General features: G+C 41.1%; 3 protein-coding genes, 1 long non-coding RNA gene and 3 pseudogenes across 14 annotated transcripts; 4 read left to right on the forward strand and 3 right to left on the reverse strand.

Moving 5' to 3' along the window:
- The first annotated feature begins 34,750 nt into the window (after positions 1 to 34,750).
- Positions 34,751 to 205,646, forward strand: SIL1 (SIL1 nucleotide exchange factor). 4 transcript variants are annotated; one of them, XM_084885096.1, is made up of 10 exons: positions 34,751 to 34,807; positions 74,632 to 74,724; positions 81,111 to 81,246; positions 135,901 to 136,021; positions 143,805 to 143,904; positions 150,311 to 150,502; positions 156,403 to 156,524; positions 201,772 to 201,868; positions 202,265 to 202,429; positions 205,122 to 205,646. In XM_084885096.1, the coding sequence occupies exons 2-10, from the start codon at positions 74,650 to 74,652 to the stop codon at positions 205,476 to 205,478; spliced, it is 1,365 nt and encodes a 454-aa protein (XP_084741222.1). In that variant the 5' UTR covers positions 34,751 to 34,807; positions 74,632 to 74,649; the 3' UTR covers positions 205,479 to 205,646. The 4 variants fall into 4 exon arrangements, with proteins under 4 accessions (XP_084741222.1, XP_084741219.1, XP_084741221.1 ...); XM_084885093.1 differs by having other exon boundaries at positions 34,753 to 34,954; positions 74,612 to 74,724; XM_084885095.1 differs by having other exon boundaries at positions 34,753 to 34,954.
- LOC311622557 (large ribosomal subunit protein eL33-like) lies at positions 192,600 to 195,127 on the reverse strand (annotated as a pseudogene). The gene is made up of 3 exons: positions 195,032 to 195,127; positions 193,449 to 193,489; positions 192,600 to 192,955 (listed from the first exon to the last, which is right to left on the reverse strand). The product of its transcript is annotated as a large ribosomal subunit protein eL33-like (transcript).
- Positions 205,647 to 217,208: 11,562 nt separating the features above from the next.
- On the reverse strand, positions 217,209 to 391,041 carry CTNNA1 (catenin alpha 1). 2 transcript variants are annotated; one of them, XM_084885053.1, is made up of 19 exons: positions 390,904 to 391,020; positions 365,357 to 365,458; positions 363,293 to 363,399; positions 360,660 to 360,855; positions 332,566 to 332,732; positions 331,938 to 332,057; positions 322,811 to 323,080; positions 319,802 to 320,005; positions 265,094 to 265,174; positions 262,255 to 262,407; positions 243,471 to 243,563; positions 234,416 to 234,572; positions 225,537 to 225,737; positions 224,670 to 224,821; positions 222,164 to 222,274; positions 220,893 to 221,074; positions 220,698 to 220,803; positions 219,122 to 219,256; positions 217,209 to 218,403 (listed from the first exon to the last, which is right to left on the reverse strand). In XM_084885053.1, exons 3-19 carry the CDS (start codon positions 363,395 to 363,397, stop codon positions 218,116 to 218,118), a joined length of 2,721 nt encoding a protein of 906 aa, XP_084741179.1. In that variant the 5' UTR covers positions 363,398 to 363,399; positions 365,357 to 365,458; positions 390,904 to 391,020; the 3' UTR covers positions 217,209 to 218,115. The 2 variants fall into 2 exon arrangements, with proteins under 2 accessions (XP_084741179.1, XP_084741178.1); XM_084885052.1 differs by lacking the exon at positions 365,357 to 365,458 and having other exon boundaries at positions 390,904 to 391,041.
- On the forward strand, positions 218,931 to 223,760 carry LOC311623208. The gene is made up of 2 exons (XR_014795123.1): positions 218,931 to 219,053; positions 222,820 to 223,760. It is a non-coding gene; the product is annotated as an uncharacterized lncRNA (long non-coding RNA).
- Positions 278,766 to 285,446, forward strand: LRRTM2 (leucine rich repeat transmembrane neuronal 2). 4 transcript variants are annotated; one of them, XM_084885092.1, is made up of 4 exons: positions 278,766 to 279,480; positions 279,821 to 281,085; positions 283,497 to 283,610; positions 284,177 to 285,444. In XM_084885092.1, the coding sequence occupies exons 1-3, from the start codon at positions 279,477 to 279,479 to the stop codon at positions 283,578 to 283,580; spliced, it is 1,353 nt and encodes a 450-aa protein (XP_084741218.1). In that variant the 5' UTR covers positions 278,766 to 279,476; the 3' UTR covers positions 283,581 to 283,610; positions 284,177 to 285,444. The 4 variants fall into 4 exon arrangements, 3 of the variants coding, with proteins under 3 accessions (XP_084741218.1, XP_084741217.1, XP_084741216.1); XM_084885091.1 differs by lacking the exon at positions 284,177 to 285,444 and having other exon boundaries at positions 283,497 to 283,972; XR_014795115.1 differs by having other exon boundaries at positions 278,768 to 279,480; positions 279,821 to 283,610; positions 284,177 to 285,446.
- On the forward strand, positions 381,802 to 382,620 carry LOC311622653 (large ribosomal subunit protein uL4-like; annotated as a pseudogene). The gene has a single exon. The product of its transcript is annotated as a large ribosomal subunit protein uL4-like (transcript).
- A 6,817-nt stretch (positions 391,042 to 397,858) lies between the features above and the next one.
- LOC311622654 (large ribosomal subunit protein uL6-like) lies at positions 397,859 to 399,229 on the reverse strand (annotated as a pseudogene). The gene is made up of 2 exons: positions 399,113 to 399,229; positions 397,859 to 398,433 (listed from the first exon to the last, which is right to left on the reverse strand). The product of its transcript is annotated as a large ribosomal subunit protein uL6-like (transcript).
- Positions 399,230 to 409,060: the final 9,831 nt, after the last annotated feature.

Consider the following 409,060-nt stretch of genomic DNA (forward strand, 5'->3'; position numbering starts at 1 on the left):
ACTCGGCTAATGGCTCGCCCACCCACAAAGGTCATCTTGGTTTTCAGGAGATTTTCGGGTAGATTATGCTTGTCACTCCTACAGCCTAACCCTGCGGGACTACATCCCTGGGGCCTGCAGTGGATCCTTAGCTGATCTGCTGCGGCTAAAGGAACACTGGCTTTCTCTGCCAGACTTGCACCGTGGCACAGTCAGCCAGAGAGGCCAGATTGCTCACCAAATTACCAGCATTTCTTTTGAACGTTAAAACTTCCCTCCCCATCTAGCTGAAGTCAGTATGATTCCATCCTGCTGAACAGCTGGTGAAGCTAGAGCCCAGAGGGGCAAGGGCTCAGCAGCAGTAATTCCTAAATCCATCCCCCAAATTGTGGAGCCCCTTTCTCGCTGTCCCGCCGCCGCCTCCACCCCCTATTCTACAGGCTCTGCTGATCCAGGTGAGCCTGGGAATCAGCGGCTGCCCTTGGCATCTGCCAACATGTTTTATTCTCTTTTCTCAGCTTTTTCATAATGAAAAAAAAAAAATTCTTTCTGTGCACACAGACCTCTGCTGAGAAAGCCCAGAGCCCTGAATTGATTTTATAAGAGACCCTAGACCAGAAGGCCAGAGAGCTACTAGAGAAGTGGCAAGCACAGTTTTGATGGGAGTTGGACACAGGCTGTGGTTGGAAAAAGACTTACATAACTACAGTCATTTAAAAAGTCACATGAGCTGTGCTGGCTTGGTAGGCAGGAGCTCTGCTCTGCAGTTAATAGGAATGTGGCTGAAGACTGCTGCCATAATCACTGCCAGCATCCGGCTGTCACAGTGTGTTCATAAAGGAGGGTTATGAGAGCTATAAAACTGGGCAGATTGGGTGGGTAATTGTCCTTTGGAGCTCTGCTAAAGGAGAATTACGTTGGCTTCTCATATATTTTGCTTTTATTCCTTCCAAACACACAAAATGGAGAAGGAAGAGCTATCCTGAGGATTCATGAAAAGGAAAGATGAGGTTTATGTGTATGTATGCATGTGTGCTTTAAAGAGATAGGAACTAATTGAAGCTAGGGAGAAACTAAGGCCTCAGTTAGAGAGAAGGACCAATGACCTGTTAACAACTGGATTCACAGATTAGTCCTTGTAGGAGGCAGTCCATGTTGAGGAAAGACCAGCATTGTGAGTAAGGCTGAGCTGTGGGCCATGTTCTCATGTTATATTAAAATGATGGATACTTTAAAAAAATATATATTTTATTGATTTTTTTTACAGAGAAGAAGAGAGAGGGATAGAGAGTTAGAAACATCGATGAGAGAGAATCATCGATCAGCTGCCTCTTGCACATCCCCTACTAGGGATGTGCCCGCAACCAAGGTATTACATGCCCTTGACCGGAATCAAACCTGGGACCTTTCAGTCCGCAGGCTGACGCTCTATCCACTGAGCCAAACCAGTTTCAGCGATGGATACCTTTTTTAGGAATAGGCCATTCAGTGTCCTTAGTGGAAAAAAACTAGATTATGATTTTTTCATTTCCTTAGTTTTAAAAAAAAATCTTTCTTACTCAACCCCCATATATATATATATATATATATATATATATATATATATATATATACACATTTATATATTCATATATATATATATATATTAGAGGGGCCTGGTGCAGAAATTTGTGCACGGGGGTGTGTGTCCCTCAGCCCAGCCCTCTCCAATCTGGAACCCCTTGAGGGATGTCTGACTGACCGTTTAGACATCCCTCTCACAATTCAGAACTGCTGGCTCCCAACTGCTCACCTGTCTGCCTTCTTGATTGCCCTAACTGCTTCTGCCTGCCAGCCTGATTACCCCCTAACCACTCCCCTGCCAGCCTGATTGATGTCTAACTGCTCCCCTGCCAGCCTGATTGTCCCTAACTGCCCTCTCCTGCAGGCCTGATCACCCCTAACTGCCCTCCCCTGCAGGCCTGATCACCCCTAACTGCCCTCCCCTGCAGGCTTGATAGCCCTCAACTGCCCTCCCTTGCAGGCCTGGTTCCTCCCAACTGCCCTCCTCTGTTGGCCATTTTGTGGCGGCCATCTTGTGTCCACATGGGGGCAGCCATATTGTATGTTGGAGTGATGGTCAATTTGCATATCACTCTTTTATTATATATGATGATATGATAGAACCGGCAACACAAGTATGTACTCTTGACCAGAATCAAACCCGGGACCTTTCAGTCCACAGGCCAACATTCTATCCACTGAGCCAAACTGGCTAGGACTCTTACTCAACCTTCTTAACCTCCATTCTTTTAATTCTGAATTCATTTTAGTGAATCAATTTATATGGTCTTTTACCTGTAATATCAACTATTTTTCTACTTTTTTGCTGTTTCTTATTCTTGAAGACAAAATTGTTACAAATAATAACAAAAAAGAAAAGGAGAAATTCCAGAAAAAAATGCAACCAAATGAAAGGCAAATGATTAGGGTAGGCCCTTAGTTCTGAGTTTGACTTCATAATAGAAAGGTTGGCCCCAAGGGACACTAGGTCCCCAACCTGCTTGCCTACTTTTCCCCTTCTCCTCCATTTTATCCTCTTCTTACTTCCTTCCTTGATGCCTTTTGCTCCTTTTTTTTTAAAATTAAATATTTTATATTTATTTCAGAGGAAGGGAGAGGAAGAAAGAGATAGAAACATCAATGATGAGAGAGAGAATCATTGATTGGCTGCCTCCTGCATGCCCCACACTGGGGAGTGAGCCCAAAATCCAGGCATGTGCCCTGACTGGGAATTGAACTGTGACCTCCTGGTTCATAGGTTGATGCTCAACCACTGAGCCACACCAGCTGGGCCCTTTTGTTCTTAAGACTGTCCTTTTCCTCTCCTTTCTGAATAGGAACCACCAGTAGAGAGATTTTTAATAATTATTTAGTCAGTCTATCAATCAACAATTTTTAAGCAAGCATTTGTGTAGGTATCACAAACAGATGTAAAGGGTAGATTGTGCATTCCCATACTTTCCCTACCTCATGATTGACTCTCACATAAATATTTGGTTCAACATTTATAGTGTACCTACTATGTAAAAGATATATAAACCTGAAAGAGCCAGAATCTCTTCATTCCCTCCAATGGTTGAAATTAAATTATTAATATAATGCCCTCCATATAAACCAGTACAGCTCTTTACAAGATAGGCAATGTGGTACAAAGAATAGTTGCAGGGCATCCTGGGATTCTGAACTCCCTCTATAGCATTGAGGGAAACATCCTGGTGACATCAGCTAGAGCAAAACCAATTCCCAACCTTCTAGATATTGAGCAAGTACCAAGATTTGGCTTCCTCCTCACATGTCTCCAAACACCCCTTCATTAGGTTTCTAGACTCAGTTAGTCTATTTCTATACCCCTCATTTTCTCACCACCCCCAACTCCACAATGTCTAAATTGGCTCTCCAATACTGAAACCATTTGCTGGAAATTCATTAGCTGAACACACAGGAAATTACAGAGGAGATTTCACTTGTCACATAGGCTCAAATATAGAAAGTAATTTTAAAAGGACACTAGCGAGAGGCTATATTTATCTTGTTTGTTTCTGCTGAGTTGTATCTTACTGTCTTTCCTTCTCTTTCTGGCTACCTCACTTCTTCCTTGCTTGTTTTTATTTATTTATTTAAAAAATATATATATATATGTAATTGATTTTTTTACAGAGAGGAAGGGAGAGAGATAGAGAGTTAGAAACATAGATGAGAGAGAAGCATCAATCTGCTGCATCCTGCACACCTCCCTCTGAGCGTGTGTCCGCAACCAAGGTACATGCCCTTGACCAGAATCGAACCTGGGACCCCTCAGTCCGATGCTCTATCACTGATCCAAACCGGTTAGGGCATTCCTTGCTTGTTTTTACAATAAATATTCACCTTTTAACCTTTGTCTCAGGTTCTCTTATCTTGCTTTATAGAACCTAAGACACTAGGCACTAGGAGGGATACAGTAAAGAATAAGACAGCCATGGTCCTTACCATGATGGAGATTACAGTCTGATGAGGCACGTGAACATCAGATAGAGTGGGATTCTCTAGGAAAGTCTCAACAGAGTTGATTGCAGGAAAGCCTTAACAGAGTTGATTGCACCTTTTTGATGCTGATTTACCCTGCAGTAAATGGTCATGAAAAAATAGCCAGAAAAATAGCAGGTTTGTGGGGTTAGGTATTAAATGAAATATATTCCAAGAATGCAAGGAAACTAAGACCCAGATTTCTGAGTGATACATACAAGCCTCCTGGGTAGGAAGAACATGGATTTGGGAGTCAGATGTGGATCTGATTCTGACTTCACCACTTAGGGAGATGAATGCTGCCAAGAAGGCTCATTGCTCACAAGGAAAGGAAAAACAGCAGCTGCCATCTCAGGCATTTAATAAGTACACTAAATTGAGAAACTGCTGATTTGTTTTACCTGGTTCCTCCTCCCTGAGAAAGAAAAAATCTCTTCAATCAGAAGTTTTTTGAAGATGAGATGGAAGGCTGAGCTTCAACTGCAGAAAGTGGCAGAAGCAACATTCAGAGGAATAAGCCAGCTCAGCTAGCTGAGCCGTCAGCACCAGGATTCCTGGATTTCCAACCACCTCTCCACCCCTAGGAAATTTCAGGTTGCCTTTGTTCTGCAGAGTTCTTTTCAAAGGGGATGAGTTTAGTTGTCCTTTATTCCTTCACCATCCTCTTTCTTTCTTTTTTAAGAACTTTTTTAATATATATATATATATATATATATATATATATATATATATATAATTGATTTTTAAAATACTAACCTCATTTTACAGATGAGTAAAACTGAGGTTCAGAGAGGTTACAGGCCTGACTTATAGTAACACTAGTGTCCCTCAGCCCAGCCTGCACCCTCTCCAATCTGGGACCCTTCGGGGGGATAACTGGCAGTCAGACATCCCTCTCACAATTCAGAACTGTTGGCTTCTAATTACTTGGCTGTCTGCCTGATTGCCCCTAACTGCTTTTGCCTATCAGCCTGATTGTCCCTAACTGCTCCCCTGCTGGCTTGATTGCCCCTAACCACCTCTGCCCTGGCCCCACATCCAGGACCCAGGATTCCCTCCTCCAGCTGACCACAAGCACCCGGATCTGGGCTTCCCTCCCTCAGCCATAGGCGCCCGCTGCAGCCACAGGGGATGGTGGGCAGTGGGCTTTGCCTGGGCTGCAGCTGCAAGTGCTGGTGCCCAGGACTGTGGGGTGGGCGGCTTCTCCGTCTACCAGGCTGTAACCAACCTCAGGTGCTAGAGCCCCGTTTCTCCATCTCCCCCAGGACGTGGGGCAGGCAGACATGGGGCAGGCAGCTTCTTTGTCTCCCGGGCCACAGCCAGTCTCAGGTGCTGGGTCCCAGTTTCTCTGTCTCCCCCAGGGAATGGGGTGGGCAGAAGTGGGGTGGGAGGCTTCTCAGCTGGCTGTGGCCTGGGATCATGGAGTAGGTGGCTATTGGTCTCCCTGGCCGCAGCCAGCCTCAGGCGCTGGCTCCCAGCTTCTCTCACTCCTACAGGCCTGGAGCCACCTCCATCTTTGCATACTCACTTCTGATTGGCTAGTGGGTATAGCGGAGGTGAAGTCAATTTGTATCTTTCTCTTTTATTAGTTAGATAGCAACAAAGCCAGTTCTTCTCATTATAATTCTAGTCTCTCTGCACTGCCTTGCTCTGCATTTAAATGTAATATCATGTGACATCATAATATGGCATGTGATATATGATATGGAATCTAGAAGACATACATACTATATTTGGTGAATTATGACATTCATTTTTCTCCACTTAGTAGATATGTATTACACATCTATTATGTGCTTATCATTATTCCAGGTGCTGGGGACAGGGCAGTGACAAAAATAGACAAAAACACAAATTATTGCCTTCATGGAGCTTATTTCATTCTAGTGGGGGATAGAGACATAAGATAATTATGCAAACTATATTTTATTATGTATGTTATATTATCATAAGGGCTAAGAATAAAAATAGAGACAAGGATAGGCAGAGGTGGCAGTTGCAGTTTAAGGTGCAGGAGGATCAAGGAAAGCTACACTGAAAAGGTGAATAAAGACCTGGAGATAAGGGAGTGATCATGTAGAGGGGTAGCTGGGAGGGGGCAGCAGCAGAGAGAAATGCAAATTCAAAGGTCCTGAGGCAAGAGTGATCCTAGGGTGAAGCTAAACTGGGGAGAGAATGGGATGGTAAATGATGTTAAAGAGACTGGCTCGGTGGATAGAGCATCATCCTATGGACTGAAGGGTCCCAGGTTCGATTCCGGTCAAGGGCACATGCCTGGCTTGTGAGCTCCATCCCCAGTAGGGGATGTGCAGGAGGTAGCTGACCCGTGATTCTCTCTCTCATCATGGATGTTTTATTGCTCTCTCCCTCTCCCTTCCTCTTTGAAATCAATAAAGATATTTATGAGAGAGAGAGAGAGACTGAGAGGTTGGGATCCAGATGCCAGAACTCATAAGGAAATGAAGTGATATAATGCAGATGATATGCCATGATGTAATAATACCATGACAGTTTATTATGTTTTTTCATAACAAATTACCCCCAAACTTTAAACATTTATCTCACTCAGTTCCTGAGAGTCAGGAACTAGGAGCAGCTCAGCTGAGCTGACTCAGGGTCACTCAAGAGGTTTCAGTCAGGCTGTCGGCGAGGGCTTCAGTCATGGGAAGGCTTGCCTGAGGCTCTGCCTCTGAGCTCATTCATGTGGCTGTTGACAGAGGGCATCACTGCCTTGCCACATGGGCCTCTCCAAAGGAGTTTCATGGCATGGCAACTGCCTTCCCCCAGAGCAAGTGATGTGTGTGTGTGTGTGTGTGTGTGTGTGTGTGTGTGTGAGAGAGAGAGAGAGAGAGAGAGAGAGAGAGAGAGAGAGAGGAGAGAGAAAGCCAGTGTCTTTTATAATCTAATCTTGGAAGTTACATACCTTTACATCTGTCGTATTCTTTTGGTCACACAGATAAACCCTGTACTATGTAGGAGGGGACCCTTTTTGTGAAAGAGCAGCATCCTGCCTAGTCTAAGAAAAATGATGACAGGGAACAGAGCATGTGTTCTGTCTCTCAGATCCACTCCTGGTTCTGTCCAGAGATAAAGACATGGCTCTCCTGAAACCTAAGCAGGCCTCTAACTCAAGCCAGGCAAGGCTCCCCCTTGGTTTTGCAACCAGAATCAGCCAGTTGCCTAAGTTGAGCAGCAGATGGCATCACAGCCTCAGGAGCAAGCAGCTGAGGCTGCTGGCAAGAGCAGCAGCCCTATCAGCAACTGAGGCTTGTGCGGGCATCAGGGAGCTCCTGAGTGGCGGGAGCCTCCCCAGCTCCCAGCTCAGGGAAGTTTATGCGCTGTGCTTGCAGATTGGGTCTCTCAGAGAGCAGAGCCTGGGGCCCCCGTTAGGAAACAGATGGCAAACACAGGGTCTTTTCTGAGAAAGATGAAAATCAGAGGTTGCCATACCCAGAGCAACTGTTTTTCCATTATTGCCTATCCTTTCCTCACAAGGGTCTGATGGATATCCTGGTTTGGAGGCTGGCAGGTTCCCTGCAGAAGCCTCCTGGGGTGACTAGATGGCACCAGAGACAATTTTTGTGATCAGAGGGCTCTGGAAACCATCTGGGGAATCCCTCTTTTCTTTCTTTTTTTTTTTTTCTTCTTTCTTTCTTTTCCCCTCCAGTGACCCAGAAGAGGAGCTATACAGAGCTGTCTGCCAGCAACACAGGCAGGGTTCAGTCCTGCAGACCTTCTATTTGTGCTTTAGTCTCCTTCCCTCCCCTTGTATTTCTGACTCCTGCTCTACCTTTTCTCTCCTTCCTTTTTCCTCTGTCATCTCTGTCCATTTATGTCTTTCCCTCTGTGGATCTTTCTTTTTCTGCCCCAGAGGAAAGAAGAAACCTAGTTACCACACTACCTTGGCTGTAGCACTGTTGCCTATCTTTAGGGACCCTACCTTCCCACCCTTATTCCCTTCCTTCCTGCTGCTGCTGCTTAATGGTTAGTTCCAAGGAGATCTGGACAAAGGGAGGAGGTCTAGGGGTCTCGCAGAAAATATGCTGGAGTCTGTGCTCCTTGCTTTGTAGCTCTGGAGAGGAAAACCTGCAGGGGCTTCTCTTATGAATTAGATTCACTGAATCTCCAGCTCACTAGTCACCCATCTTTGCCCCTAGAATGTGAGCTTGAAGGCAGGACCCTTTCTACCTCATTCACTGCTGCATTTACAGTCTCTAGTATTCAATAAATATTTGCATGCTTATTTATTATTTATTGATTGACAGAGGAAGAGAGAGAAAGAAACATTGATTTGTTGTTCCACTTATTTATGCATTCATTAGTTGCTTCTTGTATGTGCCCTGACTAGGAGATGGAATTAGCAACCTTGTCATGGTGGGACGGCTCTCTACCCAACAGAACTACCTGGCCAGGGCCTCAATAAATATTTGTTAAAAATAACAAGAGGATGGATGGGAGGATGAATGCTGAGCTCTGTATTAGGCACTGGAGTACAGACATTAAAGGTACCATCTCAATCCATAAGGAGAGAGGGACACTCAGAGAAGCAATCACCTAGCATCCAGAATAGTGACTATGAGGATGGTAGTTGTAGAAGCTGCAGTGGGTGCCTGAGTCTGCATTGTGAAGACAGGGAAGGCTTTGTTCACTCACTACTTTAACAATTATTCATGTAGTAGACTCTGGGTTATAGTGGGAAATAAGGTAGGCTTCCAGTTGGGTATGGGAGTAAATAAAAAGGTAGTTAGTAACAAAATGCTGTGCTAGGGGAAATAATAGGCAGCGGACGCAGAAAGCAGAGGTAGCTTGCCCAGTATGGGGGATTCTGGAAGGTACAGTGGTGAGGTGAGTTTAGGCTGAGATCTGCCTGAAAGGTTAGTAGGAGTCAGCTGGGGGAAAAGGCGGGAAAGAGAGTTCCAGGCTAAAGGAATGTCATGTAAGGTAAGAGAGAATGGCACGTTTCAAGGAACTGAGTAACAACTGAGCAAGAGGAGTAGGTGGGAGAGAGGTGGAAGGACTGCCAAAGCCAGATTGAAAAGTTAAGTTTTTACCTCGAGGGCATGGGAAACCATTGACAAATTTTAAGAAGGGAAGTGATAAAATCAAATTTGCATTTTATTTTATTTATACTTTAAATGTTTTTATTGATTTTTAGAGAGAAAGGGAAAAAGAGGTAGAAACATCAATGAGAGCAAAACATAGATTGGCTGCCTCTTGCACATGCACAACTAGGAATCGATCCCACAACAAGGTATGTGTCCTGACTGGGAATCAACCTGGTGATCCTTTGGTGCAGGGGACCATGCCCAACCAACTGAACCACACTGGCAAGGCACGCTTGCATTTGAGAAAAATTACTCTGTGTTCAGTGTGGGAAATGGATGGTGTGGGGCCAGAGTGGCATGCTAGAGACCAGTGAGGGAATAGTTCAGGCAAGAAATGGTGGCTAATATCAGTGGGGCTAGAGGTCATGTTTGAGTCAAGACTGAGGATAATTAGTTTTCCTGTTGGAAAACTTGGAGGAGAGAGGATGCTGGCATTCCAGAGAGTGAAAATGCATACCCAAAGATTTTAAGAACTTGGCATGTACTGGGAAGCATATGTAGTTATGTATTTTTAGCTTGTAGAGAGGGCATAGGGGTAGTCGTGGGAGATGAAATTGGGAGGAGCTAACCTTTGCTGAAGAGCCTTCTAATCCCAGGGTGAGACCAGACCTCTTTTGTTAGAGTTGGGAAGACAGGGGAAATAACCCTCCACAGACACCTGAACTATCTGGAGGGTTCTGGTCCATCCAGACATTTTCTGATCAAATACATAACCTGAAAGACCAAGACAAATAGTATCCAAGGAAGTGAAGGAGGATGAGGGAACTGGAGGAAGCAAGTGGACCAAGACAGGGAGTGGGGAGATGGGAAGAGACTGCCTGCTAAGCACAGGGAGGTGAGTGAGGCTGGGTGAGATGGGTCCCATTAGAACCTGGAAATTCCTCCTCCAGAATTGTCCAGTCTCTTCACTCTCTCTTCTTTGTTCTGTCTTCAGACCTCAAAGGCCTCCTACAGATATCGGGACTTTTTTTAAAACGCTGCGGGACTCGGGACAAATCGTTAAAAGTGATGAGAGAGAATCATTGATTGGCTGCCTCCTGCACAACCCCCACTGGGGACCAAGCCCACAACCTGGGCATGTGCCCTGACCAGGAATCAAACAGCGACCTCCTGGTTCATAGGTCAACGCTCAACCACCAAGCCACAAAGGGGTTCTTAGAGCTCAGTCCCAATGCCTCTGGGCCCATCTGTTCTCTGATACAGGTGGATGGAGTGGTGGATGTGGTGAGAAGAGGTCCAGACAGGCCATTAAGTGGATTCAAAAGGAACCCTGTGCCTGTGACTCTCCTTACTCTCCTCGTTCTCCTGACCAGCCACAAAGGAGGGAGCCTGGCACTCACTCAAATGACCTCTGAATCTTTCTCACCCACTACTATGGGCTGCCCCCAACAGTCAGCTATATCTTGTGCAGAATCATTCCATCCCTTTCACCACTAAATTCTTTCCTTCCTTCCTTCCTTCCTTCCTTCCTTCCTTCCTTCCTTCCTTCCTTCCTTCCTTCCTTCCTTCCTTCCTTCCATTTCCCTAAAGCTCTCCTTTTCTTCCTGTCTCTTCCCCTGTGATTAATTCCTCTCTTTCTAGATTGCATATCTTGCTGCTTCCCCTTCCCCTTCTTTCCTCTCTGTCTTCATAAGGCAGTACTTACTCTTTCCTCCCTAAATTGAAGGGCGGTAATGTAGTAAAACAAATTGCTGTCTGTCAACAGAGTACATTTCTACTGTATTCATTCCCATGCAGAGAAGATTTATCAGGGTCCCTCACCCTGTACTGTTATGTAAATGTGGTAATCCAGTGAAAATACGGTCTCTGAGGAGTCTGAGGATAAAGTCACCATAAAAACTATCAATTTTGCACTGGGGTTTGGGTTTGGGTTTGGTTAGCTCGCTCACTGCCTTGTCTGCCTCCTATTTTTCTCCCTCTAGGGGAAAACTGGACAGGTGGTGACAGCTTATGAAAGATACTTTCTGCCTCCTTGGGTCCTTAGAGGTCAGCTGGAGGATCAAATGGTTGTAAAGTGCCTGAGGAACTATAAAGTGCGACATAATTCAAGGATGTTATTATTTCTATTGTCATGTGGGTCATCTCTGTGCCTCTTCGGTGTGACAGATGTCTACTCTGTCTGCAAGCCTGGGCTAACCCCACGCTAGGGCGTCTGCACTCCTTCTGCCAGCTTGTAACTATAAACAATGCTCTTTTTCCCTCTTTCTAGGGAGCTTTTGGGCACCCCAAAATCACATTGATATTTGTTTGTCCTAGGAGTTTAATAGGAAGTAGAATTTTGAGGGGGACAAGAATCCCCTGAGTAGCTCTCTACATTCTCACCCTCAGGAGTGAAGTGGGGCAGGCTTACAAGAGCCGTGGGTAATAGGAAGGAGGTTAGGGTCAAAGCTAGACTTCAGGGCAGCCGTACTGAGGGCCTCATGATTGCTTGTGCTGTCCTAGCTACTTCAGAGCTGTGCTGCACTGCCCCTCATTCCCAAAATGCAGAGGAGTCTGGTGGTTAAGAGTCCAATATCTGGGTCCTGGGTTTGAGCCCCAGTCTGCTACTTTCAAATTATTTCCCCTCATTGAAAAATGGCAGTAATAATACTATCTGCCTCATAGAGTTGTTGAAGTAATAAATAAAGCAAAGTTTGTGAGGCACTTAGCATGTAGTAATATAATTTTGTTGTTACTGTTTTTTTTTTTAATTTTTAAAATTTTTATTTATTATGGTATTATTACTGTTTGTTTTTTAAAAAATATATTTTTATTGACGTTATAGAGGAAGGGAGAGGGAGAGAGAGACAGAAACATCAATGATGAGAGAATCACCAATTGGTTGCCTCCCACATGCCGCCCACCAGGGATAAACCCTGTAACTCGGGCACGTGCCCCCAACCAGAATCAAACTCAGGATCCCTTGGTCCACAGGCTGATGCTCCATCCACTGAGCCAAACCAGCTAGGGCTTGTTGTTTTAAGTGTTGCTCAGAAGGCTTTCTACATCATGAACCCTGACCCCCAAAGGCCTGGCCATGGAGGGGATACAGATCTTGCCTAGCCACCTCCCCCAGGAAAGGGCCTTTAGGTCTGGGTTGTGCCTGTTTCCCTTGGGCTTAGACTGTTTCAACCTTGCTGCTCCTAGAGACTAGAATTAAGAGAGTGGAGGAGGCGATGGAAAGGCAAGAAGAATCTTGGGGAGGTGGGTGTCTCTTATGTAGCAATTGCAAGAGTCAGAGCTGAAAGTAGAGGAGGTGGTGGGGGTGGGGGGAGGAGGGAAAAAGATAGGATGTCTCTAAACTGCCAGAATCTGGATGGGACTACAGCTCTAGAGTCCTGGCACTTCCTGCCACCTCCAGTCTTGGGGATGAGTCACTAGAGGGAGGAATGATGGAGGTGTCATGCTCTGCCTACAGAAACCAGGCTTTTCCCAAAAAGAGGTCTGGTGGGTGGGAGGAAGAGATGCAGAGGCTTAGGGGCTGAGAAGAGCTAAGAACAAGGGGAGAGAGGAGGCGCTCCTAAGGCTCTGTTCACCTATTGAGAGACCATGGAGGCAGGCCCCATCTTCTACCTCTCTTGCCAGCATCCTGCCCATCCTGGCCAAGAGTAATCAATCCACAATTGCTCTTGACTTCTGCCTCTGTCTGTGCTGGGTTGGCTCTGTTCAGTTTTCTCCACAAGGGAGTGCTTCACATTCTTTTGGTCACACACAATGGGGGAGGGGACAAGGGTCCACTAGTCCCGTTTCACCTGGCCCTCAACTCTTTTTTTTTTTTTTTTTTTTACAGGGAGAAAGAGAGAGAGTTAGAAACATCAATGAGAGAGAAACATCAACCAGCTGCCTCTTGCACCCGCCCCCTCCCCCCCCCCCCCATCCCTCCCTGGGATGTGTCCGCAACCAAGGTACATGCTCTTGACCGGAATCGAACCTGGGACCCTTCAGTCTGCAGACCAATGCTCTACCCACTGAGCAAAACCGGTTTCCGCTGGCCCTCAACTCTTAAAGCCCCTGAGCAACTTTTCTGTGATTCTATTGCCTGCCTTCCTTCCTTCCTTCCTTCCTTCCTTCCTTCCTTCCTTCCTTCCTTCCTTCCTTCCTTCCTTCCTTTCCTTTCTCCTATCTCTCTTTCACTCTCTCTCTTTCTGTCTTTTAAAAAATGCCCAATCCCTCAGCCTTCTCCCTCCTTAAAGTCAGGGATTTCTTCCTCCATGTCCTTGGAACTCAACCACAAGTTAGGCATACATATATGGATGTGGCTTTGGCCCACAAATACTGTTTCTTCTTCTTCCTTTTCTAGTTACCCCTATCCCCTGACTCTTTCTTATGATTTTCATTTAGTAAGAACCAACTATGTGTCAGGTGTCTTTACAAGATAATTTATTTAATCCTCATGATAACCTAATACACATTTTTGCAGATGAGAAAAATGAGCTCAGTGAGATTAAGTAACTTGTCCAAAATCACAGTCAGCAGGTGCTAGAACTGTGATTTGTCAGCAAAGCCCTCAGATCTTGTTTTAAGAATCATATTATTATTTTTTTAATTTTATTGATTATTTACAGAGAGGAAGAGAGAGGAATAGAGAGTTAGAAACACCAAGAGAGAGAATCATAGATCAGCTACCTCCTGCACACTCCCTACTGGGAATGTGCCCACAACCAAGGTACATGCCCTTGACTGGAATTGAACCTGGGACCTTTCAGTCCAAAGGCTGAAGCTCTATCCACTGAGCCAATCCAGTTTTGGCTATTTTTTTTTTTTTGTTTGTTTGTTTTGTTTTGTTAATCCTCACCTGAGGATAATTTCCCATTGAATTTTAGAGAGAGTAGAAGGAAGGGGAAGAGGCAGAGAGAGAGAAACACCGATGTTAGAGAGGCAGATCGATTAGTTGCCTTCCACAGGAGCCCTGACTGGGGACAGGGATCTAGCCTGCCACTGAGGTACATACCTTTCACTGGAATCAAACTTGGGACCCTTCAGTCTGTGGTCAATGCACTATTTACCTAGCCAAACTAGCTAGGGCTAGAATCATATTATTCTTTTAAAATACAATAATCAGACTTTTTGGTTGTAACAATTACATGCAGAACTTTTAGTAAATTTTTGAATTGCCCATTGCTTTTATCCATATATATATATCTTTACAAGATAATTTATTTAATCCTCATGATAACCTAATACACATTTTTGCAGATGAGAAAAATGAGCTCAGTGAGATTAAGTAACTTGTCCAAAATCACAGTTAGCAGGTGCTAGAACTGTGATTTGTCAGCAAAGCCCTCAGATCTTGTTTTAAGAATCATATTATTATTTTTTTAATTTTATTGATTATTTACAGAGAGGAAGAGAGAGGAATAGAGAGTTAGAAACACCAAGAGAGAGAATCATAGATCAGCTACCTCCTGCACACCCCCTACTGGGAATGTGCCCGCAACCAAGGTACATGCCCTTGACTGGAATTGAACCTGGGACCTTTCAGTCCAAAGGCTGAAGCTCTATCCACTGAGCCAATCCAGTTTCGGCTATTTTTGTTTGTTTGTTTGTTTTGTTAATCCTCACCTGAGGATAATTTATATATATAAATAAAAATAATTATTCATCTTTATTAAAATACTAGAGGCCTGGTGCACGAATTCATGCATGGGTGGGATCCCTCAGCATGGCCTGTGGGGATTGGGCGAAACTCACAGTCCAGTGTGGCCTGCCACTTCTGCCTGCCCCTCCTGCTCATCCTGGCCCTGTTTTGCCTGCTAGGGGCTTACGCCCAGTCAGTCCTGATTGGGAGAGGCTCACACTGCTGCAGCGGTGCTCGCCCGCCAACTGTGAGCTCTGCATCTGGCGCCCACCTGAGGTGGGGAGGGGGGCCCCAGGATGCAATAGGCCCTCCAGGTGGGTGGTGGGATGATCTTGCAGGCGAGAGATCCAGATCTGTCCATTGACGTTCACGCTGGTTGTGTGGAGCCACCTGGCAGCCACTTTTATACTGTTTTTTCCTTACAGGGTGTCTAGGGAGGGGAAGCGGCATGGTGCTTGAGGCCAAATTTTAGGAGGCCAGAGGCACTGTTAGGATCATGCCAGCGGCACTGGTCAGTCAGTGCCTGGCCCATTCTCCGGAGATTGGACCTTCAGAACTACTGAGGGAGTGAGTAGCTGGTGGGCCTCCAGGATGGATCGGTCAGCTGAGCGGCACTCCCACTGACCACCAGGGGAAGCTCCTGCATTGAGTGTCTGCCCCCTGTTGGTCAGTGCATGTCATAGAAAGTGGTTGACCAGTTGTTCGGTCGTTGAATCACTTAGGCTTTTATATATCTAGATAATATACATACTATACATTTAAAATGCACAATTCATTGTTTTTTAGTGTATTTCAGCATGTGCAACCATCACCAATCAATTCTAGAACATTTTTATCAACCCAGAAAGCAATCCCATACCTTTTTGGAGTCAGTTCCCATTCTACCCTCAGCCTTATTGAATAATTTCAGTCATCATTTCCCATTTAGAATGAGGGAGTTAAGTTCACTTCTCCAGCTTATATCCCCAGCTCCTATATTCTTACTCTTTCACCAGCTCTTAGGAAGCTATAGGAAGCTAAAAGCTACAGTCAGGAAATCTTTCTAGTAATCTACTTTCTGTTTCTATAGATTTGCCTATTCAAGACATTTTCTATAAATGGAATCATACATATGTGGTTTTTTTGGACTGTCTTCTTTCATTTAGCATAACGTTCTCAAGGTTCATTTATGTTGCAGCATTTATCAGTACTTCATTTCTTTTCATTGCCAAATAATATTTCAGTAATATTAAAGAAATTGAGTAATAATATTACATTGTATGAATATTGTTTAAATACACCATATAATATCACGTTATATTTATTCATTTATCAGTTGATAGGAATTTGGATTGCTTTCACTTTATGACTGTTATAAAAAATGTTACTGTGAACATTCATGTATAAATTTTTGTATGAACACCTGTTTTAAGTTCCCTTGGGTATATATCTAGGATTGGAATTGCTGGGCCATATGGTAACTCTATGTTCAACCTTTTGAGGAAATGCCAGACCATTTTTCGAAACAGCTGCACAGTTTTCAATCCTACCAGCAATGTATAAGGTTTCAATTTCTTCACATTCTGTCTAACACTTATTGTTATCTTTTTAAAAAATTTTCTTTATTGATTGAGGTATCACATATTTGTCCTCAACCCCCCATTGCAATCCCCCACCCTCCGTTATCTTTTTTAATTATTATTATTATTATAACCATCCTAGTGGTATGAAGTAGTGACTCATTGTGGTTTTATTTTTCATTTCTCTGATGACTAATGTTGAACATCTTTTTATGTGCTTATTGTCCATTTGCATATCTTCCTTAGTGAAATGTCTATTGGGTTTTCTTTTTATTATTGAGTTGCAAGAGTTCCTTAGATAGCCTACATTCAAGTCCTTTACCAGATATATGATTTACAAATATTCTCTCCCATTTTGTGGGTTGTCTTTTCACTTTCTTGATGGTATCCTTTGAAGTACAAAAATATTTAATATTAATGAAGTCCAATGTAGCTTTTTTTGGTAGCTTGTGCTTTAGTTGTCATATCTAAGAAGACTTTGCCTAACCCAAAGCCATGAAGATTTACTCTCATATTTACTTCTGAAAGTTTTATAGTTTTAACTCTTACATGCAAGTCTATGATTTATTTTGAGTTCATTATTATGTATGGTATGAGGAAGAGGTCCAAGTTCATTCTTTTGCATATGGGTATCCAATTTTCCTAACATTCTTTGTTGAAAAGACTCCTTTTTTCAAAATTGAATTATCTTGACATCTTTGTTGAAAATCAACTATCAATTTGAGGGTTTACTCTGGAGTCTCAAGTCTATTGCATTGACTTATATGTCTATCCTTATGGCAGTAACACCCGGTCTTGATTATTATAGATTTGTAGTAAGTTTTAAAATCAGAAAGTGTGAGTATTCCAACTTTATTCTTCTTTTTTAAGATTGTTGTGCTATTCTAGTTCTCTTGCATTTCCATACGGGTTTTTTTAAGGATTGTCTTGTCAATTTCTGGAAAGAAGCCAAATGGAATTTTGTTAGGAATTGTGTTAAGTCTGTAGATCAATTTGGAGGAGAAAGCACTTGCTCTTAACCAGGACATTGTACTAGCTATTAAACCCAATGCAAAAGGATGTAGGAGGAGCATACAGAGGAGAGAGAAAGGGAGGGTTAGCAAAAGGAGGAGGAGAAAGAAAGAAAGGAGAATAAAAGAAGAGGAGTAGTCTTGGAGCAAGTGGGAATGAATCTAGATGTAGGGAAGTCCCAGGCCAATCAAGAAGCCAAATCTTGGGAACACTAAATTCTTCCTTATCAAATACATCTTCCATTAACCAATTTCAATCCATATGTCAGTAAATCGTATAGCTTCTTTCTTCTCAAGATCATTCCTTCCTTTCCCCTAGGATTTCTTCCAAATGCCTGGAGATTACTGAATGTTTTATATGCCTTGATTTGTGGAATTTAATGAAAGGTCCCTGTTGAGCCGAAACCGGTTTGGCTCAATGGATAGAGCCTCTGCTTGGGGACTGAAAGGTCCCGGGTTCGATTCCGGTCAAGGGCATGTACCTTGGTTGCGGGCGCATCCCCGGTAGGGGGTGTGCAAGGGGCAGCTGATCAATGATTCTCTCTCTCATCAATGTTTCTAACTCTCTATCTTTCTCCCTTCCTCTCTGTACAAAATCAATAAAAATATATTTAAATTTTTTTTTTTTTTTTTTTAAAAAGAAAGGTTCCTGTTGAAAAGCCCTGTGTCTCAAAAGTGGGGATTAGCACAATAAATGAATCTCATCCACACACCCCTTTCTGCAGTAAGAAGTGTTATAGCCCCTTTTTGGTGAATAGCAGGGAAGTTGACCGGCCTTTGGGCTTCTGGCATATGGAGGGTGTGCATGGGTCTCCAAAGGTGCTCTGAGGTATGCAATGGGGTGAGGAATGGTGTGACACTTTTTTATAGCTTAATGATCTGGCAAACTCAGTTAGGTCCAAAGTGTTACTACAATCATACTTTCTGTACCTCACTTAGACCATCTTCCTTGCTAAGAGTTGGTGAGAGAGTAGGAATAGGGGAGTTGGGGAAATAGGCTGGAGAAATGAACTTAATTCCCTCCTACTAAATGGGAAAGGATGATTGAAATTGTTCATTTAGCAAGTAATTTAACCTGCTGTAGGAAATCCTATTAAACGACAATTCTTATTGCAGTCCCTGAGAAGAGCAGCACTGGGCTTTGTGAAGGCCAGGGCAGTCTCTTCTGAACCCAGTCAAACAATCATCACCAATAGGAAGCTAAAGCCACAGGCAGGAAAACTTCACCAGGTTTCCCTGCCTTTTCCCACCCATTCACCCTCCTTCATGTCATCAGTCAATTATCTGGTTAGTTGAGCTTTTTCTCTGCTCATTGTAATATAAATAGCAAGCATTTTAATGGGCCCTCATTAAGCAATGTGATCAGTATCAATTACCTAATGAGACTCTGGAAAATCATGATTTAAAATTCTGTCCTTAATTGTGACTCAGCTTTGTCTAGAGCCGATGTGATAATTGCAGTGACATCCAAACTAATGGCACTCCAGGTGTGGGGCCTCTGCTCCCAGCCTGGGTTTTCCCCTGGGGAAAATTTATCCTCTGTCAAGGGGGCTGATCTCTATACTTTGTTCTGAAATGGAGTTTTATATGTCCTACCAGGTTCAGGGGGTGATGGGTAGAACTGCCCGGTTCTGCCCTGTAGCCTCATGGATTCTGGGCATGGAAGAAGGAGGGGGAGTCCAGAGGAAAAGGCAGGGACAGAGGAGATTATTAGCTTCTGAGGAGAGGGACTTTTGTCTGTTTTGTTCTCTGCTATTTCCATAGACTGTTTGGCACCTAGTAAGGGCTCCATAAATACTTGAATGAAGGAATAGAATACTGGGATGGTCCCTTCAGCCAGCAAGCCCATCTCTTTGCAAGTTTAGGTATAGTTCCCTGAAGACAAAGAGATTTTTGTGTTTAGTGATGATCTTTCTAGCCTGAAGATTTAGTAATTTTGTCCCAGTTGGCTTTGTAGTATCAGACATAGTATTCAATATTGACAGTTTGGAGGGTTTCATCTTTCTCTCTAAAACCCCCCTCCTCCTCACCTGACACTGACAGCCTGGTTAAGGATTATATCCTGGCATTTCCCCAGAGCAACAGAGGTGGTTCCTTTTCTTTCTTACTTTTCTTAGCTCCTCTCCCTTTGATAAGAGCAACTTGAAGGCACTTGCTAAATTTATTTGTCAAATTTAAGTTGTCAATTATTCTGTGTCTTAGCAGCATTTAATCCAGCTAGTTGATCACACCCTTCCTTTGAAAATACTTTCTTCGGTTGGCTTCCTGGACACTAACATTCTTATGGTTTTCTTTCTGCTTTCCCAGTAGCTCCTTCCCCTATCTTTATGCCCTCTACCTGTTCAATGCCCCAAGAATCCGTCTTTTGTCCACACTCATTTCTAGTGATCTTCTGTAGCATCAAGCTTTTTTTTTTTTTTCCCCTATGTCCCAACTCTCTTAATTAATTAATCAATTTTAATTTTTTTCTATATTGATTCAGGGATTATATATGTGTCCTTATCCCCACATTGCCTCCCACCTTCCACTCATGCCCTCACCCCCCTGGTGTCTGTGTCCATTGGTTAGGCTTATATGCATCCATACAGTCCTTTGGTTGATCTCTCCTCTTTACCCCCATCTTTCCCTACCTTCCCTCTAAGGTTTGATAGTCTGATAGATGCCTCTCTGACTCTGGATCTGTTTTTGTTCATCAGTTTATATTGTTCATCAAGCTTTAAGTACTTTCTATACTGAAGACTCCTGATTTATATCTCTAATTTGGACCTCTCCTCTGAGCTTCAGACTCAGATATCTTTTTATTTTGTTGTTCAAATTGTTCCAATTTTGATTACTGAGAGATCTTTCATTTGGCTCTTATGTCCCTTTGACATACCTCCATCATTGGGTTTTCGTTTGAACCCTTGCTTTCTTTCTAGAACTGCAAGATGCTTTAGGCTCATTTATATACAGTATATAAAAGCCTAAGCAATCATTTTAGCAGAACGATTGGAACAAATGGTTGCTATGACACACACTGTGCAAGGCAGGTAGGCAAGCAGTTAGGGGCGAGTAGGCAGGCAGGTGAGTAGGCAGGCAAGCGATTAGGGGCAAGCGGTTCCGAATTGTGACAGAGTGCAGGCCAGTCTGAGGAACCCCCTATCCCTCCATGCACAAATTTTGTGTACTGGGCCTCTAGTATTATGTATTTTATGCTGCAGCCCTAGAATCAGGCATTTTTCCAAGGAGCTCTGGTTTCTTTTATTAAAAAAAGTTTTACTACATGGAATTAATAATATTATAATCTCTATTATTTAGAATAGTATCTGGCACACAGGAGGATATCAATAAAAGTGAATGCATGAATAAATGAGTAAGGCCAAGTACTATGCCTTTTATATACATGCATTCTTCATGGTTTTGACACTCATAAGGATTTGATCAAAGGACAGATGTATAGATGGATGGACATATGAACGTATGAATAAAAATGAATAAATGAATGACTATAAACAGATGGATTGAATTATTGGATATATGAATCAATTGAGAAATGGAAAGAATTTGGTGTTACTTCTTGTGTTTGCTCCCATGTTGAAAAAAGGTCTGCTATCCTGATGTCGCTATGCCCCTCATTCATTCCTCTCTAGAGCAGATGAGGTGACTTGAAATTAGGACAACTCTTTCCTCTTCCTCTTGGGAGCTGGCCTGCTGGCAAACAGTGGTGTTGTGTATTCTCTCTGTCATTTTGGGACTGGTGCCTGATCTCCCAAGGCAGCCTGTAGATTTCCATTGTTATCATTCACCTAATTCTAGGTTCAGATAGGACACATTCCCCAATAGCTTCTTCTTTTCTTCAGTAATAAATAGTGTGACCATACGTCTGTTAAAATAAATGAAATAGAGATAAAACCTGAAAATTCTTTACGTAGACAAAACCAATTAAGGTACATAAGTAAAACCTAATCTAGTTTATCCTGGAATGTAAGCAAAATTTAACTTAGATTATTCTTTTAATGCCTTAAGAAACCATAAAGGAAACTTAAACTGTTTTCCAAAATGGTGTAACAAATTTTCTATGTAAACTGTCCTGAAACAAAACACCTCTGAGCTTCATTCCACTGTTGGCTTTAAGATTCCTGGTTCACCGATTGTTCTTTTATGTACCATAAACTCTTAACCACCATTTTTAATTAATCTGATTTTATTCTTAATGTATTGTAGTTCATACATGTTGGAATAGCATCTGATTATGCAAGTGTCTTTTTCACTCTCAAAAATGTCCATTTTGGATAAGTTACATTCTCATCTTATTAATAAAGGTGGTATATTGATCTCTAAGAAAAAAAAGAAGAAGAAGAAGAAGAAGAAGAAGAAGAAGAAGAAGAAGAAGAAGAAGAAGAAGAAGAAGAAGAAGTTGGTGTTACCATTGTGTACTCCAGTTATTCATGACAGAAACTGTGTGGTAAGGGGCCTCAGTGTTGATGCCTTCCATACTTTCTTTTCCCATATTCAATCAACCGCTAAGTCCTGCCAATTTTACATATCAAATATTTCTTAAATCCATTTCCTGTTCTTCATTTAAACTGCTATTGCCCTAGTGCTGGCTCCCTTCATCTCCTGCCTGGATGCTGTGACAGCTTCCTAACTCATCTCTGTGCTTTTAGCCTTGTTCCCACCCCACCACCATCCACATGCCTGTTAGAGGGATCATTCTAAAATACAACTATGCCTGTGTCATTCCTCTGCTTAAACCTTTAGTGTGAAATCCAAACTTTTTAGCATGACATAAAGCACCTGTGATGACCTAGATCTTAGTCATCTCTCTAGCCTCTCTACTGTCATTCTCTACTGTGAACTGATTTGTATGCCTCAGAAATACCAAACTGCTTGTAGTTCCCACCAGGGATCATGCTGCTCCCCTGTTCTGTCCTTTGCTCATACTAGTTCCCCTGCCTGGAATGCCCTTTCCTCACATCCACAGCTCAGAATTCTGTGATGATGCTTATTAGCAGGGCCAGGACCAGCATGCAAAATTTAAGGAGAGTTGTGCAAGTGAGAGTGAATGCATCTTTAAATTTTGTGCCTTTGGTACCTCACTTGATTTAGTACCCTAATCCTTGTTCTAGTATCTTCTGGACTGGGAGCTACCTGAGAGCAAGAACTTTCTCTTTTATTCCTATCAATACAATCCCTAGCACAGTGGTCGGCAAACTCATTAGTCAACAGAGCCAAATATCAACAGTACAACGATTGAAATTTCTTTTGAGAGCCAAAGTTTTAAAACTTAATCTATATACATTATTATTAACTTAATTAGGGTACTCCTAAGCTGGTCTTTGCTAAAAACTCAAGGGGCCAAAGAGCCGCATGTGGATCGAGAGCCGCAGTTTGCTGACCACTGCCCTAGCACAATGACTGGTGCCTAGCAGATGCTCAGTAAATGTGGTGGTGGTCAGCCTGCAGACTGAAGGGTCCAGAGTTCGATTCCTGTCAAGGGCACATGCTTGGGTTGTGTGCTCCATCCCCAGTGGGGGGAAACTAAGCATGGCATGTGAGGTTCTTCACAATCAAGCCCAAAATACCCAACTAGTAATTTTACAAGACAGTCTGGGCAAGATATGGAAGCATAGTCCTTTTTAGAAAATAAAAACAATGAAAGTACAAAGGATTTATGTATGTTTAGACAGGGCAGACGTGATATGCAAATGACTTGCAAATATAATGCAAATGACACAAGTCCTCATGCAAATGAGCATCCTGTCTTTGGAATCAACTGCAGGGATATTCACTAATTTGTCTGTAGAACAGGCAATAAATCTTTTGAGGGCTTAGCTTCTTTAGTGGGAATGTGTGTGCATTGAGGAGGTGGGGTAGTGGGAAAGTTTGTTTCTCTCAGAGGAGACAGTGTGGTGCTGTAAGTCTGCAGCTTAGAATGAAACCTAATACAGTATGCAGCTTAATATGAAGTTGTACCTATTGTGACATTCCAAAGGCTGGCCTTTTAGAATTGGTGGAAGGTGGGGGCAACAAAATTCAACTCCTTATACCCTTTCAACTTTTTGGCTACCTCACATTTTCTGTCCCACCCATCTCCCACCATCCAAACTCTGGTTTACCAGAGTAGAGAAGAGGTAGTCAGAAATCCCTGGTCCCAGGCTTTCATCATGAGGACCACAAAAGAGCCTATGATAAAAATTCTTGTAAATCATAGCTGAAGGAGTGTAAGAAGATGATGTGGAGTTCTGCATTTCCTAACCTCATGACAAGAATTTAGCTGAGATTCTGCTTAGACCTATTAGAAAAGATGGTTGGTTACAAGAAGCCTGGGGACTTTCTGAGAAATATAGCTGCTTCATTTCAATGCCAGTAATGCAGTACCTGACAAAATTGGAAGCTTGCTTGGAAATCGAAAGGAAAAAAAAAAAGCCAACTATGATAATTTTCATTATAAAAATCTGTTCTTCCCTGTCTTTCATGTGAAAGAAAAATTTTGGCCACACAGATTATTCACCAATCATTATAAACTATTGGGAAAATGAAATAAAAGAACCTCTATCAGACATATTTTAACATAACTCTAAATCTGTTAGTTTTTTTTTCTCTGACACTTTGCTTTGTAATCAGATGTGGATTTAAATTCTCACCTCTTTATGTATACAAATATGGGCAACTTACTCAACTTTCCTGAGGCTCAGTTTCCTCATCTGTAAAATAGGGATAATAGTAGAATCCTCATGAGGTTGCTGTAAGGGTTAAATGAAATAATGCATATACTTAGCACAGTGATGGCTCTTAGTAAGCATTCAATAAATGTAGCTACTTGCAATGGTCATCTGTGGATTTGCTGCCTAGAATCCATTCACTCTCCATCTGATAACCATGTTCCATTTTATTCTGGTGAACCATTATTCTCTCCTCAGTCCATGAGGTTCTAATGAAACTGAAGTAGAAAATATGACTTAGGTTTAAATCAATCAGACCATTCCATCCTCTAGGCCATATTGATTAATTAAAAATGGGGACATAAATAGAGTTACCATATGACCCAACAATTCCACTGCTAGATATATAGTCAAGGGAATTGAAAACAGATGTTCAAATAAAAATGTGTACATGAATGTTCATAGAAGCATTATTTATGACAGTAAAAAAAGATGGAGAGTAGTATGTGAGATCTTGTTCCTTAGCATATGTCATCAGTTTGGCTCAAATATACTTTTATAAAATTATTTTAAAAAACAGAAACAACCCAAATGTCCATCATCTGATGAGTGGATAAACGAAGTGTTGGTATATACATACAATAAGAATATTAGTCACCATAAAAAGGAACTACTGATTCATGCTTCAACTGAAAACATTATGCTAAGTGAGGTAAGACAAACACAAAAGGCCATATGTTATATGATTCCATTTGTATGAAATATCCAGATAAGCAAATCTAGAGAAATGTACATTAGTGATTGATAGGAATTAGAGGTAGAGAGAATGGGGATTAACTGCTAATGAGTATGGAGTTTCTCTTTGAAGTGATGAAAATGTTTTGGAATTAGATAATGTTGATCATTGAAAAGCATTGTAAATATACTAAAACCATTGAATTGCATTTTTTAAAAAGATGAATTTTATAGTATGTGAATTAAAATGAAACTAAATTTAAAAAAAGGTCACATGACTCACATAGGAGAATGAGAGTAAGACTCAACCCAATTCCTTGGAGCCATGAAGGGAGCAAACTATTTCCCTTCTTGCAGGACTCCAACTCGAGAGAATATAGCCTTAAACTGCTGACCTATTTTGCTGTATGTAGAACCTGAGATTGACTCCTCCAACTCAGCTGACAGCAGAGCCAAGAAATGAATGAATCAATATCAAGACCTGGTTATACATTGTAGCAAGAATGTATCAAGAATCATCTCAATTTGCCTGCTACTTTCCTGATTTTAGCACTGAAAGTCCTGTGTCCCATTTTGGTCACCCTAGTTAGAGCTCTAAATCTACCTGTGCTTGAAACTCAGAACTCTACCAAAGGACTATCCAATTACACAAGTCAATGAATTCTTTGTTTTAGCAAGTGTCATGGGTTGGGTTTCTCAGAGGCTGGGACTGAGACAGAGTTTAGGGTTAAGATGTTTATAAAGGAATAACACCTATAAAATGAAAAAGACAGAAGCAGAATATTAGGCAGAGGAAGAAGTCAAAATGTGATGTAGGACCTTGGCCAGTCCAACAGAGAGTTATGGAATTAGCATTGTCCTTTAGAAAGTGCAACACTGAGTCTAAATGGCTGGGCCATAATACTCTTTCCTGCTTCTTTTCACCAGCAAATTCTAGTCTCAATCTAAATATTTTCTTTTAAAAGAATGATTTTAGAGAGAGCTAGGGAGAGAGAGACAGAATCATCTATTTATTGTCCCATTTATTTATGCATTCATTCATTGCTTCTTGTATGTGCCCTGACTGGGGATTAAACCTGAAATCTTGGCACATTGGGATGACACTAACCCATTGAGTTACTTGGTCAGGGCCAAATGTTTCCTTTTTGAGGAATCATTTCCTGAAGCCCTCAGTGACGTTAAGTGCCAGGCACCTGGGGTATATGTTGCAATTTGATTAATTATTAATTATTATTATTATTTTTATGTCTGTCTTACTGCAGTCCATTTGTTACTTGAATGAAGAGACTATTCTGGTTAGCTATAGGTAATAAACTACCCAAGTCTTAGTGGCTTAAAACAGAGCTTGGCAAAATTTGGGCCGTGTGTAGATCCAGCCCACAGCCTGTTTTTCTATAACTGAAAAACTAATTTAAAAAAACATTTTTATTTGATTATAAACAAACAAACAAACATGAATCATATGTGACATGGCCAACAAAACCTACAACATTTACCATCTGATCCTTTATAGAAAAATCCTGAATGTCAACTTATTGGAGATCAGGGCACATGCCTGAATTGCAGGCTCAATCCCCAGTGGGGGCATGCAGGAGGCAGCAGATTGATGATTCTCTCTCATCATTGATGTTTTTTTCTCTCCCTCCTTCTCTGAAATATATATATATTATATATTTTTTAGTGGCCCAGTGCATGAATTTGTGCACATTGAAAAGAAATTAATTAGAAGAAATATTTTAATATTGCTATTTGCCTTTTCTCTATAATAGAAGTGTCAAGAGATGAAAGAAAATTAGTAAAATGTACATGAGAATAATATATAAATTGATCAATAAATAAACAATAACAACATAATATAACAACAAATATTTGCCATGAAATTTTTATTGTTTGAATCTTCATTTATCATTGATTTTTAAAAATATGCCAGGTATTCTGGAAAATTTATATCATTTGGACAAACTTTACCTTTGCTGCAACATTGAGTAAATTTTCCATCATATGGTTTTTTATCAGAGAAATTTAGTGATAGGCAAAATTGACATATAACAGTCATTTCACCACAACTGTGTTCGATAATTGCATCCTCATTTACTCCATTTTTGCTGTGAAGGCAGTTCCTAGCAGTATTGGTATACTTGTCAATAACAGTTTTTTAGACATAGTCTGTTGATGCTGCTGCTTTCTTTCGGCCACAGAGGTATGTTGTGCCAATAGTTGGTCTTCAGATATATTCTGTTGATGACGCTGGCTTCTTTTGGCTACAGAAGTACAATTGGGGCTTGGCTGGCCAGGAAAGGACCACATGAGATTGGCCTGCCTGGAAGGGACCGCAGGAGGGCTTCAGAGCATGTCCAGCCCTGTCACCCCAGCAGCCCCAGCTCATGTCCCCTGCCTCGCAGCCCCATAGCCCCGCCTGGCACCCTTCCTTGTCCTGGCACTGCCTGCTCATCCGCTCCACCATCCCACTCTTGTTGGGGCCTATCAGGGCTGGCAGTGCCTCCACTGCCATCTGCTGCCAGCACTGCATTGCCGATGTCTGCCATGTTCCACACTGCCCCCATGGTGGTCAGCGCACGTCAGAGCAAGTGATCGAACTCCTGGTCTCCCGGTTGAACTCCCAAGGGGACAATTTGTGTATTAGGCATATATATATATATGTCTCTCTCTATATATATAGACACACACACACACACACACACACAAAACAGCTGTTTTGTTACATCTCATTGTGTGGCAGGTATTTAGGAAGGGTTTCGCTGAATGACCCTCCTGCTCTATGTGATATTGACTGGAACCTTTAAGTGACACTCAGCTGGAGGCTGGTCTGGTCTGGACAGTTCAGAATGGCTTCATTTATGTCTGGTACCTTGGCAAGATGGCTGAAAGGCTGGGTCCACCTGGGCCTCTCTTCCTTTCTATGCTGTCTCTCCCTCTGGATGGTTGGACTTACTAAAGAGTGGATCAATGATCTAAAAGACCAAATGAAAATTCTCAAAGATAGCCTAACTTCTTCTATAATTAATTGGTCAAAAAAATCACAGGCCAGCCTAGATTCAAAGGAAGGGGGAATATGCCCCACCTCTTAATGATAGGAGTGCAAAGAGTTTGAGGCTAACTTTAATCTACTGGAAGACTGAAGTCACTCACTCATCATTACATCCCCAGCACCTGGCATAAGAATGCAATAAATTGTTAAATAATGGACACACTCTGGTAGGTAGAGTCTGACCTATTTGTAATATGAAAATATTAGATTTGGAGCAAAAGGTCTACTTTGACCCTTAGGAGCACTTTGTTCTACATGTTCCATTTTGGGGCTACCATGGGATCAGCACCGTCATGCATCTCTAGGAGTATTTGAACTTCAGTTTCTATTTTGGTTAATGAGGGGCAATAAACCCTGCATCCCACAGGATTTCTGTGAGAATTAAATAGTACGACGAGTGTAAGAAAGTGTTACAAACTGTAAAGTTCTATTTAATGTTAGGTTGTTATTATTGTCACCGATCCCCTGAGTCAGGTGTGAACAAGGCCAAAGGCTCCAGATCCCTGCCCTCGAGAAAAACCCCTCAGGTCCACTCCATTCTCCAGCTCTTACCTCTGCCAGTTCCTGAGGAATAGACATTATGAGAATGAAGCAGTGTCCCTAAGGCTATGCAACCCAGTTTCAGCTAGGGAAGATTTATTTCCCCACAGCAGTTCTAATGATGGTTGGATGGGTCTCATAATTCCATAATGATCTTGGTGCCAGTGCCTCCCACCCTGGGCATCTCTGCAGAGGCTGTGGGGAAATGCTTAGGCACACTAGCTAAACAAATAAGAATGATTAGTTGCATGTGACTAGCCTCTTGTCGCATGAGCCAGCCTATTGTGTGCTCCAACATATGGAGCAATAAAGACGCTGCCGAGAAAAACTACATTGAATTTGTCATCCTCACCCTGCTCAGAGAATGCAATTTTCCTTTCCCCAGAAGAGCCTCCCTGAACCCTTCTGTCCCAGGGAAACTTCATACTGTTCATTTCCTGTGCATCTCATTTTTGACTGGAAGGAGGGTTTGTCTGCCTGAGTAATACCTCTTTTTCCACCAAAGCTTCTATACAACCTGGCATGATGTGTAATGTGATGTGTCATGTATAGGTCAAGGAGTGGGATAATTACTTAGACTTAGGGACATAAAGCTGGATCTCCTGTGTGAGTTTGTGAGTATGTGCATTTCTGTGTGATTTAATTTTGCTCAGCATCTAGCACAGAGGTTCCCAAACTTGTTTGTGCCGTAGACCCCTTGCCATGTTTTTCGGTTTTGGGTAGACCCCCTACTTACCTGATATTGATTTTTTGGTAAATTTCTAACTGTAGTGAAGTTTAGTGTTAAAATTTAATAAAAAATAATGTACCTACTTTTCTCCGGCATTCTCAAACAAAATAACACTGATTCACTATAATTTGTATGATAAACTACCAGTTTATATTTTTTTAAATATTTTCTCAGCACTTTCCTATTCAAGATTCAGGAAACGAATGAACGTATTTTTCTCACATTCATATTTATAGAGTGACGAATTGAACAAGTCGGTGCAAGTTCGCGAAGCTTTGAGACAAAAATTGGCAAGAATGTTTACTGCGCGTATGCTTGTAACAAGATGATACTGGTATATCATTATGTGCAGGTTTTTATCCTAAAACTTACACAATTTTATAAACATATATAATAAATTTTTTACTTCATAGGTACTTTTATAAATAATTTATATGTTTTTATATTATAAGATAATATGATGTAAGTAAATAGGTACTATCAGTGTATGTTGAGATCCACTATCGTGGACCCCCATTTTCATTTCATGGACCCCCAAATTTTTTTCCCGCTGATGTAGACCCCTTGCAGGTTGTCATAGACCCCTGGGGGTCGATATAGACCACTTTGGGAATCACTGATCTAGCACAATGTATATGTACTATCATGGAAAAGAATAGTGCCAGTAGCCAAGAACTATTCAGCACTTACTGTGTCAGGCTTTATACATATCATCCCATTTAATATCTATTTTATAGATAAGGAAACACCCCTGAAAGGTTAATTAAGGTTAAGCAATTTGCTTAATAGTGAGGGGCAGTCAGTACTTGAATCTAGGTGAATACAATTCTAAAGCCTGTTCTTAAACTGTTCCACAATCCACAATCCAGGATCTCTGCTGACAGTGACACTGGATTCAAAGAACTAATGTTCTGAGACATGCCACATGGCAAGCCTTATTCTCCACACTTGATTTCCCAAAGCTTTTGTGCTTGGGAACCTTTATTAAGAACAGTGTCAGAGGAGAGGAGAGTTCTCCTTTTATTGGCCTGCTGACTCAGGACTCTGCTCGCATGGTTGGGCACTGTGCCCACTGTGCCCTGACCCTTGTGTTGGGGTGGACACAGAGTGGACCAGGGAGAAGGCCATAGACAGCCCTGCAGGGGCCTGGTTCTTAGAGTTCTTCCAGGTGTATATGTGGGGGTGGAGATTGCAATGAACTATTCAAGTCAACCTGGCTCACTCCAAGTTTGGTATGTAGAGTTAAACTGTCTCATCCAGTCAGACATACTAGTGTGATGCAGGCGACAAGAGTGAGAGAACAAGTGGTGTGGGAGAAGGAGAGATGAGATTGTAGTCTGTCTTCAAACTGGTCACCTGAGTTCCAGCTCCAGTTCCTGCCTGTCTTTACATCAGGTCTGGGCAAACCTGAACTGCTCTGTATGATGAAGAGGTGAGGAATTTAGAAGCTTGAGGAGAAAAGCTAGGAAAAGGAGATGTGAACTACCCAGCTAGGTGCTGTGCAAAGGAAAGAAATGACAAAAAAATGATCTGCGATGGTGACATGGGTGAGACAAGGACTAGGGAGGAAAGAGCTGCTTAAGTAGGCTTTCAAGTTGCTGTGGGATTGTGTGGTTTATTTGTTTTATCATTATCCAACATTTGTGTTTTTTTGTTTTTTTTTAAAATATGTTTTTATTGACTTCAGAGAGGAAGGAAGAGGGAGATAGAAACATCAATGATGAGACTCATTGATTGGCTGCCTCTTTTATGTCCCATATTGGGGATCGAGCCCTCAGCCTGGACATGTGTCCTTGACCATAATCAAACCCAGGACTCTTCAGTTCACAGGCTGTCACTCTATCCACTGAGCCAAACTGACTATGGCTATTTTTTATTATTGATTTTTTTTTTTTTTGAGAGAGGAAGTGATAGAAACACCAGTGTGAGAGAGAAACATCCATCTGTTACCTCCCACATGCCCAAACTAGGGATCAAACCCACAACCTAGGTATGTGCTCTGACTTGGAATTGAACCTGCAACCTTTTGGTGTATGGGATGATGCTCCAACCAACTGAATAACCTTGCCAGGGTGATGGGATGTGCAGATTTAGCATTCTCATTCATCACCGTTACAATACCATTAGTAAATTCAGTGTTCACATTGATTTTTTTTAGGTATGGGTTCTTTTTTTTAAAATATATATTTTATTGATTTTTTTTACAGAGAGTAGGAGAGAATGATAGAGAGCTAGAAACGTCAATGAGAGAGAAACATCAACCAGCTGCCTCTTGCACACCCCCTACCAGGGATGTGCCTGCAACCAATGTACATGCCCTTGACTGGAATCGAACCCGGGACCCTTCAGTCCGCAGGCCGACGCTCTACCACTGAGCCAAACCGGTTTCGGCAAGGTATGGGCTCTTGATGGGGAAATGGAGCAGGCTGAGGGGACAGCTGACATCTAGGTTATATTCCATCTGTCCCCAATCAAGTTTTCTTAGGAAAACTCTATATGTGTATGTTTGTTTCAGTAGACATGTCTAATTGCACAATTATGTAAGTCTATGGCAATACACATATCACTGTATGGCAGTATTCATGTACGTGAATGAAGGATGTTTTAATTTATCTAGATATGTAAGCATGTCTGCGTATTGTGCGTATGAGTCTGGATGTGTAAGTTGTGTGCATGAGTGTGGATGCTCGTTCCAGGGTGTGGGGCTTGTGGCCCACTGTATTTTCCAGAAGTGGTTTCCAAGATATATCCTATCTCACATGTTCTTTGTACAATGATACTAATATTTTATCGCAAGGTGGGTTCTGTTTTGTTCTCCCTAAATATGAACAAACTTTTGTGATTCCATCAACCAATAGAATATGACAGAATGACGCTATGTAACTTCTGAGATTAGGTCATAAAAATACCATGCATTTTTACATATTGTTCTCTTGCGATGAACAGCCATCAGGTTGTGATGAGACCAAGCAGCTACTGGAAGAGGCTAATTGTCAGTGTCCTGGCTGCACCAGCTGAGATCCCTATCAACAGCCAGCACCAATTGCCAGCCATGCTACTGAGCATCTTAATTTAGTCGAGTCATCCCAGCTGACAGCACATGGAACAGAGTCAATTGTTCCCAGCCAAGCCCTCTTCAAATTCTAGATAAACAGAACTTTCTATGATGAATGATGGAAATGTTCTATAATACGAACCATCCAATATGGTAGACATTAGTCATATGTGGCTATTGAGCACTTTACATGTGGGTATTGTGACTAAAAAACTGAGTTTTAAATTTTATTTAATTTTAATTAACTTAAATAAAAACACTACATGTGGTTATTGGCTACTGTATTGAATAGTACAGTTCTGAAGAATTCAGAGAGGAGTTTTTGTTTTATCTGTAAACAGGGATACAATCATCTACCTGGGCTGTCTGGAGCAAACAAGAGGATTAATGTGAAAGTGTTCTATTCACATAAGGGAGACAGCAATGTGAACTAGAGGGCTTATTCTTCCAGTTCTTTGCTAATATTTCTGTTTTACGGCCCTTGCTGGGCTGTTTTGATTTGGTTTGTTTACATTTCTGTGTCCTTGTCAGACCCTGAACTCTTTGAGGGTAAGAACCTGGTGGGACTGTTTCACACCTGAATTCTCTCAGACACTGGCAGGCCCATGACTTGGTAGTTATGCTTGAGTGCACAAAATGTTTGGAGTCCAGAAGGGATTCCTGGCAGCAGGATTTATGTGGCGAAAGCTAGTGGGGAATAGAGGAGTAGGAGCAGAGAGAAGGCAAAATAATACAGTGGTGAGACAGAAAGCTAGGGATCCTGCTCCCCACACTACATTCAAGGCCCATCTGGAGAGAGCAGGGAGCAAATTTGTGAGGCTGGGATATTAGGCTGGTGGGAGATTAATTGAGAAAGGCTGAAATGATTTACTCAAAACATTTTGCTTGCTGAGGAAGGCCAGCTTTATCATATAAAGCTCCGCCTAGCCAGGTGATGTGATTTCCTTTGATCGATGGTGGTCAAGTTGTAGGTGATTCCTTAAGCTCTCTTGTCTTCCAAGCTTTTGCTTTCCTGGGGAGGGGAAGAAGAAATGTGGAAGATCTCTAACAGAACTGCAAGGTAGAAACGGTTGTTTGTTTCCTTATTTAAAAGGAAAATATAAACTTATTTCTGCTCAATTCCAAGAGTAATACAGGGAAATAAAGAGAAGAGACTATTGTGACTCTACCCACTCACCCACTATGGTCTCTAGAGTTCAAACTTCCCACCTTTACCGTGGTCCTCCTTGTTTGGTGGCCTTGAAAATACAGGCTGTCTGCTTAGGCTTCGCCCTACATACTGGTTTCAGCAGCTCAGGAAATGAGTTTAGAGCTAGTTTCTCTGGGAAGGTTTTCAGTCAGGGCTTCCCAAGATCTGGGCCTGGGAGTTACAAAATTTCCCTTCCCCACACACTGGAGCTGGTTAGATCTATCCCAAGCAGGAAGCCAGGCTTATGAGGGCTGGCAGCTCTGTGTCCAGCTGGACTCTTTTCTTGGCTCATACATTTATTTATTCATCCCAAGATTTGAGCTTATTCTATTTTTAAGCATCTTGCAGCACTTTATAACTTTTATCAGGCTTGATTATAATTTGCATGTTCATTCTGTAATTTATCACTGATGCAATAGATATTTGTTGAACTTTTATTATCTCTCCTCTGGTTCTGCTTTCTGGTATCCTGAATGTTCCATAGGAAAAGTGAGCTGTCCTCCGTCCTTTCCCACCCAGTCTCAGGGGCATGTCCTATCTGACTAGACCTTTCTAATAAACTGGCGCTACTCATTCAGCCATTGCCCAAGGGCTTGTTTTTCTCCCTCCTCAAGCTACTTATTAAGGTTCGTTCAGTGGCTGCAAAGTTAGTTTTCCAGCTGGTTGAAGTAAACATAATAAAGAAAGCAAATGCACTGCTAGAATCTCACATAATACATAGGAAAGGGAAAGGAACTCCAGAGACAGGTTGTTTGGTTGCTCTTGGGGAATACCTGCTGTTTGGGAGGTCACTGCTTGTTTGGACGCTACTTTTCTCCACTCATGAATAGAATCATTCTCTGCACTCTGCAGGCCTGATGGAGCACCCCATTTTATTGGTCAAGGGAGGCACGGGGAAGGCCTCACAGAGTAGTATCATGAAAAGAGAACAGGGCTTTTGGAGGCACTCAAACCTGGCTTGAATCTAGTTCTACCACTTCTGTCCGACCTTGTATAAATCATTTAACCGCTTTACACCTTTGTTTCCCTATCTATGAAAAGGGATGACAATTCTGATATTAGAAATGCACAGAAATAAGTACAATGTATATGCAAGCAGTTGGCACCTATAAAATAACAGTGCAGAGCAGATTAGAGGTGCAAGTAACTTTTATTTTTAAAATATTTGGTCGGTGTCTAAAATCCACACAGTACACAGATACATAAAGTAGGTGACTTGCAGGTGGCCTAATCTGCATGAATTTTCCAAAGGACTATTTATTGTTTGAGTCTCTAGGCTTTATCCCAAAAGAAGACACACCAGCTTGATTTATTTTTACTCCCCACACCCTCCTTTATGAGGATCCTTCCCCTAGAAAGAAATTAGGCTGTCGGGCAATCACAGAAGAAACTTCGAAGTTCCACAGGAAAACCAAGCCCAGGGAATTCTTTTCTAGTCCGCTCTCTTTCGGCGGAGGGATACAGGAGGAAAAAGTTCCAGCAAATTTGCGTAGAGAGACGCTAGGGGGGCGGAACTTAATAGAAAACCGGAAGCAGGCGGGGCTAATCATTCCAGTGCCGCCAGCTTCCGTGCGGGGACCGTCCGCCGCTCTGGAAGGCGGCAATTGGGTGAGGCTAGGAGCCACGTAACCGCCGGGCGCTCACGGGTTCAGACTGTCGCCGTGGCGTCTGCGCATCCGAAGCTGGTTGCCGCTGCGGCCGCCTGGAATTGTGGGGGTTGTGTCTGCCCCTCGGCTGCCCGGCAGGAAGCCGAAGGTAGGGGCGGTGAGGGCCGTCTGGCCCCGCAGCTGGGCGGAGGGCTCGGAGCACTGCCCGGCCTCCCCCCGCCAATGGCCCCCGCGCCTTCCCAGCACTGTGCTGGGGCCCCCACACACCTTCCCTGGTGTCTCCGAAGCGGGACGTCCCAAGTGGGACCTGCGCTCCTCATTAATGTCCGCAGACCTGTTCTCTCAACCCAACGGCCGCTTTCCCTACCTTCCCCACTCAGAATGCCTCTAGTAATCCTTCTTAAATGTCAGGAGATAGGGCAGACTGGCTTTTTGGCTCCGCATCTGTTTTAGTCTCCCTCCCTGTTCTCGTCTCCTGGCCTCAGTTTGTGCACCTGTCTCTATTCGCTCCAGTGGACACTGGTTCTCGGTCGGACCGCTGTCATCACTTCACCATATGGAATTACGCGCCCCACCCCCACCCCCCCCGCCCCCGTGGTATTTCTACTCCCGTTTTATGTTTCTCTTCATTCCGGGAGAGGAAGATATGCCTTTAAAGTAGGGGTTACAGACTTTGGTGTGTCTCAAATCACCTTGGAGATTGTGCCTATCCCTTGTCTCAATTTAGGTATTTTCCATAAAGTGGAGCTAGAACACCTGCAAGCCCTCCCCAGGTGGTTCTGATTCAGGTGGTCCCGAAATCCTGGCTTTGAGATTCTTTGGTTCAGAAGATAGAATCCCGTTGATATATGAGCCCCTGTAATGTGGCTTCAGGTGGGAAAGAGGCTGGGGGGGGGGGGGTTCCTTTGTACTGTAGAGCTGGAGGGCGGGTTGATACTTTTAAACATATATATATTAAGGACGCATACAGTTTTTTAATAAATATTTTTCAGTGCGTGCCTTCAGTCAAGTCCAGCTGGCTTTCCGATCTCAATTAAACAAAACTACAAACTGCTTTGGGGTTTGGGGTATTCTATTAACCCAGACTAGGTGGGCAGTAGGAGACTGAATCTTCCATTGTCTGCTAACAGAAGAAACCGATGTGTTTATACACATTAATACTGTTTGTTTTGACAGTGCAAAAGATGTTTTATATCTATGTCTTTTTAGTTCTCACCCCACTTTTTTTTTTTTTTTTAATAAAAATATAGTCAGATTTGGGGATTGAATAGGATTTTGCTGGGATCTTTAGGGCATGAGGATATCAGGATTGATGTTTGTATAGCATGGATCAGGACTTGGTCTGTGATTTCAGTTGAGAACATGGCCTTTAGGTGTTACCACATCAGATTTATTTTAACCTTTCATCTGGTTGTATAATGAGTTTAATCTCCTAACACGTGTTGTTCTGATGAAATTGGCTACAGAAAAGATTGGCCCCATTTTACAGATGGTGGCAATAGGGATGATGAGGTAACCCAGCAATGAAAAGTTGCCTTGTAGTCTGGATTCTGCTCCCCTACCGACTCCCCACCCTCTTTCTGCTGTCTTTGAAGGCCAGCTATTACTTCTTCTCTGTAGAGGCCAACTTTGAATTCTGATGTGTTTCATTGGCTCCAAGAAACTAAGTGAAACTGGAAAGTGACAGGATGGGTTTTAAAAAATAAACATGCCAGAATTTAATGCTTTGATAAGTGTTCTCCTGTAGAGTGGTATGTGAAGATGTGGGTGGTGGAGGTTGAGGGTGACATCACTTAATGTGATATGGTCATTATCCAAAGCAGTTTTGAAAATTCACTTCTGAAGTTGTTTCCAGAGACATTAATAAGAGCATCATACTGTATTTTTTAAAAAATTGTTACCTCAAATAGTCATGGTTAAAAACTTTGTCAACTGATTTGTCTACAGATGACTTAATAGTTCCTTTGAAGTGGACATAACGCTTTTTTGGAGTGTGGTAAGCCTGAGTTTTGATTCTGAGTCTAATTCATCACTTATTAGCCATATGACCTTGGACAAGTTATTTCACCTCTTAGGCTTGGTTTTCCACTGCATAAAAATGGGAATAATACTTTGAAGAGTGGTGGTGTGCCCTCCTAGGGGCACACCCACTTGAATCTACTTTTCAAGTGAATTTTCTTTCTCCTAAACTTTTTAAAAAAATGTTTTTATTGATTTCAGAGAGAGGAAGGGAAAGGGGGAGAGATAAAGAGAGATAGAAACATCAGTAATGAAAGAGAATCATTGGCTGCCTCCTGCAAACCAGGAATGGAACTGTGACCTGTTTCATAGGCCAACGCTTGACCACTCTTGGTGAACCCCTTTGTGGGCTCTGTGCACAGACTTATTGTAGTTAACCCTTGATTGCTGTTGGTATCACTGGGAGGAATTGACCTGTAGGCCAATTGGTTGTGATGACCATCTGTGTCTACACTGGAAGATCTGTTGCACTGGAGACACCCTTAGGGGGCCGGACTTGCTTCAGTGGGGCTTTGGTGCTCACTGAGTCTTCCCCTTGAGTGTGTCACTTATGGAAGTGAAGAGTTTTAATCTGGTATGGCCTTACTCTGACTGCCGGATACACTGGCTCTTGGATCTCCAAGGAGGTGCAAGGTCAGCCACTGTCTGGGGCCACCCAGCAGGCGCTACAAAGACATCTGTAAATTCCTCCTCTTTGTTTGGGGTTTGGAAGTGCCCAGACGAGGCACAGCTGTGAAGCAAGGCAGGCTACTGCTGCCACCGGGCCTTGGACCTTCTTTTGGAAACTCTGGTGCTCTTTGACCCAGCTGCAGTGAGACAGGTTTTAGGAGGAAAAAGGACAGGCCATTTATATGCAAAAGCCAATTTGCACAGCTTGGGTGGGGTTGTAAATTGGGAGGAGCGGGGTCTCTGGGAATCACCAGGGCAGAGCAAAAAGCAATGGCTGCCAGTCAGCCCTGCACTGGAGAGGTCCCCGGGTCTCTGCGTCCCGCACCCCTGTGCAGGAACAATGATTGCTGCGAGCACTTCTGAGAGAAAGCTGCCCTCACATTCTGGCCAGATGCCAGACAGTCCAGTTTCTCCTGGCATGTGCCTGGGTCCCCCAGAGTTTCACCCAGAACTGGAGTTCAGAGCAGTCAGGAGCTTGTATCTCCCTCCTGATGAAAAGAGCAGACATCCAGGTGCTAGCACATTCCACCCCTCCCCACCTTTTACAGTCTCACTGCACTTTCTTTACTTCTCTAGTTGTGGAACTTCTACTCGGCCAGCTTTCTCAAGGTTCTGGGTGGTAATTGTTCTGCCTGCTTTTTAAAAAATATATTTTATTGATTTTTTACAGAAAGGAAGAGATAGGGATAGAGAGCTAGAAACATTGATGAGAGAGAAACACCGACCAAATGCCTCCTGCACCCCCCCCCCCCCCCAACTGGGGATATGTCCCCAATCAAAGTACATGCCCTTAACCGGAATCGAACCTGGTACCCCCTAGTCTGCAGGCTGACGCTCTATTCTCTGAGCCAAACTGGTTTAGGTTGTTCTGCCTTTTAGTTGTAATTTTGATGTGGTTGTGAGAGGCAGCAAGTATAGGTGTTTACCTATGCCACTATCTTGGTTCTCCCTTCATTCTTTTTTTCCCTCTCTCCTAAACCCTTAAGAGTCCCCACAGAGATTTGCAACCAAGAGAGCAATGGGCATTGGCAGCTCATCCTGGGCTAAACCCCTGAACCTGGCCCCAAGGCTCCCTTTTCTCTGACGTCATTGAGCTAACAGTAGCCCCCCCTTGGCTTACTTTTTTCTGATAACATTTCTGGAGAGCCAAAGCAGCCCCGCCTAGGCTGTCTCCTGTTGCTTCTTCTATCTTAGGTCCTTTGTTATTTCAGTGTTCCCAGCTTTAATAGATGTACTCTCAGAAAACAAATACTTTGAAGAGTAGTTAAATGAAGTACGTAATACACATGAAAGCTTTTGGGAATAGGAATGCAATAACTGTTTTCATCATCAAAGAATGAAGATTGGCTATTAATGAGAATATTAAAAAATGACAATCTGTAAAGGCAAGTTTTATCTTTTTCCAAATAGATGATGCCTTCCAATCCTCTTTTTACTTTGTTTGTGAATTCATGCTCTTCTCATCTAGCCTCTTGTATGTATTTTTTCTTCCTTATTTGCTATCCTTTCCTAACTGAAGCTATGCTGCAGCTGCTGTCTGCCAGTGTCTTAGAGTAAGCCGATTTTAGGAGAGCTGATCTGAATATTTTTACAGTGCAATCCCTGCGGATTTTTCTCATACTTAGGTCATGCTCTGTAGCAAAGGGTTCTCTGTCTCCTGGATTTGGTGTTAATTTGGAGACCTGTCCTTGTGGAGGTAATCTTTTTCTTTCTAAGAGAGGATGAATACTTTATCTTCCTCTGAGTTGGTTTTAAGCTTCAAGACTTAGTCTTCCATAGCATAGAGCTTCTTATTTTAATTATATGTGGCCTAAGGAAATATCTCTCCCCTTTCTTCATTTACTGGTAATTTCACAAAGGGTTTTACTGCTGAATAGGGGAGAATACTAGTAGCCTGTTGCTATTCAGCCTGGGCTTGAGGTAACCTCTGATTTCTAGCATCAACAACAATTAAGTTTGTCTTTGGGACAAAAACATCTAAAAGATTCAAGGTACTCAGGACACATGTGAAGAATCTCCCAGAATTTTCCTGGCTTGTTAAGGGTTTACACCTGGTATCCTCACTTGTGCAATTTTCTATCTTGGAGACAGAATTCAGTAGCAATAGATCTATGTTCAGCCCAATCTGATAGTTCTTTCAGGTTCCCTGAGGCAGCTCATTGACTAGGATAATGGTTGTGATGGCTGGTTATGTCTGCCCTCATTCATATTCATTCATTCTCTCCCTCTCTTGCTCTTTCTGCTTTTTGCTTTTACTAGCATCTGTTTTATGCTGAATTTATCCCTGGCCCATAAAAATTTTGTTTCTTCAGTTTCACCTGGCCCATAAAAAATTTGTTTCTTCAGTTTCACCTTTCTCTTCTGTGCAAATCCCTCTTCTGGATTAGGAACAATATGCTCTTTTTCAGTAATTTCATTGTGTCAGGGAGAGCTCATTTATGGGTTTATCCATTCATGATCTCTGTAACTTTTGCATCCCATCTTGGGTGCTTTTGTTCACACAGATGTGGTCATTAAGCATCTAAATTTGAAGTTCAGTATTACTCTCTGCATTTTTAAGCATGTGCTGCAAAAATTTAGTACTCTTTAAAAATTTTTTTTATTAAATTATTATTTGTGTACATATACCATTGCCCCCCCTCCCTAAACATGCCCTCCCTCCCCAGAGTTTTGTGTTTTAGCACTCTTTTTGTACTGTTGACTCTGTGTCCTGCTCTACCATTTGACCTGGGCATACTTACCAACTCCACCATTGTAATGACAGAACGGTACACTTTGCTTCTGCAAAGTGACATCTTTCAGATACTTGGTGCTTCTCAGATAGGATATGCATATCCTTGATGGCTTTGCCCTCAATCTCTTAATAGTGCCCGTGGCTTTGGTGTTTAAGGCTGCTTAGTAAGTTATAGGCTGCTATAACAGAATGCCATAGACTGGGTAGCTTAAATAACAAACATTTATTTCTCACACAGTTCTGGAGGCCTGTTGGTCAGGTTCTTGATGAGAGCCCTTCTTTTAGTTCACAGTAGCTGGCTTCTTGCTGTATCCTCATGTGGCTCATAGTGTAGAATGTGCCCTGGTTTGGTCAACTCTCTGTAAGGGCACTAATCCCCTCATGGGGGCTCCACCCACATGATCTAATTCTACTTCCAAAGGCTCATCTCCAAAAAAAGTGATCACATTGGGAATTAGGGTTTCAACATAAGTATTTGGAGGGGGAGAGACACATTCAGTCCATAACAAGAAGGAAGCGGCATAGTCAGTGCACGAGAACCATTCCATGCCAAGGCCTTGATGGAGGTTAGGGGCAGAGAGCTCTGAGTCGGGCTGGGCAAATGGCATATTTCAATCTTGGCTTACGAGTGCTGCTGAAGTACGGTAAATCCTTCATGATAACCATCATGTTTCTTGGGGTCACCACATTAGTGAAATGAAAATGCCTATATAGATCTCTCCTATGAGGAGGCTGAACAACCATTTTAGTTTTCCTAGGACTGAGGGATTTCCCACATGTGGGAGTTAAGTGCCCAAACCAGGAAAGTCAGGGGCAACCCAGTACAAGTTGGTTATCCTACATATGACTATTATGCAAATTAATGACAATCTTTATGGCAACTGGGTCAACCCTTTGAACATCAAATGTTTCTTAACCTTTTTGTTTATTATTATTTTTTATTTTTTTTATTTTTAAGAGAGAGTGTAAGGCAGGGATTGAGGGTGGGGAAAGAGAGAGAGAATATCATTACTGTGAGAGAGATACTTTGATTAGTTGCTTCCAGCATGTGCCCCAGCTGGGGCTGGGGATCAACCTGCAACCCAGAAATGGAACCAGCGACTCCTCACTTCCCAGGATGATACTCTGTACTGAACAACACTGATCAGGGCATTTTTTTTTAAAAAGTGCTTTAAGTTTTTATTGATTTCAGAGAAGAAGGGAGAGAGAGATAGAAACATCAGTGATGAGAAAGAATAATAGATCAGCTGCCTCTTATGCAGCTCCAACTAGGGTCGAGCCTGCAAGCTGGGATGTGCCCTGACTGGGAAAATGAAGCTGTGACCATTTGGTTTATAGGTGTACCCTCAACCATTGAGAAACACTGGCTGAGTTTATTAATATTCTTAATAATTTGGAGAAGTTGTTTGCCCTTTTGTGAAGTTATTGATGCTATCTATTGAGAGACTTGGAGAAGAAATGGGGTGTGGATGGAGATGTAAATAGATGGGAGGAATGAATTTTACCTGGACTTCTCCAGAGAGTCTGGAATTAAGTTTATCTTTTATTGTTTTTATTTTCTTTCAGATCTTGTAGTTTTGAGTCAGTCCATTTACCATCTGCTTCTCTGTTGCTTCCTAGGCCTTATTTTTTCACAGCTAAACCTCCTGGATTGGAGGTTGGAGCCTTTGGGGAGTGTATGATATTTAGCTCATGTCACATGTCATATCCACAGAGAAACTGAAAGGGGTATGTTTTTGAGGTTTGTTTGCTGGCTGTGCTTTCACAGAGAGAGAGTTCTTGATTATGCCTTTTAATGACTACTTGTCATCACAGATAGAGGGATATCACAGCAGTCACTGAACAGATCCATATCTAGTCACTACTCTCTGCATGTATTCTGCCTCTTTGTCTTGTGAGGAGAGGAGTTCTAGAAACTGGAATAATCTGAGATGCATCCCAAAGGTCTGGTGAGGAAGACTAATGCCATTTTAAATGGAAATTTCTTTACTTTTGGCAATAGTTTCATGCCTTACATTTCTGTGAGGCTCCCAAGTTGGGTAGCAGCCACCTGACCAAACTCTATTAGCAGGCTACAGTTCATTGGAAGTTACATAAGGTAGGACAGTTAATATCTATAAGATTGATTGTCATGCTTTGAATCCAGTGGGTAGTAGACATTAGAGGTTTAAGGGGCCAGCTCATAAGCAAGGTATTTAAGGCTGAATTTTGTGACCTTACTCATCTGATAGTCATGGGGAGTTGGGTTTGATTGTATTCATGAAACAAAATCTCCATCTGTGGGTGCAGCTCTTAAAGTCTAAAATAGTATATCTGAGCTGGAAGAAATCATCCTTGGGGTCTTTATATCAGTTTCATTGAAGAGATCAGGGCAGTGCCTGGTTCATTCGTAGTTCCTTGGGTGAGTGAAAAGTCAGGAGATAGTATTTCAGGTCTGTCATTGCTCAATGTTGTAGATTTGCATTTGGTTGATTCTTATTTTTCTACTATAAGCCCAGTGCATGAAATTTGCGCACAGGTAGAGTCCCTAGACCTGGCTGGCGATCAGGACCAATTGGGGCCTTCTAGCTGCTGTCTGGGCCTTCCTTTGTTCTACGCCACCCTCTAGTGGTCAGCACATGTCATAGTGAGTGAACAAACTCCCCGTCCCCCGGTCGAACTCCCGAGGAGACACTCTGCATAATAGCCTTTTATATATATAAATGACAAAACTGAGCCCCAGAGAAGTGAAATTGGTGGTATACTTTTTTAGGGCCATCATTGTATTAATGGCATAGCTGAAACTCAAGCCAAAGGGCTCACAGAGGGTGGCCATAGAATTTGTTAGGATTATTTAAAGCCTTGTAAAGATGCAAGGGACTATTGCAGTTAAAAATCTCCAGAGAAGGAGAAGGCCCCTCCACTGACTATCTTGTCCATTATACTTACAATCCTCATTGTTGAGGGTTTTAGCTGTCATGCTGATTTTTCTCCTATTCCTGTTGAATTTTTCCTCTTTTTCTCACCTCTGATGAAATAGATTTGAAGTTTCCCCATTTTAGAAACAAAGAAATAGCTCTTAGGCCAGACTGCTGTGTGTTCTATAAAGAACAGGGCCAATGCATCAGTGGGCCTTTTCTAGTGACCCAAGCAAATCTTTAATATATTAATATCTCAAAGGAAAAGGAATGAATGGTAGGTCAGAGTGGTTTAAAACACTTTGGAGTCAGCTCACTTGGTTTCATATTCTGCTATCTACTTAATAGCTATCAGATAGAGAAGTTACCTATTTTTCTGTAAGCCTTAATTTCATGATCTGTAGAATGGGAAGACTAATATTTACATCTGTAGCCAATTAAATGAGAAAATACATATGGAAAGTGCTTCCTCTGGCACAATTTAACTGCTCTGTATTATCAATAATGACAACAGCAGCAGTTGCCAGTTTCTGATCCAATACTTGGTTAGAGATAAGTTATGCTGACCAAGTAAGTTTTATTTTAATTATCACATCATTGTCTGTCTTCTTTGTTTGTTGGTTGATTATTCATATCAATAGTCATAGGTAGCTCATAGTGAATAACTAAAAGTTGTGAAAAAGGAACTCTGCAGCTTCTCTCCCGTCATTTTCCTATTCCACTCATTTCTCATCTTTCTGAGGGTCTCTTTAACTGCTGATTTAACCAGCACGACGCGTTTTCTGGGCAGTGTCTAACATGGGATTTTAATGGAGCCAATAGCCTGCCAGGGGCCCTCTGACAATGTGTTCTTATCTCTTGCCTCTGCTCTTCAGAAGATATGAAGCAATTACTTCATTAAGGGAACTTTGACATCTGTCATGGCTTTCTTCTGATTTGTATGTCCATTTGTGGTCCTTGTGCAAGGTCTGGGAGGCACAGTTAAATACTCTAAACTGGGCTTTATCAAGTTGACTCTCTTTCCCTTTGAGATTTACAACTTGTTCAGCGTAGAATTGGGGGTGGAAGTGGGAAGAAGCCCCTATATCTACTACTCCCATATTATTGATCTCAAGCTGAATTAAAAAAAACACAAAAAAAACCCCTGCAAGCACCATAAAGATAGCCTGAATGAAACAAAGGAAAACCTCACTATTTTGGGGGAAGACTAGTCTGAATTGGTTTAAAAAAAGAAAGAAAGGAATTAAAAAGTATTTTCAAAGAAATGCCATTGTCTTAAATTTTTGCAACCAAATGCAGTATTTGGCTTACTTAGTCTTTCTCCTCTTTCCTGAAACTGCTCCTGAGTTATTACCGGAGCCCCCTCCTATCTCCTGTTTTAGCTTCCTCCAGGACCTTGTGTACCATTGCCTCTTGGGGGTCTTCCTAAATACTGTGCTGAAAGAGAACACTCATGCTTAGAAGCCTCAGTGGCACCCACTGGCTCTGAATAAATTCCAGTGTTTAGTAGTCCTGGTGTATCCCTGTCCTACTACTTTAATTATATCCTCTACCATTACCCACACGTACACTTTGCTCCTGATAAACTGGTCCATGTGGTCCTCTAAGCATGCCTCTGCCAGTTCTTTTGCCCAGAGTAACCTCTCCTTAGTTTCCTACGTTAAGCTGCACAGTTGCCTTCTTCAGCAAGCTTCGCCAGGGACCACTTATTTGTATTCACATAGAAACTATTTGATTATAGAATTCAGCAAACTTTGTCTTGGTTAGTTATTTTGTCTCTTATTATATGAGCTTCTCAAGGACATGGGCTATGCTTTATTTTGTGTGTGGAGCATAATGCTGAGTATAACATAGACACAATAAATGCTTGTTGAATGAATGAATATGTGAAAGCTTGAGATATGATAACAGTCCTGTTCAAATTCCAGTTTTTTCCAGAAACATTCTTTGATTTCCATCCAGAGAGGGAAGGTAGAGGGAGAGAGAGATAGAAATCTCCTAATTTCAGAGAAGAAGGGAGAAAGAGAGAGAGATAGAAACATCAATAATGAGAGAGTAATTGATCGGTTGCCTCCTGCACGCCTCACATTGGGGATCAAGCCTGCAACCTGGGTATGTGCCTTTGTCACGAATCGAATTGTGACCAATTGGTTCATAGGTTGAGGCTCAACCATGGAGCCACGCCAGCTGGGCAAGCAATTCTTAAGAGTAAGTCTTATTTTTCCAACTGAATTAGGAATTCCTGGAGGGCAGACACTGTCCCTCTTTCCTCTTTGTGTACCCAGCCCTCAGCACAGTTCCTCGATCTTAGAGGGTGTTTAATAAATACTTGTGAACGCCGGAGTCCTGCTATTTGGTCAGCTATTGTTTCTACCAGTTGATCAGCCTCCTTTGTCATCACTGGCTAGGGGTCTCCAGTTCAGATGTTCCTGGCCAGGTAAGGAACAGTCAGTGTGGGGCATTAGGGAATGGTGGCCCTGTGTCAAACTGGAGTGCTCATGTTCTCTGTGGGGACAGCTGCCACTCAGCCTATCATTATCATGGGTAAGTGTGTCTCTATGGCATCATCATCTCATGTTATAAGAAAAGCCAGAAATCCAGATTTTTGTGAAACCCCTAGGGGCTACCAGAGCATGTCTGTGGTTGAGATTTAACTATAGGCTATTTGTGCCCTTTGGATAGAGGCTAGGATTTTACACATTTAAATTTCCTGTATAAAAAGAAAGGGAGGGGAGGGCATAACCTGAACACTTTTGAGGGAGTTGTGGTGAACACCTACCTTTGGTTGAGAGTATTTTTTGTGATTTTCTGTGGGTAGTGAATTAGTCTCTTCAGCTGAGCCTTGCAGAGCCCTTTATTTTCCCTTGTATTCTGACCCTAAAAATGGTGATTTTTGTTCTTTTTTGCCTAGCTTCCAATGAGGGAGGTTTGACTATTGTTCCTGTTTTTATTTCTAAGGCCCTGGTGATATAGCATGAAGTCCCAGAGATCATTCCTGTTAATTGCTTCTCTGAGAAGGCATGCTAAGTAAATAAAAGCAATCAAAATGGAACTACATTATATAAAATCATTGCCTAATTGTGGTCAGCCATGGGGCAAAGCAGTATACTGGTTGTAAGGAAAATTGCACCTCCATGGAACCCTTTGCAGGCAATATTCTCTGGTTGTCTGGCTCTTTTCATAGGCCCTGGCAGTGCTTGCTTATTTGGCATTATCTTCTAGGTTTCAAAGTGTTGCCACCAGTGGTATCCCCATTTGAGGCAGAAACTAGCTGATTGGAAATATCTCTGGAAGAATACATGAGAAACTGAGAAGAGAGGATATCTTTGGTGAGGGACTCTGGATGGCTGGAGAATGGGGGAGGAAGGAGGCTGACTTTTCACTGTATACCTGTGTGCTTTTTCAAATTGGAACCATGTGCATATATTCTTATTTTTTAAATGTACCTGAGCAGACGCAAGTCTGGTCTCTTAAAAGTCACTGTTCTCACTTTATTCCTGAGTATGAGTTTCTCTGCAAACACCTACATCCAGTCACTGGAGATTATGTCTTCAAGGTGACAGTTTGCTTCTTGCTCTCCAGAAGTGTCTTAAGGTTTTTCACCTGGCAGTCTTTTGAATAATAATCAGGCCTAAAGTTCAGTAATTTACTGTTTTCAAAGGCTTTCAGATACGTTGTTTAGTCTGGTCCTTACAACATCTGCTAGTATATTTCATGGAGGTAAAAAATTGAGGTTTGAAGAGTCTAAATGACTTAGGGTCATACAATACTAGTTATGGTAGAGCAATGACTAATCCAGGTAGTCTTATTTTTTCTAATCCTCCCTTGAGGATATACTTATTGAATTTAGAGAGAGAGAGAGAGGAAGAGACAGAAAGAAACATTAATGAGTTGCCTCCAGTACACACCCTGTCCAAGGATTGAACCTTCAATCTAGGTATGTGCCCTGACTGGGAATCAAACCTGCAACCTTTGTGAGGTACAGGATGATGCTCTAACAAGCCAAGCCACCATCTGGGGCCAGGTAGCCTTATTTCATATTCATGCCCCTTGCTTTTAGTTCTTGTGGCAATGAGAAGAATTTTTGGAATTCTCTTATAGACTTCCAGAGCTGTTTCATTTGGGGCAGAAGTGGAGATGTGGTGTTCCCTCTTTACTCTTTTGGTTCAAGCTTTTGCTTGCTTTTAGTTCTTGTGGCAATGAGAAGAATTTTTGGAATTCTCTTATAGACTTCCAGAGCTGTTTCATTTGGGGCAGAAGTGGAGATGTGGTGTTCCCTCTTTACTCTTTTGGTTCAAGCTTTTGCCTTTTTAGGACACACAAGTTATTTAGGCCTGTGTTCTCTGGAAAACAGTGTCAGTAGTAGGATTCTACATTTTCTAGATGGGGCTTCTTTGGGGCAGTACCTTTCAGGGAAGCTTGAATTGATAGCCTGGTTTCCTATTCCTTGCTGAGTATTATTGCTGCTATTAAGCAGAAGGCTTTGTTTCTAGGTTACAAATCTTTCTGGGAATGAAGTAAGGAGTAGAATTGGAAGGACTCATGTAGTCCTTGGATATAATTTAATGCTCCTGAGAGAGTAAACATTGGATTAATATCCTGACAACATATGGCTTGGCATGTAGGGCACTCCTGGGAGACCCTCCTTACCACACACAGCCTAGCCTGCCTTTGCCAGTGGCCCCTTCCCACAGGTCTTTCTAGCAGCTGTTGTGCACCTGGGTGAATCATCAGCTTCCCTAAGCTTCAGGGGGAAAAAAGTTAACTGATGAAAGTTCTCATACACACAGCAAAAATAAACAGATAACCCTGAGAGTCTTACTGAGAGAGACAGTATGTTTTAGTACTATTTTGCTTCTCCTGAGTTTATTGAGGGTATTTACTTCTTTTAGAAACATAGGCTGATTCTCACCACTGGTCTCTTAAGAATACACATTAAATATTATCTTGCCTTTTCTACTCTGCTGCCCCTGACATCCTTGGGGAGGGAGGTCTCTGGAAGTTCTAGAGAGGCAGCGCACAACATGGAAGTCTCTGTTTGCTACTGAAGAACCAAACAGAAATCCTTTTTATCTTTTCTATTCTTACTTAAGTCTGAATTAGATTACCTTCAAAGATAACTTTGTATATTATGATCAAAACTCATGAGTAGGAGAGGCTCCTGGTACCTCCTTTGCGATCTCTGAAGAGGCTTGTGGGCACATGTGCAGATCATGCTCAGGTTGGCTGTTCTAAAGAGAGTTGTCCCAGAGATAGGTACCAGCTAATGCTTAGTTAGGCTGTCACTGGTGACAGCTTTGTAGGTCTGGAAACTCAGCTAGTTCACCCAGGTTTAAGTTTTAGTGGGCTGTCTCAAGCACAGGAATTCATAAAACCATCAAGACATAGTTCCAGTTAACTAAGAAACACGACTGCCTAGTTGGTTTGTGTGGATAGGTAGGAGAATTATCTCCTCTACAGAAAAATGTAGCTGGGAAGTCGGTTCACCCCTGGAAGAAAACAAGGTGAAGTATAGTGGAAAGCTGTAGCATTAGATATACCCAGATTTAAACCATGTACTAGCTGTTAGACTTAAGATGAATTACTTAACCTCTCTGTTCTTATTTCTTTATCTGTAACAACCCTATGTTCATAGCAGCACTATTTATAATAGCTAAGATCTGGAAACAGCCCAAGTGCCCATCAGTAGTAGATGAGGGGATAAAAAAGCTGTGGTACATTTACACAATGGAACTACTCAGCTGTGAAAAAAAAAAAAAAGGAAATCTTACTTTCTTACCTTATGTGAGAACATGGAAGGGACCTGGAGATTATTATGCTAAGTGAAATAAACCAGTCAGAGAAAGACAAATACCATATGGTCTCACTTATATGTGGAATCTAATGAACAAAATAAACTGACAAAATACAAACAGAGGCATGGATACATGGAACAGATTGACAGCTGTCAGGAAATGGTTGGGGAGCTGGATAAAAGAAGGTGAATGGATTAAGCAAAAACAAACAGACAAAAAACAAAACAATCCTAGCTGGCTTGGCTCAGTGGATAGAGCATCAGCCTGTGTACTGAAGGGTCCCAGGTTCGATTCCAGCCAAGGGCACATGCCTGGATTGCTGGCTGGATCCCCAGTAGGTGGTGTGCAGGAGGCAGCCAATCAGTGATTCTCTTTCATCATTGATGTTTCTATCTTTCCTCCCTTTCTCTCTGAAATCAATAAAGAAATATACAACAACAGCAAAAACCCCACAACAACACATAGACACAAACAACACTGATGTTAGCCAAAGGTAAAGCGGGTGGGAAATGGGTGGAGGTGAGCAAAGGGGTGGTGGGAATGGGCACAGAAAGAGACTTTGCTTGGGGCTTTGAGTGCATAATTAAGTGTGCAAATGATGCTTTGTTAAGTTGTACACTTGAAACCTGTATGGTTTTGTGAACCAATGTCACCCCAATAAGTTCAATAATATAATAAAAAAGAAAAACACACACCAAAAAACCCCCCAGAAGCAACCCTGCCAAAACATGCTTCTCAGTCTGTTAGGGTATGAGGAATATATAGGATGTCCCTTAAATGTATACACACACTTTCAATAATTATAAAGGCAGTGTTTATTAAAATATATTTCATTTTCAAATTTGAGCTATCAGCTGTTAAAGTTTGTATTCATTATTTGGGGACACCCTTCATTTGAGAGAGAATAATTTAAAAATCCTCACTGGGGGTATTTTTTCCATGATTTTAGAGAGAATGGAAGGGAGAGGGAAAGGGAATAGAAGAGAGAGAATGACATCAGTGTGAGAGAGCCATATCAATTGGTTGCCTCCCCAATGCATGCCCCCAACTGGGGCAGGGAACCTGCAACCCGGGTACTTACCCTTGATCAGAATCGAACCCACGACCCTTCAGTTTGTGAGTGATGGTCGAATCACTGATCCATGCTGCCAGGATGAGAGAGAATACTTTTTATTGTCTAGTTTCCCTTTTATATATTCTTTGAAGACCACAGCCCTTCTTCTATCTTAGGTTACAATAGGAAAAAGTAGTTTCTAGCTCTCATCAATCCTTTTCAACCTAAAGAGCCTTTCTGGATACCATTCAATCTATAATTTTTTGTTGAGCACCCATTATGTGTCAGGTACTGCTCGGCCATGGGAATATAATGGTGAGTGAGACAGATATGGTCCCTATCTTCAGTGACACCTCTCCAAATCACCTCCTTAGATGGGTTACTTCTGTGGATAACTGGTCTTGTTCATTCTTTGTTGCTTATAGTAATTTCCTTCTGAGAGGTCAGTCTTCTCCCTAGACCTAGGGGACAGTGCCCATTTGTGCTGTCTGGGCCTTGCCTGCTGGCTTGTCTGCTACCAAGAGATGTGCTGAGATTGAAGGAGAAAGCCCCATGGGTTCCTATTGCCTCGGACACTCATGTCCCAAGAGCCTGTGCTTGGCACTCTTGAATGTTTCTTTTCTCCTTACACACAGATTATAGTGTTTACCGGTAATTTAAATTCAAATAACCTTCCACCCTCTCTCTACCTGAAAAAAAGAAAAAAAGAAAGCCCTGTGTATTACAGGGTAGAGAACAAAGTAGGCTAGGCCCCGTCTCCTGGTGGGGTTTGTTTTAGTGTGTGTGTGTGTGTGTGTGTGTGTGTGTGTGTGTGTATTTTGTTTGCCTTTTTTGGTGAGAGAGCCCTAACTAGTTTGGCTCAGGGGATAGAATATCAGCCTGCAGACTGAAGGGTCCTAGGTTTGATTCCGGTCAAGGGCATGTACCTTGTTTGCAGGCACATCCCCAGTAGGGAGAGTGCAGGAGGCAGCTGATCAATGTTTCTCTCTCATCGATGTTTCTAACTCTACATCTCTCTCCCTTCCTCTCTGTAAAAAAGTCAATAAAATATATTAAAAAAAAAAAAAAAAGGTGTGAGAGAGATACATTAATTGGTATTCCAACCAGGGCTGGGATTGAACCTGCAACCCAGGTATGTGCCCTTGCCTGGGAATCAAACCCATGACCTTTTGGTGTGGGGGGTTGATGCTATAACCCCTGAGCAATTGACCAGGGCTCGTGTGTGTGTGTGTGTGTGTGTGTGTGTGTGTTTATAGCCTAGCTAAGGGTTGCCTTTACTTTAATAAGTCTAATGCGTAATTCAAGTATATTGATATTCTGCAGTAATAGAATCTCAAATCTTTTTCTACCTTGTTGTCATATTAGTATGACAGGTAGATTCTGGGCTTTGGCTGACAGGAAGTGGAACTTGTTTCTCCACTTTGGACTCTGGACTGTATCATGGCCCCTAGTGGGCCCTGGATAAAGAAGGCCCAGCTGCCAGATTGATGGGTCCTCAGTTTCAAAATAGAGGCCTGAAGACTGCCCTACCCTCCCTCCTCCTCCTTTTTCTCTTGACAATTTTACCAGCAATTGCCAAGAAGTGTGTGGGGGAAGCAGGTAGAATGGCTCTTCGGGAACCATTTATTTGAGAACTCCCAGTGGATAAATGTGTTTCCCCCTCCTCTTGCTGTGGTGTGTAGCATTGTGATTTGGTAACGCTTGTCCCTTTGCAGTAGTGAGGCTTGTATATGATTTCTCCAGCTCTGTTGGAGTTTTCAGCAATAAATTGCTTGCTTTGCTGAAACCGGTTTGGCTCAGTGGATAGAGCGTCGGCCTGCGGACTGAAGAGTCTCAGATTCGATTCCAGTCAAGGGCATGTACATTGGTTGTGGGCACATTCCCAGTGGGGGGTGTGCAAGAGGTGGCTGATCGATGCTTCTCTCCCATCGATGTTTCTAACTCTCTATCCCTCTCTTTTCCTCCCTGTAAAAAATCAATAAAATATATTAAAATAAATAAATAAATAAATAAATTGCTTGCTTTTTGGTGTTTTCCCCCAATTCTATTATTTTCCCAGGAGTGGGGAGTGTGTCAACAATTAGGGACCTAGTTGACCCTCTGTTTCTGGCTCTGTAACTACTGAAAGCATGGTATCTGAGTCAAAATAAGCATGTTTCCCACTGTTGCTGGGACTGGGCACTTGCTTTCATCCTCTGTTGCACACCTCCCAGCTTCCTGTTAACTTCTCCTCAGTAAGAACAGACAGTGTCACCTCCAATGACATGTGGCTTTGGAATCTGATGTCGTGGTACTAGTTTAGTGATTTGGGCAGGGTTTGGGAGCCCATTTTGTGCATGTGCTGCTAGATGAGGAAATGGGGGCTTTTTTTTTCTTTTTGTCTTTGGTACCATATTTCTTTCCCTGGCATGATTAGCCTCCATGAGCCCTGTTGCCAAGGGAAGTGGAGAATTCTTTACCATGATTAATTCATTATTCTATGAAGTTATAAAATTGCAGTTCAGAGCAAGATGTCAGAATCTCAAAGTTTCTATGGAACAAGTGACCTTTTGGTGACATTTTTTTCAACATCTTTGGGGCCCATTTGAAGAGGGCTAGAGTAATAATTAGAACTTAAACAAAGAAAACTAATTGGAGCCAGAATATTTTATAAGATGCCTCCTGCACCCCCCTGCACATTCCCATGAGCCTGAGCTCACAGGAAATCAGAGACATCATAAATAGGAGTTTGAGCTTTATTCTCTTCTTACTTATTCCTTTCCTTTTTGCACTATTATTTTTGGATTTTCTTCCCAAGATTGGGTATTCTCCTTTATTTCCCTGGTGGTGGAAAGAGTATCTTAGTGATAGCCTGCTGAGATTTAGGCAGCTAGAGTGAGCAGAGGTGGGCTGCCTTTAGGAACTGCTAAATGCAGGGGTTTTGGCCGAAACTGGTTTGGCTCAATGGATAGAGCGTCAACTTGGGGACTGAAGGGACCCGGGTTCGATTCCGGTCAAGGGCATGTAGCTTGGTTGCAGGCATATCCCCAGTAGGGGGTGTGCAAGAGGCAGCTGATCGATGACTCTCTCTCATCGATGTTTCTAGCTCTCTATCTCTCTCCCTTCCTCTCTGTACAAAATCAATAAAAAAATATATTTAAAAAATTGCAGGGGTTTTGGTTCATCTGGGGAAGGGATAAATTTGCTTTCTAGATCCATTTGCATTCCCCCAAGGATTTTTTGGGACTGACTGTATATTCCAGATGATTCTCTCTGAGAAATGAAAAATTTTTGGATGAAAGGAAAGGGCATTTTTGCCAGTCTTTCTGAGTAGTCAGAGGCTCACGTCAAAGATATGTGGATTTGTCTTCTTTTTTGTTGTTAATCCTCACCCAAGGATATTTCTTCCATTGATTTTTAGAGTGGAAGGAGGAAGGGGGAGAGAGAGAGATGAGAGAGAAACATTGATGTGAGAGAGACACATCAATTGATTGCCTCCTGCACATGCCCCAACTGGGATGGGAATTGAACCTGCAAATTAGGTATGTGCCATTGATAGGGAATCAAACCTGTAACCTTTGATGCTCTGAGAACAATGGTCAATGCAGCATGTCTTCTTTTTTGAAAAAAGTTATTATTGATATCAGAGAGGAAGGGAGAGGAAGAGAGAGATAGAAACATCAATGATGAGAGAGTCATTGATTGGCTGCCTCCTGCATGCCCCCTACTGGGGATTAAGCCCATAACCCAGGCATGTGCCTTTAACCAGAATCGAACCTGGGATCCTTCAGTCCGCAGGTCAACGTTCTATCCACTGAGCAAAACCAGCTAGGGTGCATTTGTCTTCTTAAGGTCGTCTTTAGGTAGCACTAGTAAGGCCCACAATCCATATGGGAGGCCATCGTTTTTCTTTTTAGTATGTTTTTACTGATTTTTTATTTTTATTTTTAGAGAGGGCGGGGGGAAGGGAGAGAAGAGAGAGAAAAAAAATCAATGCGAGAGTGACATGGATAGGCTGCCTCCTGCATCCCCCTAGCCTGCATCCCCCCTAGCCTGCAACCCGGGCATGTATCCTGACCAGGAATATATAGGTAACTTTGGAAATTGACTTTCACTAATATATGTTTGTTTCCTTATCTGTAAAATAAAAAACAGGTTCTTCTGCACCTGTTTCTATGAAGTTTAAGTGACACCTTGTATGCCAAATACTTATCACAATGCCAAGTGTATAGTTGTGCCTAATAAATGTAAATTATTATTATTATATACATATATATTATACATTATTATTGTTTAGCCATCTTTTGTCAAAGGGAGAGGAATAGTTCCTTAAGAGTTTATTTGATTTGAGACAGTTTCTTCCTCACCCTTACCCACCATGGCCCCCACAGCCCTAGAGTCTTTGGTTATTATTCCCCACAGTCAGCAGATTGTACCCAAGATCACCTTCTTACCCAAGCCTTCATTTTCCAGCATGAGTTGTTTTTTGGGAAGAGGCTTTACCCTTCATATCTGAATCTTTGTATCCCTAAAATGTTATATATTGAAGTCCTGACCCTTAGTATGGCAGTATTTAGAGTAAGGACGTAATTAAGGTTAAATGAGGTCTCAAGGGCAGGACCCTGATTGGATAGGATTAATGTCCTTATGAGAGGAAATACCAGTGAGCCCTCTCTCTGCATACACTCATTGAAGAAAAGCCATGTGAGTACATAGGGAGAAGGTGGCTATGAACAAGCCAGGAAGAACACTCTTACTAGAAACCAAAGGAGTCAGAACCTTGATCCTGAACTTCTCCAAAGCTGAGAAAATAAATGTCTGTTGTTTAAGCCACCAAGTCTCTGGTATTTTGTTATGGGAGCCTTAGCAGACTGATATAGGGAGTATCACCTGGCTTATACCCACTTGTGCCCCGATACTTAAGGAGAAGCTTGGAATCTGGAAGTATTCTCATTACTGTTTAAGGCAGTTCGCTGTGTTGCTGCTTTCCCATGGATAATTATAACTCCATGATGAAGCGTGGAAGAATATTATTTTTACTCTGGTATTTAGTGTCTGATAGCTATTAGCCAAAAGGTACATGCCCCCAGTGAGGTACTGGAAATACATTTTATCTGTTCTATTGCCTGCTATTTTAGGAAAACATCCCTGAAGCATTTTAATCTTGTTTTTCATAGTTGTCTTCAAGTGAGGAATTGTTCTGATTTGCAACTTTGGGGGATAATTACTATGTTCATTAATTTCTGTTCTTATCTTTTCTTCCATTTATTACTGGTTTCTTGAGAAAGTTTTTCCCTAAATCTACACTAACTGAGACAGGTCACTTGATTAAAAGGGTATTTTACAACACTGGTTTCTCTGGCTCCCTTGGCACACTGATGGGAGGGCTGTGTCAGCATCTTCATAGCTGGGGTGATAGTCTCTGATCTGGGCTTAGATGAATAAGAGGCTTTTGTGGGGGCAGGACTCTGACCTCAGGCTGCCCTGCAGAATTCCGGCCCCCCCTCTCCCGGGTATTCCTCAGCAAGGTGCAGAAGAAGCTCACCTGGTGTTCTTATCAGAGATTGAGTCATAGATATGAATCAAGCATGTGTTATGTATAGGACATTGTGCATGGCACTGTGACAGATACGGTTTTTGGCTTATAGGGCTGCTCTATACATACCAGTACTGATTAAGTGAATGTGTGGCTTGATAGAGTGGCCTGAGTATTCAGAGAGATTGAAGGGGTAAACCAGGGAGACAGTGACTGGGGGCTAGTGGGTGAAGGGTGATGTAACCTCTATGGAAATGTAACAGAATTAGGAGCTACTTCTTTTTTAAAAAATTTAAAATATATTTTATTGATTTTTTTACAGAGAGGAAGGGAGAGGGACAGAGAGTTGGAAACATTGATGAGAGAGAAACATCGATCAGCTACCTTCTGCACCCCCCCCCACTGGGGATGTGCCTGCAACCAAGATACATGCCCTTGACCGGAATCGAATCTGGGACCTTTCAGTCCACAGGCCGAAGCTCTAGCCACTGAGCCAAACCAGTTTTGGCAGGAACTTCTTCTTTTATTTATATATATATATATATATATATATATATATATATATATATAGATATAGATATAGATATAGATATATATAGATATATATAGATATATATAGATATATATAGATATATATATAGATATATATAGATATATAGATAGATATATATAGATATATATAGATATATATAGATATATATACACACACACACACACACACACACACACACACACGTATTTTTCGGACCATAAGACGCACCGGACCATAAGACGCACCAGTTTTTAGAGAAGGGAAATGAAGGAAAAAAAGATTCTGAAACAGTGTCCTAAAATATTTTATGTGCATTAAAACCCAACATCACAGTCATAAACACATGTAATCAACCCTGTAAAGTAAACAGCAGCATTTAGAACCATTTTAGAGCCGGGCAAGCACACAGAGACCACACAGAGCCGGGCAAGTAAAAAAACCTTTTTTTTAAAAGTATATGTGTAGGCTATATTTGGACCATAAGACGCAGGGACTTTCCCCCCCCACTTCTGGGGGAAAAAAAGTGCGTCTTATGGTCCGAAAAATACTTTGTGTGTGTGTGTGTGTGTGTGTGTGTGTGTGTGTGTGTGTATATATATATTTGATTTTTTACAGAGAGGAAGAGAGAGGGATAGAGAGTTAGAAACATCGATGAGAGAGAATCATCGATCAGCTGCCTCTTGCACACCCCCTACTGAGGATGTGCCCGCAACCAAGGTATATGCCCTTGACCAGAATCAAACCCGGGACCCTTCAGTCTGCAGGCCGACGCTCTATCCATTGAGCCAAACTGGTTTCGGCAGGAGCTTCTTCTTGAGGGCCATGATGGCCTAGCTCTTGGAATTACAAGAGGAAGTAGTAGAGGAGGAAGGCTGTGTTGAGAATGGTTAATTTTTTGTTATTGTTGATATTTTGACCTTGAGAGTCACCTCGTCTTTTTATTGTTATGTATGTTCTATGTAAGTGCATATGTTTCATAAAATGTGATCACCAAAGACAATTGAGAGAAAAAAAATGGAAAAACAAGTTGGCTAAGGATAGGGCAGAGGCAAGGATGTATGTGAGTGAGATGCCTGGGAAAAGAACTCTTTGAAGAAGGTGAGAAAGCAAAACCCAGAAAAAGGATTTGAATTAATGTGGAACTGAATAGGAGCCCAGCTTAGAGAAGTCTGATCTGGGCTAGATATCCAGGGAAATAGCACTGGAGGGATTTTTGTCTGTAAGAATGAGGGGGGATAGACAGCATTTAGCTTGGGATACTGGGGGAAAGGGGACATTGAGAAGAATGGTGTAATTTTCTCACTGCCCATACTCCATGTGTCTCTCAAATATGACGTGTCATGTAATGTGACAATTATTTGTTTATATGCTTTTTCTTCTCCTAAAAAATAGGAAAGGGGGCTTGATCATCTCTGTATCTCATTACTTAATACTTAAGTTACTTAATAGTGTTCATCACATAGCAAGTGCTGCACAGATGACTGATGATGAACGTGCTTGAAGTTAAGGCCTCAGTGAGCTATCCATTACAGAATGAAGTATGAGGGATAGAGATAGAGATGGGGTAGAGGGGAGATGAGCACATAATTGGCTTTTGGGATGACTCAGGATAGAACTGAGAAGTGAGCCTGACATAGAATCTAAGTCATTTTTCAAGAATTTACTAGCCCAGCTGGTGTGGCTCAGTGGTTGAGCATCGACCTATGAACCAGGAGGTCATGGTTTGATTCCTGGTCAGGGCATATGCCCGAGGTGTGAGCTCAAATCCCAGTGTGGGCATGCAGGAGGCAAGTGATCAATGATTCTCATCATTGATGTTTCTGTCTATCTCTCCCTCTGTCTTCCTCTCTGAATCGATAAAAAAATATTAAAAGACACACACACACGAAGTTACTAAACATTGCTTTTGTGTCAAGCATTAAGTTAGCTGGGCAGAATGGATGTGGTTCCTGTCATTTAATGCTTAAGGCCTAGGAGGGGAGAAGGACAACTATATAAGAAAATGTAACAAGTGCTAAAATCAGAGAAGTACAAGTGCTGTGGCAGTACCTAATTTGGACTAGTGGGAAGGGGCTCCTAGAGGAAGTGTCTTATAGGATAAGTAGGAATTTGCCGATAAAAAGGAGGGGAAGCAGTTCTGAGCAGAGGGTCTATCATTTGCAAAGGCCTGAAGATGGGAGATCAGCTGTCTTAGGGCATTGGAAAAAAAGTTCCTTAGAGCCATTTGTACACAGGGAGAGGAAAGAGATAAAGCTGAAGATGCTGATCTGGGTTGGATGGTGGAGGGCCTGGTTATGGAATTTGTCCTTTATCCTGAATGCCTTGGAAGATCATTGAATGTTTTCAAGTAGGGGCTGGTAGGAGCAAATCATGCTCTGGCTACAGAATAACCCCTCTAACATTTAATCAAGGTGAATACTTGTAATTTGCTGATCTTCTATCCCAAGATCCTTTGATACTGTAGCAGTCTGCCTGAAGTGTGGGTGGAGGGATGAGGCCTGCCGCAGACCTGAGTCCCTGGTGTTTGATCTCAGACCTGTGCCCAAGGCTGTGCTGCTTAACGTATGGTTTTCAGCACTGTAGCTCTCACTTCAGCCCTTTCGCAGCAGCTTAAAATTCCTCAGCCACCGTTCATTCCTCTGCTCTGCGTTCTCCAACAAATTGAAAAATTTTATGACAATGTCAAATCAATGGAAAAAGTTTTAAAAAGTAGGATTGAGAAATAAAGACTTCTTTGCCTTTTCTCTCAGCAAGGGAATTTGAAAAATATAGAAATCCTAAGTTATATGTTAAATATCCTTGGGGTTTCATTTCCTTTCCTTTTGAAAGTGTTTTACATTAACCAAAATCCAACAGAGATGCTTGTGGGAAGATAATTCCTTTTGACTGGAGCTTAAGCTCTACATTGTGAGCTTTTTAATTTTCTTTCGTCGGTAGTGGGTTGGGGACCCAACTGTGCAGTCACCAGAGCTCATCACAATCCTGTTGCTGGATGAGTTATCCCTCTGAAACTGTATGTTTTCTCCTTCACCTACCTAATGAAAGCCAAATTAAATAAATTTTAAATCAAGGAGATGAATGATGAATTTTTTCTTAGAATAGAAACTAAATAAGGTCCCAAAGTACTAGATATAATAGAAAGTGAAGTTTTTATTTGCATATGTGCTATTAGGCATGGCTTTAATGTTAGGAAAACAGGAGGTTCTTTTAATGTAGTTTTTGGAAATAGGCCACCCCCAGAGAGATGAACAAGAGTGCTTTTTTTTTCTCTGCCCCTCTTCTCTTTTGTAGTTTGTGTATGCCCTCGCGTTTTCAGTACCTTGTACAGGTACATAGTACATGTAGGTGCTTGGAGACATTTGAATAAATGAAAGGATAAGTTTGAGCAGGTCCTTCTTTCTCTCCTGTTGCTCCTTCCCTCCAGCTCCTCAGCCTGCCATTTGTTCACTTCTTCATCCATTTATTCATTCATTCAACATACATTTATTCCTTCTGGGCTAGTTTGTGGGCCAATGATAAGGAACGTGATGAAGGGAAGTTTCCATTGAGTTGAGGCTGAAAGGCATGGCCAGATTTCCCCTTCTTTAATATCTATTTTGTCCTTTGAAATTTATTTCTAAGCTACTATCAGCACTAACATCATCCTCTTGAAAATTGCCTTTTTTACAGCTGCTTTGGTGGAAGGAAATAACTTCCCTTATGATGAGGGAAAGTTACAGAGGAGGCATTAAGACTCTTCCACTTAGTGGATACCCCCATAGTATGTTTTCATGGGGTGGGGTTTTGGAGATCCAAGCTTGCCTCACCTGGGATTTCATTCTCATAATCATATGTCTGGATCTGGGCTCCCAAGGCATTGGACTCTCCAGAGGACTCATGCAAGGCACCATACCCTTCCTGCAGCCCACATTGCAGTTGCTACTATGATGGAATGGGCTTCTTGAGTGCAGAAAGTGGCTTTTTTTGGAGAGTATTTCAGAGGGGCTTATAAGGCTGGATTTTGGGTATTCCAAAAATCCTGAGCTGAACAAATAAGAGATTCATTAAAGTTGTGTCCCTTCTGTATCCCCATTGTTCTACTCAGCCTGGGTATTGCTTCAATGAAAACCTGCTTGGGTTGCCTTCACCTGAGAGGTGGGGGGTGGCTCACAGCAATTTGGGCAGGTGAGTAGGAAAGGAGATAGTATATAAAATAGTTGGTGATGGATGGGCAGAGGGTGGAAAGGAAGTGGGGAGAAAGGAAGGAGGTATTGAGGAGAGTTCCTGGATTTCTGGCTTGTGCAGTAGAGCTAGGCAATGCTAGAGAATCAGGAGTGTGGGAAGAAGAACTTGAACTTAACTTTGAACTTATTGAGTGTGACACATACCAGAGGATACTAGAACAGGTGTATCCTTTAGGGAGAGGTGGCACAAAAGACTGTGTCTAGAATCTTAGGCTGTTTTCCTGTTCAACTTAACCTCTGGGGTTTTAGGCCAATGTGAGGGGGTAATACCATCTTACTCCAGATTCTAGGGGTTCTTTTTATTAATAGATGCTGGGAATTTGCAAGAGCCAACACTGAACTGTAAGGCTCATAAGCAGGGTTCACAAACAATGGTGACCCTCTGCACTCAGCTTGGGTGGGGTTGTATATTGGGTGGGATGGGGGTTTCAGGGAATCACCAGGGTGGAGCAAATAGCAATTGCTGCCCATAAGCCCTGCCCTGAAGAGGTCCCCGGGTCTCTGTGTCCCGTGGCACCATGCAGGAACAGTGATTGCTATAAGCACCTCTGAGAGAAAAGCTCCGGCCCGATGCTAGACAGTCCAGTTTCTCCCGGTATGAGTCTGGGTCCCCAGAGTCTCTCCTGGAACTGGAGTTCAGAGCACTTGGGAGCTTGTACTTCCCTCCTGATTGAAAAAGACAACAGCATATCTAGTTGTCACCCCGTTTCTGCATGAGCCTCTGTACCTCCGCACTTCTACACCTCTACACCTCCTCCCAGTGTCAGTGCGCTTTTCTCTTTCCTTCTAATTGTATAAATTCCACTCAACCAGCCTTCCCGTGGTTCTGGATGATATTCGTTTTGTCTTTTAGTTGTAGTTTTGATGTGGTTGTGCGAGGCAGCATGTTCAGTTGTTTACCTATGCTGCCATCTTGGTTCCTTCTCCTCACTGCTACCCTTCTTAATAGGCACTGTTATGGCTAGTAGACCCTGGGGTATGTGGCATGAGGGTATCTATTCGGAGCTCTGGCCTTGTAGCTGGGCTAGGCCATACCATTTTTTCCATACCATTTTTGTCTCTATATCTCCATGTTGGCCACTTGTCTGGGGAGCCAGTCATACAGTTGATGCAGACTGAAAGCTGTGCTGGTAAAAGGGGCAAATTAATAAGTTGGTCTTTAAGCCTGTAGTTTTTTCTTTATGCTCACTCTTTCTTAGGTTACTGGGTGGATGCTCTGTTTTTTTTGGTTGCTGAACAAGAAAGAATAAGGCCTTGAGCCATCCCAGGGGCCAAATCAAGTCAGCAGACAAGGGAGCTGGTTCTATATCGAGAATAATATTTAAGTGTTTTCTTATACCTAGCATTTCAGGAAGAAAAACATTGGGTTCAGCTTTCCATAACTCTAACTTCTTACTTGATCATAGAGGTGACCACACACTTTTTTTCAAAGGAATAATTCATATATGTGTGCTTCTGTTCACAGATATTTTATGTACCTGTTTTCGTATATTATCAGTCTATATTTTCACCTATTTTAACAACAACATTTTCCATTGTGCTGTTTCAGATAACCTTTTTTTAGATTGTTGATTTTATTCAATCAACAAATGTTTATTGCCCAGGCATAGTGCTGAGTTAGGTGGACAATTGTCCCTGCGCTTGTGGAGCTCCTTGTCAGGAGGACTCTAATTATTACAGGCGTGAGAAATGGAACTTCACTGACCACTTACCACAGCCTTAGGATGAAGAGGTTGTGTAGTTCTAGCCCTGGCTCCTATCGCTGCCTTTTTAAAAGCAAGGGAGGCCTTGGCACGACAGTGGCAGTTCTGCTTATAACTGGGCTTTCAGAGAAGCCCAGGATGAGGAGCCCTGGGACCATGCAGAATCAGCTCTGAAATGGGACTGCTGCCTCAGGGAAGACTGCCGTTTCCTAGGCAATAATACTCTGCTTAATATTTTCAGTGCGTGGTCATGGCAGAACTAAATGTGGTTTCTGATCCCAAATTGGTAATAAATGTAGACATATTTAGAGTCAGAAACAATGCATTTTAAATTCTCTGCTGCTTAATTGTCCTGCCAAGTGCTGAGTTTAGGTTTCTTTGTTTCTTAGCTACCTACTCAAGACTCCCACCATCTCTCAGAGAAGACTCCTGGATTTTCTCTGGGTGTTAGGTGGGCTTGTGAGAGCCATAAGTTATGGCTCCCTGAGCTGTGTTGAGAGGTATCTGATTTTTATGTATCTGCCCACATATGTAAATATGTACATTAAAAAAAATCATCTACCTTTTAAGTTTTTAAGGAACTGGGATTATAGTCTTGGACACTCAGGCATGTTAAAAATAAAATACAATGTTTCAGTTACTGACTTATCTGGAAGACATAGCCAATGCCAATGTGGTAGTAGTGAGTTCTGTGCTTGGTAATCCATCTTCATGCTGCTGCTGTTTCTGTAAGTAAATACTATTTTCTTGAGGTTCCTCAATTAGTTTAAGGAGCACCCTAATTGTTGCTCATCTCATCATTTCAAAGTCATAATTTGTGTCTCAACTTGTAGGACAGTATCCCCTTTTCATGGCGTAGTCCTTAAGAGGTCGTTTGTTTTTAATATACTGTCTGAGACTCAAATGTGAAAAGGCATGCTATCCACTGGTTGCAAACAGGACATCATCTGAGGGCAGTGATGGTATCTTTTCTATGTTCTATTTCATAGTAGGTTGCCCAGTGTGGTTAGGTGACTGAGACTGATGCTAAAATATTTTTGTGAGGTACCTGTTTCTAGGGTGTGATTGCTGAATACTTATAATCCAAAATGCCAGGCTGGCTAGCAGAATAAGGATTGGTGTGCATACTAATTTGCAGATAGTCCATTTGATGCTATGGACTGGAAGTCATAACTTCCTATCATAGTCCTTCTAAGAGGCCCTGACCTTCTCTATACACATGGAGACATCAGGGGTAAGGCTAATGAACTCTGGTGGGTTGTGTGGATAAATATGTGCAAGTCCTGGTATTTGGAAGCTGGCTATAAAGAAAGCCCATTGTGTCAACTGTCAGGTGATCTAGCTACTGTTTTAAAAGGAGAGGAAAGAAGAAGGCCCTGGATGACAGCTGACCCTGTCTAGTGTAGTCTAAGCAGTCTAGTCTGACCCAGCTGTTCTCGCCATCCCTACTCCACCATAGAAGTAGAAGAGCAGCAGCAGACTTTGGAGACAGGCCTGAGTCACTAGGAAGCTTGGCTCTAAAGTGGCTGTTCTCAGTCTGAAGTGGCTCTTCTTCAGTGGGCACTGATGCAGAGTCAGCCAGTATCAGAGGTTTCAATGGAAATGACTCTGTGCCCATCTAGAGCAGCGTTTTTCAACCGCTGTTCCGCGGCACACTAGTGTGCCACGAGATGTTGCCTGGTGTGCCATAGGTGCAGACAAGACAAGAATTTTATAATTTTTCACTATTTTGTTTACTTAATATTTCATAATAAAGTAATTATAAAATACTTTCTTTGTGTTTATTTGACTCCTATTCAAGAGAATTACTTTATATATAGTCAATATAGGCACAAAGTTAAATTTTTTAACATTTTCTAATGGTGGTGTGCCTCGTGATTTTTTTCATGAAACAAGTGTGCCTTTGTCCAAAAAAGGTTGAAAAACACTGATCTAGAGTATAGTTCAGGTTTGCAGGCAGACCTGTGGCTCAGGAAAACTGGGTTCTGAGGCTTGATTATTAGAGCAGAAGACAACCTTTGATGAGGGTGAAACTTTTACTGCATTTGTTTATCCTGACCTTTGCTTAGAATATGCTCTAACAATAATTAATACAAGCTTCTTGAGTCCTCACTTTGTGTCAGGCACTGTGCTGTATGCTTCAAATCATCTCTGACAACCATCTTACAAAATAATTACTGTCAAGTGCCTTTTCAGATGAAGGAATTGAATCTTGGAGAGGTTAAGCTCCTAGTGCAAAATCCCATAACTACTTGGGGAGATCTGGGTTGAAATCCAGAGCCCACATTCTTTTCATTACACTGGAGTAGAGGTGGTGTAGAGAGGAGCTTCTGGTAGCATTTGTTGTTATCACCAGACACAGTCCTATCACTTTCAGGACCTCAGTCATGGCCAGGAAACAAGTATAAGGAATAAGTCTCCTTGTCCACAATCTACTAGGAATTTGCATTCTAGGGCCTACTGGAAAGTATATTTACTAGGGCATTTCTGTAATTTACCTGGGGTATTTCTGTAATTTATCTGGTTTCTTGCTGGTGTGCTTAGGTAAGCCCCATTCACCTTTTGGGCTCCATTTTCTTTATCTGCCATGTAGAAATAATCTTGTCCTGTATGTTTCCTGGATGGGGAATAATGGCATGTCAGGATTATAGACTAGTTGGAAATGAGTTTGGATATTGTCTTGGCCAACTTATTTATTTATTTATTTATTTATTTATTTATTTATTTATTTACCTCAGGCATGAAACAGCTCTGGTCACTGACACAGACATTAAGCTAGGATGAACTAAGGACTGTACATCTGCTTTGCCCTCGATTGATATAACAGCAACACCACCAATCAGGTGTCTCATTGCCCATTGCCAGGGGGTTCTTGGCCAACTTTTACCTCATATAGTTATCTTTTCCTCCCTGCTGAGTTCTTGGCAAACAATTGGGTATATGTGAGGGGAGTGCATGGTATTGGGCTCTATGAGGGGAAACAAGGATGCTTTTGCTTTCTGTACAGCTGGGAAGACTGAATGTTGGAAGGTGAAGAGGTGAAGCCATATAGGGTGCCAGTGACCTTGATGCAATTTGAGTTACGGGCATTCTTCCTCTTGAATGTTTGTGCCTCTGCTGTGGGCAGGGCTGTGCCAAGGGTATTGAGTAATCAAATTATATGTGTATGCATATGCACATGTGTGAGTGTGTGTAATGTAAAGAAATGTGGAGAGAGATGGGTCTCTCTACAAGACGGCCCTGTTAGGCTCATTTAAAAATTTCTCTCCTGATACAAAATGTATACCTTTTTATTCACACCGTTGCAGAAGAAGTAGAATGGGTCCAATTTCTGTGGCTGATTTCATAGACCATGGAAAGGCAGCATAGTCTGTGGGAAGAGCATGAGTTTTGGGGCCAAACTGGTTTTGAATCCTGATCCTTCTATTCTCTAGTTTTATAAACTCAGTCAAGTTACTTAACCCCTCTAAATTTCAGTTCCTTCATGGACAACATGAGCAGCATATTAGATCCCCATCAGAGGATGGTTGGGAGGAGCAAATGCATTTAGAACTTTGCATAGAAAGTGCTCTGTAAATGTTGACTATATTATTATATGACATAATTTATTTTCCTCTGAGCTGCCCAGATACTACATTTGAATAGTATGGGATTGGGTGTCACGGGTATTTCTCTCCATCCCTCACTGCAGGAGTTACAATTATGGTTAGTACAGCTCTACGAAGTATAAGGACTAAAGCTTTTGAGCAGTCAGAGACATGGCTGAAAGCTCAGAGAAGGTGGAGTTTTGTCTGATGGGAGTTTGTTCTTATAGAGTTTGCTTCCCTGTCCCCTTCCTCTCCTGGTGTGAATGTGCCCACCACTGTTCAAGGATTCGTGTGTTGAGGGTTAGTTCTACACCACCATAGGAACTTATTATATGGCATCAGAGGACACCTCTGTAGGACCACTGGAGTAACTTTTTTCTCTGTTATTTTTAAGACTAGTGAAAACGTTGGAAAAAATAGATTTAGAGAAGTAGCTCCAAATTTCCAAACTTTAGTGGACTCACTCGACATTTCAAAGTGTTCTACTCATGTGTCTCTGTTTCTTCACATGTGTATACTTTTTGGGAAGGCAGCTCTGCTCACTGCTATACCACCAATGCCAACTTGTACCCTCTTTTGAAGGTCCCCTGGCAGCATCGTTGCCAAATCCAGGGTATTTTCTCATCTTCATTCTAACTGATCTCTTGACATTGTTGCCCATAACTTGATTTTCTCCTCTCTCGACCTGTTTAATTCTTCACTATTCTTTAAAAAATATATATTTTATTGATATTTTACAGAGATGAAGAGAGAGGGATAGAGAGTTAGAAACGTCGATGAGAGAGAATCATCGATCAGCTGCCTCTTGCACAACCCCTACTGGGGATGTGTTCGCAGCCAAGGTACACGCCCTTGACCGGAATCGAACCTGGGACCTTTCAGTCTGCAGGCCGACGCTCTATCCATGAGCCAAACCCATTTCAGCTCTTCACTATTCTTGTTGTTCCTTGTTGCTCCTTTTTCTTTTCCTAACCTCCATCCCTGACTTGAAGACATTTCTTAGCCCATTATTTCTCTCTAAAGTCTCTCCCCGAGACAGGGATTTTATTCCTGTTGCCTCCGTTGTTACCTCTGTTCTGATGGCACCAAATTCTTGTCCTGCACTAGCTCTCTCTACCTTTTTGTTTTTAATAGGTATGGAGTTTCCAGGGCCTTCCTGGATCCACTGACAAGCTCTATGCCTAAAGGCTTTGAACTCTGGTCATTTTTTATATAGATGGATTTTGAGTGCTTGCTGTGTCTTCTGGATCATTAGCGGTCCAAATGAAGAATGAGTTTTAAGCTTTGTTCCAGCATCCAGATTCTTTGAAAGCTGTAACTGAGAGGACAGGTGTGGAGAGGGCGAGGCTGGGCTCCCTTTTATTCAGTCACTGTCTGTCACTTGATTTCTTTTTAGATGGAGCCACTGTCTTTTGTCTCTGAGATTGCAGTTTTTGCTAATATGCTTAGCTATGTTCTTGAAGATATGTCCTCTTCCCTACTGGGGTAGGGATAAGATTGGTTATATCCCCTACTTTTTGGAGTGTAAAGTACTGAGAAGGGACCAGGAATGCAACATTCCTATTTCATTCTATCCCATGATGCCATCCTTCTAGGGTTCCAGTTGCAGCTGGGCCTGTGGCGACCTTTTTTTGGTTCCATGTGCTCTCTTCCACGTGGAGTCAGCACTTGTTCCTGTGTTGCCACTGGAAAGGCCCCTCTTGGGTTCTCCCTTGCAGCCTGCACAAGTAGATTTTGGTTTTGCAGCTCTCTGATCAGGCAGTGGCTTGGGTTAGTTATGAACTTTCTATCCTCCAACAGCTTCCTCTAATTACTTTTCCTCTTAGGTATCTTGGATTTGTTGAAATCATTCTCCACTGGAGTTACCTTTTGGTCTGAGTCTTGACTTTAATATTTGGGGCAGATACTGTTTCCATTATGTAAGTGGTCAGTGGTTTAAGGATGATTCAAGTCCAGTCTTCTGGCCAGGTAGGGGCTGGACAGGTTAGGAGCCACATTATTTTGCTATTCAAAGGCTCTTTTTACTTAATTGTTGTCTATTTACTGACTTTTTGTTTAGTTTATATCTTGGGGGGAGGATGGGAGAAGCCTGTTTGTCTGACTATTTCAAATTTACTTCTCTTTCAAATTATTTTTTAAAAATCCATTTTTAAAAAAAAATATATTTTATTGATTTTGTACAGAGAGGAAGGGAGAGAGAGAGAGAGTTAGAAACATCGACGAGAGAGTCATCGATCAGCTGCCTCCTGCACACCCCCTACTGGGGATATGCCCGCAACCAAGGCACATGCCCTTGACCGGAATCGAACCCGGGACCTTTCAGTCCCCAAGCCGACGCTCTATCCATTGAGCCAAACCGGTTTCGGCTAAAAATCCATTTCTTTTCCTTAACCATTGCATTGTTCTCTGTTGTCAGGACTGTCCTTTCAGTGTCCCCTTTCCATTGTTTTTTCAGCTTCATATTTGCCTGCTCAAATCAGACAGTGAGTTTCTGTTTGTGTATAGGTGAGTGACTGTGTGTGTGTGTGTGTGTGTGTGTGTGTGAAGAGCTCATCCCCTAACCTGTAAAGCAGGAGATTGTTTTATAGCTGTTCCTATAGCTGGCATTACAACATACAATAATTGTGGCCTGGATCTCTGGACACTGGTATGCTATGAAAAGCACTGAGTAGGCTGGGTCTGCCATGGGGTGCGCGCGCGCGCGCAAACACACACACACACACACACACACACACACACACACACACAGACCCATGGGGCTCAGGAGAAAACTGGCTTGGGTCTCTGTTTTTAGCTGAGGCAGGGATCAGGGTGTCTCTCTCTAATATTTGTTTCCTTTTCCTCCTGGAGTAGATACCCACAGAGGCTTTGGTCCTCAAGTTTGAGGTGTGGAGCCAGCTAGAGGGTGTGTAGATTCTGCAGGAGGCAGGAGTTCTGGAGAGTGGTTCCAGGGTGCCTGGGCTGGGCCTGACTGCCTTTGGTTCCAGAGGAAAGTCATTATCTCTGCTTTAATGAGGTGTGATAACTAGGTGCCAGGTTTTGTACCAAGAACTTTCCATGTATTGTTTTATTTTATCCTCCCCAACATTTTTTTTTTTTAAAATAAGAGCTCTTACATATTAATTTTATATATGAAGAAACTGAAGCCTAGTGAAGTAGTATCCAAGGTCACATAGCTAGGTACTGGCAGAGCCAGGAATTGACCTTAGGTCTGTCTGATTTTAAATCCAGGTACTATACTTTCTACCTAATGGTTTCATCTCTTTGCTTTAATTTTCTCCTTATAAGATGAATGTAGGAATTCTTGCTCTTTTACTTTTCCCAAAAGAATTAGGGAAACAAGTACATGGACATACACTGTAGATTAAGAATATGTACATTTTATAGGATGGAGTTCCAAGTGCTCCTAGGCAGGCTGCTGAGGTTGCTCTGCCTGCAGAGGATACTTGTGACCTTTTCATATTCTCCCTGTGTTCCTGGAGAGCAGCTACTGTCCATGGGCCTGCCAGCAGTCCCAGTCTTTCTCCCTTTGTTGGCTTCCTACATCCTTTCCTGCCTTGAGAGAAGACAAAAGTTAAGGGAAGATGTCTTATTTACATAGGGCCCAGTCCCCTCCCTCAATCCTGTCTGAATTGAGTGGAGAACATGAGGTGCCAAGGGAGGTAAGGGGTAGCCAGTCCATGTCCCTATGATCTGTTCTGGGTGCAGTAAACTGGCAATTCAGATGGCTGAGAATATCCAGCCTCAATTTAAGTAGAGGTACAGCCTACAAATGGCCAGTTTTGAGAGGAAAATGGCCACCTCAAGTACCCTATTATCTCTTTTGTCCCAAAGCCCAAGAATATTTAAGGAAAGAATTGCCAATGGAACACTGAAATATGTTCCCTTTTCTTGTATTGAATGACATTGTTTTAAGTCAGAAGAAAGACATAAATGTAAAGGTATAGGTCTGTCCTCAATTGAGAGCCAAGGATGACGGATGGGAGGGTTTGTTCTGATGGTGTGCAAGGGCAGATGGTTAAATGAACCTAGGGTTAATGGGTGATAAGGGTTTGGGGGGAGGGGCACTAATCTCAGACTGTGTGCCAAATTATGCCTCATTGGGATGACATGACTTTGGTTTTATTTTTGTCAAGATCTTAGGTTTTCTTTTGTTGCTGTTGCTATCTAGGTCTCTGCTTGAGGTGGTGGACCATTCTGGCAGAACATACCTGTATGCCACTTCCATTTTTCCTCTTTTCCCCTACCCCCAGCATAAAGCCCAGGAAAAAGAATATTTGCTCTCCACCTGCTATATCCTGAATAAGGAGGAGACCAGGTGACATGGATGCAGGGCAGGCCTTAGGATAGAGGACACTATTACCCATACCTACTTGTCTTCTGGTGCCCCCTGCAAAGCTTGGGAAATTGTGTCACACTTTTCTCTCAGCCTCACTTCTGCCATGCACCTCCCCACCCTCCATATTCTTCTCTCCCTGTTTCATGGAAAAAATTATATGGAGGCAGTGCATTCATTGGTCAGGTGGATATGAAGGACCCATTTGCAGTTGATCTCTCATTCTTAGTATTGGCAGAAAATGCTTCTGAGGGTATAAATATGTGTGTGTGTGGGGAGGGGGGAGGGGGCTGGGAGCCCTGTAGAAGTTGCCATTTCTCTCTTTCCCCACTCCCCTTCCCACTCTAGGAGTGGGAAAACTGTTTATGAATCGGTTGCTCCCGGTCTCTTCCTCTGTCCCTTCTGGGCCTCCTGCTCCTGTTCATTTTTCTTCTTTGCCCTTGACTTCTTTATTCTCATTTATCTTTTCCTCATCTTTCCCCTCAGAACCAGTTTCAGTGTTTATTACTATCAGGAGGGAGCATCTAACTATGTGTGTACGTATATATTATACATACGTACATATACATGAACAGCCTCATGTAGGGGACAGGAAATCTGTGACTTGGGGATATTCTTTGTTCTCTCTTATTGTATATTGTCCTCATAATGTTGTGAGTCTCCACTTTCATTTTTTATTCCCTTTTCCCCACAGCCAAGGCCACCGGGGTAAGAAAGGTATCTTGGAACCCATCTCCCTTTCCAGCCTTCTCACTCCTGATGTGGAAGCCTCGTCCCCTTGTTCATCCTCATCCAGCCTGGCCCCCCACCCTCCTCACACCGAGGCATGGCCAGGCACCTGTCCAGAACCTAGTGCCATGCTGTGAACTCATTCCCTGTCTTTCAGTGTGATTGGTGCCCCAGGGAGCCAGGTTGCTGAGGGGAGCTCATGTGGCACTCAGCCGATCCATTTTGTCGACAAAAAAAGAGGGGAGAAGCTGGCAGAAAGCAAATGCTTTTGCTGCTGGGTGAGTGTAGCAGCTATTTATAGCACCCAAGCCTTTGCTTTTCCATTTGGCTGTGCATTTTTTAGCATAGTGCTGGTCCAGGAGGGCTGTTTTCTTTCATAGCTGCAGATGTCCTTAGCAAAAGTTTCCGTCTGCCCCTGAAAAGGGGTGAAAGGGTGGGCTGGGCAAGTGGGTAATAACTTCTAGAGTGGATGCAGGCAGGGCTTTTGTCCAATTATGTCACAGGACCAATTTATTGAGGTGGAACATGGAAAAGTGTGGTAGGAACAGGAAAGAGAAAGGGTAAACATCATACTCTTAAGAAATGTTTTCCCATAATTAAGCCTCTGTTGAGTAAATTGCCTAATGAGGTGTTATTGGGTCTGAGTGATCAATACAAAAACCTTTTATTTTATTTTATTTATTTTTAAAAGATTTGTTGTTTTTTACTTAAGGATAGGATATTTTAAAAATATATATTTTTATTGATTTCAGGGAGGAAGGAAGAGGGATAGAGAAATGTCAGTGATGAGAGAGAATCATTGATCAGCTACCTCCTGCACACCCCCTGCTGGGGATCAAGCCCACAACCCAGGCATATGCCCTTGTCTGGGATCAAACCGGTGACCCTGCAGTCCACAGGCTAACGCTCTGTCCACGGAGCCAAGCTGGACTGGCTAGGGCAACACACCTTTTAGAAGGGACTGGGCTAATACTGACATGCTGAATTTTTCTAAGGCTTTTTTTTTTTTTTTTGTCTTTTATTTTGTTTTTCGTTCTGCCTTACTTAGATTATTTGTCAGTTTGGATTAGTTCTCTTGACTTCCACTCTATTAATAGTTTACTGACCAAATTTTTCCACCATTTCAAACAGAAACTCTGTACCCTATAACTCCTTTGGTAACCTGTTCTATTTCTCTGAATTTGCCTATTCTAGATATTTCATTTAAGTAGAATCATATAGCATCTGTCATTTTATGTCTAGGTTATTTCACTTGGCATATTGTTTTCAAGGTTCATTCATGTTGAAATATGGGTTAGAATTTCATTCTGTTTATGGCTGAATAATATTCCATTGTATGTATATACCGCATTAAAAAAATATACATTCAGCCCTGACTGGTGTTTTTAAGTAGTTAGAGCATTGTTTCCTGTGCCAGAGGATTGTGGGTTTGATTGCCAGTCAAGAGCACATGCCTAAGGTTGCAGGTTCAATCTCCGGCCCTGATAGGTGTGCATGTGGGAGGTAGTCAACCCGATATTTCTCTCTCTCTTTCTCTCCCATCTCTTTCCTTCTCCCTCACTTCCTCCTTTCCACTCTCTCTAAAATCAGTGGAAAAACGTCCTTGGGAGAGGAATAACAACAACACAAAAATACATTTATCTGTTGATGAATACTTGGGTTATTTCCACTTTTTAAAAATTTGTTTATTTTGTGGACTGGAGCTGTGTGAGGAGAGTTCAGGATTCAGGGAACTCTGGGGTTGAAACTCAGAGGACAGCCACCCTGGTTTCCTATGCTGAGTCATTCCTTCACTCTGCGGAAGATAACTCTTACATATTTCCACCTTTTAGCTATTGTGAGTCATGCTGTTAACATTCACATGGAAGTATCTGTTTGAATCACTGTTTTCATATCTTTTGGGTAGAATATGGGTGGAATTGCTGGATCATATGCTTAAGATTTTTGGGAAACTGCCAAATTGTGTCCCATAGCAGCTGTACCATTTTGTATTCCCACCAGCAATGTATGAGAGTTTCACTTTCTCTACATCCTAGTTAACATAGATTGCTTTCTTTTTTTTATTATTGTTGTTTAATTGTAGTGGATTTAAAGTGCTATCCAATTGTGGCTTTGGTTTGTATTTCCTCAGTGATTAATGATGTTGATAATCTTTTCATATCCCTGTTGGCATTTGTGTATCTTTTTTGGAGAAGATCCTTTGCCCATTTTAATTTGAGTTGCTTGTCTTTTCTTTCTTTCTTTCTTTCTTTCTTTCTTTCTTTCTTTCTTTGAGCTGTTCATATATTCTGGGTATTAAACTTTGATTAGATATGTGATTTGCAAATATTTTCTCCCATTTTGTGGGTTGTATTTTCATTCTCTTGATATTGTCCTTTGACATACAAAAGTATTTTAATTTTAATGGAGTTTAATTTATTTTTTTTCTTTCATCACCTATGCTTTTGGTATAATATTTAAGAAACTATTGCCAAATCTAAGGTTATTAAGATTTTCTCTATGTTTTCTTTTTAAATTTAGGTCTTTGACCATTTTGAGTTACTTTTTAAAGATTTTTAAAATTGATTTTTAGAGAAAGAGAGAGAGACATACATTGATGTGAGAGCAGAACATTGATTAGCTGTCTCCTGTACATCTCCAACTAGGGATTGAGCCTGGTATCGAGCCTGCAACCCAGGCATGTGCCTGACCAGGAATTGAACCAGTCCCTTTTGGTACATGGGATGATTCCCAACCAACTGGGCCACAGGGCCATTAACACATTTTGAGTTACTTTTTTGTATGTGGTATAAAGGAATGGTCCATTTCTTTTTATTTATTTATTTATTTATTTTTTTAAAATTGACTTTTAGAGAGGGAAGAAGGGAGAGGGAGGGAGGTAGAGAAACAAGTATGTGAGAGCCATATCAATTGGCTACCTCCTGTATGCTCCATACCAGGGATCAAGCCTATAACCTGGCATGTGCCCTGATTGAGAATCAAACCAGCAACCTTTCAGTGCATGGAACAATGCCCATCCACCTGAGCCACACAGACCAGGCTGTCCACGTCATTCTTTTGCATGTGGATATCCAATTGTCCCAGGATAGTTTGTTGAAGAGTCTGTTCTTTCTGTATTGAATGTTCTTGGCAACCTTGGTGAAAATAATTGACCATATATGTGTTTTTTTTGGCTCTGAATTGTATTCCATTGGTTCATATATCTGTCCTCATGTAGTACCATACTGTTTTCATTACTATAGCTTTGTAGTAAGTTTTGAAATCAGGAGGTGTGAGTCCTTCAACTTTGTTTTTTTTCAAGATTTTGTTGGTTGTTGTGAAATTCCACATATATTTTATAATATTTTTCTTTACTCTGTAAAAAAAAAAAAATCATTGGAATTTTGCATTGAATCTGCATATTGCTTTAGTAGTATTGTAACCTTAACTCTCCAATCCATGAACATGGAATATCTTTTCATTTTTGTGTCATTTTAATTTTAACAGCTACAAGGGCCTATACTTTTGTTTGGCTGTTTGAAAAGTGATGTGAAAGGCTTTGTAGCTTGAGAATATTGAACTATGTTGGTTTAGGGATGCTGATGACATCTGTCTTCAGGTATAACTGCAGGTATGATTTATAGTCAATTGTTGTAAAGGCTTATGCAGATTTGGGCCCATGTCTGTCCACATACCAATCAAGGGTTAGTTTCCTTTTTTCCTTACCATAGCCAGCACCACCCAGTTCAACCTGATAAGAAGTTGATAATTATAGCTCATGTAAGAGTTCTGGTGGCTCAATTCCAACAAAGACATGTATCCCCTTGGGTGTCTGGACTCCTTATTGGAGATGGAGGCTTCATTCACATGATCTATTCCTGTGGGAGAAGACCTATAAAACCTATATGTGGGAAATGTCTCACATTCATTGAACAAGTGACATCATGGGAATCACAGTGCTGGGGGATCAGGCATCAGGGAAGTGGAACCAGTTTCCTATTGACCTTCTGTTTTCTGTGTTTATATTCATCAGGTCTCCTTATGCTTCTTCAGGGCCTGCCCCTATTTAGGATGGCTCCTCGGGGCATGCTGCTTGGACTACTGATAACCACCTGCTTCACCTTCTGTTTCAGTCATCAGAACCAAGTAAGTACCTTATCATAAGAGGGATCCCTTTTGGGTCCAAAAGAGCCTCTATGCCACCAGAGCTGCTGTGGAAGTGGGTTGAACTTTTATGTTTCTTATATGAATGTGGCCAGTGATGAGTCATGGAATCTGTGTATATCTTTCCCTCTACCTCTGTTTAAAGTTCATGATGTAGTTTCCCTTTGGGAAATGTATGGTGGTGATGATGATAATGACCTATAATAATAAAAGCATAATATGCTAATTAGACCAGATGTCATTCTGGAAGACCTTTTGGATGAAGCTGTGGCGGTGGGAGCCAAGGCAGAGGTGGCCGAGGCAGAGGTGGCTGCAGTGGTGATGGGGGCTGAGGCAGCTACTTTGGCGGTGGAGGCCAAGCCCCTTGCACGAGTTTCATGCAGTGGGCCTCTAGTTTTAATAATAAGAAGCTTATCATGTACTAGGCATTGTCATTCATTAAGTGCTTTATGTCTATTCTTATTTACCCTTCCACCCCCCAATAATACTATGAAATAGACAACTACAATTATTATCCTCATTTTGAGAAGGAGGAGATTAAGATTCAGAGATTTCATTTTTTTATTTATTTAAAAAATATATATATTTTTTATTGATTTTACACAGAGAGGAATTGAGAGGGACAGAGAGTTAGAAACGTCAGTGAGAGAGAAACATCGACCAGCTGCCTCCTGCACACCCCCAACTGGGGATGCGCCCACAACCAAGGCACACGCCCTTGACTAGAATCAAACCCGGGACCTTTCAGTCCGCAGGCCGACGCTCTATCCACTGAGCCAAACTGGTCCCCAAGATTCAGAGATTTTAAATAATTTGGTCAAAATCTACAACCAGTTTGTAGCAGAGTTGGGAAGGTCAAGATTATCTCCAAAGCTGGCTGATTGTATGGTGAGCACCATGTAAGAATGGTTCTTCCTCTACTTCTCTCTTTTTGTGCTTTCTCAAGTCTGTCTGTAACTCTGTATCCTCTTTCCCAGCATCTCTTTATTAATATAGACCCCATTGCTCAGGGTTCCTGTTATTGCCACAGGCAGGAGCAAAATGCCCAAGAAAGTCCTGAGCTTGAGCAGGCTTCTGGCTCTATTTCCCTTGGCCTGCCCCAATAACAGCATGCCCATGACTATTTTCCAGTGCCCTCTCTTTTCTCTCCCTTGGGAAGTCTTGATTGTCAGTTTTGACAGCTTCACCCACTGCTGGCCACCTTTCCTAACCCCAGAGGCTCCCACTAAATGGTGGATAAAGTGCAGGAAGCTTTGGAGCAGGAGGGCTTGAAGTGCAAATGACAAATGAGATGAATTTAATAATAATCCAGCTCTGCTGAAGTTCACCTCTGACTTGTGGCAAGCTTCCACATTCTCTCTGAAGTAATTTGTTTTCTCTCTCCCCACTTAGAGGAGCAGGAGACAACATACAGTTAGGAGTCTTGAATCCTTTTGAACTTTTAATGTCCTCTGACTAATCTTATTGATTCTGGGGTTTTGGTCTCCAAGAAAAATGAGAATGAGATCCCATTGGCCCCTGATGATGGGACTGGCCACAGCCTGAGGGTTGGAGACCTGACCCAGAAAGTACCCAAGTGTCTCAGGAGATCAGGGCTATTCCCCCTACCCCAAACCTGCATCTCACAAGGATCCAGGTGCTCCCATTGTGATGTACAATTAACAAAAGCATGCTAATGAATTTACTTAAGGACTGTGTGTCAGTAAGTCTCTTTTGGATAAGAGTCCAACCAAATAGATAAGCTTTCAGAGCCATAATTATTCTGGCCCATATATATTAGTTCTATTGAGTCTAGTTTCAGAAAAACGTTAATACTGGCTTTCATCACCAGAAGCTTGTATCCTTATGTCTCTTCCTAAGCTATATCAATTTGTCATCATCTTTCATCATGTACTAAGCACAAGTAGGAGTTGAAGCATCTTTTCTCTCATACCATAAAAATTGCTGCCCTGATGGGGCATTTAAAATCCAAATTATATAGCTAGCCATCTTCACAACAGTGAAAATGGTTAGTGGGGGAAGTGGGAATGGTCATGATCCACTCTTTCAGAGTTCAGACAAGTGCTCCTGGAGACCTGGAATTGTCCTTCCTGAGGGCATTTGTGAAGGTTAATGGCCACCCAGGAAAAGTTGGCTGTGTGTATCAGGGCATGATCTGGAGTCAGCCTCCCTTCCTGGCTCTTGCTGTGGCACTGAGGTGCCACATCTTAAGTCTGTGTGGATGCTGAAATGACTTGATTGCATGTATCTGAATAAGAGGCACCTTCAAAAAGGTGGTGAGTAATGAGGGAGGTAGAGGAACCCAGGGGAAGGATCACAGACCTTGGTAACATCCTTTTGGCACTGACCGTTTCTGAGCTTTATTTCCTTATCTAATAAAACAGGGTTGGTATGTTCCTCTTAAGATTTTAGTGTAGATCAAATGTGATTATATACAAAGTACCTAACATTTGGATTTGCACAGTCAGGTCAATGGATGGTCAGTAAATGTCAACTATTATTTTTAGTAAGGGGGTTTAATTTAGTGCTCTGCCAGACACACTCCTGTCCCAAAATCTTGCCTTGGCAGTCTGTTTCTAACACAGCATCTATCAACCTACCATTAGAAATTCGTTCATTCTCTTGGATCTTGAAGTCTTTGATATTTAAGAATCTCTTATTCAGATACAAGCGCAAGGAAGTGTGACATAGTAAGCTGTTGTCAGCTAACACCTTAGCTGGGATTTCTTGCAGTCAGTTGAGAAGAAATTGGTATTTGGAGTGATGGTGGCAGGAAGAAGAGAGGGCTGAGGATTCGGCATGGAAGGGAGCCCTAAGAAGCCAGCTGAGAGGGCACCAGCACATGCGATTTACTTTAGAGCTGACCAAGGGCTGTCTGGCTGTTCTCACCTCTTGGTCTTTCTCTTCTGTTCAAGACACTGCCCAGGCAAAGAGAAGCTAATCTTGCTTGTTCTTTCTTTGCAAGTGTGGTTTCTCACTTGGTCCATGAAAACCCTCCCTTGGCAAGGAAGCTGTGCTGAGAGACATTTTAAGTTAATCTTAATGCCCTCACTTCATTTCCTCAGTATCCAGGGCACAACCATTGGGACACATGACATAGAATTGAGTCAGAAATTATGCCTGGGCTTTGGAGCCCGGCAGTCCTGACCTTAAACCTCTGCTCTGTTTTACCCAGCCATGTGATTTTGCACAGGCCCCATGTCCATACTCATCTGTAAAATGGGTATAAATGTATGTGCATCACAGATGAAAGTTGGATGAGTTGTGAGGCACAGAGGCACTTCAGTTCAATGCTGGGCATATGGTAAGGGCTTAATAAATGGTAGCTGCTATTATCATTACAAGCTCATCCCTATGATTTTGCTTTTCCTCAAAACTTTTTATGCAATTTCTTTCTTGAACTGACTAACTTATTGTATATTCATATGACTGAACCCCTGACAGTGCTTGCCAGATGTGATTTGGGCAAACAGCCCAAAGTTACTCTGAGCCAGATTTGGTGATCAGACAGGGGAGCATCAGTTTTGTATTACCCTCACTAAAACCAGAAATGCTGTAAAATAATGATAGACTCTGTGTGTGTGTGTGTGTGTGTGTGTGTGTGTGTGTGTACGTGTGTACGTGTAGCTATGGCTTAACATCTGGTTCAGAAGTGATAGCAAGAGGAAATAGAAAAAACATTTTGAGCAGTGACAGGATTGTTGCACTAGTATTTGGCCACAGACTTGTAGCATGTGGCTCAGTGTTTCATGATTCTCCTAACCTTCCTTCTCGAACCTACTCTGATAATCTTATTTTAAAAATCTAGAAAAAAAGGCTCTGGATACTTAATGGACAAGGTGGTCTTTTTTTTTTTTTTTTTTTTTTTTTTTTTTTTTTTAATGTGTGGCTAGTACCTGGCTTCCAGCAGACTCTGCTAATTTGGGCTTGTCTTAGTCCAAGGCATCCAAAAGACATACCTGCCTGTGAGAGGGGGAGGGAGGCGTTCCTTCATTTGTTCCATGATTACAAACTAGGCATGGAGTGGTGAAAGAGGCTGACAGAGTCTGTCCTCAGAAACTCAGCTGTTGGAAGCTTGATGTCCATGCCCTCAGAATGCAGGGCGCCACATGCTAGTTTTTCTGCTCTTTAATATGACAAGCACATTTCTTTCCTGTTCCTAATTTTCTTTTGAGCTCAGATTTGTGCAAACTTCAGGTTGAAGGGGTAGATGGGGTTTGTGGGGCCAGGCTGCCTAGGTGACCACAACCCAAACCTGACCTGCCTAAATGATGCCATATGGTGTAGTCTCTGTTGGATATCATAGCACAGACTCATCTAACCTGGAAACTGTGACTGCCTTTATAAGTAATAATAACAGCTACTGTGTACGCAGGGCTAATGGTTTACAAGGTAGTACTTCATTTGATGTACGAGCTAGATGTTATTATCTCCACATTGTGGAAACTGATGCTTAGAAAGTTAAGTAACTTTCCTGGTGTCACAAGAAACTGGGATTTGAATTTTAGGTGATCTGATGCAGAGCTTGAGTTCTTAACTATTATGCTATAGTGAGTGCCTCTCATTACTTATGACATATTTTAAAAGCCTCTTCTTGCCCAAGATAGTTTCCTTACCAGTTCTCAACAAGATTTGAAATCCTGCCATCTGAATGTCATGCCTTTATTTCTTGTTAAAAACATGAAATCCTGCCGAAACCGGTTTAGCTCAATGGATAGAGCGTCAGCTTGGGGACTGAAGAGACCCGGGTTCGATTCCGGTCAGGGGCATGTACCTTGGTTGCGGGCATATCCCCAGTAGGGCAACTGATCGATGACTCTCTCATCGATGTTTCTAACTCTCTATCTCTCTCCCTTCCTCTCTGTACAAAATCAATAAAATATATTTAAAAAAAGAAAAAGAAAAAAAAAATGAAATCCTTAGGCTTTACATTATTATCATCAACACCTTAACATCTTAACCTTTCCTCTGACATCTAATTAAAAATGGGAGCTGAGAGGCCCAGGCAGGTGGGGATGCATATCTGGAGCTGGGGCACTGCTTGAAAGAGATGCATTGTTACCTCCCAATTCAGGGTTAGAATTGTTGGAAACAAAAATGAAATGTATGTAAAGTAACTAGCACAGATTTGGGTTCATAAAACCCAAATATACTTATTATTAGTGGAAAATTGGGAGGTGTAGGAAAAGTGATCATGGGGGAGGTGAGAGGGCTGAAATAACATCCCTGTGTGCTAGTGTGGGTTCCTCCTTGTCCTCCCAAATGTAATTTCCCAGAGCTCTGAAACCCTCTGGTTCCAATTTCCTGAGGTCTTACTGCTTTTATGCAAGAACAGGTTTAAAAATGGGACAGGAAGGCTGGGATGGAACAAAATGAAAAATACTTTTATTTATCTTGCATCTTTGTCTCCTCAGCTCAAAGTACTCCATTGACACCATCTCATTAATTCTCCATGCTCTCTGTGGGGTGGAAGGAAATAGGTTTTATGAAGAGGTTTCCAACCTGGGCTTCTTCCTCCTTTAGCCCAATTGGACTACCAGCTTCTCACTTGTACCCCTTACACATTGGTTGGAATGTCCCCAGTGATCATTTATGCCCCTTAAGCATCCTAGGGAATTGCCAGGTCCTTTCTGTGCCATGCGAGGCTGCTTAGGAATCAATTGGGCCTCAGCTTTTGTACATCTGGGGTGGCCATTTGAGGCCTTATCTCCAGTTCATGTGTGTGTTTTTTCCTTTTTATAAACATATATATTTAAATTATAAGAGTAATAGATATTAATTTACATATATATATATATTGATTTCAGAGAAGAAAGGAGAGGGAGAATGAGATAGAAACATCAATGATGAGAGAGAATCATCAATCGGCTGCCTCCTGCACATCCCATACTGGGGATCGAGCATGTGCCCTTGACCGGAATCAAACCCTGGACCCTTCAGTCCACAGGCCGACACTCCATCCATTGAGCCAAACCAGCCAGGGCATAGATATGAATTTCAAACATCAAACAGTGTATAGTAGCATATCAAGTAAAAAGTAAAAGGCTCTTATTGTCTCTTTTTCCCAACCTCTGTTCCCAATAGGTTTTCTTAATCCCTTGGAGATATTATGGAACTTTGTGGACTTTTTCTGTATGCATGTACAAAAATGCTATATACACGCAACACATACTGTGTTCATTTAACTGTATTGTCTCACTTACATTGGTTCTGCGGCTAACCTCATGAAAGGTCCAAACATGGCTGGGGAGGGGAGGAGGAGCATAGAGGGAGAGAATATTACCCCAGGCCATTTTCTTTCTGCTTGCCTAGTGCTTAGCTGTATTTTTTTTATTTTATTGTGCTCTGTGTTTTTTTTTTTTCTGAAGGAGTTTGCGCTGATCAATCCAGAGAAGAGCACCACCAAAGAAACAGAGAGAAAGGAAACCACAGCAGAGAAGGAGCTGGACCCTGAAGTCCTGGAGGTGTTTCACCCGAGCCATGAGTGGCAGGACCTTCCGCCAGGTATCAAGCCCGCCCTGCCCCCATGAAACACTTTAAATTCAAATTGTATATGTTCTTTGTCCCCACAGCGCTTCTTTGAAGGAGCAGCCACTCTTTGGCCTGCTGGAGGGGAATAGTGTGGTCCATCCCAGTGGTGGCTGCTGCTGCAGGCCTCAGGGACCTTCATTTTCCAGCAGAACAGAGATTTCAGCCTCTAAGTGCCCTGGAAGGAAGGCAGGTGGTGGGTGGCCAAGCTTTCTGAGCAAGTGATTGAAAACGTTCTTTCCTTGCACTTCTGAAGCACAGGAGAGGCAGTGACATGTGCCTTGCTCTGCAAATGCTATTTTGGGCTCTTCTGCTCGGCTCAGTGCTGCTGAAATATTGTTCACAGGAGAGTCCTGAGCACTGGTGCAGGGCAGGAGTGTTCTTTTGCAAAAGGAACCTGTGCCAAGAACAGGGGCTGATCCTGGCCTGGTTTTTAAATGGGGCATCCTCAGAAAGAACAACTTTCTAACCCTTTTTTGAGCCCAACTCAGGGTTAAAAATAATAATGAAAGCCCTAGATGGTGTGGCTCAGTTGGTTGGATCTTATCCTGTACAATGAAATGTCATAATTTTGATTCCCTATCAGGGCACATACCTAGTTTGTAGGTTTGATCCCAGCCCTGGTCAGGGCTTATGTGGGAGGCAGCCAATCAATGTTTCTGTCTAAAAATCAATGAAAATGTCCTCAGGTGAGGATAAAAAAAAAAAATAATGATGAAAGTAGCCAGCAATTGTGTTTATAATATTTAGGTACTGTGTTATATGCTTCATGTGTATAAACTTGTTCAATCTTCACATAATAGGACCTATTATTATCTTTATTTTCCTATAAAAGCATTGAGGCTCAGAAAGGTTAATAATTTGACCTATGTTATTCAGCTAACTTGTCTTATGCCATTGATCCTATAGCCTAGACCTACCTTCTTCCCACTTGTCCTAGTCCCAACTGTCCTTGTCCCACTATGATGACACTTGGGCCTGTTCTGAGGAGTAGGTGTTTGCATTCTGCACTGTGGCAAGGAAGATGGTAAGCCCTGGCAGCTACCACAGTATAGTTGCATCAGTTCCTTGCCGATATTCATCACAATATCCTCCTTGCCTCCATTGCTGCTGTGCCGGCAAGGACAGCATTTGCTGTGCCAGCCAACTTTCTGGTGATAATATCACTCCTGCTGGGCTTGCATAGGGGTAGGTGTTGCCACAGAAGAGTGATGAAGCACCAAGAAAGCCAAGTAGGAACTAATGGTGTTAGTAGAGGAAATTTCAAGAACAGAGGTACTGGGTTCAGCAGACCTAACCTCTGCTTGCCCTCACCTAGCTTCCTTGAGAACTGAGCCCCTTGGTCCTTGAAGACTAAAACTAGAAGAGTTTTCAGGGCTAGGGAGTAGAAGATGTGGGCTGTATCTACTCGTTTTATGTGGTTAAAAGTGCTTGTACCACTCCAACTAGGCAAGTTTCTGGAGCTGATGGAGATCAATATCATGTGGCTCCCATTCCTGCCCTCTCTAATTTTGTGGCACCCTTCAAGGTCCTGGTCTGCATTGCAGAACAAGCCTGAAAGTTCTAACCCAGAGCCTTTGCCCAGCCTTCTGGCCAGTGATGCTACTGTTAATGGCTAAACAAAGAGCCCCCTCTGTAGCCTTGGGATGGAGAACCAGAGCATGTATGACAAGGGCAGGCTGAGGGCTCTGAGTGCTTCCTGGAGAATTAGAGTGGAGCATTGATTTTTACATCTAACTTGATACCCCATTGACATCTCTCTTTGTTTTCTAATTTCTCAAGAGCCCTTCATAAATTATTCTGCCCCAAATTCCCTAGAAGCTGCTTAAAGGCTGGTGTGTTTTGTTGAACATAGACACTTAGGAATTACAACCCAGAGGACAAAGCAACTCTGGTTTCAGTAGTGTCTGCCCAATCTTAAGAGTGTTATTCTGAGTTTGGTGCTGGAAAGTCTGACAAATGGAGATAGATAAATTCTCTTAGGCTATGATATAGGATTGAGGTGTTCTGTGTGTCTATTGAGAAGGTTTTGCAGTTATGTCTGTTGGTAGGAAATTTACTTCTTAGTGGTCAGTGTGGATAGCTAGCATTTGCCTTCAATCAGAGTATAATTTTTAATTCACAACATTCTGAATGCTGCCTGGGAGCTTCCAACACAGCTACCTAAATGTTAAAGGAATATAGTCAGTCCTGGAAACTTGTTTAATGTGTGAATAATGGGGAGATAGCATAATTTAGTAGTTAAGAGGACTGACTTTAGATTCATCTTATTCTGGCTTCAAATCCTTTTGCCCTTTAGTTTCCTCATTGATGACATCGAGGAAATGTCCTGCCATATCTGCTGCAAAGGTTGTGAGGGTTCTTGACATGAAGACATCACTCAGTCCATAGCAGTTCTTATTTTATTTTTTTGAAGTGCTGATTTTTAAAAAACTTTTCATTGTGCTGTATTTTAAAAAGATCTTTATTGTTCAGATTATTACAGATGTCTCCCCACCTCATAGCTCCTCTTCACCTGGTTCCCATCCCATGCAAGGCCCTCACCACCCCACTGTTCACATCCATAGGTACTGCATATATGCATATAAGATCTTTGTGCAATCTCTTCCCGCACCCCTCCCAGAATTGTCAGTCTGCTCCATTTCCAGGCCCCCGATTCTATTATATTCACCATTTTATTCTGTTCATCAGATTTTTTACTTATTTGATTTTTAGATTCACTTGTTGATAGATATGTATTTGTTGCCACTTTGTTGTTCATAATTTTTATCTTTACCTTTTTCTTCTTCCTCTTCTTAAAGAATACGCTTCAGCATTTCATACAATGCTGAAAGGTTTGGTTTGATGAACTCCCTTAGCTTTTTCTTGTCTGTGAAGCTCTTTATCTGACCTTCAATTCTAAATGATAGCTTTGCTGGGTAGAGTAATCTTGGTTGTACTTGTAGGTTCTTGCTATTCATCACTCTAAATATTTATTGCCACTGCCTTCTGGCCTGCATAGTTTCTGTTGAGAAATCAGCTGATAGTCGTATGGGTACTCCCTTGTAGGTAACTAACTCTTTTTCTCTTGCTGCTTTTAATATTCTCTCTTTGTCTTTTGCCCTTGGCATTTTAATTATGACGTGTCTTGGTGTGATCCTCTTTGTATTCCTCTTGTTTGGGGTTCTCTGCGCACCCTGGACTTGTAAGTCTATTTCTTTTACCAGGTAGGGGAAGTTTTCTGTCACTGTTTCTTCAAATAGGTTTTCAATATCTTGCTCTCTCTCTCTTTCTGGCACCCCCATAATTCTGATGTTGGTACGCTTGAAGTTGTCCCAGAGGCTCCTTACACTATCTTCATATTTTTTGATTCTTTTTTTTCTTTTTTCTTTTCCAGTTGGTTTTGTTTGCTTCTTTGTATTTCAAATCTTTGACTTGATTCTTGGGATCCTCTAGTCTGCTGTTGGATCTCTGTATATTATTCTTTAGTTCAGTTAGTGTATGCTTACTAGTAATTTCTGACTGGTCCTTTTTCACTTTTTTGGCATTCTCACTAAGATCCTTAAAGATCTCACTAAGTTCCTTGGAGGTTTCTAGAAGATTCTTGAGCAACCTTATAACTGTAGTTTTGAACTCTATATCCAGAAGTTTGCTTTCTTTCATTTGTGACATGTTTCTTTGTCTCTGCATTTTTGCTGCTTCCCTGTGTTTGTTTCTATGTATTGGGTAGCTGCTAAGTCTTCTTGAGTTGATAAGAGGGGCCTTGTGTACCTAGTGTCTCAGCCTCCCCAGTCACCTGAGGTGGACACTCTTGGTACACCCCTTTATGGGCTGTATGCACAGTCTTGTTGTAGTTGAGCCTTGATTGCTGTTGATATCACTGGGAGGAATTGACCTCCAGGACAATTGGCTATAAGAACCAGCTAACTTTACAATGGAAGAGCTGCTCTACAGGAAACACCCTTTTGGGGTAGGACTTGCTTCAATGGGGCTTTGATGCTCACTGAGTCTGCCCCTTGAGTGTGTCACTTATGGATGTGAAGAGTTGTAATCTGGTATGGTTTCACACTGACTACTGAGTACACTGGCTCTTGTTTATCCAAGGAGGTGAAAAATCAGCCACTGCCTGAGGCCACCCAGCATGAGCTACAGAGAGATCTGCAGATTCCTCCCCTTTGTATTGGGATTGGAAGTGACCAGACAAGGCTCATCTGTGAAGCAAGGCAGACTGGTACTGGTGGGGCCTTGGGCCTTCTTTTGATAGCTTTTGGGGCTCTCTGAGCCAGCAACAGCTTGTTTGACAGATTTTAGGCTGAGAAAAGACAGGCCATTCATATGCAAAAACTGCTGAGTAAGGCTTGAGTGGGATTGTAAATTGGGTAGGGCGGGGTCTCAGGAAATCTCCAGGGAGGAGCAAACAGCAATGGCTTCCAGCCAGCCCTACACCAGGGAGGTGTCAGCACAGAAACAATGACCTTTGTGAGCATCTCAGTCTGAAAGAAAGCCACCCCCGAGTTCCTGCCCTGATGCCAGACAGTCTAATTTCTCCCAGTATAGTTCTGGGTTCCCTCCACTCCCCAGTCTCGCCCAGCATTGGAGCTCAGAGCAAGCAGAAGCTTGTATCTTGCTCCCAATTAAAAAAGCGGCACACCTGGGTGCTAGCCCCTTCTGTGCCTCCACACTCCGCCTTCTTTACCTTTCTAGTTTTAGTACTTCCATTCAGCTAGCTTTCTCCACCCTTCTGCATGATAACTGTTATGTATTTTAGTTGTAATTTTGATGTGGTTGTGGATGAAAGAATGAGAGGCTGAAAAACCAGGACTGCAGGCTTTATTAGAGGAGAAGGACCCTGCCAGGTTGTCTCACAAGGGGAGAACAGCAACACGTGCATAGGGGAACACACCTTTTAAGGGGAGGACTGGGAAGGGATGGGGCTTAGGGTACTCAGCACGCACTGATTGGTGGCTTCATATAAGACACATGATTAGGCACTTAGGACTTAGGAATCAAGGGCTTAGGGTATTTGGCAGGTGCTGATTGGTGGTTCAATGTATAGTCCATATAAGGTGCTTGGTTAGGTGCTCAGGAATTTCCAGGCTGCAGGTGCAGGCTACGTCATACTCTGTCCATCAGTTGGGGGAAGGGAGTATATCAGTGGAAGGCAGCAAGTGCAGGTGTTTACCTATGCTGCCATCTTGGTTTTCTGAAGTGCTGATTTTAAATAGTATTTTTCCCATTAGTGCTACCCCTTCAAGTTGATTGTTTTATTGGATGCCAGTAATGGGACATGAGTATGTGCCTTAGATGGGGAAGGGAACTTCTGGTGAGGAGAGATTTCCCTCAAGAAATGCTCTCCCTTTCTCCCTGTGCAAAGATTTAAAAAAATATATATATTTTTATTGATTTCAGAGAGGAAGGAAGAGGGAGAGAGAGATAGAAACATCATGATCAGAGAGAATCATTGATCAGCTGCCTCCTGCATGCCCCCCACTGGGGACTGAGCCCGCAACCTGGGCATCAAACCCTGGACCCTGTACTTGACAGGTCAGTGTTCCATCTACTGAGCCAAACTGGCTAGGGCTCTACAGAGGATTTTGATGAGGGAACAGAAGGGTTTAGCATAGGATTTCCTGCCATAGTCAGAGACATGGCATAAGAAGATGGTGGTGTGTTTTTTGGGCATTTTTAAGAAAATGGCAAAGGAGCTATTTTATGTTTACCTTAGTTCAGTACATTCTGTCTCTGTTGTCCCCAGGCCTGCAAGGAAGAGATACTAGGGTACATGGTCTGCACTCATTAGAAGGCAGATTTATAGTTATGAGTTGGAATACCAGGGGACCACCTATGACTTCATGCGTCTTCCCACCAGACCAGGTGAGAATTGGGCCCCAGCCACTCAGCTCTGGGGCAGCTGCAGGTTACTCTCCTGAAGTATGCTTGCCTCTGTTATTACTGTCAGCATCCTCACTGTGAGCCACTTGTTCCTGGAAATGATTTTCTTTTCTCTCTCTCGTGTTTTCTGCTTTATTTTGGGATCTGTCTCACCTTATGGGAGCACAGCAAGCATTTGAATGTGGATTCAGCATCAACTGTTCACAAGCAAGCAGAGGAAAGCTGTTTGCTGGCAAGTCCTGTGGGTTCTGGGCATGGAACTCAGGAATTTGTCCTGGGGCTGAGGACCCCTAAACCCTAGGATTTTGTGTCTATGTACTTGTTATTATGAAAGCTAGTCACAGCCATAAATAGTGGGGCTTGTGCTTCTTGGGTATTTTCTGAGATCCTATTTTGTGCCAGGCACTGTACTGGTAGCTGGAAATATAGATAATAGATCACATTTATTATACTAAGCATCAACTGTGCCAGGCATTCTTTGAGGGCAGGTGCTATAACCACCCTTCTTTTTATAGACAAAACTGAATTTCAGGGAGGAGAACTGACTTAGCCAAATGACCAATAAATGGTAGAGTCAGAATTCAAACCTAGCTTTGTCTGACTCTAAGCTTGGGCTCCTAGCCACTGTGCCATCTGTTTCTTTGGATAGCAAATGGGACATGCCCCTGCCTTCCAGCAGCTCATAGTCTCACAGAGAATACAGAGACAGAAAAAGGCACCAAAGTGTTTTTGGATGTTTTGGTAGAAGTGTCTCAGTAAGGGCACAAGAGAGGGAGCGGTAAGGGCCTTCAATCTCTGCCCTTGAGATCTTCCTGGAGAAGTGAGAAAAATTTTAGGTGAGATAAACTTCCACCCCCATCTTTAGTTTTCTATTGAATATTTGAGCTGTGTGGTCTTGTTCAAGTTGATTGTAATCTTTGAACCTTAGTTTCTTCATCTGAAAATAGGGATGAAAATACCTCCTTTACAAAGATGACATAAGACTGAAACAACATTAACATGTATAAAATGTTTCACATAGGGCCTGGCACATAGGAAATATTCAAGAACTGGTTATAGTTGTCATTTGAGAAAAGTATACCTTTGCTGGCTCCCTTTCCTTGAGGACCTGAAGGAGAAGTGGAGGTGACAAGGCAGCCTGGGCAAAGGGCTCCCTTGTCCTGCCCATTAGCCAGTGCTACATGTTGGCCCCATGTGGGCTCAGGGAAGCTCAAATCTAGGGTTCCTTATTGACCTGAGCTGACTTCTAGGAGGCCGTGAGAACCTCTGAAATATTAGCATTAGCACAAAGAGCTCTTTTGATGGGAGTATGCAGGAAGTCTGTGCAAGAACACGTTCATGTGAGGGGTTAAAAAAAAAAAATGGAAAAAAAAATCCAAATCATCAACTGATGAGAGCAGTTCAAGAATTATAGAGCACCAGCCATCTGGTCAGATCATTTCAGATCTGCATGAGCAATGGGAGGGAATTGAATTGTAAAAACCTCATTTATAGTAGACCAACTATTCTGTTTCAAGTGTTTAAGAGAGGAGTCTGATTTCCTGAAGGCCCTAGACATCTGTCTGAAGGAGCACTTGTCTCTGTGAAGCCTTTGGTTCCTTGCAGCTTGGATGTGGACTATGTGATTTTCTAATCCTCCAAAACCAACTGAATGTTCAATAATTCTCTTCACTTCTGATACTATCTACCTGGACTTAGTGTCAGATCCCACAGTTTAATGGCTTAGTGCCCCACCTCTACTTCAGATGTGTCAAAAGTTCCAGGCCACTTGAACTTTTTTGATTATCTATAAATTAAGGATTACCGTGACCCCCTTCTCAGGTTTGACAATTTGATAGAACAGCTTGAAGAACTCAGGGAAAACACTTTACTGGTTTATTGTAAAGGGTACAACTCAGGAACAGCCAAATGGAAGAGATGTATAGGGCAAGGTATGGGGAAAGAGGTTTATAGCTTCCATGCCCACTCTGGGCACACCACCCTCCCACCACTTCAGTTGTTCACCATCCCAAAAGCTCTCTGACCTTATTGTTGAGAAACTTTTATGGAAGTTTCATTATATAGGCATGATTGATTAAACCATTGGCCATTGGTGATTGAACTTAATCTCCAGCCCCCTCTTGCCTCCCTGGAGGTAAAGGGATGGGCTAAAAGTTCCAGTCTTTTAATCATAAGTTGGTCTTTCTGGTGATAAGCTCCCACCCTAAAATTACCTAAAGGCCCTTCACCAAGAGTCATCTCATTGGCATAAACTTGGGAATTAAAAAAGATATCATTCAGGAAATTCCAAGGATTTTACGAACTCTGTGCCAGAAACCAGGGATGAAGACCAGATATACGTTTTATTGTACCACAGGCTGCAATTGAGGTAGTACTAAGGGGCAAAGCTCCTAGTGCTGTGTATTCCCTCCCTGCTCTGTGGTTGGGAGAGAGGTGACCTTCTTTTTCTCTCCTAGTCTGAAGGGATCTTCTTTATGTGTCATTTCATTCCCAGGATGGTCTACAAGAGTATGACCTGCTTTTGTCCTTCACAGACACACCCTCTCCCCAAGGCCCATGGGCAGTGGTGTTCATACCTAAGCTCCTGCGGCTCATTCAGAATGGTACAATGGGACTTCTTGGCTGACACCAGGAGGTAATCACATGAGGGAAAGGTATAAGATGGAGCCTCTGTTGAATGAATTTTCACCCTGGCTCAAGTGCAGTGCTGGAAAAGTGGAGCAGGAGCTGGATAGAGGAAACAGAATGTTTTTGTGTGTGTGTGTGTGTGTGTGTGTGTGTGTGTGTGTGTGTGTGTTTGTGTGCTGTGGGGTAGTTTGTCTCCTCTCTTGAACACAAGTTGTTGTCTTCAATTTTTTAGAATGAGGTGTTTAACAGAACTTGCCTCTTTCTTCTGCACAATGCTTTCTTTCCCACCTTTGAAGCCTTTCAAGTCTCTGGGGATTCCCTAATAACTTCATTTGTTCCTCTCCTCTTAATCTTCTGGCCCATTTCCCCCATTATTGCCACCTCCCCAGCTTTCATTCATAATTCTCCACTCTGAGCATCTCCTTTGCTCCTTGGTAATATGAGTTAGTCAGGGAGAACTCTAGGGCATAGCAGGATGCCAGACCTCTTGAGGCCTGTAGGAGCAATTTCTGAGGCTTCAATACCCTGTACTGGGAGACAAAAGGATGGAATGTATGAAGGTACCAGGAGGCTCCACGAGGACAATTTAGATCTTTTCATTTCAGAGAGATCTCATTTCCCATATGTGGAGTTCTCTCAGATGGCTGACCACTGTTTTGTAGCAGTCAGATCCCATACCCCACTGGGGGAATAGGTGGAGGCCAAGACAGAAAGGCCTGTGACCACATGGCACTCATTGCCAAGGCTGAGACCACTTTGAGTTGGCTTAGCTCTGCACTGGCAACTGAGCATCTGTGCCTGGGGTTTGGCCTTCATTACAAGGATGGAGCAGGCAGGGTCCAGATGCAATCTGGGGGCTTGAGTGATAAGGGAGAGCAGCTGTAGGCCGTCTGCTTTCTAATAAGTATTTGTATGTTTAATTCTCTCCCTAAGCCCCTATCTTCTTCTTCCTCTGCTTCCTCTATCCTCCTGTTCTCTCTGAGGTTTAATAAAGAGGGTTTAGCAGAGTTGCATAGCCTCAGCTCTCAAAGATTGGATGCCCAAACTGGCTGAAATGAAAAACAGTCTGGAGTAGGGATAATGGAAAACCAGCTACCAAAACCAGTTCGAACCTTCATGCCTAGGGCTTGGTTTTAGTTCAGACAATTTGTATAGCTCTGACTTCCCTTCTTTCTCTAATATTGGTTAAGACATCCTGCTGGCTAAGATTGTCTAAGGCCTCCAAGGATGGGACTAACCAGGGCTGAGAATAGCTCTCAGTGGCTGGCCTGGAGCTAGAATGAGAGGCCCTTTTCTAGAACCTGTTCCATTCTTAGTTTTGTCACAACACTGGAGGTAAAAACTAACCAGTAACTTATGAGGAGATAATGTTTGAGTAGGTAGAGAATAGGACAGGAAGGAAACATGAGTGGAGGGGGAATGACATGAATAGAGACATAAAAGTAAGAGTATATCTACTTGGCTAGAGAGGCAGGAATCTGTAGGGGAATAATGGAATGGTGGTAATGGGAATGCAATGCCCAAGGTCACAGAGGGGATGATACCTCACTAGCCACTGACTAATCTTCTAGGCAGGTTTGAAAAGAACCTGAGTGAATCAGAGTTTATGTGCAGGGGGCTCTTTTGCAAGCCTTTTGTTGCTTGTGCTCTAATCCAGCTGATTATATTTCTGTTCATGTCTGGGTTTTGTTTTGTTAATGTTCATAAACTAATAGGTTGTTGATCTTGCCTTATTTCTTGTATCATGTTGATTTGGGCAAACAAAGATTGAGTTGTATTTTAATTTCTTTTATTCCAGAATTGTGTTTCTGTTCTGGATAATGCAGTTGTTTAGAAAGAGAGAATCATTTCTTTGGATTACAGTTTTCAGTTTTATCTCTCTAAGAACCAGTTATCTGTGGTGGAGGTACATTTTTATTGAGTGGTATTATGGTGTATTTGTACATTTTTCTTTTTGCCTAGGAAAAAAGAAAACTTTCTGTCTCCCACTTCAGAAGCCCCCTAAAAGTTGCACGAACATCATCTTGTTCTTTCATCTTGGTTTTGCCAAGTTAGGCTTTTGGACAAAGGTTGAAGAGACTGTCTATTATCTCATGGCCAAGAATGTCCGAGGCAGCCAGGAACTATTGTCTAAATGTGGGAGAAGGGAGGAAAACTAACATTTTTTGGAGAAAGCACCTTGTGTTTGGTGCTTTGTGTACATTATTTAAGGGGACTTCGAAGTGTTCCATAAAGGTCTCTTGGAGCTCATGGTTGGTCAGTGAAGAGGGGCCTCAAATCCCATTGCCTTTTCTAGGATTTCCTTTCATCTGATGATAGAAACTACAGGCTCATGATTGAAAGTAGTGTTATTTGAGGTCTAGGTGGGAACAAAATAATTTTGGGGGAAATTATTCAAGAAGATGCAGAATTATTCAAGCTGCCCTATCTTCATTTCCTAGATTAGATCTCGGGGATCTGAAGGATAGATTCAGGTTTCCCTAAACACCGTGGAGTAAGTAGTCCTGTGTACAGAGTAATTTGAGGGCTATATACTGGCTTTAGATTCCCACTGGGTTAGACTGCACATGGGGAGGTTGGAGGAGTTAAAATCCCATTAGCATTTTAACTTCCAGTATTTGATCAAAATGGCTAGCTGAGGATACCTTGGAGTCAGGTATAAATGGTAGATTTCAAAAGGAAGCAGCTTTTTCTTACAAAAAGCTGGTAGTAATAGGGGTAGCCAGATGAAATATTTGATTTACAGGAGCCCATCTTAGTGATGGGATTGGTGTATACTTGGCGGGGGTATGTAGGTATGTGTGAAGGGAAATTGGAAAAAGAAAGAGAAGACAAATCAAAGGAAGGCTGAGTCTTTTCACCTATTTGCTGGCATCATCTAACTGCTTATGTATGTCAGTGAAAGTCTTGGTTCTGTAGTGACAGTTTGAACTGAATGTTTGTTCTCTCTCACTCTCTGTTTTTCTCTCTCATTTTTATTTTTTCACCTCTTCTCCCTTGCTGCCTCCCTTGCCCTCTTGTCTTCTTTCTTCCTTTGCTGTAATGGCCTTTACCTGCGGCTGAGTGGCAGGTTGCAGATATGGATAGACATGGAGGTGTGTATAGCTGCTGGAATATTTTCTCAATTCTGCCAACATCAAAGAAATTGCTTCCAAGCCAATTCTTTCAGCCACATATTTTGCTGATCAGTTAGAATGTGAGGAAAAACACATTAGCATTGCCAGAGAAAGGATTTGGGAAAAATCACATATGTGGAACTGAGTGATCTAAAGTCATAAGCATAAAAAACAAATCCTGGAGTGCAGCTGGAGTTCTTCCTGTCCTGTTTTCCACATCCCTGTCCCTTGACACACACACCCTGTGCTATGTGAATGAGATATCTATCAACTTTGCCAAAGATCCTAATGCTGAAGTGGAGGTACCAGCTTGCTTGTCTTGCCTATCACTGGACGCTTCTAGGCATGACATGAAAAAGAAGCAACCTCAGAAGGGTGCATTTAAAAAAATATTTTTAATTTATTTCAGATAGAGGAAGGGAGAGGGAGAGAGAGAAAGAAACATCAGTGATGAGAGAATCATTGATCAGCTGCTTCCTGCACGCCCCCTACTGGGGATTGAGCCCACAACCTGGGCATGTGCCCTAACCATTGCAACCTCCTGGTACACAGGACTGCACTTAACAAGCTGAGCCACACCTGCTGGGCTTCTTTTCTTTCCACTCCTCTCCATCCCCACATTTTCCTCCCCCTTACCTCCCCTCTTCTTTTTTTTTCTCTTTCTTTTTTTCCTTTTACCACAATGTCTCAATATACTAGTAGTTCCCTTGGAAGAGAGTTCTCTTGAGTTGAGTACAACTATATGGATATATTTCCCATCTGCCTGGTATTAGTCAGGAGAGAGGTCTCAGGAGAACAATGACCTCATCTTTGTCCTTAGCACAGGAAGGCATTTCTTGTCAAGAGAAATAAACTGATGGTTATATAGTAGAACTTAGAAATTAAAGGATTAGTTTGTTTCCTTTGAAAAAAGATAAAATTCTAGAATACCCTTTCTTTAAAGAAGCATGTCCTTTAGAGAGGGGATTGATGGAGGGCAGAATCCAGGCTGTATTTTGGCATCTAGGTGTTGTCACAGTTACTTGAAAATATAGACAATAGAGTGTTGTAGAGTCAGTCTACCTGGGTTCACACCTCAGCTCTGCTTTTTATAGGTGGGTAGTCTTGGGCAAGTTATTTAATTCCACTAAGGTTTAATGAAATACCCTATAATAATATCATCTGTAAAATAGGGATAGTAATGATAACTACCTCAGAGAGTCATCTTAAGTAGTAAATAAGGCAAGCATATGAATTGTTTACTCTAGTGCCAGGTGCATAATTATAGCTCAATAAATGTTAGCTTCTGTTGAAATAAAAATGAGTGGATATCAGACAAACCTAAATTGAGGTATGATATAAAAAATAATTGACCAGTACTCTTCAATTATGTCCAAGTCAAGAAAAACAGACTGAAGAGCTATCACAGATTGGAGGAGACTAAGGTTATGTGACAACTATGTGCAGTGTGGTATCCTAGGTTAGATTCTGGAACTGAAAAAGAGAATACTAAAAGAAAAACTGGTAAAATCTGAATTAAGTATTTAGTTTAGTTACCACTGTTAATTTGTTAGTTTTAATAATTGTTTTATGGTTAGATGTTAATATCATTGAATGTTAATATCAGGGAAAGCTGGGTGAAAGGTATATAGGAATTCTGGAGTCTTTTCTTCATCTTTTCTCTAAGTCCAAAATTATTTTAAGATATAAAATTAAAATAAGTGAATATCCTAGTGACCTGTTAAGCAAAGGAGAAACTGACCAGGGTAGAGCCACATATAGCAGATCACATCTGCCTCTGTCTCACCTTTTGTGTCAGAGGGAGGGCACTTACTATGGGGCCTTAACGCAGGGGTCTTCAAACTACGGCCCGCGGGCCACATGCGGCCCGCAGAGGAGTCTGATCCGGCCCGCCAGGTTTTTTGGGCAGTGAGCGCAGCCGAGGTGTTACAGTAGGAATTAGTAGTTCATATAGTCCGGCCCTCCAGCTCTCTGAGGGACCGTGATCTGGCCCCCACTTTAAAAAGTTTGAGGACCCCTGCAACGCCTGCCTCTGTAGCACCTGCACAACTGCTACATCCTGACTAGAGGTCAGTTTTAGGAAGATAATTGGTCAGATAACTATTCAGACACAGCCAGATCTGATCCTGCATTGGTGCCATAAAGGGACTAGGAAGGAGGCCACTCATTTGGCAGGACTGAATGATTAGGACACTTGTCCCTGTTCCTTGGAATATAAATGAATCCTTTCTGTTTTATCCCTCCAAGCACAAATCACTATGGCAATATGTTTGCAGATTGTGATGCCTACCGCTATGCTCATGCTTACTTGTCAATCATCCAGAAAAAGAGAAATAAGTTAAATCCCAGCTCTGCAATAATTTATCATTTTCTTTCCTGTTTTAAGTGCCTTGCTCTTGCACAAAGCAGGTATTTTGCTTGTTCTTGGGTGCAGAAGGTACATGTGCTTTTCTTATGACTGAAGTGATCATCTCTGTTGTGCCAATAGCATGGTTTGTAGAAGAAAGCCATTTTTATAATTGGGAGAATATGATTCTTGGAGTTTTTATTTTTGCATTGAAGTCAGCTGTCAGAGGGGTCTGGGAAGTATAAAGTCTTTCATTCTAGCACACAACTCCCTTACAAGTATTTATCCTTGGAAGACCATATTTTCTAAGTTAAAAAAAATTAATGATAAAAATTGTTCTTTGTATTTTAACTCAATGACTAAATACCCACTGCTTTTTGGTATTGATTTACAGATTTTTATTGTCAAATCCTTTGGATGTGTGTGGATTACCAATAGTGTGATGAATGGTTAGGTTGTATTATGGGGAATTTATAGACCATATTTCTCTATAGATTAATTTAGGCATAAGACTGGTGAACTGTCATTTCTCTTTTAGTCACATGTGACTAAAAAAGAAAAGGAGGGAAATGGTGGTTTGAGGCGGAAGTGTTTGGCTCAAGATTGAACAGCAAACTATGTTTGAAGGCTTGTGAATGCCAAGACTTGAAGTGGACAGACCTTGGGTATGGATTGGGAGGATTGGGACCACTGGGGCTAGAGGAGAGAGAGACTGCCTGAGGTCACACCTTTGCTGCATCTTTGTTCAGGCTATAGTTCCAGCAGAAAGACAGCTTCTACACTCTTGGTGCTTCTGTTCAATCAAATAAGTGGCTTGAAGCCAGAGAATCCTGGACCCTAAGTGGGCCTTCCATGCTCCTGCTCTCTCTCCCCCACCAGCCACTTGAGCTGATGGATGTGCAAACCCTTTATAGACAGTTTGGCACTGCTTGGCTTGTGGAGGTCGTCTGTCTCTTTTGAATGAGCAACTTTGTTTATGGCTCCTTTTCCCTGTACAGAAATTGCTTCTGCCTTCTGATGAAAATGTTTACTTTTCCTAGGGAAAGGCACTGTTCTTGGGGGTATTGCCTGCTGGCCCAACCCCATCCCTTGTGGGAGCATAAGCCTCTGCCTAAGGGTGGACTGGAGGAGGTGGCCATTGGAGCGTACACAGTTGCTACTGGAGCAGCCATCTGCCAGTTTCTCGGCTCACAGCCTGCCTCTGAGCTGGCTGTTGGGAGTGTGCACTCTTGCGCCTATATGCATTATGCACAGCCTATTCCCTAAATGAGCTTTTTAAGTGTATATAATTCCTTTCTACTCTGTTCTTGTATAATCTGCCTCAGGGCACCATTCAGAATCTCCTCTAATTATGCTAGAGCTCAGCTTCTAGTGTCTAGCATTTAAAGTTTCTGGTAATAGCTGATTTTTGTTTGTTTGTTTGTATAGATTTCTAAAATTGCAGTGAGGGATTGATTTATGGTTATAGGAAGATTTGTTTTTTATAGGGAAATTATCAACACAGATAATACAGTTTCATGGCAGTGGTATTTTGACCCAGAGTCCCAGTATAACTCTTAGCTTCTTCCAGAATGGACCCTTTGTAATTTTGCTCTAGTATTAGAATGAAATCTGTGCTTCTAATTACAGACCATCTCCTTCCCCACATATTTCCCCCTCCTCCTCCCCACTTTCCCTTCCTGAGATGGAGGAGTTTTTACACATGCTGTTTAGAAAAAGGAAATTCATAATGTGACTCAGTCCTCACCCACAGATCTAGGATTCCTGCCATCCAGTAAATTTTGGCAGACAGGCTCTGTGTATAAAAAGAATGTCATGACTCCCTGTCCCTGCTGCTCACCTCATTGAGTATGCTTCTTGGGTGGAGTCTAGGGTGACCACCTTCTCATCTCTTCTACTTTTCCTTCCAAAGCACCCCCTGCTTCTCCTATAGGGCTGTCCTTTAGTATCTGTTAGGTATAGGGAACAGTCACTCACATTCCAAGAACCTTATAGACCTATGAGAATTCAAGTTCTGTGGTCTTTGAGTGCTTGCTCTGTGCCTACCCCTAAGTTGAGTACAGTGAGGATGTAGCATAGTGCCTTGACCTTAAGCACTAGAGTTCACATAGGAATCCTTTTTGAATAGGAAGGTAGGTAGCCCCACTCCACTCACATGTCTGGATGTTCAGATGTCTTTGTGTCTGTCATTACAGCATTGACATAAGTCACTGAGGCCTCCAGGTTATTGCCAGGTGACACTGGCTCTCCTTTGCCTTCTGATGGGGGAGAGAAAAGGAAAATGGAACATTGGGTTCTAGAAAATCCTCGGTTAATCATGTTTTCTCACCCATGCCTAGGGTGGTCAAAAGAACCTAAGATAACAGAGCGGAAGGCACAATGAGACTTTGGGAGACCAGAAAAAAAAACAAGAAATCTATAGGGCAGAGAGAGTTGCTAGCCCACCACTCTGTTAGAACAAGAGAAAGGAATCTCTTCATCAGCCTGGCCATCCCAGGGCCCACTACAGCCTATGGGAGAGTGGTGAGTCCCTCAGAGACTGCTCTCTAGGGATACTGTTACTGCCTCTGAGGCTTACATTCTTCATATAACTACACAGCCACAGGAAAGCAAAGGGTCCTGTGCTACTTGGCTCCTGCATCAAGGATACTAACTACATGGGTAAGTCTGGATCAGACCAGATGTGGCTTCTTTTTAGCTTAGCCAATGGGAAGCTCTTGTTTTAGGAATAGCCTCCCAATCCCCTGAGTCTGTGTAGGTGTGTCTGTTGCTGAGTCTCTTCCTCTAGTCTGATCTTTGTGGGCTTTTCTCCCCATCTTGGGCCTTAGCAAACTGTCCTGCTGGCAGATTCTGGAGCCTTCTCAGGCCTGCATCTCTTGTAGGGCTTAGCAATGACAAGATCAGTTTTAGGGCTGCATTTATTGGATGTCCTTTGAAATGAACTTTCCTGTAGTTCATAAGTGCCCCATGGGGCTTCTTCAAGAGTCTTGGCTTCCCTTGAACTTCATGCCTGTGTTGACTCCCACACACATTCCTGTGTGTTTTTATTGTTGTTGTTGTTTTTTAATTTTAAACATGGTTGTTGATAAATTGTGAAAAGGGAGTGTGGGTTTGCTTTTCTCTGCACCATAAATGCAGTGCTGCTAATTTCATTCTTCACATTCTGTCTCTGAGAGGACATTAATGTCCTCTGTGCCCATGTTTATTTAGTACTGCTGTGTTGCTGGACTCTCCTGGCAAAAATTAGGCTAATGTCTCCAATGACTGCATTAACCACTGAAATGAGGTTCTAAATTGATGGTACAACACCCAGTCTCTCTCCAAGTTATCACTTTGTTCTGGTTTTATTATTCAAATCATTCTTTCAGTGATTCTCTGCAGACTGGCATGAAGGTTCAGTGTAGCACATTCTACTAGCTGAAAGGCAAGATCACCTTTTAAGAGGAGGGAGAAAGCAAAGTGGGAAAACGTAAAAGATGGATGGCTGTGGTGCAGAGAATCAGCAGTTTGTCTGTTCTCAGAGCTTCTTGGCTGGCCTGTGCAATGCCTAGAGATAAGAGAGGAAGGGACCAGACCTGGGATGGGGTGAAGACAGTAGTATGGGGGTAGGGTGATGTCATTGCGTTAGCAGCATCTGTGCCTTAAAAGTTCACCATACTTTCTCCTTCCCTTTCATGTTTACTGAACTCTTAAATGTATGCCTGACAGTGTTGAGAACTCCAGGGTGGGAAACCAAAGATAACAAAATAGAATTTTTCCTTCAAGAAGCTTATAGTTTTACTGTCTTGGGTGTGTGGGTGAGGGGACTGAGAGGAAGATTTAGGTTTTGATTTTTGCATTATGGCAGTCAGATGCTTAGAGAATTGAGAATGTGGTTCTTACATGTTTATTTAAATTTTCTTTTGCCTGCAGAGAAAGTAATGTTTTTAGAGCAGAAAACTTGTAAAAGGACAAAGGGAAACAACAACAGCAAAACCACCCATATTCCATTATGCAGATGTAAAGATAACATTCCAACTTAACTTTCTTTCAGTTGTTTTTAAATATATTTTATTGATTTTGTACAGAGAGGAAGGGAGAGAGATAGAGAGTTAGAAACATCGATGAGAGAGAGTCATCGATCAGCTGCCTCTTGCACACCCCCTACTGGGGATATGCCCGCAACCAAGGTACATGCCCTTGACCGGAATCGAACCCGGGTCCCTTCAGTCCCCAAGCCGACGCTCTATCCATTGAGCCAAACCGGTTTTGGCTCTTTCAGTTGTTTTTACAGAAGTGTCGTCATTCTGTATATATTGGGTCGGCAACTAAGTAATTGCGGATTTTTTAAAAACAATTTTTTCATGGAACTAAATAACTTTATTCTGTAATGTATTGCCCATTTTTATCAATGACCTTTTGCCATCTTTCAGGCAGCATCATAATCCCACGTTCAAAAAACTTCTGGTTTTTATTAGCAAAAAACTGAATCAGGTACGATTTGACATCATCATCATTATTGAAATTTTTACCATTCAAGGAGTTTTGTAAAGATCGAAACAAAAAGTAATCAGATGGTGCAAGGTCAGGACTATATGGTGGATGTGGCAAAACATCCCAACCAAGCTCCATTAATTTTTGCCGAGTGACCAAAGATGTGTGTGGCCTTGCATTGTCATGATGGAATACAACACCTTTTTGATTTGTCAATTCGGGCCGCTTTTCTTCAACTGCATTGTTTAATTTTGTTAGTTGTTCAATGTAGACATCAGAATTGATCGTTCGGTTGGGTGGTAAGAGTTCAAAGTAGACAATTCCTTTGTAATCCCACCAAACTGATAACAAAACCTTCTTTTGATGAATATCAGCTTTTGATGTTGTTTGAGTTGGTTCACCTGGCCTGCTCCACGATCTTTTCCGCTTGATATTGTTGTAAACAACCCATTTTTCATCGCCAGTTATCAGTCATTTTAAAAATGGATCATTTTCATTACGTTTCTTTAGCAAATCGCAGCTGCTAATGCGTTGCGTTAACTGTGATTCTTTCAGTTCGTGAGGAACTCATGTATCGAGTTTTTGAACATAGCCAAGTTGTTTTAAGTGATTTTCAATGCATGTATGTGATACATGAAGCTTCTCTGCAATCTCACGTGTTGTACTGTGACAGTCCGAATTGATTATTGCTTTGATTAGGGCGTCATCAACTTCAACTGGACGACCAGAGCGTTTTTCATCTTTGAGTGAAAAATCACCAGAACGAAATTTGGCAAACCAATTTTGACACTGCCGTTCTTTTAAGGCTTCGTCACCATAAACAGCACATAACTTTTTATGAGCTTGTGATGCGTTTTTCCCTTTGAGGAAATAAAAAAGCAAAATATGACGAAAATGTTCCTTTTGATTTTCCATTTTTCAACGAACGCCAAACGAAAACTACAAAACAGATCAAAAAACTTTTTTTACTGATTAACAGCTGAATAGCCAACTATCAAATAACAAAATGTGTTTTACAGTTGTACTACGTCTGCAAACCTAAAAATTCAACTGAAGCCATATATGTGTGAAACCCGCAATTACTTAGCTGCCGACCCAATAGTATTTTAAGGTTGATCTTTTCCTTTAGGAACTGGGAGCTACATTTTGCAGTTTTGAAAGTTAGATCCTCTAGCACAGTGGTTCTCAATCTTTCAAATGCTGCAACCCTTTAATACGGTTTCTCATGTTATGGTGACCCCCAAACCATAAAATTATTTTCATTGTTACTTCATAACTGTAATTTTGCTACTGTTATGAATCTGGCACAAGTACATATAATATAGCAAGGCTCAATAAAAGTCTGTGGATTGTTTTATGTTGATCCCATTATCCAATCAGTAAGTTCCTTGAGGGTAGGGACTTGTTTTGTATTTGTCCCTTATGAAGCATTGGGCTGGACACAGGTAGGCAGGCACTCAGTATCTGCTTACTATCAAGGAGGTTGATGACAATGTCCCTGTCCCTGGGGATCCTACAGTTACGACACAAAACAATGAGAACATGTGTTCTGTGCTTGATAACCAGTATAACCTGGAGCCAGCAATTTCCTGGTAAAGAGAGAAGTGCCCAGGAACCACAGAGAGAGGAAATCCCAGGGCATTCTGATGTGTGATACAGAACAAGTTTGAGAGGTACTCAAAACCATGGTGCTATCTTAGCCCAGACAAGAGATTGTCCCAGCTGAGATGCTGGACAAGAGAATCACAAAAGATGAGCACATCTGTGATGAATCTCTTCTAAGAATATAGTCAGAGAGCCCATAAAATCTATATATAAAACCCTAATAGGCAAATAGACTGAACTGCAGAACTACTGAACTGAAAAACCAAACAACAGGTCACTCTGATGTGCACTGACCACCAGGGGACGCTTGTGGAACATGGCGGGCATTGGCTACAGTGGGATGGTGGAGCAGGTGAGGGGGGGTGCCAAGGTGGGGCACCAGTCGCTGTGAAGGTGTGGAGTAGGAAGGATTTTCCAGGTGGGAAGAACAGCTTGCAAGGGGATGGTGGCAATAATGACTATCTTATAGAGAAGACCAGTTGCACAGCAACACTGGAGCAGATTATGGGTGGGAATTTCAGAGAGGTGAGTGAGAGTTAAGGCTGCAAACTGAGAAACCTGGAAATTATGGACTGAGGAGCAGTAGTAAGTACTAGCAGATGGGAAAATCTTGCTAATTTGTTTCTGATTAAAGGGCAGGTAAGAAGGTCTTGATTTCTAGAGTGTCCCCAGGTTCAGTCCTTGGACTTCTGCTCTTATCTATCAACACTTACACTGAGTGGCCAGATTATTATGATCTCTGAATGCATAATAATCTGGCCACTCAGAGTGTGTGTGTGTGTGTATGTGTGTGTGTGCACGCATGCGTGTGCACGCTTGTGCGTGTGTGCACGAATTCTTGCATGGGTGGGTCTGGCCAGCCTGGCCAGGGGGAGGGGACATGGGCAGTTGTTTGGCCTGCCTGCTGGTCAAACTCCAGGTTGAGGGGACAATTTGCATATTAGCCTATTATTATATAGTATATACACTGAGTGGCCAGATTATTATATGTTCAGAGATCATAATAATCTGGCCACTCAGTGTATATCTTGGTGATCTCATTTAGCTTAATGGCTTTACATTTCATTTGTATGCTGATGATGGCAATATTTTTTAAATGTAAAATTTTAATATGTTTTTATTGATTTCAGAGGAAGGAAGAAGTAGAGAGAAATAGAAACATAAATGATAAGAGACAATCATTGACTGGCTGCCTTCTACTGGGGATTGAGCCCACAACCAGGCATATGCCTTGGCTGGGAAATGGAACTCTGGTCAACACTGAACCACTGAGCCATAGCAGCTGGACTAGGCTTTAAAAAAAAAAAAATCTCCAATCCATATTTCTCTGAACTCTAGACCCATCTATCTGCCTATGAGATACTTTTCTATGGATGTTCAATAGGCATCTCAAACTTACATGTCTAAAACTGAGCTTCTGTAACCTTCTTCATTTCAATTAATGGCAACTCTCTCTTTTCAGTCACTAAGCCAACATCCTCATCACCATTTTTTTTTTTTACTCCCTTTTTCTCTTACACAGCCAGATTCTATCTGCCAGTATCTTACAGCTCTATCTTTAGCCAGAATCTGACCACTTCTCATTACCTACCCCTAGGATCACCATTATCTTTCACCTGAATTATTATAATAGGTTCCTAACTGGTCTTCCTCCTTCTGCTCTTATCGCCTATATCTAGTTATCAACACAGCAGCTAGGGTGATGCTTTTGTCACAAACATAAAATATCCTTTGGCTTTTCTTCTATAAAGTAATAGTCAAAGTCCCTTCCATGGCTTTCACAGCCCTGTGATATGGCTCACCATTATCTTTGTCATTTCATCTCCTACTACTTTCTCTCACATTCCCTTTCCTTCAGCCACCTTGGCCTCCCTCATGTTCCCTGAATGAACCAAGCTCCTCACACTTTGGGACCTAGAATGCTCTTCTCCTAGGTAGATTGGTGGCTAACTTCCTCATTTCTCTTAGGTCTTTACGAAGAAGTGATCTTTTCTTCCAGTGGCCAAAAATGGAATGATTTAAACAATAAAATAAGTATCATAGTATTGGGTTATAACTCAGAGTTTAAAATAAATATACATGAGCCTGAACTCATATTAACAAATGATTGAATGAATAAATGAAGATAAACCCCTCTTACATTAATATTGCAATAATATATAGATGCTCCTTCCCCCAGGAGGTGGGGCTAAAAAATTTTGAGTGTAGTCTGGACTTAGTGACTCACTTCTAAAGAATAGGTTATGGAGCCCTGCCTGGTGTGGTTCAGTTGGTTGGTCATTGTCCTGTGCACTGAACGGTTGACAGTTTGATTCCCTGTCAGTACATGCCCGGGTTGCAGGCTTTATCCCTGGTAGGGGATGTGCAGGAGGCAGATGATCAATGTTTCACTTTCACAAGGATGTTTCTCTCTTCCTCTTCTCCTTTACTCTCTAAAATCAATTTTAAAATCTCAAAAAATAAAAAGAATAGGTTATGGTAAGGGAAAAATAGTAACTTTACAATGGAGAAACCCAGTAAGCATAGGATGTGAGAACAAGAGCTACTCACTTTGTGGTATTCTTTCTTGAAAACCAGTAACCCCAGTGTCATCATGAGGAAAAAAAATAGACAAATCCATATTGAGGGACATTCTCCAAAATAGTTGGACAATACTTCTCCAACTATCATGGCTATGATAAATAAAGACCAATAAATCATTATAGACCAGAGAAGATGATATCGAAATGCAATGTGGTACTCTAAATTGTGTGCTGGAACAGAAAGAGAAATTAATGGGGGGGAAAATGGTTCAATATAAAGAGTCTGGAGTTTAGTTGCTAGCTATGTACCAATGTTGATTTCTTAATATTGACAAATATACCACAAATAATATAAGATGATAATGTTAATTATCTGAAATTGGGTGAGAGGTGTATAGGAATTGTTGGAACTCTCAGTATTATAAGTTTTTCATAAATAAAAATTTATTTTTTTAGGAAAGAATGATCTTTTCAAATAAGGCCTTCCCTGGCCACTATCTGAAAAAAAGTTTTTTTTTTTTCCTTCTTGACATTTCCTATCCCTTTTTCTGCATTATTTTTCTCTTAAGCACTTATTTGTTTAATACAATATATTTTACTAATGCTGTTTTAAAAAAATATATTTTATTGATATTTTACAGAGAGGAGGAGAGAGGGATAGAGAGCTAGAAACGTCGTTGAGAGAGAAACATCGACCAACTGCCTCCTGCACACCCCCTACCGGGGATGTGCCTGCAACCAATGTACATGCCCTTGACCGGAATCAAACCTGGGACCCTTCAGTCCGCAGACCGACTCTCTACCACTGAGCCAAACCGGTTTCGGCAACTAATGCTGTTTTTTATCTACAGTGTTAGTGAGAATAAGGATTTTGGTCTGTCTTGCTCACATATGGGTCTTCAAGGCCCAGAACTGTGCTTTGTTTGTAGTTGGTGTTCAGTAAATAGTTATTAATAAATGAAAGAATGAATTTCTCTCCCTGACCCGTGTGGCTTGGTTAGTTAAGCATGTCCAGTGCTTTAAAAGGTCACTGGTTCCATTCCCAGTCAGGGCACATGCCCAGTTAGCAAGTTCAATCTCCAGTGGATAGGGGTCATGCAGGAGGCAGCCGATCTCTCTTCCTCTCCCTCCCTCTTTAAAATCAATATAAATATATTAAAAAAATTAATCTGTTTTACCCTTTTGTCCTTAAACTGCATGAGGGTTTTTTGTACAGGCCTTTCTTTCTCTTTTGAGGTTTCTAGAGGTTTCCCATTCTGATAGGGGAAATGACACTTGTTTCTTTTCTACTTTAGCTCATACAGAAATGAGAGTCATGTCAGAGGTGGGTGTGTGCTGCTACTGCTTTGCTGGCAGCAATCGCTCCTCTTGATGGTGGGGGCTGGTTAATGAGAGAAACCTTCTTCCTTTTACTCTCCCCCCACCCCCCACCCCTATGTTTAAACCTGTGATCCAGTACTGGCTGGCTCAAAATGACAAATGTGAAAAGTGTGTGGACAGGGAGGGAAGCATGGGACTCTTTGATCTGGACAAGTAAAACCAGTGAAGGAAAATTCATTTAATCTTGAATACATACTGAACACTAAAAACTTGAAGGCTGAAGACAATGGGAATGTGGACTAGTTCAATAAATTCTGGTCAGTAGAACCTGACAGCACTACTTGTCCTCAAGGGGACTAAACTAAGAACAAACTAAAGAAAACCTACTTCACACAGTGAGTAGTAAATATGTTGGTTAAAAGTATGAATTAAAAAAGCCTTAGCCAGTTTTCTCAGTGGCAGTGTCAGCCCCTGGATCACAGGTTTGACTCCTGAGCAAAGCATGTACCTTGGTTGCAGGTTTGCTTCCTCTCCCCTCTCCTCTGGTGTGTGGAGACCAGTCCATGTGTGTGTCTCACATCAGTGTTTCTCTCTCTGACTCCCTCCTTCTCACTCTCAATAAAAATCAATGGAAAAAATATCCTTAAGTGAGGATTTTTTTAAAAAAAAAGTATGAGTTAAAAAATGTGTTAGAAAAATGTGTGGATGATAATGGTATAATGGGCAAGAGATGTAAAGAGGGATTTGAGGACTTCCATTGAAACATCATGTAGAAGGACCAACCTCTTCCATATTCAGTGTCCATTCCAGGAAGTCCTATGAGTTTCTCTGATACTTTTATGAAGGTGGTTTTGGGTGTAGAATTGTATTTTCAGTACCTCTTCACGTGCAAAAAGTGGGAAAATGTTGGAAGAGAGATGAGTCAGATAAAGCTCTGGAGGACTGGGGCAACATCTTGTTTTTCCTGGGTTGGGTCTTGATTTATCTTCTATATTTAAAGCCTCCAAATAACACACTTCCCAAAGAATGGAGTCACGCTGATTTGAGGCCTGAAGAAGTCATCAGGAATAACAAAATTGTAAGATAAAAGGTATTTCCCTTGTGTCTAACACTTCATCTCCTGTTGTTTTCTGATTCCCCTGTTTGAGCCCAAAGATGCAGCAGTTTTGCTTTCTGTTTTTGATGCTGCGCTCATCACACCTGTGGTGCTCTCTGAACAAAGGATTGCTCCCTGCTGGGCATAGAAATAGGGCTTGGGCCTAGGGCGAGATTTGTTTTGGAGACGAATAAGCAGAGTATCTTGCATCCCCTTCCATTTTGCTGTCTTAAGGCAGAGGCCAAGGGTCCCCTCCCTTTGCAATTAGAGCAGAATGTACTTTCTTAAAAACTATTCAGATATCACAGTCAGGTTCAATTATCTGTAGAAATAGACATATAAAGGGAAACAGGCTACATTTTTGTAAAAAACATTTTTTTTTTCTCTTTTAAGGCCATCCTGTTTAAAGTCTGAGTGTCCAGGAAAGAAGAAAAATAAACTAAAGTACTTACAGATTCTTGAGCGTAAAACTGAAATATCAGTGATCATATGCTCCACCAGCAATGCATCCTGCCAGGGGCTTTCCCTTTTGACCTTCTTCCTAAACTCTACTCTCCCACCCTCATTATATGGTCAGGCAAGAAAGATGGCTTTAGAAACCTTAGGTGCTATAAAGTATTGAGATCTGCCTGTCTGCTGCTCCAGCCAAACTAGATGGCTTAAGTTCTTACACAGCTGACTGATTCCCATCTCTGGGCCATGGTATGAACCCTTTCCCCCATCTATAGGGTCATATTATAATCAGACTTATTCTCACCATCTGTCAGTCAGAAGTCCAGATACTGGTTAACTGGATCTTCTGCTTAGGGTCTCATTGGCTGAAATCAAGGTGTCACCAGGCTATGTTCCTTTCTGGGAGCTTTGGGAGCATCTGCTTTCAAGATCATTCTGGTTGTTCCTAATATGTCTTTGGAATCAATTCCTAGGAATCAAATTTCTTGTCAAAGATAAATGTAGTTATAACTTTATTAGATGTTGCCAAATTCCCTTCCTTCGGGGTTATATCATTTTGCATTTCCATCAGCTTTCTATGTAAGTGCCTGCTTTCCTAAAGTCTCACCTGCAGATAGTGAGAAATGGTTTCCTATTGTAGTTTTGTGTTAACTTTCTCATGTTCTGAGTGAAGGTGAGCATCTTTTTATATGGTTAAGGGACATTTTTATATTTTTCTGTGAACTGCCTATTCATATCTTCAGTCCTTTTTTCTATAAGATTATTGGTCTTTTTATTTTTAATTTTTAAAAGCTCTTTATATATTAGGGATATCAACACTGTCTATAATAAGTTTAAAATTTTCCCCACTTTGTCATTAGTCTTTTTACTTCGCTTATGATATTTTCCATTTTTAAACATTTTTATAAACTTATTTATATAATCAAATTTATTAATATTTTGTATTACTTTTGTATTTTGAATCATAATTAGGAAAATTATTCACTACTCCCAGGTTACAGAGGAATTTACCTATGTTTTATCCTGGCATTTGAATAGTTTAGTTTTTTACATTAAATATGGTTTGTTTGTAATTTTTTCTGTTGTGTAGGTATAGGTGTGGAGTTAATTTTATCTTTTTCCATATGTTTGTTAAATATCCCAACTCTGTCCTTTTCCCACAGATTTGAGATGCTACCCTTATTGTGTACTAAATTCTCATATGCAGTTGTGCCTATTGTTGAATTGTTTTTTCTTGTTCTGTTGCTAATTCTGTCATTCATTGTGGGGAAAGAAGAAGCAGGAAGCAGAGGGTCAGAATTCTGTGTCATCTTTTCAGGAGTCTACGCCCCAAAGGTAGCAGCTTGACAGGCTTAATAATAGCTGAAAATGGAAAGAGAGGGTGAAGGATAGAGCCTGGAACAGAGGTGTTATGGTCCAGGATGGGATAAGGAGGTTCCCCAGTTATGGTAAACATGGGTGCCAACTGCTTCAGCTTCTTTGTTAGGAAAAGAGAGTGGGCACTGGAAGTGGCTGGCTGGCTGGATACTTGCCATATGTAGCCATTTGGACATGGAGGAAGTGGTCTGGTAACCTTTACCTGAAGAGGCTTTTCCACTCCTCATTGTTTGAGAACTATGTGGTCTTTCCCTACTTCTGACAGTTCCCTCGCATAGCTTCACTGCCTCTTCTCCAAGAGCTTAAAACAATATGTTATCCACGCTGGTCCATCAATGGCCCAATTCCGATAAGCGATTGTTTCACCTCAGCGAGCCAGGCCTAGGGTTCTTCATCTCCATCTTGGTATTTAGAGTCATTCAGTGTCCTTGTGGCCTCACGATCCTCAACACAGCATGGACCCCATGACAGCTGTCATTTCCATGATACTATTTATTGCCAGCCCCTTTGATTTCCTCACCTTGTTGTCATGTGGGGAAAAGGTGGGACTGTAGCATGATTTTGGCTTAGGAATGAAGAAATGGCTCTGGGATGGAAGATGGTCCTGGGGCCTGGGCTGGTGTTCATGTCTGATTGCTAGGCCTAGGAATAGAGTTGGATCTGGGAGAGGGGAGAAGAACTAAAGCCTATAAATATAATACTTTATTATTATTTTAACAACTCTCATTTATGGTAGAAGCTAAACTTGGCAAATTGCTTCTGCATTTGTTATTTCATTTGAGTCCGTTCTTACCTCTTTTCTGACTCATTTGCTCCCTCCTACCTTTCAGCTTTATGTAGTAAATTATGCCATAATATTGTTGTATTCTCTCTCAGCTTTTTGCCTTAGATTCTGTCTCCAGTCCTCAATGCCATGCAGATGACTTTCAAGCCTTTGTTTCCAGACTCACCCTCAGAGTCCCCATCCCATATTTTCAGCTGCCTGATATTTAATCTTCATGTCCCACTGGTGCTCTACACACTTTTAACCAAACTCATGATAATTTTCTTCAAAACCCATTCTTCATATTTAATTCTGGCATTGCCATTCTCCCAGTTACCTCATCTTGAAACTTTGGGATCTCCCACTCCCCTTTTCCACTAGCCCAGTCTCATATTGAAAGCATACTGCTAGATGATTAAAAAAAACATGCTATATAACAACATATGTGGTATGATTCCATTCTTGAAATAATCACTAGTATTAAATATGATGCTCTGGTTTCTCTTCAGACTGCATAAATCTTTCGCCTTTTAAATATGTATGAATGTATGTAGAGGAAAAAATTGAAAAACTGTTCTGTTAATCATTATTTTTGAAGAAAAGTGATTATAGGCATTATAGGATGATTATATATTTCTGTAATGTTTATTTTTAATATTTAATGTTAGGATGGTGGCTTTGCCACGTCCCATTATTTTCATTCCCATTACTCCATCTTGTTCCCACCCTATGACTTCTTACTGAGCTTCTTTCCTAGTTCCCCCAACTCCAGGTGTGTCTGCCTCGAGGTGCAGCCTATACATATCAACCACTGAATCTGTCTAAACCATTGTTCTTATAACACTAGAGGCCCGGTGCATGAAATTCCCTCAACCCAGCCTGCACCCTCTCCACTCTGGGACATCTCTCTCACAATCCAGGACTGCTGGCTCCTAATGGCTCGCTCGCTCGCTTGCCTGCCTGCCCCTCCCTGATCACCACAACTACCCTCCCCTGCTGGCCTGATCACCCCCAACTGCCCTCCCCTGCCTGCCTGATCACCCCCAACTGCCCTCCCCTGCCTGCCTGATTGCCCCAACTGCCCTCCCCTGCTGGCCTGATCTCACCCCTAACTGCTTGCTCCCCTACTGGCCTGATTCCCCCTCTGCCTCGGCCCCCATTACCAGGGCTTTGTCGGAAGAAAGTCAGACATCTGGAAGATGTCCGGTCGACCTAGTCTAATTAGCACATTACCCTTTCATTAGTATAGATGATTTTTCCCTGAAGAAATTGAAATGTATCCCTAGCTTCACAATCCAGGTTGAAAAGTTGGAACTTAACTCTAGGCCCTAGAGCAGGGGTCCTCAAACTTTTTAAAGTGGGGGCCAGATCACAGTCCCTCAGAGAGCTGGAGGGCCGGACTATATGAACTACTAATTCCTACTGTAACACCTCGGCTGCGCTCACTGCCCAAAAAACCTGGCGGGCCGGATCAGACTCCTCTGCGGGCCGCATGTGGCCCGCGGGCCGTAGTTTGAAGACCCCTGCCCTAGAGAGTTAAGTTCCAACTTCTCAACCTGGATTGTGAAGCTCCACAACCTTTTTCTTTCCCCCTCATCTTCCATGATCCTCTCCTTGTTTTCTAGCTACTGTTTCTTAGATGTGTCCTGGATTTTTCTTCTTTTCTGCCTTTGTTCATATTACTTTTCTTCCTGAAGCTTCTTTTTTACTCTCTATTTCTCCACTCTCTTGCCCCTTAGCCTACTTAATTTCTACCTGTTAAAGTAATATTGATTTATATCCACTGCTGTAGAATACTGTGACACTGTTGAGAAATGAAGTAGAGGTACATGTGCTGACACAGAGTGATATTGAAGGCATACTGCTAGATGATTAAAAAAAAAATGCTATATAACAACATATGTGGTATGATTCCATTTTTGAAATAATCACTAGTATTAAATATGTATGAATGTACATAGAGAAAAAATTGAAAAACTGTTCTGTTAATCATTATTTTTGAAGAAAAGTGATTATAGGCATTATAGGATGATTATATATTTCTGTAATGTTTATTTTTAAAATTTAATGTTAGGATGGTGGTGTAAGTAAATGCGGTACTAGAATCCTTCCACAACCACCTTAAAATTACAACTAAACTATAGAACAACCATTATTTAGAACCCCCTGAAATCTAGTAGAACAGAAGTCCTTCAACTAAGGACAGGACACATCAAGACTGGTAGGGACTGAGATGCAGAACAGGCTGGTCTCACACCCACTTGTGGCAGTTAAAAATCAAGAAAGATATCTCAATTTCAGTGGCCCCCTCTGAGGAGCGAGGTGTCCCAGCCCCACAGTTCAGTGTTCCAGTGCCAGGAAGAGAGATTCAATAACTTTGGACTGTAAAAACCAGCAGGGATGTGGTTGAGTGAGACAGAGGGCTGCCGGAGTCTCACGCATTCCTCTTATAAGGACCCATGCATAGACTTAATTGAACTCACTTGCTCTAAGCTCCAGTGCTGGGGACCAGCTGGAAATATACCAGGGACATACGGGAAGGAATGGGATTGTCTGGCATCAGGGCAAGAGCTGGAGGGGCAGATTTTAAATGAAAGAGCTGGCAGAGGCCATTGTTTCTTTGCTGAGCCCTCCCCACACAGAGCCAGCAGGTAGGAGTCATATTTGAGTTTCCATCAACCTGGTTCACACTATTTGCCCATACTTGGTGATCCCTGACACTCCTCTGTCAGTGTTTATTGAGCTGGGCTGCCATGCTCCAGGAATATCTGGGTATCCTGGGGCTTTAGTGCTCCTGTGGGTTGGGAGGGACTAAAGCCCCTCCTTTTTCCTCAGCAGGAGCTGTATGCCTGCCTTCTGGGGATATCCAATGGCTCTTAATTCATGACTAGCTTCCTGACTAGGATTCCCAGTGATTTGGATTGATAAGAATGTGATTGGAAATCTCATCTGTGTTCTTACTGATTCCTCGAGGAATCTATTCTCAGAATATCCTAGGCTTTAACCTAGCATTAAATGAATTCAATTCAGCAATCCATTGAGACATAAAGTAATTGAAATGTGGATTGGTGTCTGCCAAGAGTGGCAGGAAGAAATGATGAAAGTGTTTTTTGGCAAAATAGGCTGAATTATCCATCCCCTAGGGGATCCATTATTCTACCAGTCCTCCAAGTCTTCTGTTGAGCTTTAGGATATCTGCTTCGAAGGTACTTCCAGGACTGAAGTTGTCATAAATTCTGGTCTTTTTTTTTCTTTCTTTTTTCTTCTTCTTGTTTTTGTTTGTTTGTTTTTTAGATTCTGGTCTTTGCATCAAGAGACTTTTGTAACACATAATGAGAGACTTTTCTTTTGGCCTAATTTGCTTTCATGGGAGTAAGCAGCAGAGGTGTTGACAGAATTTGGTTGTCTCTGAAGTACTGTCAGGCCCAGCATGTCCTCATTCTGGCTTAGAGACAAAGGGAGGGAGTTAGTGTCGGGTAGTGGAAGAAGAAATGTTTTTGAAGTCAGACAAACAACCAGTTACTTTAGGCAGGATACAGAATGTCTGGCAGTTTGATGTTTGCTTAATATTTGTTGAGTTGGACTAGTTGTATAATCAAAGTATTCTCATCTGTAAAATGGGAATACCTACCCCATATGAATGTTGTGAAAATGAAATAAGATATGTAGAGCAGCTATTCCAGTGCCTAGCACAAATTGGCTATTGGTAACTGCTATTTACCTCTTTACCAGGCTACAATGAGAATGGCTAGAGCTTATTTCACTGTTTAGCATCTGTTCCCATCTAAGGTTGTCTTCTGTGGTCCTTGTTGCTATCTACATGGTCTATGAAGGCTCTGTTCACACAAGTGGCTCATTGCAAAACAGTGTGGTACAGTGGAGAGAGCCAAAGGCTAGGGCATATTATTTGAGCTTTGTCATCTATTTTTTTATCTGCATAAAAGAGTAATATTTACTCTGTCTAGAATTTATATTGTAGTCCAAATTACTTCTTAGAGGGCATTGTCCTACTCCTATTGTTCTGTGGGTTGCTGTGTCCTGTTGCATGCCTTTCTTCATATTGTTTGCCTGGACTCATTTTATCTCTTGAATGTCTGTCTTAGGACAGGAATTTATCAAGTGAACTATCATTGATACCATATTGTAATAGCAGTGGTTAATGCTTTGCTTAAAGTGTGGTAGTGCAACTCTTTTATGAGGCTGCCTGCTGATTAAAAAAACTTTAAGTAGCTTTTAGTAAAATACATATATGTAAAAAGAGTATTTAAACATAAAATTTATTTAAACTCTGTGGGTGCAGAATTGAGGAAAACAAATATAATATCCACCTGGCTACTATGGTTACAGGACCTAAACATTAAATGTAATTTTGAGTGTCCTGGCAGTTAAAAAGGGAAATATAATGAATCACATAATTATTATCTAATAAAATAGCCAATAATTATATTGGTTGTCTGCTGAGAAAGAAACTTTTTCCTGCTACTAGTAAGAACAGATCTAAAAACATTATTATACTACATTAAACAATGTGCTGGACAGTGTCTTTATTTTCAGAAAATTAGAAATGTTTGTGCTTTTTACAGTTCATACTTATATATAGACACTGAGCAAAAACTATGGTTGAATGCATTTGTTTTGTAAGGGAAAAATACAGTGAGCATTCTTTTGTTTTAAGTAGGATATGATAAAGAATCCACTAAGCAGAATGGTAAAAGAGCCTGTCCTTTTGAAACCCTTCCTCAGATATCTGCTCTGTCAAGGTTGGTTTTGGCAGGGACTTGAATAATAGTCAGATTAAGATTGAAAACTCTAGTCAGAACTTGGCACATTACAATTAGTCAGTGTTTCATCTTTGAAGACAAACTTAGCCCACAGCTCTTTATGTGGAAGGATCCATTTGTGTTCATACTGTATGCTTTGTGGCAATGTTGGAATGGACATATGTTGACTTTTTAATGAATTGTTTAACTGTTTTCATTAGTGTGTCCAATGGGTCATAAAATATATATCCAGCAAGTTTTGTGTTTATGTTTAACTTTATTTGGAGACAAATAAATCATTTGCAGTCCATTGCCAAGTGTAATAACATGCGTCAATAGTCCCCTTATCCCCCATTGAAAACAGTGGCCTTCAGTTACATAACAAATTCTTTTGTTTGAGATCAGAAGTATAAATATAAGCCTATGAGAATTGCTCAGAAATGTTAGTTGTGGCTATCTGTGAGAAGATAGATAATCCAGGTTTTTCTGTCTGTTCTCTTTGGATTTTCTCTTCTTGGGATTTTGAAGTTGTTGTGGGAAAGAAAAAAATGTCATTGGAAAATGTTGGTGTAGCCAGTGAGCATTCGATAGTGGAGGTGATTCCTTCAGACCTCAGAAGTGAGGGAAAACGACAAGGCTAGATATGAGTAAAGTGATTATGAAGTGATTTTCTTTGTTGAACCCTTTTGCTTCAATTAGTCTCATAAGAAGCTATTCAATAGAGTTTAATTTTCCATTTAGTTCTTTTCGCCACTATGTGAGCTAAAGAAATTCAGGGCAATTCATTATTACTTTGTCCTTTGTTAGTAAGTTATTTTCTATTCCATTATACCCCATCTATAAAAGGGATATATGAATTGTTTGGGAGAGCAAGGCATCCTGTACTTGTTTTTATCCTTTATTTATCGTTGCCTTCAATTATACTCAGCCTTTCTTTCAGTAATGGAGATGGCCTTTAAGCATTTTTTGTTTCAGGGAGTAGGTATCTGTTATAACAATTAGCTCTGAAGAAAGGGGAATTAACCATAATTCTTGCCCTCAGAAGAGATATAGTACTAATGGATCCCTGGCCTCCTATCTGACTCCTCTGGAGAGCCACTGCTCTTATTTACTCATTGGCTCAGGGTCTCTCGAATTGGACCTGGCAGGAAGTACTCTGTATTGTAAACCAGATTCAGTCCCCTAGAGGGGCCTCTGCTACAAGGCATCAGGATTCCAGCTTATGTTTGTGCTGCCCATCATGCCTCTCAAAGCCCTTTTCCATCTGATGTTTGACTGGGCCCTCATAGTACTTCAGGGATGTGCCATTTGTGAAATGAAGGTAGTCTGCACTGTTTAATATAGTAGTCACTAGCCATTTGTGACAATTTAAATTAATTAAAATTAAATTTAAAGTTTAGTTCCTTAGCTTCATTAGTCACATTTCAGTTGCTCAGTAGCCATGTGTGACCGGAGCTTTGATGGACAGCATTAATTTAGAACATTTCTATCATCACAGAATGTTCTATTGGACATTGCTGTGTGATGGTTGATGCTAGTCTGCCTTAATTATTGCTGATGTGGAAACAGAACCTCCTCTTCTACACTATCTATTAAATAGCTGCTTGATGATCATTATTATTTTGTTGCTTTATTAATTTAAAGTCATCAAGGGAAAAGTTCTAGATAAACTTACTGGCAACAATGCCAGCTTCTCTGTCTCTTGTTGCCTGTAATTTTGTGTGTGTGCCATGTGATGGTGGTTCTCCATCCACTGGAAATGGTTTCACAGCTAAGCTTCACAGCAGAGAAGTTATAACTGATCATGTGGGTGGCTTCTGCAGGCTGGGTCTTGCCTTCTACTGGTCTGATGCTCCCCAGTGGAGAGACATGGAGATAGAAGGTCTGGTGAAATCTGGAGGCTTAGGTAGGAAGATGTTTTGGCTTTCAGGATGTATAGTGTGAAAAGCAAGTCCAAAGGGTTCCAGAATAGTTAAAATGGTTCCAAAAATTAAATCCTCCCCTCCCCCAGAAACCTCAGTGAGAAATTAGTAAGCTTTTTATCTATTATAATTTTTGTCCACTATAATTCTTTGTAATTCATTTCAGGCAAGGTGAAGTTAGCCAATTATTAGAGACATAAGAGTGTATAGTAAGCAAATATTGTTTGTTGTATACCCAGAAATGTGAGACTTTACATGGAAAAATATAGCCACATTGCATAAGTGACTTGAGAGAGACATCTTTGTTGTACTGAGGGTCACATGCCCATACAAAATTTTCCAAATCACAGATCTAGATATGTGCCTCCTTGTGTTGTGTTTTACTTCGTGTGGGGTGTTAGAGGTAATGAGGGCACTAGAAGGCACATTTATTATTATTATTTTAAAATATATTTTTATTGATTTCAGAGGGCAAGGAAGAGGGAGAGATAGAAACAGCTAAAGATGTTTTGAGAGAAACATTGAGGGAGAGATCATTGGTCAGTTGCCTCCTGCACTTCTCTACTGGTGATCAAGCCCACAATCCTGGCATGTGCCCTTGACCAGTCTGCAGGCAATGTTCTATCCACTGAGCCAAACTGGCTAGGGCAATAAAAGTTTATTTTTTAAAAAGAGATTAAACAATAAATTCCCAGACAGAATTAAAAAGATTGTTAGATTTGAATCACAATCTAGACAAGAACAGTTTGGGGAGGTGGAGTTACATTGTAGGTTGGACTCTAGCATTTTTTCCCTAGATCTGGCCCTGTTAGGATTTCAGTTATGAATGCTGATGGGAGCTCAGAGAAACACCAGTCCCATTTGGTAGGTGGTCTCTTAGGTGATCATTTTCCTTCTGTGCCTCAGCATCTCTCTGTAGATCATAGAGTGCTCTTTCTCTGACCTGCACTCAGCTGCTGTTTCTGGGGACATATGCCAAACTGGAAACTGTATATTCAAGTAAAAAAAAAAAAAAATCACTGTCCCTGGCCACTATGAGCTTATAATTGAAAGTCGTGGAGAACATTTACCTGATGTATATGTAAAATATTTAAAAGTGTGAAATAATGAGGAAGACTTGGGTGCTGGATAATTGAAATTTGGAGGAAATTAAAATGTCATAAACTTATACTTTTGGTAGTTTTGAAGTAACTTAATTTATTAATAGAAACTAGGAATAAAGAAAGGTATGTATTTAGTAAGATGAAATCCCAGAAAAAATTTGTTTAGGTTGTGGAGGAGAGGCAATGGCTAAAGGATCAGAATTAGCCCTGAGAAAGGGATTGCTTTTTAAATTTCTTTCTTGAGGCTCTTTCATTTCTCAGTTTGGGTCACAATGGTCTCTGAAGAAGAGTGGCAATTAGTCATACCAATGGAAGAGAAATTGGTTTCCTAGTCACTGTGCTGGTGAAAAAATGGGATGGCTATAAATTGGACCTTTTCGACATCATGTTCCCAGTTTTTCAGATGCCCTCCCACCTGTTACAGGCCCTAGGAATAATCATTTACTCTTCTAAATGGAGATGTTCTGAGCTACCACAGCTCAGCAGTTGATTGCAGGATGAGCAGTGTGCAAATGCCTGTATCAGGCTTTTGCTGTTCCTGAGATCTATATATTCAGCCATTTCAGTGGCTTTCCATGTAATAATGCATTTGACTTTTAGCTTATGTGCTAAAGTAATGGTAATATATTCTGTTTTCCCTTTGTTTATTTATGACTTGTTTTCTATCCTTGCAAAACTTGATATAGATACAGAGCTTCAGAAATGTACACATACCAGAGTAATAGATAACTCTGATTTGGTTACAAGGCAATAATTTAAGTTGACAGATTTAGCTGATAACATAAAACACAAGAGAGAAATAGGATCAGTTTATAAATGTCAGCAGAACCCCTGAGAGAGAGTTGCATTGGAGCTGACTCTAGTACTGTTGTTTTGTCTAATATATTATAAAGTGGAATAAACTGATGTCTGTGAAAATCTGGATGACCAAGATGAAAAGAATAGGGCTGTAAATTATTAGCTTTCTTTGTGTAACTTTTAAGCAACTTTCAGAAGGGACTAAAGGACATTAGGGTTCTTGGAAAGACCTGGTGTGTCAAGAAAATAGATGGTCTGCTTGTGGCAAGTTCTGTTGGGAATCACAACTTGCCAGTTCCCCATGCCCCCTATGCCTTTGTCCTGAGATAATGGAACCTTAGAATAAAGGGGATTGTGAAGTCCGGATTTTGGGAAACTAGACCTTTTAGAAGATCATTATAGGTTCTGTCACTATGCCAGCCATAGCTGTACAAAATTATGATGTGAAATATTTTAGTGATTTGTAAAAATTAAAATCAATTCAGCGTAATGGGGCATTGAAACACAAGATCATGGAAAATAAATATTACTGCTTTACCTCAACTTTTATTACCCATAAATGCACCATCATTTATGTGGCATTATCTTGTGATTATGTTTTATTCCCTGTAAAGTGCTCTGTTATTGATGTCCGCAAAGACATGGGAAGTGGTGGGGAGTGCTTAGGGCATCCAAGAGTAGTTGATTTTTAGAGAACTAGTTTTAGTTTTTTATAGTTAGTAGGACTGGACATAAAAAAAAACTAAGCACACACATGATTTTCATGCCTCCCAGTGGCTGCCACACATTCAGAAAAGTCCTTGGAGTATTGCTTGTAGTCTGTAGAGTAATTTTTACTGATGTCCTTGTTTTTGCTTCCTGAGTTGCAGAGGAAAAATAAAGTGCCAGAAGATGAAAAATTTTTAAACCATGCTTTCATACATCTGCCTCCAGGCGGAACTGCAGTGAACCCTGTCTAGTTTGGTCAGGACACCCTCCTTTCAGAGACTTAAGTGGATAGTGGTCACAAATTTTGGTTGCTGATTTGTACTTTTCAGTCATGAAGGACATTTAACATTGTCTCAATTTGTTTGGGCTTTCACAGCAAAATACCATAGACTGGGTTGCTTACAAACAACATAAATTTATTTTTCATAATTCTGGAAGCTGGGAAATTCAAGGACAAGGCACTAGCAGATTTAGTGTCTGGTGAGAGCTCATTCTGGTTGTCTTCTTGCTATGGCCTCACTTGGTGGAAGGAGAAAGGGAAGTCTTTGAGATCTCTTTTACAAAGGCACTAATCTCATTCATGAAGACTGCACCCTCATGACCTAATAAAAAGCTCTACATCACTGATGCCAGTCTGATTTTTCTTACTTTATGTCATTTGCTGTTTTTGCGTAGAGACACAAATGATCTTTTCTTTCCCCATAAAATCCAATAATTTTATTAGACTATGTTTTTCTGTTGGACATTCCTGGTCAGTTTTCACAACAGTTGCACAGTATGCTCTCGAATTACACAGTTTTTTTAAAATATATTTTTATTAGTGGCCCGGTGCACCGTGACGGGGGTGGTGGTGGTGGTGGTGGTGGTGGTGGTGGTGGTGGTTGTTTCGTCGGTGTCCCTCAGCCTTGGCCTGCACCCTCTCCAATCTGGGACCCCTCAGAGGATGTCATCCTAAACTAGCAGTTGGATTATCCCTCTTGCAATCTAGGACCGCTGGCTCCTAACTGCTTGTCTAACTGCCAGCCTGATCCCACTAACTACTCTCCCCTGCTAGCCTGATCCCCATAACTGCTCTCCCCTGCTAGCCTGATCCCCCTAACTGCTCTCCCCTGCTAGCCTGATCACCCCTAACTGCCTCTGCCTTGGCCCTGCTACCATGGCTTTGTCTGGTAGGATGTCTGGTGTAATTAGCATATTACTCTTTTATTAGTATAGATTTTAGGAAAATTTCCTTGAATTACAGTTTTTGGTATTTGTTCTCTTGTTTAGACACTCTTTCTCTCATATTGGATCTTCTTTGTTTATCTTCATTATCAGTTTCTGATCAATTTTACTTTTTTTCTTTTTTCAAAATTTCCTTTCACCTTCTATGTGTCTTAAGGCATTTTCTGTTGTGATTATTCTTCTAATTTTTCCTTGAGTTTTGCACTTCATTTCTTATTTTTGTTATTGAATATCTTATATCATTTAAACTGTATATTTAACTTATTTTTGAATGGTGATGTCTTTCTGGCTTGATTTGGTTATCTGTAAGGTTGTTGTTCTTTTCCTTAACCTTTTTTTCTTTCTTATAACAACTTTACTGTATAGGATTTGGCCTCAATCCTTTTCTGTTGCTTGTTTTTATGTGAAATCAGATTTTTTTTTTCAACTTTAGAAAGAAGCATGACTTTAATTACCTTTTCTAAATTTATAGTGCTCTCTCTCTCCTGTTGTTTTCAATAGTTAAAAAACCTGGCAGCTTGTTCTATGAGGATTCCTGGTCCTGTTTTCTCCTCTAACTTTTATCTGGATCTTCTCTTTCCTTTATTGTTATTGCTCATTTCTGCTCATTTTTGATTCAGCTACTAGGTATGTCTTCTCAGTGTGGAACCCAGTCCTGATATGTAGCACTGGTTGATTAAATTTTAGAGGTTAGTGGAGCTAGACTGCTCTAGCCCCTTGAGAACTTACCACAGGCTTCCTGCACTTGCCCACTATTGGATTGGGAAAAATCCCTCCTAGGTTCAACTGCTATTCTCCCATTGCCTACTATGTTTTTTAGTGAATATTTTATTTTTCCGAAAGACACCTCATTGCTTCCTGTGTTTTCCCATACAGAGACTGATACCATGCAGATCTGATGTCATGTACTGATTTATCTTCATCTGCTTCTGTTTTAGGATTCGTAGGTATCTTTTCATTTAGTTTTGACGTAAATGTTGCTTATGGGTTTGGCTTTGCTATCAGAGTCTGTTTTCTTGTGGGGATTTGGATAGATTTAAAAAACTAGCAATAAAACTAGCTGCTGCTACATTAACATATATGCTCGTCAAAAAGAAATATAAAAATCACATATTTGCAACTTGTTCTTTTTGCTTAGTCTTAGTCATCTTTTTATGTCAGTCTCTCTCCTTTTTGAAGACTATTGTATCCCATGCTGTATTATGTGACAAATCCCCTACTGATGGACATTGTGTTGTTTCTTATTGTTTACATTCATTAAAATGCTATAGTGAACATTCTAGTCATACCTTATTGTGCACGTCTGCAAATTCTCTATTGGATTAATTCCTAGAAGTGGAATCTGCTGGGTCAAAAGGAAAAACAGTTACAGTTTTAATAGATCTTTCCAGATGCCCATTGGCTTTGCACTAATTTATATCCTTACCTGCAGAGTGTATTAGAATGCCTGTTGCTGTGTGGCCTTGCCAGTTATTGGCTCAAAGGCTCTCCAAGATATGCATGTTTATGGGTGTGTTCAGAGAGTGATTTACAGCTCTTTAAGAAACTGGTGAAAGATATGGACCCTCTTAGAAAAGTGTAATTTTACACTTAAATATTTCACTAACCAGCTGGTTTCAACAACTTCACCAACTGGTCTCAGGTGACATTATTCTTATTGCTGCCTTCGTAATTACCAGCTCTCTCTTGTTTCTGCTTGGTGAACTTGGGAGCACTTGAAAGTTGAATGATGAAGAGTAGTTGTTGACTATGACCAATAGTTTATCCACCAGAACCCATTATCAGAGGTGATAATACTTTGAAGTCCACATGAAGTCTGATGTGTATAGTTTACTAACATTTAAGAAGTAAACCATGTTTCTCTTCCATTCTATGTCCATCTCTTACTGTTTTTGTCTGTGCAGTGCTTGGTCTTATATACTTCTCTTTCGTTTTCTTTGTAGGCTGAGGAGTGATTCAGTGGAATTGAAACATTTAAAACTACGTGCTGTATTTACTAAATTAAGTTTTATTTTACCCTTGTCCCAAATTAAAGACTGTCTTTGCAGGAATCTATTCCTCTGCTCCACATTTAGAAAGAGAAAATTGTTTGCTTTTCTTCCCATAAAATCACTCATCTTTGTTTGGGAACATACACACAATGGGCATTTATTGTGTACTAGTACTCCGTTTAGAAACAAAAGGAATATAAAGATGTATTGATTTCAAGAAGACTATAATCTACTGGGGAAAACTTGTCAAGTATCATATTTTTATGGATTTGTTTCTCTCACCAGACCAATGATTTCCTTAAGGGTAGAGAGGCCATGTCTCATCCTTGATTTTCCTATAATCTGGCATGTTGTAGATGGTCATTATATGTCTGATTAATGAATAACAAGAACGCAAAATGACTAAGAGAAAGTGAATGGAAGAAGTGTCATTAGAGAGGAATAAGCAAGACACTGTGGAGATTGAAAGGAAAGACTGCATGGAATTGTTCAAGCTATGCCATTAAAAATGGATTTGAATTAACAGGCTTAAAGCAAGCAAAGAGGCAATATCAAGGATCAGTAAAGCAAGGAATGCATTTGACCAGAGCATAGGGGCAGGTATTGGTGGATGAGGGGAGATGAGACAGAGAACATCAGGCAGAAGCCTTATTGGATTAGGTAGGATTTGAACACCAGCAGGGGTATTGATATTGTGGAGGACAACATAAAACTATTGAAGGTTTCTAAGAAGGGAAGTGCCGCCGAAACCAGTTTGGCTCAGTGGATAGAGCGTCGGCCTGGGGACTGAAAAGTCCCCGGTTCGATTCTGGTCAAGGGCATGTACCTTGGTTGCGGGCACATCCCCAGTAGGGGGTGTGCAAGAGGCAGCTGATCGATGATTCTCTCTCATCGATGTTTCTAAGTCTCTATCCCTCTCTCTTCCTCTCTGTGAAAAATCAATAAAATATATTTAAAAAAAAAGAAAGAAGGGAAGTGCCAACAGAATTGTCCTTGGGGATGCGCTGCCTTGCAGGAAGCCTGGCACAGCGAGGGACCATTTAGTTTTAAATGGTGATTAGGTCTCATGACCTAAAGTTCCTTCTAGCTCACAATGCTGTTGTCCCTGGAGTTCTGTGGGATTTGCCTTCTCATTTTGGAAATTTTAAATGGGAAGTGAAAAGAATATGTCCTGGAGAAGGCTTTTTGGGAGGTGATTTATATCAAAAGGGATCTAGACCAGAAGTACTCAGTAGGGAGTGAATATGAGTGGAGGAAACACAAAGGCCAGAACTTCCAAGCACTGCCTGAGTCCCTGTAGGAAACTTGAGATTGTGTAGCAAATCGAGTGTATATATTCAGGTGACAGTTGCAGAACTCACATTAGGTGCTTAGGATTGGGAGCTCTGGGGAGAGCCCCAGGTGGGAGCGGCATTAGCTGTTGTGATGATGGGCTAGAGGTGTGGAACAGGTGCTTGCCAGAAGTATACACATCAGCAAGTTCGCTGGAGTGCCAGCCTTGCACTCAGTGGCCTGAAACATCCAGGCCTCATCGCCTAAGCTTGGGTGGGTACCTGACAGCACGGTCTTCCGAGAAGCAGGAAGCTAGAGCAGGACAGCTGCTTTTAGAAGCTTTAAGGTGCATTGTTGCACTAGGAGCTTAGCCAGTGAGTAAGTTTAGGAGGAGACCTGAAACCTTTCTTTCTTGTTGCTGATTGGCAGTTGTTCTCATTTAAATCTTCCCCATTTTGCCTAAATTATGCTATTGGATATGGCTTCTTTGATTTCTGTTCTGATGTCTTGGGGAATGGGAAAGAGACTGCCCACTCAAATGGGTTTGGTTGGCCAGCCGGTGGCCCCAGCCAAGGAAAGCTGTAGTGGGTGTTTTCAGTGTGGTACAGGTCTGATTTAACCAGCTCATTTGCTGCCCTCAATTCAGATGCCTTGAAGCCTTCACTATTATTGAACTCTTTGCAGCTTTAACGAAGGAGGCAGTCTGTATGTAAATTCTACAAAACTCATGTACTCATCTCTCCTCTAGAGAGCTCAATCAGGTATATACTGAGAGCCCATTAACACTCATTCTGACTATCATGGTCTTATAGTTGGGAAAAATGCAGGCCAAGAACCAGGCAAACATCATTATTCAGAACTTTCTGGAGTCAACTTAAACATCTCACAGGCATTCTCTTTTACTCCTCACAGTGAACTCTTTGAGCTCTATGAAGTGTGTATTCTGAGCCATTTTCTGTATATAGACCACAGAGGTTATTTCCCCAAGGTTTTTAAGTGGTGGAACTGGACCCGGAACCTGAGTCTTCCTTAGCCTGTACCCTCCATCAACTGCCCAGGTCACGTAAATATTGAAGGCTATAACTGTATTGCTGGCAAAGAAAGCAAAGCACAGCACCACTTAGTAGGTCTCTTAATACTGGCGATCCAAAATTTTAAGCTAACAGGCAACAAATTGGAATCGTCACTACACTTTATAGGTGAAAAAAGGCTCAGGTGACTGACCTTATTTTGTTGCTCAACTTGCCTCTGTTTAAAAGAGGCCCTCCCACAATGAGGGTGAGAAGAAGGACTTAGGACCAGCTGTTTCTTTGGCTGCCTGCTCTGTTGCTCCATCTTCCTCTTTTCCCACTCTGATTTGCATTCAGTTCCCCCTCCCCCAAAAGGGATTTAAGAGTCCCATTCTTTAGAGCTGACCTAGAGAGAAATTGTATGCTAGGGGTTTTGCTTCACTCATACCTATAGATTTCCCTCTCTTTCCACTGCAGGGAGCATCTAAGCTGAGGAGCTTTTGCAGTAGGTACTTGGGAAATTGTAGAGGTCAAGAGTAGCTGATACTGTTTTGAAATACTTCATAAAACCGTTTTGGGCTGTAGCTGTAACAGGTGCTGTCAAAGAACAAAGAGAGCCAATTATGATGTCAGGATCCCCGGGATTGATGGGGGGAAGAAAGGATTAATAATCAAAGCACAATATTTTGGTACTTTGCTTTTTTAACCCTCTTATTAAATTAGCACTTCTGTTTGAAGGAAATAAATTAGAACAAAGAGTATTCTTAAAATACAATCTTTGTGTTTTAAATTTGACTAATGAGTGGTTTTAACACTTTCATTTGGTTCTCAGTCAACCTGTGTTCAAAGTGTCAATTAACCAATAAATATTAGGAAAAACAAGAGTCAGAAATGGTTGCCACTCCTGCTAATGAGCTGCTAATGAAATTGTCTGGATGGGAAATGCAGGCTCTGATAATCCCCTGTCTTTTCCAAAAAACCAGCAGTAATGGAGCTGACCCTGGGAAGTAGGCACATTTAACTACTTCATTTTCAGTTTGTCATTTTTTCTCCCACCACATTGCCAGTATCTCCTGGTTAATGCCAAATATACTGAGAATTTTTTAAATGCGGTTTAATTTGACTCAATTCCTAAGTGGGTTTAGAGAGCTGGAAGTACTATAGCTGTGCTGTGGTTTATTTCTAACTGCCTGGCCTTTGGTCTCTTGGTGATTTCCTATCTCTTCTAATTTTACTGATACTTTTCTTCATTTTCTCACTCCTAACACATACACATACACACTGTTGAAAATAGATTGAAGTATGAATGTATTTTGTAGGGATGAAGGAGTATGTGGTAAGTGGGAAGCATATCTTTAAGAAAAAGAAAAAAGAAAGAACTAGTAGACCACAGCAGTTAACAGTTATTGAAAGCCAGATTCCCAGCAGGGATGTAAAAGCTCAAATGTTCTGATTAAGGGGCTGTGCTGTACCTATGAGCCTCACTAGGTCGTCTTCCAAGCTAAAGAAGGGCAAGGGATACATTGAGGGTAGAGTTAGAAGGGGAATAGAGGCAATCAGTGGACTAGGAAACAGATTGGAATGCCCATTATAGGTCTCCGGGTGAAAATAGCCCCTCTGCCCCTCTTCCTGTTTTCCTACTCCATTTCTGGTTTTATTAAAATGTGAGGTTCTGACAGGTCCCCTGGGCTGATGGGAGGAGCCACTGCAAATATTTCAAGGTCTGGTGCTTTACTGAGAAGGCCATGATAGGATTTCTAGTTTTCCTGGTCAAACTATTATTTCTTACTACTGTCTTATTCTTCTGATTCCTGACCCATTTTCCCTAGTTCAGGCTCTATTATGTCTGACTAGGTCAAGTATAATAGCTTTCCAACTGGCCTCCTTGCTTCTTTTCTCCCTGTTTTATATGCTAAGCTCTAATTACCTCAAGTGGAGTTACTTATTACCCCCTGAATATGCCCACTTCTTTGCTTGCTTGAAAGATGTTCTCTGGACTTAGAACTCTAAATTTTGTTACCTCTTTTCCTTCTTTCCTTCATGTTCTTCAGTGGCAGCAGTTGGTCCTGCTCATGTGGCAGCCTTCCCATGTTCAGCACAGAAAGTGGCCCTCTGTGGGTGTGCAGTAAGCTGCGGGCCTTCCCATGTTCAGCACAGAAAGTGGCCCTCTGTGGGTGTGTAGTAAGCTGCGGGCCTTCCCATGTTCAGCACAGAAAGTGGCCCTCTGTGGGTGTGTAGTAAGCTGTGGGTGGGAGCAGGAATGCCTAGAACAGGGCAGCCTGTGGCCCAGCCCTCAGTAAATGCTTGCTGACCAGCCAGTTATGGAAAGGGCCTCATTCTCCTAGATCTGAATACTTTGAGCCTTGATCCTCGTGGCTGTTCACAGAGTATCTCTTCAACTGTAACACAGGAAGTTTCTAAGTGTTATTACTAGTTCTTGTCCTTGAAGAGCACTGCTCTTATGAATTGGGTATTTAGAGGTTGGTGACCAGCCATTGTCTGTCCATGAGGTCTGAGAAGGAGACATTGGCTAGGCCACAGCAGATCAGATTTTGGAAAGACTAGTTTTAGAGGGTAGTAAGTGTTGTCAAGATAGCTGTTCCCTGAGGATAACTGCAGTTTCTTGTTTTGAGGAGCTTTAATTCAGGTGAGAAATTTGCACCCTTGCTTGGAAGTTATGCCAGAGAATTCTGCTATGGCCCTGTGCAGATTCTGTGACTCAGGGTGAAAAGTCAGTTTGGAGAATATTTTTCTTTTCTTTTCATTTTTTCATTGTTTAGTCCTTTTAGAATATGCATAAATGCAACTACATTCTGGACTGGTTCACTATCTTTTGCTGTTTAAAAAAGGACTTCATTTACGCTTTCCTTAAAAAATAATAGCATTAAGCATTACTTCAGAGTTCAATACCCTAGAGAGGTTTGCACACATTTTTTTAAATTATTGGTTCAGTTCAAGTTCTTGCCTTGGAGACAGTATAGATGCTCATTTGTGTGAAGCAGGGAACTTGCCAGCACTTGTTTGGGGGTTTTGAATAAAAAAGCAGGTGGAAAGGGCCATGGTAGTCATGGCAACCAGGCCTATAAAGTCTCTGTTCTGACCAGCCCTGGTCAGGAGCGTGGAGGCCCCAGAGAGGTAAGGGCATCGCTTCCTGTTTCATATTCTGTCTATTCCTCCTGGTCCAGGGAGTAGGCGCAGAGGACTGGCATTCAAAGATGATCTTTCCAGAGGCCTACTGTGTACCTGGTGTTGAACCTGAGCTGTGGGCACAAGTAATTGGTCTCTGCCCTTCAGAAACTCAGCATTATTGGGAATTTTTACTCTTGTTAACACATACCTACAGGGCTTGATAAATAAAATAACTTTGTTTCATCCTGGTTGACATTTACCTTTTGGAGACTGTGTTTCCTGAAGCACTTTTAACTTCTTAGCACTGATACAGTGTTTTCTTATTTGTTCTTCACAACAGTCTTACACATTAGGGAAAGCAGACAGGAGAGAATTTTTTCATTTGACACAGAAAGGCCTGAAGTTAGACAGAAAAATAAATTTGTCTAAAACTACCCAACACTCGAAGACAGAGCTGAATGGAGAGCAGAGTTCGGTTGCATGGCAGGAGCAGCCCTTGATTTTCTGCCATTGTGTCCACGTATGATTTGAAAGAGCCTATACGTCCGGAGGAGTTCTCAGGCAGGAGTCTACAGAGGATACCCCAATGTCTTTCCCCTCCCAAAGCCATATAACTACCGTGGCATCCATCTCAGGTGGCCCTCTCTCCACAGAAGCAGAGCAGTCAGGCTGCACAGCTTCATTGTGGGCGCCCAACTGAGGAGGGCACTGCCTGCCATGAAGTCCTGGAGAGGCAAGCTTGTTTTCTTTTTTTATCCTCACCAGAGAATATTTTTTATTGAATTTTAGAGAAAGTGGAAGGGAGGGGGAGAGACAGGAAGAGAGAGAAACATTGATGTTAGACATATCAATTGGTTGCCTCCCGCATGTACCCTGACTGGGCCCAAGCCTGCAATCTTTGACTGGAATCAAATCTGTGATCCTTCAGTCCTGGGACACACTATCCACTGAGCCATACCTGCTACAAGAGGCAAGTTTTTAATCACTGGGCATCGGGATGAGTTGGGACAAAAACTGAGTCAGGCAACATTTGTCAATAGACAGAACTTTACCACAAGTGACTGTGGGCTGAATTTCATTGATGGATATATTTTGTTTGGCTTTTACATTTAAAATTTTGAATGCATTAGAGGAGGGCATTTTTCTTAGCTCTTATCACTCCCTATTGTCTTACTGATGGCCCTCCTCACTTACCTCTCTTACTTGCCTGCTTCTGATGAGCATTAGTGTTTGCACTTGTCTCTTGGATCACTATTTATGTGCCCTTCTACCAGGGTTTCTCTTGGCCAGGTGATTCATGGCCTCAGCTTTTCTAGGCCCATTTTCTCCTTCCTACTCTGTCCAGAACTGTCCTTCTGGGGCTGTATTTAAGTTCTGTACTTAGCTCTCTATATTGGCTTCTAGAAATACTTGCTGTCACCTTGGACTGCATCTGATAATTGCTCTTTTGGGATTCAAAAGGATCTTTATCCAAAGAAATGATTTTTTAAAACAACTTTATTGAGATAAAATTTATTTGCCATAAAATTCACTCATGTAAAGTGTACAATGGGAATAATTCTCAAATGTCCCTAGACGTTTCTAGACTATGATGTTTCATGGACCAGAAAAACTTTAAAAGAACATTTTGGGCAACCAGAGGCCAACTTTTTTATGCTGAGTTAAGGGCCTTAACATAAAAATAGCCCACTATCATCCATCATCATCATTATCTCATTTTATGAAAGGGCATTTTAGCACTAAAAAGATATAGAAACTATAGAATATCAATAAAGGGAACTATTCTTTATATTGGACTTGTTTAACTTTCTTGTTTCAGGACCATTAAACTGAATTGCCACAATAAGCAAATCACCTCAAAACTAGGCTTAAAACAACAATAAATTCTTTTTGTATAGCTCTGACTCTTAGAACTGTAGTAATAGTTCACATACCCTTTAGATAAATAAACCAACCACGATGTGAAGGAGTGGGAGCCACAAAGTGTAATACTAATAAATGAACCAAATATTAGAAATTAATAACATCATACTGAAGGGGTAGGGGAGAAAAAAACTAATGAAATGATATTTTGACTAGAAATACTATAAAACTAAAGATGGATACTGTAAAACCAAGGACAAAAAACCAACCCTATATAAATGCTGTGATCTAGTTTGGTAAATGTGTTTCTCATAGCGTATGGATTAGCAATTTTGAAACTAGTTTATATGTATACTAGAATTGAACAGCACATAAATATGTTGCAGATAATAAGAACCAGGTTTCTCACTGTTGGAGAAAGAAGTTACAAATAAAGAAAGGGGGAAGACAGATGGACTCTGTGGTGTTAGATTGGAATATGAGATATGTAAGTTTAACTTAGTTTTAAATAGATATACAGACAGATATATATGTATACTAGTTCCCAGTGCATGGATTTGTGCACATTGAAAGGAAACTAATTAGAAGGTGGCTGGTAGGGTGGGACTGGCAAGATGGGCTGGACACACCCTGGAGCCAACCTCTGTTGTCCCCATCCCTCAGCAGGCTGCATCTGGGGTGAAGCCATGGCTCAAAGGGCATCTGTGGAATGAGTGGGATCCCTCTGGCAGGTGGGGTCCTTCTTTCTGGTCTGAGGGGATTGAGCCGAAACTGGCTGTCTGACATCCCCTGAGGGGATGGTTCTCAGATGAGGCACCCTGAATCAGGCTCCCTCCTCTCTGGTTCCAGGGTGCATTACCCGAGAAGAGAACCGCCACTGCCAAGTCACTGCAGCTTGGCAGCTCCTGTGTTGAGTGTCTCCCCCTTGGTGGTCAGTGAATGTCATAGCTATCAGTTGGAGCATCTGCCCCCCTGGTAGTCATTGTGCATTATCTACTAGTTGGATGGTCTCTTAGCCTTTTATATATATAGATAATGCATACACACACACACACACACACACACACACACACACACACAAATTTATTAGCTTTGTTCATTGAAAGAGTCTAGAAGCAATGACAACCTTGTAGTAACAAGCACACTTAGCACTCAAATCTTGGTTTCTGAAAACTGTTCTCCAATAAAAGAAACTAGGATTCTTTGATCCCAGGGCTGGGAGAGGAAAATACAAGATGAACTTGGAACATCTTATAACAGAAAATAAGGAAATATCTAAAAAAAAAAAAATGAACACAAGAGCCAATGTGAAGGAACTCCTAATTACTAAAGCTGAAACAATTTGAGCAACAAAATAAATAATGATAGTATTTATAGAATAAAGTATCTATGAGTCCATAGTAGTATAAATAGATGGAGGACTGACAACTTTTACTTGCAGTGAAATTTCAATTAATGTGTGAGGAAGAAGGAAAGTAGAAAATTATCATTAGATCATCACCACAGTGGTAATTGTTGCAGATGGATTCCCCTACTGATGTGTGGTTTGAGGATAAGAAAAGGGATTCATGTAATCTCAAAGTATTTCCCCATGATTTAAAAAAACAATCCCGTGGTTTTTAGTATAAACACTATATTCTGTACTATCTAATTTTAGAACATTTTTGTCACCCACAAAAATGAACCTCATGCCCATTGGTGGTCATTCCCCATTCCTCTCTTGCACTAGCCCTTGACAGCTGTTAATACACTATGTCTCTTGATTTATCTATTCAGGACATTTCATTAAAAAGGAATCATATGCTATGTGGCTTCTTGTATCTGACTTCTTTCACTCAGCATAAAGTATTTAAGGTTTATCCATGTTGTAGTATATATTAGCATTTCATTCCTTTTAATGACTAAATATTATTTTGCTATATGGATATACTATATTTTATTTATTCTTTTATAAATTGATGGACATTTAGATTGTTTTCACATTTTCGCTATTATATCAATAAATAACTAGAGGCCTGGTGCATGAATTTGTGTATGAGCGGGGGTCCTGCTGGCCCACCCCAATCAGGGCTGATTGGGCTGGCCTGGGGGAGGTGCCTTGAGCAATTGGCTGGCCCTACCCCTGATCAGGGTGGGGAAGGGGCTGCAAGCTGTTGGCCAGCTGGCCTCACCCCCTGGCCCAATGCCCTGTTGAACTCCCAGTCTATTCCTGGTCGAGGGGATAATTTTAATATTGGTCTTTTATTATATAGGATGCTGTAGTGAGGATTAATGTGTAAGTTTTTGTGTGAACATGTTTTCAGTTTTCTTGGGTATATACCTAGATGTGGAATTGCTGGATTCATGTAGTTAACTCTGTTTAACTTTTTGAGAAACTGTCAAGTTATTTTCTATAGTTTGGTAGTTTGCATTTATTTTGATTTGCTGCAGTGGAAAAGCCCAGTAGAGATTACTTTTCTTAGTTGATCAAGGCCAGTATCACCAGTAAGAAGACATATTGACATTATAGATTTTGTGATATGATGCACTGAGAACACCACTGCATCATTTTTGTGGTGCCTCTGACAAGGATATATGACCTTAGTTTAATCATGAGAACATACAAGGCAGTCCTGAATAACTGATCAATATTCTCCAGGGTGTCAGAGTCATAAAAGACAGGGAAAGGCTATGAAACAATTGCAGGATACTAGGGAGAAATATACAAAGGCCATAAGGGATCCTGGAACCAAAAAGGACATTAGTGGAAACACTAGTAAGATTTGAAAAGGATCTTTATAGTTTGGTGAATGGTATTAATTTCCCAGTCCTGATAATCGTCTATGGCTATGTAAGATATTAACATTTGGAAAGGCTATCTTAGCAATATTTGGAAACTCTGTACTATTTTTGCAACTTTTGTGTAAGGTAAAGGTGGTTCAAATTAGAAAATTAAAAGAAATCCAGTCTTTTATTCTTGCTGGGCTTAGCTCCAATCTGTAGTTTGAATTCGGGTCACTCCTTGGGCCTCTCATCCTTTTTGGACTGGAATACTAGTGGAGCATGGTCTTTTCATGATGATGGCACATTTGCTAACATCCCACAGGCCAAGGCACATCACAAGCAAGTCTAAAACCAACAGCTATAAAAGTCTCCTCTACCACTCTAATCTCTGACTGTGTAAGAGGGGCTGCATGGCAAAGGGTGTGAATATACAAAGGGGGAAAGGGAAGAAAGTTTGTGACAATAATGCAATATACCACAGACTCGCCCCCTACTCACCACGGGGAAAGCAGGAGTGTTACCTGGGTCTTGGTCTGTGATTGAAATCAGTGACAGAGTCCCAATGGGAGTCACAGCTCAAGTGTGAAGTGGCCTTACTTAGTCTGGACAAAGCTTCTACTTATAGACAGCTTCCCCAGGGAGCCAGTGGGGGGAAAAGATACTGTAGACCTCTTTGCCTTTCTTTTTCTTTTTTCTTTTTTTTAAAAAAAATATTTTATTGATTTTTTACAGAGAGGAAGAGAGAGGGATAGAGAGTTAGAAACATTGATGAGAGAGAATCATCGACCAGCTATCTCTTGCACACCCACTACTGGGGATGTGCCCGCAACCAAGGAACATGCCCTTGATCGGAATCAAACTCGGGACCCTTCAGTCTGAAGGCTGACGCTCTATCCATTGAGCCAAACCGGTTTCGGCGACCTCTTTGCCTTTCTAGATCCCCATCTTATTTTGTTCCTGGGCCCTTGCCTTCTGCCTCCCACCCTCTCAATCCCTATCTCTTTACTTGCATGTTATCTAGTGATTTTTGCCTTTGCTGTGCTCTTCCTCAGTACTGCGATCCCTTCACAGAGGCCCTAGAAGGATGCAGGTCAGACCGCTCTCTCTCTTTAACTTGGCCTTTTTCCCAGTGGGTTGGAAACATTTGAAAATACTGTATTTTCTGCTGCCTCTGCCACTGCTGCTGCCATGGTTGGTTGCATGTATTTGAAATAAGCGTAACCTGTATTTTAAGTTAATGCTATTGTGCTTGCTCTTGCCCCCTGTGGTGGCTTATGTGAAGGGAGTAATTTGGGAATTTCCCCAAATTAAATAAATTGATTCACATAAGAAAGATCCTAGTCTCTTCCTTGGCCAGCTTAGCCTGGTATAACCTGTTATGTTTTTTTAAACTTATAAAGTCATGTACTTTTTTTCATTTTCCATTTCTAATTTTGATCAAAAGTCTGAAAATTTAAGATGCTGCTATTGTTACTAGTGGCAGTAGTATTAGTACTATTACTACTAAAAACAACTATTAACATGATTACTAATTATTATGAATCTACTTGCCATAGTGAAAATTCTTGGCCTTTCCACACACTTCTAGATCAGTTAGGCTTTTCTCTCAAATGTAATTTTTCACTCAACAAATAATTATTGAGGGTTTACTATATGCTAGGACCTGTGATAGGTTTCGGGGATAAAATGGTGAGTCTTTATATTAACTAGGTACATTAAAAAAACACACACAATACCTAATATATACCGATTGAATGAGATAAAGTGCTTTTTTTTTTTTTAAGGGTCATGGTGCTGTGAAAGCCTTTAAGGCAGGGGTAGGGAACTTTTTTTTTTTTTTTGCCAAGGTTCATTTGGATATTTATAATATTACTTGCTTAATATAATTCACAATATAAATGTATGTTACTATGAAAAAAGCTCCTAGACTTATTGAATCTTGAGTCCTGCCTGTGGTTACCTTGGCAGGGCCACACAAAATGATTTCTCAGGCCTTATGTGGCTTGGGACCAGACATTCCCCACCCCTACTTTAGGGGGCGGCTGGATCTGGTCTGGGAAATAGAAGATGCACTCAGAGGGAGTGACTCTTAGCTGGGATTGAAAGGGGAAGGAGTTGGAAGCTAGGGTTGGAAAGAGCATTCTGGTCAAAGGGAGCAGGAGTGGAATGGCCCCATGGTAGGAAGTAGCATGGTTCTTTCATGAATGGAAAATGGCCAGGGTATCCTAGAGCAGCAATCACTAACCTTTCGGACCTCATGGATCACCAGTGGTCCACAGACCACCAGTTGGCGACTGCTATCCTAGAGCATGGGGAGTGAGTTGTGGACAATCTTAAAGGGGCAGGCAAGGACTAGATACTAAAGGGCCTCATTGATTAGCATGAGGACTTCTATCTTTATTCTAAGAATAGTAGGAGACCATTAAAAGGTTTGAAGCAGGAAATAACATAGTCAGATTTGTATTTTTGGGGAAAAAATCATTCATTGTAAAGAACACGTGGATAGGGAGGTAGGAGTAGGTAGAGTAGGTCAGTTAGGAGGCTTCAGCACTGTCTACAAGAGAGGTGGTGATGGTTTGAACAAGAGCAGAGATGGGGAAGACAGAGAGAAGGGTATTAATTACCAGGTTTTGGAGATAGATTGAGTATGAAGTAGTGGTTGGCAAAGTAGAGAAATATAGATGACTTGCTCTCAATTTTTATCTCATTTAATCCCCAACTTATCCATAGTTAGGAAGCCTTCCCAGAGAAAGATTTCCTCACTCTATCTGAAATATCAATATATATATATTTCAGATAGAAGAAGGGAGATGGTGAGAGCGATAGAAACATCAGTGCATGTGCCCTGATCAGAATTATACTGGTGACCACCTGGTGCCTGGGACAATGCTCAACCCATTGTGCAACACTGGCCAGGCTGAACATATTTTTTTATCCTTGAAACATTTGGGATAGGTTTGAGGTTAGAAGAGGATCATTATATACATACACTCAGGTACTTAAGTTCCCATTTATTTTTAGCCAAAGTTATAGAAACTTCCTGCTGATGTGGGATGGCAGGAACAGCATGTCTTGGAATGACGTTTCCTTGGCTCCCTGGTTCTGTAATGGAAGCACAGTGGTTGGTGGAACTTGAAGTTCACTATAGTCCTGCTAGAATTGAGAAAACCTGAATTCATATACATTGTTACCCTTTTATATTCCGGTTTACTGGATCGTTTTGAGAGAATTTGTGCTATGTATTTCCCTTTAAGGAATGTTCACAGATTGTTTCTCTCGCCACCCCTCCCCCCTCTGATTCTTGAATGAAGCTCAGCACCATCAGGATGATGCCATCCTCTGCCAGGAAAAAGCAGAGTCAAAGATCAGGTGTGTTAGAGCAGAATCTCTGCTTCTAGACTTGCAATCACCTAAAGAGCTTCCCCCCTGAAAATATCTATTTAATATTCCTCTTTTGTTCCTAGAATCTATCTACCACAATGGTTGGGTATATAGTAGTTGCTTGATAAATATCACTGCATGAATAAATAAGTGTAACATTCCATTTGTAGTATGTGATCTTGCAAGTTGCTTTATAACTATCCTTGGTAATTTTGTACAGTGTGTATGAATAGCCCATTCATTTACAACATTTATCTGCCCAGCTAGTAGATCAGCTCTTCTGATATAGGTGGGCATAGGTTTTTAATTTTTCTTGGTTCCAATCCCTGTCTCCTTGGCTTGTCATGTCCTCCTGCCTTTCAGTCGGTTGCTTCTTCCTTCTTATAAACATTGTCACAAATTTTATATGACAAACTCTGGCCTAGAGGCTGGGGAAATTAAAAAAAGAGGAGATATAGTCCCTTTGCTCATACAGGAGAGAGCCTCATAGAGGGAGCCTGATTAAATTGATGAGGTGGTGAGGTATAAGTTTGCTGGAAAGCTGTCTGGGGTTCTGTCATAGGAGGGTCAGAAAGGATGTCGTGGAGGAGGCAGTAATGTAGCCATGTCCTGAAGGGTAAGTAAGTATTCACTATTCATTTACTAGTACAAAGCAAAAGGCTTATTATAGCTCAACTTAAAGAAAACGGAATTTCTTAAATATGCAGGTTCTAACTGGGGGACATTAGTCTCTGGATGAAAATATAGATACCTTTGCCCACATTGCTTCCTCTCTTTATTGGATGTGGATTAGCAAAAGGAGAATTGAGATTGGTGTGTGTGTGTGTGTGTGTGTGTGTGTGCACGTGCGCGCGTGAGAGAGAGAGAGAGAGAGAGAGAGAGAGAGAGAGAGAGAAAAGGGGAGGGGAGGGGAGGTAAAAAGAGAGGAGGGGAGAGGAGGGAAGAGGAAAGGAGGAAGAGAGGAGGAAGAGAGGGGAGGGGAGGAGAAGGAGATAGGGATAGATCCAGGTAGCTAAATACTACAGAGTCTGTTCTTTATGAACTAATAACTTCATGAACTTGTTAGCAAGCCATTCAATTGGTGTCCCTCTGAGGACTGTATATCTCATGAGCCTTCTCTCTTCTTGGCTTTTAGGCCAGGCTGTCCCTGCAGGATCCCATGTGCGGCTGAATCTCCAGACTGGGGCAAGAGAAGTGAAACTCCAAGATGAAGACAAGGTTCGAAATACCTTGAAAGGGTCAAAAAAGGGCAAAAGGTACAGCATCATTCCTAGGGATCATGAGACTAACAATACTGATTTTGTAATACTGAAAGTAATGACAATACAATGCTTCTTATAGTAATGAATGCAATGCAAATTCATGTGACTTTTAAATATATTTGAAATATTTAATAGCCTAGAATTTGTGATAAACCTCTTAGGTTTTATGGAAGTTTACTTCTTTGGATCTTTGGAAAGAAATAGTTTGCAAAGCAAATTGAAAAAAGGCAGTAAGGGGAATGCTTAACCTGTTTTAAAAATGAAGCTATTGAAGGAAGAGAAGATGGTAGCCAGCAGGATGGCAGTGAGGAAGAGAGTGTGAGAGAGTGAGGGAGTGAAAGGGGAGTGTGTGGACGTGTGGTGTGTGTGTGTGTGTGTGTGTGTGTGTGTGTGTGTGTGTGAAGGACAGTTAGATCCTGCAAGACTTTTGGGGGCTCTCTTGGACGGGAAGCTACTTCTGTGGGCATTCCCAGGTGGCCAGCACTGGCACAGAAACTATAGTATTTTGAAGGGCAGAGATGCTGTGACTTAGTAGCCCAGCCTCACCACCACTCATACCAGTATGGGGTAGCAATACTTGGCTTTGGATGAAAACAGAGACCCTACAGCCAATTTGGACAAAGACCTGCTACCACAACTACAGACTATTGGGCACCGACTCCACCCATACCAGTCTCAGGCTACGGTGAGTCCTGGAGTGTTCCTTTCTCGCCTATCCCTGGAAGCACAGGTCCCATCATCCTGAGCCAGTCCCCTTATTGTCGGCGTGCACAGACCCTGCCTGGACTGTGACAGCTTCGTCTCTTGGGCACCCCTGACTGTTGGTGTATGTGCCGCTTCCGCTAAGCCCACCCCTGCAGCTCAGGCCCCGCACAACTGGGCACCGGGACCCTTCAACAATAGCAAAAAATGGGGAGACAAGAAAGAAACCCCCAAAGGAAAGGAAAAGAGGAATGGCAAAAAAATAACAACAACAAAAAGAACTAAAAGAAATGGTGTCATGCAATATGTCTAAAAAATAATTCAGTGTAATGGTCATGCAGTTCATAAATTGGATGGACAAGAAAATCAACAACCTATGTATGAACCAAGAAGAGATCAAAAGTGATATAGCTACAATAAAGAACATCATAAAAGGCTTCAACAGTAGACTACGAGAAGTGGAGGATCGCATTAGTGATCTAGAAGATAGGGCAGAGAAACAAACCCAATCTGAACAGCATTGGAGAAAAAAATTAGAAAGCAAGAGAAGAGCCTAAGGGAGCTTGAGGATAACATGAAATGAAGTAACAGGCTTACAATAGAGGTTAGCAGAAGGACAAGAAGAGCAGTAAGGATTAGAGAATCTATTTGAAGAAATAATGACAGAAAACTTCCTTGATATGGAGAAGAAAAACCATCACCCACGTGTAGAGAGTCCCAAACAAGATGAACTCCTAAAGACCCACCCCAGGACATGTCGTATTTATAGTGGCAAACATTAATGACAAAGAGAATTTTGAAGGTTGCAAAAGAGAGTTACCTACAAAGGATCCCCCATTAGATTATCAAATGATTTCCCAACAGAAACACATCAGGCCAGAAGGGAATGGAATGAATTATACAAAGTAATGCAAAGCAAGGAACTGAACCCAAGAATATCTATCCAGCAAGGCTATCATTCAAAATTGAAGGGGCAATCAGGAGTTTCAAAGACAAAAAATGGCTAAGGGAGTTTATCACTACCAAGCCAGCAATGCAAGAAATGCTAAAGGGACTGCTTTACAAAGAAAAAAAAAAGGGGGGGGAAGAAGGAATACAGTCACTAAAAATATAAATGGCTGCAAAAGTACCTCTCAATAATAACTTAAAATATAAATGGACTAAATGCTCCCATCAAAAGACATTGAGTGGTTGAATGGATAAGAAAACATGACCTATATATATGCTGTCTATAAGAAACCCATCTCAGAATAAAAGACTCTCACAGATTGAAAGGGAAGGGATGGGAAAAATATATTTCAGGCAAATGGAAATGAAAAAAATAAAAGCTGAGGTAGCAATACTTATATCTGACTAAATGGACCTCAAGGTGAAGGCCATAATGAGATAAGGAAGGCCACTTCATAATACTAAAGGGATCGATATAACAAGAGGATATAACTCTGGTAAACATATATATATACCCAATGCAGGAGTACAGAAATACATGAAAAAAACTTCTGGAAGATATCAAGGGAGAGATTGATAGCAATATGATCATGGAAGGGGACTTTAATACTCTACTGACATCACTGGATAAATCTTCTAGACAAAAAAATCAACAAAGAACCAAAATCCTAAATGACTCACTAGATCAGATGGACTTAATTTACATCTTCAGAACATTCCACCCCAAAGCTATAGAATATACATTCTTCTTAAGTGCACATGAGATGTTTTCAAAGGTATATGACATATTGGGTCACCGGCAAAGTGTCTCCAAATTCAAGAACATTGAGAGCATATCAAGCATCTTTTCAGACCACAATGACATAATATTAGAAATCAACTATAATAAAAATTCAAACATTTGGAGGCTGAATAGCATGCTATTAAACAACTAGAGGCCTGTTGCGCGAAATTCATGCACAGGGTGTGTGTCCCTCAGCCCAGCCTGCACCCTCTCCAATCTGGGACCCCTCGAGAGATGTACAATTGCCCATTTAGGCCCGATCCCAATATCCTTCTCACAATCAAGGACTGCTGGCTCCCAACTGTTCACCTGCCTGCCTTCCTGATTGCCCCTAATAACTTCTACCTGCCAGCCTGATCACGTGTGTGTTGGAATAACAGACAATTTGCATATTACTCTTTTATTATATAGGATTAGATACAAAAGTTACCAAATAGTTTCATTTTCAAAGGAAACCATAACTAATTGGATTATTGCCATTTTCTAACTATGCATATAATGACATGTAAGTATTTTTTTTCTTCTTCTAATTTTTCCAATTTTTTTGAGCTACTAAGGGTCTGGTGCATGAAATTCATGCACTGGGAGTGGGGGAGTGTCCTTTAGCCCACACTGCACCCTCTCCAATCTGGGAACCCTCACGGGATGTCTGACTGCCGGTTTAGGCCTGATATCACAATCCAGGACTGTTAGCTCCCAACCACTCGCCTGCCTACCTGCCTACCTGCCTACCTGCCTACCTGCCTACCTGCCTACCTGCCTGCCTGCCTGCCTGCCTGCCTGCCTGCCTGCCTGATCACCCCCTAACCACTCCCCTGCCAGCCTGATTGACTCCTAACTGCTCCCCTGCCTGCACAGTTGCCCCTAACTGCCCTCCCCTGCTGGCCCGGTTGCCCCCAACTGCTCTCCCCTGCCAGGCAGCCTGGTTGCCCCTAACTGCCCTCCCCTACTGGCCTATTTGCTCCCAACTGCCTTCCCTTGCAGGCCTGGTTCCCCCCAACGGTTCTCACTGCTGCCTGATTGCCTACAACTATCCCCTGCTGGTCATCTTGTGGTGGCCATCTTTGACCACATGGGGGTAGCCATCTTTGACCAATGGGGCGGCCATCTTGTGCAAGGGTGTGAGGGTCAATTTGCATATTACCTCTTTATTATATAGATAATTGGGTTACCAAAAAGATCAAAGAAGACATTAAAAACATCATGGAAATGAATGAAAATGAGAGCACAACAATCCAAATTTTTGGGAGACAGTGAAAGCAGCCCTGAGAGGAAAGTTCATAGCATTACAGGCCTACTGAAAAAAAAAAAAACAAGAAAAAAAATGGTAATAAATTATCTAACTCTACAATTTAAAGAATTAGAAAGACAATAACAAGAAAATCCCAGAGCTGAAACCTGTTTAGCTCAATGGATAGAGCTTCGGCCTGCAGACTGAAAAGTCCCAGGATAAGTGCTGGCGAGGATGTGGAGAAAAGGGAACCCTTGTAAACTGCTGGTGGGAATGTAGACTGGTGCAGCCTCTGTGGATAATAGTATGGAGTTTCCTCAAAAACTAAAAATGGAACTTAAATTTGACCCAGTAATCCCACTTCTAGGAATATATTCCAAGAAAACAGAAACACCAATCAGAAAGGATATATGCACCCCTATGTTCATAGCAACAGTTTGGAAACAGCCTAAGTGTCCATCAGCAGATGAGTGTATTAAAAATATGTGATACATCTATTCAATGGAATACTACATTGCTATAAAAAATAAAGAACTCTTATCATTTGCAACAGCATGGATGGACATGGAGAGCATTATGCTAAGTGAAATAAGCCAGTCAGAGAAATATAAATATCACATGATCTTCATTTGTGGAATATAATGAACAGCATAAACAGATGAACAAAAATAGAATGAAAGTTATAGAAGCATCGTACAGACTGTCCAACCTATGATGGAAGGTCAGGGGTGAGGAGGTAAGAGATCAACCAAAGGACTTGTATTCATGCATATGAGTATAACCTGTGGACACAGAGTAGGGAAGGAGGGATGAGGTCCTGTGCTGGGGGAGTAGGGGTGGCTAGGGAGTGGTCAATGGGGGAAAAAGGAGACTTATGTAATACTTTAAACTATAAAGAATTTAAATTTTAAAAAAGCTGTTTTTTCCAGTACTTTAAGAGCACCCATTTGAATCCCAACAATTAATGTGCTGATTATAGATGAGTCATCTATTCATTAAAACAGGCCTGTTAGGCCTTCTGCTTTATAATAATATTTCCTTGGTGAACAATAAAATTGCATTTTAAAGTCTTTAATTCAGACTAACTTTTCCTCTTGTTAGTCCATATTAAATTAAAACAAGCTCTCTTAGAGTATAAAAGTTTTCCAATGGTAAGAGGTTGCCTTGTTTTTTAATAACCAGCTTATTTGATTATTTGATTTCTGGCAATTCATAGTCTCTCTTTTTCTGTTATTTTCTTTGAATTACCAAATTTTCTGTTTTCTATTTTCTGCATGAGGTTTAAGAAGGTTAAAGCATGGGACTGCAGGGGTTGCTAGAATTCTGCAGTTTGAAAGGTCGGTATTAATACCAGCCATGATGTTTCTAACACAGAGACCAGCAAATTATGGCCTATAACTCATTTTGGGACTGCTGCCTGTTTTTGTATGGCAAAGTTGTTTTTAACACTGTTTAATGGTTGGAAAAAGAAAACAAAAGGAGCATATTTCATGACTCATGAAAATTGTGTGAAATTCAGATTTCAGTGTCCATAAAAAGTTTTATTAGAACACTAGAGGCCCGGTGCATGGAAATCGTTCATGGGTAGGATCCCTAGATCTGGCCACGATCAGAGCTGATGGGGGCCTTCCAGGGCCTCCCTTCCCTGGCTGCGGCCTTCCTTTGTTCCACGCTGCCCCCTGGTGGTCAGCATGTGTCATAGAGAGCAGTTGAACTCCCGGACTCCTGATTGAACTCCTGAGGGGACACTTTACATGTTAGCCTTTTATATATAGAGATGGCCATACTCATTCATTTATGTATTTTCTATGGCTACTTTCTTGTGACACTGGCAGAGTTGTATAGTTGGGACCATCACCATAAGATCCACAAAGCCTCAAGTATTATCTGTCATTAAAGATAGTTTGCTGCCCCTGTTTTAATGCATGTTAAGTATTGAGAATCAGACATGGATTGAGTGGAGTTAGTCTTATTAAGTCATTGTATATTTATAATTTTAACAATATTTTACACTTAGATATGAGGCAGAAAGGGACTTTAGCGGCCCAGTTTTTTCTGAGTGTTTTCCTTGATTTACCTCACCAAAAAGTCACTCAGCCTATCCATATGCACCTTCAGTCATGTGGCACTCACAGTCCCACAAAGCAATCTATTCATATTTGGGTAGTTTTTACTGTTGGAAAGTTTGACTTTATTTGTGATAGATAAGGAGATATTTGTCTTCCTTAATGTCACCCTGAACTGGGAAAAATTGTTATCTTTCTACATACACCTATACCTATGGTGACCCAAGTCATGTGATGATTAATTTCTCACAGCCATCTAAGAAATAATCAAATATCACTGTTGTAACCCTGTCAACTCCCTCCTCCCAGGCACGCACGCACGCACGCGCGCACACACACACACACACACACACACACACACGTCAGGGTCTCAAAGCATTTTAGGAGGTCTTTTTTCACATCTAAGTCAAGTCTTGTTTTCTAAATAAATAGTCTATTATTTATTTATTTATTTATTTATTTTTTGGTTTAAGAATACTGAATTAGGAATTGGACTTATGTAGACTCTTTTATTTGTTGTTTTTAATACCGTGGGAAGTTATTTCTCCGTACCTGACTGCAGATCACTAAGAGCACTTGCTACTTTGCCCATTCACATCTTTTCAGAATAGAAAGTAGAGCCATCCAAATGGTCTGTGATAGACACACCATAAGAGAAAGATTTGTCTCTACTCCTGACTCTTTTCTTTTTTCCTTTGAAATGTTTCTAAGGACTGTGCCCTGGAATGGCCTCCAAGATACGCTGGACATGTCCTCTTTCTTTTCAGCATTTATAGCCAGGGGAAAACATGTCTGAACAGGAGCCCAAAGCATTTTAAAGGTGGTATGGATGTTGACTGCTGTGAGCTCAGGAGTTTTTGGCTGTTTGGTGGTGACTTCCTTCTTCTAGGTCAACCTCTTCCTGTGCTCTTCCAATTCTATTTCACAGTATCTTCCTGGCTCTTTAGCACTAGAATGGGAACAGAGTCCAAAGGACAGGTCTAATTTCCAAAATTGTTGTATTTTGTTTATTCCCCTGGGGAACAAGACCCACCCCTTTCCATCAGAATGCCAAAGAAGTTAGTGATCCCACAGAGTTAAATACTTCCTCCTCCACCTTAATAAATCTCCTGGGTTATCCTTAATGAAGCTTCCTCTTCCTACTCCCCAGCGCTGGACAGACTTGTCAAGCATAGTCCATATTCCATACTTCCCTTTGTCCATCTTACTTTTGTTCCCACCTCTGTTCACTGAACTGAAATTACTGCTGGTGCTAAAACCTGCCCTCACTCCTCACCCCATGAATGCCTTCTCAGTCAAGTTGAATGGTTTTGGCTTCGATTAGCTCCAGTGGTCTCTGTGAGGATATAATTCTGTAGATTTTGCCACGTTCCTAGATTACACCCACATTGGCTCCTTTCCTCCCTCTTTTTGGAGGCTAGCTCTGGAAGGTGACTGACCTTGATTCTAGTCTTTGGCAACTTAAATCCATTCCTGTGTCAGGTTGACACATAACTTCTGCATCTACTCTGTGCTTGGGGGTCGGTCTTAAAGGTATGAATTTATCCAGCCTGTTTTTATGAAGACAGGCTGGCTTGTCAAATCAGGTCAGGCACATTCTTGGTGGGCTCATATCTCTGTTGGTTTATTTCTAAAAGAATATAAATAGGGTCTATATTATTCTCTTGTATTCAGTGCCCTTTAAGAGGTCCTGCCCTGGTGTGTGCTGAGAGAGCAGCATTGCAGAAACATTCCGGACTTGTTTTTGCCTGAGTAGTTGGCTGAGAGCTTTTTGTTCATGGTGGGCCTTTGTCCTGTCCCATACCATTTCCCCCTCTTTCATGAAATGACCCCATCTTCAACTGTGTCTTTCCTCCTCTAGCTCAAAGATAAGATTCCCCTGGCAGACTTCTGGTTGACTGAAGGTAAAAGTAGGGTAGGACACACTGAGTTAGAGTTGGCCTGGCTTAGCTTGCCTTGAAGTACCAGCCACCCATGGGAAGGGGCAGAGTACTTTCTTGGGAAATATGGCGTCTCCCTCCTAACTCCCAACTTCTCTTTGGACAGGCTGGACATCAACACTAACACATATACATCCCAAGACCTCAAGAGTGCACTGGAAAAATTCAAGGAAGGGGCAGAGATGGAGAGTTCAAAGGAAGACAAGGTATGTGACATTCTCCAGGGAGTTAGTATAATTCTGCAGGATGGCCTTGAAAGGAATCACTTTTTCCCTTTTGCAGTAATACATGGGATAATAATAACAATAATATTATAAAATAATTTAAACAGAAGCTAATGCCAATATAACCCTTTATAGACTATCGAAAAAATGCTGGGGGCATTTCTGTCATCAGTTAGGTTAGGATCCAACTTCCAATTACATGTTTGGGGAAATTGAGGTACAAAGCAGAGATAGCCATACTTTTCATTATCACAGTCATGAGTGAAAAGAGTAGAAATTAAAATTCATATATCACTTGCAGTTGGATTACTACAAGTTTAAAGGACAGAGGTATTAGGCCAGCAAGGAAGAAGCCTGTGTGTTTGTCCTTATCCTTTGAACACGTAGCAAATATATTTCCTTTCCCAGGCTTCAAGGTTTCTTAAATATTATACAACATAGGGCTTGAATAAGAAGATGGCTGAGGTGTCCACCAGGTCTCAACTCTAAACTACAAGCTAAGGGAATGAGAAGGAACAAGAGGCAGAATTGCAGCTCCTTGGCTAGGCCCCTAATATCTGGGAGGGCTTGTAGGTACAGACCTATACCAGAAAGAAACTTTACTCTAGATGGATCTCATGAGCTCATGTAACAGCCAGAAAATGTCACAAATCATTTTTTACATTTCTAGTTGAGTCCTGTCTTTGAAAGAATTTTCTTAGATGACTGCCTTGGAGACATCTTTAAGTTTCCCCTCTCTCTTCTTCTCTTTTGCTTTGGCTCCCTCTCTGCTTTGCCTGTGCTCACCTCAGAATCCTGGCAGTATTTTAGAGGGGCAGCATAGGGTTCTTGACAGCTTGTATGTTAGTGGAGAAAGCCTTAAGTCTCTCATATACTTTAGAGCTAAATATTTGAGATAAATGAACCCCCCCCCTTTTTTTTTTAATTTGAGGGAGGACTTAATTAGGATGTGTTGTTATGCAGGCCATGTCTCCATGTCTTTACTTATCTTACCAATAACATTTCCCAGCATAGAGAGTGTATATGTGACAAAGTAGCAGCAGCAATGGGTGAAGAAAGAGGATGCATAAAAATCCATCCTACCACAGATGTATTAACTGAAGGGGTGAGGAAAAGAAAATCCTCTACCTGGTGAAGATAAGGCTAACAGAGAAGAGCAGTGCATGCCTAGGTTCATGGAACAGAGAGATAAGTGTCCTGTGGCCAGGGTTTGGGATTATTCTGACTTATTATCCATGTGGGGCTGATGGGAACATAAAAGCCAGCCTTTCTTCATGTCTTCTGTATTGATGGAAGATCCACTTTACCTCTGTCTCTTCTCTTTGTTCTCTTTAATGACATTCGTCTTCCATAAATAAGTTAGTGTAGAAAAGTATGAAAATTATGAAAATATTTTTAAATGTGAAAATAAGTGATTACATTTTCAGGTGTTTTTTGTTGTTGTTTTTTTGTTTGCAATTAAAATAACCCTCTCTTTTTGTAAGGAGAGATCCCAATACCAGTACCCAAATGCATGATCCCAATCCTGTATTTCTGATTTGAGTCAATTGCTACTTCTGAAATAGGGCTGCCATCACACACTTTCTTTACTTCTGTGGAGCTCAGGTTGTTAGCTCCTTCATTGGGGTGCTGAGTCTGGGTGTTTCTCCCGCTTTTAATTTGAGCCTGTTTGGATGGATTCTGCTCATTGCCAGTGCACTGGGGGTGGCAAATAAATGGACTTTATTGGAGAGTTTCTTACATGTCTTAAACTTCTGACTGCAGAAGCCATCATACTTTTTGTTTATCATTATTTACTTGTCTTGGGTTGGTGAACACACAGTACAATCCTAATATATAAAAAGCCAGGGGTGCCAAAACCAGTTTGGCTCAATCAATAGAGTGTCAGCCTGCGGACCGAAGGGTTCCGAGTTTGATTCTGGTCAAGGGCATGTACCTTGGTTGCGGGCACATCCCCAGTGGGGGGTGTGCTGAAGGCAGCTGATTGATGTTTCTCTCTCATCGATGTTTCTGGCTCTCTATCCCTCTCCCTTCCTCTCTGTAAAGAAGTCAATAAAATATATATTTTTAAAAATAAATAAAAAGCCAGGGGCCGTCACAACTGAACAAGCGAAATAAAACAGATGGATGACTGAATAGCAGGCTGCATGGGGTGACCAGGCTGGCGGGGGGGTTAGTGAGGGACAACTAAATGACTGAACAACAGGCTGCGTGGGGTGACCAGGCTGGCAGGAGGGGCAATTGGGGGTGACCAGGCCGGTGGGGGGGGCAGTTGGGGATAACCAGGCCAGCCGGGGGGGTGGTGGTGGAGGGGGGTGCAGTAAAGGGCAATCAGGCTGGCAGGCAGCGGCAGTTAGGGGCAATCAGGCAGGCAGGAAGGTGAGCAGTTAGGAGCCAGTAGTCCCAGATTGTGAGAGGGATGCCTGACTGCTGGTTTAGGCCCAATCCCTGGGATGGGGTCTAAACTGGCAGTTGGACATCCCCCAAGGGGTCCCAGATTGGAGAGGGTACAGGCTGAGCTGAGGGTATCCCCCTTCCCCCGTGCACGAATTTTGTGCACCGGGCTTCTAATCTATAGATATAAAACCCTAATCTGCAAATAGACTGAACAACTGAACAACTCAACAACCAGTTGCTATGATGTGTGCTGACCACCAGGGGGGCGCATGCAGAATGTGTGGGGTGGCATCGGCAGCAGGTGGCAGAGCGCAGAACATGGTGGGTATCAGCTGCAGTGGGATGGTGGAGCAGGTAAGCAGGGGCACCAGACCAAGGCAGGGTGCTGGTCCCTGTCATAGGGGCAAGCCTCTGGTGGTTACTGAAAATTCTTTGTCCCTGTGTGCCACAGACTTCTCCTAGCTGAGGTAATGCCAGTGGAGGGTGGGCGTAAATGGGGAGTCTATACTTTCACCCTTTATCTGGTGGCAGTGAGGCAGTGTGATGCAGTATTGTGCTCCCACTCTGAGGCAATGTCAATGGGAGTAACTGAGGAGGCCAACTTTCCACCCCTAGACCAGTAGCAATGAGGCAAGCTTCAATCCCCCTTAGGGTGCTGTCAGTAGAGGCTAAGGAAGGAATTCTATTCCCAATGTCCAGTGCCCAGTGGTGGCAGATGATGTATTTTTCCCCCCTAACTAGAGAGTGTGGGGAGAAGGGAGCTAGAGAAAGGAATTTTGCAAATGAAGTCTTGGGCATGCTTTTTAGTGATTTACATAAGAAACTGACCAGAGTTAACACAGCAAAAGATTTAAGAACTGAACTGGAGTTTGGAATACTGCCCAGGTGTTTAGATTAGCTTCTGATTAGCACACAAAAAAAGTAGACCAAAATAACACTGCAGAGGCTCTGAAAACTTAATTGTTTTGTAGTCATAGCTATACAAGAAGGCCAGAACCAGCATATTAAACTGTGACTGCCTACTGAAAAGGAAGATTCGGAGTCTTAAGACCAGAGTGTCCAGGATACAATAAAAAAATCACTCATCATACCAATAATCAGGAAAATCAAAACATATTTTAGGAATTACCAGTAGTGATATGACTCAGAAATTAGAATTATCTGACAAGGATTTTAAAGCAGCTATCATAAAAAAAAGCAATACGAACACTCTTGAAACAAATGATAACCTCAGCAAAGAAATAAAAGATATAAAAAAGAACTAAATGGAATTTTAGAACTGAAAAATACAGCAATTTAAAAAAAATTAATGGGTAGGCTTAATACAAAATAGAGATGAGAGAGAAAAACATCAGTGGACCTAAAGACCGATAAAAATTTTTTAATCTAAAGAAGAAGAAAAAATAGATTGAAAAAGTGTACAGAGATTTTAGGAAACTATAGGACTACAGGCATACCTCTTTTTAATTAGCGTTGAAGATATTGTGTTTTCCCTCCACCAGTAAAAAGATTACAACTAGCTGAAGGCTCAGATGATGTTTAGCATTTTTAGCAGTAAAATATTTTTTTACATTAAGGTATGTATATAGTAGTTTTTTTTTGTTTTTAAGATATAATGCTATTGCACACTTAATAGGCTACAGTATGATATAAACATAACTTTTATATGCATTGGGAAGCCAGAAAATTTGTGTGACTCACTTTATTGTGATATTTGCTTTATTGTATGATCTGAATCATATTGTATGCAATATCTCCGTGGTATGATATTTTATGCAATATCTCCGTGGTATGCCTGTGTAACAAAAGATCTAACATTTGTGTCACTGGAGTTTTAGAAGGAAAGAAAGAAGAATATGGGACTAAAAAAATAATCAAAGAAATGAAGATGGAAACATTCCCAGAGATGATGAAATGCATAAACCCATGGATTCATGAAACTGAATAATATAATAGCCAAAACCCTGGAATAACTCAAATTTTCTTCAATAGCTGAATGTTTGAAAACAAATATCTATACAGTGGAATACTACTCAGCATTAAAAAGAAATGAACCATTGATATATGCAGTAATGTGGATAAATCTCAAATTCATTATGTTCACTAAAAAAGCACTAAAAAAAATGGTTATTTGTAATTCCATATATATAACATTCTCCAAATGCCAGAATTATAGAGATGGAGAGCAAATCAGTGATTGCCAGGGCATAATGACAAAAGGGAGTGGATGGAAGGATGAGGTACACTTATAAAGGAGCACAACAGCCCTGGTGGGTTTGGCTCAGTGGATAGAGCCTTGGCCCACAGACTGAAGGGTCCGGGGTTTGATTCTGGTCAGGGCATGTACTTCGGTTACAGGCTTATGTTGCAGGTTCAATTCCCAGCCTCTGTTGGGAGCGTGTGGGAGGCAACCAATTGATGTGTCCTCATATCAACGTTTCTATCTCCCTCTCCCTTCCATTTACTCTAAAAATCAATGGGAAAATATCCTCTGGTGAGGATTAAAAAAATAATAATAAAGGGACATAATGGAGGTGGAGATGGACAGTTCTGTAGCTTCATTGTTCTGGTGGTCACATTAACCTATATATTGAACGAAATTGTTTAGAATAATACAGACACATACATGCAAATGTGAACATTTAAAATTTTGCCGGTGAAATCTGAATAAGACTTGTAGTCTTATTAACAGTATTGTACCTAAGTCATTTTCTTGGTTTGGATGTTGTGCTATTATAATGTATGATGTTATCATTGGGGGAAGCTGAAAGGATGGCACTGTCTGTACTATTTTTATAATTTACTGTAAGTATTTAATTATTGCAAAATAAACAGCTTTTTTTCCTTCCAAAATAATAAATAAAAAAAGCTTTCAGAGGTCCACTTAAACATAATTTTTGTGAGGCTGAAGTTACTAGTTTCTTATTCTGCTCACTTGCTTGTCATCCTACAGTTCTTTGTCTGGCAGAGTTCTCTAGCAGGGTGTAGGGAGAACATCTCTCTGCTGTAAGCAGAATATGGCTTCCTATATAAGTGATTACTCTGCTAGGAGCTTGGTCTTTTAAAAGAGAGGCTGATTCATTCCTTTGGTTGGTGTTTCTATAGAGTGCTTATAACTGGAGAAAAACCCAAAGGTAATAAATAGATGAGCAATTTGGAACTGACAGCTGCTCATCATTCTGCTTTTTATAAATATTCGTGCCTTTTAATTTTTTTCAAAAGATTGAGACACAAACCACTGTGACATTTCAGACTCATTAAAAGCACTATCCTCTAAAATTGAAAGAAAACAAGGAGTGTCACAGGTATAAAATATCTAATTAAAATCTTTTATTCACCTCCAACATCACATCATTTTTAAAACCTTTGTATGAGTGTGGGGTAAGGAGGGATTGAGAGAAAACTGTTTGAGATTTGAGTATAGTACATACAGTAATTTAGCCACTTCAAACAGTTGAACAAATTGTATACCTGTAGTTAGATTGACAGTAATGACAGTGATTTAACTTTCATCAGCAAATTGCTCCCACTCTGATATCTCTTTACCCACAGTTTTCTACATCTGGGTTTCCCTATAATGTTCCTGGATTGGGCAGGACAAAGCCAAGATATTCTATGATTGTAGAATATAGAGAACTAAGATGTAGATTATTCCACTTTGACCTCAGCATTTCCCTATTAAGGATTGAAAGTGAGCTTGCATTGCTTTCCCTGACCTCAGTGATTACAACAAGACTTTTCAGTCTTCCTGAACATTGGAAGTCAGATTGAGATAAGAGAACCTTGGCAAACCTTGGGTGTTTATTGGGGCAGAGGGCTATATGAGTAGACTCTGAAATCATCTTAGAAGATATTTCATTCATAGTATACATGAACGAAAATTTTGAGTGTTGAAAAAGCAGTTCTTTAAGGAGGAGTATTCATGGTAGAACACAGGAGTCTTGGAAAGATACCTCTAATTGATTTAATTAATCATCTCTTTGCTTCCTAGGCAAGGCAGGCTGAGGTTAAACGTCTCTTCCGCCCCATTGAGGAGCTAAAAAGGGACTTTGCGGAGCTGAATGTTGTCATTGAGACTGACATGCAGATCATGGTACGGCTAATCAACAAATTCAATAGTTCCAGCTCCAGCCTGGAAGAGAAGATTGCTGCACTCTTTGATCTTGAATATTATGTCCACCAGGTATTGTCTTTCATTGTCCATAAGTCTGATTTTTAGCTCACAACTTTTCTTCCCACCCTCTATCTCCCATCCTAAGCTCTTGGAAAATACATCAGCATCTATACTTCTCTCCCAGCATGCACAATATTTTAAATCTAGGCCAATATCTATTTTCTTAAGATACATTCCTTTTTTTTAATCACCACCCAAGGATATGTTTTTATTGATTTTAGAGAGGAAAGGGAGAGAGAAAATAAAGGAAACATCAATGTGAGAAAGAAATATTTATTGGTTTTTTTTCATACCTGTCCTAACGTGTTAGAACCGGTAAATTATGTCCCCTGACCAGAAATGGAACTTGGTGCACAGGACAACTCTCCCAAGCAACGAGCCACCTGGCCAGGGCAAGATGCATTCTTAGAGGCCAGAGTCAACCTCTTTTTCATTTGGAGGATTACGTCCTTTAATTTTTAACACTGAGGATACAGCAGAAGTAAAATAGATGTGGTCCCTATTCCACAATTACAGTTTTGTAAGAGAGAATCTATATAAATAAAAGGCTAAGCAACCGTTACAACTGGCTGACCAAATGACCAGTTGACTAGTCCTTATGACGTGCACTGGCCACCAGGGGGCAAGGGCTCAATGCAATAGCTGCCCTCTGGTGGTCAGTGCGCACTCCCACAGCCAACCTCCTGTGGCCTGCCAACCTTCTGTGGTCCCTTTCTCCAGCCAGCCGGCCCTGAGTGGGGCTGGCCAAGATGCCCCAATTGGCCCCCATTGCTGGCTAGGCTGAGGGACCCCACCTGTGAACGAATTTGTGCACTGGGCCTCTAGTAATTAAATAAATAATTCAACAATGATCTAATTAACAACTTAATGATGAGAGAATTTAAAATTGTGTTGAGGGCTCCATAGGGTAATGTAAGAGTATTTGACGGAATTTAGCCTAGTTAGGGGCATTGGGAAGGCTTACCTGAGTTTGTGACATTTAAGCTTAGCTTAAAGGATGAATAGGAGTTGGCTAGGCAAAAAGAGGAGATTAAAGCAGTGGATGGTAAACTATGGCCCAAATCTGCCCCACTGCCAGCTTTTATAAGCTGGAACACCGTCACACCTATTTGTTTATGTATTGTTTTATTGTTTTGGGCTATATCTAAGCTACAAGGCCAGAGTTGAGGAGTTGAGACAGAAACCATATGGCTCAGAAAAGTCAACAATATTTATTATTAGGCCCTTTAGAAAAAGTTTGCCAACTCTTGGATTAGGCCATTCTAGGCAGAGGAAACATCATGTGCAAAGATTCTGAGTTAGAGAAGAGCTTGGTGAAATTGAGGACCTGGAAAAGATTAGAGCATAGTGACCAGGGGATGGGGTAACAGAGATAAAAAGTAGAAAGGTTAGGGGGTCAGAGGCCTGGGGTTGGGAATACCATGCTCTTTATGATTATATCCTCGATCCTAAGAAGCATTGGAGAATTTGAAGCAGGGAAATGACTGATCAGACTTATGTCATAATAGTTAAAATATATGGAGCATTATCATATAATTGGCTCATATTCAAGTGCTTTGTACACATTAACTTATTGGTTTCTACAGCTGCTTTATGAATAGGCACTGCACTGATATTAATCCCATTTTATAACTGAGGCAAATGAGGTCACATTTGTGATTGCCCAAGGTCACCCATTTAGTGAGTGGTAGAGCTGGGATTTGTAATAAAGCCTGACTGACCCCAAACTCTATGTGCTTAACTTTTAGGCCACTCTGCCTCTTACAGGATACTGATACCATCTGAATAAAGCCTGAAAGGTAGTGAGTCTAAGGAACCAAGAGAAGCCATTTATTTATTCAATAAATTAATTTGTTGGGTGCCAGCTAAGTCCCAGACACTTTCCAGGCACTTAGGATATATCTCTTACCTTCTAGCAGAAACAGATAGACAATAAACATAACTAATAAGTAAATTATATACAATATGTTTAAAGGTGATAAATACTATGGAAAAAGAAAAAGAGCAGGGAAGAAAAGGAGCCTCTTGGACAAGAGAAACAGGAAATACTCTTATCCCTAAAGTGGGAGCATATCTAATGTATTTGAGGAACCACAAGGAAGTCAGTGTGGCTGGAGCTGAGAGAAGAGGGAGAGAGGTAGATGAAACTCAGAAACTCAGAAAGATGATGGGAGGAAGATCATGGAGCTCCTTGTAGGTCATGGAAAATAATGAAGTTGGACGTTATTAGAGGATGATATGCTTTGACTAAAGGATCCCTCTGGCTGCTGTATTGAGAATTAGAAAAGAGGCAGGGGTGGGATGGTCATGGGTAGAAGCAGAGAAATCAGATAGGAGGCTGTTGCAGTAATCCAGACTATGGGGAATGTTCCCCTGGGAATGCTGTGTAATCATAATCAAAGGCTTTTTGAGATCCCCACCAAGACATAGATCTTCACTATCCTCCCACACATGACAGCATCCTTGTTCTCTATTATAAACGAGGCTAAAAACATTCTCTCTTTAGGATTTGTCAGCCTTTGTGGTGAGAGAGAATAAATGTATACTGTATCTGCAGGAATTATGGGAGGGCCACTTCTTCATCTTTCTCTGCTCACAACTCTTTCTCAGTCTGCAAATAGCAGGTCTGTGATCTCCTTAGAGAAAAAGAAAATGGATCTGGGTTCTCTTTTCTTTTTCCAGTCTTTCTCTCCAGGGTAAAAAAACAAACATTCTAATAGCATTTCTATTATAGATATTTAAAGGACTGAGGATCCTAGGGGTTATTGGCTAAGTCATTCCTGCTTTGATGTTGACAGCTTTATTTTTTCTCATCTTAACATACTTGGATTGATCTTCAGTTACCAGGTTTCTGTAAGCTCTTCCTTTAGTTGCGGCATAAAAAGCCAAAATGACTAGAAAGCTTATCATAGCAGAGGGGAGTAAGTACACAAGAGGGCCCTGACAGATTTCTTTTTTCCAAAAGCCAGGTGATAGCCTATTCTGCTTTCATAGTGCACTAGAGTAAACAGTTAGACATTGCCCACCTTAGCCTGAGGTTAGCCTGGTAATCAACCAGTCCCCTGTTAGAGGCCAAACTTGAGCTGTTGACAGAAGAGTCATAAATGTTTTCGGTCATTAGCCTTTTAATTGGAAATATAAGGTCCTTGGTTTGGGATGGTATGTCAGGTTTCCATGCAACAGTGTTACGTTGTGATTAAAGAAGACACAGCTAGCCTCAAGTTCCAATTGCAGTGGGAAATTGGGGTGATGTAGCACTAGCTTTGAGGAAGATATGATGTTTCTTGCCAGGGACTTCACCAGTCTACTCCTATTCTAGATTCACTGATTGGTGGTTTTGAGAGCCATGGGCTTCAAGGACCCAAAATGGATCTGCCCAAGTATTCCTCATAGCCATGCTTGAATTATTAAACAGGATTTTTGAAAAGCAAAACTAGGATGTGGAAAACAGTTTGTGAGTTATTTATGAGGAGCAGCTTCTGTCTGCTCATCCACTTCTCTCACATCACAACTCCTCAGTGATTTACCACCATTTCTTCCTTTCTCGGTTTCCTTTTCTCTCATCGTCTTATCAGTGTTGTGGTTCTCTTTTTTCCTCCTGAATGTTGACATAGCTCTCTTCTACCCCCATCTTTAGCACTCCCTTCTTCTATCTTGACTTCCTTTCCACCTGTCCCACCTTATTCTAAAGACATCTTTGGAGAAGTTCTGCCTCCAGACCCAGATTTTGAAGCTTGATTTTCTGGGCATACAGTGGGCAAAATGACTCCTTTCTTTCTCATCTCTAGTGAAATAACAAATGAGAAAAACATCTTGAGAAAACTGAAGTGCTTATATAAATGTCAGTATATATAATACCCCGAAATATCTTTGTTACTACAAAGATAGTCTAGAACAGAACCTTTGTGATTCTGGGCTCTGTGTTTTGGGGCTTTCATAGTGGCAGCTGTTTTTGTAGGAACTCATGCAAGCTTTGATATGTAGCCATCCTAGGCACAGAATGACAGGACTCTGAGCCATGGTTTTGTATGCAAAAGACCTGGAGGAAAGAGGATCACAGGAGAGGTGATGAATTCTTGGATTTTAAAAACAGAGTATGTGAGGAAGGCTCAGTAAGTATTATTTATGCTTACGTTAGTAAAGCATCAGCTTCGGAGTCTCCCTAGTTAGCTCTGCTATAACCCAATAATCATCCCTCTTTATAAGGACAGATTAGGGCAGAAAAATCCTATCCCTGTTTTGGGGTCTTAATGGCAGAGCCAACTCCATACTTACTTCATGTCCCTGGTTAGGCTATTTGTTCAGGTCTGTGATACATGGGACCTATCCATTTTCTTGGCACATATGCTCCAGATTGCCTTTTCTTTTTTAACTTACAGTGGAGTTTATTGCAGTAACATATTTTTCTGACCAAATGTATTTACTGGCTTAATGTTTATTTACTGAGCACCTAACTATATGCTTAGTGCTATTGTAGTCACTAGACCTACAATAGTGGGCAGATAAAAAACCTCTGCACTTGTGGAGTTTATATGAATGTATAAGAATGATCTTCTAAATGGTAAAAACAGGCTAGGCCCACCCCAAAGTAAGCAAAATACAGTTCTTTAAACTTGATTTCTCTGTTAGAGCTCTCTTCCAGTTTGGAAGTACACAGGTAGGAAAGGGCTCTGTGACATCTGGAGGAAAAAGGTGGGTAGCAGTCACGTTGTTGGGCTCTACCTTCCTGGGTTTTCCTGATGGTTTATAGAGTGGCATCAGCATGTGGGCAAGAGGCAGCTTTTGTAGCAACAAAGATATTTTCAAGGGATACTTGAAGCCACTCCATAGGAAACTGGCATCCAGTTACCTTTCTGAGGAAGCTCTTCTTGTTCCAGGATTTTTTATTTGTATTTATGTCAGAGAGGAAGGGAGAGGGAGAGAGAGAGAGAAACATAAATGAGAGAGAATCATTGATTGGCTGTCTCCTGCATGCCCCCTACTGGCGATTGAGTCCACAACCTGGTCATGCGTCCTTGACTGGAATCGAACCCAGAACCTGTCAGTCCACAGGCTGATGCTCTTTCCACTGCGCTAAATCCAGCTAGGGTTTTTCCAGGATTCCAATGGCTCTTGGGAAAGGAGATGTCCCCTTTTACATAGAAAAAAAGATAGATTGTCTGGACTTGAGGCTTTGGAACTTAAATGATAGCCTAGCCCGGTGCTGAATGATAGAACTTTATGTAATAATGCAAATGTTATGCACTGCTCAATAAATAGCTACTAGCCAGTATTGCAGGTCTAGACTAAAGCCTTTGAGTGTTAGGCTTTTGTGCAGCTTTTATCATGATTGTCCAGATTCAGTCAACCTTGGACTGTATGAAGTGAGGAAGATGGAAGAGAAGGATACTATTGTTACTTCTTCTATTATTCTGCCAAATCCCCCTCCCCCTGCAGTGGAGCTCCTTTTATAGTCCCTGACTTCTAATTAAAATAAACTTTAAAAAAATGTCTGTTGCTTCCACTGCCCCCCTTTGGGGTTAGACATCAAGAGGAAACATGGCACCATTTAGTAGTGTTGCTGATGTTGGATCTTTGTTGTTAATAGCTTGTATGTTAGGAGTAAACTTTATGACTAGAATTAATATTAGAATTTTCTAGGACATGTTTGGCCTAAGCAATGAATAGGTTCCATTTCACCAGTTTCCATACAAGTGCTCATAAATCATGTTAGTTTAATTAGTAGTTCTCAAATTTAAAATTATTTAAAAATTTAGTTTGCTTTTATAAACTCATTCCTTGTTGGAAAGGCAACCATTGCTTTTCACTTGACTTTTTAGTTTTGTTTTTGAATAGTCATTAAAAGAAAGGCTATAGGAAGAGCTCTTCTTTCCTTGATGATACTGTACTAAGCAGTGCCTTTGTTGCAGATGGATAATGCACAGGACCTGCTTTCCTTCGGTGGCCTTCAAGTGGTGATCAATGGGCTGAATAGCACAGAGCCTCTGGTGAAGGAGTATGCTGCATTTGTGCTGGGGGCTGCCTTTTCCAGGTGAGTAACAAGACAGGGAATGGTGGGGGTCAGGGGGAAAGATCAACCAAAGGACTTATATGCATGCATATAAGCATACCCAAAGGACACAGACACCAGGGGGGGTGAGGACATGAGCGTGGGTGGGGGGTGGGGAGGTCGGGAGGAGCAATGGAGGGATAAGAACACTTATGTAATAATTTAATCAATAAAGAAAAAAAAAATAAAGGGATGGGGAGGGGAAGAATGGACTTCTCATCAGCCAGGATTATTTGGGCCCTTAGGTGAATTCTAGCTTTACTCTTAGATGGAATGGCCCGGGAAAAGGTACACTTAAACTATGTACATCCCTATCCCTATTTCACTTTAATCTCAAACTAGAGTAAGGGTTTGATTCTGCTCTTATTTCAAGTAGATAAGAATTTTCACCCAGGATGTCACCATTTATGATTCTCTGTTCCCCCCTCATCTTATATATATGGACATTTAATGACATGTTTTAATATATTTTATTGATTTTTTACAGAGAGGAAGGGTGAGGGATAGAGAGTTAGAAACATCGATGAAAGGGAAACATTGATCAGCTGCCTCTTGCACACATCCTACTTGGGATGTGCCCGAAACCAAGATACATGCCCTTGACTGGAATTGAACCTGGGATCTTTCAGTCCACAGGCCAGTGCTCTATCTACTGAGCCAAACCATTTCAGGCTTAATGACATATTTTAGATCACATTCTCTGTTTTATTCAAAGCTAATAAAAAGTTATATATCAGTCATAGAGGAAGGGAGATGTACTCCCAAGAGTTGATCCTTTTGGAAGTGAAGCTACTTACATACATCTGGTAATGAATAAATTATGAACCTGACCAAGGAGGGTCTTTTGGGAAGAAAGTGTCTTCTTCCTAGTTGTCTGGAACCAGTCAACATGCGATCAGGTTATCCGACCCTCTGAGTTGGGAGTTGTTTAAATTTCAATTAGTCTGGCTTGTGCTAGAAGGCTGATCTCTCCAAAGAGTGCATGCTTATTCTCATGCTAAAAATATCAAGATGTCTTAATCTATAGTTTTTCTATTGGATCTATAGTTGCTTCCAGTTTTGAAAATATCTTAAGACAATTTGTTTCTCTAAAACAGAAACCAATATTCTGATTCTAGCTATAAGGGAATGGGTGGTGACTATTAGGGTTGTCTTGCTTGGATGCAGGGATTGTGATGCTGTAGGAAATAGGCTATTCTGAACATCTTGAACATTGGAGACTTTAGCATCTTTAAAAAAAAATATTTATTTATTTATTTATTTATTTATTTATTTATTTATTTATTTATTTATAGTAAATTAAGGGGAAAAGCAGAGAAGACCAGAAAAATTGTTCCATGAGGAGAGACTGAGAGCACTGCAGGCCTTTGTTTCTCTCAACACTAACCTGCCTTGATCTTGAAGCCCTGATTTTTCTGTGGTTGAGTTTTTGGCAGTCAAGGCTATGGCCTCCAAGGGACTCCATTTTCCTTGGTCTCCCAGGATGCTTGTGCAACCACTGAAAAAGTGAAGGATTTAAGTTTGTCATTGATAGCTGTGATTCCAGCCCTGGAGAGGTCCCAGGTCTTATCCTCCTAAGGCTTTGGAGTCTTGAGAACTTACTGAGGCTCACTTTTTTTTTTTTTTTTTAAAGCCATAAAAGAACTAAATCAAACATTAACATCTTTTTCCAGACCCTTTTTGGAAATCTTTTTCCTAATCCCAAGTACTTTCTTTCCACTTTCAATATAAACAAATGATCCTAGTTCTTCCTTGCCATTGCTTCTGGAAACACATTTCTTGGGGGAAGCTGTGTAATATCTTGATGTCACTTCTTAGCTGAAGGAGACTAAGTGACTTAAGAAGTATGTATTGGGCCTGGTTAGCAGGCCATAATCCACCTGGGGGCTGTGCCAATATGTGGTATTATTAAGACTTTTCTGTGATTGTATGAGGGTAAGACTGTATTAACATTTATGCATTATCACTAAAATTTAAATAGACAGATATAAAATATTGTAGTTTATTGTTTTGGCAACAAGCATAATGCTATATTCAAAACAGTCTAGCTGGGCTTTTGATGGTTCACTGGAGGGCCATTGCAGTGACAACATTGTATGGTACCAGAACTTTTGGAAGTCAGCAGCAGGCTTTTGAACATCCTGAAAATTGTCAATGTTTTATGAAAGGTAAGAATATTTTCCTACTTGTCTTAATTGTTTAATAAGGCCTTCACACACATCTATGGATGAAGAAATAACTTCTTGGGTGTTAAATATGAAGCTGTTATTCCAAGATCAAATAGAAAGAATTAACATAAATGTAGTTGATGTGCCACTGAATGTTACATGGTCACTCTTTAGGCTCCTTCCTCTTAGCCTATAAGTGTTCTCAGTAACCTCTCCACTAACCCCTGTGCCACCATTAACTTGTTAATCCAGTTTCCTCTAACCTGACAACCTGTACTTTTCTTTCTTTCCAAACTTCTTGAAAGGGTAGACAAAAGGGGATCCAAATAAGTGCACATGAGTGTTATGTTCCTGCCATCCCTGAACATTTTCAAGAGTATTTTGGAATCATCGACATCTCTGTAGCAGTCTATAGTGTCAACCACTGCTTTCTTTTGGAAACTTTACTTCTTGGCTGCCACATGATTGTAGTCCCTTCTATATCAGTAATTAATTATTCCCTCTTCTTTTCCTTTATGGCGACACCATTTCTTACTATCTCCTAATTATAGCTATTCACCAAGATTTTTCTGGCCCTGTCTTCTTGCTAGTAGTCCTACCTCATTGTGGGTTGAACAATGTTTGTGTTGAAGTCCAGCTCTTCTCAGGTTTCATCCTCCATTTCCACCAGACTACCTAATTGCACCTCAAAGTGAGGATAAGAAAATGGAATTCATTTTTGTCTCTCTCACAAACTAGATTTTTCCTCCCATGTTCTCTTTTTTAAAATCTATTCTTGGCAGTATGATTGTCGTAGTTACCCAAGCTTGAAACTTCTCAATGATATTTGAGTCTCCTTTCTCCTTATTTAGTTGGTGAATGAATCCTGTGGATTTTTTTCCTCTGTTGTTATCTACTAAACAACTTTTTAAAAAATAAAAATCTATTTTAAGGAATCTTGATATTATAAGGGAAGCAATGTGTTCAGAGAGGGGATTCCCTCTTCTGCTAAGAAATGAGCCATCAATAGTCTAAAGAAGCATAGTAATCCTATTCTCTATGGAAATAAATTGATTTAGAGATGGGCAAGTGACCCAGTTCTGACCAATTTGACATAAAGAGATGTTTGCTAGGGAAGATTTTGCTCTCTTATAATAAGGTAAGGAGACTGTGCCCACTTTTCCTACCTTATTATAGTTGTCTTGGAATTACAGCAGTTTGCTTATACCACTGAGGTGAAAAGCACAAGGACAAAAAGCCTCCATGCTGAGGAGTGTAATAGAGAGGAAAGACCAAAGGAGACTAGGTCCTTTATGATATAGTTTAGCCACTATCCTGATTTTGGAACCATCTACATGTGAGAGAGAATTAAACGTGTGCTTTTAAAAAATAGTGTCATTACTTTGTTATTTGCAACTGAACATAGAAGGCTAGAGATTGTGATGAGGTTAGACATTTTAGATGCCAGCATTTGAATAAACGTTCAAATGTGATCTCTAGGACTAGTTCTGACTTCTTGACTACAGGAGCTAATTTTCACACTCCTGCCTTGGCCAGTTGATTGGAGTGTCATCCCATACCCCAAGGCAGGACACATACCTAGGTTGCAGGTTTGATCCCCAGTCAAAGCACATACAGCAACAACAGATCAATGTTTCCCACATTAATGTTTCTCTCTCTCTGTCTCTCCCCGTCCTCTTTCTAAAAATAAATAAAAACATATCCTCAGGTGAGGCTAAAAAATTATTTTTTACACTTTTTCAGTAAAAGGGGAGATGCTCAATCATTTATTTTTTAAAATATATTTTTATTGGTTTTAGGATGGGAAAGGGGGAGATAGAAACATCCTATATAATAAAAGCCTAATATGCTAAGTGTCCAACTGTTCGTTCAACCAGTTGCTATGATGTGCACTGACCAGTGGGTTAGCTTGCTGCTGGGGTCTGGCCCATCGAGACTTGGCGACATGGGCTGGACATGCCTGGAGCACTCTTGCAGTCCCTTCCAGTCCCTGATCATGCACTAGTGTGGTCCCTCGGCCTGGCCTGCACCCTCGGGGGATGTCAGAGAGCCAGTTTCAGCCCGATCCCCATGGGCCAGGCCGAGGGATCCCACCAGTGCATGAATCCGTGCACCAGGTCTCTAGTCAATGATAAGAGAGAATCACTGATTGGCTGTCTCCTGCCAATCCCCTAATGGGGATCAAGCCTGCAACCTGGGCATGTGCCTTTGACCAGAAAAGAACCTAAGACCTTCAGTCCACCAGCCGATCCTCTATCCACTGAGCCAAGCCAGCTAGGGCTGCTCAAACCATTTTTTATCTATTAAATTGATTAGCATATTAACCAAGATTGGCCATAGCTATAGCTCTTAAAGCCACATTCAAAGTCTTATTTCTTTTTTCTAATGGCAATTAATGACAAATGAAAAATAAACTGTAAGCCTGACCAATCACCCTGCGTATACAGAAACCAAGACTTCATTTTGGGGAAATAGGCATCACTTTGCTTAACTTGTCCCTTTAGCGTGTTTTTTTTTTTTTTTTTTTAATCTATCTTTGTGATCTGCTCCTGCCTCCTCCACATCCTCTGTGTAGCCACCATCAGATTTTTGTTACTCACTACCTCGTTCTTAATTACATCCCTAGATAACTCTAGCCAGAAAAATTCTTTCCTTTCAACTTCATTAGCTATTGTTGTTTGGATAACTCTTTAATATATGCAATTCTCTGTGTATGCCAGGTCTTCTGTCTGTGTTTCCCCTCTCTCCACAACTCCCCAAAAAGTGAAAGCTTCATGAGAATGGAAACTGGTACCTAAGTCTACCCACAGCATTTCCAGGTACAAATTAAATGGCCTAACACAAAATCTGAACTCAACAGAAATCGATGAGAGGAATTAAGTCACTAAGAGCAGGGAAGCTTTTTATTTTTCTCTTCTATTTTGCTTGATTTTTAAAATAGTGTATATGTATTATTGTTTAAAATTTAGTTACAAATATAAGTAACAAAATGAAACAGAACTGGGAGATTTCTGTATTTAGCAAATGGTGGTTTACATTTTCCAATAAGTATTCTTGGTTCAGAATATCTGAAGATAACTGGATTAGATATTGAAACATTTCTTTAAATGCTCAATTCAGCTGACAAACTGTAGGGCCACTGCTTTGCATAACTAAAGGGGAATTAATAACATCATATTCTTTATACTGTGACCCTGCAAGAAAGAGAGAGAAGGCTTAAAGACAAATATAACGGAAAGCACAAATCCTAAGAGAGATGGAACAAGGAAACTTACAGCTATACTGGGGACATTTGCCATTCCCTAATGGCCAAGAGCTTTTGGTTTTAAGAGGCTTTGTAACTTGGGGACAAAGCCTACAGCCCGTGAAAGGGAGAATTAGGAAGATGAAAATCTCCCACTCAAATGGAGATATTAAGGCAATTTGGCTTTGAATAGAAGAGAGAGGAATTCTCCAGAAAATTCTTTACCCAGTGCAGCCCTAAAGTGCATTTGGACTGGAAAAATAATATTCCTTTTGTGGCCTGAAAATATCCAACCTAAGAATTTAGTCTAAAGTGGTCTCAAAAAATAATAAACTGGAAAAAATGTTTACAACTTATATTAGCAACATAGCATTACTAATATATATAAAGAACACCTAAACATAGACAAGAAACATGCTAATAACTTGTAGAAAAATGGGGTAGATACACACAAATTATGGAATAAAAGAAATGTAAATGACTTAACCATGTGAAAAAAATGCTCAACCTCATTCATAAAATAAAGACCAATTAAAACTACAGTGAAATACTGTTTCTCACATATCATTTCTTCTCTCTCTTCCACTGTGGGAGTGCACTGACCACTGGGGGCAGCTCCTCATTGAGTGTCTGTTCCCTGGTGGTCAGTGCATGTCATAGAAACTGGTTGACTGATTATTCTGGTCATTCTGCCGTTCGATTGCTGGGCTTTTATTATATAGAATGGTTTAAAATTCAATCACAAAAGGTCCATAGTAAAAACACTCCATCCCTGTGCGTCCAGTTTCCCTCCCTCAAGACAGTCAGTGTTGTCAATGTCTTCTAGAGAGTGTCATACACTTTTAAGTACACACACCAATATAGTGTTTTTTCCCCTACTTTTATACAAAATATAGGTTACTACATACACCGAGTGGCCAGGTTATTATGATCTCTGAACACATAATAATCTGGCCTGTGTGTGTGCTTATATATGTGTGTGTGTGTGTGTGTGTGTATGTATGTATTAGGGGCCTGGTACATGATCGTGCATGGGTGGGGTTCAGCCAGCCTGGCCAGGGAGAGGGGACATGGGCGGTTAACCGGCCTGTCTGCTGGTTGAACTCCTGGTCGAGGGGACAATTTGCATATTAGCCTTTTATTATATGAGATATACACTGAGTGTCCAGATTATTATCATAATAATCTGGACACTCAGTGTATATATGATTCTACAATTTGCTTTTTCATTTAACAATATATCTTGGGTATCACTATTGATTAGTTAATAAAGAGCTTAGGAGGTGACTTTTGTTTTTAATAAGTAAGGAATGACTGAGGTGGAAGCTTTTGGAGTAATGTGTGCATTGTCCAATGTTTAAGAATGATGGTGCTCTGATTAATTAGAATTAGGCAAGATTTATTGTTTAAAGCACATGTGTCAAACACAAGGCCCGCGGGCCAAATCCAGCCCGCCAGGCCTTGCAATGTGGCCCGCACCGTGCTGTCATCACTGCACTCCGCTGTCAGTTTATGACATTGTCAGTTTATGACTGTTCAGTAAACCATTCGGCCCGCGATTTAGGCTGGATTTTAGATTTTGGCCCCTTCTCTGATTGAGTTCGACACCCCTAGTTTAAAGGGATATTTTATATTTTTGTTTCTAAGAAGTGATTACTGATAGATTTTTAGAGCCACTATGACTCACAAAGCATCTTTGATAATAAATTTGGAATAACTGTGTCATTCACTTTGGGAGTTTTTGAAAGTCATGATTTTAGTTTAAAACTGTTAAGGCAATAAAGCAGTCACATATTGGTCTCCTTGACTGCAGTGTCTCCCCTGCACTGTGTTAGGGCCATTTTGTAATAATCAGGTGTAGAAAGCTGTGCTGGATATACCATGGCAACTAGGCACTTTGGACTCTGGAATGACGAGATGCTTTGTCTTTGCAACTATAGAAAGTAAAAAAAATAAGCTTCACTAAATACTGAAACCTGCTGACAAGTTGGAAATGCTTCCAGACTGACTGGTCGGGCTATAGCCCTTTCATGCCCCTGTTCTTAGTAAAGAGCCAATCCTAGAGGGATGAGAGATCAGTTGGGGATAGGTGAGAGTTGCATCTTGAGTTTTTGCCAAGGCAGCCACTTTAATGCTTCTGGGAGAGCCTGGCTATTTACAGAAGATAAAAAACACATTTCTTGCCCTTTGGTGGTAGTTGTGGTGGGGTGTTGTGAGGGTTTAAAATCCTCACCAGTTTAAGACATAATGGCGCATGTTCTCCCCCATCTCCTTCCCACAAATAGATAACTCAAAATAAAATAATTTCAAATTTTAAATTATTAGCCCCAAGATGGGTGACTAGATTTTTAAAAATATATTTCTTTATTGATTTCAGAAAGGAAGGTAGAGGGAGAGAGAGATAGAAGCAGAAACATCAATGATGAGAGAGAACCATTGATTGGCTTCCCCTTACATGCTGCCGCCCCCCCCTCCCCCGGGGGTAGAGCCCATAATCCCTGGCATGTGCCTTTGACGGGAATCAAACCCAGAACCCTTCAGTCCACAGGCTGACACTCTATCCACTGAGCCAAACCAGCCAGGGCTAGTTTTTTTTTTTTTTTTTTATCCTATGTAATAAAAGCCTAATATGCTAAGTGTGTTGTTGTCTAGTCATCCATTCAACCAATCAAAGGGTAATACACTAATGATATGCTAAGACTGCTCACTGCTCACTATGACATGCACTGACCACCAGGGGGCAGATGCTCCAGCAGGTAGATTAGCTTGCTGCTGGGGTCCAGCTGATCGGAACTGAGCGAGATGGGCTGGTCATGCCTTGGCTCCCTCCCTCCCTAGCCCCGATTGTGCGGTGGGGTTCCTTGGCCTACCCTGCGCCCTCTTGCAATCTGGGATCCCTCAGGGGATGTCAGAGCCGGTTTTGGCCTGATCCCATAGGCCAGGCCAAGGAACCCCACAGGTGCATGAATTTGTGCACTTGGTCTCTAGTGTATTAAATATCAAATTGACTCAAATTTTTTTTTCCTTATTTTTTTTGTTTTGTTTGTTTTTTTGTTTTTTTGAGTACCTGTGCTATGCTGATGCCCAAGGACAAATTGAGTGTCTCTGCTGTTTGATATAACATTTAGAGATTCTAGTTCTCCTAGGATTTGGGTGGCAGGAATTATTTCAGACTATCAAGAATTTTGAAGTTTTAAAAAATGTTCTTTTGTTTATTTAATAATATCTTTATCCAGTCTGAACACTAAAATAGCTTTGAAATTTTCTTTCAAGAAATCATTTTCTTTTTTAGTGCTCCATGATGAAATCAGTCTTAATTTCAGTTCAACTAGTGTATAAAAACACACAGTGAGTGATTATTAGTCCCCGAAGGAGACAAGACAGATGGAGCCCAGAATGGAATTGGTTTTATGATTAATTGAATCCTTGAAGAGTTGAAAAACAGTTAGAGCTGATTTGGCCCAGTCAGCGCCTTGAGATGTTCTGTGCTGTCCTGAGTCTGAAAGAAGAAAGGGTCACAATAACCAGATTTATCCTCTATTAAATGGATTGGGTGTGCGCACCAGACGGTTCCCATTTTTAAACCATTGATGCACGATAATTGGAATGGAAACAAACAAGATTAGAACTAGATTGCAGGTATTTGTGCGAGTTGCCTTCTAAATTGATCAGAGTCTGTGATTTGTTCTGAGCGTGTGTTATCATTAGAGGGAATCATTGAAATGCAGTGACACATCTGGAACTGTCCACCAAGAAGCAGAAGAGGAAGGAGCAGGAGCAGAGAGCTACTTAGGGTTGGGAACTTGGTAAAACTAGAGTGGTTTTCTGTCTTTTTTTTTTTTTCTCCCCAGAAGGGATGCATAATGTAGTGGTTTGAAATGAAATGACTGCCTCTTCTCCACAGTGAATAGATGGATGTGTTCTTTTTTAATGTTTGGATCAAATGGTCACCTAGGGCAGCTGCTGCCTGTGGGGACTTTGCAGTCTTGGGAATGAGAAGGGAAAGAACTGGTGCTGAGGGGGACCATAGCCACATTAATCACCTAGTCTATTAGGATGATGGGTGTCTGGCTGCCTTGTCAGGGGACCTGTTAGTAGAACATTGTCGGTGGAGCTAGAGAGCTTGGGTTTGCCTTTATGGATAGGCTATACTTCCCAGGCTAGTAACTAAGCCCAGGTTCCCTCCAAACCACATTCTCTAGGCATGGACATGGGGTGGGATGTGGAGCAGGGGGTCCTGATCCAGAGTGACTCTGATCTAGTCCTGAACTCAGGAGTCTGCATACATGGGTCACAGTCTCAAGTCTACAGCCAGCTAACTGACATTTGAATAATCACTTTTCTTAAAAAAGTAAAAGGACTGGATAGCCCAGGTTCTTTCTGTCTGGAGAGTGTTCCACTGTCCCTTTTCTTCCTGAGTTTTCTTTCAGGTGCTGGTGCCTGTGACAAGTCCCTGGCAGCCTGCTGTGTTTAGGCCCATAGAAGTCCCATCTGATAGGCAAGCCTCTACCTTACCTTGCAACTATTTTTTTCCTCTTTTCATTTTTATGTTTTGAGCTCTTGTGAGTCAGACTACAGGCAGCTCATTTATATGGGAGTCAGCCAGAAGGAAAGCCACTTGAAGTCTGCTTTCATTTTTCCGTGGGAAGTGTTTTCCTGTTGAATTGCTAACCAGGCAGGTCAGAGGGAAACCTTAAGGGATTTCACTCATCCCTAGAAGGGGGTGAAAAAAATCTTCTTGATGATTTATCAACTCTGGCATATTTAAAAAGGCATTATCCCCAAGGAAAGGGGGTGAGGTTTCTCGGTCCAGAATTAGAGGTGAAACCAAGGCCCATGGTATATCCTCAGGCCACTGTAGAGTTATGAACTGAGCCCTGCTTCTCCTCCCCTTTTCCCACTGCCATGTCCAGCAGTTACCTTGGACCCACTAGCTCCTCCAGCTATAGCTTCCACTGCTGCCATTGCGTCAGGCACAAAGGAGTTTAATTTGCCTATTTTATTGGAGTCCCCATTGTGAAAAATCGCTCCTGAAAAGTCTCATTCCCTTGAGTCTGATACAGCCTTTGTTCTTGTCAAAGGCATCCCCTCCCTTTCCAGCTCAGCCTCAGCTGGACCCTAAGAGCAAGCAGTGCTCAGTGAATTTTTCTTCTTGCTTTTGTGTGGAGGAGTGGGCATGGAAAGTGAGTGGAGTGGTGTCCTGTTTGGGGACCATGCCTGCTCCTCTGGACCTAAAAGGCCTCAAGCATGTGTGGGAATGAAAGGAATTGGTGGTACATTGTCAGTCTTGCCTGGAACTTAAGTAATCAAGGGTCTAAAAAGCACATTTCTCTTTTATGTGCTTGAGTCTGGATCTTACCTCCCATCCTCCTAGAGCAGTGGTCTTTAAACTTAAACTTCTTCTAATGCCACTTCTTCAAAATAGACTCGCCCAGGCTGTGGTATTTTGTGGAAAAGCCACACTCAAAGGGCCAAAGAGCCGCATGTGGCTCACAAGCTGCAGTTTGCCGACCACGGTCCTAGAGAAATACTCCTGGAGTCTTAGAAATGCAGCTGTTCTATTCAGTGACAAGAGGATTGGCTAAACATGTAAGCCTGCTGGCTGGTTATGTAAGGTGGAAGATAAATCTGTCTTAGCCTTCCATTCTCCAGACTTTTGTTGGAACCTGTCCTCTGGGGCAGGGAAAAATTTTAGCCACCTTTGCTAATCCCCCAACAAAGCCCAAATGTGACAGGGAGCTCTTATTTTAGCCTCTAGGATGATACATACTACTTGTGAGTCTTGTATCCCATCTGTCTGCCCAATGCCCAGGGCTCTGGCAGGGTATGTATCAGAGAGATGGCTGAATGAGCTGTTCCCAGCAGAAGAAGCTCTTGTCCAGGAGTGATTAGGATTGGTCTTTAGGAGGAGGTATGCCAACTAGGCTTGTGTCTCACAGAGAGTGTCTCTTTCTGCTTGGGCATCTGCATTGTTCACATTCACAGTTTCTGCCATGCTTCCTTTCCCTCTATTCTTGGGTGCAATGTTCTCTACTGTGACTAGATTCACGGACAAGCTGTATTGGGGAGGGCTGGTGGAACATGGAAGACACAATATGGTGGAATGGGTGATGGTAAGGCAGACATATACTTGGTCATATATCTCTTGTATGTCTCCATAAAGGGACCTGTATAAACAAATCTTTTCTTGTCCTGTTTCTGCCCCTTTCTGTGTAGCACCCCAGCATCTGGACTACTAGAAAAATGTGATTCTTGATGGCAAGCTGGAAGGAGAGCAGTAATTCTGTAGCAGTCATGGCTAAGGGCTTCCCGCCTGCCTCTCTTCCCCCAGCTCCACCACCATGGGTGTGTTGTTAAGAAGTAACTGTCCACTAAACAGCCCAAAAGAACCATGCTGAGGAAGCCCTACAGGAAACAGAGGTGCCATCTAGGGTTGCAGAGGGACTTAGAGGCCAAGAGTACCTGGGTCCCACTGATTTGCACAATGACTGGCTAAAGCTGTTGGCCTCTCTGTCTCTAACTTGGAAGTGGGGAATATTACATTATACCTCCTTGGCCATGGAGAGAGATGAGCTTATCCCTATAAACTGCTCTGATTGTCTTGGTAGGAAAATGCTGTATCTCTGCCAGTTGTTGTAAATAGTGATACTTGAAAATTAATAGGGCATTATTTTTAGTTGCAAATACTGCCCATGCCTGTTTATTTTTCCAGTTTATTCTCACCTTTTTCTAATGAAGGGAGGGGCAGATGCTGCCTGCCCTGCACACTTCACTGGTGGCTGAGAAGAATGACCAAGGCAAAGGCATTTGGTGGCTGTGCTTATCGCCCAGGGCGAACGGACTCAGAGAAGCCGCTCATATGACAGGTGTTTATTGAATTTCAACTCTGTTATGTTCTAAGGAGATAGAAAGATATATTTGGCATATTTACTGCCCTCAGTATGTTTAGAGTCTAGACCAAGGCATGAAGAATGTTTAGAAATAACCAGAGCACCTGCAGTATTCCAGACTCTGAAGTTTTGCATATAGTTTTTCATTGATTTTGTAAAAGTAAGTACTATTATGATTAAGTACAGTTATCATTTACATTTTACACAAGAGGAAACTGGCCTACAGAGGTCAAGTACTTTCCTAGAGTCACATAGCTAGATCTAAGATATGAACCTAGGCAGTATGATAAAAAGCCAAGCTGTAAGCAGCTACCATACCAAGTGATGATACATTGAGGGAAGGGGGAGGAGAAGGGGGAGCAGGATACTGAGAGGCAGAGAGAGGGTGGGAGGAAGGAAGAATGAATATGGAGAGGGGATGAAGGAGCTGGAGAAAGGATGAAAGAGATAGCTAGATATCTGGGTTCCTATTGCTTTCTTTGCAGTGAGTGATAATCAGCGTTACTCTTTGCTTTTAGATCCATCCCCAGAAGAAAAATCAGGATGTTTAAAAGGAAAGGGTAGTAGATAAGTAACTTGACTTTGGTGGCTCACCAATCCCATGAAATGCTCCTGTCAAACACTCCCATCACGAGGTGAACTTTGTTCCCTGGGGAAGATAGTTTGGGGTTTCTTCCCTCCTCTTTTTTTTTTTTTTTTTTTTTTTTTTTTTTTTTTTTTTAATAAATTGGGTTCTGGTGCCTCTGTAGTTGAATTCTCCAGTGTGGTTCTTCATTCATTTGCCCCTCCTCACCATGGGGAAGGAATTGAGAGTGTGAGTGCCCTTCTCAGCTTATGGTCCTGGGCTCAGAATGCTTCTGAGGAAATCATCATCTGCCCTGGCCAGGTGGTTCAGGTGGTTGGAGCACTGTCCTGTGAGCCAAAAGGTTGAGGTTTGGATTTCTGATCAGGGCACATACCCAGGTTGTGGGTTCAATTCAAGGCAGGGCACATGTGGAAGACAGCCTGTGGTTGTTTCACTCTCACATACCTTTCTCACACATACCTTCCTCCCAACACACAAACACACACCTCTCTCTCTTAAAAAAAAAAAAAAAAAATATATATATATATATATATATATATATATATATATATATATATATATATATATATATATTTTCCTCTCATCTCTTTATTTCTTGAGACAGGCACACAGGATGAATTCCTGATCTAAATGTGAGTGAGCCTACCAGTGCAGCGTTAGACCCACTGCACTAGAAGAACCACCCTGCCATCAGGGAGAGGGTCAAGCACAGTATTTTTAGCAAGCAATCCGTTATTGTTTCTTCAGGCACTTCAAAAATAAATCCCACCCTTTCTTTCTAATTGGCACCATTTGTCATCTTCTGTCCTTGCTTTTCACACACTGAACAGTTCATGAATATTTATTTACTCTCCTAGAGGCAAAGCATGTGCATACATGCCTCTCATTCTTGTCCTCTTTCCTATCATAAATAATGACAGGCTTAGTGGATAGAGCATTGGCCTGCAGATTGAAGGGTCCTGGGTTCGATTCCAGGCAAGGGCACATGCAGGCTGAAGTCCCGGTAGGGGGCCTGTAGGAAGCAGCCCATCAATGATTCTCATCATTAATGTTTCTTTCTCTCCTTCCCTTTCCCTCTCCCTTCCTCTCAGAAATCAATAAAAACATATATATATTTTTAAATGGTGTCATAGAGGAAGACAGGGAATGGAAAGCTGGGGCCCTTGACTGAACCCTTTTCTTTGATGCTACAACTGACAAGTTCCCACACCTCTGTTTCACATTCCTACTTGTCTGTGAGGTTACCACTCCCCCCTACCCTTGTTGCAAAATTGTCTGCCTTTTTTTCAGAATTCAGCCAACTTTGAGGTCCCATACCATACCTTTACCCTCTTTACTTGGTTGGTGAAATACCTCTCCTCAGCAGTCAGGTCTAGGATCCCTGAGGTGCTTTGGTGAGGTACACTGGCTTGGACATTCAGCTCTTCAAATTTGTTGTTGTTCTTGGCAAAGGCTAGGTAAGAGGAGTAGGGAGCTAGCTATCACCTCCTGTGTTCTTAGTAAATAAAGCCTTTACTTGTCATCCATACTGACACATATAAGCCCTAGCAGTTCTGAACAACAAATCAACCCGGAGCCTGCCTCAGGGACATTGTGCTGAGCTGAGGACTCTGGAAAGAATCTTCCTCTTGTGGCTGGGCTCTGCCTGGGATGGCCCCATTCCTGAGCCATTTGTTGGTCTGTATTTGGCTCTCTGGAGTGACTAAAAGGACAGGATGATTGCCCAGCTATTTGGATGAGGGAGATTACCACTGTTGATGTACACTTCTCAGATACGTTTCATCTGGCACCCAGGATGCATTTTCCCCATGCTCCTGTGGAAGACTACATTTTCCCCCCTCGTAATAGCTCCTCTAGACCAGAAATGATTATAGATGTCATCTTATTTTCACCTCTGTCTCCAGCAAGGAATCCCTCTCTCCTAGCCCATCACAGTTTACCTCTTATGGTCTTAAAACTTATTTATTCATTCAAAAATACGTATTGAGTGAGTGCCTATTATGTGCTAGGCACTTTGCTGAGTTGGGGATATGGTAGTTAACAAGACAGATTGATCTCGCTTCTTAAATAGTTTACCTTTTAGTTAGAAAAATAATTTTTAAAAGTTACTACATTAAAATTAAGAGCTTTTGTTTCAAAAATTTTTTTTTAAATAAGTCAGTTTAGAAAATTTTAAAAATAAATTATCCATTAAAAAAAATTCTTTTATTGATTTCAGAGATGTGAGAGGGAGAGAGATTGGCCATCTCCTGTATGGCCTCATACTGGGGATCAAGCCTGCAACCCAGGCAGGTGCCCTGACCAGGAATTGAACCATGACTTCCTGGTTCATAGGTTGATGCCCAACCACTGAACCACGCTGTCTGAGCAGAAATTACCCCCCCCCCCTTTTTTTTAAAGGAAGTTTATGACAACCGCAGAATGAGAGAGAAAAATTACAAATCATATATCTGATAAAGGGCTCTAGAATATGTAAAGAATTCTTACAATTTAATAACAAAAATGACAACGCAATAAAAAAAGGAAACAGGCAAAGGATCTGAATAGACAGTTGTCCAAAGAAAATATACACTGGCCATTAAGCACATGAAAAGATGTTCAACATCACTAGCCACCAGGGAAGTGCTAATCAAATCCACAATGAGATACCACTTTACACTCACTAGAATGATTATTATAAAAAAGGCAGATAATAACAAGTATTGGTGAGAATGGAGAAGTAGGACTGCTAGTAGGCATGTAAAATGATCCATCCACTTTGGAAAACAATCTGTCAGTACCTCAGCTGGTTAAACAGTGTTACCATGTGGCCCAGCAATTTCACTCTTAGGTGTATACCTACAAGTGAAAATATGCATTCATACAGAAACTTATACATGACTGTGCATAGAAGTATTATAATATCCAAAAAGCAGAAACAATCCAAATGTTCCTCAACTGATAAATGGGAAAAGTACATGTGGTTTATCTATACAATGGAATATTTTTTGACAATAAAAAAAAATGAATTGCTGATACATGCTGCACATGGATGAAACTTTAAAATATGCTAAGTGAAAAAAGCCAGTCACAAAGGACTACATATTGTATTATTTCACTTATATAAAATGTCCAGACAAGGTAAATTTATAGAGCCAGAAAGTAGATTAGTGTTTTGCCTAATCCTGGGAGGGAGGGGATTGGGGAGGAATAGAATGGCTGATACTAATAGGCATGGCTTTTGGGGGAAGGGTGGATGGTGCAAATGCTTTAAAATTGATTGTAGTGATGGTTGCACAGCTCTAAATATAATAAAGGTTACTGGATTTTACACTTTAAATGGAAGAATTGTATAATATGTGCATCATGTTTTGACAGCTGTTTTAAAAAGTCAGCGATAAATGTTAAGAAAATAAAAAGGATTATGTAGGAATTTTATAGATGGATAGAGAAGCTTCTCTAAAGAGATGCCATTCTGGCTCATCTGGTGTAGGCCATTTGGTTAGGCATCATCCCGTGCACCAAAAGGTTGCCTCTTGTTCCTGGTCAGGGCACATGCTCAGGTTGTGGGCTCAGTCCTCAGCAGGGGGCATGCAAGAGGCAGCCAATCAGTGTTTCATTCTTACATGATGTGTTCCTCTCTTTGTCCCTCTCCCTTCTCTCTAAAAATTAAAAAAATCAATTAAAATATTTAAAAGAGCCCTAACTGGTTTGGCTCAGTGGATAGAGCATCAGCCTGCGGACTGAAAGGTCCCAGGTTCGATTCCGGTCAAGGGCATGTACCTTGGTTGCAGGCACATACCTAATAGGGGGAGGCGGGGTGCAGGAGACAGCTGACCGATGTTTCTCTCATCAATGTTTCTGACTCTCTATCCCTCTCCCTTCTTCTCTGTGAAAAATAAATAAAATATATTTTAAAAAATATTTAAAAGAAAGACAGACAGACTAATAGATGCCATTATGGTCTCAACACAAATGTAAGATGGAATCAGGTATGCACACATTAGGCTAAAAGTTTTCCAGGCAGAAAGAATAACTAGTGTGAGGGCCTCATGCAGGGAAAAATTTGGCTAGTTGATGAAGCAGCCAGAAGGCCAATGTTGCCAGAGTAGTAGGAGACAGAGAGCAACTATGACGTGAGGTTGGGGAAGTTGGCAGTGTACCTAGACACCAAGGTAAAATATATTTGGATTATATTCTAAGGGTAATGGGAAGCCACTACCTGCCTTTTAATCATGGGAGTTATAACACCTGATTTACATTTTTTAATAATCCCTCTGGTTGCTTTTAAGGTAGGAATTCTCTGTGTTTTCAGAATATAAAGCTTTCTACCTTTTTATTTTATACCTCTCATGGTAGAAAATTTTTAGTGTCTCGTTGAAGCCACACCCCTTCCAAACAGGATCCTGGATGGTAGATCTGATGGCCATGAAACCTCATTCTGAGGTTGTCGCTTTTCAGGCCCAGGACCATGGTGTCTACTTGGTTTCCCAGTGCTGTGGCTGGCCCTAGCCATGATACCCTGACCCCAAAACAAAGAGGGCAATCCTAGCACCTCCACTGGCTAGCAGCACACCCACTTTCTTCCTCTGAGATTGAAGGCTTTCCGGAGGGTAAGCAGTGCAGGGTGCTATGAGAAAGTCCCACAACTCAGAGGCAAGGTTGGAATAAACTTTTTTATGACTCCAGTTAGCTCCTGACAGGCCATATAATATAGTGAATTAGAATATAAGACTTGGATTTGAATTTGGACTCACTGCTCATTAGCTGTCTAACCTTGAACAAGTTTTCTCATCTAAAATTGGGATAATTACACATACCTAGTGTTGGTTATTGTAGAGGATTAAATGTGCTAATACATGTAAAGTATTTAGAAATGTGCCTGACAAGTGCTGATCAGAGTGTTAACTGCTGTTATTATCCTCTCTTTGTTCAACCTAAAGTTATCTCAGTGAGTCAGCCTATGTCGGAGGTATACATTTCTGAGGAAGGCAATGAATAGCATAATCATTAGAGATATACTTTCTCTGCAAATATTTTTTTTAAATTTCATTTGTATTACTCTGACTCTAAAAGTAATAAATTCTCAGTGTAACCTTTCCAAACATTAAATTAATATGTAATGTAGAAATTTAAAATTATTTCAAAAGGCTGTTTCAGAGAAGAACTTCCCAATAGTAGTTTTTCACTCTTACAACAAATATTTAACAGGTAAGTGCCTGCTACATGCATCCTCTGAGGGTTATTGTAAAAAGTAAGGGAAAATAATATACATACAGTATCTAGCACATGCTGATCACCGGTAAGTGTTAAGTAATGGTAGCTTCTATTATTGTTGTCCTATCATCCCGAAAACCTTTTCTTGATGGGAGCTGGGACATCTGAGCCATGAAGGTCATTTTTATCTCGTTCCAGACCTTAGAGACTTTGTGCTTTAGGTGGCCTGTAGCCCTCATACCAGACCAAATTCTTCCATTGCTGTGTCACTTGCAGGGAACATCACTGTAAACATCTCCTTCTTGTCATTTATTAGTTTTTTTTATTATTGTACAACCAATTCCAAATTTAGTAAGTTAAAACAACAGTAATTATTTCTCATGGTTTCTGTGGATCAGGATTTGGAAGTGTAGTCAAGATGTTGGCTGGGACTGGGTTTGCAGGATGTGCTTCCAACTCACATGCCTGGCAAGTTGCTGGTAGCTGTTGATGGAAAGTCTGTCTCTCTCTCAGTTCCTCTCCATGTGAGCCTCTCTGCTATCCCTATGGATCCTTCCAGAGTGAGCAGTGTAAGAGAAAAAGGCAGAAGCATCAATGCTGCTTATGACCTAGTTAACACCATCACCTCTTCTCTATTCTTTTGGTCACACAGATCAGTCATGATTCAGTGTAGGAGAGAACTATGCAAAGGCATAAATACCAGAAGGCAAGGATCATTGGTGGCTGTTTTGGAGACTGGCTACCATATACCTACTATCCAAGGATGCTGTCCTAGGCATTATGGGAGAGGACCCCAGGCATCCAGGGTCTGGCCCAGTCACCTTATAGATAATTGTCTAAGAGGTAGGCAGTGCTCACTATATCTTGCAGAGCCCACAATCCTCTCTCGTGCTCTGGCTTCATGATGCTGAGCTGCCCAGCTCAGTAACTGCATCGTGGATAAAGTGGTGGCATGTCATGGGGAGGACAGTAGTTTCATTTCTGAGTTTTTGATTAAGGATGAAGTGCATGACTAGAAGACTGCTGTCTTACAAGTCTGCCAATGGTTTGTGCATCCAGACTCCAGATTTCTTGAAGTGGACTGCTCAGCTAACTAGCCGCTTCCTGCAGGCTTCTTGCTTTCCTTGAAATCTAGTTATTTCAAGATGAGGGTAGATATATTACATCAAAAAGGGGCTATTTTCATTCTGTAGTTTCTTTCATGTGTTCAATAAGTGGGAGAGAGCCGTGGCTTTGGATAGATAGCTTGATACTGTGCATCATGGGCAAGTTTCTTAACCAGTCTAAGCCTCAGCTTCCTCAGCTAAGAAATGGAGAAGAGTGGTGCTCACAGACTCATTATGAAGATTAAATGAGATTATATATGCATAGTATAAGTAAAGCTCCTAGTACAGAGCACAGTACATGGTAAAGAAATACAGTAAGAGCTGTCACTAATATTACTAATGTCAATAAGATCATCATCATGCTCATTGACCCTAAGAGAGACCAAGAGAGGGGAAGGAACATAGAAAGCAACACAAAGGGAATCTGGGCTTGGGACCCAGGTCTGCTTCCATTTTCTAGCATTCATACTTTCCATGTTGAATGTTTTTCCATATGACACCTGAACCACAAATAGAAGTTTGGGCAATTCCCAATTATCCCTTATGTGAATAATTCACTCTGAGATAATCTGTGTGCCTGGCTAGTTTCCCAAATCAGCTGAGTAGATTATTCTCTTCTTTCAATTATTCAACAGTGCAAGTAATTGGGAGCTGGCATTAGAGCGTGAATGCTGTGAGGCCATCTCCTGTTCTCAGTTGCTCAGCCCTGTCAGTAGTGATGTTTCAGAGGCACACAGAAGCTGTAGAGCAGAGCCCAATGGAGAGGACAGAGGTGATAACAGGCATGCAGGTGAAGAATGAGAACCCTGGAATGATACTCTAGGCCCTAGGGAGTGGGGGTGAGGGGTGGGGCAAAGCTGCCAACTACAGAGCAGGAGAGCCCAGGAGGAACAGTTTACAAAGGCAGCCTTCTCTCTTTCCTGGGCCAGAGGAAGAGGCCCTATTTGGAGCTAAAGGTCATGTTTACCTGAGGAATTATTTAGGTTTCAGATTGACTCTAAGATGTTAGATCTTTCTGGAGTCCTAAAATATGATTGACCACCTTCTTTCTTCTGCTTGCTGCTCTATTTGGCATCAGGGAACTGCACTAGAAGACACAAGGAGCTTCTCCTGTCTGTAAAGTAGGGTCACTGCATTGAAAATAGGATAGGTAGTAATGATCTATTCATATTAAAAGCAAATGAATGAAGCTTTATGTGTGAATTTCTAGTACATATATATTTTTTAAATCATCTCTTATCTCTAAATGTGAGGAATGCGATAATCAGAAAGAGGGACTTTTCCTTTCTATTTTGTACCTTCTGTGCTATTTGAATTTTTTTAGCATGAGCTTATTTTCTAACTAAAAGATATAATGAAATGAAGACATATAAGAGAACTTGCTATTGGATTTTCTGGCATCAGCCTGTTGAACTCCCATGGTATATAACCTTTAATTAACTGTGAACTCAACAGTTTGCTCAGATCCTTCGGCCAGGTGGCCACTGAGACATTATTCATGAATACCATCACCCAGGCTCTCAGAGTCATGCTCTTTTTATCGGGGGCTACACAGGTATTTGTCTCCCCCCAATTACTGGTGCCTTGGCCCTGAAGTTGACATCTTACCTCCTGCTTTTGTGACTCTTCTTTTTTCTCCTTCCCTGAGGACTCGGGAATCATTTGCCCTGGATCTGCTGGACCTCAAGTTATCAAAATAGTCCCCGTTTAGCTTCTGGGGAGGAGGCTTAAACTCTTGATTTAAGTACTATTTTGATGTATGTGATTTGACCAAGTTCAGTAGTTTGAATGAGGTAAAAGGTTAGTTGCTGTTTGAACTGTTTTTCTTGGTTTAAAAAAAAACCCCAAAACACCTTCATTTAGTTTGTGGCTCAATAAAAGTTGTTTGAACTCAGTTTGGGTTCACAGTTATAGAGGTTCACTACAGGTTTTGGCTGGTGATTGGTTCCAGCATATGTTTACGAAGGGCAGAGTGGGAGGCTGAAGCTTTCTTTCCTGGGGCTCTTAACAGCAGCTATAAATTGTGATGTGCTTGGAACAGCAGTAGAGTCAGCTCAAAAAGCTCTGGGCCACAGGGCACATCAATGGGCAACTGCTTTTCAGCTTTGCTGGAGGTATAGCCAGAGCATTAGCAGCTCCACATGGCAGCCAGGCATTGTTTTCCTGCATTTCTAGAGAAGGCCTCAGTGGCAGAAAGAATTTGGTAGCCACATGTTGGCCACTATCACTGCTTAGGCCAAGCTCCCTGTTAATGGTAAAGTTGATGGAATCACTTAAGAATGTGCAGAGCTTGGGAGCTGAAGCCTAGAGATGCCTCTGCTCAATCAGGCTCCTGAGGATCCCTGAGGTCTCCTGTCCCCAGCTGGCCTTGGAACAAAGGGGCCACCTAAATATGTCTCAGATCTCCCAAGGGACCCTGACAGTGTTCCTTCTGGGCTTTTGAAGAAAAGATTTGATGTGGCTTGAAGGAGGTCTAAGTTCCCAGAGTTCATTGTGAAGGAAAGCTGTTTAATAATAAGCCAGAGAGACAACTGAGGCTATTGGCTGGAGCCTGATGAAGGAGTGAGGAGTGTACAGTGGGCTGGAAGCCAGTGAGGGAGGTGAGGGAGACCATAGACCCCTCTTCTTTCAACCCAGATTAGGGGAAGAGGCCCACTGGGAGCCCTTTGTGCTACTGTGCAAGTGATGACTTTTGTGGCAGTGGAATGTGGTGGTTTTTATTTTATTTTATTTTATATTTCATTTTATATTTCATTTCATTTCATTTCATTTTATTTATTTCTGTACCAAAAATACCTGCTTTCCCTCTCTAGGAGGTAGGAGTATCTTGGATTGGAGAGCAACTCTATGGAACCATTGGTGTGAATGGGAGTGGTTCTGGGCTGAGCCTTATCCCCATTCCTTGGTTCCTTATAAACAGTGATAAACTGAGGTTTCCAGGTTGGGGGAAGTTTATCTTTCATAGTTTGTACTATAGGAAGGAGATTCAAGTTAGTGGGTTCAGAAAGCCTCCAAGGAGTTGGCTGATGGGGGCTTAATGCTTTAGTACTGTGTGAGTTTCCTACATATGGAGCTGTTCTCTGTCTGCATGGTCCTGTGCTTGGGCCTTGGGGACAGGGTTACAAGGATGAGCTGCTGTCAAAGGGATTAGCAGCAGGGCCTTTGGAGCATTCAAAGTTGGTAGGGTCATACTGGATGACTGTCACATCCCTGTACTGGCTTCCAGCCTAGCACCAAACAACCAATTATTATCCAGTATCATGGCTTAAGGTGATATAAAACAGTGTGGTGAGCTTTGAAACAGTTGATTAATGTTTTTGGTCTTTCAACACATTCTTCCATCTTTCTTCTTTGGAAAACACTCCCTTTCCTTTGGAAATCTCTTCATCAGAACCATGTGGTCAAGTGATGTTGTTAATCTTCATGCTCCACCTTTTCAGTTAGGGCTGGTCATATGACCTAGACTAGTCTCTTCCATATGGATATATATGTAGAGTGATTGGTCCATGTATGGGCAAACAAAGGGCCAGTCAAAGTCCTGTCCTGAAATTGTATACCATTTGAGAGGGAGAACTCTTTATGCTGGGAGTGGTCATCCCTGCCTAGAGAAAAAGCAGCAGCCTCAAGAAAGGGAAGCAAAGTTAGAGATGCAGCATGAGAGAACCTGGCATATTGCTTGAGCCTCTGGACCAATTGTGCTTTTACTTTTGTCACCGTTCTTCATGCTGGGACCCAACAAACTTTCTTTTTCCCTGAGATGAGTCTGAATTCAGTTTTGGACCTTTAAAAACAGTCTTGATAATACAAAACAGATTCCAGCTGATTTGTTTGCTTCCAAATTGCTCATTTATGTCCAGGAAATCTGCTTCCTTAGTGGAACCCGGAGCCCAACACTGTGTTTCACACACAGTGCACTCCATGTTTCTTACGTTGGTAACTGCACCCTCACCATCTGCCACCAACCTTTGGGAGAGGAGTGGAGGCCTGAGCCTGGGTCTCCCAGCCTGCCTATTGCTGTCAGTGAATCTTGTCATTCATGTATGCATTTTCCACCTCTTTCTGCTTCTACAGAGATAAATACAATCTGTCAGTCTCACTTTGCAGGGACCTTGCTAAACACATCAATAGTGGGGAATTTATCGATCTACCTCAGGCTGCCATCTTTCAGATGTAGACGGGGGACCATAGTCCCCTGGCATAATACTTTGCAGCTGAAGCTGAGTCTTATTATATCCCTTTGCAATCTGCCTGTCCCCTGGTACCCAGACTGAGCTGGTGCTGAATTTATTGTGCCTAAAACATCAGGCTAGTATGAGAGGTTCCTTGCCCACTGCTTATTTCCAAGGCTACTTGTGCCAGCTGCAGGGCCCTCAAGAGGCTGTTAGGTGTCTCTGTGGCAGATTCATTGTCCATATTTTTATTTAATTACTTACTTTTACAGCTCTTAGAATAAATCTAATTATCCATCTGTTAGGCTACATTATGCCACTGCAGTTCATGCAATTCTGTCTCATTGTGTGATATTTGACCTTGCCCTCTTCCAATGTTGGTGCTCTTTTTCTTGGTTTTCTGCCATCTCCTCAGTGGATCCCCAGCATGTTTGCCTATCAGGGCCCCTAGGCAGAGTTGACTGTGAGTAATGGAGCAGAGTTTTGAGTATTGCTGAAGGAAAAAAGTGACCAAGGTCTCATCTCTGATGCCATGCTGACATATCATAGGTCTTGAAAGTTGGATTGGTATTAGATTTCCAGAAGAGAAAGCAGAGGTTCTAGCCTTGGGTTTCTGGTTTTTAGCTAGAGGATTGGTGTCAGGGACTGCCAGGTCAGGCTGAAAGGAGATGACAGTGTCCACCTGTGGACATATCTGTGACTACCTCATTCTGACTGGCAAGCACTGTCTAACATTATAATTGAGTCATCGCTGATCTTAGACACAGCAGAGATGGAAATTATCAGTGGGAGGTTGATTTCAGGAACCACCTGGAGGACCCTGCCCCCCAAAATCTCATCCGTGCCGCCTACCCCCCTTCCTAAAGTTCTATTAACACCATTGGGAATTTCTTCTTTGTGTTTTTAAATACATCTATTAGCTCTCTTTGTGGGCAAATGCAGATACTCCCAGGAGGGCTATCCCAGGGGGGTCATTGAATACCTCTACTATATCCCTTTTCTCTAGCAGGCAGGGCTGTGATGGGGACACATGAGGGAGTTGGTTAAGGGAATCAAACTAGAAGAAAAGGTAAAATTTAGAACACTTGCTGGGGTCTACCCTATGTGAGTTCTTGGAGAGATAAGTTGCTCAGAAGGGGCGAGAGGTCATTTACCCAACCCATATACATACCTAGTTATGGGGCTGAGCAATCCAGGCCTTGGTGTCCCACCTGGGGAACAGAATTGAGCCAACTTTATTCCTTGAGGCAGCTCCTGCTAACTTAGTACCAGGAATTGGATTGGATTAGACTGTCTAGGATACAGGTAGACAGGAAACACGGCACAGTCCATGTTCTTGATGGAGTTGATGGTTTATCAGGGATAACAGACTTTAGCAAGTCTGTTGAGCAAAGTGAAGGTGAAAGGGGCCCCCAGGATACAAAGGAAGGGCCAAGTGGTCAGCAAAAGGCTTCTCTAAAGAAATGTTTAGACTAAGACATGGAGGAGTAGGAACTAGCCAGATGAAGATGGGCAGGGATGGAGAAGATGGGGGAAGGACACTCCAGGCAGGGGCAATAGAGAGCACAGCACATGGGAGTTGCGACATGGGGTCATTTTCAGCAGATTCCTGAATGGAAGCACTGAGGCTACTATTGTTGCTGCTTCCAAATCATGCCCCCTTGGGGCCAGGGGAGGATCTGTATGTGGCTGATAGGATTTCTGTGATCAGAGGCTCAGTGCGTCATCCTCCAAGGTGCCAACTGCCACAGGCAGGGTCTGCTACTGACTACAGACTCCTCTTCCCTCCCACTTCCCACCCACTGCCCTGCCTCTGGCCTTGGCCCTGCATTAAAGGACTTCCAACTTGGATATGGGTCCATGCTGGAGCTCATTATAGCCCTGTGGCCAGGCGCTCCATTTCCCCTTCCAGGTTAAGACTTGGCAGGCATCAAGAACTGTAAGAAACATCCCTTTTGTCTTAATGATCTTGCTCTTGCCCTCAGTCTGCATGGTCTCCTTAGCGGAGCTTTTCTCAGAGATCCTCTGGTGACTTCACAAGCTTTTCCTCGTTCCAGTAAGCAGGATTCGGTGACTAATTGCTGGTATTTTTTCCCTCAAGACTCTATTTATATAGGCTGTCATGTTGTGGGTGGGGGCTGCTGTTTCCTGCGATTGCCATCATTAGACTGAAGCCTGTGTGGCATTGATGTCCACACTTTATTTTTATTCTTGCATTTCTTGTCATTTCAACATTTGGTTCTTTGAACATCTAACATCCCTTTTATGCTTCTCATCTCCCACAGAAGATTGTTGTATTTTGTCCCCACTGAAGCTACAGATTCCTTTTGTCAGATTTCTTACTTCTTTATTGTATTTTGATCAGTACAGCTATGTAGGTCTGGGTTTTATTGGAAGCTTTTCATCTTCTTGGCAGTAGCCCTCAGAGCTTGGGTCTTCTAGCAAAAACTGGGCTCTGCCTGAGGCTCCTGAAGCAGGCCTTTCCTAGACAGGACTAGAGAGAGTCCAGCCTGTCATCTGACCAGGGTCTCTCTAGCCTAGCAGTTCTCAAACTTAAACATACATTAGAAGTACCTGGAAGGGTTGTTAAAATACAGATTGCTAGGCCCCTACCTAAAGTTTCTGATTCAGTAAGTCTGGGCTGGGACCCGATAACTTTCATTTCACACAGTTTCCCAAGTGATGCTGGTGCTTTTGGTCTGGAGGCTATATTTTGAAAATTACTGTTTTAGTGTGATTCTTCTTTTACCTTGAGCCAGTGTGCCCAGGGCCCTACAGAGGAGAGGATAATAGAGGACCAAGTTCCCTGTTCTGTAAACTGGGTCCCATCCTATGAAAGTAAATGATGACAGATGTTGGCAATGTCACTGTAATATTTAAACACTTTTAAATATTATTTGTGCCCCCCCCCCCCAAAGGAAACCAGTGCAGAAGAAGCCAGGTAGACAGCATTTGCCTCCAGGAGTTGAAGCTGTAGCTGATGGTTGGGTCAATGAGTAAAGTCTAAGACCAGGAGAAGAGCCACCAGCAGAGCAAGGCAGCCCAGGCCATCTGGTGCACTTCTCAGGAGCTGCTGCAATCAAGGCCTGTTAGCGCAGCCCTGGCTGGAGTGGCTCTTGGGACTGAAGGGCTATGTGTGTGGGGGATTAGTTTGGAGGGAGGAGAAGCTATGTCTGCCCTTTTGGTGTTTTTTTTTTTTTTCTTTTCCCCTCTGTATGCCTTTCTTCCACCATCTGACTCAGGCATTTTTAGAAATATCTGGGTCGTTAAGTAGAAGGCTGGTCCTGATAGTACTATTCATATTAAACCTTATGTGCCAGGGATTGTTACATTTAATCCTTTCAATGACCTTATGAAATAATTCCCATTTCACAGATGAGGAAGCTTGGGGCAAAGATGGGTTAGTTAAGTCATGCAGAGAAGAGGTCCAAGATTCAAACTTTGGTCTGTCTGGCTCCAGAGCCCATGGTCTTTACCACTGTGAGACTGTCTCTACCATCATGATGTTTCTCTCTGGGCTGCATCTTCCCCGCATGCTCCCCCCACCCCCAAACACACACACACACACGCAATGGGTATTTAGCTTTGTTCTGTTCCCAGGATCCCCTAAGCTTAATGCCCAGGGTCCAGGACTGTGAAAATATTTTATTCACCTTTATATCTTCCATAGACTCTAACACAAAGCCTTACATAGAAGCTGACTATATGTTCAGTCTATGCCTCTTGTCCTAGTGCCTCCTTTCACTCTTAAACAAGAAATTATGTGTTCACCCCACTTACATGTGACCGATTTTTCCAACCCAGGAGCAGTGGCATTGCTCCTGATTTTGTGTAGCTCAGTTGGTTGGAGCGTTATCTTATGTATCAGAAAGTGATGGGTTCCATTCCCAGTCAGGCCACATACCCAGTTTGTGGGTTCAGTCCCTGCTATAGTGCGTGTGGGAAAGAACCAATTAATTTTTCTCTCTCACATTGATGTTTCTCTCTTCCTCCCTCCCTCTCTCTAAAAATAAATAAATAAATAAATAAACAAACAAACAAACAAACAAATAAATAAATAACACAGGACCCTGAAAGAGAGTCAACATTAAAAACATTTTAATTTAAAAAAAGATTCAAAGAAATTCCAGATGGTGAAATTTTAAGCACTTTTATAGACCAATGGGTAAGAAGATTTAGAGAAGCATTCTGCTCAGCATCCCACAAACCTAGCACATAGGACTATTTCTAAGACTTGAGGCCTTTGAAGGTCATTGGGCCTGTCTCAGTTTCATTGAGGCAGGAGGTCCATTATGGCTTCAGGAAAGTGTTCGACAAACAAGGCCAGAAAAGGGGAGGGGAATGCAAAAAGCTTTTGCTTTCCCACTTTTCTTAGGCAGAAGTGAGCCCCTGCCTAGCATTTGACTGTCCTCAACTCCACTAGCCTTTCTGCAGCAAAGAGCTGATGGTCCTATTCACAGAGCTGAATTCAAGCTTTGGTGAGACCCAAGTGTTTTCTTGTCTGGGGTTCTGCTCACCTCAGGCCCTACTCCTACAGCCTGGATATGGGACCATGCAAGTCACATCCCAGGTTGTGGCTTTTTGAAAACTGCTGTACATACATCAGTTTACACTTGAATTTAAGTTTTTTTCTTTTAGGTTATAATCTAAAATTCAGCCAGACAGGCTTTAATGAGCACTAAATTGTCAGGCCTTTTGTTTCCCTTCATATTCAAGCCATAGAGATTTTGTGTTTGATTTAGCAACAATTGCTGAATCTTAAATCATTTACATTTTGACATTAACTATTTTGTGAGTGTAACCTTTTCATTGGCATTAGAATGATTCTAGCAGAAGGCCTTTAAAGAGTTATTGGAAAAAGGTTAAAAGAGTTTGTGGGAGATAATTCTTAATATTTTCTTTGAATAAATTTTTTATCTGACTTCAGTTGGGTAATACATACAGATATTTTAGATTTTCTGTTCCTTTCTTAATTTTGATCTTGACAAGGTCATTTTTCCAGGATACCTTCCTTATCAAGCCCTCTATTTTTTCAGGTTATACCTAATATTGAAGTCATCCCTCTTGCACAGTGACTTACCTAATAGAGTACCTCTCTGCATTTCTCTGCTGGCTGTTAATTTTGTCTAATAGGGGCAGGAACTGTTTCATCCTTTGCTCTGGCCCCAAGATGCTTAGCTGAGGACCCTGTGCACTCTAGGCCCAATCAGGATTTATCGACCAGCTAACTGGGAAAATAGCCTCAGACATATAGCATGTTTGCAAACGAAACCATCCATCATTCTGTCTCTGGAAGCTGTGAGTAATTGGGGGTTTTCTCCAATTCTTAAAGATCTCCACCCAGTGGAAAAGCTTCACTTTCCTTTTAAGCCTCCAATTTCAGTGTTGGTGAGTCAGGCCCCTCAGTTTATTTCTGCATCAAGGGAAGCTCTGTGTATGTCTTAACCTAGAGGAGACCTGGTGAGCCCTGAGCCTGGCCAGAGACTCAGCAGATGTATTCCACACAGTTTTCTATTATGACATGAGAGATGTGGCTAGGGGCAGGGAACCCATGCTCAGTCTAGCCATGAGACTGGCCACATGAAATGCAGCTGGCTGAGGAGGCCATGCTGACCTGCCCCATGGAACACCAGGAGACTGGTGCTGCACTTGTTTCTCAGAACTGGAACTAATTGTTCATAGAGAGTTTTCCAAATAGCAATGATGCAATGTATATGGTTGGTTTGTGATATTGTTTACCATATTTAAACTGTCAGAAACCTTAAATATCTAAGCAAAACCTCATCAAAGGATTTTTTTTTTTTGGGAGACTTGTTATGTATGTTGCACAGCTGAGAGATTTGTAGTCTATATGACTTCCAAATCCTGTAATCGAAGCATTTCAATGTTGTCATTTTCATCTATAGACCAGCCCACGATCATTGCCTTTTCTTTTGCTACTAAGAGATGGCTTTTTCGTAAACATTTCAGCAGTTGTGTAGCAAAAGCAAAATAGGCCCTACTTGATTCCATCTGCTGTGATTGAGGAGATGAGGTTGGAAGGATTGACTTCCCAGCACACATCTTAGAATTCTTTTTTTAAAAATAAATCTTTATTGTTCAGATTATTACAATTGTTCCTCTTTTTCCCCCCATTGCTCCCCTCCACCAGGTTCCAACCACACCCTCTGCCCATACCCTCCCCTACTGTCCTTATCCATAGGTATATAATTTTTGTCCAGTCTCTTCCCACACCCCCCTCATCCTTTCCCCCCAGAGAATTTTCAGTCCATTCCTTTCAATGTCCCTGGTTCTATTATATTCACCAGATTATTCTGTTCATCAGATTTTTTATTCACTTGATTTTTAGATTCCCTTGTTGGTAAGGTATGTATTTGTTGTTCATAATTTTTATCTTTACCTTTTTCTTCTTCTTCCTCTTCTTAAAGAATACCCTTCCTCTTCTTAAAGAATACCCTTAAAGAATATAGCATTTCATGTAATATTAGTTTGGTGGTGATGAACTCCTCTAGCTTTTTCTTGTCTGTGAAGCTCTTTAGCTGACTTTCAATTCTGAATGATAGCTTTGCTGGGTAGAGTAATCTTGGTTGTAGGTTCTCACTATTCATCACTTGGAATATTTCTTGCCACTCCCGTCTGACCTGCATAGTTTCTGTTGAGAAATCAGCTGACAATCGTATGGGAGCTCCCTTGTAGGTAATTGTTTTTCTCTTGCTGCCTTTAATATTCTCTCTTTGTCTTTTGCTCTTGGCATTTTAATTATGATGTGTCTTGGTGTGGTCCTTTTGTTTGGGGTTCTCTGTGCTTCCTGGACTTGTAAGTCTATTTCACCAGGTAGGGGAAGTTTCCTGTCATTATTTCTTCAAATAGGTTTTCAATGTCTTGCTCTCTCTCTTCTCCTGGCATCCCCTATAATTTGGATGTTGGTACGCTTGAAGTTGTCTCAGAGACTCCTTACACTATCTTCATATTTTTGGATTCTTTTTTCTTTTCTGGTTGAGTGTTTTTTGCTTCTTTGTATTTCAAATCTTTGACTTGATTCTTGCAATCCTCTAATCTGCTGTTGGATTTCTGTATATTATTTTTTATTTCAGGCAGTGCATGCTTAATTTCTAGTTGGTCCTTTTTTTATATCCTTGAGGGTCTTACTAAATTTATCAGCCTTTTCTGGAAAATTCTTGAAAAACCTTATAACCGTGGTTTTGAAATCTATATCCATCGTTTGCTTTCCTTCATTTCTTTCATTTGTGATCTGTTTCTTTGTCTCCACATTTTGACTGTTTCCCTGAGTTGATGGTGTTGTTTTGTATTCTAGGTATCCTATAGGGCCCAGTGGCTCAGCTTCCTCAGTTACCTGAGGTGGACACTCTTGGTGCACCCCTTTGTGGGCTGTGTGCACAGTTGTAGTTAAGCCTTGATTTTTGTTGGTATCACTGGGAGTAATTGACCTCCAGGCCAATTGGCTGTGAGGATCAGCTGTGTCTACGATGGGAGAACAACTGTGCTGTAGACAGCCATATGAGACAAGATTTGCTTCAGTGGGGCTTTGGTGCTCACTGAGTCTGCCACCTGAATGTGTCCCTTATGGATCTGAGGAGTTGTAATCTGGATGGTCCCACTCTGACCCCTGGATACACTGGCTCTTGGATCACCAGGGAGGTGCTAATTTAGCCTCTGCCTGAGGCCACCCAGCAGGAGCTACAGTGAGATCTGCAGTTACTCTTCTTTGTTTGGGTTTTGGAGGTTCTGAGGTGAGGCCCAGCTGTGAAGCAATGCAAATTGCTGTGGGGCCTTGGGCCTTCTTTTGGGTGTTCTGGGTCTCACTGACTCAGCTGCAGTTTGTTAGGTAAGTTTATAATTCAAAGGACAGGCCATTCATATGCAAAAGCCTCCACACACAGCTTGGATGGGGTGGAGTCTCAGGATGGAGCAAGCAGCAATGGCTTCATGGGACGGGATCTCAGGGTGGAGCAAACTGCAATGGCTTCCTGTCAGCCCTTCCCTAAGAGTTCCCTGGTTCTCAGTGTCCTGTGGTAATCCCTGCAGGCACCTCTGAGAGAAAGCCGCCCTCAAGTTCTGCCCGCTGCCATACCGTCCAGTTTCTCCCCGAATGAGTCTGGGTCCTCAGAGTCTTGCTGGAACTGGAGTTCAGAGCAGTCAGGAGCTTTTGTCTCCATCCCGATTGAGAAAGCCAGCTCTCTCCGCACATGCGCCTCCGTACCTCTGCCTTCTGCAGCTCCTGTGAGTCTCAGTGTGCTTTCTCTTTCCTTCTAGTTGTAGAATCTCCACTCAGCCAGCCTTCCTGTGGTTCTGGTTGATGTCCATTTTGTCTTTTAGTTGTAGTTTTGAAATTGTTGTGTAAGGCAGCAGTTCAGGTGTTTATGCCGCTATCTTGGTTTCTCCTCACATCTTATCGATAGAACTCTTGAAAGCAAGATCTGGGTGAGTAAGGAAGTTCTTCCTCAGATATAAAGGCTTGTTGAGAGAGGTGTATTGCCTGCAGCTTGGAACAAGGATTGGCCAGGTGATTTTCCTTGGAGCCCTTTTATCCTGTGGGATCTGGACTACTCTGCCCTTCCTCTGCCCCCAGCACCTAGGGGGACAGTTTTATCACCAGCTGGAATAGACGACATCATCTCTGTGTTCTCTAATAAACTTGATAAATCTCACTGTGTGAAAAATCTCCTATGTTTTAGCCTAAATTTTCTTCTGCTTAACCCTGTTACTTCTACCTCGACTCCCTCAGACTGCCTGAGTTAATTACTTAGAGATATTCTTTGAATAATTATAGGGCACAGATAATTTCTCTTTAGCCCTCTCTCTCCCACTTTCCCCACCCTGTGGTCTCCCTTTAGCCAATTCTAATTAACTTTTTTGATCCTTCCTCAATGTTGTTCCCTCTAGCTTATTAATTACATTTCTCTCCTGTGAATGCTTTCTGTACTGGCTTTGTCTATTTAGCCAAAGGAGCTGAGAATGAGAATCTAGAGCCACTCAGTGGGAGGTGGTACATTCTTCTTTGTTCCCCACCGCAGGTAGGCCCTTTCACTTCTGAGAAGAATGAAAACCCAGGTGCTCTGTCTTTCTTAGCAGAAAAGTAAAAATAGTAATTCTCATTAAATTGTATACCATATTTTTCCATGTATAAGATACTATTGTTCTCAGAAAACTACAGGATATTGAAAAAAGATATATAGGAAGACATAAACAAATGGAAGAACATACTGTGTTCATGGATTGGTAGAATCAACATCATTAAAATGTCCATACTACCCAAAGCAATTTATAGATTCAATGCAATCCCCATTAAAATACCAACAGCATATTTCACAGTCCTAGAACAAACTCTCCAAAACTTCATCTGGAATAAAAAAAAAAAAGACCCTGAATAGCTATAGCAATCCTGAGAAAGAAGAACAAAGTTGGAGGGATCACAATATCAGATATCAACCTATATTATAAGCCATAGTTATCAAAACTGCCTAGTATTGGCACAAGAATAGACATATAACCAATGGTACAGAACAAAGAACCCAGAAATATACCCAAGCCATTATACTCAATTAATATTTGACAAAGGAGGCAAGAGCATACAATGGACTCAAGACAGTCTCTTTAATAAATAGTGTTGGGAAATCTGGTCAGATACATGCAAAACAAACAAACAAAAAAACTAAAGAAAAAAACTAGATCACCAACTTACACCATACATAAAAACAAATTCAAAATGGTTAAAGGAGTTATATGTAAGATGGGAAACCATAAAAATCTTAGAAGCAAAATATCAGACATATGTCATAGCAGTATCTTTACGGATATAGCTCCTAGGGAATGGAAACTTAAGGAGAAAATAAACAAATGGGACTTCATCAAAATAAAAAGCTTCTGCACAGTCAAAGAAACCATCAACAAAACAACACAAAAGTTATTTCAGATAAGGGTTCAATCTCTAAAATTTACAGGGAACTCATACAAGTTAACTAAAGGAAATTAAACAATCCAATCAAAAAGTGGGCTAAGGACCTAAATACAGTGGTGCCTCACACAACGAACTTAATTCGTTCCAGGAGCAAGTTTGTTATGCGAAAAGTTCGTTATGTGAAACACGTTTTCCCATAACAATACATGTTAAAAAAAATAATTCGTTCTGTAGCATAAAATATGCTAAGATGACATAAAAAAAGATAATTTTTTTGTTATTATTTTTATTTAGATACATCTAAAAACATAATTTTTTTTTTTTAAAAAAAACACACATTTTTTTAATTTTAAGACAGACTAAGTAGAGTCTACCGAATCTTGCACATCTTCATCCATTTTCTGCTTTTTGGCCGATGGTTTCATAAAAAACCTGTCCAAAGTTCGCTGTGCGAGGCGTTCTTTATGCGAGGCACCACTGTAGACACTTTTTGAAAGAGGATATACAGAAGGCCGAGAGACATATGAAAACATGCTCAAAGTCACTAATTATGTGAAACATGCAAATCAAAACGACAACGAGGTACCATTTCACACCTCTCAGAATGGCTATCATCAACAAAAGACAAGTGTTGGTGAGGATGTGGCGAAAAAGGAGCTGAATGGAGTTCCCTCAAAAAGTTAAAAATGGAACTCCTATTTGACCCAATAATCCCACTTCTAGGACTATATCCCATGAAACCAGAAACACCAATAAGATAGGATATATGCACCCCTATGTTCATAGCAGCACAATTTACTATAGCTAAGATTTGGAAACAGCCTAAGTGCCCATCAGCAGATGAGTGGATTAAAAAACTGTGGTACATCTACACAATGGGATACTATGCTGCTATAAAAAAAAAGAAGGAACTTTTACCATTGTAACAGCATGGGTGGAACTGGAGAGCATTATGCTAAGTGAAATAAGCCAGTCAGAGGAAGATAAATATCACATGATCTCACTGATATATGGGATATAATAATCAACATAAACTGATGGACAAAAACAGATCCAGAGACAAGATAACACTGAACAGGCCATCCAACTTCAGAGAGAAGGCGGGGGATGGGGAGGGGGGGTTAGAGATCAACCAAAGGCCTTGTATGCATTCATTTTAGCATAACCAATGGACAGACACTGGGGTAGTAGGGGTTTGTCCTCAGGGGTGAGAGTGATGGGGAGGGCCAATCGGGGGGAAAAGGAGACATATGTAATATTTTAAACAATAAAACTAAAACTAAAAAGATATGCGCTTCCCCTCACCCCCAAAACTGTTAGACTGAAAATTGTGGGGTATCTTATACACAGAAGTCAGCCAAGGAGGGAGCCTTACAGGTGGGTAGCTGCCCATACCTTGTTAAACAGGCTTCCTCCAATCGCGGATCTTATTGTTACTGATTCCACCTGATGCCATAATTGGAGGTGAAGGTGGAGAGTGTGCAGATGCAGCAGGGACCAGAGCATTCTGAGCCTATAAAGATGTCAAAAATAAAAAGATAAATACCAATAAGCAGTTTGTCTTACTCTGCAAAATTCAAACTGAATGTAATCAGCTATGCAAGAGAGCATGGAAATAGAACTGCAGAGAGACAATTTAGACCTCCTCCCACTGAGTATATGACCAGACAGTGGAGAAAACAGGAAGAACAACTCCTTAAGATGACAAAAAAGAAGGCCTTAACAGGAAAACCAGCAAAATGGAGAAACTTGGAGCAGAGGCTTAAGGCTTGGATTATGGAGCAGCGCCATCAGGCAAGAATGTTTGCAAGCAAAATGCACATTGTTGATTTTACAGGAAAGGCAAAATGGTGCTTCAATTTCATGAGGAAGAAGAGTTGGCCATGAGAACATGAACAAAGTTAGCTCAGAAAATGCCACCAGTTTATGAAGATGATCTCACATGTATAGACAGTGATTCAGAAGACAGTAGTGATACAATAGAAGTTGAAGAAATTGATATGTCTGGAATTAATAGTGATGAAGAGAGCAATGATGCAACAGAGACTGAATTAAGTGATATGCTGCATAATATCACAGCACTGGTATGTAAACATTACCTGCGGTAATTACTAAATAAAAATTTGTTCTGCTTTATGGTTAAAATATTGATTTCTTAATTTTGGGTTGGAAAAATGAGGGCCATCTTATACATGGGAGCATCTTATACACATAAAAATACAGTAATGTATTGTGGTAAAACAACTATTATTTGAATGCTTGATATTTGCTAGGAATTGTGCTGATCTCTTCATATAATATCATATTTCATTTCTACAACAGTCCCATGAGATAAATATTATTATTAATATCGGATTTACAGATGAAGAGAAAGAGGTTAAAAGAGGTTTAGTAACATATCCCAATAATACAGATTGAAAACACTGAATCTAGGATTTGAACCCAAGTCTCCTCTCTGACTCCAGAGCAACTTATTCACTAGTTTGTTTACTGAGTTTGGGTTTTTTGGTAAAACAAAAGTCCAGACCATTGGCTCCTAGCCCATCAAAAAACACACACACTAACATGGGATGAGATGCCCTAGTGTAGAAGGGGCTTTCTACGTTGAGATTATAAAACTGGTATAGAAGCAAGTTGGTGTGGCACTATGGGTCTTTACATATCTTAATACCTGGGAATCTCCTTCTGCAAAAAATTAATACTCTGATATATTCTTGACTTGCTTTGATTCTCTTTTTTTTAAAGAGAACAAATCCATTTTATTTACTTTTCAATAAGTTTAAATCTTTGAGGGGTGCAGCATTACATGGATTCTGTGTTTAATGGCTTTAGTGGGAAGGTTGCTTTGGAATTTAGCACAACCATTGCCACTGTTTCCATGAGCATGAGTTACTTTCCCAAGATTACTCTGGTTTTGTTTGGTTTGACACCAGGAGTCACTGTGTTGTTCTTTGCTTTGTACACATAAACACATCTCTTGCCTAGATAGAATTCAGTTTTATCTCCAGCATAAACATCTTTAGTTTTAAGAAGAGCTGTGTACTCCTCCTGTCCCGGAGACCCAGCTTACAGCCAGCAAAAAAAAAAATGGCCTTGGACCATAACCTTCCAGATACATTTGTCCTTAAAGAAGTCCTGTCTCAGCAGACCTCAGCAGGATCCAAGATGGCGGGGGAAAACTTGCTTTGATTTTTTTTTTTTTTTTAATTTATTGATTTTTTACAGAGAGGAAGAGAGAGGGATAGAGAGTTAGAAACATCGATGAGAGAGAATCATCGATCAGCTGCCTCTTGCACACCCCCTACTGGGGATGTACCCACAACCAAGCTACATGCCCTTGACCGGAATCGAACCTGGGATCTTTCAGTCCACAGGCTAACACTCTATCCACTGAGCCAAACCGGTTTTGGCTTGCTTTGATTCTTAATTCACTTTTCTAAAAGTTTGATCTCTCAGAAGGTTATGTGTGTGTTTGCTGAATTGAAAGTGTTGGGAACCCAAGCAGAAAGTGACTATGTTTAGAGAAGCCAAAAGAAATGCAGAATTCTCTGACTTTGAGGGAAAGCAGATTTTAGAAAAGTAGATATAATATCTGACTCAGAGCTTTGAAAGGAAGGATGACTCATACTCTGGTAAATGAAATGTGTTAAATACAGTCACAAGTGAGTACTGCAAGGAACAAGAGAGGAGACACGTAAAGAAACCAACATGGCCATATGGAGAGCAGTTAGTGTTGAGCTTTTGTCAGAGATGAAAAAGAGACCTATAACCAAGAATAGATAGAGAAGAAGGGGGTAAACTTCTGAGAACACGGTCAGGAATACCAGGTGGGTGAGATCTGGGATGCTAACAATAAAGGACCTGCTTGAGCAGTTAGTGTTCAGATTGAGAGGCATGGCAAGGAAGGCATTAGCCACCTGCTTCAGTGAGATGATTCAGTATAGCAGGTAAAGAGAGGGCATCTCCATCCTCTGTTCTATTTCTGTTTTGCCTTTGACTTCTCTTTTAAGGAAAATGGCCTTCCTGCTAGAAGGAATAAAACAAGCATGGTTAAGAGGAACCTGAGCCCAGGACTGAGGAAGGACAGAGCCACTGGCTTCTATAAATCAGTTAGAATCTTCAAAATCAAATGGAAATTATGGGCATCATCATGAGACCTATGTGTTTGAATCTTTATGACATCATGGGGGTTGACAGTGAGGCAAGGAAACAGGATGTAGTAACAGTTTTGTTTTATAACATGATTTATGAGCATTTCTAAAGAGAAGTGATTTCTTGGAGCTAGCATGAGTTTGGTAAAAGCAGGTCTTGCCATATTAGCTTAATCCTTCCTTTATTCCTTCCACAGAAAGGTGCATAAATCTTACACATACCACTTGGTAACTTATTAAAAGTAAATATATCTATATATCCACCACCTGGATCAAGAAATAGAACTTTATCAGAACCCCACAAGATTTGCTTACACTCCTTCCCAATTCTAATTTCCATTTTCAGAAAGATTTGCCAGCCATGGAGATTAGATCAAATTTTTTTAAATTTATTGATTTTAGAGAATAAAAAGGGGAGAGAGCTGGGGGAGGGAGAGAAAGAGTGGTTGCTCCATCCATTCATGCATTCATTGGTTAATTCTTGTAGATAGATGCCCTGACTGGGGATCAAATCCTCAATCTTGGCTTATCAGGATGACTCCAAACAACTCTGCTAACTGGCCAGGAGATTAGACCAGAGTTATGGACACAGGGAAAGCTTGTGATCCAGGAAAACATTTGGCAGAATTTCACAATAAACTAATAGATCAGGTAGAGAAATTATAAAGAAGTGGATTTGTAGCTATTTGAACAATCATACCTAATAAATGTTTACTTATAAATGACTCAGTGCCAACAGAGTCTTCACTGTAGCTGTGTGCCAAAGAACTCATGTCTGACTCTGACCTGTCCAACTTGCATTCAGATTCTCATGTAAGGACATGGGGGCAGATGGCACAGATCATGAGAGATAAGCAACATGTTGGCTATGTGACAGAATGAGAATCCAAAAGAATAGTGGCAGACTATGAAGAAAGGCCCAGGTAGCAAAGTGACATTTAAAATTTTGTTATTAAATGTTTAATTTTATAAATAACCACACTCATGTTTAAAAAAAAAAAAACTTACCACCCAGAAACAAATATATGGTGTTATATCACCTATACTGTTTGTAACTTACTTTGTGATAGTACTTCCAAAAACCTAGATGTGGGGAGGCATTCGGAGTAGAGTGGCACTGCGACAGAGGTGCCTGGGCCCACTGGACTCGGTACATGGAGCAACCTCCACAGAGCATTGTCAAGAAGGCAGTGGATTTCCAGAGTCACACAAAAATGACTTCAGGATCCCATGATGCAAGCTTGTGAAAGGGGAGCTTTCTCTGGACAGTTGGTTGCTCCTAAGCTTCAGAAAGGCTGACCCATTAGAGCAGTGATGGGGCCAGTTGGTATGTTTCATGATGTCAGATTTCAACTAGGCATCAGAAGATATTTCTCTAGCAATTGGAAGAGTTTACAGCTAGAGTTAAGGCTGCCTTGTTCAATGGTTGGCTCCTAACTGCTCTAGTCTTCAAGTACTAGGCAGCCAGTTTATCAGATATACCATACCAAATAAAAGTTATGGGCATTGAATCCAGTTACCCAAATGCTGGCTTTCAAATCAGTATGAGGGCATTTACAAAAAATCAGGTTTTGAGCCTCATTTTCTGAATTGTGGTTCAGTTTGTGTAAAGTTTAGAATCAGAATTTCCAAAAAGTTTTTCATGCTCCTTGGAGAAGTGGCTGATTCCATGGCATGTGCAGGAAAAAGACATTATCTGAACAAGAACATCTTGGGCCAGAAAGTAAGGAAGTGGTCAAAGAATGATGGAAACATTTCAAAAAGACACAGAAACTAGCACAAAAAAGCTCTGGTGATTAAACGAGTGATCATTTCAGCAATAAAATAAATGATAGAAATTATTATAACCACTAGAGAAAATAAGAATCCATGAATCCATAGTGATAAAAATGAATGAATGAATAAGAAGAAAAACCTCTTTTGAAGTAGAGTGCAACAAATACAGATAGAAGAAATAATGGAGTTTGAATATCATCATGTGACAAGCACTATAGTAAGTATTTTGAGCAAGAATTATTGACGAATGCCAGAACTAAGTCGGTGAAAGTTTGATGAGAAACATTGCTGTCTTGATATTTCAAAGTGTCTCCCTATAAAATATTTATTAATTTAAAAGAGACATGGTGTCTTTATAATGGAGAAATCTGGCAGATACCACCATGACCAAGTAATGGAAGTGACCACCACCAGTTGTGGGCCTGACTGATATCTCATGCCTCTGATATGATGCACTGAGAAAGATAAAACATTGCTTTTATGGTATTCCTGTCAGCGTGCATAACCTTAATCTAATTATGTGGGGAAATCAGACTAATCCAGGCTGAGGGGCATTCTACAGTTGGCCTGTGCTCTTCAAAACTATCTGTAAAGAAAAAGGCTAAGAAAAGAAGTGCCAAGAAGACTTAAAACACATTTAGTAAAATGTATCATGTAATTCTGGGTTGGGTTTTTAAAAAAATTATTTTTCTAAAAATGGTATTCTAAGAAGTTGGCAAAATCTGAATATTTATAGCTCATGTACCAGTATTGTCCAAATTGTGATCATTGTACTGTGGTTATATTCTTGGGAAATACACATTTGATACATTTGGAGTAAAGGGGCATGTGTATATGTTCTCCTTGCTCTCAAATGTTTTCAGGAAAGAAAAAATATGTGAATATATATGTAGAGAGAGAAAATGGAAAAGCATAATGTGTTAAAATGTTAACAATTGGTGACTTTTAAAATATATGTTTTTTTTTTAATTGATTTCAGAGAGGAAGGGAGAGGGAGAGGGAGATAGAAACCTCAATGATGAGAGAATCATTGATCGGCTGCCTCCTACACACTCCTTACTGGAGATCAGGCTCACAGCCGGGGCTTGTGCCCTGACTGGGAATTAGGTATCAAATCGTGACATTCCAGTTCATAAGTCGATGCTCAACCACGGAGTAACACCAGCTGGGCCAATTGGTAACTCTTGATGAGCATTCTTTTACTATTTTGTAACTTTTCTGTAAGTTACTTTTCCTGTGTAATTTTCTGTAATTTCTTAAGTGTTGTGTCTGAAATGTTTTACGGGAAAAATGTGCCCCAGATGATTGTGATGCAGAACTATGTTTGAGAGCTACCAGATGTCAGGAAGATTCTTTGATTGCCTTCCCTCTGAGGCCCTCTTATCTCTCCAGAGGTGGGCAGATTCATATTCTCTCTCTTTCTCTTTCTCTCTCTCTCTCTTTCTCTCTATGTATGTATGTATGTATGTATGTATGTATGTATGTATGTAAGTAAGTTAGGAGATCCTAGAGATATTCTTATAAGCGCTGTCATTGTGGTGAATTGTGGATATCCACATTTGCTTACATGACTGGCTTCTGGTTGGGGACAATATGAATAGTCCATTGACAGCCCTGCGCTCCCCCAGTAACAGATGGAACTTCTGAAGAGCCCAGTGTGGTTCCCTTCACACTTAAGCGGTTTAAGGCCGTTACAGGCGGATGTTTTGTTTCTCCTGTGGGAGAGTTGTATGTGGCATTTATTACTTTTGGTGAACCTGTTCTGTTTATATTCAAGTTGACAATTGTTTCCATCTTGATTGATTAATTAATTGCTTAACCCCATTAATCCCTAGATGGCAGGTTAGTATAGATCCCTGATGAACCTACCTATTTCAGGATTACACATCCCGCCAGTCCTTGTGTTTCACAGATGATCAAGGCCACACACTGGGGCACAGACAAGGGCAGGTCACCAGAGAAGAATCTTTCTCTCTGAGCAAGAAGATGAGCATGTACAACCTCATCAGCAGGATTGCAAGTGACTAAGCCTGACCACATATCCCGAGATACGCCCCCTTTCCCCGCTGCACAGCATCTGCTCCTGGAGCATTTCAGAATAATGGCAGCTTTTCCCTGTTATTAAGCAATTAAAAAGAAATGACAATTGTTGTACTTAGAAATATTGAAGTCTCGTGAGAGAGTACATACCCAAAGTGTCCTCAGTGTCCACGGCTTGGACTGGGCTCTGGTGACATGTGCTCTGCTTCAGGGTTCTACCTTAGTGTTTCCTCAGCCATCGAGCCCATCAGCCTGATCCTTATTTCCCACCCCAGAGCTCTGCCTTTCCCAGGGTTTCTCCTCTTTTCCCCAGCCTTTGTTGTTCTGATTAACCCAGCAGGATTTCTGTGTGTTCTCTGTTTCTGTGCACACACCCCTGGTGCCAGCAGCACATGCTTGGTGTCCGTGTGACCTGTACAGCTGCACAAGACCCCACACTGAAAAGGGCCCGGCTTGGTTTAATGCTCTGCCCTTGCCACCTGAAATTTTCTTACAGTTTTTTAACAAGGGGCCCACATTTTCACTTTGCACTGGGCCTGAAAATTATGAAGCCACTCCTGTACCAGAGTGGACAGCATTCTCATGCCTTTCCTCTCCATCCCCAGCCAGGCTGGGCTGCACACCCTAAGTATCAGCTCCTCCACCCCCACCCCCACCCCTTGCCCAGCTTTGTAGCAAAAGTATGACCTTTGACCCTTGGCAGATTGCCCACATCAGTCACTCTGACCCAAACGGTTTGGTTTCTGCAAATGTAATCACTTCCATTTCTGCAATCCCACCCCCACCCCACCCCCAAGTCTACAGAGCAGCTGCTGCTGCTGCTGCTGTCCCTCTGCACACAGGCAGCTGATTCGCCTGCTGATTGTGAACATCCCAGTAATCCAAGTGCTAATGGCATTTATTCAGTCCAGCCTGCTTAGCCCTGAACAAGGTTTATTCTCATTTATCTCGTCGGAGACAAGCTACATCCTTAATATTCTTTTTTTGACTTTGAGCACACCAGTGCCACTAATGTCACTAAAAGGCTTGCCAAGCCCCTGCTCTTTTAACTCTCTCAAATATCCAACACTCAGGACATCCATCTTTCAGCCATCAAGGACCCCCCCCCCCCCCCCCAACTTCCCCAGGCAGCGGGTGTAGCTCTGGCCCAGGATCTCTGGGCTGAGAGGGGTGTGAGGCCAGCTATGATATATGTGCCCGAGGCATCTGAGCTAAAGCTGTGCTTTCTTTGGGTAGCAAGCCCACTATAATCATAATCTTTCTGTCACAAAGCTTTGGCTAGCATTCTGGCATTATTAGCTATTCTCTTTAGCACAGGGTAGTTTTAGCTCTGCCTCACAGGTGAGGATACTGAAGTAAAGGGACTTATCTGAGGTCGTCAGTCATTGTTCACAGGATTCTCACCAAGGGTTCTCCAGGCCCTGGCCCTTGCACCTCACTCTGAGCTATTTTGGGTATTTACTCCCCAAAAGCACACAGCAGTGAGCATTCAGAGCCCGAGGCAGAGCTGCCTGGGGGGAGAGGCTCTGAGAGCAGTTGGTGTCTGACCCTCTGGCCACATTGCTCAGGAAACAATTGGCCTCTGCCGTCCCTGCCTGGGTGGACTGGGTGCCACCGGAATGCAGGCCTTGTCTCTCCCAGGCTCCCTCTGCGGTGCTTCCTCAGCTCCTTGACTGGGTAGCACAAAAGGCTGTTTTCAGAGGGTATTGGATTTAACCCCCGAGGTGTTCACCGAGCCCGGGAGCCCTGAGCCTGGGTGGGCCCTCATGTAAGCTGGTCAGGAGAAAAGGGGCAGCGTGCGGGCTCGGGGTTGCTGAGCCCACATGGCCACAGGCCCACATTTGCCCACAGTCCTGCTTTACTTCCCCAGTCCTTCCCAACTGCTGCAGGAGAGCAAGTGGAATAATTGCTTTATGAAAGCGATTTCAGCAAGTGACAAAAGGCATCAGCTTTCTCTTTTCCTCTCGCACTGTAAATGAGCTTTCCCCTTTGGGAGAGCAGGCCTCAGCCATCATCGGACACCCCCCAAAGCTCCCGAACTGCGAGAGCGCACAGGCTGGGCTGAGGGACAGCCCTCTCTCCCCAAGTGGATGACCTTTGTGCACTGGCAGAACCCCTTCCTTGGGAGGCAGCGTTTGACATTTGTGTGGCCCTTGTCTTTTCCTAGACCCTGCCTGTGCGGTGAGCATTCCTCAGACACAGGACGGCAGAGGCAGCCCTAATTAGCTCACTTTGATGAAGCAGCTGCCTTTCTCAAGTTGGGGGAGCAGGGGCGGGGAGAGGTTCAGCTCCCAGGCCCCCATGCATCGGTGCCCACCTGCCTGTCTGGAGAGGGGCTGTCAGCCTCACTTCCCCAGAGGCCCCAGCCTGTCTGCAGACCGCTCCTCAGACAGAGTGGAGTTAGAGAGGGACAGGCTGGCACCCAGAGAGGGACGCAGGGGGACGAAGGTGCCTCCCGTTTTGCGGCAGGAAAACTGGCTTATTGTGCTAAGTCTGCTTTGAACCTTGAAGCTGGTGCCAGGCAGGAATAGAAGGCTGGCCATCCAGGGCTCACTTGGGGCCCATCACTGTGCCGTTCGACAGCACACATGGAGTGCCTGCCCTGTGCCAGGGCCTCTCCTGCAAGCAGCGGTGTGAACACTCTCTTATCACCTGCCTCCATTGCTCTCTGTGGTTTGGACCAGGAGCTTTCTCCCTCTGATGTGTTAACACCCTGCCTCGCGCCATGAGGACCCCTGCCAAGGTAGGGGTTAGGAGGAACCAGGCTCTTTTGGGGTCTCCAGGGAGCTGGTGGCCATTCTAAGGGGAGGCAGCCGGAGCCTGATGGAGACTTGGTGCCCTCCGAGGGCTGTCTGTCTCTGGCCTGCCCTCCCTTTGCTGCTAGCTCGGGCTTTTTATGTGCCCGCTGCCTTTTTTCTCTGAAGCCTCCGAAGCGGCTGGTGAGGGAGCCTTGACCTTCCTCCAGGGCCTAAGAACATGGGCCCCTGTGTTTGGCACTTGCTCCTTATTTGATCACTAATTTGATCTGAGAAAGCAAGGATCCTGAAAAAGGGTATCCTGGTGGGGTGCCCTGCCATGTACCCTCCCTGGCACCCCTCCGGGCCCAGCATCCTCATCCGGGAGGGCTGCGCTGAGTGTTTGACCTGCTCTCCCAGCCCGGAGTGCGGGGAGGAGTCCCGGAGGCGGCGCTGGGTGCTGAGCATTTCACACTGCCTGTTCCTTGGTTGGCACAATTATGTTTATTCATTCATCCCCTATTGTTCAGGGTCCTGTGCCATGGCAGGCGCTGTGCGAAACGCTGAGGCTACAGGGATAGGGAGCGTGGCAGTAGCTGCTCTCGGAGAGTGGAGGGGCTGGGGGGAGGCACGGGGTTGGTGCTGCTCCAGGATCTGCATGGGGTGCAGAGGCTCCCTGGGTCTCGTGTTCTCTCTTTCTTTCCCTCCCACAGCATTCAGTGCATGCTGTGTGTGCTCCACCCGGGAGAGGAGAGAGAACGGGCTCCTGTCTAGGGGACCCATTAGTAATTGCCCTCAGTGTGTGAGGGCCCGGGTCACTGAAAGAGGAGCGCCCAGCACTGGGTTGGGGAAGGTGGACGAAGGCTTTCCGTAGCGGGGGCATAGATGCAGCACCCTTAGCATCAGGGGACCTTAGAGTGGTAGGTAGGATTTCCGTTTTTAAAACACCCGGCCGGCCAGCTGCTGGGGAGAGAGACTGGCATGGGGGCACTTGAGCCTGTCGTTTGTGCCGTAGGTCATTGTACCCGGGTGGGTCCACACTAATTAGCTTGTTTCCCCATCTCAGTTCCAGCCTGTCCAGAGGGGAGAACCGCCCCACCCCTTTATACACTTGTTTCTCCCAGGGGATGGCTGGTGCAGTGTCAGCTCTGACCGCCCAGGCCCTGGGCTGGGCACAGTGGTGTTGCCCCAACTTGGTGAATAGGTGCAAGTCATGCTTTCCTGTGCTTCTCCCTCCCACTCTCCACAGCAACCCAAAGGTCCAGGTGGAGGCCATCGAGGGTGGAGCCCTGCAGAAGCTGCTGGTCATCCTGGCTACGGAGCAGCCTCTCACTGCCAAGAAGAAGGTGGGATTCCGCTTCTTTCCCCTGCCCAGCCCCCAGCACACCGTGGAGCCTGAGAGTCACTGGCCCCTTCCCAGGCTGTGCAGGCCGCTGGGGCACAGGTGGAGAGGTCCCACTCACTCAGAGCCTCGCAGCTGCACGCCCGGGCACCAGCGCCTGGCTGTAGCTCCCACACCGGCGGCCTGCCTGGGCCTCCGTTTGTCCACGGGTGATGTTGAAGGTGTCTGGCTCTCCCAGACCTGAGTTCTGGGGTGTGGCCGTCCCTGAGGGTAGTGGATGGAGCCAGGAAGAGTGGGAGCCGAGCTGAGGTGGTTGGTACACTTAGAGCTGCCTTTCCTGGGCCTGGGCCAGGGCCAGCTCTGTTGGGCCCCTCACCCGTCTGGGTCTGTGCCTCCCCAGGTCCTGTTCGCGCTGTGCTCCCTCCTGCGGCACTTCCCCTACGCCCAGCAGCAGTTCCTGAGGCTGGGGGGCCTGCAGGTGCTGAGGAGCCTGGTGCAGGAGAAGGGCACCGAGGTGCTGGCCGTGCGCGTGGTCACCCTGCTCTACGACCTGGTCACGGAGAAGGTGAGGCCCCGCTCGCCCTGCCGCCCTCTCACTGTGTTTGCTTCTGACCATTGATCCCGGTCCCTCCCCTGTCTCTCCCATTCCTCCCTTCATCCTCATTAGTACGTGCTTTGGAGCAGACATGGCAGCTCTGAGCTGGGCCGACAGGGATGCTGTGGGGCCCACTTCAGGGCTCCAAACCCAGTATTTCTGAGACATCAGGGAGGGTGTCCCGTGGGAAATGGCTGCTGAGCTGGAGTCTGAGGCTGATGAGGAAGGAGGAAGGGTGCGGGGGGTGCTGGCAGTGGTCCGAGCAGAGTGTGCAAAGCCAGGATCAGTGTGATGGAAGGCCAGCACAGTCTGGAGAAGCCCTTCATTATTGCAGCACAGGGTGGGGGTGAGGAGCAGGAGGGACGGAGCAGCTGTGTCTAGGAGCCATGACAGCAGCCAGGAGACCAAGGAGCCAAGCGCTGGAATGATGCTGAATCTTAAGATTCTAGAAACCTGGAGTTGCCCACTCTGGGAGCTTGGGCTCTGGGCAGGGGCTCCGAATGGCTGAAAGGCCCAGGTGCTGGCCACCTTGGTGCCTGGCTCACTTTGGCCTTCATGAGACTAAAAAGTGTCTTAATTATGGATAGAGTAAAACCAGCGGGGCCTGGGTTCTTAGTTCAGCTGCTGCAGGGAGCATTGGCGGGGCTGTTCAGCAGCCTGTCCTCCTCCCTAGAACAGCCAGGCTGTGGGTCAGTGGAGCAGGGCTGGGGCAGCTGCTAGGACCGCTGCTGAGTGTTGGAGGCTGAGGGCCCCCCCCGTGCTGTGCTGAGGGTCAGGGCTGTCTATTGCTGCTTCTCTGTCAGCTACTGCTTTTCTGTGCTTGCCCGCTCTGCCTCTCTCTGCCTCTCTGCCTCTCTTGGCCTGTCATGTCTCTGTCTCCCTCCCTCCCCCCTCTCCCTTTCTCTCTCACCCTCTCTCCCTTCTTCCTCCATCCGTCTCCCTCTTTCCCCCTCTCCTATCTTCCTTCATCTCTCTCTTCCTCCCTCCCTCTCTGCCTTCTTCCTCTCTCCCTCTCCCTCTTTCCCTCCCTCTCTCCTCTCCCTCTTTCCCTCCCTCCCCCTTTAAGCTGCAGAACCCAGAACAGCAGGCAGCCATGCGGTGCTCACATCCAATTAATAAGGCCCAGGCACAGCTGACATCCTGGACGTGGGCCAACAAGCCTGGAGAGGACGTGAGCATGGCTGGATAGAGAGACTGATCTCCTTCTGCTGCTGCTCTGGGTGTCTCTTCACCGCCCCCAGCCCTGCATGGTGGGCACTGACACTGGCTCAGTCCTGGAGTCCTGGGGTGCTGTGAAGATCAGGGAGGGACTGGTGTCTCGGCAAACAGCCCAGAGACAGCCATCCTGCAGCAGAGGCTTTAGGACAGATGTCAGCGAGCTCTCTGCTGAGGCAGTCAGGCTTCTCTGTTCCCAGGAGTGAAGCACTAGCCAGCCTGGGAATGGGCTGTGAGCTTTTCCTGTTCCAGGATGCTGACCTTCCCCAGCTTCCGCACCAGCCCCAGTGGGCCCCAGACCATCCTGTGGTCTACTGTGGCCCCTCATCCTTCCCGGGCCCCCTCTTGCCTTCTCTGTACCCTGCACGCCTCACTCTCCCCTGCAGTCGGAGCAGAGACTCCTGCAGGCACAGTTAGTACAGCCCATCTGGGGCACCTCCACCCCTGCCAGCCCTCCACCTCTGCACAGCCTTCCTCTGACATTTGAAATAAGCTGCTAACTTGTCAGGTTTTAGGTGTTTCTTTTGCCGCCTCTGGCAGCCGGCAGGGTTGGTTCCACCATATTTTGCGGATGGGGCTGGGCTCCTGCCCAGCTTTCCTCAGCTCTCCAGGCCTCAGCCCAGGGCCACCCCCTGGGAGACACTCAGGGCTCTGTGTGTTGTGTCCCATCAACCAGTATAATCTGCCATTCCTTTTTTAAAACTTTTTATTTTTATTTATATTGACTTTAGAGAGGAAAGGAGAGGGGGAGAGAGAGAGATAGAAACATCAATAATGAGAGAATTATTGATCAATTGCCTCCTGCACGTCCCTTACTGGGGATCGGCGTGTAACCCGGCCATGTGTCCTTGACCAGAATCAAACCCAGGACCCTTCAATCCGCAGGCTGGCACTCTATCCACTGAGCCAAATGAGCCAGAACTAACCTGCCTTCTTCAGAATGAGGTGGGCCCAGGCATTGTTATCACCCTCCTGTGTGTGGACCCTCCACTCCATCCTCATCCACTTGGACAACTCCCACTTACCCCTCAAGCTCAGGGAACCCCAGCTGGTTCAAAGTCCCACTCCACTGGCAGCTGAATCGTCTTGGCTGGCACCACAACACGCTGCTGACTAAATTTATTAGCTCTTTAGGAATGACTCAGTTAACTTTCATTCTCCTGCTAGACCCCGAGCTCCTTAAGGGCAGGGATCATGTCTCCATCTCCATGTCTGCAGCATCTGGCACACACAGTGTTTGGATGGATGGATAGGAGGGTGCGGGAGCATGTGTGAGGCCATGAATCCTGCGGCCTTCTCCCATGAGGGCCTTGGAGGCCCAAGGGGCTGGAGGAAGAGAGTTCGAACTCCCAGGTCAGCCATGTGCCTTCACATCTGAAGGGCGGGGCTGACTGCTCTGTGTGTCTCTCTTCCCCGCCGACCCCTGCGCTTGGCCATGCGATGGCAGATGTTTGCTGAGGAGGAGGCCAGGCTGACCCAGGAGCCGTCCCCGGAGAAGCTGCAGCAGTATCGCCGGGTGCACCTCCTGCCGAGCCTGCGAGAGCAAGGCTGGTGTGAGATCACTGCCCACCTGCTGGCGCTGCCCGAACACGACGCCCGCGAAAAGGTGCTGCAGACCCTGGGCGCCCTCCTGGCCACCTGCCGGGACCACTACCATCAGGACCCCCAGCTCAGCAGGACGCTGGCCAGTCTGCAGGCTGAGTACCAGGTGCTTGCTGCCCAGGAGCTTCGAGATGGAGAAGACCAGGGCTACTTCTGGGAACTGCTGGGCTCTATCAACAGTTTGCTGAAGGAGCTGAGATGAGGCTGCCCCTGAGACTGAGACTAGACTGGAGCACTGCTGGTGAGGCTGAGAGGGACCCGTCTGGACGGGTCTTCAGGGGACAGCAGGCAGGATGGAGGGCTTCCCTCCGGGGTCTGGGCATCATCGGGACAGTGCTGGACTGGCCATTAAATGGAGGCATGAAGGTCATTGTCTGTCTGTCTGCTGTGTGTCTGTGCCGGCTGGGCACAGCCGTTGATGACATGCTGCGTGGTCAGCCCAGGGCACTTACGAACAGCCCCCGTGGGAAGGATCCAGGCTGAGTTGAAAAACTCTGGCTGGGACATAGCTTTTACCACCCAGTAGCTCTGTGACCTTGTCCAGTCACTTAGCGTCCCTGAGCCTGTTTCCTCATCTGCCAAAGGGTATGCCGTTAAATGAGAGAAAACCCGCATAAAGGACTACTCCGTGCCTGGTGCTGTGCCGCCCCTTCCCCCAGCCTGCCCTGAGGGGAGTCTGGGATTATCTCCCTGCCCTCTGCCTTGTACCAAGTAATGGATGTCAGGCCACTGGTCCTGGGAGAAGCCCGAGGCATCACCACATGCAGGGATGCTGATGGGCTGGGCTGAGTGATGGGTGCGGGGACCTGGGTCTGGAGGATGCTGGGAGAGGCCTGTTCACTCGGGGCCCTTGGGTGTAGGCCTCACCCGGGAGAGGAGTGGCCTCACTACAGCCGGTGGTGGGAGCCCAGTCCTGCCTCTCTGTGCCTTTGCCCCTCTGGTCCCTGCTGAGCTGGGCAGAGCCCACGGAGGAGGCCTTGGAGGCGGGGCAGCAGGATCTGACAAGTCCCTGCCCCCACCTCAGAGAGGCTGGGAGCCTACTGCTGGTTGCCACGGCAACCCCAGCTCTGGGCCTTCCTGATTTGGATTCTGGTGCGTTTGTTTATCAGCCTTTCCCAATGCACCGGAGGCTCACTCCTGCTGTTCAGGCAGCCCCTCTCTGCCTGCCTGTAGAAATCTCCTCATCCCGGCCTCGCAGATAGAAATCTCAGCTTCACTATGCTGAGGGGAAATCGAGTACTTGCTTCCCTGAAGTCCCTTTGCTTTACTTCAGACTCACCTCATGCCCAGCACACAGGAGCTGGGAGAGCTGCTGCCTGCGCAGAGCCTCGCAGGGGGCTGCAGGAGGCGGGGCCTGTTTCACCAGCGCAGGAAGCCGCGGTTCCGGCAGAGTGAGGATCAGACCCAAAGGCTATCAGATGTTGGATTCCGCCTCACTGCCTTGAGAATCTCTCAGTAGCTTTCAAAGTACGTTTTATAGATGAGAAAATCATGGCTCAGAGAGGCTAAATGATCTGTCTAAAGTCACACAGCTTGCAAGAGGCAGAGCTGGGGTTTGCTGGGCTGATCGTGCTGTGGGAAGTGTGACTGCGGCTCAGAAGGGAATTGTTTAATTTGACAGGCACCAGGGAGGCCAGGAGAGGTGGCAGAGCAGCTGTTCTGTGGCAGAGCAGGTTAGGCCCCAGAAAGGAGGTGCAGGGCCTGGCGAAGGCCACGTCAAGAGTCACTTTAAAGATGACACCGCAGACTCACGGGATTTGAGAAAGGGGGAAGGAGAGACATGGGGAGAGCTTGGGTTTGGGGCTGAGTTTGGTCTGAGCCTCCTGGCAGAGATGAGAGCTGAGGCTGCGGGAGCAGGTGCACCTGAGCAAGGGCGGGCTGGCAGGAATGTGGCAGCTGTGGAAGGAGGCTTGTGAGATCCTGGGGTTACTATCAGGCTGGGGCTGAGGGTCCCCAGCCCCGGAGGCCTCTGTAACCAGGGTCTGATCTGGGATATGAGCAGGGGTCCCCTTGGAGTGAGTCTAGTAGAGGCCTAATTGAGGACCTCTTCTGTCCTCTGCGATGCTTCAGAAAGGGGACTTTGGGCCATAAGCTCCTAGGGGAGGGGGCCGGCGGGCCCTGGGGCCGAGGAAAGAGCCTCTGGGGTCTGGTGACAGGCTCTGCGCCCACAGGCGGAGCAGTGGATGCTGCTCCCCCTCCTCCCTCTGTATACACACAAGGCATCCAAAATGGTGACGTTTGGTCCACTGGATGTTCTCACTGGCCGCATCCAGGCCAGTGCTGGGTGTCTGATCGCTTGGTCCTGGGCTGTGTAGCAGACCCACCTAGGAGACAGCCAGCCATGTGACCACGGCCTGGGCTCAGGCTGCTCGGGTGTGGGTTCTGGTTCCCTTGAGTGCCATCCTGGGAACTGTGGCCACGGAACGTGACCTGGGTTTGAAGTTAGGCAGGAAATGGAAATGGGGGGCTCACAGCCACTAGTACGTGTGGTGAAGTGACTTCTTCCTCCCAGGCCCTGGCTGCTTTCCTCTCCTCCCCCTCCTGTTGTGGCGCTGTAGGGCTCTTGCCTCATGGCAGGGACTGGCTGAGAGCTGTGGCTGGTGGACCCCCCTGGGCTCTGGCTGACTGGCTCCCTGCTGCTGGCCTTCGTGTGGGAGGATGACAGGAATGAGGAGTGGGATGGTGGCCATGGGGCCCTCATCCCATCTCTTAGCAGGCTTGGTTTTTCATAATTCTCTCATTCATTCATTCTTTCATTCAGATTGTATTTAGTGAGCACTTGCTCAGTGTCAGGCCCCAGGTTCTGAGATTGGTAAGCCACAGGCCCTGCTCTCAGGCAGCTCCCAGTCTGGGGGGGACAGCAGTCCCCCTGTGACGGGGACGAGGGGGGGGAGTCAAAGCCGAGGTCAGGAAAGACCCCCCAGGACTGGTAGTAGCCAAACTGAGACCGAAGGATGCTTTGAAAACAAGCCAGGTGAAAGGGAAAGGATTTCAGCCCCAGGAAGATGTAGCAAGGCCTGAGGTGAGAGAAAGAGGGCCATTTGAGGAACCCACGCTCAGTGTAGCTGGAGGGAGTGATGGGGGGCGGGGCCAAGTGGCTCACGGTGGAGCCACAGGGGTCAGGGGACCACGTTCTCCCGTGCCTGGTTAGCTTCGCCCAGGAGCATAGCCTGACCCTGATGGAGCCGGAAGCCAAGGGGAGGGTTTGGCTGCTGCTCACTCACTCACACAGCAGATTTGATTTAGGACTGACTAGGGGCCGGCACTGTTCAGGGCGTGAAGTGGTAAGTACCGGGGAGGGGTAGACCACGACAAATAAGTATGTAATCCGATGCCAGGCAGTGAGCGCTAAAAGCTGTGCGGAAAAATAGCCCATGAGAAGGGGTAAGGAGTGTTAGAAAAGGCCTCCCTGAAGCAGACCTACTGTGAACGGGAGAACGAAGGCCATGAGTCACGGGGATCAGAGGAAGTGCTTTGTAGACCAAGGGAATAGCAGATAGAAAGGTGCTCAGGCAGCAGCATGGAGGGGGGTGGAAGAAAAGCAAGAGTCAATGTAAGGAGAAGAGTAAGCAATAAGGAGGTCAGATCTCAGCAGCTACAGTAAGGTGGGAGTTTTCTCTTTGGGATGGGAGCCATGGAGAGACTCAACATGACTGACATTATAACAGGATCACTGTTGCTGTGGTAACAAGAGATGGCAAAGGGGCAAGGACAGAAGCAGAAGCCTAGTGCAGGGTCTACTGCAGAACCGTGGTGAGAACCAGGGTGATGGTGATAGAGAAGGCAGTGCCATGTGCTCAGACTCCAGGTGTATGTTAAAGAGGGAGCTGAGCGGGCGTGCTGACACTGCGTGTGGTGTGTGAGGAAAGGTCACGGATGAAGCCTCACTTAGGGTCCTGAGCACACGGGCCCCTGGAGGTACTAGTTCCAGGAGTGGGAAGAGAGCAGGGTGGAGGAGAAAAGATTGAGGCATTATTGTAGGCATGATTTTGGATGTAGTTTTATTGAGATTTCAGTTGGACATTCAAGTGGAGATGTTGAATAGGCAGCTGGAGAAAGTCTGGAGCTAGGGAAGAGGTCATGTGTGAAGACAAACGTGGAAGCAGAGTGTGGCGGAGCCAGCTCAGAGCAGTCTATAGGCCATGTGGGTTTTAGAAACATTGCAAGCTGGTGTAACACAGCCGTTATTAAAAGTCGGCACAGCCATGTGTCTCGGTTGGGCACCGTCCTGTGCACTGAAAGGTTGCTGGTTTGATTTTCGGTCAGGGCGCCTGCCCAGGTTATAGGTTTGGTCCCTGGTCAGTTGATCGTTGTTTCTCTCTCACATTGAAGTTTGTCTTTCTCCCTCTCCCTTCCTCTCTCTCTAAAATCAATAAAGATATTTTTAAAAAATTAGTTAAAAATGAAAATCAAATTATATAAACTCACAATTAATATATTTAAAAAGCAAAGATAATTTTTAAAAATTAATAGGAAGAGCAAATTAAACCCAAAGAAAGCATAAGAAAAGGAAATAATAAAGATAAGAGCAGAGAAACCAATAAAATTGAAGGCAGAATAACTAGAGGAAATCAATGAAATGAAAATACGCTTCTTTGAAAAAAGAAGACACAAATTACCGATACCATGAATTAAAGAGGGGATATCACTATATTCACTTATTAAGAGGATAATAAGTGAATGGTACAAACAACTCTGAAGTCCATAAATTTGGCAACTTAGGAGAAATGATGGACCACTTCCTTGAAAAACAGTCTTTTACTGCATTAGTTTTCTGTTGCTGCTGTAACAAATGAGAATGAGCTTAATGCCTCAAACAACATAAATTACCTTATAGTTTTATAGGTCATAAATCTGGCAGTTTCACAATAAAGAAATCAAAGCCACCAAGAGGGTTGCATGCCTCCCTGTCAGCTCCAATAGGATCCATTTCCTTGCCTCTTCCAGCTCCTGGAAGCTGCTTGCATTCTTTGGCTGTGGACCCTTCCTCCTTTCAAGCCAGCAAAAACAAGTCCATTTGTAATAAAAACTCTGAGCAAATTAGGAATAGAAGGGAGCTTCCTTAACCTGATGAAGGGAAACCACATAAAAACCTACAACAAGCATCAGACTTAATGGCCGAAGATTGACTTATTTTCCCTAAGACTGGGAGCGAGGTAAGAAAGCCTCCTCACCTCTCCTTTTCAGTTTGTACCAGAAGTCTGGGCAGTGCGGCAAGGCAAGAAAATGAAATGAAAGGCATGCACACTGAAAAAGAAGAAATAAAACTTTCTATTGAAGGATAACATGACTGTGAATATAGAACATCCCATGAAATGTACAAAAAATGTCCAAGTAACAAGTTTATCAAGGTCACAAAATGTAAGGCCAATATACAAAAATCAGTTGTATTTTTATATACAAACAATAAAATATAGAAATAAAAATTTAAAAACAATATTATAACAGTATTAGAACAGATGAAGTACATGCAAGTCTAACAACCTATGGGAAGGATTTTAATGCTGAAAAGTACAAAACACTGATGAAAATAAAAGATATAAAGAAATAGACAGACTGAGTTCCTGGGTTGGAAGACTCAGTGTTGTTAAGATGTCAGTCAGTTCCTCCAGAATTGACCTTTGGAGTCAGTGGGATCCTAACAGGAACTTTTTAGATTTCAAGAGTCTGATTTGAAAACTTATACGGAAATCCAAAGGAATTGAAGCAGCTAAGACAATCTTGAAAAAGAAAAAAGTAGGAGAACTCATACTAGCTGATTTTGTGTCACTGGCTAAAGGATAGACACAGGTCAGTGAATCACAATAGAGAGTTCAGAAATAGACCCACACAAATATATTTAATTTTTGACAAAGGTACAAAGACACTTCAGTGGAGAAAGGATCACCTTTTTAGTAAGTGGTGGTACAACTCGACAGCCATATTTTAAAAAACAAACTTTGACCTATATCTGTCATGTTATACAAAATTTAACTCAAAAGTAATCAGACCTAAATGAAAAGTCATAAAACTTTTAGAAGAAATCTTTGTGACTTTGAATTAGCCAGAGTTCTTAGATACAACCACCAAGAGCATAATTCATAAAGGAAAAGAAGATAAAATTCACTGTTAAAATTTCTGTGAAAGAAATTAAGAAAACAAACGGCAAGTCACAAGTAGGGAGAAAATATTTGCAAATCACACATCTGACAAAGGACTTATATTCAGGAAAAAAAAAAATATATATATATATCTCAAAACTCATCAATAAAGTCAATCCAATTTAAAAAGGCAAAAGACTTTAAAATCATTTCACCAAAGAAATATAGATGACAGATAAACTCATGAAAATATGCTCAGCATCATTAGTTGTTAGGGAAATGCAAATTAACACCACAAGACACTACTACTACACACCCACTAAAATGGCTGAAAAGAATTTAAAAGCATAAACAAACAAAAAAAAAACTGACAAAATCATGTGCTGATGAGGATGCAGAGCCATGTTGCTGGGAATGCAAAATGATGCGGCCACCATGGAAAACAGTTTGTAGTTTCAGATAAAATTCAACATATACCGTACAACACTATCTCACTCCTAGGTGTTTACCCAAGATAAAGGAAAATCTATGCCAACTTTATTTGTAAAAGTAAAACAACCTAGAAACAATGAAAATGTCCCTCACCTGGAGAGAGGATAGACAAGCCGGGCACATCCGCTCAGTGCAGCCCGCTCCGGTGGAAATGAGTGAACTTGCTGCACACAGCAGCCTGTGCGCTCTCACAGGCATTGTGCTGATGGAAAGAAGGCGGACTCAAAAGGCTACATATTGTGTAATTCCATTTACATGACATTCTGGAAAAGGCAAACTATAGAGGAAGGTTTTTGCCAAGACTTAAGATAGGGGGACGGTTCCACTACATTGAGGGATGGTGGTAGAACTGTTCTGCATCTTGAATGTAGTGGTGATTACACAACTGTATGTATTTGTCAAAACTCAGAATTGTCTCCTAAACAGTATAAATTTTAATGAGTGTAAACTTAAAATTTTAAAGGTACTTATTACTCAACTTTCCTAATAACTTAGTGAAGCATTGTCTGGAGATGAGGCGTCTGTCGCCTCTGGGTGGTGGAGAAATGCTCAGCAGTGGGCTCCTGTGCTTCCCACTCCGCCTTGCAGATGGCACCTTCGTGCTGGATAGCTGAGGTGGGGGAGCACTTCATACCACGGACACTGGAAACGCTACAAACCAAGGCTTAAAGTGATGAAGAAAATGTTTTAAAAATGTTAATGCTGATGAAACTTATAGTGTTATCTATCAGCACAAAAATCCTAAGGAACTGTCTTACAGTATTTGATAGTTACATGATTTAGCAAAGAAGTCATTCACTGATGAACAAGTGAAACTCCCCAAATGTCTTTGTTTTTTCACTTTCATCTTACTCCTTAAGGGAAACAGTATCCACCAGCACTCCTGTCAGAGCCAGACAGTCAATTACAACTGTCAGTTGGCTATGGATGTAGGATTTCAACAGAAATATCAGTGAAAGCCTGGTGAGAATCAGTTGGCTGTATTGAAGTTGCAGTAAAGAATATTGTGCATTTTGTTGTTGTTTGTGAATTGTGTGCCACAATCCTGTTATAGGAGTAAAACGTATATAAACTTATCTCTGTGCCTCCCCTCCCGCCTCTGCCCTCGAGAGCTGGTATTTACCCATCTACCCACATACCCTCAAGGCCTGGGCATCAGAAGGGGACCGGGCCTGACGCCTGGACCACCTCGGCCTTATAGGTCAGGAGAACGGGCTAGTGGGGAGGAGAGGGGCAGAGATGGGTGAAGGGAGGGGAATGTGGAAATCGAGAGAAGGTTTGATGAGGAGCCGTTGCGGGGGCACCGAGTTCACATGCTACTTAGAAGGGACTGGACAGGTGTCAGCTGGGAGAACGGAGGAGGGAAGTAGAGACAGAGGGTCTAAACACTCATCTGAGGCATTTGTGTAAGGAGACGAGAGGTGACATGAACTCAAGAGAAGCTTTTTGTATTGTCTTTGTTTTTTTAAGAACTATGGGGCCTATTAGAACAGCGGTCACCAACCTTTGGGACCTCCACAGACCACCGGACGGCGACCGCTGTATTAGAACATGCTTTGTATGCTGCCGAGGAAAAGCCAGGAGGAAGGAAACTTGGCAAGGCAGGAAATAGAGGGAAGATTATGGGGCAAAGTCCTTACTAGGCCAGGATCCAGTGACAAGCCAGGCAGTGGCCTTCGCCAGGGGCCTGGAGAGTTCCTGATCTTAACAGGCACTGTCCTGAGGACCTGGTGCAGGGTGGGCAGATGGGGGGGAGGGAGCATGAGGGAGTCCCCCCTTCTGGGAAGAAGGTGGGGGAGTGGCGAGGGAGGGGATATAGGCCCCTGCACTGCCCTCTGGAGCTCCAGAACTGGATCTTTGGAGGGACTGGATCTTGAAGTTGGAAGGGGGTGTGGGCTGCTTGCCAGCTGTGTGACGTGGGTGTAAAGACTGAGGGGTGGTGGTAGCACTGACACCTCACATGCTGTAAAGATGAGATGGGGGTGTGGGTAAAGTCCTCCTCTCTCCCTTCAGTGGAGGGACCCTGGCCTGGGTGGAGGTGGAAAGCTGTGCGAATTAAGGCGGCAGAGGTGAAGAAGGGCCTTGAAGTATCTGCCCAGGAGTCACGGGAGGCGGCAGCTGGGGGAGGAGCGCTGGCTCTGCGGTCGGTCCGGTGTGCAGGGCGCAGTCGGAGCAGGCGAGGCGTGGCACAGCCAGGGCCAGGCTGTGAGACGCGGGTGCATATCGCGGTGCCGCTGAGGGTCGGTGCCAGCCCTGCTGGGAAGCAGCAGGGGCAGTGAGCCATCCTGCTCCAGGTGGCTGTTTCTGCGAAGATGGAGGATTTCGGGGTGGGAGGGTGCCTTGTCAGTTGCCTACATTCTGCCTTCTAGTACCGTTTGATTGGTTTGAATCAATAAGGGGTTTGATTGGTTCAACAACTACTTCTCAAGCAGTGTCAGACCCTTTGCTGGATAGAGAGTAAGACCAATGCTGTTTGGTCAGGCCTGTGAGGCTGGTGCTGCAGTACCACGAGCTACGCCCAGGGCCAGGCAGCAGTGACAGCTGCGGGCCAGTGTTTGCAGAGCTGGTACTTGGATGGTTTTAGGTAATACATGAACTTTTATCAGAATGTTGTTTTGATGTATATTAGGAAGAATGTAACCAGCACATCAAACATGGCTTCACAGATACTGCTTAGGAGGAGGCACAGTTAAGCAGAAGTCAGTCTAAGTGTGTAATGGTATTGTATCTGGTGTGATGATAGGGAAAGGTGCTCCTCAAAGGGGAGCACAGGGCCTTAGGAACCACTTCCGGGGTCACAGGGCCAGACACACTGCAGGGGGCACTGGGCTGCCAGCACGTCAGGTGGGCAGCCCAGACAGAGGGCGTCATGCAGAGGCTTTAGTCCTTTGGAGGTGTTTCTGGAAGATCCGTTTGCTGCTCGGTGGAGAACGGATAACGGATGCTGGGACTGGTGTAGGCTAGTTTAGCAGTTTAGGAACCTGTGCAGCATTGAGGGGTGGGGCCTTGGCCTCTGCTGAGGAGGACGGGTTGAGAGGAGGTAGACTGGGGATGGCTGGGCTGCTGGGCTATAGGGCTTCCAGCAGACCAGGTGAAGCAGCTGAGGACAGATGGTCTGGAGCTCAAGCCTGGAAGACAGCTTTGGAATGTGACAAACTGATGGCAACAAGAGCCATGAGAATGTCCCAAAGTGTCATGGATCCTGAGAGTCGGGGTCGGGGGTGAGTGGAGGGAGGCCAAATCCTTCTGGGTCCAACCCCATAGGAGTTCCCCAAGATTCAGTCCTTCTCCTGGGCTTTGGAGAGTCAGTGATGAACAAAATCAAGATCCCTCTTCCTGTGACACTTGTGAGAGAAACAGATGGGCCTGTAAATGTAAAGCAAATTCAACGCTATGAAGAGGGCATGGTCGGAGTTTCTCGGAGGTCTTTTGGATACGGTGATTTGTAAAGAGACACCTGAAGACCCTAAAGCACAGGTGTGCCTCTGGGGAGTGTCCAGGCAGTGCGAAGGGTGAGTGACAAAGAATGGGGAGGGCAGAGCTAGAGGGCAAACCGTCACTTAAGACTTTGGCTTTTACTGGGAGCTGGAAACCATTGCAGGTTGGAGCTGAGAGAATGACATAACCTGACTTGTTTTATAGGGATCCTATAGGCCCGGTGCACGCATGGGCGGGGTCCTGGTGGCCCGCCCCCGAATGGGCAGATCCAGGGCCAACAAGGAAGAGGGGCCACAGGCTACAAGCGGTTGGCTGGCCCTGCCCGCCCTGGTTGAACTCCCAGTTGAGGGGGAATTTTGCACATTGATTGTGACTGCCCTGAGGAGTAGGGTGTAGGGAACAGGATGATCAGGGAAGCCCAATGCAAAAGTGGCTGCTGTGGTCTGGGTTCAGGTGGCGGGGGGTCCAACTCTTGGCATTGGCCCCTTACGTTGTCCTCCTCTCAGTGTATCGGGTGGACTGTGTGACCAATAGAATAAAACGGCAGAGATGGTCATATATATGCCTGTTTTCTGTTAATCCTCACCTGAGGATTTGTTTTGCTTTTCAGAGAATGGAAGGGAGACAGGGGGAGAAAAAGAGAAACATTGATGAGACACACATTGACTGGATGCCTCCCACATAAGCCCAACCTAGGGCAGGGAGTGAACCCTCAACCCTTTGGTGTGTGGGCCAATGCTCTAACCACTTAACAACACTGGCCAGGGCAGTGCTGGTCATATTACCTTTGAGATCAGGTTTTTTAAAAACCTCAACTCCCATCTGGCTGTTGTTTTCCTGGATGATTCCCTTGAGGGGAGCCAGTGACCACATTATAAGCTGCTCTGAGGGAGGGCCCACAGGGCACAGAACGGAGGCCGCCCGCCAGCAGCCAGTAGGGAGTCTGGAAGCAGTTCCCCAGCCCACCCGGCCTTCGGAGAGAGACTGCAGCTTCACGCGAGACCGAGTCAGAACCTCCCGCAGAGCTGTTCCTGGATTCCTGGCCTTCAGAGACTGAGGTAATAAAGGTTTGTTGTTTGGGGACAGTTTGTTACACAGCAATAGGTGACTAATATGATGTGACTTGGTGACAGTAAAGAGAAGTGGTTGGACCCACCATACATTTTAAAGATAAGAGTTTGGACAGATCAAGTTTGAGATATTAAGACATCCATGTGGAGAATTTAGGAGGCAGGCCGTTTTAAGTCAAGATACAGGAGAAGGCAGCATTTGGACTGTACATAAAGGCAGGAGTCTGGTTAGGTTTGGAAGAGTGAGCAGAGCCAAGGAGACCTGGGTATTGAGCCCAGGGGAGCACAGCTTTTAATGACTAGGAAATGGTGGCAAAGGAAGACAGAATCAGAATGGAGTGTTCTGAGGCCAGTGAGGAACTTCTGAGGGCAGGGGAGTCACCTGGGCACTTGTGCAGTGAGGTTGGTAAGATGAGGAAAGGGCCAATCATTCTGGTAATGCTGACAGCCCCTTAAGGGGGACGGTAGTAGAGTGGACTGGAGGAGAGGGGCTGGAATGGCAGAGAGAATGGAAGTGAGGAAGAAAGGACAATACACACACCTCTCTAAGGAGCTTTGCTGGGAGGGGACATGGCGATGGAGGGTATTTTGGAGGCAGCTATTATCTGTATGGGTATAAGCAGATAGAATCAGCTCAGAAGAGAAGGGGGTGATACCCATGGAGAGTTTAAGGACATTTCCAAGGTTCCCCTGGAAGGGTGAACACTAGTTTCTGAGGAGCCATGGGTATAGTCTCCTTGTTGGGGGGAGAGGGGCACAGAGCACCACAGATTTTGGGGGCAGACCCGGGAGAGGTTACATGGAAAGCTTGACTGCTGGAAGGCAAAGAAAAAGTGCTTCAACTTCTTGGGCTTGGTTTCAAGGTGGACTTTATTGGGAAGAGTTAGTGTAAAAAACATTCGAATTCATAAAACTTAAATAAGATAGTAAAATTATACCTTGCAGCTATAGTATAATCACTATATTAATCACAAATAAGGTAAAGTCTAAGCAAACGCTACTTTGTTAGGCTACTGCTGTAAGCCCAAGGCAGGAAACACTGCAATTATTTGAAGTGAGCCCAATGATGTATCTGCATTTGGAGCTGAACAAAAGGAAACAAGCAAGTTCTGATTATGGCACCATAACATTCTAGCCTGAAAAAAAAATAAGCAACTTTTTAATATGTCCTGCAGCAGAGCACATTAGTAACTGTAACCATGATTAAAATTCTCATTTCATGTCAGAGTAATCAGTGTTCTGCATGATACATTGTTTTACTGAGTTTCATGTGGTTTGTCCCTCTCAGGACCTTTCTAGAAACATTTCCTCTCTGGGGACCACTTCCTAAGACACCCAGTTTGCTTGCCCTGGTCATCTTTGGCATTTAATACCAGCCAACCTGCCCAGACCCTGGGCTGGTGGAAGGTCCCACCCTGAAAAAGGATGAGGCAGTTCACCCCTTTTCTCAGACCCTCATGCCATACAACTTGGTCAAGAACGTCACTAAAAGTTAATATGGAATTCTCTTTGGTTATGGGATTTTTATTTAAGCTTATAAAAAAAATACAGCTAGAAATATACTCCTGAATTCTAAAAGTATTTGTGAGTGACTTAAACACAAGTATGTCCTTGCAAAATTCACCACCTGGCCAGGTTTAATATCGCCTATTTCCCTGTGGAATCTAGCATCAGTGCTCTAGTTAGAAATACATTTGAGTGAAGAACAGCGACTGATCTTAAGCGAGCCGGTGGGTGGGGGCAACTGGCTAGGGCAGCCTTAGATGCTGTCCATGGCTCTGAACTCGCTGAGGGCCTGCACAGGGTTCACATGCTTCTTCTGAGATGCCCGTTTAATCTTGGTCTGTGTCTCATCCTGTTTCTCTCTCTTCACCAAGGGCTTTTTCTCAGGTGCCTTCATCTTCCACGACACAGCGGGGAGGTTGAGGGAAGCCATGCCCTGCGACTTCTGGTATTTGGTGGAGGCCACATAGGATGCCTTCACTGTCTGCACCACGGCGTTCATCAGGTTCTTGGCGGCCTGGATCAGGGACATGGCGCTGTCCACCTGAGAGACAAGACACGGGCGGTGAGGAGCACAGGCCTGGCCTTTAGCCCCCCGTTTCCTTCCCTTCAGGGTGGCTCTCTTCCAATGGCTAGCTGCTCTTATTCAAATACCCTGAAAAAGCCTTTTCAGATCTTTTGAAGAAATAAAGGGAACAGTAACAAAAATGTAAAGCACATCACCTACCCATCACCCCTCAAACAAGCTGGAGGCGGCGGCCTGGAGTCAGCCATCCTAGACACAAACCCACTGCCGTCAGCCATGGCCACTGACATTGCAGCAGGTGATCAAATGGTGTCAATTTCTTTGAAAGGAAATTCCGGGGAATTAATGGGCCCAGCACACTGAGCTCTTTGCCCTACCCCAGGTGGCGAGAGGTCCAGATCAGTGATATGGTGGTGAGACAAGGAGGGGTGGAAAATACTTAAGCATTTGGGGAGGTAGAGGAGAGTTGAGGAGGAGAGTTGAGGAAGCCTTGCTATATCATTTTTGCAATTTTTGAACAGGCTCAATTCTTCTGAGGGGGGAGAAAAACAAGGAAGATTTAAAAAAAAAAACACCACCACCACCCTGCAACTGAGGTGCAGCCAGCCCTTGGCCTCCAAGGAACGAACTTCAGGGTTTCCAGAGCTCACCTTCGCAGTTCAGGGCAGGTAAGGAGTGTATGTGGACAAGGCGGGACTAGTCCCACCACCCACTTCTTTTCACAGACGACACTTACCCCAGAGACAACGAGCTCCCCACCAAGGTTCTGCACCTCGGCCTTGACTTTGCTGCAGATGTTGAGCTGGTGGCAGTAGAGAGCGATGCGCTGCAGGTAGGCCAGCAGGTCCTGCTTGCAGGCCGAGTCTGGACACTGACGGGAGGATAAGGTTAGAGCACCCAGGCCTGACTTAAACATGTTTAAACCTCTCAGTGTGCCACCAAGAGAGGCTTCCTCTCTCCCTGCTGGAGCAAAGGGCATGAGATGAGTGACTCAATCACCTGGGCAGTTTGGCTCTAGGCGGCCCTCTGCTTGGGCCCAACCCCCTAAAGGGGAGAAAAGCCTCAGCAAGCAAGAGCGTGGTTCCGGAGAAAAGCCTGATGCTCTGGGCTTGCTAACAACCACCCCAACAGCTCTTCTGCTCAGTTATGATACAGGTGGCTAGTGTTGTGGTGGTGTTTGTGTGCAGTCATGGAACCTGGGGTTGCTGTGTAAGATTGATTGTTCGTGCTCGGTCACAGAGCTTGGGGTTGCTACATAAGGCTTGGCTGTTCGCATGCAGATGGGGTGCCCAGTGAACCTGGTGGAAGGAGAGGTTCACTTCAGGCAACGATGGAGGATGAGTGAATCAAAGCAACAGAAGGAGCACTTGGAGACCGTGAGGTCTTGACCAGCCACTGCCCAATTACTGCTGCCAAAGCTTAGGAAGTTTAACCCAGAGAAAGAAATAGAGCACCTCTTGGGTTTTCATAGCAAGCATTTCCCTCTGGGAGTCTGGGCACAGACAAACCTGTAGACCATGCTGGAAATTTTGAATTTAAGAATCGTTCGGAACACAGCAGAGCCCTATCAAGATACGCATTTTAAGATGAGCATGTAGCAAGACTGTACTGGCAGCTGTATGGAGGATGGCGCGGAGAAGAGGGAAAGCAGTCGTCCAGGCGTGGGGCTATGGAGGTTGGCCTGAGCTGGCGCTGGGAGGGGACAGGACTAGATGGTGGCCAGTAGAAGCACTTAGCACTGGATTCCGGGAAGGAGGGGTCAGAATGATTTCTGAATCTGGCTTAAGCGATAAGGCACTGCTGTCCCTCAAACCAGATACCGGGTGAGAGGCTTGATACCTCAGGGAAAGGCCTTAGACTGCAGAGAGCTGTAAGTGAGAAACAGCATCTCTAATAAATAAATAAGTCTTGGAACATGGAAGGAAAATGTAAACTTTCCAGGAGGTAGGAACCACATTTTCTGATATATCACTACAGGGATAAGGGCTTATGAAATCTGGGTAGCTGAGGACACACATATCTGTCCTAAACTGGACACATTATCCTGCTGCTTCTAAAAAGTAAATCCACGGGAAGGGACACTCACACCTGGGGTCAGTGTGGTAGGCTTGCAAGCAGTGCCTGCCCAGAGCTCGAGTCATGAAGAGAACTAGGAATAAACACGTCCCCAGGGATGTCCTCTCATGCAAACAGCTTGTCTCAAGAATTATTCAGAAATTCTTAAAAATCTATGCTGGTTGGCAAGTTGAGTGTTGTGTCCCCTGAAAATTGTTATTGCTGCCTGAGACCCCTGTGGCAGGCCTGTTACTTACATGGTCTGCGATGGTGCGGCCAAGCTTATCCATCCTGGATCCTGCCTCTGCAATTTTCTTGGCAGCACTGATCACATCTGATGTGTTTTTGAGCGGTCCCTTACCTCTGGAAAAACAAACGAAAACGATGATTGCCGTGAAGCCCTCCGTTGGCCGTAGTGAGTAGGAAAGAGGCGGGGGGCCGGGCACGCTCACCGGGTGAAGTCGGTCATCTCCATCATGATCATGCACATCTGCTTGGCCAGCACGATGATGTCGTTACCGCTGTCGTCCCACTTGGACACCTCGGCATCCAGCTTGCTCTTCTCCTCCTGGAAGCTGGCCACCTGTTCTGCAATCTTTGCTTTTTGCTCTTGGGGAAGCTGAGCCATGATTGCCTAAAATCAGAAGCACAGAAAGCTCTTACATGAAAAGAATATGACATTCTCACAGTACATTAGCCAAAAGCATTTCCACCGAGAAATCTATGACATCGGTAGGATAATGCTTTAATAGGTTTCATTTTGCCTGAAGGGCCTTTCCTAACCCACTTTTAAGAACAAATTTTAGTGTGGAGGAACACAGAGTGTAAGGGGTACAGGCTAATGTGGAAGCTTCGGGATCACACTGGCACAGGAACAGAGCTGCTTAATTGAGTTCTGCAAAAGTTTCAGCCTCTGTCTCCTGTGAGAGCTCAGACGAGAGAAGGGCTAATGCTGGCGGCGCTTTCCCCAGCATTTCCTGTGGCCGCATTGCATGTTTAACTTTTCAAGGTGAACTGGAAGTGGTTTTAGGATATACATTTTAAAGAAGGCAGGCAGAGAGCCTGCTGGGGTACATGTACTTTGTATCTAAGTAGCATTGAAACCTCAGCAAAGGAGCACCTGGGCTCCCCTCAGTGCTCATGACAAAGCGGGGCCTAAAGCAGGGATGTACTACTCGCTGTTCAAAACGAGACCTGAAAAAGGACACCTCAGAAATGTTTCTTGGATCCTCCCCAAAACAAAAATGCTACTGATGGAAGATTATTGGCTCAAATGCAAAGGTTCTTACTGACTTTCTTGAATGTACCTCTGTTACTTTAACCCATAAAATATTTCAGTTATTAACTAACAGTGTCGATTAGATCCTAGGGCTCTCCTGATGCAGGATCCTCACAAACCAAGCCCCTGGGCACAAGTGAGGAGAAACCTACAATTGACTAGTAGGTGCCCCAACTCCTGTCATATGGCCAGAAAAAGAGAGGGAAAATTGGGTTCTCAATACTGAGAGTATTTTCCTGGAAAAGAAAAGCTAAGACCTGAGAGGGAGGAAGGTCTGCAGAACAAATTGGCTTTTTATTTTTTTGAGAGAGACACATTGATTAGTTGCCTCCCACACACACACCCGAGCTGGGGATTGAGCCTGCAACCCTTTTATGTGCAGGCTGACACACTATCCACTAAGCCAAACTGGCTAGGGCCAAACAAGTTTAACCGATTCCTTACCCGGGCACTCTGGCCAGCTATCAGCTGGTCATCCTCTGTCTGGACGCTTGTCCTGCTGCGGACATCGAAGTCTTCTGTCTCGAAGTCAGAGTCATCCAACTCCTCCGGAGTCTGCCACCAAGAGAGAGAGATGAGCCAGGCACAACGTAGGCCTCCCGCTGCCCCAAGCCACTCGGTACACACCCTGCCTGACGCAGGAACACCCAGAATGTTCATGTGCAGTGTTCTAAACAGATGTGGGTAACAGCTAAAAGCACTCACTATTCGTTTGAGACCTTGCTCATAGGTGCACCTGTGGGCACCACACCACACTGGCCAAAGGGTTCCTTTCTGAGGGTTAGGGCTTCAATTCCCACCCCTGAGTCAAGACTCTTTGACATAAGATTTAAACTTCCTAATGTACTTCAAAGCTGCATCCAAAGATAAGAAATTTCCATGGTAGAAAAGGTACTGTATTCTTGGATCCTCCCCAAGGAGAGGATCCATGGTAGAAAAGGTACTGTATGGTAGAAAAGGTACTGTATTAAAAATAGGTATTTTACACAATATTAGGCAGTTTAACTTCTCAACTTTGATAAAAAGAACATTAAATGTATTAAATAATATTGGGCCTCTCTTAAAAATAGTGAAATGTTTTGTATTTTTTCCTTTGATAGGAGGAAAAGAGAGAATGTGGCAGATAAGATCTAAATACCAAAGGAACTGATTAATGGTCCTAGTTCTGCTTTAATTATGAAATAAAATTCTATTTTGCACAATCTCCAGCATTACATGATTAACAGCTGACTTGAAACATAATGTCATCTGGAAGTCTCAGTAAGGGGCAGGCCCTCACCTTCCCCAGGACCCGATCCAAGCCCAGCCCCAAGAGTTGCTGTACTGAGAGAAAGCACCTGACACCAAGAGACTGTACGTGTGCAAGGCCAGGCCCTCCCTCGATGGGAAGAGGTGAGAATAGCAGAGAGCACATCAACCCAAGATCCCGGGGTCTCTCTGACTTGGGAGCGCAAAGTCACCATTGCCCATTTAATCCTTCCAGAGCTGTAAGAGGAATCCACGCCGGCTGCCTGCCCCTAAACTCTACGTGCTTCCTCAGAAAGGACTCTAGAATTTGAAGCACCCCCTGGAGATAGGAAGTTTCAGCCACTCAAATCCCCAAAGGCATTAGCCTCCATCACTAAGGTTTCTGTTACTGTTTCTGGGTGTCTGGGTACAGAAAGGCTTCTGGGGAAACAGGGCTGCATTCATTGGCCCTGGTGTATGTGATCCGGGGTCCCTTCACACCACTGAGACATGGCCTCCGGGTGTAACCTTGCATTCAGCCAGGCGGCTGCATAACATGGTGGTTCTTTAGCAGCAGGACTAAAGAAAGCAAAAGGCTCCACAAGCGGCCTCACCCCATGTCCGGATGACCTGGGCCTGCAGGAACAGCCAACCAGGCAATCCCTGAACAGTTCTTCCTCCTCCTCACCCCAGAGCAGTACAGTCTTGCCTAAGAGTGTCTATACTGCATATAAAATGGATCCAGCCTAATCCAACTGTCTTAGAAATGGTCTCTTTCCAGCTGACAGTCCAGCGAGGCTCTGCAGCTGTCAGGCTGAGTGGGTAAAAAGTGAGACAGATCCCTGCGTACCTTGAGGTCTGACTAGCAAACCATGAAGCTGTGAATGAAGCTCCTCTGATCCAACTAAATCAACAGCAAAGCAGCCACCTCTGCTGCGGACAGGGGCACGCACTTATGCTCAGAACAGCATGTGAAGGATGACTGCTTTGGGAAAGGCAGCTGCGAGACCCAGGCCTAGCACCCTCTGAGCACGTCTTAAATATAAGGACATTGCAGAGGGTACGTTACAGAGGGGTTGGAGCTTCTCAGCCCCTTCTTGTCTGTTTATGCCAACCCAGAGGGGCTGAACTTCCCGATGGTGAGAACTGCTGCTCTCAGAGATGATGGGCCACAGGGGCCCTGAGCAGGTGGCACTTCCATTCAGCTACGGTGCGAGGGCTCAACACTTGGCCATGAGCCAGGGAACATGACCAGGGGCTGCCACAGTCACTCATCCTCACCCTGAACTGGGGTTCTAGCATCCTGCCTGCCACCCCTTCAAAGACGGGGGGTGGGGGGCGCACATGCAAGGCTCCATGTGAAGAATAGCGTCAGACAGCCTGCAGTGAGGAATACTCCCTTCTCTGAAATTAACTAAAAAGCCACTATTTTCTATAGTTTCCCTCTAACGCAAATGGAAACCTCCGATCTGTGGTGATTGCTCTAAAATCATCAGGAGCAACTCATACTAGCTCCTGTTCTCAGTCTGAGTTTGGGCTCTAACTTGCAACTAAAAGTCATTTTAGACAATGTAATTAAATATATCTCATTCTAACAGCTTTTAGATTCATGGTTTTAATATACTGCCAATGCATCTGCTGAGTTCCAGAATGATGCATTGTTCTCAAGGTTAACAAATGATTAAGAACAAGCTATTAAAACATCCAAAATGCAGTTACTCACCCTTATCATCAACACCGCTTTCCTGATGTCCCGGATGCCATCGTACACCAGGCGGGAGGCATCGATAAACTCATTCTCATCCATGGGCTGGGCGGGGTCCGAGCTGAGGGCTTCCACGGCCGCTTCTACTTGCTCAGTAAAACGCGGCATGACTGCAGTGACAGAAGCCCAGAGACATCATTCTAGAGCCCTCCCTGAATCTACCTCACTCAGAAAGAGGCAAGGTGAGCCTCCACTTCGACCTACGTGAGACTTACCATTGAAATAAATTAAATGCCAAATTTTACAATATTTCAACCAAGACTCAAATCATCCTCTTTGTCTCTGACCAGATTATACAATAAAGGAATTCGATGGTTGAGAACATTGAAGTAAGATAAATTTGAGGCCTTGCTTAAGAATGGGACCCTCCTCAAATTAGTATCTATTCACTTACAGAAGACTTAACTTGAAAATTCATCTTAAACAGTGCTTTCAAAATTATTTCCTCAGCCCTGGCTGGGCGGCTTAGTTGGTTAGAACGTCATCCCTCACAACAAAAGGTTGCAGGTTCGATTCCCAGTCAGGGCACATACCTAGTTTGCAGGTTTGATCCTTGGTCAGGACATGTATACCACGTAATGAACTGATGTTTCCCTTCCCCTCTCTCTAAAATCAATTATATATATCCATCCATCTCAGATGAGGATTAAAAAAAAATTATTTCTGATCGTTAATCAGGGGACCCATATGAAGGAAATGTGTGTGAAAGGCAATTGGGCTGACCAACTTTCACAAGTCTGACGTCCACCCAGAACACCTGAGTCCTGGTCTCCGACTTCCCACCGGGCTGTGTGGGCCGCACCATAAGGCAGGGGGTTCCTGTACCTGTGTTGGAGAGAAGCTTGGTAGCTTCCAGCACCTTCTCTGTGTAGACCCCTGGCTCATAGTTGTCCATTTCTGAGGTGACTACATGAATGACCCGGGCTGCCCGGCCTCGGATGGCACCAGCTGTGCGGTCCAGCCCGTCCACGTCTTTCTCTTGGAGAGCGATGACACATTTGTTCACGTCTTCCAGTATGTGATTCTCTGAGGAACAAACAAAAGCGGAATGAAGGAGAAGGCCTTTCTAAGAAGGGGACAATTTTTTTTCGCCTTAATTTTTTTTTTTCTCTTAGAGTTGTTATATAATAAATATCAGTTTCAGTTATATAAATGTCTAACCACATAGTGATGACATTTATATAACTTGCAAAGTGATCACCCTAAATACGTCTAGTACCCACCTGACACCATATATAGTTATTACAACACTGACTGTATTCCCTATGATGAGAAGGGGACAATAATTGTTAGTTGGCATGTACCATTTCACTGAGAGCTCACTTTGTGCCAGCCACAGTGCCAAAAGCTTTCACATGCATTACTGCACTGAAAAGATTAACCGCTGGATTAAATGTCCCACCGAAACTCAACCTATAATCACCTCCGACAATAAATCTTTATTCCAGGTTTTTTTAAAAAAGAAAAAGGCCCACCTCTAAGACACAGTTGTTCTATAAGTCAAGCAGATGATTCAGATAACAGAAACCTCAAGAACTTCTCTTCCCCTTAAATAATCATTGACCTTATGTATATCCCAAAGTCTAAGTTTGAAGAACAGGTTACTGTAAGACTACCTCCCAGTGCCTCAGCCCTCCCGCCAGCAGGTGCCAGTGGCAGCCAGCACAGCAGCCTTCCTGAGGGGCGGAGGGCGCACACCAAGGAAACATTCCTGACCCTGCAGGCTGCAGGTGCGCTTGTTGTGATATTTGTGGAAATTCTTAAATTAAGCCGAGAAGTGGCTCCTACCAGTGACAAAGCTGGAAGACACACCAAAACTTTCCTCAAAGCAAAAAAGCTTGACACTAGATCTTGGAAACTTCAGAGTAAGGCATTTGCTTCAACCTCATCGATAATAGCAAAAAGGAGACAACCCAAAGTTCAAGAGCAGAGTGAGAGATAAGTTTGCCGCACGATGTACCGTGTTTCCCCGAAAATAAGACATCCTCCGAAAATAAGACCTAGCGCAACTTTGGGAGAAAAAATTAATATAAGACACTGTCTTATTTTCGGGGAAACAGAATGACGGGCTGCCCGGACTGTGTGTGTGTGTGTGTGTGTGTGTGTGTGTGTGTGTGTGTGTGTGTGTGTATTGTGTGTGGGGGGGTGGTGGTGGAAAGGGGCGCGGCACAAGGAACACAAAGGAAAGTTCCTAGGTTATTACCTGGCCATTTCCTTTGTGCCTGGAAAGAAGCTGTCTTCAAAATATGTAAGAACCCTTAGAAACAGTCAAAGACATGCCCACTCTATTAAGCCAAGAGAGTACCTGGCACAACAGGTAAAAGACTGTTCTCAGTTCTGGAAGAGCAGAGCAATTAGTAGAAATGCAATTTGTTTAAAAAACACATCTGGTTAGTCCTCTGCCAGCCCTGGCTACCTTATGCTTTGACTTATCATTATCTAGCACTAGTTCCTGATTTAATCCACTTTCAAAGCCAATATCCTTCTTTCAGAGCCTCTGCTAATGTAGTCACATTTTATATAACAATACGCTTCACCTCTTAAGTACCCAAGACAAGGAAGTGGTCATGATAGGCTGTTTCCTTTCATCTCAAGTACTCAGCAGTATAGCTGCGAACAGAGCCACCAGGCGCCCTGCCTCGGCTTGAGGATCTCCAGTCGGCCCCAAGCACCAACAACCCTCCCTTTGTAGTTCCCAAGAGACTGCAGACAGGGTCTCTATAAGGATCTCTTTGTTCTAAAACCATAAGTATAAAGGGATAAGATGGGGAGAAAAATCACAAGAAAGAAATAATGATGTGAACAATTACAATTAAAAGGAAGTTTGGTAAAACATCTTTGTTACAAAACTAAACTAACTCTTATCATATGACCCAGCAATCACATTCCTTGGTATTTATCCAAAGACAATGAGAACTTACATCCACATAAAAACCTGCACATGGATGTTTATAGCAGCTTTATTCATAATTGCCAAAACTTGAAAGCAACCAAGATGTCCTTCAAGTGGGTGGAACAGATAAACTGTGGTACATCTAGACAATGGAATATTACTTAGCACTAAAAAGCAATGATGGGTGGGAACGGGCTACAAGGGGTGAATGGGGGGAGGATATTACATTCAACAAAGATTTTTTAAAAATTTAAAGTGCATGTAAAAACAATGATTATCAAGTCATGAAAAGACATGGAGGAATTGTAAATGAATATTACTAAGTGATATTCAGACAGTCCGAAAAGGCTACGTACTATATGATTCCTACTATATGACATTCTGGAGATGGCAAAACTATGGAGATGGGGGGGGGGGGATGGTTTGCAGAGAGGAGGGAGGAATAGACAGAGCACAATACAGTTAAGACGACATTCATTTAATGTCTACTAAATTAAAAATTAGACTTGTTAGGGGTACTATTGAAAGAGAAAACATTAAACCTTTTACATAAACAAATTTTAAGGGAGATATTATAAGAATAAATGGGTTTGCATCTCACACCTGTCAGAATGGCCAACATCAACAAACGACAAGTGTTGGCGAGGTTGCGGAGAAAAAGGAACCCTCATGCATTGCTGGTGGGAATGTAGACTGGTGCAACCACTGTGGAGAACAGTATGGAGCTTCCTCAAAAAACTGAAAATGGAACTCCCATTTGACCCAGTAATCCCACTCCTGGGAATATATCCCAAGAAGCTAGAAACATCAATCAGAAAGAATATATGCACCCCTGTGTTCATAGCAGCACAATCTACAATAGCTAGGATTTGGAAACAGCCTAGGTGCCCATCAGCAGATGATTGGATCCAAAAACTATGTACATTTACACAATGGAATATTACGCAGCCATAAAAAAGAAAAAATTCTCATTGTTTGCAGCAACCTGGATGGAATTGGAGAACATCATGCTGAGTGAAACAAGCCAGTCAATGAGAGACACCACATGACCTCACTTCTTTATGGATGATAAAGAACATTATAAACTGAAGAACCAAAAGATAGATATAGAGACAGTAAAGCAACAAGCAGACCGTCAAATTACAGCGGGGAGGTTGGGGAGATCTGGGGGAGATAAGAGATTAACCGAAGGACTTGTATACATGCATATAAGTACAACCAATGGACACAAAACTCTGGGGAGGAAGGGTATGTATGGGGGGGGGGGCATTGGTATATGTACAAAAATAATAATTTAGTAAAAAAATATATATATAAAAAAAGAATGGGTTTGGAGTCCATCAGAAGCATCTTTTACATACCAATTCTCTACATATTAATTTTAACTAAACAGAATGGTACCTATCCACCACAACTGAATCTAACACATTTTACACTTGCATTTTATATCACTAAGAAAAGAAAAATAAAAAAAGTAAAGATGGTGCTAACTAAATTTGAACCAATGTTTTCTCATATCACTGATTTTTAAGACTCATCCCTGTTTCAGGATCGTTAATACGTGGGGATGGGGGGAGCACGTCTTAGAATCAACGAAGCCTGATTCTTTTTTGTGCACTAAACAAAGGGGCCCAACTTCCACCAAGGATTTGCTAACCTTCATCTAGACAGCTATGTTTTTAAAAATCAATTTAGACCTTGAATTTATACTGCCTTTCATCCAGATGAATGCAAACCAGGAAAGGGTTTGCCATTCTTTAGCAACAGGAAGCTTATTATTTCAGGAAGTTGACTAAAGTAATATTCTCTACCCTCACTGAACAGCTGTGTCTAGGAAAACCCCAGCCAGCTGAGGCCGCCACACACCCAGGACACAGCATCAGCCCTGCTCTCCACACTGGAGCCATTGGCAAGTGCAAACATGGGAGGACTGGAGGTACCCACACTAACCACAAATTACTTAAGTTTTAATTGAAATTCCCAGGGAACTTAGCCTGGGTCCATTATGAGAAGACACACCAAACTGTACCACATTAAAGGCTCTGATTGTTCATTACAGTCTTTTTTTGTAGGTGCTTCTAACAAGGAAAAGAGTCATATACATACAACAGTATTTATTATGGACACTATTATTACGTCTGTTTTTCATCTGGAAACCTTTTTAGGTCCATCTCTATAGATCTAACCCATCTATTTTAATGGCTGTGCAGTCCCTATTAAATAGATGGAAGGACCATAAATCAGCCTTCTCTTACACCTTTTGGTTGGACAGCCTAGTACAGATATTTTGGCAAACATCTGTGTACAAGTCCCTGGGGAAAGTCTCTAGCAACAGGATTACTAAATCAAAGGCATACACGTTTAAAGTAGATGTTTGGTACCTAATTGCCATCTAGGAACCAAGCCAGTTGGCACTCTCCAAAAAAGGATGCATAAACTTATACATCAGTCCACAGTGCCCGGCAGGGCCTGTCCTGTATACCCTGTGCTCTGGATTTTTTATTGGTAAAATCTTATGCACATAGAAGTAATATTGTTATACAAAGGACTTACTATATAACAGGAAATATTCTGATTGCTTGATGTTTAACTAAATGGTAGCTTTTCCCCCCTGTCAGCCTACAGACTGAAGGGTCCCAGGTTTGATTCCAATTAAGGGCACATACCCAGGTTGCAGGTTCAATCCCTAGTAGGGAGGGTGCAGGAGGCAGCTGATCAATGATTCTCCTCATTGATATTTCTCTCTCTCACCTTTTCCCTTCCTCTATGAAATCAATATAAATATAAATACATATTTTAAAATCACCATTAATTAATGAGGAAACTGAGGCACAGAAGTATTGAGTGACCTGCCTGAGGCCACACAGCTAGTGGGCACTGGAGTCAGAAGCAAAATTTAACTTCATTACCTATGCCACTTCTTCAAAAGAGAAACTCTTCAGTTTTGCATTTTTGCTAATAAAACACAAAAACAAAAATAAGGTGATTTCTATTTAATGTCCTCCAAATCAGACCAAATTCTTTGGGCACACTGATACATAATGAAGAAAAAAGTACAAATTACTACTCTTGTGGATTGCCCCAAAGTATCTAATGCAATATGTTATTTGCTTCTTTATGGTAAAGCAATGTAATAAACCAATTAGAACCACCTGCATCTTTAAAAGTAAAAAAATTTAAAAAGCAACCGAAACCTCCATGTGTAAGCAGAGTAAATGAATGAGAAAGTAAATTGCATTTCCATGGAAAACATTTATCAAATACAATTCAAATGAAATTCAAACAGTCTTTATCACTTTGTTAAATTTCAAACCACCATCCTTATGGGATCAGTCAATGCAAATACATTCGTGATTTGCTGAATGCTCCCTAGTATCCTAAACCATCTACAATATTCACAAGGCAACATTATGAACAGAACAGCTTGGGGGAAAGGAGTCCCCATTTCCGCTTCCCTGAGAGTGGCATGCATATACCTCTCTATTTTCAAGTGCCACACTCTCATATTTGATATGCAGTAACCCAAGTTCTCCTTGCCCTGCAGATTCAAAAAACACTGGCATCAGGGTCTTGCAGATGACATGCAAAATGGCCACTACTTTTTGAGCCACAAATTTAGGATATGCCTTAAGTATAAGGGAAGTTAGGAACCAATGGAACAGAATATCCAGGAACAACAGAACTGAAGCAGCATAACAGGGTCCTCTCAGTCCTAATCCCTAAATAACTTCCCCTTGGATAGGCCACAACAAACATCCTGGCCCTATGGATCCCAAGAGGGAATGTGATGGCAGATAATCATTAGTGGAAATAACCTATAAAAACCCTCCCACTGCCAACGGGTCACAAGGCACCAAAATACAGTAGAGAACAACCACTCTAAGGAGTCAAGCGGCATTATCACTTTTCATTTGGCAACATTTTATGAAGCCCACCAACCTTAAGGCCCATCTCCCCAGACGACAATCACCGTGGTGGGACTTGCTTGGTAGCTCCCCTGTCCTGAAGCACCGGTGTGTGAGAGCAGGAGGAAACGGGCCAGGGGGGAAATCAGCATGAGGCCAAGACGTGGCTTCTCACCTAAAGACTGCCCCTGACTGCTGCAGAATGACACCTGCTCTCCACTCCACGTGCATATCCACAGATGCTTAGCTGCACAAGGACCAAGAACTGGGACCAGAGGGGGCCTGCCCAATAACGGTGGGGTTCCTCTCAATGAGAGCCAGCCAGGTCTACCCTACTGAGGCTATGTGTCATGAGATGGGGAGAAATCTCTAGACCCCCCCAAAAAAACAAACAAAAAACCAAAAACCTGCAAAAGCTGGCTGAGGCCCTTGGTAGATTGAGCTGCAGATGAACTGGAACCTCCTGCTTCAGCGAGATCATGTTTCTCCACTATTACCTCAATGAAAAGGGGACCAGGTCTATACCCTGAAGAAGTCTGACTCCATAGGACAACAGACCTACTCAGGCCATCCTGCTCGGTTCACAGACGGCAAATATTCTCAACAATGAATCACCATCAAGGAATATTTCAAGGTGCAATGACCCAGCAACCGTGCCCTGTACTATGAAGGTCCCTTAAATCTCATGCCTCTCCTGCCACCCTCAATGACCCCTTTGAGACTTTCCGAAACCAAGCTTTTCAGTCGTGAGCCTTGAAACCTTCTTACCATCCTTAGTCTTTGGAATCCAGTGTCATCATTACCTTTGGTCCTGCTTGTGTGAATCATGGTAGCACTCCCCTTAAAGGGAACAAATTTAAGTTTGCTTTTCATATTTAGTCTGCCACATTAAAATGATTTGAAAGAAGAAAAAAAGTGCTAAAGCTGCCATGGGTGAGGTGGATACATAAAGGCATAAAGGACTCTGAATGCTAAAAATTAACTGGTTAATGAAGAACTCTGCACAGGCATTAGCTTGTCTGTTCCCTTCATCCTATGCCCCTAAAAAGCACATTTAAAAATCAGGAATTGTTCATTATTTAATTACTTGACATTGCTAAGCAAGTCTGTGACAAAACATTAGAGAAACTTACTATATAAAATTCAGATGCTCTGAAAATACCACCACTTTTTGAGTAGAAGAATTGTTCTGTGTTTTTATATGCTAAATAGAAACTGTCTAAACTCCTTTCCATCAAGTCAACCCTTATACTTTCCACAGTTGCATAAAAATTGAACATATCAGAGAAAATTGTATCTGTTAGGGAATTTTATTTCTCTTTACCATTCTTCTGCTTTATGTCACATACCCTAATCATACTGCCTGGATTTCACTAATCACTACTGCAGAATCCCCTTTGTTCTCTGATTTGAAGATGTATGAGAAATATTCGATTCTCTCTCGGTTTATTTTGCTGTAAGAACCGAAAATCCTTTGAGACCAAGCCTGATACACCCACTCTAATCAGGAGAGGGGAGGTTTAGGAATGGCTTAGCTAGCTCCAGAGGGGTGCTTTGCACTGAGAATCCTGAATTAAAGGTGTGTTTTGAAGGTAGAATGTTTTTTTCCCCTCCTAAACCTATGAAAAAGACTAATTCAGTACTTTATTGGGAAAAACAACGCAAGGCCAAGATTAAAAACAACAACAACAAAAAACCATTTGCTGCATTTTTTGGCACCTGCAAAGATGTGCTTCCAAATGAGTTTTTGTTTTAAAGTACCAGCATCTGTAATTTGGTGTTCCTGCAGCAGCACAGTTTACACTCTTTTTTGCAGTTTATGGATTGCTGCTCCTTACTCTATCAAGCAGAGCCACCAATCCCAAGGAAAGCAGGCAGAGACGGGGACATTGGTATGCGGAGCACACTGTCACCTTATGTAGGTCACTGCTGGAGGGCTGTGCTGTGCATGTACTCAGGCCCCGCTTCTGTTTCAAGCCCCACTGCCACTCGCACTCCCATGTTCCAGCCTGTGGTTTCCTCGGGCGAAAGGTAGTTTCAGCCCTACTACTGCCCAGCTCTGACTGCCCAACCACTGGCCTCAGGATGTCTGGCACCTCCAGGCAGCAAGCAGTGCAGCCAAGGGCAGCAGAGGATCCATTAAATGGAGAGTGCATTTATACTTAACTCTCAGGAGATGGATTGAAATTTATCTCTGTGCGATAAACAGTGAATTGCAATTGACAGACATTTTCTATATGAATGCAATTTACTATGTCATTACCAGTTTATGTTTATATAATGAAATCAACTCTTTTTGTGAGGTGAATTACCCAGATTTATTTTTTTGCAAGTTCATAATTAAATGGCATTTAAATATTTCCTCTCTGTTTTCTGTCTGTGTATCATAGTCTTTTGAAAAGTAGTCAGTCCAACTATGATCATTTGTGAGTGAGAAAGAAAGAGATTTCCAAGGGGAAAAATAATTTTCAAAACGAAACTAAAGGTGATGGTGTTGGCATTCCCTTCTCCTGTTTCACCGCCTCATAACAAAAGCCACAGCCTCTACTAGGATACATTTTTTCTAAACACAACAGCAGGAAGAGTGGTGAATGTTATGGTGCTGTACAGGTCAGTTGCAAAATCCTACTCTTAAACAGGGAAAACCCTCTGCCAGCCAGTTTTCTAACTGAAGCTTCTAAGATCAAGACCAGCCCACCACCTGGGAAACAACTGCAATGCCACCTCTATGGCTCAGCCGTCTGTGATAGCTTCTCTCTTTTTTAAATTAAAATGAAAACCAGCTCAGTATTACTGCTAGAATAACTTACCTGCCCAGACTTGGGGGTGTTAAGATTGCCATTACTGTAACTTAGGCAAAAGTCATCATGCACATCCTCACAAGCCTCTGGGGAACAGCTGATTACCTGAGACAGCCAGGAAGTCATCAATGGAAGTGATGTCATCGACAGCGTCTGTGAGAACACGGACTTGCTTTTCCCACTGTTCTTTAAAAAGATCCATGTTCTCTTGGGCCAGCTTACTCTGTGGTTTCGCTGCTAAAGCCAATGCAGCATTAATAACCTGTAAAGATAGTCAAGTTCACTATTTACTTTTCAGGGTCATGAAAATAAAACAGGTGGGATAGCATGCTCAGTAGCGTGGCGATGGCTTTGTTCCACATGCGTTTTACAGGACACATGATACCACACATTTCACTGTAACACAAAGCTGGAATAGAGAAATGTGTTAAACAGGTTTTTAAATCTGAATGTAGAAGCAACACATTTGCCATATATTGGGTCGGCAGCTAAGTAATTGCGGGTTTCACACATATATGGCTTCAGTTGAATTTTTAGTTTGCAGACGTAGTACAAATGTAAAACACATTTTGTTATTTGATAGTTGGCTATTCAGCTGTTAATCAGTAAAAAAAGTTTTTTGATCTGTTTTGTAGTTTTCGTTTGGCGTTCGTTGAAAAATGGAAAATCAAAAGGAACATTTTCATCATATTTTGCTTTTTTATTTCCGCAAAGGGAAAACGCATCGCAAGCTCATAAAAAGTTATGTGCTGTTTATGGTGACGAAGCCTTAAAAGAACGGCAGTGTCAAAATTGGTTTGCCAAATTTCGTTCTGGTGATTTTTCACTCAAAGATGAAAAACGCTCTGGTCGTCCAGTTGAAGTTGATGACGCCCTAATCAAAGCAATAATCAATTCAGACTGTCACAGTACAACACGTGAGATTGCAGAGAAGCTTCATGTATCACATACATGCATTGAAAATCACTTAAAACAACTTGGCTATGTTCAAAAACTCGATACATGGGTTCCTCACGAACTGAAAGAATCACAGTTAACGCAACGCATTAGCAGCTGCGATTTGCTAAAGAAACGTAATGAAAATGATCCATTTTTAAAACGACTGATAACTGGCGATGAAAAATGGGTTGTTTACAACAATATCAAGCGGAAAAGATCGTGCAGCAGGCCAGGTGAACCAACTCAAACAACATCAAAAGCTGATATTCATCAAAAGAAGGTTTTGTTATCAGTTTGGTGGGATTACAAAGGAATTGTCTACTTTGAACTCTTACCACCCAACCGAACGATCAATTCTGATGTCTACATTGAACAACTAACGAAATTAAACAATGCAGTTGAAGAAAAGCGGCCCGAATTGACAAATCGAAAAGGTGTTGTATTCCATCATGACAATGCAAGGCCACACACATCTTTGGTCACTCGGCAAAAATTAATGGTGCTTGGTTGGGATGTTTTGCCACATCCACCATATAGTCCTGACCTTGCACCATCTGATTACTTTTTGTTTCGATCTTTACAAAACTCCTTGAATGGTAAAAATTTCAATAATGATGATGATGTCAAATCGTACCTGATTCAGTTTTTTGCTAATAAAAACCAGAAGTTTTTTGAACGTGGGATTATGATGCTGCCTGAAAGATGGCAAAAGGTCATTGATCAAAATGGGCAATACATTACAGAATAAAGTTATTTAGTTCCATGAAAAAATTGTCTTTGATTTTCTTTAAAAAATCCGCAATTACTTAGTTGCCGACCCAATAGAACTATAGTAATACACTGAAAATATGGACAATTACAAACAAATAAAAATATCTAATCTTTCCACTCCGTGATAGCAACTCTATAATTTTTTATATTATATTCCAGGCTTTTTTCTCCTCATATACATATGTATGTATGCATGTCAAAGAAACTCACAGTTAGAATTATGTGCTACATAATTATTTCTTTTAAATACTTCTCCATATCATCTGTACAGACACACACACACACACACACACACACACACACACACACTCACGTATAATAGAGAGATATGCTAATTAACCAGGACGCTGTAGCGGGTGGACTGGACAGGAGGAGGTTGCGTACACAGCATCGGGGGCGGGGTGGCAGGGGCCTCCATGCCCCTGCGCTGGGGGAGGGCCTGATCAGCAGCGGCCGCAGGTGCTTCAAGGGCCAGAGAGGGAGGCAGGGCTGGACCAGCAGTGGCCACGGCTGCAGGGGGGCCAGGGAGCGAGGCAAGGCCGGACCAGCGACTGAGGATGGGCGGCACCGTGCAATTTCGAATCGCGCACTAGGCTCCTAGTTAAATATGTCTAAAATTTAACTGTTTATTCCATCTTATGGATGCACATCACTATTTCCTATTGTAGGGTATCTATGTTTGTTCCAGCTGCCCACCATTCTTAATAATCTTATGATACATATTTGGCATGCCAGGTTCTTGCTTGATACATTATCAACGCACAACTGTGAATAATTAATTGTATTCTAATTCCAAGCATTTTTCTAACAGGCATATTTGACATATCTGAACATAAAGTATAAAATTTGTGAAGTTTAAAAAGTTATTTCTTCCTGACCAGTTTGGCTCAGTGGATAGAGCTTCAGCCTGCAGTCTGAAGGGTCCTAGGTTCAATTCCGGTCAAGGACATGTACTTGGTTGCAGGCACATCCCCAGTAGAAGGTGTGTAAGAGGCAGCTGATCAATGTTTCTAACTCTCTATCCCTCTCCCTTCCTCTCTGTAAAAAAAAAAAATCAATAAAATTTATTTTAAAAAATAGTTATTTCTTTAAAAAATGGCTTTGAGATGAAATTCACATACCAAACAATTCACCCATTTAAACTGTACAATTCAATGATTTTTAGTATACAACTATCATCACAATCATAATTTTCATAACTCCAAAAAGAAACCCTATATACATTAGTATTCATTTTCTACCAACATTCCTTAATCCTACCTTCTGGCAACCATTAACTTTTTTGTCTCTGTGGATATGTCAATTCTGAATATTTAATATAAATGAAATCATATATTAATATATGTATTTTTATAACTAACTTCTTTCACTTAATGTTTCTAAGGCCCACCCACATGCTATAAAATGTATCAGTATTTCATTCTTTTTCATTAATCAACTAGAGGCCCGGTGCATGAATTCGTGCATAGGAGGGGTCCCTTGACCTGGCCAGCGATCGGGGCCCATCGGGGTGCGGGGAGGGGCCACTGGAAGTTGGCCTGCCATAGGAGATTTGTTGTGGGAGCACACTGACCATCTTGGGCAGCACCTGCATAGAGCATCTGCCCACTGGTGGTCAGTGCGCATCATAGCAACCCATCGATAGTCACTTAGGCTTTTATATATATAAACTAGAGGCCTGGTGCAAGAAAATTCATGCACTGAAGGGGGGTGTTCCTCAGCCCGGCCTGCCCCCTTTCACAGTTTGGGAGCCCTCAGGGGTGGGAGGCAACCTGGCAATCAGGGAATGGCGATGCCCCATCATACCTCTGCTGCTGCCACTGCCGGCAGCACAAGCCTCAGTTGGCCCTGGTTACCTGAGCCTCAGGCGGCCTTGGGCGGCTGGGCAGCTGCCATCTGAGACTTGCCTGCACCTTGGGTTGGCCCTGGAGGACTCTGGAGGCAGATGTGCAGAGCAGTCAGACCCACCTGCCGCCCCAGCAGGGCTAAGGGGACTGGGCACCACCACCTTGTGCCTGTGGGTGCTGCCATCTTTCAGGGCATGGCATTAAATTAGCATATTCCCTCCTTATTGGCTGTGGGTGCTGCCATATTCGAGTGTGATGGTCAATTAGCATATTCCCTCCTTATTGGTTGTGGGCGCCACCATCTTTGTGATGGTTTGAGGGTCAATTAACATATTTCCTCTTTATTAGATACGCTAATATGCCATTATATGGTTGTATTGTATTTCATTTATCCATTCACCAGAAGACAAAACATTAGAACTGTTTCCACTTTTTAGCTATTATGAATAACGTTGTTATAAATACATGTTTTTGTGTTTTCATTATTTTTGGGATATAACTAGGAGTGGAATTGCTGGATGGTTAACTTTATGTTTAACATTCTGGGAACTGCCTTACTGTTTTCCAAAGCAGCTGTAGCATTTTACATTTCTACCAGCATGCATGATGGTTCTACTTTCCCCACTTGATTTTCCTTTTTTCTAAAAATTATTGTCATCCTAGTGGGGATGAACTGGTATCTCACTGATGTTTTGATTCTCATTTCCCTGATGGCTAGATGGGTATAGTTCTTTTTATGCACTTACTGACCATTAGTATAAATTCTTTAGAGAAATAGCTACTCAGATCCTTGGAATTCACTGAATGAGTAATGAAAGTAGTATGAAAATGAGCTGAGAGAATAATAAAGATTTCTAAGCTCTGGTGGGAAGGGGGATCTGGGAGTTGGTGAAGAGATGGAGCAAAAAGGAAAAAAAGAGAAAGAACTCATGGACACAGATGACAGTGTGGTGAATGGGTGGGAATGGAAGAGGGTTTATATGGGGGATAAATGGTGCTCCAAAAAAACCACCAAAATTAAAAAAAATACTAAAAAGTTTTCTGAATACAAGGTGCTCATGGGTTATTAAAAATAAATGTGTTTCTAATAATGCAACTTGGAAGGAAAGCAAAGATAAGAGGAAACTGATAATGATGGAGTGGAGATCTTAATGAAGCAAAAAATAGTTACCATAGAGGCATTTGAGCACACAAACTTGATGGTATGGGTTGGGGGATGATTTTTTCCTAGGTAAAATAGGAACCACATACCTACAGGTCATGTGTATAACTCCCAAATGATTGGAGGGATATGCCAAAGAGTTAGCCCCCAAAAACCGTAGTTGTAACAAACCGAAGTATTAGACCTGCTAGACTGGTGCAACTGTTCCTCTTTCCCACTAAACAACAGGAAGTGAAAACTATCAAGACAATCAGTAGAAGATACCCAGGCAAAGATTACCTCGCCATCCAGTTAGTAATTACTAATAACCCACTACTTTCTAGTGTATGGGTTTGGATAATAAATTATTTGGAAGAAAAGACATCCTATCTTTCTTGTGTTATGCTGTGATCTCCCATATTAACATCCTTTCAAGGCTTGTTTTTTTTTTTTTTTTAATCTCTTTTTCTTCTTGCCATTCATTTCCACTGGGTGCTTCACCATTGTGTACTACTCACTTCATAAACTCATTAATTCGTTCATGTTTTAATGAATCAGAGTGAAAACTAGACCTTGTAAGAATATTTGTCTGAAGAAAATGTTTCCAATGAGAGCCAAGTAAACATAGACGGGGACTTAATTATATGTTTTAAATACTAAGATAATTTTCCCTTACAAGGAGAAAATTGCTTTCTTTTGTTCTGTAATATATCTTATTGCATACAGTATATGGGAGGAACAGCACCTCGCCTAAGGTTAACTTTCTCATGTGACTATGAAACTTTCTCATCTTTACAGAGGATACCTGATAAATGGACCTGCCTTATGATTCAGCGACCCCACTTCTGGGAATTATGTGAAGGAACCCGAAATACTAATTCAAAAGAATTTATGCACCCCTAATGCTCATTGCAGTGTTATTTACAGTAAATATCCAAGATCTGGAAACAGCCCAAGTGTCCATCAGTAGATGAGTGGATAAAAAAGCTGTGGTATAATACTTTTATACAATGGCATATTACATGGCTATGAAAAAAGGAAACCTTACTCTTTACAACAGCATGAATGGACCTGGAGATTATTATGCTAAGTGAAATAAGCCAGTGGGCGTAGGTGCAGGTGGGCAAAGGGGGCGGGGAGGAATTGGGTAGAAAGAGACTTTACTTTGGATGGTGAGCACATTGTGCAGGGTGTAGATAATGTGTTACTGAACTGTACATTTGAAACCTGTATGGTTTTATTAACCAACATCACCCTAAAAGAGAGATCATCTCTAAAATGCCCTTCTCAAATTTTAAAGACTCCATTGTCAAAAACCTATTGTTGGCAAGGTTTTGTTTTGTTTTTTCCCTTCCCTTCCCTAACCAGCACCAAATGAACTAAAAAACTGAAGTATTTGAAGTAGCTACGGTGGACTAAAAGTTAGGCACATCTATAAGCAAGACAGTCAGGGACACATGGGATATGGTGTCGGGTCCCTCCTATAACAGTTTTTTCCTTGTGAGAGTGTATAAAGCTGGGGGCTCTGTGCTCACATGGAGGCAGGACCCCTCCGTGTTGCAGCCACAAAGTAGAAGGCAATGGAGAGAGGGGGGGGGGGCGGCGGGGAGAAAGAGGGAGGGACAACCTGATCTACTTCATTTCTTGCTGATGAGAACAACAAATCACCAAAAAGGTGGGTGCTTTCTCCCCCCAAACAACAAAATAAAGCCATTTTCAGGTTACTTCCTCCTCAACTAAAGTTTAATCTCTAATATTTGAAGTGAAAGTCACTTGGTTACTAAAATGTAATTATTTTAGAACAGAATTTCCCATTTCCAAAGTTAATTTTGGTACACGGGGACCTGGGGACCTGGAAAACGGGGACAAAACTCTTCTCTCCCCTCCAGAAAGGAACAATGAGAACTGTAGGTGGGCCACTAAAGAGCAGCCCCTGGGAAGCTGCACCCAGCAGAGGGGCCAGGGCTGCCTGAAGGCAGGACTCTGGGCATTAAGCACAAAAAACATCCTGGAAAATCCTAACAGGCATTCCATCTTTGGACACATGTTGACAGTAGTGTCACAATAAGGAAACATAGACTTTAACAACTATCTATATGCTATAGCATATTAAATACCACCTTAAACTCCTGGCGAATTAACTAATCTGGTTTAGATCATTGGCTTTGCCTGGATCTGCTTATCAAACAAGCCACTGACTGCAGAGGAGAATACAATAGGGCTAGAAACCCCTCACCTGCCCACTCCCATGAGCCCGAGCTGAGTCTGCATCAGGATGAAGAGAAAGGAGAGGCTCCACTCAAATCCCTCTTCCTCACAGTAACAGCTACCTTGAAGGGGAGGGCCTTTTGAGCATGAAACACATGGACAAGGCAGGCCACATGCATCTCCCAAAAGTGTTTGGTTTACTTACCCCTCCTCAAAGAATTTCAAAATTTGTTACCAGTCATTTAAAATTGAAACTTGACAGAAACATCTGAACTGCTGACTTCTCTTTAAAAATAATGAAAGCCCTGGCTAGTTTGGCTCAGTGGATAGAGCATCGGCCTGTGGACTGAAGGGTCCCAGGTTCGATTCTGGTCAAGGGCATGTACCTTGGTTTCGGGCACATCCCCAGTGGGGGGTGTGTAGGAGGCAGCTGATTGATGTTTCTCTCTCATCGATGTTTCTAACTCTCTCTCCCTCTCCCGTCCTCTCTGAAATTAATAAAGATATATTTAAATAAATAAATAAATAAATAAATAAATAAATAAAACAAAAGGACCTAGCAACACACAATTTATGCACATCGCCATTTTCATTAGGCTCTGTCTACTAGAATCCTAATGTGATATTTTCCCCTGGGCTTTAAGATCATTTATATAAATATTCTTGGTAGGTGTGATCAGCGTATGTTACCGTCTGTTTCAGCCAATGTGTGAAAGCATTATCAATTTTTAAACATTTAAAAACCAAATGGAGAACTAAAGACATTAAAAACAAATACTGATAGGGCAAAATGGCAAACTTAACATGCTCTAAATTTATTTCATACAACTTGGTCACACATTAACTTATCCATTATGCTTATGATTATCTGTACAGCTAGCAATCACTAGATTTCATCACTGGATTAAAGCTAAGGAATTGCCCATCACATAATGTGGATTCACAAACTAAGCCCATCATTGGGAATCTAGCCACATGGTTGAGAATGAGAGCAAATGCCCTACTAACCTGCATACCAGTTAGGATCTCAAATTAGTAACCAGGTTTACTTATTTCGATCACCTACCTTCAAGTATCAGAAATTATTTATATGAACAAGTATTGGACACAGTATATTTTAAAGTTGGTTGCAGACATAACACAGAAACTTCCTCCTGTGACCTCTATTCCATTACTCCAGTTCCCTTGCTTATTTCTATTTATTCGTGACCACTGCCCTCTGGAAGGCCATTTAGAGAGAGGTACATGTAAATCCTAAGTATGCCCATGAACATCCTCTACCTGGAAAACTGGAGAGGCATTCTCTTCCACTGAAACAGCATTTACCCTGCTTACTTTGCCTGGGAAAGCCAAGGAGTACCATGCCACACAAATAGGATCCGTTCCCCTCATGGGATACACCATTCTTCTATGTGCTTTTCAGAGTTTTTCTGGCTTAACCTAATCCCATCATCAGTCTTTCAATATGCCATTATAAATGGAGAAAAGTTCTCAAGCTTTCACTTTGGTAGCTGGCTTAATTACATCATTAATATCTGTATCATAAGGCTACTTTAGGAAACTACAGAGTTAGGGTACCAGCTGTTGAATCTTTTCCCATCCTTCCCCAACACAGATACACACCAATACTGGGCATTAGGATGGAGGGCAGGTGGGTAGCTCTTATACTTTCAGGCCTGTGGGGTGACCATCATGATTACAGGACTGCCAGATGTTGCAGGTAGCCCTTCGTTCAAGAAATGTGTATAGACTGAATAGTGTGGTCACTGCAAACCCCTATTTGCAAGCAGTGGAGGATTCATTTTTATTTATTTTTCAGATGTTTTAATTGCCTTTTTTTTTTAGAGAGAGGGGAGGGGAGAAGGAAAGGGAGAAACATCGATGTGAGAGCAGAACATCGATTGGCTGCCTCCTACACACCTCCTACAGGGGATCTAACCTGCAACCCAGGCATGTGCCCTGCCCAGGAATTGAGCCTGAGACCTCTCAGTGCCCAGGACTATGCCCAACCGAGTCACACAGGCCAGGGTACTATGCATTTTTAATGAAAGGCAAGAGGATAGAACATGTGATGCCCTGAGGAAATGTCAATTGAAGTTATACAAATTTCTCCAAGATTTGCAGACTCTGAATCAGTGTTTTGCTCTAAGACTTCTATCTAAACTCCTAAAAACAAAACCAACAAAATAAACCTCATCTCCATTCTAACCAAAACCAATTTGTTGTACCTTACACATTGCTGGTCATACTTTACCTGAGGACAGAGGGCTTCTAGCTGGCTTGCAGACATTCGAACAAGCTTTACACCTTCTTCATTGTTTGAAATAGAGCAGGCCAAGTTGGCAACCTAGAAGAAGGAACATATAAAAAGATCTTTGAAGATTTTTCTCTTGGACTGCAAAGAAAAACAAATATACACTTACCCTCACCCCTGACCTTTCCAGCTTATAAGGACACGTTTGGTTTTTTCTAGCTCTGTGCTGAGGAAATTACAGATTCATAACAAAGGTCACGTTGTGAGCTGGTGGCTGAACCTTGAAACATCCCACAGCCTGTAACTCACAGGCTCTACACAGGCTCTAACCTGCTTACACAGTAACTTCAGACAGAGAGAGGTTCTGGTGAGGGCAATAACGTGAGAGAAGCTACAGCATCAAGGACATCAGAAAAGAATTGTGGATATACTCAAATAAAAATGTACTTTGCAGCTGTTCTTAAAGTAAGGAAATAGAAATACTAAGTTATTATTCTCATTTGACATGTGAATGGATGCTTTTCATTAGCACACAAGGTTATTTTTTCAAATTAAAAAATAGCATTAAGAAAACATCAAGGCCATCCTCATCAGAAAAGGAAGAAGAAACAGGGATGATGTTCTACCGTTAAGAACAAAACTGTCCTCCACCTGGGTTCTCAAAAGCACTGACAGCTGGACTCTTTCTTGAACAAGGCTATTTCACTTGAACTAAAATCTTTACCTTCCCATCCACTCTCAATGACAGTGCTCATGCCAGTCTTTCCAAGTTGTGTTATAATTCCTCTGCCGTAGCTCTGGCTATGCTGAGAATGGTGCTCGGTAGTGACTGCCAGGGCTGTGATCACCTGTCCATGTTCCTAAATGAACAGGCTTGCCAATTCCATTAGTAACACGGAGACCAACTGAATACATGGTGCTGAGACACATCCTTCCCCCAGATGCAAACTGAATTATGAATGGCAGTTGAAATCAGAGGTACTTTCCAGGAACTTAAATGCCAGAGTAAACAAGGACAGTGACAATAACCTTTGATTTTTTCACTTCTCTACCCAACTTAAGCACACAAAGGCACAAGAAAAATTATATACTATTATGGCTGTTGTTTGCTATGTTACAGTTGGGGATTATCAGTTTTCTGTAAGACTGCTAACTACCAGAATCCTGCAATGCTAATCACAAGGAGAAACAAAAGAATGAACATGCGACCTGCATTACCACCATTTGTCCACCATCCAGAACTGAAATATCATGGCTGACATGTACACATAAGGAACTGTTTGACATAGAAATTGGGACTCAAAAGAACTACTGACCCAGAAAGAAACTCACTATAGACTGATTCATTTGCCTCTCAGCATAACCATTATTGCTTGTCTCATTTTCGGTTCTTGTAAGTGTATTTCTAGTATCACATGAGCTCACTCATCTAGGGGAAATGATGAGCATCATAGACTGATGAACAAGAACAGCATCGATCAGACTGTTGGACCTCAGAGGAAAGGTAGAGGAGGGTGGGGATAAGGGAGAGAGATCAACCAAAGGACTTGTGTGCATGCATATGAGCCTAACCATGGCCATGGACAACAGAAAGTGGGAGAGGGCTTGCATGGGGAGGGGTTTGGGATAGGAATGAGGGGATGAGGACAAATATGTGATACCTTAATCAATAAAGTAATTAAAAAAAGAATGAACATGCATTTAAAATAAAAGGTAAGGAAATAGAAAATTAAATCAGGTCTCTAAATGTTTAGTGGCCTTCAAAATTCACATAAAGAAGTAACAGATATACTCCCTGAAGACTACAATTCTACTTTCTGGTGTCAACTGGACCTGAGCCAAGAGACACTTTGCTCTTCATGATGACAGTTTATAGAGATGATTGTAGATTCCTATTTGTTTTGAAATTACTATGAAATATGACCTACACTAAATTTTGTAAACTTTTAAAAAACATTACCCCTCAATTATATATTTTATGATGCTATAATGAAGGAGAAAGCTTAAATTAGATGAGTTCATGAATCTACAACTTCTACTGTCATAAGAATTTTGAAAAACAATGTACATGTGAGGGTGACACTAACTACCGTGTTTCCCCGAAAATAAGACATTCCCTGAAAATAAGACCTAGCGCAACTTTGGGAGAAAAATTAATATAAGACACTGTCTTATTTTCGGGGAAACAGGGTAGCAGTTTGGAACTAACAGAGGCCCTGGGAGGTGAGTGTACCAATGCCTAGCACCTGTCCCACGCCCCCATTGAAGAGGCCAGCCACATGCTAGCTGCAGGAAGGCCTGCCACTGCGTTTCTGCCTTCCATGCTCTCGTCTCTACTCTACTTCCAATCTATGTCCTCCCTATTGTATGAATCTGATAAAACTAGAAAAACATTTAAATTAAGAAGCAAAAAGATTATATAAAGTGTTTTCTCCTATAGATCAGACACAGGAGTGAGTGTGTGTGGCTGAGGGTGAAAGGCTGACTTCTGTAAAGCATCTTTCCTGATATAAATCCTAACAAAACAAAGGTTATGGAAGACTTGCTCTTTATTTTAAAACATTGCTTAAAAACATTTCTAATGTACTGCTGAAGCAGTAATGTTCAGCAAGAGCACACTGTCTGTTTCAGGAAGCCATCCTGCTTAACCTGGGAGGCAGCAGCAGCGCCTGTCAGAGTCTTCTCCAGATGGATGCTCAATTCTCTCCCCAGGGACAGGCTACTCACTTCTAACAATGACAAACGTGCAAATGCAGTATCTCAACCATAGCTCTCTGAGAGGCTAACCTCATGTACTATGCCAGGCATCAGGGAAAGCTGGGGCTGAGGGGAGGGGCTTCCTAAAAGCCTCCATCTGGGGCTCTAGGAATCTGGGTGGCAGCTAAGACTGAGACAGTGTGAATTAAAAACACTCAGAGCAGCTAACTCCCAGGGAACCTGGCAGAGCAAGAACTTAGTAATCAGCATCTCTACATTTGTTCTGGGAATAAATTATTATATCTTTGCTATCACAGTAACTTGAGGTATTAACAGTTTAAATATCTTTGATTCCTGCTAATCCAAGAGGTAGACTGAGACGGACACAATGACTTCTAGCTTTGAAATCATGAAGGCCTCCCCCCCCCCACACCCCCCAATTGATTTTATAGAGAGAGGAAGGGAGAGCGAAAAGGGAAGGGGGGTGGGGGGAAGAGAGCAACATTGATTTGTTGTTCTACTTATTTATGCATTCATTGGTTGTTTCTTGTATGTGCCTTGTCTGGGGATTGAACCCCAACCTTGACATAAACGAGATGATGCTTTAATCAACTGAGCTCCGCGGCCAGGGCATGAAGGCCTCTTGCACTGTTTCTGCCTGGATCTTGTTAAAGAGCAGGACATTTCAGAAAACTTGCAACTCGCTGATTAAAAAAAACAGACCTGGCCGAAACCGGTTTTGCTCAGCGGTAGAGCGTCGGTCAGAAAGGTCCCAGGTTCGATTCCGGTCAAGGGCATGTGCATTGGTTGCGGGCATATCCCCGGTTGGGGGTGTGCAAGAGGCAGCTGGTTGATGTTTCTCTCTCATCGACGTTTCTAGCTCTCTATCTCTCTCTCTTCTTCTCTGTTAAAAATCAATAAAATATATTAAGAAAAAAACAACAACAACAACAACAACAAAAACAGTCCTGGGTTTTTGCTGGTTTCAGGACTAGCCCAGTAATAACCTGTGCTGTGAAGGAGAGTGCCACAGCCAGGCTGTGTCAGATCAACAAATATGACAATTTGTACAGGACAGAAAAACAACTCAGACATTTAGAAAAGCTCTACCTTTACTCCACACTTGATTTTTACTTAAATAAAATGTATGAAACGAAGTAGTAAAATGTCCCATATTATGACTATTTCCCTCTATTGTACACGTACTGATGACTTTAAATAAAGTGCAGATTTGTTCAAGTCACATACAGTTCTTCCCACTGCCCTCAGTAACTGCTCATGGCTTTACATTCAGATGAAATGTGACACTGCCCCTTACTCTGGAACCTCTGCAGGAAGAAAAAGATTTTTTTTGTTCTTGGTGATAAATTAATGACCTACTCTAACATCTCATCCATTCTGTGGCATAAAACAAGTAGAAAAGTGTGGAAAAGGAAGCTTTAAAGTCTAAGTAGTAACATCACAACCTAAGAGGCCATAAGCTCAAAACCTGCATGACTTGCCATTGGCTGCGGGTCAAGCTACCACCTTAGTTTTTGTCTTAAAAATGATTGAGTCTGAACTCTCAAAAAATCCAAAATAATAATAACTCAACTTTTCCAAACTGTCATATATCTGTGAACTCCCAAATGCATGTCATATAAATTTCAAAACCACTCAAGAAATTTCTAGCAATTACTCCCCAACCCACGGGGAACATGATGATGGAACAGAGGTCAAACCTAAATATTCCCAATTTCCAGTAAAGGTTGCTGGCTACCTTATTAGGAGAAACAAGGTATGTTACAAAAAAACGAAGTATGCATGGGTGATGGAAAAGTTCCACATTGGATTGTGGTGAAGGTTTTATTGTACTGTAAATTTAGAAAAAAGAAGAAAAAATCACTGAATTGTATACTTAAAATGGGTAAAATTTGTTATATAAATTGTATCTCAATAATGTTGTTTTTATTTTTTAATGCAGGTCTAAGCAGATAAGTGATTAAGGTAAACTGTCAGAGGCTAGAAATGAGAAAGCAGAAATTCACAGAGGTAAGCAAGCACTGAAAACAGTGTTCACTTGGAGTAGGGTAGGTAGGTGGAAATAGGGTACCAACTATTCTGTGATCAGAACTTTTTTTGTTTTTTTAAAATATATTTTTATTGATTTCAGAGTGGAAGGGAGAGGAAGAGAGAGGTAGAAACACCCATGATGAGAGAGAATCATTAATTGGCTGCCTCCTGCACACCACCCACAGGGGTGTAAGTATAGAAATTACATTATTTACTTGGCCCAAAAAACTTTTAGGCTTAGGAGGTCACTTGTTAGTAGTATCCCTAAACAACTGGCAGAAGCAAATATAAATGAAAATTTTCTCGGATAAAAGGTGATCTAATTCCAGGCCTCAAAGAATTCCCACATACAAAATGCGAGGATGTGAAGTCACAATAAAAATGCATAAAGTACACAGGAAATAAGCTATCTGGGGCTAAAGTAAGCAAAAGAACTGAGTAATCAAATCCACAATAACTATAGATACTCAAATGATCAAAAATGGAATATTAAAAATGTTTCTTCTGTTAATAGAAAGAAAAAAGAAAGTAACCAAAGTAGAGACAAGGAAAAAATACACTCAAAATGACTACACAGATCTGAGCCCTGGCCTGTGTACAGGCTCAGTTGGTTAGAGCATCATCCCATGCATGGCAGGGTCTCAGGTTGGATTCCCAGGCAGAGCATAAATCTAGGTGATGGGTTTGATCCCCAGGCAGAGTGTAAATGGGAAGCATTTGATGTTTCTCTTAATGTTTTTCTCTCCCATTCCCTTCTCCCTTCCTCTCTCTAGAATCAATGAAAAACATATCCTCAGGTGAGGTTTTTGTGTTTGTTTTTAATTACTAATGAGGATTAAAAAAATAGACTAGGCGGATTTGAGAAAGATCAAAATTCAATTTCACATGAAAAGTTATAACATCTGGCACTACAAGAAATATAAAATAATCTTGACTAAAGACTGCTAAAAGAAGAATTACTAACCTATAAAGTCAAACTTAGGAATTATTAAAACACACACACACAACAAAAATAGAAATCTCTATAATATGGAAGTCATAAAAGAAATTATGAGACATGCAAGATAAAATGAGGACTACTATTCAACTATGAGTAACTTCAGAAGGAAAGACAGAAAAAAAATGGAACAGAGGCAATGCTTAACCTTTTCAAAGTGAATGATATTTAAATTTTAGATTTGGAAAGGCAAATTCTAAGCAGAATAAATAAAAGAAATCCAGTCCTGGTCAGTTTGGCTTGATGGTTAAGAGGTCTAAGTTTGGTTCTGGTCAAGGCATGTATCATGCGCCCCAGGGCATGTGCAGGAGGTAACCTACTGATATGTCTCTCTCACTTCGATGTTTCTCTCTTCCTTCCCCTACCACCTCGGCCACTCCCTTCCACTATCTCTAAAAATCAATGGAAAAAATATCCCTGAGTGAGGATTAACACCCCTCCCCCCCAAAAAAAAGGTCCATCCCCTGACCCACTGCAATGAAGCTTTAGAACAAGATTATTGTCTAAACAACAAGATTTTTAAAAATAAATATATTTTTATTGATTTAAGAGAGGGAGAGAGAGAGATAGAAACATCAATGATGAGAGAATCCTTGATTGGCTGCCTCCTGCACGCCCCCCACTTGGGATCAAGCCTGCACCCACGCATGTGTCCTTGACTGGAATGGAACCTGGGACCTTTCAGTCTGCACGTTGACGATCTATCCACTGAGCCCAATTGGCTAGGGCAAGACAAGATTTTTATATAGCCAGAAAGTAAATACAAATTATGACTGATGACTTTTCAACAGCAACCATGGAAGCCAGAGATAAAGAATATCTTCAGCCCGGGCCAGTTTGGTTCAGTGGATAGAGCATCAGCCTACAGACCGAAAGGTCCCTGGTTTGATTCCTGATCAGGACACATGCCCAGGTTGGAGGCTCAATCCCCAGTAAGGGGTGTGCAGGAAGCAGCCAATCCATGATTTTCTCTTATCACCACTGATGTTTTTCTCTCTCCCTTCCTCTCTGAAGTCAATAAAAATATATTTTAAAAGAATTAGAGCACAATAAAGACATTAAGTCAAAATTAAAACAAAAAGAGCATTTACTGCAGACATGTCTTCCTCCCTCCCACTAAAGGAGTTTCTAATGACTATGCTTCAGGAAGAAGGGAAGTAATCCCAGAAGGGAGGCTTAATATGCAAGAAGAAATGGAAGCAATGAAAATATGATATAATATTTATGCAAACTTGGGGGGAAAAAACAAATAAAACAATACCAATAGTATCTAACTCAGGGGACTATAATTTAAGAGAATCAAAATACTGGACAATATTTAAGTTGGAGAAGGGAGTTAAAACATTCTAAGATAGTGGTTGCCAATCTTTTGGACCTTACAGGCCACCAGTGGTCTGCAGACCACCGGTTGGCAACTGCTGTTCTAAGAGACTTACATTGTTTCAGGAGAAAAAGATACTGATTAACTTTAACCTCTGAGTTAAACATGTTTGCTAAAATAGCCAGTTACCACTAATGAAACAGAGGGTATATGATTTCCAAACAAAAGTGAGGGGGGGCGGGGAGGAAATGGCAAGGCTCAATCAATCAAAAAAAGGAAGGAGAAAGGATAGAAACAGAGGAATAGGAAGGAGAAAACAGCCCTGGCTAGTCTGGCCCAGTGGATGGAGCGTTGGGCTGTGGACTGAGGGGGTCCCAGGTTCGATTCCAGTGAAGGGCACATGCCCAGGTTGTGGGCTCGATCCCCAGTGGGGGGCATGCAGGAAGCAGCCAATTAATGAGCCAATTAATGATCATTGGTGTTTCTCTCCCCCTCTCCCTTCCTCTGAAATAAAAAAAAAAAGAGAGAGAACAAAATGCAATGGTAAAATGAATCCACATATCATAATAATGAATGTATATGTACTAAACTCTAACAGAAAAGAAAAACCCTGCTAAGCTGAATAATAACTAAGCATATGCTCTTTACAAGATACATTTAAAACATAACAAAACAAATGTTGAATTTTATTTTTAAAAAGGAGAAAACAATGCTGGGATGACCAGGAGAAAGCACACAGACTCCCAATATTGTCACTGGGAGGCCATATGCTGGTTAGCCCCTCACCAGATCACAGCTGTCTGGATCTCGACTCAGTAGCAATGGAATGTTATGATCTTGCCTTTTTAAAAGAAACTTAAAAGAAAATCATGTGAGATCTGTCACTATATGTTAAAATGTTGAGGACCCCCCACCTACTTAATCATTAACTGTCCCTTATAGAAAAACCCTATGTAAGGATTTTTTTTTTTTTTTTTTCCCAGAGAGAGAGAGAAAGAGAGATGGATAGAGGGATAGAAACATCGATAAAAATGTCACCCTAACCGGTTTAGCTCAGTGGATAGAGCATGGGTGTGTGGACTCAAGGGTCCCAGGTTCGATTGCAGTCAAGGGCATGTACCTTGGTTGTGGGCACATCCCCAGCATGGAGTGTGCAGGAGGCAGCTGATCGATGTTTCTCTCTCACCGATGTTTCTAACTCTATCCCTCTCCTTTCCTCTCTGTAAAAAAATCAATAAAAATATATTTTAAGATGGGGGGTGGGGGAAGACGAGAGAGAGAGAGAGAGAGAGAGAGAGAGAGAGAGAGAGAGAGAGAGAGAGAGAGAGAGAGAGAGAGAGGTGTCATTGATCGGCTGCCTCTTACATGCCCCCTGCTGGAGATCGAGCCTGCAACCCAGGTATGTACCTTGACTGGGAACCAGTGACCTCTTGGTTCCTAGGTCGACAGACAATTGCTGAGCCAAGCCAACCAGTCTGTAAGGATTCTTTTTACATTTTATTTTTAGGATAGGCTTATTTTCCCTGGGGGAAAAAAGGAGGGATGGGCATCCTTCCTCCATTTTAAAGACAAGGACTACACAATTAACTGTTTCATCCTTTTCTCCCTGCTACTAGGAAGTGCAGTGCCAAATCCAAACTCAAGAATGGCAATTATAGATCATAATTATCTATTAATCTTTTCCTAGGGTCTGGATTTCTGGATACACATTATTTTATATGGTTTTATTCTAAATAAGCTGTCAAATCTAATTTTAGGAATAGGTAAGATATAACTAAGTATCTCTAGCAACAGGATTAGTAGTAGTGGATTTACTAAAACATCATAAGCTATTATTTTAAACAACTTGCCTATTTGTATTTTTAAAAGGCTTTCGTTTGTAAATCACCACTCAGATGATACTGTAATCAGTTCCATTTATGTGGCATCATATATACCCCTTTAAAAGTTCCCTATTTATATCTAACTACCTGAATTATCTAATAGTAAAGGTAGAATGGGGTGCCTGCCTAAATATTAGTTCATCTGGTCTACTGATGAGGAAATGGGAGGCCTACACTCTTTCCTGAAGCAGGGCCAGGGTCGGGCAAAGTGCTCCCACCCCACCCTTATCAATGGTAAAGAGGAAAAATCCTGATGCTCCTGAGAACAATGTTCACCCACTGCCTTCACCTGACTGTCCCAAATTCTGACTGGTGGTTAAGTTCAGCCAAAAATGCTTATTAGGGGATAAGGTGCTAAAATAGCACATGCAAGACACTTTTGCCTCACACATTAATCTGAACTTACAGACCTTGAAAATGTGAGAAGACCACGCTCAATATGCTTAGAAAATTCTTCTGGAATCCAAGGTCAGCATTCCCCCCAAGAACACCTACCTCACTGTTTTCATGCAAATGTCCTATAGTCCTAAAAAGTTGAAGCTTCATTTAATTTGCTATTTGCAAGAATGTTATCTTATAGTATTATTCAGAGGCAATGAGAAAATACCCAAGATGTCACAGGTAGATTGTATGAAGTCAGTGTTTAATTCAAATGCTCCTTCCAGAGTCTTCTTCAAGGCCACTATACTACACAGTATCAGCATACCATAGAATAAAAGTTAAAATGCAGATCATTCAATTTGCAGTACAAACACATTTCAAGCCAATAAAGCCATACCCTATGAAGTCCTGGATAATGGGAAATACTTGGAAGGCAGAAGGGGAGCCCCACAAGCAATAATAATCCAGCTCAACAGCATACCAGTTACATTTACATTTTGGTTCTTAACTCAAGGCAATGAACAAGATATCATCTTACTGTAGCAAGTTCATTATAATAAGGGGTCCATTTTAATTCAATGTCTGGGCTAACGGGAAAGGGATACTAAATGATACATAGTTTTTACAGGCAAGATTTCATGAATGGCATTTTTTTTCTGTTTCACTCTGAATTTGTGAAACTATAAAGGGGCTCAGAAGAGAACAAAATTAAAGGGGAAAACGAATTGATCTTTAGCTACTAAGCTGCTTACAAAGGTGGTGGGCAAAAAATGAAGCAAGTAAAAAGAATATATAGGTGTTACACTATTGATAAAAAGGTATTATTTCTGACAGAAAATAAATGTTTCACCTCAATATACTTAAAATTGAAGAACTTAAATCACTAACTTAATGTGAGAAAGAGTCAAATATAAAAGGTAGTTACTGCTTCCTGAAGTACAGCCATGCCCTTGTGTAAACAAACTAGAGGCCCGATGCACAAAATTCACGCAAGGGGCTCAGTCCTCACAGCTTTGGCCAGCCCTGGCTTTGTCTGGAAGATAATCTGGCTGTTCGGTCTAATTAGCGTATTAGCTCTTTATTGTATAGGATCAAAGCAAAGCCCTCAGTGCTAGAAACAGAAGAAAATGGAGAAGAGAAGTGTTACCCAGCTCACCAACATTGACCCTCAACTTCTAATCCCCTACTTACTGGCCTTGGACAGCACAACCTGTACACACCCCTCACATAAGAAAGGAGGCTTCGATACTTTGAATAGGCAGGGCGGTACTGGATTTCACTGACTGCTGTGCTGTTAGTCAGAGGTCCTAGCCAAACTTTGTGAAAATAAGTTCAGAGCAACCTCACAGCAAACACCGTTACTTGCTTTTTCATGTAAAATCACAAAAGTCACTTAATAAGGATCCAATAGGCAGCCGGCAGCACACAGCCTTCCGAACAACTGTTTGCACATAGAGGGACTGGAGAAATTCACTCTGTTCATATGTAAAACCTCAAGAGTCAGTATGAGGCTTTATTCTTAAAACTAAGCCTGTATTTCCATAATGTGATATACAAAGAAGACACCATTAAAGGTTTTCCTTTCTAAGTGGGTGTTATCCTTAATACTACTCAAAAACTATTAATACCATTGGAAGCAGCTTTACATGGTACCCCATATTAAAGCATAACCTTTTAATACTATTTTATCTGGTCAGAGGGGAAAGTATTTCTATTAAAGCAATAAAGAAGACTTCCACAAACCAAATTAGCAAATGCCAACACATCTGTTCCAATTTTATTTTGGTCACATATTAAAATGCTGCTTAAATAACAGCTTTTGCTCAGCTTCCTTTCAAATGCTGATAAAACGGATATAATCTCAGCACCATTTATGCTACATTATAAAAAACATATACGCTACATACATTTATTTTGATTGTCACTCTCACTTTAGTATGCCATTCATTTAATATAGTAATAATCTTATGCTTATTACATTTGAGAACCAGTAGATTCATACCTCTAATTGCTATTGAGCATCTTCTGTGTTACAGGCACTGTTCTAGGCCCATGTTCTCAAAGAACTTACATTCTATTAGAGCATGGTGTCAGAACAGAGAAGAAAAAAATAAAACAAACCCAATAATTTCAGATAGTGAAAAGTGTTATGAGGATTATGTATCAGGTGGTAGGGTGAAAAAAATGGCAGAGGGTGGTATGGAGGGAATGAAGGATCCACAAAAACCTCTCTGCAAAGGTAACATTTTGGCAGAGATGTATATGAGAAGTGGACAGAGAATTCTAGGCAAAAGGCCAGGGAGTGAAAAAGATATGAGGTGGTGACATGTCTGGGTATTGTATGGTTAAAGAGAAAGAAGTACTAGTAGTCTAGCATGGGGGGACTAAAAGGTAAGCAGACACAGGACAATAGGCAGTTGGAAAGGCAGTCAGGTACCTTATGGACTATAAGAATCTGAATTTTAGGATTTTATCCCGATTTTGTCTAAAAGCCATGAAGAGTGATGGTAGAGAGGGTAATATTGATGGATCCTGAAACAAAAGAATGACATAATCTGATTTAAAGGTATTATTTCTGACAGAAAATAAATGTTTCACCTCAATATACTTAAAATTGAAGAACTTAAAGAAATCACTAACTTAATGTGAGAAAGAGTCAAATATAAAAGGTAGTTATTGCTTCCTGAAGTATAGCAAAAGAGAGGGGGGAGGGAGAGAGAGAGACACTAAAGAGGGGCAAGAGTGCGAACAATAGAATCAATCAGGAGGCTGTTGCAGAAGTCCAGTGAGAGATGATGGCTTGGATATGGGAGGTGACCATGGAAATAAAGGATATGGACACTTGTGAATTAAATATGGACCATGAAAAATAAATAAGGGGAAAGAAGAATCAAGGATGACTTCTAGACTTTTGGCTTGAACAACTAGGTGGTACAATGGCAAATAAAAAGTAAAAGAATGTTTCTCAAACTACTATATGTAATAGTAAAAGACTAAAACAACCTAAATAACATAGATGCTTCATGATAGGGTGCTGGTTACATAAATCGACTAATAACTGTAAGCAGTCATTATAAATGCTATAAATGAGTACTTCATAATGCAATGAAACAGATATGAAAAACAAGGCAAAAACAAATTACATCATAAAACATTGATAACACTGGCCTAAAAAAAAATCATAATAATAACACCAAAAAAATCAGTATATCAATTTTGTAGACTTTCTAAAAAACCAACCCACATATAGATAAAATAAGTATGAATCTACTCCAAATTGTTACTCCTTATTTTCCAAATTTTCTAAAATGAACTTGTATTTCTTTTATAGTTTTTTTTAAGCTACATTTTTAAATGGTACTGTCCCCTAACAGTATATAGTCTAAATTGGCACTTTAATCTTTTCTCCCCAAGCACCTTGCTGCATAGGGATGCTGTCAGAGGCTCTTATGCTAATATATAAAAAACCAGGGGCTGTCACGACCTAAACGACCAGATGGATGACCAAACAGCAGACTGCGTGGGGCAACAAGGCTGGCAGGAGAGTGAGTGAGAGATGACAAATGACTGAACAGCAGGCTGCGTGGGGTGACCAGGTCAGCAGAGGGGGCAGTTGGGGGCGATCAGGCCAGTGGGTGGGGGGTAGTAAGGGGCAACTAGGCAGGCAAAGGGTGGTGGTGAGGGGGACAGTTGGGCAGTTGGGAATGATCAAGCAGGCAGGCAGGTAAGTAGTTAGGAGCCACTGGTCTTGACTGCCAGTTTAGGCCTGATCCCCAGAAACCCCCCAAGGGGTCCCAGACTGGAGGGTGCAGGCTGGGCTGAGGAGATTTCCCCCCACCCCCAGCACGAATTTCATGCACTAGGCCTCTGGTCTCTAAAAAAGAAGTTGGGTGAATAAGCCCAGCAGTGTTACCATAGAGCAACCCTGGGCAAATTGGCTGATGCAAGTTTTATGTACATCTAGAGCTCTAGATCCCTACTGCAGCAATCATACAGCATCCCCAAATGTTTCTGGGAAGAGGCCTGGCTTCACTTCAGTGTCGAAGGCCACATTTTCTAATACCCAATAAATCAGACCCTTTAGGAATCAACTGTAAGAAGAGTTCATCTATCTGATATACAGCAACATCCAAGTGTTTATGGAGAAAATTAGAGGGGAGAGGGAGATGGGAAGATGGAGAGGAAGATATTACTGGACAGCATAACAACGGGGGGAGCAGATAGGCAGCTGGAATCTACGAAGAAGCTGCTAGCATATAGCACAGAAATAGCATATATGTGATTTCTATAGTTACCCCAATTTTAAGAAGGATACTAAAAAGGAAATGAGGGTAATAGTATAAACATGTTTTATCTAGATAACTTAGAGAGCAAGACAAAAATAAAGGGATTCTTATCTGCCTGAAAGGCCAACTATATACAAAGAATTATTCAATCTAGAGAATGATTTCTATAATAGTAGCAAGCTAAAAGGTTCTATTCTATGCCCTGTCTTAGATAATTTTCTAAACATCAGATTGAATAAAGGAGAAAAGATACTTATTTGAGAAAGAGAAAGAGAAAGAGAAAGAGAAAGAGAAAGAGAAAGAGAAAGAGAAAGAGAAAGAGAAAGAGAAAGAGAAAGAGAAAGAGAAAGAGAAAGAGAAAGAAAGAGAGAGAGAGAGAGAGAAAGAGAGAGAGAGAGAGAGAAAGAGAAAGAGAAAGAGGAGGAGGAGGGAGGAAAAGAGAAAGGGAGAGGGAGAGAGGGAGAGAGGGAGAGAGGGAGAGAGGGAGAGAGGGAGAGAGAAAGAGAAAGAGAAAGAGAAAGAGAAAGAGAAAGAGAAAGAGAAAGAGAAAGAGAAAGAGAAAGAGAAAGAGAAAGAGAAAGAGAAAGAGAAAGAGAAAGAGAAAGAGAAAGAGAAAGAGAGAGCAAGAGCAAGAGCAAGAGCAAGAGCGGGCATTATAATACTAGGAGTAACGCCTTCAACAATCCTGACAGGACAGAACATTAGACTGAATCTAAGAAGGATGTACTGGGTGACTGTCAAAACCACAAAGAGAGCCAAACAACAACTGTACTTACACAGACAAGAATGGAATGGAGGGGACTGAACAGCAGCACCTCTAGAGGGGAAACCCTGGGCTGCCTGTGAGCTTGGTGAAATTACAAACGGAGGTCACTGCCCAAAAAGCTAAAAGCAACCTGAGATACACTGGTCGAGCCTCCCTCTGGAACGATGGAAGCCTTGGCTGCTCTACTTCATCTGCCTCTCCTCTGCACAGGCGTTCAGAGAAGAGGCAGATGAAGAGAGCCTCTGAAAGGTCTGAGGAATTATCCGGAGAAGGGCTGTCTAATAGAAATACAATGTGAGTTATATAAACATTTTTAAAATTTCCAGTAGCCACATTTTAAAAAGGCGAAGATTAGCAAAAATAATACGTTTTATTTAATCCCAAGATACTACATTTCACAAGTAATCAGTATAAAAAGTTAATGCAAGTTTTGCATTATTTTTCCTTACCACATTTTCAATATCTAGAGGGAAGGACTCCTTCTGTAGTGGAAAACTTTAAGAAAACATAAGTGCCAACAATTCCGGAATGCTATAGAAGGGATTTATACACCTGAGTGAGAATCAAAGATTCTGTGAGGAAAAGAATCACACACTGAAGTGTAAAGAGATGGACCTAATTCCCTAGAAAGGACAGAAAACCTGGCTTCCAAGTGGGAGAACCTAGAGGGAAAGGGAAAACAACACGAGGAGTACAGGTAAGAGTATTAAATCTCTGGAAAATGGCCACAAACAGGATCTAATAAAGCTGCAAGAAACAAACCTGTCCTGTCTTTCCTCTTTCATGAAGTGTTTATAGCCGAATAGCAAGCTGCCTGAAAACCAGACATTCCATACTAAGAAGTATATACTTACATTCAAGATTGGGAGGTACTATATAATAATGTTTGGTCTTGGCCTGGATTCCTGGGAGAAAACTTCTAAATGTTTGAAATTTCATTAGTCTTGGTATTCTTCATTGGCCCTGATAGTTTATGCTGATGAGGTAACTCCTGGTGGGGGTCCTAGATATGTAATGCTAATGCTGACTGAGGATCGAGGCAGACCACCATGACAACCAAGTGATTAGAGCAGGGGTCTTCAAACTACGGCCCTTGGGCCACATGCAGCCCCCAGGGGAGTCTGATCCTGCCCGCCAGGTTTTTTGGGCAGTGAGCGCAGCCAAGGTGTTACAGTAGGAATTAGTAGTTCATATAGTCCAGCCCTCCAGTTCTCTGAGGGACCGTGATCTGGCCCCCACTTTAAAAAGTTTGAGGACCCCTGGATTAGAGGATTGGGACATTCAGAAGAGTCCAAGCCTCAGGGAAGCAAGGGAAACTGGAGATTGAGTTCAATTAAATCACAGTTCTATCAATCATGCCTACATAATGAAACCCTAACAAAAATTATTGCCACTGAAACTCAGTGGAGCTTCCTAGTTGGCAAGCCACCAATGTGTCAGGAGGATGAAGTGCTCCGATTCCATGGAGAAAACTGTCTTTGAGACTGTTAAAGAGAAAGCCACAGGCCCAACATGGCAGCACTAATACCAAACCCAGACTTTAAATGCAGTTTCTCCCTCTCCCAGAAACATAATCTTAATCCACCAGTCTGTGCTTTCTGGTCCACATCAATGAGGCCATCAGTCACAGGGGCCCTTCTCCACATGCCCCTGCCCCCGTGCACAGAAAGAAGTAGCAATCTGTTTCTGGGTTCTCTTTCACCCAGGAACAATCCTTGCTTTTTCTTTGTTAATATCCCCTGCCCCACTCTCCCTTCCATAAAACCTTCCATTTTATACAACTCTTAAGACTGCCCTTCTAGTTGCTAGATGGGATGCTTCCTGACTCATGAATCTCTTAATAAAGCCATTAGATTTTCAAATTTACTTGGTTGAATTTCGTTTTTCTTAACAAGGCCTTTTCACACTTCACCCTATGTGTCTCTTTATTTGGCTGATCCCGATTTGTAACTGTTCTGAATTCTATGAGTTGTTCTAGCAAATTACTGAAACTGAAATAGACCATGGGAACCCTCCAAATTTGTAGCCAGTTAGAAGTGCAGATGGGCTGGGGACCCCCAAACTTGCAGCTGTGGTAACTCCAGGTGGTAAGCAACAGAATTGTACTGTAGTATTTTAGGAAAACAAACATCTGACAGAATTCTCAGTGGCTACAGAATTTTTCCTTTCCTGCCAGAGGCCTATCCCCACCAGTCCTACCCAATTTTCACATAGCACTCTTACTTCTAAACCCCCAGGAAAAATGGCAAATCTCCCATCAAATCAAAGTTGGCTCCTTTTAAGAGGGAACTAATGAAAAGAAAGGAAGAAGCCAAGAAGTTATCAAACAATAACAATGAAGTATTTTACCTTTGCTTAAAACAAGTTCGGGTGTTTTATTATAATATAAAAGTAGTGTGGGGAGGAGAAGCCTTGTCACTGTAGAATAAAGTTCTGCCTTGAGTCAGGAAATTGAGGCTTCTACAACACTCATTTTCTTTTCATGTACATATGCAATTATATATCCTAATGTCTCTATCACCATAGATGTAATTAACTGTTTGCAGAATGGTGCTACAAAGCCTTTGGTTATGACTCAAGCAATGAAAAGCCATTTAATACATATATCTGTGTGGGGGATAAAGAGGTGGAGGGCACAGAGAGGGGGAGAGGTGAGAAAGGGGTCAGAACTGAGTTGTGAAAGGGAACACCTAATTCTAAACTCCAAGGCACCCTTGGTAACTGATGTTCAGAATGAAATGAAAACTACAAGCAAGCATGGACGAAAATCCTGGAAGCAAGGTGTCCGAGGCCACCAGGCCCACCAGGCCCACCGAAAGCTTCCCATGGGAATAAGGCTGTGCACTAAGTCAATAAGCTCAAGTGGCATAGCCCTCGTTGTTGGATGGATACAAGCCAGGCAGCCTTAAGATAAGTTATTTAACTCTAAGCTCAAGTTTCCTCACCTGAGAAACGTTGTGGACAGTACATTGCAGTTGCATATGGTACACAGTAGGGTGCTCAGCGAGCGCCAGCTCTGAGACTGAGAATGACAAGGCAGCTCCAAAGGGCCCTCAAACTGCAGTTCAGACAAGGGCTTCCCACTGAGGTCCAGCTCACACAAAGAGCCCGATTCCTGCCATTCCTGGTACCTGGTACCAAAGCCTTGGGCTGGCAGTGTCCTTGCTTCCCACTTCACAGGCATCCTTTCTAATATGTAGGCTACTCACAGAGGCTGGCTTTCTGAAGACAATCTTTATACATCTGGAGGTTATACCTCAAGCTGTCATGCAACTATTGTGAACAAGATTATGCTTAATTGGGACAGAAAATGGAAGTCTTCCCATTTTAATTCCAAATGCCAGAATCACAACCTTAAATAGCAGACTGACCTATGTATTATGTACATAATTAATTCATAATGTTCAAAGAAAACTAGATGTAAAATTAGCAATGCATTTAATGTGATTACTGATGTTTTTCTTGGAATATTGTTATGGTATTAACCTGGCCTAATGTCACTTTAAACCCAAATGTACAAGAGATAGATTTTACATAAAAGCCCTATTTTCTGTTCTTACATAACAACTAACTTACCAAATGGTCTATGAAATATCTTTTCCAAATAATAGATATTTTACATTAAGGTTACAAAAACAAATATCTTGGATATATGCTTACTATGTGTCAAATTTTTAAAAGAAAGTAATAATGACTAAATTAAACAATAACATTATTTCAGTTAGCAAAAGGTAAGAGGAACCCTAACTTACATGGAAACTAAATAGCAATTCACTCATCTTTCTTACCACCTACAAACCAACCACTTACATACATATTTCTACTATCCAAACATATCTAATTAGCAACATTGTTAAGGGTCAGTGTCTTCAATTTTCAAACAAGATGACTGGCTGAGTCTGTGTCTCAGATAAAGTGTTAAGCACCTGACACACATCTTCTCTTTTATACCTTAAAATAATTCCAAGATAGGTAGTATTAGCATCCTCATTTTACAGACAAGAAATAAGAATTTGGGGTGGGGTAGTGGGGTAGGGTGGTTATTTACCAGGATGCAAGCCCAGACAGTGTGACTCTCGAGCTCTGTCTACTAGCCACTGCTCCCTTCTATTGTGTCTTGTGAGTTTATTCATGTCATATTCTACCTTTATTAGCATAACATTAAATAGAAATGTTAAGTTTCCAGAACAGGGATTATCTATATTTAATCATGTACATAATCAATGTAACTGATCAAAATGGTAGTTGTAGACAGATGTTAAGTAGTAATGATCTTATACATATTGTATATTAGGTGAGCCCCTAAAATTTTTAGCTGATTAAAAATGTGACTTAAAAAAAAAAAAAATCACCACATTTTGTCAAGTTACTTACAATTAATAAAACTGCTAATAGACTTACCTCAATCAATTTGTTGGCATGTTCACGGAAAACTTGGGCATACTCTTTAACTTCTTTCTCATTTCCATTCTTTGCAGCTTCAATCAACACTAAAAGTGGAACGTTGGTTTCCAGGAATGAATCTGACACATGGTCCATGACAGCTTTGCGAAGCTAATAATTAAATTGCAAAAATTTGATTTTATTCTCAACAAAAAGGTATACTGCTTATTTCTCTTATATTTTTAAATCTAATTGAAGCTTATGATAGCTTCACTGCACTTATATGAGGACCCCTCCCCCCAATGTGATCCATTCAGATATATAATCTGCAACATAGGAAACATGATTGTGGAGATAAAGGTTTACACCAAGCATGTCAAACTCACAGCCCATGGACCGCATGCAGCCACAATTAATATTTTTTTTCAGACCAGCCAATATAACGGTATGTAAAAAACATTTTAATAAAAATTTCGTAACTTAATTTTTACAATATCCTGCTATACATAATCCTATCTAATAAAAGAGTAATATGCAAATTAACCACCACTCCGCTACACCCACCAGCCAATCAGGAGCGAATATACAAATAAACCCAACCAAGATGGCTACGATCACAGAGAGCAGGAGGGAGGCTTGGGTATCCCCGGCGATAGAGGAAGCCAAGCTTTCTGCCTCCCCTTGCCAGCCTAGGCCTCTGCTTAAGGCTACAAAGTTTCAATTATAGAAAGTAAACAAATCCAAACAGAAATGACGGCAGCCACAGAGCTGGAAAGAGCGGGATGCTAGGGTTGCCCATGGAGATAGAGGAAGCCAAGCTTTCCGAATCCCCAGGCCTGCCCAGGCTTCTGCTTAAGGCTACAAAGTTTCAATGTACAAGATAAATAAATTCTAGATACCAGGGCCTCTGCTTGCGTCGCCAGGGAGGGGTGGGGGTGGGGGGGTATGGCTGGCCTGCATACCACCGCAGGCCCCTTGCCCAGGCTGCCCTACGTCCCAAGGGAACTCCCACCCTAATCCAGGACATACTTCAGGGCAAACCAGCTATCCCTGACCTGTGCACCAGGCCTCAATCTTATCTAATAAAAGAGTAATATGCAGATTGACCATCACTCCAACACACAAGATGGTTGCCCTCATGTGGTCAAAGATCCTGCCCCCATGTGGATACAAGATGATCACCACAAGATGGCCAGCAGGTGAGGGCTGTTGGGAAGAACCAGGTCTGCTAGGGAAGGCAGTTGTGGGCGATCAGGCCAGCAGGAAAGGGCAGTTGGGAGGGACCAGGCCTGCAAGGGAGGGCATTTGGGGCGATCAAGTCTGCAGTGGAGGACAGTTAGGTGTGACCAGGCCAGCAGGGGAGCAGTTAGACATCAATCAGGCTAGCAAGGGGGTGATCAGGTTGGTAGGTAGAAGCAGTTAGGGGCAATCAAGAAGGCAAGCAGGCGAGCAGTTGGGAGCCAGCAGTCCTGGATTGTGAGAGGGATGTCCAACTGCCTGGTGGGATCAGGCCTAAACGGGCAATTGGACCTCCCTCGAGGAGTCCCAGATTGGAGAGGGTGCAAACTGGGCTGAGGGACACCCACCCCCTGTGCATGAATTTCATGCACAGGGCCTCTAGTTATTAATAACAAACTACAATTTTCGCTAATGACTGATTGCTATAATTGTGTTGCATTCATTTCCCTTATGTGCAGGCATACCATTTCTCTCCACTAATACTAGCAGTAATTATTTTAGCAGCTGATTGCCACATCATTAGTCTTGAACTGACTTGTTTTGTGTGTGCAACAGAAATATTTCGCTTTCAGAGAACAAGAAAAATAGGTTTATTTGCATTACGCTTATTAATTTGTGCAGTTATTCAGTGTCTAGTAAATTAACGTTCAAGAAAAAAATATTAATTTTTACTAAAATATTCTATTATTTTATGTTAACAATTACTCATTTATTTCAGCCCTTTGTATTCACTATGTTTCTATCAAAATAAACCTATGTTCCTATAAAAATGAAGCTTTTTTTTTTTTTTTTTTTTTTTTTTTTGTGGCCCACATAAACTTAAACCTGGTTTATTTGGCTCGTGTTAGTCTTCGAGTTTGATATGCTTGGTTTACAATACAGTTACAACATTCCAGCAGTTCTCGCTGCCATCTTTGAGGGTGGGGCAGTCAATTAGCATATTCCCTCTTTATTATAGGATTTCACCCCATTGCAACAGAATATACATTCTTCTCAAATGCACATGGATCATTGACAAAGTTAGACCACATGTGACAAAACAAGTCCCTACAAGTTCAAGAAGATTGAAATCTATCAAGCATCTTCTATAAATTCAACCTTACCATTTTAAAGAGTAAAAGTTAATTTGATTCCAAAATGTTAATCGAATTATTTAACTTTAAGAAGTTCTTTCCTCTATACCCACTGTGTAACCTGGAAATACATCTCCACAAAGGATCTAAAGAAACTGTGAGTGTGTAATCAGAATGGGGCAAGTCAGAAAATAACTGCAATTTGTCTTTACTAATATGTGAGTATCACGAGATCCTTCAGGGTATTTTCAAGTCATTTTAAATTGATTTTATTATTTGTACATTCTTTTCACACTAGAGCTAATTTATGCAGTCCATCCCAGTGGGACCATATTAGTCCAGGTCCCTGAAACATTTGCTTAGCCATTTAGAAGCATATGAGCAACAAAACAGACAGAGATAGTCAATTTCCTGTGAAAAGCAATTCTTACCCCTAATAAAATGTGAGCAGGACCTGTATTCATTGAGATTTTAACAAAAACTACAAAATTGAAAACTTGAGGAAGCAATTGGAAGTACTTGAGGAAGTACTTTCTTTAGCTTACCTGTCTACGCAGGTCCCTGGTCTTCTTGGTCATTTTATCTATTGCAGAGTTGAGTGCATCACTTCTTTCTTTACGTCCAGCCTGGAAAAGAAAGAAAGAAATGCACCTTTTAATGATTCACAAAAAATTTAATGACAGCCAACAGCTATTTATATTCAAATCAACATTGAAAAAACAGTCAACATTTTTTAGCCCAAAGTTAGAAAATACACTGGGGGGAAGCAAGGGGAATGAACAGAGGGGATCATTTGGCTTTGTTCATAAAAACATAATCTTACAACTCTAAGGCTCCACATCATCTGATTATGGGAATTGAGGGATTTTTATCAAAATAAGAAAAGCCAAGGAATAAGACAAGACTGTCATTTAGAAGTTCCACTTGAAAAATTAAATTTGTATTTTAATTCAAGGCTCAGCATACACAAATTTCATTAACAAACCAGCTCTTCTTAAAATGCAAGCTAGAATAGGTTACATCTGATTTTGATGAACTCTGAGATTTAAAAAATGTCAAAATATTAAAGGTGGCACCCAGCACTAAGACAACCTGAAAAACAATTTCAAAACTAAGATGTACCATGGTGAGTCAAAGTTAATAATGAATATTATGGAACTTGAACAAGAATGTTTTGTGAGATAATTTCAGCCATATTTTTTCTTAATTTGAGGTTAAGCTTAATGCAGTTGTATTGCACAGAATCAAAATATATGGAAATAGAAAGAAAAAGGACAAAGGCTAGATAGGGCTAGCCATATGCTTAGAAATATTTAATAAGACATCTGCAAAGATAAACTATGAAGTATATCAAAAGTTTTTCCTTACAAAAATCCCATCCAAAAAATGTTGCTCTTTCTGTAAAACACAGTAATCACAGGAGAGAGACAAACAGGCAAAGGAATTTAACCCACTGTTCTACCTTTGGGTGCCCTTAAGACATTCTGGTATGGATATGTCATTAGTATATTAATCATAACAGCAGATGACTGGCTGGAAATGAGGAGACTTGATTTTCTCTTCTGAGTGCATTTTTATATATGTTTGCTACTCACTTTCTCTCATCCCCCGTCTGTTAAGTGGGAACAATGACACTTGTCCCTCTGCCCCCATTTCTAATGGACTGCTGGAATATTGGGGAATATAGGTTAGCAGAGGACAAAAGGGAGACTAAAAGTTGAAATATAAGTGATAAATTGATATGGTCACTATCAAATCTAAAAAGGGTCACATTCCTTTCCTTTCCCCCATTATTCCTATGTTGCCAATAAAATTATTTGTAGCCCACTAATATTAATGTGTAAAAAAATAAGAGTTTCAACAAAATTGATTTGGTGCTCACTTTAGCAACACATATATTTTAATTAGAACAATACAGAAAAGATTAGCATGGCCTATGCACAAGGATGACACAAATTCATGAAGCGTTTCATATTTAAAACAAAACAAAAGTGATTCAGGTATGAGAATTTCTACCTGCAGGAATAAACAGTGATTTATTCATAGCTATTAGTAAGAAAAGAATGTGACAAGTATAATTAATTACTGACAATCTCAAAGATCAAATACCATGATCTCAGGGAAGAAATTTAATTAAAAAAAAAAATTGGCAATGTAGCAGGATACAAAATCAACACATAAAAATATATGGCATATATATATATATATATATATATATATATATATATATATATATTTCAGAGAGGAAGGGAGAAATAGAAACATCAATGACGAGGATGAATCATTTACTGGTGGCTTCCTGCACGCCCCCTACTGGGGATCAAGTCCACAACCTTAGCATAGACCCTTGACTGGAATGGAACCTGGGACACTTCAGTCCGCAGACCGATGCTCTATCCACTGAGCCAAGTTGGCTAGGGCTCAATGGCTTTTTTATACACCAACTAGAGGCCTGGTACACTAATTCATGAACAGATGGGGTCCGGCCAGACTGGTTGGGGGCAGCGGGGAGACACAGGAGGTTGGCCAGCCAGCCCCGCCTCCAATCAGGGTGGAGGTGGCTGACTGGGGATGGGAACAGCTGGGAGAGGGCTATGGGAGGCTGGCAGGCTGGCCCTGGCCCCAATCCAGCTGCGGGGAGGGGCAGCCCCCCAATTGGGCTGGTTGGCTAGCCGCAGTGCGTCTCATAGCAACTGGTCATTCCGGCATTCTGGTCGCTTGGCTTTTATATACATAATGAATGCTCAGAAAAAGAAACTAAAACAATCCCATTTACTATTGCAATAAAAATATTAAGATACTTAGGAATAAATTTAACAAAGGAGGCAAAAGACTGTACTCAGAAAATTACAGGATGTTGAAAAAAGAGGTAGAAGAAGATGTAAATAAGTGGAAGAATATACTGTGTTCATGGATTGGTAGAATCAACATTAAAATGTCCATACTACCCAAGGCAATCTAGAGATTCAATGCAATCCCTATTAAAATACCAATGATATATTTCATAGAGCTATAACAAATACTCCAAAAATTTATATAGAATAATAATAATTTTTAAAAAAAGACCTCAAATAGCTGCAGCAATTTTGAAAAAGAAAAACAAAGTTGGAGGAATCAAGTTATACTGCAAAGCCACCGTAATCAAAACAGCCTTGTACTGGCACAAGAACAGACATAGAGATCAATGGAACAGAACAGAGAACCCAGAAATTGACCGAACTATTATGCTCAATTAATATTTGGCAAAAGAGGCAAGAGCATAAAATGGAGTCAATAAAGTCTCTTAAAAAAATGGTGTTGGGATAATTGGACAGATACATGCAAAAAAAATTGAACTACACTAACAACTGACACCATAAAAGACTTAAAAGTTGTGAAACTATACAAGTCCTAGAAGAAACCATAGGCAGAAAAATCTCAGACATCTCTCACAGCAATATGTTTACAGATACATCTACTAAGGCTGGCAAACTTTTGTGGTCAGCAAACTGAGGCTCGCGAGCTACATACGGCTCTTTGGCCCTTTGGGTATGGCTCTTCCACAAAATAACACAGCCTGGGGAGTCTAATTTAAAGAATTGGTGTTAGAAGAAGTTTAAAAAATTTGGCTCTCAAAAGAAATTTCAATCATTGTACTGTTGATATTTGGCTCTGTTGACTAATGAGTTTGCCAGCCACTGTCCAAAGATATAGAAAACTAAGGAGAATTTTTAAAAAACGGGATTGCATCAAAATAAAGAGCTGCTGCACAGTAAAAGAAACCATTAACAAAACAAAAGGAACCCACTGTATGGGAGAACATATTTGACAATGATACATCTGATGAAGGGTTAATATCCAAAATATATAAGAATACAACTTAACAAAAAGAAGACAAACAATCCAATTTAAAAATGGGCAAAGACCTACAAAAAGGACATACAGATGGCCAAAGACATAAGAAAATATGCTAAAAGTTACTAGTCATCCAAGAGATGCAAATAAAAACAATGAGGCACCATCTCACACCTGTCAGAATGGCTAGCATCAACAAGTCAACAAATGACAAGTACTAGTGAGGATGTGGAGAAAAGGGAACCCTAGTACACTGCTGGTGAGAATGCAGACTGGTGCAACCATTATGGAAAACAGTATGGAGTTTCTTCAAAAAATTAAATATGGATCTACAATTTAACCCAGTGATCCCACTTCTAGGAATGTATCTTAAGAAACATGAAGCACCAATCACAAAGAATATATGCAATCCTATGTTCATAGAAGGACAATTTACAATAACTAAGATCTGGAAATAGCCCAAGTGCCCATTGGTAGGTGAGTGGATAAAAAAAGATGTGGTACATTAATACCATGGAATACTATGCAGCAGTAAAAAAGAATATCTTACCCTTTGGAGGGGTCTGGAGAATATCATGCTAAGTGAAATAATCCAGTCAGAGAAAGACAAGTATCACATGATCACACTCATATGTGAAATCTAAGTAACAAAATAAACTGATGGAGGGGATGCAGAGATATGGAAGCATGGAACAGAGTACGGAATCTCAGAAGGAAGGTGGTGGGGCTAGTCAACCAACGACCTTGTATACATATATGCATAGCCCATGAACACAGACAGCAGGGTGCTGAAGGCCTGGGGCAAGAGGCAGGGGAGGGTAGGGGCAGGGGAGGGCGTTAAAGGGGGGGAAAGGGAGACATATGTAATACTTTCAACAATAAAAAAAAAATTTTTTTTTAATTTTAAGTGGGGTTGGGGAACCCACCACTTCAATAAAAAAAAAAAACAACTGACCTCCTAATTAATGTTTTAATCAAGAAAGTCTCAGTATATTCCTTAGGTACTCATGCACTCCAAGAAAATTTCTCTTTATAAACCCAGTGAAGTTTGTCATTGTTTCTAGCCATGTTTTTTTTTCCCCCCCCTAATAGATAATTTCTTAAAAAAAAAAAAAAATCTATTATCAGAAACCCAATTTGGTGAATAACATGATTAGCAATTTGACCATAGTTGGTCTACCTGGCCCACACATGGCTGATGGGCTCTGCATAAGCTAAATATGTGATAAGAGTCACTGGGAGCTTTACGCAAAGACTAAGTAGCTCAATATTAGAACAGAATGGTTATATATGCCTGCATTCCTAAATGAGTACCCTCTCCTTCAGTTGCAAAGAACATAAGTTTCTAGTTTGCCTAATGTTACCTATTTCATCCTAAAAGTTTAATAAAAAATAAAAAAGGCAGGGAACGCTAATACTACTGTGTTTCCCCGAAAATAAAACATCCTCCGAAAATAAGACCTACTTACAGGTTTCCTTCTGAGTGAAATATAAGGCAACCCTCCAAAAATAAGCCCCCCCCCCCCCCAGGCTCTGTCTCAGAATGAAAATTAATTTCACAAGAAATTCACCAGGAAATTCAGGAATTGGATTGTTATGATGATGTTCCAGAAGATGATGACATGATTGTCATTGAATAAATGAGTAAATTCTTGATACTGTAGGATTCAGTTTGTCTGGTTTGTGTTGACAACTACCGTACTACCGAACCGTATACAGGTAATAAATTTCCTTTATTTTCATTTAACAATAAATGTGTACCGTATTCTTCTTCATGGAAAAATAAGACATCCCCTGAAAATAAGACCTAGCGCATCTTTGGAAGCAAAAATTAACATAAGACACTGTCTTATTTTTGGGGAAACAGGGTATAACACCCCCTCCCCCCAACACACACACTTTCCTTCTCTTCCCCTCAACGAGAACAAAAGCTTAGAAAGGAGCTTTACTGGTTTGCCTGAGTATTTTCTCAGATGACAGTCAGCCTTGTATACCACCTTTACATTTTTCTCAGCTCTCAATGTCCTATCAGTTATAATAAGCTTAGGTATTTTCAGCTCTGGCCACAGACACATGCCAGAATATGGCTTTTGATGTATTCCACCATGGCATTACTATACCAGGTCCAGTTACATGGCTGATATAGCACAGAACTATAATGAACTGAAATACAATGAATCAAATATGGCACCTAGGCACCAAATTCCGGGATCTCAGAATGAGCATGTAAACTATTCCTCTTTCTTTCAGAGGAAGTGGTGGGGGAGGAGAGACAAAAAAAAGTCCATGATTAAGAACATTTAGAAAGCCAATATTAAAAGGTTTCTGGCATAAATTGAAGCATGTAGTTGAGATATTCCAATCCCTTTGAGACAATAGGTTTCTTTTTTTATTTTTTTGTTAACCCTCACTAGAGGATATTTTTTCCCATTGATTTTTAGAGAGTGGAAGGGAGGAAGGGGGGAGGGAGAGAAAGAGAGAGAGACATTGATGTGAGAAAGACACATCCATTGGCTGCCTCCCACAAACTCCTACTGGGGCTGGGATAGAACCTGCAATCCAGGTATATGCCCTTGACTGGGAATCAAATCTGAGACTCTTCAATAAGTGGGTCAACACTGTAACCACTGAGACACACTGGCCAGGGCAGGTTTCTTTTTTCTTAAATAAAGATAGTCATTGCCCTGGCCAGTGTGGCTCAGTTGGCTGGGTGCTGTCCCATTCACTGAAAAGTTGCCAGTTTAATTCCCAGTCAGGGAACATGCCCAGGTTTCGGGCTCAATCCCTGGAAGGGAGAGTACATGAGGCAGCCGACTGATGTTTCATTCTCTCTCTCCCTTCCTCTAAAATTCAATAAAAGTATTTTTTTAAAGATAGTAATCAACTTGTTAAATAGCTGCTATGCATAATAAGTTGGGAAGTTCTCAAAAGCACAAACAGGTATATATTGTATTAGTAAAGCAAGTAGGTATACAAACTAAATATATGAAAGGTCATAAAATAAGACTATAATTTTGAATTTACTAATAATTCAGAAAAAATTTTAAAAACTAAACTGAGGGGATATTTAAGAAGGATTTTCAAATGCTTAGTTAACTGTTAAAATTGGGCTAAGGTTTATGAAAAGCCTAAGAATTCTTGGTTTCTATGTTAATTTTTAAAAAACAAGTTTTCTAAAGGGTTCAGCTCCTCTTTGCCTTACTTAAGATAATGGGTTAAACATAACATGGAATCCTTGTTTACAGAAGATTCTACAACATCTTATGTTCACCAACTGGTGCTGGATTTTTGACATAATGTGGCAAGTGTGAGTTTGTTTTAATATTTAAAAAGCTTCTCGTCAATTTAGCCAGAATACAGAGCAAAAAAACATAAAACCTTTAAAAGATAATGGCTAACTTAAATAAACTTATGTAAAATATTTGGCAAAGTTAATTTATTTAAAAAGGAAAAATGCCTTAAAAATCTTTAAGAAAATGACAAATTTTAGGAGTGGGGTGTGAAATGAGCAAATGAACTACAGTCTGCAGAAAATAAAAATAAAAAAGACAATACACCTATATACAAAATGATGCTCAACTTCACTCATAATTAAAGAGAAACAAATCAAAGAGAACATTTTACACTTACTGGATTCCCAAATATTTTAAAGGTTTGCTGGCTTCTAATATGGTGTTGGGGAGAGGGGGAGGAGTAGAGGGCAGAGGGGGCAGAGAGAGTGTGGGTGGCTAGTACATACTATAGGAAGTATAAAATAGTTTAAAATTTTTTAGAAGGCAATGTGGCAATGTCTATCAATTTTAAAAATACCCCATAACCCAGCAATTTTATGGTTAGGAACTTATATCAATATAAACTTGCCTAAGAATGCAAAGACATTAAAAAGATATTCATTTTGCACTGTATGCAAAAGCAAAAGTCTCAAAATAAACTACATATCCGTAAATTATAGTATAGCCATATAAGGAGAAAACTGCAGGCTTGGATACAAACTCATATCCACAACACACTTGGGGGAAAACTATGAAGCCATTAGACAGACAGACAGAAGAACCTCTCACCCTGCTCTCACATGGAACAAGCAGCAAGACAGAATCAGCTAACATAGGAACGCAAGCCACATTTCAGCAATATGGGGATAAACCACAGCTATCATGTTACATGTTGCTATATAGCCTTTCATAATAAGAAATGATCTTTCTCACTTTGGGCCAAATTTTTCTTATTGATTTTCTCTGCACTGATGACATCACCTGTTGAATATTTTTTGCTTGCCTTAGCACATGTCACTTGTCCCTCTTCCCCAGAGTACATTAAGATGGTTCTGAGGTAATGACATTTCCAAGCTTCAGCAACCAAGACTTGCTAGCACCTAGCCAATATACATGCAAATTTACCCTTTTAAATTTAGCCAATTGGGTCAAAAAGCCCTCTAAATTGAAAGGGATTATTCAAGAAAATATGAATGTGTATCTTACTCTTAATTCTATCCTGTGCAAATGGCATTGTATATAGCCTGTGGTCATCTATGTAGACAGGAGTAAGCAAATCTAAATAGAAAGCTACTCAAAATGTAGAGAGGGAAAAACAAGAAGGGAAATCCAAACTTGGCTGTATTTCAGAGATTCAAAAAAAGAAGAAGCTTTATTGAACAGAGGAAAGGAAACATGAACATGATGAAGCCATTGGAAACCAAAGTAAAAGTCTTGACAATAAAAATTTCTATCAGTCTGCATTAGTTAAGAATTCAGGACAGTTCTGTTTGGTTTGGTTTTATGTCTATGGTGAGAGAAATAGAAGATTGTCATGGTTTAAATGTACCTCTCCCCAAATTTCTGTGAAGATTTTCCGTCACCTAATATCTGACTCAGGTGCATCATTCTCGGATTTACTGACAAACTACCTAGCCATGGGCACAGAATACAAGGCTAGCACTGCAGAATTAGGCTGTCACATGATCCTAACATAGCAACACCCCAGGAGCAACAAATGCCAGAAGCAACATGCCTCTAAAACTAGAACCTCAGACTGGATGATCTCTTCCCTCTGAGATTTGGCAAAGAACTTGTATACATAACCCATATACAGACAATAGGGTGGTAAAGGTAGGAGGATAGTGTTGGGAGACTAGAAGGAGTCAATAGGGGGGAAGGGTAGAAAGGGAGATATATATATATATGATTTAAATAGTTCACCCAAAGTAGAGAAAGAAAGAAACCCCAAACTATGTAAATTGCAGCATCAAAAGGAACACACACTATCACTAGTGTAATCACTGTTCCTACTTCTTTCTCAGTTATACTAACCAAAGAACAAAAGGACTTTTAAAAATTAAAATCATTCAAAAATAGGAATGGGAACAGTAAATACAATAACAAAATGGGGATTCTGGCCCTAGCTAGTTTGGCTCAGTGGTTGGAGAGATGATCCACTGACTAAAGGGTCCCTGGTTTAATTCCAGTCAAGGGTACATATCTCAGTCCTTGTATGCAGGAGGCAACCAATCAATGTGTTTCTCTCTCTCCAACTCTTCCTCACCCTTCCACTCTGTTTGGAAGGCAATGGAGAAAATATCCTTGTGTGAGGATTAACAACAAAAAATGGGGATGGAAGAATTCTGGAATCCTAATGTGGAGAGTCTTCTTTTTAAAGGCTTTTGAAAGAAAAGATTCCCAGCAACACTGATATATCTACCATATTCAACAGTGGTCCCCTGTAAAATCCACTTCCTCTAATACAGGTCTTGATACTATATAAGCCCAAGTAGGAAGTTGGCAACTAGGAATCACAAAAGGTTCTTAGCAAGGAATGTACTCAGGTCCATAAAATCTAGGGCCTCTATCCAGCTGGTGTGGCTCAGTAGTTGAGTGTTGACCCAGGAACCAAGAGGTCACCAGTTCAATTCCTGGTCAGTGTACATGCCAGGTTTCAGATTCAATCCCCAGTAAGGAGTGTGCAGGAGGCAGCCGATGGATTATGGTTCTTTCTCATTGTTGTTTCTAACTCTCTATCCTTTTCCCTTTCCCTAAAAAAAAATCAATAAAATCATATTTTTTAAAAAAAAATCTAGGGCCTCCACCCTAAAGATATCACTTTTGAAATGTAAGAATATCTTCCAAATGGTGATCAAAACTGGCAGCAATTAGGTATTGTTATTGATAATTTTAGAGAAAGGAAGGGAGAGAGAAACACTGATTTGTTGTTCCACTTATTTATGCATTCATTGGTTGGTTCTTATATGCACCCTGACAGGGGATCAGACCTGGAAGCTTGGCTTATCATCCAGGTGGGGAGCGTCTCGCCCGTGGGTAATATAAGACCTGCGAAATCACGTCTTTGGCTTCGTTCTGCCAGGTCATTAGGCATGAGTTAATTAAATGTCTGACCAACTACAGTAGGCTATTTTTTTATTATTATTTAAAGTACTATATATATCTCCTTTTTCTCCAATTGACAGCCCCGCTCCCTCCTGCTACTCCTATCCCCTAGGACAAGCCTCAACCACCACAGTGTCCCACTGATTATGCTAATATGCATGCATACAAGTCCTTTGGTTGATCTCTTACTCTTCCCTTTTTGTCTCTGTATCTATTTTTGTTTATCAGTATGTGCTGTTCATTATATCCCACATGTAAGTGAGATCATGTGATATTTATCTTTCTCCAACTGGCTTATTTCACTTAGCATAATGTTCTCCAGGCCCATCCATGCTGTTGCAAATGGTAAGAGTTCCTTCTTTTTTACAGAAATGTATAGCAGGCTAATTTTTAAGTATAGCAGGATAATGTTGTATGGCCTGCAAATGATGTTATAAATATCCAAATAGTCCTTGGCAGAAAAAAGGTTCCACACCCCTGGCTTATGGAGACAATGCTCTAACTGAGTTACTTGACAAAAACCCAACAATAAAAATTGTTGATTTAAATATATTTCTATTGATTTTTTAGAAAGAGAGGAAAGGAGAGGAAGAGAGAGATAAAAACATCTATGAGAAATGTTGACCAGCTGCTTCCACCATGCCTCCTATTGGAGATTGATCTGGCAATCCAGGTGTGTGCCCTAACCTGGAATCAAACCAGAAACCTCTTGTTGCATGGGATGTCACTCAACCAACTGAGCCACACAGCTGGGCCAAGAAGGTTTATTTTAACATACTTTCCCAGAGCACCTCTATGTGAGACCTTTGATGCTGGGTGGGATATGACAGTTTTGGGAGTTGGGCATGATTAAAAAATCATTTGATCTTTCAATATAAAGCAAAATCAAGCTCCATTTCTACCACAAAAGAATAAATGATTCCATGTATATTTCCATTCATGTGCTCTCTAAGTAGAGAAATAATTCCCCCTAATCATCAACACACTTTAAAAGCAAACTTTCACATTGAGGACCCACGAAAGCCCTGCTACTTGACTCACTTAATCTGCTTAAACCCATTTAGAGATGGTCAGGTTAGATTTTACTGCTCCTTTGCCTTGAACAACTAAAGTAATGAAAATTTACACAGATGATATGAGTAGTACCTTTCAGAGGTTGTACTGCCACTTTAACTCAAAGACATATGTATGCAGAATAAAGCTGTTCTAAAATGAAACCAAGAAAAAATTTAATTCAGGAAGAACATGGGTTTCTATTCAGTTCTTTTAGCTAAAGAAAGGTAAAGATTAAAAAAATAATAATAATAATAATACAAAACCCCAGCCCTAGCTGATTTGGCTCAATGGATAGAGTGTCTAACTTCGGACTAAAGGGTCCCAGGTTCGTTTCTGGTCAAGGGCACATGCCTGGGTTGTGGGCTCGATCCCCCAGGGGTGTGTGCAGGAGGCAGCCGATCAGTGATTCTCTCTCATCATTAATGTTTCTACCTGTCTTTCCCTCTCCATTCCTCTCTGAAACAATAAAAATAAATTTTAAAAGAAATAATATTATAAAATTCCATCAATGGAAACTATGTATTCCACCAATTTTAAGACATGCACTATTACCTTCTTTAGTTCCACTGCCTGAATCTTTTGAATCCAGAGAGGGCAAGTGAGCAAGACAGCTGGTGACCTAGAAGGAATTGTGCACTCTGGGTACTGTGATACTATATTATTGCCCTCTTTTCCACATGCATAAAAAATAATTACCTGTGATTCCATTGGTGCTTCTCTGGGCAATTTTTGTTGCCCATAAATCTCTAATAACTGTACTGGGATAATATAATTTAAGTATTTCCCATTTTTTAGTATATAAGATGTAGGCTAAATGACCTAGAGAGCAGAAAGGAGAACCAAGAGTCTAAAAGGAAGGAGATTATATTCCTTCTAAATTTTCACATATAACTCATTCCTAATCATGGCTGTTCTAACCCAATGACTCTAATGCTTTTCTCCACATGGAACTAAAGTGGTTACTTCAGGGAAGAATTTAATCCAGTTCCTCCTGCCTGGAAAACGTTTTCAAAAAGAATTTTGAAAAAAATTCTTTTCATCAAAGGGTGGGTGGCTTCAATGCAGACATTTACAGTATCCCAAGAGCTTCTTTTCCTTAAAAAAGTAAATTAAAGAGACCACCTTTATTAGATTCCCCCACTGGAAGTTTTGGGATCAAGTTCCTGCAGAACAGTAATTTTTAAATCTAAGGTCACAGACCCTCTAAAAATCTGATTAAACCTCATTCACAGAAAAATGTACAAGCTACAAAATTCCATAAGACTATGAACTCAGGTTAAGAATTTTAGCTTATTGAGAGATAGACTATGGAAAGGCTAAAGGTTAGTCTTGAGCATCCTTGAAGTCTAACAGGAATTCTCCTGTTTCTTAACCAGAAGCAGGAAAATGATAGAGGAGTACTAATGTGGGCTCATTCCTGAGAACATAGGGTTCCACTCATGAGCAACTTTGGTTTGAGGACATTTCTTTGGCCTAGGGCAGTGTTTCCCAAACTTCTCTCATGATGAGAATCACCTGGTGGAGTTGTTAAAATACAGATTCCTGAATCCCAACTAAGAAGTGCTAAACTAGAATTTTTGGGAACATATAGGTAAAATTGTATACTTAACTAGTGCTTTAAGACAGAGCACTAAGTACGTATACAATTTAGTATACTTCTCCACTGCTTTCAGAGATGTCAGACCTGCCCTCTCGTCTGAAGACTCTACCAACCCTCAAGAGTATCCCTGCTGTTTTCTCTCTTCCTTTGTACTTCCCAGGCATTTTCCCTAACAAAACTTATACTTCTAATACCATCTTGGGGTCTACTTCTAAAACTACACACCTGCAGTTGCTGCATTTTCACAACAACTTTACACAGGGCCCCAAGGAAATGGCCTTGAAAGTCTTCCAGTTCTTACTCCAGTACCACAATCCAACACATAATCTATGCCCCTTAAAACAATGACTTTTTAGACATGTCCGTAGGATGAAGGCCATGGAAGCCAACAGGCCAATGATGTTTCACAGATGACATGGGTAGTTTTGAGATTTCTGCCTTCAGGTGTGAGATAAGACCCATTAAGGATAAGTGCCAATGGTATAAGAGAAACTGGCATGGAAGGCCAAATCAGTAAGGTAAAATGTGTAACAGGACATACCTTTGTCAGGTCTGAAAATATGACCCTGACGCATGCTAAAATAGCTTTCACAACACTAAACATGGAACTGTACATTCATAACCAAACTCTAAAAAGTGATGACACTATTCAACAGCAAGAAGACAGAGTTAGGTCAAGTTAAAACATTTAAAGTCAGTTGTTAAGTGTGCCAGGAGGAGCTATTAAGTGTGCAAAATAAATGTTCTATTTATTTGAGTACCACAATGCCCCAATCCCAGCATCACCTGAGGCTTTCAGTTGAAGGGGTAGGTAAGATTCTGAGGTAAATACAAGGTATTGTGTTAGATTCAGCCATGCTGTTATTATTTTTCCTAAATCATTCCTAAAGCTTTACTGTTAAAGCTTAGGGCAAACAGTATTAAGTGACTGTATCAACCTACCCTTTTCTCCTGTGATAAAACATTATTATAAAATAGGACAGAGAAGGAGAAATCTTTTAAATTAGAGTTTCTCTGAAAGTCTCAAAGAACAAAATAATCAAATGCTTTGCAAGCTTTTCCACCCTTTATTCTTGGTCTGTGGTGTTAAGCTCTTAGAGACAAAGAAGCCAACCCCACTTACCTAGTTTACTAACACACTGAAAGCAAATCATAGTCATACTTCCGTTTTAACCAAGCATGACAACAAGGTGATTGAGTAGCTTCCCGAACTACCAGAGCAGCAGGCAATAACTAGCATAGGCGGCGTTAGATCAGCACTTCATAAATCCTGCAGGCTCCTGACCATTTACATGATCTTTCTATGCAGAATCGGCAGTCTAACACTGGCTCTCACAGGCATTAAAAACCATCACTTTGCTAACCCAACTCACTGTTCAGACGGGTCTTCTTGAATGCAGTCTTTATTACAACCTCACTGCTGCTCCTACACTGAAAAATTCCATGTTTTTAAGTCAGGAGTTCTTCTTTCTGGCTTTATTGTAATAGGGGGTCTTACAACGACCCGATACTGTTACAAAGCATCGTGCTTTACAACAGTAAAGCTTCTGGAAAACCCAAACAAAAGACACGTCACCCGGTGACGTCAGCCTATATACAGTTCTGTGTGGTCGCAGCACATAAGCAAATCCATTCTTGTGCCGTTTCTCGGAAAAGCTTTTCAGTAAATGCACTCATGCTGCTCCAGGATCTCTTCTCTGCAACAAGCCGCCCATCTGCCATCAACAAGTTAAGACCGAGAGAACTAACAGCTGCGGAAAGGAAAGACTGATGCTTTGATTAACCAGCTGAGCAATAAGAGGAGAGCGAAATTAATAACTTATATTCAGAAGCGATTTAAGGGAACAGAGTGTCAGAAAAATGAAACCAACGCTATTGAGAAGAATATCCTAAGGGGAAAAAAAAACAACTCACCCTGGTGGATTCAATTTTACTCAGAAAGCCTGGGACACAGAAAACAGGAAACTGGTCAAAGGCTCCTGCATGTTAGAGCCTTTAACAGACTCACTGCATTGAGTCTAACAACCGCGACTGAATGCAGCCTCCAATGTGCTCAGAAGAATGGGTAAGTCCATGCATTTATGTGCCTTGTACAGACAGCAACAAATCATGCTTTTTAAAATAAACTATTGAATTCACATTTTATGACGGGAATCACTGTCACATTTTTGGATCCTGAGGTTTAGGTAAAAGCATATATTGATGATAACAGGCTATGTTTTATCTTCTTAATGGTTTAAGTTTTGTTCCGGTCATATTAACAAGGCTAATTTTTCTGCAGCAAATGAAAATTAAGTTATATGCAGTGAAATATTTCACCATATTGTTATGTTCATTTTTTAACAGCTCATACATTCTGCTAAAAATATCCTATCTTCTTGTTTTCCTTAAATTATATTCTGCAGGCTTACATTTCAAGTGGCCATTAGGGGCCCCTATGCTGGCAGCAATATATGCAATGAGTATGGTTTTAAAAATGCTGCCTGCCCTGGGAATGGCGTGTCCGCCTAAATGCCGCTGCGAGAAGCTGCTCTTCTACTGCGACTCTCAGGGCTTCCACTCAGTGCCAAACACCACAGACAAGGGCTCTCTGGGCCTTTCCCTGAGGCACAATCACATCACAGAGCTGGAAAGGGATCAATTTGCCAGCTTCGGTCAACTTACCTGGCTCCACTTAGACCACAATCAAATTTCAACAGTAAAAGAAGATGCTTTTCAAGGATTATATAAACTTAAGGAATTAATCTTAAGTTCCAACAAAATATTTTACTTGCCAAATACAACTTTTACCCAACTGATTAATCTACAAAATTTGGACCTGTCTTTTAATCAGCTGTCATCTCTGCACCCAGAGCTCTTCTATGGCCTTCGGAAGCTGCAGACCTTGCATTTACGGTCCAACTCCCTGCGGACTATCCCAGTACGCTTGTTCTGGGACTGTCGTAGTCTGGAGTTTCTAGATTTGAGCACAAACCGTTTGCGAAGTTTGGCTCGAAATGGATTTGCAGGATTAATCAAACTGAGAGAGCTTCACCTAGAGCACAACCAGCTGACGAAGATTAATTTTGCTCATTTCCTACGTCTAAGCAGTCTGCACACGCTCTTCTTACAATGGAACAAAATCAGCAACTTAACATGTGGGATGGAGTGGACCTGGGGCACTTTAGAAAAGCTAGACCTGACTGGAAATGAAATCAAAGCCATCGATCTGACAGTGTTTGAAACAATGCCTAATCTTAAAATACTCCTAATGGATAACAACAAGTTAAACAGCCTGGATTCCAAGATCTTAAATTCCCTGAGATCCCTCACAACTGTTGGCCTCTCTGGCAATCTCTGGGAATGCAGCCCTAGAATATGTGCTTTGGCCTCCTGGCTGGGCAATTTCCAAGGTCGGTGGGAGCATTCCATCTTATGCCACAGTCCTGACCACACCCAAGGAGAGGATATACTAGATGCAGTCCATGGATTTCAGCTCTGCTGGAATTTATCAACTACTGTCATCACAGCCATGGCTACAACTTACAGAGATCCAACCACTGAATATACAAAAGGAATAAGCTCATCAAGTTACCATGTGGGAGACAAAGAAATCCCAACTACTGCAGGCATAGCAGTTACTACTGAGGAACACGTTCCCGAACCAGACAATGCCATCTTCACTCAGCGGGTAATTACAGGAACAATGGCTTTATTGTTTTCTTTCTTTTTTATTATTTTTATAGTGTTCATCTCCAGGAAGTGCTGTCCTCCCACTTTAAGAAGAATTAGACAGTGCTCAATGATTCAGAACCACAGGCAGCTCCGATCCCAAACACGACTCCATATGTCAAACATGTCAGACCAAGGACCGTATAATGAATATGAACCCACCCATGAAGGACCCTTCATCATCATTAATGGTTATGAACAGTGCAAGTGTCAGCAACTGCCATACAAAGAATGTGAAGTATAAAACCAACCTATCATCAAAAATTACATCAGATAAGTAACCTATTTTACATAGTAGGGGCTAAATATCTAATTTTTAACAATGGTGACATTAAGCCTAATTTTCAAAACCAAGTGGAGACTTAAGTTTTTGAAGTGTTGAAGTGTTTTTAATTTTTTTTAATGAAACCATATTTTAAGTGCTAAATGAAGTAATGCTCACATTAATTTGCAATCTTGTTGGAAAGTCTAAAAATGCTCACTTCAAATTATGGCATTTCATGTATGTGATTATATACTATTAAGTGTAAACATTTACACTTAGGTCTACATATGCTTTTTTTTTTTTTTCCCTACTGAAAACAGTTTGGAAAGAAGCTACTGAGCAGAAAAAGAGATGGATCAATACTTGTTTGATCACTGTTTTCCACCCCAAGTACCACCATTGGCTTGTTGCTTAAAAGGAGACTTAGTAAAGTTCTCTTGTATGATAATCTGGTATTTACTTAAATTTACAATTTACTGCCAGTGTGGGAAGTAGAATTTCATATATGCTGAAGACTGGTAAATATTAAGCACTCATATTCCAGAGTTTTTGCCTGGGTTAATAGATATTATCAAAGTCCACATCATGAAATCAGAACCCTTTATGTAATTCTAATAAGCTGAGTAACTCTTTAATATATTTAAACAATGAATCCAAGTGAATGCGGAAAAGGTCTCATTACAATGAATTCAATACTAAATGATTACACTGACTTTGTATCATACATCTCTAGTTTAACTTATAATGAACATGTTGACCTTTTGTGGCATTTAGACAATTATTTTAAACTAGTATTACATTACCATTTTTACTTATTAGTTTACTAAATTCTATATTTACATTTATATGTGAAAAAAAGATTTAGAAATTATTTTGGAGAGAAACAGTCAACTTAATCCTAGGACCTGCTCCCTTCAGTTTGCAAGCACACACAACATTCTCTCCCTTTCTCAACTGTCATGATCAAAGCTGCCTTACAAAGAGGTTTAAACTCTCTCTTCTGTTTTCTTCCTAATCCTCACACCTCAGAGCCAAATAAAAAATAATTAGCTAGCAACAGGCATAACAACGATTCTTAATAGAATATATATTATAAAGGAACATTAAAAATCACTTTCCAAATGTTATATTCTAAAACCTGGCCTTTTAATAAGGATACATAATCACGTTATAAGAGCAGTTCCTTCCAAGTGAAAGGAACAACAGATTGAGGCAAACCTTTTTATGGTAAAAGACTAACTACATGCTTATACAGCCATGTAATGGTAACTCAAAGGTGGCAGGGAGAGGAGGGGGGTGAAAAGGAAAGGCAGCATTTTGAAATCTGACTCACAGAAATGAGTTAGCTGAACTTAAGAGGCAGCCAAGAGTGAGGCAAATGGGTAGCTGTACATTATCTACAGGGCAAGGCCCCACGACCTACAGCTGAAATGGGGATGAAGAGGAGGTCTCCTAGTGTTAATATAAACAGTCCATAATAAATGATAAATGGTAACAATGCCACACTTTTCATGTGAAAAAGAACCACATGTATTGCATTTCTTCAATTATGATTCAATGGAGAAACTATAACATATTTAAGATTCAGATGCAAGTTACCAATTCACACAGAATTTTTCCATAAGTTCCATGTATGTAGCAGCAAAACCTACAGGACATTAGACTACTGACTTGACTCTAGAAGAATGAGCATTTTTACAACTGACATATACAACTGTATGTGAAAAAGGCAAATACCCTTAGAGAAAAACACTACCATAAAAGAAGAAAGTTACCTTTTCCTTAATATGACCATTAAAACACAATATCCTTCATTCAAGGCATATTTTTTCTTCCCTGAACTAAACTGAAAACATGCTAAGACTACAGTTTAACCTATGAGGTTTAATTGTATTTTTTTTCTTTTTAATACTAAGAGAGGGGTGTCTGTATACATTTCAAAAAAACAAAAAAACATGTCTCAGTAAAATGCTAATAAGATCACTTATTATGGTACAAATGTATTCTCTGCATTTCTTAAGGTGGGTAAATTAGTTTGGCAAAGTCTCTGTCTGTAAAGTTCAGGTGATCTTGAGCAGTGAGCATTTCATTTCTTGTTAAACCAGATCTTAGGCCTGCCTGGACAGAGACAAAAGCTGATTTTATGGCACAGAGCACAGCTCACCACTTCCCTACAGAGCTGGATCTGAAACCCCCATTACAAATGAGAGCTCCACAAGGTAAAATTTACCAATCATTTATCAGGCAAACCATGGCCATTTGTCAGAGAAAAGCTTTGTCACAATATTCTGTCCTGAGCACATAAGATTCCATTAGCCCTGAAGACTAGCAAAAAAGTATTTTCTATCATTTCCACCACACCAAATTAATTGAAATTGTGAGTAGAAGGGTGAGAAATATTGGCTGGGAATTCCCACATTAATCCTAAAGATTACAGTTAGTAAAATGGACCATTAATCAGCAAATGTAGAAATGTATGTAGAAAATAAATTGGAAAAGCAAGCCATTTAGTAATTCAGGGAACAGCAGAACCAAGGCCACCCCAGCATACTTTCAAGATGAAAAATAACTGATTTTTTGCCCTGCATATATATATATATATATATATATATATATATATATATATATATATATATATATATATTTTTTTTTTTTTTGTAATGCTCTCTGAGAAAAGTAAGAATGCCAACCAGCATGTCCCCTTTTCATTAAAGCACAAACTTCCCTTTTGAATTGCCTATTAAAGGCAGTATTCCATTTAATTTTCGGTCTTTTTGTGTTTCAGTATCAGCACAGATTTGAAGATGAGACTGTTAGTCATATGTGCTCTGTTTACCAACTGGCTAGAGTGGAAGAGCATCACAGCTACACTGCAGATCCTGCTAACCCAATGTTAGGGCTTTTGTTTTTTGGTTTAGTTTTATCCTCCTCAGCCTCCTCTTCTCACCAACTGCGTTTTTCCCTCTCCCATTTTCTAGATTAGAGGGAAATGACCATTTATCAAAAACTAGAAAAATAATTAAATCTCTGGAAAAAGAAAAGCTAAAGAATGTTATATACCACCAAGTAATCAAGAGTTAGTTTGGGATCATTTATATTTATTTCTGAAGTTTGCCAGGGATTTCAATCCCCTTTATAAAATAAGAATGGGCTGACAAATTTGCAAATTCACACACAATTGAGAGAGAATACCCACTGCCAAAATCAAATAGCAAAGTTACTAATTTTTAAGCAAAAAATCTGCACTAACACATGTAATTTCTTAATGTGCCTAAGTTAATTTCTGTACCAATTTAATGAATGGAATTGACTGAATTTCCCAACTCCACTAATTATTAAAATCCATCTGCTAATTCTGATGCTAGTCACCACGAACGAGATTCCATCTTTCCAATAAAAATGAGCCCCATGTAACACCAGGTCTGAGTCCTAAAAAAGACATTTCATTTTCTATACTTCCTACAGAGTCGGGGAGGAGGGGAGGGCTATAAATGCTCTATTATCCCTCTAAGGTGTAGCTATCAATATAAAATTTGAAAGAATAATTTTAGAAGCTGACTTACATGATCATTTTCCTAATAGAGCAATACAGTTCAGACTTGTCTCAAAAATCTGTTTTGAGACATGCTTTTTGTATCTTATAGATTAAAGTGCTTCAACTAGAAAAAGACAAGAGTGATAAGGCCAACAATTTAAGGCAAAAACAAACAAATAGAAAATGATGGTTTAAGCTTTCATACTATTATTACAAACATTTGGAAACATCTGCTTCCTTCAACTAACCTATCCTTCCTTGGTAATTTTTTTTAAAAGTTTCACCTATGGAATGTTTGTTGAACCTTTCTATCAACACAGATTGGAAACCAAAAGTACAGTCCAAACACATTGTGTTTAATCACCTTAAGAGCCATTGGGGGGGGGGGGGGCAAGTGGGTTGGGGGAGAAAATACTATTACATGGGGGGCGGGGGTTGAGGGAGATAGTTAACAGAGTGTACTATATAAAAAAAAGTTTTGTTATTAAAATTGTGTATACTGGACAAAATGAATGTCTTTTTTTTTTTTTTTTAAGCTTTTCCTTGATAACCTATCGTTTTTGACATGTGGAACCTGAAAACCCTTTTGTGACAGATACAGAAACCTTAAATGAACAGTTGTTTTGTATTATGTTCTCTATAATGCCAAATATGCCAGCTGAAAAAAGGGCAGCTAATCATCACCTGTCTGTCTTCATTCAGAGACAGGCAAAACCAGGCTAAAAAGAAAGTAAAGGGGGGCGACTGACTGACTAAAAAGCCACCATGCCAATAAGTAAGTCATGTAATAAGAAGTTGCTCTGTCACAAGCCTCAGCAAGTGGACAAGCAACTGCCTACGTTCCCCAACCTCCTTAACAACAGACTGCTGCCACAGCCTGGGGAGCTTCAAAAAAGGCACTCAACTGCCTATTCCCAGCAAACAGCAACCTGGCCTCTACCTTTGGGGTTCACCCCAGCAGCACCTTGCACAACACTCCTGAGAGGGAGGACCACAGGTACTAAACATGCTGCATTCTCTAGGATCCCTACATGAGCTACTCCACCTTAGCATGGATAGGAAAAAGGAAGGCAAGCTTTTACATCCCCAGGTCAGGATGCTATGCCTGGGGAGCAATGGGAGCAGAAACTGCCCTGGCCTTAGGAGTTGACTGTAGGAGTCTGCCAGGCTTGCCAGGATGCACTTACTGCTTCTCCAGGCCTAGAGCTCTGCAGCAAGACCAGACAGGCAGAAAGAAACAAGGCTACCCCCAGTCCTAACACCCAGGGAAAAGGGAATCAGAGAGGCTAAGAGCTCTCGTCCCACCAATCTCAGCAGTAACTAGGGCAGAGGCAGGAAGCACAGCACAATATTTTACTGTCAAACTCATCAGTATCTACTAGAGGGCATAGGTGATGGTGGCTTCAAATTGTACAAAGGAACAAATTCTTATACTTTTTAAAGTTAAAAAGAACAGTTTATTAACATAATTCTCATACATTTTAACCTTGAAAATCCCATGTAAAGCTACATCTGATTTCCTTATCAGTTATTTTAATTAGTTTTGCCTGAATACCACATCATTCTCAGATTCACATTCAAATTTATAATAGATTTCCTCAAGGTCTGTTTAAATACATTTTTTTCTTTCTTTAAATATATCTAACCAGCTGGGTGCTCAAGTCTTCCTTAGAGAGACAAAATGTACCACAAATTGTATTTCATAAAGAGAGAAGGGGAAAAGAGGTGAAAATCGTAACTATTGCAAACATCTTTTGTTAGCATGAGTTCCTCTGTAAGATCCACTGTTCTGGGAACACTTTTCACAGACAGATGTTGAGTTTCCTATCTGAAGGAAACATTAAAGAGCAAGCGATCTCCAAAGGCGAATATAACGTCCACAAACTGAAATACCATCAGTTGTACATGGAGGCCCAAGAGCATAGCCTAGCCCATGGTCTCCAACTCAGACCTGCCACTAGAAACCCCACATGAAAGAAGACCTGTGAACAACCCTGACAGCAGGGGCCAATGGTTCCATCACCATCCAAAGAGAAAGGTTCTTCCCATACTTGGGGACTATATTAATGTAGCCCCAGAGACAACACCCAAGGCTTTTTTACAACTTTCATTCAGAGATGTTAACAAGAACCATAATGCAGAGATGTAAAAATGTCACAACTTTACCAAATACCCATTCACAATGGTGTTCAGTAAAAACAAAAACAAAAAACAAATAACAACAACAAAAAAAAACCACATACAACCTCAAGGTTTTTTTTTTTCTTTTTCTGGAAAATCGTCAGACAAAAACACTAGAGCCATTTATATTAGCCCATATGTTTCATCGTCATGTGAACCAAAAGCTCCTTGTATGATAAAAACATTTCAATGGCCTGAGCTGCCAAACACATAGTGCAACTGCTCACCCACTAAAACTTTTAAAAACAATGTATTATTTACATATAGACATATAGACATATAGACATTTACATATAGACGTATTTACATTCAAGACATGTTAGACCCTGTAGGTTATTTACATATAACCTACTTCTATAAAGCCAAGTAAACTTAACGTAATACTTTCATAAGTACAGAATGGTTGAAATAAGAATGTAAAAAGATTAAAAAGCAGGGATTCTTAACTCTAAGAGTGCAGGATATGTTTCACAGGAAGAACCTTTTAAAATAATAATGCAAACATTGTGTAGATCTAGAGATTTCATCAGATCCTAAGGGTTTTGATAACTCACCAAAAAAGCCCTAGTAGAACAATGAAACAGTTATTTCTAGTATACACTAATTTGGCTTTGATCTTCCTGGTAGTCATGGCAAAGAACAAAGCCAACAGCTTTCAACTGATCCAAGAATCAAACTGGCCTATTCGGTGGGGAAGACACTTCTTTCAACTGATAAAGGAAGCACACTATAGTTTATTTGGGGAGAGAGACACTTAAGTGCAAAAGTCTATGAATTATTTATAAAACAGAGGGAAAAGGAAGGCAAGATTTTACATCCCCAGGACAGGATGCTATGCCTGGGAGGCAATGGGGGCAGAAACTGCCCTGGCCTTAGGAGTTGACTGTAGTTGAGCTACAGGAACAATAAGGAAACCTGTCAGATAGTATCTCCAAGGAGGTTTTAGAGAAGACAGACTTATTCATGTCAATCCTAGAAAAAGTTATGGGTAAGGAAAGTACAGAAGCATGGTGCATGCTTTGTTGTGACTTAACCTTTATGGTGACCCAAACTTGGAACTTATAAAGCCAGCAAGAATGAACATGCATCCACTTAGGAGTCCATGTTTCCTCCTTATCACATCACTAGGACCCAAAATATAGTGTCCCATCACATAAGGAGCATCCACCAATAAATACCTCCTCTACTACATTACAAATCTTCTATATTAGGAGAATAATTTAAAACTAAAAAATGTTGCCGAAGCCGGTTTGGCTCAGTAGTAGAACGTCAGCCTGCGAACTGAAAGGTCCCAGTTTCGATTCCAGTCAAGGGCATGTACATTGGTTGCAGGCACATCCCCGGTTGTGTAGGAGGCAGCTGGTTGATGTTTCTAGCTCTCTCTCTCTCTCTCCCTTCCTCTCTGTAAAAAAATCAATAAAATATATTAAAAAAAAAAAAAACTAAAAAATGTTCCACTACATTAGGGGTGTCGAACTCAATCAGAGAAGGGGCCAAAATCTAAAATCCAGCCTAAATCACGGGCCGAATGGTTTACTGAACAGTCATAAACTGACAATGTCATAAACTGACAGCGGAGTGCAGTGATGACAGCGTGGTGCGGGCCACATTGCAAGGCCTGGCGGGCTGGATTTGGCCCGCGGGCCTTGTGTTTGACACATGTGCACTACATCATGAGCAAAGAGAAGCATATTTCAGGCTTCATGTCTAGTTGTGCTGGTGATATCATAAGTATGCTCCTTGAAACAGAATCTATAAGGTAACTAATTTCCTAAGAAAGAACACATTTAAAAAGATAAAGCCTTCACTGATCTAAATAGCTGTCAGAAATTTAACTGTCTCTTTAAAATTTAAAACATTCCACACGCCATTAGAAAAACCACCTATAATTCAACAGGAACAAAGAGCACAAGGATTGAGTTATGCTCCACGCTTAGGCCTATATTTCTGGACAATCCTTGGGTCTCTCATTCCAAACAGAAAATGAATGGCAGTAACAACCACATGGATATCTAATATATGTAAAGTCCTGAGAACAGGCTGGAATAAAGTAAACATTCAATAAATGTTATTTTTAATAGCAAAATGTGGAGAACTAGATGTGACAGATTCATCAAGTAGAGAATACAATCACATTCAAGACATGTTAGACCCTCCCCAAAACTCTCTACTTTCTAATCTTACTTCCTCACTAAGTTAATGTCTACTAGTATCCAAAATGAATATTGATAATTAGTGAGAGCTTTTAATAAGCCAACAGCCTGAAAACATATTTACTACTGATGTAAACCTAAACACATTATCTCATAGTCAAGTAATCTTCTTTATAAAATGTATTGAATATTAGACATGACATTTCTCTGGTTTGGCTTTATGAAGTAAGACTAAATTTCAAAAGATTTAGAAGGAATTCTAAAATTCCTTTTGGGTAAAGTAGTCACTTAAAATCAAGTAATGTCTCTTTTCTTTGTTCAATAAAATCATATAAGACAACATAATCTATCCATTATCATAAATAATATTTTTCAAAAGAAATAAACAATCTCATTGATATCTCAGCTTCTAACAATTTTAGAACAAAATACATTAGAATCCTTAAATCCTTAGAATTAAGGATCACTATGATGTTCTTTTTTTTTGCTTAGAAAAAATGTACTTCAAGTCTACCACACCTAATTTAGGAAGCAGCCCCTCCAATCATGACAAATCTGGTTCCTAGGCAGACTTGCTAGAATTACTGAGGGGCATGAATAGGGGAAGTATGAGAATTTAAAAACACAAAGATAATCCACCAGCCCAGTGCACACAGAAGGGTGGTTACTGGATAGTGATCCTCCCTTATTACTAAAATCTCTATTAAATCTAAAGGTTGCTCAGAATTAACCTGTCTGAAAGAATATACACATTTAGGCCCATGCAGATCACATGGGCCAGATTTTTTAAATAAAAAACTTCTTTCTTGATATTGCCTTTCCAAGATCATGATTCAGTTTACTCAACAAGGAAAATCACTTTATCTCCTCCTTCACCCACAACTTTTCTCTACTTTCTCACATCTTTTGAACCTGGACTTGCTCTCTTTCCTTATTTATCAACACATGAACAAGCTTTTCACCTGCTTCTCCTCATGGCTCCCCAAATACCCAGAATAATCACCTTATTGAATGAAAAAACATTCAGTTGCAGCATATTCATTGCTGAGCACTTACCGTCTAAAAATTGTCTCTAAATTTTTAAAAATATTCCTCAAATCCACAAACGCAGTGCCTATAAGCTGCAAACTGATCCATGCAAATTAGGAAATACTACTAGATACACAATCACTCGTCTGCATTGTCTTCTCAGTCTACCCTTCCCCTTGTATTGATTCAAGTATCAAATAAAATTTATTCAGTTTGCTTTTATTTTCAAAAGGCTAGAAATAGCAGCCATCTATCTATCTATATAAAAACCTAATATGCTAAGTGGCAGACCGATTAGTCAACCATTCGGTCAACCACTTGAACACTCACTATGATGTGCACCGACTACCAGGAGGCAAACGCTCCGAACAGTAGGTTAGCTTGCTGCTGGGGTCCGTCTGATGGGGACTGGGCAAGACGAGCAGGACATGCCCTGGAGCCCCTCGCAGTCCTTCCCTGGCCGGCCGGTCCCCATCGACATGATCAGGGCCAACAAGTCAACCTCCCACAGTCCCTCCCAGGCCAGCCGACCCCCATCAGCCCGACTGGGACTGGGCAAGATGGCCCCAATCGGCTCCAATCACTGGCCAGGCCAAGGGACCCCACCTGCGCATGAATTCGTGCACCAGGCCTCTAATGTTAAGAATAATACCCTTGCCAAAACCGGTTTGGCTCAGTGAATAGAGTGTCAGCCTGCGGACTGAAAGGTCCCAGGTTCGATTCCGGTCAAGGGCATGTACCTTGGTTGCAGGTACGTCCCCAGTAGGGGGTGTGCAAGAGGCAGCTGGTCGATGTTTCTCTCTCATCGATGTTTCTAACTCTCTATCCCTCTCTCTTCCTCTCTGTGAAAAATCAATAAACATATAAAAAGAATAATACTCTTTTACTTTTAAAAATTAGCACTCACTCCAGCTCTCTGATAAAATAAAATCCCTACCACTCTTCACATTTTTAATATAAATAGCTATTTTGCTAATTTTGTTTGGGGGTGGCAAAATGCCTTGGGACATAGAGGACAAAGGAGTAGACGTCATGATTGTGAAAATTTCGGATATGTCAAATTCTTGGGTAATGACAGGCAGTAACCCTTACTTTTCTTATCTCTGCTCTAAAATTTCAAACCAGTTATGTCAGGATTCCATAGACCTGACCACAAAAACACTTACAAGTGAATGTGTGTTCTGCCAGTTTTTACTGCAAAGAAAGACACTAGCATCATTCCAAGACCTGGACGTGTCACACACTAAGAAGTGAGGTCAGAAGCATCCCTTACAGTGCTACTTCTCTCTGATCAATCTCCCTGAAATTCACCAGGAGGAAAAATAGCAGTGAGAAAAAAAGGAAAAAGAATCTACTACCCTCAACACACTCCTAAAGGGATCTGAGATAGTGCCATATCACCTCATCTCCCTATTTTCTCCTGAGAATCCCTTCTGCCAGTATGTGCAAAACAGCTCTCTGACACCTGCCACCATCTTCCAACAACTAGAGCCCATTTTATTACTATGTTAAAACTGCCAGTCTAAGATTTATCTACATGAAAACCTAATAGCAGGTGGTCAGGAATTTTCTTCTTTTTGATCTAGCATTCCTGAAGTGTCAAAAACATTACACTGCATAACAATATCATCATCTAGACACCCAATTTGTGCTTGCTTAGAATTAGATGTGAGATAAATTAAAGACAGAATGTGAAGAATAGTACAAACTGTAAAGGGTTTATTTTATTCTAGTTGACATTCCTACCAAATACATCACCATCAATTAGTACAAAATTATTAAAGATATATTTGTTAAAAACACAAATCTGGAGCACTGACCTATGAACAGGAGGTCACGGTTCGATTCCCGGTGAGGGTATTATATGTCAAGGTTCCGGGCTTGATCCCTAGTAGGTGGCATGCAGAAGGCAGCCAATTAATGGTTCTCTCTCATCATTGATGTTTCTATCTCTCTCTCCCTATCCCTTCCTCTCTGAAATCATTTTTTAAAATATTAAAATAAATAAACAAACTAAATTTCCAGTCCTGCTATCAACTGAGATTAAGTCCTGCTATCAACTGATACTACAGATGGCAAAAATTGTAAAGGAGAGGGATGGAAAAGATTAAGATTCAATTTTTACCATGTTAAAGTATTTGTTAACCATTCAAGTAGAGATATGTTCAGGGTGAAGATTTAGGCTGCAAATATAAATTTTGAAGTCATCATCAGTGAGTAGAGGGGAATGAGAGTAGATGGACAAGAAATTCCAGAACCACACCAGTTTGAGGAATCTATCAAATGACAGTCAATAAAAAAAGAATGTGTTTTCAAGGACAGCATCCCCACAACATTAAAGACATTTAAGCAGTGTTCTATTGGAAAACTACTAAGATTAGGTCAACTTAATTCATTAAAGTAATATGAAACATTACATATCAAAAGAACTATTGCCAATTAAGGATTTGCACACATGATGACTACCATGAGTCCATCATTATCATACTTATAAGTATGTTCTCTATGTCAAGATAGGCCTGCCCTCAGTGAGGTAAGTAAACTAAAGAATCTATGAGATCATGGAACAATTAGAAAAGCAGGTTTTAATTTGAGGGGTAATGTACAGTTCATGCACTTGAACTACAAGACAGCCAAATATATATATATATAAAAGCCTAAGCAACCAGACGACCACTCATCTGGTCACTATGATGCCCACTGACCAGGGGGCAGACGCTCACAACAGGAGTGCTGCTCAGCTGACCAACAAGTGCCAGATGCGGAGCTCACAGCTGGTGAGCACAGCTTTGATGGTGGGAGCCTCTCCCACCTCTGCAGCAACACTACCGAGCAGCAGCAGGTGCAGCGGGGCCAGGATGAGCAGGAGCGATGCAGCTCGGGGCTCCTTCCCAGCTGCCTGCCACTTCGTGCACTATTAGATCCCTTGGGGGATGCCAGACTGCAGGTTTCGGCCCAATCCCCACAGGCCAGGCTGAAACCAGCAGTCCACCACCACCCAGGGGTCCCAGATCGCGAGAGGGTACAGGCCAAGCCAAGGGACCCCACCAGTGCACGAATGCATGCACTTGGCCTCTAGTATTTAATAAAAAGATAACCATATAATCTTCTGTATCTTGACAGAGGTTTGGGTTACAAAGTGTGTGTGTGTGTGTGTGTGTGTGTGTGTGTGTATCTATATATATCAAAACTCATCAAATAGTATACTTAAAATTTGTACATTTCACTGTATAAAATTTACCATTAAAAAGCTGAACTCTAGTTAATGACATGCATGCTGCAATGATTGGAGGTGTAGTATGCAAGTGTCTGCAACTGACTTTTAAATGCATCAAAACAATAACATGGATACAGAGTTGGATAAATATGTGATAAAGCAAATATAACTAAACTAGAGGCCTGGTGCATGACATTTGTGCACAGGTGTGGAGGGGGTTCCTCGGCCTGGCCTGTGCCCTGTCACAATCCAGGAGCCCTCAGGGGATATCCTACTGCAGCAGAGATGGGCTGCTGAGCTCGTCAGCCGTTAGCCTGGCTTGTGGCTGAGCAACACTCTCCCTGTGGGAAGTGCACTGATCACCAGGGGGCAGCTCCTGCAATAAGCATCTTCCCCTTGGTGGTCAGTGCACATCATAGCAACCAGTCATTCCGCCATTCGGTCGATTTGCATATTACCCCCTTTTATTACCCTGTTTCCCCGAAAATAAGACAGTGTCTTATATTAATTCTTGCTCCCAAAGATGCGCTAAGTCTTATTTTCAGGGGATGTCTTATTTTTCCATGAAGAAGAATACGGTACACATTTATTGTTAAATGAAAATAAAGGAAATTTATTACCTGTATATGGTACAGTAGTAAGGTAATTGTCAACACAAACCAGACAAACTGTGAATCCTACAGTATCAAGAATTTACTCATTTATTCAATGACAATCATGTCATCATCTTCTGGAACATCATCATAACAATCCAATTCCTGAATTTCCTGGTGAATTTCTTGTGAATCCATTTCTTTCAGAATCAGTGGCCCAAATCTCTCATGTTTAGCCTGGGGGGGGGGCCTTATTTTTGGAGGGATGCCTTATATTTCACTCAGAAGGAAACCTGTAAGTAGGTCTTATTTTGGGAGGATGTCTTATTTTCGGGGAAACACGGTATATAGGATATAGGATGTTAATCACAGAATCTAGAAAATGGGTGTGTGTGTATGTGTGTGTGTGTGTGTGTGTGTGTGTGTGTGTGTGTGTGTGTATTCACTGTACAATTCTTTCAGAATCTCTGCTGAAAGAAGCCAATATGAATTCCGCTGTTATCATGGGATTTAGTTCATGTTCCAAAGTAACCCTGCTTCCTACAAAGCATCTTCTATTACTGATTGCATGCCCTGCTAACTTCTGGCTCCAGCAGCAGATATAATAGCAACAACCTCACATAAACTATTTAATCTGTTCCCATGATTGCATAATGTCAAATCCCTGTAACAAATTCCTTATATATTTTTTCACAATTGCTTTGCTTCTGTGACTGAACCCTGAGTGACACAAAGATATGTGTGTGTGTAATCTAAGGTGGGGAAAGCATTTTTACCCCAAACACAAAATGCTCTAGCCATAAAACAAAAGATAAACACACATTCATAAAAATAAAAACAAAACTTTGATATGGTGAAAAGAAAGCCATATGCAATATCAAAGGGCAAGTGACAGATTTAGAAAAAATACATGCCACATAGATGGTAAATATTAGGTTAATAGCTTTAATATACAAAGAGCGCCAGAAATAAAAAAAGAGACACAAGTCTTTAGAAAAATGAACTCAGGTATGAAAAGAAAATTCACAGAATGGCAAATCCAGTGATCAGACAAGTATATAAAAAAGACTTGAATTCTAAAGTGCTCCGGGAAATGCCAAGTACAGTCGTAATGAATCAGATTAGAAAAATTAAAACAAATAACACCTACTGTTAGAGAGGCTATACAGTAATGACTATCTTTGCCTTTATACAATTTTGTGTTGTATAGTTACACTTGTTACAAATGAAGCCTGAATTCTTATGATTATAATATTTTAAAAGGTAATTTAGGCTGTTTGAACTACAGTGGTCATCAGTTTCACTAGATCCTAGAAAGTGATAATCATGTAAAAAGGGGGGGAAAAAAAAAAAAAAAAAAAGCAGGAAACAGAAGAAGAAAGGCAGTGGAAAAGAGACTAAAATCATTGTCCTGGACCACTTCCCATGAGTTAAGTGAAAGACAGTACCTCCCCGAGCGGGGCCTGGAAGCAAGAAATGTTAATATGGGTGAAGGGGGGGATCGGCTATTGCCCCACAACCTCACAGGCAAGGCTCATATTCATGAGAATACACTGAGACACTGTTAAAAATATTGATATATTACACACTTACACACACACACACACACAGAGGGGGGGGGGGTGGTAGTGCCAGACCGACACTCTAACACTGATTAGTTAGCATCCACATTAACCAGATATACATGTACTAACTGATCTCCCCTACTATTATAAACACAAATCATCCATCCCCAAAATAACAACAATCCTAATCCGTCTTTACTCATATGCAATGCAGCATCACATCCCATAATGACCAACTGCTCAGATCAAATAGATAACCTCCAGAGGATGTGAGGCCGAGGGCCCCAGGAGCCCAGGGGTCAGTTACCAGCAGGACAGAGAGGTTCCATGAGACAGAACCCCAATATAGAAAACAAAGATGTTTGTGTGGTTTCTCCTCTCCTGATTATTATCTACTAGAGGTCCATTGCATGATATTTGTGCAAGAATAGGCCTTCCTTCCCCTGGCTTCACTCCCAGCCACCCAGGAGCCAGCAAGTCCCTGCTCCTGGCCCACCCAGGAGCCAACAAGTCCTCACTTCTGTCTGGAGCACCACTCCTATAGCTCCCTCTGATGCCCCCCCTCCCTTATAGTAGGTGTCCCGTCCCTCCCAGCTGCTCTGCACCTGTATATGCAAATTAAATTGCCATCTTTGTTAGGTTAATTTGCATGCTCACTCCGATTGGCTGTGGGTGTAGCAGAGGTATGGTCAATTACCATGCTTGTTTATTATTAGGTAAGATGACATGCTCTAGACAGAGTATCCTAATATATAAAAAGCCAGGGGCCGTCACAAACAAAACAACCGGACAGATGACCCAATGGCAGGCTACGTGGTGTGACAAGGCCGGCAGGGGGGTTAGTGAGGGACAACCAAACAAGTGAAGAGCAGGCTGCACAGGGCGGCCAGGCCAGTGGGAGAGGAACAGTTGGGGGTGATTAGGCTGGCAAGGGGCGGGGGGGTTGGGGAGAGACAATGAGGGGCAACCAGGCCAGCAGAGAGGGGCAGTTAGGGGCGATTAGGCCGGCAAGCAGATGCAGTTAGAGGTGATCAGGCTGGAGGGGGGGATGCAGTTAGGGGCCATCAGGCAGGCAGGCAGGTGAGCAGTTAGGAGCCAGCGGTCCCAGATTGTGAGAGGGATGTCCCGGGGATCAGGCCTAAACCGGCAGTTGGGGCATCACTCGAAGGAGGGAGGGTGCAGGCTGGGCTGAGTGAACAACCCCCCTCCCGCCCCATGCACGAATTTTGTGCATCAGGCCTCTAGTTTGGTATAATTATCCTGAACCTGCAGTTCCCAGGCATATATCACTGGTGACATTACATTGCATGCTTTCAATTGGCACAAGGCAAAGAGTACTGTTGTTCATTTATTTATTGAAAGTCTTATTTCTTCCTAGAACATAGCATTCCATTTCCACCAAGGCTTTAGGTGATGCTCATTATCCCCTAAACTAAATATAAAAGCACTCTGTGCATGGCTTAAGTTAAAGATCCAATATTAGAAAGCAGAAACTACTATAAGCCACCATAAAAGGACTTATTAGACAGGGTTCATTGTGTTTGTCTTAAAATTTTTAGTTATAGACAAATTTTAAATCTGTAGAGGTATTGCTTTTGGAACTCCAAAACCAGAGAGCATCAAAGTTAAGAAATAACAAATCAAGTTTTTCTGGCTAAGAACCAGGGTTAGGGAGTTAAAGACCATCGGAGCTTCCCGATATGCAAAAATGAAAGAGACTACAGTGAAATGACAAAACCTTACAAGTTGTTATGGTGAATAAAGACTACTTTAAACCATCTTTGATAAGAAAAGGTAATAAGTATAAAGTGTAAAGAGTCCTAAACTCTGGAATAAACATTTCAAATAAAATAGTAAATGCCTATTGACTATAATACACTAAGATGTGATATCATTAATAGTAATTATTTGTTAAATAGAAGTAACCTCAATGTTACACAGAACAGTAAAATAATAAAGCACCTAACCTAAGGCCACTCCATCTGACTTGGTTGAGAAACAATTCAGGCGTGCCGAGACCGGTTTGGCTCAATGGATAGAGCGTCGGCTTGGGAACCAAAGGGTCCCGGGTTCGATTCCGGTCAAGGGCATGTACCTTGGTTGCGGGCATATCCCCAGTAGGGGGTGTGCAAGAGGCAGCTGATCGATGACTCTCTCTCATCGATGTTTCTAGCTCTCTCTCTCTCTCCCTTCCTCTCTGTACAAAATCAATAAAATGTATTTAAAAAAAAAAAAGAAGAAAAAAAAAAAGAAAAAAAGAAGAAAAAAAAAAAAGAAACAATTCAGGCGTGAAACAAGACTCAATGATTATTCCAGACATGTGAGAACTTCATTGCATTAAGGGACCATAGATGCCACAGTAGAGAGAATAGTAATTTGTCTCTGAGACTAAATATCTAAGAAAAAAGCAAGAAAGCAAAGAACAAACAGGAAACAGCTTTCTTAGAAATTATATATATATATATATATATATATATATATATATATATATATATATATATATATTAAAAAAAAAAAGTGCAGAAAGTTTTGGCCAAAGAAGGTGATGTAGAATGATATTTAGTGACCATAAGAGCAAAGTATATATAATATATAGGAAAACATTTTTTAAAGGAAAAAGAAATCAGCAAATTATCATAGTAAAGCCTATTTTATAATCAAGTAATATAACTCTCAATACATACACAGATGTATTCTTTAACATGTGTATATAAGTCTATGTATGTGCTTTACTGCATCTACATAAAATATTTCTGGAAGAAGATATAAGAAGCTATTAAGGAGAGGAAATTCATAGCTAGAGAATAAGAATGAGAAGGAACTCACTATATATATGTTCTTTTTTATACCCTCTTAATTTTTAACCATATAAATATATTGCCTCTGTTAGAAATTTAAAAAACATCTTTTTATTAGGTATTAAGAAATAATGCAGTCATAAGGATCACAGCTCAACAGAGACCTATCTTTTTTCGAAACAAACCTATGAGAGCCAGTAAATGGAACATTTTCCTATCACTCTTGGTTTTAGTATCATTTCTGAAGCAACTAACCATTGATCCAATGAGCAAGTTCATAGATAACATCTGAAGGCAACTGTTCATATCTCCTAAGTGTAGAGTGATAACTCCAGACAGCCCACATGCTTCACTTCCAAGTCAGCCTGATTTAGCTATAAAGATTTTTCTCTTCAGCCATTTTAAAGCTCTAAAGAGAACCAAATATAACATGAAAGGAAAAGAAAACTTCTAGACCACAAACTACCTATTCCTATTTCTTTTTACACTACATAGGACATGCCTAAACTTATTATTTTTGGTTATTTAACTAGCTCAAGGGTATGTAAATTCTCTTAAACAATGAGTTAGTAGGTTTATTAATAAGACAAAAAAAATCTTATAATACCAGTTTCCTCTAGTGCTGGGAAGATGTTCTAATGAACGGGAGAAAATATAAATATCACTTGTAGAAAATGAACAAGAAAAGAAACTATATGGTTAGTTATAGCATTCAAATTTAAAAATCTATTTCAAATGCAATCACCAATATATCCAAAATGGGTAGGAAAGAATAATGAAGAGATTTTATACAGCGATGCTTATACACTACACAACTCAGAGAATGAACATTGACAATCAGGGCCTCCCTTCCCCATGTGCAATAACTCAGAATTAACCATAAAGAAGTATGCCAGAGCAAAATGTACATTTTAATAGTAAAGAGAACATATTATGAATCTGGGAATAAGGCCACCAATTTCAGGCAAGACAGACAGTAAGACAAATGGAGAGCAATAAAATAACCTCTGCAACACAGTCAGTAGGGACACACTCACTAAAAGTTAATACAGTCTTTAGACATTATTAGCAGAATGTATATAAAAAAGAAAAAATCCTTCCTTCTTATTTGACCATTGTTGAAAAGAGAAAAGGAGAGGGGAGGAAAAGGGAGGGAGAGAAGAAATTAAATGCTTTCACTCAGCAGGATGAGAAATGCAACTAATCTAAGAAATCACTGGAAAGCAGAACAGGTTAAAATAAATTAGAAACAAAACAAAACAAAACAAAACCAGAGAACCCTGAAGTTTTAAACCATTCAAAATTCTAAAATTCATTAATGATAGTAGCATTTTAACCGCAAAGACCATTTTACACCCTCCCAACCATGCTGTGTGCACATCACACACTATCATCATTCCCAACACAGTGTTTAGGCAACTGAGCCTGGGGGAGTTCAGGTAACTCTTCATGCTTAGTGCAACTGTTAAGAGCTAAACAATGTAGCTTCACAGAAAATCCCTTCCACGAGAAATTTACCTTAATGCCAATAACCTGTACACATTAGAAAACATGTACTTCAAACATCTCTGGAGGTAAAACAAAATTTCAAATTAGATAGAGCTTACCACCTTAGTAGCGGGACCACAAAATTCCAGCTAAGCAAAGAGAATTTTAGAGAGAAAGAGGAGCCACTTGATTCATCTCCAGAAATACAGTTAACAGTAACTATCTATCACTGGTAAGGTCGCAACTAATGAGAGATATACTAGCCTATACAATCTCTGTCATTTTTAGCTTTTACCTTCAACTCCTCAATCTCAGATAAAGAAGCACCAACTTCATTAGTACCAAGCTCCAAACAGTAGCAATAGTACTGAGGGCTGTAATAATAAAATTAACTGTAATTTTATATTACATTAGATGCCCGGTGCACAGATTCATGCTCTAGTGTGGAGCGTGGCCTGCGGGGAACAGCCCGATGTGGGAGTGCCACTCATCCAGGTCGGCCGAGCAGCACTCCCACTGTGGGAGCACACTGACCACCAGGGGAAAGCTCCTGCGTTGAGCATCAGCCTCTGGTGGCCAATGTGCATCATAGGCACCAGTCATTCGGTCGACTGGTCGTAATGGTCACTTAGGCTTTTATATAGAGAGATACGCAGAGTAGAGTGAAATTTATTTCTGCTTGTCAAGTTGTTGCTGGCTTCTATGATAGAACTGAACAAATTTCTGTGATAAAGCTTCAGGATCACTGAAAGCTGTAAGGAGGCTGCCAACTTTGGCCAGCTCTTCATCATAGAAAAAGCCAGCCCCTAGGATTCAGCAAAGTTGGTAATTTGCAGCCTCGCTCCACTGGGCAGCAGTAAACCTGTAAGATCAGCCATGCTAGTCTGGTAGGTGTACTACAGGAAAAGTCCCTGACCCAAACTGATGATCCATGCTGTTGAACTATAAGTACTGCTCATAGAAGTAAAAAGAGCAAAAATCTATAGTAGGCAAACAAAGCAATTAATTTTGCTTAAAACCAGACACTTCACTACAACCTCTGCTGCACTATTTCTGCAATTTTCCTTAAAGTTCAAGTGGGCTTAGAATATAGCTTTGTGATACTACTATATATTTATGAGCACCATTATTTCAACCCAAAATCCATTTACATTCCTCTGAACACACACACACACACACACACACACACACACACTTTTTTTTTAAAAGATAACTTCATACAGCTTTCAACAGTGGCTACACCAACCTACAATTCCAACAGTGGATTCTAATGAACAAAATGAACTAACAAGCAAAATAGAGACAGATTCATAGTTAGAAAGCTGACTGACAGCTGGGGGGAGGAGAGGGACACAGAGGAATAAAGCAAAAAAGCGAAAAAGCAAAAAAGAGGAAAACACAGTGTGGTACTTGCCCAGGATGGGGAGGGTGAGCAGAGATGGAAGAGGGTATAGGAGGAGGTAAATACACAATACAGTGTGTAGATGATGTGTTGTACAATTGTGCACCTGAAACCTACATAATTTTGTTAACTGTGTCACCCAATAAGTTCAATAAAAAGGAAAATAAATCTAAAAAGAATGTAATTTAATATAAAAACTGATTCATTTTCATAGAATTGTAAAATCAAAATTGATTATATGCAGAATCTTCAAATTAAAAATAAGTATTTTAAAATGTGATAAATTGGGGGCTAACAATATGCGTATTTGTTTTGTCTTTCAGATTTTAAGGGGGGGGGCAGGGAGAGGGAGGAGGGAGAGAGAGAAAGAGAAAAATATTGATGTGAGAGGGAAACATTAATCGGCTGCCTTCTGCACACCCCTCATCGGGAATTGAACCCAGCCTGGAGCAGCCCAGGCATGTGCCCTGACTGGGAATCAAACCAGTAACCTTTTGGTGCACCCAACCAACTGAGCCACACCCAACCAAGGCACAATATGCATATTGTATGATTCTATCACTCTTTCACAAAGACAAAATTAATAATAGCTTGAAATAAAACATGTTCTGTATCTTAACTTATTTGACTTGAGTTTTTGAACTATTTTTATTCAGCAACCCTTAACATGATATATTAATAATTTAAATGAAATATCCACAGAAAATTGCAGGCCATTAGTCTGGTTGGTACAAAGCCAAGAGATCAAAGAGGCCTACTTTGTACACAATATAGGCTTTTAATGTAGACAATGTCATTCTGATGGCAATAAGAGACCCGGACCTTATTTCAAAAAGGGGACATTACTTCATACAGGATAAACAAATTACTTTGACTCCTCTAGGAAATATAATTTAAAATACGCATCATATTCTAGTCGGTTTGGCTCCATGGATAGAGTGTCAGTCTGCAGACTGAAGGGTCCCAGGTTCATTCCAGTCAAGGGCACATGCCTGGATTGTGACCTTGATCCCCAGTAGGGGGTATGCAGGAGGCAGCCAATCAATGATTCTCTCTCATCCTTGATGTTTTCATTTCTCTCTCCCTCTGAAATCAATAAAAATATATTTTAAAAATAAAATAAATAAAATACACATTACATCATTAACATACATACATGTGAAAAAGGATGTTAATATCTTTAAAAAGATTAAGATATGCAATTTATTAAGATACAATTAATATACAATTCACCCAGTAAAGAGTCCAATTCATTTTTTAGTACATCTATAGATATTTAACTATTACCATTAGAACATTTTCATCACCTCCAATTTAGCTATCACATCCTTGCATGTATTTATTTAAGTGCTAAATTTTAAATATCCAGAACATAGTAAACACACTTGATTATAAGTTTAAAATCTCAGAATTTGTTGTCCTTTCCTTAAAAGTAATTTGTAGTATTCAGTCTAAATTTGCTCCAGTACCACAAACTATCCATTCTCTTTCAAAAGATTTTTTTAAATAATTCTTATTTGTAGAAAGGAGAATTAAGGCAACCAAAACTCCCTCACACATACAAATGCACCCTTTTTAGCACCCACCAACAATTAAACAAAAATACAAAAAAATAAAGCCCATAAAATGTGTTTTAAAATACTACATACATAACAAATAACTACCTTTATTCTATAGTACATGCTTTTCTTGGGTTGAGAAAAGTAGGAACCGTCTCCGTCTCCAAGTCCAACTTGGTTAACAGGACTTTAAAGAACGTTAGACACTCTCTTCCTCCACCCACATTAAATATACACCCCCTAAAACTGTTGATTCACCAGATTCTCAGCTGCCAAAGAAAGTAGACTAGCTTAGTGTTTGACATTTCCTTTTGGCAGTCATTAGTCCTTAATGTGTCACTGTCTAGAGAGGCTAAACCGAATAGTTTCATTCATTTTCTACTTTAGCAGATAATTTTATTGGGCCTAAAGAAATGTATCAAAGGCTAAATCCACCCTACAAGAAAGACATAACTTTCTACACATGAGCAAATTAAAAGGGGAAAAGCTAACATTTCCCATGCTAATGGCAATGAAGAGGATTTTGATGAATGTCACCCTAACAAAGAGGAAAAGAGGACGGCTTCTAGCCAGTCTTGCTTATAACACGGTTCTTTAATGGTTTTTCATTCCCACCAAGCCAAGAGGTTTGTCAACCCCTGCACACTATTTAATTCCTGATTCTAAATCCATTATTGTTTCTCCCTTAGCCCATTTCTCCATGACAATCAAAGCCAACCATATTTTCTGCTTTGTATATCCTATTCAATATAGTTTTATAGTTGCTCCAGTGTTTATAATAATAAAACAATTCCATTTATGCTTTATTTTTACCTCCATTGAACCAACATTATCTCTTCTAAGCCAGATCTCATTCTTATTTTTGTCCACAAAACAGAACCAAAAAAGGAAAAACAGAGAAAGACAATAGTGAATAGGATGGTTATATTAAAAAAGGTTTTCTCTAGTTAGAGGCCATGTCTTTTAATAACATCAAGAGTAAGAAATCTGAAATCATGTTGGCTAACAAAATAGTGTTTAACCTAAAATTATGTTAAGGCAACTTCTCAATTAATAGGAAACTTGGGAGCCCAGCTGACAAGTCATGCCCTCCTTACACAAAAAAGCTCTGATTCTGCCATTTATTATATTCCATTCAGTCAAGGTCTAGTAAAAAATTTAAATATCAGCCGAAACCAGTTTGGCTCAGTGGATAGAGCATCAGTCTGCGTACTAAAAGGTCCCAGGTTCAATTCCAGTCAAGGGCATGTACATTGGTTGTGGGCACATCACTGGTAGGGGGTGTACAGGAGGCAGCTGGTCAATGTTTCTCTCTCATCAATGTTTCTAGCTCTCTATCCCTCTCCCTTCCTCTCTGTAAAAAATCAGTAAAATATATATATATTTTTAAATGTAAATATCAGTACTTAAGTTACATAACAGTCAAGTAAATAAGAAACAAAAGGTTTCTTACTATATACATGATAGAACTTTAAAAATCTAACTCAGGAAGACAATGGTTCTGGTAATGCTTGAAGAACTGGATTATGGAATGCCTAGGTGATTAAGCAATGAAAATTTTTGACCTCCAAAAAAGAGTGATTACTAATAATTTAGCCAAGAAAATTCTGCATCATCCTATGATTACACTAGTTATACCCTTTTTGGAAAAATGAGGAACTTAAATTCACTCTAGTGACAAAGACACATATGCACAATAATCCAAACATAGCTGGACAACTGGCCTTAGGAGCAGCCAAAGGGGATGCCTACAGTCTTATGGCTGAACCCTTCTCCAATCTCAATACTACCTAATCTCTTCTTACCCTCTATGATGCCTATTTAATTTATAGCTGCTACCCAACCACAAATTCACTTTGTCAGGACCCCTCATAATTATGACTCCACTTAATAGCATAGTTTCCTACTTTAGTCCCCATTTACTAACTGCATCATTTTCCCATTATTTTTCCCATACAAATTCCCAACAGAATTGAATTGGCCTAAAAGACATAATAGGTCAGCCTATAAACTAAGGATTGATAAGGGAGCTGGGTGAGATAAAACAAGACCTTCCTAGAAAAACTGTAAGACACAGAAATGCCCTCAGAAGAACTACCCTTAAACATGTAATATATTGGCATCTATTCAAATAGTCATAATGATGACAAGATAACATTTTAAAATATTTTATTATGGGATTTTCCAAACAAAAAAGGATTGAGAACAATAAATTGCTTTCTTATGCAACATCACCAAGCTTTAAAGACCACCAATTTTCTGTTTTCTTATTTCATTTATCACCCTGTTAGTTTTTGCTGAAATATTCTAAAACAAATCTAAGACCATGCCATTTCATAATGCTTCTCTCTTCTATGCAACATTCCCCATAAACCTGTGTTCATATCTGGATGTTCAAATATTGTCAAATCATGACGGTTAAAAGAACTGCCACTTGACTCAAACCTCAAATCAAAAACATATAGTTACTGACATTCATCACTGTAACCCTAAATTTAATGTAATTCTTGATTCAGAGTAGTTTTAAGAAAATGGCTCATTTTGCACTGGCTGGGAAAACCTAGTCAAAAGGAATAGTTTGATTCTAGCATCTAGAGTTTGCCAAAATCAAAGAGCTACAGACACTAAAAAAGAGCTAGTGAATGCAATGAATTTTTTAAAACAATGTGACTAAAATTTTCAACTTTAAAACGGAAATTTCTTTCAGAATGCTACAAAATTTAATATTGCTTTGAAAATGAAAAAAATCCAACAAATGTCTTCCTAAAGCTTCTCAATTAAGAAATTTTAATAGTTTAAAAAAGGTGAGGGAACAAGGATATCCTTTATCACAAGAGAAATTGCTAAATAAGGGTATATATATGATTGACCAACTTTTAAAAACCTATTTTCCCATATAAAAGTGTTTATCTATTTTTCACCAATAATACAGAATCTTAAATGCAACATTCAACAAGTATTTTGGCTTCCCAGTAGCAAGTGTATTTATTATTATGAGCTTTAAAAATTATAGCTGAATATCACTGGTCAAATACTCCCGATTTTTATTATAAAATATTTCAAGTTATTTTACATAGGGAATAATAACCAATGTTCATGTAGACACAAGAACAAGGGTAAGCCAACATAAATATTTTCACTCCTAGAAGATGAGTTTTATATTTTAATCTTCAAAACCAATAATTCTTCCTAAAAGCAGGGAGGCGTAATTCAGATCAAGTAAATTTAAAGTTAAATTTAAAGGATAATTAGTAAGAAGTCTTGAAATAACATCCATTCTATTTGATACATTATTACAAATTGCAAATTACAAAACCAAAAGTTAGAATATCTGCAACTGGAGTAAAACCCAAACAAGAAGACAATTTCAACATACCTGAAAATAATACTGGTAAGACAATTTACTACCCAGATATTGTTTCAGCATAAAGCAACTCAAAGGAAATATATTCCCTATAGTATGTCTCCAAACCATGACATTATAAAAAGGTCCTAATGTCATTTACAGAGAATGACCAAACAAAATCAATTCTCAGCAGTCTTTGGTTCAAAATATCCAAAATTCCACTTTAAAATAAATAAGCTATTTACTGACTGTCAAGTACTCACTTAGCATTCATCAGATGTGAACACAGATTCAACCCCAAAATAAACAGAAAAGAATAAGGACATTCACTCAGAGAAGAAAAACATCACATTCCAGACTTTCGTCCTTCTATATTTATATTATGACTAAGAAATAGGAAAACCATAGTCACTTTCAAGAGAGCAGGCCTGAAATGAGAGAAGAGGGAACTTCTTGGCAGACAGGGTTCTACCTATCTCTGGAAAGAACAATTTGGCAACTCAGCAAGTGTTTATTAACTACCTTAAGTCCTCTAAAACAGCTAATTTAAAAAAGAATGTTTTTAAGATCAATGGACATAAAATATTAAGGCAGGCCAAAGCCGGTTTGGCTCAATGGTAGAGCATCGGTCCGCGGACTGAAAGGTCCCGGGTTTGATTCCGGTCAAGGGCTTGTATATTGGTTGCGGGCACATCCCTGGTGGGGGGTGTGCAAGAGGCAGCTGGTCGATGTTTCTCTCTCATCGACGTTTCTGGCTCTCTATCTCTCTCCCTTCCTCTCTGTAAAAAATCAATAAAATATATTAAAAAAAAGAAAAAATATATATTTTTATATATATATATTAAAATATATATATATATATATATATATATATATATATATATTAAGGCAGAAAATTATGATTAGTAAGCTTTTACTGTTACATGTTTGTGATACATGGGCAATCTAAGGTAAATAGTTAACCTCCCAAAACACCTAGTTTGCTATAATTAAACAATCATAATTTTAAAGGCACTGATTTCTTATCATCAAGATATGACAACTTTGCCTAAAGTAAAGCCTACTCCTTAGACCAAAAAGAATGAGGATGAAGATCTGTGTAATAATTTCCTAAAATGCCAAGTTGTATATGTATAGCACTTCATAGTTTTATGTTCATATCAAATAAGGTTATCTCCCTTGATTTAAATGAGGAAGAAAAGAGAACCTTTCCATCAGCTGTGATCAGATATTTGAATTACAAGATCATGCAGATTGGTGACTCTTTGCTACAGGCACAAAACAAAGAACAGAGCTGTCATACAAAGCCAAAAGGGAAGCCTGTCTGCCTATCCAGATCCCATTTCGCCTTGTTATTGACTACATTTTCTGCTTGTTTCAAAGCATTTTGATATTTATCCTATCCTCATCATTTTACTTGTTTGAGTGGTCTCTGTGCCTTTTAACAAGGTCAGGTAGAGGGGCAGCTATTATTGACCCCATTTTACAGCTGATACGGCAATGGGGAGGTTACCTGATTAAGCTTTAATGAGTCCTATTCGATGAAACATCAGCTTATTATCCATTATCTATAGAATCACATGTGAAAAGCATCATCTGGAGTAGCTCCAGACTAAAAATCAAAAATCTCAGTTCTAATCTTGAGTATGATCGTGGCCAAGTTACTTTTCTAGTTTCAGGCTATTTTGAAAATGGATGATAGGGCCAAAACCTGTTTGACTCAGTGGATAGAGCATCGGCCTGCGGACTGAATGGTCCTGGGTTCTATTCCGGTCAAGGGCATGTACCTTGGTCACGGGCACATCCCCAGTAGGGGGTGTGCAAAAGGCAGCTGATCGATGATTCTCTCTCATCGATGTTTCTAACTCTCTATCCCTCTCTCTTCCTCTCTGTAAAAAAATCAATAAAATATATTTTTTAAAAATAAATTAAAAAAATAAAATGAATGATTGGGTTTCAATTCTGGTTAAGATTAAATAGTAAACACATTCCACTCTTTCTATATCACTGAATGCAACAAAAACAGGAAAGAGCTAAATCCACAATTGTACTTGAAGACTGCAACACTCCTCTCTGAGTAATGTTTAGAACAAGAATACAATCAATCAATCAGATATATAAAAACTCCATCAGCAAAACACATATTCTTTTCAAGTACACACAGAACATTCACAGAGGTAGCATTAAGTCATTATAAAAAAAACCTCAATAAACAATTTAAAGAACTGAAATCATGCAAAGTATGTTCTCTGACCTACTGTATTTGAATTAAATTAGAAAATCAGTGACAAAAACATAAGAAAATCTCCAAATACTTGTAGATTAAACAACATACTTCCAAATAAGCTACTGGTCACAGAGGAAGGTTCAAGGAAAACTTAAAAATATTTTGAGCAGCCCTGGCTGGTTTGGCTTAGTAGATGGAGCATCGGCCTGTGGACTGAAGGGTCACAGGTTCAATTCCAGTCAAGGGCACATGCCTGGGTTGTGGGCTCAATCCCCAGTGTGAGGCGTGCAGGAAGCAGTTGATCAATGATTCTCTCTCATTGATGTTTCTATCTCTCCCCCTTTTTCCTTCCTTCCTGAAATCAATAAAAATATATATATATATTTAAAAATACTTTTGAGCAAAAATGAAAATACAGCCTGGTTGGCGTGGCTCATGGTTGAACACTGACCTATGAACCAGTAAGTCATAGTCAGGTTACATGTCCAGGTGTTGCGGGTGGTGAGCTCAATTCTCAGTATGGGGCTGCATGCAGGCAAGCAGCTGATCAATGATTCTCATTATTGATGTTTCTATCTATCTCTTTCCTCCCTTCCTCTCTGAAATCAATAAAAATGTATTTAAAAAAATGAAAACAATATATCAAGATTTATGGGTACAGAAAAGCAGGACTTATATGGAAATCCATCCTAAGTATTTACATTTAAAAAGAGGAAAAGTCTCACACAAATAACCTACGTCCCCACCTCAAGAAACTAGAAAAGGAAGAACAAAATAAACCCAAGGGAAACAGAGGACAGGAAATAATAAAGGGCAGAAAACAGTGAAATTGAAAATAATAGAGAAAAATCAATGAAACCAAAATGTGCTTCTTTCAGAAGATAACAGAAGCGATGCTCCTGTAGCCAAATTAACAAAGAAAAAAAAATAGAGCGATATAAATTATCAACATTAGGAATGAATTAGAGAATATGGCTACAGACTCCCACAAACATTAAAAAGATAATAAGCGAATGCTGAAACAACTCTTTGTATATAAAATTGGACTAACTGGATAAACAGACCACTCCCTTAGAAGGCACAAACTTCCAAAATTTATCCAAGAAGAAACAGATAACCTAAGCAATCTTATATCCATTAAAGAAATTGAATTTTTAATTTAAAATCTTAAAAAAATGTTGTTGGCTGGATTAGATTAAGGCTCAGCAAACTTCTGAAAAGGATCAGATAGCAAATATTTGAGGCTCTGAGAGCCATTCTCTCTGTCACTACTCAACTATGTTGTAGTGGGAAAGCAGCCATAGAAGACAAGATAACAAATAGACATGGCTGTGTCCCAACAAAATTTTTATTTACAAAAACAAGTGGCAGGCCAGACTTGACCTGAGAACTATAATTTGTCAAACCCTGAACTAGATGATACTAGTGTCACTTTACCAAATGCTAACTCCCATGATCAGAAACTCATTTTGATTTTTAGTCCAATAGAGGATAATACAAATGCTATCATACACTCTTTTCACCAAGACTTGTTAGAAATGTATACCACAGTAAACAAATAAACTAAAAACACAAGTCACCATTTTAGTCAAACTAGCCTTGAATAAATTGTTACCTCAAAAAAATTAACTGAGATCTTTTGAAAGTGAAAAAGTTCCTCAATTTTTCCTATTAATATGCTTTAGAAACAAATGTGGTATATGCTAGGTTTGATCAAGTAATTGAATTGATACCCCTCCCCTGGAACTGACCTTTAGGCCACTTACCATTGGACATTCCCTATCACTGAGGTCACATTCTGCTTGCTAAGACCATATCCCACTTGCTAGGACCATTATCTCTCCCCTCAGGATGTTCCCAGGACCCAAAACTGCCCAGAGAATTCTCCTCCCAGAAAAAGCCCACATAGAGTCCTTTAAAATCTCTATGACTCTCTGCCCTGGGTACTGGAGCCATTTTGGGGCTAGCCCATCTGGTATTCAGATGACATAATAAATTCATAATCCCTTACCACTTTGGCCTCGTGCATTCCTCCTTTGGCGAACTTAACAGTTTATGAATTATAAATCTAAAAATCCAAGACACATAAAACTAAGGTGGTTTAACCATATTTTGAAATGTGTCATTATGGCCATAAGAAACTGTCGAAAATGTGGGGAGGAAATATGCAAGAAAATTTATATTGCTTATTATACCACCACCTAGTAACAATTACTAATAGTATTCTGAGAGGTTACCTTCTAATTCAGAAACATTTTTATGTATAAAACCTTTTCAAGCCTGCCTGACATCTGTTTAGATAAAAAAAAAAAAAAAAAAAATCACTGAAAACTGTAAAGAATTTTTGTGAGTTTATTTGAACCAAACTGTCGACATATGCCAGGAAGCAGAACATCAATGCATTGAGATAATGCTCCAGAGAATGGCGAGTTACATCTGTAGTTATACACTGCAATCAAAAGAAAAGGGACATGGGTGGCTTACATGAAATTTATTGGTGATAGACTAGAGAGGCGGGAGAAAGAAAAGTGGGGGAGGACCCCTGGATTGGATAAAAAGTAAAATAAGTCACATACTTAGGTGGATGCAGGAACAATTAACATAATATTGAAGGAATTTGTGGTATCTGTGCTGGCATCCAGCACATTAGGTTGTGCTCCAATTGGTCCAGAAAAAGGAAAGTTAGAAGTTATCCAGACATTTCAAGGATATGTTATTATAGATATAAAAAGACAGAAAGGCTCAGTTAAGGTAAAAGTTGACCTTGTCAGTGAAGATACCAGCCTAGGACGTAACTACCCACCATAACTGCTTTTAATCAAAGTTTAATTTCAGACCATTCTTTATGGTTACTTCAGGTCTCCGAGTCTGCAAGACTGCCATGCAAGCCTACCCTGAGCTTGTCAGGTTAGCATGTGGTCCCTTGCATCCACACATCTAAAGAGTAGAAAGTAATACCATAGTCATCCCTTAGAAGCTAAACCCCTATCCATCTGCGGCCTGAAACTAGGCAGGTTTCCATGTCTGCTCCATTATCCTGATTTCAAGAGACTACTCCACTATTGCTCCATTAGGCCGGCACCATTTCATCTAATACATAAACATGCATATTTTGCATAAAAAGGTTAAGAACTTGCCTCTTAAAAACTTCAATTCTTAATGCCAGAGTAGCAGAAATAGGAAGTATCTCAAGCCTCTTAGAAAGCAATATAAAATATAACTGGAGTAAGATGTCTTACTCAGAGTTACATCTTTTAAACCTCTCATTCATGAGAAAATAGCACATTAATTTTTTACAAAAAAAGGTTTTCAAATTAAATAAATGCTGTTCTGTCAAGAGAAACAAGTCCTACATTTGCTCAAATTTGGCATTCAATGTAACATCTATTTGTATCTAGTAGCCCTGTGCACAAATCCATGCACCAGTAGCTCTCTGCGGGGTCTGGCAGTTCCGTGCCTGCTGCTCAGAAGCCCATCAGCAGCTGGGCGCAGAACGCTTGCCTCATCATGGCAGCAATAAAGCAAGCATTCCCCAGGCTGCCCATGCTGCCTGCTCTCAGCAGCCGCCCCCTGAACTAGGGGACTCTGGCGGGGCTGAGAGGACTGGGTGCCGCCATCTTTGTGACAGAGTGATGGTTAATTTCCATATTAACATTTTATTATATAGAATTATCCCAGAAAACTAGGCAACTCACAGAAAAGCTTACACTAAAATCATAGGCATATGAAGCTACAGAACTATGGACTAGCAATACAGGTGAGTATCTACTGCAATAAACCTAAGGATTCAAACAAAGATAAAAATTCTAGCATATTATATTGTAAAATAAATCTCAGCCCCTGTAGTTGTATATCAGAGTCAACTGAAACATCTATAACACTCAACACCTGTCTAGAATGGGAGGATATGCTAAAAAGCTTTCTTGGTCTCTTAGAGGCAGAAATAGAATAGTGGGGATGAACTATAATTCTAAGAAATATTAATCATGCTCTGTTAACCACAATTGTTCTGTTCTGATTAGAGAAAGCACATTCTAACCTGGCTGAGAGTAGAACTCCCCGGGACATGGGAGATAACATTGGAAAGCAGTCCATCCTCCTTTTCCAAGAACTGCTCACCATCATGGAAGGATTGACAACCTTGTTGCTGAAACAATCTGGTCTGGGAGGTGCCTGCCCTTTGTGATCCCCTCCCCCAGCCCACACTGCCAGCAACCTGTAATCATTATACTGTGCCTACTTCCTCATACCTATAATTCCTACTTTCCCAGGTAATCTTTGTGCTTCCACATAAGCAGCTAGCATACGGGGAGGGGAAGAGCAGAGTTTTTGTAGATAAATGGCATTATTCAACCCTGTCTCTGCTTAATTGGCTCAAGTAGTGACTGGCAGCCCAGATCCACTGGCTGTCCTGTTTCAGTTCTGTTCACTTCAAGCAGCAATACCAGACACAAATTTGTCTTATTTAGTGTGAAGTATTTAATTTCAGAACAGTCAGTCACTTATAAAGTTCTACAGTGGAAAATTCCACTGGCCATTAAAGATGATGATGTAAAATCTTATTTGCTGACTAACAAAGATATAAAATTATAAAAGTATTAAGAGCTCAGACTTTCAGGTCAGAAAAATCTGAGTTCAAATGTCAGCTGTACGTATGTGTAGTTTTAAGCAAATAACTCAATAAAAGTCATTATCAGAGTAAAATAGGCTATAATGTATGTCTCTTATCACACTGGCTAGCATATAGTAAGCCGTATAATACAGTTAATCCTTATTTTTATTATTTAAAAAAAGAAGTAACAGTAAGAAAGGAACAGATAGGTATGTATATTCACATGCCCAGACTAAAGCCTGGAATGCTACACACCAAAAATAGGTGGTAGGATTACAAATGATACATAATGAACACATAACTTCAGTAATTAGAAAAATATTAAGCTATTTTCATCCTTAAAAAATTAAAAAATGCAGCCATAAAATAATTCAGTAACAAACTCTTTGCAGAGTCTTTCAAGGGTTGGGAAACTCTGGCTATGCTAAAATGATTCCAGGAAATCATTTGCAAAACTGAGAAGAGATTAGCATCTAAATTAAGTGCTTTGCTTCACTACAATAACAATGTATCTTTGAAAGTGAACATTAACTGCATCCAATTCATATATTCCATGTCAAACTATTACCCAAATCAAATAAAAAATTTATATTTGATATATTAACATAATGAATCCCTTCAAATACATACCCAATCTAATACAAAAAATACCCAGTTATTTGCATTCCTCTTTCAGATTTTGCAATCACTGCATCTACTGTTTGGGGCAAGAACAAAGACAAAATGTATCCTTAAGCAGTAGCATCCTCACCAAGTCCTAAGCTGCACCAATTTTCTTCTGCCTAAAACTATAGTTAGCTATAAAAAATAAATAAATAAATAAATAAATAAATGCACATTTATTTATTTGTTTATTTATTTATTATATACAATACCTACATGTATGGATTACTGTACCATTCTGGGTATTCAATGAAGAAGTTAATGTTAAACTCTTATCTACTTACATTAGCTGGTTGGTTATCCAGTAGTCAGAACTAGCCAAGAGAAATATAATGCAAGCAAGAAACATCACAAACAGGTAAATTTAAGTACAGATATTACTAACCCAATTATGTTCAAAAAAAATTTGTGAGATAGTATTTTATTTTCTATGTACTCAGCCCAGTTTGGTGTATAGTTCGTACTTATATATAACACAACTTAATTTGGACTAGTTCATATTTTAAATACACAATAGCCACATATGTATACTGGCTACCATACTGTATGGCACAGAGCTAGAGCTACTCAAGCCCAAGCAAGGCATGTATGCTTCTTACCAATTAAGTCCTAATTCCAGTCATGCAACACACTACCATGAACTGCTGGGCAAGTCTGCTTAGGCCAAAACCAAATAAAATTCATTTCAAAGATTGAGGGTGTTGCTGACACTGTTAAGTGTTTTCAGTTTGGGGTGTATGTTTTTTGGGGGAGGAGGTGTGTTTATTTGGTTTTTGAAGAGTCAGGAGTTGAAGAGACAAATAAGCTTGGTCCCAGTAAGTTCTACTATTGGAAAAACAACTCAAAATACATGCCATAACAGAGGGAGAAAGGAATATTATTAAGAACCTGCACAATCCTCAGCAGAATGAAAAGCATGAAATAAAGAATTCAGCTGTATAAAGTAAAGGGCTCTTCAGAATGAGGTTTTTCACTGGCATTGATGTATCTTCAGAGAATTTTATAACACACAACAGGGCTTCAAAGTCAGCTACATTTTTTAAGGAACAAAAAATTTAATCCATTAGCCTGATAATCTATTTTAACCTATTACTTTAATAGCTTAACCCTAGTTTAGAAATATTTTATTTATATTCAGAGAACATTAAGGTCAAACTATTTTAAAATTTAAAAACACTTGCATAGAAGAAAGGAAAAAGAACTGGAAATACATATCCCTAAATGTTAATAGTAATTATGGATCAGTAATTTAATGTACATGTATGACTTTCAATTATGAAAAAATAAAGTGGCAATAACTTTTTTCAAATTCAATTATATTTCCTTTTAATTCAATCCATTTACTTTTAAACCTTTTAAGATTACGACACCCATGCAAGCTGTTTTTCTTTCTCTAGAACCCTCATGGGCAGAGTAACCTTTGGCTGATAGAGCAGGAACAAATTAAGCTTAACCACAATAACCACATTTTATTTCAAGGAAATCTGAAAGTCATTTGTGAAACTACAAAGATCCACTGAATAACCTGAAGGATTTTCATGTTAGGTAAATAGGGGTCAAATGCATTACTTTAAACATCAATATCTCTTAGAGAATCCTAAAACAAGTTAGCAATAAAGTCAAGAATACCCTCCAACTCTTCAAACCACGATTCAAGCAGGACCATTGTTTAAGGCTGCTAGACTCCGGATTCTTGGAGCCTTTAAAAGCGGGTTTGGCCCTCATTTGATGTTCAAATTAAATTTAAATCTCTCTGATGTAAAATATCATTCACTACTTTATTTCAGTGTATTTGGTTTAATTTTTTCTACAAATGTCATTTGTATATTGAAAGATCTACAAGAAGTAGAGGTAAACCCACCCATGGCCTCCTCCCCCATAACATTCTAGAATGTAAGGCAGTAAGAGCAAGAATCTTTGTTAATGTATCCTTAACATTATAAATATCCAAAATTGTTCATTTCATGCATTCTACCAAGTCAGCATGAGTAGTTATTAAGTACCTCTTCTAGCATTATATTAAATCCTGAAAATATTTTTAAAATAGTTCCCATCCTTCAAATGCTTAAAACTTAGTTACAGAAGTTATATGAATAAAGGAAATACAATTAAGCAACAATTCAAGGAAGTACACAATGAGGTACAAAACTTCAAGCAGAGAAAAGATAATGTAGATACAGTTTAAAATGGCCTTTAGCAAAGAGATTGGGGTAAGGAAGAGTGGGCCTTAAAGAAAAAACAAGTTAGGTTTAAACAGGTGGGAGATAATTTTAAAAACAATGTCCTATCGATGGCATGAGCTCAGACTTACTGAGCAGGCGGGACAGATAGAAAAAGAGAGTGAACAGAGCCTAATGGAGACAGAAAGGGACAAATGCAGTAAACCATCAAAGCAGTTCCTCCACCTTTATTTAATTGCACACTGGAATCACATAGGAAACTTTAAAAATACTGAAACCTGTTAGGTCTGATCAAATAATTGAATCAATATCTTCCTCCCCTGGAAACTGACCTTTAGGCCACTTCACAATGGACATTCCACTTGTTTAGACCACATTCCACTTGCTAAGACCTTTAACTCTCTCCTTTGGACTTCCCAGAATCCAGACCTGCACAGAGAATTCTCCGCCCAGAAAAAGCCCGCCAAGAGTCCTTTAAAAACTGCTGACTCCCATCACTGGGGTGCTGGAGCCATCCAGGCTCAGCCACCTGGTGTGCGGATGATCGAATGAAATTCGTTATACCTCTTTTGGTGATATAACAACACCTAGATCTCAATCCAGTGATTCTGACTTAATAACTGGGAGACAACCTAAATATCAGGATTTTTTTAAAGTTCCCCAGAGAGCCTAATTTGCATCCAAAGTTAAGAACCTTTTGCCTTAGAAAGAAACACCAATGTAAGTAGCAACACAGAATGAGGAAGAAAGACTCAAAAGATTGTTGAAAGCTTTTGAGAGATCTATAAAAATACTGACATTACTGAGAAAATCCAGGAAATGAAAAAGTAAAAATATGTGAACTTTTCTGGACTTGACCATACACTGTCTACAAAGTTCCACGCAGTAAACCAGTTTTAATTAATCCAGGTTGTCTCACTTCTCCACATACCATAAATATTGGCCTAATATTTTTCAACAGAAATAATCAAAACAAAGAGAACCATCTTTTAAAAGTTAAGGTAAAGCTCAATTTAAAAAATAAAAAATAAATCATCCATAAAGTCCTCCTGGATTTCCCACCAGAAATAATCTCATCCAATTTACAATTTTATCAGTACCTAGAGCAGCATTTCCAATAAATGCCCTGTAGAGACCTAGTCTGTTTCAGAAAGGAGGAATCAGTGCCTCATTCCTCTTTTTACACAGTGCTCAGCATACTACTTGGCACGTGACACATACTCAATATGAACTGACAGGCAGACACTGCCAGTTAAGTTCTGATTGTCACTTGAGGTTCTAAATGTTTTTGAATGCTTCCTTAATAAGCAAAAATATATCCCCAGTTGCTTGTGCTTCTTGTAGACCCTTTCACCATTCTAAGCTTCTAAGTATGCTTCACTGTTCCCCACTGTTAGCCTTACTCTACCACTTTTTGACAGGACCTAGCCTGCTCACATGAGTTGATACAAGGAAATAAAATATTTTTATCTTTAGGAAAAACATGCCCAGAGACCATTTTTAAAATATACTTCTGAATCAAGATCATTTCTTTCAAAACCCCTACCATAATCCTTATATTTCACCCAAACATCAATCACTGTTCTCGTTTTCACTAACATGTTAAATACAGTGCTACATAAGTATGCTATTATGGTCACTATGTCTTCAGTATAAATGAGTGCTTCCCACCTTTACTTACATCCATGGCACAAATAACAAGTACTATGTGACTAATAATCTAGGGCAGTGGTCGGCAAGCTCATTAGACAACAGAGACAAAATATCAACAGTACAAAGATTGAAATTTCTTTTGAGAGCCAAATTTTTAAAACTTAAACTTCTTCTAATGACACTTCTTCAAAATTGACTCACCCAGGCCGTGGTATTTTGTGGAAGAGCCACACTCAAGGGGCCAAAGAGCCGCATGTGGCTTGCGAGCCATAGTTTGCAGACCACGGCTCTAGGGAGAAACCAGGTTAGTCATGACCAGGATAACTAGCCCAAAATCTGACCAATCCCAGGACTCAAGGGTTATCTTGTAGACAGGTTAGGAAGCTCTAGTATGTAGCAGTGAGAACAGATTTACCACATATTCTCCCCACCAAAGGCTGTTTTTAAAATGGTTTCCTAATCATAACTGCATTGGACAGTTTGCACTACTACAGCACTACATGTGATAGCAGATAACTGATCCACCTACATACCAGGAGTCCTTTGTTTCCATGTATAAATCTCCAACATTATGAGCCAGACTTCCAAGCTTAAATATGGGTTTTTAAATGTGTCCTACATTTTCACTTTGATTTATCAACCACTTTTTTCTTTTAACCTAGCCTCTAATCTCATTTTTCAGAGGTAGATTGCAGATAATCAAAACATGGCAGTGGCTTAAAAAACTCAGTATGCTTCACTAATTTCACAATATGGTAGAAATAAGATAAACACAGGAAGGCCATTCATCTTCATCCTTGGAATTCCATCATGACTTACTATTGTCTGTTCACATATAAGTAAACAAAGATGTATGGCAAATGAACAAATGAGAATGTACCAAGATCTTTTCCTGAAAAATATTAAATTGGGGGAAATCACTAGTGAGAACTAATTTGTATTGTCCCTCTTCCCTTCAAAAGATTTTATATAATTTTATATTTCATTTATTCCTTCTTTTGTCAGTAAATACTGGGTACAAGGTCTAAACTACAGTAAGCCTAAATTAATATTAAATAACTAGAATAGAAAAAGAAGGATTAGGAAAGAAAAAGAAAGACAATAGACCCCCCAAAAATTTTTAAACTAGTATTTTTCTATGGCAAAAAAAAAAAAAGTCAAGTGTTAAATTTCACAGCATTGGGTTTTTTAAATCCAAACTTTAAAAATTCAAAAGCACTACTCAGTTTGCCTAATATAGCTCACTTAGTATTTACTGCTCTTATAGCATTCTATATGGTTCATGTAAAAAAAAATTCACCAACTATAATGTATACATAATATATATTCAGCACTCTGTTTTACTCAAAATTAAAGGGGCACCTCCATGTGATAAGAGAATTTTAGGGGTAAAAAGGTGATTATCCTTAGGAGTTGTGTGTTGAAATATTTAGAGGTGATGCAACCCAATGTCTAAAACTCACTTGTAAAAAAGGCTGTGTATATAGACACATATAAGATGTTCATTTATATACACAAATGTGCACATGTCCTAAGTGTTACTCAGTTAATCTAGATAAAGGATAGATGGTTGCTCATAGTATTAATTTTTTTAATATATTTTATTGATTTTTTGCAGATAGGAAAGGAGAGGAATAGAGAGCCAGAAACATTGATGAGAGAGAAACATTGATCAGCTGCCTCCCGCACACCCCCCACTGGGGATGTGCCCACAACCAAGGCACATGCCCCTGACCGGAATCAAACCCAGGATCCTTCAGCCCGCAGGCCGACACTCTATCCACTGAGCCAAACTGGTGAGGGCTCACAGTATTATTTTTATAAATTTAAAAAAATTGTACTATTTTTTTAGAGAAATGGGGATGAGGAGTGGGAGATGGTAGGAGGAAGAAATGTCAATCAGTGTTTCACCCATTCATGCATTAATGATTGATTCTTATGTACCCTGACCAGGAATAGAACCTACAACCTTATATGGGAACAACACTCCAACCAACTGGGCAATGTGGCCACGGTCAGAAGTTTAACATTTTTCAAAATAAAAAGTTGGGGATGAAAAGGGCACACAGAAAGCCATTTATTCCTTAAAAATTATGCTTCACCCAAGAGTCAAGGAGCCAAGAACATATTTGCCATTTATACTTAAAACGTCTCAGATCGAACATCTGTATGGAAAACTCTTATTTGAAAGAAAAGTTCTGATACTCACATTGCCCATGTACTCCGAGAGCAGGTCCTGCAGGGCCTGGCGGACAGCATTACACTCGGCCACGATTCTCTCACGCCGGTCGTCACGAGTGCAGGATGAGTCAGCCATCAGGGCAGCCCCACTAATGATGCTTTCCAGGCGCTCCTCCAGGGAAGGCCGAAAGCGCTCCTCGCTGAAGCTCAAGGGGTCCACAATGATGTGTTTCTGCAGAGGCAGCATTATTAAACGTTAATGCTGATCTCCGTTCCCTTCATTATTTCCAGGAGGTGAGGAAAGTGCTGATTAGAAACATCAAGATTTAACACAAAAATTGCAATCCCTAAAAGTTATACTCCTTGATAGATGAGGGGCCATACTACACAAGTTGGTCTATGGCTCACTTACAGAAGAAGGCACTGGAAGCAGTATATCCAGCTGAAGGCACTGGAAGCAGTACTACCCACCTGAATGGGGTCTGGGCAGTGGTCGGCAAACCCATTAGTCAATAGAGCCAAATATCAACAGTACAATTGAAATTTCTTTTGAGAGCCAAATTTTTAAAATTTAAACTATACAGATAGGTACATTGTTATTAACTTAATTAGGGTATGTGGTATTTTGTGGAAGAGCCACACTCAAGGGGCCAAAGAGCCGCATGTGGCTCGCAAGCCATGGTTTGCCAACCACTAGGATAAGGTATACCACAAATGGCAAACAAAAGTATGTCACCTTAAAAATGATGTTCAATATACCTAATCTGAACATTTAAAGGCCAGCTTATGTAGTATTATTAAGTTACCAAATGAAAATTACAGGGAAAATAAAAGCTCTCTTTTTTTCTCTATGTACAGAGTATAAAACTGTTTCACCACAAAAATGTAATAAACTTAACACCTGTCTTCAAACTTTCAGAATGAAATGCATTTATAATCAATTTCAATCTATTTTCTCCTTACACATCTCACCAAATGTTTACGAACAATTCAGCCTCAAATTTATCCTCAATTTATGTCTAAATTCAAGGCTTTTTCCCCCTCAAATATCTCTGTAAGAGACAGTAGCAATCTATCCCAACGAAGCCACTCTATGATATAACTTTCCCAATAAGAATAAGTGCTTCCTGTCTCCACTTTATTCCCTTGACTCCAGTTACATCCAGCTTTACCAGTGATGAGTGAGGTCACAAGGAAGCTATGGTACACCCCAGGGCAGTGGCTATTGATCTCCCTCCAACTTCTCCACAATTTATCCTTACACTGGCAAATGTCTGGGCAAGTATTTTACCTTTAATTTTTCTTTATGGGGGCTATGTTCTTGTTGATTTAAACATAAATGCCAAGGTTTTCCTTTAAAAAGCTTGTCCTTTTCCAATAAGTGTACATTTCTTCTTTTCCTTTCAAAGAACGCCCCGGTTTCAAGATTTAGCATGCATACCTTGAGTTCATTATTAACCTACATTTTAGCTCATCATTTTTCTTACAGACTAAGTTACTGCAGGATTTCTCTGGTCAAAACAGAACACACAATGCATTCTGACCAACAGGAATGAGGAATTAATGGTCCCAGAACTTAAATAGTCCTAGCGCTGCAACCCCCCTCTGATCACTCAGTCCAATCCCCTCACCTATGAATTAAGTGGCTTCTGATATTACTCAACTTGGGGCAAAATGTAACTCTTATTGCTTTGAAAGAGACCAATATACTGTCAAATGTAAGGGGGGATGGAGGAAGACGGACACCACCACCAGCAAATTATAAGATGTTATCATCAAAGTTTGCTATAAAGTTATTTAATGCTTAAGGTTCCAGAGTAAAATTCAGTTCTAACACCATGTTTTCATAATTTATGAAAAGTATTAAATCATCCATTCGTATCAGCAAGGATCAGTTACCCACACCAAAGTAAAGTACTGAGACAAAGCAAAGGCAAGAAAAAAATATTAAAAATAGAATGCACTCCATTATATTGATTCTTTAATTTATAGCATTCCTACTTATGAAAGATGCTGGCAACCTGGAAATCAATTTTCCCTTATGTTAATTAAAATAACAGCCGAGACCGGTTTGGCTCAATGGATAGAGCATCGGCTTGGGGACTGAAGGGTCCCGGGTTCGATACCGGTCAAGGGCATGTACATTGGTTGTGGGCATATCCCCAGTAGGGGGTGTGCAAGAGGCAGCTGATCGATGACTCTCTCTCATCGATGTTTCTAGCTCTCTATCTCTCTCCCTTTCTCTCTGTACAAAATCAATAAAATATATTTAAAAAAATAAATAAATAAATAATAAAATAAAATAACAATAAGATTTTTTAAAATCTTAAACTGCTGTCATCTACTGGAACCAGGAGGCATTGTGAGTAAAAATTTTAAAACAAACCCACCAAAAAAAATTAAGATTAGGTACATAGGATAGTGTGTACATAGGATGTATAGGCATCATCTACAAAAGGTAATTACATGGCATTATGCTACAAATTATTTTAGCCGCAAATTTGCTTCCACTTGATTAAATTTTGTCTATTATTACAATTTAGTCATTGAGAAAAAAAAGATATCTAGACAGACAAGATGATGGCACGTCTGTTTTAGTCATTTATAATGTATCTTTATTTCCAAACAGACTGTGCATTTACCTCTGTGTCTCCCATAGCTGCCCACGTACCAAAAGGTTAAAATCTTGGGTGAAATTAACTGAACTCATATCCTCAATAAAGAATGACTTTGTAGGAAATGCAAGATGCATTAAAGAATTCAGAAGTTTAATCAAACTAACAAAGAAAAGAATGAGAAAGCAAAAGAAAAAGAGAAAGCATAAGAGGAAGAAGAAGAGAAAGAAAAAGAGAATGAGAAAGAGAAAGAGAAATGCTTTAGGCCAAGCAAAGATAAGTAGACTTGATGATTCATAAAAATTTTTTCAACTTAAATTGCATATCTAATAGAAATTGAGCTTTCATTAGGAACCTTGATCACATTTCCCCAGAAATCTTGGATGGTCAAGAGCCTTAAGTTTCCTCCCTGTATAACTTACATCAAAGTTATTGAGAGCATATGCCAGCTCTCCTCCTCCTCCACCTTGGTGCTGGGAGGCATCATCCGATGCTGTGGCCTGGGCTGCATTGGAAATGCCCGTGACTGCCTGCTGCAGCTGCTTGTATATCAGGTCTCTGTTGGCCTTATAGGCTGCAACATCAGGGTGCTGTAGGCATGCCTGGGAAGCAGTATAGAGAATCGGAACATTTTTCTGCAGGATTCCTCTGGCTGCAGCCATCTGATCACGATGGCCCACATCTTTCAGTTCCTATAAGAGTAAAACAATAAATTTTAACAGTTCTATTCATATAACGTTTTGTCAGTAAATATTGAAAGTTAGAATTTTTACTAAATAGACACAATATTTTCATTAAGTCTAGCTTGGAAGCTCATCGCAAAGGAGGCAATATGTCTTAGTAGATAAGAGTTCAAACTTTTCCAAACCACATAGACCTAGATTTCAATCTCCAGCTCTACATTTTCCTAACTATTGTGATCTTACTTTAAGTCTCCATGGTCAGTTTCACCTTCTGTAAAATAGGAACAATAGTACCTCATTGTATTGAGGATTAAAAGGAATAAGGCACATAAAGCACTTAGCACAGCACTAAATAAAAAGTGAAACTTAAAACTGACTAGCATCTTGATTACAGCTATATGTACAGTTATATAAAGATATATGTACCTAAAGCCATTGCCTGACATGACTAGCATCTTGATTACAGCTATATAAAGATATAGAAAAATCATTCAGAGAAATACTTAAAAATTTATTATAAGAAGTTTTTTATTAAGTTATAAAATTAATTACAAGAGCTTTGTGAAATTTGGGATAAGATACCACAGGAGTACACGAATTATGCAACCAGCCAAGTATTCTCCCAAGTACACAACTCCTTTCCTTCCTTCTCCCTCCCCAAAGACCATCTCAGGACATGGGTCATTAGGCACAAAGCTGAGGCTCACAAGTTCCATACTGAAAATCAAAAGGTTTGTATTTCATTATAATACTCTATGTACATGTGGTCTTAAGTGAAAATGTCCTTTACAATTTCCTCTACCCCATAATTATAGTCTACAGTTAAAAGGATTTGAGGTTCCTCGTGGTCTATACTACTAGCATCTAATTGGTAGACAGGGTGAATATGCTAAGGATAAATAAGTGATACCAATAATAAGCAAGATGTGAAGGGGTTACTTCTGATAACCCCTTGTTACTGAAATTACTCAAAGCAATAAAATTAAGTCTTTAGTACCAGTAAATGTGGATCGCCACCACAGAAGAGAAATATGTGACCACCATAGCTGTTCCAACTCTATTTTATGTAATCACAGAATTTCAACGTTAATGTCACCAAGTGAATCCTAAAGTACAAATTTAAATGTGTTAAAAAGAAGTACTAAATGTGTAAACATGTAAAAGAAAACTTAGAAAGGCCAAAATCAATTACTCAACTGATTCAACTATTTAATGTTCATTTCCTAGATGAGTTCCTAACTAAGCATTAGAAACACACCAAACTCTGAAACTTCATCTCACTATATATTTTAGATTTGCATCTTTATTCAAACCTTGTATAATATGACAGCTTTCTATTCCTCCTAGAATTCTTTTCTCATTTGAAATCTGAATCTGCAAGTAATAGCTCACAGCATTCCAAATGCCCTGTAGCACAGCACAGTACATTAGGCTAAATATTCAGAAACAGGACCCTGTGGATTTAGTCAGTGATGATTTTAAGAATCCATCTATGACAGGGAGCTGAGGCTAACCATTATCCTTAAACAGCTGGTGCACAAATTCTGAGTAGAATTTTCTAAATATCTTGCCCTCACCACAATCTCAAGGACTTTTAAGTCTGCTAGGAAAGCATTTGCCTTGAAGCACTTGTATTTGTCCTGTTTTAATACAAATGTTTTGCAATCAGCTTTGGCATTCTTTGTAAGTACCTATAACCTAGATCAGTACAGCCGTTTACAAAGGTTATTAAAGAAATTTGTGGTCACCTAAAGTTAATACATAGTGTCTGAATTACTATTCAACGCCTGACTTTCCTAAAGTCGCTGCCTGACCTGCTATGATAAAAGTCTATCTACAATTGAGGCATAGGCATGGGGGTGGCTACAGCATGGAGGATGACATGATGGTAATCTATGTGCTTGAAGTTCCAGCAGGAACATCACACCTGTTTGCTGGATCACTGAAGTCAGTCAGAGTCATTGGAAGATGGAAGTAGGGAGAGCTAAACCATCCCTGAGAACTGACTGCCACTTGGACTGCAGCCTAGTTTTTAGAGCACACCATGTAATTCCTTCCAAGTGTAGGTTCAGTAACATAAATCAGTCACCAACAGGAGTGCTCTTAAATGGAATATAATGTTTGCTTAAATAGTTAAAGAGGACATAGAAGAATGTTCTCCTGGGAAATAGCAAGGCTTAGGAGAAGCCCAGGAAGTTCAACCAAATGAAATAAAAGTTTAGCTTGAATTTTGAGAATTAAAAACAAAACAACAAAAACCTACCTTTTCAAAGACCATTATCAGGTTAAATATTCAGAAACAGAATCCCCTGGATTTAAAAAACTATCATCTCAAGACTCAAGCTATGACACAGGGCTAGGGCTAACCATTATGCTAAAGTAGCTGGTGCACATGTTCTATATGGCATTTTCTAAATGTCTTGCCCTCACCATATTGTATCTCTGAATAGATTCCTGTTTACCAAGTATTGGGGAATATATTTGAATCTATGTCAGCTAAGTATCATCATTTGACCTAACTGCCAAAGTACTTTAACTTTCACTATTACTTTTTTAATCCCCACCTGAGAAAGTTGATGTTTTTTAATTTATTTTGGAGAGAGAAAAGGAAAGAAATATCAATATACGAGAAAAACATCTATCAGTTGCATCCCGTACATACCCCAACCAGGTATGAAACCACAATTTAGGTATGTGCCCTGACCCGAAATCAAACTCGCAACCTTTTTGGTGTATGGGACAATGCTCCAACCAACTGAACCACCCAGCTGGAGCACTACTTTCTCTTAAGTACTTTTGCTGTAACACAAAGAAATTGGATTTTGTTAAGTAAGATATGAAAATGGACACTATCACAAGGGTCCATTTACTATAAAAATAATAATGAATCTTAAGTATTCTTTTCAAGATATATAGTGCTTATAGTAATTGAAATATTGGGAAAAGTGAGCTATTGAGCAATATAATACTAGTAGATTACTTATGAAATAAGTGTCCTTGGTCTACTTTAATCTTCATGATTCTTCAACTTCACCAGTTTGGTTATGTTTTAAGCAGACTCAGGAACAAACAGAAAACAAGGAAGAAATGACTATTTTTAATGTAACTAAACCAATATCACATGCAGTGACCAAGAAACAGAAGTTAACTTTTAAGCAATCTATAACACTCTCTCTTACCAAGAGTTGGAAATTCAAGTGAAAGTGTCCTCTCATTTCCCTCTTAATATAAAATTTGATTATGTCTTCTCTTGAACTCAAATGACTAACCTCTGCTTCCATCTATTTTACCCTTATCATCAAAGAAAAGCCTACAGCTTAATGGAAATTCAACACTTTTAGTCAGCCAATAATATTCTAGCACAAGAAAAGTAAAAGATTAGGGGCACACACAAAATCCCATTCCAGGATGGATGTGTAGTAAAGGTAAGTGACTTACTTATTCACTCGTTTGTTAAATAAATATTTATTGAGCACTACTATATCCAGGCAATGTTCTAAGCACTAAGGATTATAGTAGCAATTTAAACAGACAAAATCCCGTCCTCTGAGCTAGAGAGCCCCAATTTAAAACCTGGCTCTACAACTTACTAGATTAATGACCTTGCCAAATTATTTAATCTCTGTGTGCTATATTTCCTTCAACTATTGGAATTAATATTTGATCAATTATAGTATCCACCTTACACCATTTTGTGAAGACTGAGTTTGTGTTTATAAATGGCTTATAACAGTATTTAGCACATAGTAAACACCTTTTTAGAGTTATTATTTCTAGCAACAGTCTCACTAGGATGGAGCTCCTAGTTTTGTGGATTCTGCAGGTCCTTCGAAAGAACTCTCAGGGACCTCCAAAAATGCTGGAAAGAGAGAATGTATGAGGATGTGAATTTTGACATGTTACTTTGCCAAAAGCTGTAGCATGTTTCCTGGCTATTTTAAAAGGAGAGTTTGCCATGGACCCAGACTTTATATGCCTGGAGATAATTTATGGAAGGGAGGGAGGGAGGAAGGAAAGTGGGAAGAAATAGGTAAATGAATAAATGGTTATGTGGGCAGGTGGACGAATAGATGGGTGGGTGAGTAGGTGGATGGAATGCTATCCCCTGCCCCTGAAGAAACTCTTTTACATGTTTGTGCTCAGAAAAACCTGAAAAAAATCGATAAGTTCCATAAAGCCTATAGACCTTAAGAGGTTTAACATTTCCTCAATAGGTAGTTGCTGCTTAAATTATACAAGGGAGGCTAAGGAAGCCAGTATACACATGGAAGTCAAATACTGTTCTTGAGGAAATAATCCTTTTGTGGACTAGGGCTGCCAGCAAAGATAAGAGGCTCAATGAGGAGGTAAATTATTACATACCACGCCTGGGAACAGATGAAAAAGTCAAAGATGAAAACCGTATAGGACAGCAATTGCCAACTGGTGTCCCACAGACCACTAGTGGTCCATGAGGTCCGAAAGGTTGCCAACCACTGGTTTAAGGAAACCTTTGGAGCAGCGGTCGCCAACCAGTAGTCCATGAGGTCTGAAAGGTTGGTGTCCACTGGTCTAGGGGACTAAGCATACAGTAATAGAGGAATTCTGCCAGGAAAAAATGGACTAGTTACTGAAGAAGGCCAGTGGGCAATATCCAAAAGGGAAAATTTCCTCCAGGCAGGTACCTTAGGATAAAATGAATAGCAATCTACTTCCTAAGAAAAGCACTAATTTATAAGAGTACATACCAAGGTCCAGACCTATAAAAGGCCATTTTATAAATAGGAGGTACACAGGAGCCTATAGCCAGCCTACTCAATGGATTTTATTGTTAAGAGGCTAAGGCTGAAGGTTAAAGAATTAGACCTAAGGAAATCTATAAATAACCATCACATACTACAGACCCAAGACAAACTTTAAAATGGGAACAAGTATCACTCAAGATACCAGCAGTAAACTGATAATAAAATCAAGCTAAGTAATTCTAAGATGGTTTAGGGACTATGCTACAAAGATCTGGGCAAAATACAGGGAAACCACAAGGTCAGTAGAGCACTTAGGCCTGAAGAGACAAGAGGAGACAGTAGTTATCATAATCCAGGGAACAGGTAGGTGTGTGGAGAATACCACCAGACACAGTATATGACTTTTAGCCACCCAGGGCAACCAGCCAGGAGAATAAAACCCCAGCCTCATTCTCCTATGTCCTCTGATCTCCTATTCATGCTCCCATTGGCCAAAGCAACCAAGAGCCAGAGGGCAGCCCCTGGATGCAGCCTAGACAGGTGAAGTTCCTGGGGCAGAAAGCAGGATGCACAAGGGCAGAAAACAGATATGGAAGGGCAAACAGAAGATCATCCACAATATTAATAACTTCAAGATTTTTATAACATCTTATTTTGGAAATGTTTGAAACTCTTCATGGATTCATGGCACACAGGATTAAAAGTCTGGCAGCATTTCCAGTAAGTTTCTCCAGTAGCACGCAAAATTCTGGACTATTATGTCTTATCTCAAGAACATCACTGATTTTCTTATCCCACCATTTTACAAAGATATGCAACAGTATCAGTCTAAATGTTCTCACTTTCTTCTCATAATATTAAGTCTTCATAAACCAAGATATGACTGACTAGATTTTAGGACAATGCTATTATTAGCAAACTTTATTTTTTAAATATAACTAATATTTATTTCAGGTATTCAAGTGATAATTTATATCAAGAACATTAAGTAAAATAAATTATAGACATAATTTGGCCAGCCTGTGTTATTTTTTTTAATATATTTTATTGACTTTTTTTACAGAAAGGAAGGGAGCGAGATAGAGAGTCAGAAACATGGATGAGAAACACCAATCAGCTGTCTTCTGCACACACACACACACCCCCCCACTGGGAGTGTCCCCACAATCAAGGTACCGTATTTTCCGGTGTATAAGACGACACTGTGTTCCAGTAAAAAGCCTGCTCAGATAGGCCAGAGTCAGAGAGGTGGTCTATTAAAAAAAGAACTGGTATTGCCTCGGAAGTGGGGGGTAGTCTTATACAGCGAATATAGGCCTAAACCTATGTTTTAACTGTAAAATTAGGGGGTCGTCTTATACACCGGAAAATACGGTACATGTCCTTGACCAGAATCGAACCTGGAACCTTTCAGTCTGCAGGCCAACGCTCTATCCACTGAGCCAAACCAGTTTTTTTGGCCAACCTGTGTTATTTATAGAATTACCATATCATCCTATCTAATAAAAGAGTAATATGCAAATTAACCATCACTCTGCTATAACCACAAGCCACGCCCACCAATCAGGAGCAAATATGCAAATAAACCCAACCAAAAAGCTCTGGCCACAGAGAGCTTGGGTTTCTCAGGCGATGGAGGAAGCCAAGCTTTCCGCACACCTTAGCCAGCCCAGGCCTCTGCTTAAGGCTAGAAAGTTTCAATTGTAGAAGAGAAGTAAATCCCAATAGAAATGGCTGCTGCCACAAAGCAAACGGGAGGCTTGGCTCTACTCCAGGCTACAGTTTCAATTGTAGAAGATAAATAAATCCCAGATACCAGGCTTCACTTGGGTTGCCCACGGGGTGTGGCTGGCCTGCAAACCACCACAGGCCCCTCATCCAAGCCCCAAGGGAACCCCACCCTGATCCAGGACAAGCTTCAGGGCAAACCAGCTGGCCCCCACCCATACACCAGGCCTCATCCTATCTAATAAAAGAGTAATATGCAGACTGACCATCAGTCCAACACACAAGATGACTGCCCCCATGCTGTCAAAGAGCCTGCCCCCATGTGGACACAAGATGGCCAGCAGGGAGGGCAGTTGTGAGCGATCAGGACAACAGGGGAGGGCAGTTAGGGGGGGACCAGGCCTGCAAGGGAGGACAGTTGGGGGTGATCAAGCATGCAGGGGAGGGCAGTTAGGGGTGACCAGGCTGGCAGAGAAGTTTGGGGCAACCAGGCCTGCAGGGAAAGGCAGTTGGGAGGGACCCAGGCCTGCATAGGAATTGGGGGCAAACAGGCTGACAAGGGAGCAGTAATCAGGCTGGCAGGGGAGTAGTTAGGGCGTGATCAGGCTGGCATGCTGAAGTGGTTAGGAGCAATCAGGAAGGCAGGCAGGCAAGCAGTTGGGAGCCAGCAGTCCTGGGTTGTGAGAGGAACCCCAGATTGGAGATGGTGTAGGCTGGGCTGAAGGACACCACCCTCCTGCACAAATTCCATGCACCGGGCCTCTAGTTATATATAACAAGTTCTTCTAGGGATTAATCAGCCCCAGCAAAAGGAAAAAAATTACTTGAAATTTATGTGTTAGAGACATAAGCCAAGACTCGGACAAATGCTAAAAGTACATTGATCATACAATAACTGTATTACTTAGACAGTACACCATATCTCACTATATTATCATATGTAAAAAAAGAAAAAAGATCCTATATGTGCAGATTCAGTCTGATCACATCTTCTAGCTTGAAATATGAGCAATAACTACTATTCACCAATTGCTCACTGCCTGGCACTAATATGTATATTATTAATTTAATCCATTAGTTTTATACTAATGTAAATATAACCAAATGAAAGTTACTAATAAGTCTTCAAAGCTAAGGCTGTCAGAAACTGGACAAAGTATTGACCCCATTTTTCTCATGCTTGTCAAAGCTCTTGTTGGGTGTTCTGTTCCCAATAAAGCTACCCCCATCCTGGACCGTAAGGTAGATCTTCATTACTCTGAGTCAGACATAGTATCTGCTTTCCTCTTACCAATGATTAGTGAGGAATGGCTATGTTACACAATTCAGATTTAGGGCAAATGTGTTAGGGGCTTCTGGATTGTTTGCTTATAGACATAAGGAACAATCCTTTTATTTTCTCACTGGCCATACTGATGTGCATAAATGCCATGCCTAAAGTTCAGCAGCCATCCAGTGCTAGAAACTGTCAAGAACCTGGATCCTTGTTGATATTGCAAAGCCTTTAAATTTAATAATCCTGAAGTCAGAAATATAACTTGCAATTTCTAATTAGTGAGAATATAAATCCTTCATTGTTAAGTAGTTTTGGAGCTGGTTTTTCTGTGAACTGCAATGTAAAATATACTAACTGGGATAGGTATTGGCTAACAATAATAATTTATATTTTCTGGGCTTCTTTAAAAATAAGAATTAAAAACTTGATCAGGACTATGGAAGGTATAAGAAGCTGAACAGTGACATATGCATATCCCCTATAGAACACACATCTAACACACAACATCCAACAGGAAGGGCACAGGGAAACTACAAAGCATGGTAATAGCAGAAAACCCCAAAGATTTAGCAAAGCTTGAAAATAAGAGCAGTGATCCACATGCCACACAGTACAAATTTCTAACACTATGTAATAGCAATTAATAAAAAATACAGTTGAGCCTTGAACAATGCAGGTGTTGGAGGTGTGAACCTCTCCCTCCTCCCCACCCCATTCAAAAATCTATGCATAACTAACTAGTTGGTCCTCCACCTCCTCGGATCTAAAATATACATATATAATGAAAAAATATGGGGAGAGGGGAAAAATACTTTCTGATATAGAAGTCATTTCAGTATGTTTGAACTGGTTTAAGATTTTCAAAAACCTGAGATAAATGCCATTATCAACTCAAGTTAATCCTCAAATGCACATAACTATTACCTCTCCTACACTATCACAAATTGCCAAGCTACTTAAAACAAAAATTTTAAAAGACTGAAAATAAGAGCATAAAGTGAATACAACTTAATTTTTAAAATAATAAAATGTTTTAATTGCATTACATTGGCAGATAGGTACTGTAAAACTTAGATAAAATTTCTCAAACTAGTAATATTATAAATAATTTTAATATATCCCTAAATCTTTACTATACCTGTTGCCTTTTAGCTGCCATAATGTTCAGTTTATCCACTTCAGGTTTCAAGGCTTTATACTGTATTCCTAAGTCTTGTTCAGTGCCGGCATTCCTCAGTTTCAAGATACCATCTTCCACCTATTAAATATACCCCCCACAAAAAAAAAGAAAAATTCTAAGCAATTCTTAAATAAGGAATTTTTTATGCCCTGAAACAGTAATTCAGACAGCAATTCAGATGTTCTCTTTAGTTTACATGGCACTCTAACATTTCAGTAGCTACTACATGGAGCTTTTTAGGAGCTGAAAAAGACAGTATTACTGATTTCTATTTAAGGATACAATTTAACATATCTTGGTTTCTCAACTCTGGAATTCAATTGGTATAAGGAAATGTTTAATCACTACTACAAAAGGGAAGAGCTCTAAACAATACATTTGCTACAAGTTCTTCATTAAAACCAAGACAACACAGCTCACAGTATGCCATACATTTGGAATAAAGGAACAAGTGGAAATGAAACAAAAACATCCCTGGTCCATTTAGGTAAACCACTCCATGTCCCAAGGAATGCTGAATTAATATGGCCAGTAGCACTTCCACTGTGATAGAGAAAACAAATTACAGACATAGGCATGTACTTACAACTTTCAGCTGAACAAGTAATTTGTAGACATCTGCCATGTCAGCCAAAATAAGCAGCCGGGTAACCGCAGAAAGCAATGCTCGAGCTGCCCGAACCATGTTGCCACGTTTCACAGAAGAGCAGGGATCATCTGCAAACTCTCCTGCAGCACTCTTCATTAAATCACCTGTTTTACAGAATGAAGAAAACAAACAGCAGAAATGAGCCGAACAGCTGGTCTACATTTAAAAAATAAAATATAATAGCCCTGGCCAGTTTGGCTCAATGGATAGAGCGTCAGCCGGCAGACCGAAGGGTCCTGGGTTTGATTCTGGTCAAGGGCCCTGTTTGGGTGCATGCAGGAGGCAACCAATCGTGTTTCTCTCACATCAATGTTTCTCACTGTCTTTCCCTCTCTCTCTCCCACTCTCCCTGAAAATCAATAGAAAAATATCTTCAGGTGAGGATTAAAAAGTAAATTTAAGATTTTTATTTTTGTTGTGTTTTTCTTTGTGGGTTTTTTTTGTGTTTTTTATTTTATTTTTGTTTTTTAGAGCTGTTACTAAGAGAAAAGCACCCTCATATGTTGCTGGTGAAAGCACAATATTTGGAAAATGATTTGGTACTATAAATCAAAAGTCTTAAAAAATACTTCTTTCCAATAATCTAATAATACTCCTTTAAAAAAGGAACATTATATGTATCCTAAGAAAACGAAATCTAACATTTGAGTGGGAGAAAAAATTGGATCTACTGCAATCTATCCTCACATCCACAGAATTACACAGAAATATAGGAACCATTATGAAAGGACCACCACGCTTCATAAACCATCCCAACTATTTAATGTGTACAGCTATAACAGTAATAGGGACTCACTGATATGTGGAAGACAGTGTTCAGTCACTGATATTCATTTTTCTCATAGTAAAACATTGCCAACAACTCAAATGCTCAACAATAAGAATCTAGTTAAGTAAACTATGGTCTAGCCCTGTGGCCGGCAAACTGAGGCTCTTCAGCCCCTTGAAGTGTGGCTCTTCCACAAAATACCACAGCCTGGGCGAGTCTATTTTGAAAAAGTGGCGTTAGAAGAAGTTTAAGTTTAAAATATTTGGCTCTCAAAAGAAATTTTAATCTTTGTACTGTTGATATTTGGCTGTGTTGACTAATGAGTTTGCTGACCACTGGTAGGTAGCTTATAATTGACTATTCTGCAAATAGAAACATATATATGAAAAAATGTTAAGGCATATGATAGAACCTTAAACAACAAAAGAAAAAAGTTATAAATGTGTGTAATCTGGGTTTAAAAAAGGAAGATTGAAGTAAGGGTTAAAAAATAACATTTTATATAACGAACAGTTATTATATCCACAATAAAGAAAATTAAGCTTAAAAATATACATTTTACTATAGTTATTGGGAATATCCAGCTTATATAACTCTAAAATACAATACTAAAAATTTATATATAACATTTCCTAGAAACTTATAAAATAAGTTTTTGTCATTCATTTCTGTTAGTAATCATTTAAGGTGCCTATATTATCCCTCTTTTCTAATAACTGGAAACAACTGGAGGACCAGGGCTATGTCTGTTCCACCAGTTATACTGTCAGTACCTATATGGTGACTATGTTTATGTACTTGGAGAATCATATACTTCCTCCCTTGACTGAATGTGTCCACTTCAGATTAAAGCTTAAAGGCCATTCACTCATCTCTTCCACAAATATAAAACATACACTCTCAAGAAACCTAGCTACTTCTGAAGACATCTACCAAATTTCTCCTAGCTATCAAATTTACTTGCATAATATGAGCTGCTGGAAGTGCAGGATGTGGGGGTGGGAATTCACCCTCACATTCATATATTAATTAGGTTTAAAAGTACCATATATATTAAGAATAAAGACAGGCTCAGGCTCTTATCTATTAGGTCAAAAATAACTAACAATGAAGAATCTCACAGTTAAAAGGTTTTTTCTGTATGTAAAATACATACATATGAAGATATAGATATATGGTAACTATTATGTGGATACATGACATTAAAAATGTTATCTCATGGTACTTAAAAAGACAGCGCCCATTTATTTATTTATTCAATAAATACATTAGCACCCACAATACATCAAAGACTGTATGAGGTATAATGATATAGTGCATAAGAAGCAATCCATGTCCTAACAAGAGATAAGGAAGGTCACTTCATAATACTAAAGGGAGCAATCCAACAAGAAGAAATAACTCTGGTAAACATATATGCACCCAATACAAGAGCATACATAAAAAATACATTAAAAAAAAACTCCTGGAGGGTATCAAAGGAGAGATTGACAGCAATACAATCATAGTAGGTGACTTTAATACCCCACTATCACCATTGGACAAATCCTCTAAACAAAAAATCAGCAAAGAAACATCAATCCTAAATGACTCACAAGACAAGAAGGAATCAATTGACATCTTCAGAACATTTCACCCTAAAGCCACAGACTACACATTCTTCTCAAGTGCAATTGGGTCATTTTCAAAGATAGACCATATGTTGGGTCATAGGAAAGCCTCTTCAAATTCAAAAAGATAGAAATCATATCAAGCATCTTCTCAGATTACAGAGGCCTAAAACTGAAAATCAACTACAATAAAAACAATCCAAAAATCAAACACATGGAGACTAAACAGCATGCTATTAAACAATGACTGGGTTACCAGAGAGATCAAGGAAGAAGTAAAAAAACATCATAACAACAAATGACAATGAAAACACAACAATCCAAAATCTATGAGACACAACTAAAGCAGTCTTGAGAGGGAAATTCATAGCTCTACAAGCCTACTGCAAAAAAACAAGAAACAATGGTAATAAACTACCTAACTCTATAACTCAAAGAGAATTAGAAAGAGAGTAACAAGAAAAGCCCAGTATAAGCAGAAGGACATAATAAAGATCAGAGCGGAGATATATGACATTGAGACCAAAATAACAATATAAAAGATCAACAAAACAAAGAGCTGGTTCTTTGAAAGGACAAACAAGATTGATGAACCTCTAGCCAGCCTCACCTAGAGAGGGGGGAGGCCAAGATGGCGATGTAGGTAAACACACCTAAACTGCTGCTGTGCACAACAATTTCAAAACTACAACAAAAAGACAAAACGTCTATCATCCAGAACCACGGGAAAGCTGGCTGAAAGGAATCTCTACAACTACCCTGAAAGAGAAAGGAGCATTCAGGGCACAAGAGCCGAAAAACTGAGGTACGGGGGTGCATGTGCAATACGGGCTGGCTGCGGATCCTGGCTGGAGGCAGGCATTGCTTTCTTCAACCCAAAGAGAGGCAATCTCCAATCTCTCTGAAATCCAGTTTCCGGAGAAAAGCTAGACTGTTTGTATTCAAGTCGGAAAGTGAGGGTGGCTTGCTTGCAGAGCTGCGCGCAAGAATAATTGTTTGCTGTGCAGGAGCACGAGACGCGGGGATGTGGTCAGAGAGGCAGAGATGGCTGACAGGCAGCCACTGCTGTTAGCCATTGCTGTTAGCCAGGCCCTAGCCTAGTGACGCCCTGAAACTCCGCCCTGAGACTCCATCCCACACAATCTACAAACACACCCAAGCTCCGAGCAGCGGCTTTTGTATATAAATGGCCTTCTCTAGTGCAGTTTAACCTAGCAAACTTGAACCTGGTGTAGACAGCTCCAAAGCCTCCAAACTCCAAGCAGGGAGGAGAGGACTGTGGTTCTTGCTGTATGTAGCTCCTGCTGGGTGGCCTCAGACAGTCGCTGAACTGCACCCCATTGGAGATCCAGAAGCCAGTGTTCCTAGTGGTCAGTTTCAACTCCTCACACCCATAAGTCACACATTCGGGAGACGGACTCATTGAGCACCAAAGCCCCACTGAAACAAGGTGCGTCTCCAGCACAGCAGTTCTTCCTTTATAGACACGGCGGGTCCTCACAGCCAATTGGCCTGGAGGTCAATTCCTCCCAGTGTACCAACAGCAAACAAGGCTTAATTACACCAAGACTTTGTACTCAGCCCACAAAGGGGTGTACCAAGAGCAACCAGTATGGAGTTTCCTCAAAAAACTAAAAATCAAACTCCCATTTGACCCAGTGATCCCACTTCTAGGAATATATTTCAAGAAACTAGAAACACTAATCAGAAAGAATACATACATACATACATACGTATACATATACATATACATATACATATACATATACATATACATATACATACACACACACACACACACACACACATATATATATATATATATATATATATATATATATATATATATATATATATATCCCTATGTTCATGGCAGCACAGTTCAGCATAGCTAAGATTTGGAAACAGCCTAAGTGCCCATCAGCAGATGAGTGGATTAAAAAACTGTGGCACAACTATACAATGGAATACTACACTGTGGAAAAAATAAGGAATTCTTACCATTTGCAACAACATGGATGGAGAAGGAGAGCACTATGCTAAGTGAAATAAGCCAGGCAGAGAAAGATAAATATCACATGATCTCACTCATTTGTGGAATATAATGAACAACATAAACTGATGAACAAAAATAAATCCAGAGACAGAGAAACATCAATTAGAACATCAAACCTCAGGGAATGTGGGGGAGGGAGGGGATAAGGGCGAGAGATCAACCAAAGGACTTATATACAGGCATATAAGCCTAATCAATGGACACAGACAACAGGGGGTGGGGGCATGAATGGGAGGTGGGGGATAATAGGGGAATAAGGACACATATGTAATACCTGAATCAATATAGAAATTTAAAAAATAATTTTAAAAAAATAAAAATAAAAAGGTCTGGAATCAACCCCAGCCAATCAGGGCTGTGCAGTTATACCTTAATTTGCTTATTTACCTACCAATCAGAACAGTGTTCTTTGGACCAATCAAACAGTGATGATTTGGAGTCCCAATTTGCAAAGAAATGGGCCAATGGGGGGCACTCCTCTATATAAGCCAGGTTTACCTCTGTCTCAATGAAGTACACTCTCAGGTTCCATCAACAACTGTATTTCTTCAACTGGAGCTACAATACCAATCTCAGCTGTAACCTCAAGCCTCCTGGCCAGGGCTACCTCACCAGGACTGGTTCACAACTGTGCTGTTCCACAACTGTGTGGTTCCACAACCATGTGGTTCCACAGCCATGCTATATTATACAGACAAGCTATGTCACAACTGAACTGTTTTAACTGAATAAAGTCTCTCTGCTCACCGCACCCCCAAATTGGGGACTCCTGTTGATTTCGAATAGGAAACAATGATCTTTGCCTATCACAATGCAAAAATAAATTAAAAGGCAATCATTTCTCTAAAGACCTTGAGAGCTGGGAAGGAACTTGCCATTACCTTAAGGAAGTGAGTTGTATATGTTTTTCTAAATGTGAGTTTTTTCTGTTGACGAAAGAAAACATCCAAACCTTGTAGAGAATTTTTATGAGTTTATTTGAACCAAATTGACAATTGCCGGAAAGCAAAATCTCAACAGATTTAGAGAGAATGGCAGCTTTGCATTTTATTTTATACATTACAATCAAGGAGACAGCATAAGGGTGTTACATGAAATCCATTGCACCAAAAGGCCACTGGTTCAATTCCAGGTCAGGGCACATGCCCTAGCTTTGGGCAGGAGGCAAGAGATAGATGCTTGCCCCTCTCTCCTTTCCTCTTTCTAAAATCAATAAAAACATAACTTTTTTTTTTAAAGGGGGGGTGGGGGAGAAACAATCCATGTCCTCATGGAGCTGTATGGAAGGGCAAACGAACAATTAAAAGCTAATTAAGACAAGGCACCTGTTCTCAATTAGCAAGTGTCACAATGCAATCAGACTAACTATTGTAGTACAATAGCACTGTGGACATGGTGCTATGGGAAAATGGCAGGAAAAGCTATTTACTCATGGAAGTTGTCTCAAAAGCCTTACAGAAAAAGATTTTTACCTGAGGCAATATTAATATTAAACAAGAGATACAACAGAATTTCACCTATTTATTGAGAGCTTATTTATTACACACTAAAACAAACAACTTCACTGCCAGGTGAACAAAGCTAAACAAGACAATCCCTCCTTTCAAATAGTTTATAGTCCAGAAAAAAGGAATGTGATCATACAGAAATCATCTGGCATGTTAACATACAAGCTGTAAGAAAAGCACAAAGTACTACAAGGTTTCAAAGGAGGATATACTAATGGCCAGCAAGTTTTATAGAAGACATGGCACTCTGAAATAGACTCTATCCTCCAAGGATAGGAAGGACTTTGGGCAATAGAGTTAAAAGAATTAGCACTTTAACAAAAGGAAAAGCAACATAGTAATATCCAAATTTATTAAAAGTCCACTCTATGGCACTATCACATTTTATTTATTCATATCAACCACCTTGAAAGTTAGGCTAATATTAATTAGTCCTTCTTTACAAATAAGACAACTAAAGCATAGGTTAACTAACTTAATCCCAGTCACCTAATAGTAAATGTACACCCAGGTTTTGTAATGCCAATGCTTGTATTCTTATAACCACTTATCAACATGAGATATATAAAAAGAAGGCATGCCTGGGGGCTGAGTTCTCAAATTAATGGAAGATGGGGAGAGAATACAAAGAAGAATCCCTGAACCAAAGAGCAAATTCAAAGCCATAGATACACGGGATTAACCTAACAAAAGTAATACAATAAACCTAACCAGAGAGAGAGGTCAGAAAGCTATAGTGAGAGCCCAGGAAAGAAAAGCAGTAAATTATAAATGAAGGGGTCAAGCCCTGGCTCAGTGGTTCAGTTGATTGGAGCATCATCCTGTGCACCAAAAGGTTTCAGGTTCAATTCCCGGTCAGGGCACATATCTAGGTTTCTGCTTCAATCCCCATTTGGGGCACATATAGGAGGCAACCAATCGATGTCTCTCTTTCACATTGATGCTCTCTCCTTCCCTTCTTCCCTCTCTCCCACCCTCTCCTTTTCCTCTCTGAAAAAAAAAATCAATTAAAAAAATATCCTTGGGTGAAGATTAAAACAATTTAAATAAAAAATAGCCAAAACCGGTTTGGCTCAGTGGATAGAGCGTTGGCCTGCGGACTGAAAGGTCTCAGGTTCAATTCCGGTCAAGGGCATGTACCTTGGTTGCGGGCACATCCCCAGTTGCGGGTGTGCAGGAGGCAGCTGGTTGATGTTTCTCTCATCAACATTTCTAGCTCTCTATCCCTCTCCCTTCCTCTCTGTAAAAAATTCAATAAAATATTTAAAAATTAAAAAAAATAAAGGCAGGGGTCAAATTATATAAAAACCTTTGATTATGAAGAGTGAAGGGAAAAAAAGCATCAAAGATTACTTAATGGTTTCAAACTGGGGTTATCCTGAGACAGAAAAGAAAGCCAGAGCACTGTATGATTGCACATAAATTAGGGAAACCTGAAAAGAAAAGAAAGCTGGAGCTCTTAACATTGTGAATTTGAGGAGAAATACTCTATAACAATAGAAACAAAGAGAACAAAGATGATGAACTATCAAAAACAAGAAGAATTTGCAAGAGAAAATTGGTCAATAAAATCAAATGCATATACACAGATCAATGAAAGAGAACTGAGAACCCAGAAATAGAGTTAATTAAATTAATTTCAACAAGGCTGGCAATACGACTTAATAGGGGAAGAAATAGTCTTTTCAACAAATAGTGGTAGGACAGCTGGATATCCATATGCAAAAGAAAAAGGTTGGGACTCCTACCTCACTTTCTAAATAGATCAAAACCTAAATGTGGAGCTACAATTATAAAACACAAAAAAACATTGATAGAATTTTTCATGACCTCTGGCAATGGTTTCTTAATTATGACACCAAAAGCATAAACAGAAGAAAAAATAGATTAATTGAACATCATAAAAATTTTAAATTTTGTGCTTCAAAGGCCACTATCAAGAAAACGAAAAGGCCCACAGAATGAAGAAAATTTTTGAAAACCATGTACCTGATAACAATCTAGTATCCACAACATATAAAAAACTTCCACAATAAAAAGATGAATACAATTTAAAATACACATCTCTCCAAAGAAGATACATAAATGACTAATAAGCACATGAAAAAGTGTTCAATAATCATAAGCTAATAGCACACCAAAATCACAATGAGATATCATGTCATATATCCGAAAAGGCAGATAATAAGGAAATGTTGGTGACTATGTAGGGAAACTGAAAACTTCATATTCCGTTGGAGGAAAGATAAAATGATTCAGCCACTTTGGAAAATTCCTCAAAAGATTAAATGTAGAGTTACCATGTGACCCAACAATTCCAATTCTAAGTACATATCCAAGAGAACTGAAAACATGCCTACACAAAAAACATATACAGTTCACAGCAGGACTGCTCATAATAGAAGAAATGTGGGAACAACCCAAGCATCTACCACTAATGTATGGATAATCAAAATGTGGAATTTGTGCATACTAAAATCATGCAAGGTGAGGATTATCTGTATTTACCTTCCAGGAGTGCTGTAGATATGAAACCAAATATTCTCAGAGTGCTTAGAATAGTGCATGCACTCCCATGCTATCTACCATCACTGTTGGAATTAATTACAGATAGATTGAGGGGGAGAGGGAGGCAAAAAGACAATAAAGACATAATTAAAATTTAGATCACAGAGAGGAACACACGCAACAGGACCACAGAAGGAAGTGAGAGCCATAAAATGAGGAGCAGGGATTCTTGTACCCTCAGATGAGAAGTGACAGTAGAGATAGCAAGAGGCTTCCAGTTGGGGGAATCTCAGAAACAGTAAATGAGGTTCTCCTAAAAAATGAATAGGGTGTCAATGGAAATAAGAGGTGAGGAGAGTGGAAAAAACTGAAGCAGTTGCTATTGGAAATTTAAAAGGGTGTTATCCTGAGGTAAATGTAAGAACTGTGGCAGAACTGGATGAATTTGAAGTAGTTTCTTAAAACTATAGTCCAGCAGGGACCGCTTTGGCTCAGTGGATAGAGCGTCGGCCTGCGGACTGAAAGGTCCGGGGTTCAATTCCGGTCAAGGGCATGTACCTTGGTTGCGGGCACATCCCCAGTAGGGGGTGTGCAAGAGGCAGCTGATCGATGATTTTCTCTCATTGATGTTTCTAACTCTCTATCCCTCTCTCTTCCTCTCTGTGAAAAATCAATAAAATATATTTTTTTAAATAAACAAACAAAAAGACTATAGTCCAACTAAATGCATCAAAATTCTCCAACTGACTAGCTTATATTTGAATAGACAAGTAAAAAGTCTTGTAAATAATTTTAAATGTAATGTTTATTGCTTAACCTCACTGTACTAATTCTTCATTTTCCACCAACTCTAATTTTTCTTTCACTATAACTTCCACTTCCTCCTCCTCCTCCTCCTTCTCCTCCTCCTCCTCCTTCTCCTCCTCCTCCTCCACCACCACCACCACCTTCTTAATTCTCCTTTCCACCAGATTCTTCTTAAACAGTATCATGCTTTGACAGCTAGCACGATATCGTTCCAAAATAATATTGGGTCATATGACAACCAATATGTGGAACTGGAAGAAACAAAGTAAATGAAATATATTTACATCCACTCTAATCTCTTTTAGCTCACAGCCATAATAATGGCAAATCCTTAATTCAAGAATAACTTTCAAATTTTCTCTACTCACAAAATGAACAAATTTGTAAATAGCCACTAGCTAAAACCAAGGACCTCAAATTTCTCTTAAGGGTCATCCCTGTAAAAGCAATATGACACTAAAATTGACTTGAGATGTTTAATATATCCTATAAAATAAAAAGCTAATATGCAAATCGACCAAATGGCAGAACTACTGGTCACTGTGATGTGCACTGACCACCCGGGGGCAGACACTCAACACAGGAGCTGTCCCTGGGTGTACAGAGTGCTCCCACAGAGAGAGAACCACTCAGCCAGAAGCCAGGCTCATGGCTGGTGAGCGCAGTGGCAGTGGCAGTGGCAAGAGCCTCTCCCACCTCCAAGGCAGTGCTAAGGATGTGCGACTGACAGCTTAAGCTTTAAGCTGTCAGTTAGACATACCCTGAGGGCTCCTGGACCGCAAGAAGATGCCCCACAACCCCAAGTGCACAAATTTCGTGCACTGGGCCTCTAGTTAAAAATATACAGGTCATTTCCAGCAGCATGGAATGGAGTAACCAATGGTCTGCAGAGCAACTTGCCCATGTTTTATTGTGACTACTGTGTTACATGCCTCACCCATGACTCTCCCTTCATCTATAAAAAAGACACATTGCACTGGTAGAAAACACAAAAAGAATGTGAAAAACTACTATCAGAAATGGATGAAAGAGTAGGCTCATAGCCTGATTGACAACAACCAAGCATTTCAGCAAGGACAGATACCTCCTACTCCATTCTCTGTTCCTCCTTCCACAGCGGGCAATGATCCTACTCCCCTCAACACCCCCCCCCCCCCCCCCGTCTTCTAGGTCCTCCTATTCCTGGGATGATGCCAGTGGGACCTGCTCCTGAAATGAAGCCACATATGGGAGGGTACATGCAACGATGCTTAGGCCCCCAATGATGAGATCTCCCACCAATCCCATAATAGTGCCCCACTCGGCCAGAAATGACTCAACCAGACAGATAAGGAAAGAGGGGGAGTCTCTTTCTATCAGTTTTATATTACTTGTTCTACTTCACCAGGAGTTTGTGGTACTATGACTCTGGATGTTTACTCTAACAGAAAACAGGAGCAGGAAGATTCACTCCCTCTTCCTATCAAAGAGAGAATAGTTTTGGAGGGGAGTAGTGGACCAAAAAATAAAGCAATTTCATTGGTATTGTGAAATGTGAAGATAAAGTTGTCAATTCTTTTTAGTTAAAAAAACAAATAATATATATAGTCCAGCTGGTGTGGCTCAGTGGTTGAGCTTCAACCTATGAACTGGGAAGTCTAGGTTCAATTCCTGGGTAGGGCACATGCCTGGGTTGTGGGCTCAATCCCCAGTAGGGTGAGTGCAGGATGCAGTTGATCACTGATTCTCTCTCATCGTTGATATTTCTATCTCTCTTTCTCCCTCTCCCCCTTCCTCTCTAAAGTCAATAAAAATGTTTTTTTAAACACAAAATATTATATATAAAAAAAATCAAGAGTTCTTTAAAAATAATAAAATGTAACTAGTTTATATTTATTTAAGCATAATTGTAAGAGTTATCAAAAGCACTATTTCCTCATACAAAAAGGCAAATTGGAAAAACTGAGGAAGACAAGTAATCTGTCTACAGTCACATGATCAGCAGTTATGGTTGATTATACAACTGGGTCTTCTGGCCTGGTCCCAATTATCTCTAGTCAACTACACTACATTTGGTATTAACTAAGATATAAAGAAGATGAAACTTAAGAACCAACTACTATTGTTCTGTAATGAAATCAGATCTGTAAACATATCCATCTGCTGGCATTCTTCCCTCACTAAGCTGAAGACAAAAGTTGAGTTCCTCTGAAGCAAAACAAAGACAAAGGGCAATTGTAAAGGAAGTAAACAAAAAAAAATAGTTCTATCTTAGAACAGGACAAGATCAGGACATCTCTAAAGCATCAAATATCTTGAGTGAATTATCTTCAAAGCAATTCAACTTTTTATAAAGTTATAAGGAAAGGACAGGTCTGAAAACTGTAGGAGTGTGTGTGCATGAGATAGACAGTAAAAATAAAAAAATAAAAAGCTTTGTTTTTCTTTTTAAACATGAGCCTAGGAAACATGAGATATTCTATTATGCTGCTCCTTTAAAACAAATAATGTCACAAAGTAATGTTACTGAATATATAATTGACCCTTACACAAGGATTTGCACAGGTTCACATAAATGTATTTTATTTTCAATAAATACCTGCACTATTCCAATCTGCAGTTGGGAGTCCATGGATAAGAAAAATTGTATGCACTGATCTATGCCATTTTATATAGAAGATTTAAGCACCCTCGGATTTTGGATTCTGCACCAGAGGTCCTGGAACCAATACCCAGCAGATACCAAGAGATAACTAAGTTTTGGGGGAGACAAATGTTATACGCAGATTTGACTGCATAGAGGTCAGTGCCCCTAATCTTCGTGTTGTTCAAGAGACAACTGTACATTATTCTCCCAGAACACTGTCTGGTACAGATAAAACAAGGTATTGGAATTGGATCTGAATCCCAACCGACTGCTTTATCTCTACCTGTTTTCCATAAAATGAAAATATCATCTGCCACCTCATTGGGTTGTTTTGAAAATTAAATGAGGTAATAAATGTGAAGCTCAACAAATACTTCCATGCCACTTTCACACTACCTATCTACTATCTTCAATTCTTAAATTTATTCAGAACATGATCATTGTACATACACCAACTGTTTCTTACATTTTTAGTAGTAAAGTCATGCTAGCAATTTTCCTAAAGCATGAAGGAAAAACTAGCTTTTAATTTGTAATGGTGAAGCAGAAAAGAGAGAGCCTCCTTCACTCATTTTCCATAGTGCCGAAAGTACTAGTAAAAACTAACTGGTCCTTTCGTGGTAATAGCTACAAAGCTTGACTTACAGTAGTTCTACTTGCTGGGCATTAACTTTTCCATCTTTTTTTTTTTAAGGAATTAAGCCAACCTGAGGTTCCTTCCTGTTTTTAGCAACTTGTAGTCTGCCTCACCTATCCCATTTACAACTCCACATACAAAAAAGTTCATATGTCATTCTATAAGAATAGCTCCCAACCACAATGCCATAAGACGGATCCCAGCTATGTAAATATCTCTACAGCCTTCAAAAGTCCTCCAAGGAGATCAATAGATAGAGCAAAATAATACTAAGGATACTTCTAATATGTTCATTTCTACCTTAAGGTCCAGAAAAAATATAAGAATTTTGTCAGCCGAACAGAGGAACATGGCTTATCTTCTGTAAAGTAGATAATCTACCCATTCCCTATATCTTTATTAATGGGGAAATTTTTTATTTGCACCTTAAATAGCAAATATGGAACAATTTATACTGCACAATGAGATTGGAGAACACAATGTGTTTATGTTATAAAGATGGGATAAGGAAAACCACAACAATAAACACAATATTAACAGAGATAGTATATCACTAGGTGACATAGCCTGATGGGTAATTATTTCCTGCTGCTTATGTTCATGTGCTTACCTTAAATTTTCTATTACACACACACACACACTAAAGAAAAGTTTTTAAATAATCAAAATTTGTAAAATATCTTTAATTCATGTCTATGATACATAAAACTCAGGGTTTCCTAGAAAGGAATAATCTAAATCACTCAAAATGTCTATAAAAATTTTTTCTTTTTTTTCCCAGGGTATAAAAAACTCATGGTAATTAGAGTCACTGCAAAAAGAAAAAGTAAAAATAGCATACATTATGAAATATGAAAGCTTTGTGAATCAGCTGTCTTGAATGCTTATCAAAAATATGGATAAGTGGTAAAATAAGGGGAAGGGGGCATATGCAGCCCAATCACATGTCTTTATATTTTGTTTAGTTGCTGTAGAAGTCAACTGTTATAGACACTTTAAGTAGACATATCTTAAATAAAATATTTTATGAGAGCATACTATTATCAATTGCCAAATCCAACAAAGATAAGATATTTTTAGACATCCACCTGAATATGCTTTTGAGAGCAACAAAAAAACAGCCTTGTGTGGAAATGACAGAAGCTTCCAGAAGAGTTAAAAGACATTTACCATCAACATGTTCAAATTATTTATTCATTTCAGAATAAATTTCATGGCCATAAGTGGAATTCTAATTCCTCTTCTCCCACAGATTTCCCAGATGCCCTTGCTCGTTTCTTTTATCTTTCCCTTAAAATGATTTTTAAAGTTTTTTTCTCCTCAAATATCTCATACTAGACTTGTCATCAATTACAGCCCTCCGCCTTTTATTTTTTACCAAAGTCAATTTTTTTAATTTATTTTTATTGTTGAAAGTATTACAGATATTCTCTGTTTTTTCTCATTAACACCCTCCCACCCCTCACCTGCCCCTCCCAGGCCTTCAATACACTATTATTTATGTCCACAGGCTATGCATATATACACACATGCTTTTAAGTTCCCCAGTTAATTTCTCCCCAGCCAGTGTGGCTTAGTGATTATCAACCTATGAACCAGGAGGTCACAGTTCGATTCCCAGTCAGGGCAAATGCCTGGGGTTGAAGGCTCATTCCCCAGTGTGGGGCATGTATGAGGCAGCCAATGAGGGATTCTCTCTCATCATTGATGTTTCTATCTCTCTCTCTCCCTTCCTCTCAGATATAAAAATATTCAAAATAAATAATAAAAATAAAGTATAATAAAAACTGTCCTATTTACCACACTCCTTTTAAATATTTGAAAAGTGAATAAAACTCTGACCATAACATTAGAGAACTCTTTGGTTTTTCTGGTTCAGAAGTCATATTATTCTGTAGAGGATATTATTCAGTCATTGGGCCTAAACCCACAGTCGGACATCCCCCGAGGGGTCCCAGATTGGAGAGGATCCAGGCTGGGCTGAGGGACACCCCCCACCTACCCAGTGCACAAATTTCGTGCACCAGGCCTCTAGTATACATATAATTTAGAATATAATAGAAGTAATCCTGTTATTTGCAGATTTTTAATATTTCCTACAACTTCTGTGATATCATACTATGTTAGTATAGTTTTGGTAATTATATTATACTTAAAATCTTTTTTCTTGCCGAAACCGAAATCAGAGGATAGAGCGTCAGTCTGCAGACTGAAAGTTCCCGGGTTCGATTCCGGTCAAGGGCATGTACCTTAGTTGCGGGCACATCCCCAGTAGGGGGTGTGCAAGAGGCAGCTGATGGATGACTCTCTCTCATCGATGTTTCAAACTCTATCTCTCTCCCTTCCTCTCTGTAAAAAATCAAATATATATATATATATATATATATATATATATATGTGTGTGTGTGTGTGTGTGTGTGTGTGTGTGTGTGTAAAATAAAATGAAGGGTGGCTCCACACAAGGATTATTTAAAAAAAAAAAAAACTTTTTTCTTAAAATATTAATATTTATTGCATGTAATATTATATTTAAGATCATTTTTCTTAAAAAATACATATATTTTTTAAATTACATTGTAGGAAAATTAATATTGAAAGATGTTCAGAATCCACTGAAGAAAAATTAATATTAAAAGATGTTCAGGATCCACTGAGTGAAAACAAATGATAAAATGGAGCAAAACGTATTTCTATCTACATGAATATATTCATAAAAAACAAACTGGAAGGGTTTAGACCAAAATATTAAACATTGGTTTCACCTCTGGGTAAACAAAAATCATAGCTGATTTTTATTTTCTTCTTTTTGCTCTATTAAAAGCATGTATACTGCAGAAAATTACTTTTGTTTAAAAAAAGTTTCCAATTCTACCTAGGGAATAGCCAGAGGATGGGGGGGGGGGGGGGGGGACAAAAACAAACAAAAAAAACAGCAAGCCAGCAAATAATATCATAGGTAAGTCTGTTATAAACACCACCCCCAACTCCATATCTAATGGCTTGGCATCTTTTTACACAATAGAAAATAAAAACAATTCAGCCCTGGATTTTAAATACCTAAAACTTCCCCATATGGGATTTCTAATTCTTGAAAGTTACTTTTTTAGTGCTTTATCTCCACTCATTAAATTACTTTACACCAAATTCTCTTAAATACATCTGATTAAGTTTAGGATCTTAGAAAATGATACAACTATTTTTGCCATTCCACCAACTTTTACTTTACAAAATAATAAACTGACAGGGCCAAGGCTTCACAAAATTATTTGCTACTCCAAGATAATCAAGAATTAATACCCATCTCCCAAGCTGTCCCACACCCTTTCCCTCCCTTCTTCCCCAATTTTTAAAATTCATTTTCCATTGTCTGGTAATAAGATATTTTCCACACTTGTCAATTAAGATAAACTGGCAATATAGTTGCAAAGAATAACAAGTTTCATAGTCCTATGGGAAGGAACCAAATGATCTTTATCTGGCATAATCTGCATGCCCTGTGACATGATGATGAATCTGAATAAAACATTTAATCCTTTCCTCCTTTGCCTTTCCATTCATCAATGGGGGATATTTGGCAAAAACCAAAGATCCCTAGATGATACCTCCATAATTATAAAGTGACAATTAAAAGAATTCCTGAAAGACACTTTAAGAGAACTTGACTGGGGAGATCCAAGATGGCGGCATAGGTAAACATCTAAACTGCTGCCATGCACAACAATTTCAAAACTACAACTAAAAGACAAAACGTCTATCACCCAGAACCACGGAAAGCTGGCTGAGTGGAAGTTCTACAACTAGACGGAAAGAGAAAAGAGCATTCAGAGCACAAGCGCTGAAAAACTGAGGTACAGGGGGTAGTCGTGCGATACGGGCTGGCGGCGGATCCCGGCTGGCGGTGGGCATTGCTTTCTTCAACCAGAAGAGAGACAAGCTCTCAATCTCTCTGAAATCCACTTTCTGAGGAGAAGCTGACTGTCTGCCCTCGGGTCAGAAAGTGAGGGTGGCTTGCTTGCAGAGCTGTGTGCAAGAATAATTATTTACTGTGCTGGGGTGCAAGATACTGTCGGCAGTATCGGCTCACTGCCAGCCGTTGTTGTTTGCCATGCCCTAGCCTAGTGATGCCCTGAGACTCCACCCTGCACAGTCTACAAACACACCCAAGCTCCAAGCAGAGGATTTTGCAAATGAATGGCCTTCTCTGTTGCAGTTTAACTGGTGCAGACAGCTCCAAAGCCTTCAAGCTCCAAGCAGGGAGAAGAGGACTGCTGTTTTCACGGTAGCTCCTGCAGGGTGGCCTCAGACAGTAGCTGACCTGCACCCCATTGGAGATCTAGAAGCCAGTGTACCTAGTGATCAGAGTAAGACACCAGATTTCAACTCCTCAAATCCATACGTGACACATTTGGGAGACACAAGCGTGTCACGAATGGGAGAGATGGAGGAAAGTAAACTACTGGACGACATAGAGTTCAGAATCACATTTATAAGGTTACTCAAGAATCTTCTAAAAACCACTGAGAAACTTGAAGAGACCTTCAAGGACCTTAATGAGAATGCCAAAAAAAAAAAAGTGGAAAAGGACCAGTCAGAAATTAAGCATACACTGTCTGAAATAAAGAATATACAGAAACTCAACTGTAGATCAACGTACCACAAGAGTCAAACCAAAGATCTGGAATATGAGGAAACAAAAAAACACCCAACCAGAGAGGCGGAAAGAAAGAAGAATCCAAAAGTGTGAGGATAGTGTAAAGAGCCTCTGGGACGGCTTTAAGCGTACCAACATCCGGATTTTTGGGATGCCAGAAGAAGAGACAAGAACAGGATATTGAAGGCCTGTTGGAAGAAATAATGACAGAAAACTTTGCCTATCTGGTGAAAGAAATAGACTTACAAGACCAGAAAGCGCACAGAACCCCAAACAAGAGGAATCCAAAGAGGACCATACCAAGACACATCATAATTAAAATGCCAAGGGCAAAAGACAAAGAGAGAATCTTGAAAGCAGCAAGAGAAAAACAGTTAGTAACCTACAAGGGAGTACCCATACGACTGTCAGATGGTTTCTCAACAGAAACTATGCGGGCCAGAAGGGAGTGACAAGAAATATTCAAAGTGATGAACAGCAAGAACCTACAACCAAGATTACTCTACCCAGCAAAGCTATCATTAAGAATTGAAGGTCAGATAAAGAGCTTCACAGACAAGAAAAAGTTAAAGGAGTTCATCAACCCCAAACCAGGATTACATGAAATGCTGAAGGAGAGGAGGAAGAGGAGGAAGAAGAAAAAGGTAAAGGTAAAATTATGAACAAAAAGACATCAAATACATACCTACTAACAAGTGAATCTAAACCTCGAGTGAATAAAAAATCTTCAGAACAAAATGAACTGGTGAATATAAGAGAATCAGCGACATAGAAAGTGAGTGGACTGACAATTCTCAGGAGGAAGGGAGTCTGAGGGGTGCGGGAAGAGATTAGACAAAAATCTTACACCTATTGATGAAGACAGTGGTGGGGGGTAAGGGCATGGGGTGGGGTGGGGATGGGAATCATGTGGAGGGGATCTATGGGGTCAGGGGGGAAGAGGAATACTGTAATAATGGGAACAATAAAGATTTATTATTGAGAGAGAGAGAGAGAGAACGAACTTGACTGGGGTGTCAATGTTTAGCTTTTGAAAAATGAACCCAGGAAATAAACATTTAAGAGCCATCAGAATCTGTTCAAAACACACCCAGAAACACTTAACCTACATCCTTTCCCATCCCATGGCAGTAAGGAACAGGGTTAGAAATTCCGAATTAACAGTCAACAGAATAGATTGATTTTATCAAAAACAATAAAATTAGAGTACCACACATATTCATGTTTTCCTACTAATTCAAGCATGCCCTACTGTTATTCAGAAACACTCCAAAGAGAGGCACTTACTTTCTGATTACACATGTAAATAAGTGCATAACATGCATTTCAACTTGAGAATCACTTTCTTAAAAAATTAACTAGTAGACGTTACTGCAATATAATGATTGAAGTCATGCCAAAGTCATAATTGTAATATCTGAGATAACTTCCTCAGGTACATTGGATACCAGACAATAATATTACTTGCCATAGTATTATTATCCTGGATAGTGTTATTTTTTGTAAGTTTTACAAGATAAACCAAAAAGAAAAAAAGAGGAGCAATTTCAAAATCACAGCAAACATTAAAATCTAATAAGTTCATTTTCCTTTCCTCACTTCCAAAACGGCTACCCCAGAACTCGAGTCTCTGCAGAGCAGCATATGCTCATACAAGGGTGGTGATTCAGAAAACAGACAGCATCCTTGACACATCCCAAGTCAAAAAAAATACAGTCTCCACTCTAGAGACTTACAGTTTAAGTCAGACAGACAACTTTAAGACATAAAACACCTGACTGGCAACCAGCTAATGATTTTTTGGAACTTACATTTACTTATTCCTGCTCAGGTTAAATGAAGAGCAAAAGAAAATGGATTAAATTGTGACAGTGGAGGAATGGGAGTCAATAATGAACAAGTGCTAAATTAATCACAGTCTTCAGGAACATATGAAGGGCAGGAACTGGAGTGGGAGCAATTCTTAACAACAGACCCAGCCATTAGGGGATCACATGAAGAGGTATCCACAAAAGTAAGAGGAGAAACAGGATGAAAAATCTACCAAGATGGCAAGGGGAAAAGGCAGGATAACAAATGAGAAACCAGAACTCAAAAGCAAGAAGTGTATGAGAAAAATCAGCTGCTTTCTTGTTAGATCTAATTTTTTGTGATTATACTAATCTGAAATCCTAATTAACTTGAAGCTTTTTCAAAATGTAAAATCTTTCTTTGCTATTGCTCTTCCAGAGCATTATTATTAACACTTTTTGAAACCCATACTCAACATTCTAGGGTAGAAATACTTGTCATTTTTCTCCTGTGAAATATTCAAGAGCCCATATATAAGATCAAGTTCATAGTGCCAACCTGATTAAAACCACATTAACATGACCAGACAAATTAAAATGCAATCTCTCTCATACACCCACATAAAGCTCCTCATAGATATATTTCAAGTCTTTAGACCATAAACTTAGCAAACTCAGACTCTACTCTGTCTCCTGTCTACCTTTCAAACAATCACTGACAGCTGCTTTGTCCTGATCACATCTGCCTTTTAACATCTACTTCCAGGCTGCCTATATTAGATGTGAGTATATCAGTCTGAAGCTGTCAACATCTGCACTGGACAGGGTACCAATTTTCACCTCCCTCAATCTGACTCTAGTCAGTTGCCAGGAAGAAAATTATGCCTGAAGAGCTTGACAGCTTGTGCTCAATTTTGTCAAGGATAAAATTTATCATTTTCCTTAAAATTGCCTTGCCAAGATTCATAATGCACAAACATATACATACACACATACTTATATATGTACACACACACCTTTCTCCATATGTGTGGGTTTTTTCTCCCTATATAGAAATCACTGAAGCTGTACCAAGGAAGATGGCATCTATGTCTTCAAGTTCACTACACAATTACTGAAATATATAAAATATGTCTCTTAATTGGTATCAATTAAAAATCCTCATTGCCTATCCCTTCTTTAAGACAATGTCCTAAGAGACCATCAGTTTTAACTGACTGGGTAATTCTGTGCTTTCAAGATTTAAAAAGCTAAGAAGTTATCTGTGCAATAAGATCTTAAAGAGTATGCTCGTCAATCAACTATAGCTGTTAAGATAACACAGATGCTACCAAACTCAATAGTTTTAACTCTAGTGTTTTAGTAGACCAATAAATAATGTTTTCTTGCTCTAAAAATGACAAGACACTGTCTACAGAAAAGAAAAAAAAAGTTCTTGTAACGACTGAGACTTAGTATTGAATAACATTGATTTGATTGTTCTCAGGGATTTGAAGTCCTACTTCTACTCAAAAACAATGCACTTTCACTATAATCAAAGTTTGCCTAAAATGAAATAATGATCTGAAAACCGAAACTTGAGAGGAATACTTTCAAAAATTCTTAAGACAAATAGTGCCTAAATATAAAGACATGAAAGAGGGGAAACTACAAGCCAAACATTAAAGTATTTGTTTTGTATTTATTGGACGAGCAATTTACTTTCACCTCTAGCCATCTGGAGAGAAGGTATATGTAGATGTCACTATTAAATATTTTTTCAATATTGGAGACGAGGCTGCAGTGAGTTATCCAGATGTTTTCATGTTGACTACCATGTAAATAAAAGTACATACATGAGAGGTGACAGGTTGTGATTAGTGGTATGGCAATCATGGAAGAAAAATCTTCCATGATTTGATTTTTCTTCCATGATTGCCATACCACTAATGGCATGAGAGGCAGTAAAAGTTGCTATCACTAGGTTTAGTTACAATCCTTGGCTTGTTCTGTTCAACAGAATTCTACCACCTTTTCCAAGACTACAATAAATCTGGTCCCACCCTTAAAACCATTACAGACAGAAGCAGTCAAGTCTTGATTTTCAACTCCAAGTTAATCCTACCTCTGCAATACCAATATATTAGTGATCCCAATAGGCTTTGTCTCAATTTCAGAAAATCTGATAGAATAACAATCAGTAAGAAAAGAAATAAAACAACAAAGCACTACTGCTTATAGATGCCTATCACAGCCCTAAGGCTCTCACAAGCATCAATACATTTCATATATATAAAGCCAGCAACCATAAGGGCCATAATGAACAGTTGCTATGACACCCACTGTGGCCAACGAACCACCCGATCAGGGGATGGGACTGGCCAGCCAACCGCGGGTACCCTCTCTGCTGCCAGCCTGCCCCTGATCGGATTCTCCCACTCAGATCAAGAGCAGGTGGCCAGCCGAACACTCCCTCCCTTTCCCCCCAGCTAGCCCCACCCCTGATCAGCCTGCCCCACCATTATAGGCCCGCAGCCTCTCCCCCCACCCCCCCTAACCCCCCCCCCTGGCTGGCCGGCCCTGATCACACCCCCCACATCCCAGTAGGGATCAGGGCTGGGTGGCCCCCTTCCTGCAGCCCCTCCCCCTGGCCACCCCACCCAATTGCACTCCCCACCCCAATAGGGCCAGCTAGCCAACCTCCCGCCATCTCCTACTCCCTATGGGCCCTGCCCCAATCTGCCCTGATCCCGCCCATGCACAAATTCTTGCACTGGGCCTCTAGTATTAACTAAAAATCGTGAAGATATTGTAAATATTAGCTCCAATTTTTTTTTAATTAAATAACATTTTATACCTATAAAGATAACCAAAAAAATGTTTAATGGACTATCCCATTACTTAACAATTTGTTTCTATTCAACATCATTTTACTATACCTCTCCCCCCTGCCAATTCTTGTCTGCTGGGGTGAACATGTGATTCAGTCTGGCTTATCAGTCTCCTCTAGCAATAGAAGCTGGTTCAGTGCTAAGCAAAACCCAAGCAAAGTTAGCCAGTCCCCTCTAGGACCAAAATATAGACAGTGAAGAGGAAAAGTTCTTTTTCTGCTGGGATAACAAACCTAGGATGGCCACTTCAGTCTAGAGGTGGGCATCCTGTCCATATGTACGTATGAAAATAGAAATAAACTGAAATAAATGAAGTCATGAAGAATGTCTCATATCTGAGTCAGTCACATCTAGCCATGCCTCTTCTCAATATCTACAGGTGCTCAAAAATGTTGTTTTGTTCAGTGTTGCTTCATTATAGCGTTGATTTTTTTAAAAATGTTTTATTCCCAGCCAAGCCACTGCTGTGTGGAGTTTGCACATCTCCCCACATCCACATGGGTTTTTTTCTGCACACTCCCACTTTTTCCCACATCCCAAAGATGTGCACAAGAGGTAAATAAATACATCTACAATGTTCCAGTCTGAGTGGATGTGTCCGGCAATGGAAGGAAATACTGTCCACAGTGGGTCCCACCTTGCACCCTGAGCTGCCAGTAAAGAATTCAGCCACCCACAATTCTGAAATGAAATAAGCGATTTGGAAAATAATTCTCGTATTAATTTTTCTAAAATGTATGTACAACTCATATTTACTTAGAAGTGTTTAATATTAGAAGTGTTTTGGGTCGTAGAAGTTTGATGGTACTTTTGTGACTAGAAATATGTCACAAAATTTAACTCTTATTTATTTATATCAATTAGCCTATGGTAAAACTGATTTCATTACATGTTGTTTCATTTAAAATCAGAGTTTCCAAGAACCTATCAATGATGTTAAGTAAGGACGTACTGTACTGAGATTCCCAATAATATACAAGGGCCTATAAATTCCTTTTGGGTAAACAAGTCTTATATAAACAAGTTGAGTTTCTGTTACTTATAACTGCAAATATGTGAACATTAACACATTGAAGATATAACTCTACTAGAGAACAATTTACTAATACATTAAAAATCCCTAAAACCTCTATTCCTAAAGAATAATAATTATATAGGTAGAAATATATGTAAAACTTCAAATTGTACACTAATTTGTGCACTGTCTTGTAAATGAATTTACTTTGATTTGTAAAAAAGATTCTGCCCTATATTCCTACTCCTGGAAACATACCTTGAAGATTATTTTTAAAGGAAGTATAGCACTATATATACATGGTATTCACTCACTACAGCATTAGTAATTTATATCTAAAGCATAAAAACATTTAAGTCTAATAATAGAGCAATGATACAATAGAAAGTGTATAATTTTAAAGATTATAAATTCCACGGTTGTACTACATCACTTTCAAATGCCTGGAATTCATGTTAAATTTTTAAAAAGAAAATAATAAAATGATATTAAAGCTAAAGTTAAAACTAGAGTAAAATGCAAATGCATGTAGCCAAGGACTTGAAAGGGAACACAAAACTAAATATATATAATACTATTTATGATTCAAAAATAAAATAATATAAATTTAAGAAAACATGTAGAGGACTTATACAGGGTGGGACAAAAGTAGGTTTACAGTTGTTCATACAGAAAATACAATCATCCTAATATGTAAAAACCCAGGGTCCATAACATCCAAAATGACCGAAGGCTCGACCAACCAGCACTGACTGCCAAGGGGGCTGCTGATAAGGCCTGGGGAAGAGCGAGGCAGAGTCTGATCCGCAGCCTCCATGGCAGCTGTTAATCAACAATTGCCTCTCTCTTTTGCTCTGGGCCTGGCCAGCATCCATGCCTCTCTTTCTCTCAGGCTTCTGCTGGGGCTGTTGATCAGCCCTGCCTCTCTGATCAGGCCCATTAATGGGCCTGGAGATGCTGACTGGCATAGAAACTGACCAATCAGAACCAATTCTGTGTGAACTGTGAGGAGCCAATGGCTGCCTAGGAGGTGGAACTTTTGACACTGACTGGCATAGAAAACCAACCAATCAGAACCTAATCTGGGTGACCTGCGAAGGCAGAACCTAAGGTGGGGGCTGAAGAGGGGTTTTAAGGGCAACAGCTGTTTAGTGTAAGGTGTAAGAAAGCGGTTCAATTTTTTTAAGGACTGGTGTGGCAATATAGTGCATATGGCTAGCTATCAGTCCAGATATAGGGATTATGTATTTTTGTTTGCCAAGAGCATCTCTTCCTGATGAAAAAGGCTCACCCCTCCCCATTTAAGCAATCCTATCCATCCTATATAATCTATACTACTAAAAAGGTAATATGCTAATTAGACCAGGTCAACTGGCCATCTTCTCAACATATGACTTCCTTCCAGAAAAAGCTACGGTGGTGGGGGCCAAGGCAGAGGCAGTTGGGGACAACCAGGCCAACAGGGAAGGGCAGTTGGGGGCAAATCAGGCCAGCAGGGGAGGGCAGTCAGGGGTGATCAAGCAGACAGAGCAATTGGGGATGAGATCAGGCCAGCAGGGGAGGGAAGATAGGGGCAAGCAGGCAGGCAGGCAGCAGCAGTTAAAGGCAATCATGGAGTCAGGCAGGCAGGCAGGCAGCAGCAGCAGTTAAGGGCAATCATGGAGGCAGGCAGGCAGGCAGAGGGGTTAGGGGCAATCAGGCAGAGCAGTTAGGGGTGATCAGGCAGCAGGCAGGTCAGTGGTTAGGACCCAAAGGTCCTATATTGCGAGAGGGATATCCAACCGTCGGTTTAGGCCTGATCCCGCAGGGATCTCTGTGGGTTTGGGCCTAAACCAGTGGTCGGACATCCCCCAAGGGGTTCTGGATTGCAAGAGGGCATAGGCCGGTCTAGGGAACACACCCCCTCCCAGTGGGCCACTAGTTAATAAATAATAAAAAATAATAAAACTGTGTTTCACATAAAACTGTAAATCTACTTTGTCCCACCCTGTATGTTAAACATTGATCAAAGAAATTAAAGAAGATCTCAACAGATAGAAACATTTTATTCATGAATTAGAAAACACAATTTAGTAAAATTATCAATTCTCCCCAAATTGATTACAAATTTAATGTAATTCCTATCAAAATCAGTTTTTGTAGATATACAGAAAAATTATCTAAAATTCATATGTAAAATCAAAAGAACTAGAATAGCAAAAACAATTTAGAAAAAAAGAATACGTAGGTAGAATCACTCTATCCAATTCTAACACTCACATAGTTACAGCAATAAAGACTGTAGGGTACTGGCAGAGGGAAAAACACACAGATCAATGAAACAAAAAGAAAACCCAGAAATAATCCCACAGAGGTACAGCTGATTATTAACAAGGGTGTTAAGCAATTCAATGGAGAAAAGATAGTCTTTTCAACAAAGAGTACTGGATGTCCACTGAGGAGGAAAAAGAACTTGACCTAAACCTCACATTACCCAAAATTTAACTCAAAGAAGCTACAGGCTTAAATGTAAAATATAAAACTGTAAAACTTAAAAAAAAAAAAAAAAAATCTGGAAAAAATTTAGCTTCCACTCTAAAAATCAATGGGAAAAAATATCCAGTATGACTTCATCTTAACTTGATTATTTCTGCACAAGATTACCTTAGATATAAACAAAAATAACAATTAACAAAAAATAATTTAGATATGCATTGAAAACTGGGGCAGCGAGTACATGTATTGTTACCATGATTGCTACAAATTTGCATCAGAGAATCTTTTGAACCAAGGAATACTAATAGAGTGAAAAAGTTGCCTGCTACAATTAAATGTAGTTTGAAAATAAATATCTTAATCACTAGACTCAATGAACACTTGGCCAAATTCATCTGTTAGCATTACTGTACTTTTCATTACAAGAGGCAAGAAGGCCTGGGGAGTAAAATTTTCACACAGAAAATAATGAAGTAAAAGCCATCCTGAGCTTCTCAACAAAAAGCTCAAAAATTACCTTAAACCAGACAATTAAACTGCTTTAAGAAGAATAAATTCCAGACCCACTCTACTGGGTTTTGAATTAATTTGTGTCCACCTAGAAGCTGTGAAAGTGGACTTATTTGGAAAGAGGGTCTATGCAGATACAGTCAAGTTAAAATGAGGTTATACTAAATTAGGGTGAACACTAATTCAATGACTGATGTTCTTATCCAGGGAACTTTGATCATGACACACAGGAAGAATGCCATGTGGCAACGAAGACAGAGACTGAAGCAATGTGTATACAGCCAAGGAACACCAAAGATGCTGAGAACCACCAGAAGCTAGGAAAAAGAATGGGAAGATTCTTCCCGAGCCCCCAAGTAACAGTCAACCCTGACACATTGATTTCATATATCTGGTCAACAGATACGTGAGACAATAAGTTTCTACTGTTCTATGCCATCAAGTTTGTAGTAACTTATATGTTTCTAGAGGCCTGGTGCACAAAATTTGTGCACTAGAGGGGAGGGGGCGAGTCCCTCAGCCTGGCCTGCACCCCCTTGCAGTCCGGGACCCCTTGCTCCTTACCGCCAGCCCGCTCATGCTCCTTACCACTCAAATTGCTACTCCTTAGCGCTGTCATGGAGGCAGGAGAGGCTCCTGCCTCCGCCACTGCACATTCACCAGTAGTGAGCCCAGCTTCTGGCTGAGTGGCATTCTCCCTGTACAAGTGCACTGACCACCAGGGGCAGCTTCTGCATTGAGCATCTGGCCCCTGGTGGTCAGTGCACATCATAGCGACAGGTTGTTCTGGTTATTCAGCCATAATGGTCACTTAGGCTTTTATTATAGAGACTAAAAGCCCAGTGCACGAAATTCATGCACTGGTAGGGTCCCTAGCAGCTGCAGGCCAGGGCCTCCCTCCTTTCCCCCAGCTTGCCCCGCCCCCTAGTCAAAATCCCAGATGACCAAGAGTCAAGGGGATAATTTACATACTGTGCTTTTATTATATAGGATTGCAGCCCTGGAAAACTAATACATCCAATTAGCTAGTATTATGTAATTTAAATAATCTCATCACTTGCAGTATGAGAAATACTTATCTTCAGCCTAAAAACTGAGAAAAATACTTAGTTCACCAATTCAGAACAACTAAAGAAAGCATCACCCATTTAATGCATTGTTTAACACAGGGATGAATATGGCATTAAGACTCCAATGGACAATGCATGCACATTGCTGAGAGCCATCAGAAATCCAATGAGGTGCTCACAAAGGCCAGTAAAGCACCTGCATGGAGTAGGGATTCAGTTCACCAACAGCCCTATAGGAAGCTAGGTCTTTGTTGAAGTCCCCTGCTGGAACACAAATTTAACACAGAACTATAGATCATAAGAAGTTACTCTTTCACATTTAAAGTCCTCTTATCATTTATAACATCACAGTGATGACAGCTTTTCTAATAGTTAATTACTGGTAGGTAACTTGTGGATTATAATTTCATCTTCTATTAGTTCTAAGTTCCCCAAAATATTATTTTTTTTTAAGCCCAGATTCAGTTTATTTCAAACCAGCGCAAATATGTTTGACTAATGTCACATACCAGTCTGACAGAATGAGGCAATATCTATGGTATTTCCAAAATTGATGGACATTTTTACATTTTATCATCCCTATGTCTTTAGCATGAACTAAAAAGAGATACTGCATAGGATGACATGTAAACTTCTGCCCCATTTATTTTTTATCAAATGGACATTTCTAAGACTCAACTTTTACTTGGAACACACATTAGAAGTGAATTCAAATTCTCCAAAAAAAAAACTGTTCCTTTGTTACTATCTCTCCTGATTAAAATTTAAGTCAGCACAACTTAATGTATCTCCAATAACTGAATATGATTAATTAGAGCATTGGTCGGCAAACTCATTAGTCAACAGAGTACAACGATTGCAATTTCTTTTGAGAGCCAAGTTTTTTAAACGTAAACTTCTAACACCACTTCTTCAAATTAGACTCACCCAAACCGTGGCATTTTGTGAAAGAGCCACACCCAAGGGGCCAAAAAGCCGCATGTGGCTCGTGAGCTGCAGTTTGCTGACCACAGAATTAGAGCAACTGGCAAACATAAGAATGAAAATATTGACCACAAGAAGTCACCTTCCAGGATTAATTTTCTAAAAAGGACTGCCCCTCTATATATAAAAAGCAATATTAACCTACCTTGTTTTCGAACATCTTCTACAGCAGCCACAAGCTCCTCCTTGAGAAACTGACTCTCCTTTGCAATTTTATCCCCTTTCTCCAAGAAATTCTCAGTTGCTTGTTCAACAGATGCAGCCAAAACATGGGCCTTCTTAGAACGACCTCTCTTCTTATTAGAGGGCCCCTTACTATTGGTGTTTACCAGAGTCGTAACCTAAAAGTTGCATTTTAAAAAATTAAACTACAGTCAATTAAGATAAAAATAACAGAAAGACTAATATCTTCAAAATAGCAAAAATAAATTATTCATAACAAGTATCACATTTATGATATTTCATTAAGCATTAAAAAATAATATAAGCTCTCTCAATGTTTAAAGTATAAAGCAATATACTCTATTTAGTTTCTCAAATAATTTAACTCTTATGTAGAAGATAGAAAATACTTTAATTCCTCAAACATGAATATTAGATTTTCGTTACCTTATAAATCAAAAACTGACTAGAAGCAAGTTAGAAATCTCTACCCTTGTGTCAATAAGAAGTTGCAGGGGGTCGGGAAGAGTAAAATAGGGTAAGAAGGATAAATGGTGATGAAAAGAGACTTAACTTAGGGTGGTGAACACACAATACAATATACAGATGATGTATTTTTGAATTGTATACCTGAAACTTGTATAATCTTATTAATAAATGTCACCCCAACAAATTCAATTTAAAAAAAAAAGTTCCAGAAAGAGGTCAACAATGAATTCAGTTTTATTTGAAAGTCACATTTTTCCCATTTTCAACCTGTGCAAAATATTTTAAGATAACTTACTTATGAAATATTTTTACAGTTTCTTCATACAAATATCAGCAATTAATTAGTGAAGACCCTTAAGAAAGGAACAACTGCCCAAAGTAGCCTATCACAATGTTATTTTGAGCCAAGAACAGTAACCATCATAAATACATATCCTACATAATAATCCTATATAATAAAGATATAATATGCAAATTGATCATCACACCCTCGTACAAGATGGCCAGCAGGGGAGGACAGTTGTGGGCGACCAGGCCTACAGGGGAAGGAGGGCAATTGAGGGGGACCAGGCCGGCAGGGGAGGGCAGTTAGGGGTGGCCAGGCCAACAGGGGAGGGCAGTTGGAGCGATTGGGCCAGCAGGGAAGGGCAGTTGGGGGCAATCGGGTTGGCAGGGGAGCAGTTAGGCATCGATCAAGCTGGCAGGGGAGTAGTTAGGGGTGTTCAGGCTGGCAGGCAGAAGCAGTTAGGGGCAATCAGGCAGGCAGGCAAGCAACTGGGAGCCAGCAATCCCAGATTGTGACTGGGATCAGGCCTAAACAGGCAGTCGGACATCCCCCAAGGGGTCTCAGATTGGAGATAGTGCTGGCTGGGCTGAGGTACATTCCCGTTCCGCTCCCTTCCCTCCCTCCCCAACCCCCAGTGCACGAATTTCATGCACCTGGCCTCTAGTAATACTAGAAAATCTATAGGATGAAGATGGCTGAAGATTTGTTATTAATCTGTCACACAAAAGACTTACTGAGAGTAAGTAGATGGGCTCCAAGAAAGTAAATATACCTGAGTCTTACCACACACTCCTACATATTTTTAAAATTATATATGTGCAATGCACATGTGTATATACATGTACTATTTATATTTATCAGTTGAAATGGAATTTTTAAGAAAGCACATGCCACATTTTTACTTATCTACCTCCCTCCCTCCCTCTCTCTCTCTCACTAGTCAAATGTGCCAGAACACTAAAAGTGCATAAGCAGTTGCTAACAGTTAATGAAATGCCACCCCATTATGATATTTGTATTTGTAACAGAGCATACCCAAACAACACCCTCAAATTAAATTACCTGTTAATAGACAATGAAAGGTGTTAAACAGGTGTTAACAGTCAAGATTCCACATCACATCCTTCTTGGATATATGTTCCAAGTAAATAGTAATGCCAAGAAAATGTCTACAAAGTCCAAATATTTGGAAAGTTGCACTACATACCACTAGCCCATATTGTTGCCATTAAGACTAAAAAAAGCAGCAGCAACTAAAAGGTTGTTTCTAAGGGGTTAAATGATTCCATACATCAATATTTCATTACTAGAGGCCCGACGCATGACATTTGTGCAAGGGTAGGCCTTCGCAGCCCCAGCCACCTCAGCCGCTGCTTCTCAGCCACAGCTTCATCTAGAATAAGGGTGTCGAACTCAATCAGAGAAGGGGCCAAAATCTAAAATCCAGCCTAAATTGCGGGCCGAATGGTTTACTGAACAGTCATAAACTGACAATGTCATAAACTGACAGCGGAGTGCAGTGATGACAGCGCGGTGCGGGCCACATTGCAAGGCCTGGAGGGCTGGATTTGGCCCGCGGGCCTTGTGTTTGACACATGTGATCTAGAAGGTCATCCAGACAATGGTTCCACTGTTGGACCATTTGGTCAATTTGTATATTATACTTTTATTATTATAGATTATTATAGATTAGAGGAGCCAAATAATCTAAGCACTATTAACCTAATGCTCAAACACTCAAATTAAACCTTTGAACTAAATAACTTTGTTCTGTTTGTTACTGCTATAGAACAATGTTACAATAACTATGTATGTATTTGTTTTCTGTGTAACAAGATTACCTGTGTAACAAGAGGCTCCAACAGTCTTTCTACGGCCAGAGTCCTGATCTCTAGACTTTTGGGGTCCCATTTGAAGTTTATGTTGCCTGTGTGAACAGCAGTCATTTCTAAAAGAGAAACAAAAAGTCAATGTCAGACAAACACCAACACAAACATGAAATATGTAACAAATCTCCTACTTAAAGACTTTTACATCAGGAAAGCTACATTCACCACAAGATGGACAAAATTCTTACTAGCCTGTACATGAGAACCCAATAACACAACTTTTTAAGATTTCGAGTTTACAAAGATTAGGGGTACTATAAGAAGGTATTATCAAACATATAGAGCTTTTCCCTTTGGGCTTCTCTGGCACCAAAGGATTTCTTTCAGTTTTCCATGCCAACTTAGAAGTAAGATAAAAAGCTAAAGTGAATGAGCCCTAATACAAAAGATTCATATTTTGAAAATCATCAATCAGTTGCCTCCTGTATGCTCCCCAAACAGGGATCAAACCCAAAACCCCACATGTGCCCAGACTGGGAATCAAACCCACCACCTACCTTCTTCTTGTGTAGGAGACAAAGTTCAACCAATCTAGCCACATTGGCCAGGGCTAGAGTACATTATCTAAACTAGAAGCCCAGTGCATGAATTCATGCATGGGTGGGATCCCTCTGGGTAGCCTGCAGGTATGAGGCCGAAACCCGCAATCCAACACTACCTGCAGCTCCTACATGCCGCTCCTGCTCATCCAGGCCCCACTGTGCCTGCCAAGGACTCCTGTCCAATCAGTCCCAATCGGGAGAGGCTTGCAATGCTCACTAGCCATGCGCCCTGCATCTGGCACCCTCCCTAGGGGAGTGGTCTGCGGGATTGGGCTGAAACCAGCTCTCCGACATCCCCTAAGGGGTCCCAGATTGCAAAAGGGTGTAGGCCAAGCTGAGGGACCCCTCTGGTTGTCAGTGCACATCACAGTGAGCAGTTTAGCAGCCTTAGCGTATCATTAGCATATTACACTTTGATTGGTTGTTTGGTTGTTCTGCCATTCAGTCTATTTACATATTACCCTTTTATTATATAGGACTAAAGGCCCAGTGCACAAAATTCGTGTATAGTAGGAGAGGGTCCCTCAGTCCTGCCTGCACTCTGTCCAATCCAGGACCCCTGAGGGGATGTCCAACTGCCAGTTTAGGCCCGATCCTGCAGTCGGAAATCCCACCTCGCAATCCGGGATCACTGGCTCCTAACCGCTCACCTACCTGCCTGATCACTCCTAACTGCCTCTGCCTGCCTACCTAATCACCCCCAAATGCCCTCACCTACCGGCCTAATTGCCCCTAGCTGCCTCTAGCATGGCCCCCACCACCATGGCTTTGTCCTGAAGGAAGTCAGATGTCCGGAAGAGAGAAATGGAAAGTGGAACAGAAAGTTAGATGAAGAGAGAAAAGAGTGAGAGAGGAATGACAGGAGAAGGACAAGGAAAGGAGGGAAATGGGGGGGGGGGGGGGGGAGGGAAAGGATGGGAGAACGGATGAAGAGAATGAAAGGGATAGGAGGAGAGGAGAAGGGAGGAGAAATAAGAGAGGAAGGGGAAAGTGAAGGTAAAAGGAGGAGAACAGAGGAAGAGAAGTGACAGATATCTTGAAATGTGGCTAGTGTGGCTGAGGAATTGATTTTTTAATTTTATTTCATTTTAATTAATGCTAAAATCTGTATTTAAATGATGACCAGAAAAAAAGATTATAAAGCCGAAGCCGGTTTGGCTCAGTGGTAGAGCGTCGGCCTGCGGACTGAAAGGTCCCGGGTTCGATTCCGGTCAAGGGCATGTACTTGGTTGCAGGCACATCTCCGGTGTGGGGTGTGCAAGAGGCAGCTGGTCGATGTTTCTCTCTCGTCGACGTTTCTAGCTCTCTATCCCTCTCCCGTTCTCTCTGTTAAAAATCAATAAAATATATTTAATAAAAAAAAAAAAAAAAAAGATTATAAAATGATGACTAGCCAAAACCGGTTTGGCTCAGTGGATAATGTCAGCCTGTAGACTGAAGGGTCCCGGGTTCGATTCTGGTCAAGGGCATGTACCTTGGTTGCGGGCACATCCCCAGTAGGGGGTGTGCTGAAGGCAGCTGATGGATGATTTTCTCTAATCAATGTTTCTAACTCTCTATTCCTCTCCCTTCCTCTCTGTAAAAAAATCAATAAAATATTTAAAAAAAAAAAAAAAAAAAGAAAAAAGAAAAGAAAAGAAAGAAAAGCACATGTCTGTGACTAGTCGACTCTTAACAACTTTAATATAAAAATATCTGTATAGCCCTAACCGGTTTGGCTCAGTGGATAGAGCATTGGCCTGCGGACTGAAAGGTCTCAGGTTCTATTCTGGTCAAGGGCATGTACCTTGGTTACGGGCACATCCCCAGTGAGAGGTGTGCAGGAGGCAGCTGATCAATGTTTCTCTCTGACCGATGTTTCTGACTCTCTATCCTTCTCCCTTCCTCTCTGTAAAAAATCAATAAAATATATATTTTTTAAAAAATATCTGTATAGCCCTAGCTGGTGCTGCTCAGTGAATAGAGCATTGGCCTGCGAACTGAAGGGTCCTGGGTTTGATTCTGGTCAAGGGCACATGCCTGGGTTGCGGGCTCAATCCTCAGTAAGGGTCATGCAAGAGGCAGTCAAACTGATGATTCTCTCTCATCATTGAATGTTTCTGTCTCACTCTATCCCTTCCTCTCTGAAATCAATAAAAATATATTTTTTAATGTGTATCATCTGCCATAAATGTATGCCTGAGTGACAATGAATAGGTGGACCTCGTTAGATGTTTCTGAAAATATCAGCACAGGTATCATTTAACATTTCACCAAGACTTATCTAAACATCAAAAAATTCTAGAATCATTAGAGATGGAGTGCCAAAAAGAATTTAGATTTTGGATTTGCTTAATCTGTTAATACAGAATGTCAGTTTCCAGGGAATTTGTTTCATTCCAAGTGGGCAAATAACGCTCTCTACACTGATATGTCGGGCCTATACTTGGGTTTTTAAAGGTTATTTGTCCACTAATCTGATGAGCCCAAATCAGTAAACTTTAGAAGATGGAGTGCTTTGGATTGCTAAAGGGCTAATAACAGTTCAAGCAAATGTCATCAAATGTCACAGATAAGACATTTTAGAAAGAATAATTTATCCCATGGATTCTGCACTCCTGTATCCTAGCATTTCAGTCACTGCATCAACACAAATATAACAGAAAACTCCTCAAGGGTTGTAGGAGAGCCAAGAAATAAATGAAGCCAGCTGAAGTAGTCATGTGATCACATTTGTTTTAATTCTTAAACAAGTAAGCAAATAATTCGAGTTCCCAAAGAAATACAATCTTTTTTCTTCTTCCTCTTAAAATAAAAAGCCTTCTTCAATAACAGGAGCCCAGGGAAGGACAGTAGTTAGCTAAATCCCAACTGGGAGCAAAGCCCTAGGTTTGAGAACTGTACCTTTTGAAAACCAGCAAATGAAGCAGCATACACACGCATTCCTACTGCTTTAGAACCAAAGCTCAAGCCCTTGTCCTACATAAGCAAAAGCAGTGTGGCACAGGTGGGTGAGTCACCCCATGCACTAATCGTTTGCAGGTTCTGTTTAGCGCACATGCCCAGGTTTCAGCTCGATCTCCAGGAGGGGGCATGCAAGAGGCAGCTGATATATGTTTATCTCTCATGATGTTGTTCTCTCTCCTCCCCCACTTCTCTCTCTAAAAATCAATCAACTTATTTTTAAAAAATAAAAAAACCTGAGAACCAAGACGAGCATTCTGGTCTAAGAAACAGGGTCTCAGACTTTGGGAAGCTGCGGAGGAGAAGGAAGGCTGTTTGGAGATACCTGGAAGGAGAAGGAAAGAGGGAAGAAGCTGCCCAAGGTGAGCCTGCAAAGAATGGGCCAGCCCCATCAGGGAAAAGGACTTCTGATACTTAAAGAAAAAGTAGGTTTATTTTAGAGAAAGAACAAGACTCCCCTGAAGATCTGTACAGCCCTGGCCAGAGGTTTGAGCATCAGCCTGTAAACCGAAGAGTCGTGGGTTTGATTCCCAATCAAGGACAAGTACCTCGGTAGCAAGTTCCAAAGCCCACATTTGTGGAAGGCAACCAATCCATGTGTCTCTGTCACATCAATGTTTCTTTTTCTCTTTCTCTCTCTCCCCCCTCCTCCCTCCCTTCTACTTTTTCTAGAAATCCATGTAGAAAAATATCCTTGAGTGAAGATTAAAAAGATTTAGACAGCCCAGCTGGCATAGCTCAGTGGTTGAGCATCAACCTAATGCACCAAGAAGTTGCTGGTTTGATTCCCAGTCAGGGCACATGCCCGGATTCCAGGCTCAATCCCCTATGTGTTTGTGTGTTGGGGGGCGCAGGAGGCAACCAATCAATGATTCTCTCTCATCACTGATGTTCCTATCTCTCTCTCCTTCTCCCTTCCTCTATGAAACCAATAAAAATATATTTTTTAAAAAAATTTGTACAGATGTTGATAATTTAAAGGTTCTCATTTTTAAAAAGCCTTCTTGGTCTTCTATTTTCCAAATTTTGATACTTTGGGGTACAAAATAATTTCACTTTCTTCTTAATTTTAACAAAGGCAAAGTGTAAGCACAATAATGAATTGCCAATGACATCTGACTCAGAGGAGACTCTTAGGAGGGACTAGGACTCGTTAATCAGGAAAACATGACCAGCAGCCCATCAGATCTAAACAATCTTTATGATGTAGTAGCTCTAGGGTTAGCAAGTCATCCAATTTTTCAACAGATGCAGATTTTTATGTGAAATCTTCCAACTTTAACATTAGCAATTAGTTTCAAAAAATTTAACCATTGTGTGGGACAAGCAAAGGTTCCCTGTTTTGTCAATACTTTGCAACCACTGAACAAGATTCTCCCCTAAAATCCCTTTCATTTCTATATTCCAGAACTTTATATTCCCTTAAGTAATTAATATCTCTGAGAAGTCTCTAGCCTCCCCCATAAAAATTCAACAGATGCAGGCTCCCACTAAAAGTGTTAAGGCAAAGGACTCAATCACTAACATCGAGAAAGTTGAAATATACTGACACTTGAAAACTAGAAACCCATTCAGTGTGTTTTCAAGTCTTTCAATTACCATCATGGACGTAAACTGCCTTGTACGGCATCTTTAATCAAAGGCCCTGCCAAGAATGATACTGAGCCGAAACCGGTTTGGCACAGTGGATAGAGCGTCAGCCTGCGAACTGAAAGGGCATGTACTTGGTTGAGGGCAGATCCCCAGTAGGGGGTGTGCAGGAGGCATGTGATTGATGTTTCTATCTCTCTCTCCCTTCCTCTCTGTAAAAAAAAATCAATAAAGTATTTTTTTTAAAAAAAATAATACTGAACATTATTAAACTACAGAGCCAAGTTATGCTTTTGGTGACCCCAACCCGAAAAGGATTCCAAAAAATAGTAGAGTACTTAAAATCTAATGAAAATATGTTCTCTGGAAAGAACATGGTTTCCGGTACCAGCTTTGCCATTAACTTATTATCTGATCTTGGGCAATCACTTTACTTCTCCTCGGTTTTTTTCATCTATTTAAAAAAAAAAAAAAAAAAAAAGGAAAGGGGTTGAATTCCAAGCTCTAAGCCCTTCCAGCCCTGAAATTCTAGTATTCCTTTCATTTATATTATTTCTCCATTGCCTCTATATTGTTATAGTGAGGGTAATTTCCCCCAGGTTTTGCCTGTGGTCTTTCTAGCTAGATGTTAAATCTAAGGAGGATAACTACACTTATGTTTCTTTATATCCCTTAAGTTGCTGGAAATAAGGTGTTTTATGCAGAACAGACACAGTATTGGTTTAACTGAATTTATGAAACCTGATTTTAAAATATTTACAAGCCTACCAAGACAAAGCTCCTGCCTTAATCTTAGTCATAGCTTCTGCCTCTCTATAATTAACGATATTGTTTGGAGTAGCTAAACAAATAAGTTTCAAACTCTTGGCAGTTTCTAAGTTTTCCAATTAACTTACAGAGCACTCCTTCACAAGATCTATTACAAAACCTACTAAAGCTAGCCAACCTTAATGAATTACAACAACCTTGGGTTTTTACAGGAGAAATCATGCTTAGTGAAATTAAATAAAAAGTTGAACTGTATTCAGTCTTAATTACCTTATAAACAGCAATCCCGGCTATAAAGCAAAAGTTCACTTTAAATTCAGAAAGGGGCAGAGATGCAGGAGCTTGACCAGCAATCTTTATGACAGAGAAATAAAGAAGCAAGCAGAAAATAAAAGCACAGCTCCATCAGAACTAGGGAAACTGGTTGTTGGCAAACTGCCTCAAAAAGAGCTACATACCTATTTCAAAAACTTTAAATGTTCATTTACATTTAAAATGTAAAGTATCAGAGGAACCAAAATGGCGGCATATGTAAACACCTGAACTTGCTGCTTCATACAACCACTTCAAAACTACAACTAAAAGACAAAACGATATCATCCAGAACCACAGGAAAGCTGGCAGAGTGGAATTTATACAACTAGAAGGAAAGAGAAAAGCACATTGAGACTGGAAGTGCGGAAGTGAAGAAGTAAGGAGGCACGCACAGAAAGGGGCTGGCAACTGAGTACACTGTTGTCTTTTTCAATCGGGAGCGAGACACAAGCTGCTGACTGCTCTAAACTCCAGTTCTGGGAGAGACTCTGGGACTCAGACTCATATGGGAAGAAACTGGACTGTCTGGCATTGGGCCAGAACACAAGGGTAGCTTTATCTCATAGGGATCATTTGCAGGGATCATTGTTCCTGCAAAGTGCCACAGGACACAGGGACTTAGGGACCTCTTCAGGGCAGGGCTGATGGTCAGCCATTGCTGTTTGCTCCACCCTGGTGATTACCTGAGACCCCACCCAAGCTGTGTGCAGAGGCTTTTGCATAGCAATGGCCTGGCCTTTTGCAATATAAACCCTAATATACTGCAGCTGGGTCAGAGAGCCTTCAAAAGAAGCCCAAAGCTGGACAGCAGCTTGCACTGCTTCACAGCTGGGCCTCATCTGGGCACCTCCAAACTCCAAACAAAGAGGAGGAATCTAAAGATCTTTCTGTAGCTCCTGCCAGGTGGCCTCAGGCAGTGGCTGACTTTGCATCTCCTTGGAGATCCAAGAGCCAGTGTACCCAAGGGTCAGAGTAAGACCATCCAGATTACAACTCTTCACATCCATAAGACACACACTCAGGGGGCAGGCTCAGTGAGCGCCAAAGCCCCACTGAAGCAAGTCTTGCCCCATAAGGGTGTTTCCAGCACAGAAGTTCTCCCAACATAGACACAACTTATCCTCACAGCCAACTGGCCTGGAGGTCAATTCCTCCCAGTGATACCAACAGCAATCAAAGCTTAACTACAACAAGACTGTGCATACAGCTCACAAAGGGGTGCACCAAGAGTGTCCACCTCAGGTAATTATGGAAGCTGAACCACTGGGCCCTATAGGACACCTAGCACACAAAGCCACTCTATCAACACAGGGAAGCAGCCAAAATGCGGAGACAAAGAAACAAGTCACAAATGGAGAAAATGATGAAAGCAAAATACTGGATATAGAGTTCAAAACCACTATTCAAGAATCTTCTAGAAACCTCTGAGAAATTTAGTGAGATGCTCAAGGATATGAAAAAGGACCAACTAAAAATTAAGCATACACTGACTGAAATGAAGAATAATATACAGAGGTCCAATAACAGACTAGAGGATCCCAAGAATCAAGTCAAGGATTTAAAATATTAAGAAGCAAAAAACACCCAACAAGAAAAAAAAAAAAAAAAAAAAAAAGAATCCAAAAATATGAAGATAGTGTAAGGAGCCCCTGGGACAACTTCAAGCGTACCACCATCCAAATTATGGGTGTGCCAAAAGAAGAGAGCAAGATATTGAACACCTATCTGAAGAAATAATGACAAAAAACTTCCCCAACCTGGGGAAAGAAATAGACTTTCCAGGAAGCATACAGAACCCAAACAAAAGGAATCCAAAGAGGACCATACCAAAACACATCATAATTAAAATGCCAAGGGCAAAAGACAAAGAGAGAATCTTGAAAGCAGCAAGAGACAAACAGTTAGTAACCTACAAGGGAGTACCCATACGACTGTCAGATGGTTTCTCAACAGAAACTATGCGGGCCAGAAGGGAGTGGCAAGAAACATTCAAAATGATGAATAGCAAGAATCTACAACCAAGATTACTCTACCCAGCAAAGCTATCATTTAGAATTAAAGGTTGGATAAAGAGCTTCACAGATGAGAAAAAGCTATAGGAGCTCATCATCGCCAAACCAGTATTATATGAAATGCTGAAGGGTATTCTTTAAGAGGAAGAAGAAAAAGGTAAAGATAAAAATTATGAACAACAAAGTGACAACAAATACATATCTATCAACAAGTGAATCTAAAAATCAAGTGAATAAAAAACCTGATGAACAGAATAAACTGGTGAATATAATAGAATCAGGGACATAGCAAGGGACTGACAATTCCCAGGGGGAAGATGTGGGGGGTTCGAGAAGAGACTGGATTAAAATCGTACACCTATGGATGAGAACAGTGGGGGAACAAGGGCAGAGGGTGGAGTGGGAAGAGGGTGGAGGGAAGCTATAAGGTGGGAGAAAGAGTAAAAACTAATAATTTAAACAATAAAGATTTATTTTTTAAAAAAATAAAAAATATATAAAATCTCAGACAACTCTTGTAGCAATATTTTTGCCAATATATCCCCTCAGATCAGGGAAACAAAGGGGGGGAAAAAAAGAAACAAATGGGACTACATCAAACTAAAAAGCTTCTGCACAGCAAAAAAAAAAACGCCAACAAAATGAAAAGGGAATCTACTGAATGGGACAACATATTTATCGATGATAATCTGAAAAGAGGAATATTTCCAGCATGTATAAAGAACTTTGTATAACTCAACACCAGCAGACAATCGATTTAAAAATGGGCAAAGGACCTGAATAGACAAATGGCAACAGACATATGAAAAAATGCTTTACATGACTAATCATCAGAGAGATGCAAATTAAAACCATGAGATATTACCTCACATCTGCCAGCATGGCTACCGTCAATAAATCAACAAACAACATGTGCTAGCGAGGATGTAGAGAATGTGTACTGTGGGTGGGAGTGAAGACTGGTGTAGCTGCTATAGAAGAGAATGGAGTTTTCTCAAAAAATTAAATAGGAAACTGCCTCATGACCCATTTCTCAGAATATATCTAAAGAAATCCGAAACACTAATTGAAGAGAATATATGTTCCACTAAATTCATTGCAGCGTTGTTGACAATAGCCAAGATCTGGAAACAGCTCATGTCCATCAGTAAATGAGTGGATAAAAAAAGATATGGTACATTTAGATAATGGAATACTATGTGGCCATAAAAAAAGGAAATCATACCCTTTGCAACAATATGGATGAACCTGGAGATTATTATGCTAAGTGAAATATGCCTGTCAGAAAATATAAATGTTATATGATCTCACATGTGGACTCTAACAAAATAAACTGACACACAAAATACACAGGCATGGATACATGGAATAGACTGATAGCTGTCAGAGTGGAGGGGGGCTTTAGGGGGTTGGGTGAAAGAAGGTGAAGGAATAAACCAAAAACATACCTACATAACAGACCACAGTATGAGACTAGCCAGAGGGAAAAATGGAGGATGGACAAAGGGAAGAAAATGGAGATGGAAAGAGACTGTTTGGGGCAATAGGAACATGATACAGTGTATAGATGATGTTTCATTGAGTTGTATACTTGAAATATGTTTGATTTTTCAAACCAGTATCACCTCAATAAATTCAGTTAAACAATAAAGACAAATTGTTTTTAAAAAAACAACACATAATCAGAGTAGTAAAATGTTTCCCATTTACTGCAGAGTGACTGAATTAAATAAGCCATCATTTATATGTGGCCAACCCATCATTTACAAACACGTTTTATATTAGGCACTTATATAGCACACAGAAGTTATCACTCTCCTTCCAGTTATACAAACTATAAAAAAATAAAATAAAATAAAATAAGATAAATAAAAAACGACACTTGGCTAGATCTTATTTTTAAGACTATGATTATAATTATTTTTAAATGTAATTATTTTTAATCATAATAAAACATTTAATCATTCTCATTTTATTCTGTATTTTCTTGAGGCAATGGGGACACAATAATTATCAAAAACACTAAGCAAAAGGCAAAATTAAACCTTTAAAAGCTGTCAACCATTTAGCCACTCAAACATCAAACATTTGAGTGCCTTCTCCATATAGGCACTATTCCAAATAGCACAGAACGAGGCTAAATACATAAATAAGGTATAAATAAGACAGGTATCTGTGCTAAGAAAAAAAAAAAAATTTAAGGGTAATGGTAATGAAATTATGTAGAGTCCTTCAAGGGCCTTTCTATCTTTTTTTTTTTTTTAAATATATATTTTTATTGATTTTTCACAGAGAGGAAGAGAGAGGGATAGAGAGTTAGAAACATCAATGAGAGAGAATCATTGATCAGCTGCCTCTTGCACACCCCCTACTGGAGATGTGCCCGCAACCATGGTACATGCCCTTGACTGGAATCGAACCAGGGACCCTTCAGTCCACAGGCCGACGCTCTATCCACTGAGCCAAGCCGGTCCTGGCATGGGCCTTTCTATCTTGATAACATTTGAAAGTCAAGGAAGAGGCAGTCAAGTGAGTATCTAGAGGAAGAGCGTTGCAGGCAGAAGTAACAAGGCATCATCTCCTAGGACTTTGGCGGGGGGGGGGGGGGGGGGGGGGGGGGTGGCTGGAACATAGAAGAAGAGGTGAGATCAAGAGTGGAGAGGGGCCCTCCAGAGTTACTGAAGTGACTATTTGCATTAAGAACTGGATATCTGTTATTTATTTAGCTTTCACCCCATATGATTTAGACAACTAACAATGGAAGTGTTTAACAGAAAGCTACAGTAAACCCTCCTAACAGATAACTGATTATGGATACACAGGAGGTCTCTGTTTCCATAAGAAACGGGATGCTTCTGTTCTGAAAAGAAAAAGAAAAGATGAAACCAGCATCTGGACTAGAGGCACAAAAGAAAGAGACAAGAGGAAAGAGAGGTTGTGTTGTAGAACAATGGGACTACAAGGCAGAGAAACTTGAACATAGCTGAGGAAGAGCCCACAGGAAGACGAGGACCATCTTGGAGAGCCAGGAGAAAAGATGCCTGCGCTTGACTCGAATCTGGGAAGTTAATCAGACTGAGAAAACAGAGAATTATATTGTAGAATATATACTTTTGATAACCTATTTTGTCATTCATTACTTCAAAAATAACTGACCAATTATCCAATTATCATGTCCCAGGATCCTGCTAGGTGCTAGGGACACAAGACTAATTAGAAACCCCTACCAGATCATCACAGCAATTAATGATTAAGTGCAAAAGTAATCAGGTGCTTTTACAATGGAGAAATTTGGCAGATACCACTTAAACAGTGTTTAAACTTAGCATCACCACCAGTTGTACAACCTGACAACAACTGCAATGCCCTGAGAAAGAGTCATCTTCACATAGGCAGTATTCCTGCCAAACATGGAAATTAGACCAATTCAAAGGCAGGACATCTATATAAAACTAGCCTAAACTCTCCAAAAGTGTCAGTGTATTGGGGAAGGGGAGAATTAAAGGCTAAAAGTCAAAACTAAATAAAAAGGACAAATAAACACAGTATGTAATCTTTTACTGATTTCTGGATTCAGTAGGTCTAGGGTAGGAAAAGTCTACATTTTTCACAAATGCCTAGAGAAAGCTGACATTGGTTCTTAGACCACTCTTTAAAAGTAACAAAATAATGTTATTCCTAGGCATTACATACTGAAGAACTTAAAGGTGAAATACCCTGATATCTACAGTTATATGCCTCAGGAAAAAAATGTTTATATAGAGAAATTGTGCAAATTTGAAAATGTTAATAATTGATTAATCTAGATGAATTGACAAATTGTGTTCATTGTATTATTCTTTCAACTTTTCTGTACATTTAAAGATTTTTTTCTTTAAGTTGGGGGAAAATACTCACAGTCCAGACAAGAAAATAGTTACAACACAACAGAAAGTGTGAAGTTATAAATTGCTCCATTAGTGCACAAGCGGAGTGCCAGGTGAGAATTCCCAACTGGCCAGCAAGTCCCCACTCAGGATCCAATGTCCGGATGGAGTTAGGGGGCAGCTGTTTTAGGTTCTGCAAAGGGGCAAAAACACTAGAGAACTTTGACACCTTCCAAGAAACACAAATGTGAGTGGAAAAAAAGATGATGAAGAGATCGCAGAAGATAAGGCTGAAAGATAAGTAAAGAGATTTGAATTTCGTCTTTTTTTTGTTTTTGTTTTTAATATATTTTATTGATTTTTCACAGAGAGGGAGAGGGATAGTTAGAAACATCAATGAGAGAGAATCATCGACCAGCTGCCTCCTGCACACCCCCTACTGGGGATGTGCCCACAACCAATGTATTGTACATGCCCTTGACGGGAATCGAACCTGGGACCTTTCAGTCCACAGGCTGATACTCTATCCACTGAGCCAGACCGGTTTGGGCTGAATTTCATCTTTCTTAATTTAAAAATACTTTGGACCATTCTATTCTTACTTATTAGTATTCTAACTTTTTATACTAGTTACTTAAGGAATCCTGAACATCACCACTACCACCACTCAAAAATGGGACATACCCCACCTCTCACAGCTACCATAGTGAAGTCTAAAAGCAGTCAGCAAGTGTGTTCCAAACTATTGTGGCATTTCCCCAATCTAAAGGAGTTCACACACACAACTGCAGAGCTGAGTTCCTCAAAACCAAGCATCTTCTTTCCAATCTATTCCCCTTGTGGGCTTCCCCATCTTCACTGATCAAAGCTCCACCAAACCAGGTCCCTTAGAAACAGCCTCTAGAACCCTTTTTCCTCCTTTTCCCTCCCCCTCCTCTGCACCTCAGTAAATATCTCACTCTACTAACCCTTCCCGTACTCAGGGCTCTGGTCTAGGACCTGGTTTAGAATACCGAGGAGTCTTCTCCTAACAGCCCTAGTAATTTGCTTCCACAAACAAGATGAAGCAAAAACATGATCCGCACTAGCGTATCAGCCTCATCACCTGCCTCCACTCCATGAAACTCTTCTCCAGTGCATGTGCATGTCTCCAGAGCTCTGTATAAGCAAGCCCTTTCCTCTGCTCAAAGCACCCTTCCAGTCTTTTCTTCTTCCTTCAAGACTTACACAAATGTTCTCTGCTTCTGTTCACTCTTTTCTGGGTTCCCGCCAGTACTTTACAAGTATCTCCTGTCTATTACACCACTTGTCACAGAGCACTAAATTAGTGTGTCTATCTCCCAAGAAACTGAAAGCTCTTTAAGCATAGGGACCATGGCTTTTTTAAGCATGGTAACTTTCACCTAATAACATTTTATACATTATTAACTAAATTGGCTCAACTGTTTCAGGTTTCATCTAGCATAAAGAAAGAAGAAATGTTTCTTATTATAGATTAGTAAATATGAGTATAGACTGCTAATTTTTGCCTATCAGTGATATTACTAAGGCTAATCCAATTCATTTGTAAATTCCTTGAGTCTATTAGGAATGGGTAACTCCCACATTAACATCTCCCCAACACCTGCTTTGAAATGCAGACTTACAACCTATATATATATAAAAAGCTAATATGCTAAATGACCCTCTGCCCATCCAACCAGTCACTATGGCACACACTGACCACCAGGGGGTAGACGCTCAATGCAGGAGCTGCTGAGCTGCAGTGACTTGACAGCGTTGGTTCTCAGGCTTCTTGGCTGATGCACCCTGAAACCAGAGAGGAGGAAGCCCAATTTCTTGCAGGGCCACGCGATTCCACCTTCAGACGTGGGTTATGTTGTTGCTGGGGTGCTGTAAGCCCCGAATCTGGTTTACTGCATAGTTGCGTCTGCGTTGCACACCCTGAACAACAGCAACTTTGCAGAGTGCCCTCTCCCACTCTGGGACCCCCTGGAGGGATGTTAGAGAACTGGTTTCAGGCTGAGGGACCCCACCTGCCAGAGCAACCTCACTCACTCCACAGATGCTGAGGAGGGACCAGGGAGGCTGGCTCCAGAGTGTGTCCAGCCCATCTCACCCAGTCCCGCCCCGCTGGCCACCTTCTAATTAATTTCCTTCCAATGTGCACAAATCCTTGCACCGGGACAATAGTAAAAGTATATTTAATTGAACCCTTCCCATAACAGTTGAGATATAGCAAACTAAATACTGCCTTAGACCCTGACTCAATAAAGATATAAAAATAAATAAATAAATAAATAAATAAAAAAAATCACATCTTTTACTGGTCATAATGACCCTAAAGAAGCTTAAATTTTTCTCAAGGACTGCCATCCTTCACTTCTTTGGATTTCCCCCCCTCCTCCCAAGCTATCAAGCTCACATTATACTTAGCACTTCTCTGCAAAATGACAGGTTTCTAAAGATACACTTCAAAGTCAGTCCAGAGCTTTTCTGAGAACAGGATGACCCCAGGTCCAAGGAAGCAAGAAAATAACAGCTGATTGAAAAAAACCGTTGCCAATTTAGAGACTCCCCAGGAATAGAATATCTCCATGAATACTGCCTTATCAGTAATAATTTACCCTTTCAGCTTCTGCCTTATTCACTGCACTATCATTTTTCACAAACCATGATTAAGAGTCTGGATTAACACTGAAATATTTAACATTATGAAATATTCAATATACCATGAAAGAATAGTAACAATGCATCTTTGCTTGAAAAGAAAGCAGGTTTCGAAACTGCACAAGGCAAATGGACTATTAACAAAAACTCCTATCCTTCATGTCACTAGAAATGATCCACAAATACATGCATTTTCTGAGTTATGATAGCACTTTCACTTTCAAGAACAGTCTGCTGTCTAACCTGGTTAATAAACCAGTCCAGGATTATGTAACTTGATAATTAACCAGACTTCAAATTCACACCTTCAACTCATAATGTTAAATACTAACAAAGTAAAATAAGCCATAGCAATAAACATTTTTAAAATATAATTGATGATCTATTTATATATAACAATATTTAATAATTTAAAATCTCAGAACAAGAAAATGAGGGAAACCCACAACTGAATTTAATGAAATGAAGTCAAAACAATCCAGAAAAAAACTAGCCTTCAAATTATCAACTAAAGAGTAACAGTTATTTAACACTTAGATTAAATTATTCATTAGAAAATAATTTTTTCATATGTGTTTTTATTGACTTTTAGGTAGAGAGAGATAGAAACATCAATCTACTGCCTCCTGCATGTTCCTTCCTGGGGACTGAGCCTGAACCCGGGCATGTGCCCTGACCAGGAATCGAATCAGTGATCTCTTGGTTCATGGGTCGACACTCAACTACTAAGCCACACATGCAAGGCTCATTACCAATTTTTAATGCAAATGATAAGTTCTTTTCTCTGTAAAGCCCTCAAAGTCTTAAAAAAAATTCTCACAGAGGAAAATTACAACAATTTCTTCTTTTATGATAATGCGAACATGGATCAGATAACAAGACATTTTAAAAATCAAATCACACTACCCATATAATAAATATTCCATATGATCAAGTCTTTGTTATAAATATTTAGAATAACACTTGAAGAGTCCTTTCAAATTGTATTTACATTAATTATGTGCATTGCTCCAAACTTGCAACCAGTGAAAAAGCACAAATTAATCCCAATCAAAAAATGGGGTTGACAAATGAGTCCATCAGAAAGTAAAAGGAAATGCATGTTAATTTCAAGCTCCATTAGAAAAGGGGTTGGGGCATGCTTGCACAAGAAGAAATGTTATTTTTTTAAAAAAATAATGAACATTTAGAGGCTCCAACAGAGAAAGGGCAATGTTAAAGTTTTATGTGAAGTGTGGTATTTCTGCACACTTTGAACTTACAATAATGGATAAATTTAGTATAGTGCTCTTGCAGAGTGACATAGAGCAAGTCAAGCCAGACTGTCCATTTCCCAAAATATTAGCCCACTCAACCAGTGGCCACAACATGGGGGTGCTGAGCAGACTACCAAGCTACATAAGCAACACCTTCCAGGTCCGCAAGCAAGCACACCAGCACTTGGCAAATTTTCGGAGCTAGTGCTCTGAGATTCTCCCAGATGCCTGATATATTTAAGAGAAAACGGTACTAATAAAACTTAAAGCCTCCAACGTGTATAATATAACCAAAATTCCTCTAAGTCTTCTAAGGGCATGGCTTCACAATCATTCATGAGGAAAATATGATTTGGGCTGGCAAAAAAGATAACCGATTCCACATCTTTCACTGTTTATTTATTCTATACTAGAGGCCCAGTGCACAAAATTCATGCACAGGTAGAGGCTGCTGGCTGCCAGCCAGGATCTCCCTTCCTCCACCCCCACTCCCCAGCTGCCTGCCACCACCAGCAGGGGCCTCCCTACCCGCAGTTGGCCAGCTGGCCCCGGCCCCTTGTCAAACTCCTGGTCAAGGGAACAATGTGCATATTAGGCTTTTATTATACAGGATACAGAAACTAGCAAAAAATATACATTATGAATGAATTTAATTTTTAACTATTTTTTTCAGCTTTTACATGCAGTAAAATTCACTCTGATGTACTATTCTGAGTTTTGACAAACTCATAGTTGTGCAATCACCTCCACAATCAAAATATAGAGAAGTTAAAGGGCTTTATTTTAACAGCATGTACATACAACTAAACCATCGAAGTGCACAAAATATTATTAGCTTCAAATGCTAATTAGGTTCATCAACTTACTGCAAAGCTACAGTAATCCGAACACTGTACTGGCATAGAGAAAAAAGCAAACAAGCATTCACATCTACTGTAGAGCCTGCAGGAAGAGACTGAACAAAAATCGTACATTTATGGATGAGAACAGTGGGGGGGAGGGGGAGGTAAGGGCAGAGGGTAGGGTGGGAACCGGTGGAGAGGAGCAATGGGGGGAAAAAGGAGAAACTATTTATCTGAACAATAAAGACTTAAATTTTAAAAACATAAAATAAAATACCAAACAACCTGATTATGTGCAAAAGACTTAAATAGACATTTCTCCAGAAATACATGAATAGTCAAAAACACATGAAAAGATACTCAGCACCACTAATCATTAGAAAAATGCAATTCAAAACTACAATGAGATAGCATTTCACACTCATTAGGATGGCTACTACAAAAAGAAAATACATGTTGGTAAGGATGTGAAGAAATTAGAAATCTTGTGCACTGTTGAAAGGACTGTAAAGTGATATAGCTATGGTAAAACAGTATGGTGGTTCCTAAAAAAAAAAAACAGAAATAAGTTTACTATATGATCAAAACAATTCCACTTCTGGGTATATATCCAATTTAATTGAAAGCAGGGTTTCAAAGAGATATTTGTACACCTGTGTTCCAGCAGCATTATTAACAGCAGTTAAAATTTTGCAATCTAAGTGTGCATCAACAAATGAATGGATAAAATGTGTTGTATATATACAATAAAGTTTATTCAGCCTTAAAAAGGAAAGGAATTCAGATACATGCTTCAACATTCATGAGCCTTGAAGACATTATGCTAAGTGATATAAGCCCAAAAGGAATGCATTATGTTTCCACTTTTCTGAAGTACCTAGAATAGGCAAGTTCATAGAGAAAGAATGAACAGAGTATACCAGGGACTGGTAAAAGGGGAGGATGAGGAGTTACTGTTTAATGCAGCAGTCGCCAACCTTTCAGACCTCACGGACCACCGGTTGGTGACCACTGGTTTAATGGGTACAGAGTTTCTATTTAGAATGATGAAGAAGTTCTGAAAATGAATAGTGATAATGGTTGCACAACGCTGTAAATTTACTTAATTCCACTGAACTGAACACTTGAAAAAGGTTAAAATGGTAAATTTTGTTATGTGTATTTAACCACAATAAAAATTTTTCTAAAGTATAGCAAGTCTTCCCACCTCCCCTACTTGGGAATTCCACTTCAAGAAGTTTCCTAAAGAAATAATAAAGCCCTCACCGGTTTGGCTCAGAGCGTTGGCCTGTAGACTGAAAGGTCCCACATTCGATTCTGGTCAAGTGGATAGATCTTAGTTGCAGGCACATCCCCAATAGGAGGTGTGCAGGAGGCAGCTGATGGATGTTTCTCTCTCATCGATGTTCCTAACTCTCTATCCCTCCCTCTCCCTTCCTCTCTGTAAAAAAAAAAAAAAAAAAAATCACTAAAAATAATTTTTTTAAAGAAATAAGCATGGGCAAAAGATGTATCTACAAATTAAAGCAGCTCTGGAAGCAAACGAAATGTCTAACTTAATCCAAGAAGCTACATAAAATAGGAGGGGATCATTAATGTTGTTACTTTTTCCTATGGAAGCCACCGGGTTGAGAGAGTGGCCTTCTCCTCTCATGCCATGGCATGTGCTCATCCATGATATCAGTGTACTCTAAAAAGGTGGAGTCATCAGGCAAAAATGTCACTTTGCCTGCTGCATTTGAGGCTCCTATTCGACCAGATATTGTGAACTTTGCTCACACCAACTTGCACAAAAGCAATAGAATGGCCCTAAACTGTCAGTGAATTGGCAGATCATCAAAACATGCTGAGTTTTGGGGTACTGTGGCTCAAATCCCCATAGTTGGAGGTGGTCAAACTCATCATTCTGGCCAAGGTGCTTTTGGAAATGTGTGTTATGGAGGCTGCATGTTTGCACCAACCAAAACCTGGCAGCATTGGCACTGCAGAATGAACACAACACAGAAGTGATAATGCCATCTGTTCTGCCTTGGCTGCCTCAGCCTTCCCAGCACTAGTCATTTCCAAAGGTCATCATATTGAGGAAGTTCCTGAACTTCCTTTGGTGGTAGGAGATAAAGCTGAAGGCTATAAGAAAACCAAGCAGGCTGATTTGCTTCTTAAGAAACTTAAGACCTGGACTGATATCAAAAAGGTCTATTCCTTTCAGTGAATGAAGCTAATGAGAACTAAGAAGGCATCATCTATGAGGACAATGATATCAAAGCCTTCAAAAGAATCATCCCTGGAATTATTTTGCTTCATGTAAGCAAACTGAACATTTTGAAACTTTCTCCTGGTGAGGATGTGGGCCATTTATGCATTTGGATTGAAAGTGCTTTCCACAAATTAAGATTATCTGTATTGCTCCTGGCATACAGCTGCCTCCCTCAATAGTAACTACAACCTTTCACAAGAAGCTCAATACATATTTTAGCAGAATCTTGAAATGTCCAGAGATCGAAAGCACCACACAAGAAGATTCATAGCAAAGTCCTAAAGAATCCACTGGAAAACCTCAAAACCATGTTGACACTAAAACCATATACAAAGACCATGCACCTGAGCACCATTCTTCATCAGGCCTAGAACCACAAGCTCCAGATGGATAAAGCAGCAGCAGCAGCAACAGCTGCAGTGCTAGAAGCCAACTAGATGAGAAGGAGGTTCCAAGCAAGACGCCTGTGATAGGAAAGAAAGAAAAGAAGGCTGTTGGCATCATGAAGCAGAAGTTTTTGGTGAGGAAAAAAGCTACAGTTATCAAGAAACCAGCAAGTGAAAACCCCACAGAAAAGAAGACCACTACAGAAGAAAAGACACTTGTAGCATAAACTTCCATTTGTTTATTCCATAAAAGGCAAATCACTTTGCACAGCTGATCTGTATATACAAAAGGCTAAGTGTCCATCCGGTAGCTATGATGTACACTGACCACCAGGGGGCAGAAGCTCAATACAGGAACAGCCATGACCGCACTGGCCATTTACAAAGAAATGGCACTACAGACCTAGCGCTGACAAAGTAACACTCAGCTTCCCCCAAGTGGGACACAGGCCCTGCCACCACCCTGGAGTGACAGCCCACCAAATCTTAACCAACACTGCCAAGACCCCCATGGCACAAAATGTGGCCCACAGCTCAGCCCAGCCCAGCAATGGTGGCTGTGAGCACCTGGTAATAACGTCATGTAGCAATGCCCAACTCCCTCTCCCTAGCAACTAACCTACTTGGACTTTTCTCAGCCCAGGTACCCGACTTGTTTATAGCCAGGTGCAAACATTTTACAGTTTAACCAAACGTTTGTGAAGCATTTTTCCATGCCTCATCTCATTTGATCCTCACAGAAATCCTGGAGTATGTAGATAGGAGACTCAGTAGAATCCTATTTTCTTTTCATTAGCAAGATGTGAATAGTGATATTAAAATATTTCATTTCAATATACACGAATCCATGCACCAGGACACTAGTTTTGACCAAAGGCAAAAAAACTGCTATGTTAACACTGTGCAATTAACCACATTTCATCAATTCTAAAACACAGACATTTCACATTTTTAAGTCTAAAATCTGGATAGCTTACAATTGATGGCATTTCCTAGTTTTTTGGCAGTCTTTCTTTTTTCTTAAGCAGTACATAAAGGTTAATCTTAAGCTACTAATACAGGAAATGTATACATCAGAATATTAACAGTATTTGTCTCTAGGTGATATAAATGAGCTTTACTTAAGAAAAAAAAATTTTTTTAAATTTAAACTTTAATAAATTGGGTATAAAGCCATTCACCCCCATATCAACATGACACAATTCTACATATAGCCTTAAGTACATCTACTATAACTAATTCAGTATTTATTACCTGCTATGGGTTTAGAACGAAGTCAGGTATCATAGAAGACAGGGATATACAAAAGAATGTAATTGCCTTAAAGCTCAGCATCTGACAAAAGAATTTTACTGTCTAGAAAAATCTTAAGGAAAGTAAGTCAGCAACTTAATACTATTTAAATACTTAACTAGATTACTGGTTTTATCTGTTAAACAACCCACTTAATATGGATAAAAACTTGTTCTGCCAACACTCCATAACTGAAAGAATTAGCACTTTATCACATTAGAGGCTAAAATATCTACACATACAAAAGGCTAAAGTGCTAAGTGTCCCTGTGACCGGTAGCTATAATGCACACTGACCACCAAACTGTGGTGATTTGGCAGCGGCGGTTCTCAGGCTTCTCAGTTGATGCACCCTGAAACCAGAGAGAAGAGAGCCCGATTCCTGAGGGGCCACGCAATTCCATCTTCAGCTGTGGGATTTGTTGTTGCTGGGACACTATCGACCCGAATCTGGTTTACTGCACACTTGTGTTTGCGTTCCACACCCTGTACGACACTACTTTGCAGAGTGTCCTCTCACACTCCGGGACTCCTCGGGGGATGTCGGAGAGCCAGTTTCAGCCTGATCCCCACAGGCCAAGCCGAGGGACCCCACCTGCCAGAGGGACCCCACTCACTCCACAGACACCCTTTGAGCCTCAGCACCATCCAAGTGCAGCCAGCCATGGAGGGGACCTCCGGAGGTTGGCTCCAGGGTATATATGGCCCGTCTCACCCAGTCCCATCCCGCCAGCCACCTTCTAACTAATTTCCTTTCAATGTGCACAAATCCATGCACTGGGTCACTAGTCCTTTATAAATCATCTTAGTCATTACACAGATGACAAAGTTCACTCTCAGGCTGGTACTCAAAAACTCAAAAAAGCACATGATCACCAGCTATCAGGTAATAGACATATAATCAATGACAAATTAGCAACAGCAGAAGACACCCTACCACATAACTTTTTGTTTATTATGACATGTTAAAAATTTCTTCCTTCCTTCCTTCCTTCCTTCCTTCCTTCCTTCCTTCCTTCCTTCCTTCCTTCCTTCCTTTCTTTTTTAATTCTCTCCCCAGGTCTTCCTTGCTTACCATGTGTTCACTGTGCTGGAAGGTAAAGTGGCTGCAAAGGAACCTAGTTCCTGCCCTCAGGATTCCTCCCACAGTTCAGCTGAAGGGGGGCAGGGAGAGAAAAGGAGAAAAGCTCCATGATGTTGGATATGGCTATGATCTCTTATATATGACTCTAAAAGTACAGGCAACAAAAGAAAAAAACAGATAAGCTGGACTTGACAAAAATTTAAAACTTTTGTTCATCATACCAGCAGGGTTCAAAGACAACCTATAAAATGGGAAAAGGTATTTGCAAATCATATATAATAAGGGATTAATATTCAGAATATTTTAGCCCAGCTGGTGTGGCTCAGTGGTTGAGCATTGACCCATGAATCAGAGGTCCTCAGTTCAATTCCCAGGGCACCTGCCTGGGTTGCAGGCTCAATCCCCAGTAGGGGGCGTGCAGGAGGCAGCTAATCCCTATATAATCAGCCAGCCAGTAGGTTGGATGGAGAGATGGGAGATGATCTGCTCTCTCCAAACTACCAGCACTATTGGAATAAATACTCACATATGATTCAACCCTGTCTCTGCTTAATTTGGCTCAAGCAGTGGCAGGCAGCCTCAAAACTGTTTAGTGTCCAGTATCAAAAGGACATTATCAACAGAGTAAAAAAACAACCTATAAAATGGGAGAAAATATTTGTAAGTCATATATCTAATAAGTGATTAATATCCAAGCTATTTAAAGAACTCCTACAACTTAACAACAACAAAAACAACTTGATTAAATCAGGCAAAGAACTTGAATAGAGATTTCTTCAAAGAAAATATACAAATGGACAATAAAATTAAAAGATGCTCAATATCACTAATCATTAGAGAAAGGCAAATTAAAACCACAATGAGCACCTTACATCCATTAGATGGCTATTTTATTAAACAAATAAATAATAATAAGTGTTGATGAGCATGTAGAGAAATTGGAACCCTAATATAAATCTGATGAAAATGTAAAGTGGAGCCGAAGCCGGTTTGGCTCAATGGATAGAGCGTCGGCTTGAGGACTGAAAGGTCCCGGGTTCGATTCCGGTCAAGGGCATGTACCTTGGTTGCGGGCATATCCCCAGTAGGGGGTGTGCAAGAGGCAGCTGATCGATGACTCTCTCTCATCGATGTTTCTAACTCTCTCTCTCTCTCCCTTCCTCTCTGTACAAAATCAATAAAATATATTTTAAAAAAAAGAAAGAAAGAAAGAAAATGTAAAGTGGAACAGCTACTGTGGAAAACAGTATGGCAGTTCCTCAAAAATATAAACACAGCCGAAACCAGTTTGGCTCAGTGGTAGAGCATCGGTCTGTGGACTGAAGTGTCCCAGGTTCAATTCCAGTCAAGGGCATATACATTGATTGCAGGCACATTCCCAGTAGAAGGTGTGCAGGAGGCAGCTGGTCAATATTTCTCTCTCATCGATGTTTCTAGCTCTCTATCCCTCTCCCTTCCTCTCTGTAAAAAATCAATAAAAATAAAAAAATAATAATAAAAAATATATATATGCATAAAATTCCACTTCTGGTAATATATTCAAAAGCCTTAAAAGCATGGATGCAAATACATATTTGTACAATCATATTCAGAGCAACATTCATGAGTGCCAAAAAGTGGAAGCAACCCAAGTGTCCATCAATACATAAATAAGTGACGGAATATTATTCAGCCTTAAAAAGAAATTCTGACACATGCTACAACACAGGTGAACCTTAAAGGTACCATGCTAAGTAAAATAAGGCAGGCGCAGAAGTACAAATAATATACAATGCACTTATATGAGGCACCTACAGTAGTCAAATTCAAATAGGCAAAAAATACAATCGTGGTTGCCAGGGATTAGGGGACAGGAAATGAAAATTATTACTTAATAAATGTGGAGTTTCAGTTTGGGGAAAATGAAAAAAGTTCTGATATGGATGATAGTGATGGTTGTACAATGTGAATGTAATGACACTGAAGTATACACATAGTTAAAACGGTAAATTTTTTGTGTAATTTAGCACACACAAAAACAGGATATATGGGTGAGAATTTTAGAATTTCAGATAAATTAAAGATCACTTTCAGCAATGATAACCAATGTCTCAATGAAAACAAACATGTTAATCAGCCTTGAGAGATAGACAGCATTTGTGTCAAAGAAGAATGGAAAATCCCAGTACAAATACCTGGCAAAGGACATGTAGCAACAATTTACAGTAGAAAATAGCCTAAAAAAGTAAGTTAGAGCAAGAATTTAGAAGACCTTGAATGGCAATGCCAATCTAAGAGCCTAACCAGTACAACAACAAGATAGCAGTAAGTTTCTCAAATGAGAGTAGTGCTTGTATGAAAAAAGACTGAATGATGAAGGGGAAGACAGGAAGAAATTCAACTAACTTCAGCAAATACTTACTGAGCAACCTTAATGTCTAGTATTTGCAACCTTCAATAGCATACATACCACCACCACCACTAGAGGAAAAAGAGGGTGCTCCAGTATCGAAAAAAATATATATATAAGACAACAAACAGAACAATTTATCCAGAAAACAAGTAGTTTCATATATTAAAGAATAAAAATTCAAAGATAAAAGGACAATCTAAACTAGAGTAAAAACAGAGCCTGGAAAAAAAGGATTTATATAAACTGGAGAAGTCATTTCTGATTAGATCTGGATAGAAATGAAGAATGAAATGGATATGGTCCTCAATTTGCCCAAAACAGCAATATGATAAAGTCCTCCATAATCTGACCGTTTCCTCATTTACCATAGTTCCATCCACAAGCTATACTCCAGACAGAAAAGACTTTTTCCTCCTCCACTCAACAAAGTATCTAATTTGCACTCCACAACTCCTACTATGCCAAAGACTAAAAGCTTTCCATCTCTCCAAGATCCTCACAGGCCCACTTTATAGTAGGAAAGGCAAAGACAGACATCAACAACATAAATGGGGAAGGAGTTGTATTCTGGCAGGGTGCATCACTGAGGAAACAAGTTACTAATAAGCCTAGACCACCTATACCCAACCCATATTTACGCCCTATCTCATTTCTCCAAAATACAGCTCCTTCATTTCTAACACCTTCACTCCATCTTCCTACCGTAACGCCCTACTTCCACTTGTATACAAATACAAGCCCTGCAAGCACTAGGACTAGTGATCTGATTAAAAAGGAAATCAGAGCATGAAACGCTCTACAATGGCTTCTTAGAGATCTTAGAGTAAAATCTAAACATGTGACCTAGCATTTCCTGGCAATCTCATGCGGCCTCTCCTCTTCACCCCTAAAGTATTCAAGCTACACGGGTCTTCTCTTAGGTCTCTAAACACATGGAGTTCTTTCCTGTCTCAGAACTTTTACACAGCACAGGCCCAGAGGACCCTCTTCCCTCTGCTCAGATATTCAATAGCATAAATACTACCACCCCCAACAACCAGGTATGTCTTGTCTCACACTATGGTTACCTTCTCAAAGAAATTCCAGTGCCGTGCCAATTACTGATCTCCACCTCTGGTTTAGGTCTCCAGAAAAAAGGTATCTCATTTTGGACATGCTGAGTTTGAGAAGCCCCTGGAACACCCAAGTAGTTCTTTGGTGCATAGTTGACCATGGGGTCAGGTAAGACCTTTACTCAAAACAGAAACTTGGGCCCTAGCTGGTTTGGCTCAGTGGATAGAGTCGGCCTTCGGAGTGAAGGGTCCCGGGTTTGATTCCGATCAAGGACACATGCCCAGTAGGAGGCGTGCAGGAGCAGCTGATCAATGATTCTCATCATTGATGTTTCTATCTCTCTCCCTTCATATCTAAAATAAAATTTTATTTATTTTTTTACTTTTTTAAACTGTTACTTTATTAAAAAAAAAAAACAAAAAAAAAAAACAATAGAAATTCGGGCCTGGCTGGTGTGATTCAGTGGTTGAGTGGCAACCCTAGGAAACACAAGGTCAAGGTACATGCCCCAGTTGTGGGCTAGATCCCCAGTAGGTTGTGTGCAAGAGATAGCTGATCAATGATTCTCTCTCATCATTGATGTTTCTTTTTCTCTCTCCCTCTCTAAAATCAATAAAAATATTTTTAAATAAAAAAATATATAAACTTGGACTTTAGCATGTCAATTTTATAACAGGAAGACTGTGCAGAGAAGTGGACTGTGCAGAGAAGTGATTCTCAACTTGGATGAAGAAGGCACCCCTGATCTCTAAGTCACTGTATGGGAGTGATGTAATGCCACATCAATGGTGTGAAGGACTGAGATATACGTATAGGATAGAATCCTAGCTATGAGTGGACTGGGGGGAGGGGCAGGTGAGGAGAGCCAAGAGAATAAGGCAAACCAGGAGACAGTCATAGTACAATTCCACAGACTCCCATACACTTTTATACTTCCTCTCTTGACATAACTCTACTCATTTTCATCCAGTTCCAATGACACCCCCTCCTAGAAGTTTTTCTGGCCTAATCCAAACAAAACTAGCCCCCTTCTCCATACCTCTCCAAGCTTCCCTTACCATTAGTATTCTATAAGATTTGACCCACACACAAGTTCCTCATCAGTACTGATATGGCACTTGATGCAATCTGCCTGCCTTGTTCTACACCTGGTGTTGTGTGCCTTCCCCATCACACTGAGAGTTCTTAGGGGTAGAGACCTTATCTTAATCATCTGTGGGCCCTTAAGAAAATGTGTGTTTGGGAGGGGGGGAGGGGAGAGAATATTATCTTTTAACTTAATAAAGTCAAGGAGGGTAAGTGGGTAGAGATCATGGGTATTTTCTCCTTCTGTCTTATATATAAAACAAACTAAAACTTCATTCCCTTCAACATAAATAAGAAATACCCTTAACATAGTCTTTTCTAAGTGAGCGTTAACTTCTGTACAAACCAAACAAAAATGTTTAAAAAGCAAGAGGACAAAAAGAGGGTGTTAGTTCTGGATTTGAGCCAACTGCCGCCTGCATTATTGGGAAGCCATTCCTGCCAGGCCAAGGTTAGGCATTCGGTCGACATTTTTTTCCAACAAGTGCCTCACATACACACACACACACACGCACACACACACGCGATCCTTTAAAAGTCAACAAAAAGAGCCTCTAACGCCGATCGGGAGAACTAGAACAAGTCCAGAGTTCCCAGGGAACCAGCACCAGAAGCCCGAAGAGTCTCGGGACGAAGGTAGCTCGGTTCTCGCCGGGACCGCAGGGTGGGGCGGGCGGGCGCGGTCCGAGAAAGCGAGCGGACACACAACTTTCGCGTTCGCCCCGCCGGGGGTGCGGGGTGCGGCCGTGCGGGCCAGGAAGTTTCGGGGGGCGGGGGCCTGCGACCACGGAAACCACAAACCACCACAATCACTTCCCCGGAAAACTCGGCGCCCGAACCTTTCCGCGCAGATTCCTCGCCAGGAGGCGGCCGAGGGGGCCCAGCGCGGGCGGGGCGCGCGCGCCGAGGCCGCGCGAACAAAGTTGAGGAACCGGGAGAAACTTTCCCGAGAGCAAGAGGGGCGGCCGCGCGGGCCTGCGGCTCGCCAGGCTCAGCCGCCCGTGGCCCCTCAACTTCCCGAGCGCCGCCGCAGGCCGGCCCGCCCGGCCGCCGGGGCCCAGGCCCGAGGCCCCGCCGGGGAGGCGGGCCGGCGCCCCCACCGGGCCCGCCCGGAGCCCGATTCCCGGCGGCGTCACGGAGGAGAGGGCGCCCCCGCCCCAAGAGCCCCCTCGGCCCCGCCGGGGAGCTTACGGCCCGGCCAAGAGTTACCTGCGGCGAACGGGACGAGCGCAGGAAGATTCCCGAGGCTCCAAACTGACGGGCGGACGCCGCTTTGTCTCCCTCCCGTCCGGCTCCGAGGAGGAAGTCGGACGCTCGATGCCCCCGCCCCGCCCCCCGCCCGTGGCCCCCGCCCCGCGGCCCGGGCGCCGCCCGCCCTTCCCGGCACCTCCCTCCGGCGCGCTCTTCCAGGCGCCTCCCGCCTTCGCCCTGCTTCCCCGGCCCTCGCCCTGGGGACCGAGCCCCCCGACCTAGACAGCGTGGAGACGCCGGGCCAGCACCCCCAAAAGGACCTCTTGAACCCCGCCCTTCACCCCACAGTTACCTCATTCCAGGCCCCTAGCCTAGCGACTTCCCAGGCCAGGAGTATCCCCCCCCCAGAGGAAGGAGGAGCGGTGACTCCTGGAACAGCGGGAGTGGGAGGGAGGGCGGGCAGGTGAGTCACCACCTAGCGCACAGGTGAGTCTCCGGGCGCTGCCCTCGCAGGCCGGTCCCTGGCTGGCACTTCAAGGATCTGGGCACACTCCTCTGAGGAGTGCCACAGGTGTTCCTCCGAGTCACAGGCTTCCAGAAAGGGGCTCTAGGCCCACCCCCTGTTTTACAAGAGAAACTGAGGCCTCACCGCTCGAAGCAAGAGAAGAACCGACTCTGGGGACCTCTTGATGTGAGATGGAAATCATCCGATCACTGGACAGACGAGGAAACCAAACGGACCTAGCTTCTATCCCTATCCCTCCTGCCATTTAGGGAATGTTATCCCCACTCTCTTCCTTACCTTTCTGGTGAATGCTCAAAAGAACAAAACAAACTACAAAGCAAACAAACAAAAAAAATATTACATATTCACTTGTCAGCCCCATAGGATGATGAACAAGGTTGATTTCCGTATTGGCCTATAAACCCAAAGTAATGCAAGGCAATATCCCCTGCTGACTTAGTACTGAGTACTGAGCAGGGTGCTAGGGAGACCTGCCCTCAACATGTTCACCCTTTACTACTCACACGCCATCCTCCTCCCCCTGGGAAATGAAAACTCCTGGATGACAGGAGTTGTATGTATCCCCTATGGCACTCCACACAATGCTCATCCCCTAGGCAGTGCCCAGTTAACATCTGTGGATGAATGTGCCCAAAACCTTAACAAGGCCATTCTTACCCTATCACACTCCATTCTGTTTCTAACCAGAATATTTGCTCCTTTGGTCTCTCCCCCCTGGAGTGGGCATGGCTTCCCCATCACTACACTTGGCTACCTAAAAATGTAGTAGTCATTCAACAAATACTTGATTGAACTAACAAAAGATAGAGTTAAAGGATTATGCTCTATAACTTTGTATATCCATCACTTCGCTTGGGACCAGCTACTTAATTTGTGAGGCCCCTTGTTCAAAAATTAACAATTTCAAGACACCAACAGCAGAGTATTAAACCAAGCACGGGGTCTTTTTTAAGCACGGGGCCCTTCTACAAAAGTTGAATGTTTGTATCCCCCAAAATTCTTATGTTTAAAACCTATTGCCCAAGGTGATGGTATTATGAGATAAGGCCTTTGCAAAGTTATTAGGTCATGAGGGGGTGGTGCCCTTATTTAAAAACAAAAAATAAAAAACGGGGGAGTGGGGCGCCAAAGAGATCCTCTCCCCCTTCTGCCATGTGAAGACACAGCAAGAGAGCTCTGACTGTGAACCAGGAAGAAAGCTCTCACCAAAACATGACCATGCTGGCCTGCCTGGCATGGCTCACTTAGTGAGTGTTGACCCATGAACCAAGTGGTTATGGTTCAATTCCTGGTCAGGGCATATGCCCTGGTTGTGGGCTGGATCCCCAGTGTGGAGCATGCAGAAAGCAGCTGATCAATTATTCTCTCTCATCACTGATGTTTCTCTCTCCTTTTCTCTTTCTCTCAGAAATCAATAAAAAATATATTTTTAAAAATAACATGACCATGTTGGACTTTCCAACCTCCAGAATTGTTAACAATAAATTTTTGTTCTTAAACTACCCAGTCTGTGGTATTTTTGTTATATCAACATGAATGGACTAAGACAGTCCCTAAAAAATGTAAGTGCAAGGTTTATTTGGGGAAAATAAGGGTAGCAGAAAGAATATGATGAGAGACTTGCAGTATACCCCAGCTAAGGGGAGTCAGTTCCCTACCTCTGAGAAAACTTGAAAAGCTTACTAGGAAAGACTTGAATATTCATATGTCCAAGGCACTTGCTGGGGAAACAGAAATGAATACAACTGACTTGTTCCCTGATAAACTAAAAAAGGTCAAAGTGGAGATAGGGGAGAGATGCAAGTAGATTTTAGGGGGAGTTAACCTAATCTAGGGTTCAGTGACATGAGGAAGTGACCTTTATGCTCTGACCCACTCCATTTAGATGTTAATACTCATCTCTCCACCAAAGCTGCTTTTATCAAGATCCCGAATAACCTCCATGATGCCAAATCTAGTGGTCAGTCTCTGCCCATGGTTTGCTTCATTTGAACACTCTCCTTGAAATGCTAACTTCACTGGGCTGCCAAGGCACCAGGCTATTCTGACTTTCCATCAACCTCCCCCATTGCAATTTCTTAGTCTCCTCAATCCTCCCCACCTGCAAAGGTAGAGCAGCAGTTCTCAAAGTGCAGTCTGAGGACTCCTGAGATCTTTTCAGGGGGTAGTAAGGTAAAAACTATTTTTGTAAAAATACTAAAATATCAGTTGCCTTTTTCACTTCCAATCTTTCATGGTAACACATTAGAGTGTTCCACAAGCTATTTACATGATATATAATACCACATCACATGAAATGCAGAAGCAAATACGAGAAACCAGCTACCTTTTTATTAAATGAGACATTAAAGAGATTCACAAAACTACAAAGCAATGATATCCCTCAATTTTATTTTCTTTTATAAAACATTGTTTTTTTCTTTTTAAAATGTTGTATGATAACATGTAATAATATAGTAAACATTGATAGATAAACTCACATTAATAAAAGTTCTTTGAGATCTTCTAAAATTTTTAAGAGTATTAAAGGATCTTGAGATTTAAAAGTTTAAAACAGCTGCTAGAATGTCCCACACTCCATCCCTGGACCTCTTTTTCTGTCTGCCATCTCATCCAGTCTCTATCTCATGTTCATATCTCCACCTGAACCTTTCCCCTGAATTCTGAACTCCCATATCCAGCTCCTGACTTGGTCCCTCCCACTTGGATATCCAATATACATCTAGGCATCTCACACTTTGTGTATCTATAAGTCCAAAACTGATTTCCTGATATCTCTGTTTAAATTTGCTAATTCCACAGTTTCCTTATTTCATTAAATGGCAACTCAGTTCTTCTACTTGTTTAGGGCAAAAACTTTGAAGTTATCCGAAGTTTTCATTCTCTCACACATTTTATGTCTGATTTCTCAGGACATTCTGTGCTTCTACCTTCAAAATATATTCAGAATCCACCAACTTTTTACCATCTCTTGGGTTACCATCCTGAATCAATCCGTATTCATCACTTAGCTTGAATTTCACAGAAACCTCCTAACTGATCTTCCCACTTCTGCCCTTGCTTCCCTCAGTCTAATCTCAGTTCAACAACTGGGAAGATCCTATTAAAATGGAAATCAGAATATGTCACTCATACTCTGCCCAAAACCCTCCAATGACTCTTGTCTCAGTAAATGTCAAGGTCCTTATAAGGGCCTCAAGAGCTCACCTGCCCCCTACATACTTTTCTGACATACTGGCCTCTTTACTATTCCTGGAACACAGCAGGCAGGCTCTTACTTGGGGCCTTTACCTTCTGCTTGGAATGCTGTCCTCCAAATAGCTGCCTGACTCACTCTCTCACCTCCCCCAGGTCTTTGCTCAGCTGTCGCTTTCTCAGTGAGGCTTCCTCTTGGCCACCCTATCTAGAATTGTAACCCATTCCTCCTTACTTGCTTTATATTCTCCTTAGGGTGTATCACCATATGACATATAAAGTCATTATGTATATTTACTAGAGGCCCAATGCATTAATTTCTGCACCAGTGGGGTCCCTCTGCCTGGCCTGTGGGATCGGGCCAAAACCAGCTCGCTGACATCCCCCGAGGGAGTCCTGGATTTCGAGAAGGTGCAAGCCAGGCCAAGGGATCCCATCCATTGGCCAGACCCCAGCAGCAAGCTAACCTACCAGTTGGAGTGTCTGCTCCCTGGTGATCAGTGCACATCATAGCGAGCAGTTGAACAGCCTTAGCATATCATTAGCATATTACACTTTGATTGGTTGAATGGATGACCAGACACTTAGCATATTAGGCTTTTATTATATAGGATAGTCATATGTATATATAAATATGTATATGTCATATTTTTAACTTATTGTGTTCTGTCTGTCCCACTAGAATTTAAGCCCCATAAGAGTTAGAATTCTTGTCCGTTTTGTTCAGTGCTGTGTCCCTGGTGCCTAGAATAGTCCTGGCACATTAGCAGGTCTCTCAATCAATATTAGTTAAATGAATGAAAAAATTAGTAATGGGATTTGAAAAGCCATTGACAAGGTGGGTATGGAGGGAAGGGAAGGATTCTATTCTAGATAAGCACATTTGAAGGCCCTGAGTCCCAATCTATGAAAAGAAGTTCTGTAATTCAGGAGCCTGTGAGGTAGGCAGAGGCCACACTAGACAGGGTTTTGTAAGGCTTTAGACTTCATTGTGAGGGAAAACCACAAAGAATTTTAAACAAAGAAATAACATGACCATATTTTGTTTTTCTAAAATTCACTTTGAAAAAAAGCAGATTGTAAAGCAATACACATAATATTCCTTTTATGTTTAAACAATGAATACATATTTGTTTTAATGCTTTTCTCTCATAGCAGCTGAGCCATTTAAAACATATCATCTGTTCAAAACCTTCCAGTTCTTCCCATCTAACTCTGAATAAAATTTATATTTTCTTTCCCAGCAACTCAGGGAAGGAAGGCCATGGCCAGCAGCCAGAAGGCCCAAATCGACCCTGATTGCCAGCCATGCCTAGGGACCCTACCCATGCATGAATTTCATGCATTGGGCCTCTCGTTAAAATATGATATTCAGAGACCACCCCCAAAGGTTCCTTTTAATTGTTGTTAACTAGGGACTAGGTATTTTAAAAAATTATTGATTTTTTAAAAAGAGGAAGGGAGAAGGAGAGAGAAATACAACCATTTTTTTTTGTTGTTGTTCCATTTATTTATGCATTCATTGGTTGATTTTAATTTTTTTTAGAAATTTTTTGTGCAATCTTCAGAAGTTTTTTTTAAATACATTTTTATTGATTTCAGAGAGGAAAGGAGAAGGAAGAGAGTGATAGAAACATCAACGATGGAGAAAATCATTGATTAACTGCCTCCTGTAGGCCCCCTACTGGAGATCAAGCCCTCAACCCAGGCATGTGCCCTTGACTGGAATCAAACCTGGGACCCTTCAGTCCACAAGCTGAAACTCTATCCACTGAGCCAAACCAGCTAAGACCATTAGTTGATTCTTGTATGTGTCCTATGTGGGGATCGAACCCCAACCTTGGAGTATTGAAGTAATGCTTTAGGTTAGGGACTAGGAATTTTTAAATTCTTTTTTTTTTTTTTAATATATTTTATTGATTTTGTACAGTGAGGAAAGGAGAGAGATAGAGAGTTAGAAACATCGATGAGAGAGACATCGATCACCTGCCACTTGCACACCCCCTACTGGGGATATGCCTGCAACCAAGGTACATGCCCTTGACCGGAATCGAACCTGGGACCTTTCAGTCCCCAAGCCGACGCTCTATCCATTAAGCCAAACCGGTTTCAGCAGGAATTTTTAAATTCTTAGCATCCCTGGGTGATCCTAATGTGCAGCCAGAGTTGAGAATCACTGATACCTACTCTAAACTTGAGCCTGAAAACAAAGTAAAATATACTTAACACTCACTCATTAATTCACCTGCTCATACAATATTATTTTAACACTCAGTGACTAAAAGTAATAATAGCTCATAGTTATTAAGTTTTTGGTACATGCCAGGCTCTGTGCTAAGAACTACACATTTTATCCAAGCCTTTTACCAATCCTAAGGTAGTTACTATTGCATTCTTCATCCTGTAAATGCAAAAACAAGCTCGGGTCACACTGGAGTTTGTGGCAGTGCTGGAACCTAGATCTGCCAGAATTCAGGGCCAGGCTCTTCACCACCCCCACTTAGCCTCTGAAATGTCCATGGCTTTCTGAAAATCTTCGTTGAAAAAGCCACATTTAAAATAGTTTCCCTGTCAAAACTATACCATGACTGAAGTAATTTAAATGTCTGGTTTATGCTGTATAGACTTCGTCTTTTTGCACAGCTTTAAGCAGTTTGACAAGTGGGGTTAGTTGGGGGGGTTTTGGCGTGGAGGGAGGAGTAGGATGGAGAGGGGCTTAGTTCCCTTCCAGGCCTCTTCTAATAGAGAATGCTATTGATTTTAACCAATGAGTTAAGTTTTAAATAAAAGAACCAAACTTAATCCACCCTGCATGGCTCAGTGGTTGAGCATCGACCTATGAACCAGAAGGTCACTCTTCAATTCTTGATCAGGGCACAGGCCTGAGTTCAATCCCCAGTGTGGGGCGTGCAGGAGGCAGCTGATCAATGATTCTCTCTCATCACTGAAGTTTCTATCTCTCTCTCCCTCTCCCTTCCTCTTTGAAATCAATTTAAAAAGAAGAAGAAGAAGAAGAAGAAGAAGAAGAAGAAGAAGAACCACCTAAGGCCCTTGACATTTATGAAAATGTGTAAGCGTTTCTTATTCATGTTATTCTTCTTCCCTACAGAAAATGAAATCAACATATAGTTCTTTTTTTCTTTCTTTCTTTTTTTTTTTTTTTTCAATACAAGGCTTTTATTGTACATCTTTAGTTTCACAAACAAGTGTGACAAATCATTCGGCATCTCGATATTTCTATAGCCAGACAACTTAGATCTTATTCAACAGCTGAACTGTTCCTTTTTTCAGAAACACAGATACCATCCAAAAATTTTCTGATATGCTTGTTTTTAACTGTTGTGGCTTGCTGAATCAAAGCAGCTGAATTTGATACAAGTTCTATGTCATTTCCTTCAAGAATCAACTCATCTTTCTGGGCTTGAGATACTGAACAAGCAATGCCTGACCTCATTCGAACTCTGCAGATGTATTTTTCGCCCAAGAAATTTCTAATTTCAACAAGAGAACCATTCTCCTGAATAACGACGTTGATGGGGAAGTGAGCGCACACAGACCTCATCTTGTAACGGAAGCCCAGTGTAACACCCTTGATCATGTTCTTTACATGACTGCAGATAGTGCGAACTGTGGCCAGTTCCTTTCTATTTCCCCACCATTTGTCAACCGGAGCCTCTTCTTTTTCTTTCTGAGGAGACTGAGCTCCACATGGATGTGGTTGAAGTCCCTCCGCAGGGTGCCGCTGGGGCCCTTCACAATAACCGTGCGCCCCTCAGAGCGGTGTCCACATTTTCTGGGATGTCCACAGTCTGATTGCTGAGAATGGTCTTCAGTAATCAGAGGAAGCGGCAAAGAGGAAGCGTCTCAACACGTAGTTCTTAAAACCAATCAGCAGTAGGTGTTCATAATTCTTTTCTTTCTCATATGATCAAAGATATGTACACAAAAACAAACACTTCCCGCCCCTTTCATGCTCATATTTTTGTTGATAACAGTGGAGAAAGAGAACCTAAAAGGAAAAAAGTTAGATTGTGTCAACCAAGCAATATTATATCTAAAAAAGAAATATTTTTAAAAAGGAGGAGGCTGGAGGAATGGGACTGTGCTTTATTCTTCTCTTTAAAGTATCAGTAGGCTTTATTATGGAAACCTGATTCTTTGTATTCACCATTCTAAAAATTCCTTTTTTGTCTGGCATTTTTAGATTTTTTTAGGCATATAGTAAGTGCTATCAAAATAATAATTGTTACATTGTAATATAAACTTAATTTAATACCATTTAAATCTCAGATGTATTGGTAAATGAATGATTTGTCTTCATTGATTGCTTCAGTTGCATAACAATTTTTCTAAATTCCAAGAAACTTTTGAGAAAAAGACAACCTGTTGGAACACAGCAGAGAGATACACCATTCAGGAATTTTTACATGGCCCTTACATCCCCATATGGGCATTCTGAAGACAGAAGAAAAGTGGAAGCTGGGGCCATCTTTGTTTTTGGTTTACCCAGGGTGAATTTGATTCTGGGTTGACTGGAGTCAGAGCTGAATAGGCCCTGGGACTCCTGGACTCCAGAAGCTCACAATGGAATCTGGCACAATATTCCGTCCTGGCTCCCTTCATCGGTTCTGACCAGTCCTGCTTCTTAATTTATTTAATCACAATAAATTATTCTTCTGTCTGCCTGTGAGTCTGGCAAGACCAGCCCATCCATCACAGAAGGCTATTGTCATATTCATTTGTTCATCCATTTATTTGCTCATTCAACAAATATTTTTGGAGCACCTACTATGTGACATTCATTGTATTAGACTCTAGCAATAAAATAGTGGGCAGCCCTCATGAAATTTACATTCTAGAGAGAAAGAGGAAATAGTAAGAAAAAATTAAGTGAACAATATGATTTCAGATAGGCATAAGTGCTAAGAGTGAAAGGAAGGAGGCATGATCATTTATTTAGAGGGGTAAGGAAAGACTTCACTGAAAAGGTGATGTTTGAGCTGAGACTCAAATGACTAGAATGAGCTCTGTGATGGGGCAGAATATCCCAGAGTAGGAAATAGCAAGTGAAAAGGCCCTAGGGTAGGAATAAGCCTGGTATATTCAAAGAACAGAAGAAAGGCCAGTGTGCTGAGAGGCAGTAAATGAGGAAAAGAGTAGTACTTGATGAGGTCAGAAAAGTAGGTAGGAAGTACGGAGTTTGAGATATCCTTTAAGAGAAATGGGAAAGCCCTGGGGGATTAATCAGTGGAGTTAACATGATCTTATTTGCATTTTTAAAAGGTTACTTTGCTGCAGTAGGAATGAAGTATAAGGGAACGTGAGTGTTTGCCATTCATTCGTTCATTTATTCATCTATTCAAAAATATTATTTGAGTGCCTAATTGCCAGGCAGTGTGCCAAGCACTGGGAAATCATGATGGGCAAAACATCATTCTTCCCCTCAAGGAGCTTACAAGACAGCTGGAGAGAGACAGAAGTATGTCGGCTCTTATAAAATAATGAACTAAGTGCTATGCTGGAAGTAATCTCCATGTGTTGTGGGAGGGATTCATTCATTCATTCATTTAGTAAATATTTATGTGCCAAGCTCTTGGGATGCAGTGGTGAGCTAAACAGACAAGGCACATACCCCCATGGTGTTTACAGATTAGTGGAGGAGAGAGGCATTAATTAAATACTCTCCCAGACCTATCATTATCCTTTGTGATATGAACTATGAATGGAAAATAATGTGAGAATGTGTAAGAGGGGAGCCTGGTATAGTCTGAGAGGACTCAGGAGACCTGAAGGATGATGAGCTACAGGTAAGTAGTTAGTTGTTTTTTAAAAAAAGGATAGGAAGTTTTTTAGTTATTCCTCAATAAAGCTCAGATAGAGATAGATAGATAGATAGATAGATAGATAGATAGATAGATAGATAGATAGACAGATACAGATATAGATAGACAGACAGACAGACAGACAGACAGACAGACAGACAGACAGACAGGAGGGGAATAGTGGTATGAGCCTACTGAGCCCCAGCCCTAGCTCTGTGGGTCAGAAAAGACTTTCTGACATCTAAGCTGAAGCCTGAAAGACAAGTGGGGGGGGGGGAGAAAAAGAAAAAAGAAAGAAAGACAAGTAGGAGTTAGCTAGGTGTAGGGAGGGGAAGGGAAGGCATTCCAGAGCAAGGGAACAGTTTGTGCCAAGGTATGGAGGCAACAGAACATAGTGAATTCTGGGGGAAAGCAAGGTGTTCATTACAGTTGGCACAAGGAGATGAGAAAGAATGGAGGAGTGATTAGGATTAGAATCATGCCAGGCTAATAAACTGTTTTAAACTTCATTCTGGGGACAGCAAGGAACTGCTAAACAATGTCAAACAGGAGCATAACCAGGCAAGATGGAATATTAGAAACTTCTCTGGATACAGAGAGGAAACTGAGCTGAGGCCCCACAACAGGTCACACTTTAACAGAGAAGATCCTATGGAAAATGGGCTTTATGCCCTCAGATAAATCTTTTTTTAAGATTTTCTGGGTTGAGCAACAGCCAGTTTAGCAAAAGACATTGGCTACCCTTTTACTGCCTCCCCACCGCCCACATCCCAGCCCAGGATGGCAAAAGTCATGAATTTGAAAAACAATGTTTGTTGATTGACTAGATAGAAAAATATGGTTCAGAGAAAGATAGACTAGGAAGCTATGGCATTTTAATGGAAGTGGTAGGAGGGGTTGTCATAAATCTAGAACTACAGAGAGGCAGCTCCTTCAATATGGGCCAAACCAGGAAAATAACACCCTATTGAATTCTGATAACTAAGAAGAAAAGTAGGTGGGTATGGCCAAGAAAACCTTGTATCTCACCATCCATGTACTTCCAAGTGGGCAATAACTGTTAATTCATGGGGGAGAAGTACAGGAGTACTCTCCCTATCACCTCTGGCAGGATCAATCAAGGAGGCCTGGGAGAAATGCTGGCTAAAGTTTGTATAGTCCTTCCCACTCACCAGGAATGTCCTCAAACTGTCTCACTAGGGTCTTGGGGGAAGGGAAGTAGGTTTCATCCAACGAGTGAGGATCACAGACGTCCAGCAGCCTGCCCAAGGAGACACCACTAGGCGTGAATTGCTCTATAGCTTTGCCTTTATTCTACTATTTGGGAGACCTTAGCATGCTCATCCAAGCTTTACTTACTAAGCTACTAGAAATATAAATCATTATTGTCTAAAATACAGAACAGCAGAATGTGTAATTAGATGCTTTCAATAAAGTCCCTTTGGATAACACTGATGATGAAGATGACGGCATTTTTTACAGCGATGATAATGAAGATGCTATCCTTGAAGACAAGGGTTGGGAGGGAACCCTTATCTTACAATGAAGCCAGAGTCAGCACCACAGGTAAAGGGCTGATTAGAATGCAGCATTACCTAACGGCTGACCCGGACTCTCCCATTGGACCTTCTGTGACTTCTTACTAACTATGTGGTCTCACCAAGCCTCAGTTTCCCCATCTGTAAATGGAGAGATTATTGCCTTAGGGTTGTTGGGAAGCTCTTCTGAAGTAGTCTCTGTGAAGCATTATCATGCTGCCTACATGAAAAAATATGCTTCATGATGATACTAGCAAACTCTTATAAACAGTATACTTTATGACAGGTAATGTTCTAAGTACTTTACAATGCATTTATGTGACACCCTATAAGATAGCTACCAATATCAACACCCCTGATTCTAGGTACAGAAACTAAGGCCCAGGGAAGTTGAATCATTTTTCCATAGTCTCAGAGTCAGAAAGTGTTAGAGGTGGGAGCTGAAACACAGTAGATTGAGGCACTGCATAGTGAAGGCAGCAAAGCAGATGCACTGCTCACATTTCCCTTTGAGAGAACTGTGACAGCAAACTGAGTTCACTGACCTGGGGTTTCATCACAGCATCCACACCAAGGCCATGCTTCCTCTTGGCTTCTCTCAGCCCATAATTAAGCACAACAGGGATACCAGAGTTGGGACTCCTCTGATGGGCAAATGTTCTGTGTGTGTGATAAAATATACTAGTACATAACATAAAGTTTGCCATTTTAACCGTTTATAACTGTACAGTTCAGTGGCATTAAGTACATTCATAGTGTTGTGTAGTTATCACTACCATTCTTCTTCAGAACATTTTCATTCAGAACAGTTTCATTCCAATCTGAAACTCCATATCCATTAAATATTAACTTCCAATTCCCCCCTCCCCGAATCTCCTGACAATCACCATTCTACTTTCTATCTCTATGAATTTGATTACTCTAGGTGGAATCATACAATGTTTTTCCTTTTGTGGCCAGCTTATTTTGCATAGCATAATGCTTTTAAGTTTCAGAGATCTTGTAACATATGTCAGAATTCCCTTCCTTTTAAGGCTGAATAATATTTCATAATATATGTTTACCACATTTTGTTAATCCTTTCATCAGAGGGGCAGCCTTTGCTCAGGGGCTCCCAATCAGCCTGCCTGAGACTTTTTCAGAACTGTACTAAGTCTGAAGCTCTTCTTACCCTACCCTCCCTCATTGCTCATCTCCTTTTCTAGATTGTTAAATCTGCATCTTAGTCAAAGACTCTTAATATCTTCCCTAGCTCCCTTTTCCTTTTTCCTTCACAGATGCTTCCCCATTAATCTTCTGCATGCCTAATCTCGTCTTGGTGTCTGTTTCTCAGTGGACCATCCTGTCACAACAGCATAATATCTTTTATATTTATCTTACTGTTGAAAGTATACCAGATGCCCCTCCCCGCCAATGACTCCCTCCATCCTTCTCCATCCCCTCCCCAGGCCTTCCCCACATTATTGTCTGTCCATGGGCTATGCATATATACATATAAATTCATTGGTTACTCTCTTCCTGCTCCCCTCCCCCTGCCCTCTGAAATATATCTGTCTGTTCCATGTTGCAGTGCCTCTGAATCTTTTTTGTTCATCAGTTTATTGTGTTCATTAGATTTCACATATAAATGAGATCATGTGATACTTGTTTTTCTCTGACAACAATCTAATATTAATAAACAGTATTTATCACTGTTATTATTTTTTGGGAAGGGGAAAAAACATCTAAAGCAAATTTGTAAAAAGAACTTAAGGCAGTTATATAATTGTGCGTGATATATACTTCCTTTTTTTTTTTTTTTGAGCATTCTTCGTGGGACCATTTTATTATACTTCCTTTTTAAAATATATATATTTTATTGATTTTTTTTTTTTTTTTTTTTTTTTTACAGAGAGGAGGAAGGGAGAGGGACAGAGAGCTAGAAACATCGATGAGAGAGAAACATTGATCAGCTGCCTCCTGCACATCCCCACTGGGGATGTGCCCACAACCAAGGTACATGCCCTTGATTGGAATTGAACCAGGTACCCTTCAGTCTGCAGGCCAATGCTCTATCCACCTAGCCAAACCGGCCAGGACCTATATACTTCTTTTGTTATAGATATCTCATAGAAAAGTTAGGAAATTCACAGAAGTAAAAAGAAGTTAAATCACATATATTCTACTACCCCAGATTGTTTTTAACCATTACTATCATTACTATCTTTCATTTTGGGGTAGATCACTCTAGATGTTTATCTCTACATATGCAATATTAGTTTCTTATAAGGAAACTGGTTTCTCCAGAATGAACTGGTTGCACATGACTCTACGAACCTTGGATTCTAAAAATTAGTTTATAAATGCATTCATTCATCCATTCATTTAACACATAGTTATCAAACAGCTACCAAGCATCAGGCCCTGCACTAGACCCAAGGAATATAAGACACAGCTCCTGCCTGCAGAAAGCATGCGTCCACTGAACCATGGACACATTTCCCGGCAGTTATACTCTACTGCTGTGTGGACTCGGAGCCGGGCCATCCAGCCCAGCTTGATATCTTGGAGTTAACCAGGCAAAAGAGAGAAAATTTTAAGAGGCCTTGTGAAGCTAGAACCTAGGCAAAGGAAGCTATGTATAATAGGTTTGGTTGTCTAAGGAGCAGCTGACTCTGCCCATAAGTGCCAAAAATGGTGTGTGTGTGTGTGTGTGTGTGTGTGTGTGTGTGTACAGCTCAGACTGACAAGGGATAAGATCTTAACCAGTCAAAATGTTGAGAAGAGGCTCTCAATGGAGAAAACAGATACCCAGGAACCCACCAGAGGAGAGAAACTAACTAATCCCCAACCTTAAACTGGAAATACTGGATAAGCCTTCAGCTCACTGAAGGTATGGATGGGGGCTTCTCCACCTCTGTGGAGACCATAGGCACAAGACAATACCAAGCATAAAAATAACTTGGTTGTAATTGGTACCCATAGCATCATTGTTTCTCAGCCTAAAGAGGCCAGAGGAAGACACTCTGGACAATGCTGGCATCATCATTAGTCTTTTAGAAGTGCACTTGGTTCAACATGAAGTATGAAGTATAGTATAGAAATGATAAAGAAAAAATGTGAAAATCCAGCCTTTCTGAATTATTTATCAATAGCAGCAGCAGCACTGCCCATTACAGAATTTCCAAGAGAGGTTGTAGATCAGCAGAAAGTAAGTATTGTTTCAAATACTGTTCTGATGTTAACTTTTTTCTGATTGGCAGCAGTCAACATCATATTTTCTGCATTCTGTAATTCTTGTTGGCCAAGTTCTATTTTGACATATGGGTATAAATAACATTCTTCAATAAAATAATAGCAAAAGGGCTCAAAGTGTGCTGACAGGAACCATCACCTCATTAAATGTGAATATCTCTACAATGTATCAGGGTTTTTTTGTTTTGCTTTTTTTTAAAAGCAGTAGACAATCATGGTGTGGTATTTATAGGTACCTGGGTGAGGCGGTGCCACCACATCCCTCTGAATGGTAAAGACAGCTCCTCAATTTGCTCAGGCTGGGAGGGGAGGGGCTTGGATGACCTGGCAGTGCTGCCTCAGTGTTAACCTTCCTTGAGAGTCAGGAAGCCCTCTCCCACTCCCACCTCCAAATTCTATGCTTGGTGAAGCATCTGCCAGCAAGTGGCAGAGGGAGTCAAAGCCCATCTCTGTGGTCAGTGAGGCCTAGGCACTGAAAGGGACTGGCACGCACTCCGTCCTGGCAGCTGGACCCAATAAGATACCTAGGCAACCACAAACGCCAGTTTGGCCAGGGGTCTGCGTGTCCTGCCCATGAAAGAGATGTCACCCCCGCCCGTCTCAGAAACATGCCTGTGTGGGGGCTGTCATTCGGTGGGTAAACACCCACTGGTCTTCTCAGCCAATTTGACAGTGAGGGTAAAAATAACACCAGCCACATCATTTTCCAAAATTAAGGGCGATGCTATATAGCAAATGTATGCAGATGTATACAGACACAGATGGGAACAAGTGTATTTAATTGTAAATGAGTCAGAACGGAGAAAATGAGATTTCCCTTATATTTGGGTTCCAAAAATCACAGAGAAAATGTGCCTGAGGCAGAAACAACCCAAAAAATAAATAAATAACAAGTCACACACACACACACACACACACACACACACACACAAACACGGGGGTAGGTTGTTGAGTCAGGAGCCACATGGGAGGGAACCTTTGGCATCTTGAAAGCTAGGGTAACTTTAGTCTCCTCTGGGGGTCATGGAAGTGCTCTGGCCCTCAGAGGCCCTCAGGTGATCAAAGTGCTGATGGGATGCACATAGACACAGACAGCAGGACTCACCGCGCCTCGGCCTCATCTGGCTCAGTGGTGCCCGAAAAAGGGGGGAAGCAAGGGAGGGCTCTCATGGACTGTCCCCCGGGAGGGAGCAAACGGCCAGCTTTTGTGATCTCAGAGAACGGAACTGAGGCAGGGAAAAGGAAAGGGAGGAAAAGCATATCTACCTAACTCCCTGCAGCCAGAGAGAGAAGAAGAATGACAGAATAATACTTCTTGCTTGGAAAGCACCATTTCTCTCAACTGCTTTAAGGAAGGCACCTACTAGAGTGCTGGGCTCTTGGTAGATGTTCAGAGAAAAGAAGGAAAGGAAAGAGAATGGATGAAAGGAGGAAAAATATGTCATCCTGCAAGTCCCTCCCATATTTGTGAACTGGAAGGAAGAACAATGGAAGCAAAAAGGCAGATTACCCCAAGTAAAAGGGACCTGCTTCAAAAGATAAGTGTGCCTCCCTCAAGGTTCAGGGAGATAGGGGGAGGGGATTAGGAAAGCACTGGCCAGGGTCTGCATGTTCTGCCAGGCCTCCTATGCCTTTAAGCTCATCCCCTCCACAGGAAGCAGTCTGGAATTTATATCTACCCTCATGCCTGAACAATTGTAATTTGTTCCTCAAAGAACAGAGAACATTGGTTTCATCAGAGCAGAGGACAGCATCCTGACACACAAGCAGACAGCTTTGTGGATCAGAGCTTAGCACCTCCGAGACATCTAAGAAATGCCTGTGAGTAGATGAATGTATGAATGAAGGCATGCATAAGTGCATGAACACAACAAAGACTCTTTCCCCACCCAAACACTGTCTCACTCTGGTTGGAGCCTTTTACCTCTCCCTCACCAGGCTTGTTTCCTCTGTGTACTGATGATTTGCTGCTTCCCTGCCTTGAGAAGCAGCAAATCCAGCCTTTTTCCTGGAGTCCAGCTCACCTGGCAGGAGGACTTGGGAAAAGGGCAAAGAGAACTTTCATCCCAGCCACCCTGCATTCTTTGTTCATCACATTTTCAGTCCTTGCCTTATCTCCTCAGAAAATACAGAGGGGCTAGATTGGCCTTGTTGACGTTTGACCCAAGCTTCCCACCCCCACTCCCCAGCTCACTCTCATCCCTGCCTGGGATGTCAACCTTGAAGAAAGCCCATACTGTGTGCCTGGTGGTATGCAGCTCAGCTCAGGGAGGGATCCTTGTGCTCAGAGTACCACACACCCAGGAGAGCATATGCCTCAGTTTCGCAAGTCATGAGCCACCCAACCTGCTAGATGCCAGTGGATACAAAAACAGAGAGGAAAATGAAGACACCCCGCACAGCCCAGCTGTGAGCAGCCCAGCATCAGCACTGCAGTTCCAGTCTGCCACATGCGAGCCTGGTGGAAGAGTTTATTTCAAATGCAGTCAAAGAACCTGCTACAAGCTGAGGCCCATGGCTGCTTTTCACGGGCCTTATTACAATACTGACTCCTGAAAAAAAGCTCAGTGCCCACCCTGTGCCAACTTTCTGTAACCTGCCTTGGCGCCTTTGCTTTCTAGCTCCTCCATCTTCCTTCTTCTTGTTTTTCTTCTCCTCTTTCTCTTCTTCCCTCTTTCTCAGCTGTTCTATTTGCTCAGCACTTTAGGCAGCTCTTTCAGATACATCAGATATAAAAAAAGATGAGTTCAAGGACATATAGGACAGAGCAAAGACTGTGGCATATACCAAACTAGGCAATTAGAAGATAGGTTATAAAAAGATGGAAAAAGGAGACAGAGACTCTGCTAACATAATAACCACCAGAATTATGCCATAAGAGGGAAAGGACCTTTGTAGATGCTTCATCACAGTGCTGGGCTTTGAGAAAGCAGCCCCTGTCTTTCATTTCCAACAAGCAAGCCCTAAGACTGACATCTAAAAAAAAAATTAAAAAAAAAAGACTGACATCTATGCTTGTGTTTTTGTGAGATGTCTGTCTTGATTTCGGTTCCCCAAAAACAGAAGTTCCAAGGGAAATAGTTTATTTGGGAGGTGACTCCAGTAAATACTGGTAGGGGAGTAAGGAAGTGAGACAAAGAGGGGAAGGAAGCCACAAAAGGGTGGGCTATAAGGTGTAACTATGAGGACAACTGGAGCTCAGATTTGCTGGAACCCTGGAAGACAATATAGAAGGTGCCTCACGGGTGAGGAGGCTGGGCTACACATACACTCTGTCATTGGCTGAGAGCTGCTTCCAGAGCTGAGTCATTAACCCCCTGGCACTTCCTATTTTTCCTGTACATAGGCCAAGGGGTTCCTGTGCCCAAAACAAAGCCCTCGGGTGTTTGCAGAAACGGTCTCTGGCATGTGGAGGTGAGCACTGAGAGGATTTGAGCAGGAAAACAGCAACATCTGCTGCAAACTGCCACAGTCCTACAATCAACTTGAGCCAATTTGAGTGGGTTTCTGTTCCTTGAAACTTAACAACCTCCTCACTAAGATACCGCCCCACCCCCTTTCCCACATCGCTCCTAGTAGTTAGGCAAGGCAGTGCAACGCTCCCTCACTCCTCTTTTCTCTTGTCCCTGTGGCCTTCAATAGTGCCTCTTCTCCACCTCAAAATGTCTCTGAATCTTCACCCATTCTTTCTTCCTTTGCTCTGGGCTTGGAATATTTTCCTTCCACCTGACCTTTTGTACACACACACACATATACCCTGCTTCCTCCAAGACTGTTCTGTTATCAGCTATCCTCCTTGAATGAGGAGGGTGTGTTCCAGGCAGCTGAAGCAGCAAGAGCCTGCACATAAACTGGACTAA

The sequence above is a fragment of the Pipistrellus hanaki genome (genome assembly GCF_964339955.1).
Source record: "Pipistrellus hanaki genome assembly, chromosome: 5".
Lineage (NCBI taxonomy): Eukaryota > Metazoa > Chordata > Mammalia > Chiroptera > Vespertilionidae > Pipistrellus > Pipistrellus hanaki.

Excerpts from the sequence above, each read along its gene's own strand:
- SIL1 (XM_084885093.1), top strand. The coding sequence starts at position 74,620 with ATGCTTCTTCAGGGCCTGCCCCTATTTAGGATGGCTCCTCGGGGCATG. Across the intron at positions 74,725-81,110 it reads GTTTCAGTCATCAGAACCAA|GAGTTTGCGCTGATCAATCC; the intron begins GTAAGTACCTTA and ends TTTTTTCTGAAG. Across the intron at positions 143,905-150,310 it reads AGAGTTCAAAGGAAGACAAG|GCAAGGCAGGCTGAGGTTAA; the intron begins GTATGTGACATT and ends TTTGCTTCCTAG.
- CTNNA1 (XM_084885052.1), bottom strand. The coding sequence starts at position 363,397 with ATGACTGCTGTTCACACAGGCAACATAAACTTCAAATGGGACCCCAAA. Across the intron at positions 332,058-332,565 it reads TACTTGTTCAGCTGAAAGTT|GTGGAAGATGGTATCTTGAA; the intron begins GTAAGTACATGC and ends TATATTTAATAG. Across the intron at positions 323,081-331,937 it reads TGGCAGCTAAAAGGCAACAG|GAACTGAAAGATGTGGGCCA; the intron begins GTATAGTAAAGA and ends TTACTCTTATAG.